General features: G+C 56.4%; 35 protein-coding genes and 1 pseudogene across 47 annotated transcripts; 15 read left to right on the top strand and 21 right to left on the bottom strand.

The window, feature by feature from the left end:
* Positions 1-17,807: 17,807 nt before the first annotated feature.
* On the bottom strand, positions 17,808-18,891 carry LOC117647147. Its single transcript, XM_034388714.1, has 4 exons — positions 18,768-18,891; positions 18,311-18,487; positions 18,053-18,217; positions 17,808-17,983 (listed from the first exon to the last, which is right to left on the bottom strand). Exons 1-4 carry the CDS (start codon positions 18,849-18,851, stop codon positions 17,819-17,821), a joined length of 591 nt encoding a protein of 196 aa, XP_034244605.1. The 5' UTR covers positions 18,852-18,891; the 3' UTR covers positions 17,808-17,818.
* A 52,628-nt stretch (positions 18,892-71,519) lies between these two features.
* LOC117647635 (protein disulfide-isomerase A3) lies at positions 71,520-74,517 on the top strand. The gene is made up of 9 exons (XM_034389501.1): positions 71,520-71,870; positions 72,005-72,213; positions 72,294-72,522; positions 72,609-72,728; positions 72,829-72,929; positions 73,013-73,208; positions 73,297-73,528; positions 73,633-73,767; positions 73,853-74,517. The coding sequence occupies exons 1-9, from the start codon at positions 71,728-71,730 to the stop codon at positions 73,955-73,957; spliced, it is 1,470 nt and encodes a 489-aa protein (XP_034245392.1). The 5' UTR covers positions 71,520-71,727; the 3' UTR covers positions 73,958-74,517.
* Positions 74,518-74,794: 277 nt separating this feature from the next.
* LOC117647630 (protein mini spindles) lies at positions 74,795-84,381 on the bottom strand. The gene is given in 29 exon segments (XM_034389494.1): positions 74,795-75,396; positions 75,505-75,927; positions 76,008-76,136; positions 76,213-76,386; positions 76,455-76,623; positions 76,700-77,967; positions 78,044-78,247; positions 78,355-78,507; positions 78,604-78,720; positions 78,804-79,007; positions 79,099-79,262; positions 79,347-79,509; positions 79,596-79,832; positions 79,911-80,105; positions 80,181-80,364; positions 80,440-80,661; positions 80,762-80,913; positions 81,003-81,064; positions 81,067-81,159; positions 81,257-81,476; positions 81,567-81,679; positions 81,752-81,932; positions 82,005-82,199; positions 82,284-82,634; positions 82,720-82,891; positions 82,981-83,187; positions 83,260-83,453; positions 83,525-83,588; positions 84,204-84,381. Coding segments are annotated over 28 exon segments (6,090 nt in total). The 5' UTR covers positions 83,582-83,588; positions 84,204-84,381; the 3' UTR covers positions 74,795-75,309.
* A 146-nt stretch (positions 84,382-84,527) lies between these two features.
* On the top strand, positions 84,528-85,109 carry LOC117647640. Its single transcript, XM_034389508.1, has 2 exons — positions 84,528-84,641; positions 84,805-85,109. The coding sequence occupies exons 1-2, from the start codon at positions 84,543-84,545 to the stop codon at positions 85,096-85,098; spliced, it is 393 nt and encodes a 130-aa protein (XP_034245399.1). The 5' UTR covers positions 84,528-84,542; the 3' UTR covers positions 85,099-85,109.
* LOC117647638 lies at positions 84,863-88,479 on the top strand. Its single transcript, XM_034389506.1, has 8 exons — positions 84,863-85,232; positions 85,536-85,706; positions 85,788-85,899; positions 86,109-86,289; positions 86,384-86,615; positions 86,701-86,851; positions 86,942-87,084; positions 87,171-88,479. Exons 1-8 carry the CDS (start codon positions 85,113-85,115, stop codon positions 87,282-87,284), a joined length of 1,224 nt encoding a protein of 407 aa, XP_034245397.1. The 5' UTR covers positions 84,863-85,112; the 3' UTR covers positions 87,285-88,479.
* A 360-nt stretch (positions 88,480-88,839) lies between these two features.
* Positions 88,840-105,529, top strand: LOC117647631 (la-related protein 1B). The gene is made up of 17 exons (XM_034389495.1): positions 88,840-90,309; positions 97,612-97,685; positions 98,303-98,359; positions 98,535-98,724; positions 98,801-99,105; positions 99,179-99,306; positions 99,383-99,572; positions 99,653-100,061; positions 100,151-100,284; positions 100,360-100,544; positions 100,628-100,973; positions 101,058-101,290; positions 101,387-101,547; positions 101,631-101,775; positions 101,862-101,971; positions 102,051-102,184; positions 102,267-105,529. The coding sequence occupies exons 1-17, from the start codon at positions 89,514-89,516 to the stop codon at positions 102,705-102,707; spliced, it is 4,038 nt and encodes a 1,345-aa protein (XP_034245386.1). The 5' UTR covers positions 88,840-89,513; the 3' UTR covers positions 102,708-105,529.
* A 402-nt stretch (positions 105,530-105,931) lies between these two features.
* LOC117647637 (armadillo repeat-containing protein 6 homolog) lies at positions 105,932-109,085 on the bottom strand. Of its 2 annotated transcripts, none has more exons than XM_034389505.1 (10): positions 108,794-109,085; positions 108,485-108,710; positions 108,028-108,203; positions 107,821-107,936; positions 107,565-107,701; positions 107,277-107,478; positions 107,031-107,176; positions 106,800-106,919; positions 106,569-106,718; positions 105,932-106,484 (listed from the first exon to the last, which is right to left on the bottom strand). In XM_034389505.1, the coding sequence occupies exons 2-10, from the start codon at positions 108,599-108,601 to the stop codon at positions 106,272-106,274; spliced, it is 1,377 nt and encodes a 458-aa protein (XP_034245396.1). In that variant the 5' UTR covers positions 108,602-108,710; positions 108,794-109,085; the 3' UTR covers positions 105,932-106,271. The 2 variants fall into 2 exon arrangements, with proteins under 2 accessions (XP_034245396.1, XP_034245394.1); XM_034389503.1 differs by having other exon boundaries at positions 108,485-108,664; positions 108,794-109,084.
* A 193-nt stretch (positions 109,086-109,278) lies between these two features.
* LOC117647641 (40S ribosomal protein S27) lies at positions 109,279-110,705 on the top strand. 2 transcript variants are annotated; one of them, XM_034389510.1, is made up of 4 exons: positions 109,279-109,407; positions 110,273-110,381; positions 110,459-110,569; positions 110,648-110,705. In XM_034389510.1, the coding sequence occupies exons 1-4, from the start codon at positions 109,402-109,404 to the stop codon at positions 110,674-110,676; spliced, it is 255 nt and encodes an 84-aa protein (XP_034245401.1). In that variant the 5' UTR covers positions 109,279-109,401; the 3' UTR covers positions 110,677-110,705. The 2 variants fall into 2 exon arrangements, with proteins under 2 accessions (XP_034245401.1, XP_034245400.1); XM_034389509.1 differs by lacking the exon at positions 109,279-109,407 and adding an exon at positions 109,553-109,588.
* Positions 110,703-112,542, bottom strand: LOC117647636 (serine beta-lactamase-like protein LACTB, mitochondrial). Its single transcript, XM_034389502.1, has 5 exons — positions 112,150-112,542; positions 111,869-112,059; positions 111,609-111,789; positions 111,371-111,536; positions 110,703-111,295 (listed from the first exon to the last, which is right to left on the bottom strand). The coding sequence occupies exons 1-5, from the start codon at positions 112,511-112,513 to the stop codon at positions 110,797-110,799; spliced, it is 1,401 nt and encodes a 466-aa protein (XP_034245393.1). The 5' UTR covers positions 112,514-112,542; the 3' UTR covers positions 110,703-110,796.
* On the top strand, positions 112,514-120,248 carry LOC117647632 (poly [ADP-ribose] polymerase tankyrase). 2 transcript variants are annotated; one of them, XM_034389498.1, is made up of 18 exons: positions 112,514-112,650; positions 113,588-113,812; positions 113,888-114,191; positions 114,275-114,528; positions 114,609-114,730; positions 114,815-115,016; positions 115,089-115,241; positions 115,326-115,458; positions 115,544-115,642; positions 115,736-115,901; positions 116,002-116,221; positions 116,752-116,984; positions 117,079-117,536; positions 117,619-117,779; positions 117,867-118,030; positions 118,120-118,303; positions 118,386-118,651; positions 118,746-118,885. In XM_034389498.1, exons 1-18 carry the CDS (start codon positions 112,608-112,610, stop codon positions 118,818-118,820), a joined length of 3,462 nt encoding a protein of 1,153 aa, XP_034245389.1. In that variant the 5' UTR covers positions 112,514-112,607; the 3' UTR covers positions 118,821-118,885. The 2 variants fall into 2 exon arrangements, with proteins under 2 accessions (XP_034245389.1, XP_034245388.1); XM_034389497.1 differs by lacking the exon at positions 112,514-112,650 and adding an exon at positions 112,679-113,076 and having other exon boundaries at positions 118,746-120,248.
* LOC117647639 (protein preli-like) lies at positions 120,247-122,554 on the bottom strand. Its single transcript, XM_034389507.1, has 3 exons — positions 122,309-122,554; positions 121,891-122,104; positions 120,247-121,798 (listed from the first exon to the last, which is right to left on the bottom strand). Exons 1-3 carry the CDS (start codon positions 122,398-122,400, stop codon positions 121,460-121,462), a joined length of 645 nt encoding a protein of 214 aa, XP_034245398.1. The 5' UTR covers positions 122,401-122,554; the 3' UTR covers positions 120,247-121,459.
* Positions 122,555-123,111: 557 nt separating this feature from the next.
* Positions 123,112-127,100, top strand: LOC117647634 (apoptosis-inducing factor 1, mitochondrial). Its single transcript, XM_034389500.1, has 14 exons — positions 123,112-123,342; positions 123,766-123,898; positions 123,995-124,190; positions 124,291-124,351; positions 124,428-124,561; positions 124,671-124,801; positions 124,906-125,081; positions 125,166-125,351; positions 125,436-125,638; positions 125,737-125,877; positions 125,958-126,069; positions 126,160-126,344; positions 126,428-126,604; positions 126,710-127,100. The coding sequence occupies exons 1-14, from the start codon at positions 123,258-123,260 to the stop codon at positions 126,779-126,781; spliced, it is 1,992 nt and encodes a 663-aa protein (XP_034245391.1). The 5' UTR covers positions 123,112-123,257; the 3' UTR covers positions 126,782-127,100.
* A 79-nt stretch (positions 127,101-127,179) lies between these two features.
* LOC117647633 (protein broad-minded-like) lies at positions 127,180-131,555 on the bottom strand. Its single transcript, XM_034389499.1, has 10 exons — positions 129,602-131,555; positions 129,197-129,522; positions 128,891-129,117; positions 128,653-128,805; positions 128,377-128,580; positions 128,155-128,300; positions 127,914-128,084; positions 127,688-127,844; positions 127,404-127,616; positions 127,180-127,319 (listed from the first exon to the last, which is right to left on the bottom strand). Exons 1-10 carry the CDS (start codon positions 131,452-131,454, stop codon positions 127,206-127,208), a joined length of 3,564 nt encoding a protein of 1,187 aa, XP_034245390.1. The 5' UTR covers positions 131,455-131,555; the 3' UTR covers positions 127,180-127,205.
* A 2,955-nt stretch (positions 131,556-134,510) lies between these two features.
* On the top strand, positions 134,511-216,961 carry LOC117647003. 3 transcript variants are annotated; one of them, XM_034388478.1, is made up of 11 exons: positions 134,511-134,901; positions 155,629-155,800; positions 195,744-195,836; positions 207,877-208,011; positions 208,106-208,270; positions 209,548-209,676; positions 209,769-210,533; positions 210,608-210,840; positions 211,153-211,597; positions 211,677-211,995; positions 212,090-216,961. In XM_034388478.1, the coding sequence occupies exons 2-11, from the start codon at positions 155,705-155,707 to the stop codon at positions 216,217-216,219; spliced, it is 6,510 nt and encodes a 2,169-aa protein (XP_034244369.1). In that variant the 5' UTR covers positions 134,511-134,901; positions 155,629-155,704; the 3' UTR covers positions 216,220-216,961. The 3 variants fall into 3 exon arrangements, with proteins under 3 accessions (XP_034244369.1, XP_034244370.1, XP_034244368.1); XM_034388479.1 differs by lacking the exons at positions 134,511-134,901; positions 155,629-155,800 and adding an exon at positions 187,292-187,503 and having other exon boundaries at positions 212,090-215,149; positions 215,198-216,961; XM_034388477.1 differs by lacking the exons at positions 134,511-134,901; positions 155,629-155,800 and adding an exon at positions 187,292-187,503.
* On the bottom strand, positions 216,951-218,839 carry LOC117647004 (BLOC-1-related complex subunit 6). 2 transcript variants are annotated; one of them, XM_034388480.1, is made up of 6 exons: positions 218,649-218,839; positions 218,199-218,442; positions 217,928-218,109; positions 217,747-217,830; positions 217,582-217,658; positions 216,951-217,491 (listed from the first exon to the last, which is right to left on the bottom strand). In XM_034388480.1, exons 1-6 carry the CDS (start codon positions 218,754-218,756, stop codon positions 217,440-217,442), a joined length of 747 nt encoding a protein of 248 aa, XP_034244371.1. In that variant the 5' UTR covers positions 218,757-218,839; the 3' UTR covers positions 216,951-217,439. The 2 variants fall into 2 exon arrangements, with proteins under 2 accessions (XP_034244371.1, XP_034244372.1); XM_034388481.1 differs by having other exon boundaries at positions 217,928-218,106.
* Positions 218,840-219,713: 874 nt separating this feature from the next.
* Positions 219,714-227,979, top strand: LOC117647451 (soluble guanylate cyclase 88E). Its single transcript, XM_034389195.1, has 15 exons — positions 219,714-219,803; positions 223,307-223,479; positions 223,572-223,853; positions 223,950-224,155; positions 224,483-224,606; positions 224,681-224,825; positions 225,015-225,141; positions 225,292-225,496; positions 225,592-225,738; positions 226,096-226,228; positions 226,392-226,619; positions 226,745-226,963; positions 227,132-227,185; positions 227,400-227,457; positions 227,943-227,979. The coding sequence occupies exons 2-15, from the start codon at positions 223,312-223,314 to the stop codon at positions 227,977-227,979; spliced, it is 2,133 nt and encodes a 710-aa protein (XP_034245086.1). The 5' UTR covers positions 219,714-219,803; positions 223,307-223,311.
* A 2,235-nt stretch (positions 227,980-230,214) lies between these two features.
* LOC117647113 (U3 small nucleolar ribonucleoprotein protein MPP10) lies at positions 230,215-235,310 on the top strand. Its single transcript, XM_034388638.1, has 10 exons — positions 230,215-230,355; positions 232,353-232,503; positions 232,593-233,049; positions 233,149-233,372; positions 233,479-233,591; positions 233,686-233,945; positions 234,024-234,355; positions 234,446-234,554; positions 234,641-234,861; positions 234,944-235,310. Exons 1-10 carry the CDS (start codon positions 230,255-230,257, stop codon positions 235,097-235,099), a joined length of 2,124 nt encoding a protein of 707 aa, XP_034244529.1. The 5' UTR covers positions 230,215-230,254; the 3' UTR covers positions 235,100-235,310.
* A 1,442-nt stretch (positions 235,311-236,752) lies between these two features.
* Positions 236,753-238,021, top strand: LOC117647450 (annotated as a pseudogene).
* A 29-nt stretch (positions 238,022-238,050) lies between these two features.
* On the bottom strand, positions 238,051-238,961 carry LOC117647148. Its single transcript, XM_034388715.1, has 3 exons — positions 238,850-238,961; positions 238,376-238,524; positions 238,051-238,279 (listed from the first exon to the last, which is right to left on the bottom strand). The coding sequence occupies exons 1-3, from the start codon at positions 238,911-238,913 to the stop codon at positions 238,079-238,081; spliced, it is 414 nt and encodes a 137-aa protein (XP_034244606.1). The 5' UTR covers positions 238,914-238,961; the 3' UTR covers positions 238,051-238,078.
* A 483-nt stretch (positions 238,962-239,444) lies between these two features.
* LOC117646941 (mannosyl-oligosaccharide 1,2-alpha-mannosidase IA) lies at positions 239,445-253,565 on the bottom strand. The gene is made up of 11 exons (XM_034388327.1): positions 253,417-253,565; positions 251,439-253,080; positions 250,317-250,571; positions 244,828-245,046; positions 244,358-244,537; positions 244,050-244,263; positions 243,743-243,967; positions 243,375-243,658; positions 243,175-243,291; positions 242,909-243,067; positions 239,445-242,825 (listed from the first exon to the last, which is right to left on the bottom strand). The coding sequence occupies exons 2-10, from the start codon at positions 251,856-251,858 to the stop codon at positions 242,936-242,938; spliced, it is 2,046 nt and encodes a 681-aa protein (XP_034244218.1). The 5' UTR covers positions 251,859-253,080; positions 253,417-253,565; the 3' UTR covers positions 239,445-242,825; positions 242,909-242,935.
* Positions 253,566-254,256: 691 nt separating this feature from the next.
* On the bottom strand, positions 254,257-262,897 carry LOC117646985 (putative U5 small nuclear ribonucleoprotein 200 kDa helicase). Of its 2 annotated transcripts, XM_034388429.1 has the most exons (18): positions 262,636-262,897; positions 262,032-262,195; positions 261,774-261,945; positions 261,468-261,660; positions 261,226-261,380; positions 259,090-261,140; positions 258,742-259,005; positions 257,444-258,665; positions 257,041-257,355; positions 256,726-256,962; positions 256,449-256,643; positions 256,204-256,362; positions 255,897-256,121; positions 255,730-255,817; positions 255,348-255,628; positions 255,088-255,264; positions 254,639-255,005; positions 254,335-254,555 (listed from the first exon to the last, which is right to left on the bottom strand). In XM_034388429.1, the coding sequence occupies exons 1-18, from the start codon at positions 262,678-262,680 to the stop codon at positions 254,437-254,439; spliced, it is 6,429 nt and encodes a 2,142-aa protein (XP_034244320.1). In that variant the 5' UTR covers positions 262,681-262,897; the 3' UTR covers positions 254,335-254,436. The 2 variants fall into 2 exon arrangements, with proteins under 2 accessions (XP_034244319.1, XP_034244320.1); XM_034388428.1 differs by having other exon boundaries at positions 254,257-254,555; positions 261,226-261,660.
* A 612-nt stretch (positions 262,898-263,509) lies between these two features.
* On the top strand, positions 263,510-264,734 carry LOC117647476. 2 transcript variants are annotated; one of them, XM_034389230.1, is made up of 3 exons: positions 263,510-263,540; positions 263,657-263,920; positions 264,369-264,734. In XM_034389230.1, the coding sequence occupies exons 1-3, from the start codon at positions 263,528-263,530 to the stop codon at positions 264,596-264,598; spliced, it is 507 nt and encodes a 168-aa protein (XP_034245121.1). In that variant the 5' UTR covers positions 263,510-263,527; the 3' UTR covers positions 264,599-264,734. The 2 variants fall into 2 exon arrangements, with proteins under 2 accessions (XP_034245121.1, XP_034245122.1); XM_034389231.1 differs by lacking the exon at positions 263,510-263,540 and adding an exon at positions 263,548-263,567.
* A 115-nt stretch (positions 264,735-264,849) lies between these two features.
* LOC117647449 (MAGE-like protein 2) lies at positions 264,850-275,954 on the bottom strand. The gene is made up of 3 exons (XM_034389194.1): positions 275,836-275,954; positions 268,006-268,369; positions 264,850-267,348 (listed from the first exon to the last, which is right to left on the bottom strand). The coding sequence occupies exons 1-3, from the start codon at positions 275,875-275,877 to the stop codon at positions 267,107-267,109; spliced, it is 648 nt and encodes a 215-aa protein (XP_034245085.1). The 5' UTR covers positions 275,878-275,954; the 3' UTR covers positions 264,850-267,106.
* A 5,037-nt stretch (positions 275,955-280,991) lies between these two features.
* LOC117647448 lies at positions 280,992-287,138 on the top strand. The gene is made up of 15 exons (XM_034389193.1): positions 280,992-281,216; positions 281,354-281,531; positions 281,865-282,017; positions 282,257-282,310; positions 282,388-282,528; positions 282,601-282,747; positions 283,092-283,220; positions 283,352-283,533; positions 283,860-284,006; positions 284,102-284,345; positions 284,472-284,692; positions 284,780-285,004; positions 285,215-285,354; positions 286,571-286,676; positions 286,880-287,138. Exons 1-15 carry the CDS (start codon positions 280,992-280,994, stop codon positions 287,027-287,029), a joined length of 2,442 nt encoding a protein of 813 aa, XP_034245084.1. The 3' UTR covers positions 287,030-287,138.
* LOC117647483 lies at positions 287,043-287,554 on the bottom strand. Its single transcript, XM_034389238.1, has 2 exons — positions 287,434-287,554; positions 287,043-287,361 (listed from the first exon to the last, which is right to left on the bottom strand). Exons 1-2 carry the CDS (start codon positions 287,523-287,525, stop codon positions 287,043-287,045), a joined length of 411 nt encoding a protein of 136 aa, XP_034245129.1. The 5' UTR covers positions 287,526-287,554.
* Positions 287,555-287,615: 61 nt separating this feature from the next.
* Positions 287,616-289,992, bottom strand: LOC117647447 (protein OSCP1; the record flags this gene model as incomplete). Its single annotated transcript, XM_034389192.1, has 5 exons — positions 289,812-289,992; positions 288,653-288,966; positions 288,165-288,324; positions 287,818-287,885; positions 287,616-287,741 (listed from the first exon to the last, which is right to left on the bottom strand). Coding segments are annotated over exons 1-5 (783 nt in total), but the record flags the coding sequence as incomplete, so codon positions are not given.
* Positions 289,993-290,860: 868 nt separating this feature from the next.
* Positions 290,861-296,069, bottom strand: LOC117646885 (regulator of telomere elongation helicase 1 homolog). The gene is made up of 17 exons (XM_034388189.1): positions 295,876-296,069; positions 295,515-295,660; positions 295,239-295,440; positions 294,986-295,158; positions 294,656-294,910; positions 294,458-294,571; positions 293,694-294,374; positions 293,555-293,619; positions 293,305-293,467; positions 293,082-293,201; positions 292,851-292,979; positions 292,535-292,771; positions 292,163-292,450; positions 291,908-292,078; positions 291,719-291,808; positions 291,486-291,627; positions 290,861-291,383 (listed from the first exon to the last, which is right to left on the bottom strand). The coding sequence occupies exons 2-17, from the start codon at positions 295,614-295,616 to the stop codon at positions 291,301-291,303; spliced, it is 3,015 nt and encodes a 1,004-aa protein (XP_034244080.1). The 5' UTR covers positions 295,617-295,660; positions 295,876-296,069; the 3' UTR covers positions 290,861-291,300.
* A 152-nt stretch (positions 296,070-296,221) lies between these two features.
* Positions 296,222-297,620, bottom strand: LOC117646887 (esterase OVCA2). The gene is made up of 5 exons (XM_034388191.1): positions 297,425-297,620; positions 297,116-297,269; positions 296,837-297,037; positions 296,612-296,752; positions 296,222-296,501 (listed from the first exon to the last, which is right to left on the bottom strand). The coding sequence occupies exons 1-5, from the start codon at positions 297,521-297,523 to the stop codon at positions 296,347-296,349; spliced, it is 750 nt and encodes a 249-aa protein (XP_034244082.1). The 5' UTR covers positions 297,524-297,620; the 3' UTR covers positions 296,222-296,346.
* Positions 297,621-297,979: 359 nt separating this feature from the next.
* LOC117646886 (prolactin regulatory element-binding protein) lies at positions 297,980-302,701 on the top strand. The gene is made up of 8 exons (XM_034388190.1): positions 297,980-298,185; positions 298,626-298,848; positions 298,939-299,092; positions 299,178-299,355; positions 299,440-299,558; positions 299,648-299,891; positions 299,993-300,152; positions 300,239-302,701. Exons 1-8 carry the CDS (start codon positions 298,045-298,047, stop codon positions 300,322-300,324), a joined length of 1,305 nt encoding a protein of 434 aa, XP_034244081.1. The 5' UTR covers positions 297,980-298,044; the 3' UTR covers positions 300,325-302,701.
* A 679-nt stretch (positions 302,702-303,380) lies between these two features.
* On the top strand, positions 303,381-319,229 carry LOC117647234 (heparan-alpha-glucosaminide N-acetyltransferase). Its single transcript, XM_034388884.1, has 10 exons — positions 303,381-303,722; positions 314,827-314,995; positions 315,190-315,320; positions 315,543-315,658; positions 315,926-316,253; positions 316,477-316,681; positions 316,829-317,306; positions 317,738-317,912; positions 318,228-318,340; positions 318,426-319,229. Exons 2-10 carry the CDS (start codon positions 314,834-314,836, stop codon positions 318,605-318,607), a joined length of 1,890 nt encoding a protein of 629 aa, XP_034244775.1. The 5' UTR covers positions 303,381-303,722; positions 314,827-314,833; the 3' UTR covers positions 318,608-319,229.
* Positions 319,230-322,405: 3,176 nt separating this feature from the next.
* Positions 322,406-391,654, bottom strand: LOC117647446 (paired box protein Pax-2-A). Its single transcript, XM_034389190.1, is given in 14 exon segments — positions 322,406-322,671; positions 322,850-322,963; positions 323,458-323,691; positions 324,005-324,112; positions 324,468-324,672; positions 324,800-324,885; positions 327,327-327,483; positions 327,569-327,630; positions 327,633-327,706; positions 339,579-339,776; positions 343,936-344,101; positions 378,837-378,860; positions 380,893-381,105; positions 391,472-391,654. Coding segments are annotated over 13 exon segments (1,809 nt in total). The 5' UTR covers positions 381,008-381,105; positions 391,472-391,654.
* Positions 391,655-417,510: 25,856 nt separating this feature from the next.
* Positions 417,511-424,730, bottom strand: LOC117647086 (maternal embryonic leucine zipper kinase-like). Of its 4 annotated transcripts, none has more exons than XM_034388597.1 (14): positions 424,575-424,730; positions 423,962-424,123; positions 423,717-423,867; positions 423,529-423,638; positions 423,294-423,447; positions 423,104-423,210; positions 422,861-423,028; positions 422,565-422,771; positions 422,398-422,491; positions 422,051-422,290; positions 420,933-421,026; positions 418,970-419,129; positions 418,600-418,703; positions 417,511-418,513 (listed from the first exon to the last, which is right to left on the bottom strand). In XM_034388597.1, the coding sequence occupies exons 1-14, from the start codon at positions 424,647-424,649 to the stop codon at positions 418,306-418,308; spliced, it is 2,034 nt and encodes a 677-aa protein (XP_034244488.1). In that variant the 5' UTR covers positions 424,650-424,730; the 3' UTR covers positions 417,511-418,305. The 4 variants fall into 4 exon arrangements, with proteins under 4 accessions (XP_034244488.1, XP_034244489.1, XP_034244490.1 ...); XM_034388598.1 differs by having other exon boundaries at positions 424,580-424,716; XM_034388599.1 differs by lacking the exon at positions 424,575-424,730 and adding an exon at positions 424,436-424,570.
* Positions 424,731-424,982: 252 nt separating this feature from the next.
* On the bottom strand, positions 424,983-431,431 carry LOC117647445. The gene is made up of 4 exons (XM_034389189.1): positions 431,391-431,431; positions 431,154-431,294; positions 429,487-429,643; positions 424,983-428,367 (listed from the first exon to the last, which is right to left on the bottom strand). Exons 1-4 carry the CDS (start codon positions 431,429-431,431, stop codon positions 427,015-427,017), a joined length of 1,692 nt encoding a protein of 563 aa, XP_034245080.1. The 3' UTR covers positions 424,983-427,014.
* LOC117646712 lies at positions 430,365-518,974 on the bottom strand. 2 transcript variants are annotated; one of them, XM_034387843.1, is made up of 8 exons: positions 518,376-518,974; positions 501,486-501,759; positions 475,269-475,328; positions 474,547-474,576; positions 453,234-453,330; positions 441,271-441,390; positions 435,388-435,634; positions 430,365-432,068 (listed from the first exon to the last, which is right to left on the bottom strand). In XM_034387843.1, exons 2-8 carry the CDS (start codon positions 501,562-501,564, stop codon positions 431,904-431,906), a joined length of 798 nt encoding a protein of 265 aa, XP_034243734.1. In that variant the 5' UTR covers positions 501,565-501,759; positions 518,376-518,974; the 3' UTR covers positions 430,365-431,903. The 2 variants fall into 2 exon arrangements, with proteins under 2 accessions (XP_034243734.1, XP_034243733.1); XM_034387842.1 differs by lacking the exons at positions 501,486-501,759; positions 518,376-518,974 and adding exons at positions 490,775-491,176; positions 494,622-494,817.
* Positions 518,975-519,711: 737 nt separating this feature from the next.
* Positions 519,712-531,525, bottom strand: LOC117647347 (carboxypeptidase B-like). The gene is made up of 6 exons (XM_034389067.1): positions 531,406-531,525; positions 523,347-523,449; positions 523,063-523,275; positions 522,595-522,989; positions 522,268-522,451; positions 519,712-520,724 (listed from the first exon to the last, which is right to left on the bottom strand). The coding sequence occupies exons 1-6, from the start codon at positions 531,487-531,489 to the stop codon at positions 520,546-520,548; spliced, it is 1,158 nt and encodes a 385-aa protein (XP_034244958.1). The 5' UTR covers positions 531,490-531,525; the 3' UTR covers positions 519,712-520,545.
* Positions 531,526-534,788: 3,263 nt separating this feature from the next.
* Positions 534,789-537,936, bottom strand: LOC117647348 (trypsin-3-like). The gene is made up of 6 exons (XM_034389068.1): positions 537,873-537,936; positions 537,671-537,768; positions 536,906-536,994; positions 536,484-536,739; positions 535,840-535,989; positions 534,789-534,996 (listed from the first exon to the last, which is right to left on the bottom strand). The coding sequence occupies exons 1-6, from the start codon at positions 537,913-537,915 to the stop codon at positions 534,838-534,840; spliced, it is 795 nt and encodes a 264-aa protein (XP_034244959.1). The 5' UTR covers positions 537,916-537,936; the 3' UTR covers positions 534,789-534,837.
* Between the last annotated feature and the right edge of the window lie 451 nt (positions 537,937-538,387).

The raw sequence follows: 538,387 nt of genomic DNA, 5'->3' as shown, positions 1-538,387 counted from the left end.
ACGAGTTTACGGAAACCTCGGTGCAGTGGCAGTGCAAGTCCAAGTGTAACAAAAAAACGTGATCCGTTTGTGTTAAAAAAAGCTTTTTCTAAAAAGAGAACATTTTAAAAAATTTAGAATTGATACACAATATTTTTGTGTGAACGTGGATTGTGGACGAGGAGAAGTGGACTGGGTCATGAGTGGGGGTACTGCAAATGGAGAAAGTCCAGTAAGTGCACGTCGGCCTGGCGGGGTCTGCAGACCGATTCCGAGAGTCGTTTTCGTCGCGCTGTCTATCTCGCACCCACACAGACGACCCACGAGTGCGAGAGAGGACAGACAGCGCGACGAAAACGACTCTCGGAATCCGTCTGCTGGTGAGGCCTGGTCAGCTGCGCCGCTAAGTGCGTGAGAACCTCTCTGCTGACCCACTAGCAACCCCACGAGGGGCTGCCAGGCAGGGGCGCCCACCCGCCTCGCCGCCTCGCCGGACGCCCGTTGCGTCTCCCTCGCACGCACGCCGCGGTCCGCATACATCCACGGCCAGACCATTCGCGCCGGAACAGGCCGTAGCGATGGTGAAGTCGGCGGCCCCGGAGGGCAGGAGGGGGAAGGGAGGGGGGAGGGAGGGGGAAGGGAGGGGGAAGGGAGGAGGGAGGGAGGGGGAGGGGGCACTTGGCCACGACGTACGGTCCGACGGCTTGATTGCATACAAACGGCTTGATTTCCTCTACGCGCTGCCCCTCCTAACCTTCCCCCTCCCCCTCCCCCTCCCCCTCCCCTCCCCTCCCCTCCTCCCGCTCTCGTCGATCGCCGGCAGCGTGGCAGCCACCCCTTCCTTGGTCCAGCGGCACAGCTGCCGCCCCGCCGCGCCGTGCCGTGCCGTGCCGTGCCGTGCCACACACTGCATCACGTGTGTGGACGGACACTGCCACGAACGGACGACGGGGTGCAAAGTTTACAGTGCGATGCCAAGTCTGTTTCTGTTTTAACGAGGTGCTCTATGTGGAGAGGGTGGAGCTGGGGATCACTTAACTTACGGCAAAAGCGGCACATAAAGACAGTGGCGGATCCAGAGAGTGGGGGGGGGTGTCCTTCTGCCCACCCCTTTGAGGATGATCGTTAGCTTTCGTGTGTTTAAATGGACACGTTGTGAAGGGTAGTCAGCCTGTAGGAGTTGTATGCCGGACAAGCGCTTCCGCCACTGTGTTTTTTTTTCTCGGGCCTTCACCAGCCGGGTGCGAGAGAGACGGAGCGACGCGTGAGCACGCTGTTTGGGATCAGGAAGCAGCGTGCGCGGGGTTCGCGAAGGCAGTAAGGAAATATGGCGCCGCCAAAATTGAATCCAAATGCCTGGCGGCATGCAAACCGCAGGAAGGAAGGAGGTCGCTTTATCGTAGAAGGCTGGGAGAGGGAGAGAGAGAGAGAGAAATTTGAAATTTGAAATTTTGAAATTGTTTTTATTGAGGGTTCATGTAAAAGGACTAAATAGTCCCACTGTAACATAAACCCGCTCTCATTACAGTAGTTTTAATTTTGAGCAGCAGGTGACTAGAAAAATAATAATAATAATAATACTTATAATAATACTTATAATCACAAAAGAATGTATTGTAGTACAATCACGACATTAGGATGTTAAAAACTGTATTCTTTACAGTCTTGTATGTTCGATGTAACAAGTTATAGAGTTTGAATTGATTCCACAGCATTATTGATTGAATGTGAAAAGAGTTGTTGTACTTAGTTAATCTATGGTTGGGAACAAGGAACATTTGCTTACTTGATCTGGTAGATCTATGGTTTGAGATGGATGTAGAAATATAATTCTCATCTAAGTATGATGGTTGATGAGTTTTAACAATTTTCCACACTAATGTTGAGACAGCTAATTTACGCCTTTCCACAATTTTGAGAATTTTTAGATCCTTATAATCTTGTGAAATATGCTCATACTTTTTAGTTCCAGTTATAAATCGAATACAAGCATTCTGGAGCCTCTGTAATTTAATATTATTTATAACAGTCATATCAGTAAATACTACTGATGCATAGTCTAAATGAGGAAAAGCTAGTGAGGTAATAAGCATTTTTCTCACTCTTTGTGGAATGAACGTAAAGTTGCGCCTCAACTGGGCAAGAATGCCTAGTATCTTTTGAGCTGTTGAAATGCAGTGGTCATTCCAAGAGAGGGAGAGAGAGAGAGAGAGAGGCCCGCCACACGCAGCCACGGCCGTCATCGAAAAACACGCACTCCAGTGGGGCACCACCGTCGCCGCCATCCCCAATCTCGGAAAGAGCGTGGAGCCAAGGAGTCGGGCAGGAAAGTGACCAGACTGGGTCCATTTACCAGAGTAAATTCAATCGATTAAGTGAGCCGTGTGTGTGTGTGGTCGATGCCATTGCATTCACAGACCAGAGCTCAAGAGCTGGCGATCGTAATAACATGACGTCATTGCCGAAAGGTCCCCGGCCGTTCTTGGCCGACCCGACCCGACCCGATCCGACCCGATCCGACCCCGAACCCTGGCGATGCCACGCGGTCGGCGAGCACGGCGAGCACGGCACACGGCGCGCAACCTCGCCCTCGCCTCATCCATGACATCCAATTGCTGCCTCGCTGGGGCTGGGGCCGCCTAGGGCCGCCGAGCCCCATTCCGAACACGTCTCTCTCTCTCTCTCTCTCTCTCTCTCTCTCTCTCTCTCTCTCTCTCTCTCTCTCTCTCAGACGGTCCATGCGCGAGAGAGACTGGGGGGTGAAAAGCCGGGGCCGTGCGGCCTGCAGCCCAGCCGGGCGCAACAACGAGGCCCGGTTTAGCCCGGAATGGAGGCTGGGCCGCTGGGCCGTTGGCGGTAATCAAGACCCCGGCCGTCCCCACGCCGCTATCTCCGCGCGCCGAGGCCCCGGCGACGGCGAGGCCGACCCGGAGGCCGTCGTCGTCGCGATTCGGAAGGGGCGTCGCATTCTGGAGGCGCGGTCCGCAAGATGCTATCAGCCGCACGGCCTGGCGGAAGTGTGGACGCCGTCAGACGCCGTCGGAGGCGAGGCCGCCGTCGACGGGGGAGGCTTCCGCCAACAGGGCACGCCGCCGCCAACAGGGCACGCCGCCGCCGACAGGGCACGCCGCCGAGGGGGACGGCGCGGAGGTGCCCGCCGGGGGGCAGGGCGAGCAGGGGGAGGCGGCGGCGCGTGAAATGCACGGCTTTGGCGCGAGCAGCGTCGGGGTCTCGAGGGCCTCGAGGGGAACGAGGGCGGCGGCAAGCAGCTGAGTTTAAAGTGGCGCTACACCGTGTTCCAATGGTTCCTTTGGCGCCCGGCGAGCGTGCTGCCGTCTGCAGCAAGACCCTGCAGAAATAGCAGCATCAAGGGGCGCCACTGGAAACTCGCTGGACAACGTGCCGCCCCCGCACGGACGAAGACGCCACGAAGGGACAGCCTTAGACCGCGAGGCAACACCCCGCGCCTTAATCAACGCCGAGCTAAGAGCACGGGGTATCGCCGCATTAAGTCCGCTCTATTTCGCCCTCAGAGCCTCAGACAACAGACAGCGGAGACGGCGGCGGCGCGCTGGAGCCAGGCTGGAGCCGCAGCGCCAAGCAGCGCCACACGATAGCTGCTTCCAGGCTTCCAGCTCGCCGCCTGTCTGGCCGCGATAAACCAAGGAGGGGGAGTGGGGGGCGCCCCCCCCCCCTTTTCCTCCGAGGTGGCGACGTCCCCGTATCAATCCGGAACGCAATATATATCCTGTTAGAGTCCCTCTTTATGAGAGCCGCCCCGCCCCGCCCGCCCCACCCCGCCCCGCCCCGCCCCACCCCGCCCCACCCCACCCGCCCCGCCCCACCCCGCCATTTTGTTGTGAGTTAATTCGAACGCGGCGGGGCCTCGATGCATGATGATGCTCGCACAGTGGTGATTAATTTCCATCCCGCGTTCCATCCCGTTCGCTGCCGGCTGCAGGCGGCCAAATAATAAAACTCTGGAATCAATCTGCTGGTGCAGTGCATCGCGCAGTCCGCGCGCAAGCGCCGTGCCCGCTACACTGCCGAGGACAGTGTGGTGGACTCTGGCCGGGAAGACACAGTCCACGAAGAATCACTCGAAAAAACAAAAAAAACAACAATGTTAATCCGAATTATTATAATTTTTTTCTGCCTCTCTTGCGATTTTCTTGATTTACAGCACCGTTTCTTTACTCAAAAAGTTCTTGTCCTTTTTTTTAAGACTCGGAGCGGAGAGTTAATTGAATATTTCCCAGCAGTGTGCGGGACGCTTTGGCGTGCCAAGTCGCCCAGGGGGACTCGAAAGGCGAGGCTTAGAGGTGTCGATACAGTAATTCGACGGTCGTTATCGACGCCTCTTTGGCCGCAAGATTGCCGCGTGGAATTAAATCGCTAATGTGGAGAGAGAGAGAGGGAGGGAGAGAGAGAGAGAGAGAGAGAGAGAGAGAGAGAGAGAGAGAGAGAGGAGAGAGGGAGAGGGAGAGAGAGAGAGAGAGGGGGGGGGAGAGAAAGAGGGATAGAGGAGGGGAGATGATTAAAGGAATCGTGGCACCACCGCGGGGCTGCTAAACTGCCTGTGGGTGAATTAAAAGAGGGGAAAAATGCCGAGACACAGAAACGAAAATGATTCACGCGTTTCCCTCCACCGCGATCGCTCAGCGCCAGCGCCCCCTTTGCTGATCCGCAAACAGCAGAATCCCCCCATTGCCTCCTTGCCCCTCCCTAGACTCAGCCCGGAGTAAACGCCCTCCACCACCGCCGAGCCCCTACTCAAACAATCCCCTAACGTGCTGGGGTAGCGGCGGTACCCAATTTCCATGGGGGCTGCCGGCAGCGAGGCCGCGGCACTGCCAGGCACGGCCCGGCGCAGCAACCCGACGCTGATGAACACCCCAGGGAGGGGTAACGCCCCGAGAGAGCGCCACGGCGGGGCCACGGCCGCGGGCTGGACGGGTACGTGCAGAGAGGAAGCACCTAGGGAAGCACCCAGAATGTAGGCAAATTTCTAAAAATAGAGTTTTGGGGCGTTCTCTGCACACAAAAACCTTGTGGACATTTCAGATGCATAATTTCCACCCGCACAGATGCGTGCGTAAGCTCTGTTCAATATTACGCATCATTGTGTATATATTTTATGCGTGTTTGTGCATCATTTGCATTCATGCAATGACGCATAACTATGCATGAAAAAGTCCACAATTGCGTCCAATTCAAACGAATGTTGCCACTCGTGTTCTCCACGGCCGTGAGCGTGCGAGGTTTGATCTCAAGACCTCCCTCTGGCAATCCCTTCCTCGGTTACGTGATTGGCAACAAAGCTCCTTTAAAAATGTTTTTACAAACCAGAAATTTTTGGGAGTGGCTGCTTCAGTTGGTCGATGTCTCACGACAATACGTCCAGAGTACTGCACGTTTTTCCTGATTATTTTCTTCTGTTTCGTGTCCACAATTTTTGTGGCTACGGCCCCATGTGGCCGGTCGGGCTGCAATACCCCGCGCCCTTCGAAAAACAGCGAGCTGGCACCGCGATCGACGCACGCAAGTTTTCGTGCCGCGTGACAGCGTGACCGCGTGACGAGTTGCCGATGCGCCCGTCGCCGTGACAGTTTGCAGTTGGTTTTCGCCCCCGGCGCTCGTCAACAGCGTCACCACCACCACCACCACACACCACCACCACCACCACCATCATCATCAGCAGCAACAACAACAACAACAACAACAACAACAGCAACAACAACAACAATGGCAACCACGAGTTGGAAGCGACCGGCTGACTGCTGGGCGACAACAGGCAGCCCAGCAGGCCGTATGACCGGGTGCTTCACCACAATGTACTCGCTCGGTCCAGCCCGACTCTGCAGCGCACACACACACACACACACACACGCGCGCACACGCACACACACACACACACACACACACACACACACACACACAGGCACGCGCGCCACTGGTTACACATCAGGACTGTCACAATGGCCATACACCATCACCGCTTGGCCGCGCTACAGCCCAGCACACACACTGCACTCTACCCAACTCGAAAAAAAGAGATAATTTTTCTCCGTGGCTCTTGACGATAATGAAAATCACGGGCCCACAATATGACCGCAGAAACGAATGCTGTCACGCATTATAGCGACCGATGCGCCTCGATCAGATTCGTGTTCGTTTTGGTGAAAACGCGTTGAGGAAATTTAGGTTGGTTTGGCTCGCAAGCCCGCCCAGGAGAGCAGCGCCGCGCCTCGGATGGAAAACCTGACGAGGTTAGACGCCACCCCACCTGGCCGTCTCTCTCGCACTCACGGGACCACGCGGCTGGCGTGTGCGAGAGAGACGCAACACGCCTGGAGCGGCCTGGAGCGGCCTGGAGCTTGGCTGGCAAGCTCGGCACAAAAGCGGCGCGGAGCGGAGGCAGCCCCAAAGTCACACACGCGGCGGCGCGGCGGCCAGACATGTGTGAGGCTTTTGTCTCTGGAGAGAGAGAGGGTGGAAAAAAGAAAAGGCCAGCGACGGCGGCGGCGGGGGGGGGGCAGACACGCCGCCCGCGTCTGTTTGCCCCCGGCATCAGGGCGGCCAGGGCTGCCGCGGGGCCGCGCACGGCGAGCCTCGAGGCACCCTCTCAGAGGATTGCAGGCACCATACTCGGAGACACCAGAAAAATAGGGGGATCAGAAGGGGCGGGAGGGAAAGGGGGGGGGGGGCAAACACACGGACTAGCTGAGGAGAGGGGGCCTCCATCTTCTCTCCACTCTCGGTCGCTTTCCATCTACATCTGTCCGCTCGCCTCCACCCCACTTTAAAGATGTCTGCTGAGGCGGCGCGCGCGTGTGTGTGTGTGTGTACTCGTGCGAGTTTGTCGTCAGATTGCCTCGTCTCCTTTGACGGCGGAACCTCCGCCCGTGAACAAAGAGTGGCGTCTTGCAAGACGTTACGCGATAAAGCGAGGATATTCGCACGCACACACACACACACACACACACACACACACACACACGCACACAGACAGACACACACAGGGGGTGACCGTGATAGAAGCAAAGAACATCGCACACATGTACAAACGACTGAGAAAGGTTTTTAACGAGATATAAATTAGTCCTGGTGCGCCGCGAACGAACGCGTCGCTACACTGGAGAGGAGGGGAAGAGGAGGGGCTTGTCGAGGACCGCGATGATGGGAAGCGAGAAGAGTGGGGCTGAGCCAACAGCGCCTTGCCCGGCGTGGCCCCGGCCTTGCCCTTACCGCCCCAACCTCCAATCACGACCCATATCGCCCTCACGTCCTCATCAGACGCCTGGCCGGGCCGTGCTGCAAACTGATTCCGAGAGTCGTCGCTCTGTCTCTCTCGCACTGATGCGGCGTCCCGTAAGGGTGCGAGAGAGACAGAGCGACGACTCTCGGAAGCAGTCTGCCGGGCCGAGCGGGGGTTGCACCCCCTACCCTCTTCGACGGGTCCACTCCGCCCGCGCCCCGCCGTGCGCCAAGGCGCCGGTCTCGTGCTCCTCCAGGGTGTGCCTGCCTGCCTGACTGGCTGCCTGGCTGGCTGGACCGAAGCGCCGGAGGGAGCGTGGCTTCCGGGGATCAGTTTTCGGACCGTCGACGCATCGTGCCGCGGGCATTGACGCGGGGAAGGCGGACGTGCTGCGTAGCCGGCAGGCAGGCAGGCAGGCAGGCAGGCAGGCAGGCAGGCAGGCAGGCAGGCAGGCAGGCAGGCAGGCAGGCAGGCAGGCAGGCAGGCAGGCAGGCAGGCAGGCAGGCAGGCAGGCAGGCAGGCAGCAGGCAGGCAGGCAGGCAGGCAGGCAGGCAGGCAGGCAGGCAGGCAGGCAGGCAGGCAGGCAGGCAGGCAGGCAGGCAGGCAGGCAGCAGGCAGGCAGGCAGGCAGGCAGGCAGGCAGGCAGGCAGGCAGGCAGGCAGGCAGGCAGGCAGCAGGCAGGCAGGCAGGCAGGCAGGCAGGCAGGCAGGCAGGCAGGCAGGCAGGCAGGCAGGCAGCAGGCAGGCAGGCAGGCAGGCAGGCAGGCAGGCAGAGCAGGCAGGCAGGCAGGCAGCCCGGCAGGCAGCCAGGCAGGCAGGCAGGCAGGCAGGCAGGCAGGCAGGCAGGCAGACAGGCAGGCAGAGGCAGGCAGGCAGGCAGGCAGGCAGGCAGGCAGCAGGCAGGCAGGCAGGCAGGCAGGCAGGCAGGCAGGCAGGCAGGCAGCCCGGCTGGCAGGCAGGCAGGCAGCCAGGCAGGCAGGCAGGCAGGCAGGCAGCCGGCAGGCAGGCAGGCAGGCAGGCAGGCAGGCAGGCAGGCAGGCAGGCAGGCAGGCAGGCAGGCAGGCAGGCGGCCAGGCAGCAGGCAGGCAGGGCCAGGGCCCCGGCGCGCGCCCGCCTCCGCAATAAAGGACGGACCCCCGCCCCCTCCGTGCCGTCAACCCCGAGCCCGGAGTCCAGCCGAAGTGAAAATAACTTGTCCGCCACATCGTGGCCGTCGTCGTGCCCGCCGTGCCCCCGCCCCCTCCACTTCCATCACGCCAGACGCCCGGCCGGGTAACCGACCGGCACGCAAAAAACGACAAAAAAGCTTAACTGAGAAAAAAGAATGGGAAATTGTAACGAAAATAGGTGCAGGGCGACACGGTCCAAGCGGCCTGTGCAAATGTTGGGTCGGGATAATGGAAGGGGCTGTCCGGCACCGCACACACAATCACTGGCTAAGCCCCCCGGAAAACAGCGGAAACAAAAAGGGCGCCGCTGGTATTTGAACCACTGACCGACCTCGGGCCGGAAATCCCGCAATCACACCTTCGCATAGCGCGGCCCAGCACACCAAACAAAATAAAAACACAGTGAAAAAAACAAACTGAGGAAAAAAACTATATAAAACTGGTGGTATTTGAATCTCAGGCCTCTCTCTCTCAGCGGCCGGCGAGCACGCAATCACAAATCCGCATTCCAGGGCGCCAACCACGCAGACGACGAAGGGGAAGAACGCAGGTGCAGATCCCGTCGTGGGGGCAGAGGGACAATCCCCCCCTCACAACCTTGCCCCCTGGATGGGCACCTGACAGGTCGCGTTCAAACGAAAGGGACATCATCTGGACTTCGGCCGTATCACGTTCAAACAAACGTCACATCGAATTCAAACGAACGTGACAAACCTTCACATTCCAACGAAAGAGACATGCCATTCGTCGAACCGTAGCGAGGAAGGCGACGTACCTCTGGGCAGGAAGCCGGCCTGGATGAGGCGGGCCTCCATGCAGAGGCGCGGCAGCAGCAGCAGCAGGGCGGCCACGACGTGCAGGAAGGGCGAGGTGGGCCCGCCGTGCAGCCACAGGACGCGCAGCGGGTGCGGCGCGTGGCAGTGCGACGCCGCCACCAGCGCCACCGGCTCGCCCGAGCACGTCGCCAGCTCCTGGCCCAGCTTGACGCCGTCGTTGGCCAGGTTGCCGACGCGCAGCAGCGAGGACGCCAGGAAGAAGGGCAGCACGCCGGCCGCCGCCACCGTCAGCGCGCCCACCAGGTGCACCTCGGCGCGCGGCGGCGGCGACGCCACCGACCACGGCAGCGACACGAAGCCTGCGGGACAGACGACAAGCAATGTCAGAAAAAAGGGGGAAGTAATGCAATGGAATATAAATGTGTGTGTGGGTGTGAGAAGGTGTGAGTGTAGTGTGCGTGTGTGTGTGTGAGTGAGAGAGAGAGAGAGAGAGAGAGAGAGAGAGAGAGAGAGAGAGAGAGAGAGTGGCGTGCGTGCGATGTGTCGTGTGCCCATCAATCAAGACGGTCGCGTGACCAACGCCCTTTCCGGCCGCGCCCCGGTCAAGCAGTGTGTTACGTAACGATAAAAAGGGCAGCAATTCGTTCCCTTCCACAGGTTGTCCTTGTCCCCTCCTCTTCCGCTCTTTATTGTTTCAGTGTCGTGTTAGCGGCCGAGCCGTCAGGGGGGTCAGGGCCGTCAGGGCCGTCGGGGCAGGGAGGGCGCCTGGCGACCAGGCAGCACGGGCGCACGGACGCAGGAGGGTTGCCTACCCGCCGTTACCATTACCATTACGGGCTAGACCACATATGATAACGCTCGCCTCTGCTGGCTCGAGCCCGCAGGAGGACCTGTAGACCGCTTCGGAGTCGTTGCTTTGTCTCTCTGTCCTGTCTTTGATTCCGAGAGGCATTTTGCCAATATCTTCCTTTTGCACTCATGGCGCGTCCCGTGTAGGTGCGAGAGAGACAGAGCCACGAAAAGGACTCTTGGGAATAGTCTTAAAGGGGAGAATATGGAATCGACAGCCTGTCTCCCACTCATTGGGCATTTCTGTCTGCCTTGTCCGTGTGTCTGTCTGTCTGCCTGTCTGTCTGCCTGTCTGTCCGACTGTCGGCGAACGGTTCCAACTTTTAATTCCTAATCCATGGCGCTGGCTCCTTCGCCTCAAGAAGTGAGCGTGGATTACGACGGGGACGGTGACAGCGGACTCATTCCGAGAGTCGCTCTGTCTCTCTCGCACCCACAAGGCGCGCCCCGCGAGTGCGAGAGAGACAGAGCGATTCTAGGGATGAGTCGACAGCAGGGAGGCAGGAAGGAGGACCGAATTGGAAGGGAGGGAGAGGCGCCTAGGCGAGGCGTCAACGACACGGCCAAGAGGTGGCTGCTGGCTGGCTGGCCCGGGCCATTAGGTCCGTCCGATCCCACCGCCCAATGAGTCTCCCTCACACACACGCACACACACAGAGCCTCCTTTCAACATATGGAAACATACACTCCACGCGCCGCCGTGACCAAGCGGAAACGTCAAGGGTTGAGCAGCCAAGAGCGCGCGCTTGAGTGAGGGTGAGTGCGTCTCTGTGTGAGAGAGAGTGAGGGAGCGAGAGGGAGAAAGAGAGAGAGGAATAGTGAGAAACGGGGGAGGGAAGAATTCGAGGACGCAGAAAGCATCGCCACACTGGCTTCGAAGTCTTAGTTACCTACGCCGGGCGCGCCAGCCCTTCTGCTCTCTCTCTGTCTCTCTCTCTCCCTCTCTCTGTCTCTCTCTCTCCTCTCTCTCCTCTCTCTCTCTCTCTCTGCTCTCTCTCTGTCTCTCTCTGTCTCTCTCTCTCTCTCTCTCTCTCTTCTCTCTCACACACACAGTGTGCAGTGCAAGGCCCCATTTTCAGCCGCACCCTTCTAAACGGGGCTCCCCGCAAGACAACGGCAACGACCGAAAGGGGGATGGCGAGGGAGTTTGAAGCTGGAGGAGGAAGAGGAGGAGGAGGAGGAGGAGGAGGGCCAATTCATTTGGGATGAAAACGGCTGGTGCTCTTGGTTGGGACGGCGCCACGGCCGGGCACTGGCTTGGCTTGGGCAGTGCACTGCCGGCGCTGCCTCACTGCACCGCCTTCCTTGTTGCACCGAGACACTCCGCAGGTCCGAGGGGGAGGGGGAGGCGAATCCTCTCTCCGCAACACATGGGAAGAAAGTGGCGGGACGCCATTCCGACACGCACCAGGAAGAAACATCATTCAAATCGCGCAGCTCGAAAGGCTGCCCAAAAGTTTGCTAATAACGGAACAAAACTTTCAGACACATTGCGTGTCAATTTGTTGCCCTTCGGATTCTGCTCGCTCAGATCTCTTTTGATTAGATTTTAATAGGACCCATAACACAGACCAGCACACGCAATCATTCATTACGCCACTTCGCGGGTGTGAAAAGCCCTCTCGATACCCCTACAGCGCGCGCGCACACACACACACACACACACACACACACACACACACACACACACACACACACACAGAGCATCCTCCCGGCTCGCGTGTCCGCCTGGTCGAAGAGCACGCCACTCAAATTAGGCAGCCGTTTCCGCTGGCGGCATTCGCAGCCCAGCAGACTGATATTCCGCGTGTCGTTTTCGCCGCTCTGTCGCCCTCGCACTCATGGAGCGTCCTCTGTGGGTGCGAGGGAGACAGAGCGACGAAAACGACTCTCGGAGTCAGGCTGCTGCCGCCCAGCCGGCACAACAATGGCATAACAGGGACCTTTATTTCACGCCGGCCGGGATCGGCGTTTCCGGCATTCACTAGGCCGTATGCTTTTCAGGTCGGAATCCGAAAGAGCCGCCATTTGGGTGAGAGCGTGGACGTATTTATGTATGTGCGTGTGTGCGTGTGTGTATGTGTGTATGAGCGCACGCTTGTGCGCGTGTGTGTGGCGGTGGAGCAGAGTGGTGGTGGCGGCGCTGGCGTCGCGTGTGGACAAAAGATAACAACGGAACAACAGTGCGTCTGCAGCGACCGAGTTGGGTGCAGAGATGCACCAGTTTAATGAATCTGTCTGTCTGTCTGCCCGTCTGTCACGACCCTATCGCGGGTGCACTGCACTGCACGCGGTGCGCGAACACGACCGCACCGATGTTGTTTTGGCGGGAGCGGGACAGTGATGGAACCGGCAGACGGACCCTAGCGTTCTCTTAATTACCAATTCGCATAGCAAGCGCAGTAATGCATGCGACGCCGCTCATTTTAAAACGCCTGCGAGTTCGGCGGCGACCGTCATAGAAACACAATTGTGGGGGTTAACGCACAAGGTAGGAGAATTTCAACTCTGGTTTTGTTGACTAGGTTTACGTACATGTTCTTATGGAAATGAGGTTGCTCAGGTTTAGCCTGCCTACCAGGTAATATCTCTGAGCTTGGCTATCGAAGTCGTCTTGCAGCCACAAGGCAGTAACTGTGCCAGATATTCCCAGAAACACCCTGCTGGAAAGCACCTTTGTCTTTGCTGGGGGCTACTGGGGAAAACCAGGAACCGTTTCCACCCTGCCCGCCGAGGTTAGCTACTCTTTCGGCACTGATGCGAGGTGGAAAATTCTCCCTCCTTTCGGTGCGGCACAGCACTGACTGAATTTACGCAGACACAGTAGTTCGTCGAACTTACCGAGGAAGCGCCGGGCGGCCTGGACGGCGATGTAGGCCTGCAGGGCGGTGGCGATGATGCCGTACCACACGGACCACAGGCTGTTGACGTGGGTCTTCCAGCAGCGCCGCACCCGCGCCTTGGTGTCGGTGCCCCCACCGAGGCCCCCACCGAGGCCACCACCGCCTGCGCCGCTCGCCGCGGCCGGCATGGTGGTCGCAGCGCCTGTAACCAAACGCAATTCAATTTACGGTTTCCGCCAACACAGTCTGCTGCCGCACACTGCGAGAAGAAAAGTCGACAGGAGAGCGAAACAGGAAAAGCGGGTGAAACCGCTGGTGCACACTGTGATAAATCTTGAGAGAATTTCACACGGCATTGCCACAACCCTTTGTGTGCTTGTGTGTTTGAAAGAAGTTAAAAGCTTAACATGTAGTTTTCTAGCGGTAGCAAGTAAAAATGAACTACTTCAACACCAGTTTAAGTGTTTACTTTACAGGCTCCGGGCGAGGCCGAGGGCGACTCCGAAACAGTGACAGGGCCAAACAAATGCGTTCGCCTCGGACTGTTTGCATTCTTGTCCACAAGACTCCAGCGAGCGCGTTGTCCAGCAGAGGTCCATTTATCCAGCTCATGTACTTGACTCTGTTTTCCTTTTCCTCTCTTTTTTTCTGCCCCTTTCTCCTCGCTGTCCTTTCTGCTCTCGGATGGATCCTCCTTTTCAAGGAGCTCAGCCCCTCTTTGCACGATAAAAAGGTACAGTCACTTTATGTGTGTTCTTTTTTCCTTTCAGCGCCGCAGCAGATCCGGTCCACCTGGCCAACGTCCGTCTAAATCACCCACCGCTTGCTTTTTCTCGCCGGGCGGGGCGGGGTGCGGGCCAGACTGGAGTGCTCGCCTTAATCTAGTGCTTTACATTCTTTGCAGGACACTCCCATCCCCAGACAGCGCCTCGCTTTAGTCGGGCAGATACAAAGTCAGCGCACCCCCTACCTGCCCTGCAGTGGCATGGCAAAGACAAAGGACCACGTCACCATATCGTGGACCATCTACTTCAAAATAAAGGAATAAAGCTTCTCTTCCAACCTTCTCTTCTGGACTCCACATGAATTTGGTCTGAAACAAAAGGAATAGTCCGCCACGAATTCTTTTGAAAGCCCTTACTTTTCTGGTGGAATTTGTTCGGGAATCGGGTGGGAATACGTAATCATGTTTACGCCAAAATAAGGCGTGGGTAACCCGTTAGCCGATTCCGCCTGCCCACGACAACATGGATAATTCAATGGGCAGGCTCTCCCCCACCGCAAGCTGGCTCGAAGTACGCTTTCCTGCCCACTTAACCCTCCCTAACTCTCGTCGGACTTTAGTCGCCACCGCAAGGTACCCAAAAGGCCGCCATCACACTGCTAAGCTCGCCAAGTCACTGGAGTGGCCCTTAACTATTAACCGGCAGAGTCAACTTTTGACAACAACTTCTCCCCGCCGAGCTGAGCCCTCTGGTCTACTTTCCGTCCTTCCGTGTTCTTCCGTGATCCGTGAGATCCATCTCGAAGGCCGTCAAAGAGCCGCCGGTGTAGTCAGACCCACTTATTAAGGTGCCCTGCTTTTGTTTTCGACTCTGTTCCTTTCCCTTTCACCCGTCAAAGAGACACTCGACTCCGTTTTGGCGGCTCTGCCGCTGTTGAAAAGGCCGCTTGGTCGGGGCGCCAAATGATTATAAAAACAAAACTTGGCGTGAGGCAAAACGGCAGTGTTCAGGTTTCCCGTGAATGTGTGTGTGTGCGTGAGCGCGGAATTACGCAGAACCTTATTCCCATGGCGACACACACACACACACAAACACACTCTGCCTCGGGGTGTGCCGCTGGGAAAGTAATCTTCTGGATGTCCACTTCCAGCACACACACACACACACACACACACACACACACACGCAGAGCTGACTGCTAATCTGGCTATATGCGCGGCACGCAGTGTTAGTTAATCGGCTCATCCACCAGGCTGCATGTGTCTGGGCCTCAGCGTGGGTCTCTTCTACGCCTCCTACAGGCCGGGGCGTGGCGGGGCGTGGCGGGGCTGGGCCCCTCGCAGCGACAGATGGGATCGTGTAATCGTGTTTCGGCAGGAACGGACACACGCATCGGCGGGGCGGAGCAGGCAAGCAAGCAGTTCGGTGCGAGATGACAATAACAGAGAAAGGCGGGAAGACAGAAATAGCTTTGTGTTTGAATTTGCGCCGGGGAAGAACGGTACACACACAGTCGGGGTAGCGAAAGACCGAGAGGAGGAGCAGCCTGGTGGAAACGGAGTGCCAAACGGTGAAACTGCAGAGAAGCAAGAGGGAAAAATAAAAAGGTGCCATGTTGTTGCGTGGGGGAGGGGGTAGCAGATTACGTCGTCTGCCATAACGCCGCGACTGCACGCCATTTGCACATCTACGCGTCGTCTGCTCCGCTCCGCAACCGCCTTTTTATTTCATTTTCGGCTGAGAATCGCGGCAGAAGAAGAGGCGGGTAATTTACTTATCGCGGCACGTGAGTGGAGCGATGCGCCGCATAAGCAGCGCGACAAAGAGATTATTGGCTGCAGTGCGCACATTTTCACATTGATCGTGATATGGCCGGGCGGCGGGACGCGGCGGGACGGCACGCGTGCTGGCATATAAACAGTGGCTTGACTCCAAACGTTTCAAACGTAAAACTAAAAAAAATCGAAAAATAATTTTAAAAATCGGCGCCCCTTGTTTCCAGGACACATTGTTTTGTTTTTGCCGGTGTGCTACCTGCGGTTTACCTTTCACCCCGCTCCCCAGCCCCACCCTGCGAGCCTCCCCCGCTATCTGGCCATCTTGACGCTCGCCGCGGGACGCGCAGCGCCACTGCAATATCGATAACCGTAAATTTTTAAGCCGCGCACACACAACACGCCGCAGTGGCTGCAGCGGCGGCGGGCCCGCGGGCCGAGGGCCGTGAGGTGAGTCTGCTGAGAGGAGGGGGAGAAAAACCGTGCCGTCACACGGCTTGTTTTGCGTCACCGTTTCCGACATTTCGCGGTCGAGGGCTTCGCGCTTCGCACGGGCCTCCACTCCGCACTCCGCGCTCGTGCCGACAAGGGTGGCGCCGTATGGCTCCATTCTACGAGGAGCAGCGCCCCTGTCGGTAGGTCGGGAGTCAATTCAGGCTGCCTTAATTTCGACGTGGTTCGTGACACACTCTCTCTCTCTCCTCTCTCTCTCTCTCTCTCTCTCTCTCTCCTCTCTCTCACACACACACACACACACACACACTCGTGAGCGTGAAAACCGCAACACGTCGTAAACGTCTCCGGGGGCACACCTGTGCGGGTCCCATTTTGATTGAGCGACAAAGTTGCTAAACACAGTCCCTCACACTCACACGCACATGGAGAGTCACTCAAGCGTGTTTGTGTGTTAGCGTGAGTAACTGTGAGTGTGTGTGCCACGAGAGGCGACTGCTCCGCAGTTTGCCCACCGCGCCTGGGATCCGAAAAAAAGGAACAAGCTTGCTCGATCGACAAAAGAAACCGTCGCTCGCAATGTATGACAAACCGAGGGCAATTTGGATCGAGCAGCGACCCCTAGTGACACTTTGGAAACTGGCTGCCTGGGGGTAAGTTGGGTGTGAAAAGTACAGGGTACGTAAAGTAGCCCCTCATGGAGCTGATGATCTTGACTTTGAACGATCCCTCGACCAGTTTATCTCCCCAGTCGAATGGATGTCGAGATGTCGGCACCGCAGTTGGCCACGGGAGAGTGCCCTTTCTCTGGCCCTGCACTTCTCTTGCCCAACTTACCCCTTGCTCAAGGCCTGCTTTGTCCTCTCCGCGGGCAAACCAACACGCGCAGCCACTCGGCAGCCTCAGTGCCGCAAGGTGGGCTGCATGAAAGCAAGGCCAAGCACGGCCAAGGGGATGTTATGGCGCCATTACCGGCTGAACAAGTGTCGCCGGGTGGCGGGCCTCGGCGGGCCTGAGGGTGCTTTGATGTGCCTGCTAGGGGCCCAGCGCCCACGGCTAGCCCTCGGCGCTCTCGGCGCCCTCGGCCCGGCGGGCTGGCTGCCGGCTGGCTTGCTGGCTGGGGCGAGCCAGCCGGCCCTGTAATTATTGCCGAGGGAAGGCCGCATGAAATGACGCGGCAAAGTTGCGTTGTGCATCCGCTGCCTTGCTGCCGCCGCTTTGATGCGGTGTCCGACAACAACACCAGCGCCAAACAGCGGCGCCGCGCACCTCGACACGGACTCGTTGTGATTGCGGCTGCTTGTTCCGCACCGCCGTCCCCGGGGGCCGCCGTCGACGCCGCCGAGAGGGCCGTCGAGAGGGCCGCCGCCACGCCCACCCGGATTTAGCCATTACGCCACTTGTTTCTGGGCGAGTTAGATTGCAATTAAGATGCAGCCCAACGAAATAAGCCGCTTAGAAGAAGGAGGCGCCCAGCAGCGCCGCCGGCAGATCAGCTTCCGGCTGCTGGACGACGACGCGTCGCAAGGCGAGGCCGAGGCGGAGCCCGACGTGAAGGCGCTCCGGTCACTCACCCCTTTGCAGCCGCATATTTTACTGCGAGATGCAGCGAGAACACTCTTGTATTAGTGGTGGCAGATAACACGATTTATTTGCGGTTTCTATTTCAGGCGTGGTGGTGGTGGTGGTGGGGGGGAATGTGGACCCCCACTCCACTCCCATCCCCTCCACCAGTCTGGCTGCAGCGCCGCACCGTATGCGGTCCCCCCACCACCACCACAGTGTGTTTGTGGCCTCCACATGGTTTGTCATGTACCTACCATCCTGACACGCGTTTCCCAAGGTACCCCACACAAAAACAAGCACAACACGGTGGACGAAACTTTATGATGTCTGCAGCTGGTGAAAGGACGGTGTGGTGAATCCGAGCGGCTCATGGCTTGATAACGCACAAAAGGCAATTTCTTTTTTCGTCCCAATTGTTTAATTTTTTTACACTCTTACTTTAATAAAGGTCAGCTCGAAGTAATGACAGCTGATCATCGGCATCTTGTCCACGTCCATTGTGACGCTCACCTTCCAGTACCCCTTGTCGGGAAACTTAATCATTTGCAGCTTTTCTATGTCTACCGTCACATTTTCCATTTGGTACGCCCCCTAAAAAAAGAAGAAACTTAAGAAAATGGGAATAGAAAGGAGATTGGCATCAGCGGGACTCAAACCCACCACCACGAACGGACACGAGAGGCTCGGCTGGGCGCGGAATAAGGGGGTCCAGATGGCGTTCTTGGCGAGCAGCAGCGAACACGATTCTTCGCCGAAACGCCAGTTTTGGTACAGCTCGCAGTTCGGGTCGTTGCGATCGGCACATTTCTGAATTCGTGCGACCACCTTCGAGAAGGAAAGCGTTTCAAGAAACGGTATAACCATGAGACACGAACCGCAAAACACTTCGACGAGGAAAATTTCATTTGGATGGTTTACCTTGGTTAATTTTTTGTAAGGATAGTCGATGAGGAAGGTCCCTCTGCCGACGTACGTCCGTCCGTAAGGCACCACTTCAGAGAAGTTGAACCGGGCCCGCGCGTCCGGCGCGTCCGGGCAGTTGCCGTAGCGCTCCATGCGGATCACGGTTTTGTAGTTGACCGCGGTCACACTTCGCTAAGCACACACAAGGGGAAACAACTCTGAAAAATTTGCGCTTCCAAATTAATGGACAATCTCGAATTTTAGTCACATTTCTTCGTGAAATTTGGTCAAAGATTATTAGGCATTTTTCAAAATTTAGTGAAGTTAGCTCAGCAATAATTCAAGAAAATTTGGTTGCAAAAAATTCGTCCCAAATTTAAGAAGGACTCAAAAATAAAAATTAGTACATGTAGAAATTCAAATTAGTTTCCTGAGGACACCTCCTCTGGACGGGAAAGGTGCGAAGGCTTACGTGCTGCACGAAGACGCCGACGGCCAGCAGGGCGAGGAGGTGGAAAGAAGAGGGGAGTCGAACCCCGGACCGCGGCCCCAGCATGGCGCTAGCTCAAGCACTGCCCGCACCGCGCCAGCATCGCGCTCCGAATGGCTCCGGGCTCCTCGGCCGGAAGGCGGGAGGTCGGCGAGGCGATTTGCATGTGACGGCCCGTGACTGGCAGGTGCCAGAGATTGGCTATCCTGACGCCATCCGCGGCATGACGGCGTGCGTCGGGACGGTCTGGACCGCGTGAGCCCGCCGCACTCGCCTGCTGCACTTGCCTAACCAGCACCTCCAGCAACCGACGTCAGCGCGCGGTGACGCAGCTGACGGACGAAAGAGAAAAGTACTTTCAACTGTAAAACAAATTACCGGATGTATCGACAGAATGTCCGGTTTTCTTTTCAACGCGGGCAAAAACATTGCGAAGTCAAAAAACCCTTTTTTTTAAATCTAAACGTAATTTGATTTTTTTTTAGAAATTGTTGGGACTGAGTTTCAAAATGATGCCATCTGCGACCCAAAAAAAAAATTGGGACTTGCAACTACTGTTTCTCCATTTCCTCGCGGGAGCGCGCGGTCGCGGCGTGGCGGGGCGGGGCTATCAGATTGAGGGGCTGCAGTGCAGTGTAGCGCCCTCCAGCACAGAGGTGAGCCCCCTGCCCTCACCCTGAAATATTAGCTTCGCCTTCCGTTTTTGCTGCCGGCATGTTGCTGGGCCCGAAGGCCCGGCGCTCGAGCTGGCTGGGGTCACTGCGGCCAGCCAGCCAGCCAGCCAGGCTAAAGGGTTACCACTCACTTGGAGCACGCACACGCCGCCGATCCGCAGATACGAGCCCCTTTTCGGAATGTTTCCCCGGCACGGCGCGCAGCGCGCTGTGGCCGGCATGCCTTCGCATCCCAGGCGCGCAAACAACTCCGGATGCAAACAACAACAAAAATGTAAAAAAAGCCAAAACAACAAAAACAAAAGGCGCTTCATTTGGGCGCGATGAGATTCCCGCGGGATTCCCCATTCCGTTCCCCGGCGCCTCAAAGGTGCGCAAAATTAAAACCGCGGCCGAACTTTCTCGCGCAAACGAAAGGCCATCCATCACGGCGAAGACCGGCCAGACCCGCGGGAAGACCGCCTCGGGAGCGAGAAGGAGGGCAAAAAGGCCCGCGGGGCCTTCGGGCCGTGCCCGGCGCACGCGCCGAGCGCGAAAGAAAAACAATCACTAACGGAACTTGATAATTATTTGCACGGCAAGCGGAACAAGTTGGGATAAGTGTTTTACTAATATGCATTTTTTAGCGCACGATCTTTTAACGTACAATATTTTTTTTTCGGAACCGTACGCAATTTCCGGCGCGTGACTTTACGAGCAAAATAGTGCTGAAATTCACATGCTCAAAATTGTGTGAGGCCACAAACACATGACTTTGCAGTTTGTGCTCACGGCGGTAGCAGAACCTGGGATTCCCAGGCACACCCAGGAAAAAGAGATCCCAGCAGACGCCAGAAATCCCAGGTGCCGCTTTCCACGTGCTTGCTCAGAGAATGAGAACAAACACTTTTAGAAATGACTCACTATTTTACGTTTCGTTCTTTAACAATAAAGTGTTTTGGACACTTTCTTTTGGTCGCTTCCTCTTTGTTCTAGTGTGCCCCCTGTCCCCGCCGCCACCTCTCGACGGAAATGATGGGATGGGCCGCGGGCGGGGCGGGACGGGGGGAGCTTCTGGAGGACCGCGCCGACGGGGACGACGAGGGCGACGGGGACGAGGAGGACCTGCGCGGGCCCCGCGGCCCCGCGGCACGCTGCAGCAGCACCGCCACGGCGCGGAATAAAACCAAACCGCAGGGGAAACAAAAGGGCAGAATGGGAGGGGGGGAGGGGGAGGGGCGGTAGAGGGGAGGGGGCAGGAAGCGGCGCGCCCCTGCACCGTAGGCCGCCCACGTGCACCCTGCACGCCCCACCTCGCGCGCGGGCAGCCGGCAGGCACGGCAAGTAGGTGGATTCCGAGTTGTGGGAGGCCTCTCTCCGTCTCTCTCGCACTCGCGGAGCGCGCCGTAAGGGTGCGAGAGAGACGGAAGGGACGAGGCACCCCGCTCGGAACGGTCCCGGCCCCGGCAGTGGACCGGCTGGGTGCGGCTGGGGAGGGTGGATCCCTTGTTGGGGGAGCGCCGCGTTGCGCCGCGTTCGCTGCAGGCCCGCCGCGCACGTGCAAAAGGGACCGGGAAGGGGGAAGGGGGAGGGGGGGTAATGGTAGGAAGAGGAAATGGACGAGAAAAAGAAAGGGGAGGTCTGCGGGGTGAGGGGGCGGGGGAGTGAAAGGGGAAGCCGAAAGCGAAAGTGACAAGGGAGGGCCAAGAAGCTGCGCGCGAACGGTGCGCTCCGCCTTCCAACTCTTCACACGCGAAGAACAACTCCAACTAGCGGCAAGCAAACTACATGCCCGCCGCGCCGCGCGTCCGGAGAGCGCCGTGCCGGGTAGGCAGCGCGCTCCACTCACGCGCTCGCCGGGCGTGCCCAGCCGGCACGGCGGCTGTCGCGCAGCGCGCAGCGGGGCAGGCCGCTTGCTGGCTTGGCTCCGACGGAGCTCCCGAGAGCCCTCGCACCCTTCCGTCCTACGGGACGCCCCACGAGTGCGAGAGAGACAGAAACGAATAGGCGAATACACCAACGAAAACACTCATATTTCGACACTTCTTCGACGTCCTCAGACGTGAGAAATACTGAGAAATACCCACCCACGTCAGCTTTCATTGAATTAATTTGCCTCCCCCGCGGCCTCGGCCACACGCAGGCAAGGACGGACGAGGCCAGCACACTGATTCCGAGAGTAGTTTTCATCGCTCTGCCTCCCTCGCACTCCTGAGGGACGCCCTGTGAGAGCGAGAGAGACTCTAGGAATCAGGCGCAGGGGGAGGTGGGGGCGCAAAGCGGATCCGGCAATTATGAAGTGGCACGGATTCCATTCTCTTTCTCTCTCTTTTCGACCCCACTGCCGCGCGGCGCGTAAACAAACTCGCCGAGCTTTGCCGCTACAAACAATGCGCCCACGTCTCTCTCTCTCTCTCTCTCTCTCTCTCTCTCTCTCTCTCTCTCTCTCTCTCTCTCTCTCTCTCTCTCTCTCGTGGGGCAGCCCGGCAGGGTGCGAGAAGGACAGGGCGTCGCTGGGTGGCGGACTGAATTCGAGAGTCGTTTTCATCGTTCTGTCTCTCTCGCCCTCGTGCGACGTGCCCTACAGGTTCGAGAGAAACAGAGCGACGAAAACGACTCTCGGAATCAGCCTGCCGCTGCGGTCGGCCAACGCAGGGCCTCGCGGACCCCAGTTGCAGTGGACGCGGCGCGGCGACCGCGGCCACCGCGGCGGCCACCACGGCGGCGTCGCGCACGTGGCCGTCGACTTGGGGCGTACCCTGCGGTGGCCGCGGTTGCACCGGTGGCTGCGGTCGGCGAGGGGCACACTGCCAAATGACACGGCGGCACAACCCAGGGCCAAGGGCGGCGAGGGCGGCGAGGGTGGAGGTGGCGCTGGTGGCGGCGGCGTGTCTCTTCCCTCTCACTTGGTGCCTTACTTGGGCAGGGCCAAACTTAGCGCGCTTTGTGGGGCCCTCCCGAGAGGCCCCGGGGCGTGCGAGGCGAGGCGAGGCACGGCGCGGCGTGGCGCGGCGCCGAGCGCGAGGCGTACGCCGCTCTTCGCACGGAGTTTAGGCGGAACCGACCCCGCCGCCGGCAGGGCCAGGCGGAGTCGGCACCCTCTGAGGTGTGTCGCTGAATTCGGTTAATTTTGTGAGCCGCGACATGCCGGCAGCAGCCTTGCGTCTCCCCCCCCCCCCTCTCTTTCTCTCTCACTCTCACACACGCACTCTCCCGCACGCACGGAGCAGTTCCTCACTGCGACAACAATTGAGAGCATCCAGTACTACATTTCCGAGCACGGCGTCGTCGCGTCACCCCGCCACACCGCGCCACACCCCGCCACACCCCGCCACACCCCGCCACACCCCGCCACACCCCGCCACACCGCGACGCGGCGACGTCACGCCAATGCGGCATCGCGGCAGAGGCAGCCGGCCCATTCCAAGTCGCTCTGTCTCTCTCGCACTCGCGGGGAGCCCCGCGGGGGTGCGAGAGAGCGCGCCCGAACGGTGAGTAATTGTCGGGGCGGGCCGCCGAATAAAGGGCACAAATGAGGGCGATGAAGTTTGGCGGCGAATGGGTGGCGCGGCCGGCCCTTCAGCCCGTCGGCCTGGCAGTGGCGGGGCGGGGCGGGGCACGCTGGGAAAGGAAAGGGCCACGGGCTGGCACCCCGACGTCGCCACCCACTTCGACACGACAACGCCACCTCAGGCAAATCAGCCCTCCTGGTAGTAGTGCGGTGCCCCCCCGCCCCGCCCCACCCCGCCCCGCCCGCGCCCCGCCCCGCCCCGCCCCGCCCCGCCCCGCCGAGGTGCTGCCTGCAGCCGTCGCGGCCTCGCGGCTGGCTGTTGCTGCTGTTGCGCGGCGGCAAGCCGTTTGCCCGAAAGTGGTCTAAGTAGATTAAGGCCCACACTAAAGCCTCCCTCCCGCTGCTGGTGGAGGAGGGCGGAACGACGGGGGCGGAGCAGGGGCGGGGGCACCCCCCCGAAGGCACACACATCACAAACATTTTCCCTGCAGGCCGCGCCGCCGTGCCGCCTCGCACTCTAGACTTCAAACCGTTGCCTCGGCAGCCTTTTCCCACCCTTCTTAAAAATTGGCCCAGCCCTGGGCCTCCCTTTTTCCCACCAGCACGAGGGCGACGGCGACGACGGCGACGGACGGGGGTGGGCACCCTCGAGGGCAACACCGCAACATTTCCCTGCAGCCGGCGCCCCCCGGGCCTCCACTCTGACTTCAAACCCGAGCTTTCTCCGCCTTTCAATCCCACCCCTTTCTCCAGCCCGGGCGTCCCCCGGGCATTCTCCACCGAGCCTCAGCCGGGGCATTTCTCCAGACCGGGACGCATTTCTCGCAGCCCGGGAGCATTCCCGCCCGGGCATTTCTCCAGCCCGGGAGCATTTCTCCAGCCCGGGAGCATTTCTCCAGCCCGAGAGCATTTCTCCAGCCCGGGAGCATTTCGCCCGCCCGGGAGCATTTCTCCAGCCCGAGAGCATTTCTCCAGGCCAAGAGAATTTCTCCAGCCCCAGAGCACTTCTCTAGGCCAAGAGAATTTCTTCAGGCCAAAAGCAATTCTCCAGGCTGAGAGCATTTCCCTAACCCAAGAACAGCTCTCCAGCCAAAAAGCATGCCCCCTGCCCAAAAGCCGATGTTCCTGTTGTCCACCGACGCCGGGTTGCAATTTAGCAGTGGCTGCCCCAACTTGTCACGCACATCCAGCGCCAAAGCAAAACTCCAAACAGAAAACACAACTGCCGTCCGTGTGCGTGTCACTGTGTGCGTGTCGCTGTGTGCGTGGGCGAGGGCGACAGTGACAGTTTTCCGTTGTGCTCGTCGATGAGCCATTCGTCGGCGCGACACGCTCGACGCACCCTCCCGTCCGGCACACTGATTCCGAGAGTCGTTTTCGTCGCTCTGTCTCGCTCGCACTCATGGGGCGGCCCGTATGAGTGCTAGAGAGACAGGGCGGCGAAAACGACTCTCGGAATCTGTCTTTTCTCCCCCCCCCCCCTCCTCCCGCACCTTTCCAGGCGGCCTTCCGGTCCGTCCCTGGAGCCTGATGATGTGGCGCCGCGCCCATTTGTCACTCCATCTTACTGCGATGGCCGTCCGCCCCCAATCCGCCCCAACCCCCCGTGCCGTGCCGTGCCGTGCCGTGCCGTGCCGTGCCGGCCCCCGGTCGGCTGCCCTGGCGCCCTGGGCCGGTGTGAGAAATTCGTCAGCAGACTGATTCCGAGAGTCGTTTACGTCGCTCCGTCCCTCTCGCACTCATAGGCCGTCCCGTCTAGGTGCGAGAGAGACAGAGCGATGAAAACGGACTCTCGGAATGAGTCTGCTGTAAAGGCCGGCTTGGCGCGCTATCCTGCAGTGGGTGACGCAGGACGAGGCCCAGCTGCGGCACGGCGCGGCGCGGCGCGGCACGGCGAGGCACGGCGAGGCACGTGGGTCGCGTTAATATTCATACTGCAGAGGAGAGCAGGCCGAAACTGCGACGCTTTCCGCTTTGCTCCCGGAGGACGCGGCGCAGCGGCTCATTTTTCGCGCCAAAACGCGCCGCACTTGCACGGGACGGGGAGAAATAGGCGCGCCGTGCGGCGCGGTGCGGCGCAACGTCGCCATCTCCTGTCTCTCTCGCACTCATGGGGCGTCCCGCAAAGGAGCGAGAGGGACAGGGCGACGAAAGCGACTCCCGGAATCAGTGTGCAGCTGCGGCAACAGTGGGTGTCCATGGCGCCGTTCGAACGCTTGAACCCCAGCGCCACTCCCGTACTACCCCCTCCTGTCGTTTTTATAGTCAAACTTCCGGGCTGTCTGATGCAGTGCAAGCGCGGCGCGGGCGAGGCGCGGCGACGCCAACGAGCCCACGACGAAAACGAAGGCGCCAAAAAGTAAAAAGTTAGCGCGTTGTATCGCCGGGGCTCTAAGTCCGCGTCTTATCGTCACGTCCTGGAGGAGGAGGAGGACGAGGACGAGGAGGAGGAGGAGGAGGAGGGGGGAGCAGAGGAGGAGGACGAGGAGAGGAGGGGAGGAGGAGGAGGAGGAGAGAGGAGGAGGAGAGACGAAGGCGGACGAGGACGAGGACGAGGACGAGGACGTAGCGACGTGACGGGACGAGGAGGTAGGAGGAGGCAGGAGGAGAGCGGAGGAGGAGGAGGAGGAGGAGGAGAGAGGAGGAGGAGGGGGGAGGAGGAGAGCGGCAGCAGGAGGAGGAGAAGGAGGTGGAGGCCGAGGAGGCCGAGGAGCAGGCCGAGTGAAGCCGTTAACGCCGGTCCCATTCTTCGCCAAGGCCCCGTGGAAATCGTCTGGGCCGCGCCTAGGCCCCCCTCTCCCCGCTCCCCCTCTCAACGTGAGGACGGGACGTGACGACGGCGTCATACGGCGTCACGGAGTCTGCGTCGTCGTCACGATGTCGTCACGCCGGTGACGCACCACCCTGCAGACTGATTCCGAGAGTCGTTTTCGGCGCTCTGTCTCTCTCGCACCTATACGGGACACCCCATGAGTGCGAGAAAAAGCAGAGCGACGAAAATGACTCTCGGAATCAGGCTGAAAACTTGCACTGCCGGCGCCGCCGCAGCGCCAATCATCAATTTGCAACTTCTAAACTGGGTGGGGTGCCATAGACCTCTTGATCATGAGTATCGACACTTTGCAGGTGAAAGCAGGCAATTCTTATGGATTATGGATACTTATGGATACTGGGTTTTATTTTTTTTTTTTTAAAGATGAGTTTCGTTAAAAATTAATTCCTATAGTATTTTTTTACATTTTTGTAGGAGATTTAAAATCGTATTCCATGCTTTTTTTCAGTGCAGTTTTTCCCTTCCGCACCAAAACACACTGGAGAAGAGGAGAGGAGAACAGCGCGCTGCATGGCAAGCCTTGCCGCGTTACACTGTAGTACACACAACATGACGCCGCGACCGGCTGCAGTGTGTGTGTGTGTGTCTGTGTGTTCGTGTTTTCGAGTGTGCATGTGAGTGCGTGTGAGTGTGTGTTTCCAGGCGCAGCGGGGGCGGGATGGAATCTGTCAAATTAATTCCGATCTGGCGAGCAGGTTCATCCACACCCTGGCGGACGGACGGTGTGACAGGGTGAGCAGCCGCGGAGGGGAGGGGGTGCGGGAGGGGAGGGGAGGGGAGGGGAGGGGCGTAGCACAGAGGCCGCGCGCCCCGCAGCGTCCGAACCGCGGCCGAAAGAGAGCAACCACGACACGGCAGTGGCGTGGGCCGTCGTTCGTTCGCATGCGGAGCGCTCCCAAACTGTCACCAAACTAAGGCCCACTTAGGCGAATGGAGGGTGCCGACCCGTCCCGCTGCACCCCACGTTTGAGCGTGAGCGTTAGGGTGGAGCATGAGCGTGGGCGTGAGCCAGAGCGTGCGCGTTCACGGTCAAGCCCCGGCGAGCAGGTGCCGCGTGCTAGTCACGTTGGCGGCGGTTGGCGGCCAGCCAGAGAGAGAGAGAGAGAGAGAGAGAGAGAGAGAGAGAGAGAGAGAGAGAGAGAGAGGGGGAGGGAGAGACGCTGTTCGGAGGAGGGATGAGTAATAGAGTTAGGCCCTCTGCCGGCCGGCTCACGGAGAAAGTATGTACGTACACTGAAAGGAAGGGGTAGGTCGTTCAACTCGTTTGGCGGCAGAATTATTACCAGTGCTGTGTACAGCAGCAGCAGCACGCCCGCCCAGCACGGCCAGCACAGCCACGAGGACGGCACGATTCGTTTCAATTGCGCGAGGGCCTGTTAACTTTGTTTTGCTACACGGGAGGAAGCATTGGGAGGGAACCGATTTTGAAAACGCGGAGCAAATCTAGTGTGCAAAGAAAAATACTCACAGCAGAAGTAAATGTGCATAGGTCTTGTTTGCGGGATTGCCGTTTTAAGTCTAATCTAATTACTATTCTCACTAACAATGTTTTTTCTTCGTTACCATTTCGACCAACTTTGCTGCAGTACCGCTCCCAAACTAAGGTGGCTAATCGCACTCCGTAACAAAGGTGTTGTAAAGGAAGGCCCAAAGAGTACCCACCCGTTGAGGGAGAACGATTAGCCGCCTTAGATTAGACGCAGTGGCTGCCTAAAGTCAGCCCAAACGACGATTTCTACACATTTGTTACCGTTTTGACAAACTTTGCTGCAATACCGCTCCCAAACTAAGACGGCTAATCGCACTCCGTAACAAAGGTGTTGTAAAGGAAGGCCCAAAGAGTACCCACCCATTGAGGGAGAACGATTAGCCGCCTTAGATTAGACGCAGTGGCTGCCTAAAGTCAGCCCAAACGACGATTTCTACACATTTGTTACCGTTTTGACAAACTTTGCTGCAATACCGCTCCCAAACTAAGACGGCTAATCGCACTCCGTAACAAAGGTGTTGTAAAGGAAGGCCCAAAGAGTACCCACCCATTGAGGGAGAACGATTAGCCGCCTTAGATTAGACGCAGTGGCTGTCTAAAGTCAGCCCAAACGACGATTTCTACACATTTGTTACCGTTTTGACAAACTTTGCTGCAATACCGCTCCCAAACTAAGACGGCTAATCGCACTCCGTAACAAAGGTGTTGTAAAGGAAGGCCCAAAGAGTACCCACCCGTTGAGGGAGAACGATTAGCCGCCTTAGATTAGACGCAGTGGCTGCCTAAAGTCAGCCCAAACGACGATTTCTACACATTTGTTACCGTTTTGACAAACTTTGCTGCAATACCGCTCCCAAACTAAGACGGCTAATCGCACTCCGTAACAAAGGTGTTCTAAAGGAAGGCCCAAAGAGTACCCACCCGTCGAGGTGGTCGCACGACTCGTTCCGGAAGGGCAAAAGAGGGGAAAAGACTGCGCTGGGGGTTCGGCCCGTTTGGCCGTCCGTCGGGGCGCAGGGGCCCGTCAGGGCTCGTCAGGGGCGGTCCAGAGCCGCAGGGCAGGGGGGCCACGGAGTCCCGCGGGGCGTGCGGCGACGCCACGGTCTTTTTAGCCTCCGGGATCATTGACCCAGCCGCCGACAGGCAAGCAGACTAACAGACAGGCAGACAGGCAGACAGCGCGAAAAGGGAGGATAACACTCGCGCATTATCGAGCATTAAGCGGCGGCTTGAAGGATTACAGGCAGTGCGAGGGATCAACGCAGAATCCACTCCGCTCCCCCATACATAACGCACACGCGCGCACTCACGCACGCACGCACACACACACGCACACACGTGAGATAAAACCATCGCCAAGATTCTGAATTAGCGTGGCCCGTTCGGGCGAGCGAGAGCGAAAGACTGGGAGAGTGGATCCCCGACAATGGGAACGGTTTCGGACCTCCCTCAACCCCATTCCGTCTGTGTTCGGCCGGCCTGGTTCAACTCTCCCCCGACCCCTTCTCCCCCCAGTGACCCGATTGCCCCGATCTGTTCGTTGCGCGTTTTGCGTCGTAAACACTTGTCCCGCGCGATAACAAACGGCCGTGCGAACAGGAAATGGAATCCGTTTCGGATCCCCCCGATGACAACAATAGACAATTCGCTTCAAAACAAACGTTTTCCGTGTTCTGTGTATTTCTTTTTTTTTCCAGTGCCGCAGAAGCGGACGACAAACCTCATCATCCCCTGCAGTCTCGCCTGCAGCAGCACGGCTAGCCGGCCCCGCCAACCCTTTCAGCTTCTTGACGTCATTACCGCACAAACTTTATTATTATTTCGAACATTTTTCCACAGAGCCGTTTTTTTTTTCGCCGGTGGATTTTCTTATCAAGCTAAAGGTAGTAGCAGTCACAAGAATAAGTTAAATTATATCTTGGCCGAGCGGCCAGGGCTCCGCAGGGCTCGGCGGGGCGGGCAGAGGGCGGTGGAAAGCCCACTGCCGCTCCAAAGGGCGCTCCAAAGGGCCACGAGGAAGGGAGCGACGCCGTCGAACACAGCCCTTCAGCTGGCCTCAGCCCTCAGCCCTTGAGCCATAAGTCATGTGGCGAAAAGATAAAACCGAACATACGGCCCGGCGCAGCGCGCGGCCAAAGAGAGAGAGGGAAAGAGGGAGAGAGAGAGGAGAGAGAGAGAGAGAGAGAGAGAGAGAGAGAGGAGAGAGAGAGAGAGAGAGAGAGAGAGAGAGAGAGAGAGAGAGAGAGAGAGAGGAAACTAGATTCGGCCCCGCGCGCACGGCACGCCAGCAGGGGACTGCGGGGCTGCGGGGGCGCAGGCACCGCCGCGGCAGGACAAAGACAGAGACAGAGATACCGCGTGGCGCGGAATTTATTTACCCTCGCGGGACCCTCAAGGAAGAAGGGGTGGTGGCCAGCTCGGCCAGCCTCGACCACCTCAGACAGCTCTCTCTCTCTCTCTCTCCCTCCCCACACAGTGTACACACATTAACATGTGGATGACTTATGGCCGGCCGGCGGTCGGACCTCGATATTTACCCCTCGATGCCGCCACCGACCACTCATACGACTCTCAGGTCCGCGTCTTCATACACTCCGTCATTTCTCCATCCCGCCGTCGACAGCAGCAGTCCCTCTCTCTCTCGCACTCGTGGGGCGTCGTCCCTCGTTGGGAGAGAGACAGAGAGAGAGAGAGAGAGAGAGAGAGAGAGAGAGAGAGAGAGAGAGAGAGAGAGAGAGAGAGAGAGAGAGAGAGAGTCAACTGCTGGCTGATAGCGAAAACGATAGAAGCCCTCCGAGTGCAGGGTTCCCTCATCGTGGAGGGGCAGGCCGCCAGGCCAGGGCGAGGTGCTCTGCTTGTCACGCTGTCATACTGTACACTGTGCACGCTCTCAATAGGCCCCTCCCTCCCCCTCCCTTTCCTTCCAAACCAAATTACGCCGGGATTATAGGAAGGCGCGTGGGGCACTTAATTAATGACCTGCTCATTGCACGGCGTGTGTGTGTGTGTGTGTCGCGAGCGCGAGGGGCGAAATCCGGTGCCCCTGTCCCCCGAGCCCCATCGTAGGCAGTGCACAGCTGTCCCCTCACGGCCTCGTGGCCTCTACGGTCCCGCACAATGGACCAATGGCGTGTCGCCGAGCCGCAAGGCACTGCACTGTGATTGGCTGCCGCGGGTCGCGGGTCCTTAGGTCTGGAGCAGGGCAACAGTCTCAATGGTCCCCGCGCAGGGCATAGTGTCTATGTATGCAAAGACTTTTTCCAATTTTTATATTATTTTTTAATTCCTGTTTTTGAAAATCTCTTCGTCGTCACGTGGTTTCCCCGAGACGCGAACGGAGTGGTGCGGCCTGCAGCTCCGGCTGCGATTCATGGCGGCAGACCGATTCCGAGAGTCGAGAGACCCTCTGACGCTCCTGTCGGGACGTCCCGTGAGTGCGAGAGGGACAGAGCGACGAAAACGACTCTCGGAATGTCAGTGTGCTGGCGCGGCTGGAGCGAATGGGACAGGTGTCGCAGACGAGGCGTTGGCGGTGGGTAGCGAGTGGGGTAGGGGTAGCGGGGTGGGGTGGGGGTGGGGCGCCAGGCAGGCTGCAGCGCAGGTGTGCCCCCCTCCTCTCTCTCTCTCTCTCTCTCTCTCTCTCTCTCTCTCTCTCTCTCTCTCTCTCTCTCCTTCTCCCTCACTCTTCCTCTCCGCCCCACGGCCACGGCACGCTGGCGCGCGTGTCGCCAGAGTTTGTCACAACACTTGATAAGTAGTATTACGTTCTTGTCACTGCCAAAAGAGAGGGGGCCCCCTGCGTGGCGGCAGGGCAGATGTGGGGGAGAATGCGAAGAAAAAAACACACACACACGCGCGCACCTACACCCACCCCCACACCTACACACAGAAGCAGAGTGGAAGGGGGAGAATTTATGGAGATTCTGAATGAATTATTCTTCCGCCAAAAGTGTTCCGCGAGGCGCTATGCTCGCCCGCGCACGCCTGCTGGAAAAGTCGCGCAACCCGCATTACGCCGGTATTGTCCCCACTCGCGTGACTGTACGGATTCGAACAAGAGGGGAAATTGTGAAAATTATAAGAAAGCTCTTAATTTTCGGTCATTTTTTTTGCTCGAATTTTTGTCTGGTATTTGTTGTTGTTGTTCGATTTTATGTGAGTCTGTTGCTGTTTTTTCTTTAAAATATTAAGGTCCGTAAAATTTAAAAATTTAAAATTTAAAATTTAAAAAAATTTAAAAAAGTTAAAATAAATATTGCCTCCTCGCCAGACGCTGCACTGCTAGACGCCCAGCGAGCGAGAGACGCAGGGCGATCGGAATCAGTCTGCGGGCGAGTTCCACGGACCTGTCGATAGGCCCCACGAAAGTGCAGACGTCCCCCGTCGCCAAATTGCCGACCGTTCCACAAACACGCTTCCTCTTTGACGGCGACGCGGGGCTGCTTGACGTGTATTGGGGCGACCGGGGCGACAAGGGTGGCGAGGACCGCGCCCCGTCATAAAAAAAAATGTAGTAAAAAAAAAGTTGGAAAAAAAATATATGGAAGGCGTAATCCGTCACCCTATTGCTACGTTTGATGGATTACCGTATCGGCCGAGAGGCGCGGGTGGCGGCGGCACACACAATCCATCCGCAACGCGGCGCCACGCCCGTCGCTCTGTCTCTCTCGCACCTTCGAGGGACGCCCCACGAGTGCGAGAGAGACAGAGCGAGGAAGACGACTCTCGGAATCTGTCTGCTGACACGCGCACAGTGGGCCAGAAGCCGGCGGAGGCGGCCAAAACTCTAGACACGTTTTGAGCTCCAGAGTCGCTAAATGGGACTCGAACAGAACGTGTGACCCCACCAATGGATTGCTCTCCGAACGAGGAATCCATTGGTGGGGTCACACGTTCGGTTCGAGTCCCATTTAGCGACTCTGGAGCTCAAAACGCGTCTAGAGTTTTGGCCGCCTCCAGCGTCTTCCGGCCCACTGTGACGCGGCTGCGCCGCACCCCGCGAGCAGCTTCCGAAGAGACACGAAGGAGACAGGGGGCAATTTTCAATTCCGATATTGCGGTGGTCTTGTACTTGTAAAACCCCAGCCCTGTCGAAGCCATAGGGGTCTGCCACTGACTGAAATTGTGTGCAGTTGAAAGTGAGTGTAGAGTTCCCCTGTGAATTCAGAGCCATAATGCTATCCCAGGCGTTCGGAGTGCGTGTGAAAATAATGAAGGCTCGGCGCGTACTCTCGGAATCAGTCTGCAGACTCTGCAAATTGTACGAATTTTGGCGAGAGATAAATTTATCGTTTTCTGGTAAGAATCAAAATTTCCACTCGATTGTTCTACAAACATGTAGCGCGGGTAAACATTGTGGCCACCTGGTGGCGATAATTCCTGTTCACTGCGACAGGGGGTGAGAATTTTGATTCGCGACGTACAGAGGTGAACCTTTTTTATCAGGCCCTCAGGGATGCCTTGTTTCTCACCCTTGAGTTTTCAGTGCAAGGTGGTACCTGCGTGCCCCCGCTCGCGACGCGCGTCCCCGGGGTGCTGGAGAAGCACGCTCTGGAGGACGCGACGCGACGCGACGCGACGCCGCAGTGGCCCGACACGTTCCATCTCTGTCAGTGGGGACAGCCCGTCTCGCCTGCCCACTGCCTGCCTGCCTGCAGAAAACACCCGCATTTGCATCCGTGGCGTGTGCCACTCCGTCTGTTTTTCCGCGTCTGTCTGTCTGTCTGTCTGTCTGTCTGTCTGTCTGTCTGTCTCTCTGTCTGTCTGTCTCTCTCTGTCTGTCTGTCTGTCTGTCTGTCTGTCTGTCTGTCTGTCTGTCTGTCTGTCTCTCTGTCTGTCTGTCTGTCTGTCTGTCTGTCTGTCCGTCCGTCCGTCCGTCGGTGTGCCCCGGAACGACGACCCCGGCGCGCAGTGACGGGGAAAAAGCACCGCCGCCCAATTAGCATAAAAGGAGGTGGGGAAAAAAATCAAAACGGCTACACCATTAATTGGCGCGTTTAGCTAAAGCCAGCCGAGCAGGGGGTGGTTTGGGAAGGCCGGCGTCGGTGAGCGGCCTCAGCCCCGTGCCGCCACACAGTGGGCCAGAAGACCGGTGGGGGCGGTCAAAACTCTCGACTCGTTTTGAGCTCCAGAGTCGCTGAAAAGGACTCGAACCGAACGTGTGACCCCACCAATGGACCTCTCGATCGGAGAGCAATCCATTGGTGGGGTCACACGTTCGGTTCGAGTCCCATTTAGCGACTCTGGAGCTCCACGACGCGTGTTTGGCCGCCAGCGCCGGCCTTCTGGCCCACTGTGCGCCACGGCCGGGCCACGGTGCCGCACGCCGTCATCCAACACCTCATCCACTCAAGCCGTCCGGCCGGCACGCCAAGCGGCGCCCATTACGGCCCCAAAACGGCAGCGCGACCGCCGGGCTGGGGTTCGACTCCCCTCCGGGCCCATTTCAAAATTTTAGTACCGAAATGATCGCGGGCGGGGGGTGGGGGAGGGGTCCCGCCCGCGCGCACTTTAATGTATTCGACATGATGTACGGACGTCGCTTTGCGAAGCTTTGCGGAGCTTTTGCGAAGCGCGCGGGCCGCCATGGAACTGGCCGGTCGCTCCGTCTCTCTCGCGCTCGTGGGGCGTCCCGCAGCGTCCCGCGGCCCCCGCGGGGGTGCGACGGAGACGGAGCTGAGACAATTGACGAGGGGCTGGCCGCGCCGAGCCGCGCTCATTACGAGGCAAGGCGGGCCTCGGTATTAAAACATCTGCTGGGGCACTAAACATGGCGGGGCCGGCCGAGGGCGCGGCGGCGTGGCGGCGACACATATTTACAATTAAAATGCCTGAGGGCGCTCGGGCTGCCCTGCCCGGCCTGCAGACTGATTCCGAGAGTCGTTTCCGTCGCCCTGTCTCTCCCTCGCTGCCACGGCGTTCCCTGCGGGTGCGAGGGAGACAGAGCGACGACTCTCGGCATCCTGCCTGGTTTGCGCACCGCGGTGCGGCCGCCCACCCGGCGCTGCCTCGCCGGGCCTCGGTTTTAAAACATCTGCGGGGAAACAAAACTGGGGGGGCCGGGGCCTGGGGGCCCGACACATATTTACATTAAAATCCCAGGGCCTGGGCGGGCCCTGGCCGGGCCAGCCTGCCAGGCGCCGTGCACGCCCCCAGGCCCCGGGGGTGCGCGGGAGCAAGCGCTTCTCTCGGCATCCTCCTGGTTTGCACCGCCCCGCCCCGCCCGGCGCGCCTCGCCTGCCACGCCCCCGCGCCGTCGGTCTAGCCTCGGCCACCGGGGGCCTCGGCCGGCACCGCGGCGGCCACCCCCCTTAGCCGCTGCGGGGTTTGCAACCCTTCGGCTCCCCCTCCCCCGCCCCGCCCCGCCCCGCCCCGCCCCGCCCGCCACGCCCCGCCCGCCCACCCCCGCCGGGGCTACTGCGGTTGCGCGGGCCACAAGGCACGCAAGGCAAGGCTTTGGCTGCTGGGCCCCGGCCCAGGCAGGGCTTGGCCGGCAAGGCGGCAAGGCAGGGCTGGCATGCAGGCGGCGAGGCAGGGCTGGCAGGCAGGCGTCGCGACGCCGCAGCGCGCGGCCCCGGGGGAGCAGCGTGGCGCCGCTTGCAGCACGGCGCGAATCTAGTTTGTTGAAAAGTCGAGGGGGAGCCTAGAGGGCCTAGTGCTGCCGACGGCGAGCACGCCTCACGTAGTGTAGGCGCACCTGGCGCGGATAAATGGCGTCGCCTCGCGTCGCCTGCAGCGCTAGGCCCGCCAGACACGTGTCGCGGCGACTTTTCATTAAGGCTGTCCGGGCGATAGGCGGGCCGGGGCGGGGCGGGCCGGGGCGGGCCCCACGAGGGGGCAGGGTGTTCCGGCAGGCGGCAGTGGCGTGCGAAAGGACTCGTCCCGCGCCCGGCCTCGGCTGGAGCGAGCTACTTGCTCCAGAAATTCGTTTCACGGTGGAGTTCGCCCGCCCCCCGCGGTCGGCCCGCTGCCCGGTCTCTCAGTCCAACTCGACTGTCGACTCCGGGCACCCCCGCCCCGCCACCCGGAGCGCGGCCCGAGCCTCCCGGGGCGCGTCGGAGTCAGCTTGCGGCAAAGTGCCCTCACAATCAAGCCCCCGGTCGGAGGCAAGGCCAGAGGTCTGTTGTTTCACTTCCCTGGCTCCAAACGGGCCTTTCTTTCTTTGGGCCGCGACACCGCGTGACGCGGACCCCGAGCATGACCCCAAGTTTGGAGTCTGAATAACCATTTTCTCGTTGCTGGCAGAGGGCAAGTTTGATTCCGAGCCAGTCCCACTCGTTGCAGGGAAGTCTTTGGGGGCGCTCGCTCGCCGAGAAACTCGCGCCAATTAAACCGAACTTGTAGTACACACACTCGCAGGCGCCTACACTGACACCAAGCACCCTAACCCCCCCCCCCCTCCTCCCCCCGTTTTACACACTCACTCACACACACACACACTCGAGCCACTAGAAAAAAATTACGAGGCACACGGCAGCGTGCGGGGAACACCCTTTAGCCACGACAATAAAAGCGAAACGACGCGTCCTTTTTCTCTTTGACGCAAAATCCCCGCGAAGCAGGCACGGCAGCCCCGGCGGCCCTTTGGCCCCGCCACAGTGTGAAAATTGGGTCCTCATGCAATGGTAAATTTCGAGGCTAATTTTCTCTACAACAAATCGCCAACAAAGGAAGCAACAGCAAATCTTTCAGTGGATGATTTTTGCTACGACTTGAAAAGTGCCTGTTCCTCAAAACTTGTTGATGACATTTCTGTCACCTCCACGCAAATAAGTAAAGTAGCTTTGACACAGCTAATGTGTTATGAAAATGTCATCGTCGTGAGTGCGAGAGGGAATTACTGGTGTGGGCGGCACCTCGGCACGTCCTCGACGGAAGCACAGTGCAGTGGAGTGGAGGGGAAGGGTGACACCAGCATTACGGACCCTCGAGGCAACCAGCCCCTCCAAAACAAGCCGGTTCAAGTTTAAAAAAAAACAACAACAAGGGGAAATTTTAAAAAAAGAGAGAAAAAGAGAGAAACGAGGTGGCGACGGTTTAATGCTGCCTTGGCGGGGTATGGCGGTAGCTCGCCTAGGAAACCGCGGCTGACTTCGATTTTACAGCGAGGGGAGAGAGAGAGAGAGAGAGAGAGAGAGAGAGAGAGAGAGAGAGAGAGAGAGAGAGAGAGAGAGAGAGAGAGAGAGAGAGAGAGAGAGAGAGAGAGAGAGAGAGAGAGAGAGAGAGAGAGAAAGAACGGCCGCCCTGCCGTTTTATGGCTCATGTTCATAAAAGTTCCACGGCCGTTTTGCCCCCTTTATTTTTAATTCGGCCGTTGGCCCCCACCTTGCAGTGCACCTCGCAGTGCACCTCGCAGGCCGTTGCCGTTGGACATCTCGAGGGGGCCGGCCGGCCGGCGGGACGACCAGAAACAATCGCGCCAAAAAAAGGTGTGAGGGTTTCTTTAGAGTGTGATTAAAAACCGCGGCGAGCGTCTTTGGCACGGCGGGGAGGCCTAGTGGGAGGCCCTTCGACCTGCGCCCGCGGCGCTTTGGCGGTCGCTGAGGCGTCGCACGGACGTCGCACGGACCCCGCGCCGCGGTCGGCGGGGCAGAGGGCCGAAGAGGGCCGAGGAAGGGCTCGGCCTTGGCGGCCTCCCTCGCAGTGCAGGCCTTGCAGGGCATTAAAAGTTAACCGGGAGACGGCGCGGCCGAGGCCACGTCCCCGCCGGCCGGGCCCCGCCACCACACGCACACTCACACACACACACATGAATAATGCACGGCGACCTAAGGGCCGGGTAAAAGACGCGGCGGGATTCAGCCAAGAAGTAGCAGGCAGATTAGGGGAAAGTGCCCCCCCTCACTCTCTCGCTCGCATGTCACTTCTTTCGGCGAACACTCTCTCTCTCTCACACACTCGCGCACACAAGCACGCGGCATGCTCAAGTGCTCGCACACACACGCACACACACACACACACACACACATCACTGGTTTGTTGCTTCCGCCCTGGCGCCAGGCGCGCACACACACACACACACTTTCGCACAAGTGATGCGAGACTTGTTGGACGCTGCGACTACTCTACCCTAACACCCCCGTACAGTAGGCCGTTGGACCCCTGCCCGCACGCTGCGCTGCGCTGCGCTGGGCTGAGTGAGTAGCGAGTGTCGTGCGGTGGAGTACGGGGTCAGGGTGAGCAACCCGGCGCGCGCGACATTTTTTTTTGCCAGCGAGTCATGCGGCCTTTACATTGCCGGCGGGGCTCTCCGTTTTGGCGATCCGCGCTTCGCCTGCCGGTCCCCTCTTCCCAGTGTCCCTCCGGCTTGTTTTGGGCGCCGATGTGCAGAGCCTCGCGGCGCAAACACACACACACACACACACACACACACACACACACGAACACGAGGTGCACGCCGGAAGTGCCCCATGCCCCTTCCACTGCCCCCTATTTCTGGGGCCTCGGCACACCCCACCCCGCCCCGCCCCGCCCCGCCCCGTCGGCGTGCAGCTCGCCGCTCCCCCGAGACGCGGCGCCGCCACCGCCAGCAGGCCTTTGATCGCGACCAGAAGGAGCGCCCCTGCGTCCGGCCGCCAGACTGTCTCCGAGAGTCGTCGCTCCGTCTCTCTCGCGCCTGCACGGGACGCCCCGCGGGTGCGAGAGAGACAGAGCGACTCTCGGAATGGGTCTGCTGCAGGACGGCAACACGACGACACAACGCAGAGTGTGTCCACATCAAGCAGAGCAGGACCAAAACATAATTAAGAGAAACAAAAAGAAATAAACACCCTAAAAAAAAACGTGGTTCCTTTTCTACAAGAAGATTATTTTTCAATAAGCGTGTCTGTCATTCCAAGGCCCAGTTTTGTGAAAGGGGTCCATTTTCCAAGCCGTTCCTTTTTGGGGGGAAAAATTTTGGCCTGGAAATTCGGGTGTGAGACAAACCTTTTGAAAAAGGCCACTTCAAAAAATTCCTATTTTGGGGATGAAAGGGGTTAAAACCCCGGGGAGGGGGCCGTGTAAGGGGCCCCCTTAAACCCCCGGGAATGCTTCGGGGGAAAGGGATGGCCCCGAGTCATAGAGTTACGGGCCCTTGCGCCTTTCCGCCGCGGACCGACACACTTTCTCATTTAAGTACAAATTTAAAGCGCGGAGGGGCCGTGTGCGGCGGCAAGGTTGTGCGCCCGGTAAAAAGGGGGAGGGGGGAGGGGCGCTAGGCAGACGGCAGGCAGGGGCGGGCAGGGGCGCGCCGGGCGAGGGGGCGTGTCGCGGTTCGAGGCTTATTTTCGTCACACGGTGCAGCAGAGACTGCGCCGCGGTGCAACGCCAGCGAGCCAAGGCGGAGCTGTCGCTCTCTCTCTCTTCTCTCTCTCTCTCTCTCTCTCTCTCTCTCTCTCTCTCTCTCTCTCCCCCCCCCTCTCTCTCTCTCTCTCTCTCTCTCCCTCTCTCTCTCTCTCTCTCTCTCTCTCTCTCAGGGGTGCGACAGAGACAGAGCGACTGAGGCTATTTCCGATTGCCTTGGCGATTGTTGTTGCAGCTACACTGGCTACGCCATAGGCTACGCCGTGCTACGCCGCCACACTGCGAGGGACGGGGCGACGAGGGACGCGCCAAGACCGGCCGGCCCGCTAGGCCGCTGGCCCGGGTTCAACTCCCGCGCTGGCGCCTCCAAAGATTGGCAGCCCCTCTCATTCACGAGAAAAGAGCGCGTACTCGACATGAGTCAACGTCGGTCGACATTCGCACGGGGCGAGTCACTCCACCGCATGTCCTCGTGTGTCCCGGGGATGAGCAACACGATCAAAATCTAATCTAGGCCGAATAAGGCACGCAACGCACACACACGCACGCACACACACGCACACACACACACAAACACACAGCGGTGCGACTCGCAGCGTGTATGGCTTAACTGGATCTCCTCCCCGAATTTGCCGCCCTACCGCAATTATTTGCCGAGGGCACACCCCCAGCTCGTTGACTATCTCCCTCCTCTCTCTCTCTCTCTCTCTCTCTCTCTCTCTCTCTCTCTCTCTCTGGACTTGCCACGGAATAGCCTGATGTGGACACACTGTCGGACTTGTCGGACGGGGCGGCGGCGTCTCTCTGCCTTTTTCGTGTATCAAGGTGGACCGCGGCCCAGCCTCAATCTCATCCCCGCGCCCCCAGCCCACTGCCAAAATAACATGTAACAGGACACGGAAAATTTAATACAGTGTCAAGAAAAGCGGAAATTTTTTTAAAAAAATTCCCTAAATGAAGGCTCTCCAAAAAATCTCTTTCAAACATAAGTTTGTTTGTCTTTTCGACAGAAAAAAATTATATCCCCTACTGCGTGGCACACGCAAAATTTCTTACAGTGAAACTGGCAGTAGTGTACGAAGAAATTTGAGCAATTACGGACTAAATTTGTTTATAATACGATTTTTGTTTTGCTTTTCTTTGCCTTTGCCAGAAGTGCAATGAAAAAGCTCACGAAGGAAAACTGACTCCGTACTGTATGTGCACAAAATTCTTTCCCTTCGTAAGACGTAGAACGCATTTTGCATGCTTTCAGGATGCGTTTTGAAATGAAGAGACGGACTGCGCAGTCTGCACACAGTGCAGTGACGCGACGCCCCACGGGGTGTTGGCGGGGGACACGCCCCCGCGGCTAAACCAATCCAATTTTCTATCGGGAAACCACGAGCGACGTCGCGGCCTCGCCTTCGCCTCCCCGCCGACGTCGGCCCGGCACCATTGTGTTCCAAGCGACACGGCAAGGCGGCGCGACGTGGGAAATTTGACTATTTTTAACCTCCTCTTTTTCCCGCTTCCTCTCCTTCTTCTTCTTCTCCTGCCGGGAGGGAAAGAATCCATTCCCTGACCTGCCCGCACCGCGCTCGGGCGTCCCTGCACCGAGGCGCCAGCGGCGAGGCGAGGCGAGGCGGCGGCAGTAGAGCGCTGGTGCCTCGGGGACGAGCTCGGGGATCAGCAGAGATATATGGAGCGGCAGGACGGCCCGCGGAGACCACACCAAGGCACGCACACACACACGCACGCACACACACACGCACCACACGCGCCCACACAAACAGCTCCTCGCACGCAAGATCCGCATTTTCCATCAAATGTGTTGTCAAAACAGATCGTCTACGCCATCAGGCCCGCCATGAGGGAAAAAAATGGACTACTCTCTCCCTGGCGTGCCGTGCCATTCGTACAGCTCCAAAGCCCTGCCGAGACACCGTGCCATTCTTCTTATCATCCCTCTACGTTTTTTTGTTGTTTTTTTTTTTCGATAAAAGTAATAAAAACTTTGCAGAGCGGCTCTACGGTGTTGGCTAATGTCGCCAATCCAGCAGGAAATCCATTTTCTAAAAGCTGTCTAAAAACTTAACTCTAAATGACTATGTAAGTGTTTTACACGAAATTGAAGAGCACATGTTTAGAAATGCTCAAATTTAAGCGAAGCCTTTTATGCAGCATCTTGTGCGTCGTTGTGCACGAATTCTTGTACAACTCGCGTACGCTCAAATTCATACTAAGCTATGCACGAAAATACTGCGAATTGATTGAGTGTGTAAGTGTGTTTGTGTGTATTTTCTTTCCTTTTTTCAAGTGTATGGCGTACGTGCGATGCTACAGGTGCCTCCTGCTTTTGCCGCAGCCTGCAATCTCCGCGTTGCTGTGAGCTGCAGGCACAGCCCTTCACGCCACACCTGGACTGCGCATTGCACGGCCTCGGCACGGCTCGGCATGGCTCGGCACGGCTCGGCACGGCTCGGCACGGCCACACCCGTCGCAGAGACCCGTTTAAAAATTAATTCGTACTTACCGCTCAGCGCGCTCAGTGGGGGCTTGGGTGCAGCGGGGCCAGCGGCGACATCACTCCTGCAACAAGACAAGCACACCGTCACACAGTGTGTCTCACAGCGGGCCAGAGTACCGGCGGACGCGGCCAAAATTCTACATGCGTTTTGAGCTCCAGAGTCGCTGAATTGGAACGTGTGACCCCACTAATGGTTGCTCTCCCAACGAAGAATCCATTGGTGGGGTCACACATTCGGTTCGAGTCCTGTTTAGCGACTCTGGTGCTCGAAAGGCGTCTAGAGCGCCTTTGGAGTTTTGTCCATCATCATCGTCTCCATCAACCTCCCCGCGTTCCTGCCCCCGCACACTGATTCCGAGAGTCGTCGCTCTGTCTCTCTCGCACTCATGCGGCATCCCCTACAGGTGCGAGAGAGACAGAGCGACGGAAACGACTCTCGGAATCAGTCTGCCGGAAACGGTGCGCTCTTTGGCGAGCTCTTTGGTCACTTGATCGGAGCGGAACGGGATCACGCGCGAAAGCGGCGAAAGCGCTCAAAGCCGAAAGAGAGGCCGCGCCTCAATTTTCTTTTCCTGTGTCAATCAGTCGGAAAGGGGAGCACCAGCCGAGCCGCCTGTCTCTCTCGCACCCGTATACGGGACGCCCCGTGAGTGCGACAGAGACAGAGCGACGAAAACGACTCCCCTGAACCGCCAGGCAGCGCGGCACGCCGGCGATCCACCTGGCTGATGCGCGCCGCGCCGTGCCGCGCCGCGCCGCCTGTCTCTCTCAGCTCGCGATCAGAGGGGACTGCCAAAAACGGACTGAGAATGGCGCGCTGGGAAAAAAAGGAAAAAATCGCGCACAGAAAATGAGGACTGCGAAAAACGCATTGCTTAATAAAAACGGCCTGCCAATAAGATTGTAAAAACAAAACAAAAAAAAAACAGAAAAGATTTTGTCCCGTTTTTTTTTAAATTGATGGGCTATTTTTTGTCCTTCTCTCATTGTTTTCAAAAACAGTGTCTTTCTGTCTACCTTCTCTTGCAACAACGAAAAGAACAGGAACAACAACAAACGGGTCAACCCGACCCCATCCACCGCGTGAGTTCCTCCCAGAAACTGTCGTCTGACTTCCGGTTTGGTACATCTTAGTCCAGCCCAGATCACCTTCGGAGCGCCCTACAGTATTGCCGATGGCGCGTCGGAACCACCACACTCGCACCGTCCGCCGAGGGGGAACTGGCAGACTTACACCGGCCGGCGAGGGGGATGGCGAATCAGCGTCGCATCGGCATTCGCTACGCGTCGCTACGCATCGCCGTGTCCGATCAAAGTGAGCGTAGCCTGCTTATCGCCGGACCGGCTGCAGCATTTATTTATTTATTTATTTATTTATTTATTTATTTATTTATTTATTGACGGATGGGGGACTGATGCGGCGCGCCGTCTCTCTCGCACCAATGCGCTCGGCTGCGCGACACTCCGTGGGTGCGAGCGAGACGGAGCGACGGAAACAAACCGACGTCCTGCAGGAAGGACGCGCCCTTGCGGCCCCAGCGAGTCACGGAGGGGAGGCTCTGGAGGGCGGAGGGCCGGCCGGTGGACTTGTCCCTCCGTCTCTCTCTCTCTCTCTCTCTCTCTCTCTCTCTCTCTCTCTCTCTCTCCCCCACCCCGGCCGGACATTCCCGCAAAACCGCAGCATCGCAGATAGATGGCGAGCGACCGCGGCGCGGCGGGGCCTACAGCACGGACTCCGTCTCTCTCTCTCTCTCTCTCTCTCTCTCTCTCTCTCTCTCTCCTAGTCAGGGAGCGGCCCCGGCGGCCCGCAGAGGTGCGAGAGAGACAGAGAGACGCACCAAACTCGGCCGTGTGACGTCCGGCGTGGAGTCCGGGCAAGTCATGGAGCCGCCGCCGGGCGCCGCGCCCCCAGCGAGTCACACTCCAGCCGCTCCAGCGGCCCGACCGCAGCGCCGCGGCCATACGGCCTGGAGCGCCTGGAGCGCCTGGACTCGATTCCGGAGTATCGCGGTTTCGTGATAGAGTGGCCAGGCAAACCGGCGAACCGCGAGCGGTAAAACCGTGAAACAACGCGCTGGCAGTCGAGCGGTCTGTCTCTGTTTTGGGCTGACTTTAGGCAGCCACTGCGTCTGATCCGAGGCGGTATTTCGTCCTCCCTCAACGGGCAATTGGTCTTTGGACCTTTCTTTAGCATGCCTTTGTTACGGAGTGCGATTATCTTCCTTAGTTTGGGAGCAGTATTGCCGCAAAGTTGATCAAAACGGTCACAAATGTCCTTAAAAAATCGTGTTTTGGGCCGACTTTAAGCAGCCACTGCGTTTGATCCGAAGCGGGTTTTCGTCCTCCCTCAACGGGCAATTGGTCTTTGGACCTTCCTTTAGCATGCCTTTGTTACGGAGTGCGATTATCTGCCTTAGTTTGGGAGCAGTATTGCCGCAAAGTTGATCAAAACGGTCACAAATGTCCTTAAAAAATCGTGTTTTGGGCCGACTTTAAGCAGCCACTGCGTTTGATCCGAAGCGGGTTTTCGTCCTCCCTCAACGGGCAATTGGTCTTTGGACCTTCCTTTAGCATGCCTTTGTTACGGAGCCCGATTATCTGACTTAGTTTGGGAGCAGTATTGCCGCAAAGTTGATCAAAACGGTCACAAATGTCTGAAAAATCGTGTATTGACCAACTTTGCAGCAATACTGCTCCCAAACTAAGTCAGATAATCGCACTCCGTAACAAAGGCATGCTAAAAGAAGGTTCAAAGACTAATTGCCCGTTGAAGGTGGATGAAATACCGCCTCGGATCAGACGCAGTGGCTGCTTAAAGTCGGCCCAAAACGCGATTTTTCAATGACATTTCTGACCGTTTATCTGCCTTAGTTTGGGGGCAGTATTGACGCGAAGTTGCTCCCGCCTGACTCTAACCGTTAGAGTCCCATTTAGCGACTCTGGAGCTCAAAACGCGTCCGGGGTTTTGACCGCCTCCACCGGCCTTCTGGCCCACTGTGCGCTGCTTCCCACGGGTGGCGCTGGGCAGGGCAGGGCAGGGCGGCACTCGCGCGCCTACACCGCCACCACGCCGTGATCACGGAGCACAACCCCCGCGCCGCGCCGCGCCGCGCGTAAGCCGAGGACGCCGCCGACGGGCACGTCTTGCGCCGCGCCGCCGAACCCTGCCGGCCAACGCCAGCACACTCATTCCGCCCTGTCTCCCTCGCACGTCCACGCGGCGCCCCGCGAGTGCGAGAGGGACGGAGCGACGAAGACGACCCTCGGAATGAGTGTGCAGGCCACCGCCCCCAACCAGTGGCGTGCCCGATGGCGCGAGATAGGGCCGGGCCAGTGCAGGTCCTCTCGTCAGAGAGTTTCCCACGTCTCTCTCTCTCTCTCTCTCTCTCTCTCTCTCTCTCTCTCTCTCTCTCTCTCTCTCTCTCTCTCTCTCTCTCTCTCTCTCTCTCTCTCAGTACGGGAGCGAGAGAGACAGACTGCCTGCAGTCTGAGGCGTGCCGGTGCACAGGACGGCGCCATTTCATCCATTGTCCCAACCACTTCCAGACTCCACCGCACCCTACCCACTGTTAAAAATAACCCTCGACACGTCAAGTCAAACAAGGGCCGTCCTTTGCAAGAGAGTGCAGCCGGACTCCTCCGCCCGTTCGGCCTTCGGGCGGCCCCTCCGGAAAAGCCGCGCCAACAATTGCTGTTCCGTTTAATTGCGACCAACTCCACGATGACGACGACGATGACGATGATGATGATGATGATGGCGGAGTGCAGCGGCGCCACTACTGCCGAGCGAGCGGGCCGGGCGGGACGTGCGGAGCGTGCAGGGCGCGGTGCAGCAGGGGAGCACCAATCATAACGCGTTTTTCGCAGTAATCATCGGGCCATTCCATGGCGAGAAAGCGCCAACGCACACGCACTAACACACTCACACACACACACACACACACACACGTGTCCCCGCAGGGAAGCGGCGTGTCCGCGTGCAGAACGGTGGCAGTGATTGCAGCGTCCTCGATGAAGGGTGGGGAGTGGGGGAAGGGGGAAGGAGTGGGGGTAGCTCCCGTGGCGTCAACGCCCCCCAATCAACCCCCTGGCGGTTGTCCCCCCCCCCTTCCCCCTCCCTCTCCACGCTCCACCACCGGTAGTGGGTGCCAGAGCACTCTCACGCGCGTGCCGGCGTGGCGAGGAGCACACAGAGGAGTGGGCGCATTTAAAACGCGAATCGGAACGTAACGAGCGAGCTTCGTGAATGAGGGGCGAGGCTGGGCTGTCTGTCTCAAGGCGGCCACTGCGTCAAACGTAGGCTGGGAAATCGTTCTCCCCCAAAGGGGTAGCCTTCGTTGATGCTTCCATAAGCAAACCCCTTGCTACGGACGGAGTGCATTTTCTCGCGCGCGCCTCATGCCTTAATGTGAGAGAGCGCGCGTGTGCGTGTGTTTTTGCGGTGCAGACAATGTTGCTTTTTTACTGCACTGTAAAGTCCTAGACTCATCGCGGACGAGGCTTCTGTTACGGCCCGGAACGAAGGCCAGAGGGGCCTAACGGGCAACCAGACCCCGGGGGGACGGGGGGGCCCCCCGGGCCCCGGCCAGCCCGGGGAGAAAAGGGGAAAGGGGTCGTTCTCAGCAGAATTAAAGTCCTGAACCGCCTCGCTTGGCACTTGTCCCGACACTACGCCCCCCCCCCCCCCCCAGACAAAACAGCAAGTCCGACTCCCTCCGGCGCGCTCCAGCGGCGTCCCCATGCTTCGCCATTGTGTCACAGTGTCCACCGGGGGGCGGCGGGCAGCGGACTGAGAGTCGTCGCTCTGTCTCTCTCGCACCTGTAAGGGGCGCCCCCGGTCGAGAGAGACAGGGCGGCGAAAGCGACCCTCGGAATCAGTCACTCCGAACAGTAGTGGTTTCCTAGCCTTATCGCGCTCTGTCCCACCCGCAGGGATACGCCGCCCTGGAGTGCGAGAGAGACAGAGCGACGCTGCTTCGGAGGGAGGCCCGCAGGGTGGCCTATTCACGTGGATGGAGGCCGGGCCGGGCGGCGCCAAGGCTGCGCCGGACGGGCGGCGATCGACAAACTCCGGCATCACACTCCATTACAACTCGGAGGGAAGGCCAACCACCTCGGGGCTGCTCGGGGCGCCGCCGCCACACTGCCAGCCGTCTCATACACTGTCATTCGACGCATGTGACGTCATATTCGATATACAACGATGGAAATTTTGTCACGTTCGTTGATTGAATATGACAGTGGGCCAGAGGACCGGTAAGAGGCGGCCAAAAGTGCAGTCGCTAAAAAGGACTCGAAACGAGCGTGTGACCCCACCAATGGGTTCCTCGTTCGGAGAGCAATCCATTGGGGGGGTCACACGTTCGGTTCGAGTCCATTTTAGCGACTCTGGAGCTCAAAGCGCGTCTCGACTTTTGGCCGCCTCCGCCGGTCTTCTGGCCCACTGTGCGCCAGCCCACCGGAGTGCACCGCGGACCGCAGCGGGCTGGCCGGCCGGCCGAGCGCCGTGGCGGCAGGCCCGCCCGGCAGACAGTGGAGCGCCGCGGGCGGGCATCCAGCACACTGCAGGCGCGCAGCGCGCAGCAGCGCAGCCACGCCTGGGGGGCTCCGGCTTCGGCCCCGTCAGAACAAAACTTTCATCTTCTTCGGCGCTCCCCGGGGGTGCCCCACTTGGGGCAAGTTTTTGCCCCCCAGGCCACACCCTCGGCCGAACCTCTCGCGGCACACTGTGGGGCCAGCGGGGCTCGACTCAATCAAGCCAGGCGAAGCCAGGTGGGCGGGCTGGTTATTGTTCCGCGTTTAGACCCCTAATCACCCACAGCCATCGATCAAAACGGGCGCCCCGCCAGGCCCCGCCAGGCCCCGCCAGCCGCCAGGCCCCGCCAGGCCCCGCCAGGCCCCGCCAGGCCCCGCCAGGCCCCGCCAGGCCCCGCCAGGCCCCGCCAGGCCCCGCCAGGCCCCGCCAGGCCCCGCCAGGCCCCGCCAGGCCCCGCAGGGGGCCCGCCAGGCCCCGCCAGGCCCCGCCAGGCCCCGCCAGCCCCGCCAGGCCCCGCCAGGCCCCCCAGGCCCCGCCAGGCCCCGCCAGGCCGCCAGCCTGCAGCCAGGCCCGGGCGGGGCGCTGCCAGGCCGCGGGGCCCCGCCTGCCAACGGCTGCCCGCCTCGGCGACCGGCAATCGATATTTGAGCGCTGCAACGGCAACCCCGGCGCGGCTGAGGTTGCATCCAGCGCACCGTTTACCAAAAAAAAAACGTACAATTAAAAAGAAAAATCATAAAACAAACTACAATTTTTTTAACACCAGCACCCTTAGCTTTGTCTTGTCTACCCGATTCTAAAAATACCCATATAAGCCCTTGTACCTGCACCCCTTGCAGGAATCCTCCACACCGCGTAGACCACCACACCTACTTCTGACAGTGCCGGTCGGCGGTTTACTGACTTCCGACTTTCCAGCTAGCCGCTCTCGTTCTCCGTATCGCGCATTCCGACCGCGAGGCCTGCCGCCTCGAAAGCACGCCTCGAAAGCATGCCTTAAGAGCATGCCTCGAAAAGCACACCTCAGACGCAAACCTCGTCTGTGCCTTCGCGACGAGCACAGCGAGTTGGAGGCGGTGGCATGACAGATTCAGTATTTTACCCCCTCCCTGCGAAAACGCGACGCGGAAGGGGAAGGGGGGGAGGGGGGCACTCCGCGAGGCACCGAGTCGGCAAACGTCTCGAGTGTCTCTCTGCAGCACCGCCACTGCACTGGCGCCACTGGCGCCACTCCGCCTCGCGATATTGGACTGTACTTTCGGAATAATCCCTTCTGGGGAAAAGTAGAAACCCACTCGCCACTCGGTCCAAGTGCCCCGCACTGTCCAAAGGATGCACACTTTTTTTTAAAAAAAATCACCTGCAGTCACTGACAACTTTCGTTTTTCATGGTGGGTGATTGATCATTTTGGATCGTGCGTTTTGAGGACTACCACTCCCCTTCCCTCTCCGTTGCGTGCTTCAGTGACAGGCAGCGGAGAAAGGTGGTAAAATAAAAAAAAATTATCGCGCCAGTGGCCGAATTTGTGATGACGTAATATGTGGACGTGTTGTGGGGAGTGCAGGCCAATGGGAATGAATGATCGTTCGGCCGTCGTTCGTTCGGCCGTTCAGGGGACCTGTCAGCGAGGGGACAACCGCGTCAGCGTGCCGACACACACACACACACACACACACACACACATACACACATACACACACACACACACACACACACACTTGCCAGCAACCACAACTCACTCCGTACAGTCCGAACGGCCGCACCGCACAACCACCAGTGCAACTCCACGTGCTTTTAGCAGTGCCGAGGAGAGCAGACAAGTTTCCCGCGTAACAGTCTTTCTCTCTCTCCCTCCTCTCACTGAGTAAGGCAACCACTTTTCCGCCTGCTTCACCGCGCGGCCGATACAACTGGTGCACTGAGTGCATCATGGGAACGGGGTCACACTCGCGGTGTGTGTGTGGGGTCCACAGACACGCGGCCTATATGATCGCGCCCAGGCCGCACGCTGCAGCAGCCAGCCACATTCCGATCCGACATCTCCTGCGAAAAAAAAAATACTGCTCGCAAAAAAAAATTAACTTTAAAATATGAAATGGCGCTTTATTTCCTTCCTCCCTGGCCGGCCTGGCCCCTCCAAGGAAGGAATATGAATGGTAAGCAATGAGGGCGGCGGCCCGGCGGCCCGGCGGCGCGCAGGGGGCACGGCGAGGCATGCCGCGGGGGCGCGGGCGCTACGCTGGGGCCGCGGGGGCTCCACAGGCGCGAATGAGGTGCGGTCGAGGCCCGGGCCCACTCCGCCCGCTCCGCCCGCTTCACAAACAGCGGAAAAAGAAGACAGCCTCCTGAAAGGCATGCAAATGAGTGGTTGCGAGAGAGATGCCGCCAGACGGACCGACGGACAGGACGGGACGGGGGGGGGGGGGGGGGGGGGGGGGGGCGCTTGGTCTCTACTCCGTGTTTTTGGCTGCCGCGGTGCCTTTAGGCTCGGGCCGCGCTGCCGCGCTCCTAGCTGCAGGCCTCCAGACTGAGAGTCCTTTTCACCGCTCTTTCTCTCTCGCACTCAAGGGGCGGACGGACTACGTGTGAGAGAGACAGAGCGACGAAAACGACTCTCGGAATGAGGCGGCTGGGCTGAGCGCCGGCCCGCCGCGTGGACTCGCACCCCACGCCGCTCCTCGCCCAGGAACTCAGGCGAAAGGAAAGCACCAGTCCTCCTCTCCAGCGGCCTGTGCGATCCCCATCCATCCTACCCCTACCCTACCCCCCTCTCTTCTCTCTCTTGATGCCATACTCGAATGATACAGACGCTGCCACTCTTATTAGAAGGGGAGAGTGCTCCTTACCTGGCTGACAAGCCGAGCGCCTCTCTGTCTCTCTCTCTCTCGCACCTCAACGGAACGTCATCCCGCGAGTGCGAGAGAGACAGAGCGACGACGGCACTGTTCGGAATCGGCCTGCACTGCAAGCCTCTGCGGGGTGTGCTGACAATACGGAACGGGACGTCGTGCACACACACACACTCACCTACGCACACAGACACAACGCTTCTACCTCAAGCCACAACCTTATTAAGATCGCCAATTACCTCCGGAATCCGGAATGTACTGTGCAAACACGCTCACACACACACAGCCCCAGTCCGCTGGAGGGCATTGCGTTATTGGCGGATGAGTCGGGTTTACAACAGCAAGGGGCGGCGGGGGCGGCGGTCCGCTGCGGCGGCGGCAGCGAGGCAGCCCCGCCCCCGGTTAGCGAAAGGTGCAAATCCACGCCTCGGTGGCGGCGGGGCGGCGGCGCGGCAGAGCTTGGGAGCAGACTGATTCCGAGAGTCGTTTTCGTCGCTCTCTCTCTCTCTCCTCTCTCTCTCTCCTCTCTCTCTCTCTCTCCTCTCTCTCTCTCTCTCTCTCTCTCTCTCTCTCTCTCTCTCGCACCCATGAGGAAAGTCAATGAGAGTGAGAGAGACAGAGCGACGAAAACGACTCTCGGAATCAGTCTGCAGGGGCGGACGTAAAGACCGTCAGCAGTGAGTAAAGGAACTGGGGAATCAGCCGCCGCAGCAGCGGCCAGGTGAAAGCAGCGGGGCTCTAAACCCGCACGGTGGGGTGCAGTTGCTTTTCTTATGTTTACGTTTTCCGGAGGGTGGTGTTTCATGTCCCCGCCGCGCGCTCTTCGCCTACTTACGCGGTTTTGCGTGAGGGGATTCGGCACTCTTTGCCGCCGCGGCCGTGGGAGTGAACGTGTCAAGTCTCCTTTATTTTTTCCGGTGTGTTGGCGCAGCAGGGCAGGTGGCTTGCGGTGCCGGAGCGCCGCTGAATGCCGTGCCCGAGATTGGAGGCCGGAAGCCCCGGAAGGCCCGGAGGCCCCGGAAGGGACGGCAGATACAGTGTGGGGGAATTCCCTGGCACCGCCGCCGGGAACCTGGCCGTCGTGAACACCCCGCCGCCGTGAACACCCCGCCGCCGTGAACACCCCGCCGTCGTGAACACCCCGCCGTCGTGAACACCCCGCCGTCGTGAACACCCCGCCGTCGTGAACACCCCGCCGTCGTGAAACACCGCCCGTCGTGAACACCCCGCCGCGTGACACCCCGCCGTCGTGAAACACCCCGCCGTCGTGAACACCCCGCCGTCGTGAACACCCCGCCGCCGTGAACACCCCGCCGCCGTGAACACCCCGCCGTCGTGAACACCCCGCCGTCGTGAACACCCCGCCGTCGTGAACACCCCGCCGCCGTGAACACCCCGCCGTCGTGAACACCCCGCCGTCGTGAACACCCCGCCGCCGTGAACACCCCGCCGCCAACACCCCGCCGTCGTGAACGGCCCGCCGAGCACGCCCTCATGCAGGTGCACACAGGTGCAGCACGCTGCATGGAGGTGCAGCCGTGTGACGCAATGACACCGCGGCGCCTCTCGTTTCACACCAGCTAATTGACAATTACGCGGCTCGGCTCGGCTCGGCCCCGGCTCGGCTCGGCTCGGCTCGGCCCGCCCGGCGGCGACGACGTCCTACACAATATCCATCTTCGTTGGCGCCGCCACCCGGCCACCGCGTTGGTGCAGCCCGGTGTAATTTAAAGATAGTGACGGTCTTTTCGGGGACCGGTGCTGTGACTTTGCCACTGCCATTATTTCGAGGCCGCTCCTTTGTGGAGAGCGAGAATGAGAACTGGGGCAGTGAAAGAAGAGAGTGATGTCGCTCCGTGCACTACTTGTTGTCCGACAGGCACGCCGCAATATTCTCCATCCGACCCCTTTCTGCCCTGAGGGCCGAGATGCGGGGCGGGGGGGGCGGGGCGGGGGGGGGGGGGGGGGCGGGGCGGGGCGGGGCGGGGCGGGGTGGGGGGGGGGGGGTGGGGCGGGGCGGACTGATTTGCATTCGAGGCGCCCTTAGGCCTCATGAAGACCCCGCACACGGTCGCGGACGCGCAATATTTCCTCACTTTGCCCGAGGCCTCCGCCCCGCGGCCGCGGGGCGCCCGGGGGGGGGGGGGGGGGGGGGGGGGGGGGGGGGGGGGAGGAGAGGAGAGGGAGAGGGGGGAGAAGGGGGAGAGAGAGGAGGGGAAGGGGGGGGAGAGAGAGAGCGTGGAGTCAGCCCGCCCTGGGAGACAACGGGGAGCTTGGCCGGCCGGCCGGGGCGGGGATCCGAAAAAGGGGTTGCTTCCCAAACTCATCAGCCAAAGCCGTCGCCCGGCCCGACGGCCGGCCTCCCCCTGCGGCCTGCGGGTCCGAGTCCGGCCCCTCCGGCCGGGCCCCTCCGAGGCCCCTCGCAAAGCGTCCCCGGTCTGACCCAATAATAATAGGCCAGCAAAACATGATCCCGCACATCATTTCACTCGGGCCTCCTCGTCCCCTCCGCGACGGCCAAAGCGACGGCCACCAGTGCAGGGCCCGCTTGCCCGCTTGCTGCCGACTGACTCCAAGAGTCGTTTCGTCGCTGTTTCTCGCTCGCACCGACGACAGCGAGAGAGACAGAGCGACGAAGACGACTCAGTCTGCTGGCTCGCTGGCCTCCCGCGCACGCACAGCATTCTTCCATAATAATTCTCCGGCTGCGCTTTGAAAGGGGTGTTTTATCCTCTATACACGGCCTTACAATCAGGGAGCCGAATCCAAGCCCCCCCTACCCCCCCCCTCCCTTCCCGGCGCCACCCTCGCCCCCTCCCTCGGCCCTATGATGTATTACTTGTCCCACCACATTCCATTAGAGGCGCTGCTATGCTCGGACCAGAGCGAGCTTTATGAAAGATGTACCAAAAAGGGGGAAAGAAACACGAAAATAATGACATAGACAGGGGCGACCCCCGAAAAAGGAGAACAACGGCCAAGGGCCGGGAGGGAGGGGAGGGGAGGGTCCGTCCGTGATAATATTTCCGTAACCTGGGATAAATCCAGGCGAGCCTACCGTCCCGCTCCACCCCCCGCGGTGGCCCGCAAAGTCTCGCCCCTCTCACCCCCCCCCCTTTCCCCCCCACCATCCGCGCCGCTTGACGTGCGATACGATAACCACCGAACAGCAATCCCGACGGGGGCCATCAAAAAGTAGGCCCGCCCTGATTGTATCCGCTCGTTTGTAAATTTCCATTTTTCTTCATCTTTTTTTTATCGTCATGCTTGTTATTATAACGCGGCTGAAGCGGCCGAACGTGATGCGGATGCGCGGTCGGCCGATGCCGAAGCGATGCCCGCCCATTGGGCGCCCAATCTCCACCCACTTCCCACTTGGCGGCATCAATGCGACCGCCTGCTGTCATGAAATTGAATGGAAAAGCGGGGCAAAAAAAAAAAACGAGCAATTTTTTTTTATTGTTTTATTTTTTTTTTTTTTTTTTTTTGCAGAAGTAGGCTGATGTTATTCTGTTTGCCTTGCCTCTTGAGGGCTCCTCGACGTGTCGTGGTTCCGCCCCGATTTACTGCTGCAGCGTTGATTACATATCATTTTTCATTTTATTTTTTTTTCCGCATTTCTATATTTTTGAAAATGGATTTTGGCTTTGACCGCAACGATTTTGCGACCAAGTTGGTCAAAAAGTGGTCGAATCTCGGAAATTTGATGATTTTGCTGACTTTGGGTGGCCACTGTGTCCAATCTAGTCGCCGTGAAAGGCCTCCCTCGACGTTCTAGTATTCTTAAGACCCCACTCTTTCATGCCCTGTATCGGGAAGACGTTGACCACAACGATTTTGGCTTTGACCGCAACGATTTTTTAGACCCAAATTGGTCAAAAAGTGGTCGAATCTGGGAAATTTGATGATTTTGCTGACTTTGGGTGGCCACTGTGTCCAATCTAGTCGCCGTAAAAGGCCTCCCTCAACGTCCTAGTATTCTGAAGACCCCACTCTTTCATGCCCTGTATCGGGAAGACGTTGACCACAACGATTTTGGCTTTGACCGCAACGATTTTCAGACCAAGTTGGTCAAAAAGTGGTCGAATCTCGGAAATTTGCTGATTTTGCTGACTTTGGGTGGCCACTGTGTCCAATCTAGTCGCCGTAAAAGGCCTCCCTCGACGTTCTGGTATTCTTAAGACCCCATTTTTCATGCCCTGTATCGGGAAGACGTTGACCACAACGATTTTGGCTTTGACCGCAACGTTTTTGCGACCAAGTTGGTCAAAAAGTGGTCGAATCTCGGAAATTTGATGATTTTGCTGATTTGGGTGGCCACTGTGTCCAATCTAGTCGCCGTAAAAGGCCTCCCCGACGTTCTAGTATTCTTAAGCCCACTCTTTCATGCCCTGTATCGGGAAGACGTTGACCACAACGATTTTGGCTTTGACCGCAACGTTTTTCCCGACCAAGTTGGTCAAAAAGTTCGAATCTCGGAAATTTGTGATTTTGCTGACTTTGGGGCCACTGTGTCCAATCTAGTCGCCGTAAAAGGCCTCCCTCGACGTTCTAGTATTCTTAAGACCCACCTTTCATGCCCTGTATCGGGAAGACTTTTGACCACAACGATTTTGGCTTTGACCGCAACGATTTTCAGACCAAGTTGGTCAAAAAGTATCTGAATCTCGGAAATTTGCTGATTTTGCTGACTTTGGGCGGCCACTGTGTCCAATCTAGTCGCCGTAAAAGGCTTCCCTCGACGCCCTAGTATTCTTAAGACCCTACTCTTTCATGCCCTGTATCGGGAAGGCTATTGACCGCAGGCTATTGACAACAGGACTCGCTGGCCATTCCTCCATCACTAGTGCCCCGACCGCCACGCGATGACGACGGCGTGGGGCAGTGCCGGGCAGTGGCGGGCAGTGCGGCGGCCCGCCGCGTTTCCCTTCCCGTTTTTAAAAAAGTCATGGTTGGCGTCAAGTGCTGTAGGCATGATTACGTCCCTGGCCAATAATTAATGGTGGGGATGTGGTGGCCGACTGTGATTTACCGTTGGCCCGACACCCCGGCAGGGCTCGGCAGGGGCGAGGGGGTGGGCCCCAAGGGGCGGGAGAGGGGGGAGGGGTCTCTCTCTCCCTCTCTCCCTCTCTCTCCCTCTCTCTCTCCCTCTCCTCTCTCTCTCTCCCTCTCTCTCTCTCAGCCAAGACGCGCACCTGCAGCAGGGCGCGGACTGATTCCGAACAGTGCTTTCGTCGCTCTGTCTCTGTCGCACCCGCGGGGCCGTCCGTCGTGGAGCCGCGCAGTGGAGCGCGAGGGACACAGCGTGTCACCCTGGGTGGAGGCACACTGTTCGGAACCGGAAGGGCCACCATTTAATGACGTCATGTTCCGCAGAGGAGTGCTGCGGCGCACAGTGGGCCAGAAGACCGGTGGAGGCGTTCAAATTCCCGGACGCGTTTTCAGCCGGTTTACGTAAACTGGGTCACTCTGAAACAATTTTCGACAGTTTACGTATCCCTATGTGTCACTCGGAAGAACGTTCCAAACGGGAACAAAACAAAAATCAAAATTCGCAACAAATTTTTTTTTCCAGAGCTCATCTTTAGGGGCGGCGTGGCAAGGCGAAGCAACCCCGACCCCTGCCGCCCTCGCTCCCCCCCCCCCACGCCACCGCGAAATCTCTCCGCCGACCCCCCTCCCCCCCGCGCCGCCCCCGCGCCGCCCCCGCACTGCCTATCCGGCCGAGTGGCCTGCCGGCCTGCAGTGCAGGTGCGACAGAGACGGCGACATATTCGGTGCCTGATTAGGATTAATGACTGTTTCCATGATGGAGGCCTCTGGGCAGGGCGCAGGGCCAAGGGGGTGGGGGTGGGGCGAGGGGTGTGCTCCAGTCCTTCCAGCCCTTCCAGGCCCTGCAGGCAGGATGTCGCGCCCTCCACGGGGCTATATTTAGCCGGTTGCCTACTTGGAGGGGAGCAGGGCGGGCAGGGCGAACGCGCCGGGCTCCAGGACGACCCTCTCGTGCCTAATCCAGCGCGAGTTCGGGAGCGCAGCGACCGGACACCTCGCACTTCCACCACGGTTGGCACACACGAGAGAGAGAGAGAGAGAGAGAGAGAGAGAGAGAGAGAGAGAGAGAGAGAGAGAGAGAGAGAGAGAGAGAGAAAGAGAGAGAGAGGCGCGGTTCGATTTCCACCTGAGTGCGAGGGCAAACACGCTGGCAGGGCGAGGCCGGCGAGGCCCATCACGCACGAACACGTGCGACACGCGCCGCCGGTCCCGGGTTCGAGTCCCGGTAAGTCCGCGCGCCCCGTTCCGCTTTTTTTGCCGGTGCGCGTTACTTTGCCACCTCCGGGGCGTGGGGGAATGCCTCTGAGAGGCGACACACCGCCCCGCGGTCCCCCGCGACCGGTTTTTGCGTCGGCAGCGGATTTGAACCCCTGACCGTGGGGCGGCGGGCCGGAGGGCAGATTCGGACGGGCTTGGGGCCGTGCCCGTGCCGTGGCTGTGCCGTGGTGGCCACGGCGGCCGCGGCTAGCCTGCTAGGCTCCATCCCCCAATTACGTTAATTGCTCAAGGAAGGTCGAGAGTCCAGTCCGGCCCGGCCGGGGACAGCGCCCCGCCCCGCCCTCCCCCGCCCCCGCCCCGCCCCGCCCCCCGCCCCGCCGCGATACGCCGCTGCGCCCTCCCCGTCCATCCCCTCCAGCGGACTGATTCCGAGTCGTCTCTATCGCACCTATGCGGGACGCCCCACGAGTGCGAGAGAGACGGAGCGGCGAAAACGACTCTCGGAATCAGTCCGCGGGTCGAAGGCCGTCGAGGGTGCACCGCTGAAGCGGCGCCGACATCAAACAGTGATAAACAGCTCACTGTAAAACAAAACTTTTTTTTTTTGCAAAATTTTAATATTATTCCCTTGGTCGATTTTTCAGTACACCCTAAAACAAGCGCGGAGCAGCGAGACATGGAGGCTGGGCTGCCGGTCTCTGTGCGAAGCAACGGTCCGGTCGGCTCGGCCTGCAGACTCGTTCCGAGAGTCGTCGCTCTGTCTCCCTCGCACCTATGCGGGAAACCCCATGAGAGCGAGAGAGACAGAGCGACGAAAACGACTCCCGGAATCGGCCTGCTGGCCTGCAGCCTGTGGCAGACACTGTCTGAGGGGGAATTAAACTTGCGCGCGGATAAAGGGAGGGTGGGGGTGGATTTGACCCTTGCCTTGTATGCGGTTGACTTCTCGCCAGTGGTGGCAACGCGGGCTGGGCCGGGCTGGGCCGGGGTGCGGGTGGGGGGCCCATTTTAGCAGTGGCATGTCCGAGCCCCCGCGCACCCAGTGTGTGCGCCGCGTACTTTACAGGCGTAGGCCCACTCACAGCGATCCACCGCGTACGCTCAGATTCCCTACACGTTTATTTATTTATTCCATTTTTCACTGTGGCTTCTCTTCATTATGGAAATTGTTGTGAACAATCAAAGTTCATAAACAATCACAATCGTGTGTTCACGGGAGGCACATTTCCCCTGCCAACTCTAAATAAAATAACCCGTTTTTATCATAGCGTCTGAGTGTTTTGTTGTTTTTTTTTTCTTTGCAGTGGCCTTTCCCAGCGCGGTCCTCTGACAGTGCCGGAGACTCCCAGGGCCGAATCAATCGGAGACGCGCCTCCTTTCTCCTCCAACAACTGCAGCGGGAAAGTTTGGAGGCCGTGCCGGGGCGTGCGACACCCGGCCAGCCTGTTGTATCCGCAGCATCCAACTCCCCCCCCCCCCACACACACACACAGCCCTACGCCATATTCATCAAACTTGAGGGGGGATGGGGGCGGCCGACCACCCTTGCCCAAACGGAATCAACTTCCCCCCCCCCCCCCACTTTCTTATTTCTTTCTGGCAATCTTTGAGGGGTCGCATCTGGCGCGTGTCTAGTCATCCATTATGACTTCCCCTACAGCGGTTCGCGCCGTGTCCCGCGTAAGGGGAATTTCCACGCGAGAATCCACACCAGCAGCAACACCAGCACCAGACTGATTTCGTGCGTCGTTTTCGTCGCTCTGTCCCTCTCGCACTCATCGGTCGTCCCATGTGTGTGAGATCAAGGAGAAATAACTCCAGTCTTATTTAAGGTACACCAAAATTCCAAAAAAAAAAAATTAAAATTCACTGAAATCTATTAAAATTTATCTGAAATTTATTTGATTGGGATACTCCGATATTGACAGTCATTTCTGCATGAGAGCAACAGAGCGACGAAAACGACTCTCAGAATCAGTCTGTAGACCGCCAAGACGGTGACCAAATGTCAGAAAAACGTCATATTGTCGGACACTTTCGGCGGCCATTGCGTCTAGTTCCGCCTTTTGCATGTCTGCAATTTTCATTTTTCAACTAGCATTCCGTTTTTTAGCAGTGTCGCGTCATCGGCAGCCCCAACAGCTTCCGCCGAGTCCGTCGTCCGTGCCGTCAGAGCCACCACACCGCGTCTGCGGCACTGCGGTCCTTTTTCCCGGAAAAAATACGATCTCACCCCCCCCCCTCCCCCGCCTGCTGCCAATAAGCCCCGCAAAGGAGGGGCTTTTCTGCTGCGTTCAATTTGGAGTCCGGCTGTCGATCGGCAGCGACAGTGTGGCGTTGACGGTAGCAAAGGCCCAGAGAGAGAGAGAGAGAGAGAGAGAGAGAGAGAGAGAGAGAGAGAGAGAGAGAGAGAGAGAGAGAGAGAGAGAAGGGGGGAGAGAAAGAGGGCAGGGGGTGACAGAACCCTCCGAACGCCAAACAGAGCAGTAAGCATACTCGGCTCCCATTCAGCTAGCGAGGCCTGGCCTGGGGGGCGATTTGCAAACCGACCGGTTCGGACCGCGGGCAGGGGAAGGGGGCAAGGTGCAATGCTACACGCTAAGTCGCGGGGATTCACTAACAACAACAACAACGAGGTTCGATGGAGGGACACTGTAGGGACAGCTGCAGGCTGAGAGTCGTTTTCGTCGCTCTCCCTCGCAGTGACGGGCGCCCTGCAAAGTTGCGAGAGAGACGGAGAAACGACTCTGGAATGCTGCAGGACAGTGGCGTGGCCGTGGAGTGCGCGGCGGGCGTGGCGGCGTGGCGTCGAAGGCTGCCAGTGATGATGATGGACGAACAATGCAGAAGCCCTTCCCGCCACCCTCCGCTCCACTCCATGCAAATAACGGGTAGAATAACCCTTTCCCCCTTCGGCCAGCTGCTCGCAACAGCCGGACGCTCCGCGATCGATTATCAAACTCCGCGACGCGCCGCGGCGGATTTCGGAGAACAAGCACCCAATCAGCTTCATTTCGTTTTTAACACGATTGTTTCTGATTATTATTCGCATCGACGTTGCATGGAACACAACACGCCGCCGGATACTGACCTCACATAGTAGCGTAGCTCACTCTGTAGCTGTGCACACACAAAAAAAGGTTTCTTAATTTTTAATTTTCTTGGTATGAAACAAAAGGTTTTGACACCAAAAAATTTATTTGGATAAAGGAGTTTTTTTTTGTGAAAAACAAACCTCTGACAAAACTAGGATTCGTATTGTGAAGTGCTTTGTCGCAGAATTTACTGAACATTCAAACGCTCAACTTTTCATTGAAAGACATTTAGCGGGTTAACAAAATAAAAAGATATTAAAATTTTAGGAACAAAACTTGATAGCGATAATAAAACAGCACGCCTTCCGGGCGGCTCGCTCCGTTCCGTTCAACGCATGCAGCGCGAGGGAGTGGCGGCGGATGTTGACGGAGCGCTCCAGCACACTGCGAGTCGTTTTCGTCGCTCTGTCTCTCTCGCACTCCTGGGGCGTCCCCTGTGGGTGCGACAGAGACAGAGCGAGGGAAACGACTGCGCAGAGGCAACGCGAGCAATGCTAGCAAGCGGCCGGCCGGGCTGCGAGCACCGAGCGGAAACGCTGCCGAAATCCAACAGTCTGATTAAGTCGTCACTTTATTAGCTATACTGGGCCCGACTGCGGGCCTTATACGCCAACCCCTCGCGTCAGAGAGAGAGAGAGAAACACAAAGGCCCGGGAAAACGATAAGGGAAAACACACGCGCGCACACACACACGCATGGCCCCCTTGAAACCCACCCAGATTGAGAAGCGGCAACCCTTTTCCTTCACCCTCCCCCCCCCCTTCCCCTCTCTCTCTCCCACACATAACGACCGGCAATCAAAACCAGGCGACCGGAAAATCCCAAACAAAAGGCCCATTGCCGTGGCGTGACGCGACGCCCCCGCGACGCCCCGCCCCGCCCCGCCCCGCCCCGCCTCGCCCCGCCCCGCCGTTCTGATGCGACCGCATCACTCGTGCGGGATGAGATTCGAGGGGCCGAACGCTGTGTGTGTGTGTGTGTGTGTGTGTGTGTGTGTGTGTGTGTGTGTGTGTGTGTCGTGGTGTGTCTTTTCGGGTGTCGTCGCGGCGCCACGCCAACAGTGTCCAGGCGGCCGTGAAGGCCGTGAAGGCCGTGAAGCGCTCCAGCGACACACTGCTCCACTTCTCCGGCAGCCGGCCGGCCGGCGAGTCAGAGCCCTTCGCTCTGTCTCTCTCGCACCCCCACGGCACGCGCCATGAGTGCGAGAGAGACAGCACGAGAAGGGCATAACAGAACCGCTCCACGGGACGGCAGTCCGGAGGGCGAACTGTGCACCATAAAAACGAAAGATAGAACGAAATAAAAATTTGGCAGCCCCTATCGGGTACGTATAGTACAGAGTACTAACCCAGTCTTTCCTTTTACTGTGGACTTCCGCGGACGACAAGAGAAAGAAGAGAAATGAAAATAAAAAAAATAGCGAAACATACAGGAAAGAAGCTAGAGAGCGCACGACCTCCCATAATATCGTCGTATGTTCTCGATAAATCTAACCCGACACGCCGTGTGTGTGTGTGTGTGTGCGTGTGTGTGTTGGCGTAGTAGTAACCATCTTTTAAACATGCCGATCGAAAGGAGCCCAGCACAGGTGCGCCCCGTCGTGTGTGTGTGTGTGTGTGTGTGTGAGTGTGTGTGTGCGCGCGCGTTCTGGGGGCCGGAATCGTGGCTGCTCTGCCGAACGAGGGTCGAAGTAGAGGGAAGCTGTGCCTCCGCCGCGTACCAATAAACTCTTTAAAATATCGCCACATTGTGCCGATAGCAGAGACCGAGCGGAGGCGGCGGTGGGGCCGCGTGGGGCCGCCGCACGACGCTCTGGGGAGGACTCCTCCACGCCGGCCCGCGAGGTGCCAAGGCCCCGCGAGATTAGGCCGCCACACCGCCAAAACGGCCGACACAGCGGGAAAAAAAATTAAAAACAATAATTAAATTGTTTTTTTTTTTTTGCAGAGTACCCAAAAGCGGGTGCGGCGGCTGCTTGAAATCGAACAAATTGGAACACCTAGTCCCCCCCTGTTACGAGCGTGTGATTGTCCCCGCTCTTAAATTTGCATTACAGACACAGAGAGAGAAAGGGAGGGGGAGGGGCACGGCGGCGCGAAGAGAGGAGGCCGGATTTCGGCGGCCGGAAGCGCGTGCTCTCGTTTCGGATGGGAAAAGGGGGAGGGGAGGGGGGGGCGGGGTGTGATCAGATGAGGCAATCTGCAAAGGCAAAGCCCTATAACCACGAGAGCGGCGCGAAGGCCGAGATGAAGCGTCTGCGCCACGCCCTGCCACGCCCTGCCACGCCCCGCTAGGCCACCACGCCCCGCCGCGCCCCGCCACGCCCGGCGTAAAAAATGAAAGAGGCCGCGGTCGGCGCCGCGCTGGCTGCCGCAGAGACCGCCACTCCAGCCGACACCCTCTAGGCCGCGCGGCTGGAGGCTGCCTGGCTGGCTGCCTGGCTTGCTGCCTGGTGGCGCGGTGTCGCGAGCGGGGCGCACAGCCCGCACGCAAAATATGAAAAATAGTGTCTTGTTCCTCGCAGGCAGCAGGCGGCAGGCTGTATAAATCCCGGGCGAGTGGACGTGGAGGAATGGGCCGGGCGATTGCCGCGTCGAGAGACTGTCAGGCCGGGGCGCGCGCGGCCGCGGCCGGAGGCTTGCTTGATGAAAGGCAAATTTGTCTTGGTTTGAACGGAGCGTCGGGGCGAACCGGCGAAGCCAACCCCGAGTGGAGTGGTGGTCTTATTAAGGCTCGTTACATAATGATGCAGCCGGCAATGGCCAGTCCGAAACGCCAAAGACGTTTCCGGTACTAAGCTCGCATCCCCCAAGACAAATAAAATGTTCCAAACAAGTTCAAGCAAAATTTGAAATCCGTTTTTTGTTTGTTTTTTTTTTACATATTGTTTTGTGTACTCGTTTCAAAGTAATGAATTAAACACGCTCACACTGGCGGTTGCTGGTTCCGCGGGGCCAAAGGCCAAGCCTGCACCTTACCCTCCTCCTCACAGTGTCTAGCCAAGCCAACAGGGTAACAGGCCTCGCCTCGCGCTTCGCGAGTCACTTCATCGGGGGATTTCGGAGAGCCGACTCCCATCACGGCTCGGCTAGGCTCCACCACCTTCCTGCCTGATGGATCGGACAGCCCCCCCCCCCCCCCTTGCAGTGTGATCCCCGCGGAGGCACCGTGATCCCTCGGGATGAGATTCCGGGCGCGCGAGCGTCAGTTTGGCCAGCATAGCCCGACTCCGAGGGTCATTTTCGTCGCCCTGTCTCTCTCGCACCCGTGGGGGTGAGTGAGGGAGATGAAAAGTAAATTTTCATCATGGCGGTCTGAATACTCGGAGTGAAAATTGCAATCTGAAAAGTCCAGACTTTGGAGATCCGAATAATTTTGCTTCTTCAAGTCTGAAGATAATAAATTTTGGCAGTGTGAATATAGCGTCACCTCGCAAGTGGTGAAAGGCACCCACACTGTACAGCCACACTGCCGGGCGGCTAGACCTGACTTACGACCCAGGTTGACCCCGGAAGCCCTTTATGCCCTTCATGGACGGGCCCTGGACCCGCAGCAGCAAGCAACCCCTCGAAGGGACTGCCAGGGACTCCCAGGACTCCCCCACCCCCAGGACCCCCAGGCCAACGCCCTTTGCATTAATTGTCCCGGCACTGGAAAACTATCCGTAAAACACAAAACGGGTCTCTCTCTCTCTCTCTCTCTCTCTCTCTCTCTCTCTCTCTCTCTCTCTCTCTCTCTCTCTCTCTCTCTCTCTCTCTCTCCTCTCTAGGCCCTCCGTGCTGCTACTGCTCGCTATTAGCGTCCATAAAATTTTAACGTCCGTCAGCATTTTCTTTAGTGGGTCGCGCTGCATCTAAACGCAGTGGACGACGTGACCACTATAACCATAACAACACCAGCGACCGGACAAGGGGAGGGGTGGGGCTGGTGGGGTGGAGTAGGCTGGTCCATAGTTGCACCCACCCCGCGCTACACACACACACACACACACACACACACACATACACACAGTGGTGGACCACGCTGTGCGCATTCTCTCAAGACGCCGATAAAAGCTCGCGTCTATATTTCGTATTGATTGCAGCCCCTCGGCCTATAACATAAAACACATCCTTGAATAATGCATTTAAAAAAACGTAATACGAAAAACGGGGGAAAAAACCGGGCGGTTATTCATCAGGAAGTGATTGCGCATAATATTCGTTCGGCGTTCATCCAGAAAAAAATGGTTTCCTAATTTTTGATTTTCTTGGTTTTTGTTAGAAAAAAAATTTTGACACATGAAAAAAATTTTCATTAAAAAAAACAAAAGTAGATTAAGAAAAATTTCCTTGCAAAAGCCAAGAAAATTTAAATTTTTCTTGATCTATAAGAAAACATTTTTTTTTGGGGGGGGACGGACGCCGCCGGGCCGAAGGAAAATCACAACGTGCCTTCGGCCGCCTTTGGCCTCGGCAAAAAAATTAGAGAAACATAATTAGATTGTACTGCATCGTTGTCCTAAACTTTTGCGCTGGGCTGCCGCGCCGACGTTGGAGCGAGACAGTGAGACAGCACGCTGGTGCGGTGAAGTGTGCGTGCGCAAAGGGCAGGTGAGCGGCGAGGGCCTCGATAAAAACGACAAAAAAGAGAGAGAAAGAAAGAGAGGAGGGGGGAAGACAGGTTTTGGAACAGGCCGTACGAAGGTTCGGAACACCTGCCACGCGCGCCTGGCCCAGTGTCGAGGAGAGGGGGGGGGAGCTTTGACGTCCTCAGCTGAGCAAACTGGAACAAGCGCGCAAAGAAGCGCGGAGAATTTACGTGAAACTGCGCCGATTTGTGGCAGTGTGGTCGAGGCGTGAACTCGCATTATGACGTGGTGCATGTACCGCCGCGTGCAGCGTGGACGGCCCACACAGGGCGAGGGAGGACGGCCGTACACTGCAGGGGCTTCAAGCTAAATTAAGTGCGTACTTTCGTGAGGGCGTAACAAAAATCGAAACAAAACTTGAGGTCACGACACCACAGCGCCATCCAATACATTATTTTCGGGCCATGCCTTGCCATGCCTAAGTTCGTATCTCTCGCAGGGCATCTCCGCCACTAAGCCAATTTCGGTTATCGGCCCTGTCAAGTCCGCGGAGACGCCGCGCCACGTGCCCCTGCATAAGGAACAGAGCTCCGTGCTCCGTGGCTCTCTCCCTCTCTCTCTCCCTCTCTCTCTCTCTCTCTCTCTCTCTCTCTCTCTCTCTCTCTCTCTCCCAAATTGGTGCTGATTCCGAGAGTAGTTTCCTTCGCTCTGCCTCTTTTGCACCCATAGGGCGCACAGTGGGCCAGAAGACCCGGCACAGGCGGCCAAAACCGTCGACGCGTTTTAAGCTCCAGAGTCGCTAAATGGGACTCGAACCGAACGTGTGACCCCACCAATGGATTGCTCTCCGAACGAGGAATCCATTGGTGGGGTCACACGTTCGGTTCGGCTATGTGGTGCGTCCCGAATGGGTGCGAGAGAGACAGAGCGACGAAAAGGACTCTCGGAACGAGTCCGCGCCCGGCGGCAGGTGGTGGGCCGGCCGCCGGATTGTTTTGTGGGTGTTGCGAATCTGTTTGCCGGCCTCGTCCGGGCCGTCCCGTCGGTCCGGCGGGCGGCAGGCCGTTCGATCCGGGTACGGCGGCTCGGCGGAACAGGCACGGCCCGAGCTTGCCTTACCTTTCGTCCACCTGCCTCACGCCGGGCTACGCCCGTCTCCGTCACTCCCTGCGCCCCCTCCCGGTGGCCTGGCGGTGCCTGGCGGTCAGAGCGAGATGGCGAGATGGAACACGGAGACGCCGGCTGCACCTGCCGCTCCGCAGAGAGGGCCGCGAGGACCCGCCGCCTGCCGGACGAGCTGGACGAGCTGGAGGCGCTGGACCGCCCTGGACCCGGAGCCTGCCGCCTGCCAGCACACTCATTCCGAGAGTCCTTTTCGTCGCCCTGTCCCTCTCGCACTGATGGGCGCCCCGTACAGGTCTCTCTCGCACTCACTGGGCGTCCCGTATGGGAGCGAGAGAGACGAAAGCAGAGCTCGGAATCGGCCTGCACACTGCAATGCCCGCCGAAGCCCTGGACGCCCCGGACCGTGACAGCGAGGCACTCTCGACGCATCGAACCCGCCCGTCGGAGAGAGAGAGAGAGAGAGAGAGAGAGAGAGAGAGAGAGAGAGAGAGAGAGAGAGAGAGAGAGAGAGAGAGAGAGAGAGACGCAGTGTTTCAGTGCGGTGGCGGATGGCCTCGCGGTTCTGTGATCACAGCACCACAGCGCCCGAAAGCCAGGACCTCCACCAACAGGGGCTTCCCGACGGCCTCACGCTGGGACGCACTCGCTCTGTCTCTCTCGCACTCACGGGGTGGCCCAGATAGAGCGACCAAGCACTGTACTGTCCATGCCCCTGGCCATCATTATAGTTCACGATGACAATACTGGACGAGCCGCAGGGGCACAGCGCCAACACGGCAAGCCAGCACGCCTCGTGTGTGTGTGTGTGTGTGTGTGTGTGTGTGTGTGTGTGTGTGTGTGTGTGTGTGTGTGTGTGTGTGCAAAAGAGAGAGAGAGTGTGTGAGCGCGCGAGTACCCTGCTGTGCAGAGCCACGGCAGTGGCTACTTTGTTACGGACACGATGTTGGCACGCTGTCGTCGGGGAAGGAACACGAAATTAATTGAATCGACAAACTGGAAGGTAAGTGCCTCGCCTTCGCCTCGGCGGCGCGATCGCGTTGCATCCGGGGAATAATTTAGCATGAAAATGCCGACGATAACGCAATAATAATAACAACATCAATAACAAAGGAGGGGAACGGGTTCCATCCAAGTTTTCGTTCGGCGCGCCGTTTACAAATCGCTCGCTCGGCCACACCGGACGGATTTCTCGCGTGTTGCAAGTAATACAGTAAGGCCGTGCCTTTTGGCGGTGGACGAAACGCCCGACAAAGAAGACTCTAGCGGCAGAAGTGATCGACAGACAGACAGACAGACAGACAGACAGACAGACAGACAGACAGACAGACAGACAGACAGACAGACAGACAGACAGACAGACAGACAGACAGACAGACAGACAGACAGACAGACAGACAGACAGACAGACAGACAGACAGACAGACAGACCGGTGGTGATGGAAACGGGCGTGCGCCTCAATCAACCCCCACAGCGTGTACGTATTTTCGTTTAGGATCTCGCCCAAATTATTCTCTTCCATTTTGGCGGGCGGGGCGCGGGGCGCAGCAGTCGACGCGGGGCAGCGCGGCCGAGGCTGAGGCTCCGCCATGATAATTCTCATGAATTAAAGAGCGACTTGCAAATACAGCCGGACAGCACGCCGCCCTGGCCGCCCTGGCCGCCGCCACCCTCCCCGTCGTCTTGCCGCGGCTGCTGCGCGCGACCCCCAGTCAAAATACACTTGACTCCGCGGCCCTCACCTCATGGACGCCGTGGACGTCGTCGCGAACCTCGCGCGGCCGATCCGTCGCCACAGCCAGCGCAATCCCCCCGCGGACAAACTTCCGCCCGCCCAAGTTTTGACAGAGGGAAATGACTCCACTGTTAAATGAATAATCCGTTTCTAAAAAGGATATTTTATTTCCACCGCCGAGAGCGCCAAGACCGTCGAGACCACCATGACCGCCAAGACCGCCAAGACCGCGCTCAGGACCGCCAAGATCGTCAAGACGGTCTACACTGCCGGGATCGCCGAGGCCGCCTAGGCCGCCGAGACCCTCGCCGCCGACCACACGCTTCCCCTCATGCGTCCGGCCGTCAGGGTTCGTTAAAATAGATTGGCACGGAAACGGGCATCGGCACGCCGGGGACGTCGTGTTGGGGTAGCTCCAGCAGCCTCCCTCCGCCGCCGCCCCGGGCCGCCCCGGGCCGCCCCCAGGCCGAGGCTGGGGGAAGTCCCGATGACTCACTCCTTCAACAGGGTGCATCGATTGCACGGGTACAGAGTGGCACACATGGGGACGGAGGGGAGGGGAGGGGAGGGGAGGGGAGGGAGCCCTCGGAGTCCCGGGCGCCGCCGTCTCGGCCGTCTTGGCGGAGACAGATGACCGCCCCCGGCAAGGCCCTGGCGCTCGCCCTGGCGCCAGCCTAGCCCCTCCCCGTCGACGCCGGGTCGCTGCTGGAGCTGGTGGCTGTGGCCCTGCTCGCGGTGGGTGAGTCACTAGACAGACAGACAGACGGACGCCCTAGCCTAGCTAGGGGTGCTGGCTGCACCGGTCCCCAAGAATGAGGATGACGCACGGCAGACTCGCCCCTGAAGCGAGAGAGAGAGAGAGAGAGAGAGAGAGAGAGAGAGAGAGAGAGAGAGAGAGAGAGAGAGAGAGAGAGAGAGTGCAGGGAGGGGTGAGGCCTGGCGAGGGCGCAGCCCCATGCCCGCCTGCCTGCTCTGTTTGCCAGATAGAATCGAATCGCCCAAATCGAAACGCGCGGCATGGCGGAAAAGAAAAAGGCACGCCGAAATGTCGCGCGCATCACCAAAACAGCACTGTTAAAAACAGTGCGTGAAAATCCAACCCCTTCCGCCCCGTTCCCCCCAAAAATTCTGGCAGTGGCGGAGCAAACCAATTGATTACCTCTCGGAAGTGGTGGCGGCGTGGTTCGAGAAAACCGCGAACCCCAATCAGAGGGGGCCTGTTTTGCGATCCTACAAGAAGCCGCAAACTTGGTGCCTGTGTGTGTGCGTGTGTAACACCTACATAATTAAGTCGGATCCACCTCCGCGATCGGCTCGCTTTGCATTAGTAATTAGTAGTGCGGCTGATTTGGCCCCCCGAAGCGGCCCGGTGCGGTCCGCGGGGCTGACTCGTGCCTGGTCTCGTGATATGCCAGTGACACGACGCGCGTCGGTTTGGTTTAGGGACGCGTCAGTGACCAGCAAACGTTCGCGTACAGCGCACACTCCATTATTCCTTTGGACAATTTTTGCACGCGGGTTCTGCGTACAGATTAGTACGAAAAAGGTCAAATATTGTAAACTGAGTGACACCACGTGCAAAATTGTACAAATACAGTGAGTGAGTGTGTGTGCGTGATTTGGTGCATTCGTATGACAGAACACATTCCACTTTCAATTCTTATTTATCTTTTGAGTTGATTATTTTCACAGTGTGGGCATGCGGCGTGAGAGTGCGTGCTAGGCGCGTCGCGTGTGCCTCGCATGCGGGATGCGGCGGAAGGACGCGTGCCGGACACGCGTCGACAAGACGCCAAGACGGACGGGGCGCTAATCGCCGCCTTGTCAACAATAATACCAATTACAATAACGCCTCAACAACAACAAGTTTCTGCCCTCCTCGCTGTCAGCCGCGTTACCCAAGTCGTTACCCCTCGACTGACTGCGCTGCACTCCGCCGCTGCATCCCCGACTTCGGGGTAATTCCCTCTCCCCGCCAACGAGCCGCGCAATGGGTCGCCGCCCAATTGCCAAAGTTTGCAGTGCACTATACGTACCCCCTTCTTCCCAACTTTTGCTAACCACTGCCGTCGCCGACCGGAAATCGGGGGCCGCAAACGCCATCCCTCCAGCCGCCTCCTTGAGAGTTCGCCTGCAGACCGCTTCCGAGAGTCGTCGCTCTGTCTCTCTCGCACTCGTGGGGCGTCCCGTACAGGTGCGAGAGAGAGAGAGAAGACCACGCGGAATGGGCCCGCCGCTGCTTGAGGCGCAGGGCACGCAGGCCACGCGGCCGGGATCAGCCCTAAACTCGAGCCGGGGCCGTCTGGGGCCGTCCGGGGCCGTCCGGGGCCGTCCGGGGCCGTCCGGGGCCGTCCGGGGCCGTCACGGTGAGGCAAAGCCAGCAAAGCCCCCGACGCATTGAAATGCTGAGGTGGGCCGAACCCTCCCCCCTCCCCCTTTCCACCTGACCCAGCGCTGATTGGAGATAAGTCCTTAAGGACGTGTGTCCGTCCCGCGCACGCACCGTTCAGCAAAGGAGGGAAAGGAAAGGACCTGCAGGTTGATTTCGAGCGGCGAAAAGGGCTCGGAGTCCGTCTGCAGGCGCGAGTTCCGGCCGGTTCGGGGCGACGACGCCCCCTTCATCTGCGCAGTCGATTCCCCGATGCCACCATGGTGCCACCACGCCCCCATGGCGCGCTCCGTTCCCACTCGCCGGGCACGCCGGGGCACGCCGGGGATGATTTGGGGAAAATTGGGCCGCTTCATTGCACTTTCCGGGCAAGAAAAGCGTCAGGAAAAGGGGGCGGGGGCACAGGGGAGGGAGGGATGGCCCCCGCCCGGATGGGGAGCAGAGCGGCAGACTGACTCCGAGAGTCCTTTTCGTCGCTCTGTCTCTCTCGCTCCTACATGGGACGTCCCATGAGTGCGAGGGAGACGGAACGACGAAAACGCCTCTCGCGGGTTCAGTCCGCAGGGACTGGCGGCGTCCTGGCGGCGTCCGCGCATAAGCGGATGGCTGTGAGCGCGCCAGAGATGAGCCACAAGTTTAAGAGGACCCTTCTAGTAGATCCACCCCCCACCCCCAACCACCACCACCACCACACACTCACACACACACACACACACACATTCTCAAGATGACGACAACGGCTCTATCTCACATTGATTGCCGCAGCCCCGCTCCCTAAAACCGAATTACGCAGCCCGAGACACTGTAGGGCTTCGCGAGGCATGTCGCCGTTACTGTTTGCACAAGCAGCCGGCCGTTCTCGTTGTCGCGCAAGAGGGGGAGAGAGACGCAGCCATCAGGCCCGGCGGGGGGCGGCGGCGAAATGGAGAGGGCGGGCCAGCGCAGCCCAGCGCGGGCACTAGCGGTGTAGGCCCTTCGGCCGAAAGTCCCGCGTCCGCGCGCATCTCGGCCGTTTCTTCGGTCCGAAAAGTGCTTCCCGGGCCGAGGGCGCCGAGGGTCCCTCCTCCCCGCTGCGAGTCGAGTCGCCGCCCCGGGAAAATCATGACAAAAACGGCAGAATTACGGTGGCTCCCCTTGAACCGCCACGCTGCGCCACGAGGCTGTTGATAGTGTGGTGGTCCAGAACAAGCGGCCCCCGCCCCCCGCGCGCCCTGCAGACTCCTTGCGAGAGTCGCTTCCGTCGCTCTGTCTCTCTCGCACTCGCGGGGCGTCCGCTGAAGGTGCGAGAGAGACAGAGCGACGAAACCGACTCTCGGAATCAGTCTGCTGGAGGTTATTTACACGGCCAAGCAACGAGCAAGGGGCGGTTTCTTACTACGTCTCGTTTTTGCCCCGCGATGAAGCCATCCGCCGGCGCGGTCCGGACTTCCCCGTGGAGCGTGCAGTGCACTGCGTGCACTCACCAAGGCTGGCAGCGGTGCGGTCCGGCGTCGACACGGCAAGACGTCCAGGGGCGGGGTATCCAAAAGTCACAGGTTCCGAACGAGCACTCGCTCCACAGGGGCTGTGCACTCGCGGTGACACCGCCACGGATCACGCGAGACGCACTGAGTCGACGGCAACGAGCGGCACGGAACACCACGCGATCTTTCCCTCGTAAAGCGAACCGAACGCCGGCTGGGCGGAGCGGGGCGAACGCGGCGCGACGACCGGTCCTTGCGCGAGCACGGCCTAACTCCGTCTGCTGCGGTGTCGTGGTCCTCGCACGCCTTCCTCCTTCCGCGCAGCGCAGCCAGTCCGCCCCGCCGGTCCGCCTCCACCGCAGCAGCAGCAACAGGACAACAACCCGCCGCCGCCGCCGCCGCCGCCACCCTTCCCGCCCCCACGGCCGCCACTCCACTGTCATCCCCCACCGCCGCCTTTCGCCTTTCCGCCGCCCCTCCCGAAGCGCCGCGCCGCGCACCCGAGCTGCGTACGGAAACAGACGAAGGCATCGACCCCCACCCGGTGCCGTGCCTCTAGCACGCCGTGTCGGGACAGGGGCGGACCCGGACTGGGGCCGCTAGGGCCCGCCACTGGGGCCTAACTACTGACCAAATTTCACACTCGTGTCCGTACACACTTGTGACGTGGAGTTGCATAAATTGTGACCGAGAATGTTGTCATTCCATTCTTCTGCCGCCTGAAGGGAAGGAAAAGGTAAACAAACAAACGGAACCAGCAGAGGAGCGCCTGCCGCTTAGGCCACCCAACGCACGCGGCTGCACGAAGACGTATGTCGCTACCCCACGCGCTGCGGCGCAGCGCGACGCGGAGTATCTCCGACTTCATTCATGTGAGATCAAACTTTTTCCAATCGGTCAAGTTAACCCGAGAGACAGCTGCATTGATTTTGAGATAGAGCACAACATTATATGCCACGGTGATGAAGGAGTGAACAAATATTCAAAGAAGCAGCCGACTTGTCAATAATGATGTAATTGTATCGACGGAATGTATTGACTATCTGATTTCTTTGCTGTGTCGTGGAATTTTTACACGAAATTTAAAAAAAATTACAGGGGGACTGAAGGTAAAAACTAAACAGAATTTTGAATCTTCCCGCTCTTTGCGACCCAATCAGGCCAACGGTGGCGACGAAGCAAAACAGACAAAGATAGAACAGCGAGTCTTTTCGACTGAGATACAAACTGAGGCTCTACCCCTGGCGAGCATTTTCTAGTCTTGACGTCTGAACAGTACCCTGAGCGCCAGTGCAGGCGTCCGAGTGCGTTGCTTTGCGTGCTGCTGGATTGCCGGGCCACGGAGCCACACTGCATTCCGGCCGTCTTTTGTTTCCTCTCCAGCGCTGACCAATGGGAGAGCGACACACGCCCGATGACGGCACCTTTCGCTTGAAAGGCGATCTGTCGTAGTGTAGTTCGTCGTCTTCAAGTGCAGGTTGCCGGCCGGAGCGGATCTGGTCCCCGAGAGTCCGAGTCAGCGGTAGCGGTGTCAAGTCGTTGGTGCGTTGGCACTGATCACTTGTCCGAACACTGTTAGGCGACGGGGACGTGCGACGTTCCCCTGCACAACGAGAACCAGAAAGTGTTGACCATGGCTGTGTGGAGGATCGCCGCGGTGCTGGCCGCTCTGGCGGTCGTCGCATCCGCAGACTCCGTCCTGGATTGGGGAGACGATGACTTCGCCTCGGGTGTCGCTGGCCAGGAGACCGCCCTGGTCATGTTCTACGCGCCCTGGTGAGTCCGAGTGCGAGTCCAAATGCTCGGCGGCGCTGCCGGTCGGCGTCGAGGCTCCGGCCGGCAGCCGGCACTGCCTCCCCTGGGGCAATGACACCAAGTGACATTTCCATCCTCTCTGTTTTGCTTAACAGGTGCGGCCACTGCAAGAGACTGAAGCCCGAGTACGAAAAGGCTGCCCAGCTGCTCGTCGGCAACGATCCCCCAATCGCCCTGGTCAAGGTGGACTGCACTGAGGCAGGCAAGGACACTTGCGGCAAGTTCGGTGTGACTGGCTACCCCACACTCAAGATCTTCCGCAATGGGGAAGTGTCTCAGGATTACAACGGACCTCGTGAAGCCAGTAAGCCTCCTCTATTTCTTTCACTTCGTGGTTCGTCTTCCCAGTTTGTAAGACTAACTCATCTGTTTTGTCAAATGTAGATGGCATTGTCAAGTACATGAGGGCTCAGGTCGGACCCAGCGCTGTGGAGCTCACCTCCGTTAAGGCATTCACCGATTTTATTTCCAAGTCTGATGTTGGCCTAGTTGGTTTCTTTGATTCCGACTCCAGTCTGAAGTCAATTTACCTGAAGCTTGCTGATAAATTACGTGAAAAGGTCCGCTTTGCCCACACTTCCTCTAAAGAAATCTTTGACAAGCAGTCGGCCAAGTAAGCTTTTTTTTTCATGTTTTAGACATATTCTTATTCCAAGGCGCATTTTTCATCTCAGTATACTAACTGCTTTGCCTTTTCAGGTCCGACACTGTTGTTCTCTTCCGCCCACCTCAGATGCAGAGCAAATTTGAGCCTAACTTCATCACCTATGAAGGAGATGCTAATGTGGACAGTTTTGAAAAGTTCATTCATAAGAATTTGTAAGTTGTTTCAAGCTGCCATTTAAAAAAAATAATTGTTTCTTATGTTTTTAATACTTTGGAACCTTTGAAATTCATATCAAATTCTTCCTAATTGCAGCCATGGTCTTGTTGGACACCGCCAGAGGGACTCAATCAATGACTTCAAAAGCCCTGCAGTTTTTGCTTACTACAATGTTGACTATGTCAAGAATGTTAAAGGTGACTGCACATCCTTATTATCTTGCTCCTCAAGCAAAGAAGTATCAATGTATCTTACTTTTTTTCTTTCTCAACCCTGTCAGGCACCAACTATTGGAGAAACAGGATTTTGAAGGTTGCCCAGAACTATGCTGACAGCTTCACATTCGCCATTTGCTCCAAGGATGACTTCCAACATGAACTCAATGAGTTCGGGATTGATTACGTTCCTGGTGACAAGCCTAAGATTGCTGCCCGCAATGCCAAGGACCAGAAGTTCATCATGAAGGATGAATTCTCGTAAGTCTTCTATGCATAACTCTTTGACGTCATGAAATTTTATTGTGTACTTAATTGAATGGTTTAATTTATCTTATCTCCTTTGCAGCTTGGAATCATTTGAGCAGTTCCTCAAGGACCTTCAGGCTGGTTCTCTTGAGCCTTTCCTCAAGTCTGAACCTATCCCTGATGACAACAGCGGCCCAGTCAAGGTGGCTGTTGCTAAGAACTTTGATGAAATTGTCACCAACAATGACAAGGACATCCTGATTGAGTTCTATGCCCCCTGGTGCGGACATTGCAAGAAACTTGCGCCCGTGTGGGATGAGGTTGGAGAAAAGGTAAGAATTATTTCTTGTGTGCAAGATGGTGTGAGATTGAATGTTTTCTGTGCAATGATTTGGAGCTAAATGTGGAACTGACGCTCATTTTTTTATGCTCACAGTTGAAGGATGAAGATGTTGAAATTGTGAAGATGGATGCTTCCAACAATGATGTGCCCAGTCCATTTGAAGTGCGAGGGTTCCCCACACTTTACTGGGTTCCCAAAAATAGCAAGTCCAAGCCAGTCAAATATGAGGTACTGATGTTTTGTGTTTCCTCTAATTACAGTTGACTTGCTATTTGTATCACAGTTTACCAATACAATTTTTGTTCTCTCTTAGGGTGGCCGCGAGGTGGATGACTTTGTTTCTTACGTCGCCAAGCACGCTACTGATGAACTGAAGAGCTTTGACAGGAAGGGAAAACCAAAGAAGGAAGAGTTGTAAAAATGTGTCCAGGAAGATTTTGAACAAAAGTAAAAAAACAAAACAAAAGAGTTTGTCAAAACATTTGAAATTGATTGTAAAATTTTAGTATTCTGTGAGCGAGTTTTACATCTTTTATGCCACAATGTTAATTATGATCTGATCTTGTATAGTGCTGGCATTGCAATGTATTGATATGTTGTATTTTCCATCTTAAAACCTGATGGATCGCAGTTTCCTGCAAGTGATATTTCTTTTAGTGGATACTTTTTAATAATTTCTGCCCCTTCTTTTTTATGAAGATGAATGTTTCCAGCTAATGTTGACTGATAGAATTATAATTTTTTAAAAAATGAGAACCCTTATGTTAATATTTTAAGTTACATCCCTGTTCCTTATTTATAGAACTAGTTTCTTTAATATGTTCCCAGGATGTGTCTGGGTTTCATCATAGAAGCATACGATCATTAGCTTCAATATTCCATTTTAACTTTCCAATGAAATTCATCTAAACTTTGTACCTGTGGTGCTATGTATTATTAAATCATGTTACTGCCTGAGGGCTCAGAACATCAACTTAATATTGGGTTCCATCATTTGAAGTTGAACCCTTCCTTTTGTCAATTGTGGGCCCCTTATCTGAGGATAAGACCTCCACTTGTGCTAAAATAATTTTTTATTGAAATATGGAGTGCCAACTGATATGAATAGAGTATTGTGGGTTTCAAACCAAGCAAACCTCTCAATTGTAAAATGTCCAGCAAATAAGTAGCAGGTTGTAAGAGATCAACTTTTGTCTGTTTCTGGCAATTAACTTATGATGGTTACAACATGTGTGGATGGAATTAAACAAAGAGATAAATGTTAAAACTGCTTTATTCTGTTTAATTCTATTAAGGCTTCATAGTAGTTAATCATAGGACATTAAGTTGCAGCACTTAAAAAGCCACTAGAGGGCCAAGGTTCAACAGGTTAAAATGTTAACATGTAGCACACATCCTCCCTTTCCAGTAACAATTGATACCTTTCACAACATCTTTATCACAGCACATCAATTGAAAAGAATTTCACAAAAACCTGTATTATAAAGTAAAATAATGAGGGAGGCACTTACTGATGCATGGTTACAATTCCATTATAAACATACCACTGAACAAACTTCAGACCACAAATTGAGAACACACCTCCTGAGATCAAGGCTCTGTTCATCTAATTTTACAGGGCAGACAAAATAAGTCTAAAACAAAGATCTAAGTAGATTAGTTTAAGATTTCTGCGGTACAGATTTATGTACCACTACATTAAGGAGTAAAATGTTGATTAAAAATAAATAGGGAAAAAGAAACCGGGAGCAATGGAGGGACCACTTGTCCTCATCTTGCGGAACTTTTCACTTCTTCAAGTCTCCTGCGCAGTGCTTCACAACTTGAAAAATCATTGCGACGTGATGGAGTGCTTATCTACAAAAGGGGGAAAAAATAATTAAACAACAGTTTACTAAATCCTTAACCTTTCACAATAATTTAAAAAATAATAAAATACAGTATGATTAGAATAATTAAACTAACCTCATTTGCATTTTCTCGTGGAGAATTAAAATTCAGATTCTGGTCAAAGCCTAGCTGCGCCTCCAGATCCAGAGTCTGTTCTTTTTTTGTGGGAGCTGAAACAGCATTGGAGACTTCAAAGCCAGCACATTGCTGCAGGGCACGCAATCTCTGAGCATAGTACTGTGGGTCTGGATGATCATCAGAACTGCCATCACCAATGCTGCATGCATTGTCTAAAAGCACTGGGGCTTTGTTTGAGACACTGGTTGTGGTGGGCCTCAATACTGATGCAGGACTTGCTGCCTGTCGCCGACGATCTAGTTCAATAGTTGCAAGACCTCTCTGAATATAATCTCTGAAGAATTGTGTTGACTTCCTGAGGAATGGTTCAATGCTAGCATCTGTATGCTGCTCCTTAAATTCATACAACAACCGTAAACCCTGCAAAGACAGAGTTGTACAATTAACTGTTCAAAAACAGTATGCATAAGACATTATAAAAGGCACAATTACAAATGTACCTCCTGAGTGTGATCTTTGGATCCAATTTTCTTGAAGATTCCAGCTAACTCTTCATGTGTGTCTTTTGAGAGGCGTTGTTGGGGAGATGATTTATCTTCTTTTGCCTTCTGATCATCTTGTTTAACAGTCTGAAACATCGACAACAAATAATGAAGGCACAGTGGAAGCACAGTGAGAAAAATGGCAACAGATAAAAAGAGTCACCTTAATAAATTTATTCACATAGATAGCCAATTCTGACTCTGCAGGTTCATTGATGCAGTTCATGTACATGAGCACCTTGGTGCCCCTTTGCTTCACCATGGCATGCAGCAGAGTCTTGACAGTTCTCAATGGGACATCTGACTGAGCCTGTTTCCACATTCGGGTTGGGAAGGACTGTAAAAAAGGCAATTTTTGTTAGTTTCACAATGACTGAAAAAAAGTAAAAAAATAGGGCTACTGACCTTTAGGAAACTGTGAATGTCACAAATAATAGGTTCATAGTCAATGTCGGGCTCCCAAGACGGGAACGAGCGGACAACTTTCCAGATGCACTTCATAATCAACTCTTGCATTTTAGCAGGCCACTGTTCACCTCTCTCAACAGATTCATGAAGAAGTTTCAGCAGAGCACTGCGGCGAAAAAAAAGAAAAAAATTGTTGGAAACGTTTTTATAAATGAAGAATTATACAAATGAATGATACTCACCAAGTTACCCTAGTGTGGTCAGCTTTGTCAATAATAACCATGACAAGCATATTTACAAGTTGAACAAAATTATCCGAATCAGACAGACCATCCAAACGCTTTTCAGCCAACATTCTCACCATGACGACAATAGACTCCCTGATATCTGCCATGGACACTTGTTTAGACAGAATTGGCTGGCTATAAAAAGAATGGAGTGCTGCGAACAGTGCCCGAAGGACAAATATTTGCTCTTCCTTTGAATACACAGTGTTGCATAAACCAATAGTGCGCATTTGAGCAATGCAACAAGACATCAGTTGATCAACTCTTGGCACGAGCACATGCACCTTGTCTGATCTCATCACATAATCGACCTGCACCAGTGTTTCCTTGCATTTGTCCATATCCGATCCAGCAATCAAACTTAGGGATCGGTCCAGCAAATCTTCAACAGGATCTCTCGGCTGCTGTGGCTTCTGCAGCCTAGATAAGTTCAAATCCTTCAGTACATCAGACAAGGGACTTGTTTTGGGAGAGTTGTGAATATTCAAGGCATTTAATACTCTGCCATGAGTTTCCCTTTTTAAGTTGTTAGACTTTGCGTTGTCAGATCCATCATAGAGTCCTGACAAGTCAACCTTGAGCAGGCTTGTTTTATGGTCTGTTGGTTTTCCAGTTTCTATTTTCTCAATGAAGTCCATATCTAACCCAAATGGACCAGACACTGGCGGAGGCTTCTGCTCGATCACTGGCTGATGATTTTCAATTGGTTCCTCCTCTTCTTCCTCTGGTTCTTGATCTTCTTGAACATCTTGAGGAGGAGAGGGCTGAGCAGGTTGTTGAGAAAGGGGAGCAAGTGATGGTCTAACAGGATTTAATGGGGCTCGAGTAGCGGGCCTGTTCTTGCCTGCTCGCTTTATACGTTCCTCTAGTAGAGACATATCTTTGTCTGATATATTGCCAACCATTTTGTACACCTTTTCACCTTCCAAGAAGAAAGCTTGGACAACACAGTTCAACGCTGCATTGCGCACAGCATTGTCCCTGTCAGAAATTTGCTTGGCAACTTCCTTTAAAGCCACAGCAGCAGATGGTGTACATACAGTGATCCCATAATTTTCTATCAAAGACCCTAACTCCTCTAAACATTCTGTTCGCTGCCTGGCATTCTTCGACTTCAATCCGTCAAGGATGTGTGAAAACAGACGGCTAACAGAGTACACTTGGCCAATTTGCTTAAATAGGGCTCTGACACTATGCCTTACAGCATCTTTGGGATCACCAACCTAAATGAAGCAGGGACATTAAATTAAAAGGTAAACTGATTTAACTAACATAAAATGAGCAGCAAAATATTTTTACCTTCAGAATAAGATAAGGTATAAATGAAGCTGCTTCAGTTTCCAACATACTGTAATTTTCATCAATTAACATGTTGAACACTGTCTGCAGGTATTCTAATCCTTTCAGAAGCACTGATGGATTAGTATCAAAGAACCGTAAAGTCATCCACTTGAGAATCAAATCCAAATTGCATGTCAAAGCTTTGCCATTGTCTGGGAGATCCTATAAACAACATAACATTCAAACAAAAGGCCGAAAGTAGTGCATCCTGATGCTCCTTCCAAATTATCAACATAAGAGGCAAAAGCCAAGCAAAAATGAAGACCAACCTCAATAAGCATATCAATTGCCTTCAGGTGGAATTTGAAATCCGAGTGGAACATATTTGTGGTAAGATTTCGGTTAAAGCAAGCTGTATTCATCTGATCCCGGAGTTGTTCCACAAACTCGTCTCGAGGAGTATTGAAATTCCACTTAAGAACCTGGAATGTGTAACAAATCACCACCACACAGATTAATTTTCAGGCAAACTTCAATAACATGTATTAGAGAACAGTCACTTTCACTCTGAATCTCACCTTCAATTTCTGCTCATCAATAGCTCTCTGATTTTTCAAAATGTTCACCTGAAGAAGTGGAGATGTGTCCACATCTTCATCCTTCTTTCGGGCTACTGGTTTGACTGCAGATCCCGACTGAAAAGTAAAAATAACAGTCATTTGTTGGGCTCAAAGAGAATTGTCAAGCATGCAGCATGCAGCTTACAGAGAATTCTTACCTTTGACTTTGTGATGGTTTTAGTTCCACTGCTGATTACTGTTTTGGAATTAGGAGACTTAATTGTCTTTGCACCTGCCTTGTTTGCAATTTGGTCATCACTTTGTGATGAAGGAATTGCACGACTTTTAGCTGGTGCTGGCTTGGCAGGTAGATTAGCCCGTACTTTATCCAGGTGCGTCACAACAACATTACGAGAACCAGGCTGAAATCAAGGAGGAGAAGAGAGGGTAAAGGGAATGTCCAGCTTGCCTCAGATAGAGAAAAAAGTGGGTGAGCCCAAAGTTTCAATAAACCTTCAAAGATGATGTTGCCTTGAGCATTCCTTCATATCCAACATGAATCATTACACCTAAAGTTGCTTCCTGAGCATTCTTGCGAACATCGGCATTGCGGTCTTCCAAGTTACAGTACAAATAAGGAAGACATGCGATGAGTTCATCCTTGGGAACAGCTTTCACTGGAGGAGCCACAAAATAAAATTAGACAATGACCCAAAACCACTAAAGTATCAGTTTAAGAGTCATAAAAAAGAAACACTAACTCAATGGTAGACGCTCAGAAAGCCAATTCCACAACTCCACACGAAGAGCTGGTGATCCAGTTTTCAAACCATCAGCAATCACTTCCCCCTCGAAGAACTCTTTGAAACCTCCCTGCTCTCCAAACGTGTTGACACATGCAACAGCAGTGGCCCTGATACGAGGCTGCAACATTTTCGATTAAACGTGGCTTAGTCAAGTTACTAATAAGGCCACAGAATAGGGCAATGTCCACTTTCATTTCCATTTACCTTGCTGTCACCCATGCACTGCAGCAAACCAGGGAAAAAAGTTCGAGTATGTTGCCGACAAGCCGGCCCCATAGCAGTTGCAAGGTTTTGGCAGATACTCATTGCAGCTGCAGCAATATTGGCATTTGAATCCACCAACCGTTGCGCAAGTACAGGAGGTAGTTCCCCCAAGCTTCCCGTGATGAAACGAGCTTCAGATAGAATATTAGTAACTTTCTGCAAAGCTTCATTTCTCACCTAAGACAAAGAAAACAAACATGACATTTCACACGTACAGAGTCAGTTTCAAAGAGAAGTAGCAGCAGCTTGTAATACCTTCCAGTTTTTATCAGACAACTCATTGATGATAGCAGAGGTGAGTTGTGGCCCTATGTCAACTCGAGGAAGGAGGTCCTGTACATTGATTGCTTCCTGGGGCGCATCAGCATCACCATCATCAGATGGGTCACAGTCTGTTGAGTCTGATTTTGAAAGACCCCTTATCGGAGCAGGTGGCTTCTCACCAGCACGCTGAATGAAAAAAATTGAGGTCAAATAGAGCACTTTTGTTTCAGATGAATACATCGCAAAAAATTTTAGCCATACCTTTTCAAACTCAGCATTGATTTGCTGAACTAAAGCTGGTTTCTCATTCTCAAAAAACAAACTCAACTGCTGTCCCATAAACAAATACAAAGTACCCAAAAGCTGGATTGCTGATGTTCGAACAGCAGGATTGTTAGATGCAAGAGCTTTTTTCACATTGTCTATTAGAGCTTTTGGTTGCACACTGTTGAAAACAGAGAAAAAGAATGATTAGTGTGACATCATGAACACATCCTCACTGGATATCCCAGATACTTGCACAAATCCAAACTCCAGAAGGGCTTGAGAAAGCCAATTCAATGCTTCTTGCTGAACCTTTGGACTCTTCTGTTTGTTGAAGGCATATTCTATTACTTCAGAGGCAACATGATCAAGCTTTGTGGCCTCTGCTAATGCAGTCAGAACTTCAGCTGATATGGCACCATTTTTGGCATCTCCCAATTTCTCAGCAATGTCATTCAAAATGTAATTTGTTGTAGTCCTGAAAGGTCATTGAAAATAAAATACGAGATACAATTAAAGCAATTGCAACAGGCCTGTGTCCGTTCATTAACCAATTTCAAAGACTAAAGACAACATACACTGTAATGATGAAATTTTCAGCTATGTATTTAACTGCTTCTAGTTTAGCTTTAAGAACTTGGAAATTGGTGTCCTTCAAACCAGGTTTCTTGTGTAGAGTTCGAACAAGTACTTGAGTTTGGGCATCCTCTTTCTCCATTACTTTCACAGCCTGAAAATCGAAATTGTCATTCTTAAAGTGAAAAAAAGACCATAAATATTTGAAATTGACAGACTTTATGGAGAAAACTTGTACATTACCCGATCAAATTCTTCAACAGCTGCAAGGCGATTTTTCCAAACACCATCGGCCAATCCACTAGAATTTCAGCTGAGAGCAGTTCAGCAGCTTTCTCATCAACTTCCTCCTGACTGAGATCCTTCTCCTGAGCAAGCTTCGACTCTTTACCAGCCTTGGCTGCAATACCAATTATTGTTAAGTTAAATTTAGAAAATTAATTGGTTGCTAACAAGAGGAGGTTAATCAAAGAATCAATTGTACAAACAAAACTTACGTGCAGTTTTTTTACCAGCAGCAGAAGCTGCAGCAGCTGGTTTTCGGGCTGGCCCAGCACTGGTCGCAGGCCTCTTCACAGGTTTCGGTGCAGAACTCCCAGCTTGAGGCTTAGCAGCTGAAGGAGCAGCACTCTTTGCAGGAGCAGTGCTTGGTCTCTCTGGTGGAGCAGCCTTTGCAGGTTTCGCTACAATAACAGCTTTTTCACAACACTCTCGAATCTAACCAGGAAATAGAAATAAACAGTAAGAAAATTATGACAAGACCTAGGGCATTGATAATAGACAGCAAAAACTTAACAGTAAACCTACCTTTGCCATCTTCAAGTTATCCACATCACTGACAAAAGGCATCAAGGCTTTCTCTCCAACCACCTTTAATGCTGTGCCCAAAGCTTCCGCAGCATTGTCTCTGACAGAAGGATCTAAAACAGGAGTACAAAATAGTAAAACGAAGAAAAACTTTAGGACTTTTGAATGCCTCAAGAAAAACTTACCAGGTTCATTTAAAGCCTTTATCAGAGCGGCAGAATAACTTTTGAGTAACTTCTTATTCAGCATGACAGCAGTGCACTTGGTAAAACAGCGAGCCAAAAATGCTGCAGTTTCTGATTTTACAGAAGGGTTCTTATTTTCCAGAGCGGCCAAGACATCCTCTAGAATGTTCTCGATATTCGTCTACAATGCAAATTGAAATATTAATGATACATCGGAAAACATAGGATTTCAAGAATAAAATAAAATACTTACACTAAGGAACACAGCATCAATGGCTTCTCGGATTGCAGCCACAACAGTTGCTTTTTTCTCCCTGAATTTTTCCAGCAGTGCTGGTATGCAAGCCGAAGCGTACGGAGAAAACCGCTTTTTCAAACCATTGGCCAAGCCCGCAAGACATTTCCCAGCAACAGTAACAACAACGACATTCGAGTCTTTGGAAATGATCTATGGAGGCACAGATAAGTCATCCATGAAATAAAATAAGGTAAGGCACTAACAACATTAAAAGGAGAAGACCCATGTCCATACCTTCTTCAGTGCTCGCACTAAATCACCATAGTCTCCACTTTCTAGTTTGGGGGACTTCTGGAGAAGTGTTTCAAGCTCGTCAACAGCTTCTTTCCTCTCTTGCCACTTCTTGGCTTCCACCTTTTCATAAAAGCCAGAGGGCAACTTCGACAAAATATCTACCGCTGACATCAGCTCGTAGGGATCTATTTCCACCGCAGCATCATTGTCCGCCTCATCCTCCCCGTCTTCACCAGCCTCTGCAGCCTCGGCAGCAGCTTTTGCTTGTTTTGCTTGCTGAGAGCGCAAATAGCGAGTGGGCAAAACCTTTTCGTTTTTGGCTTTCTCAAATTCTGTTTCAAGTTCAGTAACCTGTTATCAAACAGAAAAGAAAATACATTAGACAGCTTGTTGATCAAAGGGACAAAGGAAGACATAAAGTAGGGAAGTAACTTGCCTGAAGTGGCTTCAATGATGATAACTGCGGTTTCAGAGCAGGTCCAATCCATCTATGCATTTCAACAACCATTGCTTTTCCGTTTTCTCTCACAGTTTTATCTCTGTCTTCAAGAAGTGAGGGCATTTTCTTGACAAGTGGTTTAATAGTGATGACTTTAGGACCGAACTCCCTGTTAAAAGCACAATGGGACACCATTCAAATGAAGAGCAAAAGCCAAAAAAAAAAAGATAACAGAATGGAATAAAAAGCCCTATATACCTTAAAGCTTGAGTGACTGCTGACACACATTCAGATACAATCTTTGGATTTTTATGATCCATACCCTTGATAAGCTCTTCTTGCACAGCTTCCTGCTTCTCAATCTCGACATACATCAAGATTATCTGGAGGGACAACTCTCGGGTCTTTGTTTTGGGAGCAGCAATACTTTTGGCAACAATACTGGCAACCACATCACTGGCAGTTCTGAAAAACAAATATGAGCAAGTCATGGACTGATTGAACTCGACCAACAATAAAAATGGCAAACCCACTTACTTGCCAGCAGAACCACAATTCTCAACAAAAGCCAAAGTGGCTTCCAGACCTCTTTCCTGAGCAACAGCATTGCTGTCAGTAACAAACTTCTTAACTAATCCCAAAAATTTGTTCCATTCTGGCGACTTTTCATCGTCAATTTTGTTAAATAACTTCGCTGCCTCTTCGTATCCATTCAACCGTGCCTTCCACAACTGTAATCAAATTCACTCAAGTGAGACATAATTTCATTGAAAATGTGATCATTAATAACAAAGAATGTTACCTTGTGTACACATCGATCTTCTATGGGCAACTTCAAATACTCTGTGTCTTCTTCCATGATTCAACTGGAAAATAAGAGAAATAACAATGAAACAAATGAAGCGATTGATACCTGACAATGACATCATTACATAGGTCCCTAACAAAAAAGTAATTTAGAAGCCGTACAGATTGACATAGAAGTCACAATACTTCCACAAACTCAAAGAAAAGTTTGTTTTGGTTGAGTTTTCCCTGAGCCAATAGGCATGAACAAGTCATGAATCAACCTTCATGGTGGGTTGATGGCGGCAGTCGGACGACGAAACGCATCGCCCTCTCAATATTTAACAGCGCAGGCTGCTGCCGAATGAACAAATACCGTCTTTATGCCGATCCCAACGACAAAAACGTCAAAAGAAAAACCATGAGGTTCCAGTTCCCGCGTCAAACGGGTCTCCTGTGTACGGACGACCGTTTGGCAAAGACAATGCAGACGGCAGCGGCAAGCATTTGCATAACTTGGTCGACGATTGCTATTAACGGCAACTCGTAACTGATAAATAAAACGGTGCCCGGTTCTAGAGAAAAGACTCATTCAATCGATAAAGGACGAGAGGGACACCAACTTTCCTTCGTTCAGTCCCAATTCGATTGAGAGAGGCGCCTTGGACAGCATAACTAACAGAGACAACACTTACTTGATTTTGAAAAGGATGCAAAAATCGGCTCACTCTGTTTCACACTGGTGGCACCAAGACACCGAATTTCGATGCAAATTGCGGGCGATCTGGAAGGACTGACGGTCACGACGGTTACGGTTTTCTCAGTTATGTCAATGAACGAACACTGAACAGCGAAGAAGACAAGAATGTGGGTTTGGACAAGAGTTGACGATCGGAAAACCGCCCTTCCAAAACCTGCAACGTAAAGAATTGTCTGGAAGATAAAAACTTCAAAATTTTGGAAAGTCTGGTTCTTTTAGTCACCTGAACGCAAATTTCATTTTCATTTTGAAATGTCCTTGTCATATTACGCTGATGAAGGATGCTTTCAACTTACAATCTTCACTATCAACTGGCTGTAATGAGTTGGTACGAGTGAGGCGCGTGTTTTTAGAATTTTCAGTTTCATTCACGGTTTGTTATTAAACACGCATTTTCTAAATGTGACCAGTGAAATGACCTAATGAATGACTTTTCCATTCATTTGAAGTCCTTGTACACAACGACTTTGCGAGCCTGCCGTTCAATGGACGGCCGACGACCGACAGCGACATCTGCAATGAGCCTTTATTTACAGTCCTCTCCGCTCTGCAAATACGGCAGCTGCAGGTGCACGGTGTTGCCGTCTACCATCAGCTGTTCGTCCGAGGTTTTTCTTCTAAACACAACACCAACTAATGCCTCAACGTTAGAGAAACAAACCTTTGAGCGCCAGCAAAGGCTTTTCGTGTCAGGCCTTCCACGATACCTTTATTTAGGCAGCCTGTGCAATTTATTAGTTGACCAGTTAATGTTCCACGAGCGCTGCGCTCTTATATTCTCCCTGCACCACACGAAGGCTTTGTGTCGCTGGCTGAATCGGACTTGGTGAAACACTCGACGGAAATGTTTTGCTGCAAATGTTTAAATATTACCATCAAAGCAAAGACAGCCGACCTGCCCAAAGTGGATGTTTTGAGTCTGTCTGCTCCTGTGCTTGACAGCAGTGATCCTTTTTTCAAGGAGGTAATATGTGGTAAAAGGCTAACCTGTCAGCATGGCCATAGCTTGCTTCTCCTGCGTTGCTTTTGTCCATATAGAATTTGTTTACAAATGAAAATTTTTTTGTCAGTGTTTGGATTTTACTTCTCCGTTTTGATCTTCTGTGACTGAAGTATTCTATTTTCAAGAAGTATTAAATTGTAGTATACCTTGCAGTTCAGCGTTCCTATTGTTTATAATTGATTGTCTTTTCCTTTGTGAAACATATCATTCCTCTGCTTTTCAAGTCACTATGCCCTTGTACTTCTTTTGATCATTTCATTGCAGGATGTTGTTGAAGCAGAAATTCTAAGCATTGCCAAAGAGCAGCCATGTCTTGTCCATGTTCGAAATGTGGCGTGTTGGATAATACACAGGTGTATTAACTGTAGCATTGACACTCATGCTCTTCACCGTGAGCGGGGGGCAGCCTCTGTTCTGATCAACTGTAACACTTTGGTGAGCAATTTGGGAAAATGAAACGTGGTATTTGAGCAGGTATGTGGCAGCAACATTATATGTTTGACTTTTCTGTTGCAGAGTGATAAAACAGTGATTGCTGCTCTTAAGTCGTCTTCTTCTTATTCCCCGGTGTTCCGTCTTGTCGTCACTAGCAATATTGATACTGATGCTTTTGAGGAAAACATTTCAGGTAATGTTCAGAAGGTGATCAGTACAGTTGAACCGCCATATGATTTCCTCTCTTACGGGGATGAGACCCTTTCCCCTAGATTTAGTCTGTTCACTAAATCAAAGTTTTGATAAAACTTAGATTTTTAGTGGTTTCGACTTAAATGCTTTGACCATGGCTGGACAGTTTCGAGTGAGAATTATGACATTGTCTTATTATCATTTGTACAGACTTTCATGCCACAGGAGGAATGCAGACCACACTGGCTGCTCTCCATCAGCAGCTCACTGAGGCCTTACAGAGAGAGGCACAATCAGTTGAAGAGAAGGTTCGTCAATACTCGGAAAAGCAGTATGCTGAACTGGAGGAGTTCAGAGGCAAAGCCCACGAAGACCATAGGGCATTGGCAAGGTAAAACTATTTTTATTATTATATTATTATTATTATTAGCAATGCAATAAAAATTGAGGGCAAATAAATGTATGACCAAATTTACTTATTCTAGGCTGTTGATGGAAAGTGAAAGCGGGAAAGCACCATCTTCACAGACCAGTGTTGAATCCCATGTTTTCCCATCAAGGAGTAATAAATTTATCTCATTACCACCACCACCTCAAAAACTGCAGCTAGATGGGGATGAAATCCGTCACCCCATGGCTCCGCTAAACCAAAATACATCAAGATCCAGAGATTCGACCAATCGGCGGTTTTCGAACCCAAAAGTGAATTCTTCTCCTGTAAGATGTTTCACCAATTTAATCCTCACTGCTCTCATCATCTTAGCTTCACAAATATTTTACTATGTTTTTTTGATGATTGCAGGTTAAAACCGAGCCAAGACCTGTGCCATCAGTCAAAACCCCAAATGAAGTTGCTTTTGACGCAGCAGACAGTGAAGGACTTTTTGAGCTAGATGGTATGGATGAAAATCCTCCTAACACTTTCCACTCTGAAGATGAAACAGATACTGAAGGTACACTTTGATTTAGGTGTTTTGACCATTATTTATCTATTTATTATTGTATCAGTTGCCCTTTAAATATTATTTTCTGTTGCTGTTCAGCTGATAATGAAAGCCATGAGGGGGGAATGAACATCTCAAGGACACAGTCCAATGTGTCAATTCTTGCCAAATCCTTGCCTGTTTCCGTCCCTGTTTTTCCTGGTGCACGCAATCATGGAAATGATTTTGAGGAGGAAGAAGACGTAAGCCAAGAAATTTTCTTGCTGTTTCTGCTTCATTTAGAGTTTTTAACACAATCTTCTTATTGGTTTATTTTCTGTCAATACAGTTGCCTCAAGATCCCATGGATATTGCTGCCAGCATCAAAGCGCTTGCTCGGAGCGTCCACGGTGATACTGTTTTTGGAGATCTTCCCAGACCAAGATTCAGTTCTCAAATTTGATTTGTTTTTCATTTACTTCTTCAATATTTTACTTATTTTAACAAATGTGATTTTGTATGAATTAATTTTTGTGCCAAGCTTCATTACTGTGAAACCAAAACTGACTGCAAACAGTACCACTTTTTGACCAGGACCAAAGCACAAGAGGACCTGTCATTCGAGATTGAATTATATTTCTGAATACTTTGTATATGGGAACCAGATCAGAACAGTCTGACATTTATTCCATAGCACTCCTCTGTGCACACAAGACATGCAAATCTGTTCCTCATGTACCAACTGTATAAGATTTTTCTGGAATTCCCCTCTTGGAAAAATTTAGTTCTTCTGAAAATGCTTTTTCTTTATATTTCACACTTTATTAGGCTTTTCAACAGTCTTTTTGTATTAATGCGTCACAAGACAGATCTCTACTTTTTAAAAATATTGTGGCTTTGCATTTTTACTCAATGATTTTTTTTTTTTTTAATGAGTAAATAGACTTTGAAAGGTAAGACATATTGCTTCACTTGCTCATATTCCAGAATTATGAGCATGTATGACTAGGATCTCAAAAAGGTCATTTTCAATTAAATATTGAAGAATCATCAAATTGGTGCTCAAGCAAACTGTTAGATTTGAGTCGAATTTTTGAAACAAAGTTTATTAGGGATAGATAATGAGTTTTGAATCTGAGTGTTCTCAGTGAGAATGTCAATGTATCTCGAGGTATCAATTTATTTGGTGGCATAAAAATAAAGGAACAATACTCTGGTGTTGTAAAGGTGATATTTTGTCTGTTTGTTGTTGATTTTTTTTAATTCATCATGCTTTCTGACTTTAAGCTAGTTTTGTAATGTCAAGGTTTATAATGTTCATTGCTCAAAATATTTGCAAAGCAAAGGCCTTGGAGAGGTGCTACATGAGCTGCAAAGTAACAGTAGCCTGGGGAATTAAAAAGATATTTTCTGTGCATGGTTTCTTAGTACCTACATCATTGCTCATTGCCACGCTTGAGAACACTGGCTTTTCGTACTTCTGTGCATGTCAACTTAAAAGTTAGAGCAAAAAAAACATTATGCAAGTCATTAAGTGGATTGAACTTGCAGGGTTTCATCTCTTGCTTCTTCACAATTATCTTTGTTGAATCCTGTATATTTGTGTTGTTTATTCATACAAAAGTTTTTATGAAAATAAATTGGAACATTTACTCGTGCTTCCGGAGATTTTCTTGTATCTGACTCTTAGTCTCAATCATTCATCAAAGACATAAATCATAAATGTGTCGTGTTTTGCGTACTCATTTGAACTTCGCGCCTGGGGAGAGAGTGGAATCGAAGGACCCTTTCGAGAGATCGAGTCCCTTTTTGGTTGTCCCTCTAGGACAAACTTAAAGAGCGGAAGATGACTGAAAAAATGGAATAGAGAACGCTGAAACCATTTACCCTCACAAACACAAACACGGTGCACCTTGAACCCTAGAAAAGCTGAAACGTGTGTCGTAAATTGCAGTCGACCAATCGATCGTTGTCGAGAGTGTTTTGTCACGTTTCCACGTTACTCCGCCCGCAGCGCCATCTGTCTTGTGTTTTTGTGGCAAGCGGAGCGTCGTCGCAGCACATGTGCTCGTGCCCGTCCTCGCGAAAAAGTGAATCCTAAAGTGTCGTGTAAACATAATGAAACGTGTTTTAGGCGCTGCGTGCGTGTTCCCGTGCGCCGGCGGTCCGCAAACTTTGTAGTTGACGACACGACGCGACGACGATCGCGATTTGGCGACGAGGAGGAGACTACTATGTTGACGGCACGATCGCATGCATCGCGAGCAGAGCAAGCATTGCGGAAGTGCGGTGCCGAGGCAGCCGAGGTCCGGGCGTGGAAGTTGAGCGCCGAGTGTTGACGTCGATGTCATGTTTCAGACGGACTGTGATTCGTGTCGTGACGCCGTGACTGGTTAAGACAAGACCGTGACAGTGCCGTGTGTGTCAGTGTGTGTGTGTCGTGTCGAGGGCGCCCCGAACCTCACCGCCGCAGCCTCCCTCACCATGCTGCCTGGTGGCGCTCGCCGTCCCACAGTGTGAACCATATTGTTGGCCAATTTGCACCCCAAGGCTGCGGGCTCGCCCCCGCTCCGTGGCGCCTGGCGTCGCCTGCACTGCACCCGCACCCTCTGCGCTCCTTGTCCCAACGCGGCGTAGGCCCGGCTAGCCGTGCAGAGGTCTAGGTTGGGACCTCCGGCAGAGGCCCTGCAAAATGGCCGCCCCAGCTGCAGCTGCTGCCCCGCAGGCCTCGCCTCAATCCCCGGCCCTCCCGGCCCCGGCCGCCGAAGCGACGTCGTCGTACGCCGGGGCGCTGCTCAACAAGGACCCCGTCCGACGCGACAGTGTGGACAAATCAGACAAAGTGGCCCCCAAGGAGTCGGCCGAGAAGGGCACCGGCCAGACGGCAAAGGCCCCCTCGCAGCAACAGGCAGTTGTGGACCCCCCTGCAGCTACCGCAGCTACCCCCGCAGCTGCCGCTGCATCGACCCCTGCGTCTGCCACTGCAGTCGCCACCCCCACAGCAACCACCACCCCAGCATCTGCCACCCCAGCCACTGCGGCTCCCGCTGCAAATCCTGCAGCCCCTAGCTCTAATGAAGGTAGCTCAGCAGAAAGCCCTGCGGAGGAGAAACAGAAATTTGTCGAAGCTCCGCTGCCTAAAGTGAACCCATGGGTTGTCAACAAGAATGCTGCCTCTGTCATAACGGGGAAGGAAAATACCCCTAGTGCAGCTGCACCAGCCGTAGCGAACAATGCCCCAGTGTCAGTGAAGCCAGCTGTTGCTCCTGCGCCGGTGTCAGCAAAGCCGACTGCTGCGACTCCAGTGGCACCAGTGCCCACCAAGCCAGCTGCTTCAGCGCCGGCAGCACCCAAGCCTGCAGTGCCAGCTGTTGCACCTTCAGTGCCCGCTTCGGTGTCAACACCAGCAGCCCCGTCAAGGACTGAACGGCCAGTGGACGTTAGGGAAGACCCTGTGGCAAAAAGCGCATCTCAGCCTGTCGCTGTTGGTAAGTATGGTTTTCCCTAAATTTATTCAAGCCCTCCTATTAAAACCACCGTAACTTGCTTGGGTTTTTGGAAACTGTCCAAACTTGCCCGGGACTAGAAGACTGTCTTAAGCAGCTATGCTGGGAAATCATTCTAACTCCCACTCAAAACTTAACGAGTTAAGATATTCTCCCAGTGCCCTGGCAAGTTAGGATGGTTTTATTATGAAGGGTCGAACTATTTATTATTAGTATTCCTGTTAGAACCATTGTATTCTAACTACACTTGAGTGTTGATCTGAGCACTAGTTCATTCATCCATATTCCTTGCATGGTCAAATCCCTGTCGTGTTTCCATTCTTCACCTCTCCCTGTGGCAATTAGGTTATTAAAAGATAATTGGGGGGGTGGAAGAAGAAAGCTGGCAAGCAGTCATGCGAATCAATGGCATTAGGTCCAAGCTAAATGAAGTGCACCTGAGGCATGTGCTGCTGCATGCTGCAGTTGGCAGTGGTTGGTGGCTCTGCCCTTACCTACCCCATGCTGGTTCCCCCACCCCCGGCCTGCCCGCCTGCCCTGCCCCAAGTAATGTGGCCGACGGCTGCCGACGGCACAGAGCTTCGCAGCTTCGCTCTTGGAGCCGCTGCAGGCTGCAGGCCAGCTACCCGGGATGGGATGGGACTCTCCATCAGGTACCGGTTGAGCCGGGTCGCGGCGTGCAGCCATGAGCCGGGCCGTGCATGGCCTGGCGTGGCACGGCCTGGCCTGGCATGGCCGCGCACGGCAAGGTCGTCGAGTACCCCTCCCCCTCCCCCGTGTCCATGCCGTCTCGGCGACGGGGGCGGTCTTGGCCTCGGCCCGCTGGCTTTGGTGGCCTGCTTGGCGTGCTCCGGCGTGCCCATCGGGTCGACGTGAACGTCCGGGGCGCTGGACAGCAGACTGATTCCGAGAGTCGTTTTCGTCGCTCTGTCTCTCTCGCACCCATACGGCATGCCCCGTGAGTGCGAGAGAGACAGAGCGATGAAAGTGGCGGCTGGGCGCGTGCCATGGCGGTGCTGACGGCGGCCTGGAGCGGGGTGCTGCGCGGTGCTGCGTCTGCTCGGCGCTGCACGCCACAGCGAATCGCTAGGGTGCGGACCCCCGCCCCGCCCCGCCCCGCCCCGCCCCCGTTGCTTTTTGTCCCCGGTCCTCGCGGGCCACGCCGGGCCGGGCTACTCTGAGGCTACTCGCGGGGACAGTGGCGGCCTGGTGGCGGCGTGGCGGCGAAATGGCCCGTGCTTGTTGTTTTCGCGTGCGTGTCAGACGAGCCGAGGGGAAGGGAGGGTGAAAGGCCTTCGTATCAAGTGCTTTAAAATAGCCGTGGGCGGGGCGCGGCGGCTGTCGCTGTGTTGGTGTGGTCGGGGTGGCGCGCCACGGCGCTAGCGCACTGCTACCGCACTGCCACCGCCCCGCGCCTCGTCGCCCGGCCCTGCGGCTTTGACATCCTGCCGTCTGTTGTCTGTTTTTTTTGCCGAGTGGTTCGCCTGTCGCTGGCAGGGCGCGGAGCGGCGCGGAGGCGCGGACCTCTGCAGTGCACCATTTGCACATTTGCACGGCAGGCCTGTGGCCGCGGCCGCCGCGCGCCGCCGTGCGATGTGTCGGCGGCACGGCGCGGCGGCAGGTGCAAGCGACGTGGATGGCCTCACGCGTCATCGGCCTGCCCGGCCTGCCCTGCAGACTGATTCCGACAGTCGTTTTCGTCGCTCTGTCTCCCTCGCACTCGTGGGGCGGCACTTATCGGCGTGAGAGGGGCACACCGATGGCCCCGCCGCTCTAGACTGATGCAGAGAGTCGTTTTTCGTCGCTCTGTTTCTCTCGCACCCACACGCGACGCTCCGTGAGTGCGAGAGAGACAGAGCGACTCTCGGAAGGAGCCCCAGTCGGGCGTGCGGTCGCGGGGCCGGCGCTGGGCGCACTGGCACACTGGCACATGCTGTAGGCTTGCCGTGGGCTTGGCGGCTTGGAGTGCGATTGCCAATTGCAGGCGCCGGGCGCCACTCTACTCGGTGGGCATCCGGCGATCTGATTGTGGGGTGGGCATCGTCGCTCTGTCTCTGACGCACTCATGGGGCGTCCCGCACAGGCGCGAGAGAGACTCTCGGAATCGGTCTGCTGTCCTCTCGGTGCGCGAGTGCGCGTGTTGCCGATACACTGCCTCTTCGTATCAGCGGCGCGCGCTGAAAGTTTGAAGAAGGAGGGGGGCTCGGTTCAGGCCTTGCTCTTCGCCTCCGTACAGGATGCAATTTGCCTACCTGCCAGGCGGCTGTCAAGTGCCCCGGTGCCCCGGCCGTCAAAGGCGAACGAGTTCACTTCACCTGACTGTCGAGGGGGTTGAAATGAATTAAATTTGGCAGCCTTCAACACCCTTAGGTACCTATCGGCGCTTGCCCCTCCACCAGCACAGCGCCGCACAGCGCCCCCCGGTCGCCACCTTTGTTCCTCCCTCACCCGGACTTCGCAAAGTTGGCCGAGAGGTTTGAAGCGTCGGACCTGAGTCCCGTTTCCTTCTGGGAGCGCGGGTTCAAACCCCATAACTGGCGTTTTTCGTTTTGTATTTTAGGTACTGTTGTACAATGTGAGTGATATTTTTTATGGGAGGGGGGTGTCTTACACCCTGTCACGTCTTGAACGCCTGCTGCTAGGCCATCCGAAACGTATGGTAGACATCTTCTCTCCCCGCCTCCTCAACCTGTGCTGACCCTGCGAATCCGCCGCTGGGCTGGGCAAATTTCAAATTCCCCATTTTATTTTTGGCCTTTTTTTGGTCGTAAAAGCTTGACGCTCGCTCTGCAGTGTGTTGAACGTGACGTGGTGACACGCGCTCGTGGCGAAGCTAGCGAAGCAGCCGACTGATTCCGAGAGTCGTTTTCATCGGCTCGTCTCTCTCGCACTCATGGGACGCCCCGCGTGGATGCGAGTGAGACAGAGCGACGAAAACGACGGTCGGGATGAGTCTGCACCGCAGGCGAGGCGCGAGGCGAGGCACCCCGATCAACAGGTGGTGGTGGGTCTAGATGGCGGCGGAGCGCGGAGCGCGGACACGTGGTAGTGCCTAGGCTGCCGTAGCCTACCGCTGTCGCGCCACGGCCCGCTTGAGCCTAACCGGCAGACTCATTCCGAGAGTCGTTCTCATCGCCCTGTCTCTCTCGCACCTACGCGAGGCTGCGCGGGGCGCCCCGTGAGTGCGAGAGAGACGGGCGGATCGACGAAAATGAGTGTGCTGCCTAGCCTAGCCGCGCTAGCCGCCACCGCCACGCGGTACGTCAGTGATAACGTTCAAGGTCATCACTCTAGCCGCGGCTGGCTGGCTGAAGCGGCGCGGCCATTGCCGTGTTCGCGCTTCGCGGTGCCGCCGCGGTGGGCTAGAGAGGAGTCCCGGCCCGGCCAGGAGTCGCTCTGTCTCTCTCGCACCTCTACGGGGCGCCCTACGGGCCCTGCGAGTGCTACAGGGACAGACGTAATCGGCCCTATCGGCCCTAGCGGGCCCAGGACTTGGTTAGAGACTTGGTCCGGGACGTTCCTCTCGGCGCCTCGCGCGACTAGCCCGGCGCGGCCCGACACTGCCAGTGATACCTGTATCTGTAACTGCACGGCAAAAACGGAACCTGGTTTTCCCAGGAAGCCAATGGTGAAGGTATAGGCGATTTCCAGGGAGTTCCTGGGAAAACCAGGAACCGTTTTAACCGTGTGCAGCGCGCGGCGCCCCGCCGGCCGCGCCCCCTGTCGCGTAGCATCGGGCGTAGCAGTGGCGTGCGCAGAAATTTGCCACGCCTATTGCCTACCCTCCGGCGGTATGAACCGCCTGCACTTTCGGGCGCCCGTCTAGTGTATCGTCAGGGGGGTCATACTACCCTGGCCCACTGGACACCCCTGCCCACGCCACTGCGGTGTAGCCGTGCCTAGCACGCCGCACAGTGGGCCAGAAGACAGGTGCGGAGTTGGTCAAAATCCCGGACGCGTTTTGAGCCCCAGAGTCGCTAAATGGGACTCGAACTGAATGGGTCCCCGTTCCATGTTCAGTTCGAGTCCTGTTCAGTGACTCTGGAGCTCAAAACGCGTCTAGAGTTTTGGCTGCCTGCCCCGGTCTTGCTCCCGGCAACATTGTCGCTATCTGATTGAGCGGCCCGCGAATCTGCGCGAGAAAGAGTGTGCTGCCGACGGGCTGCTGTGGCGGCTGCTATCAGCAGACTGATTCCGAGAGCCGTTTTCGTCACCCTGTGTCTCGCACCTCCACTCCCGGGATGCCCCATGAGTGCGAGAGAGACAGAGCGACGAAAACGGCTCTCGGCATCAGTCTGCTGTTCGCGGTGAAGCAGGAGGCGGCGGTCTAATAGTCTGGTCTGAACGCCCTGCTCGTTAATTTATCTTTGTGTCGTTTGCCCGGTTTTCGAAGGTTTTGTATTTTATTCTTTTTTTGGCCGCGGCGCAACGGCAGCCCGTTCGGCCGTTGGGTCTGGCCGCGTGTCGCCGCGTGTCGCCGCGTCGTGCGTGGGGGACTTTTGCTTTCGTTGGGTCGCGAGCGTCGCGAGCGAGTCCGATCCCTCGCGGCCTCACCGAGGCGCGCGGCGCCTTGCCGCCGGCAGGCCGATGCCGAGAGTCGCTCTCGTCGCTCTGCCTCTCTCGCACCCGCGGCGGACGCCTCACGAGTGCGAGAGAGGCAGAGCGACGAAAGCGACACTCGGAATGGGTCTTTTGGTTGTACGTGGCGGCGATTTGCATCGCCGAAGCTCGAAGCCGAACCGGACAAGCGGAGCCAGCGAACCTGGCGGCCTGGCCCGTTATCGTCGTGGTGCTTTATTTCTCCCTCCCTCCCCTTGGGCCCCTTGCACAGTGGGCCAGAATACCGGTGGAGGCGGCCAAAACTGTAGACGCGTTTTGAGCTCCAGAGTCGCTAAATAGGACTCGAACCGAATGTGTGACCCCGCCGATGGATTGCTCTCCGAACGAGGAATCGATTGGTGGGGTCACACGTTCGGTTCGAGTTCAGTTCAGCGACTCTGGAGTTTTGGCCGCCTCCACCGGTCTTCTGGCCCACTGTGCCTTGCCCGCCTTGCGGCCCTTGCCACGCATCCCCGCCCCGGAGTCCGGCTCCGTTTAAAAACGAAAGGTGGCGGAGGTGGGGGAAGTCCAACGTGTCGCTCAAAGCCGCCAGCCACGGCGTGCTGCCGCCGCTACCGCCCGCCAGCCAAGGTCCTTATTCGTTTTATAGGCTGTCTTGCTCCGCTCTATACCTGGTTGCCGGATCAGGTGTCCGGGGAAGGGGGAAAGAAAGGGGGGCTGTCGGGAACGGGTTTGGGCACCGCGCGCCTCGCGGTGCGCGCCCCGCCCCGCCCCGCCCCGCCCCGCCCCGCCCCGCCCCGCCCCGCCCCGCCACTCATCGGACCGGCAAAACTTATCGCATACCGGGCAGGCCGGCCGCACCGCGCACCGCCACTGCCGCACCGCGGCGGGCGGCAGGGCAGGGCGAGGGCGGGGCAGGGGGGCAGGGCGGGGCGGGGCGGGGCGGGGCGGGGCGGCCCCCCTCGGCGGCGCGCGGTGCCCCGGCGCGGCTCGCGGCTCCCCGTCGCCCCGTTCCGCCACTCCGTTCCGCGACTCCGCCTCGTGTTTGGTGCCGTCGCCGTTGTGCCGCGCCGCGTTGGGTTTTGGTCTCCACGTGTCGCCTCTGCAGCGCCAGCCTGCCGAGCCGGGCGCGCGTCCGTCCGTTTTGGCCGTCAGTTCGACTGGGCGAGTGACTTTCGGTTTCGCCGGCGTCGTCGCTTCGTCGGCCAAGACGCGTCTTGGGGGTGGCCTTCCCTCGCTCCCCGCCCCGCCTCCCCCTGCCAGTGCCGATGCGACATGGTTCTGATGCCGGTGCCGTGCGGGGACTCCCCCAGTGCAGGTACCTGTCAGTGTCAGTGGCACATGTTTGTGTGTGTGTGTGGATCGCTAATGATTAACGTGGGTACCCCGCACGGTGAAAATGGTTCCAGGTTTTCCCAGGAAATCCCAGGAAATCCGCCCATGTCTTTACCATAGGGAAAATGAGGAACCGTTTTTACGGTGCAGCCCCTCGCGATGTGGGTCCGTCGGCCCGCTGTGGCCCTTGCAACTCCGCGGACGCGAAGGATGCGGCCTTCCTCCTCCCCCGTTTGGCGTTACGTAATTAATGAATGGTTCCCAGAGTCCCGAAGGTGATGACGGGGCTCGATGCCCTGCCGTCAGCCGCCGCCTGTCGCGGCCCATGGCGCCCATGGCCGTGCCTTCCGAGACGACGAGTGTTACTTTTTCCGGGTTGGCGTGGCACGGCGAGGCCTTTTGCCTCCCCTTTCTCGTCCTTGGCGGCCACGTCCTGGCCACGTCCTTCGCGAGGCGCGGCGAGGTTCGGCATGGCGGCGTGGTGTTTACCGGCTGCGTGGCTGCCGCGCCGCCGTGCCGCGCCGCCGTGCCGCTCCTGTTGTTGTTGACGGGTCCGCGAGGCTCGCGAGGCGCACGGCGTGGTGCGGTGCGGGGCGACGAGTGCGCGGTGCGGTGCGGCCTGGCCAGGCCTGGCGCGCGCCCAGCCGCTGTGCCTAGGCTGCCTGCCGTCTGATTCCGAGCACTGCTTTCGTCGCTCTGTCTCTCTCGCACTCATGGGGCGGTCCGTAGCGGTGCGAGAGAGACAGAGCGACGAAGCAGTGTTCGGAATCAGACGGCTGGGCTGCTAGGCCCCAGCCGCTGAAATGGTGCGCGCTCTGTCTGGCGGAGTGGCGTCGTCCTTGTCGGACAGCCTAGGCAGCCCGTCGCTCTGTCTCTCTCGCGCCCACACGGGACGCCCCACGAGTGCGAGAGAGACAGAGCGACGCAAACGACTCTCTGAATCAGTCTGCAGGCGGTGGTGTGGGGCGCCGCGGTGGCCGCGCTAGCCGCGCCCATGCCAGCCATGCCGCGGGAGGCCGCTATTTCGGTCGGAAGTGTCGCGCTGCCGCGCGCTGCGCAGATCCTGGCTGGCTGTCCTCGTCTAGGCGGTGGCGTGTCTAGCAGTGTCTAGTCGCGGCGCGCTGACCAGTGTGCTGGTTGTCACGTTGCTCCGGTCCGTGCATCTGGACGCCGACGCTGCACTGCGCTGCGCGCTGTAGGTGTCGTGTGGGACGGATTGGGGGGATTCTCGCTCATGCCACTCGAGGGGGCGTTTCGAAGGGTTGCTTTCCGGGGGAATGACCGCGGCTCTAGGTTTCGTCTTGACGTTTTCATTCGTGTCCATTTGTGGAGGACTTCCCCCAACCGAGGAGAGAGGTGTCATGACTGACGTTTGAATTTCTGTTTCAGAAAACGGAGTCCAAAAGGAAGCCGGTCCAGTTATTATCAGAGCTTCGAAGGATAGGAAGCGATTTAATCAGAAGGTGAGTTGTCGTCACTGCACTTTAATAGCTTGAATTTTGATGCTTATTGATCTTGTTTTTGTGTGGTGCACTTATTCCTTTGTAAGACTGGTGCCTCGTTTCATCTAAACATATACTTCCTGGGAACCACCTGTCCTGTTTTGACTTTTTTTTTCTGTTTGGCAAACTAAAAACAAACAGGCGAATCTCCTGGCACTGTTGTGCTGCACTCGATGTTGCACTTTTGTTTTACTGACTTCTGTGATTTTTCATCACACACGCCAATTCTACTCAGTTAATCAAGAGTCCCTGCCTTTCGGTTTCTCTTCTGCTTGACATTTTCCCATTAAATTTCCCGTGCAAACTCCCAGGAATCTGAAAGACAATCATCCCAATTTTGAAACTCCTCTCAGAGTTGAACTATTTTACTTCTGGGTGTAAGCTAGGTTTCTCTTATCCCACTGCTTCCACATTGGAAATTTAATTATGAGGGTAACATTTTCCACATTAGTTTTTCTGTAAACTTAAATGTAAAGATCTATTCTGGTCGGCTTTTAATAGAATTAGTGGATCTCAGTGAGTGTTGTTGCATGTAACTAAGGCACTGCATGTTCATGTGTGGTAATTGTATATTTCAGGCAAGCAACTTTAATGATATCGAGGACTGGCCCACTCTAGGCACTGTAAATGTTGAGGTTTGTATATTTTTTTTTATACACACAATAATTTGTTAATGCCTGTGCTTGCCCCCTTTCGCTTTATGGCTATTCATGAGGCCCAAATAAGCCTCTGTATTCTACTGTGACATTTTCATGAATTGTCCCTTTCCAAACAAGTGTTTTTCAAGCACATCTTTTCATGGTGTTACAGCCCAAACACATTCCCGTGAGCAATGGTTATGGCAAGGAGAACAAATCGAATTCTCATCCTGGCAAAAAGAATGAGGAAAGTGTTGTGAACAACAAGGCCAAGAGAGAAGTCAAGATTGAGGGGGTGAAGGAGAGCAGCAAAAAGATGGTGTCATCGAAGGATGACAACGCTGCAGAGAAGAAAAAGAAGGGTAAGGGTTTTGTCTTAGTTGCACTCACTTCCGCAGTAATGTCTCAGGAATGATGACCTGTGTCTGTCGCTTGCAGTGCCCAAGCAGAAATGGGTGCCCCTGGAAATCGACATCACCAAGAACCGCGGCAAGCGGGGGGACTGGTACCACGACAAGGGGGATGACAGCGAGTACCTGGAGAACGGCGACGGCTCCAACTGGCGGTCCGAGGGCGACGACAAGGGGCGTCGCGACGGCCACGGTGCACACCGCCCGGGCCCCGGCTCCACCCGCGGGGCCCACGCTCGCTTCGGCGGTCGCGGCGGCAGGGGCGGAGCCAGGGGCGCCGCGCGGGCCGGCCGGGGTGGTGCACTGTCTGGCAGGCCAGACTTCTTCCCCGCGGTCAGCATCAAGATGATTTTTGTTGCTTCTTATTAGACCACGTTGCCTGTTTCTCACTGGTTTGTCTCCGCAGGGCGGCAAGTTCAATGGCCTTGGCGAGATGGCGTTCGGCATGCCGTACATGGGGGCGTTCTATTTCGATGGCACCTCCTATGGCAACATGGATGGCCCTACCTTGCAGGAGCATGTGAAGAAGCAGATGTGAGTTGGCCATTATTTTGACTTTGATCTGACTTACCTGTCTTTGGCACTCTTTTGACGCTTCTTTCTTTTGCAGTGAGTACTATTTCAGCGAAGAAAACCTGATGAAGGATTTCTTCCTGCGGAGGAAAATGGATGCTGAGGGCTACTTGCCCGTGACGCTTATTGCCTCCTTCCACAGACTGCAGGCCCTCACTACAGACCTGGCTATGATTCTGGCTGCAGTGCGCAGCTCTGACAAGTTAGAGCTGTTCAATGGTTTCAAAGTGAGTTGCTGAATCAATCAGATATCATGGTCATTATGCAATACTTCAACATTTCTAACTCACTGTGCTTACCTTTTCAGGTACGGACAAAGGATGATCCCTTAAGGTGGCCCCTGCCTGATGCAGTGGTCGCTAATTCTGTTCCCTTGACTCAAGCAGCTCCAGCCCATCCCTTAGGGCATCATCCAGGACTAACAACTGTGCCGCTTGCTGCCGGTGTGGCCCCAGTCTTACCGCTTCATAACTTGCCTCCTCCTCCGCTGCCTCGCAACTTTCGCCCACTTCCTCCCAACACTGTTCCTCCCCCAGATCTGACCAGGTCAGATGAAGACTTGAACCCTGAGGTGCCAGCCTTTATTCCAAACTCTGTTGAGAAACAAGTTGAGAAACAAGTGAAGGACGAAAATGCCAAGAAAGAGAAAGTCAAGGAACCTGCCCCAGCTAAACCAGCTGAGCGAAAAGATAACAAGAAGCACATAACAAATGAAGGTATGTCTCTTCTTCTTCTGTGTAATTTCTTATTATTATTTGCCGTCGCAATCTCTTTGACGTATCTCATTTATTTTTCTCGGTTTTAGAGCGGGAGTTAATTGAGAAATGCCTTACACCTAATCGAAATGCAATCCCTAAAGTCACTGAAGTCGCTGAGCCTCTTCTTCAACTTTTCCGTAGCACAGCAGCTAAAATAGACAATAATGAGTTGTGGCAGGAGGTAAGTAATTTCTATCCCTTATCTTTTAATTTATTCTTTTGTAGAAAACCACGTTAAGTAACAACTTCTTTTCAGGTAAAACGGAAAGTTAAAGTTGCTTCCAAAAAAGAGGAAGACCTCAAAAACAAGGAGAAGGAGGTGGAATTTAAGAAGGCCAAGGAACCAAGTGCAGATGATCGTGAAGAGCTTGATTTCCAGTTTGATGAAGAGATTGATAATATGTCCTTGGGAACTCATCGTACGAATAAATTTACAGATTTGTAAGCCTTATCTCCTCCTCCTTATTTTAATTCAAATTGTGTAGTGTCATGAAATTTTTATTTGTGTGTATGTGTGTTCACAGGTCAGAGGATGAGGATGACTATGAATTGCCTGATCATGAAATCAATAAGCTACTGATTGTTACCCAAGTATCAGCACATCTTCCCGCCCGTTATTCCAGACACGAAGGCTATGATCGCACTGGAGATTACACATCTCGTGTAAAAATGTCTCAAGATTTAGAACACGCTATTAATGATGGCCTTTCTTACTATGAAGATGAGCTTAACGTACAGGGGTGGATTCCTCAAAGTGGCTCTTACAAAACTGTAAATGTTATCACTCAAGAGACATTTGATAAGATGGCCTCCAAGTCTTCTCAGAAGAGCGCCAATCCTGAAATTCCGCCACCACCTCCATCATCTCTTGTAAGTCTAGTTTTAAGGTGCAGTTCTTATCTATGACTTCAACGGGAGATGTGGTTATCTTTACCTTCCATTCTGTCTTTGTAGGTTGCTTCTAAGCTATCAGCCGATGCTCCTGAATTCCAAATGTCTGGTTCTGGCAATCAGAAAGGTGCTAACAAAAGGCAGCACCAACGGTTCTATGCTGTTGTCAAGGAAGATAACGTACCCAGTAAAGGCAAGAAATACAAAACACGCCACTCAAGTAATCCTCCTGTTGAACACCATGTGGGCTGGATTATGGATGTTAGGGAACACCGACCCCGAACTGCTTCTATGAGGTACGTAGGGAGTGCCTTTAGAACTGTTTCTTGATTCACTTTTTTATGTGCATCACTCAAATTTGTTGCTGAGCAAATTGTTTTTTCTTATTATAGCAGCAGCACTGGTACCAGTCCTAGTGAGGGACATTTGTCAAGTAGCATTGGAAGCATCCCTTCATCATTGCCATCATTCCAACATCCATCACATGCTTTGCTGAAGGAAAACAACTTCACCCAGCAGGCTTATCACAAGTACCACAGCCGCTGCTTGAAAGGTATGTTAAGATCTGTTTGATGTTCAATTTACTTTAGCAAATTAGGAATCAGGATTGTTACTGATCATTTTGCTTTATTTCAGAACGTTCCAAGCTTGGCATTGGGCAGTCTCAGGAGATGAATACACTGTTCCGTTTCTGGTCATTTTTCTTACGGGAAAATTTCAACAGGAAGATGTATGATGAATTCAGGACTATTGCTTTAGAAGATGCGAAGGAAGGATTCAGGTACTGAGTAATGCCTTAGTATGCCTTAGTGTTAAGCCAGTATCCTCTCTTGATGTATTTCCTAACTGTTGCAATTTATTTTGCAGATATGGATTGGAATGCCTCTTCCGCTTCTACAGCTACGGTTTAGAGAAGCGTTTCAAACCCAATCTTTACCAAGACTTCCAAGAGGAAACAATTAGGGACTATGAAAGTGGTAAGATACATATTGTTTGCTAATGCTCAACATTGATCAATTTGAAAAGGGCGGTTCATAAGGAGACTTTTATTTCCAGGCCAATATTATGGACTAGAGAAGTTTTGGGCATTTTTGAAGTACTACAAGCACAGCAAGAAGCTCGCTGTGGACCCCAAGCTGAAAGAATATCTATCTAAATTCAAAACTATTGATGACTTCAGACTGTTGGAGGTATGTGTCATCCTGCAAGGCACCTATGTGGCACTGCCGAGTTGCTTGGCTTTGTCTTTTAACCCATTTGGTTTGATTGCAGCCCCCAGAAGAGAATGAGCGAGTGTTGTCCTTGAAGTACGGGCGTCGCAACCGCAGCGCCTCCGAAAGTTGCAGCTATGACAGCCAGCCTAGCCACAGCGCCAGCCAGCAGGGCCAGCAGGCCCCCAAGCGCGTGCGTCGCCTCTCCGGCAGCCAAGTGCCCTTCAGCAACAACCCGCGGCGTCGCACCAACTCCTTCGGGTCTGGTCGTATCGTGAATCCTGGCGGCCCAACTCGTCGAAGAAGACTGAATTCAGTCGATGACAGTCGCTCAAATGAAACAGATAACAAAACCAATGTGTCGGTGAGCAAAGCAAGAGTGAACTTCAATCTAGGTGATGCTGAATCGAAACCAAAGGCCAGAAGTGCAAGTAAAAGTCCTCTGAGGCCAGCTCTCAAGCCCACAAACAAGGTTACGGCTAACAAGGCTCCCTCAAATTAGTTTCACTGGGCCAGGCCTTTTACTGTGGTTCATGTTGGAGGGCATTCTGTGAGATACCAGGGTCTTACACCAGGAACTGTCAAATGTTTTTTAACTGTTTAGTTGACTCTTAATTTTAGTATGTTACTTCCTGTCTCTGTCTTATCTGTTTTGTTGAACAGCTCAGAATTGACTTGTGTGATAAAGCAATTTGTTTGCTAGCAGGTCTTTGCTTAGACCTTTTCTGGTATGTACTGGTATTTTCTTTTCCTTGTTTGAGTTTGGTTTGCCTTCTATGTGTTTACATACCAGGTGTGGTGTCTTCCAAGTTCCACATTGTGTTTTGACAGTGAACATTTACTTATGAAAGTTATGATGACTATTACTTTATTTTTTATCTGAAAGATTGCATTCTACATTGACTTCAGGTTTTCTGTAAAATGTGATCTTAAAATTGAAATTGTACCCATTTTTGTTTCTAGTTCTTTTTATTTTATTAATATTAACTCAATGTAAGATGGACCTCTGTAAAACAAGATCTGTCTTGCAGCAACTCAGGGACTCAAAGAGTTTGGAGCTCATAAAAGTGCTGTATTATATTTTTGTTTTGGTAGTTTTATCTTTTTGATTACTTTTAAATTTGAAAAACTCTGAAATTTATCAAAAATCTGTGACTTTCAGATTTTGGATTCTTTAATATTTGAGAAACAAAGGCTGTGAAGGTCCATTTGTGCCAAGGGGGGAAAATACAAAAAAAAAAAAAGGAAACTGAGTTCAATAACTAGGGTCAGAATACGATCCCTTTCTGTTTAAAAATGAAAATGGTGTACTCTATTTTATCCTTTTCTAATTGACAGTGAGATTGACTATATATTTTTAGAGGATGTTACTCAGTTGTGCCGGTTGTGTGCAGGGACATGTGAGACAACCGACAGAAAAATGGACACGGGGATAGGGTACAGATGTCTGTTGTCACTGGCTAGCAATGTTGCCTTTCTTTTTTTTTTTTTAACTGGATGACTGAAATGGACTGATACTTTTTGATTTACTTTTGCTGAGCTAAGAAACCCTTTGCTTTTGTTAATACAGCAATTGACTGCCTCTTGGGTGTGTTACATGTCCTTCGTTTTGTGCCAGCTGCTGAATTTATTTTTATGCAAATTATAATGTTACTGTACCATAAACTTCCGACTTTAAGGGAATGATGTAATAATGTTTCAAGTTGTATATTCCTAGTCCAGTGTACATAGACTAACAGTTTCAGACAAGTGTACTTGAATTGGAGGATAAGTGTTGCAATAATTCAATTATTAGTCATGAATTGTTGCACATTTTGACTGTTACAAGGAGTGGTCAGTCAGTAATGTGTACCAAGATGCTGGAAACCTGCATCTGTTAGCCATTATTCATGTCTTTACTCCATGTTGTAGATTGTATTATAAGAGCTGAAAATCAACTTGTTGTGAGTGTCTGCTTTTATCAAGGTTATTCGAATATATACTGACCACATTAAAAGCGGCACATAATTTATTTATTGGTGATCCTGAGTGACCAATAAATCAATGTGCTGATTTTCTATCGCAGACACTGTGTTTGTAATTAATTGATTAATTATTATTATTATTATTGAACTTGTTTTGTTAATATTATGGTAAGAATAATCATGACCATTTTTGAAGAATGTGTGTTGTTTTAAAGGGTTTTCTTTTGCTTTGTTCATGCATTACTTTCATGCTAATGAAAAGTATAGCTGAGTTTAAGTGGACGAAAACGCTTATGCAACTGGAACTAATGCATAGTGTTTTCCCTCTTACTCTTTTTACTTGCTCAGGTTTGATGTTAGCATCAAAATGTTTTGTAATTTGTCAGCTTTATGCCACAGGATAAATGACCTTTCTGGCTCATTTCTCAGCTCAAATGTGTTAAAGTCTGTCTCTGTGGTAGCTATTTGCAGCAAATGTCGTGATGTCTTTACCCATGAATGTGCAAATTATGCAATGTAAAATTGTCCTGCTGGTATCCAGCTTCTGGAGTAAGTTCCAATTCTTGCTGCCCTGTTGCAAAGTGTGCACATTTGTGGTCTTGACCAGTTGATAGCTAAGTAGTTAGGATATGATTAATTTGAAGGAGGTTTGTATATTTGTTAGACTTAAACAAAAAAAAATGTTGCACCCATATTTACTTTTTCCTGAGCTGTACTTAACTTACATCAGCGCAGTGGAAGTAGTACAAGTGTGTTCCACTCCTGTTATCTCAATCAAAACTGCCTTACTGCAGTCAGTCGAATTTCAACTGGAAATTGTTCTTTGGTTGCAAAGACTAGTACAAATTTTTTTTTACTCATACATTTTGCGCCTGTGTCTGTCCACACCAGCCTTTCATAATGGAAAGTGCATTGTGAACTAAAAGAGTTATACTTTGGATACAATGTTCAGTAAGTTTGAAGTAACTTGTACCTCTTTTCTTTTTTTCCTTAGAGTAGACCCATAGCTTTAATCAGTAATGTATTACCTTTATGTTTATTGGTGAATATCTTAAGTTTTGAAGTGATGGGCCATCAACACGCACATGCACCTCACTTTGCAAATACGCTTTGTTTCCTCCTGATTTTGTTATTGTTTTATATGGGAGCAGTAATGGCTTTGTTTTTTTTCCCCTAACAGATTCTGTTGAGTAGTGCAAAATGTTATATTATTTTTTTTGTTAATTTGGCTGTGGATGATTGATAAGCGTAATGTAGGGCACAATTGCCCATCAATGTACAAACTCCATTTTGTTTTTCCTGTATTGCCCATTAAACAATTCGTCTCTCATCAAAGAAGTATGCGGTTGTGACTTGAAAATATTTGCAGTATTGTTCTTTTTTTGTAATAGCTTTTCCATTAAGTAACTGTTATTTCAAACTTGTGGGCTGACCTCTGAGGTCGTTATCTTTTTTTCCTCATAAAAATACACGTTTGGACTTCATCAAACCAAGGGATATGATGCTACTCTTTGAAACTCAGAACTTTCTTTCATTTACTCTACATACTGAATATCGAGTCACACAAGTGTGTATGACCTTGTAAGCATGATATATTTTCTTGACCAATTAGTCACTAGAATCAATTTACATTGGCAGTTTGAATTATTCAAGAGATTTTTCCTAGAACTAATGCCGTTGATGTGCATATTGAAACATAATGGTGTTTGTTCTGAATGTGTACTAATTAGTCATAGTTTAGGAAAGTAGAACTGATAAGATGAACCTATTTCCCCTGCTGTTTTGTCTCCGACACCCATTTTAAAATCTTAATGCTGGGGTGGAATGGGAAGTGTTCATTTTGTCTTTATAAGTGGGGTAAATATTTTACTTGTAAAAAAAAAATATATAAAAAATAAAACCAACAAAAATGCATTCATTGTTAATAAAAGGGAAAACGTTTTGTAAATTAAGTACTATAAAATAAAAAGAAAAAAGTTTTAAAAAAATGAAAAGCAAATTATGGTAGTTTCATCATTGAACCCTTCTCCTCAAACTCAATGCAAATTTTAATGGTTGTTATATGTGATGCCGACACCACTTTCTTCATTTCACATGTGCAATTAATCTCCTTGTGATAATTTGACTCCCTTGCCTTTGAAAGGTTCCTCAAGCTTAACATTACATCCCAAATCTCGCAGTGCTGCTTTAGCCTCATCCCAACATGTAGCTTTGTCAACAGAGTTTAAAAGATCTTCAACACCCAAAGACAGGAAGGTTGCGCAGAGTCCTTTGTTTCTGGAAACCAAGTTACGTATGGCTAAGCAGGCCGCTCTCTGAAAGGAATGACACAACATTAAAATCGGCTCTCGTGTAGACAAGACACTGACTTAGGACATGGTACAACACTCAGCATCTACCTGGACATTGCCATTTTTGCTGTGGATTTTCAAAGCATCAACAAGAGCATCAGCTGCTCCATTGTCAACAAGAACTTGGGCATTGTCAGGAGATCTCAGAGCCAGTGCAGCAATGCAACTGCAGCCAGCAGATGATACAACACTGCTTCCCTAGAGGTTGGAGATGAGAAATAAAGTTAGACAACACCAATACGTAGTTTTTTAAACTGGAAATTAACCAGGATAAATAACCTTGTGACGAGACATAGCTGCCAGCAGTAATGGGGATGCACCACTCTGCATGAGATGCAACTTTACATCATCATTCCCTGCCAAGACTTTGATCATTTTAAGGCACTGCAGATTGACTCTCTGTTCAAAAATGAATGATCAAAACCTTGATTAAAACATGGATAAAGGTAAACAAACCAATTGTTTCATTGAAGCACTAAAAGAATTTTCTGAAATTTTGCTTCTGCAGACCTCAGTATCTGGATGGGCAGCTAATATGTCCAGAATATGAATTATACCACCAGCCTGGTCCACTTTCTCACAAAATTCATTACGAACTACAATAGCTGACAAAGCTGCAAGTATGTGAGGTGCCGTGGCCATGTCATTCCTGTTTTCTGTTGAAGACAAAACAAGTTACTACTGTTTCAGAGATATTAAGCAATGTGTATAATTGATTTAAAGATTCAAACATTGAATTTTTCAAGGAAAGCTTACTCCCAAGCAAATCACACAAAATGCAGAGATTATTGATTGCTATCAAACGGGCATGTTCATGAGCTCTGCTAATTTGCTCACGTATGTCATCATCCAGAGTGAGAAGTTTGATGAGTTCACAAGTCTCAATAAGAATAGCAGAATCATTAGACAGCTCCAACAGGGAAGTAATTAAGGTGTGGATTTCTCTGTTTGCAAATTTCTGTAAACAAAAGGGAGAGCACACTGCAAAATAAGCATAAGAGGAGCACACAAATGACTTGGTGGTTTGATTTTTTTTTTAATCACCTGTCTATTTTTTTCATGCTTGAGGCAGCATGCTTGTGCTACCTTCAAACAGGCAACAACGATCTCAGCTTCTTTTGATGTGGATAATACTGACAATAAGGCATCAGCACCATCATCATCAAACAAATCGGGGTATCCTGGAATAAATTGTGCGTGTAGTTTGGAACTAAAATAGCTTGAAATTTTAAAAAAATAGGAAGTAATAAGGTGAACCAGCACTGCATCATCTTGTCTAGACTCAGGAGCAGGAACTTACCAGTCAAAAGTGATGTGAGAGTCTTGAGAATACTTGTAAGAATTTTTCCCCTGTCTAGAGATTGGCTTAGAACATTTATTAATGCATTGTAAGCTTTAAACTTGCCAGCAAGAATCCTACAAAGAATTTCAAACTAGATTAATTTGCACATTTTAAATTACAAATAATGAAGAGACCATGAGAGTGAACTTCTTTGTTATTACAAACCTGTACTGAATGCCTTTGTCACACCACTTCCTTATGGTCTGTAGGTCTCTATCAAGATCAGAATCATTAGAATCGTTGTATTTGAAACCAGACAAATGAGCGATACAGCTTGATAATTCTGATTCTGACTCTTTTTTCATATTTGGATCCGTGATGATATTTCCAAGATCAACACCCTAGAAAGACACAGGAAATAAAAAATAATCTATGAAGTCAACTATATACAGTAAACCACAATTATATTGATTGGCGAACATTGCAGTAACGTCTTAAGTAAAGAATGGTGAATGAACTTCAGAAAAGACACTAAAACAGCCAGACTGCCAAATTCAAATTTTTTTTTAGATTTTTCTGAGTAAACTGATTAAAAGACATGTGATGAAAAGGGTAAATAAATGAAAATGATTGGTTGTCAAAACCAGGTGTTTGGCCCGCTGTCAGGTTGTTGCCTTCTAACCTGTGCTTTAAACTGTTGTATAGCATCCTCGGCAGCCTCCTCTAAGTCCATGTCCAGATCCTCGACATTTTCGCGAACCACTTGATCGAATGTTTCCTGGGAAACTACAAGAGCCATGGTTGTGTCGCCTCAGCGGTGCCGGTGAATCAAGCCGGTTGCCAAGGGCTGGGCTGGCTGTGACTGTGACAGAGAGACGGTGGAGTTCACTCAACTGCAGCAGATAAACCTACAGCACATGCAATTCACAATTATTTCGACAAAATAGGCGATAGTTCATATCGTCCTTTAATTTGTTTCGTGAAAACCTACTCGTTTTCTTTAACACAGCTTAATGTCACGATTCTGTACGTGCGGGTGTTGCTTCAAGGAGCTTGGAGCTTCTGCTTGTTGTCTGCTTTCTGCTGTCAAGTTCCACCTTCAGTTCGGTTTACTTGATGCTTATTCATAAAGTAAGTGGAAAATTCAAGTTTCAAGTTTCGAATGATTATCCACATTCACAGAGAGATATACCAATTTTGGTTTTTCTTATTAAAGAAAGAGAACGTTTACGATAGCCTGATTAAAAGTTTAAGTTTAAGTTGTACTTTTAAATAAACGCGGTATGGTTTAAAGCACAACCAACCCAACAAAACAACATGTTCCGGAATAAAATCAACGATTGCTCGTTTATTTATTTTGAAACGGTAAACAAAACCAGTCCTGAATTTTAGATAACATATTAATTTTAAATACATGTTGCGTCTAGACTCATTCCGGGAATCTTTTTTCAAAATGTTCGTCATTTGTCTTTTTCACTTTGTAAACGACACCACCCTGACCGGAATCCGCTTGAGAAGAAGAGCAAGGCCTCACATCCGCTTCTTGTGGACCCCTTCTCTGATTATTTTCTTTCCGGCATTGTCGAAGTCCTAAGCACCATGCCTGTGAGTATTGCGGCTTCGTAATTGTGTGATTTCTTCAAGTTAAACGCTGTCTGCGTTTCCACATTCCGGCTCGTAGTGTCCGTCTTTTTCTTGCGCACGTTTACCGACGTCCCGCGACTCTTTGTGAGGTCTTGTTTCACTGATCGTATTGTGGAGATGCATGTCAACATGTTCCACGTTGGTCGGTAACTTCGCCATGTGACCATTTCAAACATCCCTTTATGCACTCGTTTTTGGTACTCGCGCGGTGTCATTTTGCTAGTTTCGAAACTCCCAAATTTTTCGCTCATCCTACGGTATGTAAATGGGTATCCTTCTGCCTATTGCCCTTCCAGCTTTAGGTTGGGTTGCCCTACCGCCCGCGATCGGTTTTGCAGAATTACCTTCATATCCGCGCCATCTTCTCCTGTTTATGTATTTATCCCAAATCTCTGTTTGCTTGATGCAATGTAGCGTCACCTTGGTGTACTTCCGTGCAGTCTTTGACAAGACCAACTGGCGTACCACTGTTATAGGTTATGTCGGCCTTGATCTGACTGTCGCATCGCCAAATAATGTGTGTTTTTTGTATTGAACTGATAGTTATCTGTTAGTTTTGTAATCCTTGAGTTCCCCTTACATACGTTTCGTCCGAACGTATTCCTTAAGTCACGTACATTCCGATTGCGTCCATTGCACCTTGCACAATTGTTGCAATGGTCTCACTGCTTTCTTTGATCTGGACAGACCCCTCCTATGGTTCACTCAGTTGAATTTCATTTTGTTGGGTTATCTTCGTGAACATTGAAATTCTAGATTTACATTTGGCGACTGTCTCCCTCAAAATACTGTTAGTGGTGTTGACATTGTTGAATTTATTTCACAGCTCGCACGCGATCTGCTGCACCCCACTCCAGCTGAGGAGAAGAGGCGCCACAAACTTAAGCGCCTGGTCCAGCACCCCAACTCATACTTTATGGACGTGAAGTGCCCTGGTAAGTTGCACTCCATAATTGTCAACTTGGAGTTATTTTTTTAAACACCATTCATTCATGGCATTTGTGTCTTCCAGGCTGCTACAAAATCACTACAGTGTTCAGCCATGCCCAATCCGTTGTTGTATGTGCCGGTTGCTCCACAATTCTGTGCCAGCCCACTGGAGGACGAGCAAGGCTCACGGAAGGTAACCATATTCCCCTTTTAATTTTTGTAGTATTTATATGCTTGTTTCCAGTTGGCTAATCATCATCTTTCTTTACAGGATGTTCCTTCAGGCGTAAGCAGCACTAAGTAATTAATAAAAAAAAATTGTTTACTTTGTCTTTCTTTAATTTTTTATTGAACCCAATTATTTTACTGATCTATAACAGAATAAGTTATTTAGTCTTATTCAAACCAAATATTAGTATCTCACAGTAGGTGCTGCTTAGAATTTAAAAAACATTTTGAAATTTCTCTAGCCAACCGCGTTAGCCCAACTGACTGCATATTCACAATAATTGCTACAGTAATGCCAGAAGGTGCGATTTGATCATTTGTTGGCTGTGGATCAATGAAGAGGATACTACTAGCGCCAACAGCTCCACCTGTGTGATTGACAGACAATGTTTGTGGCTCTACACCTCCAAAGTGCGTCAGCTCTGGTGTCACAACCCACCCCATTCCATACCCACTGGTGGGTGCCAGACTCTTTGGAGCTTTGATCGTGTGTGGTGTCACAGTCCACAAGGCATCGATAGTGTCTTTCTTGAGATAACCTGAAGGCCCTCCTTGATAGCAGTATAACATCGCATCACCAAACTTGACTAGATCTCCAACGGTCGACTGGAGTCCACCACCTGCCCACTTGCATGAGTTGTCAACACTTGGCGAGTTAATGAGTCTTCCATGCTTGTTTCTAACATAATACCTATTGGCAAATTTGGAATTATTGTCAACAATCGCCATTATTGGGGTGCATTCCTTTGAAGTCAACAAGTCTTACCGTGATCTATTAGGGGTGAGGACATCATTTAAGTCGAGACGAGTATTTCTTAGTCCTAGCTGATTAAATAAGTCCAACATTAAATCACGATATGGCGTTCCAGCAGCCTTCTCCATTACTGCACTGATGAGTGTCCATGCAGGAGATGAGTACAAGTAGGTGGTTCCTGAATGAGAGATGAAGTAGTTTCATTATGTTTATTAGTGAAATTTGTTAGTGCCGACATAGTGAAACAAACCTGGTTTGTGTATAAGATCATCATCTTGAAAAACGCTCAGCGCATCTTCAACAGACTTGAACTTGGTATTCATATAAAATTCCGGCACTACAGAGCTGTCTGGAGGATCTGTTGACTCGCCACCTTTCCAGTGCCTGATTCCGGATAAGTGGCTGACAAGCATTCTTGTGGTGATTTCAACCTGTCAAAATTAGAATAGTTGTTTGAGGGATAACTGAAAGAAAGTTGACTTAGGCTAGTAAAAATCGTCAATCACTTACAGGCTCTCCATCAAATGACTTTTGGGGGAAGTTGGGCACGTAATGTTGGACTGGTTGGTCTAAATCAACTAAGCCTCTTTCCCATAATCTGGCCAACGCTGCCATTGTAATGGATTTGCTAATACTTGCAATTCGCATCACTGTATTTGGAGTACAGGGCACTGCATTCTCCACATCTGCATACCCAAACCCTGCAAGGAAACAAGGAAAGCAACCTGGTTACAGCTCGACTGGACTTCCCTCTAACAAAAAGATGCGAAAAGGGAATCCCAGGGGCTTACCTTCAGTCCACACTGTCTTGCCATTGACATTCACTGCCACACATACACCAGGGATTCCCATCTCTTCTTTGGTCTGTCGAACCAGCTCCCTGCAGGTGCGGACGGCCGCTTCGTAGCGCGAGGCAGAGGGAACCACAGAGGGCGGAACATCCCCTTCCCTGGCACTGGCAGGGGCGGTGGAGGCGGGGGCGCGCGTCTGCGTCCTCAACAGCTGATCCGCGGGGGTTGCTGCTGCAGTAGCAGCTGCAGTGACGGGGACGGGCTTGTCAAAGTGCCGCAGCAGAAAGACGGAGACAGCTGCTCCTGCTGTGAAGCCACCGACCACCCCCGAGACTGTCCGCCAGTGATGCCCGAATCTGGACATGATTTCCTCGGCACACACTAAGTTTCTCGCAGATGGTTGAGGAATTTCGGAAGAAATCCACGAAAACGGTTCCTTCCTTGCGGGCTGTGTTTACATGTACCTTTGTGCGATGCGCTGTTGCCAGATCGACCGAGCTTGTAAGTGTCTCCAAGTGGCTTGTCCACCAAACATAAACACGACTTTTCCTCGACCATGCGTCACTTGGTTGTGTTTGTGTGTTTTAAAATGGAATTGATGAACGCTGCCGAGCTCTTTGTTTCGTTCACTATCACACCGTACGATTTCCGAAACCGAACAACGGTTGTGGAAGAGTCTGTGTGGCCGTGATGAAGATTCATCTGTTCTGTTTCTGTTGTGATGAAAATGGATGAAAATGGCGAGCAAGAGACCTGTTCTCTCGGCTGCTTCTGAATCTTTGCCGTGTTCTTCGGACCCTTTGCGAGAACTTTTCGAAGCTTGTAAAACGGGGGATATTGTGAAAGTGAAAAAGTTGGTGTCTCCGCAAACGGTGAACGCCCGAGACACTGCGGGGCGGAAATCCACCCCACTGCATTTCGCAGCTGGTGGGTATCGTTAGCGTCCATCGTATTTTTGTTGCGTATCGCAAGTTAACGCCTTCCTCCATCAAGATTTCTTAACTTGGCCCATGACTAGACGAATATCTTTAAGCTCTCTCCCCTATGGTTCATTTCTCATTCGTTTAAGGAGTAGTGTAGCTCAGTGAGGTGGGTTCATGTAAGCTTCAGCCAACCCCCTCCTCCCCTCTCCTGCAACCCTATTTCTAATACTCTAATTAGCCCAATTACCCAATTCATTCATTCTGTGAGTAGTTATGTGATCAACTTCCACCTTAGCCCAGCACTTACCTGTAGACCTGGATGCGCCGACAGAAATCTTCTGACATCTCCCTGAAATTAAGGCTGTGTTTTCCTTTGTGCCTGTCTGCGTATGTGATAGACGATGCTAAAATTAATTTACAAAGCCTCTCCTAAAACAAATCGAGAAAAAAAAAATTTTCTCCCATAATAATTATTGTATGGTTTCCCTCTTTTTCACATTTTATTTTTATTACAGGTTATGGTCGAAGAGATGTTGTTGAGCTGTTGCTAGCTTCTGGTGCATCGATTCAAGCTCGAGATGACGGTGGTCTGCACCCACTACACAACGCCTGTTCCTTTGGGCATGCTGATGTCGTCAGATTATTATTAGAAGCAGGAGCCAATCCAAATACTAGAGATAATTGGAATTATACTCCTCTTCACGAAGCAGCTATCAAAGGCAAAGTGGATGTGTGCATTGGTAGGTTCAATAAATTCTTCTTTTCATTCCTTGACTCTCTCAAAGCATGTAATTTATTGACTTATCTTTTGCCAGCTTTACTTCAACATGGAGCAGATGCCAGTATACGAAATACGGAAGGGAAAACCGCCGTGGAGTTGGCAGATGCTGCAACGCGGCCAGTATTGACTGGAGACTACCGCAAGGAAGAGCTGCTAGAAGCTGCTAGATCAGGTGCTGAAGATAGACTGCTTGGTCTTCTAAATCCTCTAAATGTTAACTGTCATGCAAGTGATGGACGAAGATCTACACCACTTCATCTAGCAGCTGGATACAATAGAAGCAGAGTAGTTCAACTTCTCTTACAACGAGGAGCAGATGTCCATGCCAAAGACAAAGGGTAACATCCTGAGGATAATTCATCCCACATGTATTTGGTCACTGCTTTGACCAGTCTAATTGTAGAATTTCCTTTTTCTCTAGTGGTCTGGTGCCTCTTCACAATGCTTGTTCTTATGGGCATTTTGAAGTGACAGAGATGCTGCTGAAGCATGGTGCCTTAGTAAATGCAATGGACTTGTGGCAATTTACTCCTTTGCATGAAGCTGCATCAAAGTCCCGAGCGGAAGTTTGCTCATTGCTGTTAAGCCATGGAGCAGATCCTACTCTTCTAAACTGTCACTCCAAGTCAGCACTTGATGTGGCTCCAACTCGAGAACTACAGGACCGCTTAGCCTGTAAGCTGCTCACGCTCGTTTATTTTTGCTCCTAATTTGTCACAGTTAAAGTTATGGTGCTGAATTTATGTTTGCCTCAGATGAATTCAAAGGACACTGTCTACTGGAAGCTGCAAGGCAAGCCGATCCGGCAAGAGTAAAGAAATATTTGACAGCTGAGCTAGTTAATTTTAAGCACCCATATAATGGGGATACTCCACTTGTAAGCCTCTTAAATATTATTTTGTGTTTTTCTGAATGTTTTTTGCTTGTTTTGTAGTAATTTTTCACACTTGTTTCCTTGTAGCATGTTGTTGTTAGCTCCACGTCCCCAAAGCGTAAGCAAATCATTGATATGCTGGTGCGTAAAGGTGCCCATTTGAACGAGAAGAACAAGAACTTCCTCACACCACTGCATATAGCAGCTGACAATTCTCATTTTGATGTGATGGATGCTCTACTGCGACATGGTGCGAAAGTCAACTCCCTCGATGCTTTAGGACAAACAGGTAAAATCCTAAACTTGAGCTGCATCCTATCTTATTCTTTGAACCATGTTAATTCAACTTTTTGCTCTTCAGCTCTGCACCGTGCTGCCCATGAGGACAATGTCCAGGCTTGTCGTATTTTGCTTTCCTACAATGTTGATCCAGGTATTGTATCTCTCCAAGGTTACACAGCAGCTCAAGTGGCAACTGATAATGTCACAAAAATTCTTCAGACAACAAAGCCAAGTAAGTAGACATGACCTTCTCCTCAAACTTTCATAGTTTTCTTCGTTCATCCATGTTATAATCTCTTGATTATTTCTTTTATAGCGGAACCTGTTGCTAGCTGTGTGGATGTTGAAAGTCAGATGCTAGAGGCCGCCAAGGCAGGAGATTCAGAACAAGTTCAAAGACTCCTTACAGCCTATCCTCAAATTGTTAACTGCCGTGATCTAGATGGACGGTAAGTTTCCTAAAGTCCAAAACTTGATATCCAAGTACAAATTCTCTTCTGTTTCTCATCTCTTATACGATTATTTTGTTTTTAGGCATTCTACCCCTCTTCATTTTGCTGCTGGGTATAACAGAGTCACTGTAGTTGAGTATTTGCTTGCGCAAGGTGCAGATGTACATGCTAAAGACAAAGGGTTGGTATTAAAATTTTCACTAATAAATCAAAGCAAAAAGTTTTATTTCAATGCATAATTTGTGGGCTTTTTCTAATCTTATGCACTTTACAGCGGTCTGGTACCCTTGCACAACGCATGTTCCTATGGACACTATGAAGTGACTGAACTCCTGGTCAAGCATGGTGCAAGTGTTAACGTGGCAGATCTATGGAAATTTACACCGCTTCATGAAGCTGCTGCCAAAGGCAAATATGAAATCGTTCGACTGCTCCTCAAGGTTAGTATACAAGGAATTTGGTCTGTCATGCAAAGCCACTGTGTCACTACAATTTCATTCTTTGCTCGTAAATGTGCTCATCAAGTGCTATTGTTTGCAGCATGGAGCTGATGTGACAAAAAAGAATCGTGATGGAGCGACACCGCTTGATCTTGTGAGGGAAGGCGATCAGGATGTTGCTGACCTCTTGAGAGGCAATGCGGCATTACTGGATGCTGCTAAGAAAGGCAACTTGGCCCGTGTCCAACGTCTTGTCACTGCCGATAATATCAACTGTAGGGATGTTCAGGGTCGTAATTCTACACCTTTACATCTTGCAGGCAAGTGTAAATTTCTTACGCTTAGATAAGTTTTTATTAGTAGAGGAAGTGATGACACACACAGGTATTTTTCTTCAGAAATGTCCAAGGAACATTAAGTGTGTAATTTGGTAATAACAAGGTTTATAGTTAATTTGGTAATAAGGTTGTTAGGTTATTTGGTTATGAGGTTGAAAAGTTCAAATTTTGAAGGTATTAATTATGTAGACGTATTAATTATGTAGACTATTAAAATTGTGTGATTGTGTGAGTAAATGTGAATATTTAAGGGCCCTGACACACTGATGAAAAAGAAGTGCATCTGAGGTGACACACCTATGATTAAAACAAATAGAGGCCCTGGTGTGAATGTGAAAGCGTATGTATGTGTATTTATGTAGGGTAGGTTAGTGTAGGTTTAACTTCTTGTTCCATGGATACATGAAGAGTTAAATGATTTCTGATCCTCATCCATTTAAAACAAAAATTGGTTTTCTTTAAGATTTTAGAAATCAAATGTTAATTGTCTGAATATTTTTTTTCCTTTACAGCGGGCTACAACAATTTAGAAGTGGCAGAGTTTTTGCTGGAGCATGGTGCTGATGTTAATGCACAGGACAAGGGTGGCTTGATCCCCCTGCACAATGCTTCTTCATACGGCCACTTGGACATTGCTGCCCTGCTCATCAAGTATTCGACTGTGGTCAATGCCACTGACAAGTGGGGCTTCACTCCTCTTCATGAAGCCGCCCAGAAAGGGAGGACGCAGCTTTGTGCTCTGCTGGTGAGGTTTTTTTTTTTCGTTAGTTTACCTGTTGTGTTGTCTTCATTTACGTAGGGCTCCTTTTAATCCATGTTTGTCCCGTCTCTACTCCCAGCTCGCTCATGGCGCGGATCCGTTCCTCAAGAACCAGGAGGGGCAGTCGCCGGCAGACCTTGCCACGGCAGAGGACGTCAAGTGCCTGCTGCAGGACGCCATGGCCTCCCAGCAGGGCATCGCCACCTCACCGCCCGGTTCCGGTTCCGGTTCGGGCCGGACGCAGTCGGTGGCGGCGGCCGCCGCGACGCCGGTGCCGACGCCGTCCTCCCCGCCCTCGCCCAACGCCTCTGGCGCCAGCGGCGGCGGCAGCGCGGAGTTGGTGGTGATGCCGTCCGGGACGCCGGTGCCCTTGTCCATCCCCGTGGCCAACGCGCGCACCGGGACCGGGCGCGCCTCCCCCATGCCGGCCCCCCACGGCGACGGCTGCTGCTCGCTGCCGGACTGCCAGAAGGCCGAGGGCAACGCCGTCGAGTCCGCCCCGTCGAACATCACGAGTGTGCCTGGATTCCTTACCAGGTGCGGACGCGCTGCGCCCGTTTGGGACCCGTTTCCCGTCGTGTTGTTTTTCTAGAATTACATGACGTCTCTTTGATTTCAGCCTGGGATTGGAGCATTTACTTGAGTTGTTCGAGAGGGAGCAGATCACACTAGATATTCTTGGAGAGATGGGTCATGAGGATTTGAAGCAAATTGGTATCAGTGCATATGGATACCGACACAAACTCCTTAAGGGTATTGAAAAGTTGTATTCAAGTAATGGTGAGTTCTCAACACTGTCTGAGAAATTGTATGTAATATTTTAAAAGAGCTCGATTGCTTATCAATGCTGCATTGCTCTTTCCCTAGGAAACACAAATCTTGCTCCATTACCTCCTGGTACATTATTAGTTGACTTGCTGAGTGATGATAAAGAATTTATCGCTGTGGATGAGGAAATGCAAAGCACTGTGCGGGAGCATCGAGACAATGGCCATGCTGGTGGAATATTTTCCCGATACAACATTATCAGGGTGAGCTCAGAAAATGTTTCAGCATATGCGTATGTTGAGACTCTTGTAAGTTCCAAATAATAATTTTGAAAACCTTGTCTCACTTTCAGATACAAAAAGTTCAGAATCGCAAACTTTGGGAGCGCTATTCACACAGACGGCAAGAAGTTAGTGAAGAAAATGGCAACCAAGCAAATGAAAGAATGCTCTTTCACGGTTCACCTTTTATGAATGCTATAGTCCAAAAGGGTTTTGATGAACGTCATGCATACATTGGTGGCATGTTTGGTGCCGGTGCGTTTTTATTTTATCATGTTTCCTTTTCAAATGCTTGTTTCTTATCAAATACTTCTAACCTTGTCTTCTTGTTTTTCAGGAATATACTTTGCAGAACACTCCTCAAAGAGTAACCAATATGTTTATGGATTTGGTGGGGGCACAGGTTGTCCTTCCCATAGGGATAGATCTTGCTACATCTGCCACAGGCAGTTGCTCCTTTGCCGTGTCACTTTAGGCAAATCCTTCTTGCAGTTTAGTGCCATGAAAATGGCTCATGCACCTCCAGGTCATCACTCTGTTCTCGGTAGACCTAGTGCAGGTGGTCTCAACTTCCCTGAGTATGTTATTTACCGTGGCGAACAAGTGAGTATATTTCCTAAATAATTTCAAAAACTGTATGTAGTCCCTTTTTAATTGTTTTCACATATTTATTTGCCTTGTTTTATGTTGTTTTTAGGCTTATCCGGAGTACCTCATAACATACCAAATTTTAAAACCAGAGTCTGTTGCTGATGATACAGAGGCCAGATGAAGACTGTTTTCCTTTGCATGCTGTTTGCCTCGGGTCACCAGTAAATAGGGGTTGGAGGATGGCTAAAGTAGCTTTTGTCATGACTATCAATCAATGCTCCTCTTCTGACTTGTTAGGAGGGCAGTTGATGAAATGTTTGGTGCTCATGATTCACATGAATTGTAATCATTTTGCAATATCTGCTTTTAGACAATTTTTGACTGGAATTTCTTTTTCCAAGTGGGTAATTGTAGTAATGCATTATCTATCATATGTTTGAGTAAGCCTGCATAACATCAAGTTATTCTTGGAGCAGTTTTCTCTAATTATGTTGTGAAACAAGAGATGTGCTTCAGCTGAGGTACAAGAATGTTAGTCGTTGGCATAATACAATTAGAAGTGTACATGTAATTTTGTAAAATATGATAATTTATTTTATCGAGTTACCACTGTGGTTGGGCAGGAATGTTGGTTGAATACCTCTTGTAGTGTGGCCACAAATATGCATGTAAATGGATATGATTTTCTTTTATATTTGGTTGTGATATGTATATAACAATTGTCAATATTCAATCAAGTCTATCAACTGAATTCATAAGCTGTAAATGAGACTAAAAGCATTTTTTAACTTTTATTTCTTTCTGTAGCATTTTGTCTTTTAATTTCAGGTAACAAGATATGATGCTTTCTTTTTGTGGTAATTTCAATTAACTGGACATTAACTGTTTGTAGTCTTTCACATAGTATTTTTGGGTCAAGGGGAATTGTGTAGCAACGGTTCAAACTGGAACAAAAAGAGAACCATTTTGTAGCATTTTAATTACTCAAGAATATTTTCCTCCTGTAGTTCTTTTGCATTTTTAGAACTGTGGCAAAGGCATTGGTGCTGCAGACATTTGGTTTTCTTCTTGTTTTTTCCCCCCATTTTTGATGGTATTGAATCATCTGTTTCAGCAGTATGGTGAATTTGTCTCATTTTGTTACTTTTCACCCTGTATATATTGCCTCATGCGTTCTTCACCTTTTATCATAGACTTTTCCTCTCAAAGAAATATAAGGTATTATGTTTTATTTGTGTGATATTTTGTAGCTTTTCAGCTACTCATCATTTTCCTCATACATAGTAATATTCTAATTCAACTTTTGTCTGTGATTTATTGATTCTTGCTAGACGAGTCCTATTTCCTCCATCTCTCTTCTTGTAACATGTTCACCACAATGACGTCACCACACTTGTGGTTACGTTCCCTTCACAATGGATTCATTTTATAGTGAAGGTATTTTTTGCTGATGTGCTTTTGGTAACTGTGTAATTTTACTTGTTTAAAGCTCTCTGACATATTTGTAGAGCTGGGTGTGTATACATTTGGTTTTGAGTCTTTAAAGATAAGACTTTCATCAGAGCCCTGAATGGATTTGTGATCGAAATACAAAAGAGAAACAAAACTTTACTGTAGTCACTATTTATTGTACTCCCTGGTGAATCACATGTCCAGGAATGATTGTCTATGAAATCCATCTACTATTGAATAGTGTACGAATTACATTACATACATACTGACTAAGCCACAATGGTGCACGTCAAAGATCACCCATTTCACCTGACACTTACAATCAAGCTTACAATACATCTTTTACAATACACACATTAGTGGCAGTGTAAAAATACAGCTGCTACTGATTGAAGTGAAAACTTTGTAATAGTAAAAATTCTTCAACAAATTTGAAAGTCTATTGAAAGGGAGATAAAAACATATGAGGCTTGAATCAACAATTACAGGAAGCTTTAGGAAACAAGATAAGAACCACTAAAGGTCTTACCAAATAAAAAAAAGATACGAAAATTTAATGTCTTGTTCTTAGCCTTAACAATCTAGAGCCCAGTGAAAGAAATGAAAGGGTACAACAGTATTTGGGAGGAAACCCATAATACACAAAAATGTATGAAAATAAAGATGTCAAGTGACAAAGACATAAAGAGGTAGTAAAACACCTAAATCTTCAAACTACAATAAGGAATATGTCGAAGAAAAACAAAAGATACAATCAATGCCCCACACAATTTACCGAAACAGTAAAACTCGTCAAATCACCCCATCCAAACACATCAATCATCCCTCCAAAAAGACAAAAAATATGGATGGTAAAGATGATTTAAACTGAACTCAAACCTCAAACTATCAAACCTTCCAAGAAAAGAAAAGAGGAATCACAGATATTAACAAAAACAGAAACAAAGAAATCTTCTTTCAAAGCTTCACCAACTCAAGATTCGCCAAAATACTGACAGTTATTTCAAGGAATATGAGTTACTTGAAGCTGAGAGACAAAATAATGGCAACAATACAAAATTATGGTAACCATTTTTACATTCCACTTTTGAATGAGTGTGGTATAGTACAACCCAGGACAAAAGGCATCTTTTCCTCTCAATTTTATACCCTGTACATGCAATTGTTCTGTTCTCTTTGAAACTGCAGAACCTCTTAGAAACAATTGCGTCAACACAACATTTGTGTTGAATTTTAGATCACATTTTGTAAGACTTGAAGATCAAACGGTATAAAAGGTAAGCTTATGTAAAGAATCACTCTTACATCTGCTTCATAGAAAGGAATCTTAACTTCAAAGTTCAAACCAGATGGAATTCAGCCCGGAATTTAATCTTGACAAGATGCAACCATTACATTTGCCTTTGGCATTACGAGGTCTGAAGCCCTCTTGGCAGCACTTTTTAATTTATCCTTTGCTTCCTGCACGGATGACTTTTCAGAGGAAACATTGGTTTCATGTTGCCCATGTTTTGGGTACAAGTGACTTAGAACATGGTTAAATCCCAGAATCATCTGCTGGCAGTTTTTTCTGAACCTTTCAACACCAAATGCTTGAATAGCATGTTTAAAGCCAAACACTTGGGAGTCAACCCATCCAGAACGTACAGCAATGGTGCAATTAGGATTGTCATCACTCTCTCGGTAAACCACTTTCTCGACAACAGACTGTAAAAGTTGAAAATACATCTTGTTAATGAACAGAAATACCAAGAACTATTCGACTGCTAAGTTCAGAAAAAAATAACCACAGAACTTACCATGACTTTCGTGTAGCCCACATTTCGTGTATAAGTTGTAAGAGTTCTAGTTTTGGGGTCGACCACTGACTCTTCAATAATTCCAACCTTGGGATTGTTGATGAACCGTTCACCCCATTTGGGAACTCGGTTGGTTTTAGTGAGAAGTCTTTTCGTGAAGAGCTTGTTGTCTCTCACTTCTCGGAAGACTGTGTCTTCACTGAGAACATGAGAACTAAAAGCCAGAAACAAAGGTACAGGACAAGATTAAAATGTGACCTTTGATCATTTAATTAGCTTCACAGAAAATTTGGATAAAAGACGGATTCGAAGACACGTAGTTGAAAACAGATGTCCCTTTTTTTCATAATTTCTAACATAGAAGTGTTTCATACAAACTTCGAAATTTGGTACAAAATTGATTTGGACGGAAACTTGCCTGTGGGGGTTAGGGTAACGCTGCCAAAATGCCTGGGCAACTTGATGCCAGTTATACTGGAAAACGGTGCTACTTTCATAGAACTTGACCATGGTTAAACGAGCGGGGTAACTAGGTGGGGCGAGAAGGTAAGTCCGGATGAATTAAACGGAATCAGCCGATAGTTCTAGGCCCAGCCATCTGCCGTCCCGTGTCCCGTCCCGTCTGTACAGCTGCTGCTGCTGCCACTGCTGCGCTGCTGCTGGACACCTGCCTTCCCTAGGAACGTAACGTCACGCGTTCATTAATCACGTAATGATTTCAATGCCACCGTCCCCGATGACAAAAAATTTGATCTTTCTTCCCTCTGAGATGAAATATCTAACTATTTCACTTTTGACAGTCGTCATTTTATTATTTTAGCGTACAGCTGATGTTGTTGTGTTGGTCAGAAGCTAGCAGAAGAGTTTTCTTTGTTTGTTTTGAAACTTTGCGGGAGTGGTTTCTGCTAAACGCGCTTCTGTTTTTCCGCATTTTATCTTTTATGGCTTCTTTTTGGGCTGAAGAACGGGGAAAATGGAATTTTTCGAACAGTGAAGAATTTTGAATGGTTAAAACAAGTATTATTATATTATAAGTGTTATTCATTATTATTCCTTATTTATTCTCATGACTCGTCGTATACCGTGGATATTTTGCCAATCTTTTCAACCAGAACGTGCCGAAACAGATTCCACTTTAGTAATCGAGCTTCATCAACAGAAAAGTACTGGGACGGCTTGGTTCGGATTCAAATGTCGCGCGCCGTTACGTGTCGAGCGCCGACCTAGTTTTTCATACCACAACAAACGAGTGTGTCCGCACATTTCATTCACATTGTTTCTGGAGATCCAAGGAAACCTTAATTTCGGCTTCTAGTAAACAGTGCTATTTTTTTCCAATATTCTCACAGTGAATCGCGAAAACAAGAATGTTGCGTCATAGGAGCATCCTTTCTCTTCTCAATAACTTCCACCGTCAAGCCTGTCATTTAGGTCCACCGTCTCATATTCTAGGTAAGAAGAAATGCTCCTAATAGAATGTAAATCGAAATTAACCTTTGTTTTCATATAGTCACGCTTCTGATTAACCTGTGAACATGATGTCATGACAATTAAGTTTTGTTTCATTACCATTCACTGCAAGTTCCATTCAATTTCGACCTTTAAAGGCTGTCTGCTAGAATCTAACCTCTCAATCAGTAGGTTATGTTTCGGACTGTTTCATCATTATCATCGTCGTCTTGGTTTCTCTTTTGAAATTATTTTCTCAGCAAGGCAGTAGCAATCTTGAAAACGAACTTATTTGTTTTGTTCATTTCCCGTGCCATCTAGTCTCTTGTCTTGTCTTCTGTATTTACTTCATTTTTGTTATTCTACATCATCTAGAAGTTCTGTCTGTACGGTGTCTTCATTTTCTTGTTTGTCTTTTTTGTTTAGTCAGAACAGATTCCCTTTCCAAATTTAGTCGATGCTATGCGAAGAAAACCAAAAATGGAAGTGAGGGTCCAGGGACTCCAACATCGAGAATCACTCCATCAGCTGCCACTTGCAAGCCTCCTGTAGATAACAAGTACGCCATTTAAACTAAATGTTATCCCTTGGCATTTCAAAATTAAATTATTGGCCATGAGGTATCCTTTTTTTCTGTTTTTTTTTTTTTTCGTAGGGGTAGCTGCAACACAACGCCTTACAAAGAGTGCCAGCCACCAAAATTGAAGCCTGAACTTCAGAGCTGCAGCAGACCAAATCCAGTCAGTGAACAACCGAATTGTGCTTATGAAGAGAGTGCTGCAGCTCGCGCCAGAAAGAACAACAAACGTATTCTAGCAGCACTTCTCTTGACAGCTGGCACATTTTATGCAGTAAGCTGATGATCACTAATCACTGACTCATTTGGATTTGGATAGTGTTGCATAAGTTCACCCTTGACACTTTTTTTTTTTTTTTTTTTTTTTTTTTTAGGTTTGGAAGTTACAACCTGAAGAAAAGACAAAGCAAGAAGTCAAAACTTCCAAAAAATCAGGTGAGTCCCAGTTAAGCCCCATATTTTTACTCCATAACTGCAAAGAAACTTTTCAATTACTCTCATGTATTTCCAGCTAAAATAGCTCCAGTGAAAATTCCTGCTACTGCCAGTGAAATACCAAGCAGTGTCCCTTATTTGTTGATTGGTGGAGGTACTGCAAGTTTTTCTGCATTTCGGGCCATCAAGTCCCTTGATGCTAAGGCCAAGGTAACCCAGTGTTGGAGTATTCTCTATTCCTCCTCATAGTAATTATTGTGCATGACCTTGCTGATTTTGTTTGGTCTAAACTCATTGGTTTGGAAATGTTTTCCACCAGGTTCTCATAGTTAGTAATGAAAGCCTACTGCCTTACATGCGTCCACCACTTTCCAAAGAAGTTTGGTTTGTCCCTGATTCAGAGAAGAAAGATCCGCTAACATTCCAGCAATGGAATGGTTCAGAAAAAAGGTAATCCTTGTGTTGTTGATTTCCTCCGTCGATCACTTTTGCCTTAATTTTAGTTTTGATAACCAAAATAATAATAAAATAATTTTGAAATCCTCATGTTTCAGCTTGTTTTATGAACCGGAAGACTTTTACATATCTCCCAAAGCATTAGATGAGAATCCCAATGGAGGAGTTGCTGTTGCTCGAGGCTGGAAGGTAGAGAGGATAGACCCTTACAAAAAAATTGCCTACCTCGAAGGTGGTCATGAAATAAAATATGAAAAGTGTCTACTTGCCACCGGTAATTTTATTTTTAACAATTTAAGCTTAATGGAAATGTAAGTGTTCAACTTTTAATGCATTGAATGCTTTCTTTTCTTAACAGGTGCGAAACCTAAAACATTGGATGTGTTTTCAAAAGCCCCTGCGTCAATTCAAAAGCATGTTTCCACATTCCGAGGAATCCCTGATTATGTTGAGCTGAATGATATCATCAAAGAAACTGAATCTATCGCCATTATTGGTGGAGGATTCCTTGGCAGTGAAATGGCTTGTGCCCTGGCCCGAAGAGGTGAATGAAAAAGCAGAATAATTTGTAAGAATTTATCTTTGGTGCATTTTAAGTTACTTACAAGAGATTTTTTTTTTTTGACAGCTAAAGTAGAGAATGCAAACATAAAAGTTTACCAAATATTTAAGGAGCCAGGAAATATGCACAAAATTCTACCCGAATATTTAAGTCTATGGACCACAGGCAAGGTTGCCAATGAAGGAGTTGAAGTAATATCCAACAGTGAAGTACAGGATGTGAAGTTAGAGGGAAAAGCAGTCAGCTTGATGCTAAGTGATGGAAAACAGGTACATTTTGTTTCCTAACCTTATGTATTTGAAGTTTTTGAAGTATTTGAAATTATTTCCAGAACTAACTGTTATATTATTTTAAAAATAAAAATTAGATATTAGCAAATAAAGTAATTGTTGCTGTTGGAGTGGATCCCAATACGGACTTAGCAGAAAACTCAGGACTAGAAGTGGAACCACATTGTGGAGGATACCTTGTCAATGCTGAGCTTGAAGCTCGCTCAAATCTGTATGCTGTAAGTAGAGAAATTTTATCATGGGATTGAACAATTACTTATTGGAAATCCTTTATCTCGATTTTTCATTGGACTTGCAGGCAGGTGACTGTTCTTGTTTCTATGATGTCAAATTTGGTCGAAGGCGTGTTGAACACCATGATCATGCTGTCATATCCGGAAGACTTGCTGGTGAAAATATGGTTGGAGCAGGTACTAGATCTTTTTTCCCAGTAACATTTAAGTCACCATGTTGTGTAGCATATGTTCTTTAACTTAAACAATTCTAATTTGAATGTCTAGGTAAACCATACTTACACCAATCCATGTTCTGGTCTGATCTGGGACCTGATGTTGGCTTTGAAGCCATTGGAATTGTTGACTCTTCTTTACCTACTGTAGCAGTATTTGCTAAGGGCTCTGATAAGGACAGTCCCAAAGCAGTGGTGGCTGAATCCAATGACAATATTCGATCAAATGTGGAAGCTGTAAGTGTTGTATCTTGGTTAATTTTTTATTTTTCAAAGCTTTTTTTAATATTTTTTCTGGTTTTCTTTTTTGGATGGAACAGAATAGTCAATACAAGCCTAGCAGTGTATCTACTAGTCAAAATCAGCCTGCTGCAAGCAAAGATCAAACATTACCCCCAGATGAATATGGAAAAGGTGTAATTTTCTACTTAAGAGACAATATGGTTGTGGGCATTGTGCTTTGGAATGTGTTCCGTAGAATGACAGTGGCAAGACAGGTAAGGAGATTTGCTTTTTTTCTGCTGAGGTCATTGTCATATTTCCAATATTTTGCGCATGTCCAATCCAAAAAGTGCTTCAATTTTGTTTTCTGTACTTTTCAGGTTCTGAAAGATGATAAAAAATATGACGACTTGAATGAAGTAGCAAAATTATTCCATATTTTTGATGAATAGTGCATAAAAATTGTTTTTTTGTGGAATTGGCTGAACATTGCCTGTTTGTGGCTTTGTTGACTCCTGTATTTACCTGTAAATTTTTTTTAGTTAAGCTCAGATTATTTTTCATGTGATACATTTGAAGCAACTGTCAAATGGGGCATTTACTCAGTTTTATTCCATTCATTACTTTTTTGTTATCATGTGTATGTGTGTGATTCCCAGGTGCATACTTTGTACTCCTTTTTGTCTGAAACTATTGTCAGGCCCGACCCTGGGATGCCATGTTGTTTGTTGTATGTTGTGTATCATTAGAATGAAGTTTACAGTAACTGTTCATGGATACTTTTATCTTTTTCCTCCAGAATCAGGCAGTTTCATAACCTCAGATTTCTAAAAAAAACTTTTTAATTAGTACTTCTTTTCTAGGGCTAAAGAACATTCATATTGTTGCTGTTGCGATGCGATCTCTCACAAGGTATGGGCGGTTCAATTTTGCTAATTTATCCATAAATGGTATATAATCCCCCAGGTAAAAGTTGTCCAGCTTCAGATCCTAGATAACAGCAAAAAGAAGTTTTGCTCACTGGCCTAGGCATGCGTGCCACTTGGAATTTGCTTCATCTATGGACATTCTTACCATAAGGAGTGACGGAATTGATTTTGGTGGTGATATTTCCAAAACAGCTGGCTGTATGTGTGCCAGAATGGCTGCCTGCATGTACAAGTTATACTCCCAAGAGTGTAATGCTGTTATTGCCAGCATGTGCGGCAGTTGCGCTAGAGGAATAGATGGCATGAAAGCTTGCTGAGTGAGCCTCTCTGCAACAAGCCACCATGGGATGCCTGCTCCCTGAAACCATTTTGAGGACAGTTACTTTTGATAATGATGGGAGTCAAAGGGTGAATATGTTTTTGAACTACCTGCAGGGCATGGTAAGCTTTAGGCAAAAATTCTGCTAGAAGCCCTTGTAAATGTTGGTTGATGGATGCTGCCAGTTGTGTGGTGTTCTGTGATAACATGGGCCAGATGAATGATCCATTTGGTAGCATGGCCACTCTCTGCAGAACACTTCTGCTTCTGAAAAAGGAGAGAAAGGAATGCTTCGTATCAAGCATATATCAAATTTTGAAATCATCTACGACTTACCTGTCGACATTGCCAGCACACATGAGGAACACGGATGCCGCAAACCAATCAAAATTGCTGTCAGTTTTTTGTCGAGACAAAAATATTTCAGTTTGATGGAGGAGCAGAGCTAGCTGTTCGGCATGTGTGTTCATCATGTTGGCATTGAGGGATTTAATCTGACAACCAAATCTGAAATCCAAAACCTCCATGTTATTCAATTGTATATGTACAAGTAATTTAGCTCAAGCAGAGCGTCCACCTGATGACGGTGTCAATGGCTTGCAAATGCTGCTCAGAATGGGAAGGGTATGCGTTCCTTGTTGGCCATTTGAGAGCTGTATCGGTGGTTGATAGAGCTGGATGAGTTTGTAGCACTTGGTCTAATAAATCCATTAACACAGGCACCTAAATAAAAAGTTTTCCCAAGTGTTAGGTGTAGACAAGGCTTAACTTACAGCAGTTCAGAGAAAGCTCAGCAAACCTTGAGGTCACTCCGACAAGATGCCCGGTAGGCTCTTCGAGCATGGGATATCCACATATTGTCATGTAGACCATGTCGTGTGTCTTGCAAGAATCTCTGCAAGTCTGTTTGAATTCGAGCCCTGCTAGTATAAGCAGTTCGAGGACTTCTTGGCCCTCCACAGTTGAACCATGTGGAAAGGTTGCAAGGAGATGGATCTCTGAGCTGTGGAAATTTTGAAATAGAGGCTGAGCATGTCATACATGGAAATATCTTTTGCTAAAATTGCTACTTTACCTGATGAATGATGGTCAGAATGTGGCTGCAAGTACGTGCATCTTCATCTATGATATTTGTGTTTGATTTATCCCTGCGAGGTGATGGTTGAACAGTAAGCTCATTGCACGATTCTTTTACCATAGCATCATTCAGTACTCTTTGAAGACAGTCCTTAGAGATTCACAAATGGTTAACTGGTTTATGGGTGAACAAAAATATAATTAAAGGATATTTTACACCATTTTTGCATTCTTACTGAGAGGTTGAGATTTTCTTGTAATTGCAAAGCAAGGTCAATATTGTGTGACAGCAAATGTAATACTTTGAAAAATATTTCTTGTATTTGACCTGAGCTAGTGTCACACATTGACTGCAGACCACTCAAAAAGAATTCTCTGAAGGATAATGGCTGAATTTCTTCAACTAGGGTGCTTTCACTAGAATCATCGCCAGGGTCTGATTGTGCAAGCATATCTGCAACAGCTACAAAATTCGCCTGATTTATGAAAGAACAAGTTAAAACACCTATTTAGGTAGCATTTTTACCTAACAGCATAGTTACCCGAGGGAGTAGAACACACAGCTAGAACAATGGACGTAAAGCGATTTTTTGCTTCTTCCCAGTCCCATCCAGACACAGACTCCTGTGCTGCCCACAGCTCTAGCAATGCATGTTTCATCAGATTTTTCCTATGGACTTGCAGCTTCAAGTTTGGCTCTGATGTTAGGAGTTGAAATAGATGCAAAAATATTGGCTCATTATATCTGTTTGTCAAGGGACTTTCTAAATAACAGGCAACTAGACAATTTAAAAGGTTTTCCACACTAGAAACTGCTAAGAACCCCATGGGTGTTAGTGTCATGCCAAGTAAGAATGATTCAAGACTTCTGAAATAAAAGAAGAAACATGGTAATTAGTCTAGATTACTATAAATTAGAAGGAAACAATATATTAGTGATGACTCACTGTTGCATGGATAGCAATCCTAGGTCAGAATTGTACATCATATTTCTAATGTGCATCAAAAGATGGCCAGCCAATGGTATAAGTTGGCTCTCACAGGATTCCAAAAGAAGATATCCTTCAGGAGTGCTGAAAAGCCTCTCACTGAGAGAGAGAAGCATGGATGCTGGAGAGGTAGACTCCGAAGTAAACCGGTTTCTATCTCTCACTGCTACTGTGGTTGCTTTGGCAATTTTCCTGGCCACACATGCAGTACGGTTTGTGAGGACACTCTCCCTCCCAGAGCTACTTGCTGAGGACAGCGATACTCTAAGATCAGAGAAAGCACGTGAGAGTCCATCACGTGTTCTCCTGGCAGGTCGTCCTAACATCCACCTTATAGCTATTGGTGACTCTGAAATCTTGTACAAAATGTTGACATTGTGCGTATGAAGGCTAAAATGATCTGTTCTATTTTGTACTTCCATGAGTTGGTGAATCAACTCTAAACTACTCCCATGCAATATTCTAGTTCCTCGACTAAGTATTAAAGTGGCGCAAACATTCTCCAACATTTTCTGAATCCTTTCACTGTGATGCATATTGGGTTCACTGGCAACCCTGTTGAGAAATTCTAAAATTTTTAGTAGTAAGCTATAAATTGATACTGCCTCCTCCTGAATGCTTGTCAGAACAGGGAACAGCAAATGGCCTCGCTCACAATTCACAAACATTTTAAGCAATGAGACACAATGAACAAAAACAGACAAATTTATCATATTTCCATTTATATTTCCATTAGTGCCACATTCATGAACAAGAGTTACGCCTTCTGAAAGTTTCATTTGACATTTCAACCATATAATCACTTCTTCCACGATGAATCTTATGAGGCTTGATGACTTCATTACGCACTTCATGAGAATGGTTCTTCCAAACGCTGCATGCATGATGCCCTCACACCACTTTGCCTCTGGGTCCAAAATGGAAAACATGTGGAAGGGATAAAGTATGTCCTTGCTATGATCCACTGTCAGAGTTCTGTGGTGATGGGTGTGCATGGAAAGCAGGTCAACAAAATTGTCAACAATTTCTTGAGTGCGCTTCTCTCCGTAACGAATCCACTTTCCGGGAATAACATTCAAAATTTGTAAGAGACATTGTGACGTTAAAACAATCCTTCTATGCACTGGGTTTTTAAGTTGGACTCCATGGAGGGTCGATGGCAGTTGTTGGTGTAGATTTCTTGTCAAGTAGTACAACGTCAGCCCCTCTAGTACACTGAGAAACCCTTCTCTGACAGGGCTAAACAAAGAAGATGATGAAAGCCTTGTGAGGACTCTCAGAACTTGCATAAAAACGCTCCAATTTTCATCACAAAGGCTCTCGCACAACTCTTGTTGAAGGTGAGGCCAATTTGCAGAGCCTACAATGTCACTGATTGGTACCTTGAGCAACAATTCTAAAGCTTGCATGCGTTGGTTGGTGCTACGTTGAGAGGAAGTCCTAGCACGCCTCTCTGATATAGTGAAGCCATCATCTCCTGTCTCTTTTCGTGGGGTGACATTGGTGCTGGAGCATCCACTGAGGGCTACAGTGTCATTCAAACTGCCGTCATAGGCAGCATTGTCCTCTCCATCCAGGCTCAATACATCACAGTCCTGATGAAGGATATTGTTTCTAAATTCTGACATTTCTTGAGAACGACAAACAACATGCACAAGCTCATCACCAAGAGAGTCCAATGTTTTTGAATCCAAGTTTTGAATGGCTAGTATTTTTTCTTCGACAAAAGAACCTAGTCGCTGTTCGAGAGCATGTTGAAGCCAATCGTCGAATTGATTCATCTTGTTCAACCCTTTTGAAAGACAAGACATGCAAGCCTTTTGGGGGTGGCATCAGCTGTCACTGGCACACTGTGTACCCACCCCGTCCCGTCCCGTGTACCCACGTTTGACAGGTGTTTGTTGTTGGTGACCTCAGCCGCTGGTTGCTAGGCAACCTTGAGGGGGGGAAGGGGGGGGGGCAAAGTCGATATTGGCGGGAAATTCAAATATCTACCACCACCATCCCCCGCAGGTGTACATACATATGAATGGCCAATGTGTAAGATAATTTTAATAAAAATACCAAAAACATTGTGCAAATTAAAACGATGCCTTTATTTCTAGCACCCCCGCCTTCCATTCAAACAAAGATAAACATCAGAGCTACCTTCACGACTCGAGAATATAAATGCAGACGGATGACAGACACCGGCATGACGCCACCACCGGCTCGGCTCAGCATGCTGCAGCACTGCAAAACATAGCGAACTGGCTAAACGCGGCGTAGCGGACTCATTCCGAACAGTGGTCGCTCTGTCCCTCTCGCAACCACGGAGCGTTCCCCAGCGGTGCGAGAGAGACAGAGACGAGGTACTCGTTCGGAATCAGTCTGCAGTCCGCAAAGAATGAATGAGTCGGTAAATGAATGGACTGCCGAAGGCCGCGCCGCCGACAGAGAGACGAACGTCCTCCTCGCCCCGCTCCAGCCAGCTCCAGCAGCCGGTCCACGCCGCTGGAGCGAGAGAGACAGAGAGGCCGGCAGAGGAGTCGAGGACGACGGCGTTCACGTAAGAGGCGGCCTGGCGGCCAGGCGTTAGCGTTACGCACCGAGTAAGTGCAGGCAGACGCCTCGCCGCCAAGACCACCACACTGCGCGGTGCGCGAAGCACGGCGAAGCAGGCGAAGCACCCGGAGACCTCCATCTCCATCAGGCTCCGGCAAACGGGCTGCAGCGCGCCACGTGCCTGTCCGGCCTGTCCGAGTAGCCGAGGACAAGCCTGTTTGCAAATCACGCCACTTGGCTGGGGGAGGGAATGCCACCGCGTACCCCATTCAAACGGACCGCGGAAAATGCATCTTACTCGTTAGATCTCGACGATACATTATTTCATGAACGCCCCGCCCGCATGCGAAGGGGGAAGTCCCTCATTCGACTTTTAGTCGAAAATCGACTTTAGTCGAAAATCGACTTTTAGTCGAAAGTCGACTTTTAGTCGAAAGTCGACTTTTAGTCGAAAGTCGACTTTTAGTCGAAAGTCGACTTTTAGTCGAAAGTCGACTTTTAGTCGAAAGTCGACTTTTAGTCGAAAAAGTCGAAAGTCGACTTTTAGTCGAAAAAGTCGAAAGTCGACTTTTAGTCGAAAAAGTCGAAAGTCGACTTTTAGTCGAAAAAGTCGAAAGTCGACTTTTAGTCGAAAAAGTCGAAAGTCGACTTTTAGTAGAAAAAGTCGAAAGTCGGTAGTCAACTTTTCGTTGAGAAAGCGGCGGTTCAAGGCGACCAACCTGGCAGAATTTAGTGAAACTTAAGTTAACGCAATTGCGTTTTCTGAAATGGCTGCATCCCGCACGCGCACAAAGGGCCAGGGGCGCCAGGCTTTGACGCCGGGGCCGGGGGTCGCTCGGTCGTACCCTTGAGCTCCGCGACAGCCTGGGCGTACCTAGGCGCCGCCACTCCCTCGCCATGGCTCTAACTCTAGCCAAGGCATCCCAGATCTCATCACCAACAAGAATGCGACCTTGCAGGCCGAGCCAGGCCGAGCCAAGCCCGCGTCCTGGCCAAGCCCAGGGGCCTCGGCGGCACACTGTAGGCAGCGCACTGCATGCAGGCGCACGGCGTCCCCCACCTGGAGATGCTGCTGCAGATGCACCTGCAGCTGCCAACCATCCATCCATTCATCCGTCCGCCCGCGGGGCTTGCGGCCAGCCGACGGCCAGCACAGCCGGCAATACTTATGTTGTTATCCTGGCGGCCTGGCGGAAGTCCTGATGAGACTCGCTGGCATTCATCGACGCAGAGGGAAGCCCCAAAGGGCCTTTGGCGCAGCGCGGCGCAGCGCCGCGAGGGAAACAAACCGAGATTGCAATTCACACTTGTCGCGTCGTTTGCGGCGCAGCTTCGCACTCCCCGGGGCCTCCTAGCGTCGGCTTCCCGTTTGTTCCGGGAGGCGACCCCGAGGCGCCCCGAGGCGACCCTTCCGCAGAAGCGGCTCTAATGGCAGGGTACCTCAGCAAGGCGGTGGGGGAATTCCGGTCGGGTTGCCTACGCACACTACGTACAAGGGGAATGAGAGGTTGCCAACACTCCAAATTTAACTCCTAAAACTGCGCGCCCCTGTCGCCGTCAATGTCTTCCAGTTTCTGGGCACTGGGCACCTTTGTCACCTAGTCTCAGGGTCCACAATTCATCACGCTACTCTACTCGTTTGCCCAGGACTGCGAAGACGACCCTGCCGGCGTCAGGCGTGGATCCAGAAACGGGCTAAGGGGCTGGGGTGTCGGAACAGTTGCCTACCTACAGGGGCAATGTGCTACTTTTTCCTTACCTTTCGGGGAGAGGGGGATGCCCCCGTCGCCGCCCTCCATGCATCCGGGCCTGGCCGGCGTTTAAGAAGCTGCAGAAAAGGAGGTTTTCGTCCTCCAGTGAGGAGCCTCGACCAATCTGGGACGTTACACTACACACACCTCCCATACTGGTGGCTCGAAATACCCCTTCGCTCATGTTTGGAATCAGGGTTTAGAGGTTCGCGGCTTCACGACTTCACGGCTTGTCCCCGCAGCCCGGGGGGGGGGGAGGGGGGGGGGAGCGCGCTGGAAGTCCCTCCTTGTCCAGCGGGGGGTCATCGGGGAGCCAAGACGCCGCGCGGACGGCCGTGCAGCGACGGGGCACGCGTGCTGTGCTGCGCTCTGGCGGCAGACTCTGGAAGCTGCGCGCGCCCCGCCGTGCCCCGGCTCCCCCGCCGCGCCGTGCCCCACCGCGCGCTCCCTACCCTCCCCCTTCCCCTCCCGCTCACCCGCCCGACCGGTTGGGAGTCGGAGGCGCGGAGGGCAGGGAAGGGGCCGGGACGGGAGCAGGGAGCGGCAGGGAGCGGAGGCGAGGGGCAGGCAAGCAAGGCAGCGAGCCCGAGCCGGCTTTTCTACTGTTTGTGCCCGTGGTCGGCGTGGAGTGGATGTGCGTCGGTCTGCTCCGCGTCCCTTTGCCCAATTTGACTCGAAATCGCTGGTTTCTCGCGCTGGCTTCCCACCGCGCGTGTGCTTGAGTGGAGTGTGTGTGTGTGTGTGTGCGTGTCGTGTTGCCGCGGTGTGATCCTTCCTCCAGCGCCGCAGTGAGCGCTCCAGAGTCGCTTCGGCAAAGTGACAGGTGATCTCCCAGTGCCGTGCCCGTGTGTTACTTTCCCCCCGTGTCATGCGTAATCAGTGTCGAAGTGCGCGTGTGTGAGTGACGTGCCAACCATGGGGGCTCATTTGGATTACCCTTCCGTGCATCGTCCTGCCCTGGATGTAAGTCCTTTTCCGAGTTTTTCGAATACTTGGACGCGCTTTGCGGCCGGTCAATAAATATATCCTGCTTGATTTTGCCACTGTCTGCTTTTGACGTCCCTGGCTTACTAGCTCGTCTAGTGTTTGGTTGCCTGCTGGTGCGTGTGGTTGTCCACGGCCTTAATGGCCACGCTTATCATCCCGTGCTTTTGTTGCTGTGCCTTTCGCAACAGCGGTGCATTATTCCAGCTTGCCGAAGACTTTCCGCCGGAGTGGGTAGGCAGCCAAGCAGCCAGCTGCAGGCCTGCAGGCCTCACACTCACGCCCTGTCCTTGTTTGCCGACTGACCTTGCACCTTCCTTGCATGCGTACGTTTGTGTGCGTCTGTGTGTGTGTGGTGTGTGTGTGTGTGTGTGTGTGTGTGTGTGTGTGGCGTGTGTGTGCGTGCGCGCGCCTGAGAGGGCCCATTTGACTGGCGCTGCGCCCAAAGCTGCTCCCGCCCCGCCCCACGGAGTATCGACACCTGTCGGGACGCGGTGGAGCCGTGGTGGAGAGCCGCCACCCCTCTGCAGGCCGAGTCGGAAGCGTCGTCTCGGCGCTCTGTCGCACTCACGGCGCCCCCGGCTGGGTGCGAGAGAGACAGGCGAGGCGCTCCTTCGGGGGTCGCTTGGCCGTCCGTCCGTCCGTCCGTCCGTCCACCCACACGTGCGCACACGTGGACACGACTGCACCTGCTTCGCCCACAAGGAGCGCGTCTTGCTTGCCTTGCTGTTGGCACCCCCCCGAACCCTTTCGCGGCAGGAGTCGGCACCTTCGGACACCTTCGGTCGTGCTTTTCCACCACGAACAGGCCTCTGAGAAGGGAATTAGCAACACCTTCAAAACTGTCAGCCTCGTGCCTCGCCGGTTGGCTGGCGCCGTCCGAAAGCAACTCGTCAACACGTTGACATGTTTTTGCGTACGCGTTGGCGGTTCGACTTGGCACGCCCTGCGCTGTGGGACCACAACTACACCGTGTCGGCCTGTCGCCTGCAGTCTGCCTCCGGGAGTCGTTTTCGTCGCTCTGTCTCTCTCGCACTCAAGGGGCGTTCTCATGGGTGCGAGAGAGACAGAGCGACGACAACGACTCCCGGAATGAGTGTGCTGGCACCGCGTAGCACCGCGTCGTCCGTGTGGGGAATGGTGCATCGCCGAACTTTCTCGGAACACCGCACTGTACGTCCACGCCATGGCGAGGCGCGGGGTGGGGCCGTGGGGGCCGCGGGGCGATGGCGGGGCGATGGCGGGGCCCCCAATATTGAACTCGGACAGGTACGAGACGTGCTCGCCCTCGGCCCTGTGGGCTCATTCCGAACCTGCCGTCGCTCCGTCTCTCTCGCACGCGCGCGCCGCGCCGTGGCGGCCGTGGCACCGCGCGCACACCGTGGGGGCGCGAGAGAGACGGAGCGTGTTGTAAAACACGGGGCGTGCCGGCGTGCCGCGGCCGTCGAATCACGCATTATCCAGGCGGAGACGCGGCCGGCACGTCGCCACGCTGTAGGGGCGGTGCTGCGCGGTGCACTGGTGGAGGGACCCCGACAACCTGCAGTGCACCGCCCTCTTGCACCGACACGGGACGCCCCGCGAGTGCGAGAGAGACAGAGCGACGCAGCGCCCTGTAATAGTCTCTTTTGGTTCGGGGCACGGACACGCTCGTCGCCACGCCACCGCAGCCGATGGCTGTCTTCACAGTGGGGTGCTGCTTTTTCGATGTTTTCCCGCGGGAAGGGGAAATGGCGGGAAAACAGAAGGGGCGCAGGGGCGGTCGGCTGCAGCTTGGGGTCGGCGGTGGCACTGTAGCGGGGCGGTTCCAAGGAATCTTTCTCTGTCGCACCACTGCGGGACGCCCCGTGAGTGCGAGAGAGACAGCGACCAGCCAGCTTGCAGGAAGCGCGTGGTGTTGCGTGCGGCCGTGCGGCGCTTGCGGTACACTGGTTATTGAACGGCGGCGCTCGCTTCCGCGCCACTGCGAGTCGCTTTCGTCGCTCTGTCTCTCTCGCACCCACACGGGACGCCCCGTGAGTGCGAGCGAGACAGAGCGACGACTCTCGGAATGAGTCTGCCGCCTTGCCTGCCGCCATCGCCCTTGATCTTTGCGCTGTCACTGCACGGAGTGAGCGGACACGGAGTCGCTGCGGCGGACTCGTTCCGAGAGTCGTCGCGCTGTCTCTCTCGCACTCACGGGGCGTTGCGTGTGGGTGCGAGAGAGACAGCGACGGCCCTCGGACGCAGCCTGGTGGGCGACGTCTCGCAAAGGGGGCACTTCGCCGCCCTCTCGCTGTCTCTCTCGCCCTCCACCCCTTCCTCGTTGACATTCGACCCCCGAGGGCCGAGCCGAGCCGCCCAGCGACGGCGAGGGCTGCGCGGTGCCGTCCCGCGGTGTCACCGCGGAGGAGGGGGGGGGGGGGGGTCGCTGCCACCGCCCGCGCGCACCGCTCCGGTGGCGGTCAAAACCCCGGACGCGTTTTGAGCTCCCGAGTCGCTAAACGCGACTCGAACCGAACAAGTGACCCCACCAATGGATTGCTCTCCGAACGAGGAATCCATGGGTGGGGTCACACGTTCGGTTGGGGACTCCAGAGCTCAAAAACGCGTTTAGAGTTTTGGCCGCCTCCACCGGTCTTCACCGGCCCACTGTGCGTTCGGGGAAATGCAACCGAGATCAGCAATTGAGCCGCGAGTACGCTGCTAAGGAGCGGCAGAATTACTTCAACAACATCAAGAACAACAGCAAGCAGAAAGAAGAACTGCGCGGACAAAAACAAGTGGACCAAGTGGTTCTGCCGACAGCGCTGCTGACGAGTCGGCAGTATATCATCCGTTACGGGGAAAGGAAAGGTGGGGACAAAAGGGGTGCCCCGTACTGCTTACCTGCAGGCTGTCTCCGAAAGCGCAGTGGCGTTGTCTCGCTGTCTCCCTCGCACTCGCGGGGCGTCCCGTAGGAGCGAGAGAGACAGAGCGACGACGGCGTGCGCCCCGAACAAAGGGCCGTTCTGTCGTAATTTCACGTCCTCGAGTGGGGCTGGTCTGGCTGCTGGGGTATAATACCCGATAGACTTAGACGGGGGATTATTATGAATGCATTGTGTGTGGAGGAGGGGCCGGGGCGGGGCGGACGAGCGCAGCGCGCCTGCTGCCGCGAATTTCACGGTGTGCAGACCTGCAGACCCGTCGGTCAAATGTCAAATGCGTTCCGCTGGCGCCTCGTTCGTCGAACGACCGCACCGGCTGTACATACTGCCGCTCTGTCTCTCTCGCACTCACATGGGGCGTCAAAAATGCCTTTGAAAAATCGCGTTTTGGGCCGACTTTAAGCAGCCACTGCGTCCGATCCGAGGCGGGCCTTCGTACTTTCTCAACGGGCATTTGGTCTTTGGGCCTTCCTTTAGCATGCCTTTGTTACGGAGTGCGATTATCCACCTTAGTTCGGGTGCAGTATTGTCTCGAAGTTGATCAAAACCGACTTTTTAAGGCATTTTTGACCGTTTTGATCAACTTTGCGGCAATACTGCTCCCAAACTAAGGCGGATAATTGCACTCCGTAACAAAGGCATGCTAAAGGAAGGTCCAAAGACCAATTGCCCGCTGAGGGAGGACGAAATACCGCCTCGGATCAGACGCAGTGGCTGCTTAAAGTCGGCCCAAAACACGATTTTTCAAAGGCATTTTTGACCGTTTTGATCAACTTTGAGCTAATACTGCTCCCAAAACAAGGCTATTTGGCTACAAATTTGGGGTCGCGAGCCGAAGAAGGTTGAGAACCGCTGCGCTAGGACGCGCGGGGTCAGTGCTGTTTCCACTAAAACACTGTCGAGCTGCTCACACACACACACACACACACGTGGTTTCGCCGCCGTTGCTGATTTACCGTCGTCCAAAGCGGGTGTCGTCACGGACGGAGCCAGCCGTCTCTCTGTCTCTCTCGCACCCCTGCGCGGCTGCGCGGCGCCCCATGCGTGCGACAGAGACGGAGCGACGAGACGATCCTTCGGAGTCACTGGCGGCAGGCAGGGCCCCGCTTGGGGTCATCCGCAGAGCCCGTCCGCGGCGGGGGAGGGGGGGGGGCTTCCAGAAAGGTCAAAATTAATGTGGATAGTCCCTACACGGCTGGGGCGGCCTCCGAAAAATGAGAGGCGCACTGCGCGTTTTGCCTCGTCTCGGACGCCGCCTTACGTGTTGCACAGGCACTGCCGGCACACTGCCTGGCAGGGGAGGTTTTAATCGGAATGACTGTCCAAAGCCGGTATATGGCGGGGCAATGCGGGGCAACGCGGGGCATAGGCCCAGTCATTCTGACCCATCGTCAGCGGACAATAGCTGTGTGTGTGTGTGTGTGTGTGTGTGGCATGCGCGTGTGTGCGAGAGAGGGAGAGAAAGAGAGAGGGGGGCTAGATGAGTCTTATAGACGGGGAATAAGGACGAGTTAGACTGACAGATCGACAGTAGATAGACAGATACTAGACGGACAGGCGGGCCGCATTGACTCCGAGGACAGACAGGACAAGGTTGCCAGGGCCGACCAGGGCCGACCAGGGCGTGGCGTTCTGGCAGTGTCCTGGAGGCTGGGGCCTGGAGGTGTCCCGGACGTGTCCTGGAGGGGGTCATCATCCTCGTGTTTGTCAAATAACATCATTTCGCGACGACGTCGTCCTCTCCTCCTCTCGAGTCCTTTTAAAAATGGTGAATAGCAGAATGCGGACCGGTGTCACCGGCCGTGTCACCTGAGCGCGACAAAGACAGGCAGCCGAGAGAGAGAGAGAGAGAGAGAGAGGGAGGGAGGGGAGGGAGGGAGGGAGGGAGGAGAGGGAGGAGAGGACGAGAGTCCGCTAGAACCGTGCGCGCGGCGCCACCCGCCCATGGGATGGAAACAGGATAGGAATGGTATAGAGACATAGATTGGATTCGAGGCTTATGGTCGGCTGTGTTTTCCGTGGCGTGCCAGCCGAGCCATTCCGAGGAACCACGTCGTCGCTCGCCCCGTGAGTGCGACGGAGACAGAAACGACTCTTTGGAATCGTGGCTCGCTGCCGGTCGCATTGTCTCGGTCGGTCTAGGCGCCGCGACTCGCGACCTCCAGCCGGGCTGCGAGGGCGGGGCGGGGGGGGGCGGGGCGGGGCGGGGCGGGGCACGGCGGTAGTACAGTGTACCAGGGCGGGGCGCCGCGGGGGCGGGGCGCGCCAGGCCACGCGACCCGTAGCGTTTTGAACTTCTGTATGATTGTCTTGCTCCCCCCCCCCTTCCGTCTTCCCGTTTCTCCAGCGCACTTGGGCGCAAGTCGTACGCCGAGGTGCGCTCGCTCTCCTTCTACCTCGTGTGTGCGAGAGAGAGGCAGCCTGAGGCTCACGTGCGAGCGAGAGAGGGAGAGAGAGAGAGGAGAGTGGGTCCGGAGTCCCGTTAGCATATGTGCTGACCCGATCGGGCAGGCCGGCAGGCCCGAGCCAGGGGCCCAGGGGCGCGGCAGTGGCAGCGGGGAAGGGGAGGGGGGAGGGGGAGGGGGTCCTGGTGGAACTCTCACTTCCAGCCGCGCTGCTGGAGGTAGGGCTCCGCAGCCGGCACACTCCGCGAGGGACGGCGACGGTTTGGGCGCGGGGCTCAAATTTGTTTATGGAGACAGTCGGAAATTGCGCGTGGCTATGCGGAGAATGGAGAAGGGGGGGGGTGCGGAGGCTGGAAAGAATACACACTGCGTCTCGCGTCTCTGGGAGTGATCTGTGGTGTTTGGGAATGGGTTGCTTCCTGTTGCCTCGGCGATGCCCGGCTGCAGTGAGGCCCGCGGGGGAAGCATGCGTGCCGAAGCTTTTAGTTTTGACCCGCTGGGGCTGGGCAGATTGGCGGACTCGAGTGGATTGGCAGTTGCAGTTGCGGCGAGGGCGCCGCGCTTGTGCAGCGTGCAGCAGCAGAGCCTTGCATTGCCCGCGGCGGCGGGGCGGGGCGTTTGGGGTCAGGGGGACAGCGCCGTGCGGCACGGGGCCGCCGCGGAGCCCCCATGCCCCACGCCGTCGCCCAGGCCCGGCCAGGGGCCCGGCCAAACCGCATGTCCGCGAACGGGTCCGAAGGAACGCGAACGCGCGAGGGAAACCCGTCTAACTCGACGCATTTGCATCGCAGTTGCGGTCTTGACGGCGTCCTGGCCGCGCCGGCCCGGGCCCCGGGCCCCGCGGTGCAGCAGGGCGGCAAGGCGGCAAGGCGGCAAGGCGCAGGACCTCCGCCAGACTGATTCCGAGAGTCGTTCTCGTCGCTCCGTCTCTCTTGCGCCGACACGGGACGCCCCATGAGTGCGAGAGAGACGGAGCGACGAAAACGACTCGGAATCCGTCTGCGCGAACGCCAAGGACCAGCCGTGCTAGCTAGGCCTAGTCGTTGAGTCCCCTGGCGGCGTGTCGTGCATATTTATTAAGTGCCGCGGAGAAGGAGAAAAATATTGGAGATGAATAAAATTTTTGGTGCGCGGTTTGACCGCGTGCTCGGGAGCAATGATTGGTAAGCCCCTAAAGCGGTTTGGCGTGAGGCCGACCCGCGCGGCACTGCATACTGCAGCTATCCGGAATTCGCTTGGGAATTTAGAACTCCGCGCCACGCCGCTCCTGCTCGGCATGTAGATGTGTAGCGGGCGGTAGCGGGGCGGGGGAGGGGTGTTGATGTTGATGGCGGCCCGCGCTACCGCGCTCATTTTTATTTGGCTGCAGACCGATTCGCTCTGTCTCTCTCGCACCTACACGGAGAGCCCCACGAGTGCGAGAGAGACGGAGCGACGAAAAAGGGCTCTCGGAATCGGTCTGCTGGTGCACGACGACGCGCGCGTCGGGCTCGTCGCTTCCCATTTTCATTTCTTATTGTCGTTAATAAAAAGGCCGTGTATAAGCTGGTGCTCTACAAGCACGCCACGGTGCACGCCACGGTCGCGCGGCGCGGCGGGCATTCTGTCTCTCTCGCGCCCCTGCGGGACGCCCCGGGACACCCCGCGACGCCCCGCGAGAGCGAGAGAGACAGAGCGAGACTGCTCCGAATCGGGCCGGCACATTGGAGGCGCTCGTACTCGTAAAAACAAGGCATTAGAGCGAAGCGTGCCGCTGAAAAAAGGCAAGGCGGGGGCAGGCTGCCGTCGGCCTGCCGTCGTGTACCGGGGCTCAGCCCGGCGGGGCGGGGCGGGGCGGGGCGGGGCGGGGCGGGGCGGGGCTGTGATGTCCGGCTCAGCCCGCCTGCCTGTACTGCCTCTGGAGATCGGCCGATCAAATGGACGACATAAGCATGCTTTTTGTGAGGCTGGACTCGCAAAGCGGGCTGGCCGCGCGCCTGGAGGGTAGGCCGCGCGGCGGGCACGACGGCGTCCTCGGCCTCCTCGTCCTCCTCGGCGCGCGTGCGCGCAATCCCCCTCGACGCGGTCCAGCAGACAGAGTCGTTTTCGTCGCTCTGTCTCTCTCGCGCCGATACGGGACGGCCCGTGAGTGCGAGGGAGACGGAGCGACGAAAACGACTCTGCTGGTCCACGACGTCTACGACGGAGCGGGCGGGCATCTCCGCGGTGGCGTCGTTTGTCATCGTCGCGTCCCGCGGCGGACTGGCCGACCGGCCGGGAGAAGAAAATGGGTGGCGTCCTCCCGGCCGGTCCTCCCGCGCCGTCCAAAGCCGCTGGAGCCGGCGCACAGTGGGCCAGAAGGCCGGCGCCGTCGGCCGAAACTCTAGACGCTTGTTGAGCTCTAGAGTCGCTAAACAGGACTCGAACCAAACGTGTGACCCCATCAATGGATTCCTCGTGCGGAGAGCAATCCATTAGTGGGGTCACGCGCTCGTTTCGAGTCCCATTCAGCGACTCTGGAGCTCAAAACGCGTCCGGGATTTTGACCGCCTCCACCGGTCTTCTGGCCCACTGTGCGGCGGGCTGCTGCCGAACAGCGCGCCGTCTCTCTCGCGCGCCAGCGGTACGGCCCACGAGTGCGAGAGAGACGGCGCCTTGAAGCAGCCCGCCGGCTGCCGGACACGCCGCGACCCGTGGGGCGTGTGGCTGGACAATTAGATTTGGTGCTCCGGGCCCCGAGGCCCCCGTCGCGGGGCTTGCACCGCGTGCGCCGCGTGCACCGCGTCCACGGCGTGTACACCGTGGCCATCTCGACGAGGAATGCGAGGCGAGCCAAAGCGGGATTACTCATGCAGCGTGTCATTTGTCTGGCCTGGGCTGCTGCCTGGGCTGGGCTGCCTGGGCTCGGGGCCGCGCCTGACAGCCGGGGCTCAGGGCTGTGTTTCGTAGGGCTGTGCTCAGGGCTGTGCTCAGGTTTGTGTGCAGGGCTGGGGCTGTTTGCAGGGCTTGTTATGTTCAGGGCTGGGTGCAGGGCTGTGTCTAGCATTTGTTCAGCCCGAGAGCATTTCTTCTGCCCCAGCTTGGCTACACGGTTTTGAATGTTTCCCTTCACCGCGCTCTTCCGCCTCCATCAGTTCGTTTTTTTCCCGCCCAGCGCGTGTCCACTGGCGCTAGCCGTCGATTCGGGACGAGTGTGGGCTGCACTGTAGTATTTCTGCCGACGCTTTCTCGCGAGATGTGTTTTGTTTTTGTTGTTGCATTTTTTTTCGGTGTGGAGATGCACTGTAGCGGGGGGTGGTGGTGGTTGGTGGTTGTGCTTGGGCCCCTCTGCGTGCCTGGCCGACTGGCCGCTCGGCCGCGCGTTGCTAGCGGCTGCGTTGCTTGTTAGTATCGCAGCGAGGGGGCCCTTTGGCCGCGACTGGCCCGTCGCTCCGTCTCTCTCGCACCCCTACGGGGCGCCCCGTGAGTGCGAGAGAGACGGAGCGGAGCCCGCCTCCATGTCCGCGGGGCCGCGCGAGGCGCTCGCTGGGCTCCTCGCAGGGAAAATAGATTCTTGTCCAGTGACTGAAACATTTCGTTTGGCCGGACCGTGCGCCGTGCGGTGCCTTGGGTAAAGGGGGAGGGGGCGTTGTCAGTTAAAAGGAACACACACACACATACACACACACACACACACACACACACACACACACGAGACACATGCAGTACCTTCATTGGCTAGCGTCGTGATGCATGCGTTCGTTCGTACTTGTATATAAGCGCTGCGTCGCTGTTTGGAAATATGCCGTCACATACGGGGCCCCGTGCAGGACGAAGTCTCTCTCCGCGCGCTCGCGGGGCCTTTCTCCAACGTGTGTATACATACCGCACCGGTACGTAGTTTTATAATTGACAAAAACAACAACAACTAAAAGCGAGCCATTACTGCGCCTTTCGGTTTACGGTTAATTGTTGTTGTTGTTGTTTGGCCGGGCGTCGATACTAAATAATCCTTTGCCGCGTTGCCTGCTCGCTCGTTGTCGTTCCGCGAGCGCAAGTCGGAAGGCCCCCCTACACCCCGACAAGTCGTAAACTGGGCGATTTCTTTGTGTCCGTGTGTCGCGCTGTGTGTGTGTGTGTGTGTGTCCGTGCTAATGCCGACACGCGAAGACACGGGCGTGTTTGTACGGACACACTGTCGCGGGGCCGCGGCGGGCCGCACCTCGCCGCCCTCCGCCCGCACGGCCGGCCCGACAGTCGTCGCTCTGTCTCTCTCGCACCCATAAGAACGCCCCACGAGTGCGAGAGAGACGGAGCGACGACGCTCGGGATGAGTCTGCGTGTCGCCGTGCCGTCCGGCCCTCGCGACCTTTCGAAACAAAACACGATCCACGATAAAATGACGTGAAACACCACCTCTCTGTCATCTCGCTCGCTGCGTGGATGAGTTGCGGTGTGCGGGCGCGGAACGATGAGTCTCTGTCGGCGGAGGGAGATAAAACGTGTGTGTGTGTGTGTGCGTGCCCTTGCGGCCCTTCGGACCGGTTCCGAAAAAAAAATCCAGTAAATCTGGGGGTGCCCACCTCCGTCATTCGCTCCGCCAGGAGCCCTTCCGTTGAGGACCGGAACGATGAGTCTCTGGGCCGTGGGAGCCTCGCGCAGGGCCCGTGCGGTATGTGGCCCCTTGAGAACGCCCGAGGACGGGGCCCCCTGGCAGCAAAAATTGGGAAATTTTCTGGACCAAATCGGCGGTAGCGCGCGGCTTCTAGCGCGGCCCCCGGGGGCCATTGGCCGGCCAGGCACCCCCCTTCCTCGGGGACCTTGGCCCTGGGGCAGCCCTGGGGCCCTGGGCTGAGCCCCGCCCCAGACGCCCGCCTGGGGAAATGTGGCCTCGCATCAACGGCTGGATGGGGATGGCTTCCCGGCGGGAAAAAGGGGTTGTTGTGGTGATCTGGAACCCAAACGCTCTGGTTCCCCCTGCGGGCTTCTGCGCGGCCCCATGGCGGCCCCACTGCGGCCCGGCGGCCCACTTCCCGATGGCTGGCCCGCGGCCCATGGCTCCCCATTGCTGGCCAGGGCGGCTGCAGGCGGTCTCATGGGGGCCTTCGGCCCCGGCGCCGGATGGCCCGCGCCCAGGCGGCCCACTGCGGCCAGGTGGCCCACGCTCCCATGGCTGGCCATTGCTGGCCCTCGTTGGTGCCATGGTTGGGGTTTGGCCCATGGCTGGCCCATCGTTTGGCCCCCTGCGGCCGCTCCCTGGCCCATGGCTGGCCCACTGCTGGCCCACGGCTGGCCCATGGCTCTCGCTCCCCCAGGGACTTGGCGCCTGCCGTGCGTGCAAGTCTCCAGAGTCACCACAGGGCGGCCTGGGGCCTAGGGGTGCCACTCGCCTGCCTCCTCCCTGCAGCTGCAGCCGCCGGCCGACACACTGTGAGACTGTGGCGTGCGTCGAGCTGCGTCGAGCTGTCACTGCTGCCCGCCGCTCGGCGTGTTGGCTGAGGTGATAATTGGACCTGCTAGGCTCACGCTCATCTTCGCTGCTTGCGGATTCCGCGAGTCCCCCCTCCCCCCTTTCCCCCTCCCCTTCCCCGTCCCCTTGCCGGTGGCGCACCGCAGGAATGCGTATCGCGTTATCGCGGCACGCGCTGTGCGGCCGCGGGGCGGGGCGGGCCGGGGCGGGCGGGGTGAGGTGAGGTGATACTGTCACTCACGTCTCGTTGGCCCACCTTGCTGTGCGGTGGGCCCCAGTGGGCCCGGCGTGGCCGGGTGGGGCCCTGGCTGCCTGCCTGCGGTGGGCTTGGTGGGCTGGCTGCCCCCGCCCCCTGCCCCTCGGCGGGGACCCTTGCAGGGACCCTTGCAGGGACCCTTGCAGGGACCCCCTTGGGTGCCTTGGCTGCCTCTAAGCTCGCTAAGCCAGACTTTGCGGCGGGGCGGGGCGGGGCGGGGCGGGGCGGGGCGCGGGGTTCGTTATTTCAGCTCGGGGGGATTTGGCAGACCTTCGCGGTTGTGGCGGCGCAGCCTCGGCAAGGACTAGAACTACTCGCAAAAAAGAACACGCAAAAAACACCAGAACAAGAAGTTGCGAGAAATGGAGTAAATGAAAATAAGCGTGGAGGCAAAACCACGGCGCGGCAGTTGGACTTGATTCCGAGAGTCTCGCTCTGTCTCTCTCGCACCTCTACGGGACGCCCCGCGAGTGCGAGAGAGACAGAGAGTCCGCCGTCCGCGGGGATTCAGAAAGAAGAGGCGGCCGATTAACGGCGGCCATTTGCATTTTAATTGGAGCGGCACACGTCGCGTCGCGCTCCCAGCAGTAAAGCCGCTTCCGTTTTTGTCTCTGCTTCGTCTCTCTCGCTCCTTCACGGCACGCATCGTGAGTGCGAGAGAGACAGAGCGTTGTCCCGGACCGTCCCGGCCCGTCGAAGCAATGTCCTGCCAATACCCCTTTCGCGTGGGGAGGGTTGATTCGGCCCGCAACAGATTAGCATGCCGAGTCTCTCAGAGTACAGCGACATGGCTCAGTCTTGATTGTCTTGTTTTTATTTTTGTTTTTGTTTCCTTTTTTTTTGCTGCGGTCATGCAGAAAAAAGCCCTGGTTACTTTTTCTCGTTGCACGGCGGAATTGCAGTGCCTTTCCACAGGCACGGCATGCGAGGCGGTGGTCACTCGCCCCGGGGGCTGGCGCGGGCGGGCGGGCGGGGCGTGGCGAGGCGGGGCGGGCCGCAGGAGCGCGCCAGAGATATGGCTGTGACGGCGTGCTCGAGGATGCAGCCTAGGCAGGGCGGGCAGGGCGAGGCAGGGCCTACACTGCAGGGCGTACTCCAGGGCGTAGCGTGGCGATGAAGATTCCGCGGCAAATCGACCGGATCGGTGGTGGCGGGGTGGGGCGGGGCGGGGCGGGTCCGTGACCTCGCCCGCTGTGTCAGAGGTGGCATACCGGGGCGTTGTATGTACAGTAGAGTACCGTGTCTTTCGTCTTCGAAAAAAAAGGAACAACAAACGTGAAATGATAAGTGGTTTGTTGGCAATGTGGGCAAGGGGTCAAAAATAAAAATGGTCAAAATTACCGTCACGCATCAAGGAACCTAAAATCTGAAAAAGAGCTTTTTATTTTTTGAAAAATCCATTATGCGACCTCATGCTTTTGCATGCAGTGTCGCCGGTCGAGACGAGATGCAGATGCTTAGGAACGCGGTGCCGCGCCATGCGGCTTTGCGGCGTGCGATACCACTGAGAGAGCGAGGGAGAGAGAGGGAGAGGTGCCGCCAATTAGGATGCCGGGTGTAGCTCGTCTTGTCACTTGCAATTGCCACAGGGCTGTCTCTGCCTGCCGCGCGAGGCGAATCCCAATCGCAACGCGAATGTGTGACTGCGCGTTCCGTGCCAAGGGACGACGCTATGTGGCGCGCAACGTGCTGTTGCCCACTCTAAAAAAAAAATTCAAGTTTTTTAGTGGTTTTTTTTTAATGAAAAAGAGAATATGACTTGTTTGGTCCTTTACCTGGCTGGCGTTGGCACGGTGGCTTATCGGCCTCTAAAAGCGGAATATTTTCCCGAAGCACTCTGATTGGTTTTAAGGAGGGTTTTAAAACGAAAACCGAGCGAGCAGCGTGAGGCCGGCGGGGGCACAGGGCGGGGGCCCCCGCCACGACCCCGCCCCCCTCGCTCTACTCGTGAGGCGACGAACAAAGTGGTCGGAGCGTGAGCGTGGCGCGGCGTAACGAGGCCCGCCATAACAACAACAACAACAAGACGAAAAGAAAAACAAGGACGGGGCAGCACGACGATGCGCGGGGCCCAGGCCGGCCCAGGTGGGAAGGCAGGGCCGGACAGGGGCCCTGGGAGAAGGGGGAGGGGGGGGGAGTCGTGGGTGCTTGGATGGGTGCTACCGGCAGGCCAGGCCGGCCAGGCCGAACCGGCGCTTGTTAGCCTTGGGAAGCGGAGGACGAGGTGCTCCAGGAGGTGCTCCAGGAGGTGCTCCAGGAGGTGCTCCAGGAGGTGCTCCAGGAGGTGCTCCAGGAGGTGCTCCAGGAGGTGCTCCGGGAGGTGCTTCAGGAGGTGCTCCAGGAGGTGCTCCAGGAGGTGCTCCAGGAGGTGCTCCAGGAGGTGCTCCAGGAGGTGCTCCAGGAGGTGCTCCAGGAGGTGCTCCGGGAGGTGCTCCAGGAGGTGCTGCGAGCACAGGGTCTACAGTGCAGTGCGACTGCAGCTACGTACCATAGGCGCGAAACGTCTCCCCCGCCCCCAACAGCACGCAGCGCCACGCAGCTCCCCACAAGGCCTGGCCGGCCCGAAATGGTCAGAGGCGATTACGACCGTGTCCCTGCCGTCCCTGCAGTGTGATTGGGCCTATCGGCCTATCGCACCCCGTCATCTGATGGACAGCTTAATCCGGAGGGGCTTTAGTATGCAGCCCGTACGCACGGCCTGTACGTACTGTGCTGGGAGTGCGGGGGAGGGGTTCTTTGTTTTAGTCTGACACGTCGGATTACCCTTCCCCGGCGTCTGGCGCTCGGCCCATAAGACACAAGCAGACTGAGACTCGCTTTCGTCGCTCTGTCTCTCTCGCTCTCATGGGGTGTCCCGTCGAGGTGCGGAATCAGTCTATAGGCACACACACACACGCCCCTCCCTCTCTTCTCCCCGCTCAGGACGAGTCCAGAATTTGTTTTCGAATTTTTGCCGTGTGGTGTCGCCTAGGTGCCCCCGGCTGCGGCGCGGCGAGTCTAAGGTGACCCTCCGGCGCAAACGCGCAACTCAATTATAAACTCGGCGTGCGGGAGGCGTGGCGGGGCGTGGCGGGGCGTGGCGGGGCGGGGGCGGACGTCTCACTTTTCCTGGCCGACCTCTCGCGGGCCCTCGGCGTCGCTCGGCGTCCTGGGGGTCATGACGGCGGCTGGGAGGGAGGCACGCCGAGGCACGCCGACGACGCGGTGCTCGCTGCAGGCCGTGTCCGAGAGCCGTTCTCGTCGCTCTGTCTCTCTCGCACCTGTGCGGGACTCTCCGCGAGTGCGAGAGAGACAGAGCGACGCAAACGCCTCTCGGAATCGGTGTGCAGCACGCGCGCGGTGTTCGGCTGGACGTCGTGGACGCTGGACGCGGGGCGGCCGGGACGGGCCGAGACCACGACGAAAGGCGCGCGCGGAAAGAAACCAAAGACCGAAAACGTGACAAACAAAAACGGTTCCGTGCCAGTTGTTGTTGTTGTTGTTGTTGTGAGTCAGTGTTCGGGACCATGTGTGAGAGTACGTCGAGGTACCTCGGCGAGTATTGATGGTGGGGCGGAGCGCGGCGTGGCCAGTGGCGTGGCCCGGCATGGCCGGCTGTCAGTCAAACGGCCGCGGTCACTCACTGCGAGCGTGTGTGAGTGTGTGCGTGTGTGAGAGTGTAAAAGAAAGAGTATTAGTTTGGGGAAAAGGGGGGGGGGCGCTGCGTTGCCCCCTTCCCCGTAGTACTCGTCCTGTTCTGATTACGGTTATTCTACGACGCGCGTAGCTGGGCTGTAAGTTTGTCCGGAATGCTGATGGTCCATCACCCCTCTTCCCCTCCTCCACTTCTTCACCCCACCCTTCCCCACCCCACCCTTTCCCCTGCTGCACGCGTACCGCCTCCACCACCACCACCACACCGTGCCCCTGGCGACCAGGCCACCCGAGCGTCGTAATAATGCAGCGTGATATTTAATTAGGCCAGGACGTGATTCCATTGGTAACCAGCCTTGTGGTAATAAGACTCGGGGTGGCCGTGGCCGACGTGGAGGACGCTCTAGTTTCTCTTGACTCCGGGCGGGCGCGGGTGCCGTCTGATTCCGAGAGTCGTTTTCGTCGCCCTGTCTCTCTCGAATTCACAGGGCGACTCCCTTTAGTTGCGAGAAAGACAGAGCGACGAGAACGACTCTCAGTGTGCTGGCTCGGCTCCCGAAGTGGTCCCGCCGATAGCGCGTCGCGTTTTACGACACGGAGGCTTAGCGCGTCCGGGGTTATCTCGACACGACGACGACGGCGTCCTGGGCGTGCTGCGCGCTGCCCGCCCTGCCGAGAGTGCCCGCCGTGCCCGGAGACGTACGGCACGACGGCGGCGTCTTGGCGCCCCACGCGGCCGTGGTGGTGGCCGTGGTGGCGGTGGTTCTCGTGGCGGTGGTGGCCCCCCAGGGGGGCGACGGCGGCCGGCCGGCCAATCACCGCGAACCACTCTGGTTTTATGGACTGCTTCGGCTCGGTAATTATCCCCGTGGATGTATGGCGGCCTCCGTCTGGACGGCCCGGACGGCCCGGACGGCATGCATTAGGCCGTTTTGACCCCGTCGTGCGGGTTTTCGGCTCCGTGCTTTTCGTGCAGGCCCCGATTTTCGGCCGTGCCGGGTGAATTCGGACGACCATTGAGACGCGGCGGGGCGGGCGGGGAGTTCCCAGTAGACCGATTTCGACATTCGTTTTAGTAGCTCTGTCTCTCTCGCACTGATGGGGCGCCCAGTAAAGGTGCGAGAGAGAGACAGCGACGAAAACGACTCTCGGAATCATCTGCAGGGACAGCGGGGCGACGGAATGAATATCGAGGGAAGGCCTTGTGTCTACCGAGTGACCTCAGAGGAGCGGAGGGCCTTCTGCAGGGCCTTCGGTGGTCAGCAAGGCAACCCGTTCGTCCGGCCCGCGGGCTGGCTCCAAACATCGCTGTCTCTCTCGCGCCCCTACGCGGCGCCGCGCGAGTGCGACAGAGACAGACGAAATGACCGGCTCGAGCGCGGGCAGCGCGGCGCCGCTTTGTAAAAGTGTCGTGGAATGGGCCGCGGGCTGCAGGCTGCATAGGCAGGCTGCAGGCAGCGGCTCGCGAGGCTTCGGCTGCAGGCGGTTGTTGGAATGGCCGCGGGACAAGGGACGCGGGGCCGCGCCGCCCGGCGGGCAGGCACGCTGGCAGCCAGCTCTAGTCCTCTAGTGTGGCTGGCTAGCCGATGGCAGCCGATGGCAGCTAGTGGTGCTAGTGGGACCGGATTCCTCTCGATTCCTTTTGGCTCGCTCGGCCCATTTCCTTACGCAAGCCGCGCTGCCGACCTGCAGACCTGCACACTGAGAGTCGTTTCGGTCGCTCCGTCTCGCTCGCGCCCAGGGCGCTGCCCCTATCGGCGCGCGAGAGAGGCAGTGTGGTGTCTGGGCGGCTCGCCGCGGCCCGCGGTGGCTGGCTTGTCCAGCTAGCGCTGCTAGCGCTTGATGGCCTCATCGAGCGGTCAAGTGGCCCGCGGGGTGCCAAGCCGCGCCGAGCAGCGAGCCTGCACACTGATTCCGAGAGTCGTTTGCGTCGCTCTGTCTCTCTCGCGCTCACGGGGCGTCCCGTACGGGTGCGAGATAGACAGCGACGAGAACGACTCTCGGGATCAGTGTGCTGGTCATCCAGCCGTCTTGCAATCGGCCCGGCCAACACCTGTGGAACGCGACGCACTCGCACCGACACTCACACACGCGCACTCGCGCACAGAGTAAGATACACCGACGTAGACACGCGCCACACACACACACACACACACGGACAGTAATCCCGTCGTTTCGTTTTTCTGGGCGGGGTGCGCGCTTCTTGATAACCGCGCGTCTTCTTTTAGAAGTAGTTTCCAGGTTTCCCCCGCAGCATCAGTTCTTATCTGGCCGCGCCCCGGCCGTGTGAGCCTCCCCTTTCTCTGTCGTCTCTCTAAGGCGTCGCGTCGCCGAGGTGACCCCTCCCGGGGCCCGGGGCCCGGAACGGGGCGTCGTCGTTTGATAGCGAGTGTTTGACAAGCCGTCCGCGCCTGCCTCCGCCGCACAGACAGCACCTGGCCTTGTTATCATTCATGGCACAAGGGACTCACGCGCGCGCTTTTGAGGCACCGGGGTAGCGACTCTCTCTCTCTTTCTTTCTTTCTCTCTCTCTCCCTCTTCCCCCCCCCCCTCTCTCTCTCTCTCTCACACACACATACACACACTCAGCGTACAGGTTGCCACACGCTATGGCCAACAACAGGGCGTGGAGTATCTGACGTACCTGGAAGTGACAACGGCGTCGTTGCATTGCTTCGTGTGTGTGTGTGTGTGCATGTGTGAGTGAGAGTGTGCGTTGCGCCTGGGCTGCATTATCTGTGTGCATGGTTTGCCTCTCGGCGCGCAGCAGCCTTATATTTTCGTGCCGTTTCGCGTCGAGAGGTCGAGAGGGAAAATTGGAACTGGCCGTGCCGCGCGCTGCGCAATGTGTTTCTTTTGCTCTCTCGCGCGCGCTGCACCACTACACCACACTGGACGCTTGGGAACGATTTGAAAGTATGCCTACGGCCGCTCGAAAAGCCGTAAGGAAAAAAGGGAAGGAGCAGAAGAACGAAGGAAAACGGCGCAAATGCGAAGGTCTCTCCTCATTTTGACGCGCGCGGATGCTCTCTACACACTCCCCTTTTTATTTTTCTTCGCACCTCTCTCCGTCTCCTTTCGCTGTTTTTTTTCTTCTTGTGCTTTTTCTTCGCAGCGTCAGTCGTCTTCTAGTTTCGCCGAAGAAGAATACGCCGGGGCTCTCATTACAGTGCCATTGCGTTCGGTTTCGTTTCCCCGCGGAGTTCTAATCACGGTGGCGGGCTTTACGAACGTGCCACGGAGTGCACCGAGTTGCGGGGGGCTGCTGCTTAAATACCCGCCCGGGGGGGGGGGGGCACGGAGGGGTATGGAGGGGCATTTTACGAGCTGCCGTGTGGCACCTTTCGCAGGCGTGCGTGCATGTCCACGCAAAAGTGCGGACTGACGGACAGACAGACAGGCAGATAGACATACATAGAGACAGACACAGACAGACATACAGACAGGCAAACAGACAGCGACAGACAGAAAGGCTGGCAGAAAGACAGACAGACAAGGTGGACAGACGGACGGATGGACAGACAGACGGACAGATTAAAAAGAGAGACGCCGGCCATAACTTAGAAGAAACACTCAGTCAGAGCGAAGAAGAGTCATCGCAGAGGGCCGCGGTGGCGTCGCGGCGTCGCGTCGCGGCGGTCACACTGGTCCTGGAAGTGCTGGAACACGCCCCCCCCCCCGCGACCCGAAGCAGCTTCACGTGTGATAATCCTCGGCTCCGAAACTTGCCGCACCGCCACCACATGGCGAATGGAAGTTTCTCTATTTTTCAAGAGTTTAGAAAACGTAGAGGTTGAATGGTGAAACCTGTACTACAAATTCTGAAAAAATAGTGAAACCTGTAATCTAAATTCTAAAAAAGGGCGGTTAAAGCTCTATTCTAAACTCTGAAAAAATTAGAGAAGCCTCTATTCTTCATGGCGCGTCTCCAAGCACTGGGACCGACCGCATCGACCGACTCCCCCACTCCCTCCGCCACTTTTGTCTTCGTCTGCGCCAAAGGGAAGGGAAGGGAAGGGACGCGGCGTGTTCGTCCAAATCCAAACCGAGAGGGGCCGAAACAATAAAAATGACGTGTCTGCGGCAGCGACGCGGCGACATTCTGACGCTGCCTTTTCACTCCAGACAGCGCGCTGGAGCCTGGAGAGCCTGGAGCCTGCAGGCCGATGTGCCCTCGTCGCTCTGTCTCTCTCTGGCCGCCGTGCGGGATGGCCCGCGAGGCTAGTGAGTGCGAGAGAGATGGCCAGAGTCTGGAATGAGCCCGCTCCGCTGCTGCCGCGGCCGGGGCCAAATAAATGGCGGCGTGTGCGACGCAGTGCGGCGCGCTGGTTTGACTGGCTCCGGCAGAAGCGGTCTCTCTCTCTCTCTCTCTCTCTCTCTCTCTCTCTCTCTCTCTCTCTCTCTCTCTCTCTCCTCCTCCTTCGGCTCCCTCCCCGCCGGAAAGGATACCCCGGTCCAACCTCGCCAAGTCACTTTACAGTGGTATATGCAGCGAAGCGATCAACGAGTTTGAACAGAGTTGCCCACCTTTCTTCCCAGGGCGTTCATGTTCTGAAGGCAAGCCTCTCGAGCTCAAGTTCAATGTCCCTGGAGGCAGGCTGCCGGGGCGCCCGGAGGGTAGGCCACCCTTCCGGTGCACCGGAAATCTCCCGGAGGCGTCAACAACAACAACAACAACGACGACGACGCTTTTTGTCCGGTTCGCCGTGTTCGCCGTGTCAGATGCCAGGAAGGCGATCTAGCACGCGCCGCGCCGCGCGCTTTCGCCGCTCTGTCTCTCTCGCACCTTGACGGGACGCCCCGTGAGTGCGAGAGAGACAGAGCGACGAGAGCGACTCTCGGAAAGAGTGTGCTGCCCTACTGATGTCATCACCGGTCTTGCTGCGCGACGCTGCGCGACTCGGCGGACTAGGCCCTTTGTGTGTCGGGCTGTCGGCAGGAAGTGTGTCGCGGATATCGCCGCGAGGTGGTGCCATTGAGCCATTCATCGGGAGGAAGAGAGGAGAGGGACTTGGCGGCCTCAAACCGATGAATGGCTGCATGCCTGCCGGGGCTTCCGGCACACTGGTTCCGAGAGTCGTTCTCGTCGCTCTGTCTCTCGCACTCCTATGGGGCGCGCCGCGAGTGCGAGAGAGACAGAGTAGCGACGAGAACGACTCTCGGAATCGGTCGACGGCTATGTCCGGTGCCGCTGTGCGACGCCTTGCGATGGCACGAGCTGCTGCGTGCCGTCTCTCTCGCACTGTGAGAGTGAAGAGAGAGAGAGAGAGAGAGAGAGAGAGAGAGAGAGAGAGAGAGAGAGAGAGAGAGAGAGAGAGAGCGGGGGCGTGTGGCGGCCCGGCCCCCAGAGGGCCCCGGGGGAGGCGGGCGTCGCGTCGCGGTGCCGAGGGGGGCGACTTTCGCGGCCGGGGTTCCAAAACACACAGGCATTTTCCTAAGGAAAACGATTTTCGAAGGCTTTAGAAAAAGAGAATCAGAAAAGAAGTTACGAATCCTCCCGAAGATATCCTATGTCGGTCGGTCGGGTAGGAAACCCATGGAGGCAAAAAATAAATGAAACTACAAACGACGTAAACGCGGCGCGGTCGGCGCGGACTTGGAATCGGAGCGGCGCGCCGCGGCGTGCGGTTTTGGGTTGGGTTTGGTTTGGGCGTTTCGTCGGGTCGCGTTACAGTGGTGCAGCGGCATGCCGTGCACTGCGGCACTGCGGTCGTCGGGGCGGCCGAGGCACGCGTGCACCGTCTCTGTCTGCGGCACGGCCGGCACGCGGCAGGTGACGTCACTCCGCCCCAGCCCGCGGCCTCGCACCCGCGCGGGGAGCCCCGCGAGTGCGACGGAGACAGAGTGATGAAACGATCCTTCTGAATGGCTACGCAGTCATGCAGTGTTTTCATTGATTTAATTCGGAGAGAGAGAGAGACGAGTGTCACATTCCCGGGTCTGGCGGTCTGGTTTCCCTCAGCCTTAGCTGAGGACGCCGACCCAAGCGGCGGTGCACTGGTTGGCGACCAACGCGTTGCCGGCGTACTCGTGTCTGCGACTGTACTGTATGCCCCCCTTGTTGGCGTGTTGCAGGCGCCGGGCGACCTAGCGGCCAGCATGGCGATGATGGCGATGGTGGCGGGCCCGCAGTAGGCTCGAGGCCGCCGCCATGCCGCCCTCCAGGGACTCGGTGGCCATCACGTCCACCAAGGGCCTGCTCAACGGGCCCGGCCAGAACAACTGCTTCCTGAACAGCGCCGTCCAGGTGAGTGTCGAACATGTACATAGCGAGGGAGACAGGGCGACGACCCGATCGCGGCAGGACCCGGTCCGCCCGGAGGAGCGTCCGTCCGGGCGCCGCGGCCGCCGGTTGGGTTGCCTACCCGCCCGGCGCTCGGCCTCCGGTGTGGTTGGCACCTCTAGCGGCGCGAGCCCGGGCCAGCGCCGCGTGGTGACTCACGGCCTGTAAGTGCGTTTCGGCTGTTTCGGCACGGCCCGCTGCCCGTCCGACGCAGTCCGACGCCTCATTACAAGCCCCTCCAGGTCCGTGCGTCCGCTGTCCCTCCTCCCGGGCGACGTGGACGACGTGGACGACGCACTCCTCGGGGCTGTGCTGTGTCAACCAACGCGACGCGGTGCCGGAAGCGTCGTGTCCGTTTCCAGTTTACAAGGCGGTGCCGTGCCGCCTCTGGCCCAGCGCGTTGCCCCCCCCCCCCACTGCTCATCATGCAGTCGGACTTTGGCGAGCCGCTTTTGGCTGGGAGTGTCCTTGGGGCCTTCCGCCGTGCTTGGGCTGGCCGGGCGCTACTACACCTACACCGTCTGGGGCGTTGATTCCGGCTGCCCTTATACCGCTTCGCCTCGTCCTCCCAGTCCTCTCGGCTCTTTCGGTAATTAGCCCTTTCCGTTTCATTATTTCTCATCCTCTCCGTTGCTCTTGCTCTCCGCCCGCGCCGCCCGCGCAGCGCCTGTCTCTCTCTCTCTCCCTCTAATGCAGCCGAGGGACCCCCTCGCTTTGCCTGTCGCGGCCGACGGCGGAGTTCGCGGCCTGTCGCAGCCTTGACTCTTGACTGCTGCTGCTGGCGCTGGAGGCCGACTCCGTGTGGAAGGCCTCTTTCTCTCTCGCACTCGTGGGGCGTCCCTGGGGGTGCGAGAGAGACCGACCGACGGCCTGCCGGGCTGTGCAGCCTGCCTGCCCCCGACGACTGAATGTCACCACCGCCGCGCGTTCAACAGCAACGGGTACTGCTTGGCCGGGAAGGCAGAGGCCGGAATCGGGACCCGTTGGCGAACCCCTGTAGCTCGCCTCCGCCGCAGCGACACTGTGCGAGAGAGAGGTCCGAGAAAGCCGAACGGCGGATACCGATGCTCCGAAGGTTACCGAGTGAGCCGAACGCGTCCGATCGCCAACGGGCCCCGTTGGCCAGATCAGCCAGAGGCACGGCAGACAGACGGACGCCGGCTGGCGAGCCGTGCGTCGCCGGCGCCGAGTCAAGCCAACAGCAAGCAGCCACTGAGTGCGTCCGAAGGAGTCGCCCGAACAGAGAGGTCCGACACACCCGCTGCTGTGCGACAGAGACACCTTGTCGCTTGGAACGCAAGCCAGGCACAGCCGGCCAGCCGCCTCGGTGCTGGGAAGCGGCCGCCGCCGGCCGCCGCCGGCCGTCGGTGGCTCGGCCTAGCCAAAATCCGTCACCCCTTCACCCCCTCACCTCCAGCGGCCAACGAGCCCCGTTGACATGCACGAGTCTCGTCGGGCGGGGACGGGTATGGCCAAGCTAGCTCGGGCGAGCCGAACCGAAGTTCGCCCGCCCCGCCGAGCGGGGCAGGCGCAGCGGCCAACGAGACCCGATTCCGGCCTCTGCGGGAAGGCGTGGCGGCGCACAGTGGGCCAGAAGACCGGCGGAGGCGGCCAAAACTCTAGACGCGTTTTGAGCTCCAGAGTCGCTCTACAGGACTCGAATTGAACGTGTGACCCCACCAATGGATTCCTCGTTCGGAGAGCAATCCATTGGTGGGGTCACACGTTCGATTCGAGACCCATTTAGCGACTCTGGAGCCCAAAACGCGTCTAGAGTTTTGGCCGCCTCCGCCGGTCTTCTGGCCCACTGTGCGGCGGCCGCGGCGGTCGGTCGGCTTGCTGCGCGGGGCTGCGCGGCCCGAGGGGCGTGGCCCGGCGTGGCAGTCAGTAGAAAAATGTCGCGTGCACGACGACGCCGGCCGCCAGCTCCGCCTTGAGTTAGTTGCACGCCGCGAGACGCCGCGCTGTCCGGCCGGAGTCCGTTAGAATGGCAGTCCGTCAGTCCGGCCGGCTGTCTCCTGCCGAACACAATGGCGGTAATACACTGGGATACTGCCTGCCTGCGTTTATGCTGCGCTTTTTTATGTCCTTGTGTTTCTGCTGTACGAAAGCACGCAGGCGTTTAGAAAAAAAATTTCGGTGAAAAATGCTGTGATTTTCCGGTTGAAAAAATTAGATTTTTTTTTCCCGGTTGGAAAAATAACATTCCATTTTCGCTATGTGTTGCGAAAACGAAGCGAGAAAGGAACAGACGTTCCAATAATTCGCAAGCACACACTCGCACCGCACCGAGGTCTTGTCCGTGGAGGACTCTTCGGCGGCGGACAGAAACGCCCTGTGTGCTCCACTGTAGGGTACTCGCTGGGCGGCGGCCGGGGGACGGCGACCACACGAACGGTACGTGCTCGCGATGATGGGGGTGGGGGCCCCGCCGGCCCCACTGGGCCCCACCGGGGGCACTCAATGTCCGCCATTCCCTTTCTAGTGACGGCCGGGGCGGGCCGGGGCGGGGCGGGGCGCGCTCTGCACAGCTCTGCACGGCTCTGCATAAGGCTTTTCAATCTTCATTACGACCGAACGCTGCAAGGCGCTGCAAGGCGCTGCAAGGGAAGGGAAAGGGGAGCTCGCCTCGCGCGCGGGGTATAGCCGCGGCGGCGTAAGCTGCTCCCGCGGCCAGCAGCCGCGGCGTAGGCGGCCAAAACTCTAGACGCGTTTCGAGCTCCAGAGTCGCTAAGCAGGACTCGAACCGAACGTGTGACCCCACCAATGGATTCCTCGTTCGGAGAGCGATCCATTGGTGGGGTCACACGTTCGGTTCGAGTCCCATTCAGCGACTCTGGAGCTCAAAACGCGTCCGGGATTTCGACCGCCTCCACCGGTCTTCTGGCCCACTGTGCAACAGGCCGCGCAGCCCTGGCCGGCATCACGGCGCGTCAGTGTGAGAACACTTTCCATCGGCGGGCTCTGCCACACTGTGCCGCAGTGCTGTGCCAGCTTCCAGTGCGGGGCGCCGGCCGGTGCTGACCCGGCCTGGGAGCAGCGCGTAGCGGCGCGGGGCAGAGCGCAAGACGCGGTAGGCTGCAGGAAAAATTATTAAAATTGTGCGCGTCCCGTGGCCAATTGTTTGGAAGGCGAAAGCCGGGCGAGGCGGCGGGAAAAGAATTGAGGCGGCGCTACACCGCGAGACACTCGGTGCGCAGCACACTGATGCACACTATGAGTGCAAAAGAGACTGAGGGACGAGGACAGCTGTCTGGGGCGGGGAAGCACCTCGTCTTGGGGATGTCGACGCGGGCGGCGCTGAATGCTGAAATCTGGGCTCAAACTTGAAACGAGGTCCCCGACTCCCACTGCGACGTGGCCGATGTGGCGCCGCGGCGCTGGGCCCTGACCCCCTTCTTCCCTGCAGTGCACTGCAGTGCAGGCGCGCTGTCTCTCTCGCACTCCAAGGGCGGCCCACAGTGTGCGAGAGGGACGGAGCGACGAAGGCAGTACCACCGCGGCGGTCCTTGGCGCCCAGCTCCCGCGCAGCAGACAGTCTGTTTCTCTCGCACTCATGGGGCGTCCCGTGTAGGTGCGAGAGAGACAGAGCGACGAAAGCGACTCTCGGAATCGGCCTGCGGGACACGAGCTTCGGGGCCTCGACGGCGTCCCTGCCGCCCACGCGGCGGCGCGGCCGGCGAGGCGGAGGAAGGCGCGAGCGAGGTGGGCCAACCAGTGTGGCGGCATCCTGATGAAGGAGGTGTGGAAGGGCCCATCCGAGAAGGCGTCCGATCACACCATCGGCCGGGCCTCATTCCGAGAGTCGTCGCTCTGTCTCTCTCGCACTCACGGGGCGTCCCGTGTGGGTGCGAGAGAGACAGAGCGGTCAAAGCGACTCTCGGAATGAGTCTGCTGGGCTTGGCGGCGTGGGCGTCCCCAGGGCAGCCGATCGTGGAGCCCTCGCCGCCGTGCCCTTCTCATCAACCTCGTTGCCGTTGATTATGCAAACGGGGTGTCAAAATGGGGGATAAAAACTGGACCGCGGCTCCCGAGACGCCCAAAACACGGCCCAGTGATTGTCCTCCGCGCCGGTCGTGGGTTCGAATACCGCCGGCGGCGGCTCGTGCGCGCGCTTTTGTGTTTTGCTTCCTCCTCGGTGCAGCCTGCGGGCCCGGGGGCCGCGCCCACGTCGTCGCCGGCCAGCTCCCTTGCCGCCCACCGCGTCGCCCACCGCCCTCCGCGGCGCCCGCCTGCTGCAGACCCGATTCCGAGAGTCGCTTTCGTCGCTCGGTCTCTCTCGCTCTCACGGGGCGCCCAATGGGTGCGAGGGAGACAGAGCGACGAAAACGACTCTCGGAATCCGTCCTGCCCAGGACCAGAACCAGGGTTGCAGCTTGTACCTCTGGCGAACCGAACCGAGCAGTACTCGTCGGGGTCGCGGTCTTGCCCCGCCCCGCCCCACCCCGCCTCGCCCCGCCCCGCCCCGCAAGATCTTGCCGCGAGTACCTTGCCGAACCAGTCAGTGGGCCAAGCGGGCCGCACGGGCGGGTATAGGTATCGATATGTGGCACACGGGCTCGATGAGGAGGAGGAGGAGGAGGAGGAGGAGGAGGAGAAAAAACGGGAAATAATGTGTCGCTGATTGTTATTCCAGACCGGTCCGTTTAATGATATCACTGGAAATTTGGAGCACGCTTTTTTTTCTGCCCGGCCGGCGATTCGGTGATTCGGCGCTGATGCGGCGCGCGCGACACCGATTTGGGGCCCGATTTACCCATCGCCATGATGGCCACCATGATGGCCAGCGAGCCGTGCAAATGGGCCGAATCGAGGCGATCATGTGCCTCGCGACGGCCACGGCGGCCGCGTCCCGGATGCCCTCGGCGCGCGTCGGCTCGGCGCCGCACAGTGGAGGCGGCCAAAACCCCGCACGCGTTTCGAGCTCTCGAGTCGCTAAATGGGACTCGAACCGAACGTGTGACCCCACCAATGGACTGCTCTCCGAACGAGGAATCCATTGGTGGGGTCACACGCTCGGTTCGAGTCCTGTTTGACGACTCTCCAGCTCAAATCGCGTTTCGAGTTTCTGCCGCCTGCGCCGGTCTTCTGGCCCACTGTGCGGCGCGTTCACGTCGAAAAAGGGTTGCCTACCTCCGCCTGGGTGTCTCAGGGACTTGTCCGAGGAGGAGGTGGCGATGACGGCACTGAATGCACTCCGTGTTCTCTTCGGACGCCGGGGCGGGGCGGGGCGGGGGCGTCGGCCCGTAAAAAATAACGATTCTCAGCGTACAGTGTACCGGTGCGCAGTGGAGTGGCACAGTGCTGATGCGTGAAACGAGGAACCCTTGTGAGGGTGATCCCTCCGGCCGGACCGGCCGGGCCCAGGCTCCCACAGGTGCGCTTCTATCACCCCCCCTCCCCCCTCCCCACTCCACCCCTCTTTAGCCCGCAGCACCACGGACGATGATCTTCAGATAGAAAAGTGAACCATTTGCATTTTATTCCAATTACTTTATTCTTTGTCGGGCCTCGCTATTTCTTTTTCTTGCCTTTTACCTCAGTTTTTGCACTGGTTTTAAAATGGCGCTCTAAGCTTACCGTGCACACACACACACACACAGTGTTTACGTGAAGTGAATTCTTGGAAAGTTCATCTTTTTTTAAACGCTTTAATGAAAAGCGTGTTAATTATTGTAAACGCACGGTGCCGCAGCAGTTGTTGTTGTTGTTGTTTCCCCGCAGTTTACTCGCGCCATTTCCTTTTCCATACGCACTGCGCACACTCTATACTTGTTCCCGGTGCACTGCAAGTACTAGTGTGGGGGCGGTCTTGCGGTGCGACCATTGCGACGCGCACCCCGACAGGTTTGGCCCGGCGACCCGAACGCACCGAACCGCCCGCCGGTGACTCATACCCACGCACTCAGTACTACAATGAGCAATCAGTACAGCGTGAGTGAGTGTGTGTGCGAGAGAGAGAGAGAAAAGCGGGGTCTTTCAAATCGTAAGGAGTGAAGCCCGCGCGTCGCTGTGGAAGGAAGGGGAAATTTTCGAAATCAGGGGACCCGAGAGGACCGGCGGCCCAGAGACGTGCGTATCGGAAGCGTCGGTATGTAATGCATGGCCTTCCAAAGCGCGTGCGGTATGGCTCACACACACGCACACACACAGACATACATCTAGTTACACGCGGACCGTGATGAATCGACAGCCCGGGCAGCACCTTCCATCACACGCAGACATTGCTCCATACGGTCACGCGCGTGTGTGTGGAGAAATGAGAGAGAGAGAGAGAGAGGGGGGGAGTTTTTAAAAAAGCCACGGAGTGGCCCGTCGAAGCGAAGTCGAGGAAGAAAGAGAAATATGAAATAGAAATGAAGAAAAAAACTTTTGTCGACCAAATTCCAATGAGTAATGCATGCCGGAGCAAAAAAACTCTTGTGATACGTATGTGATTGATTCTGCTATGCTCTACATCTAGAATTTTATAGACCATTCTGCGTTCGTCTTGGTAGTTGAGAACACAACTCGATGGAAACGTCCCGGAGAGTGTCTAGTCAGAAAGAAAGTTTTAAGTTTATAGTGTCTGACACGACAGTTTGAGGTCGTTTCTCGGCGACCTGTCGAAGTGGCGACGGAGACATCATCATCGTCGTGGTCGTCCTCCTCGTCGTGAGGCTGGTGTCCGGAAACACCGCTTTCCATCCACTTAGAATGGCCGATCCCTGCTTAATTGGAGCTCGCCGGGCACTGCCCAGTGTAGGGCACGGGGAAGTACCGCGAAGCACTGCGAAGCCCGCGGCACCGCTTCCCCGAACAAAGTCACCGCCGAGCTCCGTTTCCATTCATAATACATATATAGCGGTGGAGTGACATCGGCAGGGCCACGCCGGCCGATGCGATGACGGGCCGAGCGAGCGTGTCATGATGCCGCTGTGCGCCGCTCTCGTCGTGTTACAGTGCAATGGAGAGCAGGGCTCATTAAACCGCTTGTTGGCCCTCCGGTCCCCTCCCCCTCCCCCTCCCCCCTCTCCCGGAGCACTCGGCCAGGCACGGCACGGCACGGCACGCCCTCGCAGTGGAGTGGCGATTCCATTTCCTCGGAATCGTAATGACACAATTTGGACTGTGTTTGCCCGTTTGGGCGCGACAGAGTGGCCCGTCGCGGTCTGCTGCCCGGTCGCGGCGTGGCGTGGCGTGGCGTGGCGTGGCGCGGCGTGGCGCGGCGTGGCGTGGCGTGGCGCGGCAGAAAGACAAGGAAGGACGGAGCCGCGCCAGGTTTGTGCTCAGAGATGCACGGTTGGTTTTATCCGCGTTGCGACGTCGAAGTCGTCGGCGTCTTTGGCGTCGTCGTCGGCGTCGCTTCGAGAAACCTGCACGAACCTGCTGCCATGGGTCGAAATCTCAGACCACTAGACCACAGAAGAGCGCGTTTTTATCGTCACTAGAAATTATTTATTCATTCATTTATTTCTAAAGCAGGCGCCTCTGTTTTTATGCTTGTTTTTTTTTAAGCCCTTTTGTTTTAACTGAGGGTTGCAGGCAGAACGCGTAGGCTTCTCACCGGCCGGTCCCGTCCGGCCGTCCACGCGCTTATAGCCGCTTATAGCCAGGCCGTCCATCCGCGGGCTGTCCACGCTCGTCCGCCCCCTCCCCTCCCCCTCCCCCTCCCCCTGACGGGCCTGGCGGGCCGATTTGAAGACGGCCGGTGCGAGTCGTTGTGAGGCAACAACAGGTGGGTGCTACGCGCTGCTACCGGTCTTGGCCTCCGGGAGCCTCTTCCCCTCACGGCCCTCACGGTGTAGAGGCAGCGCCAGCAGACCGCGACCAGATAGAGTGCAGAGAGAGAGAGAGAGAGAGAGAGAGAGAGAGAGAGAGAGAGAGAGAGCGCTGCATGTGAACCTCTGGGCGATGAGCCACGGCGAGGGCGGCGAGGGGCGCTTCGCCGTCTGCCTCGCCGGGTCTGTCCAGTGTGCCGCCCGAGGCCGTGAAGAAGAACATGTTTACGAGTGACGGCCGCCACGCAACTTTTCTGCTCGCCTCAAATAATGATAATAAAGACTCAAGGCTCCGTTTCGGTATATATACGTATTTTCTCCTGCGCTGGCTAGTCAGGGAAATTCAGCGGAATTCAGGCAGCGGCACAGGGGGGGGGGGGGGGGCAGGGGATTTGTGCCCCCTCACGCAGAGCTTTGTTTTATGTGTCCCTGCGGGGACCTTCGATTTGTGTCCCAGAGTCGTTTCCGTCGCTCTGTCTCTCTCGCACCTCTAGGGGACGCCCCACGATTGCGACAGAGACAGCTTGAGCGACGGAAACTACTCTCGCGGAATCAGTCTGCAGTCGTCGGCCTTTGATCCGTTCCGAACAGTGTGCTTTCCGTTGTGGGACGCCATGAGGGGAGCCATGAGGGGAGCCATGAGGGATCAACGCGGCTGGTCCGGCGCGAATCATGCACATGGCGGCATGGCTGCGGCACTTCGCCCACTTGCAGTGCAGGCCCTCGCAGGAGGCCGGGCCGTGCCACGACGGGCCTGGTGCGGCGCTCGTAAAAGCCCTAATGAACAGCGCACAGCTCCGTCTCTCTCGCACCTCGACGTGGCGCCCCACGAGTGCGAGAGAGAGACGTCGACTGCGGCGTGTGTCTGCAGACGTCTGGAGGCTCCAGTTGCAGTCGCCGCTCGGCCGCCGCTCGGCGCACGCGCGGTCAGGGACCTCTCACTCCCCTTCCCCCTTCTCCTCTCTCTCTGGCGGCTTGCTGTCAAAGAAGTTCGGCCAAGTCTGGCCGGCCGAGCTGGTGAAGCTGGCGTGTCAATAAGGGGCCGTAGTGCTTGCAGGGCTGCCGGAGTAAGTGTGCTTTTCGCGATATTGGCAGATATTTCCACTTCTTCTGCCAATATCGCAAGAAGAAGAAGAATGATGGTAGTGATGAAAATATCTGCCAGTACATGACGCAAAAAGAAGCAGAAGATATAAAAAAAATCTGCCAAGGACCCCAAAAAGAAAGATGATCTGAAAAAATCTGCAAAAATATATTTTAAAAAACTAATCCGACAAAAAAACTTCCAATGCACTCTGCTGAAAAGAAAGAATAAATAAAACTGGCCCATAACGCGAGCAAAACGAATTCTGCCAATAACGCTTGCCAAAAAAAGCAAAAAAAAAAATAATGCAAAATAATGACGTCTTGTTGGCTGCCAAAGTGCAGTGAGATACTCGGCGCGTCGGCGAGGTGTCGCGGAGGCGTGTCGGGGGGCCCACTGGAAAAGGGGGGGGGCTGCGGGGGCCCCCGCCGGAAGAGCGGCTCGGATAGCGGGCGGCGCGTGGGACTCCGAACCGAACCGTAACAATTAATTCACTGCAAACAAACACCTGTCTTGTCCGTCCGCGGCGCCGGGGCTTAGCCTCCCCCCCCCTCTCTCTCTTTCGGGTTTTTGGGAAGAAGAAAAAGATGGCGGCGGTGGGGGCGCCTCCACGCAGCAAGCAAGCAAGCGACTCGTCTGGTCTGCATGCCCGCCCGCAGGAGGGAGAGAGAGGACCTTCTTCTTGTTGTTACGACGATCGCGGTGACTTTGGGAGGAGAACCGTGGCGGTGTAAAATTAGAGAGGCGTGTGTGTTAGTGTGTGTGTGTGTGTGTGTGTGTGTGCGACGTCGTACCGTAGTGAGAGGGGCGCGGGGGCCCACGTTTTACGAGCCCCAGGCCCCGCGGGGCCCCGCGCGCGAGTATTCATCTTGGAGAGCACTTGTGTGAAAGGTGCCCTGCGAGAGGCTAGGAGGTGCCGAACCGAACGGAGACCCGAAGCCGAAGGCAAGCCGAAGGCCCCGACTCGGCCCGAAGCCAAAGCCGAAGGTGCCATATGAATTTCAATTATTCTGATCATGCAACTAAAGTCACTAAGTCACTCATATTGCTTGGGGAAAAGAAGAAAGGATGGCCACAAACTCAAAACTAATTTTGGAAAAATATTTTAAAAATATACGATGGGGAAAAATTGCCATAAGTCAACAAAAATGGTGACATTTACTGGCCTAATATTTCTTTTTTTGTTCCAAAATGTGAACAAGTGCATCATTTTCGCTTCTCAATTCTGTTGACAACTATCTAAGAAACTTCGGAAGAAAAAGAGAGATAAATTATCAGGCCGAAGACTAGACCTGACCATAACTGTTGCGCGGAATCTCTTAAACTAATCGATGAGAGATTACGACAACTGGAAGCTTACAACTTTCTTTAAATTTTGTTTGTGCATGTTAGATGTTCTACAATACATTAGTCATATTCGCAACTTCTTTAGTACAGGATTCAATGGACAACTAATACGAATTGTTTTTATTTTGTGTTAATAGCTGTTTTTCTCCCACACCTCACCTTGAGCTATCATTCCATTTTAGCGTTAAGCTAAAATGTCTCTTGTGACTGACTTTTTGACCTCAAGGTCTGGTCCGAAGAATTTTAAGTCTCTGCGTCTCTGCAAACTTTCGGCACTTGCATTGACGGAGTCTTGTTTTAGCAAGTTTGAGAAAAAAATTGGTTCGACTAATTTAAAAAAGCTAAACAAAAATATTCTGTTCTATCTTTTAATTTTTATCCAAATATTTAAAAAGGTTTGGAAAATAAGTTGAGTAATACAGTTCACATAATTCACTTGATGCAAGAGTTGTTTGTTGTTTTCTTTTTCCAACATATTGTCAAATTGTTAAAAAAAAATGCCCATGGTAACATTGTTTTTACCTCTAGAGTTAAAGAAATACATAAAATGAGCAAACACCACGACTTCGGGTTCGGTCAGTCGTTTCGGCCAGTTCGGGTCCTCCCGCGCTCGCTCGGGTTACGCTCGGGTCCCGAACCATCTAGCCTCGCGCAGTGCCTTTCACACAAGTGCTCTCCAAGATAAATACTCGCGCCCCGCGCGAGCCAAGCGAGACATGATTAGCAGTAAAATGAGCCCACGGTGTGCGTCTGGCCGGGCGAGGGGGGAGGGGTGGGGGAAACTCGATCGAATTTCGCGACACACGCGCTACGCTCGCCTTGCGGGGGGAAGCGCGGTGTCGTCCGTCGTCCGTCCCGTGCGGGTGTGCGTCTGTTTTGGTACCGCGCAAAAAAAAAAAATGAAGCAGAGAATAAGGAAAAAAGTGCCGGATAAAAAAATAATTATAATAATAGTGGGTGTGATCGGTGTGGAAGAAATTGGCCCACAATAGACACCTGCGATGGAGTCATCTTCCTTCTGTGCAGCCTCCGGCAGCCTCCCTGTTGTCGGGATGGGTCTCTCCGACCTCCAGGACCAGACCGAGACCACCCTCCCTGCTGCTGCTGCCTGCCTGCCCTCCTGCCCTTGGCCCCGACAAGTTGCACGCCCTTTAGAATTGTGGGCGCGATTTGCCTCACACACACACACACACACACACACACACACCACACACACACACACACACACACACACACACACACACGTGTGCAGACGAGCAGAGCATGCACACGCACACCTGTGCACTTGGCGGCCCGGGCCCGCCCGATGCAAGGAGTCCGTCGAGTTCCGGTACCTAATAAAGGTTTCCGGTGCGTCTCCCCCTTCTCCCCCAACCTCTCTCTCTCTCTCTCTCTCTCTCTCTCTCTCTCTCTCTCTCTCTCTCTCTCTCTCTCTCTCTCTCTCTCTCTCTCTCTCTCTCTCTCTCTCTCTCTCTCTCTCTCCCTTCCCCCCGATGCACCTGTGGCGTGTCTTCTTCAGACACGCGTGGCTAGGTTTTTCGCGTGTGAAGCTGTTCCCCCTGCACTACAAGGAGTGGGCCCGGCTCGCTCGCCGCCGCAAGGTGTCCGTCCACGCGGTCATCGCTGCGCTGCCGCGGACCGAGAGTCGTCGCTCTGTCTCTCTCGCACCTCCACGGGACGACCCATGAGTGCGAGAGAGACGGAGCGACGAAAACGACCCTCGGAATCAGTCTGAGCAGCTTTTTTCGCGTCGACCGCGCCACCGCGATTACCTCGTCATAATAACATGCCTGCCGTTCAACAACGCCAAGCGCTTTTGCGCGTCGAACCGTGCGGATGGTGGTAATTCTTTGTTTGTTCGCCGATATTCGTGTCCCACACTCTTTTTTCTTCGACTTTGAAATTTTTTTTTCCGCGCGTAATTCTTAGAAATTTGGCTGAAATTCGTCGAAATTCGACTAGAATTCTTGAAAATTTGACTGAAATTCATGGAAATTGGACTGAAATTCATCTAAATTTGACTGAAATTCATTGGATTTGTACGCAGAAATCCACAGTGATTTCCCCTTGCACGCGGGAAGTACGCTTTTGACGAAATCTTTCCCGACGTCGATGATAATAAATCGGTCGCGAGGCGTGCATTTAGGTCCCCCGCGGCATCGCCATGGCATCGCCGGCCCGGCTGGCATTGTCGCCCCGAAGGCACACTGGAAGGGTCGACCATCCATCATCCGATTCGATTGATCGATTCGGCTTATTACAGGCAGAGAGTAGGATCAGCATTGTGTCCGGACGTAAGGTGTCACCTGCGTCCAAAAATAAAATATTAATTTTTTTTTTGAAAGTTTTTTTTTTTTTGCGGTGCCAGTTTGTTATGCGCAATTGGAATATGAAAAATGAAACGGTGCCGTGGCGACGACGGTAGTATTCGAACCCGAGACCGGCGCGGCCGCGGGCGAATGTCACCGCCGTCGCGGCGTGCAGCGGGAGGTGAACGACCTGCTGCAAGCACACTGCAAGCGCTGCAAGCACACTGCAAGCACGAACGCACTCGCGCGGGTCCAGCGGACCGACTCCGAGAGTCGTCGCTCTGTCTCTCTCGCACCCACACAGGACGCTCCATGAGTGCGAGAGAGACAGAGCGGAGCTCGGCGCGGCCCTGTTGGTGGACGGCCCGACGGACGGTTTCGCGCCAAACGCGTCGTGTGCGACTTATCGGTGGGACCGGCGTCCGTCTCCGTCACGCCACCGCGAAAAAGGGAACGGCGCGGGCGGGAGGCGAACCCCGGCCCCGTCCATTGTCCGTCAGCAGCGGACTGATTCCGAGAGTGGTTTTCGTCGCTCTGTCTCTCTCGCACCCGTACGGGCCGTCCCGTGAGTGCGAGAGAGACAGTGCAGGGCCCTCTGGCGGCCCTAGCGGCCCTTCACGAGGTTGAAAGGAGGCGGAAGGGAAGGGCTGGCAGGGCGAAGGGACAGACAAAGGGCCAGGCGTAACAGTGGGCCTGCGGCGAGCCCGCGCACTCATTCCGAGAGTCGTTTTCGTCGCTGTCTCTCTCGCTAGCGCGGAGCCTGCCGTAAGGGTGCGAGAGAGACAGAGCGGCGAAAACGACTCTCGGGATGGCGTTCGGCCTGGAAATCCACGGCGCCCGGATTCGGATGGCGTCTCATTTGCGTCTGGGCTCCGCGGACTCCAGGACTCCAGCTAGACTCCAGGGACTGGGACCGGGTGAACGAACCGCCCACGGATTCCCTCCGAAGCTTCAAAGCCGCGCGCGATTCCGCGATGATGGCTATCTGCTGGGAACCTTACCGACCGGCCGCCCGACCACTGCAGTGTATACGTACAGCAGTTTCGAATCCTACTCGCTTGGTGACTCGCTGGGCCCGGCTGCGGACTCATTCCGAGAGTCGTTTTCGTCGCTCTGTCCCTCTCGCAGTCATGGGTGATCATGGGTGCGAGGGAGACAGAGCGACGAAACCGACTCTCGGAATCAGTCGGCTGCTGGCTATGGGGCTACTTGCGGTTGTGAGGCCGCAAGTGACATGCAGGCGGGGGTCATCCCGGTTGTGGTCCTGGTCCGTGCCTTGTCTCCACTCTGTGTGTGTGTGTGCTGCGTGTGTGTGTGAGTGCGCGCGCCCGCAGACTCACTTTCCCAGTGTATTTTTATTAACGAGGGTCATTCTAATGAGCCCTGCTCCCTGTTTTATAGTTGGACGTGCCCCGGCTGCTGAAATTAGCGCGCGAAAAATTAAATCTGATAAGAGTTACGAGCGGGGCAGCAGGGGGGAGGGCCGCGCAGAGGTTGGCGGGGGCGCGCACACACACACACGGTTTGAAAAGGAGATTTGTTTTATTCGCGATGCAGCACCAGTCGCTTGGGCTGGCTGCCTGCCTGGCTGGATGCAGTTTATGCCCGTTGCCATGGCGACGAGACGCGCGCTGGCCTGACCTTTGCCTTGACAACGCTCGGCAAAAGGTTTGCAGTGCGCGCTGCGCTGCGCTGCGAATGCTTGCCGTACTGGTCGCTCGGTGCCGCTCGCGGGTCGTTTCCGAAGACGGTACCGCCACCAACCACCACGACGACGACGAGTTGTTTTCGTACTCGTCGTTTTTGGCGTCCTTATCCAGCCCCGAGCTACTCGATGTTGTTGTTGTTGTTTGGCTGCAGGGGGCTGCGCGGGCCCCAGGTGTCACTGTGTGTGTGTGAGAGAGAGAGAGAGAGAGAGAGAGAGAGAGAGAGAGAGAGAGAGGAGAGGGGGGGGGGGGGTAGGGGAGAGAGAGAGGGGAGGGATAAAGAGAGAGGACTGAGAGGAGTAGAGAGGTGGAGCCGGAGGACGCGCGGCCGGCTACCGAAAGACGAAGAAGTGGAGAGCAAAACATAAAGGAGAAGATAAGAGCCGTGCCAAAGCAAAGAGACGACACCAAGCTCGGCAGCACGCACGGCCGTGCACGAAGGGCAGAAGGAGAGAGAGAGGAAGGACCGAGGATGGCGTCGGACGGAGAGAGAGGGAGTGCACTCACTGCACGACGAGCGCCGTCACGAACTGTCCCTGAACTCCCCCCCCCCCCGTCCCTTCCCTTACTACTAATACTACTACAGCGCCCCCCTCCCCCTCAGCTCTTCCCGCGCACAGGGACCCCCACCCCCTTTTATTTCGTTTTGGATGGACTGTGGCTTTTTATCTTTTATTTTCACCTGAGACGGCCGTCGTGGCGTGGGGGGAGGGGGGAGGGGTGTGGGCCGGGTGTATAGGCAGGTCAGGAACGGGCCGGCGCGGTACACTCCACCTGGAAGCTGTTCCAAACACCCGTGTGTTGTCCTGGAGATTCTGCAGCCGACTGCCAGGGAAATAGGTTTTTATGATGGAATTCACTATGCTCAAGATCATTGTCAAGTCCACTTCAACTTCGAAAGCACACTCCATGACCGGGGCACACTGCTGGCCAGCTAAACTAATACTCAGATCAAAGATTGCACATGTCCTCGACCTGTTTCGATTCTCTTAATAGGTAAAACTAAACGGCGTGCCGTTTTTGGAGCTGCGAGACCCGCGGATGAAAAAAAAAAAATTGGATCAACCTGGAACTATTAAGAAAAATCTTTATCGGAAAGGTGAAAGCAAACATGCAACAGCCGAGTCTCTAATGGTCCCTAAGTTTCCTTAATTCGATTGAGGCAGCAAATTTGTATTCTCCACCAGCAACAGCAGCAGCAGCCCGGAGAGCGGTAGTAGCAGCAGGCCCCCAACCATCATCATTTCGGCTGGACCTATCTATCCCCTAGATTAATCGGAGCAGGCCCCGGGCCAGTTTGGTATCGACAGCCCAGGGGCGGGGCACGGCCGATGCTTTGATGGCTGCTCTATTTTCACGTTATTGGCGGCCGGGCTGGTTGTTGCGGCGCATTATAGCAGGCAGAAGCAGCAGCATCCATGCGGCCGTGCGGCCATTCGGACGTTTGGAGAGGACTGCTGCTCGATTTGGTGCGGTTAGAAATCCGAGTTGAGTCGTTGGGCCCTCGGAATGCATCACTTTGCCGCGCATGGACGGACAGGGAAACTGATACACTGCATTCCTGGATCGAGGGAGAAGAGCAAGGAGGAGGAGAAGGGCCTCCCTGCAAATGCACTGCAACGCCCTGCTGGACACTGGGCTGCTCTAGGCGGAGAAGTGAAGTGTTGAGGGGGTTGCGTGCGGGCCGCGGCGTCGTCGTGCACGGAGAGCGGAGCGAAAGAAGGGGAAAAAGAAGAGAGGAAAAACAAGAAGATTGTTCTTAACTACTAACTAGGGAGGAAAGGTCTCCTCGAAATGTACACCAAAGGTCTTTTTCTAAGAAATCAGATGAAATTTTATCAAATTCCTACTTTTCAGGATTGAGCATTTTGGTTCCCCCCTTAACATTTTGTTAACGCGTATCTAGTTTATATCTGTTGGTTTTAGATCATCAACAGCGAACCTTGTTTTTACTTATGAAAACGGGAACAAAAGAAAATGACGTGAGTGAAATTTTGATTATTCCGAGAGACTCCCGGGCCGGCTCCGCCCGAAATTATGACAGGTCATCGGAGCGCGTTTGTTTCTGGAAGAGGGGGCAGAGAAGATGGTCCCCCCGGAGTTCTCTTTTTTTGAGAAAGGCGGTGGGGGTAATGGTGGCACGATATATACCTGACGTCTGCTAACCTAAACATGTGACCCAAACAGACTGATGATCCTGTTGCGAAGAAGGTGGAGACAAGGTGGTTGCCAGCATTGTCTGGCCGACCCGAAAGTGGCACAGCAAATATATGGTTACATGGCGTGGCTATAGCCTCTGCAGCCTCCCTGCCCGCCGAGAAAAGTTTCGAGTTTCGGAACTGCTGCGTGCGTAGTCGATCAGGTGTTCTGCGAAAAGTGGCCCAGCCAGCAAGTGAAGCGAGGGAATAGGCCCATTCTGTGTGCTTTCGGGTCCTGGGCCTACCAAGGAGTTTGCTTGCCCACTCAACATTGTGACTCACACTGCTCCGTTTGTTTTGCAGCGTGGTCAGCGAGTCTGTCCGTCTGTCTGTCTAACTGTCTGCATACTGCCCACGACATGTACTTCCCGTGTACTAACCTAGGTGGTCTAAGGCCGTCGACTTTGAGCTGAAGGGTACACAGCCATGTATACAATGTTGCCGTCCAACGACCACCTTGCCACAACCGCGGCGCCCGGTAGGGAAGGAGTATATTCAGCAACAAAAAGAAACCGAAATATAAAAGCTTTTGAACTGAAATTTTAATTGATTTCGGCGTACGCGCGTGCCGAACGCGATAATTCCTCGGGTGATGAATAATGTATCCTTTTTAAAATATCGACGGAAACGGCGTGTATCTGACGGCCTGTCCTTTCCTTTGTTTCAGGTGAGTCTCGTGCTGGTGGCCGTGAGGTGGGGTCCTTGGCACTGGCCCTCGGGGCGCTTCTTGCCGCGCTTTGCGTGTGAGTGTGCTCGCTACCGGTGGCAGCAACAACAACAACAACAAACCCTGTTACGGCAGCCATCACGATGAATTATTTTTTGCACACAAGCCCGACAGTTCCCGTGATTTATTGTAGAATTTTTTGACGGTCAGTATGGAAATTGATTTGGAGACCGTACTGTAACCGGCGGCGCTCTGCCAAAAGCTTTTGCAACACGACGGCGGCGGTGTGCTCTGGTTGTGTCGGATAAAGCGCTGTGCTTGTTCCTGGCCAGCACGGCCAGCACGGCCAGCACGACTAGCACCACGCTAGCACGGCCCAGCGGAGCGTTGACCGCCGCCACGCAACTGACCCTTGCCGGCGACCCAGCCTAACCACCTATCGGTGCCCTTCCCGCCGGAGCCCTTCACACACACCGCGGACGGACAGACGGACGGACCGAAAGAGAATTAGGGGGAAAGGAAGGCGCAGGCTAACGGTGATTGCTGAAGAAAGTCCAGTCATACAATTCACACATCGCAAACCGCGAAGCGTCCATAGAGAAAGTACCAGCGCCTTATTTACCTGCCTCTTGTCGACCAATAGGAAATCGCCCTCTATTTGCGCTGCCGCTAATTTATCAATTTCTTATGAAATCATTTATTAAAGTGTCCGATCGTGGCGGCCGTGCCCCATACATCAATGGCTTTGGCGTCCAGCGGTGCTGTTTCAAGGTTGCCGGACGAACGCGTGCATCAACGAGACCGTCACGGGCGTGGCGTGGCGTGGCGTGGCGTGGCGGGGCGTGGCGGGGCGTGGCGGGGCGCCGCGACAGCCAAGGCCTCGCCGCCGCGGCCTGTGCCCCCTGGCCGGGCCGGGCCGGGTCCCTGGCCGGTCCCATGCGTGGGAGGCGCCTCCACTAATTAGGCGAAGGGGCCCTGCTGCCTGACGCCGCGAGTCGCGTTGTCGTCGCTCTGTCTCTCTCGCACTCCAGGGGGCGTCCCGTAGAGGTGCGAGGGAGACACACTCTCAGTGCGCGTTGCCCGCGGCGGCGGTGGCCCTCCTCGCGCGTGTCGCTGTTCGCTTCTCAGTTCCGGCTTCCTGTCTTTGGCGGCGCAGGCAGCGCTAACGAGCAGGACGCCCTCCTGGACACCTCGTCGTCGCGGAGGTCCTCGCCGTGGAACTCACCGTAGACCGCGTCACGGCGCCGCCGGCCCTGCGACGGGGCAGGGGCAGTGCAAAGGCAGTCTTCGACGCGCCGTGCGTGTGTGTGCGTGCGTGCGCGTGCAGCCCTATAAAACTGGCGTAACGCGTCCGCGGCTGCGCCCGGCTGTGCGGTGTCGTGGTGATGACCACTCCGCCTTTGGAGACGCGGTCGGCGCTGTTTGACGTCCCGGTTTGACATTTGCGCGGCCGGCGGCTGCGGGCTGAGCCGGGCTTTAGCTTAGGGTGCGTTCGAAGCACCGCTGGCCGTGTGAGAGCGACAGAGAGCACCAGAAGGCGCCCGCGGCGTTCGAACGCGCACCCTTGGAAGCGAGGTGTTGATTCCCCTTGACGAACGAGGCTGGCGGCGGATTTCGAAACGCCGCTTGTTAGTGTCTGCAGCGCGCTCAGTTTTACTGCATCTGCTTTGGCGGGCGTCTTGTTGAAGGTTTTTTTTTTTTTCGTGGAGAGGTGTGTTCGAAATAATGTACTGCCGCAAGAAACGGTAGGGTGCGAATGATGTGGCCGTCGCCGCGGCGTGGACGCGAGCGGGGCGAGCGGCTAGAGAGAGAGAGAGAGCAACGGCGGCGGGCATAAACCCCTTGCTTGTTACGCACGCCGCGCTGCGTATGGGCATTCCCTGGACGCGACGCAACGCGTGACGTATGTCCGCGCCGGACTTTTCTTGTGTCGTCGACACGCAGCGCACGGATTCCGAGGGTCCTTTTCGTCGCTCTGTCTCTCTCGCACCTATACGGGACGCCCCATGAGTGCGAGGGAGACAGAGCGACGGAAGCGACTCCCGGAACCAGCCCGCTGCGTGTCGACGCGGGCATGCCGCGCCGATGACGACCTGGCCGCCTCGGTGCAGGGCGTCGTGTCGGTGGACGGGGCGCGCCGCCCTGCCCCGATATGGACCGCCGCCGTCGTCGTGGTCGACGTGGTCCGCGGGGTGCTGCTCTCCGGCGTCCTCGCGGAAGGCAGGAATCCGGCAGCGCGCCGTTCTCCGCGTCGTTAAACGCTCGCCGCGCCGATGCAGGCCGTTTTGTTTTACAGTCGATGATCGCTCTCCGCGAGTCCTTGCGTCGGGGCAAAAACGCGGCGCAAGGTCCGCGGCAACAACCACACTGAAAAAGTGAAAAATGTGGCGAAGAGAACGGCGTATGCGCACTGGCACTTTCGGCGCTGTAGCCCAGTGTACCCGCGGTAATTGTTGCGTGGTGTCCGTTCCCATGCTGCACCGCGCGGGCTGCAGCAGCTGCAGTGGCCGCCTGCGCGGTTTCCGGCAGCTGCTGCAGCGGCGGCTGCGGGGCCACTGTGTGGAGCCTCCAATGGAGCCCCGAGGGGCGTCGCTCTGTCTCTCTCGCACCCACACGGGGCGCCCCACGAGCGCGAGAGAGAGAGCGACGAGAACGACTCTCAGGCTGCTGCCGGACCGCGCCGCCGCAGCGCATGACTTCTAGTGGCGCGGCTGGAGTGGCTGCCCCCGGACGCAGCGTGCCATTATTCCATTCCCAGATTATGTGAATTCGGTGAGGTAAGCCCGGCGGGCGGGGCGCCGTGCCCCCAGTGTGCCCCCCGCGGTGCCCTCGCTGCCCCGCCGGCGCGCATCCTCACACGGTGCCGGCGATACCCCACGCCCGGTTCACACTCTGAACGACGAGCGCGGGGTAGCGACGAGGCTGCGACATCCTGCCCGAAAACAACCTTTTCCCAAATCCTTGGCAGACCTGTCCCAGATCGCTAATTCGGCGGTGACTAACATGCGCCCGTAACTAAACGAGGTCCATTTGTTGCGAAATTGCCCCGCGGGCCTATGGCGGCCTGCCTGCAGCGCTCCAGCAGACTGACTCCGCGAGTCGTCGCTCTGTCTCTCTCGCACCTGCACGGGACGCCCCATGAGTGCGAGAGAGACAGAGCGACGACGGCGCCACCGCCGCCATTACGTCGCCGTCGTCTAAATGCCACGCCGCGCCGCGGGGATGCGCGATGCGATGCGCCGCCGAGGCGATGCACTGCAAGATGCACTAGCCTCTCTCTTTCGGCCTTTCTGCACACGCAACCTTGCTGCCGCCAGTCGCTCTCTGCGTCTCTCTCTCTCTCTCTCTCTCTCTCTCTCTCTCTCTCTCTCTCTCTCTCTCTCTCTCTCTCTCTCTCTCTCTCTCTCCCTGAGAACATCTCGATCGCCGCTGTTTGGCGCCCCGACGCTAATGAAATGAAATGAAGGGAATCGAAGCGCGATAGTCCACTGGAAAAAAAAAGAGGACGGTCCGAAAAGAAAAGCGCAGCGACGCGCGAATTAGAGTGGAGGCAAAATGGAGATGATGGGTGTGTACGCTGTGAATAGTAAAAAGCGGGTGCGTGGGAAGATGGGCGATATGTTTCGAGTGGCGCGGGCGGCGCGCCGGCGCCAGGGGAACGGGAAAAAGCGGGGTGCCACACGGTATTCGAACCCGGGACCGCACACCGCGCCCTGCTGCTGGGGCTGGGGCGAGGTTGCGCCGCTGGAAACACACAGTCTGTCGTCAAACGTGTCTCGCCGCTGCCTGGACGAGTAATTAATAGTTGTGAAAGTAATTGCAGAGCGTTTCGTCGGTTTCCGGCACATTTTTTCCTCCTTGCCTTCTCGCTCCTCGCGGGGTTTCTTGTGTCTAGCCCGGCGGCCCGCTTTGGCGCTCATGGCTATGTCGGCAGCTCTTAGCTTTTGCTCGCCGTGAACAGTTATTTGAGAGCGAAGCTACTGGGTGGCGCACGCACACGTCAATAGCCATGTCTACACGTACGGAAAACAGGGGCTTACAACTTTGCAAAAATTTATCCGCGACTGTCTGACCCAAAAAATTTGAGACCACGGTCTGAAGTCCCAGTTCAAAACAGAAAGTCTGAAAAAATTATCTGAATTATTTTTCTTACCGTGACATTTACTTTAAACCTGATTCAATTCTACGAATTTTTTGGACGGAGAACGTTACGTACTCGGGGCTTTGCATAATTTGGCTGCGGATCGTGGTTTTCCCTCATTTCGCCCGACTCTGAACCGAACGACGCCACCTGAGGTCCCTGAGGTTGAGCCACCAACCCCTTGGCCCTTGGCGCGGCTCGGTGTGGCTTGGCGACCGAAAACGACTCGAGTCCGTGCTCTGCGGTCGCCCGGTCGCCGTGGCCGTCGCCATGTTGGGGCCGCTGCGCGCACTGCAGCGCCATTGTTTTAAGGCGAGACACTTTTGCCCAATGCTGTGGTCAGTCGTGCGTTTTGTATTCTCACGCTTGGCTCGGGCCGTCCGGGCCGGGGTCACGCCGGCGACGTCAGGACGCCAGCAGCAGGAGCGTCGCCGGAAGGCGAGATTTTGTATTTTTTCTCCTCTCCATCTTCCTCTCTTTCCCGCTGCTCCTGTCTGCCCGCTGTCGCGTTTGAGGCGCGGAGAGCAGCCCGTCGTGCTCGATAATTTTCGTCATTTGCCGCCAGCAGACTGAGAGTCGTCACTCTGTCTCTCTCGCACTCGTGGGGCGTCCCGTGTGGGTGCGAGAGAGACAGAGCGACGAAGAGGCGAAATCAACAGGGAGCGGCACCGGCTTGCTCCTCCGAATCGCGGTGCGTTTTTTCCAGCGCGGTATTTTGAACGTTCAAAACGCTGCCGCCACTCCTCCCTGACCTGTGACTTCGGAAACGGCGCTCCCATTGGGTCCTAATGACAGACGGACGGACAGACGGACGCCTGATTGCGTGCGACTGATTGGAGGTGACCCCCCGACTCATACGCGGCTGAGTGTTTTCCCTCATTGTCACTCCCGTTGGTGGCTGGAGTCCAAGCCCAGCCGCCGGACGGAGTGGGAGCGAGAGAGAGGTCAGGCAGGGAGTGATGAGCTTCCATTTCACTCAAACGCACGTTAATAACCCTACCGCGGCCACCACGTACGGGGAGCCATCTGGTTCCCACGGGGACTCCACGTGTGAAAGGGACACACAGCGGACCGTCACTGGTTTGACCGCACGAGTATGTCACCTCTGTGTGTGTGCACGCAGTGTGTGTACAGTGCCCGTGTCGTCATGCAGTTCGGGTCACAACACTACAGGACTCTTAACAGACACTTCCTTGCCCGAACCTCTGGACGAAAAATAGTAGGAGATGAAGACACTCGGGTCTTCAAGCTTCACACGGACCGTCTAACAAGAACCAGAGAGTCTACCCTAAAGCACGCGTTGCCTCGCAAGTTGCCTCTCAACACATTTGCCTCGCTAAGTTGCCGAAAAGCCCGACAAAGTCTAATGAACTTGGATTCGGGCCGCGCTATCGAATGTCGCGTCGTGAAACTTGAGTTGCATGTGCTGGTCCAGGTCCTGGTCCAGCGCATCCTCCCAAATTGACTTTCCCGCGAGGATCGCGGCATGGCGGCCAACCATCCGTGATGCGCGCTGCGACGGCCCGGACGTCGCACCAGTCGGGACGCCCCGCACTCGCCTGCCCTGCAGGACAAGGCGCCAAAGACCTTCGCGTCAAAATCAGAACACGAAAAAAGCAACTTGATAATTGGTGGAATTTTGTTGACTGACGCGGCGCGTTGCTCGGCACGACGGAGAGCAAGAAGATCTCATGTTTTTCCTTTTTATCGGTTGCATGCATGATGCCCTTTGTGTTGCTGCCCAGATGAGGGGGTACGGCCGGGCAAAAACAAAGCGTTCCGCGCGTGCCGAGGTGGACGAAAGTGGCCGTGCAACTCGCGTAGTGCTTGGCCTGCCTTGCCTTCGCCTGGCCCCGTTTTGCAGTGGCGGCGTCCGACACTCCGACGGGGGCGCCAACACTTGGCCGTCTTCCATCCAGAGGGCTCCACTTGTGATTTCACTATGGCTGCTGCGAAAAGGCCAGGCCAGGCCTGGAACCGGGGCGATGTTGCGAATGCCAGGGCATGGTTGGAATTCGCCGATCCGACCCAAATGCCTCAGATCGAGGGGAAGAGGAGTCTCCGGTTTGCGTTGATGGCTTCGTCGTATGTTGAGGCGGGAGTGGTACTTACGAGGATGATCGCAGGGACTTTGGATGTTCGCAGAGACTTGCTTGATTACCCTATCAATTAAAGAGTAATTCATGTACTTGTTGGGAAGTGTTAGGATGTTGAAATTGGCGAGTGTTGATGGTTCCAGCGACTAAACCACACCTTTCGCTACCTTATCGCGTCCTTGTGAAACCCCATTCGTGGGCAGTCGGTTTGCACTTTCAACAACACCCCATCTCGAACGCGGAAGGGGGAAAAAATGAGAAACGTTAACAAGGAGGGAGACAGAAAAGAAAGAACGAACAAGACTGAGAAAATGACGATGATTATAACAATGTTGCGGTCGGGCCTAACCCGCATGGGCTCCGGCGCCGGCGGTGCACACGCTGCTTCCGGAAATGTAAGCTCGCGTGTCTCTCGCTCTTTCAAAGAGAGAGAGAGAGAACGTGTTGTAAAAGCGTACAAGGACTCGCCCCATGCGGCCTGCGGGTCCCTGCGGCCCTGCCCCGGTCGAACCGAACGCACACACCGCAGCGTGCCATTGTAGCATTGTGTTCTGCTCTGGCGCGCCGTGGTGGTGGTGGCGCCGAGACGCGCCAAGGTGTTGGCACGTAGAGGATCTGCAAAGCACTGCGAAGCCGGCGCCGCCAAGCCTGCCCGCGGTATTACCAACCTCAACACAGTGAGTGACAATTCTTACCCCCGAAATGAACTTGTTTGGAGTTCCCTGCTCTTTGCAATGCCCGTCAGTCTAATCTCATCTAACCCGAATAGGATTGGTGAATTGGCGCAAAGCCCGCCTGTGTTACTTACCAACCTCAACACAGTGAAGTGACAATTTTTATCCTGGAAATGAACTTTTGGACTTGCTTTTGCAGTGTCTTGACTGGAATGGGATTGGTGAATTGGCGCCTTGGTCCTCCTTTCCGGGGCCAAAGGAGGGCGAAAGGTCGGGTCCGTGAGCGAAGGAGGCTGGGGACGCGCCTTGCGACTGGCTGCCGACTTAAATGGGGCATTTGTCGTCTTTTGCGCCACTCTTGCTCTCCAAACGTCTTCTAATGAAATTTGAGCTGTTACAGTAGATCGTGCCCAAGCTCTAGCATAATACGGAGCACTTATTCGCAAGATATTCAGTGTGGCTGATGAACATAAGCGAACATAGCCAAAGCTGCAGCAACAGGAGAGAGGTCTTACGTGCGTGTGATTCTGTTGAGACGACGTCCATAGAACTACTAAAGGTCTGCAGAGGCGTAGCAGCGATTGAGATGATGATAGGGCCTAAAGCGGTCGTCTGGCCAAGAAACTGGCAAAGGAGAAGTAGAGCACGCGGTGCGGGGACCACCGCGAGGTGCTTACGGAGGGCCCCCGCCGTGCTGGCACAGTGTTTTGGTCTCCTCTCGGGGATGCTGGCCGATCGAAATGTCAGACAAGTTCGTGATCTGGAGGGAGATGTGCTCCGCTGCATCTGGAGAGGGATGCGGCGGGACCTCGCGAGGGCGGCCGCCTGAGTCATCATCCTTCCTTTCGGCGGTCGAGTGCTGCAGCGCTGCAACCGGTGGCGGGATATCATCGCGGATATCGGCAAGGGCGTCGAGAAGAGCTTTTGCTGAGAGTGTGAGTCACGCGTAGGAAGTCTTCGAGCCGAGCAAATTTTGCCCAGGAAGGAGGAGGAGGGGAGGCCTTGCTGCGGTATGGCTTGCATACACACCTAGCGTGTCTCTGCAGCCGCAGGAATGAACCTCAGAGGTGCGCCGCACTTGGTTGGTCCGACACGCCCTTGGGGCCCTCGAGGCTGGCTGCCTGGCTGGCCGGCTGGCTGCCTGGCTGACTGGCTGCCTGGCTCGAGACGGGAAACTACTTCGGTAATCCGGCTGACAGTAATTTGATAATGCGTAGTCCATATGATCGGAAATTTCGAGGTGGTATCTGTGAAAATTTCAAAGTCATCCGGGGTTATCCAGCGTAACCTAAGGGTAATCCTGAAGATTTTTTAATGTAATCCGGAGGTAACTCGCGGGTAATCCGGAAAATCCGCACTCCAGGTGACACAAGATTTACCATTCGTCCCCCTAGCGCTGGCTGCCTTGCTGATTGGCTGGCTAGCTGGCCGGCCGGCCGTCCGAAACCGCAGGACGCGTGTCTAGATGCATGCTGCGTGCGTCCCACAGTCGTTCGACAGTCGTTCGACGAGCGGCTTGCCGGAGCACACCGACCTTGCCGAGGTCCTCTTCTTGTTGGTGTCGCGTGCCGCCGACCGCCACCTGCCGTCCGTCACATCTGCCAGCCTGGCCCTGGCCTGGCCAGCCTCCAACACATGAGCCCTTGACGAGCTTCACTGCGGAGCGCGGCGCGCGGCGGAGCGGAGCATCATTCCGGGAGTCGCTTTCGTCGCTCTGTCTCTTTCGCGCTCGCGGGGCGTCCCTTATGAGTGCGAGCGAGACGGAGCGACGACTCTCAGCCTGCAGAGGCTGCTGCCTCCCTCCGGGTCCCCCGGCCAAGGCCCCGCCATTCTGCACCTGTGCCCACCTGCCACCCCCAATCAGCCACAGGGGCGCAAGTAAGCCCTTTTCCACGCGCGTCCCGGAGGCGTATCGCTTCGTTTTGTTGGAGTCCGTTCCATTTCCAACTCCAACGCCTGCGGCTGCCCGGCCTGCCCGGCCTGCCCGGCCTGCGCGGTCAATCTGGATCGAGGCTTGCGTCACCGAAACGCCGCCGCGCTCACTAGAAGAATTGCATGCCGCCGAGTAAATACGGGCGGAAAGTCGTACACTCTCCAAAACCTGACTGACTGATTTCGGCCTCTGGCGCAAGAAACTGCTTCGAGCAGACCGAAGCTTACGAAGAGATTACTTCCACGACCGATTTCTTCTTGCTCTCTCAGACTCGCTATTGATTTCTACATAGTACTTATTGACAAGACACATTTCCTAACCAATTTTATGCAGTAAATTGTAAAGAAGAAATTACTAGACATAATTGTTGCAGGCTATAGTACCTGGTTGCTGACGATGAAGTCAGTAAGAGACTGAGAGTGCATATCAAACCACTGAGTTCGTACGTGCTCGAAATACGTGGTACCGTAGCGTTTAGAAAGGGCAAAGGGAAACCCGGAAAAAATAGTAATAATAATAATAAGAGAAGCAAGAAATGAAATGAAACTAAGAGCGCGTGGGGGACGCGGCGGAAATGCGTGATGAATCGAAGCAGGGGCAGCTGAGAGTGAGGCGCGGCACGGCGTGGCACGGCGCGGCACATCAGACGCGCTGGACAAACGCCACCACGCTCGGCCGGTATTCCAGTAGTGCTCCAGGAGTTGTCCAGCAGCTGCCTCGCTCGCACACCTGCCGCGGTGTCCCGCCGCCACCGCGACACGCCGGGCACGGCACGCGCGCACCGCACCTGCAGCAGCGCGGTCTGATTAAGAGTGTGGTGGTGTGCGCCTCGAGTGGGCAGAGCAGAGGCAGAGCCTGGCAGAGCAACTGCAGTGGAGTGGACGGACGGGCCTGGACGGGCCGACGTCCTGCAGGGGCGGTGTTGGATCACACAGAGGCGTCACACACACACACACACACACACACACACACACACACACACCGAGGCTCACAATGCCACCTGCTGGGCACGCGGCCACGCGCGCTGTGATTGGCCGGAAGATTCAATTAAATCCAAAACGATGCGAAAAAGAAAAGAAGAGTGAGTCCGATCCTTTGATTCCGTTTTCGCGTCTCTCTCTCTCCCTCCGACCGGATGCGGCAGCGAAACGAAATTTATAATGGCGGGTTCCGTATCAGCGCTGATACTGTTGTTGCCGTGCGTCGAGAGGACCGAGACGGCGCCCCGCCGCGCGTGGGTGCGCCGTGCGGCCATCCAGTGCAGCAGACCTCGTCGCTCTGTCTCTCTCACACCCACACGGGACGCCCCATGGGTGCGGGAGAGACAGAGCGACGGAAACGACTCTCGGAATCTGTCTCCAGGGCCATCTAGTGTGGGCACCCACGGCTGCACCCTGGCGGCCACCGTTTTGGCGGCGCAGTGTGTCCTGGCAGTGTCCTGGCAGTGTCCTGCCGACGGGCTGGCGCCGCGTCCACGTCCACAAGCAAATTTCGATTGCAGTTATCAAAGTTACCGCTCAACAAAGAGTTTTTATTTTTTTGCGTGCGGATAGCCACCCCTCCCTCAGGCCCTGCACCTGCGAGGCATCGTAACCTGCCCAGCAATTACTATTCCGCGTTTTGGCGTTGTGACTCATCCAGCAGGGTCCCCGTCCGCGGGACTGGCGGGACCGGGACGCGCTGCGCTCCCTTGTCTTCCCGACACTGTAAATCAGGCGCCCCTTTGTTCCCGGGGTTCAAGACCAAGGAGCGCCAAAACGAAAAGCGTGTTTTGGTCCGTGCGAACGGGATTACCGGACTGATCGGGACTCGGACAAAGAGGCAGAGTCATTTCCAATGCGGCCGCTGATTTGGCCGAGCCAGTGACGTGCGGGTCATGAAAGTGTCACGCCCGTGGGAACCGCACTGTGGAACCACTGGGAACAGCGCCTCGCTCCGTCTCTCTCGCACCCGTGCGGCCGTCCCGGGACGCGCCGTGAGTGCGAGAGAGACGGAGGGAGCCCGTCGTCGTAAAGCCGTAAGGTGTGACGAACCCCTCTGGCCACCAAGTGCCACGCGGGGCCCCGCCCCACAGTGGGCCAGGAGTCCGGTGGAGGCGGCCTAAACTCTGGACGTGTTTTGAGCTCCAGAATCGCTAAATGGGCTCGAACCGAACGTGTGGCCCCACCAATGGATTGCTCTCCGAACGAGGAATCCATAGGTGGGGTCACACGCTCGGTTCGAGTCCTGTTCAGCGACTCTGGAGCTCAAAACGCGCCTGGAGTTTTGGCCGCCTCCACCGGTCTTGTGGCCCACTGTGCGCCTGGGGTAGGGCCCTGCACTGCCCTGCACTGCCCTGCACGGGGTGGTGGGAACACACTGGAACAGCGAGCGACTCTGCAGTCAAAGAAGGTCGGCCCACCTGCCCTGCCTGCCCTCCGCGCGCCGTGCTTTCATTGCATTGTGCTGCCGCAGAGCGATTCCGAGAGTCGTTTTCGTCGCTCTGTCTCCCTCCCACTCCATGGGTCTGCCCCGTGCAGGTGCGAGAGAGGCAGAGCGACGAAAGCGACCCCCGAAATCAGCCTGTGGCTGGCTGCGCAGGGACGGCAGGGACTTTGGACTCGCAGTGTAGGGCGTGGGGGTGGTTTATGATCCGGGCGCGTTTCCCACGATTTGCCGCGAGCTGCGTGTGCTTTGTCGTGCCTCGATCCCTTTTTTTTTTTTTTTTTTTTTTTTTTGGATGGGATTGAATGGCGGGCCGTGTGTGTCGTCACCGCGAAAGTGATGACTCGGTGCGGTACACCGTGAAACGCCCACGTATTTTCAAATTCAATCATTTTATTATGTATTTTGAAACTCATTTTTTTTTAAAGTATTTTTTTTACATATTTGGTATCGACGAGGAACCACATGCAGGACACAGCAGTGGCTACAACAACCAAACACATATATTGCACTGGCTCCTCTCTTACACGTGTCCCGAACGGGAGATTACCATTTTACAGCCTGAACTCGTCCTTGATGGTCGGCAGGCCCTATCTGCCACTGCACTATACACTATCTCGAAGCTCTTTACCCCTTTTCTCCAGTTTCGCACCCCAACGTGAAGTGAGTTTCGGAACCCCGGGGGTTGGCGCCGGAACCCGTCTTCCTGTGGCGCCACGGCCCTTTTTACAGTGGCATGTCGTCCGGGTCGACGGGCACGTCGAGGACGCCGTCGTAGGGTGCGGCCGGCACCCGCGGTTGCGGACTCATTCCGAGACTCGTTGCTCTGTCTCTCTCGCACCCATGAGGGACGCCCCGCGAGGGCGAGAGGGACAGAGCGACGACTCTCGGAGTGAGTCTGCTGGCGCCACGGCACTGCCACGGCCTCTACTCCTCGGCGCCGAGCCTCTATGGGGCACGCGCGGCGGCCCCCCGTGCAGGCCACCGAAATCGTCAGCCCTGCCACGCCATAGGACGCCCGCAGTGCGCAGCGCCACGGCACTGTAAGCGTCCACGGCACGCCAGGCCTCAAGCGAAGGGCAGGTCCCCCGCCGGAGGCACAGTAAACATGTCAGCCCGGCCAGTCAGTCACGGCGTCCGCAGTGCGTCAGCGCCACGGCACTGTAAGCGTCACGGCACGGCCAGGTAAAAAGCGAAGGGACAGGTCCCCCGCCGGAGAGAGATAGGAGCGCAGCCAGCACCGCACCACACAGGTAGAAGGGCGAGAGTCGCTTTCGTCGCTCTGTCTCTCTCGCACCCGCATACGGGACGAGTGGGACGGAGACGGGGCGACGAGAGCGACTCTCGGAATCGGTGAGTGCGCTGTGGGCACACTGTGGGCCCGGTGCACGCGCTTTGTTTTGTATGCGAGTCGTCCGAGCGTCCTGCGAGCGTCCTCAGGTGCACCACCGGGGGCCTGGCGGGCCCGGTGCTGCGCGCAGGGGACGCGGAGTCGCTCTGTCTCGCTCGCACTCCCGGGGCCGTCTCGTTTCGCTGCGGGCGTGCGAGAGAGACAGAGAGCCGCGCTGTTCGGAACCGGCCTGGTGCACGGCCAGCATGGGCTTGGCGAGGAGGCCCTAGCGGCCAGTGCTAGCCAGTGCGCATGCTGATTGTGTGCGTGTGTGTGTGTGTGTGTGTGTGTGGTGCACTGCGGTGTGTGTGTGTGTGTGTGTGCGCGTTGAGCTGCACTGCGGTGTGGGTGGAAACGGAGACTCGCTGTCCGTCCATGCGTGTGCCACAGTGTGGCGGACTGCACTGCACTCGGCGCTGCATTGTGGTGGTGCGGCTTAGGCTGATGGCAGCTTTTTCGCGGAAAGTGCGCGACGACTGCGTCCACCGCGCGTCCACTGTACGTCTTCGGACGGACGACGCGAGCGACGCCCCCTTTCCGGTGTGCGTGGCAACGCGAGGCTGTAAGCAGCAGAGTCGTTCTCGTCGCTCTGTCTCTCTCGCACCCACAGGGGGCGCCGAACGAGTGCGAGGGAGACAGGAGACGGCGCGGGCCGCTGACCGCGGCGCGACGTGATGGAGGATGGGATCGCTCATCGGATTGGATTGGAGGCCCGTCCGCCCGGCCAATCAGCGCAGCCTGCGCCAGCCTGCACTAGATTGGATGAGATGCAGTGGGCCAGCCTAGAGCCCTACAGTGGCCCAGCCGGCCCAGCCTAGCCGCCTAGCTGCTGACCGGCCGGACGTGGACTGACCGACATATGTCGTACACGACCGTGGCGGGGCGGCGCGGGGCGGGGCGGGGCGGGGCGGGGCAAAGCGGAAATGAAGACCGGAGAAGGGAAGAAAGTTGCCCCTCTTTAGACACGGCATTGATTCGGTTCGATCGCCTGGCTCTTCCATATGGACTTTGACGAGCGAACGTGGAGTGGACGCTCACTTGCTTTCATCTTAACGTTTTTAACAGTGTGCTGTTTGTTTGCAGAGTCTTTGTTGTAAATTTCATTTTTTATTTTTTTTTAATAAATGAAAAGAAGATGAGGTGAGGAAAAAATTACAGGGTATAAAATTTGTGTACCCGTGTTTTTGGCGAACGAACGAGTGGGCTGTTTTTAATTCAAATGGAGGCTGCTGCATCATTTTTCTCTGGAGTCGGGCCGGCCGGCCAGGTGGGGCTGCAGGGCTGCACGGTGCAGTGTAGCTGCGCTGGGCTGGCCTGAGGTTGGCCGGTCCGATGCAGCCTCCTCGCTGCGGAGTGCATCTCCCATCCAGCTACGATTGATGTTCTCCCCCCCCCCCTTCCCCTTCCCCCCGCGGCCCCTCGCCTTGTAGGAGGTTGTAGGGGGCGGGGGGAGGGAGCGTCTACCTGTAGCTCAGGTGTGTTGTGGGGGCGGGGGGCGAGGGGGCAGCGTACGGCCCTCGCTGCAGCAGCGTCGCGCCGGAGCCGAGCGGAGCCGAGCGGAGCCGAGCGGAGCGGCGAGCCAGCCGAACGGGGCGTTCGGGTCCGTTCGGGTCCGTTCGGGTCCGCTCGGGTCGTTGCCACCTCCCCCCTCCCCCGCGCAGCCGGTCCCGCTCGGAGCTTCGAACCGCCGCGCCGCCGCGGCCGCGGCGTCAGTTCGTCAGTTCACCTGTGCGTACCGTCGGGGCAGGACCCTGTGTCGCCCGCCATGCCGTGTCGCCGTGACAACCTGTGACGGGAGTGCTGTGTGTGTGTGACAAGATGTCGGTCAAAAGTGCGGGCAGTGTGACGAGCGCGACGAGTGTGGCGAGTGACGGCAGCGTGACGAGCAGCGGCCACCCCAAGAAGTACCGCAAGCGCGCCCTGTTCCAGATCACCAAGGTAAGAGCGCGCGCCCCGCCTGCTGCTGCTGCTTCGGCGTGACGAGGTCGTCACGAAGCCCGGAACGTGACCAGTGCATCGTGCCAGTGAAGTGCAGTGCGTGTGACAGAGTGTGTGACAGTGCGACGCGCTTGGATTTACCACTACGTTTACTACGACGCTGCCCGCCGGGTTGCCTACGCTGCGCCCGAGGACGCCCTACCTGTGCCGCCAGGCCCCCCCTCCCCAGGCCTGCAGGGCCTCCAGGCGGCACGCCCGAGCCGCCAGCCAGCCCGCTCTACCTGGTCGAGACGCCTTCCAAGATGGCGGCCGGGCAGGCAGGGTGCAGGCTACGGGCCCCACCTGCCCTCCCTGCCCTCCTCCTCCGTGCCCCCATGGGGCCCACCTCCGCGCCCCTCGCCCGGGCGAAGCGAGCGAAGCCCAGCGCTGGCTTGGCCTGCAGTGACCTAAACGCGGCGCGAGTCCTGAGCTCCGACGCCCCGGCGTGGCCCGCACGGCCTGCACGCGCCCTACCCAGCAGGCCGATTTCCAGAGTCCTTCTCTGTCCCTCTCGCGCATTCGCGGGACGCCCCTTGGGTGCGAGAGAGACAGAGCGACGAAGACGACTCTCCGGATCGGTCTGCTGGCGGCGTGGCCCCGGCCAGAGAATGGAGACCACGGCGGAAAACCCCGAATGCGTGAATGCATGCACAGTGTGCACACCTGCACTAAGCCTGCACCACCTGCATCCAAATCCGACGGGCTTTCCCGCCGGGTCGCGTCTCAATAGCAGAATGATTGCCTGTAAATATTTATGTAATGCGCTGTACAATGGCTCGCTCTCAATTTTGTAAAGAAAGTGATCTTGGCTGCTGTTGATGATGCGACTGCACGGGGCCCATGTAAAGATGCAATCGAGTACACTGGTAAAACTTATCAGAAAGCGCATCGAGTCAGCCTAGCAGGGCGGCCGGCCCGCCACACTGCCGTGCAGCGGCGCTGCCTACCCGCCAGGCGCTCGAAGGGACGCGGGTCGCTCTGTCTCTCTCGCACTCATGGAGCGTCCCGTCTAGGTGCGAGAGAGACAGAGCGACGCAAACGACTCTCGGAATCAGTCTGCAGGGCTGAGGGGTCCGCGGGGATGACGCTGGGTTTGCGTTTCCGAGAGGCCGGGGCGGCAAACTGGACTAGCGGTGTAGTAGCGGGCCGCACCTGCAGCTGCTTTGCAGTGCCGTGCCAGGCGGTGCCTGCAAAGTGGCCGTCAAACCGCAGGACGCCGAATCGCGGCCGGCCGGCACACTGATTCCGAGCGTCGTCGCTCTGTCTCTCTCGCACCCATACGGGACGCCCCGTGAGTGCGAGAGAGACGGAGCGACGCCTGCTGGATTACGGCGGCTGGAGGCTCGCGCTGGAGTAGAGTGGAGTGGACTGGAATGGGATTAGCCGCTCGGGTTTCCGCGTTCATCCACCCATCCATCTATCCATCCATCGTCGGCCGCTCCACTGTAAAGTCGTCACCTGCCGCGCCATGCTGTGGCGCTGTCGCTGTCTGACGCGCGGACCGTCATGCTTGGCCGCCCCTGTGTGTTTGATTGGCCGCGGGCGGGGTGTGCGTGCGCGCCAGCCCTGCAGACTGATTCCGAGAGTCGCTTTCGTCGCTCTGTCTCTCTCGCACTCGTGAGGCGTCCCGCTTCTCTGCGAGAAGGACGGAGCGACGAGAACGACTCTCGGAATCAGTCTTCTGGCGCTGGCGGCGGGTCGCTTCCGAGGGCTGCAGCGGAGGTGGCCGTCGTGGGTCTGTCTGTCTCTCTCGCACCCACACGGGGCGCGCAGTGGGAGTGAGAGAGAGGGAGAGGGCTGGGTCGGCAGCCCTGCCACCCCTCCGTGCCGCCCCTGCCGCCCTCCGGCACCTGGCGCAGTCCTGGCGCCCCGACCCTCCCAGTGGGCCTCGCGCCTTGGGCCTGGGCCTGGGCCTTGTCAGGTGGCAGGGGAGCGCCGGGCGGGGCGGGGCGGGGCGGGGCGGGGCGGGGCGGGGCGGGGAGACGAGCAGGCGATGGCTCGTTTCATTCCTGACGCCTTCCCGCCCCAAAACGGGAGCGGGAGGGCGCCTTGCTCGCACTGCACGCCTAACTGAAGCAACTCGAGCGAGAAGCATTTTTCGCTGCCTTGCAACTTGCAAAGCGACTGGACGGATTACCGAGCGTTGCGTGAAGAGAATAAGGGAAGCGAAGGGTCATTTGATTTTGAAATTCTACTCCTCAATTTTACTGCCTCATGTTTTTTTTTCCGAGGCCCGCCTGCCGCCTGGGTTTGAAATTGAGGGAAAACGGGGCGCCTTGCTGGAAGTTCTGGACGTGCGGCCTCGCCGGAGTCCAGCGGCAGACTGATTCCGAGAGTCGTTTTCGTCGCTCTGTCTCTCTCGCACCTACACGGGACGCCCCGCGAGTGCGACAGAGACAGAGCGACGAAAACGACTCTCAGTGTGCTGCAGTCCGTCCGGTCCGGTCCGCTTTGAATGGACGCTCATTGATACGTTGCATAACGGCAGGAAGCTTGGACGAGCCGGCCGCGCTGGAGCGCTGGACAAGGCGTCGCTAGCCGCGCTAGCAGTGTGGCAGTCGCGGCCGCGGCCCGCGGCCTCGCTAGGCCTCGCGCACCAACTAGGTACCCGGCGATACCTCGCTCCGAACCTTCGATACCTCGATCATTACTGGGTCGTTACGTCGGCTGCCTTGGCTTCGCGATGACGGACTGCGAACGGTTAATATTATACCCGCATCGTCTGCATAGGCCTCTGCGTGTGCGTTTGTGTGAGTGTGTGAGTGAATGAGTGTGTGTGTGTGCGTCAAGGCCCACCTCGCGGTCGGGCTCGTATCTCTTGGATGCGATCCTATGTACTTCGATGCATGCCCGCTCAAAAGATTACGCAGTCCGCACCTCCGTCGCTGTGTGTCCTGGGCGGGGCGGGGCGGGGATGGTGATGAGTCGACGGCGACGGGTCGCCGAGATGAGCATCTCCAGGACGACGACGAGGACGACGATGATGAAGCTCATCCTCCTCGATCGGAATCGTCATTGGGAGGATCGAATCCTTTCTCTCTGTGTCCCCCCCTCCCCTCTCCTCCTCCTCCTCCTCTCGTTGTGACCCGGACCCCGACCCGGAGCCAAAGGGGGTTGCCAATGGGATCCTGTCCGTTCCCAACCTGGCCTGCTTGTGTTGTTGTTGTTGTTGTTGTTGGGGCGGAGGGAGGAGGAGGATACGGTACGGTTTATAATCGGCCCCCGTCGAGCAATTAAAAATCGCGACTGTTTTATTCGGGCGTTTAAAACGCGCGGGGCGAAGAAGGACTGCGCTTGAGGCGGGCGCATGTCGGGCAGTCTTGTTGTTGTTGTTGTTGTTGTTGTTGTCGTTTTCTGCGAATGCACGCGTTACTCGCGTTGCGTGATGGAGCGTGGCAGGTGGCGGCCCAAAGAGGGAGCGAGTAGGGCGCTGCACAGCTCCGTCTCTCTCGCGCCCTCCACGGCCATCGCCCCGCGAGTGCGAGAGAGACAGAGCGCGCGGCTTCGGAACCAGCCCACTGCACCCCGCAGCCAAACACCTGCCGCGTCCTGCCGCCGCGCGCGGCGCGTGTCTCGTGTCGTCATCATCGCCCAGTGTCCCATCGGCCACGCACGCTCGCCGTGCTCGCCGTGCACACGGTGTGCACACAGTGGCACACCGGCCGGGATGACGTCACTTCCTGCAGGGTACGAAAAGCTCTTCAATTTGAGCACGGACACACACACACACACACACACGCACGAAATGATTGCACCGCTGCCATGCATTGATGAATGGATGCATTGTGGACGCGTAGCCGGTACTGTACAACGCGTTTTGTGTGTGTCCTTATCGGTACGGGTATTGTTTGCTGTGTGTGTAGTGCCTTATCAGTGGAGCGTGCGTGCGTGTGTTTGTGTGCGTGTACGTGTGGTGGTAGTGGACTGGACTGGGACACCGAAAGGTGAGCGAGAGGCTACTCGGGCACACCTAGCCTGGGTAACCTCTGGCGCTGGACTGGGACTACTTAGCCGCTTGGCTTTTTCACACACACACACACACTGGACTTGTCATCGCCTCGCGCGATATGGATATGTGACCTTTCCAGGCGCGGCACTCCGCGGCCGCAGGGCTGTTGAGACTCCATCCAGCCGGTCGAGCGAGCGACCCCGGCGCCTGGACGCCTGGAGTCGTACGCTGGAAAAAAAGGAATACAGAGTTCTCGAAAAAAACAATGCCAGAGTCGGGTGTTCGAACCCGGGCCAGTATAGTGGTGGCCGCTTGGAAGTGGCGCGGCCGATCTATATGCATCCCAATGGGTGTACTGTTACTGCGGCCACGCGGCGGCGTGAGCGCGGCGCGGCGTGAGTGTGGGATTCCCTCGGCGGGGCTGTTGGTGGGAGTCAGTCCGACGGACCGGCCGCGGGCCGCGGGCTTGCCTGGCTGGGCCGAGAAGAGCTGCTCGCTGGAGTGGCTGGAGTGCAGCAAAGCCGTCTGGAGAAGTAAAACCAGTCGCGCCGGCAAGCAGACTGAATCCGAGGGTCGTTGTCGTCGCTCCGTCTCTCTCGCGCCCCAGCGGGACGCCCCGTGAGTGCGAGAGAGACAGAGTGAGTCTGCTGGGCCTGGAGCCTGCAGCCTGCAGGCACTCCGCGCCTAAAGTGCCGCACGCCGAGCTGTGCGATATGTAGTTGTTGTTGGCGACGAACAGGTTGTTGTTGTTGTTGTTCTGCCATCGCAGCAAAAAGGGCTAACGCGCAGCGGGGATAAGATTGTTGTTGCAAATTTAATAATGGTTTTGCGGTGCCGCGGTGCGTGCCAGGAAACTCGCCTTTTGGTCCTGGCGCGCGCGGCGGCTGAGCTGGAAGCGAGCTAGAAGCGAGCTGGAAGGCTATTCTATCGAAGGCTGGAGAACGCAGCAGCGACTGCCGAGAATGCTGAGCCAAGGGTCCGGCAGTCCGCTGTGCAGCTCCGCTGCCCCGGAGCAGACTAGTGCCTCAAGAGCAACCCCGTTTAGTCCGCGCTGAGTCCGCACCCGTGTGCATTCTGCGTGCATTCTGCATGCACGCGCCTCACGCGCTCGATGTGCAGCGCCGCGTCGCGCTCGCCTTACTTACCCGTCTTGTTTTTGTTGTTTTCTCGAACGTTGGCGGTTCGCGCTGCCGTCGGTCAGCAGACTCATTTCGAAGAGTCGTCGCTCTGTCTCTCTCGCACTCGTGCGGCGGCCCGTCTGGGTGCGAGAGAGACAGCGCTCTGAGTCTGCAGCGCGCGCGGTGCCGCGGTCGGCGGCTTATAGCGGCGTTGCGCCGCGGTGCGCCCCGCCCCCGCTTCGAGGCCAGTGGCGCGCTGACGCGGCGTGGCGGCCGCCGTGCACGCCTAGCCTCGCGAAGGGGGATTAGCGGCTAGCCTCGCGCAGGGCTTTATTGGCGGCGTGGAGTGGCCGCCGCCGTCGCCGTCCTCCCCCAAGCGGGCCGTCGTCGGCGTGCTCGCGGCGCGTTGTCCGGGACTCTGTCGCCGCGTTCCCGTTAGCTTTGGCGCCGTTCGCCGAAGGTCGCTAGAGCTGCAGTGTCGCTGCCGCCGTCGCCGCCACGCCCTCCCGGCGCCAGGGCCCGCGTCTAGCATTACCGCCGCTACTACACTGTCACAAACGGCCGGCCGCGGGCGAGCAGACAGACAGACAGACGGACGGACGGACCGCGGTGTCCGGCACGGCGTTATGCCGCGAGATGTCTATCATCGGCATCAGGCTCTTCTTATCGCGGGCACGGCTCAGTGGCTCGGCTGCTGGACGACGGGGAAAAAGAAAAAAGAACCGCGTCGCCGTCGCGGACGTGTTTCCAGAAACGCTGCCCTTTTGGCGCGCACTTTTAAATTTGTTTTCATTTCATTTTTTTTCGCGCCAAAACGACTGGCGCCAAATCCGAGACACGGCTGCGCTGTCGGTGAAGTTTTTTTTTTCGCCACTGTAGCCGCAGTTTACGAGCCGCGGTGCTGCTGCCGAGTGCGGAGCGTATAGCGCCAGGAGACTGACGTCTGTCTCTCTCGCACCGGTGCAGAGTGCCCCGTGAGTGCGAGCGAGAGGCCGGCCGCTCGTGGCAGTGTACCGAGCTGTCCGGGAGAGAGACGACCCAGAAGCGCCTTGCCGCGCCGAGTCCATGGAGCGTGGTGTGCTGGAGTCGGGCTGGAGTGGCCGGGGCCCCGGGCAGCCCAGGGCCGGCCTGCAGGGCACCGTGCCCCGTGGGAAATGCAAAGAGCCTACACCAGCAGAGGGTCTCCCTGCTGGGAAACTGTAGCGTCGCCCCGGGGCCCCGGGCGAGCTGGGCCTGGGCCCTGGGCCTGGGCGGCCCCATGGGCGGCGCGGCCCCTGGATGGGGCTCTTGATGGGGCCCGGACAGTGGGCGGAGGCGGCCAAAACTCAGGACGCGTTTTGAGCTCCAGAGTCGCTAAATGGGACTCGAACCATACGTGTGACCCCACCAATGGATTCCTCGTTCGGAGAGCAATCCATTGGTGGGGTCACACGTTCGGTTCGAGTGTCATTTAGCGACTCTGCAGCTCAAAATGCGTCCAGAGTTTTGGCCGCCTCCACTGGTCTTCTGGCCCACTGTGCGGGCGACGTCTCCTCGCCGCAGTGGCGGATCCAGGGCCGGCGTGAGGGGGCGAAGTAGCCCTTCTTGCCTGCTTGCAGGGGGCAGAGCTTTGCCTACCTTCCAGGCGGCTGTGGGTGGAGACAAGGGAGGTCGCTTGCCCCGTCGCCCCCTGTCTCTCTCGCTCCGCTGCGGAGCGCCCCGCGAGTGCGAGAGAGACAGCGCGACCCCGTGCGCAATCTGGGCGCCGCTTTGTCGCGCCGTTGTTGGGGATATTAATTGCTCAGATTAGATATGCCGCGCGATTGCCAATTGTGATTGCAATCAGGATGACGTCGTGTCCGCCGTCCGCGCGTCCGTCTGTGGGCGGACAGCCAGGCGGGCGGACAGACAGACAGACAGGCGGACAGACAGGCAAGAGGGCGGCCGGACAGTCGAGGCTGGCAGACAGCGGCCGGCGTCAGGGGTTTTGTCGCTGCGTCCGATCGCCGCGGTGTCGGCTGCCCGTCGCGTGGGCGGCGTGGCAGGGCGCTGCGCTGCCCGGACTGTCGGCCAGCGGCTTACGTCGGGGACGCCGACGACGAACGACCCCAACGCGAGCGCGGCAGCGCGGCCGCCACTAAATTCGGCTCTTTTTCACACGCGGAAATGGATTTGAATGTTGCCGCCATTGTTCGCGGGTTCGTTTCGTTCGGTTCGACTGGAGCCGGATCGATGGGCAAGGCGGGGCTTTTTCCTCCTCGTCGCTCTGTCTCTCTCGCACCTGTACGGGGCGCTCCTTGAGTGCGAGAGAGACAGCGACGAAAACGAATGAAGCCGCAGCCCGTTGCGTCCGTCGCGGTGCCCACTGGCCGCCACTGGCCGGCAGGAGCACGGCCGGCTTGGCCGCGGCCAGCGCGCTGCGGCGTGGGGCGCCAGGCTGCTCCAGGCTGGCCGCCAGCCCGGCCGGGCGGTTCGGACACGCTCAGATGGGAGCTGTGGGAACGGCGGGGCAGCCGGGGCTGGCAGGGCTGGCAGCCACGCCGCATGCGTGGGAGCGACGACCCGGGAAAGATTCAACAGGGACACGCTTCCACGACACGCCGCATTTATATCGGGCCGCGATGCGTTTTGAAATCCGCGCCGTTGCCACATGGGCGCCACCGCCACCCACGCCGCCCAACCCCTTCGCCTCGGTGCAATCGGGGAAGGTGCACCGTAAACGTCTGGGTCGCCATGGCGACGGGCGTCGCGGCGCCTCCGCCCTGCTCCGCCCCGCCGCGTCGATAACAACGAGAGTAATGAACGCACACTGGAAAAAAAGTGAAGAATGTAAAGTAAATGCGCACAAGGCGCACACACACGTGCGAGGGACGCACCTGCGCAGTCAGCAACCTCGCGCTGCTCTAATTGCGGCTAAAAGGCTCCATTTATCAAAACGTCGTTTGTTTTGGCCGGTTGCGTAAGGAGTTATAATTTGTGTGTGGTTGCGTGTGACAGACAGACAGACAGCAGACGGACAGACCGATGACAGGGTTGTGATGAATGGTTTGCCCGGACGAAGCCATTCCGGACGCCGGCTGGGGGGGGACAGCGGACATAATGAAATGAAATCCACCCGCTCCAATTAACGCATATTTTTGCCCCCTTTTTTGCAGGTCCTTTGGCACTTGGACATTTTCCGACGAAGCTTCCGAGAACTCAGCGGCCATGCCTGTATGCAAGAATCGTGTATCTTCTGCGCGCTCAAGGTAAGAGCAGCCTGGGTGTTTGAAGTTTGAAGGGCGAGTGGGCAGAGCCTGGTGGATATGGCCCCGGGGCCGGCGGGGCTATCTGGTCCAGGCATTTCCGGAACCCGGGCCGGAGTCTGCCTGGCACTGCAGACTGATTCCGAACTGCCTGGAACCCGGAGCCCTTGGACCGTCCGGCCGGAGAGGTCCCACGACCACCGCAGCGCGGGGAGGGGAGCCATTTTGTAAAACCGTAATGTGTGGTCCAGGTCCAGGGGTCGGACGGGCGCGCCACGGCGGCGGTCCGTCGGACGCACGACGGCGACCGCGCCGCTGCTCCGATTGGCCGGAATCGTGACCCGCGTTCGCGTTCGCGTCCCGGGTCGCGGGTTCGAACCCCCTCCCCCGGCGACCTTTTTGCGCAGCGTGCCGTGGCGAACGTGGCCAAGGCGCCAAGGGTGGGGGCGTGCACCATAAAGTGGCGGTGCGTATGGCGTCCGCGCCCAGAGAGAGAGAGAGAGAGAGAGAGAGAGAGGTGGGTTGCCTACCCGCCGGTCGTGCGGGACGGGCTCCGTCGGCGCCGTGCTGCTCTAGATGCTCTAGATGCTGGCCGTTTAGCGCGACAAACGCCCCCTTTTAACAGCAGCCGCGGCTTTCAAGCGTGGTTGGCTCTCCTTCCAGACTCCTTCCAGGCAGACAAAGCGCCTCCTGGAGTGACTGCGGCACTGCTGGAGTGAGGCTCGGACGCCGTCCTGCCCTGCCCTGCCGGGCGTCCTTCGACCTGGGCTCCTTGACGTGCGCGCCGTGACGGGCCCGTCAGTGCGTCGTGCCCTGCCCCCCCCCCTCTCTCTCTCTCTGCCGCAACGCAAGGGCGTAACTCACCGCGCGCCAAAACGGGCGGCCCGCCGTCTCCTCAGATTATACTTCCCTGCGTCTCGTTCGGCTGGCTGGCTGGCTGGCTGGCTGGCCGGCCGGATGGCTACTTTGGGCCCCGCGTCGCTGCTTGGCGTCGCGGCTCCGCGGCCCGCGTGGGGTTTTACATTTTATTGGCGACCCCGGTTTGGCGCGCAGAGTGCCTCCACTGCGCGATGCGGGCCGGCCGGTCCGGTCGCGCAGTCTTTCTCTCTCGCACCCCTGCGGGACGGCCCACGGTGCGAGAGAGACGGGGCGCCGCTGTTGGGATGGGCCTGGGCCGGTCTCTGCGGTCGCGGAGATCGGCCTGCCCGGCCTGCCTTTATAGGACCAGTGGCGGAGTTCGCCAAGGTCCGTAGTGCGTGCCGCGCATGGCCAAGTGGGCCGAGAGAGTGTACCACAGTGGAGTGGCGATACTACCGCTGCCAAGTTCGCGCGTAAACCCGCCCGGGGTCAGCGCGCCGCGGCCGTAGTCCACCTAGACGTGGACCCGGCGCCGTGGTGTCGCAACGCCGCCTGGCCCCGCCCCACTCCCTGCAGTCCGTCACGACGCTGTCCCCATCCATTACTCGCCGCGACCCCAGAACTCCAGCCTACTCCAGCCGGGCGGTTCCGAAAGGGCCGTGTTCGTCCGTCGCTCTGTCCCTCTCGCACCCGCACGGAACGCCCCGTGAGTGCGAGAGAGACGGGACGCCGACGCGGCCCTTTGGGAACCAGTCTGCGGGACTCTGGTTGCAGCAGGGCCGCGGCGAGGTTTCCCCACTCTTTTTCCGGAGGGTAGGCCTAGCTCCCCTAAGCCCTCGGCCTGGCTGGCGCTGTCCAGGAAATCACCCTCCTCGGCCTCTTCCGTCCGTCCCCCGTCCATGCCGTGGCCGTCGTCATTCGTCATCCCGGTCGCCTCGTCGCCTCTTCATCTGTCTCTCTGTCTGCGCGATGGGTTGTCGCCTGGATGCATAGCGACACGGGTGGCACTGTGGTGGCACTGTGGTGGCACTGTGGTGGCACGCCGCAGGGCCGCAGCCTGCGCTGTCTCTCTCGCACTCACGGGGCGTCCCGTAGGGCCGTAGGGGTGCGAGAGAGACAGCGCGCCAAGCGAGGTTCGGCCCGCAGGACGACGGCGGCGTGCCCGTGCGTGCGTCTGCAGGTTTCCTTCGCGCCGTTTCCCTTCCTCGCGGAATACGATCGTCCGCCGCGCGAAAGTCGCCGCGTCTCTGTCGCGCCCTCACGGGGCGCCGCGAGAGTGCGAGAGAGACAGAGCGACGGGCAGCGGCGTCAGCAACACCCGCGTGCCTACATGATCCTCCTCGCGGCGCGGGAAGCGTCGCCATTGGCCGAGGTCGCCGTCTCTCTCGCACTCACGGGGCGCCCCGGCAGGGAGCGAGAGAGAGACGACGCCAAGGGCTCTCCTCCACTGCCCCGCTCGCGGATTGGCCGCCAGGCCGGTTCCTGGAAAGAGACTTTGAAATCGACGACGCTGTCAGGCTGCTGCTGCTGCCCCCTGGAAAGGGATTGGATTTGGAACGGGGCTTAATGTATGCGTGGGAATGACAAACGACCCATTTTATTACGATTATTATTTATTTTTCCGGAATAAAAAGGCATGTGTCTCACGGTGCGAGAGAGAGAGAGAGAGAGAGAGAGAGCATCGATGAGTGGACCGCGCGGTTATTGTTTTCCAGAGCGATCCCCGAGAGCAGCCCCTCCCAAATTGCACAGCGCGGCGCCGCGGCGATTCCCGCCTTTTTCCTGCAGACTCATTCCGAGAGTCGTCGCTCCGTCTCTCTCGCACTCACGGGGCGTCCCGTGTGGGTGCGAGGGAGACAGAGCGATGAAGACGACTCTCGGAGTCAGTCTGCTGGAGGGCAGGGCAGGGCACTGCCGTCGGAGAGCGTCTCGGCGACGACGACGCGGAATTCAAAACGCCACCACAGCGTCACCGCGCCTCCTTCTTCTTCTTCTTCTCCGCCTTCTCCGCCCCCTTCCTGACTTTCTCCTCCTCTCCAGCCAGTGTGTGGCTCTTGAGGCGGTGATGACGGGCTGCCGTGTCACGGCACTGTCACGGCTCCGTGTGGCTACAGCGTTTTCGTATTAGTGTAAGTTACTATACGCACCCTGCGCGGATACGACGTGCAGTGCACTGTCGAAAACGAGTGGCGGTCTCTAGCGCGGACCTCTAAAGCGAGACGGCCTGCGGAGATAGGGCGACGGGCAGTGAAAAATGGTGGCGGTGCCGCCCTAGCCCGGCCCGGGCTGGCCTAGGTGTCCCCGTAGGGGCCTAGCCCGGCCTGGCCTTCCCCGTGGGGCCCCACAGTGCCTTACCGCGCAGTGGCGCGGCGGCGTGGCGGCGGCCACCCAGACGTTTCGGCGGGCCTCTGACGCCGAGCGCGCGGTCCCCCTCGCACTCGTGGGTGTGGGTGCGGAGAGGGACAGAGCACTTCGGGCTTCGACTCATAACTCAGTGCCGCCGATCGCTATCGGCCAACACGCCCTGCCTGGCCCTGCCTGGCCCTGCCTACAAACGCAGTCCCGCCACTCTGCGCCGCGATGCCCCGCGACGCCTTGTTGCGCCACCACACCGCGAGTCGTCGCTCTGTCTCTCTCGCACCTGCACGGGGCGCCGCATGCGCTGCGGGAGTGCGAGAGAGACAGAGCGACCGCTGCCGCCACACTGCAAGGCACTGCGAGGCTGGAAGCGTGCGCCAAGGCTTACTGGTTCTCTGCCGTCCATCAGACGAGCGGCGCGGCGGCGCCCTGATTGGCTGCGCGGCCAGCGCTCATTCAATAACGCTCTGGATGGAATTTCGGTCGTGTTTTGCAAATCAATGACTTAATCTCGTTAATCTCGGTCAACTATGCAGTGTGTGCGTAAGAGAGAGGGGGGAGAGGCATTTCCAGATTGTCGGCGAGGACGACGACGACGCCGTTGTCCCCCAGGTGGCACGCGGCGCCAGGATGACGCGCCTGACGGACAGGAGGAGGCCGTCGAGGCCGTCACGGCGAGGCCCTACAAGACCCTCGAGTCCGCACTCGGTCCCTACAGTGCGGCCGTCGGTGTGTCCCTCTCGCACCGGTACGGCGCGCCTTGCGAGTGCGAGGGAGAGAGAACTTTCCACTCGGATCAGTCTGCAGTAATGAGTCGCGCACTTTGTTCGCACCTGGCGGCGTGGCGGATCGACTCGGATGGACCGCTGTCCGCTCACCCAGTGCACCTTCCTCCCCGGTGCGGCCCTTGGGTGCCCTTCTCTCTGCGGGGCCCTTGCCAGCCCTTGCGGCTTTTGGCTTTTTGTCTTCGGCCCGCAGAGCACCATATGGCGCCCTCGCTAAGCGGAGGGCGCTCTGCCCGGCCAGGCCAGCCCAGCCCAGCGACGAGGATCAGGGATAGGGCTTCTTCGGAGCAACAAGGGCAGCACCTGGCGCACACACACACACGGAGACGGACTCATGCACACGGGCATCGCGTCACCTGCGCAGCGCAGAGAGAGAGAGAGAGGCTCAAGTGGTTCGGACGGACGGTCTGCGGCAAAAATAAACTCGACAAGTGGGTTTGGTGACTCGGTGCGTGCGCCACGACGGCACGCGCCGAGTGTATGCTCTGTGTGTGTGTGTGTGTGGGGGGGGGGGGGGGGGTGAGTGACGGGCACTGTAAGTGCTGTTCGCGGTTTTCGTCGCGTTTCGCGTCCGAGAGTGAAGGTGGATAGAGGGCGGTGGGCGCGTGGCGGTCCCTATCTTCTTTCTCCTTTTTTCTTCTGCTTGCTGCGGGGAAAGTCGGCGACATCTCTCTCTCTCTTCCCTCGCGTGGCGGGCGGGGCGGACGGACGCGAATGGTGCCTATCCGCCTTTTTGCCGCACTCTCTTTCTCCTTATCATCCGCATCCCTCTTTTTTGTATCGTCTTTGCAACTCTCCGCGTTCGGACTCGACTTTTTTCCCCCTACTACTCCTTTTCTTTTTCCTACTATTTCGATAGTTATCCCGGCCAAAAAGTGCCCCGTAGATCGTCCGCGGTGATTTATTTTGGCCGGGCCTAGGTCGTGAGCCCCCCTCCTCCCCTCTCTGCTGCAGGCACTCCTTGACCCCCCCCCCCCTTGTCCCGCCCCTGGCTCAGGACGAGGAAGGCCCCGTCTCGATCACAACTCAAGGTCCTGCCAGGCCAGGCTGCGCGGCCATGGCCAGGCCCCGCCCGTTCCGATCCGCCAGGTATTAATAAGTATTCCTGCAAACCATTTGTTCCACCGAGTTTTTCCCCGCCCCCTCCCCTGGCCCCCTCCTCTCTCATCCTCACCAACCTTTTACAGGCTGCTATGCTTTTCGGCGGCGTTGTTGTTGTTGTTTTTGTTTTCCCAAATCGCTATAGGTTTCCATTCCACTCTGTTGGCGGCGTGTTTTGGCCGTCAGGTCCCCGTATATTAGTAACCAGCGGGGGACTGACACACACACACACACACACACTGCCGCTCTCTGACAGTCCCCGCCTCCCGCGTCAAAGTCCCCTCACCTCTCGCTACCGCTACTATACCTCGCGGCTGGACAAAAGTGGAGGGGAGGGGGAGGATGACACAATACCTATAACCCTTTTACCGTATATCGACTTTACAGCGTGTGTGTGAGTGTGTGTGTGTGAGTGTTTTCCTGGGGGGAGGTTTATAACCCCTTTTTATACTGTAGTGCCCTGCTTCAGGTGATGCGTCCGTCCGTCCGCGCTACGGCTCTCTGACTCACACACTGACTGCTCTAGCTGTATAAACGTCCCCCCCCCTTTTTACCTGCCCCCTCCCCCTCCCGCCCCCGCGCGCGCACCCTCAGCCTCGCTCACCTGTGACGACGGGATGCGGGGTCGGGCCGCCGGGAGACTGATTCCGCGCGCGGCGTCGCCCCGTCTCTCTCGCACCGGCTCGGCGTGCCCCGCGAGTGCGAGAGAGACGGGGCGACGGAGGACCGGGCCGCGTCCACGCTTTGGGGACGGTGCGTGGCCGCGGCCGCGGCCGGTAGGCAGTGCGCGGCGCCGCGGAGCGTGAAGTCGGACAAAAGCCACGGGAAAAGCAAAAGCGGCGATGAAAATGACCGACCTGTCCATCCGCGGCGCGCGGTCCTGGGCGGTCCCGGACGGTCCTGGACGGTCCGCGCGGTTCGAGCCTCGCAGCGTTGCGCAGCGTCTTCGGGTGCCCGGCCGTGCCGTGTCTGGCGGGCCTGCACTGTCTGCCGCAGACAGGCAACTCCTGCTACGTACATATGCGTTCCGTGCAAGTTTTGAACTATGCCTCGGCGTTTCTATTGTAGTTGTTCGGGCGAGGTGGACTTTGGTTGGTTCTTCCCCTGGCCGGGGTCGTCGGCCCCGCCTCCCGGCCGCTCCTCCACCCGAAAAACGTGTGGCGTCTGCAGGCCGTATCACGGCAGGGCAGGGCAGGGCAGGGGGCCGGGCCGGTGCTACCATTATGATTATTATAGGACGTGAGGGCTGCACGGCCTGGACGGCCTCGACGGCCCTTGAAGGGCAGGGTGACGGCGCTGCCGGGCAGACGAGTCTGGCAGGCCAGGGAGGGGCCGGGCAGGCAGGGCTGGCAGCCAGAGGGGGGGGGGCAGGAAGCGGGCAGGTCCCTGTCGTTCCGCCTGCCCTGCGTCCCCCTGCGTCGCCCTGCCTACCTGCGCGTCGCCGTCGCCCTCGTCCCCCCCCCTCCCCTTCCCCCTCACGCCCCCGCCCCGGCCTCGTCCTTTCAGTTCGGGGGCAGAGTGTCACCAAGCCGGCCTGCTTTGAGGCAGGCAGGCCAGCGCTTGGTGGCGTGGCGGCGGCGGCGCTCGGGTGGCGTCCCCGCGTTGAAATCTCCCGCCGAAACGGGGGCCCGGATTCAGGGATTTGGAGCGGCGCGCTGCCGCTCGCTGTCCAGAGGGATCGGTTTGGTGGGTTCGGTCGTTTGGTGTCCGGCCCGCCGGCTCCCCGTGTTCGATCCGGCCTATCCGGCCCCGCCCCGCGTCCCCGCCCCGCGTCCCCGCCGGCTACCGTGTCCAGCCTCGTCCAGCGCAGAGAGGCCGGACTGCTGGGCTCCGGGACTCGAGCGCGGCGCCGCGGCGGCGAGCTTTGATGCCTGCCTGGCATCGCCTGGCGTGACGGCCGATGTCCAGCCCGAGCGACTAATAACGCCGTCGGAGAGAGAGAGAGAGAGAGAGAGAGAGAGAGAGAGAGAGAGAGAGAGAGAGAGAGAGAGAGGCGCCTCGCGTGTCGCCCGATCAAGGTGGACATTTGGGGCGAATTAGTGGCGCGACTCCACTTTTAATCTGCCGGACACTGCACTGGAAACGGGGCGCGATTCCCACGCCACTGAGCGTGGAGCGAGGAGCACCCCCCGGAGAAGGAGAAGGAGGAGAAGCAGGCCGCCGTGCTGGAAGGCTGGAGGCGTTACGTCGCAGGGAAGGCCGAAGACCTTGAGTCTGCAGCCGTGCTGCAGGCGTTGCAGCGCGCCAAGCCAGGGCCAAGCCCCCGTGCCGGCCTGACGGCCTGCCGGCCCCGGGCCCCGGCCGTGCGTGCGGCCCTCCTCTGGCCGCGCCCTGCCGCCAGCCTCGTCCGACCCGCCCGACGACAAGCCCTACGCCGCGGCGGCGCTGGCTGCCAGCCCCGGCTGCCCGGCCGTACGGGTACCTTGTACTCCGGTTGTAGTCGTGGCCGGGCCGTGGCGAGCCGCGCCGGCACATACGCCCCGAGGAGGTGGCGGCCCCTGTCCCCCCCCCCTCTCCCCTCCGACCCGCTGCAGCCGTGCACGCTGCATCTCCGACGCCAAGATGGACTCCGGCATCGACTCCAGCACTCGGAGCGGACTGCAGGAGGAGCGACTAAAAAATAAAAAAAACACAGCCTTTGGAGAAAAGCGCGCGCAGTCATTGGCGAATCGCGCAACGTTTTTCTCGCTTCCCTGTGCGGTGCACACACTGTACACACACCGTGCGCTGTGCAGTGTGCTCCCACGTATCAGAAAGGGTGTTGGCAATGTTGCGGCGAGCGCGCAAATTTGCTTTAGTTATTTTATTTTCTCTCGGGATGCAAGTCCAGGCGCCCTTCTGGTGTGGCGACCAAAGGGCACTGGCGGTGCAGGTCTCTCCCCCCCCTCCCAGTGCCATAATGCTATCTGAATAGGTTGGCGACTGATATTCCCAAGAGTCGTTTCTGTCTCTGTCGCACTCATGGGGCGCGCCGTAGGGGTGCGAGAGAGACAGAGCGACGAGGCTGCTCTTCGGAGTGGCTCGGCCGGCCGCTGGGCTATCAAGCTGCCCCCCGAGGGGCCCCAGCGGCCCCCGGGGCCCTCGAAGGGCAGAGCGTCGCGCCTTCTCGCCGAGCGAGCCTCAAGCCGGTTCGACCCCACGTGACCCGCGGCCCGTAGGCCGTGCCGTAGGCCGTGCCGTAGGCCGTAGGTAGCGGGGGGCTGGCAGCCTCCAGCGGGCTGCAGCAGCGCTCTCCAGCCTCTCCCTCTAGTGCCTCTCCGTCGCTCTCGGCCGGCCGGGCCGCGCCGAGAGCGAGAGAGAGGGGCATGAAGAGACGCGGCAGAAACCTTTTGCCCCTCGTGAAATGCTGAGCGAAGCGCAGCGAGCGGTGCACGCGGGGCCGCGGACGACGACGGGGAGGACGACCCACCTGTGCGACACACTGTGCGACGGCCGCGCCGCCGTGCCGCGGAAACACAGTGCAACAACGCGGATGGCATTCGACGCGCCCCGCCCCCTTCATCCCCCACTTCACGGTGCTTTGCCGCCATTACCTCCGCTTCCTGGGGCTGGCTGCCTTGGCTGGCCTGGGGGGTCTAGAGGGCCACGTCCGGGCCGGTCGGCGTGTGGGTGTCCCGGACGGCATCTCCCTCAAAAGGCGGTGCCGCCAATATTTTGATTCGCTTTTTGCGATTTTCGGCAAGTCACGGATGTGCCTACACTGGCCTGGTCCGCCTTTTCTTTCCGGCTCGGTTCGGCTCGCCTTCGGGACGCTGCACTGTAGTACTGGCCTGGACGTTCCTGGCTCTGTGATTGGTGGGAACCGATCTACGGTGACGGCGGCTCGCCGCGTCCGTGTGGTATCGATTTTTTTTCCTCCCCCGGTCTGCGATGTGGTTCTAAATTTTCTGTGGCCATATCGGGCCGGCTTGCCGCGGCTTGCCCCGAGGCCCCCCTGGCCTCCGCTGACTCCAGCCAGCCTCTCCAGCCAGCCTCTCCAGCCGCGCGGAGTTGTTCTCCAGGCGATACGAACGGCTACCCGAACGATTTGGAACACACTATCCAGGCAGCAAGCCGAGCCGAGCGGGTTGGGCCGGGCCGTGGCGAGCCGCGCTGTGCCTCGCCGCGCGCTCAGGGCTCCAGGCGCTGCTCGGCTCTCCAGCTCCAGAGACTGCAGGGCCGGCCGCGGTCCCAGGGCGGCAGCACCGTCGCCGGGTACGGGTGCCTTGCGCCTTGCGCCTGCAGTGAAGGGAGAGAAAGGCCCCCCTCCCCCTCCCCCTTCGGGACTCTTGCCACCCGACCGGCTCTCCTCACCTCACTGGGCCCCCTGGGCCCCCTGGGCCCCATACCCGCCCCGCCGTGCCCCGGCGTACCCTGCAGGGCCCCAAGACCTCCTTCTGGGCCGCGGAGCGGAGTGGCCTCCTGTCGCAATGCGCCTCCAGCCAGCACCGCTGCAGCGTGCAAGCACGCCCTAAGCCCCTATTGGCGCGTGGCGCTGCTACACTGCACGACACTCCGCGCGCTCTGATTTGTCAGGGGAAGTCCCCTGGCGCGCGGGGTAGCGTCACGGGTCACTGTTGTCGTGACGGCTAGCTCGGCCCGCCAGCCCCGCGGGTCGTCGCTCGGCCCGTAAACAAACAAGCCCGTTAGTATTGCCGATTTCTGGCCAGTCATCTCCGCGGCCCCTCTGGGCCCCTCCGGCCGAGGCTGGCCGACACGGTCTGGCCGGCCTGGCCTGCGGACAGCGCCGTCTCTCTCACACCCACAAGGCGCCCCGTGTGGGTGCGAGAGAGACGGAGCGACGAACACGACTCTCGGAATCAGTGTGCCGGCCGACGTTGTCCCGCCGCGGGCGCGAGGCGCGAGGCGCGAGGCGTCCGTGTTTTCTGGTGTGCCGCCTCCAGCCTCCCAGCGCTTCCAGCCATGGCACGGCCATAGCGACAAGGTCCAGCCGGCCGGCCCGAAGACCGCCGTGTCTGCCGAACGGACAAACTCCCTCCTCGATTCCGAACCGAACTGAGCTTAGTCGGCGAGGGTCAGCTCGTGGACCGCGCTGCAGTGGTCCAACTTCTTGGCCAGCTTCTTGGCCGGGGCGGTGAGGTCGTCCGTCTGTCTCGCGCAGCCGGCGCGAGGCTACGCGAAGCTACGCGAAGCGACCGTTGCGGGTCTTTGGGCCGCTCCGCGCTCCGCGCCCCGCCTCGCGCCCCGCGGCCAACGCGGACGAGTTTGGATGAGCCGAATTCGGACAGCCGTGATGGCGCGCACGGTGTGCGGCACACCGCCCCGGGCACTCGCTCCACCTCGCTCGGGCCCGGCCGGCTCTACCTACAGTGTCGGCGTGCCGGCCGGGAAAAGAGAAATTGAGCTGACCGGGGCGTGGCGCTGCGCTGCGGCCCGGGCCGCCCTGCCGCCGCCGCCGCAGTGCCGCGGGGCGCGGTGTGGCGCGGTGGGTATCGAGGACCGTCCTGCTCCTGCGGCCGGCCGCCGGCCCGATGGTGGCCGCACATCTCCTAATCCACCCAGGGAAAGTGTGTCGTCGTCGCGCACCCGACGCACAGTGGGCCAGAAGACCGGCGGCGGCGGCCAAAACTCTGGACGCGTTTTGAGCTCCAGAGTCGCTGAATGGGACTTGAACCGCACGTGTGACCCCACCAATGGATTCCTCTCCGGACGAGGAATCCATTGGTGGGGTCACACGTGCGGTTCGAGTCCCTTTAGCGACTTTGGACCTCAAGAAGCGTCCGGGATTTTGGGCGCCTACACCGGTCTTCTGGCACACTCTGCGACGGTGCCCGAAGGGGGTAACGCAGTAACACGCGCGCGATGACGGCGCGACGAAACGGATGGACGATTGGATGGACTTCCCTGCGGGCGGCCCGGCTGCGCCTTGGCTGCGCCTTGAGCCCGGCCCGGCGCGAGCCTCAAGATTTCATGGGGTTTGATGTGTCGTGTCTCGCGGGCCACCGCGGGCCCCACGCACGTCGAGCAGGCCCCCATGCAGCCGGCCCACGGGTGGTCCAGCTCCCGGCCGCCGCCCCCCCCGCCCCGCCCCGCCCCGCCCCGCCCCGCCTCGCACCTTCGGCGGCGCGACCCCCGTGCCGGCCATGCTGGCGTGGGCAGGGCGCGGCGGGGTGCGCGGGGCCCACGTACTCGTGGACGTGAGCGTGTCCAGTGCGGGGCCTCGCCCGGCCGTGCCTTGCCGTCCGGCGTGTGGCCCGGCCGGCTACCGTCCTGCGGCCTGCGGGCTTACGGTGTGCTGGCTGTGTTTGGCGGCGTGCAGCTGTGTGTGCGGAGCGGTGTGGGGCGAGCCCCTTAGGCCCTGGCCCGGCCCGGCCCGTGCACACAACGCACGACGGACATGCGAACGCACAGTGCAAACACACTCACACACTCGCTGACAACGGTCGGCCCGGCGGCGCGGAGGGCTGGCGGTCCGCCTGCGGTGTAGGCCCGCCCGCCGGGCCTCCGCGTCGAAAGGGTTGCCTACCCGGACGGCGCTCGGCCGCCGCGCTGCCGCGCTTCGGGGAACGGAACGCGTGTCGAAAGCGAGGCGAAGCGAGGGAGAAAGGGAAGGCAACGAGTGTGTTAGCGCCCTGTGCGTCACCGCGCCGTCACCGCGCCGTCACCGCGTCACCCGGCTGCAGCGCCGCGTCACCTGCGTCTGGCCGCGTTCGCTCGCCGCGTGAGCCAACCAGGCCGTGGAAGTGAAGTGGCGGCCGAGTGGCGGTCACGAGTCACGACACTGTCACGACGCCGGCATCCGGAATCCGTCTTCTTCGCCGGCTTTCCCCGCGTCGCCGTCGCCCCATCCTGCAGACTGTCTCCCTCGCACCTACACGGGGCGCCCCATGAGTGCGAGAGAGCCAGAGCGACGAAAACGACTTTCGGAATCAGCCTACTTGTCTACTGTCCCCTATGACAGCCGAGTTCCTAACCGGTACGCCCTCCTTGACGTGTTCCAGGAGCTGTTCGCGCAGCTGCAGTTCTCCCAGGAGGCCGCCCTGCCGCCCGACGCGCTGCGCCGCGCCCTGGCGGAGTCCTTCTTCGACCAGCAGCGGTTCCAGCTCGGCTTCATGGACGATGCCGCCGAGTGTTTTGTAAGTACCAACCGCAGGAAAAAGAGAGTTCCTCCCAAAAAAAAATAAAAAGTTTGTGTAAGGAAACTGACTGGATCGTTGTGAACCCTTCCAGGAGAACATCCTGCTGCGCATTCACTTCCACATCGCGTCCGCCGAGGCGGAGGACATGTGCTCGGCGCGGCACTGCATCCCGCACCAGAAGTTCGCCATGACCCTCGTGGAGCAGAGCGTCTGCGGCGCGTGCGGCGCCACCAGCGAGCCCCTGCCCTTCACGCAGGTACGCAAGGTCCCGGGTTCGAACACCAGCTTTTCTTTTCAGTTTGCGTGTTATTTTTAAGGTTTATTACGACGAATTATGTCCTGGAGGTGCTGAGAAATTCCTAGTAACACAGCAATGACGATAATAATGAGGAGGAAGGAAGGGAGTTTTGTGTATGTGTGTGAGAGAGAGGGGGGAGAGGGGAGGGGGCTCTAATTATGAAAGTGAGCTACGCCCGGGGGTCGTCAGCTCCTCACGCAGGGGTGACCTCCGAGAAATGTCTTATTAATTGCGGTAGGGGCCCCGAAATCTCGGCCAGGCCACTTAGGGACGCCCCCGAGGCCGAAAGGGACGGGTAGGTCGGGGAGGGCGCGGCGCAGCGCTGTGAACGGAACAAAACGCGACCCGACAGGGCCGACAGCGAAGAATGGCATTTCCCCTTCTCCTCTCGCGCCTCTAGACGTGATGTGATTTACTCGGTCTGTGTGTGTGAGTGTGTGTGTGTGCGTGATGTCGTGGGAGGCCCGCGGCCTGGGTCATTCATGTCCAAGGAAAACACAGGGGGGAAATGGGACTAGACGTCTGTGCCCCCGTTGTCATGGTGACGAGGAATGCGTGTGTACAGGTAGACGGGGGTGGGTGAGAGAGAGAGAGAGAGAAGAGAGAGAGAGAGAGAGAGAGAGGGGGGGGGGCACCGGATTATCGAATTGAATGCCTCCATTCAAGGGCCGCCCCGCTGCCTTCATTACCACCCCTTTTGACGCTCAGCCCTTCCGGGCGCAGGGTGAGCAGGGATGGGGATCAGGCCAGAATAAACAGGGCGGAAAAATAAGCATCAGCCGAGTCCGCGGGACGTCCCTTTCCGTATGTATGGAAGCTGTCCATCCCTCACGAGAGTCGTCATCGGGAAGGGAATGCGGCCGCGGGACGTCCCGGCAGGAATGCGCTGCGCTGCGGCAATGACAACCACAATGCCTGCCTAGATGGCTCTTCGGTGTACCGCGTGCGTTCGTGCGTGCGGCCGTGTGTGTGTGTGTGTGTGTGTGTGTGTGTGTGTGTGTGTGTGTGCGTGCGTGTGTGTGTGTGTCGCCGATGTCGTTCTCCCTATCGTTATGAAATAGTGAGTCACGACCACGACGGCACGACGCCAGCCCTCTGTGTCCGTGCGCTTGTGTGTGTGTTTGTGCGCGCACGGTGTAGTTGTAGGCAACCCGTCGAGGCGAGGCCCCGGAGTCCCGGACGGTCCCGGACGCGAGTGGACGGCGCGCTGACCGGTGCGCTGCTCTGTGTTGCAGATGGTGCACTACGTGTCTGCCTCGGCGCTGACGGCGCAGGCGCGCCAGAGCGCCGCGCCCAGCCACCCGGACCTCTTCGGCCAGCTGCTCAACAAGGCCGGAGGCATGGGGGACATCCGCGACTGCCCGGTGAGTCCAGTGTGCCGTGAGGACGCGTGTCCTGGCGGTTGGGTTTTTTTACATTTTTCGCGTGCTGACCGTTTGATTTCTCATCCCCGCAGTCGGCTTGCGGCGCCAAGATCCAAATCTGCCGCACGCTGATGAACCGGCCCGAGATCGTGTCGGTGGGCGTGGTCTGGGACTCGGAGCGGCCCACCCTGGACCACATCATGTCCGTGTTCGCGACGGTGGGCACGACGCTGCGCCTCGCCGACGTGTTCCACAGTGTGGTGGACGCGCGCTGGGCCTCGGCCACCACGCACAACCTCGTCGGCGTGGTCACGTACTACGGCAAGCACTACTCGACCTTCTTCTTCCACACCAAGCTGCGCGTCTGGATCTACTTCGACGACGCGACGGTGCGCGAGGTCGGCCCCCGCTGGGACCAGGTGGTGGACAAGTGCCGGCGCGGCCGGTACCAGCCGCTGCTGCTGCTGTACGCCGCGCCCAACGGCAGCCCCGTGAGCGCCGAGGGCGCCCCCAAGACCATCACCCCCGTGCCCCTGGGCGTGCACGTGGGGCCCAGCTCCAACGGGCCGCCGCCCACCTGGAACCTGTCGCTGCCGGGCTCGCGAGAGAAGACGGCCGCGCAGATGTTCCGCCGGTCCGTGACGCCCAACCCGGACAAGGGGCTGCACCTCAACGGCCTGCCCAACGGGCTGCCCAACGGACTGCCCAACGGACTGCCCAACGGACATCAAAACGGACTTCCCAACGGACTTCCCAACGGCCTCCGCCGCGCCGTCACTCCCAACGGGCAGCCCAACGAGTACCAGAACCTGAGCGACATGCAGGCCATCATCTTCGGTCAGAAGCAGCAGCAGAACGTAAGTGCGCTCTCCTCACAGTGCGGGTGCCCGGTCCCGGACGCAGTGTGCTGACGATGCTTTCCCTTTTGCAGCAATCGGTGGACTGCGTGGACGGCACGGAGCCCGGCTACATCAGCCGCAAGGCGGTGGAGAGCGTGCTGAGCTACCAGCAGCAGCAGCCGTGCGGCAACTCGGCCATGGAGCAGCTCGCCGCCATGCAGGAGCAGGCGCTGGGCATGCGCTCCATGGGCTCCATGGGCTCCATGGGCTCCATGGGCTACAACTCGCTGACCCGCGCGTCGCCCACCACCGGACTCAGCCGCAGGTAAGTCGCGGGAAATGTGCTGTGGCGGATCCACATTCGGCGTCGCGGTGGGTGGGTGGCAATGTAGCACCTATTGCCTACTTACAGGGGCAAAGTAGCTCCTTTTGCCTACTTACAGGGGCAAAGTAGCTCCTTTTGCCTACTTACAGGGGCAAAGTAGCTCCTTTTGCCTACTTACAGGGGCAAAGTAGCTCCTTTTGCCTACTGACGGAGGCAAAGTGGCCACTATTGGCTGGATAGGCGGCGGTGACTTGATTTTTCATGAACTCTGAGAAGGGTGTGTCCTAACCCGAGCCCTTTGGACTTGCGTAGAGAGTCCGTCCCGGACATGGTGACCCTGAAGCGCCACGACTCGACTAGCAGCTCCGGCGGCGTGGACCGCGACGGGCGCGACGGCGTGCCCATGCGGCCCGGCATGAACCAGGACATGAACGTCCCGGACCACCTCAACATCCCGCGGCGCAGGGACTCGGGCAACTGGAGCGGCGACCGCAACAGCGCGTCGTCGTCGTCGTCCACGTCCATGGAGAACCCCTACCTGTACCTGGTGGGCAAGATGCGGCAGGGCGGCCAGGGCGGCCAGGGCGCGCACCCGAACGGCGTGCCGCGCAGCCCCACCAGCATCAAGCCCGGCGAGCTGAGCAGCTCCAGCAGCGGCTGCGGCAGCGGCGGGCCCTGCGACCCCGGCTACGACAGCTACTCGCTGTCCTCCACCGACAGCCTGCCCCTCCAGCTCGGGCTCCGGCACAACCTCCAGGTAAGGCGCGCGAAGCGACAGGTCCAAACTTCCGCAAGTTTGGGGCGTCCGGGCGAAAACTAACGAACTCTCGTTCCAGCTGGCCCAGATCCCGGAGGGGCACTCGCCGTCGCCGGGCCAGGGCCTCGGACAGGGCCAGGCGCTCAGCGGCGACGACTGCGAGAAGCTGTGCCGCGAGGCGGACCAGCTCCTGGAGAAGTCGCGTGCCACCGAGGAGGCCCACGACCTGACGACGGCCCTGGTGCTGTGCCAGGCCGCCGTGGGCAAGGCGCGCCAGGCCATGGACGCGCCCTACCACTCGCCGCATACGCTCAGCGCGGCCAGGATCAAGCACAACACGTGCGTGATGCGCGTCCGCAGCCTGCACCGCCGCATCGCGCAGGAGACGCAGCAGCTCGGTGAGTACACCCTTCGAGTGGCGGAGGCGGAGGGAAGTCCTTACAGTGTGGCGTTCGCAGCGTGCTGACGGCGGTCGTTGTGTTGTTGCAGAAGGCGTCGCTCCCCGCGGCAACCACTCGCGGCAGAACAGCCGCGACAAGACGCAGAACAGCCACTCGCGGCAGGGCAGCAAGGACGGCTCGTACAGCCACAGCCGGCAGGGCAGCCGGGAGCTGCTGGTGGCGCCGCAGCAGCCGCAGCCGCAGCAGGGCGACAAGCCGGCCAGCAAGACCATCCAGCTGTACGGCACACTGCCCAAGAGCAAGGGCGGCTCGGCTGCGGGCCGCGCGGCCGCCGCGGTGTCCAGCCCCTCGCCCAAGACCAAGCAGCAGCAGCCGCAGCGCGTGTTCGAGGACGAGGAGTACCTCTACGACCGGCCGGGGCGGTCGCCGCGCTCCGCCGTGCAGGGGGGCCGGCAGCGCGACGCCAAGGAGAAGCGCGCGCGCAGCGAGGAGCGCTCCAAGCACACCGCCTCGCTGCTCAGCCCCAAGGAGGTGAAGGAGGCCAAGAAGGAGGAGAAGAAGGACGACAAGAAGGACAAGGAGGACAAGAAGAAGCAGCACAAGATCAGGCGCAAGCTGCTGATGGGCGGGCTGATCCGGCGCAAGAACAGGAGCATGCCGGACCTGCGCGACGGCGAGGACGAGGTGCCGGTCCAGACGCCCAGCAAGCCGGCCAAGCCCGCCAAGCGCAGCCTGGACGAGTCGGCCATCGCCGCGCTCGCCGCCAGCGCCGCGGGCTCCGGGTACCTGTCCGAGGGCCACCTGGAGTTCAGCGGCAGCGCCCCGAACAGCAGCAACCCCAACCTGGAGCGCAGCCGGCTCATGAGAAAGAGCTTCCACGGCAGCGCGGCCGGCGGCCCCGGCAAGGCCCTGACGGCCGCCAAGGTGCCGCCGCCGCCGCCGCTGCGCACCACGTCCCAGCTGACGGGCAACGGCGCAGGCCGGCCGCCCGCACCGCTGCCCCAGGACGCCGCGGGCCCCACGCCCTTCCACCCGGCCTTCAGGCCCTCCGCCAGCACCATGGGCTACGAGCCCGCGCAGTACGCCAACGGCGGCTTCCTGCTGGACGCGGAGCGCGACCGCGAGCGCGACATGGCGCAGAGCCCCGACCAGGGCCGCACCATGCTGGTGACGTGCGCGCAGGTGCACCAGGAGCCCTCCTTCTTCAAGTTCCCCCCGGACGCGCGGCAGGACGCGGCGCCGTGCTCGCCGCAGCCGCCGCCAGAGCCCGCCGCGGACCCCCCGCACGCCCCGCACGCCCCGCAGCCCGAGCAAGAGCTGGCCGACCTGCCGCCCTACCCCAGCCACAGCCCCATGGGCTCCGTGTGCCACTCCAGGCAGCCCAGCGAGGAGTTCCCGCCGCCGCCGTCGCTGCTCGACCTCTCCCAGCTGCAGCAGGACCTGGAGGCCGCCAAGGACGCCAACAAGGACGCCGTGCCCGGCGGCCTGCTCGCCCAGCTGCAGCAGAAGCGGCAGGAGATGATGTCCGAGGCCCGCAGCTCGGCGGAGGTGGAGGCCGAGCGCGCCGCCACCAGGACGGGCAGCTGCGGCAGCGGCGACACGTGGCTCCGGGAGCTGCAGGCCACACTCAAGCTCAAGCGGACGCAGGCCTCGCCCAGCCCCGTCACCACCAGCGCCACCACCACCGCCACCAGGCCCAGGGTCAACTCGACGTCCTCGCTGTCCGGCCTCGACGACATCGTGCCGGACAAGAGCAAGGCCTCCGTGCGCGACCTGGCCTCGCAGTTCGAGCAGATCCGCGTGCAGCCCGCGTCGCCGTCGCCGCAGCTAGCGCAGCCGCAGTCGCCCAGCCCCGCCTCGCAGCAGCAGACGACGCAGCAGGCAGTGCAGCAGACGATGCAGCAGGCAGTGCAGCAGACGATGCAGCAATCCATGCAACAGACGATGCACCAATCCATGCAACAGACGATGCACCAATCCATGCAACAGACAATGCAGCAATCCATGCAACAAACGATGCAGCAGACGATGCAGCAGACGATGCAGCAGCAACCCATGCAACAATCAATACAGCAGTCCATGCAGCAGAAGGAGCAGACGCACGACGCGGACGTGCCTCCCACGACGGAGACGTACACGGGCTACAGCCTGAGGGAGAACCCGGAACGGGACCTGCTCTACGACACGGGGGTCGTGTCCGTGAAGCCGAGGCGAGACACGGACAGGGACGACATCGGCGACACCCCGAGCATCCTGACCAAGTCGCGGTCCAGCACCAGCCTGGCGGACGGCAAGAGGAAGAAGAAGAACGTGACCTTCTGCGACCAGGTGGTGCTGGTGGCGACGGCCGACGACGACGAGACGGACGGCTACATCCCCAACCCCATCCTGGAGCGCGTGCTGCGCTCCGCCTTCAAGCGCGACAAGGACAAGGACTCCGCCTGCTCTGCCCCGCCGCAGAGGGAGATCAGGAGTCTGAAGGACGAGGCCCCCATCGCGGACTCGGTGCAGACCAAGCAGGACATCGAGCGCGCAGAGCAGCTGGAACTCCAGCGCCTGCAGCAGCAGCACCAGCAGATGATGCAGCAGAGACAGCAGCAGCTCCAAAGGCAGCAGGCGGCCGCGCAGCCGCAGCCCAGCCCTTCGCCCTTGCCGCCGAGTGCAAGCCAGTCGCAAGGGAGCCAGCAGACGCCTGCAGCCAGCCAGCAGGGCGCTCCCCCGGGCGCCCCGCACCAGACGCCGTCGCCCAGTGCCCAAGGCCCTCAAGGCCCGCAAGGCTACCAGCAAGCCCAGCCCGGGTTCCCGAGGCCGGGGCCGACCGGGGTGTACCAGCAGCCGCCGTACCATGCGGCCCACGCCGTGCAGCTGGGGCAGAAGATGTACGCCACGCAGCCCAACCCCGCCGGCAGGCCGACCTCACTGCAAGCCGGCCCTGCCCAGCAGTACACCACCCAGAGTCCTACCGGCCCTCAGCCCAGCGGGCCCTTCCACCACGGCCCACCCGGCGGACAGCCCAACGGGCAGCCAAAGGGACATCCCAGCGGCCTGCCCAACGGCCTGCCTAACGGTCACCCCAACGGTCTGCCTAGTGGTCACCCCAACGGCCTACCTAATGGTCACCACAACGGACACCCGAACGGTCCATCCAATGGTCACCCGAACGGACACCCGAATGGACACCCGAACGGTCTACCCAATGGTCACCCGAACGGGCACCCGAATGGTCTACCCAACGGTCACCCGAACGTCCACCCGAACGGTCAGCCCAAGATGAACGCCCCCGCCTACCAGCACCAGCCGCGGCCTGGCCCCTCCCCGGGACCGACGTCCGCCCCCACCGCCAAGCCCGGCCCACCCTACCAAGGGTCGCCGGCCTACCAGCCACCCCCGCAGTACCAGCCGCCGCCGCAGCAACCCCAACAGCAGCAGCAGTACCACAACGGCAGCGCTCCGTACCAACAGAGTCCGTACCAGGCCGTGCCGCAGAGCCCCTACCAGCCTGTGCCCCAGAGCCCCTACCAGCCGGTGCCGCAGAGCCCCTACCAGCCCCTGCCGCAGCAGCAACAGCAGCCAGCGCCCGGACCCTACCAGCACGTCCCACAGGGGCCGTACCAGCCCGTCCCTCAGAGCCAGGGGAACCAGGGGCAGAACCAGGGCGCGTACAATCACCCCCCTGCGCACGCCACCAACTACCAGCCCGTGCCGCAGCAGCAGGGCCCCCAGTCCGGTCCCTACCCACCGCAAGGGTACACCCCCCAGGGGTACGCTCCTCAGGGCCCCCCGCAGGGCTACGGCCCTCCGCAGGGCGGCGCGCCGCAGGGCCAGCAGGGCCCGCAGGGCTACGCCAAGGGCAACAACTACTACCACCCGAGGCCCAGCCCCGGGGACGGCCCTGAGCAGCACCCCGTGTACAACTACCCGCCTGGCCCCAACGGCCCCAATGGGCCCAACGGGCCTGGAGGCCCCAGCGGCCCCAACGGCCCCAGCCAGCCCCAGGCCGGCGTGTACCAACGGGCACCGAACTCCTTCCCCCAGCGGCCCAACGGCGCCGTCCCCAACGGCCACCCGGTCGCGCCGCCCAGTGGACACCCTAGCGGACCAAGCAACGGCCATAGTAATGCTTCTCCGTGCCATCTGTGTAGAAAAAAGGTGGTCGCCCCGCCAGCCATCTACTGCCCCGACTGTGATTTTTACATGTCCCGATTCAAGCCCAAGGACTAGGGAGAGCGGGAAAGTATTGTACTGTATGTAGAAAGTAAGCAGCAGGGACTTCAACTCGAAGCAGCATGTCTTGCCGTACACAATATGGGGGCATGTGGAGAGCTTTGAGTTGGAGTCTCTGCTCGAAAAAATTTATTGGATTACATTCCGTCCTGTTAAGACTCAATGTGATCAAAGTATAAAGTACAAGTTAAAATTAAGTTGCCTTCAACGAGATTATATACTCATGTACTTTTTGAGAGAGTACTTAGATATTTAATAACAAATGAACTTATTGTGATGTCAGAAATTATGTTTTTTAAATGGATGATGATTATTGATGTGTAACTCAAACATGCCAGTATTTATTTTGTTATGTTGACAAATTTTTATATTATACCTATAGTGCTTTGTACGTACTGTATTCTTACTGTAATGTTAAAAAGAATCATGAATTCCTTGAGAGAAGTGTTGTACTCCTGGGATCTGTTCCTGACAGCTGACATCTTATGTATTTTATTTAAATTGTGTAAAAATATTCTGTAAAAATTGTATGTTTTTAAGACAGTTCTTTTTATACATTTTGATCTTTAACATTGATCTCAAGACATCTGGCCAGTAAGTTTTATTATGTGTTTGTATGATTCTTCACAAACTGTTAATATTAGTAATAAGTATTTTTCATGGTTGTGAAAATAAGCTGTGCTTCGTTTTAGAAGTGCTTATAGGACAAGCAAAAGAAATACATTCTATTTAAAATTAATACAAGCCTCTTTTATTTCATCATCAACCACGATTGAACTCTCCTGGTGTGAAATACTTCATTATTCATCAAGATACCAGTTGAACAGTGGATAAAATTTCTATTAAAACAAAGTGCAACAAATTGGTGCTTCGCATCAGCTGAACATAGTCTTCACTCAAAAAAAAGAGTTGCACTTGACAGAGCAAAACTCATCATCAGTGAGACCTTGGAGAATAGTATTCACCATCATGAGACACATGGATGAGTTAAAGGCCTTTTTCTGTGTGAGATACTTTGCTGCAACTGACACAATACACTACAAATTTCAAAGCGTCTAAATACGCAAAAAAATGTAAATTTCAAATTGAAAGAAAGTGAAAAACAGTTTGAACATATTAAGTGGCTGCAATGGTAGAAAGGAAATTTCAAATTTTCAAATCTCCTAAAGACCTGCCAACCTATTTCATTTGATACCATCAGCCACCTTTCTTGGGCGTCAGCTGCTTGATGCACTCTCAAGTGTGTCAAGAAGACGTTTCACCTCCTTTCTGATAAATTTGTTAAGGGACAAATCACAGAACAAAAACTTGGATCACAATGACAAATACCTGAGTGTAGCCAGAACTTTGAAAGGATACATGTCATCAGCAAGCTTGTAGATGGGCTTCATTGTCTTGCTGAGCTCTTCACACTTTGCCATAAGCTGGTACATAGCCTGTAAAAATAACGTAAAAAAAAAATTAAATGAACAGCCTGCTTTATTTACATACACACATGGGAGATTACTACATAATGGCACTTGCCTTAATATTGGAATCAACCGCATCACAAGTTTTACACACTGCGTCTCGGTATATTTCCACGCAGTCAACAGTGAGGGCTGATATCTATAAAATATGTAAGAGGAAAAGTCAAATCAATTTTAATTCAACTAAAAGACTTAGTAGAATGTTTTGAAGCGAAAAACAAAAACAAAAAACTGACACTTCTTAAAATTCCAGCAAGACTTTCAGTTAATGTGTCAACTGATGATGCTATTCTTCTGGCTTCGGTTTCTAAATCATTTAAAATATGAGGATCTATTGGTGACAGTTGTGGTGCTGTCAAAGCTTGACGGTATAAGCAAGGGGTGTCACTTCTCGATGCAGAGAATGGAGGTCCTTCTGCTGTACAAAAAAAAAAGAAAAACGCAAAGCAAACAATTGAATTCAACTCAAGAATAGATAATTATAAAACCAGTAAATCTACAACTTACCAACTTTAGGGCTAGATAATTTAATTTTTGTTTCTAAGTCTTCTGCCACAAAAAGTACCATGTTTCCTTCCCGGGTGATCGTTCCTTCTAAATCTTCGAGGTAGTCTGGTTCCATTCCCCGTAACTCTAAGTGGTCTGGTCTTCTTAAACCATCCTCAATATCAGGGGGAAGCCAATCTATAGAAGGGCTTTGTAGGGAGTCCATAGAAATCTCTGAATAAGACGCAGTCATTTCGTCGTGCTTCTGCAAAATTCATAGGACATATTAGAACTGACAACATTGAAGCTATGGTCGATACAATTTAAAGAACGATAAAAATTATCTTAAACACGTTTTTTTTTAAACACACAGACTAAAGAAACAGGTTTTAGTTAGAAGTGAGCTTAAAAATGCAAAAATATGTGACAGACAGTTGGTTATGAGCCAAACTGTACAGGTTATGTACTCACTTGATCCTCATCTTTATCTTCCTCTTGAAGATTTATATTTCTCGGAGGTACCTCAGACGTTCTATTACTGGTAGGATCACAGAAACTCCCTCCTTGCTCCGTCGACATTGCCTGATTCGGTTATCTGTCAGCTTGTCAAACGGCTTTCTGCTTTGTTTCTGCTTTGCACCATCGGCCACCAGGGAGGAAGCACGGGGGGGGGGGGGGGGAGGCTAGGGAAGGCCAGTTGGAGAGGGCGGAGTCTGTAGACCAATTCCGAGAGTAGTTTTGGTCGCTCTGTCTCTCTCGCACTCATGGGGCGCCCTTATGGGTGCGAGGGAGACAAAACGACGAAGACGACTCTCGAGTTCGCGGCGGGACGATCACACGGGAGACTCCGGGACGATGCGCTAGTTAGGCAAGGGGTGGCTTTCCGTTCCGTTTCCGCCAACTAGTGTAAAGACAACACATACGGATGCGGGGGCGGAAAGTGGAAGGGGGAGGGGAGAGGGAGGGGCGTAAAGCGATACAGCTCGCTAGCTTTAATGGCACTCCGACCCAATATTGTTCCAGCTTCCAATAACTGTGTGGGCTGGTTCAAGGCCGACACAACACAGCGCCGATTACGAACGCGGCCCGGTCCCCTGCTCGCCAGCCGCACTGATTTTCGCTTTCGCTCCCCGCAGCCCCGACACTGTAGTGGAGGGAAGTCCAGCCTGATATTAGCTGGGCTGGGGGATCAGATACCAAACGGCGTCCCACGAAGGAGGAAGGGAGAGAGAGAGAGAGAGAGAGAGAAAGAAAGAGAGGGTAATCGAACGACAAGTAGACCAGATGACTTCCCCGCGTGGCCGCCCCACCCCCTCCCTTCCCCGGATCGCCACCCTATAGCTCCCCCGCCAGCCGCGCCTCCACTGTTCGAACGCGGACCGGCGGCCGGGCCTTTCGTACGGTGGCGCGGCGTGGCGTGGTGCGGCGTGGCTTCAGTTCAGTTGCTCTGCACAGCTGGTCGCGCGCGGGGGTTGGGCCTGCGCTGCCTGTACCGCCTGCGCTGACTTGCCGCTGTGCTGCCGCCTCGCCGTGCACGCCGTGGAGAGCGTCGCCAGGTCGGCGCGGCGTCTCGCGCCTGTTGAACCCAGCCTCCTCCGTGGTGCCCGCGGCCGCGGCCAGCCCTCGGTGAGCACAACACGCACTGCGGCGCCACGCAGCGCGCCGAGGCCGCCATCTGCAGGACGCTGAGGGTCGTTTTCGTCGCTCTGCCTCTCTCGCACCTGTACGGGACGCCTCGTGGGTGCGAGAGAGACAGAGCGACGAAAACGACTCTCGGAATCTTGGAGGCGGCTCATCCGAACGAGTGCCAGTCCCTGGGCGCCTCGCCGCGGCCGGGCGCCCTGGGCTAGGCGTTCACTCAGCTTATCTTGGATTGCCGTTGTATTTGCAGAGTACTGTAGGGCCCTAGGGCGGTGCCGGCAAGCCCTGCCCGGGGCCACGCTGCACGCCGCCACGCTGCGCCGCCGCGACCCCTTCGCGCCTTTTCGGGTCTGGGCCTTATCTAAGGACCCGTGCGGGCGGGACAGTCGGGTTCAATTTTACGACCGCTAAAGTCCACCGCGCTACCGCGCTGCCACACCCTCATTTGGAAAGTAAAAACAAAGTTGATTTTGCGGCTCTCTAGTGCGTTCGCCCCTCTGTGGGTCGCTTCCCTCTCCGGCGGTACGGCACTGTGGGTACACTGGAGGCGCGCCCCGCTAGCCTCGCTCGGACTTCCCCGCGTCTTTACCGGCACGCGAGCAGTGCCGAGCACGCGGCCATGCCATCGATGTTCTAGGAAGGGAACGGGTGATGTGATGACATGGCGTGTGCGGGGCGTGCGTCGTGGTCCCACTCTCTCCTTCGTCGTCTGCCTCGCCAGGCTGCGCCGCGCCGCGCCGCCACACTCGTTGCTCTTGGGCCAACCCCCCACGCCCCGGGCGCCGCTGCCTCTTTATTTCATTTCAACATTTTCTAATTTCAATTTTATCCCCCGCGAGGTCGGCCGCGGCACTTTCTGCGCCAGCAGCAGCAGCCTGGTTCCGAGAGTCGTTCTCGTCGCTCTGTCTCTGTCGCACTCACGGGGCGCCCCGTGTGGGTGCGAGAGAGACAGAGCGACGAAAGCGACTCTCGGAATGAGGCTGCAGGCGGCGGGCCCAAGGCGCCAAGGCGGGCCGACGCGGTGACTTCTGGCGCGGCTCCGCGGCTCTCAGCCTTTCCCTTCACGTGACCCCCGCCTTCCGGACCACTCCACTCCACCCCATCAATATCCGGCCGAGTTTTCTCCCCCCCCCTCCCCCTTTCACTTCCCCTTCCCCCTCCACCTGTTACTCCAAGACGGCCAACACCTTGCCCTGGTTTTTTTTTTTCAACCACGGAGACAAGTGCCCATTAAGTGTCGCTGTCCCGGAACGGGGTGCCCGCCGCATAGCAATGGGGCTCCGCGACCGCGGCCACCCCGCCCCGCCCCGCCCCGCCCCGCCCCGCCCCGCCCCGCCCCGCCCCGCCCCGGCGCGCGGCCACTCGGCTGCAACAGGCACCCAAGGTCGCGCCGCCACCCCTTCTTCTCGTCGTCCGTGCCGCTGTAACACTGTAACACTATCGCGGCACCGCGGCCAGCACGCCGAGAAGGCCGAGAAGGCCGCCTTCCTGGCCGGGCCTCTGTCGCAAAGTTCATGGCAGGCACCGCGGTCCGGTGGACGTGGCCGTGGCCCCTTCCACCCCCTCTGACGTCCACCCCGGTCTAGTGTAATGCGGACTGCAGGCTGATGCCGAGGGCCGCTTTCGTCGCTCCGTCTCTCTCGCGCCCGTTAGGGACGCCGTATTGGTGCGAGAGAGACGGAGCGACGAAAGCGACTCCCGGAGTCGGTCTGCTGGTCATCGGATAGCGCTGGCGCGTCCCCCCTGAGGGCTGCCCGTCGCCCCGTCGCCGCGTCGCCGCGTCCGCCGGGTGTGCATGATCATGGCGCCAGCAGACTGATTCCGAACAGTCGCTCCGTCGCTCCGTCTCTCTCGCACTCGCGGGGCGTCCCGTGGAAGTGCGAGTGAGACAGAGCGAGTGACCGTTCGGAATGCCCAGCCTGCCGGTCGGCGGGACACGGGCGGGACGCCACGGCGGCGGGCTGCAGGAGGGAGGCAGAGCAGGCAGAGCCGCCCATTCGACCCGGACGGGCGGACTGTCGAGCCGACTCTGATTTTGCGTTTGTCACTGTCTTTGCATCGCGCTTCGAACTGTCGCCCGTCCAGCTGTCCTTCCGCCCGTCCGCCCGTCTGCAGACTGATTCCGACAGTCGCCGCGCTGTCTCTCTCGCACTCATGGGGCGTCCCGTTCGGGTGCGAGAGAGACAGAGCGACGAGCCTGTCCGCCTGTCCTTCACGGCCGCGTCGTCGTTAACCCGCCCTTCACACTCCCCCCCCCTCCCTGTCCCGCGGCCCGTACACATGTCACGGGATCTAGTGTGTGCCGAAGGCCGAAGGGAGCAGCAGGGGAGGGCCCACAGTGTGCCCACGGGGCCGCGGCCGCCCCGCCCCGCCCCGCCCGGGCCTCCCCAGCCACCGCGCGTGGAGCCAACAGATATTTGATTTGGGGGCATTGCTGGCAAGCGAGATTAAAGGGTTGAGCGCGCAGCGGGAGGAATGATATGGGTCTGGCAAAGGCGGCAAAGGGGCGGCGGAGGGGGAGGGGAGGGGGAGGGGGAGGGGGAGGCCTTGTCGTCGTCGCCGTGGTGTTGGCGGCCGGGGCGCGCGTCCGGTGCGGCCAGGACGCCGCTGTTGTCTGAATACACACGGCGGCGGGCCGGCCGAGAGTCAATGGCACAGTGTCTGACGGCGACGGCGGAGGCGGCAAGAGGGCGCGCCACTTTTTCGGAGAGAGAGAGAGAGGGGGGGGGATGAAACTCCTTCGTTCACTAAAACGAGGCATTTCCCTCTCCCCGATCCCACCACGCACGGAGGCGCGGGGGCGAGGGGGTTGGGCCGGGGGATGCATGTTGAAAATGCGCTCGGAGTGGATGAAGCTCCGCGAGTCCGCGAGGCTCACAGTGGCCTTCCAGGGGCGGGGCGGGGGCGGGGGAGGGGCGGACAAGGTTTCCACATTTGCACGACTTTCACGCCACGGCTGGTGCCCCGAATTAGCTCGGCTCATTGGAATACTTTCGATGCCTCGCCCGCGGCAAAAGTTTTAAACAATTTAACAGTTTTCGTTTGATGTTTTTTTTTTTTTTTTTCTTTTTTTTCTGTGTCCCGCTGTGTAGACTGCGCGCGCTCGCTGGAAAATCCGATATTTTCCCTCCATCTCTCCGGCCAGGAGGCAGGCATGCCGGGCCAGGGCTGGTCGCCCCGCCCCGCCCCGCCGATCAGATGGTACAAAGGGCAAAAGGCTCCCCTGCCAGCCAAGCCAAGTCACTGTCGACGCCGCCAAACCCGACCAACCCCTCGCCTCCTTGCCCTTGTTTTACTGCGCTTTAGTTTTGAGCCGTATTTTTTTTCCCGCGCCACTGTCACGATCAATATCAACTTAGAGGAGTCAGTCGGCCCCTTCGGCGGACCAGCGGGCAGCGCGCCGCGAGGCGATACGCGCCGCCAAATGGAGTGTGCACCGTCAGCCCCTCTCCACTGTAAGTAACCCTTTCCTCCCCGCGCCATCGCAGCCACCATGTACGGGCTGCTCCTGGAGAACATGTCGGACTACATCATCACCAAGTACGGCGCCGAGCGCTGGGAGGAGATCCGGCGTCTGGCGTGCGTGGAGCAGCCCTCCTTCTCGGTGCACCAGGTCTACCCGGAGAACCTCATCCCCAGGCTGTCCAACCGAGCCATCGAGGTCGGTCACCGCATCCTAAGTCTTTTGTAAAAAGTAGCAAAATCTGGAGAGAAAAAAAAAGACCACTCATGGGGATTTGAACCCGCGTCCAGGTCCTGGGCGTGACGGAGCGGGAGTTCTTCGAGGGCATGGGCGTGCACTTCGTGGGCTTCGTCAGCCAGTACGGCTACGACCGCGTGCTGTCCGTGCTGGGCCGCCACATGCGCGACTTCCTCAACGGCCTGGACAACCTCCACGAGTACCTCAAGTTCTCGTACCCGCGCATGCGCGCGCCCAGCTTCATTTGCGAGAATGAGACGCGGCAGGGCCTCACGCTGCACTACCGCTCCAAGCGGCGCGGCTTCGTGTACTACACCATGGGCCAGATCAAGGAGGTACCGATACCTTGTTTCAGCCTTGACATGAAAACGAGAGCCTGACCTTGACCCAGTTCCCCGCGACCTTGACGTGACCTTGAGGTGGCCTTGCAGGTGGCGCGGCACTTCTACCGCAAGGAGATGGGCATCGAGGTGGTGCGCGAGGAGCTGCTGGTGGACACGGTGCACGTCACGTTCCAGCTCACGTTCGACAACCGCGCCTTCGGCCTCGCCTCGCTCACCATGACGCGCGAGGAGAAGCACCTGCCCGTCAGCGCCTCCGTGCTCTTCGAGATCTTCCCGTTCTGCATCGTCTTCAGGCAAGGGAGGGAGGCAGGGAGGGAGGGAGAGCACTTTTTTGCCTCTGTGAATAGGCAAAAGGCGCTTTGCTTTACCCCCTTCCTCAGGGAAATCCTGGATCCGTACCTGAAGTTGACAAGCCTACCGCCTGCGAGCCGGCGGCTAGGCTGCACGCTCCGCACGCGCGCGTTACGGGCCGGCCGGGTCGCCGGGGGCCCGGCTGGAGCGGCTCAGCAGCCTGAGAGTCGTTTCCGTCGCTCTGTCTCTCTCGCAGCCGGGCCCATAGCGGACACCCCATAAGTGCGAGAGAGACAGAGCGACTGACCCCGAAGTCCTTCCTCCCGCAGCTCCGACATGGTGGTGCGCAGCATCGGCAACTCCCTGATGGTGATCCTGCCCGACCTGGTGGGCAACAAGATCACCAATTGGTTCGACCTGGTGCGGCCGCTCGTGGCCTTCCAGTTCCAGAAGGTTTGAGAATATGCGGTGCTTTTCGTTGTCCAATGTTGGGGAGACTGTGCGACTGACGGGCGGTGTCGGTGCAGATCCTCAACAGGACCAACAACATCTTCGAGCTGGTGACGGTGGAGCCGGTGATGACGGGCAGGCCCTTCGACCGGAAGCGCTCCGTGCTGCTCAGCGACGAGTCGTCCATGGACGGCTCCGAGGAGAAGAACCTGCGCCTAAAGGGTGAGTACAGTCGCACAAGTCTCGAACCGAATGTCAAAAAGAAAATTCGAATGGATTATAACTCATTTTTGGTTTGGTTGATGGATCGATTTATGGATTGATTGGATTCGATTCGGTTTCGCACGATTCGCACACCTCTCACGCGTGGCGGCACTGGGGTTGCTCTGACCTAGCCGTGTCTGATTGCAGGCCAGATGATCTACATGGACGACTGGAGGATGATGATGTACTTGGGCACGCCCGTGATGCCGGACCTCAGTTCGCTCGTCAGCACCGGGCTCTACATCAACGACCTGCCGATGCATGACTTCAGCCGGTCAGTTCCCCTCTCGCTTCCACGAAGCTCTCGATTTCTCTAGTTTTCGATGCCTCGTCGATATCTCTGGTTTTTTTTTAAATATATCTCTGTTTTCTCTTCTTTCGATATCTCGCCCCCCACATTCTGACGCCTCCACTCTCCGCGCAGGGACCTGATGCTGGCGGGCACCCAGCAGTCCGTGGAGCTGAAGCTGGCCCTGGACCAGGAGCAGCACAAGAGCAAGAAGCTGGAGGAGTCGATGCGGCGCCTCGACATGGAGATGCGTCGCACGGACGAGCTGCTCTACCAGATGATCCCCAAGGCCGTGGCCGACCGGCTGCGGAACGGCGAGAACCCCATCGACACGTGCCAGGTCTGGGTTCAAATCCCGCGCCCCTTCCAGTTTCCGTGATCGTGTCCCTCTGCGTGTGCTACTGGCGCTTTTCTATGTCCAGTGTGGTCCCGCAGATGTTCAACAGCGTGTCCATCCTGTTCGCGGACGTGGTCACCTTCACCGAGATCTGCTCGCGGCTCAGCCCCATGGAGGTGGTCTCCATGCTCAACGGCATGTACTCCATCTTCGACAACCTGACGGAGCGTAACAAGGTCTACAAGGTGCTGAAACCCGCCGCCATGGCGCGCCAGGGGGCTAGCTGGGCGCGGCTAGGCCACCGGCCTAACCGTACCTGCGCCTCGTGGTTGTATTCGACCCACCCGCCGGCGCACAGTGGGCCGAAAGACCGGCGCCGGCGGTCAAAAGACGCGTTTTGAGCTCCAGAGTCGCCAAACAGGAGTCAAACCGAGCGTGTGACCTCACCAATTGATTCTTCGTTCGGAGAGAAACCCATTGGTGGGGTCACACGTTCGGTTGGAGTCCCATTCAGCGACTCTAGAGCCCAAAACGCGCGCGGCATTTTGACCGCCGCCCACTGTGCGACGGCGAGGGGCTGGACTGACACTGTGCTGCCGCAGGTGGAGACGATCGGCGACGCGTACATGGTGGTGTCCGGGGCGCCGGAGCGCGAGGACAACCACGCCGAGAAGGTGTGCGACATGGCGCTCGACATGCTGGACGCCATCAAGGGGCTCAAGGACCCTTCCACCGGTCAGCGAACGCCAGCCTGTCACTGGAGACTCATTCCGCGAGCCGGGTCCGCCGCCCTGTCTCCCTCGCACTCACGCAGCGTCGCCTCCGGGCCCTGCGGGTGCGAGAGAGACAGGGCGACGGCTCGCGACGGGGAGACTGACGGCGTCCTTGGTGTCGGCAGGGTCGCACCTGTGCATCCGCGTGGGGGTGCACTCGGGCGCCGTCGTGGCGGGCATCGTGGGGCTCAAGATGCCGCGCTACTGCCTGTTCGGCGACTCGGTCAACACGGCCTCGCGCATGGAGTCCACCAGCGAGGCCATGCGCGTGCACGTGTCGCAGCCCACCCGCGACCTGCTGCCGGCGTGCTACCAGCTGGTGGAGCGCGGCGAGGTGCAGGTCAAGGGCAAAGGTGCGTTGCTCTGTCGCTCTCGCACTTCACCCGGGCCAGAGCCGCTTTGGAATACAGTGCCCCGTTGTTGTCGTGCCGCTTCTCGAGAGCGAATACCTTACCGCGCGCGCCAACCCAACCCGCAGGCTCCATGAAGACGTACTGGTTGGAGGGGCGCGAGCACGACGCGCGCGCCGTGCAGGAGCCGCACACGGACGAGGAGGAGGACGTGCGCGAGGAGCCGCCGCAGCCCGAGGACGCCGTCAAGGAGGCCGAGATGGAGGACGACCGCAGCGTCTACAGCCCTGTCACCTTCCAGGAGATCGCCAAGCGGTCGCTGGCCTCCTCGCCCAAGCGGGCTGCAGGCGAGTGTGTGTGTGCGTGTGTATGCCGCCTTGAAGCGCTACACAAACTCCCTCCTTGAAAAAATGCTGGATCCACTCCTGCGAGTGTAGTGCCGAGTGCCCCGCACAAAGGGCGCGTCCAGTCGGGACAAAGGCACCTTAGGCGTAATCCGTCATTTATTCTTCCAGCCGGCCGCTCCAACTCCACCGGCTCGGTCCAGCAGCTGCCGTCCAGCCCCGCAGGTTAGATAGAGAGAGCCAGCAGACTGACTGCGAGTGTCGTTTTCGCCGCTCTGTCTCTCTCGCCTTCGCGGGGCGTCCTGTGTGGGTGCGAGAGAGACAGAGCGACGAAAATGACTTTCGGAATAAGTCTACAGGCGCCGCGCGGGCTAACGTGCTAAAGCCCACCCCCTGCTCCCTGGCCCTTAGGGCGCTGAATTGATGGCACCGGTTGCAGAGTTCGTCTCGGCGCGCGTGCTGGACCCCCAGAGCCTGGACTTCGGGCCGCCGCTGCCGCCGCTGCTGCCGTGCTCGCCGAGCGGCCGCCTGGTGGGCGTGGCCGTGGGGTCCTCGTCGCAGTGCGGGCTGCTGGCGGCGGCCTCGGCCAGGGCGTCGTCCGCGGGGCCGGGCCTGGAGGGGCAGCCAGCGCAGCGGCGGCCGTCCTGGAACCCGCCGCTGCAGGTGACGTCGCCGCCGACGACGCCGTCCTCCAAGGGGTCGCCGTCGCAGCAGTCCCGGGGCTCGCTCGGCAACCTGGGCAGCCTGGGCAGCATGGGCAACATGGGCGCCATCGGGGTGCTGATGGGCGGTGCGCTGGGGGCCACCGCCGTGCCGTCCCGCACCCACGGCGTCAACCGCAAGGGCTCCCTCAGCGTGCACTACTCGCCGCACCCGGTGGACGACGAGGGCTCCACGTTCGAGGCAGGTGTCGCCATCGGGGTTCAAGGCTCAAACACCCGCAGTTTCCCTTTTAATCACGATTTTTTGGCGCTCTTTTTAGTGGGGGCATCCGGCGGAGGGCGACCCTTACGGCATGAAAGTGCGGCCGGGCAGTCGGCGCGCGTCCATCGCCTCCACCGCGCCGCCCCGCCCCGCCTCGCCGTGGCCCGCCACGCCCTGCCCCGCCCCGACCGCCCCACCCGCCCCGCCCTCGCCGCCCGCCCCGCCCCCGCGGCCCCTCGAGGTGCGCACCCTGGTCCACTGCGCCACGCAGGCCTCGCCGGACATCGCCTGTCACTCCACGTCGCCGATCCTCGCTGCGAGGGCGGTGAGCGCAGCGGAGCGGCGCCAGGGTTTCCAATCCACCCCACAATCAAAATATTTTTATTACTCTACGGTGTTGTTTTGATTGCGATTTGTTTGTTGCCAGCAGGAGGTGCTGGCGGTCCAGACGACGCAGCCCCACTGGTTCTGCCTGCAGATGGCCATGGCCGAGTCCTCCGAGGCGGGCTCGGGCCTCTCCGTCGTGCTGCCGCCCGGCTCCGAATCCCTGTCCGCCCTGTCCCCGGGCCTGTCCCCGGGCCCCACCAGCCCGCTGCGCACCATCAGGTACCGTGGCCCAAATCAATCTCCGCGAATTTAGCAGTTTAAACCGATGGCCCCGGGGGTGCCGTTTCCCATGAGGAGTTTAAGAGACCCGACCCGACCCGACTCGACCCGACCCTCTCGGAGGGGGCAGTCTCTGGGAGGCCGGAACCGGGATTGGGGGATTGGGGTGGCCAGGTTCGAGCCAGCCTGGCGCTACACTGTTGCAGCGGTCTAAATTAATTAATTAGCGGGGGCGGCTGTATCACCTTTGCGAGTGCGAGAGAGAGGCACTGTTTACGGCCCCCGGCGGCCCTTAAGTGACCCGCGTCACCTGCGTGCTGCTGCGTGCGCCTTCTCGACCCTCTCACTCTGTCTCTCTCGCACTCATGGGGTGTTCCGTAAAGGTGCGAGAGAGACAGAGCAACGAAAGCGACTTTTGGATTCGTGGCCCTTCCCATCGGGCTGGTCAAAGGCCCTGGCGGCAGACGTCAGCCTGCGTCAGCCTCACCGCGCCGTCTTCCTGTCCGCAGCCCCTGCCCGTCGACGGCTTCCTCCGACGCGGGCGACGCCCCCGAGGCCCCCGGTCGGCGCGCCGCGTCCTCGCCGCCGGCTGCGTCGGCGCCCCGCGCAGGGGTGGGGGGCGCGGCGTCGTCGTCGGGCACCGCGGCCGACTCGCGCCACGGCGCCCTGACGGCGGTGGCCTCGCGCGGCCAGGCCGCGGCCACGGGGACCTCGAGGGAGGCGGTGGTGCAGGCCTCCGTGAGGACCTCCATGAGGGCCTCCATGAGGACCTCCGCGTCCGAGGGCAGCCTGCTCAGCTCGCCCGGCCGCCGACCTCACGCCCACCACGGCCACGCCCCCCACGGCGCGCACGGCGTGCACGGCCACCACCAGCGCTCGGCGCGGCAGGCGCGCCAGTCCAGACAGCGCCTGCCGCGCAGCCACTCGCACCACCAGCACTTCCACCATCACCACCACCATCACCACGCGTGCTGCGGGCCGCCGGGGTCGGCGCAGAGCGCGCAGAGCGCGCAGGGCGCCCAGAGCAGCCTGGGGACGGCCAACAACAACAACCTCCCCAACGCCGCGCCGCCCCGCTCCCCCATCAGGCACGCGGGGCCGCGGCGGTCCAAGAGCACCGGCTGCGCCGTCACCTAGGCCGTCACCTAGGCCGTCACCTAGGCCCTCATCCAGGCCAAGTCGCGAACCAGTGGAAGTCGACGTCGACGCTTGTTTTTCCTGTGTACTTTATTGTTGTTGTTGTGTTGTTGAGCGATTATTTTGTTTAGGGACGTGTAGGTGTAATTTATACAGACTCCAAAAACTCCCTCATTATTCAATTATGTCTCGTAACTTGTAAGATTTTTGTAAATTGTTGTGTGTGTTCCGTCGACCACCTTGATCCATGTGTTTTGTGTTTCCAGCAATACACCATGTGATGGGCAAGCCGAGCCCTGTACGCGTACAAATCATGAACTTAAGTTTGCACGCTTCGACTTTAGAGGAGTCGCGCTAGCAATAGAAATTTAGTGACAACACTTGATGCATCGTTGTACAGTGGTCCATCAAACATGCTTTATAGGCAAACGCAAATCACACCTTAAGACAGCATCTCAGAAATATAGAATTAGAACTTCGCAAGTGACACACTTTATTTCTTCCCTGTTCCTAAACCCGAAACGCGTGAGATTTGAAAAGCGCGGCAGGCAGCGCGCTTACGTCAAGTATGAAAAATTCATCACGGTCCAGTGCGCATGCGCAACTCATGCGGACACTCAAAACAACATGGCGGCTACCATGGCGACGACGAGCGCACGCGATTCTGCAAAAGCAAAACCCGCCTTGAACTACGACAGCTTCACCAAGAAATGCGAAACCTACGTGAGGTAAGTCCGGCCCTCCCCGCTGTCGCCGTGTCCGCAGCAGGGGCCCCGTGTCTCGCGCGCCAACGCCCCCGAAGGCCTTGTTTACCCACCGAGGCAGACGCGGACATAACCCCTCGCCCCAAAACATCACATTTAACCTGCACCCGCAGGTGGCCCAGGTGGCCCTCGCCGTGCTGCGCGGCTGTCGCGGCGTGCACAGCGGACGGCCTGGTGCCGCGGACCGGCAGCACCTCGTGCAGGCCGTGCCCGTGGCTCGCTGCGGCGCCCCCGCGCTCCGAGGAGGCCAAGAAGGCCCCAAAGCTCCGCAAGCCCAGCCCCACATTGTGGTGGTGGGGGCAGGGATGGCCGGCCTGGCCGCAGCCTCCAGGCTTTGCTCTGCTGGGCTGAGGAATGTGACGGTCGTGGAGGCCAGGCCTCGCCTTGGGGGGCGCATCTTCTCCGTACCCATGGGTACTGCAGGGGCCCCCAGGGTCGACATCGCAGACCTCGGAGCAAAGTGGATACTCGGTGAAGGCTTGACAAACCCTGTGCACCGCTTGCTGAAGGACAAGCCGGATGTGATTTTTGAATCGATGGGTTTGGTGTACTCTGAAGACGGCAGGGTGATGGACAGAGACTTAGTCAGATTGGTCTGTGGAGTTGCGCAAGAAATGATGTATGAGGTGGACAAGCTGGTTAAAGGGAACCTGTTGAGTGACCTCAAGAGCTTTGTTAACGTACGCATAAAGGAAGACTTGAAAATGTTTCCTGAAGAGAGCCAACATGATGCAGAGCTAATATATTGCACCTTTGTTGAGTTGCTCACATCAGAAACTGGCTTGGACTGGAGTAAAATGGATGGCAATTCATTCTGTCAGTATAGTCACTGGCGGAGTGACCGCACCTCTGTGTCAACAGGCTTTTGTTCTGTTTTACTGCCCCTCATAGACAGTATTCCTAAGGAAAAAATTCTACTTTCCAAACAAGTGACCAAAATTCACATCCCAAATGAAAGTAAGAAAGGGAGTCGAGTCAAGCTTGAATTTTGTGATGGTGATGAACTGCATTCAGATTTTGTTGTTTCAACATTGCCTATTGCTGTGCTAAAACAAGAAGGAGCAAGCATTTTTAATGGTCATCTTTCTGAGCACAAGTTAAATGCTTTGGGGAAGGTCCAGGTTGGGCTTGTTAACAAAATATATCTTCAATATGACGAACCATGGTGGAATTATAGAAGAGGGGATTTAACTGTTGCAAGATCTCCCCGTTCTCTTGTACATAGAGATGACTGGAGCAACGGTATTTTCTGCTTCAACACGGACATTTGCAGCCAGACATTGATGTCCTGCCAAGTTGGAAGCCGAGAAGCTTTTCTCATGGAGCAATGCTCAATAAGTGAAGTGATTGAGAGTGTTACCAACAATATTCGTGCCTGTCTGGGGGATGTCTCTGTTCCATATCCCAACAATATTCTCATATCTAAATGGGGAGCTGACAAGTTCAGTTTGGGGTCACATGTGCATTTGCCAAACCACGAGGGCCAGGAAGTAGTTACTGCCTTATCAGAACCCATTGATGGGCCAGATAACATGCCAGCCATTTTGTTTGCTGGAGATGGCATGTGTGCAAGACATTTTGGGACTGTCCAAGCAGCCTATGTCAGTGGTATGGTTGAAGCTGAACGTATAATTGATGTGATTAGGGAATCTGCTGTTTTGAAGGTTCAAGCTAAATGACCCTTAGTTGTGTTTCCATTCTCAAACCAATTATTATTATCATAGCAATTTAAGTTTTAGTAATTGTTTTTCTGCTACAATGTATTAATATCAGCAATATTAAAGCTATCCATCTATAAATTACTTTTAATTCAAGTAAGCTTTGAGACAGGCAGTCTTGCCTGCTGGTGGTGTGTGAAATTCCAGGTACCTGAATTGGGTGTTAGTCTTTGGTGAAGACTAATAAAGAAACATATTGAAGTCAAGTCGCTGATTGATTTGTTTCTTTGCCATATGTTTCAGTGCCAATGAGAAGACAGCAAGAGATATCAAATGTTTCCTGAAGGCTCTCTATGGTTCAGTCAAGGAAGCAGAAACAGCTGATGGACTTTCAAGTGGAGAGACACTTCCTGAGCTGATTATAGACAATTTTGATGAGGAACAAATTTGGCAGGTAATATTTAAAGTGCCTTCAGATAGACAAAATTATACATATTGTACATGTATTTTCATTTTCTAATCTATTTTATTTCTTTGTTACAGGAATTAGAGCTTCAAAATGAAGCTCGAGTGGATTTATTTGTTGGAAGTGTGGCCAGACTAGTTGCCCAGAAAGATAGATTTTCTATTGATACTGGCCCTGCTGAGAAAAAGTTGCAGAATGGTGACACCCTTTCTGAAGGCGAGGAAGAAGGAAGCAATGAGGATGATAATGAGGCGGAAGAAGATGAAGACGATATTGAGCTTGATGATGACGAAGATTTGAGGAAGCTAAATAATATTGACTTGAATTTTGACGATGATAGTGACTTTTCAATGCCAGATGGTGGTGAAGATGATGGTGAAGATGATGACCAATTTGCAGAGGAGGATGGTGAAAGTGAAGATTATGATTTAAAGCCCAAGAAAAAGTCAAGTAAAATTCCAGAGGAGGATGAGGAAAGTGAGATCAATGAAAGTGAAGATGATGAAGAACCCAAGAAAAAGTCTAAGTCCAAATGTAAGTGTGTGTGTGTGCGTTTTTTTTTTTTTAATGCCTATTATGAAAGTAAAGACTTAACTATTGTATGTAATTCTAACTTCTTCACTTCTTTGTTAGCGGCTCCTGAAAAGAAAAAACCTGTCACGCCTTCTATTGTTGACGATAAATTTTTCAAGCTATCAGAAATGGAAGCATTTCTTGAAAAAGAGGAAGCAGAAGATGACGGCCATTCAGATGGAGATTCGTCTGAGGAATCTGTTGATCTGTTTGAAGATTATCCATCTGATGAAGATGATGACAGTGATGAAAATGAGGAGGGGGACGATGTTGATGGAGAATCTGTAAGCTAAACTTATGGTTTTATTTGTGTTTCTTTCCTTTTGTTTTTTAATTTTGTTTTTCTTTGTTTATAAAAACCCTGATCTATTCTCATTAAATGTTGTTTAGGGCAAAAGACGGATGCACTACTCAGATTTCTTTGATGCTCCCGAGGGAGAAACACCACAAGAAGGTAGCAAACCAAAGACTAAGGACGCAAAAGCCGGAAAAGAGAAAAAAGTGTATGTCAGATGCTTTTGACCAGTTGGATTCTTTGGAAAACGATGCCTCTGACTACTTAACTATATTAATCCTTCATTAATAATGTATTTACAGGAAATTTAGCTTTGGAAGTGATGATGAAGGAAGTGACAGTGATGCTTCAGAAACTTCTGACTTAAATGTGCCAAGCAAAAATGAAGTTAAATCTTCCTATGAAATAAGACAAGAAAAACTCCAAGCAAAAATTAAGGCATTGGAAGATGAAGCAGTTTCAGCCAAACCGTGGCAACATAAGGGAGAAATCTCTGGTGCAATGCGTCCAGAAAATGCCTTGCTTGAGGAGGCTTTAGAATTTGACCTTACTCACCGGCCAGGTATGAACACAATGTTTTAAAGTTATTGTTTGTCTGTATTTTTGATGTTAAAGCATGTCCTTTTCTTTTAATTTGTAGCCCCTGTGGTGACTGAAGAAACTACACAAAGACTAGAGGATATTATTAAACAGAGGATCAAAGATAAGGCATGGGATGATGTTGAGAGGAAACAAAAACCTGTGGAAGCTCCCTCTGAGTTTAAAAAGAAATTAGTATTAGATCAAGAGAAGAGCAAACTCAGTCTTGCTCAAGTTTATGAGCAAGAATATTTAAAGAAAGTTGCTGCGACTGAACCAGAGAGTGACAAACCTGATGAAATTCCCAAGGAGCATGTGGAGATCACAACATTAGTTAATTCTCTCTTCCGAAAGCTGGATGCTTTATCAAATTTCCATTACACTCCAAAACAGGTTTGTAAAATTAAGAATTAGTATAGAATTTTAGAGTTGATTTCATGTAAGTGTAAAAGTGTTGGTTCTAAACAACTTCTTATTTTCTAGATCGCACCCGAGGTTAAAATAGTCACCAACATTCCAGCCATCAACATGGAAGAAGTTGCACCAGTGGCAACTAGTGATGCCACTTTGTTGGCACCTGAAGAAGTTAAAGGTGCAGTACAGTTTGTTTCACCTTGTTTCAACTATCAGAGAAATTTCTAGTATTATTAACTTTTATTCGTGATTCTCTACTTTTAGCCAAGCCGAAGGGAGATGTCAAGAGTCAAGAAGAAAAAACTGATACAGACAGGAAACGAGAGAGGAGACAAAAGAAAAAGCACCAGAAACTCAAATCGAGAGACCGTGAGAAGCGGGAGGCTGCTGTGGCTAAATTAAAGCCTGGTCTAGGAAATAAATATAGCAAAGAAAAGGCTGTTAAATTATTAGAGAAAGTTTCTAAAGATAGTAATGTTAGCTTGGTAAGTCTCCCTACTAGTATGGTATTGTTTGTTGTCTTGTAAATGTTGTAAAATAATTAATCAATTTCTACCTTATTCACAGATTGACAGCCGTGCTGGCGCGGCGTCCCTGAAGTCATCGTCAGCTTTCTTCAACCAGCTTCAAGATGAAGTCACTTCACAAATTAAGGGAAAGTCGGATTCGAAAAAGCGCAAAAATACTGCCAATACTATGTCAGCCAAGCGGGTAAAACTGTAAATTATAATTGTTATTGTTATTTAGATTAATTTATATTTTTAACGAATACAAGAGTAGACTGTTTTTCAAACGTCCATCCCTGACTGGCCACTAAACCGAGAAAGCATTGTTTATGTTTTTTACTTCTGCAAACCTGAGGGAGAGAATACATGGAAATTGTAAAAAGTTAATCTTTTTGAGAAAGCAATAAAAGAAGGAGAGAAAAATTGAATCGCTGTTTGGAATTTCGATTTACCCCTCCTTATATCACAACGTCCAACACATTTAGTCAAGAGCTCCCTAGAGTCCGACCGCGTCGCGTCGCGTTCCCGATCCGAAACTTGGAGCGGGAAACGACTCGGCCGCCAACTTTGAGAATGCGAGAGTCGTGTATTAGTGAGTGAGCGAGGTGGCCTCGCGACCCCAACCATCAAGGGGGCGTGTCGCGCCTGCAGACTGATTCGGAGAGTCGTCGTCGCTCTGTCTCTCTCGCACTCACGGAGTGTCTCAGGGGTGCGCCCGGCCGGCCGGCCTCGGCGTGCACAATGCATGCGGAACGCCGAGTTTGGTTCTCATCGACACGACACGCCCCCACACCCGCAATCAGTGGAGCGTCGATGAGCTGAAGGGAAGGCCAGCGAAGGGGTTGGCGTGCCGGTGGGGCCGTGGCAGGAGAAACAGGTCTGGCCCGCAAGAGAAAACTGGACTAGAGAAGCCAGGGCCGGTTTTTACCGTGTAGGGGAGGAAATGACGGTGACATTGGTAACCTCAATCCGTCTAGGGCAATTTGCCGACTTCTGACTTTCCGGCCCGAACTTTTGCGGCCACGATGCATGCGGTGCATGAGTCATGAGCGATGCGATAGAGCGAGTGATCCTTCGACCTTCTCCGTCCCGACAGTTGACGCCAACCAGCGCGCCAACAGCAACAACCCGGCCGAGGTATGCTGCTAACGATTATGACGTCACATTCGCTGGATAGCCGTGTACAAACACTGGAATTTCAGTTCGCCTGCGACCCCGACACAGCAGCGCGCGGTGCGGTATTCGAACCTGGGGCCAGGCCAGGGCTCCGCGATGGTGTCGCTGACGGACGTGGTGGGCGGCAGTCGGGGCGGCGACACCCCGGCCGCGCAGCTCGGCATGTGGGAGGATATCGTCGGCGGCCAGGGCAGCCTCAAGCACTTCCTGCTGGTCGTCATGTATTCCAACGTCAGTCTGCTTTGCCGGCTTTGCCTCGCCCGCCGCCAGGGGCGGATCCAGGAAGGAATGGGGGTGGTTACCTCCTCTTTGGGCACTCGGTAGGCCGCCTGGAAGGTAGGCGAACAACACTGCAAGTCGCGGCAACAAGCACTTCATTAACCCTCCCTCCACAAATCCTGGATCCGCGCCTGTCCGCGTGCGTTCATTACTCCCGAGGTGCCACTGTAAAGTGTCTCCGCCGCGCCGTCATGGCGTCACTGCCGTCCAGGTGTACTGGGCATTCCCGCCGCTGTTCGCGTGCACGGCCGTGCGCACCGCCGTGTCCCCCGACGTGCCCAGCATCCTGAAGGGCGTGTGCGGCCTGTTCATCATGTACTCCTCGGGGTCCACGGCCTTCCTGCTCGGGACGCGCCGCCTGCGCGTCCTCGCCCTGTTCGCCGAGGCGCGCCGCCTCTGCCGCTCCGTCGAGATGTTCTCCAGCACCGAGGTGCGCTGGTGGCACCCTGGTGGGCCAGAAGACCGGTGGAGGCGGTCGAAACCCCGGACGCGTCTCGAGCTCCAGAGTCGCTACATGGGACTCGAACAGGACGTGTGACCCTACCAATGGACTGCTCTCCGAGCGAGGAATCCATTGGTGGGGTCACACGCTCAGTTGGAGTCCTGTTCAGCGACTCTGGAGCTCAAAACGCGTCTGGAGTCTGGCCGCTTGCTCCGACACTGTGCAGCGCGAGGTGCCTTGCAGTGCATGCGTGTGCCGCTCTCGCAGGCCCTGGAGGCCGTGGCCGCCGCCATCCGGCGCGTGCGCATCCTCGGCTTCATCTACATCAAGTGCGGCTGCTTCATGGCCACCGTGGAGCAGTTCGCCGACTCGCCCGCCGTGCCGCGCTGCATCGAGCCCGACCAGAGATGGGCCAGGTCAGGCCGCCGGTGTCTCCAGCCAAAAGGCCCGCGCCTTTTTCGGGAAAAAATGCAAGTTTGCCCGTTGCCAGGCTGACCATCGCGTTCCTGGAGTCCGCCAAGTGGACCTACTTGGCGACCTGCTTCTTCTCCTTCTGGCTCATGGTGCTGACGCTGCTGCTGGCCGTCGAGGGCCAGTACGCCCTGCTCTGCGAGCGGCTGAAGAGCGCGCGCGGCCACAGGGACCTGGCGTCCTGCGCGAGGCACTTCAGCCGAATCCTGGTCCTGGAGAACGCCATGAGGGCCTTTTACTTCGACGTGAGTACGCACACCAACAGCGCACACCAAAGGGAGCTCTGGGGAAAGATCCGCTGTCCAAGTGCAGGCCCTGCTTCACGTGCTGGCGGGAGCGCTGCTCGTGCCGCTCGTCAACACCTACGAGTTCTTGTCCACCAAGACGCTGGCCGCCTTCACCATGCTCACCATGTCCACCCTGCCGCTCGTTTACGGCACATGTCGCTGCTGGGGGACCGCCTGGTAGAGGGGGCGGGCGAGGTGAGTCCTTGTCTGTCTGAAAGGTGCCTCCAGAGGGCTGGTCCCTCCAGTGCGGTGGGTTGTTCCTGTGCCTGGCGGCCGTGTGCAGGTGGGGCTGTCGGCGTACTCGGGGGACTGGTTGTCGGAGGCGCCCCGCACCCGGACCCTCCGCCTCATGTTCATGCAGACCACGATGCGCGCCGCCCCGTTCGCCATGAGCGGCCTGGGCGAGTTCCGGCGCTCCTCGGCGTACCGTGTGCTCAAGACCTGGTACCAGTACCTCAACCTCCTCATCGGCTGCATGTCGTAGCGGGGCGTATGAAATAAACGATCGAGCAATACAAAAACGCGAGCGTCTTTACTGCCTTTAAGGATGCTCGGTGGTGGTGGCGTCCATGTTGAGCAGGATGCCCATGGTGTTCTTGGCGAAGTCGGCGGACAAGAACATCCTGCTCTTGGCGAGGAGGCTCAGCTTGCAGCGCGGCGTCGTCCTCATCACCAGGTTGTACAGCGAGACGATGGGCTTGGCCACCGGGACGGTCGAGTCGGTGCGCAGCGCGCGGCCTGCCTGCCGAGTCAACGTTGCCGTTGAAGGCAGGGGCGTGACTTAAGTCGCACAATCAGTCAAACGAATGGCATTGCACGGCATTGCACGGCAGCGCACCTCGAGCAAGCACTTGATGTCGTCGTCGCTGACCATCATGTTGATGCCCTGCTTGGTGACGTAGCTCCTCACGTAGGTGGCGAGCCTCGAGAAGCGGTTGGCCTCGGCGGGGTCGTCCTCCGCCGCCAGCACCGCGGCCGCCGCCACGCCTGCGCCACACGCCAGTGCGCCAACATGACTAGGTCCGCGACGTGCAGGAGCTGGCGCTGGGCGTCGCACAGTGGGCCGGAAGACCGGTGGAGGCAGTCCAAATCCAAATTCCGGGCGCTTTTTGAGCTTCAAAGTCCCTAAATGGGACTCGAACCGAACGTGTGACCCCCACCAATGGATTGCTCTCCGGACGAGGAATCCATTGGTGGGGTCACACGTTTGGTTCGAGTCCTGTTTAGCGACTCTGGAGCCCAAAACGCGTCTCGAGTTTTGGCCGCCGGCACCGGTCTTCTGGCCCACTGTGCGTCGGTGGTCGGGACAGACCCAAGAGCAGCAGCAGCACGCGCGGCGTGGAGCACGGCGTCGAGCACCGCACCCGGGAAGCCATGGCCGACGTCGGACGACGGGGACGGGGCCCTCGACCGGGCCGCGGACTTGACGCCGGGGCACTGCCGGCCACGCTCTTATCGACGTACTCTGTCGGCAACGTCCGCGTCGACGGTCCACCGGGACACCGGGAGGGGAGGGCGGGAAAGGGAAGTGAGTGTCTTTGACTTTCGGGAAGATCGGCCGCAGGTCAGGTGCGGCTTGGATGGTTGAAAAGTGTGCCTCCCCGACGAGTCGCTGACTTCGATGAGGGGAACTCTCTTGCCTCCTCGCAGGGAAAAAATCGCGAGTTTACTTTTCTTATAGCCAGGATGTTTCTAACTTCCGATCACCGGACGGTTGACCTGTCGAATGGGTGGCCATGAGATTAGGGGGGTGGCCTTACGTGTCGGACAGGTTTGCGTTCCGGTTTGATCCTTGGGCTCGACCCAACCACCCACACCTTGACGGTAAGCAGGGTGCTGATATGCAAGGGAAGAGGGAGTGATGTGAGGTTTACACAAAATTGTATGAAAATAAAAAAATCTGCGCGTCATGGTCATAGTTTTTTATATTTTATCTTGGACAGACGGATTGAAAATACAGAGGCTAGAGCGTTAAACTATCAATGTTTCTCACTAGCATTAAATAAAATTACAGAGCTCAAAACATTGGATCATGTAAACCGTATTTCCAGAGCCCTTTACTGTAAGTGAACAGCTGTGAAATAGAAGTTTTGTTTTCTATGCTAAGCCTTGGAAAAGACAGAATCCAAGGAGAGGAAGAAATCAGGAAATAATAAACAAGCTGCAAGGAGCTGCGATTGGACAAAACTTTAGATACTAACAAATCCTTATTTAAGAGTGAAAATATTCACAGCTAGGTAAAAATAATGTTAAGGCTAGAAAAGAAGAAAATTTACAAATACATGACTTAGCTAAGTTCCTAGCAATCTTCATGGTTGTGAAATTTCTAAGTTTCCAAATATATTAAATGAGTGCTAGTGTGCTCCGTATTCATCCATATTAACAAAAGTTCCTTTTTTTTAAATGCAACAGACAGATTAAGAAAATTTTCTAAAACCAAATGAAGGGCATTCTTAAATGGTTGTGTTGACTTTATCACAATTTAAACTTCATAAACAATCAAACAAATCAGTCTATACAAATTATACAGAATATCATGTGAGCCAGCAAATGAAGTTTTCTAAAAGTACAAATCAATAATAATAAAACGACTTTATTTCACACAACTTCAAACAATGCGACATATCTAGCCCCTGTCAAAGCTGTATGAAAGATCCATGGGCAAATGTGCTGAAACAATACACATTCACACTCAACTCCACAAAGATACTTCCCAATTCAACTCTGGTCCCAAGACTCACCTCACCAACAGAGATTGATCAATGCTCACAAATAAATGAATGCGTAAGCAAGCCATAGACTGTACCTACACTGAACAACTTCCAAGGGCTGAAATAAATGACAGTGAGAGAAGGTGTAATATGAATGACAATGTTGGCATTACGTACAAAGAGAGACAAAACACATTACCAAAAATTAAGTTAAAAAAATAGGAAGTGAACACGAGTATGTTTCTTACCGAATACTCTTGGTTCAATATGTTAAAAGGGCTCTGTGCTCTGAGCTAATTTATAAAAACTTAGCAGAAAATCATATCATATCACTGAATCAAAACTCCATCAGAGAATGTAATGTTGGGAGGAAGTCATAAGATATTACAACAAAAGTGACAACTTGGAACAAATAACAAAAGTGAGTACAACGAAATGATTTTCCTAATTTGCTCAACAGTTTGATCCTAACATAACTATTATCACTGTTACTACCTGAGAACTCCCTTCAGCTAGTCATTAGGTCAGCAAAATATCAAATTTAGTGTTAGCATAGATGCAGAAACAAAATGGTCAGGAATATTTTACAACATAATATTTTGTTTTTAAGGGCTACTAACATGTAAGTTACACATTACAAAATATGAGAAATTACTTTCAATAGTGCCATACAACAAAACTGAGGGCAACAGCTGACAGGCTTGAAAGAGAGGCATAGATCACTTGTTTGAAAATTTGGCACCTAAGAAAGGAGTCAGATTTTGATACACATTAAAGTCACAAGTTTCACAGAAATTCATTCACAAGGCTATATATAAAAAAAAGAACAATCAACAGTACATACAAGCAATATTTAAGTTCATCAGTACTCTTAAACTCAAATAAATAATACACTTAATAACACCTACACTTCATGCATCCACCAAAATGCATAACATAAAAATAAAATGCAAAGTAGTACTCAACAAATATTAAAACTTAAAATATTGCAAACATGTTTTCATTGCAAAAGGCATTAACAAAATTGAACAAAAACTTTAAGCAGACACAGGTGTTAAATAAATATGTGCAAAAATTATGTACCATTAATTAAGTAAGAGACTTCAAAATGCTTTTCACCATGAAAAAAGGTGGGGGGTGGAAAACAGTAAACAAGACAAAGATACAGCAAGACAAGAAACTGAGCAAAAGATTGTCAAAATTACTAACAAGTGAAAGGTATGTGACAGATGTATAGAACGTCAATGGAATGTAAACTTACAGGAATTGTGAAAATGAAGGACTAATACTAACTGAATGTGGCAAAAGGAGGAAACCAAACAGAAACCAAACATGAAAGCCTCCACCAACTTACAATGAGATAAGATAAAATAAACCTCATTCCATTTCACTCCAACACACTATCATAAATACACATTTAGAAATAACAAATAACTAAATTGCCTATGTCCATGCTTCATAATCTGTCGTACATACTTGAGGATATCTGACAACCTCTAAAAATCTACACAACAGCTCAAAATCTTATTGCCACATAAGGTGAGCTGAGTGGGGAGCATGAAGATACTTAATTATAATTTCATTTTAGCAATTCAAATAAAGAAATGATCAACAGGAAGCTTCTTATAGTTAGACACAGTCACATAAGAGAAGGGCACCCATCTCTTGAGACATGATTAAAATTTTGAGCTGTGATGTAAATGTAACTCACAAACAAGCCCCAGTGCAGACATCTTAACACTCACGCACACACTCACACAAGCAAAGAAACCACTGACATTAATCTCGACTGCTCACAACTGTCACACAAATAAAACAGAATTATCACAATGTCTGTATATACAAGAGAATTGATTCCTAATGTTATCAACATATTAAAATTAATATTCTTCAAGAGTAAGATATACATATATACACACACACACTTGTACATAAAAACTTAAGCAGAAATTCAAAGCATGAACATGGCAGAAGGTGACTGAGGAACCAAGGAACATCACCAAAATACTATGGTAACCACATTGGCTATACATACCTTTCTATTTGTTTTAAATATCACAATTGACTCTCTCTCTCTCTCTCCCTCTCTCAATATCAACTAACTTGACAATCATAATTTCTTCATAACCTCAACAGCTCTAGTGGGCAATAGGTTACTCCATTCCAATTGACCCACAAAATAATTTATGATACAATAATGATGCAAATGCACATTCACATAAATAGTCCTTAAACATAAAATTTGATATTCTTGACATAAACTTATATACAGAGATTCCACTAAATGAAGTACACAGTACCCTTGGCAGTAACTACTTGCATGGCAGGAGCAGAAGAGATAATCAAAAGTAATTTTAAACAGAAAAAATTATTAACACTTGAAATCTTTTCTGCCAATGACAACACGTTAAAATTGTCAGTCCCCATTCCTGTCATGCGATTATTAGGGTTAGTTACTTTAAAGATGATTCAAGAATATTTGCACATCTTAATTGGAAGAAATTGGGTGCCCTACAAGAGCAAGGCACCGTCAGTCTGTAGAGTGACCAAATAGCAGAAGAGACACAGCCAACAAATCTGGAGCAGAAAAAAAACAAGGAGCTATTAAAAATGAATGAAGGTTACAAGTACCTAGGCTCTATAAAATAAACCAGACTTACTAAATTGCCATCCTAGAAACATCATTTTTAATTTTCTGTCCGCACCTCCACTCCTCTGTAATAGGGGTTTCCCTTGATAGGCAATGGATGGGCTTCTGTATTCAGAACCCAATCGTCCAGTGAAAAGAATGACTCATCACTGAACAAAAGGTACAAGTACTGAAAAAAAAAAAAAGGACAAACGTTAACCAGATCATAGGTATTTCTTATCAGTTATAAGGCAAATTACTAGAAAATTTCAAAAAAGGTTTGTTGGCAGTTCTTACCTTTAATGTCTCAGCAAGGAAAAAGCTCTGCTGCACATCGTCTTTCACTGGTTGATCTATATAAACATTCTTGAGACCAGTGTAGCCCCCAGGCACTCGGCAGTGCTTTTCAAGTGCCTGGAAGAAAACATGTGTGTTAGTTTCTTGGAAACTCATCTCAAACAGCAGGTAAGATCATCTTAATCAACTTGAATGCTCACCATGACAGCTTCCCATCCCCAATCTCGATATTTCGGGTCTTTTGTTACCCTCCAAAGCACAAAGTAGGATTCAATAACCTCTGGCCGGAGGATGTAGTACTTTTCTGAGACACGCAGTGCCTTGGCTTCCATTGATTCAGTAAATCGAAAGACTTCGGGGCCAAGTTTTACAGCACTGCGGTCATAGGATTCATGACAAGTGTGTGTAATGGCAGCAGCTGCATTGCGATACTGATCTGTCATTTCATTTTGAAGAGTTTTAGCACCAAGAGCAAGAAGACCACCTAAAAATGAAAATATAACGTTAATGGACCAGATAATTTGTTGAAAATTCATTACATTCTGTTTATTGATTGTGTGTGCCTCACCTGAAAAGCATGCCAAGTGGTCCATTTTGTGGTCAACAGACTCAAACTTCAAGTCAGCAAAGTATGTTAAACCTCCAGGTGATACTTTCAGCATGTGAATAAACATGTTGTTCATGGCTTCATCATACATTTCACGAGCTTCTTGGTCTTCTTGGTTTGACTGAATCCAGGCCTTAAGAAGGTATTCATAGAAACTATCACCTAAGGCACCCATAGATATGTGTTCTGAAAAAGAGAAAAAAATTTAGCATATAAGGTGATAAAATTCATAATGCATGGTAATGAAATTCAGATAAGAAATACTTACGCTGTCCCCATTTCCCAGTTTTAGGGTTCAGATAATTGGGGTAGAGGCCACGTGGCTTTGCTGTAGATCGAAGCACTCTTCTAATTTCATCTATCTTATCTCTATATATGCGGTTTCCGGTCACATCAGATAAATAGCTGAACTCCAAATGCAGGGTTCCAAACTCAGAGAGAATACTCGAACCACCACTTGCCCAGGCATAGTTTTTGCTGAACTGCAATCAGAATCCCAAAAATTCAAGTCAGTTGTAAACTCACTAGTTACCAACAAAAAAATATATATATATATATGACGGATAAAATACTTACACCTGTCTTGAGGTTGATCAGAGCATTGGGAATTCCCGTAGGAGTTTGGAAAGCGGGCAAAAGTTTCTCCGCAATGTGCTCAGCCTTGTCTCTGAACATGACGTCTCCAGTGAGCGAAAAAGCAGTCAACAGGCCTCCAACAAACCGTATGTTGGTTTCAAACACAGAAACATCGAGACTCTGCAAGAAAGTTAAAATAAAAATTAAGTCATAAGCCAGTAGAAGTGAGACTTTCAGGGTTCCCACAAATTTCTATCACATATTTTCCTCAACCTTTCCATGACTTTCAAGATCAAAGTTACAAAACTTCCACGACCACTTCCGCAAAAGAAAACTTGAGAATGTTATTTCAATTTCTAAAAGCTATCGACATGCCATTTTTTTTCTTCATTTTCTCACGACTTTCATGACCAAGATTTTCTTCCGAGACTTTCGAGATTTTCCCGACTTGCGGAAACAATCAGGCTCACCGTGTTGCTCATGTCCAGGTGGTCGGCGATCCAGTTCCTGCCCTGGGTGAACTCGTCCATGAGGCCCATGATGAAGAGCGTGTCCAGGCCGTCCACGATGGTGGCGCCCAGGGCCGCGTTGCCGAAGATGCTGCCCGAGTGCGCGCGCCGCGACACCGGCCGCAGTTCGTTGCGCCCCCACGCGTAGCGCACGTAGTTGTCCCACGCGTGCCGCATCATCTGGAACAAGCAGTGTCACGCCGCCATCAGCACTCCCATTCATCGTTCGCACAAACTGCTCGGGTACTTCCCACGACTTTCAAGACTAAGTAGACTCGACGATTTTGGGGTAGTGGACACACACACGTCCACATAGATAGAGAACTCCAGTTCTCTCTTTCGTCATCTCGTGCGCCTGACGTTCCTCTGGGCGCGCGCTCTCTCTCTCTGAAGTCGCCCTGGCCGTCAGACAGTGTCTCGATGACTGTACAGAGCAAATGCACTCAGCGCGATCATTAGCGCAACTGCTCAAGTGCGAGGCACCCAGACACCCACACGACAGCTCCAGCTTCATTTTCGCCTATTTAGACGGGCGCCCGAGGCAGCGGGAGAGGAGCAGCCGAGCCGGAACTGTACATTCGCCGGGCGGTAGTGCAACTAACTCCATTGCACTTGCTATTTTTTTTAATTAATTTTTTTTAAATTGTGTTAGAGGGATTATTTTGAACTTGAGACGTCGGCCTTGAGCCGATTTCCCTCCAGGAGATCGCCCAGTGGAGTAGGCCGACGCACAGCGAGCAGAGCGCGGCGCGCAGCAGCGACACGACTCGAGCGATAACCCTGACCTCGGCCACACGCAGATACAAAACCGAGACAGAAACAGACCCAAAAAGTCTCGACCGCAGCCAAGCCGTGATGCAAGCCGAGCTAGCCAGCGTCGTATCGTCCGTCATCTCGTTACAGCCCACTTCCCCAAACAAGGCAGGGCTCGAGGGGTGACCCACTGTAAAATTTTGTGTACAATGATTGTGTGAATGTGCAAGAATGTGCAAGATTTCTGGCGGTTTTGCCACACATGTTGCCTACTTACAGGCGTTTTTGCCACCTGAATGTGGAATGTGGTGAAATTTTGTACAATGAATGTGGAAAGCTGTTCCCCCCTCGGCAGGGCTGCACGAGCGACTGCCACGTGTGGTCCAGTCTCAAGTTCAAAGGGCCCCTTACGACGGCAGGGCAGGCAGTCCCGCCAGACACGGCTGCGTCCGGGACTGCCTGCCCGCCAGGCGGCGGGGCCCCTTACGAGGACTGGGTGGGCCAGCCCGCAATGCAGCCCTGCGCCACGGGACGCCATACCTCGCAGGGGCCCTGCGGCCCACAGCGGTGCAGTTTAACCTTTCTTCTTTATTTTTTGACGTGGGCGGCGAACCGCGGCGCAGCCGGCACATCCGTTCGGGCGAGGCAGAGACAGCGAGACGTGGAGGCACCCGCGCGCGGTCGCTCCTAACGGGGTGGGGCGCAGCCCGCGCGGCGTGGCCGAGCTTTCACACGAGTGTGAACAAACAGACCCCCCCCCCCCTCCCACCTTGGCGGGCAAACGGCGGGGTCGCCTTTCCGCGCGGCCGCCGCCGGTTCCAGCCAGCCAGCTTGTGGCCGGCCGGCCCGGCCGCCCCGCCGTCAGGTCCTAACAGACCAGACCACCATTAGTGGTTTGGTCACCGTCGCCGTCCTCGGCGTCCTCGCCGTCCGCCCGGGCCGGTTTAGCCTAGTGTAGTGGGACGCGTTTCCGAAAAGCACCGAGCCAAAGCGCAGCCAAGCGGCCGAGCCACGACCCAGCGACCGCAGACACCGGCGGACACGCACGGCGGCAGGGACTTCCCTCGGCCGGGCGGGGTGTGGAGGGGCGGAATAATGGACTCGCTTCGAGCATCTACAAACCCCGCAGCCAGGCAGCCAGCCGAGCAGCCAGCCAGGCCCAAGGCCGGCCCGCCACACACTCTCGGCCTAGATGGCGGCTCGCCAATTAGTAGTAGGCTCCCCTTCGGCGGGGACTTGAACAACATGGAAACACATGCTCTGCCGCTCCGCCGCTCCGCCCCGCCCGGCTCAGCCACGCGCCCCACGCCGCCGGCAGGCTGGACTTCCCCCGCGGGGACCGTCTGTCCCCAGCACGCGGTGGCACTGCAGTGTGCCACGCCACTCACAGTGCACTAGAGGCACAGAACGGTTCTGGGCGTCGACACGTCGTCACGAGCCGCGGCACCAAGGCATCGCACGCGACCTGCACCGCGGCGGTTCCTCCCACACTGTTCCGTTTCTCTCGCACCCCCACGGCGCGACGCACGAGTGCGAGAGAGACAGACAGACCGTTCGGAGTCAGCCGCGGCGTCGGCAGATAAAGCGGCCGGCCCGGCCCGTGTCAATGTAAAGAAGGAATTAGAGTCTCGCAGCAGGGCAGGGCGGCAGACTGATACCGAGAGTCGATTTCGCCGCTGTCGCTCTCGCACCAATGGGGGACGCTCCGTGGGTGCGAGAGAGACAGAGCGACGAAAACGACTCTCGGAATCAGTCTGCAGGGGGCACCACACAGCTGGGCGGCGAGGCACGGCGAGGCCAGGTCCGTTATCCGCCGCCTGCACGTCCGCGGATTCGGATTCGACGCCACGCCACGCCACGCCAGGGCCAACGCCGCCGCGGTCGGCCGCGCGGCGCCGAATCGTGACACAGCATCTGATCGACGCCGCGAGGGCACGGCGCACAGTGGGCCAGAAGACCGGCGGAGGCGGCCGAAAACTCTAGACGCGTTTTCAGCTCCAGAGTCGCTAAATGGGACTCGAACCGAGCGTGTGACCTAACCAATCGATTCCTCGTTCGGAGAGCAATCCATTGGTGGGGTCACGTGCTCGGTTCGAGTCCTTTTGAGCGACTCTGGAGCTCGAAACGCGTCCAGGATTTTGGCCGCCTCCACCGGCCTTCTGGCCCACTGTGCGCCGCGGCGCGGCACGGCACGGCGGACTTCAAAAGGGTCGGCGACGTGCCTTTCCTGCCGCGGGTCATCGCCGAGCCGGCGGAGCGGGAGCCGCGGCGCTGCCCCAATTTCCGGACGCCCCCCAGCAGCGCCGCGATCGGACGCTTCGGACGCGGCGAGGGCTGCGGGCTGAATCCGCGAAATGAGGTATCGCTCCGTCTCTCTCGCACCGCCACGGAACGTCCCTCGAGTGCGAGAGAGACAGACAGTGCGGAATCAGCCTGCTGCAGAGAGTGGTGTTCGTCGCCGCGTCTCCCTCGCACTCCATGGAGCGCCCCGTGTAGGTGCGAGGGAGACAGCGAGCAAAGGGCTCTCGGAACCGGCCTGCCGGGGCGCCACGCTACGCGCTACGCGGAGCGCGGCACGGGGCTGCTGCCAGCCTGCCAGTGGCGCGGCGCGGCGCTAAAGGTGGGGGCGGGGGCGGCCCGGCCGTGCAGCCAATTTACAACTTCAAACAACGATCTTTATGCGTTGCCTTCGGGCCTAGGGGCGCCCAGCTCGCCAAGCTGCGCCAGCAGGCTCATTCCGAGGGCTCTGTCTCCGTCGCACTCGCGGGGCCAGGCGTCGGACTGCAGGCAAACCCTGGGCAAACCAGGCCATGCCGCCACGTGGCCGCGGCCTGCCGGCCCACTGTGGGGCCCACTGCAGCTTGCAGTGCACCGCCACCGCCGTGCACACGCACGCCCATGCGCGGCGCCGCGACGCCCCGCCCGGCCGGCGACGCCCTGCGCGGGAATCCGCCTAGGAGAGGCGAGGCGGCTTCTAGGCGCCAATTGGTACACGCCTCACTCAGTCCGTCGGGCGTCCCGCGGCGGGGCGAGAGAGACAGAGCGACGAAAACGGCTCTTCGGCGTGGCGGGCGCCGCCGATGCCTCCCGCCCACGCGGCGACTGCTGTCGCCGGCGCGAAAAAAAACCGCTTCCGGTCGGGCGCGAACACACACGACACAGAGTCGGTCACGACGGCCACGACGATATCGCCGACACGGCGGCCTTGGCGAGCACGACGCGGTGCCAATCAGAGCCTTTCCGTCGCGCTGTCTCTCTCGCACCTGCACGGCACGCCCCACGAGTGCGAGAGACAGAACGACGAATCAGTCTTCAGTCTGAATCACGGCGACGCCGAAACGGCCAAAGCTCGACGGGGAAGTCCCAGTCCCGGTGATCATCGCGCCTCGCCCGCTCGCGGCGAACAGTCATTACGCCGCTCCGTCTCCGTCCCCCTCACGGCTCTGTCCACATGAGTGCGAGAGAGACAGAGTGACGCAACGACTCATCTGTTCGGAATCAGGCCGCTGGTCGACAGGGGGCTGTCCGTCCGTCAGCGAGCCGCCACCGTGCCACCGGCCTCCTGGGGGAGCTCAAGGCCCCCCTGCACGGCCTGCCCGGCCCCGCCCGGCCCCGCCTTCCGGGCTGCAACAGCCTCAGCCTCATAGCCCTGCCGGCCCTGCCCCGTCCAACACGCGCCATGCACTGGCACAGTATAAACAGACCCCGCGTGTCATAACGAGCAGGGTCAGAGAAAAAATAGACATCCGGCGGTGGGGTTCGAACCCAGGGACCCAGGGGCGTCGCGCGTGCGGCGCGGCGCGGCGGAGGGCAGGGAAAAAAGTGGAGTAACAGCTAGCGAATGGGCCACCGCCACACGGACAAAGCCGGTGGGTGGACCGGCGCACGCGATGCCAAAATGACAGGCGCGGAGAGGAAGCGCGTGCCGTGCCGGAGGATCGCCTCGTCGCTCTGTCTCTGTCGCACTCGCGGGGCGTCGCGTGCAGTCGCGTGCGCGTGCGAGAGAGACAGAGCCATGTTCGGCTGGCGTGCGTCATGGGTGCCGTGTCGTGCCCTGGGAACGGGCACGAGCTTCAGGCACAATCCAGTGGGGCAAAAGGACAATCGACACCCCGTGGCCCGAGCCGTGGCCCGTAGGTAGCCGCTTGAAAGGTGGGCAGAAAGCCAGACCCTAGGAGTGGGCAACATGTTCTATTGCGGACTCTGGATCCGCCCCTGACGGGCTTGGGGCGAAATTCGAGAGCCAGGCGCCTTCGTCGAGTCCGTGATCCTGTCGACCCTCTAATCTATCACCTGACGACGAAGAATAGAGGCCATTGCGGCATCGTGACCACCGATAGATAAGCGCTAAAGTGCCGCACGTTCGAGTGCTCACGCGTCAACACCAATTCCCGGAAAGGCAATTCCATTCCCCGGTACAGTGGGCCAGAAGACCGGCGCAGGCGGCCAAAACTCTGGGCGCGTTTTGAGCTCCAAGCAACTATAGCTGAACAAACTCGAACCGAACGCGTGACCCCCACCGGTGAATTCCTCGTTCGGAGAGCAATCTATTGGTGGGGTCACACGTTCGGTTCGAGTCCCGTTCAGCGACGCTGGAGCTCAAAACGCGTCCGGGATTTCGGCCGCCTCCGCCGGTCTTCTGGCCCACTGTGCGGTAGATTCGGGCAGGACACGTGTGTCGAGCACCTGGCACTCACCTCCTTAACCTTATCTCGCTTCTGGCGGATAAGCGGGTCGGGGTCCTCCCCTCCCTTGATGAGGGGGCAGAAGCCGCCGCACTCCCCGGGGGGCACCGTCACGATCTTGCGCGGCGCGCTGGCGGGGCCCTGGCCGTTGGGCCCCTGGCCCTGCCCGTGCGCCCCCAGCGCGGCGGGGGCGGGGCCCTGGCCCGGCACGGCCGCGGGCATGGCGCTGCTGGCGCGGGGCGCCGCCACCTCGGGCCGCTCCAACACCTGGAAGACAGACAGGGATCAGCAGGGGGCTCGGGCTCAGAAAAACCCATTCCGAGAGTCGTTTTCGTCGCCCTGTCGCTCTCGCACTCAAGGGCGTCCCGCCAGGGCGGCGGAAACGACTCTCGGAATCAGTCTGCAGGGGCTGACTGAGTGTCGGAAGGATTTACTACAGTCACGTTTAGACAGGGCATCTCATGGGCATTATTAACACCCCATAAAAATAAAAAATAGGTGAAACTCCCAACAAAATTTGACAACCGTAAACACAACAGGGGGTCATGAGGAGCCTCAATTAAATTCAAGAGAGAGACGATGGTCTCTCAGAATGACAATACCAATTACGCAACAGTGAAGTACAACTTTACAATAAAGCAAATAAATTCAAAATTGAAAAAAATAAAACAACAGAAAAACAACTGAGTAGAAAAGATTAATAGCTCTTTGATCTGAAGCTCTGCCTTCAAAGTCTATACCGCTTTGATTAAGTAAACAAACTCAGATAACCAATATTTACATTTCAACTGAAAGGTAAGATATACATCAAGGAAGATAAGTTCCTTAACTAAGATAAAACCTGGCCTTAATTTAGAAATGACAATCTATTATGCGCATAAAACTTGATAAAAATATTAACGGCTGCACATAGCCGAACATCAAAAACAAACTTCACGGTCCCACCTAAAATCACTGGTGTCTCCGATTCACACAAGTGACTCACTGGCCTTGGATCGGCCCTGCCTACCGCCATGCTGGAGCGGCTGGACAATCTTCCAGGCATTGTCCAGGCTCCCTGACTCCAGCTGGACCAGTGGCTGACCCCTTACATAACCTCAACGCGCGCACTGTTTTGATTCCCCGGTGGTGTACCTTGGGGTTCTTGAGCTTGTCCAGCTCGGCGTCCTCCTTCATCTTGGCCTGCAGCTTGGCCCTGTCGCCAGCCGAGTGCGGGTCCTGGTGCATCAGCCCGTGCCCCACATCCAGATCGTGGCGGACGACTCCGGAGTGCGAGCCCGCGGCGGCTGGCATCAGCAGGTCGGGCCCTGCCTTCTGCACGCTCTCCAGCACCTTGCCGTAGACGCGGTGCGCCGGGCCCGCGCCCGAGTACTCGGGCAGGTAGAAGAAGGCCCCGAAGCAGACCAGGACGAAGGTGCCGAACACCAGGGCGATGAGGAAGCGCTCCCTGGGCCGGAACGAGCGCCGAGCCACGGACCCGAGGGGGTTGCCATTGCTGTGCGAGAATCGCTGGTGAAATGTCGGCAGGATTTGCGGTGCTGCCGCGGCGGCCATGGCGAATGCGAAGGCAGCGAATGCGGGCCGAGCCTCGGCGGGCTGGGCGACGTCGTCAACAAGCTGGTTTCGCGGACACGGGGGTGCGGATGGACCTCTTGACAGAGCACGGGCTGGGCCCCTCCGTCCTCCTCGCCATCACCAAGACACTGCACTGACGAGTCGAGCCGAGCCGAGCCGAGAACTGCCAGGCAGGCCAGGGCACTACCGTCCCGTTGCCCGCACTCCCTTCACGTTCACGGACCGCCGTCCCCTTTCGCCTCGTCTTCGTCTCCGTCGCTCCACTCCTTTCTACCTTACGCCCTATCTGCTCTCACCGCCATTCTCCGTTCCCTTCCCTTTTTACGTCCTCCGCCTCTCTCTTTTTCGTCGCTTCTTCTCCTCTTCTTCTTCTTCTTCTGTCTAACGGCTGCCGAAAAAAAAAATCCCTCGGTTTCATTGCATTTTTCGGTGGCACGTGTCGAACCGCAGTTTGCGGTAGGTACATTTCCATTGATTTTGAGTTCAAACGCGCTAGAGTTGGCTTCTTTTTTTGACTTTCTGTGATGAATACGCAGAACGCCCACGTCGCTTTGGATGGAAGGGAAAAACTGTGGGAAGGTTGGCAATGGTACCAGCTGAGCTACAGGACTGCCAACACTACCACACTAAAGCAACATACACGCGAAACTTACTGTCCGCCTAATCCCTAGAAACGCCCACGAACGTTTTCAAGGAAACACATGTGTCTCAATGAATTTCATAAGAATCAACTCAAAGCCTTTGTTGCCAGGGCATTCACAGTTTTCATCCACAGAGGTGTCCCACTCCGGCGGGCAGACGAACCCCGTTTGGCGCCAAAATCTGAAACTCGACCCGTTTCGTCTCGCGCACGCTGTCGTCCACGTCCAAGCTCATTAGAATGTTATCGTCCGCCCCACTGTGCGATGTGAACCATCAGATAACGCTCACGTTGCGCAAGATGCGGTCGCGCTCCAAGCAAGACAACACAAATAGAAAGAACAGGGGGAGGGGGATTATCTAAACGGCTTCCTGTGATGTGTGTCCACATGGGGCGATGTTCCCCAGTGAATGCGTGAATCGTGGTAACTAACTCCTCACCTGTCCACCGGGCGGCGGCGTTGGGCGCCGTTCTATCGTGCAGCCCGAGACTGCGCCAAGCAGGAGACACAACGTGCACAGCGTGACCAGGGACATGCTTATCCCGGAAGGGTTGAGGACGCTGCGAAAATCCCACAAAATCCACTTAATTTCTCAAGCAAAATAGCAAATCAAGTTCCGCCTCAGAGCACAATCCTGTCATCAATCGCATATCGAAGCAGGATTATCGCCATCTTTCATTTCAACCCGACCCAAAAATGAAACAGGGCACGGCGAGAAAAAGACAGTGGCGGATCCAGAGCCGGCCTGACGGGAGGCAAAGTAGCACTTTTCACCCACTTACAGTGCAGGGGGGTAAAGTGTGGCTTTTTGCCTGCCTTTCAGGCGGCTATCTAGCGCTTCGGCCCCCTACTGGATCCGCGCTTGGGCAAGAGAGCAGCCTTGTTGTGGTACGGACCTGGGCTGCACGTGCATGGCGCTTGCGCTCCTTGGCTGCGGCGTGGTGGCTTCGGCTGGGAGAGAGAGAGAGACGGCAAGTCGGCGCGTTCGCGGCGCGTGGCGACGGGGACTTCCCGCCGACGACTGGCCCGTGCTGGCGGTGCTGGCGCTGCGCGGCTCTGGCGGCCTCCTCGCGGAAATGGACCCAAATCGGCGCGACCGAAGACGAAGACCAAGACCGACCGGCCGAACGAATGCTGCTATGCAACGTCGTCAAAGACGACGCCGATGACGGGATGCGATGGGATGGGACGGGACGAGGGGAAAGTGCCGTGCCGTCGAGGAGGAGGGGACCGGAAACACCTCGACGGCACCGATGCGATACGGATGGTCGATGTGATGGCCGGGCCAAATCGGCGTTCCAAAATCGAGGTACTTCCCTCGTCAGGTGTGATTCGGGTTCACAAATGTTGCTGCCAAATCCACCTCCCCAACTTAAAAAAAGAAAAAAAATTGGGTGACTTGACAATTGCTGACAATGCACACATGCTGCTTGTACAGTACACAGACCATATTCATACAGATTGAACAACAATGATGGGGCACGAATTGGCAAAACAGTCAACACAAGTGGTCTGAAGCTACAGGTTTCTCAGAAAGGCATGTGTTTGCTTTACAATCGAAACTGATGAGTTGTGTGGAATGAGCGGCCAGCTGCTGCTGTTGTGGTCGGGGTTTCGTTGACTCAACATTATTTGGTATCAGAACTGACCTGGCAGATTTGAATTGCAAATATTGAAAACGAATGTGGTGGTGATAACAACCTCCACTGCGTAGAGAATAATTGAAAACGAAGATATGTAAAAGTCAACTTTACTATCAAAATATACATCAGGTTGCATCAATATGACGTGCCATCAAGCAATGAATTAAGACATACAGTTAATTATTATAATTTCATGTTGAATTGAAGGTGATTTTACAGTCAAAGATAAATGTACAGATTACTTCACTATGATACATTAAAAAAAAAACACATTTACTCGCTATCACTTCCACTGTCACTTTCATAATCCCCAACATCAATGGAGAACTTGTACTCTTGATCACAGCCAAGGTAAGCATCACTCATGAAGTACAATGTGTAGGAATGATGGCCTGTAAAATAAAATCAAGTTGATATTTTTTTTTAAAAGGAGAAGGGGAGAGGTAAAAACAGGGTGAATAAGAAGTGTACATACCAGGTGAAGGAGCAACAAAGTCCAACTTGACATTGGCTCTTTGTTGGAGAGTCAACCTCTTGATAGAAAGCAGGGAGTTTGTCTTTGGGTCTCCAATAACAACCCACCAGCCCTCTTCTCTCTTCTGAGGGAAGAATGGGGCAATGACAGGCCCAGTGACATCGTCTTCACGTTCAAGGCTAACATTGACATTGACTGGAGAGCCTGATTGCAATTGATCTTTATCAACGACTTCATAGCTCAGTTCAATGTTGGGGTAACGGTTGCAGAACCGTGCAACATCAGCCATCTCAGTATCACTTAGCTGAAGAAGCTTGGAACGGTCATCATCCTCAAGTTCCATGATGTCAAACACGGTCTCCACATTCTACAGCAAAAAAATAAACACAAATTAATATTTGCACAAGGAATAACCACGTGCTACACAACAAAACTAATTTGGAAAGTACCTTTTCGGAACAGCGCTTGATCATGTCAGTGGTAAAGTGAGGCAGTTGCTTCAGGTAAGAGTCCTTACTCCACATGGCCTGGGTGGCCATCTGCGCCAGCTCCATGGCAGCCACGGCCGGTGCCAGCCACCCGTTAGAACTGAGTACGTCCACACAGGCTTGGATCAGACGAATAGCCTGGAAACAAAACAGAAAACACTAATCAGATCCGAACGCTTACCAACAGAGCAACAGTCCAGCAAATTCACGAGGAAAGTTACCCTGGAAAGGATGAGTTCTGTGTCACCCTGCAACTCAGCACTGAGTTGTATTCTGCTCAGGTGAGCTTGGATCAGTAAGTTGGTCTTGACATGTGGGTCATTGTAGCGGACTGGAGCTCCACCAGATCCAGAGGGCTTGTTAGGCAACTTGCTTGCCAACTGACGAAGAACAGCATCTTCATGATGTCTCACAGGAACATCCTCGTACTCAGCAGCAGAGGAGATAATTTCTAGGAGACCTCGGATTTTGGTCTTGCTGTTCAGTGAAAGACTGAATAATTCTGAAAGATGATGATTAAAATGAGTAAGGATAGCAAAATTTGCTGAAACACAGCTGAGTGAACATTTTAAAATGAACGACTGATTGATTCTTGTTGCTCACCTATAGTTGTGTAGTTGATATAATAGTAAGCTGCAATCATTCCCAAGTTGAGTGGCAGACAATCCATTTCATCCTCAACACTAATACACTGTAACAGAAGAAGGTAACAATTCAGACGAACAATTCACGTAAACAACTGACACATTTCATATCTGTTCACAACTTACCTTAGATTGCTCCAATTCTTTGAGCGTGTTCTCTACTAGTTCTGAAAGATGATCTGACAAGTGCCTGTGAGACACTCCTTGCAGATTATAGTAGTTAGGGTTCTGTGTAAGGCGCCTATAGATAAACGTCCATGTAAGATAGTCCACAGCATCCTGCTTATTTTCAATTGTTTTTGTTACAATTTCTGCATTGAAATGATCATGCAATCTGTGGTCCAGATGGCTCTGAAAAATAAAAATAAATATTCATGAGCCAAAGTTCAATCATAGGCTAATAACACATCACACAAATAACAGATATTATTACCTCAACAGGGAGGGGCTCATTCAGGAATTTCTTGAAGAAGTCTTTCTTTGAGGTCTGGCACATAAGGACGCATTTTGCATCATCATCCTCAAGAGGTCTGTTGGCAAAGCCAATCATCTGAAGTACATCAGTAACTGGGTAGTCTTCATAGGCGTGGATCTAGAAAAATAAAACCGACAATATAGCAAACAAAAGCAGCAAATCACAAAGTCAAAGAGTCCATTTGAAAACTGAAGTCAACTTACCTTGCCATTGTACAGCTGTGTATCCATGATGACAACAAGATGTGCTGCCATGCTCACACCCCAGCATAAGTTGCGAGTCACAACAGCAACCTGGATAGCCCCAGACTCAAACAGCTGTTCAACCAGCCGATGGTCACTAGGGGAAAGTCCTTCATGGACATATGCAACACCTTGTCCCAGTGTTTCCTTCAGGGTCTAAAAGAAGACAAGATGAGATGAATTAAAATTAAACACAAACTAATCATACAACACTGAAATTAAAAAATGGTATGCAAACCTTATCTTGCATGCGTTCCAGGAAAGGCTGAATGTCATCCTGTTCGGCATGGAAGAATCTGTCCGGTGTGCCCTCCGACACTGCATATGTGAGAATGTCTATGGCTGTGAGGCGGGCTTGCTTTCTGCTTGGTACGAAGACCACAACTGGTTTGTTGGGGCTGTGCCTCATGATGGCATTGTAGACTGGCTTGCCCATGGCCACAATACGGGAAGCATTGTGAGTCATGTTGAAACCCTGTGAATACAAAATAAATAAGGTAAATACAAATTTTTAAGATTACTTTGAGATGTACTTTTTAATAGGTATATTTACCTGAATGTGCAACTCCAAGGGCAGTGGTCTGACACTAGGGTGGAAGTTAAAAGTGCAGTTTGAATTACAGCCCAGCCACTGTGCAACATCCCTAGCGTCTGCCAGTGATGCAGACAACGCCACAATTCGAATTTGTCGCTCTATTTGGGAAGAGATGTACCGCATTCGTGAGCAGACCACTTCCAGTACAGGGCCATCCTCACCGCCAATCAGCTGCAGCTCGTCAACAACAAACAGGTGAACGTTCTGAACGTTTTTGCGCTGCTTCCAACGACGAGAAAGAACGTCCCACTTCTCTGCTGTGGCCACAATCACCTGGAAAACAGGAAGCAGGGCACATGTAGTATGACTAGCAGCATAGGCATCCCGAACTCTCACCACTCACTAAGAACCAAACTCTTACCTGACCCTTGGCGAGAAGTTTCAGGTCTGTGCCTGTTTCACCAGTCAACATAACCACTTTCTTTCCTAAAGTCAGTCCAAACTTGTTGTGCCAGTCAGCAAAGACTATTTCAGCCAAGGATTCCTTCGCAACAACATACACACACCGACCCTCAGGGTGGTGTTGGAACATCCTCAACACAGCAAACTCGGCAATTGTTGTCTTTCCTGAACCAGTTGGTGCTCCAATGAAGATGTTTTCATCACTGTTGTACACAGCATTGAAAACCTGGGTTTGGATGGGATTGAATTGCTTGAACTTTTCCTGGTAAACTTCTTCTAAGTCTGGGGTACGCAGAGCAGAGACTGGCAGCGGTTGCAAATCTAGCAATTCGGTAGGAGGCACATTCTTCTCAGGGAGAATCAAATGGCGGAAAGAGACAGGAAGTTGAGTCTCTGCACCAATCCAGCGGTCAGAAACAATTCGCAAGAAATACTGAGGAGGCAGTGGCTCAAACACAGGGACAAAGAACTTCACTAAATGTTCATCAGCGGCATACTTGGATTTCAACAAGAAGTATTCATGGTGAAGAACAACTTCAGAATCAACATCCTCAACAAGGATCCAGAAAGCTTCAGATGCGCCATGCAGTTTCTCATCCCACTGGAAATCAGGAGTGATTGTCAACTCAACCCTCAAAGTGGACCTGGTGATAGGCTGAATGTGGGTTGAAAGTTCCAGCTTGGGGAATTGATGAATGTATTTGTGGATTGTTTTGCCCAATCGGGGAACCCTGATCAGTTCACCAATTTCATTTGGTCCCAAGTCATAGAGCCTTTCCCATGGGAAATTTTTCTTCTCAATCTTTTTTACTATTTCTTCTGGCATCTTCCTGAACTGTCGGAGAGGAGACATAGACTGCCACATTCGCCGATCCACCATTTTGCATAGAGAAAGAGTTTTGTCAGCAAGTTGAGCCCATCCTCTATGCAACACAATTTCAAATATGGCTCTCAAAAGTCTTCCAGCAGACTGAGTTACATACACCATGTCTGACATCAAAGCAAAACCCTCAAGTTTCAATTGAGAGATGTAGGCTTGAAGTAAAACGTTTATCTTTGCACTGGGCTCCTCCATACTTTCCTTGATAGGAATAGGAACCCTTTCCATCAGCTTTTGAAGTTCAAGTTTCTCCTCTTCACGGACATTGATGTTGCGGAACTCTCCAGATAGCGAGAAGACTCTGCAAGAAATACAGCAAAATTAACAAAGGAAGACATGACACAGGCAAATTCAGATTATCTGATCAGAAGACCTACCGGAAAAGTTCAATTTCGCTGAGAGTGGGCTTCAACAGTTGGTTGTAAGTTGACATAGTCTGGTGGGTACAGTAATAGTGACTGGCAATCCGACCCAGCTCCGTGACCTGGAAGGCTCCCGATTTCCGATCGTACTTCTGGAGGCCCGATCTTTCCAGGAGCTGTGCTGCAGTGTGGATCAAGTCAGCCCGATGGCGCTCCAGACCTGGATCTTCTTGAAGTTGTTCCGGTGCTATGCCATACAAAGATGGAGACCGAAGCATTCTATCAACAAGAGAAAATTAATTAGTTATCAACATAATAAGCAGGATTTAAAGTAATACGGGAGAAGAGGCATTGAAAACCCACCTAATATAGAGATATGTGAAGCCCAACCAGTTCACAGCATCCCTCATATTTTGAATTGTGCCCAATACTATTTCAGCATTAAGCATGTCTGGAAGTTTGCTGACCATCTGAGACTCTATAGGGAGCTGTTGGTTCAACAGTGACAGGTAGTACTGCAATTCACTGTGATTGGTGATCAAAATACCTTCACCCTTAGTATCATACTGAGGACGACCAGCACGACCCAACATTTGCAACACATCTAAAGCACCTAATTCCACCCATCGACCCTTCTCAGGGTTGTAAACTTGGGTACCCTTGATGATGACAGTGTGTGCGGGCAAGTTGACACCCCAGGCCAGAGTGGCGGTCGAAATGAGAACTTGGATGTGGCGATCAGCAAACAAGTCTTCAACCAAGGTACGGTCAACTCTTGACATACCGGCATGATGGATAGCAAATCCATAGGGCAACAAGTCTCTGAGCTCACTATTTTTCACTTGTTCAGCTTCTGTTCTGAGAACTTCCATAGATGCTGATCCCTCCTTCAAAAACTGTCCAAGAGAATCTTTTTCCAGGCACATATCTCTTATGGCACGAGCTGTTTTACCAGTTTCCTTACGAGAGTGCACAAACACAAGCACTTGATTGCGTCCAGCATGTTCCATAACTTTTTCGTAGACAATTTCATTCATGACCTGAAAACGTTTAAGAGCTTTCTTTTCAGTAACACCAATGTACTGCTGTTCTAGGGAAACAGGACGGAAGCTGTTGTCAAAGTAAAAGAGTCCAGTTTCAGGCTTCACACGAAGGAACGTTGCAACATCTTGGTAATTGGGCAATGTTGCAGATAAACCAACAAGACGGACATCTTCTTGTGTCGTATCAATATTTCTGATGGTTCTGGCAACAAGTGATTCAAGGACAGGTCCTCGTTCATCATGCAGCAAGTGGATTTCATCAATGATAATCAGGCGAACCAGTTGAGTGAATGTCTTTTCACCTCCTTTACGAGTAATGATATCCCACTTCTCAGGTGTACAAACGATGACTTGAGTAGCTTGAATTTGCTCTCGGGTCAGCTGATGATCACCAGTTAATTCTGATACAGTGAGATTGTACGGTTCTAAACGCTTGCCAAAACTTCCCACCATTTCTTGTACCAGAGATCGCATCGGAGCAACATAAATTATTTTGAACTTATCAGAATTGATAGTTCCATCAGGGTTAATATGTTTTCCTATTTCTCTCATCATGGTCAGAAGAGCTACATTTGTTTTACCAGCACCAGTTGGGGCACAAAGCAACAAGTTTTCATCTGAGCCAAGGGCTGCTGCATGTAGACGGCTCTGAATTCGATTCAGTGTTTTGAAATCCTTGAAAGCAGCTTGAGCATATCTGGGTAAATTTGAAATGGGGACAAGTACTTCATCTGCAGCAAAGGGTTTGGGCTTCAGTGCAGGAACATGAACTTCTTCATATCCTTTGCGTTGCTTTCGGAATGACCCATCAGGAAGCTGACACCGTTTGCTTGACATAAAATGAGAGCCTGCAGCAAATGCAAGATCTTCTAGGTCCAACATGACACGAGAGCCAATAACTTGGCCACCTTTTCCTTCGGTGCCTTCACTGGCTTCAGAACCTCGCTTGTGAGCAGCCCTGGCAGCCTGGCTTTCATCCCCATTCAATCTATCGTCATCGCCTTTGCCTGTGTCAAGCTGGCGCAATATTTTTGACAGATTTGGATCTTCATTCATAGTATCCCGGATCTTTTTCCTTTCAGCTTCACTTTGTGAGGAAGCAAGCTCTGTGCAGTATAAAATCATCTGACGATACTTTTTAAGCAGCTTAATAAAATCAAAGCAGTCATAACCCAGTAACAGCACCAATAAATTTTCACACTCTCTGTCATCACCAGCTTCTTTCAAAACTTTTAAGACTTCAGCAGCTTTGGACTGAGAAACAATAGCATCGTCATAGTACTTAGAAAGACGCCTCTGGAGCCAGTAAGCATCGATGTCCAACGGATGCAAAGCTTTCTCTTGTTTTCTTTGTTCTTCAAGTGCAGCAAGCTGAAAAGAAATAGATAAACATAAAGTAAAAAATACAAAACAAGCCAAGTGACAACTCAGATAATTGACAGAGGCAGAAACTTACATTTTCTGATCTGATGGCAGAATCATCTTTAGCTTCTTCACCCTCTTCCTGATCATCATCCTCTGAAATTTCACCATAAGTGTTTTCATTGTCCTCTTCATCGTCAGACTCACCAAATTGTACATTGATACCATATGCTTCATCAATATTTTCTTCTGCAAAGAGAGAACAAGAAATATGAGAATAAGGTTCAAAAACTGAATTATGGGGATAAGCAATCAAAATATTGAAGAGATGCTTACCAGCAATGTGAATTTCCTCTTTGGCACCAAAGTCAGTAATTTTCTTTCCTAAGTTGACTAGCAGAGCAAATCGCTCCTCAGCAAGACCACCAAGAAGAGACTCAGTTTCTTTTTTCTTTTCCTTTTCTTTGAGTTTGTCATTCTTCAGAACAGTCAGAACTTCATCAGCAGCTCCACAGAGAATATCTCGAGGCTAATGGAAAAATGGTTCAATAATTAAGGTGAAAGTAACAAAATAATTTGAGAAAAAGTTCAATGATAAACTTCAAGAGTGTTGAAGTTAATGAATCAATAGAAAAAAATTACCTGGTCTCCTAAGGCCTCCTGAATAAAGCTGAGGAGAACCTCGTATGTTTGGCGTGTTTCCTGTGTTTTGGGGCGGTAGATAATGCCAACCATTTCGTCAACACCTTCTGACAGAAGAGTAGCGCCCTTCATGCGAGCAAAGTCATACTGAGCTTCATCTCGCTTCTGTCGCCTGGAGGAATAAGAATAACACATTTCAGATCAGAAATATGGCAACAAAACTGCACAAAGCTGAAATGAACTTGTTAATAAACATACTTGGCTTTTCGTTCCTCAGCTTTGTCTGGGCGTGAACGCATGAATCGGTCTCCCATTTTGGTTCCGTCCAGCTTGCCCACAAGGGACATGACCTCACCGGTGGCTTCATCTCGACTTCTTCTCTCAATGAGACGTACATCAGCTTGAAGGACAAGGTTGGAGTTCTGTAAAGCAAAATTAGAAAGAAATATTAAAATAGGCAATTTTAATGGCTTAAAGAGACGCTCTATCAACAAAATAAATGCTGTGAGCAAGTGTTCCTTTAAATTACGAAAAATGACGCTAGAGTGTGAGGTTATGGTGTACAGTGGATAAATAAATATGACCGTGTAGACAATCTTGAATGAAAGCAACACAAGCATTAAATGAAAGAAAAATAAATTCGAGTTGAGGGCACTAGTTTTTCGTTCCTGACTAGATTATCTCCAGGAAATAAAACAACGAAATAAAATAACAATACCGCCGGCCGTGGAAGGGTCCGCACAACACGATGCGTCCAAGGCCGTCAAAATGGTTGTCCTCTTGACGGATGTGTTGGAAATTAAAATGTACGACGGGCAAAACACGGTTCGAAGTACGGGAAATGATTTAAAAGACAACTTACCGCTTTGTACTCGTACTGGAGTTGTCGCGCCGCCGCGTCCGCCATGGTGCCGACTCAAAACAAATCTCACTTTTCGGGACGAATATCACTGCATTCCCTCGATTCTTGAAGGAAGAGCGCCGGGAGAGCGCTTTGGACTTCCCCAACACAATCAGGCACCCACTCCTTGCTGTTGTTCCACTGAAAAAATCCAAATTTCACAGCACCACGAAACGAACGATCTCTGAACGAACGCCGTGGGTCTGTGGTGTGTTTACTCGCGCGCACGCTATCCGCAGTCGTGGTTCTGATCCTGCGAATACACAGCGCTATCCGCACGTCGCGTTCCCTCGCCGTTTGTCATTTCTTCGCTTCCGTCTTCCCGAAGTGTTTCCCGCGCTTCTCCGGGACGTTTGAAAGCGGACGGAGAAGTTGTCTCGCCGCTCGTCAACTTGTGAGACTCCTCCAGGTAACAAAGTGTTCGCGAGCACTTCCGCGACAAAATGTTGAGGTGCTTTCGGCAGTCGTGGGTGGCACGACACTGCGAACTGAATTTTGGGCTGGCCGAGTGGGTCGTAATATGGCGAGCCTGTTCGGCGGGCCCAGCCCGACCCGGTGGGTGTCGGTGGGTGTCGGTGGACAGTTTGGCGCGGTGGTGGGTTGTGGACTGATTCCGAGACTCGTTTTCGTCGCTCTGTCTCTCTCGCACCTATACGGGACGCCCCCAGAGTGCGAGAGAGACAGAGCGACGAAAACGGCTCTCGGAATGAGTCAGCTGTTGGGCTGTTGGGCGGCCCCGCGCGATAGGACGCATTGTGCCGGTGCTGCAGACCGGTAGACCGGCGCGGCGCCCCAGGAGCTCGCCGCGGTCGCCGCGCCAGCAGCCCTGCACCAGGCCGCCGAGGCCGTCACCATGCTCAGACGAGGTAAAGCCTCCACCGGTCACACGTTCGGTTCGACTCTGGAGCTCAGATTTTGACACCGCTGCCGGTGTTCTGGCGCACTGTGCGTCGGCTGGATGGTGACGAGGTTGGCGTTGCAGGTGCGGCGTTGATGGTGGGCGTGCTGGTGTTGACGGTGGAGGCTTCGAGCGCCGCCAGCACCGGCCGCGCGGCTGGCTTGGGCATCGGGCTGCCCTTCACCCTGCCCACCTGGCCGCCGTTACCCTTCCCGCACTTGGCGCCCTCGCCGGCCAACCCCGGCCAGCAGGGCCAGCAGGGCCAGCAGCAGCAGGGCCAGCAGCAGCAGGGCCACGTCGTGCCCGGCAACTTCACCGAGGAGGAGCTCGTCGACTCCAAGAAGACCGGTGAGTCCACGCACAGTGGGCCAGAAGACCGGTGGAGGCGGCCAAAACTCGAAACGCGTTTTGAGCTCCAGAGTCGGTGAACAGGGCTCGAACCGAACGACGTGTGACCCCACCAATGGATTGCTCGTTCGGCGGGGCCGCCTGGTCTAGCCCGTAATGGTAATGGCAATGGGAGGTAGGCCAGCCGGCAGCGGCGCGGACGCGCGTGCGTGGCGGGGAAGCCTACCCTGAGATCCGCGGGCGCTCCGCTCCTCTGACGGCGCAGCGCTTCGCAGTTTCAAAACTCGTTTCATAGTGGAGCCGTGGGTTCGAATACCACCCACTCCTTTCGCAACTAAGTTCAATTCATCCCCCCACAATTGTTTTCAAAGTTTTTATTTATTTATTTTTTAAAAGTTTTTTAACCTTTTTATATTTTTAAATTTTTTTAATTTTTTTAAATTTTTAGCTCGGTTGGAGGGCGGGACGTGCCAGACGGAGCAGTGCCAGAGCCACTGCAGGCAGAGGCTGCACGCCTCGGGGCGCTGCGACCAGGACCTGTGCGTGTGCAGGGACCTGAAGGCGCGGGGCCGGTGCCAGCAGTACGGCTACGGCTGCGGCAGCGACGCCGAGGAGGGCGGCGCCGGCCGCAACATCGTCAACAACAATAACAACAACAACGTGCTCGTCATCCACTAGCCGCACACTGGTTCAGAAAACTGTTTCGGCTACTCCACCTGAGTCCGGGCGGGTCAAATTCGCATCACTGTTTGGAAATTTTTGAACTTTAATTCCGTAAGCGGTTGGAGATTAAAAAGGAAGTTATACAAGATAACCGCAAATCAGATTTCAATTTTAAACTGATCCCGTGTATAAGTTTAGCGCACCCTGCACGTGATGTTTCGTGTGACGCTTGTTGTGGTGGGGAAGGTTGGGGAAAGTGATAAAAGTTTGCAGTAGAAAAAATTGCTAGTTTATTTCCCTGGTTTGGGGTGAACACGAACAAACACAAGACACGATTGAGCAAGATAATCACTGGGAGTATATACACAGTCGCTTTCGTACCAAATTAGCGCAGGGCTGTCATATTCTGTTAGCACTTCTGCCAACCAAGGCACGCGGTATTCAATTAAGGCACAAATATTTCAATTAATTATATTAAAAAAATCGAAGCGTTGAGGACTAGACCCTCACGTTAAAATAAATAAGACTAATGGCCTTATGCTCACACTTACAGCTTATTATGTCACTGATTTTCATTCACAGCCTAGTAAGAATAAAAGTCACAGCAAAAATTCTTAAGTAGTAAAATAATAATAACATAGCAGTACAGACGGACCTCGAGACGCGGGTCCCATTTTACACTAACAACCAATTTCTGAGGCAAACGGAACAAGAGTGTGGAAAATTTTGATTTCCTAGAGGTTCTGATCTGGGGCAACAAAAAAAGGCAAAGAAAATGTGAAAGACTTCAGATTGAGACGAGTGAAACAGTGTGAGAACACGCGAAAACAGTGACCGCGGGTTGGGGCCCTAAAAAACCAATCATGCTGGGTCAATCGAGAAGCAGTCGCGTCGCTATCATCGACGAAGGCTTCGAACAGCCGGGCGAAATCGCACGGCTGCCTCCAGAAACAATACTTGCAGTGCACGTGCACGCGCGTGACCTCGACGATCAGCTGTTCGGCCGGTATCCGTGCGTGCTCCCTCGCGTCTTTAACAGGATTTAAAAAAACAAAAGATTTTTTTGGTGTATTTTTTTGAGTAGGCGCGAGGCAGCCTGCTGCAAGTCCCAGCGACGTCAACAAGGCAGCCGCTGCAAGTGCACTAATAAATTAGAAATGAGTCTTGGAGCGCCTGTCGAGCGAAGAGGGGGGGAGAAAGACCGGGAGGGAGCGAGCGAGAAAGACGAGGAGAGAGAAAAAGAGAGAGCGAGAGAGGAAGCCCTCCTGACACCTGACGGTCAGGGTCGCGCGGCGCGGTGCAGGCTGTCTGCTGATCAAGGCAGTCGATATTTGATTCGATACAGTCGATACGTTGATTCAGTTCAATTCAAGCCGAGCCTTGCAAGTACACACATACACACACACACACACACACACACGTCACATTACGCGCGGTCCGACCATGGCTACATAAGTGCGGCCTCCAGAACAGAACCCTGAAAAATTTCGAAAGTGATTGCTAACGAGTGCGCTGCCGTTCTGCGGTCGGCCGGTCGGCGGCGCGAGCTCCTCCACACCGCGCGCGCCGTGCGTCCGGGAAATGCCTCTTCTCGGCCTCCCGCAGAGGCCTGCAGTGGCATAGGGAGGCGGCCCACACGCGCGCCGCGGGGGCGCTTCGAACTTGGAACCGTTTTCGAGGCAGACGGTCGACTCGCGCGGGAAAAGGCCGGCCCGTCTCTACTCCGCGCGCGAGAGACTATGCCGCGCACGTGGGGTATTGACAGGGTCGTTAATTTTTCCACCGATATTGCGTCCGCGCGCTTCGCCTCGCGCTTCGCCTGTTTACTGCCAGCCGGCCAGCCTCCGCGGCGGCCTTGCCGGGACGCCTGGACGCCGCCAGGACGTCGACGGCGAGCTCTCCGACTCCGCGAGAGCCTAGAGCGCCTTGCGGCCGCTCGCGGCGCCTCGGTTCGGGACTCGGCCAAATAGACGAGTGCGAGGCGAGCAACACAATTGGTCGTTACAATTAGAAAAATGAAATGGCAGCGTCAACCCGGCCGCGCTCGACGACCACAAACAACAACAACAACAATAATTACTCCGTGCATTTATTCTGCAGCGGAGTGGCACGGAGCCCCTGGACAAGTGAGGTCCGCTCCAGGAAACGACGTGAGAGGTGAGGCGAGGCGAGCTCCTGGAATGTGCCCCGTCTGTGTGCACAACACAACGCTAGGCTGCGCTAGGCTGCGCTAGGCTACGCGGGCGGTTTCGAGATATCGAGTTCCTTTATGGGCACGTTCCAGGAGCCGGCCATGCGCCAGGCGGCCTCAGTTATCACGGGGGCGGTGCGTTGCCTCCAAGGCGGTGCCTGAGACGGCGCCTTGGGCGCGTTCAACGCGTTCAACGCGGACTAAACGGCTCTATCACGCGCCGCGGATGCAGTGACCGAGCTGTGACCGCGGGTAAAAATTGTCTGGTGGTCACACTGGTCCAACCGGGCTGGAAACTTGTCACACAGTGCTGAGCACGCCGAGCGCGGCGCCTACAGGGACAGGAACTTGACCAGGGCGTCGTAGATGAGCCGGGGGTTGATGGTGGAGTCGGCGGTGTAGCGCACGCCCCGCAGCGAGCCGTCCTGGTGCGACACCACGCCGTACTCGCCGACGATGAAGCCGTCGGGGGTCTTCTCCTCGACGCGGTACTTGCGGTAGTTGCGGCCCTCCACGACGTACCCGGACGGCGACGGCTTGGCGGCGCCGCCGTCCTGGTGGCCGTCCTGGTGGCCGTCCTGGTGCCCTTCTTGGCGGCCCTCCGGCCGCGCCTCGCTGCCCGCGGCCGGCGGCGGAGGGTTGCTGGGACTCTGCGCGGGTGGCGGGGCCGCCGTCGACGGCGCGCTGCTCAGCTGCTGCGGCGGCTCGCTGACGCTCTCGGCCGCCGGCAGGGTGCCCGTCGGCTCCGGCGGCGGCGTCGACGGCGTGGTACCGGGCTGCCTGCCGTGCGCCCTGCCGTTGGTGAGCACGCTCAGGGCCTCGTCCACCTCGTAGTTCTCCTCCGGCATGCCGTACACGTGCGGCAGCAGCGCCTGCGGCGTCGTGGCCGTCGTGGCCGTCGGCGCCTCCCACTCCGGCCGGAAGCGCACCGGGCCGCTGGACGGCGGCACCAGGACGGGTCGGATGACGGACGCCGAGCCGGGGGAGTCGACGCCGTCCGCCGGGGCCTCGTCGTCGCCGCCCTTCTTGACGGACGTAGACACGCTCATGGCCACCACGTGCACGTCGGGCCGTGGCGTCGTGGTGGTCGTGGAGGCCGTGAAGGCGGCGGCGGCCGGCGGGTAGAAGGACTTGAAGAACGCGTGCCGCGGCCCGCCCTGCTGCAGCTGCGGGGGCTGCGGGGGCTCCGGGGCGCCGCCCTGTCGGAGCTGCCGTGGCCTGGTCGACGTGCGGAGGAACCCCGGCAGGCTGGGCACCGTGCGCCGGTACATCGGCCTGCGCGTTGGCTGCGGTGATGGTGTCTCCGGAGGGTGAGCGTACTGGGGCTGCGACTCCGGGGGGTGAGCGTACTGGGGCTGCGACTCCGGGGGGTGAGCATACTGGGGCTGCGACTCCGGAGGGTGAGCGTACTGCGGCTGCAACTCCGGAGGGTGAGCGTACTGAGGTGGCGACTCCGGAGGGTGAGCGTACTGGGGCTGCGACTCTGGGGGGTGAGCGTACTGGGACCGGGAGTCCGGAGGGTGAGCGTACTGGGGTTGCCAAGGCGCGGCCGCCGCCCCGTCCAGCGCGTGAAGGGCGTGTAGCGCCACGAACATCTGCAACAATGAGAAGGACGACATGAACATCGCGAGCATCGAGTCTTGGCAGCGGCGGCCGAGGCGGTGGCGCGAGTGCTGCGATGCTGCGTCCGGCGGGGCTGGCGGGGCTGGCACTGGAGCGGCGCGCGTGCGTCAGACGCTTCCTGAGCAGGTCCAGAGCACGCCGGGCACGGGCAGCGACCGGTGGAGTCCGGTGGAGCCCCAGCCCTGCCAAAGCCCTGGCCAGCCATGGGGTGGGGTCAGCCGCAGTGCTGGCACGCCATGGCAGGCTCGTCGCGCACCTTGTGGCACGCCAAGCCGCCAAGCCGCGCCAGCGCACGGTTCAATACCCCCAGCCCGGCCGGCCTGCAGCCCGACACCGCCACGGCACGCCACGGCACGCCAGGGCACGCCAGGGCGCCCCGCCCCGCCCTTCCTAAAACGCCCCTCTCCTGGCCTGGCCGCCCGATCTGGATTGCTAAATATAGCAGGCTGGCCTGGCACACGCTTTGATTGTCTGGTACAGGTACTGCAGGCGCGCAGTGCTCCCGACCTAGGACGCCGACCGGGCGGCCTTGGTGCGCCCCGCCCCGCCCCGCCCCGCGCGGATCGGCGCGCCTGGTCCACGCCGACCACGCCCTGGCGGCGAGGCGAGGCGCGGCGAAGCGCGGCGACGCGCTCCAGGGCGGAGCAGGGAGCAGCCGCGAATCCCAGCGTGCCTCGCCTCGCCTCCTCCACTCGCAAATCCAGGCGCCGAGCCGAAACGCAACGCGAGCGGCGCGACGCCGGCGCGGCATGTCCAGGCGCGAGCGATCCTGATTGCAGGGCGTGGCGGGGCGTGGTGGGGCGTGGTGGGGCGGGGCGGGTGCCACCGTGCATTCCGCAAGCGGCTGCTGTGTGTGTTCCTGTGCGCCGTAAAGGTGAAGGTCGGACCCACTCCCTCATCGTCCTGCCCGGCGGGGCGGGGCGGGGCGGGGCGGGGGCAACATCCCTGCGGCGCCACCTGCCGAGCCGACGCAAGACGCAATGCCCCGGCCAGGCTCCGTCAGCTCGCCGCCGGGCTGCGGGCTGCAAAGGACACGGACCGACACGGACTCGAGGGGCATCGCGTCCTCCAGGCTCGGCCCCGCCGGGCACCGCCATGGCCCCGCCCGAAGCCGGGCAGCAGCGCAAAGCAGGGCGTGGCCGGCGTGGCATCCCCGGGACTCTCCGTGAGCTCTTTTCTTTCTCAATTCTTATTCCCTCTCTTTTTGTTGTTCCGGTTTGATAGCGCAGCTGCTGCTTGGGCGCGGAGCCGTGGCTGCAGACTGATCCCGAGATTGTCGCTCTGTCTCTCTCGCACTCATGGGGCGTGTCGTATGGGTGCGAGTGAGACAGAGCGACGAGAACGACTTTGGGAATCGGTCCACTGTCTGTAGCGCGGCCACGGAAACTTGCTTACGCACTCCGCCGTCCGGGCGGTCCGGGCACAGGCGCCGTCCAGGTCAAGAGCACCGGACCAATCAGGACCCTCGGCCGGCGCCGCGGCCGGCGCCGCGGCCGGCCAATCGCAGCGCGAGACACATCACTCACGGCGCCACCGGGACGACCGGGACGACGCCGAGGTGGTGGGCGGCGACCATCGTCTATCCGCGCGCCGTTCAGACGACCGGTTCCTAGAAGCCCGTCGGCATGCCCTTAGTTCGCCCTCGCGTCCCGCGTTGCGCGCGTTGCGTCGCCGTGGAATACCCCGCCCGGGGCGCGGCCCGCCACGCCGCCACGCCGCCAACGCCACTACACCGTCATTACAACGATGCGGCCGGAGATAAGAACTCGTCCGCATGCAGCGCTTGCAGTGGCGCGGCGATTCTGCAGGGCGATGCCGGTCGCTCCGTCTCTCTCGCACCCCCGCCGCGCCTAGCCGCGCCCCGAGGGATGCGCAGGGGTGCGAGAGAGACGGATCGGCAGCGCCCTCTGGCGACGGACGTAAACCGCATAGCAAATCGGAAAGACCATTCCGGGCGCAAAACTTGCGCAGCCGCTGCACACACACAGACACACACACACACACACACACACACACACACACACACACACGCACACGCATGCGTTCATGCATTGTCAGCTTGGAGTGCACTAAACCTCTTATTTCACCTGCTTTTATCCAGGATAATCGCGGCCGACCACGACGGGCGAATGCCGGCGCCAAGAAGGTGCCTCAATAAATTTAGCTATCACACACACACACACACACACACACACACACACACACACACACACGACGTGCCCGCGAAATGTGTGCGTTGTATCGCATCGTGCGCGGTCCCTGTGTGTGTGTGTGTGTGTGCGTGGGGGTCACTGTCACTGGCACTCTTTGTGGTCTTTCGGAGGGAAACGGAGGGATAAAAGCAGACAAATGAGAGAGAAAAAATAAAAATAAGACGCGGTTTATCTGCTTGCCTCTTTTTCTCTCCAGGCCACTTGAAGTGGCACTTGAATTCAACATGACGGATTCGGCGATGTTGGTCGGCTACGGGATGATGTGGGTGTCTCTCTCTCTCTCTCTCTCTCTCCGTCTCCCAGGCTCTCAGTCCCGGCAAATTTTGTGCCTCGCGGTTCCCACGCGGAGACGGGAGTCCTGCTGGGCGGGCCGCGGTGGCCGGACCCGAGTCCCCGTCGTGACGGACGTCATCCTGGAGGACTCTAAAAGCGGAGACGGCGGAGTCTCGGGACGCTGGGCGCTTGGCGGGGCGAGCGGGGTGCGGTCCAGGCGGACCTCTCTCATCCGAATTCTGTGCAAATTTGAAGCGTTTTTCATGACGAAAGAAGTGGCGTAGGTTGCCTACTTGGCAGCCCGCACTGCTGCGGGACGAGCCAGGAACAACCAGGAACGTCCAGGAACAACCAGGAACGACCAGGAACGCTCAGGAACGACCAGGAGCCAGAAGGCGAAACACGGCGCGGCCGTCGGTCTATCTCTGTCGCACCTGCACGGGACGCTGTGTGCGTGGGAGGGAGAGGGAAGGACTTCCTCCTCGTGAATGGACCACGGCGGGCGGCGCGGGGCGGCGCGGGGCTGCGGGTCCAGCGGCAAGGGCAGGGAGAGACTCCCGGTGAGGGGCAGGGCCGGCAGGGCCGGCAGGGCCAGCACTGCGGTCGGCACTGTACACTCATGCCGGACGCAGCGCCGTCTCCCTCGCACCCCTACGGGACGCCCCGCGAGTGCGAGAGGGACGGAGCGCCCCGGCGGGTCACGTTGGCTTCTGCGGTCGGACGGTCGGATTAGGAGGCGCGGCGGGCCAGCGCGGCTTTCTTCCGGGACCACTGGCAAACAATGATGTCCGGGGGCGTACGTCGTGGCACGTGTGTGCGTGTGTGTGTGTGCGAGCGGTGTCACCCACCGAGGCACGCGCTTTGCGCTAGAGCAGTGGCTATCCGCCCGGGCCACCTAAAAATAGGCGGAACCACTTTTGTTGGTCCGACACCAGACATCTCGTGATCACGCGCGTGCTGCATGTACCCCCCCCCCCCCACACACACACACGAGTCGATCATCTGGAGCGGCAGGGCGGGGGCCATAATTGCAGGTGTCTGGACTTCGGGACCAATTTGGGCTGGACACGCGCGCGTCCAGGATGTCCAGGACCTGCGTCGCACGGCGGCGCCAGCGACGCCAAACGCCGAAAACGACGCCGCCCCGCCCCGCCCCACCCCGCCCCCCCCGCCCCGCCCCGCCCCACCCCGCCCCGCCAGTGCGGCTCTACATTCCACGGACATTCCAGAGGCGCCGCGGCGCCGTCGGACGGCTGGGCCCCGCGATGGCCCCGCCCCGCCCCGCCCCCGCCCCGCCCCGCCCTGCGAATAGCGTCCAGACGGGCGTGGAAATAGCCGCCCGGACGCCGCCGGGCGACGAATTGGACGAATTGGACCGGCCGCCACTAAAGCGTGTGATGTGCGAGCTCGCCGAATATAGGAAGCCGATTCAGTTTCGGTATCGGACCGGCCATCGCCGTCGCACGAGCGTGCACGCTGCCTGGCTCGCCTGGCTCGCCTGACACGCCGGGCTTCGGGAGTCGCCCTCCATGTTGTATGATCCGCGTCAACTAGCACGACAAGAGTCAAAAAGCAAAAGTGTCGCGAATTTTATTTTCTTCATGCGGTATATCGTTTTGGGATTTCTTTTAAAATGGTCATCTCGTCGCCCGAGGCCGTATCACCGCTGCGGCCACCCCGCCCCGCCCCCCCACCCCCCCACCCCCCCCGCCCCGCCCCACCTCGCTGCGACAGACGGATCCCCGCGATAGTCCGCGCACCCTGTTCCTGATTTAGCCGCCACTGCGACACCCTCGTCGGCCTGGTCGGCCTGGTCGGCCTGGGCGGCCACACCGCAAATGACTGCGCCTTGTCGGGCCCGTCCTCCGCGACGCTCCAGCAGGGCTTCGTTTTAGGGGGCAGGGCGGCCGACCCGGGCCCACGGCCGCTGCTGCATCCTGCTCCCCCCCCTCTTTTTGCGCGGCGAGTGCAGTTGCTTGTCGCGCCGAGATGTGCCGCGCAGATTAGATCGGACGCAATACTAATGGCTTTATATTTTTACGCGACCGATCCGCATTGTTGCGGCTCGGTTAGTCTCGGCTCGGGGAAACCGCCGCCGCCGCCGCCACACTGCACTGGACTGCACTGGTCTGAGAGAGAGGGAAGACCAGTTTGGCCCGGCACGGCATACCTCTCGTTCGGGACAGCACCGTCTTTAAATAGGATGCCTATTGGTGTTATTTCCCAGGGGTTTGAGTGAATTTTCAAAGCTGTCCAAATCGGACATTGGCTCCCGTTGCGTTGTCTCTGTCGCACCCCCTGCCGCACCCCCTCGATGAGTGCGAGAGGGACAGGGCGACGAAACCACGGTTCGGCATCATCGGACTGCATCGCAGGGCGGCGCAGAGCGGCGCGGCCGAGGTCGCCCGGCTCCAAAATAACGCTATACGCGCCGCGGGAGGGGCCGCGCGCCCCGCGCCGGCCGCGCCGTTGCAATGGCTCTCAGTAACAAACATGTATGCCAATCCACAATCCCGGCCGGCCCGGCGGCACGCCCGCCCCGCCGTGGCCGAGGTGGAGGTGGCCGAGGTGGAGGTGGCCGAGGTGGAGGTGGCCGAGGTGGAGGTGGCCGAGGCGGAGGTGGCCGAGGTGGAGGTGGCCGAGGTGGAGGTGGCCGAGGTGGAGGTGGCGAGTGGGTGGCCGAGGTGGAGGTGGCCGAGGTGGAGGTGGCCGAGGTGGTGGTGGCCGAGGTGGAGGTGGCCGAGGTGGAGGTGGCCGAGGCGGCGGTGGCCGAGGCGAGGGGTATAATGGGGTTTCGCATTCCAGCCGGGATTAAAAACAAACCGACGACGGCCGGCCGGACGACGGGCACGGGCAAGCCCTGCAGCAGCGGCAGCAGCGGCAGTGCAGCGCGCGCGACGCTCGACCAATTTACTACAAAGGCCGTGTGCGCTCGCGTTCCTTAAGTCCTGACAATAAGCCTATCGCATTATTTTACATTACGTCCTCGTGCGAGTGTGAGTGCGCGTGCATGCGTGCGCGCGCGCGCGCGTGTGTGTGTATGAGCGTGCGCGGTGGTCGGTGTGAGTGTGTGAGATAGTAATTTTTATTTTTTTCTACCCATCCGCTTTTGCGTTATTGGCGTTAAGCGTTTTCCGCACTCAGCTGTAGCAACGTCGCTCTCTACCTCACTCTGTCTCTCTCTCTCCCTCTCTCACTCACACACACTCCCGCACACTCACACACACACAGCCAAGACAAAAAGCCGACCCGACCAGCATGCAAGCCAGAGGAAACGCCTTCGATCTTTCCCTCACAAACGCTCATCTCATTGATGGATAGCGGAAACTGTTGGGGGCTCCATTGTTGTACTACATCCTTTTTTCCCCCTCCTCCTTAATTAATTTACCGCAATTTTCTATTTTTTTCCATCCCTCTCCATTTTTTTTAGCCCCGCGTTGCCCGCGGCGGCGGCGGCGCGGTCTTTGCTGGCTCGGTGACACGTGCCGCGTGGCTCTCACAGTGGCCGTGCCAATGCCTGTCGGCTCGCGACACCGCCACACTGCCACACCGCCACACCGCGACACCTGTCCTCCCTCCTCCAGGCCGTCCAGCAGACTTCTGTCTCTCTCGCACTCACGGGGCGTCCCTTGCGGGTGCGAGAGAGACAGAGCGACGAAAACGACTCGCGGAATCATGTCTGCAGGCCGACACGCTGGAGGCCGAGGCCGAGCATGGCTTTGAGCTTCGTGCCGGGTTAGCCTAGTCGGCAAGCGTAGTTTAGCCTTTGCACCCGGGTGCGTGGCCCGCAGCCTCTCGCCTGCGTCACCTTGCTGCACGCTGACGGACAGACGGACAGACGGGTGGACAGGCAGACGGACAGGCGGGCAGGGGCACGGACATGCAGAAAGACACGCAAACACTGCGTCGATAAAGGCACTGAATAAATGAATGTGGCGCCTGTCCCGTTCATTCGACGCGCGAGAAGTATCGAGCGACCGCATCGCTCTGTCTCTCTCGCACTCGCGGGGCGGCCCGTGGGGCTGCGGGGGTGCGACAGAGACAGCGCGGCGTCCCCGCGGCCCGCGGACGGGCACGGATGACCCGGTTCAACAAACGGTATCGCCCGGAAAAGCGGTGTTCGCGGGTCCCTGTCGGTCCTGGGGCTTTGGGCCGGCGTGGGCCGGGTCAGTGACTGGCCGGCCAAAGCCCAAAACGGCCACGCCTAAAACTATTAAACAGCAGAGCCGCTCCGGTGACAGCCGCATGGTCGGGCCTGCGTCAACGCTTGGTCAACGCCGCCATCCGTCCGACAGGGACCGCAGTCGTCTTCGTCGCTCTGTCTCTCTCGCACTCGTGGGGCGTCCCGTGCAGGTGCGAGGGAGACAGAGCGACGACTCTCGGAATGAGTCTGCAGGAGCAGCGCGCCAGAGAGGAGCGCGCCAAGAGCCGCGAGGTCCGCGAGGTTGACGTCTCGTCTCGTCGACTCGGACTCATCGGCATCGGCATCCGGTGGCGAGGCGTGGCACGGCACGGCACGGCACGGCACCACGGCGAGGGCACCGGCACCGCGCCGCGCGTCACACTATCACAGCGCGGAACTTCCGCGAGGCAAACGGCCAGCACACTGATTCCCTCTGCCTCTCTGTCTCTCTCGCACTCGTGGTGGGACGTCGCGTGTGGGTGCGAGAGAGACGCACCGGCAACAGCCGCACTACTATGAATGGAAGTGCAACAGACTGCATAGTTCTTCATAATATTGTAGTGTGCCTGCAAGCAAACTACGTACGTTTTGTGATGTATACCTGCAAGTACACAATGATCCATAGTGCGCCTGCAAGTACACCTGCAGTGTGCCTCCAAGTACAGTCCAATACGAGTGCACCCTGCAGCCTGTCGCGTTCCCAGTGCACCTGTCTGTCCCTTGAACTTGAACTACCGCGGCGCGGCACACTGCACGACACTGCACTCACCAGGACGAGGAGGCGGATGCGGCCGTGGGCCGTCGGCTTCATGGCTCGGCGCCCTGGGGACCCTGGGCGTCGTCCTGGGCTTGGGCCGCTGGGGCCGCTAGGGCTCGGGCGTGCCTGGGGGCCGCGACGGCGCGCGGCGTCCCCACTGCACTGGCCGCTCTGGCCGCTGTGGCCGCCGCCCTCGGCTCGGGGCTGCCGGGGCTGCCAGGGCTGCCGCTGGGACCGCTAAGGGCTGCAACTGCAAGGGCCGACACACTGGTCTCAGCCTCTCGCGCGCCGCCGCTGCCGCTACGCCGCTTCGCCGCTACCACAACCCGACCCGCCTTCCACGCATGCTCGGCACCGACTGGACGAGACCGCTGGACCATCCGCGGAGCACCGCCGAGCACCGCGGGGCCGAGCCGCTCCAGCAACGCTCCAGTCGACCCCCTCCCCCCGCCCCCCGCCCCGCCCCGCCCCGCCCCGGGCTTGCGCGCAAAATTAAGAAAGGCACTTTCGTCTTGAGAATAAAAGAGCAAACTTTTTCTTCATTTCGAAATCAAAGGTCCCCGCTTTCATTCATCCAACTAAATAAACCACGTTCATTCTAGATTCTTTGGTAACTTCGCCAATCGATAAAATCACACGTAACTAACTGCATCACCGGCCGCTAAGACGAATCTTCGCCCATTACGCCGCGTTTCCCCGAATGTCCTGACAGAGATACACAAGTCTATCCGTGTCTAGCATCGATTCTACACCCGTGGTCATCAATAGGAAAGATTTTGTGGGATTTTTTTTATTAAGGCTAAAACAGATGATGGGATGTCTGGGCGCGCTGCCAAACAACCCCCTCCCCTCCCCCACAGTGGAGCGGCGGCTTCTGCTGTTCGCTGGAACGCTAATCGTTATACTTCGCATTCACGCCCTCGGTTTGGTGTGTCACCTCACACCTCTGACTCTGTGTGTGTGTGTGATTCAATCGCGATCATTTCTGGAATGACACGAGCCCTGCGGCGCCAGGCTGGCTGCATCGCCCTCCGCTGCCATCCGCGTGTTCGTTCGGTGCAGTTGGATGTCGCTGCTTCGCTGCTTGGCGCTTCTATTTCGTTCGGTCCGCATTAAAAGCCGCTTAAGCTCTGCCACTTCGGGCTCGGCAGCGCGGCGCTGCTGGAAAAGGCTTTGGCACGCCACTGTCGGACGGACGGACGGACCGGCGGGGAAGTACCTGCCGCCGCTGCAGCTCTCTTATCACGCTGCCTCCCTCGTCAGCCCCGGGCGGCGGACCGCTGCCTCCGAGCGGTGCGCCGCGCTGTCTCTCTCGCACTCACGGCGCCCCGCAGGGCCGCAGGGGTGCGAGAGAGACAGCGCTGTTTGGAGGCAGCTCGCTGGTACGCCCGAGTCGCGCTTCGAGTGTCCCGGGGGCACTGGCCGTCATCTTTCCGCATTCTGATATATGCGGCTCCAAAAGAAATAAGCCGTAAAATCACAAATGCCAATGTTCCCATTGTACACTGATAAAACATTTACACAATTCAAATCTGTCATTAAAAACTTCACAGCAGAAAAGACAGAATAAATAGATTTCCGCAGTTGGCAACAATTTTCTCGGCGTCTGCGCCTTTCGAAAATCGCGAGCTGAAAAAGAGTAGTCGCGCATTGAAACTGCCTCCATTGTTGCTGAGGTTGGATGCTTGGCTTGCTTTTAAAGGCTGCGGTTCTCGTCTCATGTTTTCCTCAATTCTATCCAGCACGACGGTTGGTTTGACAAACTTTAACTGGGGGGGTGCTTTCGGAACGCGGATGACTTTCGGTTGACGAATGAGCGAGCACTGTAAATCGCGAGATCGCGAGATGGACTAGATGGTCATTGTGTTAACTGAATCACTTTTGAAATGTAAAATATCGGTAGGATTCAAAGTTACTAAAAACGGTAAAATTAACGTAATTAACGTTTAAATGACAGATTTCAAATGTTTCACAACCGACCGTGCAATGCGTAAGCATTGGAATTTTTTTTATTAAGGCTAAAACAGATGATGGGATGTCTGGGCGCTGCCAACCCCCTCCCCCCCCCACAGTGGAGCGGCGGCTTCTGCTGTTCGCTGGAACGCTAATCGTTATACTTCGCATTCACGCCCTCGGTTTGGTGTGTCACCTCACACCTCTGACTCTGTGTGTGTGTGTGATTGAATCGCGATCATTTCTGGAATGACACGAGCCCTGCGGCGCCAGGCTGGCTGCCTGGCTGGCTGCCTGGCTGCATCGCCCTCCGCGGCCATCCGCGTGTTCGTTCGGTGCAGTTGGATGTCGCTGCTTGGCGCTTCTATTTCGTTCGGTCCGCATTAAAAGCCGCTTAAGCTCTGCCACTTCGGGCTCGGCAGCGCGGCGCTGCTGGAAAAGGCTTTGGCACGCCACTGTCGGACGGACGGACGGACCGGCGGGGAAGTACCTGCCGCCGCTGCAGCTCTCTTATCACGCTGCCTCCCTCGTCAGCCCCGGGCGGCGGACCGCTGCCTCCGAGCGGTGCGCCGCGCTGTCTCTCTCGCACTCACGGGGCGCCCCGCAGGGCCGCAGGGGTGCGAGAGAGACAGCGCTGTTTGGAGGCAGCTCGCTGGCTTACCCGGCCGCGAGTCGCGCTTCGAGTGTCGCCGGGGGCACTGGCCGTCATCTTTCCGCATTCTGATATATGCGGCAACCGTCCCGCCTCTCTCTCTCTCTCTCTCTCTCTCTCTCTCTCTCTCTCTCTCTCTCTCTCTCTCTCCTCTCTCTCTCTCTCTCTCTCTCGCTCTCTCCCCCTCGCTCTCGCTCCCTCGCTCCTCGGGCGCCATGGCCGAGAGGCGGAATGGTGTGTATTTCGGTGGCCCCTGGTCGAGGGCCCCTGGCTATCGAAGGGGTAGTTCCACTTGTCACCTTGCAGATCGAGAGATCGAAGGCTACCTGCGTCAGGCCGCCGGGTCGTGGGCGATGTCCCGAGCCGGCAAGGGGCTCCGCGAAGCGCTCGCGTATCCGGGAACTAGAACCCACTCGAGGACTGCACTCTATACGTGTCTCACAATGTGAAAAATTTGACTTGTTATACCGTACTTTGCCCCATCGGCTAAAAGTTCGATTTATGTCGTACTAATTACGTAGGTCTCATTTTTGTAGACGGTTAAGGGGATTTCTGAGTCGGTATCGCCTTCGCCGCACGCCCCCCCCCCCCCCACACACACACACACACCGCTCACGTGCGCCGTCCCGGATCCGGGGAAGCACCCCGGCTGCAGCTGCCCGCCGGCACTCGTTCCGTTTTTCCCCGCCTTCTTCTCTTCTTTTTCCGTCATTTTGGGCCGTTTTCGGACGCGATCGCCGGAGCCACCGATCCGCGGCGTGTCCGCGGCCCGCAGCCTTCATTCCGAGAGTCGTTTTCGTCGCTCCGTCTCTCTCGCACTCCTGCGGCGTCCCGTGTGGGTGCGAGGGAGACAGAGCGAGACCCTCGGCATCAGTCTGCTGGCCGTCGGGCCGTCGGCGACGTGAGGTGTGCCAGTGTGTCGCCGAGACCGAGACGATGTACATGACGCAAACGGCAGCGGTAATGACAGCCGCCCATCCGGCCGGCGACAAAAAAAATGGGAAAAATGAACAAATACGCTCTTTGCGCTGCGGAATGGGACCCCAGGCGGTGAGTAGCGGTGAGTCCGCCGTCGGAAAATTGTGACAAGACAAAACACGTGTCTGTTGTTCGGTACAGTCACGCGACAGACAAGAAGCTGGCCGCCCTGACCCAAATACCGTCAAATGGGGTGACTTCGGCACTGTTGCCGAAGTCGCCCCATTTGACGGCGGTACTCAAGTACGCAGTGTGGTGGCTGTCGTGACCCAAACACCGTCAAATGGGGTGACTTCGGCACTGTTGCCGAAGTCGCCCCATTTGACGGCGGTACTCAAGTACGCAGTGTGGTGGCTGTCGTGACCCAAACACCGTCAAATGGGGTGACTTCGACACTGTTGCCGAAGTCGCCCCATTTGACGGCGGTACTCAAGTCCGCAGTGTGGTGGCTGTCCCGGAAAAAGACGCCCGAGTTTCTATCGGCCGCTCTATCCTCGTAATAAGACCCCCCATGACGGGCCGGGCCGCCACTCTGCCGCGCGGTTCACAAGATCGGTTTGTCGCTCCGTCTCTCTCGCGGCCTTACGGAGCGCCCCGTGAGTGCGACAGGGACAGGGCGACGAGTCGCTCGGGCGGCGCGGTGGGTGGGGGAGAGAGAGGGTCCTTCATTGAGGCGGCGCGGCCCGCCGAGTGGCCGGCGTGCTGCGATGCTGCGACCACATCGGCCAGCAGGGCCGCCAGGCCAGGCCGAAGGCCCGGGGCCCCGCGGCCACAGCGTCGCAGCGTCGCAGCGGCCAGTCCTGTGCGTTTGGCCCTCAAAGCGAGTCCAGTGCCTGCCAGTGCCTCCCAGTGCCCCGCTGCTCTATTCCCGTCCAGTGGCTGGTCGACAAGCAAGTCGAGTCGACGACCACGGCGAGGCCGGCCGGCCGACGCACCAGCTCACTCCACGCCGAGGACTAAAACGTTGTGGAGGAACAAAAATTTTCATCTGCCGCTGCCGCCGGTAGTCGAACCGCGGCCGGTGAGGTGGACTAGAGTGGACTGGAGATGAAGCAGTACGTGACAAAGGTCGCCGCCCCCGGCGAGGCGCGCGACGGCCAGGAGCACGGCCAGGACGCCCCGGCGCGCGACGCCGTGCTGCGGTGGGGGCTCGGGGGGCTGTTCGTCCTGCAGGTGAGCTAGAATGTGTGTTGTTGTTTTTGTTGTTGAGAGGGAGAGAGAGGGGGGGTGTGAGTGTGAGACACACGGAGTGACTCACTGATAGCGCCACTGCCAGGGGGCAGATGCCGATCTGGCGAGACACCGGGGGATACGGTGGCCAGTCGGCATAGGCTCTGGAGCTCAAAACACGTGCGGGATTTTGACCACCTCCACCGGTCTTCTGGCCCACTGTTCGAGGGAGGTAGTTTACTGTTGTCGCGGTGTGCTCCCCGAGGTGGCGCTGTCGCTGTCGCTGTACTCGTGCATCCGCACGCTGCAGCTGGAGGTGCGTGAGGCCACGCTGATCGAGCTGCGCGCCCGCCCCCCGCTGGAGCGCTGGCGCCGGCCGGCCTACGACGCCGACCTGGACCTGTGGGGGGCGCCCATGCCGCCGGCGCGCACCTTCGCCGAGGCGCCGCCCTTCCCGCCGACGGGCTCGGCGCCGAGGTCCTCGAGGTCCAAGCGGCGCACGGAGGCCGCGCCGCCCTACAAGCCCACCCACGAGCTGATGGAGGACAACGCGCTGCCCTCCAGCTTCGGCACCACCATCACCCCGAACGGCGCCACCACGGACAAGGGCTCCTGGATCGTGTCCATGTCCAAGATCCCGGTGAGCGACCCGGCCGGCCGTCGGGGACGTGCAGTGTGGCGGCAACGCCCCTCGTAGCCCAGTGTCATCCGAGAGTCGTTTTGTCTCTCTCGCACTCATGGAGCGCTCCGCTGCGCGCGCTGCGCGGCTGCCCACAGGTGGACACGGTGCAGTCCTTCTGCCGCCAGCACTGCCTGCCCGGCTCCAAGGGCGAGGCCGGCGCCATGGGCCCCCCCGGGGTGCGGGGCGTGGAGGGCCCGCGCGGCGAGCGGGGCGACCGCGGCTACCCCGGGGAGCAGGGTCCCAAGGGACCCAAGGGGGACCTGGGCCGCGAAGGTAAGCCGCACGCCACCACACTCATTCCGAGAGTCGTCGCTCTGTCTCTCTCGCACTCATGGGGCGTCCCGTGTCGCTGCGAGAGAGACAGAGCGACGACTCTCGGAACCAGCCGTGGCGCTACTGCCGCGTGTCACGCCACTGTACTGCCGGCCACCGCTTCAGAGATGAGAAAAGTGACCCGCCCCCGACTCGCCGTAAGGCCGTAACCCACCACGCAGTGCAGGTGTCCGTTCCTCGTAAACGGTGGCCACTGAGTGCCGTATGCACTAGGTAGCTCATTTTGAAAATTTCATTTCCTTTCCATGCCGTCGTGCTCTGTGTGGCCCGCAGGCCGCGCGGGGCTGGACGGCAACGACGGCGTCCCCGGGGAGCCCGGCCTGGACGGCGTGCCCGGCAGGAACGGCAACGACGGCTCGCCCGGCACGGACGGCAAGCCCGGCACGGACGGCATCCCCGGCAAGCCCGGCGTCGACGGCAAGGACGGTGCGTCCCAGTTGGCCTCCACCGCACAGTGGCCCGGAAGACCGGTGGAGGCGGTCAAAACCCCGGACGCGTTTTGAGCTCCAGAGTCGCTAAATGAGACTCGAACTGAACGTGTGACCCCACTGCTGGATTGCTCTCCGAACGAGGAATCCATTGATGGGGATACACGCTCGGTTCGAGTCCAAGTGACTGTTTTCCTCTGTGTTCCACAATAAACGCGTGTGTTGATTGGTCCGCAGGTCGGCCCGGCCTGGGAGGCCCTCCGGGGGCGTCGGGGCCGCCCGGGGTGCGAGGTGAGTCCACTCCACTCTCCACGCAAGGACACTGTTAATGCCGTTGCATTAACGCGGTGTGGCGGTCTGGTCCGCAGGGCTGCCCGGGCCGCGAGGGAAGGCGGGCACCAACGGCACCCCGGGGCACCCCGGCACGCCGGGCATCTGCGTGTACCGGTACAAAGTGAACGGCCAGTACGCCAACGCCAGCGAGTTCCTCATCCCGCCCTCCATACCCGGTAACGACGTGCACTGGTAAAACCAAAGCGCAGTCGCTGTCAGGCCTAAACAGTGTGCCCGATGTGCTGCAGGCTCCGGGCTGCTGGCCCCGCAGAGGCCCATCATCGTGGAGGAGGGCAAGAACGTGCGTCTGCGGTGCGCGGCCACGGGGCACCCCATCCCCACCGTGGTCTGGAGCAAGGTGCCCGGCGGCGTCATCCCGCTGGGCTCCTGGCAGGGTGAGGACCAGCACACTCATAGTCGCACAGTGGGCCAGAAGACCAGCGCGGCCGGCCAGAACTCCAGACGCGTTTTGAGCTCCAGAGTCCCATTTAGCGACTCTGGCGCTTGAAGCGCGTCCGGGATTTTGACCACCTCCACCGGTCTTCTGGCCCACGACTCTCGGAATCAGTCACTCTGCGTCGTCCCGGAGCGGACGAGCGGATCCTGCACTGCAGAAGGCTTCAGGAAGAAACGCGCGCAGGATAGAGCACAGCGCAAGCGGATCGCCAAGCCGTTCGCCGCAAGGCGCACTCTAACGGGCATTTCTATTTCTGTCCGTCGCTGCGCCGCGCCGCCGCAGTCAACTACGTCACCAGCCACACACTCAACATCACCAGGATAACGCGCGAGCACATGGGCGAGTACATGTGCATCGCCAGCAACGGCGTCCCGCCCGCCGCCAACCAGACCTTCAGGCTGGAGGTGCACTGTGAGTCCGACCGAAAAGATGAAATGGAGTCGATTTTAGAAATTGTAATAATGTGTCAGTGCGAGGCGCGCTTTGGAAAATGTAAAGTGGTGTCTCTGACGCTGTCTCCTTGTCGCGCGCGTCGCGGGCAGTCTCGCCGTTCATCCACATCCACCAGCAGGTGCTCGGCGTCATCCTGGGCTCCACGGCGCGCCTCGAGTGCGAGGTGGAGGCCTTCCCGGAGCCCGTGCTGTACTGGGAGGGCCCCGGCGGCAGGGCCATCGAGGCCGGCGACAAGTACCGCGTGGACAGCACCGACCCCGACGGCTACAAGGTACTCGCGGTGTACCAGACGCCGCACAGTGGACCTGCCAGAAGACCGGCGGAGGCGGCCAAAACTCTAGACGCGTTTCGAGCTTCAGAGTCGCTAAACAGGACTTGAACCAAACTTGTGACCCCACCAATGGATTCCTCGTTCGGAGAGCAATCCATTGGTGGGGTCACACGTTCGGTTCGAGTCCTATTTATAGTGACTCTGGAGCACGAAACGCGTCTAGAGTTTTGGCCGCCTCCTCCGGTCTTCTGGCCCACTGTGCACTGCCGTCTGGAGACACCAAAACTGCCGAATGTTGCCTGGCCAACACGTGGCGGATGTCCCAGATCACGATGCGGCTCAACGTGACGCGCATGGGTAGCGCGGACTTCGGCCAGTACAAGTGCTACGCCAAGAACAGCATGGGGCTGGTCATCGGCGACTTCCACGTGCACGAGAGGGACCCGCGCCTGGCCACGCCGCCGCCCCTGCAGGTGACGGGAGGGCTGAGGCACTGTGAAATTGGTGAAATGAAAGAGAAAATCGCAGTCGGTTCGAACCGTTTATTTGCTTCGTTCGTTGTGGGCAGGGAGGCCGCGGCGCCGGGGTGTCCTTCGGCAACCAGTCCCCCAAGCTGCAGTCCGAGGAGGACCTGTGCCCGCCGCAGCCCCAGTGCCCCACGTGCCCCGCCAACGGCACGGCGCACGGCGGCCACGTGACCGAGATGCGCTGCAGCAGCGCGGCGCACGACTGGAGCAGGAACCTGCACTCGGACGGCCTGGAGCTGCCCAACGGCACCAAGTGGCTGGGCTACCCCAGCAACAGGACGCTCAGTGAGTACGCGCAGCACTGCACGCAGGACGCAGCAGTGTACCCAGCACTGCACGCAGCACGCCTCCTGCAGCAGAGAAACAGAGGCGAGGGGCGACCCACTGTAAAATTGTGGGTGTCGGTTGCAGACTGCAAGCTGTACGTGGTGGGCAAGGCCGTGTACTTGGTGTACACCAACGAGGCGCTGGGCGCGTGGATGCGCGACCCGATGCCCGTGACGGAGGCGGCCGGCGAGCAGTTCTGGGTGACCAGCCAGCACAACACCCAGGTCCTGTACGAGTACGCCAACAAGACGGCCTTCAGGGAGAGGTCGGGCGCCAAGGAGATCCGGCTGCCACAGCCCTTCGTGGTGAGTGAGCCCCGCCGGGAAGTCGTCGCCAAGGGGTAAACCGTTTTCGAAAATTTTGAACGCCGTTACTTCAAATTTGGTCCGCAGGGCAACTCCCACGTGGTGTACAACGGCAAGTTCTTCTACGCGTCCACCAGCGGCAAGCTGGTGCGGCTGGACCTGCAGAAGGGCGACTGGAAGGAGATGCAGGTGCCGTCGCTGGGCGAGAAGCTGTACAAGGGCAAGTACAACTCGATGGACCTCAACGTGGACGACAACGGCCTGTGGGTCATCTACAGCCTCAAGGACTCCAACAACACCGTCGTCATGAAGGTAGCCTCCGTCGCCGCGCCCGCCCTCACTGTTGTTCCACCAAGTGACGTCATATCCGTCAGAATGTGAATTCGTTTTGAATACGACGCCACATTCACATTCAAAGTCAAACAAACGTGACAAAATTCACGAATATGACGTCATATCGGCTGAATAACAACAACAAAACAACAGTGCGGTCGCTGCAAGTGCATTGTTTGTTGAGTACAGATGGACGCGTTCAGCCCGGACCTGAACGCGCAGTACGCCTGGAACATCAGCATCAACAACCACCTCGTGGGCGAGATGTTCATCGTCTGCGGGGTGCTGTACGTGGTGGACAGCGCCGAGGACAACAACTCCAACATCAGGTGGGTGCCCGTGGGTGCACGCCGCCAGTGGGGTGGTGGGTGGAGGCAAGGCTTGAGGGGAGCAGGCTCGGACTGGCTCCCAAGAGGCCCCAGCGGATAAGACCGCAAAAGGCCCCCGATCATCATTATGTTTTTACCCTTCATGACCAACTTTGTGAGGCTACCGCTCCCAAACTATTTGCGGTCAATATCCCTCCCGATACAGGGCATGAAAGAGTAGAGTCTTAAGAATACTAGGGCGTCGAGGGAAGCCTTTTACGGCAACTAGATTGGACACAGTGGCCGCCCAAAGTCAGCAAAATCAGCAAATTTCAGAGATTCGACCACTTTTTGACCAACTTGGTCGGAAAATCGTTGCGGTCAAAGCCAAAATCGTTGTGGTCAACGTCTTCCCGATACAGGGCATGAAAGAGTAGGGTCTTAAGAATACTAGGACGTTGAGGGAGGCCTTTTACGGCGACTAGATTGGACACAGTGGCCACCCAAAGTCAGCAAAATCAGCAAATTTCCGAGATTCGACCACTTTTTGACCAACTTGGTCGGAAAATCGTTGCGGTCAAAGCCAAAATCGTTGTGGTCAACGTCTTCCCGATACAGGGCATGAAAGAGTAGGGTCTTAAGAATACTAGGACGTTGAGGGAGGCCTTTTACGGCGACTAGATTGGACACAGTGGCCACCCAAAGTCAGCAAAATCAGCAAATTTCCGAGATTCGACCACTTTTTGACCAACTTGGTCGGAAAATCGTTGCGGTCAAAGCCAAAATCGTTGTGGTCAACGTCTTCCCGATACAGGGCATGAAAGAGTAGGGTCTTAAGAATACTAGGACGTTGAGGGAGGCCTTTTACGGCGACTAGATTGGACACAGTGGCCACCCAAAGTCAGCAAAATCAGCAAATTTCCGAGATTCGACCACTTTTTGACCAACTTGGTCGGAAAATCGTTGCGGTCAAAGCCTAAATCGTTGTGGTCAACGTCTTCTCGATACAGGGCATGAAACAGTAGGGTCTTAAGAATACTATGGCGTCGAGGGACGCTGTTGGCCGCTCTAGATCGGACGCATTGGCTGCCCAAATTCAGCAAAAACGTGTACTTTCGGAGATTCGATCGCTTTTTGACCTACTTTGTGGCGTTACTGGCCCTGGATTCCGGAGTCTGGATCCACCCTCACTGCTCGCTGCCCGGCTGCGCTTCACCGGCCTGCTTCCCGGTTCCAGGTTCGCCCTCGACCTGTACCGCAACATGGTCCTCAAGGACGTGGAGCTGTCCTTCACCAACCCCTTCGGCAACACCACCATGCTGGGCTACAACCACCGCCACAAGGCAAGTAGCAGAGCGTGCCGCGTCCCCGGCCGCAGGAACCTCCCTATGCTCCTCTCTCTCGCACTCTTAGGGCGCTCCGTAGGCGTGCGAGAGAGAGGAGCGACTGCCGGATGGGCTGGATCGATGCGCTAACGACGTGCAGGGGATCGGAAAGGCCGGAGAACACAAACTAATCTCGGCGTGGCCGTGCAATGCGTCCGCAGGAGCTGTTCTCGTGGGACAAGGGCAACCAGCTCACCTACCCCGTGCGCTACCACGAGATCGACGACGACAAGGCCGGCAAGGAGGACAAGGGCGAGCCGGAGGCCAGCGCGCGCGTCGAGACGGGGGTGGACGTCCTGGACTCCAACTAGCGCACGCACCTCGTCACAGCAGCGCCGTGTTCTCGGCCTCGTCGTCGTCGTCCAGGTCGTCGTCGTCCAGGTCGTCCCACAGGTCCATGAGCGTGCTGGCGGCGCGGCCGTCGGCGCCCCGCGCGTCCGCCACGGCGGCGTCCTCGACGTCCTCGGCGTGCAGGTCGCTCATCACCTGCTGCAGCGACGCGGACCGACTGCCGGCGGAACCGGACGCGTCGATGTTGAGCAGACTGGCGGACGGGGTTGCCGCCGTCGAGGTGGACGCCCTCGGCGACGAGCAGGGCGCCGACGCGCCGGAAGGGCCCGCCACCGCCAGCTGCTCCGCGTCACTGGAAAAGGCGAGGACGCCGTCGATCAAACATCCACTGCGCACGTCGAACCGCAAGGCGACGACCGCCTACCCGTCATCGTCCTTGAAGAGCGACACGCAGATGAGGCGGGAGGGCACGTCCCGCGGCGACGGCCGGTTCCCCAACAACTGCGCCATCAGCATGTTGAGCTCCTCGCGGCCCACGTACAGCGGCCGGCCCGCCGCGTCCTGCTGCAGCACCGACGACCGGCGCCGCCTGCGCGCCGCGGCCGCGGCCGTGGCCACGCCGCCGGGGTCCTCGAACTCGGAGTACAGGTTGCAGCCCAGCTCCGTGTTGCCGCCGGGCCCCGCGTCCCTGGCCGGACTCGTGAACTGCCCCCCGGCGGGGAAGTGCAGCACCTGCAACAGTGGAGTGGTTCCGGTGACTGCCGCCAGAGCGCGCCGCCGGCCGGCCGACCGCCGACGCCGCCCTCACCTGCACCACGGTGTCCACCTCCCTGCCGCCGCCGTCCATGATCCGCATCGTCCCCGGCGGCTCGCACCCTGCGCACACCAACAAGGTCACGGCCACGTCTCGGGGTACTAGCTTCGCACAGTGGGCCAGAAGACCGGTGCAGGCGGCCAAATCTCTAGACGCGTTTTGAGCTCCAGAGTCACTCGGACCGAACGTGACACCCACCAATGGATAGCTCTCCCAATGAGGGTGGGTGTCACATGTTCGGTCTGAGTCCCATTCAGTGACTCTGGAGCTCAGAACGCGTCCGAGGATTAAACCGCCGCCACTGGTCTTCTGGCCCACTGTGCCTCGGCAACCCTACCGACCTGGCGGCACGGGGCCGTCCTTGGGCACCAGGAGGCGGCCGTGCATGTCCTGCAGGCCGTGCTTGAGGTACAGCGACACCCTCACGGCCAGGCCCTGCAGGTAGTTGAGCACGCCGTAGCGCACGGCCTGCAGCTCCCCGGACGGCATGCGCGAGTAGAACTGTGGAGGGAGCGAAGCGGAGGTTGAGCGGGTTGCCTACCTCGGACTCCTCGGGCGCCCGAAGCGCCTGCGAACCTCAGATAGGCAGCCCGTGGCACAGCGAGCCGAAGCGGGTTGCCTACCTCGGACTCGTCGGGCGCCCGAAGCGCCTGCGAACCTCGGATAGGCAACCCGCCGGCACTGCTGTTCGACGGGCCGGCCTACTGACTCACGTCAGGCGCTAAAAAGAACTTCAACTCTTTGATGATGACTACTTTCCCCCAGCCGTGTATGTACTTTGTATTTTTCTAAATAAAAACATGGAAACGGACGCCGACTGTGTACTGACCGCCAGCAGCCCTTGCCGCGCCTGCTCCGCCTCGGCCGCCACGCCCGGCACGTGCTCGCCCATGTACTCGATGTGGTTGAGCGTGGCCTGCAGCAGCTCGCCGGGCGAGTCGGCGCGCAGGGCCTGCTGCTTCACCGCCATGGTCATGAGGTCCCACATCTTGGACATGGAGTCGTCGTCCAGGCGCATGATGGAGGCGTGCGCCAGGTCGCGGAAGAAGGTGCGCAGCGCCGCCACGTGGCCGAGGGGCTGCGGCACGAGGAGCTCCACCATGAAGCGGTCGTGCAGCAGCAGCCGGCAGATGTCCAGCAGCACTGCGGCAGCAGCAGAGAAGAGTAAGACGTCGGCCACCACCATCAAGGGCCCCATCCTCTCCAGCAGACGCGGATCTAGTTCTAGGTCTAGTTCCGGGGGCAGCAGGTCTAGTATCTGGGTTACTGGGCCTAGTTCCTGGGGTGCTAGGTGCAGTACCTGGGGTACTCGATGGGCCGCCTGGAAGGTAGGCAAAAAGCACTGCTGTGCCACTGTAAGTTGACCGCGGTTCACCCGCTTGCTGCTTCCCCTCACATCAGGGCGCGCGATCCGGAAAGGCCACAGAAAATGCGTGAGTGCGAGAGAAAGGGGCGGGGGTGGGTAGGTCGGCGTATTGATTGTCAATCCAGCCCGATGCTGACACACTGTTCTCTGACACGGCAGTGCCATGGCAGTGCAGTGCACGCGTGCTGGCACTGACAAATGACAATGCAATCGTGTTTTTTTTTTGTATTTTCTACCGAAACCTCTGCGTGGATCGATGAGGCCAAAGGAACCTCAGTGTGGGTACCACCGCGGGGAAAGCCTGGCTTCTTTCACACCTTGATGCATGCAAGGCAGTTTGAATGTAATTTTGGCGCCACGTATCAAGATCGCGTTTTTATGTCGGGGGTGTAAAGCAGCGGCACAAACGCGTCCACATTCCACACCCCGCCGGTTCTCGACTGTTTCGTGTGCTTTGGGATGCGTTTCCGAGCGTGGGATCTCGCCGCCGGGCGTCTTCGTCCAGTCTTCCTCCGCACACTGATTCCGAGAGTCGTCTTCGTCGCTCTGTCTCTCTCGCACTCGTGGGGTGTCCCGTTTCGGTGCGAGAGAGACAGAGACAGCCTGCCGCTCCGCTCCTCACCCTTGTCCGCCTTCTCCTGCGGCACGCGCTGGGCCTGCAGCCGCTGCTCCAGGATGTACACCATCTCGCCGCCCAGGTTGAGCAGGAGCATGGGCAGGGTGCGTTCGTTCGCCATGCCATGTCCGCTCGGCGTCCAGCGCCGCGTCTTCGTCGTGGAGCCCGCGCTGTGCGTCGTCAGCGCGGCGAGGTGGACGCGGTGCGGCGGTGCGCGGCAGCCCCCACGACGCCGACGTGCCTCATGGCCGCGCCGCGGCCGCACTCACACTGACGGCGTCCTCGGCCCTGCCTCGGCCTCGCACTTGTCCGGCCCGTGGCGCCGTGGCGCCGCGGCGGAAGCACCCTTCTGGTGGCGGCCTGTCCGGGCCTGTCCCACCCCCACCCCTTCCACGCCCGCCTGGCCCTGCCCCTCACCGGCGTGCGCCAGCCCCGCCGCACTGGCCAACAAGCATTGGGGCTGCCTTCCCTCTCTCTCTCCCTCCCACGCTCGCGCACCGGCACTGTGTGAAGGACAAGGATGGCGAGAGGCGAGGCCGGCGAGGCCTCCCCCACGCAGGGGCCGTTTGTTTGGTCCCCGTCGCCATGGAGACGGCCCGTTGCTGCCCGTTGCCGAGACCGGAGCGGTTCGGTTCGACGGTCTAGAGGTGCCCTGCCCAGGTAGCGGAGCTCCAAAGGGATGAGTTTTCCTTGCGGTCACTCTACGCCGAGCTTTCGACGGAACCAGGTCGGTTGGGCGAGGCTAGGCGAGACAGCCGACTGAGAGTGGTTTCTCGCTGTCTCCCTTATGGAGAGCCCCATGAGTGCGACACAGAGCGACGAAACGACTTTGCTAAACCACTAGGTTCTCTCGCTGGGGTGCCACTGTGGGGCCAAGCGGCCCAGTACCAGCAGCTTGGTACTTCTGGCTTTGGGATTGTATGGTTGACCATGCATCAAATGCTCAACATATCACACCACTCCTCCATCCTCACCCATGACTAAGAAAAGCAGTGTAGGGCTTGTCAGTCTGTGTGTTTGTGTAAGAGAGGGAGGGGAAAAGCGATAAATACAGCTTCTTTTCTCTCACTTTATTGAAATTTTGTTTCAAAATAACATTTTCCCACTTGCACTTGGTTGATCCCATTACATTGCAAATCAAAAACTTTTTCAATTTTTGAAATTTTCCCTGAATACATTATTATAGAGCAGTTCCAGACTACATCATGCACTGGAGCACCCTGTTCCATCTAACTTAAAAAATACAAGATGAAAACAAACATAAAACAAACCCGGCAGTTTTAAATTCAAACTACACAATTCATCATGCACTGTAGGAAGAAAAGAATCTAAAAAAGTTGACAAAACAAGTTTTAAACAAAATGCCATCTTAAGAGGGAAAGCTAAGCTGAAATTAACAAATTATTATGCTCTTTTGTACTCTAGTTAACAGTCGTATAAAGCCCAGTACAGGCAGTTGAAATCTTTATCATGGAAGCATTATTATCACTATACATCACAGACGAGTATTATTGAGTTTTTCTCTACAGAATGAAGCAAATTGTTCTTTATGAGAGTCCTTGATGAATGTAACAAATCCTGCAGGGACAAAAAAGGAGAAAAAAAAACAAACACAAAACATGAACACTTATTTTAAATTAAAAATAAAACAAGAGGTAAAATAATTAAGACGTTACCGACCTTTTAAACATGTGTGAAGACTGGGATGACTGAATACGCTGCTCAAAGTGGCAATGAGCTGAGGATAATTTGAATGCCTAGAGTACTCCTTGACAGCAGCGTTGAATATTTGCAACTGATCATGTGTCAGACTTCTCTTCACCTGAAGAATACAGTAGTCAACAAATTAGGGTACTCTGAACGTTTTCTTTGAATTGTTGGAGTTATTTCACACTGACAACAATACAACTCACCATTTTTAGGTATTCAAGCATGCGCTCTTTTCTGGACAGCACAGGTGGTGCAGAGGCCAAACTAGATGTGGATGAATAGCCGCTGTCATTCTTTCAATTGAGGAAAGTAAAAATTTCAAAAAAGAGAAATCGATAGATGAAAAAGTTCAGAAACAAAGCAAATATGATATTTTGTGCACTAATGTTTACCTGCTCATAATCTAACTTGACACCCATGACTTTTAACTTCCTACGCTTGGAATCTGGAGGACGTTCCTCATTCTCCGCGCGTACGGGAGTATCAGCCTGGTTGGTGCAATCTTTCAATGTGACAGCAGGACTGTCTTCGGTGGTCAGAGCCACAGAATTAAAATCAATCACCTGCAACATTTACAAGACATTAAGAACAAACGAATAAGCTGAGCAGCACTTCAATACAAATGAAGTCCTCTTTGCTGCAATCACCTGCACAGTCTCCTCCAAGGCTCCAAACATACTCTTGGAACCATTATTTTTCTTCTGTGTTGAGCTGCAACCTTGCTGGGAGTACGAAGACATTGAACTGGAGGGAGTGCTAAGACTCTGGCTCCAATTGAAATTCCCATGCCTTTGAGGTTCAGAGGGTGCCTTGCTGTTGCTGAACCACTTGGAGGTGGAGTCAAAGCTGGCAGGGACCGCCCTGCTTGGTCCAGCAGGCTCAGAGGACGCCTCTCCCCAAGCCACAGACATGTCCTTCTTTGAAGGTTGCGGAAGCTGTGTACATTGCAGAAAGATATAAAATTAAAGAATAATTTGTTTTTTAACCTGTTGATACAGAAAAATTTTGATATTACATACCTGTTGTTTGGCATTCTTGAAGAATTGACAAAGACCTCGAGTAACAGCTCCAAACTGATTTGGAGTCTCTATGTATGGTCGCAACCAGGCAGACATTTGCTGTTTAATTGATGGACCAGCAAATCGATTATCACAAAATAAGACAGCTCCATAATCATGCCGATGGCGAATAACTCTACCAATAGCCTGGTTAACAGCTCGTGTTGCTTCAAGCTGGTACCAACTTTGACCAGTCACCTAGAAAAACAAGGTTATCGTTATGAGAAAAAGTCAGAACAGCCAGTTTAGGCTGCTTCTAGAAGCTGATCTCACGCACCTTTTTCTTATTCCTGTCCAGGTAATCTTTTTTCATAATAACACGTGGATCAAAAGCTGGAGGGTAGGGTAAGCCTGTAAGTATCACAGCCCTTCCGTTTTGATCAGCAAAATCTAGACCCTCAGAAACCTAAACAATGTACCAAATAAGACAATAGAATAAACTTTCGAATGCAGTGCACATTTAAAGAGGACCGGTAACAGATGTGCATAGAGTATAAATAATTGTTACCTTTCCACGGCAGACTGCCAAGAAACAGGCTCCCTTGGATCCTGGCTGAGCAATTCGTGAGTAGTAGGCATTCATAACATCCTTTAGATCCCTTTTGCCTTGTGGTTCTACAAAGATTTCCTGTTAAATAGGAAATAGAACAAATCAGTCAAACTTTTGCACCCTGGAAGAGCTGGGGCCTACTTCAATGTAAAGTCATTAGTTTTTTTTCTTATGAGGGTACCTTTGCTGCAAATATTTGATTCCAGATGCCAGTAATTTCCCAAGACTCTTTACATTGATTCAACACACTGTATGAAGGGAAGAATACCAGCAAACCTTCAGGTATAATTCGTGCAAAATTGACAATTGTCCTTCCCAGCGAACTTAAGTAAGAACTATTGGATCTATGAACAGAATTTATGATACCATCTCAAATTAAATCATAATCAGACCAAGCAATATCTGAACATGAAAGCCATTAACTTAGTTACCGATTTTGAAAGGACGAATTCAGTGGTTCATTGTCCGGACCACAGCTTACTACACTGACAAATACCTAAAAAAGGAAAAATTGGAACATACATATCTACCGATTAAAAGTCAACATTTACAAAACAATATATCTCTCACCTGATCTCTGGTGATGACATGCTTATTTTCCAGAGTTATATTAATTGGGATACCCAATTCAGAAATCAGTGGAGGCAGAGGAGACAAAGTACCACTTGTCACAATTATAGAGTGAACTCCCAAATTCAATAGGCCTTTCATACCATATCCAGGATTGAAGCACCAGAAATTAACAACTTTCCCACCTGGTTTAGTGTCGTCTTTAGTAGTATTCCAGGAATTTTTCTTGTAGGTGGGCTTTGGTTTCTCAAGAGCAACAAACACTTTATAACATTCTTTCACAGAATTTATATGGTCTTGACAGGTCTTCTTTTCAAAATGATAAACTGTTTTGAAGAAATTAGCAAGTTTTTCTAAGTTTCCACCAGTTTTCTGAAAGGGACCAGCACCTTGACTGCTTTTCAAGGCATTCAGATACTGAACAATTAGCTCCACAAGTGTTGCATAAAGATTGTATGTATCAAATGATACATTAGCTTTGTTGAGTAACTCAAAAATATACTCTCCAGGAAATGAAGATTCTGTATTTGTTTTTTGAGTCAGTGGAATTTCATCAATCGCTTTCTCCAATTTTAACAGCATTTCCTTAAGCATCATCAAATCATGTTCACTGAAGTCTCTCTTTTTCTCAGAATCGTCATTAAAGTCCATAATGGGATTTTCAGAAACAATCTTCATTACCTGAAAAATGTAAAACCATTTTTGAGACTGCGCCAACTGTAAAAGTAAAAGTGTAAAATATTCTTAGAAGCTGAAGCACTTACTTCCGTCACTTCCCCAATACATAAGGCAACATCTGTGTTACAGAGACTGAAAGATGCAGAATCTTCACAAATTTTCTCCACATTGTGACCTTCATCTAAAATTACAATGCTATTCTGTAAAGGAAAACAACAAGCAGTGTTTTAAAATTTTAAAAGTGCATATTATTTTAAAACACTTCACAGGGACTGAGTACACACATTCATATCCACATCTTGCTGTCTGCGAGTGCGAGGGTCCAACAAATAGTTGTAGGGCATGAAGACAATATCAGCAGCCTGCTTAAGTTCTCGAGACATATAGTATGGACAAACCCTGGTTGCAGCGCTAACTTTGATCAAATCTTCAATATCCATTACACCTGCTTCAGTGAAGGCAGGATCATCTCTCCTTCTTTCAACATTTCTGTGCAAGTAGCATGCACGGTTAGCCAGTAGAGTTTGACACATTGCTGTCTGAAAAGCAGAAATGGACATTTTAGTCATTGAATTAAGCCCGAAATGTAACAGAGCCACCCCATTTAGTTTTACCTTTATAGCAGTATTTTCTTCTTTTGATACGTCAGGGTGAGTGCATAACTGATCCCTTGAGCCAATAACTGCCATTCGCATGTGAGCGTAACTGGTGCGCTTCATTTCAGATATAGCTTGAGTGAGTTGTGAATGGGTACGAGATGAATAAATTATTTTAGGACTAAATCTTCCTGAAATTTACAATAAGAGATGAATTAGAAAGAAAAATATTACTGAAGCTAAAGCCATGTTCAGATGTAAAACAACCAACCCCATGACATGGGTTGATTTCCTTCTGCGCCAGCAACACTGTTCAGACTGTCTTTTAATTCATCTAAGAAAGGATTGTCTTCCATTGTCATGCGCATGGCTTGATTTTGGGCCTTCTTCACATTTAACCATGCTAGCGATGCACACAATAAGCTCAAAGTTTTACCAGTCCCAGTAGGAGATTCCAACATGCCATGGGCTCCCTGATGAAAAAGATTCAGTCAGACAAAAGGTGAAAACAAACTGGTTTTTGAACTTTGGGAAAGAAAAGGCTTACCGATTGAAGACAATCTATTACTTTTTCCATGTAAGCGCGCTGAACGTCGTAAGGCTCAAATGGAAATTGCACAGGGATGTTCCTTATCATTACCTCAGGCATCTTGGAAGTGAGATGTTATTATGTTTGACAGAGGAATAAGAAACCTAGATCAACAAATCAAGTCAACGGTTTAAGCATAAATGGGTCAATCGTTTCATGGCTCAAAATTTGGTTAAAAAAAGAGAATGGCTAAAAGTGGTGTGAAAACGACATGAGGTTTATTCAGACTCAAACAGTACCAAGTGAAATAACAACATAGCACAAAGACGTGTGAAACGAGTAAGGTTAGAACCCCTCTCACACGTAAGGCTTAACTTACCAAAATTGGCACAGTTCGACAACAACTTTCAGAGGGAACAAAATCACTGTAAGCCAAGGTCAATGAAATCGAAGCCAGATCGACGAGACAAGAACAAATAGAGCATTTACGAATGAAAACATTGTCTGCCTTCCTGACGTTTTCACCTTTTCCCATCCATCCCTTCCCCGCTTCTCTTTTCCCGCTCTCAAGAACGATGCTCATTTATTGGCAAACTTGTCAACGAAGGCGCGAAAATTCAATTGCAAGTGGGAACTGTGCTCATGGGAAAGGACTTTGGCCGTCTTGTCTAGCCACATTTCCATTATTCCCTGACATAAGGTAAGGTAGAAGAAAATAACCCAAGTGCTTTCTTTCTTTTTTACTAGGTTTATAGGACAGTCGAGAGATGGAATTGCCATCTTCAAAATATCATCAAATACAAAATTGCAAGAGGTAAGTTAAAAAAAAGAAGGAAACACTTTAACTACATTAGCGTTCTGGGCTGTCCATCTTCTCAGCCAATCGAGCTTGTAAAAATTTCAAATAAGGGTCCTTGAAGTGGGCATTTGATGGTATATAATGGCCTCCAGGATGTCGTATAATCTGCTTTTCTTCACAAAATTCTGCAAGAGTTTTGCTCATGTCTGTAAACAGAGCAAAATCACACATAAATGTATCAACTCATAAAGTGCGAGCAATTTTTATTTCTCTCGACAGCTCATCAATCAACTGATATCAACTGAATAATGCTTACCTTCAGGTATCACAGTGTCAGTCTCCCCAAATATATGCAATGTTGGAAGGCCAAGCTTGTCAGTGTACAGATTTTGATGAGCAACACAGCGTGATAAGTAGCCGGAAGAAAAAATTGCAAATTTAAAACTGCCTTGAAGTCCTAAGTAACAAATGTTTAGAGTAAAAAATTAAGCGGTGTCCTACAGGCAAAACAAGGGCCCTCAATGCTGAAATTTTATCTTACGTCCTTGTTGCTGTAAACAGCATAGCAGACTCAAGAAACAGGCTCCTTGTGAAAATCCTAATATACCATCAAATGGTCCTTTTTCTCGGATAACACTTTCTACAAATTTGACACTTTCCTCAAAGCCAAAGCACTTTGATTCAAATTCCTTGGAATCATAGGTGTTCGTCTCTTCGTTTGTGAACCACCATGCGTGAGGATCTGTAATATTAACAATTATAAATCATGCTTGCTTAGTGTTCCCAAAGTACCGAACATGTCGAAAGGCTATTAGCAAACCTCCATCGGCTGGCTCATTGTCTTCATCTGAGTTTATTATGTGAGGGGAGCTGATATATTCAAAATCTGCAGCACTTTTCATAAGTTTCCGGACTCCACCCATTTTTTTTCGGAAATGTTCTCCACTCTGCCTGTATCCATGTAAGCACAGAATCTGTTGAGGAATAAAACCAGGTCAGCTTTATGTATCAAACTGGAGTAATGTCAAGACAGATTTTCAGTGACTAAAACTAACTGCAACAGGTAACCGAACCAAAAAGCTGAAGAGGACCACTGTCTACTCTGACATTTAAGAACTATGGTAATTACTTTTAACTTAGAGGTATCCATTGTTGCTTTAATAGAAAAGAGTAAGGTAGACAATCGTTTCAAGCATATCTTGTGAAGGCTCCTTGTGAACACTGGCATTCACTCTCCAAATTGAAATGATCAGCTTTTCTGCTGTTGGCTTCTGCTAATCGCCCCGCTTGCCAGGGGTGGAGGTGGAGTGGGGGCCGGGGGGAGGCTCATGAACTCATGAATCAAGCGTCAAGCGCATGCAAAATTTCAGAGATGGACCGGAAAAAGAGACAAGAAAACTTTGCGGGATTTTTTGAAAGTCGTTTCATTTCCGGTCAATCTTTCCGAAGCGGGAGATTCCGACGTGGAGGATGACATTCCTCAGGCTGGGCAACCGCTTCTAGAATCGTCTGCTTCGAACTCGTCCTTAAAAATTCTCTGGCACCTTTCCCAAAGCCTTTTCAAAACAAATTTTTCCTCGGAAGCTATCAATAATTACATTTCCCATCGTTTCATTGCCTCTCCCCGTTTAATAGAGCGTCAGTAACCTAATCATATCGCTAAAATATTTCTGTCAATACCCAGGGTGGCCACCAGACGTTGCTGGTGCAGCTGGTAACGAAGTAAACAGTCAGTTTAGTTCAAGAAAAATGGCTCCAACAAGAAGAAACAACGATGGGCTTTTGGCAAGGGTCAATTTTCCTTTGTACACGCTGCAAATGGTCACAAGTAGACACATTTTGGTTGGCGGGGGAGGCGGATCTTCAAAAACTGGCGTAGCCAATGGTTTCGTAAGTAAATTGTCAACATATTTTTCGCTCATTTTTAGGCAAATTTAGTCGTTTATATTCTTTTAAATGACGAGATCACACTCAAATTAATATGTCAATGTTTCTAGATGACCACTAAATCTTTCGTTTGGCTGGGAACGAAGTCATCTAACCTAGTTCCACTTCACATTCTTTTCTGATTGTCATGCCACTTGTCAGCCTTGGCAGTTTTCTCCTCTCAATTAAAGGTCTAGCTGAGTTCTCATGGTGTCAAAACTTACTGATTTTTCACAAAGCGTCGTTTGCAAAGTGGCATTAGATGTGATGTCAGATTCTGTAATTATTTCATTAAGTGTGACATTTGTCCTTGGTTTCATTGTTGTATCATTTTTACTCATGTCTTTTTTATGCATATCCCTTTCTTTGGTCTGAATTTAATTAATTGCCTTTTATGGTTGCAGGAAATTTTTGAGATATCTCACAACGGTGAAACATTTGTTGCCGAAGAAGTCGTTCGCCATGAAACAGGACCCACAGTTGTCATGAACTCAGCTACTCATAACAATGGCAAACACACTTACCTGGTTGCGGGTCAGGAGAGTCACTGTCAGCTATATAATGTTAAGATGTCTGTGGGGACGGAAAAGCGGGGCAGTGTTTCTAACACTGACATTACTAATGAAGGTAACCCAATAATAAACAGTCTTCATACCTTATAAATCATTATTTATGAGATAGTTTCTCACATCATTTTCATTTTGTTAAATCCTCTAGGGAGTGGAGCTCGTCAGCGCAAAAAGAGAAACTCTACGAGTGATGCCAGCAAAAATTCCTCTGAACAAAAGACTCAATCAAATGGCACCATCAAAACACAAAAGCGGTTAAATTTTGAAATAAAACCATCAGACAGTATTCAAACAGACTTTAGGTATGTCCTACTCAAATTGTTGTTAACTGTTCTTGCCCTGCTTCTCAAATGTAATGTTTTTTTTATTTTTTTATCTACTTTACAGTGCAGAGGAACCTCTTCAAAGAGTTGTTCGGATCAGTCGAAATGGTCAAATTATGGTTACTGGTGGAACTGATGGGTTCATTAGAGTGTGGCAGTTTCCATCAATGAATAAAATCCTTAATATTAAAGCCCACTCAAAAGAAATTGATGATCTTGATATTTGTCCTGACAGTGCCTCAGTAAGTCTTTCATACTAGTGACTTATCTGCCATTTGTAGTATTTTGATTTGTGCTATCTTAACTCTTTCCTGTATTCATTTTAGATAGCGAGCATTTCTAAAGATGGCACCTGCTGTTTATGGAATGCTCAGAATGGGAAGAAGACTTCAACTCTAACATGGGAAATCCCTGCTAATTCAAAGTACCTGTATAAGCGCTGCCGGTATGTGATGCTTAGTGCAAGCGTAGTTACTTGCTCTCTCATTAAAGTTGGTGAAATCTCTGATTAATTTTTAAAATTTCTGCTCATAGGTATGGAATAAGAGGAAACGGAACCGATATAGATTCTTTATTCACTCTGGCCAACCCTGTGGGACAAGCTGGAAGTCTAAAATCATATCTTCAGTTATGGGAGCCAGCTAGTGGGAAACTTCGTAAATCCTACCCCTTTGATGAAAGTCTCGCTGCCTTGGCTGTGCGTGACGATGGAATGTTTGTTGCTGTTGGCACTATGTTCAGTGGTAGTGTATCTATTCATGTGGCTTTCAGTCTCCAGGTATGTTAAATTTTCGTTGTTTCTCTTGTTTTTGGTCCCTCAATACAATAATAACTGTCCTCTCACCCTCCTTATTTCAAATGTCTGATTTCTTTTTCTAGAGGATTATGTCCGTTCGCAATGCACATGGTATGTTTGTGACGGGTCTTGAATTCCTGCCAACATCCCTTGATGGTCCAGCTGTCACTTGCCCTTATGAAGCAGCTGTCGTTAGCATTTCTGTTGACAATCGTGTGTGCATTCATCAAGTCCCCTTCAGACGTAAGTACAGCTATTGCAATACAAAATGTGACGTTCCAAGCTTTGTTTGGTCTTACTCTGACCTTTCTTGTTCATTGTTGTTACAGATTCAATGCCTGTGTGGCTGGTTCTAGTTCTGATGGTACTTTTACTGTGCGCATCATTTACTGTGTGTAGTTACGTGGGTTTATAAACTTAAATTATTTACTTACACTATCAGAAAGTCAATGTCGCAAAATTACTGTTTAATGCAGTTTTATGTTATGAGGACAGGTCATGTCATGTGAATTCTGGAACAGGGAATGTTATGCATTAGCTTTGACTGATAAAATTTGATAACTACTGGTGGCGTGTTTTAATGTTGATAAATATAATAAATTTCTACATCTTTTACTTCTAGTTTCTGTCGAGCCTGAGGGTTTCCTTTCTTTTGCTATACCTTTGTAAGAAATTTTAGTTCTAGACCTTCATGAATAATCATGTGTTTTCTATGTTCTGTGCTGCTTTCACTGCATTTACTTCAAGCTTTGAAAATGTGTTTTTATGATCATATCATAAAACTCTGTTTGTAATCTGCGTGTTAGTCAAAAAGAGTCACCTAGTGCAGAGGCATTCATTTTCAAGGCTGAGGGTCAAGTTTTGTGTATCAAGTTTTCAAATGCATTTTCTGTAACTCATCCAACACTTATGAATGTTTACTTGTAAACACAATGCAACACTAGTCACTCCTATCTGGATTGTTTTGTTGCCATTTTTGAAAGTTAGTGAACTGGAGTGTTGACATGTTTTTTGTTAAAGTGACAGTTAAATTCTGTCTTTTGTTGTTTAGCTTCTTATCAGCTTGCTAAAATCAATTTGGTTCTATGATTTGCAAGATTCCTGCTGTTGGACTTGAGTTTATGAATAGATGAACTCAATTAAGTAGTTATATTCTAGAAAGTACTTTTAATTTTATCATCACTGTCTTTGCTCCTACACTTTCATCACTATTACCTCTTAATGTAACTACACTCATTCCTAATAATTTGCTCAATAGGGTGCATTGATTGTGCCTTATTTGTATTGATCATAAAAATGTGTTTCAATGCTTAATTCTGTATATCAGGGCTGAGCATGTGACAAGAGTTTGTTTTAATTATAATTAAGTTTACATGATGAGTGTCCAATTTTAGTGTTTCATAGTATGAAATTGTCTAGACTTTTTTTTGTGAAGTAATAGAAAGAGATTGGCTGAGTTTGGCTGGCCCAGACTGAAACTCGTACAAGCAGGGTTACCTGTCGGGGTTATTCGTTGGTAGTGTTTCTTCTCTCTCTTTTTAATAACCAGAGATAACTTATTACTGAGCTATCTTTGGTTTTCATCTTTGACTTGGGTTTTATGTTCTGCTTCACCATTCTCACCCTTTATGTTTCTACCACATGTTTAGCTTAGGGTAGAAATGGTGTGCATGGAAGTGGGTACCTTATTTAAAAAGAATATATGAAATGGTGTCAGGTGTATGTTAGGCATTGAAGCTGAAGTTCTATGGACTGTTTTATCATGTCTCAATTTTATACTTGTACAACGTGCTAAATTTTAAATTAGTATTTGTAGAATTTTCTCGGGAGGAAATGTCTTTGATTGTCTTTCATGTTTATTTATTGTTGTTTTTTTTCTGTATAGGTCTATTGTGAAAATTAGAATTAGATTTTATTCCAATGTTAAAAGCTTCACTGCAAGTAAACCCCTCACCCATTCGCATTGTACCTCTTGGTTCGGTACTCTTTGTTTCTGTTACTGGATCTTGTTTTACAGAGACTGGTTCAGTTGGGAACTTACAGAATTCCTGGGTCAACTGTTCAGTTTGTTTTATCTCTGTGATAAGTTGTCGGTACGTTTTTGTTGTGTCGTTTGCTGGCATGGAGGCATTGAAGCATAGTGGAGTTCTCGTAAAAGTCACCTCATTTAGTTATATTGTTCATATATTGTGGCTGATAAACAGGGTTTGGTTTGGCAAACAGTTGCTGCTGAACCCTACTACCTCATGACAGGGTTTGCTCTTTACTGTTCAAAAATCTGTATACAAGAGCCTTTTTATACTTAAAAAAAAATACCTACAGAAATTTTGTATCAATGTATCCTAATCTTTGAGGCTGAAGTGAGGCACTGCGTGAGTTGCCGAGTCACACCAACAGCGACTTAATTTTCCTCTTGCCATGCTCTTGTGTTGTAAGCTGTTGGTTTTTCAGCCTCTATCACTAGTGGGTGATTATTTGCTTATTTTTATTTTCAATTACGAGCATTTTTGTTGTTTTTGTTGTAGTTTGCAAATTTTCAAAAATATGTGATTGGCTGTATTGTGTATTTTCTTCACTATCCCTTGACAAACTCAGGAGTAAGTGTCAATGTTTCAATGTAAATATTGATTAATTTTATTTTTCATCAACGAATATTTAAGAATTGTTGGGGCATTCTGCTCATGTTATGGCTTTTGGATGAAGGATTGTCAAAATGTGGAAGGACAAAAGTTACTCAAAACATTGCGGGTCTCTGCCAATAAACGCTGAAGAAGAAAAAACTATATTCAAAATTTGGTTATGTTATGCTTTCTTTTCCCCAACTTTCTATGCACCAGAAAAAGGACAAATTTTACACAAAATCTGATTCCTTTTGCCGTACACTGTCATGAGTGTTGTGGCTTTGTTGAAGCACCTCTGTCTCTGTGGTGAGCATTGTTGAGGAACCAGTCTCTCCTGGCGTCGCTCGCAGCCGCTCGATGTCTCAGTCTGCCGCAAGGTAAGACACTACTTCTTGCGGTGAAAGCTTTTAAAACCCGTCGCTGATTTTTTTTTTCGTTACCCGGCGCTGCATGTCTCGAGTGATCCGGGTCTTCCCCTAGCCGCACGCACACCTCTTGCAGTCACGGGGTATCGCCGGGCGGTCGGCCCTTGCGCTGCCCCGCTCGTTCGGCGCTACCCCACGACTCTCCGGGCCGCTCGGGCCGGCCGGGACAGAGTCCATGTCCGCGCGATCACAACACGAGCCGGCCGCATTGGGTTTCCCGCAGCGCTGCAAGGGCGTGTACCTCGTCGAACGGACGCACTCGAGTTAATAAAAAAGGAGCGAGTATTTGGAAGGGAGAGGGGGAGGGCGCAGGACGGACAGGTATGTTTGGTCTGGCAGGGCAGCAGGCCGAACAGGTAGACCCCCTCCATGTCGGAGAGGAGGGGGCCGCCGCTGGGCCGTCGCTACTCCACTCCACCTCCCTGCCGATGGTCCCGTCGTCCCGTCCCGCTACTGCCTGCCTCTGCCCTCTGCCTCTGCCTCGGCCGCGCCTCCCCCAGTCTCAGTGTGTCAGTGTGTGCGGCCGCGTGGTGTGCTGTAGCTGTCGGGTTCAGTCGAGCGTCGAACCGGTACGCCGCCGCGTCGCCGCGCGTGGAGTGTGCAGCTCTGCCCATCTGCTGGACGCTGCAGAGAACCGTGTGAGTGTGTGTGTCCGGCGATCTGCCGAGGAGGTACCCGGTACCAGTCGGGTACCGGTGGCGTCGGGTAGCGGGCAGCAGCCGCTGCAGCAGGATTCCTCGAACCCCGGAGCAGCGCTTCGAACGCGGGTGAGTGACTGTGTCTTTTGTGCACTTCCGTAGGACTTCCGTCATTCGAGCTCTGGTGCAGTGTTTTTCCGGTGGCGCATTGTCCGTCCGCCTGTCTGTGTGTCCGTGTCGATGTCGGCCTGTCTGCCTGTCCGTCTGCCTGTCACGTACGCTGGGCCTCGTGACCACACCGGGGAAACTGTCTCATTAATGGCGCACGGCGCGCCCTGCTGCCCTTGTCCGTGCCCAGCCATGCCGTCGACAATTGTCATAGAGCTCTGCCTGCTCTGGCGTGCGCGCACATCACGTGTGTGGCGCCAGCCGGCGGCCCACCGACGGGCAGCCAGCTGCAGACTCATTCCGCTCTGTCTCTCTCGCACCTGCAGGGAACGCCTCGCCAGTGCGAGAGAGACAGGGCGACTGCAGCCGTGCCGCCCACCAGGAAGGCGCTCTGCATGCCCTGCTGCAGGGCTGGTCAATGAGCGCCAGTGGCGTGGCTAGAACTGTTCGAAGGAGGGCGTCAGCCAGGCGTTGTGCCGACATTGACGCGGAGTGTGCTGCACTTTGCCTCCCTCGCAGGCGGCTGCATCTACTGGTACAAAAAGGGGGGAGGGTCACGTCCTCCCTGACGTCCCCCCTGGCCGGACGACACCGATGAATTGGCCGCCAACCCTGGCTCGAAAGACCGGTGGGGGCGGCCAAAACTCTAGACGCGTTTTGAGCCCCAGAGTCGCTAATCAGGACTCGAACCGAACGTGTGACCCCACCAATGGATTCCTCGTTTGGAGAGCAATCCATTGGTGGGGTCACACGTTCGGTTCGAGTCCCTTAAGCGACTCTGGAGCTCAACGCGTCCGGGATTTTGACCGCCTCCACCGGTCTTCTGGCCCACTGTGCGGAGGACACTGCGACGTCTCCAGGCCGAAACAACGGCGTCTAGATCGTTTAAAGGGACGCGCGCGGCGTCGCCGTTTTGCAACAACACCGCAGTGGCGGCGACGCGATGCCGCCGAACGCGGTGCTCCGTCTCTCTCGCACCCCTGCGGCCGTGCGGGGCGCCCCGTGAGTGCGAGAGAGACAGAGCGACGCGCTGTTCGGCCTGCCGGCGCTTCTTGCGTGCGCGTCGAGATTGCCTCGCGGTGTTTATGTTGATTATTACTATTATAATGATAATGATGACGCTGCGGTGCGCGAGGTGCGCCCACGCCGCGTCGCGACGCCGCCACGGCGGGTACCTCGGCGGGTACCTCGGCGGAGGAGGATCGCTCCGTCTCTCTCGCACTCGCGGGCCGCCGCGTGGGGGTGCGAGAGAGACGAGAAGATCTCGGCGGGGCAGAGGATCGGCGCGAAGGTTGCTCGGCACTCGTCGAAAAACAGGACGGCGACGCGACGCGGTAAAGCCCCAGAACCGCAATGCACTTGTGGCACAGTGACCTGACGCGTCGCCGTCGTCCTGGAGAGAGGCGAGCTCCTCGCGGACGCGGGGCGCGAAGCAAGCTCTGCAGAGTGACCTATGGACGGTAAAATTAGCAGTGGGCGCTCAAGTCCTTGTATGGCTTCTTAGTAACGAGCCGAGGGAAAAAGACAACTATTGGCAACCTTCCCTGCTGTCGAAGTAACTTTTTTACACTCTGGAAATGTTTTTGTTCGTTTTGTAAGCGAGCGCCCTCTGGTGTGGGCTGACCGTTTTGCAAAGGCCGCGGTTGGCGTGCGGGGGTCCTGCAGAGACTGATTCCGAGAGTCGTTTTCGTCGCTCTGTCTCGCGGGGCGTCCCGTGTGGGTGGGAGGGAGACAGAGCGACGAAAACGACTCGGAATCGGTCTGCTGGTGCACCTTGCGCGACGAGTCCGAGGCGAGGCAGGCTGGTGCCTGACCGTGACCACCACTGACCAAGTGTCTGGCGGCGGGGCGTATACGAGGAGCCTGCGGCGGGCAGGCTGGCTGGTCTTCGGGACGCCTGGCGCGCGGCCGATGCTGTCCCGTCGAGCACGCGTGTGAGGCGGGGCAGTCCAGGCGCTCCGGCCGGGCGGGCCGGCCACTCTGTCTCTCTCGCACTTACACAGGACGCCTCCTGAGTGCGAGAGAGACAGACACACAGTCTCACTCACATCTATACAGGACGCCCTATGAGTGCGAGAGAGACGAAAACGACTCTGGGTTTGCAGTGGCGTAGCGGAGGGGCGAGAGTCCCCCAGAGGACGGCCGCGGTCCCCGCAACGCCAGCGTGGCCGCCAACACAAGTCGTCACGCGAGGCGCGCGGTGCACTGGCAGACCAAACATCCCCCGATTGGATTACTGTCGGCAAGTTGGTGCCACTTGCTCCCTCTTGCGGGTGGCCCGCGCTGCACCCGCGCTGCAGAGCGAGGTGGTTGCGTTCGCCGTGGTGCTGTGCTGGCGGCCTGGCGGGGCGGCAGACTGACTCCGAGAGTCGTCGCTCTGTCTCGCTCCCGCTCATGAGGCGTGCCGTGCAGGTGCGAGAGAGACAGGGGCCGAATCGCTGGCGGCACGAAGCGTCGTCCTGCGCGCCGTACTGCCGCACGCTTTGCCGGTATGTTGGCAACACCACTAACTACTCCGCGATGGGGCTCAAGCCCGGCGCAAGCCGCAATGGGCCGGTCGCTCTGTCTCTCTCGCACCCCTACGGGACCTACGGGAAGGCCCGCGAGTGCGAGAGAGACGGAGAGACTGAGCCTGCGGAAGGCATCGGGGGGAAAGCGCGCCAAAGCGCGGGGCTGATTCCTCTCCGTCTCTCTCGCGCCTAGGCGGAACGCGCCGCGTGTGCGAGAGAGACGGAGCGTTTGGAATGATCGCTCTGCCGCTAGAGATCGCCCGGAGCGGCCAGGCTCGGGCCAAGCTCGGCAAGCCCGAGATCCTCGCCATACCGCACACGAACGCACGCGGACGCGCTCGCACGTACAGTGCCTCTACAGTCGCAGCCCGCCAGCCTGCAGACACGTACTGGTGTCAGTTGGAAACAGGACTGGGCATCCCCGCCGACCGGGCTGTTAAAGCCTGGGGCCCGCCGGCACTCTTGGTACACTCTTTGGACCATTATTGGCGGCGGAGGGGGCAGTTCTTTTAGCTCGGCGGATTCGTAAAACGCGTAATGCACAACGCAAGTTCACCACGCACACAGGTACATGTCTGTGTCTCACACACACACACACACACACACTCTTGATTGTCGTGCGGACACGCTCTGGACGCGCCTTCGCTCCGCCCGCGGGCCCCTTCGGCTCTTGCGTCGCTTGTTGTTGTTGTGAGGTACACTAGTACACGCTGGCTTTGCGCTGCTTTACGCTACGCTGTGGCGGAGCGGAGCGCACGCTGATTGTACTCACGTTATTATTGCGCATCGTTTTGCCTGAAGTGCGCATGTGTGTGTAAGTGTGTGTGCCCGTGCGGCCCCCAGAGACCTTTTGTGAGTCGTTGGGGCATAATCCCGATGACCCAGTTGGAGGAGGTGAAAGGTTGGCGTTTTCGTCGTTGTTTGGTTCCTCCAAGGGCGCCCTGCTGGTGCCCTGCCGCCCTGCACGCTCATTTCGAGAGTCGTTTATTCTTCGCTCTGTCTCTCTCGCACTCCTAGGGCCCCAACGTTGCCTACCAAGTACGACTTGTTGCCTTTCGTTCGGCCGGCCTCGTCGTCTTCGACGCACCCTGCCCCCCTCCTGGATCCGACCTGGCCGAAAGTGGATTGTGTCGCGCGGGGTGAGGCTTCCGCCCCCAGCGCAAGCCCAGCACACTGAGAGTCGTTTTCGCCGCTCCGTCTCTCTCGCACTCTTGGGGCGTCCCGTGTAGGTGCGAGGGGGACAGAGCGACGACTCTCGGAATCAGTGTGCGCAGGCAAGGCAGGCAGGCAGGCCGGCCGCGCTCCACTGCCGCCAACTGTTGAAAGCCTGGAAGCTGGCGGAGCCGGCGCCCTGGCGGTATGGTGATGAAGTGGGTGATGAAGTAGGCTAGGCCGCCGCGGCACGCGCCGCCCCGGCTGTCTCGCCTTCTTGACGCTCGCGCGGTCGGCGTGCCTCTCGGCGTGCCCTGGTCCTGGTCTTTTCCTCGCTGCACGCGATTTTGCAAGGCGAGCTTGCCTCCTCGGCGTGGAGGTGTGTCCGTGCGCCTGCACGGCCTGCACTTGCATGAAGCGGCCCGAAGCTCTACAGCTGCCACGGGGCGGCCGGGCCAGGCCTGGCTCGCTGAGGGCTGCCCTGCTGGCTGGCTCGCAGAGTCGATTTCGTCGCTCTGTCTCCCTCTCACCCGTACGGGACGCCCCGTGAGTGCGAGGGTGACGGAGCGACGAAATCGACTCTCGGAATGTCAGTGTGCTGGCCATGCCCCAGTGCAAGCCGGGGCCGTGGCTTGACCTGCCCCACGGCCGCGGAGGCGGCGGATAGCAGCGGCCAAAAGTGGCACTGCTTTTTGACAAGGGCGAAAGCTGGCGCGGGGAGGGGGAGGGGGCATGGGGTAAAAAACAGCGCTCGAGCTCGCGGTCTAATTAAAACGTCGGCCACGTATGGCTCTGCGGCTGGCCGCGGCGGGCCGCGTCTTGATGGCCCCACGGGCCATTTCGCGCTGGAGCCTCCAGCCGGAGGGTCCCGGACCGTCCTGGGCCGTCCTGGGCCGTCCTGGGCACTCCGGGCAATATCACTTTCCGTCCGTCCGTCTCTGTCAGTCCGTCCGCTTATCTCTCTTCTTTCTCTTCCGCTTCACCCCATTTTTGCTGCAACGCCTCGTCCTCCGATTGCGCGGCATGGAGCGATAAGGATCAACCGTCTGCTTGGCCCGGCGCCGCTGCGGCTGCCTCTGCCTTTTGGTGCGCCCTGCCTTTGCCTTCCTCGTTGTCGCTGCATTCCGTATTGCATCGCGTTGCCGCAGCCGAGTTGTTGAAGTTTCGTTGCACTTGCCACCACGTTGAATTTTTTGTTTTTCGAAATTTTCGCATTGAGCTTATTTTTGAATTATTTTACATCATGAATTCTTTTGCATTTACATAACCTTGTTGAATTTTGATGAATTTTCGCCCTTGACTTTGTCACTGTTGACAGGCTTTGGCTCTCAACTTATTGAATTTTAATGAATTTTTGCACTTGACTTGAATTTTATTATGGACCGTGTTGAATTTTGATGAATTGTTATACCTAGCTCGTTGACTTTTTGAACAAGCTTGTTGAATTAATGAAGAAATTTTTGCTGTTTTATCGTTGAATTATTACCGGCCTTCCCCGCTGCCGTCCGTCGCATTTCTGCTTCGGCTTTTCGGTGCATCCGTGTTGCAGCTCTTCGTTTTCACTCTCCGATAAACTTGTCTCCCCTCCTCGCCGGCCGCCTCTTAGTTTCTGAGAAGGAGCAGGACGAAAAAAAAAAAACAGCCGGGGAAAGGAAAAGAGGTCGTCTCGTCACCTGTAAAGTATTTCGCCGCGTCGGTGCGGTGGGCGGCTAGCAGCTAGGCCGGTGCTCTCTTGCCCTGAGAAACGCCAGCGATCTCGGTAAAAATGGAAGAAATGGATGAAAATCAATACAAGGCTCTTGCGTAAAGTCAGTAAAAATGTTTAAATTTGCTTGGATCTGTCTGAAAGTGTCAGCGACTCGATCGGGAAGTGCGCGAACTGGGTCGATATACTCTAATTTTACGGCCGCGGCTGGAGCAGGTGGAGCACGCTGAGGCGCTCCAGTATAAAGTCCCGGCCAGTGGCGTGGTGTGGCGTCGGTCCCACTTCCTGCCTGTATCTGGCGCCATTTCCCCGCCCAGTTTTGCCTCGGCCGCCTCTTTACGCACGCTCCCTTGGAAATAAGATCAATTAGACGAGTTTTACGTGCAGCGGGCAGGGCATGGCAGGGCATGGCAGGGCCGGGCAGAGCGGACCAGTCCAAGGTTTGAATACGAGAGGGGTTCAGCCCGGCTCAGCCCGAAGCCGGCCGGTGTATGCCGGCGCACAGGTTCACCTTGGGATCGGGAAGAAAGGGGTCTACATCGCCTCCGCTGGCTGCCAGCTCGGGCTGCCGGCGGGGCTGCCGGCTCGCTTGCCGGCTCGCTTGCCGGCTTGGCTGCCAGCTTGGCTGCCGGCTCCGCGACAGGTGAAACTACTTACTATATAGCATGGCGGCGGGAGGCTGCGCCGAAAGCGACGCGTAGCTGCACTGCAGACTGATTCGGACCGAGAGTCGTCGCTCTGTCTCTCTCGCACCTGTGCGGCACGCTCCACGAGCGCGAGAGAGACAGAGCGACGAAAACGACGACTCAGAATCAGTCTGCCGTAGCTGCACATCGCATTGCATCGCGTCGTCGTGTCGTCTGCTGCGTGGATGGCGTACTAAAGGTTGACTCATTTTCACTCTGGAGGACGAGGGGAAAAGTTTTTAGAGGCTGGGATGGAGTGGCCTCGCGGCTTTGTCGCAAAAAAAAACCTGAAATTAGTGAACAAAAAAGAAAAAAAACAAACGAAATCCTGTAGTTTTATTTACATTTCAAAAGCCTCATGGTGAAGATTCTCTTCATTGTGGTGAAATTTGTCCTTATTGGTACAGGTGACTTTGCATACCATTAAAAACTCATTGCTCCCTCGTAGATATTTTGTTGAAATTCTTTCTTACTGTGTACATAGGCCACGGTGGAAATCTGTATTACCTGTTCAGCAACTTCCGAGATTAAATTTTCCTCTCGATGATCTGCTGGAAAAGCCAAGAGGTGCGAACGCACTGCGGTCAAAGTTGCAAGTAACGCGAGGCGTGGACAATGGGTATCAGGACGCCACTCGATGGAATCAATTATCGTGACTGATAGAGTGCGCCACACGCTGTGGCGGGAGGGAGAGAGGGAGTACACAGGAGAAAGTGAGTGGATAATCGTTGGGAAGGACGCCGACTTGTGACTTGAGGGGGCGGGCGGGGGCTCGCTCAAGTTAGATCATTTATGGCTTGTTTTGGGATGGAAGCGTTTCGGATGGCCTTTCCCCCACTGGTGCGGTCATCTAGGTTACGAGCGACACACCCAGAAAATCGTTTCATTCATTCAACAAAGTTTGGATGACACCCCTACCTAAGCCTGTAAAAAGATAAATTTTATAAAAAAATTAAAATAACCGCACCACGCTACACTGAAAATCCAAGAGTGTACTCAGTTCACACCTGCGTGCTCTACGTATGTACTCAGAACACATCCAAGTGCTCGGTACACTCTTAATTTTCAGTGTGCTTACGGACGCCCCCGGAGAGTGGACGCGCCTCGCCGCGAGTCTCCTCGCGCTCTTAAGGTGAAACAATGATAATAAAAGCCGGCCTCGCGTAGACGGACGGCCAGCGAGACGGGCAGCACACTGCGAGTGCAAGTCGCGGGGTCATCGCTGATTACCCTCTCGTTCAATTTCCTCGTTCTCCCCGTGTGCCTGCACTGTGTGCTCCGGTCCGGCCAGCCGACCGCGACCGCGGCGACTTAGCGGCCGACCGCGCTGCCGGCCGAGCGTGCGGTAGCGTGGCGTAGCAGGCGTACATGCGGCACACTGGGAGTCGTTCTCTGTCTCCCTCGCACTCGTGGGGCGCCCCTCGCAGGTGCGAGAGAGACAGAGCGACCCGCTCGGAATCAATCTGCAGACGAGCTTGTTACGGTGTAGTAGAAGGGTGGTGTGGCCTTTTCGCTGCTGCTCTCATCGCCGGTTGGTGATGTCAGCGCTGCCAATGCGGCGGCAGTTTACCTGTTTTCTTGTTTTGGGGGCCTTTGGGGCCTGTGGGGCCTTTCGGGTGTGCCGGTCAAGGCCGCGTCGTGCTCCGGGGCGGGCCAAGGGGCGGGCGGGCGCGACGTCTTCGGGACGGACGGATGACATTCGACGAGATAAAGAAGGAGATTAGCTCCTTCTCCCTCCGTTCCATTGACAGTGCCGATGGCGGCTATAATGGCCCTGGGGGAGTTGAGGCGCCGCGGGGGAATCTGAGAGAAAAAGGAGGAAAAAAGAAACGGGTAGTTTGTTGGGCCTGCTTTGTGGTTTGCTTCCTGCTGCGCCCCGCCCCGCCCCGCCGCTTCCGCTGCCTGCTTGCTACTTGTTGTGCTCGCGTGCCCCTTAATGTCCTTTCACTTTCCGGAGTACCAATTATTGAATCTAGGCATCCAGGCGGCAAGAATCCGACTCGCGATCCTGAAGGAAAGAAAAACAAAAGCCACCCTCTCAACATTTTTCCCGCCACTGCGTTTCCGATTCCGCAAGCTAGGCGCGTAATTTTTTTTTGTAACTTTTTGTTGAAATTTCGAATCCCAGTGATCTCACAACAAAACGCATAATATTTTAATTTTTTTTAAACTTTCTGTTCAATTTTTTTAGTTCCAATTTTTAGCGCGTAAATTTTAAATTTTTTAAAACTTTTGGTTGATTTTTTAAAGTACCAGAGGTCCCTTAACTAGTCGCGTAAATTATTTTTTTTGTAACTTTTGGTGGAAATTATTTTTGTACGTGTACGGCGCCTACAAGCTGCGGCCCCCTGCCGCCCCCGGCGCTCTTTGGTTACCTGCGCGAGGCGCCGAACGGAACTGGCTCGCCTGCCCGGCTTGCCTCACACTTGGGTAATTTGCCCCCATATTCATAATCGCGCTTGCTGTGCTGCGGGGTGCCGCCCGGCCCCGCCCTCCGGATGGCTCCGCGCCGCACCGTGCAGTGTGTGAAGCTGCAGGTTGATTCCGAGGGTCGTTTCGGTCGCTCCGTCTCTCTCACCCACAGGGCACGTCCCATGAGTGCGAGAGAGACGGGGCGAAGAAAACGGCTCTCAGTCTGCTGGAGAGTGTGGTGGGGGACGATGGTACCGGATAATCCAGTGCGGGTACACGCGGTGTCGCTCGCGGCGGGGCTGGCGGGGCTGGCGGGGCCCCAGAGGTCCGGCCCAGTTGACCTTGCGAGATGGCCCCTGCCCGGCGCGGCCCGGCGCGCTTCGTCTATGGAGCGAACGTGAAAGTGTTATAGGGAAGAAAGCTCATGGGCCGGCGTGGCCCTCCCGGCAAGGCGGCCCGTGGGGGTTATGGTGGTGCGAGCAGTGCAGTGCCGCGGCAGACCGATTCCGAGAGGCGTCGCTCCGTCTCTCTCGCTCCTACGCGGGGCGCCCCATGAGCGCGAGAGAGACAGAGCGACGACTCTCGGAATCGGTGTGCCCCTGCAGTGCCACGGCGTAGGGTCCTAAATAAATTGCGTCGGGGAAAGGGAGGACACGGCGGCCACGAGGAAGACGATGCCGTCGATGTGCGTGCCGGGCGCAGCGCGCAGCAGCCATTGTTTAGAAATGTCGCCGGAAAGAGCACCGGCTGCGTCCAGGCGGTCCAGGCCGTCCAGGCGGTGAATGATGCTTTTAGGCAGCCACCCGGCTGGCTGGTACTGTTGTACAGTGTGCACGCGCAGACGCACCGCGCACTCTCACTCTCCGTCGTTTTGTCGGTGAACCGTTCATTTTTTGGGAACAGTACCCCATTGCTGCACCCGAACCTCGAATTGGCCTGTGTGAATGACGAAATGATCGGTGCGAGTCTGAGAGTGTGGTGGCTGCCTTTTCGAATTTATTATCTGAATCCGAGTGCGGACAGGTTCCGCTGTTGATTTGCATGTAAATTTGTGTTCGCACACCTTGTAAGGTGGCGCAGTAAACGGAGGCTGGATGACGTTTTGCGCGCTTTCGTGAGTCTGACGTCATTTTGTTGAACTCGAGTGATTGGACTCGGACTAACCGAACCTCTGGTTCGAGACCGCCGTGCCCTGACGTGCCGACGGCCAGGTGCTGGTGGTCCATGCCTCCATGCCCCACTCCGCGGTGCACCGAACGAACAGCCAGCCGCCCTGCGGACTGATTCCGAGAGTCGCCCTGTCTCTCTCGCACTCGTGGGGCGTCCCTCACAGGTGCGAGAGGGACAGAGCGACGAAACCGACTCTCGGAATCGGTCTGCCGGCCGCGCTGCGCTGGGCCCCACAATGGGAATTGCCTTTTCATGCTGCGCTATTAAAACGTGTGACACATCCACATACGCACGGCCCATGGCACGGCCCACGGCACGGCCCGCTCGCCGTTAGCTTGGGGGGCTTTCACTGCGGAAACGGACCACTTCCAGACTCAGACTGATTCCGAGATTCGTCGCTCTGTCTCTCTCGCGCTCATTGGGCGCCCCGTGAAGGCGCGAGAGAGACAGAGCGACGAAAGCGACTCGGAATCGGTCTGCAGGCGCTAGCAGTGCTCTGGGCGATGAATATCCCGCGGCCGTGATTGGTTGGCTGGAGCCGCTGGCAGCCGCTGCAGACTGTCTTCGTCGCTCTGTCTCTCTCGCACCCACACGGGACGCGAGTGCGAGAGAGACAGAGCGACGAAAACGACTCTCGGAATCAGTCTGCTGGCGACGCTTGCCGCGCTTGGCCGCGGCGCGCGCGGGGTTTTTGAATTTGGCGGGGTTTCTGTCTGGGTTTGTGTGTCACGGCGATGTGGTGCCGGGTGCCTTCCTCCGGGTTGTTGGCACGCCGGGCACCCGCTAGCCTTGCCGCCTTGGCTTGGCGTGGCGGTCGCACGGCGGCGGGTTATTTTCGCACGCGCTGCCGCCTTTGGCCGTCGCCGTCGCCTTCCTCCAACAAGTCCAGCAAATCAGCAAACCGGACGGCGCGGGGCGGCAAGGCGACAAGGCCACGCCGAATATAATCGAATGAGAGGAGTGTTTCGTAACTTTTGGCAGAACCGTCGGCTAAGCCATGCCCTCGGCCACGCCGCCATGGGCTATAGACTGATTCCGAGAGTCATGTTCGTCGCTCTGTCCCGCTCGCACTCGTGGGGCGTCCCGTGGAGGTGCGAGGGAGACAGCGCGACGAAAACGACTCTCAGTGTGCCGGCTCGTCGCAATCGAAGTGGCTGCGCTGAGCGCGTTGCCGTGGCGTTGCCGTGGCGGCGCCGGCCGTGCGGGCGTTCATGTCGGATGCAATCTATGGAAATGGAGAGCGGCGGTAGTGTTCTCATGTCTATAGGGATTTTCGCAGCTTTCTCCTCTTGTAAAAATCATGGCTATGGCGGCGCGAGGCGCGACGGGTTGTTGGCACGTGGGGTCCACGAACACACTAGGTGCAAAATGACGAAGGAAAAACAACAACATAAACTAAAGTAACGTTTGTTGTTTTTGTTGTGTTGCAGGTCGAGGATGCTGCCGGCGTCCTTGTGGTGGCTGGAGGAGTCCGGCCTGGCGCACTGGGGCGGCCTGGACATGACCGCCCTGCGCATGGACCAGGCCTACGTGCGCGTGCACAACGTGGAGGAGGAGGACCCCCTGTGGCTCTACTCGCTGTCCGAGGACTGCCACGAGGTAGGTGGGGGCTGATGTGGGAGGTGATGTGGGAGGTGATGTGGGAGGTGACGTGGGCACCCGCCTTTGGTAATGAGCACACCGATTTCAATGAATTGATGTAATCGATTTAATTAATAAACCCAAAATGTTGAAAGTCTTTTTTTTTTTCATTTTTTTTGGAACTAATCGTCTTGTATGTACTTTGTTGGCAGTGCCCTTACCGACGCACGGCTGACGTTTCCGGTGAGGGCCCCCACATCCTGAAGGTGAACACTGCCAGGGGCGCTACCTGGAGGTTGTACACGAACGGCGAGAATGACACGGTGGCGCGGGAGGACACCAGGTAAACAAGCACGTAGCCCTGCCTAGCGTAGCCTGGCGTAGCACAGCGTAGCCCACGGCGGAGTACAGTCCGTAATTCAGTACAGTCACCTCAATGACTGCAGCCACTCACTCGGCTTGGATCACCGGGCCGTAGCAAAAAGACAGGCTGCTCGGGAAAGCGGGGCGCGTTTTTTGTTGTTGTTGTTGGGACGTGCTGAATGCCCTGCACGTGCTGCTGCAGGTGGGCGTCCTGCGAGGTGCCGGCCCGCCTGGGCGAGTTCGGCGTCTACGACCTGCACGTCAACGGCACCGACTGCATGCTGCACACGGACAGGGAGCCCGCCAACGTGCTGTTCCGTGAGTATGCGTCTCTCTCGCTCCCCTGCGCAGTGGGCCAGAAGACCGGTGGAGGCGGCCAAGAATTCAAGACGTGATTTGAGCCCCAGAGTCGCCAAATGAGACCCGAACCGAACGTGTGACCCCACCAATGGATTGCTCTTCGAACGAGGAATCCATTGGTGGGGTCACACGATCGGATCGAGTTCTGCTCAGCGACTCTGGAGCTCAAGCCGCCTCCACCGGTCTTCCGGCCCAGCGTGCGCGCCTGACCGTGGTCCTCCGCAGCCCTGGCCGGCGTGGCGGTGGTGCTGCTGGCGCTGGCGGTGCTCCACGGCGCCGTGTCCCTGGTGGCGTCGTGCTTCGGCCGCCGCCAGCGTCGCCGCCGCGAGGCCAAGAGGACGGCGTCGTCCGGCGTGGCGGCGGGCGCGCGCGCCGAGGACGACCGCCGCCTGCAGCACGACGGCTACAAGGTGCACCTGAACGGCAACGGGCGCAAGCTGCTGGACGCGGACACGCCGTCCGCGTCGCCGTCGCCGTCCTCCTCCATCGCGACGACGCCCGCCGTGCCCACGCCCGCCCGCAGGAGGGTGCGCTCCGTGGACGTCGTCAGAGGGTGAGGAGCCAATTGGTTTAAATTGGATAAGAAAAGTAGCCTCGAGTGTGATTTTATGATGGGCCGGTCAATAGCGTTTCGTGTAGGCGCTGTGGAGCGTCCTGTTGACTGTGCACCACTTACCATGTGCCTCCACTGGCTAGAGAAGCCTCTCCGCGTGTGGCTGTTCTTGCCGCTAAAGCGTGCTCGCCACACCACTGTAATGGTGCCCCTTGCCCCGCAGCATCAGCATCGTGCTCATGATGTTCGTGAACCACGGCGCCGGCGGCTACTGGTTCCTGAGCCACGCCACCTGGGACGGCCTCTACGTCGGCGACCTCGTGTTCCCCTGGTTCCTCTGGATCATGGGCGTGTGCATCCCCCTGTCCATCCGCCCCCAGCTCGCCAAGGGCGCCAGCCGGTGCCGCCTGCTGCTCTCCGTCCTCAGGGTGAGTAGCCTGCACCGGCCTTCTGGCCCACAATGCAATGCCAATTTAGAGTTTTCTCGGCGTAAATTCAAATGCTCCACCGAGTGTCGATTTGCTTGCCTTCCTCCTTGACCCGCGTGGCCTTGACCGCTTCCTTCCGCGTTGCAGCGCTCCGTGGTGCTGTTCGCGCTGGGCGTGGCGGTGACGTCGCTGTCGGGCTCCAGGGTGGAGGCGCTGCGCGTCATGGGCGTGCTGCAGCGCCTGGGCGTCTCGTACTTGGTGGCGGCGTCGCTGGCCGTGCTCATGACCCCCCGCCGCTGGGGCGCCGCGGCCGTGGACATGGACAAGGCGCGCGGCCGGTCGCCCGGCGTGTTCGCCGACGTCCTGGTGCTGCTGCCGCAGTGGGTCGTGGTGCTGGCGCTCGCCGCCGCCCACGTGGTGGCCTTCTTCCTGCTGGACGTGCCCGACTGCCCGCGCGGCTACATGGGCCCCGGCGGCGTGCACATGGACGGCGCCTTCGCCAACTGCACGGGCGGCGCCGCCGGCTACGTGGACAAGCTGGTCCTGGGCCAGGAGCACCTGTACCCCACGCCCGGCTCGCACGCCGTCTACGGGTCCGGCCCCTTCGACCCCGAGGGACTGCTCGGTGAGTCCTGGCGGACGAGACGACGTTCTGGAGCCGCGCTGCAGACTCATTCCGACTGTCTCTCTCGCACCCACAAGGAACCCTCCGTGAGTGTGAGAGAGACAGAGCGACTTAAACCAAAAAAGACTCTGGGAATCCGCCCCCTGGCGATACTCCGCGCGCACGGATACCTCATGCCGCGTCGGTGGCGATACCCCGCGCGCGCACGGAGTAGCGCCCATTCCGTGCCTCTGGGCAGTGTGGTGGGAGGCACGTCTCAATTCGCTCTTCGAAGCGGATTCAATGATTTCAGATGCATGTTACTCTTAGGAAACTAAAACTTAACTGAATGCTTCAGCTAGGCGTGAGCGGATTACGTTTGAAAGGGGTGATATTATGCTTTAGTTTTAGCAGTGCACCGCCACGTTTGCGTGACTCGCGTCTGCTTCCAGGCTGCCTGACCAGCGTCCTGCAGGTGTTCCTCGGCGTGCAGGCCGGCAGCGCCCTCGTCACCTTCCCGTCGTGGAGGTCCAGGGTGGTGCGCTGGTTCGCCTGGGCCGTGGTGCTGGCCGTGGCGGGCATCTGTGGCTGGTACTTCGGCGGCATCCCCATCAACAAGAGCCTCTGGTGAGTAACACTTTCGCGGGCTCAGCCACTACCCTCTAAGCTTGAAATGGACACTTTCACCTGAGCGCCGAGGGAAGAAGATTCAAAAACCCGGAAACAGTTCCTAGAAGTCGCAAATTTTGTAAATAGAATGTGTTTATTTGGGTTCTAAAAATCTAATAACTAAACAAGACGTTTTAAACCCGTCAGAAACTCTATGGGATGAATTTAAGAACTGGTTCCGGTGATTCTTATTCCTCTTCTTGTGTGCTAGGTGTTAACATGTCTCATTTCATGGTCGAATTTTGACACGTTTGGATATTGACTGTGCTGCAGGACTGTCCCCTTCGTGCTGCTGACGTCGAGCCTGGCCCTCATCCTGCTGTGCGTGTGCTACCTGCTGGTGGACGTCTGGCGGTGCTGGACCGGGTCCCCGTTCCTCTACCCTGGTGAGTGCCAACTCGTTTTTATGTCGAGTTTTACCGTCGCGAGGGAATTGGTTTGGTGACGTGATGCTGTTGTTTCTGTCGCCAGGCATGAACGCGCTCGTTATGTACATCGGCCACCAGCTCTGCTACCAGCTGTTCCCCTTCCACTGGCAGCTCGGCCCCATGAACACGCACCTCATGGTGCTGCTGGAGAACGTGTGGGGCGTGCTGCTGTGGATCCTCGTGGCCGTCTTGATGTACCGGCGCAAGGTGTTTGTGTCCGTGTGAAATACCATTTGACTTTGTTAGTGTGCGTGTGTGCGTTTGACTGCGTGTGCGAATGAGAATCAAGGCGGTTTGAGCGAGTGGGAGTGTGAATGTACGTGGTGTACTGGTGATCCTTTTTTTGCTCATTGTTCTAAAAAAGAAAGTAGCAACTTGTGGTGTTATGTTTTTCGTGTCATTTTTGTCGCCGTTAGATCATTATTACATGTACGAATTATTTTGCTCAGGAGCAAGTTTATGTTAATTTTTATCTTGCCGTGCTTTGTATGTTGGCAACAGCGGCGGTGGAATATAGATTTTTTTTTGTCGTTTTTGTGGGGCGTCTTAAGGTGCTAAGCATCCTGTAACAGTAGTACCTACTATTATAGTTTGCAAATGTATGATATTGTCTAGTATTAAGGGTTCCTTGGCATGTATGACGTGTGTAGGAATTTGTAGCATGTTGTTTTTTTCGGCTCAGTGGAGTCGTCGAGCCTGCGGAGGCAGTTTTTACATCCCCCTGACTGAGTTTGATAAGATGTTAGTAATAATTATGTTCTTAGTGCCATGACATCCTTTGAGAATTTGATGCCGTGAGTAGCATTAACTTTATTTGTTGTTGAATAAAAAGTAGTTCTAATGGAAATGCATTTTCTTTCTTCTCATCCTGGTGATGGAGTGCGTGAATGAATATCACCACTCGCTCGAAATCCCCCGTACTACCTGGCAAAATTAACATTTCCTCGGGAAGCACACATTAATAACATTTTCTTCAAAATTGGGCGTTGCTCCCCACCCGAAGTGAAGGAAATAGGCCGTTCAAAGGTAGCCAAGTTGTTAGAAGCCGCCCACGAGCGGCTCAGTAGTGGAGCACAATCCACCTTGTTTAACGGGAGGGGCCTGCATGTCGCTCTAGAGTATGGGGGGGGGGGGGTAACAGTGCTCCCACGAGCATCGCCTCGCTACGTCACGGCCAAGTTTGGAGCGGACTGGTTTCATGGTTCGCCTGACTTGGTTGTCCCTCCGGGTCCTCTGGGACGGCCCTGCCCTGCCGCAGCCCTGCCGCGGCCCCACCACCCCGCTGCCAAGTCCTGCAGGACGTACGACGCAAGTCTGGCAAGTCCGACTTACGACTACGACTATTCGCGGCACAAGCTCCGATTCGGTGGCGGGGCCCCTGTGAGGGCGAGGGAGGGGGAGGGGGGACTTTGCCAACTCTGCGTTTTCTTGCAGGGCTCGTTCAATTCAAGCTCTCGGAAGTGCCATGTGCCCGGCTGGCTGTCCGTGGCCGCCTGTGCTGGCGGGCCTGGTCTGCCTGTGCCCTGGACATGGAGCCTCGCGACTCTCCCCGGGCCGCCTGAAGGGTAGGCTCCGGACGCAGTGCTGCCCGATGGGCTGCCTAGCTCCGGGCGCTCGCTCGCGCGCGGGCTGCCTACCCTCGAGGCGTTTGCGGCCGTGTGGGCTGCCTACCCTCCGGGCGCTTGCCGCCAGGTCCCATTTGACCCACCTCCGCCTTGTCTGTGTTCTTGCCGCGTTGACGCCTTCGTGGGCGTGTTCTTTGCGGTACATTTGACGGCCTGGTGCCGCAAGGTTTGAGCCCTGTGAGGAGACGCGTTAATTTCGCCGTTCTGGAATGTGTATTGATGGTTTTGGGCTCTGCCCCATTCGACGAACTGATCAAGGAAACTCGTCTGAACATAGAAGACATTTATTTTTTCTTCAATCTCTTTAGATGATAATAAATACAAAATAATAATAATAATAATAATAATAATAATAATAATAATAATAATAATAATAATAATAATAATAATAATAATATACGAAGTCGATTGCTACATGGTGAATGCTGAGAAGAGGAGCGGATCTGCCCTCCTAGAAACATTTACAATAGTCGCAGTGGAAACCCAACTTCGGAGCAGCGCGTCATCTTTGACGTAGAGTAAAAAGGGGCAGTTGTGATAGAAGCAGTTTAAGTACAAATAGCCTCGTCTAAACCAATCGAATCACCGATATAAATAAGGAAATTACTAATAACGTTGTCCTGCCTCCACACTTTGGGTTTCCATAGAGACTGAAAAGGCCTTGTATACAGTGGTCATCACTCGGTGTCACATTACTGGTTTTAACTGTAGATGGATGTCAATTCACTAATGATGCACCTGAGTAGCAAAGGTACGATCTTAAGGTTTCGTTTCGCAGCTCAGTTCGCGTTGATACGTGCGTGTGCTACTGAGATGCTCACGATCAGTTAGTATTTTAATTCGTTGGAGTTTTTGTCTTTGTTGTATTTCCGTCTGTATGGTACCGGCCTGACTAGGGTGGAGAGCTCTTGCTCGCCATTGGACGAAAAAGTAACATTGCACTCTGGTAGGTTTGGGGGCAAAACAAATTCGACTGTTGACGTAGACAGTAACTGTCAAATTTCACCGAAATTTATTTTGAAGCCGTGTAAGATACCGTAATTAAGAAAATTTATGTTGAATAGTTTATAAGAATTCATGTTGAACTTTTACGTCACTTTATACTGCAAAGTGAAATTGTTTTGCCCTCACGGTTAGGTCCCAGCCGGAAATGCCCGAACGGTAAAACGGACTAAGCTTTGTAGCGCAATTTGACTGCATACGGTCTCGGTGCTCATGTTCCGGCTGGGACAAAGTTAGAATCGTCTGACTTGAGCCGCTGCGTCTCGTCGTTGTGACGAGAGGATTTTGTGGCAGTAGGGTTAAAGCACAAAACATAAAAATAAATTAGAATTTTATAAAAAAACGTAAAAAAAGCACAAAAGCATTATTTGAGCGTTATGTACTACGAGAGGAAATATGTCACGCGTTGGCCAACTTCCAAATTCGGTTCAACTGAATGGAGCTGGTTATTTTTTAAAACCTAATACATCAACAAATGTTTCACTTCACACTGTTGAAAAAAATTATTGCAATCCTTAACATGAAAAAACATAATCTAGAGAAAGCTTGTTCGGTGCGTAGCTGTAGAACCGCAGGCGTGCGAGGGACTGTACAAGTGCGTAGTGCACAAGTTTAGACGGAGTAAAAGAAAATCTTTGGTTCTTCTATTAAGAAACAATCCTACAATAACAATAAACCTTACACCTACTGAGATAATGTCTAAAATGAAGAGGAGCAGGCTCTGCGCTGCACAGCAAGTTAAAAATAAATGCTGCACCAAAGCCAGCACTCCTTCATGTCAAAGCTCGCCGCAGACAAACTCTTTTAAACAAATAGACACACTTTAAAAATTTACAATATCATCTCGATTCTCGTTTGTACAGATGACGAAATAGTAGCCATATTTATAGTAATAATATAATATCATTAATAACCATTAAAATTATAAAGATAATATCCTATACACGTTGTTCCACTGTAGTCACGGGGATAAACATTCTCTTTTTTTCACTTTATACAAAACAGTCTTTAATTTTAAACAGCGGCAGGGGAACGTTTGAGTGTTCCGTTTTTTGGTGTGGAGCGCTCGGGTTTCTATATCACAAGGCGAGCGCGGAGTCCTTGCCGCCTCTTGCTTTGCACTTTCTTTGGTTTCGTAGCGCAGCGTCGCGCGTCACGTCAGGCGCACGCCAAGCGCGCGCGCACGCTCCTCGCAACGATGAGATCTTTGGCCGTCTTGGCGTGGAGCAGGCCGCCGGACCGCCGGGAGCCCCGCCCGGCCCGCGCGGGAGGACGTCCAGGACCCCTCCAGGACCTTCCAGGACCTTCCAGGATCGCGAGGACGCTGTCCCACGCAGGCCGCGCGTCGTCGTCGCCGTCCCCGGGACTTGGCCGTCGACCCTCGTTGTTGATATGTCTAGAGCATCAGGCCGCTGGTGGCCTGGCCCATGGTGGCCTGGCCCAGGGTGGCGTCGGCGGGCGTCGCCGTCGGCGTGGTGTGGAGCAGCGTGGGCTCCTGCTTCAAGCACGCCGACCCGGTGGGCGAGGCCGCCGACGCGCCCGAGTTGGCCCTGGTGGCCGCGAGCGGGGACTTGACCTCCAGCTCGCCGCCCAGCTCGACGCGGCCCCCGGCGGCGCCCTGGGCTTGCTGCACGCCCTGGTTGTTGTAGTAGAACGGCGCACCTGGGGGCAGAGACGCAACGGGTTGAAGCACGCCGTCGCGACTCGCGTAACTGTCACCGCGTTGACCGCAGCGGACTTGAGGGCGTCGCGGCAGACCGACAGTCTCTGTCATTTATTTGGTGTGCCGCCCTGCGAGCGCTTGCCAGTGTGTCAAAGGTTAATACTCACGCCTACTTACTGAGGAGCGAGCCCCCGGCGCCGTACGAGTAGCCGCCGTAGCTGGACGTGTACTGCGAGTAGGGCGACGTGTAGGCGTACTCCCCTCCGACCACCCCGGTCACGCCGCCGCCGCCTGCAAAAAACGAAAACAAAATTATTTTCCGCGCTCGCCGGCTCTTCCGTTTGAGTCTCCGCCATGTTTTTAGCAGATGATAACTGTTCTTTAAAATATACATGGATTGTATAATTGTTATTAAATTTTTTCGTCGGGAACTAAGAAAGTATCATCTGCTTTCATTGACGTTCTTTGAAAGATAAAAAAAATTTCGGGTCTCTCGTTTTTGACACATTTTTCATTTCTTCTTTGTGACATGTGCTTTGTTACCGAAATCAGCAGCGTCCACGGACTAATGTTTACTTTTTCGCTGAATGATTTTACCTGCGTTTCAAAAGAAAATCTAAACTCTGCCTAAACTAATCGATACACAGCCACTAAATCGACTAGGATAAAATAAAAAGGCCAAACAACAACAACTGCGCTCATCAATGGTTAATGCTACAGTTACTTCCTCCTCATGCTCTAGACAGCAAGCAGCAACGAGCCATGCCACTTACCGGCGTACTTACCCGCCGCCACGTAGTGCGTGAAGCTGGGGAGCATGGTGGGGTACAGCGCCGTGGCGGCCGTGGGGGTGCCGGGGGGTGGCGACCCGGGCGCGGGCTGCAGCACGGTGAGCGCGGGGTCCCCGGGCGACAAGGGTGGTGGGGGTTGCTCCTCGGGCACACTGCCGGAAGGCACTCCGGACACGCCCACTCCGTTCACCCCGGACACGGCCCCGGACACGGCGTAGTGGCTGCCTTCTGCGCGCCAACAAACACAAAGCTCGAATCTACATATGGCTGGGCGGCGCGGCGCGGCACGGCGTCGCGTTGAGACTCATGCTGTAATGTGTGGAGTCGGGGCCGCACAGTGGGCCAGAAGACGGCCGAAATTCTAGACGCGTTTTGAGCTATCGATAAATGGGACTCGAACCGAACGTGTGACCCCACCAATGGATTGCTCTCCGAACGAGGAATCCATTGGTGGGGTCACACGTTCGGTTCGAGTCCCATTCAGCGACTCTGGAGCTCTGCACGCGTCTAGGGTTTTGGGCGCCTCCGCCGCGGGACGTACCTGTGTGGTAGGGCGACAGGCCGGGCGCCTCGAGGACTAGGCCGAGGCCGCCAAGCTTCATCTCCTGCATGCTGATGGGCGCCAAGGGCGTGAGCGAACCGCTGGTGGCTACAACAGCATGCACTACACGGTTACCAACAAGCACAGCAAGCCGTTTTCTGTTTCAAAAAACGGGGTTACACTTTCTACACGTTAGATCAGCATTAACAGTCATCCTGTACTTCCATGCATCGCAAGCAATATCGCAGTAAAACAAGGCAACAGGCCGCACTGGTTAAAACGGTACTCATTCTTTTTATATATACAGCGGCGACTAAAGCGAAGACCGCATACAGCACAAATAAATGTAGTAACAAAAATTAAAAACAAATGTTTACGCGAATACTTCGCATGGCAAGCACTAAGTACGAAAGTCCAGGGCTGTCCGTTACGCCGCGCGGCAGTCGGGCCAGGCGAGCCTTACCGAGTGAGGTGGTGGTGTAGGGTGACTGTTGCTGCAGTCCGGGTTGGAGGGAGTCGTAGATGTCCGTGGTCGGCGCCCCGGTGCTGAAGGTGTGCGGGTCGTAGTACGGCGAGCCGCCGTTGGTGGCGCCACCGCCGCCGCCTGCGCCCCCCAACTCCGACAGCAGCTTGTGCTCGTCCTTGAGACTCCACTTGCCCGTCCAAAGCTGCAATGCAAGCCGGACACGCGTTAGAGTGAGCCACAGGTTTCCGAAGCGATAATCATTCGGGCGAGTCGCTTTGAGATAGACGCTGTTTCCCCCAAAACGAAATCATTTCCGCGACTGTACTCACATTTGAATAGAGCGGGTCGCCGTTGTACTGCGTTCTTTGCCGCTTGATGTCGTCCTCGGGGTGGGCGTGGATGTCTCTGTTCTCGTCTGCAACACAGGAGGCACACGTTAAAGGGTTTGGCTGGATCCATTAGGGCCGCCGGACGGGGCCAGGGGCAGGGCTTTAAGGGCTGCAGGGCCGCCAGGGCTGCCGCCCGTTGTCACCCCCGTGTACCGAAAACACACCGGATCGTATGCTTCTGTCGCGGAGGGAAGGGGGACCCTATTGTATTGTCCCCGACTGCAAAATTCTGATTAGATTGTTGAGAATGGGATGGGTGGTCTCTAGGGAGTGTGAGGAAGAGGGGGGACGAGAGAGAGAGGAGAGAGAGAGAGAGAGAGAGAGAGAGAGAGAAGAGAGAGAGGAGCTGAATCGGCATTCGACCCGACCCGTCCAGTGTGCCTTCGGGGTGGGGAGGGGGTGCTGTACGAAATGCAATCGCCGTCCTCGGAGTATTATGTTGATTGTACAACAACAACTACACTAAGTACGGTGCGGATAGAATTAAGGAAAGGGCGCGTACAGTAGCAGCCCGACTGAACGGACGATGACTGCTCTGTCGTCCGTGGCCGTGCGGTTAAAGGCGGCTGCTTCCGAGTTCGCGGGTTCTAAGTTCAAATCCTCTTTTAAGACTATCTTTTCGTTGGCTCGCTTTTAAAGTCCCTTGACTGCTACGTTACAGTTATGTGGGTACGTGTATTTCAACGTTCATTTACGGTACCTGCCATCTTTTTTTTTAATGGTCACAATCTGTGGGCAGATTTTCAAACGCCAAGGGTGGCTCAAATGGTTCTCGGGGGAAACGCTCCGCGAGTGGGACAGGAGGACATCCGCTACCGTCTGCTTTCCCATGGTGTGAAGGCGTGGGTATGGTAGCGCCGAGCGAAGGGCCTAAAACGCAGCGTCACCCGAGCGGGTCACCCTAGAGAGAGAGAGAGAGAGAGAGAGAGAGAGAGAGAGAGCAGACAGAGAGAGACAGACAGACAGACAGACAGACAGACAGACAGAGACAGACACCGAGACGGGAGGTATAGTCGGCCACCGAGAGGCAAGTTACGATGGGGACAATGATGGGGAAAATATGGCCCCCGACTACAATGCAAGAGATCGCTTGTTCCCGTCCCAGCTTGGAGAGGGGTTGACGGTGGCTTTATAGGTGTGAGGGGAGTGTATGTATACACACACACACACTCAGACTCACACACGCACACACACTCGCTGGCATCATGATTCCTGCCTCGCGAGTCGGAAAAACGCTCTCGAATCGAGTGGCTGGCTGGGAGTGGGGGGACGGGCCCGGACGGGGACGCCGCTTCGCCGCTCACTGCTGGCAGCACACCCCTCCGAGCCGGCCGCGCGGTCCAACCCCTGCATGCCGAAACAGCTCCAAGATGGCCTCGGCCGGCATGGATTGGAGAGGCGACGCCGAGAGGCCGAAACAGAGGGAAAATGACTTTTGGCCGGGGTTGGTGACCGTGCCGTGGTGGACCGTGCCAAGCTGACGCGGTCCGACCGAACGCTCTCGAAAGCGACTAATCGAGACTTAGCCGGCCTTCAGTGGGGCTTTACGCAAAGCCCGGCGACAAGGACGAAAAGTCCAAGCAACCCCAGTGCCGCCGGCCGGGCAGGCTGGGGGATCGCAGCCATCCCACAGCGGGCTGGGTCCGCACGGCGCTCTCTCTGTCTCTCTCGCACTCGTGGGGCGCTGCCGGCGTAGCATGGCGGTGCGAGTGAGACGGAGCGACGGCCGGCATCGGGCTGCCGGGCACACTGCCGGGCCGGCGCGCGTCGTCGAGAGCAGACGACGTCGGCGCAGTTTCGTTCCGCAGCCTGACTTGGCAGAATGAGCACCACCCTCTCTCCCTCCCCCTCCCTCCCCTCGGTGCCCCTCCGTCTCTGTCCGGATTGAAGGGAGAGGGAGAAAGTCGGAGCACAACAAGTCACCGCGCAGCCGCGCAGCCACCGCGTCGCGGAAAAGGCGCCAATGAATCGGAGACTTTGGCCCAACCCCACTGCCCCCCCCCCCAAAAAAAAAAGGTGGATGAACCTGGCGGCCTTGGAGCAAAATGCGTCGGAAAGCCGGAAAATGCGGTTGCCCAGGCGAGCGCCCGGCAGGTAGGCAGTGGCTCGGCCGGAACACACCGCAGCATGGCAGGCTTGCGGGCGAGCAGAGCACAGGCGCTGGCCTCACATGGGCCAGAAGACCAGTGGAGGCGGCCAAAACTCTAGACGCGTTTTGAGCTGCAGAGTCGCTAAATGGGACTCGAACCGAACGTGTGACCCCACCAATGGATTCCTCGTGCGGAGAGCAATCCATTTGGTGGGGTCACATGTTCGATTCGAGTCCCATTTAGCGACTCTGCAGCCGAAAACGCGTCTAGAGTTTTGGCCGCCTCCACCGGTCTTCTGGCCCACTGTACGTGGCGCGCGACTCTGCTGAAAATAAATTGCAGTTTTGCGGGGTTTCGAACCCGGGCCGTGGACTCACCGTGGTCGTCGTGGCGTCGCCGCTTGATGCTGTTGCCGTTGGGGTCGGCGTGCGGCGAGGCGTGCGGCGAGGCGTGGGGGATGCCCAGGATGCCGTTGATGGAGTAGGTCGTGGTGCGCTGGTGGTCCGGCAGCGCGGGCAGCGCGGGGTGCGCCGTGTGGCCCAGGGCCGGCGGCGTGTGCGTGATGACGGACACGCTGACGGGCGTGCTGCCCGCCGGCGTGCTGCCCGGGTTGCTGCTCGGGCTGCTGCTGCTGTTGGTGTTGCTGCTGTTGTTGTTGTTGGCGGTGGTGGTGTTGTTGTTGTTGGCCTGCTGCTGCGCGGCCTGCTGCTGGTTGTGGACGTGCTTGGCCTTCTCGGCCGCCTTGTTCCGCACGATCCTGCGAACACGGAGAGACACGGAGACTTAGACGCCGGGCAGAGCGAGGCAGCGCGACGCGGCACGGGACGGGGGAATCGGTTTCCCAGTGGCGGATCCAGACCTTGCCTCAGGTTGTGCCTTTTGCCTGCCTGCAGGAGCAAAGTGCGGCTGCCTTCCAGGCGACTGACTGGGGGGCGACAGACCTTTCACCCCCTCCCCTCCCCCTCCCCTGCCATCTTCTCGCCGACCCACCACGCAACTAGGCGCGGATCCAGATACTGAGGAACGGGCAATGCAACGCTCTTGGCTACTTGCATCGGAGGCAAAGCGGTGCTGTTTGCCTACCTACCAGGCGGCCTACCCAGTTACGCTATGAACGTATTTATTTCGGAACAGACCCGCCATAGACCAAGAAGGTGGTAATGACCCCCTCCCCTCTTCGTACGGGAACAACAGGAAAAGGTGAGGCTGCGCGGAGTGAGGTTATCTGCGCCCTTTGGAAGCAACAGGCCCGATACCTGCACGACGGCGATGCTCTCTGGAGTGTGAAGAATGGCGTGTGCGAGTGAGAGAGAGAGAGAGAGAGAGAGAGAGAGAGAGAGAGAGAGAGAGAGAGAGAGAGAGAGAGCGACTAAGTGGATTCGGCGGGAATGAAGAGGGTGACGTGCCGGCCTGACCACAGGGGCGTTCTCACACCCCGAGGCCGCGTCGCACCGCGTAGCGTGCCGCGTGCGCCCGCTATGACGTCCTGGTGATGAATTGATAACTCGTGCCTCCCCCCTCCCCCCTCCCCCTCCCACGCCCCCGCGCGCACGCGTAGGCCGAATCTGATTTTCATGACGAATTGGGGCGAGTGGCGCTCTGTGGCGCTCTGTGGCGGGGCGGGGCGGGCGGGGCGAGGCGGGGCGGGGAGGAAGCTATATTCTGCTTTAGGGCCTCCGTCCGGTCGGGAAAGGGGAGCGCGCGCCACCACTGTATTCTGCGGTTTACTTGCTTATAGAAAAAAAATTGTCGTTGTGTTGTACAGTACGCGGTGTAGCGAGCGACGACCAATCCCACCCTTGATTGGCGATCCACACACTCGGGCTTCCAGTGGACGGACGGACGGACGGACAAGTCCGATATAATTTCCGTGTCCGGCTAGAGCGGTCGGCACCCTTTCTCCTTCATCCACCCTTCCGACAAGACTCCCACCGAAATCCCGCGCGCGAACGCTACCCTCTTTCTTGTCTCACTCTCCCACCCTTCCTTCGGCCGCGGAGCGCGCTCCAAATCCCGGACCGCGTTTCGGATTGTCGACTTGTACCTGATTGGACACGCTGCGGCGAGGGCCACACACACACGCACGCAAACACACACACACACACACCGCACATTAGTCACTGCCCCCGCGGCGCCCCACGGCCCCGTATTGGCGCGCCGAAAACAATTGCCGCGAAAATAGAAAAACACGTCGCCCACTTATAGTACCGGGATTGCCAATCAGGTGGCATCTCTCCGTCCGGTCCAGCCAGTCACCGTTCGCCTAGCTCGTTACTCGGCCCCCTCGGCCGGCGTTTTGACAGTCAGCGCCGAGAATTGGCCTCGCCCCGCCGGGGCATCGGACCGCCGCGCACTTCAAAATTTCTCGCGGTCAATTTGGCCAGTGCAGTAAACGAAGAAATTTTTGCCAAACATAAAATGAACTAGGTTTGTAAATGTTACGGGCATTCTTGTGGCTTTTTTTTCTAAGGTAAGGTACGAAGAAAAAACCTCTAAATACTCGAAGAAAATCTAAAAAGGTGCCGCCACGACCTGTGACGGGTTTCTTTCCCGCGCGCTCCAGATAATTTTTAACTGTGCCTTTCGAATAATTTTTTTTTTTGGGAAGGGTGTGATGATGAGGAACAAAAAGTTATTCCGTGACCCACATTAGTGCACATTATTCAGACGTCGCGACGTGGCGCGTGCGAGGCTGAGGAGCGATTCGGCGCGCCCTTCACGTTGTTGTTGTTGTTGTTGTTGTTGGTGCGGTGTGGGAGTGAGCCCAGCATCCCCACGATATCAGTGCCGCCCTCCCCCTCCCTCGGGGGCGTAAATGCCACAACAAGCTCTCCATCCCCCTCCCCCTCCCAGTTTACGGCACTCCCAGGACCTTTTTATTTCAACTGCGATCATCCCTTACACCACCTTTTACTAGCCAGAAGCCAGCTCACGCCTATCTATTTTGCCGTTTTTTCCCCTCGTTTCTCTATGCACAAATTGTTTTTTTGTTGTTGTTGCCCGTTTTAGGCACTAGGTAGATAGCCGCCTGGACGGTAGCGGCACATTGCCACTGTAAGTAGGCAAAAATCATGGCCTGGCCCTCTTTCTAAATTTTTGAGCACTCCACGCTGGTTGTTGTTGTTATTATTATTGATGCAAAAAAACACCCCATCTTTGTTTTCATTTTCCGCAACGCACTTTACGCAATGACGCGTCTCCAGTTTCCCTGGTGTGTGTGTGTGTGTGTGTGTGTGTCCGTGTGCGCGCGCGTACCTACCGAAGGGGTAAACAACAATACATCATAAGTGTCGTTTGTTTATGCTGCCCCGCCCCGGCGATCACCAGCGCCATCTACCGGCCGAGGAGACTCCCAATCACGGGGTCATAAATTTGGCCGCGCCAAGCCATCCGCGCGCATAGAGCGCCTAAAATAGTATGACTGCGTGATAGATGCAAAAAGGAGAGGGGGGGGGAGGGGACGAACATGTCTGTCGCCCCACAGCGACACCCTCAGCCAGGCCGCACCCCGGTAGATGCGTTCAAGGGGTGAAAAAGTTGATGTGTGTGTGTGAGGATGCACAGAAGGTGTCGTTTGATTTATGTGTCACTTGGTCCTGATGGTGTCTGCAGCGAGCAGACGCGCTGATGACCATTCGGATCACCGGTCATGATCATCGCATGCATAATCATCATCATCATGATGCATGTTTCTGCTTCGATCATTTTTCTGCCATCATGACTGTGTCATTACCTTGAAAAACATAAGCAAAATAACCAAGTGGCGGGGGAAAAGGGGGGGGGGCGGTCACTGGGTCAAGATGACCCCAATGAAGCGAGCGCGCGAACCCTCCAGCTGGTACTCGATGCAGTCAATGAAGGACCACACACTGGGACCCCCGGGCCGCGTCCGCCGGCACCAGACTGAGAGTCGTTTTCGTCGCTCTGTCTCTCTCGCACTCGTGGGGTGTTCCGTGCGAGTGCGAGAGAGACGGAGCGCCTATCAGTGTGCAGGTAAGAGTGGCTGGCAACACAGTTCGGATGAGAGTCGAATAGCGAGATGGTCCCGACGCACCGCGCACGAGCTGCAGTCTATTCCCCAGTCTATTATATCGGGCTCAGCAGCTGTAGTCGGCCGCGCCGACCGGCCGATTCCGCACGTCTGTCTCTCTCGCACTCGCGGGGCGCGCCGCCACCCCGTCCGCCGTCCCCGGCTTGGCACGACAAAGCTCACCCGGCGACACCCTCCCCTCGCAAAGGTGTGTGTGTCGTTGTTGTCTGGAGCCGTTTTTCTTGAAAAGTCGAGAAGTCAACTCGAGGACTGTGTCACCTGGTGTCCTTCGCCTCCTTCGCCCCGAAGGACGAGGCGACCCGCGAAGTATTCTCTCTCGCTTCCTCCGTTTGCGGAAAATCATTTCCTTCGCGTCGTCGTTTTCTACGGGTGGTTGGGTGCGTAATGAAATCAACCCGGTGTGCCTGAGATAAATTAAGTCGGTGGACCACGGTGTCACGGGAGGAGTCTTAGCTCGCGACAAGGTCAAGCACCAAGAACATTGTCCGCTGGAGCCCAAAATCACGGCCAAGGACACCCTTTCAGTGGACCAGGCACGAACTCAGAAGGGGATGTAGAGGGAGAAACGAGTCCCGAGGCTGGAGTCCCTAGAAGGCAGGCAAACGACACTAGTTTGCCCCTCCAGGTAGCCAAAAAGAAATCCTCTATCCGCGCGCCTGCAGTGGAGTGGACACCCGGACGCCCCCACTGTGAGTGGCACGCGCCGCCGGGACTCCTTCCAGGAAGCGCGTGTCGTCCTTTTGACCGTCCAGGTGTGTGTGTGTGTGTCACAGTGTGCTTGCGCAGTCGCCCCGAAAATCCTCGCGCCGCGTCGCCCTGCATCGCCTTCTGCACAACAAAGCCCCGCTGCACCATCGGACGGCTCGGACCGCAGGGCAGCACCCACCACACAAAAGCATGGGGGCGTCGGGGGGAGGAAATTTCACGAAAAGACTGAGCAGCGAGCGAACTGAGTACCTTCCCGCCAAAAAGAGATTTTAAGTAATGATAAATCGAGTGCTTGATTCGGAGGGCGTGATTTGCCTCCGTGATGAACGACAGGGCCGTGACAGTGAGCACACATCGGCCTTGTTGACACGGCGCAGTGATTGTCCTAACGACGCAGTGGTGGTGGTGGAGCGCGGGAAGAACCGAATCGGGCACTTTTACGCCCTTTTCAGAGTGTAGTGCTCCTGGAGGGACTTCCTGGAAATCGACTCGGGAAAACCAGGCACCGCTTTTTTTTTACCGAATGGTTGGTACACGCTTGGTTTCAAGTGAAGTTGTCCTCCGTCCTGCTCCTCTATGCCCCCAATCGAAACGCATGAAAGTATTTCCTCCCAACGCTAGACGTCGAAGGGTGAAGACGTTTCCTCACCCGAATCGTTGTCCCGTGCTGGAGTGAAGCGTGCAAACGACGCCTCAATTCCACCAGTGTGGTGCCAATGGTCATGATTTTCATTACGGGATGATAACGATCGCAAGCAGTAGCGGCGAGTTAGCCACGCCCAGCCAATCCTCATCAACATCCCCCCCCACTCTCTCTCTCTCTCTCTCTCTCTCTCTCTCTCTCTCTCTCTCTCTCTCTCCGCGCAGACGACCTTTTCTCTAGCACTTCTTTGTTTTTGTCTGCTGCGGAATAGATTACAACCTCGCTGGCGCCGCACGCGGTGCGCTGCTGCCGCTGGATTACAATAATTGTCGTTATGAAATTTGGCGGAACCCTTTTCCCGCGCATGGAGAGAGGGGCGTTAACGCTCTCTCTCTCTCTCTCTCTCTCTCTCTCTCTCTCTCTCTCTCTCTCTCTCTCTCTCCCTCTCTCTCTCTCATACGCCCATGCGACGCATGAAAAATTCAGCCGGCAGGGTGGAGCGTGTTGGCGCCCCCACCACACATACATCCCGCACCGCCCGCACCGCACGCCCCAATATGACCGCAGAGTGGTGGCCACAAATCCAGTAGGCCCCGCAAACGCACCGGTCCGGCTCGGCTCGGCTCGGCCGGCTCGGCTCGGCTCGGCTCGGCTCGTGCGAAGGCCCCCCTGAGTGGTCTGCCGCGGCGGTTATAATTCGCTGTTAATGGGCGTGGCTAGCAAAGTGGCGCCTGGGGGTGCGGCGGACAGACGGACAGACGCACAGTGGGCCAGAAGACCGTTGCAGGCGGTTTAAGTCCCGGACGCATTTCGAGCTCCAGAGTCGCTAAATGGGACTCGAACCGAACGTGTGACCCCACCAATGGATTGCTCTCCGAACGAGGACTCCATTGGTGGGGTCACACGTTTGATTCGAGGCCTGTTTAGCGACTCTGGACCTCAAAACGCGTCTAGAGTTTTTGGCCGCCGGCAAGGACTTTTCGTATTCCTAGGGTTATCAGCAGAGCGCCCTGACAGGGAGACATAGACGCAGGGGTATCTCGAATTTTGAATTTGGTATAGAACTATATACGGACTACCGTAAAAATTAAAATTATGTACTGAAAACACATTATCTTCACCATTATTTTGTTTTGTTTCTGTGTACGTGTAATGTACACCATCTGCTAAAAAAATAAATAATTGCTGTCTTGCGAGTGGCTCTGAAACTTGTTCGACACTCTTTTTTTCTGGTGGGGGAAGAGGAAGGGACAAAAGCCGAACGAGTTCGCGAGGCAAACGGCTCGGCCAATTCATTCGGGCCGAGTCGATTTTTCTTCCGTCCTCCTGTCTCTGTCCGAGGAAGTGACAATCGAAAGCAAACATAAAACAAACGAAGGGTTTGTCGGGCCCGCACCACCCCGCATGTAACAGAGTCGTCACTCTGCGTTCCGAGCCCGGTCGCTCTGTCTCTCTCGCACCCTTACGGTGCGCCCCGCGAGTGCGAGAGAGACGGGGCGACGAAAGCGCGCGCCGTTTCGGGACCGCGGCCCGGCGGCGGCGGCGGCGCCCCCACCCCGTGGCATTTGAAAAGGTTAAATCACGCGGAATGAAGCCCGGCTGCTACCACTGTCGGCCCCCGCAACACACACACACACACACACACACACACACACACACACACACACACACACACACACACACACGAGAGAGAGAGAGAGGAGAAGAAATCAGATGGAAGCGTTATTATATGAAGTCGTTGTAGCCGGTTCGTCCTTATTATAATCTGAGTGTTGGTTCCGAGCGCGCGTGCCGCTTTGAGCCAACACGGCGCACAGTGGGCTAGACGACCGGCATCGGCGGCAAAAACTCTAGACGCGTTTTGAGCTCCAGAGTCGCTGAATGGCACTCGAACCGGACGTGTGACCCCACCAATGGTTTGCTATCCGAATGAGGACTCCATTGGTGGGGTCACACGTTCGGTTCGAGTGCCATTCAGTGACTCTGGAGCTCAAAACGCGTCAGGGACTTTGAACCGCCCCTCTTTTGAAAAATAAATTAAGAAGAAAAGAATCATCCCTACTGCTCAAAGTTTTTCAAAATGAGAGTCTTGCGCGAAAACGTGTGACGAATGGTGAAAAAGTATACAACGTGGCGGCCGCCGGGCATTTTAAGGGCGGGGCGGGGCGGGGCGGGGCGCGGCATGGCCAGCGTCGGCCTCCGGGCAGTTCCGGTTGGCCCGGGAGTTTGGCCCGAGTCTGTTGGCCGGAGGAGAAACGTCCGACCCCTCCACTCAACACTCTCTCGGCGGGGAAGAATTAACACCCCCGCACTGGCCCGCACTGCAAGGGCGCTAATGTGTGCCACAGAGTTGGTGTGTGCGAGAGAGAGAGAGAGAGAGAGAGAGAGAGAGAGAGAGAGAGAGAGAGAGAGAGAGAGAGAGAGAGAGAGGGAGGTACGCGCGCGCGGCATGTGTGTGTTAGTGCAGGGGGACGCCAAGGCGACAGTAGGGTCTTTACACCGACTGAGCAATAACACACATACCGTGCCATATGCACGGGGTCGCTGCCCCCGCTGTCGTCTCCCTCGGAGATGCACTAATCATTACAAGCCAACTCCCCGATGTTCACTTGTTCGCCGGTCCCCGAGGGCCTCGCCTGGCCTCGCCGTCAGCCTGACGGGGAGGGGGAGGCGCGGCCTCGCCTCTCCACTCTCTCTCTCTCGAGAGCACTTCATCATCGCGATTAAAGGGTCATCAGGACGCTCGATTAGGGCGGATTAGATTAGAGAGGACTGGAGAGGTCGCCGAGGCGCTGGCGTGCCCAGGGCAAACTGATTCCGAGAGCCGTTTTCGTCGCTCCGTCTCTCTCGCAAGGCGGTCCAGGTAGGTGCGAGAGAGACAGAGCGACGCCCAGACGACCGGTGGAGCCGGCCGAAACTCTAGACGCGTTTTGAGCTCCAGAGTCACTAAACAGGACTCGAACGGAACGTGTGACCCCACCAATGGATTCCTCGTTCGGAGAGCAGGGTCACACGTTCGGTTCTAGTCCCATTCAGCGACTCTGGAGCTGCAAGGGTCTAGACCAGCGGTTCTCAACCTTTCTCGGCTCGCGACCCCAAATTTGAAGCCAAAAATTTCCGCGACCCCCAGGAAAAATTTCGCGACCCCACGGGACCCCTCCTTTAACATGCCACGGTGTCTGATCCGAGGCGGGCATTTTGCTCCCTCAACGGGCAACTGGTCTTTGGACCTTCCTTTAGCATGCCTTTGTTACGGAGTGCAATTATCAGTCTTAGTTTGGGAGCAGTATTGTCTCAAAGTTGGCCAAAACGCTCAGAAATGTCTATGAAAAATCGTGTTTTGGGCTGATTTTAAGCAGCCACAGCGTCTGATCCGAGGCGGGCATTTTGCTCCCTCAACGGGCAGTTGGTCTTTGGACCTTCCTTTAGCATGCCTCTGTTACGGAGTGCGATTATCAGTCTTAGTTTGGGAGCAGTATTGTCTCAAAGTCGATCAAAACGGTCAGCAGTGTCTTTGAAAAATCGTGTTTTGGGCCGATTTTAAGCGGCCACTGCGTCTGATCCGAGGCGGGCATTTTGCTCCCTCAACGGGCAGTTGGTCTTTGGACCTTCCTTTAGCATGCCTTTGTTACGGAGTGCAATTATCAGTCTTAGTTTGGGAGCAGTATTGTCTCAAAGTTGGCCGAAACGCTCAGAAATGTCTATGAAAAATCGTGTTTTGGGCCGATTTTAAGCAGCCACTGCGTCTGATCCGAGGCGGGCATTTTGCTCCCTCAACGGGCAATTGGTCTTTGGACCTTCCTTTAGCATGCCTTTGTTACGGAGTGCGATTATCAGTCTTAGTTTGGGAGCAGTATGGTCTCAAAGTTGACCAAAATAGTCACAACGATTTTTCAAAGACACTTGCGACCGTTTTGATCGACTTTGAGACAATACTGCTCCCAAACTAAGACTGACAATCGCACTCCGTAACAAAGGCATGCTAAAGGAAGGTCCAAAGACCAATTGCCCGTTAAGGGAGCAAAATGCCCGCCTCGGATCAGACGCAGTGGCTGCTTAAAATCGGCCCAAAACACGATTTTTCATAGACATTTCTGAGCGTTTCGGCCAACTTTGAGACAATACTGCTCCCAAACTAAGACTGATAATTGCACTCCGTAACAAAGGCATGCTAAAGGAAGGTCCAAAGACCAATTGCCCGTTGAGGGAGCAAAATGCCCGCCTCGGATCAGACGCAGTGGCTGCTTAAAATCGGCCTAAAACACGACCCCAGCATCGCCGCGACCCCTTAAAAAAATTTCGCGACCCCGCTTGGGGTCGCGACCCTAAGGTTGAGAACCACTGGTCTAGACTTTGGGCCGCCTGCACCGGTCTTCTGGCCCACTGTGCCTCGGCCGCCGGAAAATGGAGTCCCTCTGGCGGCACCGCCTCGCCCCATGCCGCCCCTTGCAGTGCACCATCTCGGCGTATGACCGTCGGGGCCCCAAATTGCGGCGGGGAGCGCCAATTTTTCAGCCACGACGGCGGTGCTGCGCTGCTGGGGGAGGCAGGGCGGCGCGGCCGAGGCGCGGCGGTGCCGAAGGAGGGCGTAAAGATGGAGGAAGGGAAAGGCAATGTTTTGGGAGCCCGCACTCATCGTCTCCAGGGAGGGGGAGGGAGAGAGAGGGAGGAGGTGAGCCGCACAAGAAAAGCCAAGAAGATCAATAAGACGAACCGCCCAGCCCTCTCTCCTCTCGCTCTCTCTGCTCTATCTCTCTCTCTCTTTCTCTCTCTCTCTCTCTCTCTCTCTCTCTCTCTCTCTCTCTCTCTCTCTCCTCTCTCTCTCTCTCCCCTTTCGTCCGCCCTCCTTCCGCTACTACCGTGCAAGGTTTCCGCAGAGTATAGTAGTTGTAGCCGCCCCCGCCGCCCCCGCCGCCCCCGCGCCGCCACGGGCCGCCGCGCGCCGCCACGCCCGCCCTGCCACGCGGGCAGATCGACCGTATCTGAAACATGGCCGCAGAATCTTGCCGCCCCCACCACGACAAAGCAGGGCGGGGCGGGGCGGGGCGGGCGCCCCCACACCCCCGCGCGTGGAGCTTCCACCCCCGAGGGGCCCCTGCCGCCCCCACGCCCCCGCGACTGGAGAGGACCATGCACAAGTTTGTCCACCAGCTGCCTCGGCCTTTCCAGTGGCTGCCGTCTCCAGTGGTGCCGAGCTGGATCCGGGGGCGACGGGGCGGGGACGGGGGCGCGGCGGGGCGGGGCGGGGCGGGCGGGCGGGGCGAGTCACCGCGGCTGGACCACGACGACGACGGCGAGCACGGCGAACCCCCTCGCCGCCATCCCGCAAAGCCAATTCTTTTCACCTCAGCCAAAATCTTTTCTCCGTCTGCGCCTCCGCGCCGCGCCGGCGTCCCTTTCCCTCGTATTCATGCATTCTCTTTGAGCCGAACGCTCCAATCCACCACCCCCCGCGCGGACCCGCCCCGCCCCGCCCGCCCCGCCCCGCCCCGCCCCGCCACGGCCCCTCGCCTCATTCGCGATTCCCTCAAACTCAAAACTCCCCGACCGGGCTGGCTGCCGGCTGATTTAGCTAGCCCCCGGAAAAACAAGGGAAAACGCACACAGAACGCAGAATTGCGTTTCCACCGCGCCGCTTTTGAAAACCGACGGCGGCGCCGTCACCCCGGAGTCCGCGACGCCGGTCGACGGCCACCTCCACTGCCACGGCGTCTGTCTGTCTGTCTGTCTGTCTGTCTGTCTGTCTGTCTGTCTGTCTGTCTGTCTGTCTGTCTGTCTGTCTGTCTGTGCGCCCATTCACCCGACCGTCCGCCCGTCCGCCCGACCGGCGCGACGAAAAAAGCGAATAAAATAAAGAGGTTATTATTTTGTAAATCGAGCGCGTGAACACACCCCTCAAGTAGCGAGCGCTGCTCCCCAAACGGCAGTTTGATGCGAGTGGAGGGGAGCAGGGCAATCTGGGGCGAGGCCGGCGAGCCGAGGGACGTCCCGCCGCCGATGTCGTCGTCCGGGCGGGGCGGGGGTGTGTCCGCCAACCTAGCCCGGTCCGGCACACTGACTCCGAGAGTCGTTTTCGTCGCTCTGTCTCTCTCGCACTCACGGGGCGTCCCGTGTAGGTGCGAGAGAGACAGAGCGACGAAAACGACCCTCTGAATCAGTCCACTGCGGACACGGACACCGGGCAACGAGCGTTCGGAAACAGATTTGAACCGCTGCAGCAGCAGGTTGTTGTTGTTGTTTGCGGGGAAAAGAGCAGTGCACCCTCCGCGGCGTGAAAAGAGATCGCCAACAACAACAACAACCTGAATGGCGCGCGAAACTCACACCGCGATCATGAGCTGGAGAAACAATCGGTCCAGATGTGAGGCGACGCGGTGGCTGCGCACACTGCAAGGCAATGCACTGCGAGGCACTGCACCCATTCCGGGTAATATCGCAATCTGTATCCGGCAAGGGAAAGGCCATTTCGCGACTTGAATTCGGTCTGCCCACCCAGATGTCGAGCGACACGAAGGGTTGCTGCACTTGGAGGTCTGCGTCCAGTTTCGGAACGGACATCAGGGTAAGGACAACGCGGGACACGTTGGAGCCTCGAAATAGGGCGGGTACCAATAAAGGGTCGCAACAATGGATCACCTACACCACTGTCTTTTCGAACAAACGGGATACCACTGTCGTTCAAAGAGCAGCAGCACTCCGTTTGGACCATCATGAACATGACTTGTCGGTCCTCTGGCCCACAGCGTCGCACCGGCGAACTTGGCGGCTTGGCTTTTGGCCGCCGGAACAACCCTACACTCCGCGGAGGCCATGAAGCGCCCCTTCCACGACCAACCCCGACACGGCCAGTGCCTCTCACTCCGTGGTGCAAGGTGGTGGTGGTGATTTCCAGTCCACTGTCAGAACCTGTCTGTCTGTCTGTCTGTCTGTCTGTCGTCTGTCTGTCTGTCCGTCTGTCTGTCTGCCTGTCTGTCCGTCTGAAGGCTACTCGCGCCGTGTCCGGCCGTGGCGCTGCGCCCAGCCACCCCCGTGCAGGGCTGCGCTGTGCTGCGCTGGGCGTGACCGTGGGGGTGGGGGTTGGCCGACCAATCCGCAGTGGGCCGTGGCGGCGTCGCGCCCACCCGGCCCCGCCCCGCCGCCCCGCCCCGCCCCGCCCCGCCCCGCCCCGCCCCGCCCCGCCCCGCCCACAAAGCTCGTCGCGGGTACGAAGCGCTGTCACTCACTCACCTGTTGATGGAGGACACGGAGGGGACGTTGTCTTGCGAGCAGATGCCCTCGGCCAGCAGCCGGTCCCGGATCTCCCACGCGAACATGGTCGGGTTCTCCCGCTTGTAGTTGGCGATGGAGTCCACGACGGGCGCCGTGGCCACCTTGGGCTTGGAGCCGCCTATCACGCCCGCCTTGAAGCTGCCCGTTTCGTAGTACCTGCAACACAACGGGGACAGTCAGTGGACGGGAGAGAGAGAGAGAGAGAGAGAGAGAGAGAGAGAGAGAGAGAGAGAGAGAGAGAGAGAGAGAGAGAGACGGGCGGCTTCACACCTGATTTTGTGTGTCGGCGAGACCGGGGGTAAAGAGCAGACTAGTGGCTGGGCTGGCTGGGTGGCGAGCCGACTCAGCGCGTCATTAGGGCTAATTATGTCAGAGGGGCATATCGCACCACTTCCCCTTCACACACACACACACAGATTTGAGCGGCACGAGTCGCACAGTCCCCGCTTTGTCTAAACGACCCATCGCCGCGGTCCCCATTGGTGCCCATGCCGCCCCCCTTCGCCGCCTCCGCTTTAGAAGTGCCGACTGAACGCGCGCGACACTGACGCGTCTTCGTCGACGCGGCGCAATAAAAAAAAACAGTCAGTAAATCAGCGACTTAGTAGCAAGACGTGTCCTTTCATTTTTCGCACAAGCACTTTGGAGGAACTGTTGCAGCGACTTTGGAGCTTGGTGACTTTCGAACTTCAAGTGTCTTTCACCTGAAATGCACATTGGAGCGACTTCGGGAAATTCCTCAAATTTCTTTCACCTTAAATGACCTTTCGAGCGAGACTAGGTGCTTCCTTAATTTTCCATCACCTTACAATGTCGAATAATACCAATTTCACCACACTACAGTCAACGCGTCGGTGCGACTATTTGCATGGCGCAGTTAGCCACGTAGCATCTAATTGTCGCGTTTGCCCCGCTTGGCATTTGAATGAGATGGTTACCCGCACAATATAATACAGTGGCGTTGGTGCCCCTGGCGGAGCTGGCGGCGCTGCCAACCTGCCGGCCTGACTGCCGCGACGCCGCGACCGCATTGCAGACATTTTTGATCGCCGTTCCGGTGGCTGACAATTAGAACGGCCCCACTGTGTCTGTTGGTTCAATTCGTTCTGTTGGTTGGCCGCCCTGCTCCGCACCGCTCGAGCTCGCCACTGCTCGGCCGAGACACACATCCGCCCCTAACGAGTGCCCGGGTCACTCGGGCCTGGCGACACGAGCCGTTGCCCGATTCCGAGAGACGACGCTTTCCGTCGCTCCGTCTCTCTCGCACTCGAGGGGCGTCCCGTGTAGGCGCGAGAGAGGCAGAGCGACGAAGACGACTCTCGGAATCTAGTCTGCTGGCGACAAGAGCTGGGGAAACAACGACCGGGAACGAAGCGCTGCAAACGACGGCGCTGCCAACACCCGACAAAAAAAAAAAAAAAAATGACGTTTTAAAATAGAAACGGAATTTTCCTGTCGCCAATCTCTAAGAGAAAATTGGATGAAGAGCACCAACCCTAACCTAACCTTACCCATTGTTTCGATCAGTAAACCGCATTCTGATTCCGAATTTCCACAAACGTCTATCCGACCTTCCCGCCTATACAACTTACTCATGTAGAAATTCATTTCCCTTGCCAATTTTTTTGTTTTTGTTTCGGGTGCAGATGGACATACATCATGTCCTACATGAGCAGGGCCATGCGTCTTGGCCGCGTCTCAGTAGGTGGCCGTCCGACCGCGGCCAACGCAGAGGGCCCAGGGGGACCCAAGGCGATGCGGATTTAGGATCTGGCCGGGGGGGGGGGCTTATTCGTCGCCATATAACTCCACAGGTCATTTCGTACGTAATTTTCCCCCAAGCACGTGGCTCCTCCTCGCATTAATAAGTCTGTCCGTCGCGTACGGCGGCATTTTGCCTTTAGCACCTGTCTAATCCTAATCTCACTACATGACCACAACCACGTGTTCACACACACACACATAGACACACACACACACGTGCCAGGGCCAAATGGGCACGTGCAGCGGAGGGCGGCGGACGTGGTGCAAATTCACTTGCCCAACAACACCAGTGGCCACTCATCTCACTAATCCTCCGACCACTGTACCAACACTCACACACGCACACAGTAGGCAGAGGCGCTGATGGGGTGCGAAGAGACCGATACGATCGCCGTGTGTGCGCTCGGCGATGGGCCGTGGACGCCGCCCCATCTGATAAGGCACCCCGTCAGCCAGCCCAGGCAAAGCCAGCCGAGGCGCCGTGCCGCCAGCGCCAGCTGCCGGTGTCGCCTTTGTAAAAGTGCCGCCCTGGTGTCCCCGGGGTGTCCCCCCAGTCCCAGCGGGGGTGGCCTGGTGCGCGGCGCGGTGTCCGGGGCCCTCGTGGTCTCGGCCCTGGTGCCCGCCCATGGTGGCCCTGGTGGCCTCGGCCAGTACCCCTCCCCCTCCCCCCTCCGGGTGGGGCCACGGCGGGAAGCTTTTGCTGTATATTTCAGGACGGCCCTGTCTCATGCACCCGACCAATACGGCACTCGAAAAATGGAAACGGCGGCGCGGCGGGCGGGTGTTTGAACCCGGGCCCCGCGGCGGGCGCGCGGCGTCGAGGCGGGTGGCGCGAGGCCCCCCGGCGCCCCCCTAGCGCACACATGGGCGCTATGGCCCGTGACGGCGTGGTGTCACGGTGCGTGCGGCCGGCCTGCGCCTCCGTCCGCCCGTCCGTCCGCCTGTGACAAAATCTACGGCATGCGCGCAACATATCTTCACATCAAGATGAATGGGCCGAGCGGCGTGCAGGTCGCTGTGCATCTCGGAGTGTTTACACCGTCGCGGTCTGCGGTTCGAATCCCGCCGCCGCCGCCGGCAGTCTCTCTGTCAGTCTCTTTTTCTAGACGGGGCAACACTCCGCGCGGACGGACAAAATGCAGTGTGACTCGTAAAAGCGAGACGAATCGGCGAAGACTCGCCGCCCGTCGTTACGCGTTCGACAGGGCCGCGGCGGCACGCAGACAGACAGACGGACGGACGGACGGACAGACAGACAGACAGACAGACAGACAGACAGGGAGTGGAGCGCCGCAAACTGGACACAAAGTACACGCGTGCGTATTTATGCGTGGTGAACCTCTGCTACACAACGGACCGCCACTTCCGTACCCTCGCTGCAACCCTTGCTGCCTGGCTGCCTGCCTGGCTGCCTGCCTGGCTGTCCCGCCCGGCTTGGCCACCCCCGGAGCTTCCACCGCCGAAGCCCCATTCAAAAAACAATAAGTGGCCGAGCGGCCGCCACACCCATAAACATGATAAGTTTATTATTTCCCTCTCTCTCCCTCTCACAGGGGCGCCCAGATTCAGGCACATTCGCCCTCCTTCTCTGTCACAGAAGGCCCCGAGACCGCCGGCCAACGAGAGAGAGAGAGAGAGAGGAGTAATTCCATTTTTGCAAAGAAATCTGCAAAATATGCAGGGTGCATAAATCACACCCCTTCTCTCTCTCTCTCTCTCTCTCTCTCTCTCTCTCTCTCTCTCTCTCTCTCTCTCTCTCTCTCTCTCTTGGGAGGCTTGACCAGGGTGACCGGGGTCCTGCGAGGAGTCCCTATGTGCGTGGGCAAGTACAGTACCGACCGCATTACAATGAAACACCCATATTTCAGCCCGCAACGCCCAGCGGGGCCCGCCGCAAGGCCCACACACACACATCCTTTTGTTTCCGCGAATTTTCTTTTTCGCCTTTTGCAATTCATATTGCGATTCAGGCGCGCGGATGTAGCAGGCAGCAGGTCCGGCCGCATTCTCTGGTGTAGTGTCCGCGCGTTTTGACCCTTTCTCAGCGTTGTACTTTGCTTGGGCCGCGGCGTGCGGTCGTTTTCGCGACCGCGGCCGCCCCGCCCCGCCCCGCCCCGCCCCGCCCCGCCCCGCCCCGCCCCGCCACCCGCCCCGCCCCGCCGCTCCCTCCGCGAGCGACGCTCGGTAAATGGGTTTATCTCGTCGCCGGCCTGTGATCTGTCACTGGCCGCGTGCGCGAGCCGAGTAGTCGCTCACAGAAACATCGCTGCAAAATATTATTATCATCATATCGACGGGTTGTCCCTTTTTATTTTTTTCCCCCTCGCCCATTGAGACTTTTGCTACTTTCCTGCGACCGGAAGTCCATCAAACGATGCCCGGCTTGACCGGAAACGCGGAGAAGAGTCCGCGGTTACGACCAGGGGCATTCATATGCGACGACCTGGCATGTGTTCAGCCAAAGAGGCTCAAAAAGGAAAGAAAAAAAATCGAGAGTGGGATTTGAACCCGGGCCTTTACAAAGTAAAAACAAAAAGTGTGTTGGACTCACCTAGATAGTATCTTGGAGACACAGCCGTGAGACACCCTGAGTTGTCTCGAGATGTCGCAGGGCCGCACCCCGTTGTGGGCGAGCTCCACTATCCTCTGCCGGACCACGTCGGGGAGCGGCCGCCCGTTGACGAACACGCCGCCCAGCTGGTTGACGCCCCCGTGACCTGCGGGCAACAACAACAATGACAACGTGCTGGTTGACGCGCATGTGACCTGCTGGTTGACGCCATGCGATGAAAAACAACAACATTGACGACTAATGCCCCAGGCAACATGCTGCTGGTTGACGCTCCGGAGCCAAAGATCAACAACAGCAACGACAAGTAGCCAAGGCTGCTGGTTGACACCCCTGTGCGTGATCTAATGCGATCAAAAACAACAACAATGACACCAAGTTCCCCAGGTAGCACGCTGCTGATCCAGACAATCGAGGTGGGATTCAGCGAAGGATCTGGAGGGGATTTCGAAGCGGATGTTCCCCGCTGCCCGGCCAGAAAGTGGGGTAGCGAGCGAGAGGGGAGGCACTGCGCCAAGAAGGAGCGGGGGAGCGCAGGAGAAAAAAAATTGCGTAAGCACATCAGTGCGCATTGACTTGGGTCCAGGAAGAAAAAAAAATGATAATAAAAATATTAGGGCCCTCTGGTGCGGTGCTGGTCGTCTCCAACAAGTGGGACTCGCGCTTGGTTCCACCCCAGTGCACCAGAGTGCGCTACAGTGCGCTACAGTGCGCTCCGCGGCACAGCCACGCCAATCACAGGCCGCATTACCATAATACGCACGCCATGCGGTGCCATGCGGCGTCATGGGGCCGCACCGACGAGCTTCACACTCCAACACCCTGCCCTCGGATTCAGGACATTCAGCAGGAATGTGCACCAATTTTAAGAAAAGCCACACTCTAAAAGTACGTAATGCAAAAAGCACGTAGGCGCAAAATTGAGTAGACCTTGCATGGGAAAATACGTCACAGAACAAGGTATCTTGTTTTCAGCGAGCACGGTTCAAACTCAGAAAAACAAAAAAAGTCCGCTTCAGGAAATTGGCCAGTGGGTGGTATCGAACCCGAGACAATTAGCTCTCGCTGATGGTTCTCGGGAGAGCCTCGCAGCAGAGCGGGGCTTCCCTCCCTTCGGCGCCCTCGCGGCGTGCCAGTGGCGTGCCTAATGCACGACCGGGCATAACGCCATATAAAAAGACGCGCGGCGCAGCAATGTGGCCCTGCTTGCTCTGCTGGTGTGGGAGCTGCGGTGGCTGCAGCACGATAAATGACACAAAAAGTAATAACAAAAACAACAACAACAGAGCTGCCGGCTGGTGCCGCCCCTGTAGTGCCCGGACTTCCTGCACGCGTCCTCCGCCGCCGCGCGCCGAGAGCGGCCGAGAGACCGCGGGCCGCCGTGGTGGCCTTGTTCGCGAGCAGCAGGGAGGCACACCGCGAAAAAACGAGCCCGTCGCTCTGTCTCACTCGCGGGGCGTGCCGCGGGTCCGCAGGGGTGCGAGGGGGACGACGGTACCGTTCGGGCCGCCGCTGGACTGGAGGCACAGGAGCTGCTTCTAGGAGAAGGCGGTGCGCCCCAGCTTTCCCGCCACACTGGAAGCGTTTCGAACGGCGGTCTTGTTCGGGGCGTAGAGCTCCGCAGTGTTGCCGGTCATCGCTCCGTCTCTGTCGCGCCCCTCCGGCGCGGCCCGCGAGTGCGAGAGAGACAGAGAGACCGCCGTTTGGACGCTGGCCACTAATGCCGCGCTCCTTGTTGATATCGCTTCGAATAAGTCACTTCATTTTTTCCCCCGACGCTCCCCAAGTGCCGTCGCCGAGCCCGCCATGGCCCGCCATGCTCTGGCCTGGCCTGGGTGGCGGCGACGGCGGCGAGGCGCGTGGCGTCCTGGGGCAGTAATGGATTTGTCGGGGCGAACCCTCCCCCTCCCCCCCCCCGCCCGGGCAAAGGTCATCGGATGACGTACGATGTTTCGCAGACAACTACCCCCGCACGCTAGCACACTATGAGGCGATGAGAAAATGATGATGATGGCGGCGAGGTTGTGATTGGGGTGACTGTGGCACAATAATAATAATATCTGCGAAACAACCGAGAGCAGACCGACTGCCTTCTGGGGCGCTAGCAGGGCCTGGTTCGCACTCATTCACTCCTCTGAAAGACACTTTGACTCACATGGGGACGCCGCCAAAAACGTTTCGTGACAGTGGGGTACCCATACTACTCGCCGTCCGAAGGACAGCCCTTAGAGTCAGTCGGGCTCAAGGGCCTCGAACCTTTTGCATGGCTTCTCCTGGGGGACCATCGACCAGGAAACAATCGGCCCTACATTGGAAGGCACCCCACGGCACGTCGTGATCTCTCTTTCGGCAGTCGAGGACGATCTTTGCACGTACGTACTCGATCCTATCTCGCCGGCCCACTCGGTCTGCGAGCCCGGCAGACTGGGAGTCGTTCTCGTCGCTCTGTCTCGCTCGCACACACGGGGCGTCCCGCATGGGAGCGAGAGAGACAGGGCGACGAGGACGACTTTCGGTCCGCAGGCAGGCAGGCGGGCAGGCAGGAGGCAGGGGGCTCCCCTGGGAGCGGCCGGGGTCGCTTGCCGGGCAAACCGGCCTTGGGGATCCGACCCTCATCCCTCGGGATCCTCCCCGCCCATCCATCTCAAAGGGTAGTGGGGTCGCCGGACGACGCGGCCGGCGCGCTCGGATTGTTTTTCTTGGGCGTTAACGTGTTGTAATCCACCCGGCAGCACATGTGGTCATTTGGCTCATTTGCATCGATAGAGGAAATTCCGCGTAAAAAACGGGGAGGATTATCTTTAAGTTGGCCTTAAAGCACTGCCACTCGCACTATTCGAAAATTTGCTGCAACCTTTTGACAGAATTGTTGACATGTCGATAACATTTTCATCAAAGCTCAGATGCTTATTGCATTGCATGGGCGTGACAACAATGTCATGGTGTGATGACTTTCTTGTAGAGGGAAAATTAGCCTTGACATAGTCATCAAGTGAGAGCCAAAATTTTCACAGTGCACTCGGCGGTGTTTCAACGGCAAACCGCCAAACAACAACTTTCCTTTTGTCACTGGTTCTTTTCTCCAGGACGCTCCCCGGCCACGGCCAAGGGCACGGGCATCCATCGTCTGCTTTTCCGCGTTCCTGGGCCGCGCCGCCCCCAGGACGCTGCCAGGCCCTTCCCCGCCCCCGCGCCGCCCCCACGCCGCCCCCGCCACTGCAGCAAGGGAGGCTCGGCACTCCGCCACACAGTCATGGCAAATTATGGGAGTTGTGGCAGAACATGACAAGTAGCAGACTCGCTAACACACTCTCGCGAGGACCGGGTAGGGCGGCGGGCCGGCGGCCCCAGGCGGCCCCTCGCGCGCCTCCCCCTACAGCGCCGCCACCGCCCTGCGATCACTTCGCCATCTACTTTCGGAAAATAAAAACGCACGAAAAATTCACGTCGGCTGGCTCGCTATTGAATCGTGGCCGTCAAAGAACTTGGCGATACAAACGTGTCTACTTTCAACAGTTTGCAACTTGAACATGCCTCTTTTCGGTTAAAAATTGTTTTCTATGAAGTTTTGTTTGCATACCACGGTACGCACTTTTCAAAACGTACCTGGTCTGCAAATTGCCATTGAATTTCGGAAGGCCTATTCGCTTGTTCAGGAGAGCAAAGGCGACAAAGTCGGTCAAATTTCTGGCGCTGTCGTCCGCCCGTTTTCATCATATTAGGGGGTGGCGCTGACTGACCTACCCTAGACGGCCGCCAGACGCCACATATGTTGCGATCCAGACCTCTAATCCGATTACGACACCAGAGTGGCTGTAGAGTGGTTGGATTTGTCCCCCATCGCCAGCAGCCCGGCGAGCCAGGCCCTGCCAAGCCCAGCCAGGCCCCGGGCGACGATGATGCTCATTGGCCCGTCATCGCATCGGCATGAAATGCGCGTCCAAATTCGTGTCGAATTCGTGAAAACGTTCGCGTCAACATTCGCGAATGCGTGCGTAGAAGCGGCTGTACAATAACAAAAACCCACTTTTTCCAGAGAAGAAATTATTTTTTTACGCGGTTGTTTGTTTAAAAATTTTGCCGGCGGGGAGTGGTGCGGTGCGCGTCGTAATCCTTTTACCGGCAAGTGCCTGCACTGTATGGGCTGCCAGTGGAGCAACAGAGAGGGGGACGCACGCTGCGCCGCCAGTCGCGGCGAATCATCGTCATTACAATCACCGCCGGCATCTTCAACCCCGTCTCCTGCACCGTTATCTCGGCCAATCTGCCACAGGCAGCAACAACAACAATAACAACAACAAGGGGTGCGCGAGTGGCTGAGTGAAACGGAGGAGCGGAGCGGCAAAGTGAATTTGTTGGCCGATAAGGTCGCCGAATTTCCGCGTGTTGCGCTAATAATGCCTTGTGACAAACAATGCACCGGCGTCCGAAATTCGTCGAATTTTCGCGTCAATCAAGGAAAGAGTGGTTGCGGCCGCAACGAGTATCGCCGTCGGAGGCGACCGGGATTTACAACGGCACAGCAACTAAGAATGATTCGAAAGTGGAACATGATCGACAGCGATCACACTAAATTCCTCTGAGTACAATTTTTGTAAGTGGTCCTGCACGATCTAGCGCATACGTGCTTTTCGTTTAAATTGTCCGCGATTTCGCATGATCTTGTGCGAATCCGCTTATAAATTTGTGCGAAAAAGTTCGCAGCTTTAAAATTGCGAACGAGAGCAATTAAAAAATTGCACAAATACATAGAGTGGTCCTTTTAACATCGAAATTTTGTGGCGAAATCGTTCTGTAACTTATTCGACAGGACCGGAGGGAGATCGCAATAAGATCTCCGCTTCTCGCGAGTTGAAGCGGTAGAAGTACATTTCTGCACATTTTTTATCGGCTGTGCTGCAGTGGTGAAGCTTGCTTAGTTCTTTACATTCATGGACAGCGATTCATCTAAATTATTTTTATTCGTGTAAACTTTTTGTTAAATAGAAATGCTTTCTGTATCAGTTTCTGTTTAATTTAGGAATTTGTACTCGGGTTTAAGAGCGGTTCCGCGGCGACCTCTCACGTTAGTCCTTTTACTACACTATAGCTTGGATTTAATGAAACACAATTTTCGAAATTTTGACGTCAAATCGATTGTAGATTTGTGGGTCCGCGGATCATCCAGCACCCAGCCCTTCGCAAATCACAAACGCACGAGGCGACAACCTTCAAAACACTTTTCTGGGAGAACCAAACGCAGGGCGTGGCCCCAGCAGAACACGACGCTTCAAATCACACGCACACACAAGCACTACACACAAACACAGAGGCTGGTTAATCCACGGGTATCTTGCGTCACACTGGCACTCACAGGTGTAGTACTCCATCATGTTCTGGTTGTACCGGTACGCCGTGGACAGGTCCATGGCGGGCGGCCGGAAGGAGAAGAGGCTGAGGTTGGGCGGGTCTAGGATGGAGGGGTCCTGGGGCGAGTCCGGCGAGTCGCAGGAGCCCGCCGAGCCTGCGGACGCCCTGGAGGCCGGCGACCCGGCCGGCGGGGGCCTCGTGGACGCCGAGGGCAGGCCGCTGTCCCGGCACGCCGCCGCTGCGGCCGCGGCCACCGCCGCCGCCGCGCCGCCGGCGTTCACACACCCGGAGGCCGCCGACGACGCCGGCGGGGCGATCCGGGCGAGGAGCTCCTCGATGCGAGAGGTGGACGACGGCGGGGCGTCATACTGGCGGCCCCAGCCGGCGGCGCATGTCGGTCCCTGAGCCACCGCCACGGCGGACACGGGGGCCGCGACGTCGCCCGGGACGCCCCCGACGGCCGCCGCGGAGAAACCACCAGGTCCGACGGGGACCTGCAGGGCGCACGACGGCGCCAGCAGAGCAGCACCACCACGACCAGCTTCACGAGCACCAGGACCGCGACGGCCACGCACACACACACACACACACACGCGTTGACGCACGCACGACGCACGGCGACGGCCTGCCTCTGGCGGGGTCTCGCGTTTGACTGGGCGGGGTAAGGCGGCAGCAGCCCGCTGGGGTGCGCCGGGGGGCGGAGCCTAGCGCGACGGGGGAGGGGGTGGCCCGGCGGAGGAGCGGGGCGGGGCGGGGCGGGTCGCCATCGCCACCGTGTCGGATCAGGACGCAGTCAGGACGCAGTCATCTCACGGAGTTTTAATTCGCCCTGTTACGTGGATTGTGAACGACAGCCGGGGACGTGTGTACGGCTTTGTTCGGCTTTGTTCATTGAAGTCGTTCAATTTTTCACAAATGTACACTTCAGCCGTACATTTGTTCCTCATCCTCATTCATTCTTTATTCATTTTCCCGCTCCTCTTAGGACTTCACCACCATGTAGCGTCCGCAACTCCTGATGTAGTAAACGTCGCAAAGTCAGCAAACAACTCTTTTCCCCCTTTTTTCCCTCGCTTCGCCGCGAGGCGACAGACCAGATAAATCACGTTCGTTTTGGCAACGGACGCGAGGCGGCAATTATTCTCACTATTACTGTGCTTCGCTAGCTTCGCGGCCCGATCGGCCAGCAGACCGATTCCGAGAGTGGTCGCTCCGTCTCTCTCGCACTCACGGGGCGTCCCGTTCGGGTGCGAGAGAGACAGAGCGACGAAAACGACTCTCGCGGCGTCGGTCCGCGGAGCGCGAAGGGGCGCGGGGGAAAGGTCGGGGCGACGCGGGGCGACGCGCGCGGGTCGCGAAAAAGGCGCGGCGAACCCCGAACAGCGCGTCGGGGGCAACCGAGGGAGGCGGAGTGGAAACGGCAACAGAGTCACGTGGCACCATCATGGCTGACGTCTCTTTAATAAGTGTGTGTGTGTGACTGAGCGACTGCATGATTGTGTGAGTGTGTGTGTGTGTGCGCGCGAGCGCGGTAATGTGATAGGTGTGGCGCGACCCCCACCATACTGTGCACCTCTCTCTATACTACCCTCGACTGCGCATTGTTGCACATACGCTTGCGCGCTCTCTCTCCCTCACACACACAAACACACACGAGTTCAGTGAAACCGAACGGTTTGAGCAGTAAATTACATGCAGAGTTAGACACAATGCAGACGACTCGGGATTATTTCAGCGCCGTTCGCGGAGAGTGTGGGGTATGTTGGGCAGAGATCATCTCAGGGGGTCCTTTGAATTGGGACAAGCGCCACACTTGTGTGCAGGTATGTTTGAGTCAGTGAAGATGGCGACATGTTAAAAAGGGGGTTCCTTACTACTCGAGACGCGAATCTTGGACCGTCCTATGGGCGACATACGCAGCATGCAGAGACACCTGTTTGTGAATCTCAGGTTCGCATCTCGCTCCACGAACAGGCAAGGCCCGCTTCTCCATGGAGACAGGCAGGCAGACGTAATAGTTGGCATGATATGCCACCGCTGCAGCGGCGGACCGCTCGCCTTGGTTCCGGAGTGTGTTCCGATTGAACACGCCCCGCTGCTTGCTTGCAGCCCGCTCGCAACCCTGCTTGCTCGTGGTTGCTTGCGCCCCGCTTGCAATCCTGGTTGCGCCCCGCGAGCCCCGTGGCGTGCCCCCACCCCTGGCTGCGCATGCCCGGTGGGGTGGTGGGCGCGCGGGCCGGCCGTGGCGTGCTGGGGCGGCAGGGCGGAGGGGAGGCTGCCCGTGGCGTGGCGTGCCGTGCTGGCTGGCGTTGCGGCTTTTCCCATTGGTTCCCGCTCGGTTAAAGATCGCGGGGGCGACGCGCCAGACACGCTCCGCCACGCCATGACGTGATTCCGTGCCGCCGTGACGACCCTCTCGCTCGCACCCGCACCAAGACGCGGGCCACGGCCACCCTCTCGCTCGCACTCGCACCAAGACGCGGCGGCGGGGAACGTCCAAACCACGGGCAGACAGACGGACGAGAAGAGAGCCCCACAACAACCTGCTTCCGAGGACGTGCAGATTTCTGCCAGAATCCCCCCGCCCCCTTTTCTTCAACCCCTTCTCACCCTTACGGTACGCAATTTGAGTGTCCTGGACTACTTCCATTGTTACTGTGTCCTTTCCTACTGGGATAGCTGCAACCTAATGGACATACACACCTGAATGATTATCGACCCACATAATGATTCCAAAGGGTTTCATCCTTGGTTGAGAATCACACAAGCGCGCTTCATGGGTTTTGAAGCGTGCCTTCGGCCGGCAAGTCGAGCCTCGGCGAAGAAGGACTCGAGAAGGACCACGCGGCCAGCGCGCCGCCCGGGCTGCCGGCCGTGGACTCGCCGAGGCCGCGCTGCCGCGCAGATCGGGCCGCTCTCACGGGCAGCGCTGCGCTGCGCAGCGCTCGGTGTCGAGTGTTGCCGACCGGACGCTCTGCGGTGACGGTGCCTCAAAGAGGTGTCGGGGAAGAAGAAGACGACGAGATAGAGCGCGCTGTCATTCATTCGCTCACTCTTCCTCGCTTCTGGATCAGAGTTTGCCGCGTCGATTCCATTTATATCGACACGACTCACGAATAGAGGCTAAAATCGATGTCCTTTGAGTCGCTCGAACATAGACCAATCTCCTTTGGGTCGCACGAACAAACGTCAGATCGACAAAGATCGAAAGAAAATCGATATCAATTTTTTTCAAATCGGCATACTGATTCGGCACCCATTTCGAGAGCGGAGAGCCCCATTGCGAGAGTCGTTTTCGTCCCTCCGTCTCTCTCGCACTCACAGGGCGTGCCGTGTAGGAGCGAGAGAGACAGAGCGACGAAAACGACTTTTGGAATGAGTCTGCCAGACGAAGCAAGCGACGTCCCGGAGACACCACACCACTCAGCGACGCACTGCGTGCGGAACTCTCGCGGAACTTTAGCGACACCGAGCCAGCTGATGATTGGGGAGGTCCTCTCTGTCTGCCGGGGCGATGGAGGGGGGGGGGGACACCGTGAAAAGGGTGTCGAGCAGGACGCTTTGCTTGACCATCGGTCAGGAGGGCGAGGGGAGCGGAGCACGGCGGATGGGGCTGTGCGCTTTGTCGAAGCCAACAATTCACCCACTGTTTCTATTCACTGTTCATTGACTCGCTGTGTGTGTGTGTGTGTGTGTGTGTGTGTGTGTGTGTGAGAGACAGAGAGAGTCCGAGCACGCGGATGGACCCGGCAGTCGGACCACAAAAAGAAGTCGCAGCTGCTGCGGCGGAGAGGGAGTCTGGGAGTCCCGCTCAGTCCCTGCTGTCACACGCGTATGAGATTTTTCGAGACGGTTGGCGTGCGCCTTTCGATGTTAACGGAAAAAACAATAAATTATTATTATTTCGTCTACTTTTTCGGCAATCCATTCGAATGCATTGGTGATTGGTTCGGTTCGAGTCCCATTTTAGCGACTCTGGAGGTCAAAAAGCGTCCGGGACTTTGACCGCCGCCACCGGTCTTGACCCACTGCGCGGCGCAGAAGACGCGACAAGACGTGTGTCATCCTCCCTTGCTCGCTGGCTGCTCCCCGAGGGAGAGAGAGAGGGAAGGTCCTGCATAATGCCCACTGATAACTCTATTACTGGGCTGAGTGTTATGTAATGGGGCTGGCAGGGGAGTGGCCCTACGCTGTATCGATTGCCCACCGAGATATAATATACAATGCTCTCCCCCAGCCGCCCCGCCCCCGCGCGACCCGGCTCCGGATTAGCAGCAGAAAGGCGACAATAAGGAGTGCAGGACCCTGGGCAGCCCTTTCCTTTTTGGACACGACATATGGCACATTTCCACAGAATAACCCTAAAAAGGGGCCGCGGAAAAAAGGCACTGGCATGTGGCCACGCGCGTCATCGCGAAAAAGGGAGGAATATTTTTGTTTCGCCACCGAAACCCCTTTGGCAGGGCCATTTGTTTACGGCGTGTAATTTCCGTCATTACTTCCCGAATGACCCTCGGGTTTCTTCGGAAGCCGAAGCCGCGTAGCCGAGGCCGCCGAGGCAGTGTGACCCGCCTGTCACGATGACCTGGCCGAAACGCGCAGCGCCAGCACGACGGCCCGATCCGTTAGTTGTTAATTCTTTACACATTTTTTTGTCGGTTTCTGTCTAGCGCCGGAGGCGTGCGGTACCTTCCCCTCCACCCCACCACCGTTTTCGGTAGAAAATAAAATAATCTGAACAGAAACGTTTCTAAAAATGAGCCCGACGAAAATGTAGAAAGAGATTTTCCTTCTATAGGTCGTTGTTGTCCCGTTGATTAATTCGAGTGCGTCCTGCCGGACGCGTGGCGGCGCGTGGCGGCGCGTGGCGGCCCACGGCGGTCGCTCACGCTGGCTCACGCTTGGCTTGCGTCGCGGCGTCGGCCCAGTTTTCCTCCTGAAGAGGAGAGAGGGCGGCTTGTTTACCGCGGAAAGGCGAATAATACGAAAGAGTGCAGCGGCGGGCGGGCTGTGACCGACGCACGAGGGAAATCCATCTGCCGCTTATTTTGCGGAACATTCCGCCACGTCGGTGTGTGTGCGCGTGTGTGTGAGTGTGTGTGCGTGCGCGTTGTGTGGGTGTGTGCATAATGATAGCACGTCATCACACTGTCCCTTATGTTTGCGCGGCCCGCGAGTGACAAATGACAATCGGACGATGACGACTCGTGTCCCCTTCCCCCACGACGGTCCCCAAGGTACGAAAACAACAACCTCATCAACAACAAGAGGCGGGCAAACAGTGAAGAGGAACAACACATTATCAAGGTCGCCCCGAAAGGAGGCAAATATCACTCAGTGAGTGTTGTGTTGTTGTCTTTGTCGTTCGGGCAATCGGTGGGAGCAGTAAGGCCCCCCTGTGAGGTGATCGCGGACCAAGGTGTCACTTGATCCTTCGCAGGGAGTGGCGGGGCGGGGCGCTGCAGGTGACCACTTCCGTCAGAACCGAAGTCCCCCGTCCGATCCCAGAGACGTGGTGCCTGGGAACGCACGGCGATCGAGTACCCAACGCCCTCGAACGCGGCGCACGAGTTCGAGGTATCGAAAGACACGCAAGTCGAAACCGATTGCGGCACCGATCCGACTAATGTTCGATGACAGCGGTCCCTTCCTGGCAATTTCAGATTTAAACCGGGAAATTACGTTTACTTGAATTTCGGAGACCGCGTCTTGTAGCCGGTCCCGTAACTTTGACAAATTTCAAATTTTTATACCAAACATTTTGACAAACCTGTGTTGATATTGAACTTGAAACTAGACAAATTTCAGAACGAAAATTGTTGGTTTTGGATCACACGTTGAAGTTTTCCCCCGAGTAGCAGCTGTTGCCGCGGGTTCAATCGGGGTTAGACTTTCGCTGTGTGCGGTGTGCAGGTTGCCTTTTACAGACGCCTACACGATTAGCCGCGACCGCTCGACGGGGTCGTGACCCCGAGCCGAGCCGATCCGAGCCGAGCGCCGGCCCGAGTCCAGCCGAGCCAGGCCAGCGGAGCCGAGCCGGGGCCCGAGGAAAAAGAAGAGGGAGGAGCCCGAACTGGGACGCCGAGAGACAATGTCCCCATTCGTAGGTTTATGGTAGCGCTCGGGTATTCGGACCGTCGTCAGTATTCGCGGCACTCCTTCTCCCCGGCCTCCTTCACCTCCTCGGGGAGCGCGGCCGGCAGCAGCGCAGTGAGAGCTGATTGGGTCTGCGCGGTTCACTGAGCGCCGCCGGGCGACCGCCGCGGTGTATGCGGAAGTGGACAAGGAGAAGGAGGAGAAGGAGAAGAACAGGAGGACGAAGAAGATTTTCTTGGAATTTCCTTCCGCCGTGTCCTGTCGTCAATACGCAACGACTCGCCATTGTCACTGTTTGCCCGGGTTACGACCAGCAGGGTTACGACGCGCGGCACGCAGCGCCCTCTACACGGCTGTAATTGAAACCCAGTTGCGAGGCCTGACGCACGTCCGTATGCTAGTGTGGCTGCGGTTCAAAATCACCCTCTACACGGCTGAGATTGAAACCCAGTTGCGAGGCCTGACGCACGTCCGTATGCTAGTGTGGCTGCGGTTCAAAATCACCCTCTACACGGCTGAGATTGAAACCCAGTTGCGAGGCCTGACGCACGTCCGTATGCTAGTGTGGCTGCGGTTCAAAATCACCCTCTACACGGCTGAGATTGAAACCCAGTTGCGAGGCCTGACGCACGTCCGTATGCTAGTGTGGCTGCGGTTCAAAATCGCCCTCTATACGGCTGAGATTGAAACCCAGTTGCGAGGTCTGACGCACGTCCGTATGCTGGTGTTTCTGCGGTTCAAAATCGGCTTTGCAATTATTAGGCCCAATCTGGGTGGAGCCCACAGGCCTAGAGGGAGAAGCTCTAGTGGGACGGCAACAACAGCCAGGCCTGCCAACGGTGATTTATGACCGAGGGACGCCAGATAACTTATTGCCAACTTTTCGGCGCGAAAAATCTGCATATATATCGTGGTGGCAAGACGCAGCGGCGGGCGTCGCACCGTGGCGAGGCGGGCAGGCCGGGGGTGTTGTGCAAAGAACGGGAAAACAAGGTTCGAATCGCAGCCAAGGACGAGCGACGTCGTCGGGGACGCCGACGTATGACCGACGGTGGCCATCAGGACGCGTGAAAAGAAGAAGAAGACGAAGGAGAGGAAGAAGAAGTCCAACGAAAACAAGAAGGCCGCGAAGGGCGTAGAGGGAAGGACTGATGAGGGTGGCAAACATGATTTCACAGTCGCTGACTCCATTTTAATAAAGTACAGTCGGGATCAATCCAACGGCACGAACCTCCCACTACCACCACCACCACCACCACTACCACCACTACCACCACCGCCCCTCAACGGAATGACATCATAAGTCCCACGGTCAGGCAGTACACTGCCATAGCCGCCCCCTCGTTACTCGTTTACAACAACGGCCGCGTGTAGGAGAGGTGAAAATAACTCGTGGCGAGTACAGTCGGGGCCAAAAGCGGCGCCTCGACCACCCACACGGCGTCCCATCCCCTATTGGCTGCCGCGCGTAAATCACAAGCGTTAGCGAGCGTGACAGCCGCGTGGCAGTGCCGTGGCACCCCGCCGTGCATATCGCACGGGGCACGCGTGGCGCACGCGGTCGCACTAATCGTGTGATTACGGGCCCCACAGGCCGCCTCTCTCGCGGTGGCGGTCCGCAAGGGTGCGAGAAAGACAGAGCGTCCGTCCGCAGGGCCGAGGTGGAGCCGTGGAGGCGTTGCCGTGGAGCCAGCCAACATAAGGGCCGCGCTCGCCCTCTCGCCGCAGACCAAAATCCATTTTAAATCCTCTCCGGCTTGGGTTCGCCATTAGCTGCTTTCGCCACATCCCTCGCAGAGCCGCACCAGGCCGCTGGGCCTCGGGCCGGGCCCAACCACCACGCCGGCCGCCCCGGCCGCCCGCTTCCCCTTAACCCTCGTCAGCACCCCCGTGGGCCGAGCGGGGCCGCGCTGGGGCCACAAAGTGGCTCTGCAAGGCCTTGGCCGGGAGCGCGGGCGCGGCTGCTGGCAACGAAATCTGACACGGTGAGCCCACGGGAGAGGCGGCGCCGCGGCGCGCCCACCTTGCCGGTGTCACCGCCACGCAAGGGCGGGGCGGGGCGGGCGTGACCTGCGGGTGCGGCTCACTTTTTGACGCGGTCTGTTCTCTTTTTTGGCGCCAAATTCGAACAACAGCGGACAGCGCGCTGCTACAACAGCAGCAACCCCGCGCGTGTTTCAGCCGCCGGGTGTGACCCTCGCTAGGCCGGCCTCGAACGGGCCTCGGACGGGCCCCGTCAAAGCGACGCGAGAAAGCCCGTCCGAAAGGGGGAGGGGTGGCCAATCACAGCGTCGGCCCGAGCCAGCACAGCATCCCCAGTCCCACCGGAGATGAGTTATGCCAATTTTGACATAATGCCTCCACAGAGCAGAGCGGCCACATCCCTAACTTGCCGCTCCCCGCGCCGCCCCCGCCCCTCCCGCCCCGCCGCCACAGAGCCACTCTCAGCAGCTTCCCTTGATCTGTGGAGTGTGACGCCACAAGAACCGCCGCCGCCACCGCCACGCCACCGCCGGGCCCGTGACGCCCCCCCTCCCCCTCCGCACCTTTGAAAGCGGCGCCGCGAGGACCGCCGTATCTCCGCTCGGTTCGGCCGGCAGTTACGCCGTTCTGTCCGTCCGGCGCGCCGCCGCAGCGCCACCAAGTTAGTCCCGCGTTGGTCGTATTAGCATGCACACCGCCGCAACCTGGCGCACCGCGGTGTGGCGGTGCGCCTCGCGGGATGACGCGGGCAGCGCCGCCTGGTGGCGGCCGGCCGCAGCGTGGCACAGTGTGGCGGCGTGCCCCCTGCAGCCCTGCGGTCCCCTGCGTGCGTGCGCGTAGGCAAGGCGGCGGGCACGGCTGCCGCACGGTTGCCTACCCGCCGGGCGTTCGCCGCCTCCGGGCCGCGCGCCGCTGCTGCCCGCTTGCCTGCTGGACGTCGGGGCGGGGGACGCACCGCCGCACCGCGGGGGGCAGGGGCGGGAAGGAGGGGGAAGCCCACGCAGGAAAGGACAACCGCCACTGGAGCAGACAGCGGGCGAAATTCGCTAGTTTCGGCGGCCTGCTTGCTTGGCCTGAGAGTCGTTTTCGACGCTCTGCCTCACTCGCACCTACAGGGGCCGCTCCATGAGTGCGAGAGAGACAGAGCGACGAGAACGACTCTCGGGATCGGTCTGCTTGGCCTGCTCCACCGCGACGACGGCGCTGCCTCCTCTCCTCTGCTCGGCCGCCCACTCCCACCGCCGCGGCGCTACGGACCCTCTCTGCCCCCACCCACGCCCGGCCAGCCCGTCCGGCGCGGCGGGGCGAGGTTCGCGGCGCCGCCGCTAGGTGGCAGCACCTCCTGCCTCGAGCCACTCGAACCGGCGGCGCGGCGGGCGCACAGTGGGCCAGAAGACCGGAGGGGGCGGTCAAAATCCCGGACGCGTTTTGAGCTCCAGAGTCGCTGGGACTCGAACCACACGTGCGACCCCACCATGGTTCGAAAAGCAATCCTTCGGTGGGATCCCACGTTCGGTTCGAGTCCTATTTAGCGACTCTGAGGCTCAAAACGCGTTTGGAGTTTTGGCCGCCTCCACCAGCCTTCTGGCCCACTGTGCGGCGGTACTTGCGATAAAGACGCCGAAGGTTAGAGGACCGGCACCGCATGCAAATCGTGACGTCACGCGTTCACACGGTGCGCGAACAGCGTTCCGTCGCTGTCTCCCTCGCACCCGCGCGGGCCGACGGAACGCGGCGTGAGTGCGAGAGAGACGGCGCGACGCGCAGACAGCCGTTCGGACTCAGCCTTGCAGCGCTTTGTCCGCGCCTGCCCGTTCCCCGCGGTGGTCTCGGAGCTGCAGTGCAGCGCCGAACTCGACGTCGGACGCGGAGGGCGTGGAGCAGGCCGAGCAGGCCGAGCACACGCACTCGACAAAAAAATATCTGATTTCTGGCGAGCTCAAATCGCGCTCCGCGCGGCGGCGGCGACGCGGCGGCGGACGCCTTTTAGTTATTGTTGTTGGCCAGTGCGTCGCCGCGTCCCTGCTTTTGTTTTTGTTGGAGGTGTCTGCCGGCCGAGGTTCACACGGGCCCTTGGGCACACTGCGCGTGATTACTGCAGAGGCCTGCAATCAAACGGCAGTCACATCAAGGCGCCCCTCTCACCTCTCTCTCTCTCTCTCTCTCTCTCTCTCTCTCTCTCTCTCTCTCTCTCTCTCTCTCTCTCTCTCTCCCTCTCGAAATGACCCCTGACACTTCCGGCGGCGGAGCAGTGTGTGAGCGGCCGTATTAACAACCGAAACTAGGTAGCTTCGTTAGGTTGTTAGCTTCGGGCTCGCGCGCCGCGGGTTCGACTCCCGCCACCGCGGCCGCTTTTCGAATCCGTATTTTGCCCCGGTTTCCCTGGTCGCGGCACTGTCCAGGTATGTCGCGGGGAGTTGTCGCGCGGCTCGCAGTGCTGCCAACTTGATACGATCGGCGTGTCGCCGCCCACCCCGACCATGCCGACAAGTTGGTGTACACGAGGCGGAGCGACACTCCACTCGCCGAAAAAAAAAAGACGCCTTGCTGCTGCATGTCGCTCCGGCCGCGCCATGTCCTTCCCTCAACGTAAAGTGGGTCGAAATCGAAAACGATGTCGGCCAGTCGATTATTTAACGCGGTGCTGGTGGCGGGGCTGGTGGGCGCGTGCGGCCGGGCCGGGCCGGCACACCGAGAGTCGCTTTCGTCGCTCTGTCTCTCTCGCACCTGCATGCGACGACCATCAGTGCGGCAGAGACAGAGCGACGGAAACGACTCTCAGGCTGCTGGCCTCGGGGCGAGTTATTCGTCTGGTAGTTGGTACCAATGGACGGCCCGATGGATGGAGACCTCCACGGCGCTCTGTTGGCGCGAGGAGCGGCGGTCGCTGGTGCCCCCGGGGTGGGACCCGCGAGTACGCCGAAAGAAAAATAAACAAAATGAATCGATACATTCAATCCGAATGTTTGCCTTTTTGGTGGCAGTGGGCTAGGCCGAGAGCGCGCTGGATCGTATAGCTGAAGTAGTACTACGTGGTAGTAGTTGTTGTGGGAGCGGGACTAGCCGTCGGCACGGCCCGCGAGCTCTAATTTATACCCGGTATGCCACCGGTACCTCGCGAGCTGTTCGTGTGTGTGTGTGTGTGTGTGTGTGTGTGACACAAAAGGAAGCCCCGCCCAGGCAGTAATGGAGCAATTCCTGCCTCCTGTCCAGGCGCCTGTGTGTGTGTGTGTGTGTGTCGCGATGGCGCGTCGCGGCACAGTCCCAAGTCTCGCGGCGTCGGTCCCCGCTGCTCCCGGTGAAGGCCCTCCTCGATGACGGGGGGGACTTGGGCGATGACGACGCGTCCAGGTCGCTTCGGCCCTTTGTGTTTGGGGATACCGATTTCGCCGACTGGCGGCGTGCACCAAGCCGCGCACCACGACAAAGCATCCGAGCAGCGAGCAGGCCGTGGCGTGCCGTGCCGTGCCGTGCCACAGTCCCCTTCCGGTGGCGGTCCGGCCCGGGCCGTCGACCCGTCCCAATCCGAACATGACCGCGAACCGGGCAGCCACGGCCAGCCACGGCCAGCCACGGCGTCAATGAGTCACTACTCACTGGCAGACCCGCGCCACCGCCGCCGACGGTGGCCGCGCTGCGTGGTGTAGTGGCGCTGGTTTCCAGCCCGCGTTCCCTGTGAATACCACGCGCTTTTTCACGGCCAGTCGTTCCTGACGCTCCCGCTCCCCCTCATGACCATCACGATGCAGCAGGGCGGCAGGGAGGCGGGGCCGGCGGCGGGGCCGACGGCGGCGGGGGTCCGCGCCGGCGGGTACCCTGTTGCGTTCTCACACCGACATCACAAACACATCCGCCGCGACCCCCTCCCCCCCTCCCCTCCCCTCCGCGGGGATGCGCGCGGCCGTCTGACATGGGACGAGAGCGAGAGTGATTTCGTTCCAGTGGCGTCCGGGTATTCCCTGCGCTGCAAAGGCAGGCGGGGCGTGGCGGGGCGGGGACGCCACCGGAAACGACGCCGTCCCCCTCCACACCGCCGACGCCGCCCCCCTCCCCCCTTTGAACCCCCTGGTCCCCCCTGCAGCAGCGACGCCGCGCGTCCTGAGCGCACATTGTTATGCACGCAGTACACACGCACACACACACACACGCACACACACACACACAGTGTGCTCCAGATGGCCGCCGCGACGCCGCTCGCCGTCCATCTACCTGTAGCACGTACTAGTAGTAGCGCAGTCCGACCGGCCGCGTTTTGCTCGCGTCCCTGTGTCCGCCAGCGCGTTTGCCATTAGTACGACTCTCATGAAAAACAAAAAAGAAGAAGACTCGAAAAAAAAGGCTCGTCGATCACTCGCCGGTACTCGAACCCACGACAGCGGAGGGCGGACCCGGTCCTCTAAACACCGCCGTGTGCGCGCGCCAACAACAGCGACAGCGGCGTGATTTACGTTGTTGTTGCCGCTCTTGTTGTTGCTTTTATTATTATTACGTCCCTCTCCCGCGGGATCGCCCGCTTCCGGTCACTTCCGGTCTGTCTGGCTCAGCCAGTTTAATGCACCATTGTTTAATACACGGTCCCCTGTCACTGCCAGCGGCAGCCCGGGCGGCAGCCAGCCAAAGTACCGTCGACATGCCCCTGTTTGCTACCTTGGGCCAACATACCCCTTGGGAGTCCTTTGGTCGGACCTTTGGCTGCCTTTAGTCGGACCTATGGCTGCCTTTGGTCGGACCTGAGACCGTGCCACTGGCCGAACTTTCCTTCGTCCACCCTTTGGTGGCCGCTTGTTGGTTTTCCCCTGGGTGCGCGGACGCCGCGGCCGCCCCTGCCGGCCTGGCGACTGGCGAGGCCTGGTCACTGACTTGCTGGGCGGCGAGTGCGTGGAGCCCCACCGGCGTCCCCCTGGCGGGGCGGCGACGCGACGTGTCCGGCGTGGACGCCACGGCGCGCCAGGACGGCGGGGTGCTGGGGCTCCTCGTCGGCCATGCCCAGGCCATCCAAAGCCCCGGTGGTTCCCATGAATTGAGCGGGTACAAGCCGCGCCGCGCCGGCCGGTGGCAGCTCAGCAGACTGATTCCGAGAGTCGTCTTCGTCGCTCTGTCTCCCTCGCACCTGTACGGGACGCCCGATGAGTGCGAGGGAGACAGAGCGACGAAAACGACTCTCGGAATCAGTGTACTGGCCGCGGCACCCGTGGGAGCCGCCGGGGCGTGGCGGGGCGTGGTGGGGCGCGTTGGGGTGGGGTGGGGCGGGGCGGGGCCGCAATTAAAAGCAAAGCGTTGTAATAGGGCAAGGTCCTTCCCAGGACGCGCTGTCCTTGGCAGTAGGACGAGGGCCGAACTTGTGTCCGCGACGTCCGCGACCACGGCGTCGTCGTCACGCCACCGCGGCGAGGCCGAGCGAAGCCCTAACAAGGGTCCGTCCAAGCTGTCGAGGCACTCGAGCACCGCGCGGAAGGTGTGCCGTGACGCGGGGAAGGCGTCGGCAAGGCGTCGGGCAGCGCGAGAAGGGGCATTAAGCGTCGTCAACCGTGTACGAAGCGGCTTCATAAAGATAGCGCGTGTTCGGCGCCCCAGGGGCTTGGACACGGACGGACATCGGGAACTCGTCGGGCACGCAACCCTCGCCGAGGACGAAGCTTGCCTCCAGAGTGCCAAGCACCACCAGGACGACGTCGAGCTCGGCCGTCAAGCACCACCAGGACGACGTCGAGCTCAGCCGTCAAGCACCACCAGGATGACGTCGAGCTCGGCCATCAAGCACCACCAGGACGACGTCGAGCTCGGCCATCAAGCTTAACGTTTCGCCAAAGCGTGCGCGCCATCACGCGTTAATCACCTGCTGCATATTTACGCGGCCTCGTTTAGCACGAAGAAGACGGCGACCCTGGTCGCGAGCGCGGTGCTAAGTGATAAGCACCTCGCCGACGACGCGGCGCCCGGCGAGGACGACGAGACGTGACGGCACGGGCCGGCAGGCCTGACCCCAGCACAATCACAACACTTGCTGGGTGGCTGCACGGGTTCTGCTCTAGTGCCGCCGGGCTGCGCCGGCCAGGCCCGCCGCCGTGCCGCTTCGCGCGCACACTCGCTGAAACAGCGTCATCAGAGCATCACGACGTCGGCGGCCGCGGCGGCGGCGACTCCGCGGCGCCAACAAGAGGGGCGTCCCCGCCACCGCACGCGCACGCCTCGATTCGGCCGCCATGTTTCACGCCGCGATACGCGGTGGTGATGATGGTGCGCGATGACGGGGTTCACGACCTCCCCGTCGAGGCGGCGCGGCGGCGCGGCCGGGCCGTGGCGAGCAGGTCTCATGGCAGTGGCGCGGCGGCGGCGTCGCGACGCCCAGAGGGGCCGGGCCGGGCAGCACCAGGAGGCCGATGCCGAGTCTTTTCCATCGCGCTGTCTCTCTCGCGCCCGAACGGGACGCCGCAGGAGTGCGAGAGAGACAGAGCGACGAAAACGACTCTCGGAATGAGGCTGCCGGCAGCACCGGGCAGGCCTGAGGCAGCCAGGCCCAGAGGTATCAGCGTCGGAAGGCGTCGGCAACAATGGCCGTCCCCAAGGACACTCCCACAGGAACATTATTTAGGAGGGGGGCGGCAAGGAAGGCGAGGAGAGGAGGGCTCCCCGGCATGGATATGCAAACGCGCCCAGGAAAACACGGCGGCGATTTCGAGAGCGGCTCCTCGATGTATCGAACTCACTCGCACATTCGCACCCTCGCACCACCCCGTCTCTCTCTCTCCTTGTCCAATCTTACTGCCCCTCCGCCCAGGTAATAACTCCGCCCTTCTGCCACAGCAAAACAAAATTTCGAGAAGTAAAACATTGGACGTACTCAGACTTGTATCGATCGCGTAGGCTGCGGCACAAACTCATCTGCACCCATCAGAGACACGACAAACCGTCTTTCTCATCAGACTAACGATGCTGTGACTACAAAATCAGGGGACTGGCGGTACTCCGGGACAGCCGGTCGGATGCTGCCCTGCTGTGGCATCTCTCCCCATCCTCTCTCATTGGACTCCATTGGACCCATCTGGACCCATTGGACCTAACAATTTTACCCAATTGGACGTACCAACTTGGAGCCCATTGGACCGGCGTGCGACCCTGGACCTGCATTGGACGCAGTTGGACCATTGGACCCATTGGACCCATTGGACCCATTGGACCCATTGGACCCATTGGACCCATTGGACCCATTGGACCCATTGGACCCATTGGACCCATTGGACCCATTGGACCCATTGGACCCATTGGACCCATTGGACCCATTGGACCCATTGGACCCATTGGACCCATTGGACCCATTGGACCCATTGGACCCATTGGACCCATTGGACCCATTGGACCCATTGGACCCACGCAGTCCGGCAGCCACCGGCGGCGAGGGCGAAATTGCCACCGCTGCTTCAGCTTGCTTTAGCTTGCTTCAGCTGCGATCGGGCCGACGTCGCCGAGGTTCGTCCGCTCGCTCGTTCGGCCGAAGATTCGGCACGCCGGCAACGACGCCGACGCCAGGGACGCCGCGCGGCAGACTGGTTCCGAACAGCACTCGCCCCGTCTCTCTCGGACTCATGGGCCACAGTGGGTGCGAGAGAGACAGAGCGCCGAAAGCCCTGGGGGGTAGGCAGCCCGCGGCACACGCATGACCGAAGGGCTGCAGCGCGCCCGGCCGCAGGCTGTGGCCGTGTGTGCGTGAGGAAAAAGGGGGGGGGGCTGGAAGGGGACACGGGACACCATCAGCCTACGGCACAACAAGAAAGAACTCGGCTACAACTCGTTGTTACAGTGTGCGGACCCGCTTGCCGCCTGCAGACTCCGAGGGTAGGCAGTCCCGTCGAACACGGCTGCGGCCGGGAGTGCCTACCCGCCAGGCGCCCCATTACCATTACCACTAAGGGCTTGGCCGCCCCGCCCAGCGCGCTGGCAGTGTCATTGCACAACATGATAGGCTGGACCAAGAGTGATACTCTGCCAAATTCAGGCCCGTCACTGAAGCGGTGAAGCTCCACCGGTCTTCCGGCCCACCGCGCCCCGGGGCCGCGTCCGCGCCGCAGTGCCCCCGAGTGCAGCGGCGCGTCATGGCGCTGGTGTTGAACTTGACCGTCGCGGGGCTCGCCCAGGCTCGGCCAGGCTCGGCGTGCGTGACGCGTTCTATTGACTCGCCAGAGGTGCTTGTTGTTGTTGGCGATGCGAAATGCAGACCTGCCACGCCATCCATGACGGCACGGTGCCGGCGGCCGGGGCGCCGCGGCGGTACCCGGCGGCGCGATGGTCCGCGACAGCCCCGCGCGCACCGCGCACCGCGCGGACGGCGCTCTTCGCCAGCCGGGGGAACTTCCTGGCCCCGCCCCGCCCCGCCCCGCCCCGCCCCGCCCCGCCACGCCAGGCCACGACTACCTGGCCGGGGCGCGGTGGACCCCATCGACTCCAAGACCCTCCTGACCCAGTGGCTCGGCGGCGCGGCGGCGGCACGGCTACGCACCCACACACACAGCGCTTACTCTAGCGTGGCGCGGGTTGCGCCATCGTGTCAAAAACACTCTCGTTGCTCCCCGGTGCGTCACCCGACGCCGCAACAATTTTTCATACTGGTGCCGCGTGTTTCGTGTACAACAGCCCTCACCTTAAGTGTAGGAAACAACAAAAACCGGCAAGGAAAAGCAAGCACCCTCGGTGCAGCCGACGACGTCGAAAATGGAGCCGATGCGACGAGATTTCGTCACCGGCCGCCAATCGCTTCCCCGCGCCGTAAAGTCTCGGCGACACAAAGCTCAGCGCGGCGCGCACTATTTCCAGGAACCCGTTCCAATCGACGGCAATCATCCGCCGAACGGAGGCAGTCTCGACGCGGCGCCCCGGACCACAGGAAAGAGAGAGACAGAAAAAAAGGAGGGAAATGGGTTCAAAACTTTCGGGCAAGTTTTGACCACTGCGGACATGGCGGAAAGGCGATCAAAGTTAAAAACACCGACACAAAATGACCAGCAGAGCTGACTTGATAAAAAAGAGAAAATTGTGCCGGTGAACAAATCGATAAGTAACAACAACCTCTTCCTAAAACAGTTGTTCACTCGCGATATGCAACTTGGATCTTTTCCCATCAAATAATGCTCACGCCGGTCACTGCAATTCTTTCTCGTACACCTTTTTTTGCCGAGTGGCTGGCAGTGACAATGGCAATCACTATATCACTGCGTGGCTGCGTCGGTGGCGGTGTGGTGGCGGCAAGGGCCGGGTCGCCCTGTCGTCTGCTCGTAACTGCGTCCACGCCACTGTAAAGGGGCGCATCTCGCAGGCACTCCGCGGCACGGCCACCGAGATACCGCTCTCCCTCGCCGGCACACTCATTCCGAGAGTCGTTTTCGTCGCTCCGTCCCTCTCGCACCAGTAAGAACGCCCCGCGAGTGCGAGAGAGGCAGAGCGACGACTCTCGGAATCAGTCTGCGGCCAGAGGCACACAATGCCGGCCCATCGCGCCGCTCAATGCGAGCACGGCGCACACAGCACAGGCAAATGGCGAAATGCCGGGCAATGACGACAACCCCGGCCGCCGCCGGGAAAAAGATTTGAAATCCGACTTCTTGTTGCGATTATGCTGGAAACCAGCACGACTGCGAGTAGGGGCATGCGAATGCTTTCAAACTCTGAATCGAATCCATGGCAGATTTGATTTAAAAAACACGAAATAAAAGTGCAAAATTTCTGAATCAAATTACGATTTTGGATCAAAACAGTCTTCTTACCTACCCAAGACATAGATACACCAAATTTGATCCGAATCGATGGGAATGTGTCCTCATTCGAGATTCGATCGGGAGAAATTTTGCAGCATTCAAATCGATTTGAGTTTGATTTCCGTGTTCCGAAGCCCTTGCCGCGACGCCCCTCCCCCCCCGCTTCGCCCTGCGCCTCGTAAAGTGGCGCGAACATCCTCCGCCTTGCACTTCTTGACTGGCCGCCACAAGGTGCCGGCCAACACCGCAAGGCCTTGCTCTTGCCCTCTCTTTTTACTCTTGTTTTTTTTTTCCTTTCTATATTTTGTGCGCGTCTTCTTTCGAATGCCGTTCTGTCCGGCACTAAAACTGACTGCAAAGGCGCCATGTGGCAGAGGCAGCGGACGAGCGGACGGACAGACAGACAGACGGACGGACGGACGGACCGGTAACGGGGTGGATAGGTTCATCTCTCGCACGTGCCTAACTGCGCAGCTGCCGGCACCTGCAGGTGTCCAAACAACAATGGGCCTAGACGTCCCAGAGGGCCTGGATGGCTCCGAGGTGGCGCGGCAGACATTCTCGACAACGTCATGATCAAGGCGGTGGACCAGACGGCTCGACTCAAACGCTTCGACACGACGTCTTGGACCACAAACAATCCTCTGCCTGGCAACAGTAAATAAAAAAAAAAAAAACCGATGTCGATTTTTCTTCAAGAATAAGGAAGGTCACTCATTCATTCACACGGTCCGTACGTAATTGTTGTTTTACTCAAGAGTGTCTTTTTCATTTCGATTTTTTTAAACACTTTGCATTATTTTAATTTTGTTTTGTTAGCTGATGTCTTTTTTGATGGCCTTCGTTCACGTCAGCGAAAAATCCAGGGCATAGACAACTTGAGTGACGGGCTCTGCCCGGCCGGTGAGTCACTTTTAGTGCTGCCCACCGCCCCGCAGCTTCCTAGGTACGCATGATCGTCTCCGGGTCCGAATTCCTGCAGCATCCGGAGGCCACTTCCCCGTTCGGCCCGTTCGGGGTGTTCCTAATGCATTCAGCACGGCGCCACCAAGTAGGGATGACTCACCGGGCAAAAACTGGCGCCAAACTGTTCCTGCTGCCCGCAGTAGTTCAAACTGCAGTGGCTCGCCAGCAGTTTACAATCCTTTTCCGTAGTTCTTTCCTTCACCTACATTTTATCTAAAGTGTCGCCAATTTTGCATCGTTCACTACAGTCACGTTATGTTTATCAGTCCCCTGCCAGTTATTGTTGTCGTTTCCAGGGGATTCCCTGAACAGCGGATACCGCGCGTTGTGCGAGGCGAGGAAAAAACATAACTTTGGCGGTGAAATAACTTTTCTCTATAAAAAACAGAGGTGCAAAATAAAAGGCACAGCCGTCGACGCCGCGCGTTTTGGGCGCATCCTAGCCGCACAGCCACGCGAAAGGGTGTAAACTCGAACGCACTCGTTCACGTCGCCATTACACTGCAAGTGTTGCGCGACTTTACTGCTTCGCCAAATCGATATCTCGACTGCTGCTGCTGCTGCTCCACCGCAAGGCCCTGGTTGACGGCCACCGATGTGTCAACACGCCGAGAGGCGTATTAGCGCGACGGTTAACGGTGCAGCGGCGGCGTCTGCCGGCGTCGTCTGCTACTTTTGATCGGCGTCAAATGGGGCGAACGGTACCGGGCGACATGTTGTTGTATTACTGCGTTTTCACAGACAGAGCGCCACTTTGGCTGCTAGAGGCGCCATCCAGGCATAACGCCGCAAACGGCCATCACCATCATGCAGATCGTCCACGAGATCGTCGTCGAGGAGACCAGGGTCGCCATCACCCGCGCGCCGCTCAGACGACAAGGCAGAAGTCAAGTCGGAAGGTGTGATGATGAATGCGGGCGGACGTCTTTCGCGATTGATATGTCTCGAACAACTGGTTCAAGAAGAAGAAGAAGAAGAAGAAGAAGAAGAAGAAGAAGAAGAAGAAGAAGAAGAAGAAGAAGGGCAGGACGACGAAAGGGCAGTACAGTTCCGTGCTCCATTTTGCGCGCGGCGCGTCAAAGAGGCTGTTGTTGTTATTGGCTTCGTCTTATTCTCTGCAACTCGATGTGCCTGTTTAGTTGTTGTTGCTTTTATTTTCCTCGCAAAAACTTTTCGTTTTCCTTTTCCCACCACGCGGCCCGCTGTTCGGCAAAGCCTCGGCCGTGGTGGTGGCGGTGGTGGAGGCCAGGCCACTTCCCGTTCCCCGGAACGCAGCCACTTTGCTAGTTTAGAGGCGAACCTAGAGTTACGTTCAAAAAGCCCGACGCCGTGCCTCTCCCACCTGATTACCGCCGGGATGTGTTCGGCCGGAGAGAGAGAAAAAAAAGGACAAAAAACAACAACAACAAGAAAACGACAGGCCGGCGCGTCACTCGCCGAGGAGGGACACGGCACGCAGCAAAAGCGGCGGGACCTTTTTTTTGTTTTTGTTATTTAAAAGTAAAGCGCGCGGGAAATTGCGGAGCCAAAACAACGGGATGAAAAATTCAGCGTGTGTGCGGCATGGCGCCGCGGCTGGGGGTCGCAGAGCGGAGGGGGAGTGAGCCATTTGTTTTGCAGGCGGTCCTGGCCGTCTCGATGAAGGAATCAATTTGGCACGGGCCGCCCCGCCACGGCCCTGCCAGTGGCCCTACCCGCCCCCATTCACAATGAACCCATCATTTGGGGGCCGACCGCCCCGGCCGCGCGTGTGTTGCTGCCGGGTCCGTCTCGAGGGGGGGGGGGGGGGCGCGCACCGCAAGCCACCTGGGCACGCACCCCGACCCGGGCCACCTGGGAACTAGGTTGGCTCACCCTTCGTATGTTCCTCCCTTTTTTACACGCAGGGGGGTATAACACTTTTCCCTTTCTTTCCTTCCTGAATCGTCATCACCGCCATGAAAGGCAAACACTTTCGGTTTCGCCGGCAAAGGTCTGCCGTTGACACCACCGGCAGGAAGACCCGTTGAAAAAAATCGTGCAAACGGTAAAAAGTAAGGTTAGACTGATATGTAATGCAATTTTCATTTATATGGAAAAATAACAAGGTTGAAAAAGTTGAGTCGAAACGATGAAAACTGATAGTTCTGACGGTTCTGGTTCTGATAGTGTTGACTGTGGTACTTTCCCGGATCGGTATTCCTCGAAATTTCAATCGATTCGGTCCAACTTTTCTGACAGGGTACGATCACATTGAACGTTCGCCTGGTTTCTGTTTTTCACTCCTTTTTCCAGCCGCGCTGTCCTTGTAACACATAGCGCCACCTAGCGGCAGGAAGCGGAACGAAAAGAGGGTGGCCGTGGGGCCCATTCTGTTCGCGTCGCGACGCCTCGGGCCCCTCCAGACTGAGAGTCGTTTTCGTCGCTCTGTCTCTCTCGCACTCACGGGGCCCTGCGCAAGGGTGCGAGGGAGACGGAGCGACTCGGCAGGCCGCGCCATTCGCCACGCGGGGCGCCGCCTCCGCCGCGTTGTCGCCGCGCCTCGGACTACCGCCTGATCCTGGAGGATCGTTTCTTCGCTCTGTCTCCCTCGCACTCCGACGGGACGCCCCGTGAGTGCGAGAGAGACACAGCGACGAAGAAGCGAACCTTCGCCGGAATGGCTGGGCCGCATAGACCCTGGCGGCGAAAGGACAGCAGCGGCTCGCGGTGCGACGGAGGACCGGTGCAAGCGGCCGAAACTCTCGACGCGTTTTGAGCTCCAGAGTCGCTAGATGGGACTGGAACCGAACGTGCGACCCCGCCAACGGATTGCTCTCCGAACGAGGAACCCATTGGTGGGGTCACACGTTCGGTTCGAGTCCCATTTAGCGACTCTGGAGCTCAAAACGCGGCGAGAGTTTTGGCCGCGTCCTTCGCTGAACCCTTGCCCTCGTCGCGGCTGTCCGGCGGCCAGACCGAGCAGGCAGGCAGGCCAGGCGGGGCAGGCAGGGCTGGCAGCCCCGGGGCACGAGCCCGGAAGGTGGAGGCGGCGTGTTTCCCAGAAACTGTTCCAATGAGAGGCCCGATGAGACGCACCGGCACACAGCGTTGCGCAAGGCCGACGCATTGCTCCAAATCACTTTCGTTGTGTTGGCGAGCCTGTCGACGATAGCGCCGAGATTTAGCTCCGCGAGGTTGCCACCCCAGCGCTCCGTCTCTCTCGCACTGCAGGGCTGCCAACGCTTGCAACACATAATTCGAAGCGGGGACACAGCTTTGCACTCTCCACGAGACAATCTCTTTCTCTCTAGCGATTGAGAGAGTGAGAGAGGGAGAGAGAGAGAGACCCCAATCTAGGAGCGCCGTCTGGAGACACCTCCCTGCCTCTTCTAGCGGCCGGCCCGGCCCGGCCCGCCCAGGGGGCTCGGCGACCGGCAATTATAGCCGGCAGAAAACAAGAAAGGACACCGACCGCACAAAAGGGACGGATCAGTGCCCAGCGGCCCAGCCAGGCCAAGCAGACAGGGATGGGGGGCGTCTGGCAACGAGCAGCCAATTAAAACGACGTGCCTCGGGGACGGCCCCCGATCCACAGTGGGCGGTCAAAATTCTAGACGTTTTTTGAGCTCCAGAGTCGCTGAATGGAACCGATCGTGTGACCCCACCAATGGATTGCTCTCCGAACGAGGAATCCGTTGGTGGGGTCACACGTCCGGTTCGAGTCCTGCTTAGCGACTCTGGAGCTCGAAACGCGTCTAGAGTTTTGGCCGCCTGCACTGAGAGTTAGCGCGGCGCACGGCGACCGACAAAGTCGATAGAGATGTAGAAAATGAGGCAACACGGGCGGTGCGGGGGCGTGGCCCTTGGCGTGGCGGCGGGTCGGCCGGCCGGAGCTGTCTGCAACGAGGCCCCCAGGCCACGCCGAGGCCATGCCGGACCCTCGGCCGGCCCTCGGCCGCGCGCTGTGCCTGCTGCGCTTGCTCTACACCTTACCCAGTTCTTTGCACTGCCTCGCGGTACTCGCACTCGGACTGTCTGTCTGTCTGTCTGTCTGTCTGTCTGTCTGTCTGTCTGTCTGTCTGTCTGTCCGCCTGTCCGGCGGACCCCGAGCAGCCGAAGCTCAATGAGTGGGTCCACGCTGAAACCACAGACTGGCTGCCGTCGCCGCCGAGGTCCCCGGCGAGGTCCCCGCCGTCCTCGGCGCCCGCCCCCTTGCCCGCCCCTTGCCCGCCCCACCCCGGGCCGCGTCCGAGACTCTGCCCGAGAGCACGGCGCCGCCACTTCGGAGCCACTTCGGCCCTTCGGCTCGCCTTCGGCCCCTCGGACGCCGCCTCGGCCTTCAATTGTTCGGCCACCGCAGGAGAAATCGCGCCAGTCGCCTCCCTTCGAGTCCCCCACTTCGTAGACAGGCGACGATTTCCCGACACGGTCACTTCAAAGTTTCCTTTCCACCTTTTTGCCCCTCCCCTCTTGTTTCCTTTATTTTATTTTTCCCTCCTCCGGCGCCTCCGCCAGCGTCTGTCTATCTCGCAAAGGGAGAGGCAGAGAGAGAGAGAGAGAGAGAGAGAGAGAGAGAGAGAGAGAGAGAGAGAGAGAGAGAGAGAGAGAGAGAGAGAGAGAGAGAGAGAGAGAGGCTCCGCCAAATGAATGGCACCATGCCGGCCATGCACTGGGAGGCGCCAGACCGCATCGCTGTGCGACGAACACTGAATCACGACCCCGTCATGCCACTAACGGAATTTCGCCCTCACTGTAATGACTGCGGTGAGCGCCTGTTCGGATTTCGCAGAGACACTCACACACTCATACACTGCGAAAGAAGTTGGAGGCAGATCGACTGAAATGCGGTTGATTCTCTCGGGAGCATCGTTTAAGCTTTAAGGGAGTACCCTTGGGTGACTTCTAGTCAGAGAGTACCTAAGGTGACTTCTTCGTACGAGAGTACCTAAAGTGTCTCCTTAGCCCAAACGACAAAGACAAGTGCTTTTGCGTAGTCCTTGTCTCAACGTTTTTTGTTACCGAGTTCTCTCACACTCACTCACGCACACTCTCCATGTTTCCCTTCGGATCGCACATTTATTTTCCATACTACAGACTTGCAATTGGAAACGCGCGCGGGGAAACAAAACGCGTGGTGCGCTGCCGTGTCAACAGTTTTCCCCACTCAATGCGCGAAAAAAAGAACGAAAGAGAAACAAAAAGATTGCGTGATGTTGGCACGACTGCGTCGACTTCGTCACAATTAAAACGTGCACGTCAAGGTGGCTGCACTGTCGGCAAACGAGGCGCCGGGCGGCATGACGCCTCGCGCGTGCCAACAACAACAACAAGATGAGCCACGTTGTTATTATTAACACCTACAGTTCGTGGTTTGCTGGAAGCGCGAGCGCCGCGCGTGGTATGATGGGGGAAGGCTTAAGTAGGAGAGAGAGGGGGGGGATGCAAGCGAGCATCACTACTCAAAACTACCACGACTTTCTCCACAGTCCGGAAAAGAAGCAATTATTAACCTGGGGCTGTGTTAAATTCGAAAAGGTGGCAGTTCTGTTTTTGTTGTTGTTGTTGTTGTTGTTGTTGTTGTTGTTGTTGTCGTCGCCGCCGATCCAATCAGGTCTCACGAACGTGCCGGTCACACAGTCAATCTGCGGGGCGCTGCGCGAACGAGCGCCACAACCAATAATTGAGACATCACCAAAGCAAAAATGATGTGCTCTAGGGAAAGACGTTAAAAGCAACGGACAGCGGACGGCCGCGCGAGCACCGCCAGTGTCTCACGGTCACAAATCGGTGAAAAAAAGGAGGAGAAAAAATACGGGCGAACGCGGTGACGGCGAGCTTAGCGACGCGGCGGTTCAGAGAAAACTATATACTTGCTTTTCTTGTTTTATTAGTTTGCCCCCATTTTCGCGGACAGGGCAAGAACGGAGTGACTTGGAGACTTGAACGCCAGGGACAACACGGGCATCTCACAGCAGTGAGTGAACGGGAGAATGAGTGACTGAACGATTGACAATGATGAATGAATGAATGAATGATTAGCAAATGAATGATGACTGAATGATTAACAAAATGAATGACGAATGAAAAGATGAATGCAACATTGAATGAATGAAATCCGAATGAATGTACGAATGAATGAATGCTCGCGGTGATCGGGTTGAATGAATGGGAAGCTTGGCCACTGAATGGGTCGGGACTCGGGTTCGGAGAACACCGAACGGAACGAAACACACATAAAAGGTATCAGTCGCCCCTCCTTTCCCCTTCCAGCCTTTCTCCCCTTCTCTTCTCCTCTCCCCCTTCCTCCATCTCTTCTTCTCTTTCTCGCACTTCCCTTTCACGCCTCTGCGATTATCGGCACCTCCGAAAAGGTGTGTTGGTATATCGACTCGCCGCAGTGGTATCGTTGCCCTGTCTCACTCACGGGGCCAAGGGAGCGAGAGAGACAGAGCGCTCTCCTGAATCGCTCGGCAGGGGGCCTGGCTTGGGGCCCGGGTGGGAAAGGGAGGCGACATGGAATGCAGTGCACAAGGCGGTCGCGGACAGAGAGACGAAATCCCCCCGTGAAAAAGTGAGCCCCCGGCGTAGGCCCCTGGGGCGGTAGACAAATTCCCTATTAATTTAAACCAATTTATTCCGGAGACCATCGCGTACTCCACAGGGCCTGCCAGGGCCTCCAGCGCGTGCGTCGGAGACTGTCGGAGACTGCCGGAGACGTACGCACAATCATTTCGACCAATTAAAAGCGGAGATGAAGACGCGATAGCGAGCCGGCGACGCGACAACCGAGTTGCCCCGCTTTAAAAGCCACCACACTACAAGGCGATGCTTCTTTTTTGTTATTAATAACACGGGGAGAAGGGGGCGGCCGGGAGGAAGCGGCGGGCGAGCGAGAGGGGAGGGGGGGGGGAGGGGGGGGACGTCTCACGGCGGGGGAGGCCGGCAAGGCATATAATAAGGAGCCCGCCAAGACAACATACGGGAAAACGGTTAGAATTCGTTACGTCGCCCAAAGTGACACAAACTGTCGTCTCATCGAACAGACGGCAAATTTGTCATCCCCTCTCTTTCTCTCCAGCCGGGCCAACCTAACCTCAACTTTTCTTCGTCTTATCCCTGCAGCGGGGGCACAACGCAACGACCCAAGTTTTTGCGCTCGGCCTTCTGCAGGCCTTCAACAAGAGCGAGCCGCGACTCGGTGACTGAGTAGGGAGGCTAATGAAGACACCGCGCGGGGACCGACTGACTCCCACGTCTCTCCACTTCGATTGGCAGATCCATGTCGTTAGTGGATTCCGTCCCGCTGCCCCTCCTCCTCCCACTCCTGCTCCTGCTCCTCCTGCTCCTCCTCCATCTTCTTCACCCTCTTCATCATCTTCAGCTTCATCTTAACCATCTTCCTCACCGCCATCATCATCATCATCACCATCTTCTTCTTTAACTCCTTTCTTCTGTCATCGGAATGCCCGCCAATACCACTAATCACGCATGCATTGTTACACCAGCCGCCGTGGTCTGCATTATTTCCATCATCGCTCCTTTTTTTATACAACGCTTCCGTTAACCAAGACACAGGACAGTGCAGAGAGAGGGGAAAGGGGGGGGGGGAGGTCGCCTCGCGGGGGAGGAAGAGTGTACGTCAAAAGGGAGATAGAGTCTAGCACCCCTTCCCCCACCCCTCCCCTCCGAGGCGCGCGCGTGCGACGGGGAGGTCTTTTACCTCCGCGCGCGGGGGATACATGCAGCAGGTGCCGCGACGCGCTGTGTGTGTGTGTGTGAGTGCGCGCGCGTGCGAGAGTGAGAGAGTGTGCGTGTAATGAGCGAGGGGGAGGTGGGGCAGCCCCACGGGCAGCCCCGTGAGGGTGGACGTCCGCGTCCTTCACCGTAAAAAAGCGATACCCAAGGCACGGACGGAGTTCAGCGCCCCCGGAGAACAGCTGTTCGAGCACAACGAACACGACGCAACGTCTCGGCAGGGGAGGCAGGCCGCGCCGCGCAAAGGAACTGACGTTTCGGACGATGCGTCGTCTTCCGTCGGCTGTCGCCGGGTCAGCGAGTAAAAGTAGTAAACAGTTCGGCATGTGGACTAATGTTTCGCGGCGAGTCCTGTTTGCGGGCTCCAGCGCGCACAGCCGCCCGGCTTGCTCGGCGGCGTCCGGCTCGCGGGCCGTAGTGCCGTGGGGCCGAAGCTTACTCATGGCACTGACTGGCACCGCTTTGCTCTTTCTTTGTGCTCCACAATGCTTCTCGCCGAGGGTGTTTTCCATGCTGTCCAGCCGGCCGGCCGGCGACCACCACACGGCCGGCTTGTCGCGAGGCATTGAATGGCGCTGGGGTCTTGGCCGGCCCGCGCCACCGCATCGCCACTGCCCAGCAGACTTCGCTTGAGTCCCTCTCGCACTCACGGGGCTTCCCCCCGGAGAGACAGAGCGACGAGAGCGACTCTCGGAAGCAAGGCGCAGGCGCTGCAGGGCGGCCCGGGGGCTCCCAGAGACGCTTCCCTATTGTTTCTCGCCACATTCCCCGTGTCTGCCCGGAATATCTCCTGCCGCTCGTTTTGTTCCCCCGTGTGCAAATGTGGGCTAGGCGCTGGCCGCGCTGGCTCCGAGGGGCTCGTTCGCGAAACCGGCGCCGCTTTTAGGCTGCTTTATTGACCGCTGTGACCACCCGGGCGGCGACCACACCACGACCACACCTCGCCCATAACCTATGGGGCCATTCAAGGCTCCGCGAGGAGACGAACTATTTCTTCGCACAACAAAGTGGATTAGTTCGTACCATGTATGCTCAAAATACTTCGCAAGGTTTTAAGCGTGCAGGACGTAGCTGACGAGCTGGCGAACCGTTGGGATTCGGAGTGAGGCCCGCGATGACCGCTACGCTGATACCGGTGCAGAAATAAGAGTCTCGGGGGCGGAGAGGATATCGCCTTCATTACAATAACACTGCTGCATTTCTCATACCGCGTTTCTCATATCGGCCTGCACTGCAAGTATGCAGCAGCTATGCAGCAGCACGGCCATTATCCATGCTAATCGGCCCGCAAAATATTCCATAACTGGGGCAGTTTTGCAGACCGTCACAACTTTGGCCTATCCCCCCCTCCCCCCCTCCCCCCGCGGACCGCCCGCCCGCCTCCGGCCGGCAGGGCCCTCCGCGGCGCAGAGTCCTTCCGTCGCTCCGTCTCCGTCGCACTCACGGGGCTCTCCGTGAGGGTGCGCCGCCAGCCGTGTTCCGAAGCGTCTCCGGCGCTGCCCGCCGTGCCGAACAGCACGCCCGAGGCACGCCCGAGGCACGCCCGGGGATATGGAATTCAAATCCGACTGGGACTTACTTGTGTTGGGGTGCTCATTCGCATGCGGGTATGTGCAACATGATCAACATCGCCGGCTCGCGACCCGGCCCGGCCCGGCTCGGCTCGGCTCGGCTCGGCACGGCTCGGCTCGGCACGGCTCGGCTCGGTTCGGCTCACGCGCGGTTCGGCAGCACAGGGCCACGATAGCTCAGCCAGGCTAACTGTTGTCACCTAAACAGCTGGATAAACAAACAGCCGGGAGTCCGCGAACAACCGTAATCAGTACAGTCGCGGAAAAGCCTCGCCGCGCGTTCGCCAAAACCCGTTCCGTTCGATATCTCGAGATCCCTTTTCTCCACGATATCCCCCTGCGTTGCTATTTTATTTTTCTAGAGTACCCGCACGAGGCGACAACGCCGAGGGATCACAACGCCGTCCCTTCCTTCCCCCTCCCTCGCCCTGCAGTGCCCTGCAGTACGCTCCTCAAACTCAAATACATTGCGCCTCTTGTAGAGTCGCCATGTCGGGCACACCGCGCTGCGTGTTGGGACCGTGGTTTGCCGCGTGTTTCGAGTGTGTGTGTGTGTGTGTGTGTGTGTGTGTGTGTCGGGGCAGCGCGGGTGGAAAGGTGTATGTTGTATAGACAGACACGCCAATACATTCATATCAGAAATCGAGACGCACTTAATAATAATAATAATAATAATAATAATAATAATAATAATAATAATAATAATAATAATAATAATGTTGCTTATAATGGTGAGGAAGAAAAATAAAGCACGTCGGCCAAGGCAAAGCGAAAAGGGGGTGACAAAAAAGCGGCCGCTCGCTTTCGCAATAAGATTTTTTTTTGTCGCTCCTTCAAAGTTGGACGCGAACCTCTAACCTGGCGGGCCGGGCGGCGCCGAGGGCGCCAACAGAGCCATTACAAGGAGCGCAGCTAATGACTTTATTACCTGCGGACGTGTGGGGGAGAGTATGAGAGACGCAGCGGCAGACGGATTCCGAGAGTCGTGTCGCGTCGCTCTGTCTCTCCGCTCGCCCTCATTGGGCGTCCCCGTGCAGGTTGGCGAGAGAGACAGAGCGACGAAAGCGACTCACGGAATCAGTCTGCTGCTGATGAAGTCATTTGAGTCGAGCCGCGTGTCGCCGTGCCGGCCCGCGACGGCGCGCGCGTGGCACGCGGCGGCCGAGGTTAGCTAACCGAACCTAACCTCACTTTTGCCGCCGAGGCGTGACAGGTATACTGCGGCGCGGCGGCCGTTTCGCGCGTGTCTCGGACAAATACAAAGGCGGATTCCGAGAGGCGATTTTCGTCGCTGTGCCTCTCTCGCACGCATACGGGACGATCCACGAGTGCGAGGGAGACGGAGAGCGACGAAAACCGACTCGCGGAACGGCAGAGTTGCTTTACGCGCTACGCTCGACAAGGAACGCCACACCACCGTCACACGCCCGGCCGCGGCCCAACACAGTGTACTCACCGTCCTGACTCATTCCGTGGTCATCTGCAACAAACAAGCACACCAAATGGTTAGTTGATTTTGTTTCAGATTGAAACTCTGGTTTTCACAGCAAAACTAGAGGTCTTTTCTTCCCACAATAAATCAATAATAATAAAAGTGACTGAAATAAAGACATCTCCAGCGGAATAAATCAAGTCCGGAAATCACTCGCCGCCTCGCGTTTCCGCCGAAAGGGTCGTGCGCGGTATTGCTCGAAGAAAGTGTTTCGAGCGATCGATACCGGCAAGCTGCTCGATTTATAGGTGTATGCACAGGAGAGACTTCTTTACGAGACGATTAAGAGATACCAGGTGAGGCGCTTACCTCGACGGCACAGTCAAGACAGAGAAACCAGTGGTGGGGGATACGGGGAGGGGGCAATCCGAGTGGCTGGCTGGAGCGGGGGGGGGGATGCTGTGTGTACTCCTGGACTGATTCTCTAGCAACGTTCTATACGAAACGACTTGGGATTTATCTCGACAATTAATGTCACTTTGAAAAACGAAGTTCAAAAATTATGCCAGCTTCACGTGAAGCTTTCCTAACGCACTTATCAAAAATTTACGCCCCCTTTTCGCAAAAAAAAAAAAATCTTAGTGTTTGCAGTGACGTGGGTACTCGATGATTCAGAAGCTGGCAAACACCGTTCCGCACGGGTCCACACACGCACACACACACACACAAAGAGGCGCCCAATTTGACCGCTGGCCGCTCCAAGCGCAGCCCCGTCGAACTGGGAGGCCTAAATGGTGGGTGGTATTCCCGCAACAGTCGGTCGGCGACTAAGTCCGCCACTAAGTCTCCGACGCCACCGCGCCACTATAAGAGCCACGCAGCCTGTAACGAGGAGCCAATACCTACCGCGAGGCAATACCCGCTTTTCCATCCGCAGCCCTGGCGGCCCATTAGGGCGTTTTTACAGCCAGTAATTTGGTCCGAGTCGCGGAGACACACTAAAGATGTGTTATTACGGCCGGGGCTGCCGTGGTGGCCAATATTGCACTCGCTCACACTCGCCGACCTTTGTTGCATAGGGATTGTTCATTGTGAGGCAGCAGCCCCCCACGTGGAAGGTCGGACCTAACCTAACTGCGGTACAGTCAAACTCAAAACACCTCCAGCAGTACGCTTGCTTGAGCTGGATAACCTTAACTTGCCACCACATTGAAAACTTAAGGGCGCACCGAACGGAAAGCGACAGAGAGGATAAAGAGGATAAACTTACTATAATGTTAAAATTCAAAAGTTAAAGTTAAGTTAGGTTAGGCTGTTAGATGATCATCCTCAGATCATTATCATCGCTCTGACTTCTGAGTAAACTCGTTCCCCGAGTCGGGATTACAATGACAAGGACGAGGATGCTTGCAAGCAAAACGGTCGCCACCGCCGAGACTCGAACCCCCGACCTCGTCACACGCGCATTGCACGGAAGGCTGCGCGCGAGAGGGAGTGGCGCGGCCAACAAGCCTGACACAGTTCCAGCCAAGCTCCGCCGGCCGGCCAGCAGTCTGTCTCTCTCGCACTCGTGGGGCGTTCCGTGCAGGTGCGAGAGAGACAGAGCTCTGCCGGACGACGCAACAACGACCGCGGCACCCGAATTACGAGTGAAACGTCAAAAAGCAAAGTAAGTGTCGATCGGCCGGGACGGCGACGACGACGCGCGGGTTAAAAGCGTCGGCGCCAGCGAGGGGGAGGGGTGGGGGAGGGGTGGGGGCGGTACGGAAACTCGTGGAGCACGACCGGCGGCGCTTAAAAGCCCAGGCCGGCCGGAGCGCGGAGCCGCGCCGTGGGCTGCCCGTGGGCCCCGCGGCGGTGTGAGGGTGGCGGGGTCCGCGGGGTCCGCCGGGCCGCAGTGCGCCCTGGGCAGTCGGGTCGGCCGGCCAGGCCAGCCCACTGCCAGCCGGGCGGTCGCGGCGAAACAAACTCTTTATCGACGCCGAGCTCGCGGCGGCGGTGGCGCAACCCGACACACGGCCACGTGGACTGGCACTACGAAATTCTCATCCGGCATCTCCGCACAGTACGAGCTACCAACCTGTCTGGTGGTGTTGTTGGTGGTGCTGCAGGTGCTGTTGGTGCAGCGAGTCCACGAGCTGCGGGCCCATGCCGTGGTGCAGCTGGTGGCCCGGGGGCAACTCCATGCTAATCATATCCTTGCCGTCGCCCAGCGGGTCGGGGTGGTCGGGGGAGGCGCCGCGGGGCGGCCGGGGGTCAGGAAGCCATGTCCAGGTCGCGCCGACCACGGGCCCTGCAACAACAACAACAACAACAAGGTTAGCGCAAGTCATAGTGCCGGGTTTAATCAGCAAAAACAAAACTAACAACAGCAAAGTAACGACAAGTCACAGCACCAGGTTTAGTAACAGAGTCCGGACTAGTGAAAAAGGCGGGGCTAAATCAGCAACAACAGCAGAGTCCGGACTAGTCAAAAGGGCCAAGTTAAATCAGCAACAACAACAGAGTCGGGACTAGTCAAAAGGGCCAAGTTAAATCAGCAACAGAGTCCGGACTAGTCAAAAGGGCCGGGTGCAATCGGAAGAAGGGGCAGCAAAAGGCCCTTGCAACAACAACAACAAAGTCAGGACAATTCCGCAATGCACGGAATGGCCTACACGACACGGCGCCGAATAGCCACCACTGCCCCCCCCCTTTCGCCGCTTTGCCGCGTTTGACCGCCGCCAGGGCCTCGGCCAGGGCCGTGTCCGCGTGTCCGGTCCCGCCGGGGCGGCGAGGCGCGGCGAGGCACAGCCAGGCGCCGGATTCCTCGGCCAGCGAGTTTTACGATACAGAAACGCACAAGTAGCTCGACTATTGCCGCAGCTCGCCGGAGAAGAGGAGGCGGCTCTGCTCCCCGGAGCGTCAGCAGACTCCATACGGGGCGCCCCGCGAGTGCGAGAGAGACGGAGCGACGAAAACGGCTCTCGGAGTCAGTCCACAGTAGCGTCAGTCGGGTCGCGGGGAGGGAGACTCGAAACGCGCCACGGGGGGGGGGGGGGGGGGGGGTCTGGAGAGGGGCGGACCCGGAGTGGGGGCGGGGGAACGACCAGAGGCATGTCCCATATTGCACGCGTTGCGATAGTCTTTGTCTGCAGCGGTGCGTTGATCGCACAGCCATGGGGGGCGACGACTTTTTAGTGTGGTTGCCTTGAATCTCAATGCGCAGTGAAAGCCTGCGCTCGCTGCGGTCCTGAGTACGTTGTTTCATTTTCTCAAGTGGTGTGGATTGTGATCCGCAGGCTCCTGTAGTATGAAAGTCTCTGTTGTGCCGAGACTGAGCGCCCACGTCACACGCGCCTGCACTTTCAGACTGTCCAAAATGGTCCAACACACTCCCAAAACGCCGTGAGACGAGGGAGGGGCGGTCCCTTTTGCAAATTAAGAAATATCGTGCTACTTATTCGCACCCGGAGACCCAGAAAGATTACCCCTGCAGGCTTAGTCCTCCTGCACCAGACTGACGCTGCAACCTCGCCCCATCTCGCTCCCTCCTTGGCGGCTATTACGGACCAGCATTAGCTCCTGTGTGCGGCCCTGGCTCTCGACAGAAAAATAAAACGACGGCCGAGACAACTCCTCGGGAGGCTGCGGAGGGAGAGAGAGAGAAGGGCAATGAGATGGTTTAGGAGATAGATGAGGTGGGGTCTGCGTGTTTACACGGCTTGCGATCCTGGTTATCGCTGACGAATGCTGGGAATGTCTAATGGCTGCAAAAGGGAGATGAGTCCTCGCCAAAAGGTAAATGTGTGTGTGTGTGTGTGTGCGCGCGCTGTGTGTGACAGTGAGAGTGCCAGGTTCCGTTCAAAGGAAAGGCCCTTACCACACCACCCGCTTCATCTTAAAAAATAGTAATAATTCCCACATGAAAAAAATCTGAAAAAAAACTACTTTTACTTTAAATAAAATGCGATTAAATTTTTCAAAAATCTTGCGTGAACATTAAAGTGTATGAACGCCTCGTTAACCGTTCCTTAACTCACTGAAACCAACCATAACCTTACACACTACTAAAATATACGGCTTCAGGAATTTCGCCAAGCGTTATGCAAAGTTTGCACTATGAATAAATAGGCAGGCAGCTCCGGCACGACAGCAGCCCCGCGCATCATCTCTCCCGTGACGTCACCTTGCCACGGTGTGACGCCTCTCTCTCTCTCTCTCTCTCTCTCTCTCTCTCTCTCTCTCTCTCTCTCTCTCTCTCACGATGACCGGTGAACGGTGTCAAGGCGCGCGCGGGGGGCTCGCGTATTGTTGTTGAAGAAAGGAGAAAAACGCATATAGAGCCGCATATCGCACCCCGTGTTCGCACGTGCCAGCCACCGCCTTTGTCGGCGCGCGTCCTTGGCGCCGGGGGTTACCTAATTGCAGCCAACAATGCTGGGAACGGAGCGCCACACGCCTCTCTCTCTCTCTCTCTCTCTCTCTCTTTCTCTCACACTTGTGGGCCGCCCAGGGGGTGCGAGAGAGGCAGAGCGACGATTCGGCATCGGCCACGCCGCGCACAACTGCGGTGCTTTTTCCGCAGAGTTACCCGATTTTGCACGCGGACACGCGCGGCGTGGCGCGCGCACACACACACAGTGGTGTGTCTCACCGATAACCAGTGATAAGGGTCTTCATCGCCGTGTTGCTGGCAGTGTAAATCCACCGGCGGCGCCCTCCCCGTAAAAGGCTTCAACGAATCAAGCCGCAAGTAGCCGCGCGAGCCGAGAGAGAGAGAAGGGGGGGGGGGGACGCGTGCGAAGGCGCCGAGCCGTTTTGGTAAAAGTGACCGCCTGGCCTGGCCAACAACAAGAACAACGAGAAGGGTACTGCACCGCCACGTCTGTCTTTTTCGGAAGCAGCTCCAGGCCAGCGGGATCTGGATGAGCTAGAAAGCGGCCCGCACCATGTGGCCACACAGTTTGACCAGTGACACACACACACACACACACACACACACACACACACACACACACACACACACGGCAAAATTAGATGTCTGCGGCTTACGTCTGGTACTCTACCAACTCGGTCGGTCTGAAACACCTGACGAGGTCTCCTCTTCACTTTCCACGCAGGACACACTACTGTCTGCCCTGCCAAGGACTTTCGCGCGTGGACTTTTTTTTTTTAGTAAACGAGAAGTGCCCTCATGGAACAAAAACAACAGTCTTCGAAACGATTTTCATAATAATACAACGACCAGTTCACAAAACCAGTAACGTTGAAGAAAACCCCATTGAAACAAAGTGTGCACATCCCGAGGGTCCGTGTTGGATGATTCTGCACGGTGTGTGTGTGTGTGTGTGCTATGCAGCCTCACCGGGGCACGCCAAGAAGACCGGTAGCTCGATACCTGAGAATCGGCTACCGTCGACCGCAAGGCATCTATCATTATTTGTCCCACCCACTCTTCCGTCCCTCTGCACCGTGTTGCCCTCTCTCTCTCTCTCTCTCTCTCTCTCTCTCTCTCTCTCTCTCTCTCTCCGCTCTTTTCCGATCGCAGATAGCTTCGAGACCATCTCCCCTCTTCCCAACGACTCAATAACGCCGCGCAAAGCCACGTGGAGCCGATCTAAACAACGAAATAAATTGAACGATCGCTTTGCAATCGCTATTTCGCGGTGCAGTCAACATTTTTTTTGGGCCGGTACGGTGGACGTGGTTATGGTACCGTACACAAACTAACACAGCCACCCCACCACAATCACACAGCGTGCGGTTCTGGGCGACGAGTCAAACGAGGAACTCAGGGAGTCAACTCTCTCTGTCTACCGCCCGTCTGTCTGTCTGTCTGTCTGTTTGTCCGTCCGAGGGCCGCATGCCGTGTGGTCGGATTTGTATTCTCGACAATCAGGAGGCGCGCAGCTCCACAAACCGACCGCCTGGTCCACGGCGAGCGGGCCCACGGTGTGCCAGATGGAAAGGCACACTGCCCGAATGGCTAAGCCGGACCGCCCCGTGCATCCCAGAGTGCCGCCACGCGGTGGTCAGCGCGTGCTTCATATCCCAGCCGTTTGGAACGGAGCTCGACTCCGAGTCGGGGACGGATAGGCCCGAAAGTGCGGCTTCTTTGCCTGGAGACTTGAACTAGAGGGCAAGACGAAACACATCTGCACATGCTCGTGGACTTTTGTACATAAGTAATGCCGTAATGCACACATGAGTGTGAACATACACTGCGCATGTCAGCCCGACATGACGTTTTCGTCCGACCTAACCTCACCTCACAGTTTTCTTTTCTGTGGAACCGCAGCGAGTAGACTTCCCACCTTGTTGTTGGATTCATGAGCCTCCATGAACCGCTCTGACGCCCCGGGCCTCCTCCTCCAGTCCGTCAATGAGGGACAAAATGAACCGTGGAGAGCTACTGATCGGAAGGTGAGAAAAGAACGGGGCGGCGCAGGGGCGGACATTCTACGTCCGTTTCACTGCCACACTCTCAAAAAAGGCGAGAGACTGAAAGGAATCCACTCTGGAAACTGAAAAAGTGTACATGGTTGACTCTTACGAGAGTCAACCTAAATTTTAGCGCTTTTTGTAATCTGCGGCATGCTTTGAAAAAAAGTGTAAAGACACACTCTAATTTGCGGCCAGACGCATCAGAGTATACATTCTATGTACAAAGTGTACATTCCACGTACACTATTTTTTCACAGAATGCCCTTGTTGAGAGGACGAACAGCGTCAACCGTTGACTCCTTTTGAGAGCCAACCGTGTACGTACACTCTTCATTTTCCAGTGCGGGAAAATGGCCGACGCATCGCACAGCAAGGTGACGATCGCAGTCGATGAGCTTCAGGAAAAAATAAAGCGAATCGAGGCGGAAGTTATCGCCAAGTTGTGCGTCCACGCGATCTGTCGTGTCCGACCGTCCGCCTGTCTGTCTGTCTGTCTGTCTATCCGCCTGTCTGTCTGTCTGCCTGTCCGTCCGCCCGCCCGTCCTCGGCCGCACTCCCGCGCAGTCTACCGCCTTCGATTTGTTCTGGCTGGGCTGTCGATACGGCCGCTGTGGGAACGCGGGTACCTCTCCTCCCCCTCCTCGCCCCGCTGAAGGGCCGGGCCCAGCCCGGGGGAGAGTCGCCGTCCAAAAAACGCCGCGAGTTGCAACGGGGGCTATACACTGTACGCCTAGAACGGCCCGGCCGAGGCCCAGCCCGGACAGTCGGCCCCGAAAAATAGGGAACGGGCGCGAGGTGCGTTGGCCCAGCGGAGGCAGAGCGACGACTCTCGGAATCCGGCCGACGGCGCGAGGGCCTGTACCTGTCAAGCAGTGCAGGCCCGTCAAAGCGCAGTGTCTCGGTGCGAAAATACCAGAGAGCGGCGACGTTTTTCCCGCTTGCCACGTATGCTAAACGGGAGGCGAGTCTGGGGCGTCCCAGCAGCAGCCTATAAGTTGGCTAACAATGGCTGTCCTTGAATGAGCCTGGCCGATAGAGTGAAGTAGCAGGCGGGCGGGCGGGCGGACAGGCAGACGGACACACTCTTTGCCCCCCACCGAGGCCCCACCGGGGCCCCACCGGCCTCATCCTCGGTGACCGGAAGTGACCTGGGTGCGTTGATAGGTGGCAGGCCGGGCCGCGGGCCGCGGCGGGCCGGGCCTCGCTCGCCGGGACTCGGTAGCGTAGCGCGCCTGCCAGAGATTCGTTTTCGCCGCTCTGTCTCTCTCGCACCCATGGGGCGTTCCGTGCAGGTGCGAGCGGAGGGCCGAAGCGATGAAAACGACTCTCGGAATCAGTCTGCAGTCCGGTGGAAATGCCTCGACACTGCTGGCGCACTGCTAGCACTGCTGCCGGGTGCTTGTCCTCTGCGGCGATAACGCTGCGCGTGGTCGCCCCCCCCCTCCCCCTCCCACCCCTTTCGACTCCCGAAGACAGTACTCCGGCCGCGAGGCACGGCGGCAAGGCGCCGGCAACCTTGGCAGCTTCCTGCCGCCCAGTCCAAGATTCTGGATTTTTGCGTCGGTGACGTAGGAATCACCGACGGACGTTTTCAGTATGCAGCAGAAGGCTTGGGTGTTCAATTATCGAAGTATGCAGTATAAATCGAAAATCGCACGCACTCCAATTGGAGGGTTATTTAAGTTCAGCGCGAACAGCTGTGCTCGAACGGCGCGCGGTTCGAAAAGTGGAGAGAGAGAGAGAGAGAGAGAGAGAGAGAGAGAGAGAGAGAGAGAGAGAGAGAGAGAGAGAGAGAGAGAGAGAGAGAGAGAGAGAGAGAGAGAGTCGTTAGAGTTTCACGGCGCCGTCCCCTTTCCCTAAAATGACCACCGCTCTATTCGACTTGGGGCAAACGTTCGGTCGGTTCGGAGAGAAAACAGTCGAACCGGCGGCGGCCCGAGAGTTGCGAAATACCCGCCCCCTTCCCTTAAAAGGCGAGACAGTTTGCTCTCGTGTATCAAAATGTCCAAAAACACTGCCGTCCAAGACACGGCTCTACATTTCGAACGCGACGTGCGGGTCTGAAAGTCGATTTCCGATACGGAAACAGAAAGAGTGTGCACGCGGCAAAAATGGTCCCTGGAATTCCCAGGTAGCCTAGAGTAAAGACACAGGCGATTTCCAGGGAATTCCTGTGAAACCCAGAAACCGTTTTGTTGCAGCGCGTGTGCCAGAGTGAGAGCCGTCCTCACTACCAAGCCTCCAGCAGCGCGCCACACTTGCAACGGCGGCGCCGTTTGGTCAAAAGCTCCTCCGGTCGCCCGGGCGGAGCAGAATGGAGTCCAGGATTGAGCCGGTGGGAAAGTTCGGCGACGACAAAGTACAGCCGGCCAACAGAAATCTGGCGTCGGCGGCCACGGCGGCCGCGGCAAGGCGACAGGACCGCCGGCGCGTCGGCCGGGCAGCCAGGCCCAGCCAGGCCGGCCACAATCACTGCCGCCACCACACCGCCGCTACAGTTTGGCTCTAATTTGTCCGTGTAGCCGCCGCCGTGTTTTTGTTGTCGCGTTGGCAGCCCTGCAGGCCGCGCCGGCAAGGCCAGGCCTGGGCCAGGCCGCCAGGCGGGCCGCCGCGCCGCAGGCACGGCCAGCAGGGCTGCCACCCACGTTACGGCAGAGGATGCAGAAAACGCGGCTCGTTGAAATGAAATTATTCACGTCTGTCGGGTTGGCAGCCCGTCGTCGAGGCGCTGCCGCCGCTTCATTCGTCGGTGACAAAAACATAAGCAATCGCACCGAAAACAGCGGGGAAAAAAGGAAACAGGAAAAAAGGCTGCCGCTCTGGTTAGAAAGTCGCTCGGGAACGCAGCCTGCGGGGCGGGCCGGCCCGCCGCGCTCGCGTGTCCGGGGTGGTGGCCTACCCCGGCTGCTGCAGGCGCTCGCCTCCGGCCGCACCGGGCCGTTTTTAAAAAGCCGTGCCTTAATTACGAGCAAAATAGCAAATTTAAAAAAAAAAAAAAAAAAAACGGAACGTTTCAGAGGTAGTAAAGCCATCCACGGTAGAGCGAAATTGAAAAGCACCCGCCCACCCGCACCCGAAGTGACGCTTGTTGCAAAAATGTCTTTCCACTTTCAACCTTTCTTTGATAACTTAGGTAAGTTTTTAACAACTAAGATTTTTAACTCCTCCCCGTGCATTTGGCGCATTTGGCAGACCGCAATTCGCTCGCAGCACTTCTGGCGCAGCAGACGACGCTCGCCTCGTATCGCCGCATACTGCCGCTATCTAGAGAAGCAGCGCGGAGCAACGCGGGGCACTGTGAAGCCTGCGCGTGTAGCGGAGAGCCCGCCAGAAATCCTCGGCACGCGTGCCGCCACGCTAATTGACGTGCTGTTATTAATTCGGTGTTATCTCGGAGCTGTGCAGACTGACTCCGAGAGTCGTGTTTTCGTCGCTGTGTCTCTGTCACACCTTCGCGAGTGCGAGAGAGACAGAGCGACGAAAACGACTCCCGGGATCAGTCTGCAGGTCGTCGAGTGCCAGCAGAAGCCCAGGGATTGGTGAAAAAAAAGGGCGGCTGGATTTATTTTTCGGTACTTGAGCAGCAGTTTTTAGGCGCGTTGGCGCGGGATTATGGGTTTCTGGCGAGTGGCGCTTTGCAAACACAGCGAGGCAGCGATGCTCCGAGGAGGGGTTCAATTAGGATAGCGTGTGGAGGAGCAGGCGCACGGTTTTGGCATTTAGCCTTTCTCCAGTCAAAGATAAATCCACCGACCAGAAATACGTTCCGCTCGCCCATTTTAAACTTGTCGTGTCGTCAACTTTGAATCCGCTGCTACGCATACTCCCGCGCGGTTGAAACGCACAAGGCAATAGAAAAAAAAACTCGATCGAAAAAGTTGAGGTAGCCTATATTGTTGATGAGTTCGATAACAAACAAATCCTATTTTCGACGACAGGGAATAAAAAAAACAGAGGTTCCGATGAAAGGGCCGGGCCGGCCGGCACGTGTCGGGATGAGTGTTCCTCGAACAACGGAACGCGGTTATGAACCAACAGGTGGCGCACGGCCAGTCTCCCGCCAGTGCAGACACCGCCAAAAGCCACCGCCTTGCAGCCAGCGCTTTTCGCCTTGGAAAAATTGTGCCGTCGCGTACAGTCGCGCGCGTGAGAGAGAAAGAGGGTTTTCACAGCCTTGCCATCACTCACACCTCTCCACACACAAACACACACACACAGACGCAGGCGCGGGCACAAGCGCATCGCGTGGGGAGACAGGGTGAGCCTTGTTCACGCGATGCAACAAGCAATCCTGCAAAACAACCCCGGCCGACCTAACCTCACCAGCGCGCATGCAAACGGCGCGGCGTGCGCGCTGTGGGGAGGGGGATCTCGTGTGATCCGCGCGAGCTTGTATTTGAATCGCGAGCCATTAGGACTGGGATAGCGGCGGGCAGGCGGGGCAATCGGTCGCTCCAAAGGCCTGGCCAGCACGAGTGGAAACGAGTGGCGGAGTGTCGCACTGACCGCGCGGCAGTGTCCCAGTCACGGACTCTCACTCTTTGCCGCTGGCTCGCCCCGCGTGTGAACTAGACTCGTCTCCCGCGCTTCGGCGCCGCACGCACACCACGCAACCATTTGCTGGGCGCAACAAGTCGTCCGAAAAAAATGGACGTTTGACCCGGAAATAAAAGTACACAGCTAAAAAAATATCTTCGATGGGTTATTTGTCAAAGTGTTCGACCCCGTCATACCACGCAGAGTGATACATCACAGAGCACTCAGCGCGCAATCAGGAAGGCGTTGCATATTGCTCCCCGACCAAACAACGGCGCCTCGGTCAACAGCAATCCGAATCTAGTCCATCGATCGGCGCGAAAAGCAATGTGTGAAAGTGGGAGAGCGCGGCGCGCGGTCCATCAGGGAGGTGGGAATATAAAATCATGATTAAAGGGCTGTGCGAGTCCGGCGGCCCGCTTCGTGTTGACTGTATCTCCCGCCGACAGGGTCGGGCCGGCGGGGCCAGGGCGGCCGGCCGACACAGGGCCGTATCTCGGCGCGGGAAAGGCGCGCGGTACGGGGTTTCGAACCCGCGACCGCGCCGCCCGCGCCGCCCGCGCCACAGATCAGGGCGATGCCATCGGCGGCGTGTGGGCCGGGGGCAGAACTGTACCGCACACTCCGAGGAGGCCGAGCCTCATGCACAAGAAGAGCGTCAGGGCGATCAAAGCGCGGCACGAAATGAACGAGTTAGTTCCCGGGGAAAAAGGAACGAGGGGTCAAACTGCACTTGGCCGGCTTGGCGCACGCGCGGTACGTCGTCAAATTTGCATCGCGGACTATCAGACGAATCTCGACACCTGTCCAGGAATTTGAGAGTAACACGAATACAAACTAGACTCGACTCTACTTTCAGCCTCCAGGCGAAAAAAAAAATTGTTTTGTTCCCAATTATTTAAATTTGGCGATCCCACGTTTATCTACGACATCGGTTAAATCTACGTACTACGTATGCCTCGAATTATAAAACGGAAAGTTTGTCCAGACTTGCGTCAAAGTCCGACGCCACGGTGGATTTTTTTTTTCGCGATGGACAGGAGAGGAATGCACGGCGTGGAATGTGCACCTATTGCCCTAGAAAAGCGAATTCCGCGCGAAGCGTATTTCAGATCCCAAACAGATTGAACATCCGGAAAGTGAAAATTTGCGGCAAGCGCAGAAACCGACAGGATCAAAATCGGCACCGAAAGTACGGAAGTGTGCTAATACCTGCGTCAGGTTTCTATCAATTTCAGTTCAAACGTGATCAACCCAGGGAGTTTTCTTTGTTCGCAAACTGCGACGACCACTTTGAGCCGAACAGCGCTCGGGGACTTGTATCACAAATGTTTCACAAACGTTTTCAATATTTTACGGAGCCATGTCGCGTAAAAACTGATAGACCAACAGGTACAGTAGTGTGTATGGGGTGACAAAACGAGTTGAATCCATAGATTCTAAAGATAAGAGCACCGCTGACGAGGGGTACCTCACTTCGAAACTAGGTGTGCGCTGACTGACGACAAGACTGAATTTCCACTTTGATCACAATGAAATCGTCATGTTAACTGTGACGAAAAAGCTGCAGTGTTACTGCCGGCTTTGTCAGAGGCGGGCCTGGGCAGAGACTGGAGCCCGATTGGATGAAGTGAGGTGCCCCTCAACCGGTGACGCATCGTGGAGTCGGTGTGGCGGACTCGTCCAGGTCTCCTCACCTGACGAGGGGTGGGTGATGACGTCCTCCAGGTCACGGCAGACCGTCGCCTCGGCGGACGACGAAGCGATCCAAAACGAGCAACACTTTGACACAACACTGCACTTTGCACTAGACACTGCACTTCACACACACACAGCACTGCACATCCACAATGGAGACTTGCACGCGGGGCCGTCGGGGAGCGCCGCCGCCAGGACGACGCCGTCGGGGCCGTCGACGGGGCCCTCGAGGAGGCGGAGGACGCGGTCGCGGCGGTGGCGGTCGCCGCCGGCTGCAGGTCCGCGACGACGGGGGTGCCTCGCGGTGCGGGTCGCGCGAGATCGAACTAGTTCCGGACGGTGGGCAGGGCGGGGCGGGGGCGGGGCGGGGCGTTCCCGCTTGGTCGGGCGTGGTGGCCGAGCTGCTGCGATGGAGCGGGACGTACTCCAGGGCCTACGTGCGACGCCCTGCTCTACTCCTGCCTTGTGGACTGTGCACGGCAGAATGACGCCGACCGGAGCGGCGAGGCGCGGCGAGGCGCGGCGCGACGCCACACGCCCCCCACTCCTGCCCCCCGCCGCGCCGGCCAGGCAGAGGCAGGCAAGGCAGGCCGCCGACGGAGCGCCGTCCAGGGCGGCCAGGCCGCCGCCGCGCTCGTCCAGTTTTCAGGTTAGAGTGGAGCGAATCCGCGGCGCGCGGAGGGGAGGGGGGGCGGCACCTGTTCAAGAGCACGGGGTGCAGGACCTCCGGCGCGCATTTCGTACGCTTTCGACGGCCGCCCTGGCCTTGCGCGTCTAGGGCGACCCCGTCCAGGGCCCTCGTCGCCGAGCTGGGCCGGGGCCGTCCGGAGTCCGGACACCAGTGCGGCGCACAGTGGGCCAGAAGACCGGCGCCGGCGGCCCAAACTCTGGACGCGTTTGGTGCCCCAGAGACGCTAACCAGGTCCCGAACCGAAAGTGTGACCCCACCAATGGATTCCTCGTTCGGAGAGCGATCCATTGGTGGGGTCACACGTTCGGTTGAGTCCCATTTAGCAACCCGTCCGGGCTTTTTACCGCCTTACCGGTCTTCTGACCCACTGTGTGACGGGAAACCGCACCGAAAAAAAATCGACACTCGAGAGGATTTGAACCCGAGCCTCCCGCCATCGGTCTGCCATTGAGGCGCGACACTCTTGACCACGCGGCCACCGGGCGTCCGCGGCCACAGTGTCGCTCCACAGCGCGGGTTTCAGTGTCCTGCTGTCCGCGATCGGCTGTGACTGGATGCCGCGCAACCCGACAAGCTTGGCTGGGGCGCTGCAGCGTGCGCCGGTCAGCTGAGATACATCGGAAGTATCGCTCCCCCCTCCCCTTTCCCCGCGGCTCCAGTGGCTGTCATGGTGCTGAGAATACACGGTTCGGTACCCTCCGGTTCGGTTCTGTTTGTCGGGCAGTCGGCGCTGGTCGCGGCGCATCGCACGGCTGCGCCTTGACGCGCCTTGGTGCGCCTGCCGAGCGGTCTGTCTCTCTCGCACCCTCACGGACAGCCCCGTGAGTGCGAGAGAGGAAGAGAGAGACTGTTCGCTCGGCTGGCAACAGGTCGTGTCGAGTGTCCCAGTGCGGAGCGTGCGAAGCCAAGCCGCAGCGCCGAAGCGGCGGTCAAGCCCGCCCGAGCCGAAGCAGCCGAAGCCCCATAGGGGCGTCCCCGCCACGCGTGGCGGAGCGGCAGACCGATACCGAGAGTCGTTTTCGTCGCTCTGTCCCTCCGGCGCCTAGAAAGGGATCGCCCTCTGAGCGCGAGAGGGATAGCGCGACGAAAACGACTCTTGGAATCAGTCTGCAGGGCGCCCGGTCGAGAGGCAAATTCTGCATCCGCGCCTCACAGCCACGGCGGAAATGGTTTCTGGTTTTCCCCGGTAGCCTGTGGAAAAGACATGGGCGATTCCCAGGGGGGTTACCGAGTAAACCAGGACAACCAGCGTGAGTAATCAGAAAAGAGTTGTTTATGTTTCGGAGGGCTCGCCCGCCTGGTTCCATCGGCGGCCCTGACGGCCAAAAGACGGTGGCGTCGTCTGCTACAGTGGGAGTGGCGAGCGAGGCCCCTCCCCCCTCCCCCTGGGGGGGGCAGCGCGGTGCCACGCCGCGGCACTCCGTGGCCGCAGCCAGTGCCGTGGGCCCAAGTCGCGCCGCGGCGTGCCTCGGCCTGCCCCGGCCCCCACTCCCAGTGCAGGCCCTGCTCGGCCCGCGCCGCGGCCACGCCGGGGCACCGCCAGGGCAGTCCAACCCGACGCGGCGAGGCGGGGCGGCCCGCGCCACCGTTCCTGCCGGCCGCCGGCCAGCCAAGCCAAAGCTCTAGCAGTCGCCGCGCGGACGCGGACCAGCGAGCACGCCGTGCCCGCGACCGCGGCGTCGCCGTCGGACGGACGTCCCCGACGTACCGCTGAGGAGGCTCACGACGGCTCGCACTAGATGACCGCCACGACGGCGAATGATGGACAAGACCCTGACACGGAACTATAGGCAGATGAGAGAATAAATGAATGAATGAATGAATGAATGAATGAATGAATGAATGAATGAATGAATGAATGAATGAATGAATGAATGACAAAAATTGGGAATAAATTACCTGGTCATGGGAAGAACCCAATGAGTTTTGGGGGGAAATTAGCCACTTATTTTGACAATGAATGAATGAATGAATGAATGAATGAATGAATGAATGAATGAATGAATGAATGAATGAATGAATGAATGGATGAATGAATGAATGAATCTCCCACGGCCCCAACACCCTTTCGTCCTGCAAGTCTAAACGCCCCAGGTAGTCACCCGATACGCTAATGGGTGACAAGCTGCCTCGCCTCTGCGGTGGTCGTCTCACGTCACCGGGGCGGCTTCCCGCGCAGACAGACAGACAGGCAGACGGACAGACAGACAGGCAGACAGGCAGACAGACAGACGGACAGACAGACAGACAGACAGACAGACAGACAGACAGACGACGTGCAGACTGACGGCGAACCGCCTGACCCGCGCAAAACACCGCATCGTTTATGACCTAATCCTTTCTCCCTCTTGGGACGGCCTTGACACTGAGAGGAGACCGGCCGGGGCCTAACCACACAAAGGCAGGCCGAGCATGCGAAGCAAGGTGCTCGGACCAATGTATTCCACGGCCCCGCGCGTCGCCCCGAGCCTCGCCCCGAGCCTCGCCCCGAGCGTCGCCCGCCTCACACCCATTCATCGATTCTTCGATTCATCGATGTTTGTTTCATTCATAATCTCGGGCCGAATCGAACGTGTTCCTCGCAGTCGCCAAGCCCGGCAACAATGCAAACAACAACATTTCGCTCTCATTGAAACGCAGTGAGCGGCGGACGGAAAAAAAAGGAGGATCTCGCCCCTCGATATTTACAAAAAAAAGGGTAGTTGCTGTTCTGCTTGAGAAACGTTTCATCGAGTGAACAAGATCGTCCTCACTCACTTGGCTGCCAAATTGCAGTGTTTGATTGTTTATTTTAATTAATTCCAAGACGCCCAATAACGCACTGGTGGCACTAAGCTACCATTATTTGTTAAAATTTTGGCGTCATTGTTCCCTAACTCGAACTTGATACGATTCACATCCTATGACGTCACATTGCCTGAACAACAGTGTATGAGCGTTTTCGCGGCCAGGGTGGCACCGGAGTCCTGCCCGCTGTGCGGCCACCGCGCTGTGGGAACTGGCCAGCAGAGGGCGCTGCGCGCGCTGGCGTCCCTGGCGACGCCACGGCCTGCGGGGACTCCTCGTCGCTCTGTCTCTCTCGCACTCACGGGGCGTCACGTACAGGTGCGAGGGAGACAGAGCGAGACTCTCGGTGTGCTGCAGGGCGACGCGGTTGGCGCTTCGCTCTGCCTCGCCTTTGCCCGATGATATATTCACCATTGACCACACCAGAGGCTGCCAGAGGCTGCCAGCCGCGCCGGGCCGGCCGGACAGACCCGCGGCCCGCCGGTTCCCCTTACCGGCGCCGCCTTCACGGAACGAGCTTCCGTTAACAAAGAATTAAGCAATGCACGACGGAAAAGTGTGACGCGTTTTGGCAGGACTCGGCAGGACTCCTCCGCGCGGACGCAAGTCACGCCCAGTCACCCGCAAAAAAGAGGCGCGGGGCGGGGTGGCGTTGAACCCGGGCCACCCGCGCCTCCGGGGCCTCCGGGGCCACCGGGGCCCGCTAGAGAGGTCGTCGTCAAGAAGCTGCAGCGTCACAGGCGGGGGCCGTTTGACGACAGTCGCTATGAAAAATTAAGCGGCCGCCTTCTTGGAAGAGAAGGCGAGGTCCGCTTGCAACCCTCCGCCGCTCCGCCGCTCCGGACACGAGGAAGCTTCGTTAGCGTCTGGGTCAAATCGAATCACTGTTTGGTTATTTGATTATGTTTGAAAACTAATCAAGCATGACTCATGCACAACTTGTAAAATTTGTCTTGTTTCACCCCCAAAATCCAACCAGTTCGTTTCACTTGAGGTTCATTTTTTAATCGGCTTCCAACGATTCGCAGACATCTTTTCGCCAGCAGAATGCCAACCTAACCCAACTTTGCATTCATACTCCGTGAACGGCTGGTCTTCGATTAATCGACGTCGCTGCGACCGCGGCAGACGGGAAAGAGAAAGGGACGGGCTGGGCGGATGGAGCTGCATAGCGCTGCAGCAGACGACGACGGCGCTTTTGCGGTCAGGACGCGAGCCACTTGGCGCGTGCCTCGTTTGGAACGTACCCAGTTGGCCGTCTTTTTGGCGCGAAAACAACGGGCCCACAACGCCTCCCGCCACCTGATTGGCTGCCGGAGTACGCGTGGTAGGGGCGCTAATTAAAAAGCCGCGACGTACGGTTGGCAGCGTCGGCAGCGCTCCCGCCAGAGCCGCCAGAGCGCAGCACCGCGAACATGGCGCCTCCGACCGCATAGTTACGCCCCAGCCATCTGGGGACACCCATCACGCTTAATATAAAAGCCGAGAATGAGCCTCATGCACGCCCCAAGTAGGCCAATTGGATTGTTGTGCAACGGCCGTCATACGAGGGGGCTTTGACATTTGTGCAACCTTCGGCATGCGCCGTCGCGGCAGAGGGGCCGATCTTAAACCATCTGGCGGGTGACCTGATCTGACCTTGTGCCTCGTAACGTCTCGTGACGTGAATTTCAGAGAAGGCTGCTACTGGCAGAGGTTGTCAGGAGGACTATTTCAGAAAAGGCTGCTCCTAGCAGGTTGTCAAGAAGACTAGAAGGTCGTCTAACCTACCCAAGGTGTTAACCCTGGACTCGAACATCACCTGGTGTAAAATGTCTTTGTCTTCTTCGCGCAGCCTGCTTTGTGGTCATCGGAGAGTAAATACCGTACATGACACTGACGTGAACACGGCGGCCCTGAAGAAAGAAGACATTACACACGCTAGTGCACCACGTGACCGCAACTGCAGTGCCCTGTCCCGTGACGTCACCAAGCGTCAGCGAGCCCCCTGATGACTCCATCTCACGGTCATATCAATACTGCGGTCGACAGATTACGCCTAGCCTTGATTTGGTTGTTGACACGGCGTCAGTGTTGTTGCTGCTGTTGTTGGATTAGCACCGCTTCAGACGAAGCCAGGCGAAGCACGCCAAGCATGACGGCAGGGGTGCTTTCCTTTCTCGTCTTCCAGGCACCCGACCTCCAATCAAATATGACCTTATCCGACCTGCCTGAACGCTATGGCACTCTAATCAAGGCAATGAAAATTTTGCCGTTGGCCTACTATTATTATTTTTTGAAGTCATGATATGAAGCCAGTTAAGTAACTGTAAGAGACAAACGGACTTACAAACACCAGGTTCAGTCGAACAGAAAATTATTGTTTTTCTCCATAGAAGAGCCTAAGTAGGTGATCGTTAGTGAGATTCTCAACTCATTTCTTCACATTTTAAAGTACAAAATTATTAGTCCTTTCTCAATATCAGTAGTGGTTAATCCCGCACTTGCCGATGTAGTTTCCCCCCCAAGGATCGCCCTGAGAGGAATGCCAGTCGGTGACAGTAACAAGGCGAGCCAGTCACGAGTCGCGGTTTCAGAGCGTGCCTTCCACGATCATTACCACTTTCCTAACCGCCGACACCCACCCACCTTTCTCTCCCCGCGAGGACCCAAACAAGAAAGAAAAAGAAACGGCACGTCACTCGAAGCGGCTCGTTATCGGGATGACGTCTTCGAGTGTCAGGACGTCATTGTAACACTGCCTCGGCAGCATTGATACGCAGCTAAACTTTTCCCCGAGCCTAGCGTGCGTGCTTTTCTAGGTTATGGTTTATCACATTCATAAAGTCCGCGTTTTTAGTTTCCTCATTGGCAGCGTTTCCGCCCACGCGGCGCGCGCAGTCGAATGTGACTCATCCTCCTGGATATGCAGCAGACTTGGCCTGCCTGCTCTTTGCGAGAGTAATGGCCGATGGCCGAGTGCTGTTCGTCGGGAGCGAGGGGGTAACCACTCGCGTAATACCCTGTACACGACAACTGTGTATTAATGCGTAATACACGTGATCGTAATACCATTTGTGGGTCACATGTGTCAAATTTTGGCATTTTAAGGTCGTAATACATGTGTAATACACCCGTAATACAGCGTAATACCGAGTAGTCTGTACACGATTTCTTGAAGTGTTTACCCCCTCGGTCGGGAGCGTAGCACGTCCCGCAAAGCACTGCGGAGCACTGCGAGGTGGGTAACGACTCGGAACCAGCGCTCTGCAACCTCGTATCACACAACGGGAAAAGTGCAGCGCGGGTGAAAATGTGCATAGGGAGCCGGCGCAGCGCTGCAAGGGGCACGCCCCGTGGGGCACGCGTAGGCAACCAGCCCCCACCAGCGCGTCACGGGCCGGCCTACCTTCCAGGCGTCCAGGAAGGTTCGCTAACTCGAGCGCAAACGAATAAAACCGACAAGGGTAAAAGATACAAAGCACTTACCAAGGTAAAATCATAACATAATTTAAAACTTCGATTTTCTTGTAAATTTAAAAATTTGATGTCAGGAAGGTCGAAACGGCTGCCTTTTCCGAACGATGAAAATAATGAAATGAGTGTGAAAAAGTAGGGCTTGCCAACGTATCGCCTGTTTCATTTCGTCCTTATCGACGTCGGAAACGCCCATGAATAATGCAAACGTTTCACCAACTGGTGGTGGCGGTGGTATGGATAGGGCAGCGCCGCGCGCGTTCGGGAGCGAGTGGACTGTCTTTCTGGTCACGCTCACTGGACGCGCCAAAGAGATGGCAACGGTGCGCCCACACTATACACCCATTTGGGGAGTACAGCATCAGCACGTAGGCCTCACAAACAAGAGTTGCATCTTTTTGATATTTTTTCTTGTTTGAAAAAAAAAAAATATTGAAGCAGTGTTGTGTGTGGAAAAAATTAAGACCACACATTCGGTGGTGCTGGAGAATGTCCAGAAGTGTGCACGGAGCGACTCAGGGCCACCCCCCTTTCGCTTTACACTGTAGAGGCCGGACCTTCCCTTCCGACGCTTCCCGCCAGTAGCAGCACAGAATCACTTCCGGTGCGCGCTGCTGCCCCGGCTGACCCGCCCAGCTCTCGGTACATTTACATCTTTTTCTATTCACTCCGACAACAATAACAACAACAAGAATAACAAATTATGCCCCGGCGAGAACACGAAATCGAACCTCTCCCCTCCCATTTGTGCCCCTCGGCATGGCTAGAGTACGGACACACACACACGCACACACACACACACACACAAACACTAACTCTCACAAACACTAACTCACACTCGCACACACACACACACACACACACACAGACACTCACTCACATGCACCTGCTGACCACGCCTTGACCCCTGCCCTGCCGCCTGATGCGGGTAACACGGGGTAACACGGGGGTAACGCGAGGTGACGCGAGGTAACAAGGGGTAACGGGGCCGCGTCGAGCGCGGGCAATAACGCTCTTCTTCTTTTCGGCGTCTAAGTAAAACAGCGCCGACGAATAAACGTGACGAATTACACGGCGCGCCAAGGAACGGCGGAGAATAAGGAGTGGAATTCTACGGAGTTGTGGTTGAGGGGGGGGGGGGGGGAGCGGGGAGCGAGCACCGTAGAGAGGCGGAGGGAGGGCGAGGGGAAGGAGGGAGGGGGTGTCAGAACGGCGCTTCAGACCACCTACAAACAAAAGGAGAGGTGAGCTGCTGTGCAAGTAGAATGAACACGGTGAGCGCGCGAAGAAGGACCGAGTGAGTCTTGCACGGAAGTTGAACCGAGAACAGGGTGAAGCAGAATGCAAGGGGATTGTCCAAACAAACAGTGTTACTGAAGGAGACGAACAGGCAACAGGTGAATGCAGGTGAATGTTGCAAAACTGAATAAAGGAGAATGCGCAAGAATGGTTTTAAAAAAAGGATTTAAGAAGAAGAAGAAGAAGAAGAAGAAGAAGAAGAAGAAGAAGAAGAAGAAGAAGAAGAAGAAGAAGAAGAAGAAGAAGAAGAAGAAGAAGAAGAAGAAGAGGCAGCTGGTGGCCCTGCGATGACAAGGCGGATCGAATCTCCACTTGGCTGAGGCAACCTGGGGGATCCCGATTCCCGCTCGCGAGGTCAAATCAGTCCTCCTAGACTCACAGAAGCTCTGCCTTTCTTCTGAGGCAATTCGAGGGCAAATAAAGCCACCTGGCAGAAGAAAAGGAAGGAGTCAGAAACTGCTACAACGCAAAATAAGTGCGGATTTGGACGTCTTTTTCACGTCAAATTGCGGATGGGATTCGATAGAATGAACAGCAAATTTCATTTAAAACTCACCTGCGTCCGATAAAAATATTTCAGCCTCGATTCTGTTAATTTGGAACTCTGACGTCTCTCTCTCTCTCTCCAACCAGCGCACAGCGCCCTGCGTCGGAAACGGGTTGCGTGCGCGTCCGTGGGTGGCCGACCCTCTTTGCGAACTCCGTGCATCCTGTTATTTACTCATCGAACCCTTCCGATGAAGAGGTCCACCGATGTGCCCGTCCGTAAAAAAAAATCAACAACATCATCAGAAACCAACAACATCATCGCTACTTCCGATCCATAATTGAAAGCCGCACGTGGCGGGGGGGCGCAAAGAGTGAGTCGCAAGTTGCTTTTTCTTGGTTGCTTTCCCGTTTGTTTTCTTATTGCCTCGCCGCACCGCGGCAAAGAATTCAAGGCTCCAGTTTAAAGTCTGCCAGACTGCACGCTGAAAATCCTTGTGTACTCAGTGCACACTCAACTGCTTACGTGTGTACTCAAGGCGCAGTTCCGTGCTGTGCGTGTCCTCAGTCCACAGTTCAGTGCTCTGTGAGTGTCCTCAGTCAAGTTTCCAGTGGGGAGTTCCGAATCGGTGCGAGGGAAACAACAGACGATAGACGAAAAATGATCTTGGAATCGCATAGTCTGCTGCCGGTTTCTACCACTGGAGTGCACTTTCACGCGGGCAGCCGACATCTCTTGGCTGTGGCGCATTTGACACGCTCTGGCGAAGCAGGAGGTGGTGGGCATCTTGTAGAGCTCCGAGTCATATAAGCCCCCCTGTCTTACCCCTTTCCATCTGTGTGTGTGTGAGCGCGCGCGTGGTGCCAAGTCAGACGTCACCAGACACCAAGCCTTTGTTCCATTGTAAGAACAGCCTCACCTGAAGGCCAGACTCGCCAACGGAAGCCACAGCCACCGGGCGGCCATTTGGCAGTGTGGCAGACCCTCGGCAGGCAACACTGAAATGGAACCCCTCGTCCTTGGACTCGCGTGTCCTCGGCGATGCCGTGTCAAGGCGACAAATTTGACGCATTGAAATCATCGAGTTACCCGGTTGGACACTACTCTGCGAACTCTTTTCACAAGAGGACGTCCTTTCAAAAGAACGCTCATTTCAGCCTAACCTAACCTAACTCAGTACACTGTTGAGTTTGAAGAGAGGGGCGGCTTCGGTTCAAGGTTAAACAACGACTGTCAGGCATGGGCCTCTCACTGTACTGTTAGTGCGGTTGGGGGCCTCTTACTACTGGCACCGCTGACTCGACTCCTCCGGGCGAGTGCGCGCCCGCCCCCATGCCCGGAGCCGGCGGGGCTGTTGTCGGCTGTTGTGGTATTAGCCCGGAGATGATGTTCTACATGTCAGTCACCCTCAAGGCGGCCCCGGGGCGGCGCGGCGGCGGCTTCCGGATGTAGGCGGTCGGTAGGAAGCAGGTCCCTCCGGCCACCGCCGCCACCTCCGGGCACCCGGAGCGGCAGGTGCACGCGGCCAGTACTCTACAACGGATTGGGTCCGGCGGTCCGGCAGTGTCACTGGCCTCCGGGCCCTCCGGAACCTCCGGGCGACTCAAGGAGTGTGAAGACAGGGAGATGATCGCCGGAGGGGAAAAGGCGAGAACAGGGCAGGTGCCATGAGGGGCTCGTCGAGATTTGAACGCCCTGATTTCACGATCCGTCGAGAGTGATTTTCCAGAGCCCCTCCCCGGGTTGCGCGCAAAGACGTGAAAATTAATTTGTGGTGCTGCCAAACTGGAGCAGAAAGTCGGACGTTTTCGACGCCCTTTCCTCTTTCCTCGCCCGACAATTATCTTTGAATATGGATCTTGGTCCTTCCTTCCGTCCATGACTCACAGAGACGGAAGCAGTCAGCAAATCACGGCCCTTTAATCTCCGCCCGATCGGCCACATCCGACAGTCCAGCCCAGCCAGGCAGGGCCAGGCAGGGCCGGGCAGGGTGCCGCGCGGCACTGTCTGGCTAATTGCTGCCCTTTAATTCTGTTTGTCTAGAAACTGGTTTCCTTTTTTTTCTGAAGCAAAAGTACTCTATTCAGTTGCAGCGGCGTCCAGCAACGACGCGCGATGTCATTAAAATGCCCTCTTAAAGTCTTTTACTGAAGATAAGCCATATTGTGGTGAAAATTCTCCGTACTGTGGTGAAAATTCTCCATATGTATATACTGTGATGAAAATTATCCATTTTGTGGTAAAAATTCAACATAGGCCTAATGGAGCGAAAATTCAACAGTAACGCAGTGAAAATTCTCAATACAATGATGAAAATGAAAATGAAGGGGTTGGGCCGTCGCGTGAGTGCGAGAGAGACAGAGCCACGGAGACGACTCTCTGTGCTGCGCGTCGCAATGCGAGTGTCGTTGCCCTTCTAATGGCTATTGTTGCAGAGTAATAGTCCCCGCGCGTGCCGCGGCGTGCGCGTGCCGAGCACGCGGCCCGCCGAGAAGTGTCCATCAAAACCATACTCCCGCCAGCGGCCTAGCTCCGTCTCTCTCGCACCTGTACGGGGAGCCCCGTGAGTGCGAGAGAGACAGACTGTCAGTCCGCAGGCGCGCTGTGATTGGTCGAGGCGTCCGTCCGTCCGCTGGCTTCCGGCCAAGGCTCCGCTCGCATCCGGTGGCCGTCCTGGCCGGGCCCGGCTGGGCTTGGGCTGCCTTGGGGCCGTCGTGGCGCCCCTCCCCCTCCAGGGCCCCACGAGGCCCCGCCTCGGCCGCCTTCCAGGCTCCGCCCCGCGCCGCCCCGCCTCGCGGGGGGCAGCGGGGGCCTCGGCGGGGCTGCACGCGACGTGGAGACACGCGACCAGCGGCCCAGTTCCGAACAGTCTCTCTCGCGCTCGCGGCGCGGCTCGGACGGGTGCGAGAGAGCCAGAAGACGAAACCGACTCTTCGCAGACGGTGGCGGGCGCCCCGCGGGGGGCACGCGTCGTCGTCAACACAGCGTGTGGCTACACTGTAAACTTAAGGGAACGCAGAGCACTTAAGTGCGCACTCTTAGTTTTTCAGTATGGACAAGAAGCGAGTCTTGAGGGTTTCCTGGAACCTGGAACGGACTGTTCGGAAGAGTAGAGAGTTCAAGTAGGTTGTCACTAGGAGAGTTACTGTTGATTGTAGTGTTGTTGATGTTGGCAAGGGTGTTGATAATGATGATGACATTGGGTGGTTTTTGCTGTCGGTTTCCTTGTTTTTGTGAGTCTCACAGGGTTTCAAAAGGGGTTGCAAACCATGGAGGTGAGCGGGACTCACCGACGCCAACACCTGCGTCATGCATCTCATATCGAGTACCCCCACCACCGCAAGATACCATCAATGCTGCCAACACACTCAACCCGCAAACAGGTTAGGCAACCCGCGAAACAAGCGGGGAGTGTATAGCGGACGGCACAAAAAGCGTGCACGGCTAGAACCTGCCAGCCCAGAACAGCGGCATTAACATTGGACTTCTGGATGAAATCACGCTGGACGAGCACGAGAGAGAGAGAGAGAGAGAGAGAGAGAGAGAGAGAGAAGGGGCACGCGCGGGGCACGTGCGCGGCCCCCGTACGCCGTCAAGTGGATCGCTGTGCCTGGCTCGGCCTGGGCTGTGCCGTGGCTGTGCCCTGCAAGGCTGGTTCCAAACCGCTGCCCCTGCTCCTTCCCTCTCGCGGAGTCACGTGGGTGTACGAGAGAGACAGAGCGACTGAAGCAGCACGTCCAGTTTCTGCCTAGGACGACGCCCTTTCCCCTGCCGGATGTGCCCCCCCCCCTCCCCCTTTCGCCAAACCTGTCCCCCGGCACGCGCCGCACTCGCCATAAACTTCTCCAGAGATTTGATTCGGACCGCCAATTAGCTGCAGACCGAGAGTCGTTTTCGTCGCTCTCGCACCCATACGAGTGCCCCCCATGGGTGCGAGAGGGACAGAACGACTCTCGGAAGTTTGAGGAGGCGAGTGTGAAGGGAAGGGCCACCTTCCTTCCTTAACGATGGCGGTTCTGGTTTCGGAGGAAGAACGCGGTTTGAGTCTGCCGCGAGCAGCCAGAGTTGTAATTTCGGGTGCTTTGCCGAAATATAACGCGCCCCCTTAATCACCTGGCTGCGACGCATTACACTCTCATGAGTGCAGCCACTTCTTGCAGTCCGCTCGAAGCTTAAACTCACATTCACGGAGTTTTTAGAACGAGCGAAACCTCCGTAAGCAAGCAATTTAAGGTGCAAACGCCTAACTCAAACGAATCATGAAAAACAGCAGATTGCTTTTGTACACCTATCCAAGGCCATGAAACAGGTTAGCACTGAAAACCTAAGTGTGTACCCAGTACACACTACCGTGCTGTAGCGTGTATACTCAGTATGGACTCGGCACACAATTAGTTGATCTATTTAGGACACACTTAAGTTTTTCAGTGTGTGTGTGTCAGTTTTGGCAAGGAATTTTTTTATTATTTTTTTTTGAAAATGTTGTTGTGTTTGGGCGCGGCGTCCGTCTGCCACTCAATTTCTGACAGTGCCCCGCGGACCCGGCCGACTCGGCGTGTGGCCGTTTCTCGCTTTTGCCACGCCGCGGCCCGGCCGGCCTGGCCTGCTCCTTGGCGCGATAGTGGGAGGGGGTATTTAAACATGGCTGCCGCTCCGCTGGGGGCCTGTGGGGCCAGTGGGGCCTCTGGAGGCCCCTAGAGGGGGCGCCGTCGTCGGCCATCACGGACATTCACCTGTCAGTATTCGCTTTGGTAAAAATCGGCCAGTTGAACGTTGTGTCACAAAAGTAGCAACTCCACTTTTTTCTTTTTTTTTTCTGGAAGGATTCTAATCACTGTAATTTTGGGCCCTCCGAAAAATGGGACGGCCGCGGTACACTATGAAAACGTAGTCTATGGTCCACTCGCAACGGAAAGTAATGATGGGGCGTGCCTGCCTTTTGAGTGTATCAATCTAAAAAGACCTCGCTGCGCCAGTTCGCGGTATCAGAAAATGCAGACTACCACATTCCAATCCACTTTTAATTAAAACGGAATAAAAATTTTAAAGCGCCGCCTGAAATTAAAAAATTGACCGGTTTTCCGGGCTGGAGGTTCATTCACCCTCGTACGGTATGGCTGCGGCACGGCAAAAAGCAGCCCGGCCGGCCGGACCGCCTCGCCGCCGACGCGGCCGCGTCTCGTCGCGGTCGAGTGATAAGAAAAGGGGCATAAAACAGTTACTTCTAAGGGAGGGGCGCGATGTTGTCGGATAAGGCCGAAAACACGCCAGCCTAGAGGTTTTAGAAGCTTGCGCATAAACAGTTCCAGGGGGATATAAACGCGTTGGACCCTGCACGGAATCGCAACGGGCCGCAATGATAGTTTCAGACCTCGTTAAATGAGATTTTAGGCCCTTCAAATATTCAAACCACCACTGGTGGACCAGGTTCAGAAAGACCTTAAGGTAAGAGAGGGATCTAAGGTAAGGGAGGGATCTTAAAGTAAGGTTAGGCTCTAAAGTAAGGTTAGGATCCCTTACAATTAGGAGCCAAGATGGCTGATCATTACGGCGGCGGTTCTTTACTCCTCCAAGTTCATAAAATGCACCTTCAGAGATTGCGTTTTAATGCGCTATCTTCCAACGGTATTCCCCGACAATGGCGCTAAAAAAAGGCATTATCATCCTGGGATGTGGCGAGGGCAAGGCCCTGTGTGACAATGTGAGGCTATACTTCTTGTCGTCCTCCCTGCAGTGCGGACGCAGCGTGCGGAACACGGCGACCGCCATCACGGCACAGCAAAGCACGAGACGAGGCGAGGGCCAACAAAAGTCATCTCCAGAAAATGTGCTTGAAATTGGTGTGGCAAACGAGTCACCTTCAGCCGCAGGGGCCTTGGCGTGTTGCTCGCTGCGTCGTCCGCGAAAAGATGATGCTCCTAGAGACCTAGGCCCGGAAGGCCACGTAGTCTGGGGATCAGGATAAACCCACACTTGCACAAACACGTCCCAACTCTCGTCCAAAAGTTCCACGGGCTTTTAGTGCGCAGTGCAGCGGATGGGCAGTGACCGACCCGAAGGTGGTCATCAAGGCGTGCGAGTACTGTACGCGCAGAGTGCGTCGACCCCGCCCCTCTCCCCATGAGATCCCCCCCGATCGGTGGCGTCCGATGTCGCCGAATGCGTGCATCGTCGTTTCGACATCGTGTGCAATCTTCGGGCGGATGCACCGCAAGGCCTGCATCGCCTGCACCGTTGCGTCAACACAGAACGGGTGCCACGCGGGGGGGACTCACGAGTGCAGTGTAAAGCTTGTGCTAACACTTGTCAAATCAGCCAAAACTTGTGGGGTGTACAGACTGCACAGCAAATTCTATAGTCAAATTAGCCAAACTAGGAGAAAATCGGCAGCACGCTGCGTGATTTCTCATAGCCCCGCGTTCCCCGGAGCCAGCGCGCGAGAGAGGTTTCAAACTCCTCCTTCCGGTTCCTGCCAGTTCCTGCCGGCACAGAGGGCGGTGGCAAGGCAGTGGCGGGCAGGGGCGACCGGAGCACGCAACCAGGAATAACTGTCGGTCAATGAGGAATCTTTTCCTGCCCGAACCTGGTCGCTATTGCCGCGCGGTCCGCGCGGAGACAAGTGTGATGGGGGGCCGGGGGGAGGGGGAGGGGGAGGGGGTGGGGTGGATCGTCATGCTCCTTGCCCCCAGCCCCCCTGGAAGCATTGGTCCGTGGTTCCCCCAGCCGAGACATTATGTGCAACCGGTTGGCCGGGGGGACAACCTCATGTCTGCTTTTCTCGGAGATACAAATGATGACTATAGAAAACTCAACGCGGCCGCGCCGGATTTCACCCCCCCCCCTCCCCTCTCTCCTGCCGGTACAAATACAGTGACGGGGTGGAAGTAGGAGGGCAGCCAGTACCTGTTTGTTGTTGGTAGTGAGAGTTCGTACAAACGTAAAAGTATGCTAAAAGTAATAAAATGTACCTCCGTGTCCAGAAATAAAACAAAATGGCGCGTGGGGTGCGATCGAGACTGGGGAGGCCGGCCTGGGCGTGGAGCTCACTGCTGGGCGTGGCCACGAAGGGCCCTACCTCGCCCAGCAGTCTGGTTCCGAGCACGCCTCAGTCCCCGTCGCACTCACGGGGCGTCCCTCTAGGGCGTGAGAGAGACAGCGAATCAGTGCGCAGCCCCGCCCGGTTCAGGGGGGACACTGCACAGGAAAGGGCTCGCGTGGCACGAGCCAGGGCCTGGCCCTTCATCAAGGGCGCCCGCCGTCCACTCTGTATAGCACCGAGCGGCGGCAGCGGCGCTTCCGGTCGCGTCGTCATGTTGGCGGAACTAAGATTTGTGCTTCCGGTGGCCTGGGCTGGCCTGGGGCTGGCCTGGGGCTGGCTGGCCGAGGCCTGCCGGGGTGAATGGAGGACGGGGCAGCCCACACCTCAATGGGGGCGGCGGACCAGACGACCATTCACGCTTCTGTTTCGCAGTGTGTTGGCCTGTCGGCAGCAAGCGGCCGAGAGTCGAGTCGGTTTGCACCTGCACCCAGAAAAATGACTTCTTGGATCCGGAAAAAAAAACTTTACGTACTTTGCTTCACAGTAATTTATAAGAGCAATAATTTTGATTCTCCTTTTTCTTGTTTGAGGAATAAATTGCTTGGATCAAGATTGATTTAAACTTGAAAAATAAAACAGAGTAAATGAAGAATGAAAAAATCTTTTCTTTTCACGAGGCGCCGTTTTGCGACCAGCCTAACCTAACCTCACTGTTCTGTTCGGTTTTCCGAAGAGCTGTTCTGGAAAAATAGTTAGTGAAACAACGAGAGACCAGCTCGCCGCTGCGCGGCCGCCCCCGCAGCGTTGGCGCCGCAGTGCTTGTCAACTCCTAGTTGGCTTTCTCCCGGGGAAAAGCTGGGTCGCGGCGGAGGGGAGGGGGTGAGAGCTACGCCCCTGACAGGGTATGGATGTTTCTCGAGGGAAAGGCGGGCCGAGGCGGCCAGCAACAAAAACGGATCGAGGAAGGGAAGGGGGTAGACGCAGACGGATTCCGGGAGTCCGTTTTCGTCGCTCTGTCTCTCTCGCACTCACGGGACGTGCCGTGTGGGTGCGAGAGAGACGGAGCGACGAAAACGGAACGGGAACCCGATTTGCATTATTGGCCGTAATTACGCCTAATTCGAAAGCAACGCCTTATGCGCGGAGCGTTTACCTTCAGAGCCGTTGGAAATCCTGCCTCTTTGCAGTGTAGTTCTAATTGCAGCGCGTAAGGGTTGGGAAGGGCGGACTTTCCACCTTATTGCGGGCTTATGATGATGTACCTGCCGTGCCGTGCCGCGCCGTGCCGCGCCGTGCCACGCCCAGACTTGTTGCTTAGCAAGGGAGCCCTCCTATCCTGTGCCATTAGCACACGCACCAGACCAGGCGAGTGCGGCAGTCGGCACGCGACACACACACGCGCGCGCGCACACACACACACACACACAAACGCGCGCGCGCGCGCGCGCGCGCACACAAACGTACAGCGGAGGCACTCCAGTCATAAAGGCCCCCCCTCTGGTTGCAGCAACAGGTAAGTGAAGGTGGGCGCGCACAGACGTTGCTTCTTCATCTTCTTTCTTTCTCTTCTTCTTGTTCTTCTTCTTCCACTTCTTTTTCTGGCACACTACACGTTGGACTACTTCTCGTGATTTTCAGTTCAGTGACACAAGGATGTTAAAATTCATGTGCGGAAAGTCCTTTTTTTTTCTGAGTGAATTTCCACCGGACGCTTACCTATCTCGCTGAGTCGTCTTCAAAATAAACAATTTTCCTTAAAACATTTCCGTGTTTTCGTCCTGAAAATGCCCTCCGAGGTGGGCGTACGGTTCCGAGACAACACACCCCCCCCCTCTCCGCTCGTGTCGCGTGCTGCCCTGAATGGAGCCTCCTGGAAGGCCTGGACGGCCTGGAAGGCCTCCTGGACGGACGGCCTGGAAGAAGAACAAGCCAGGAAATAATGAACTTTTCGCGCTCTGACAGTCACTTGTTTCTGCCGACACGCGCCACGGCCGCCGCAGCCCCCCCCCCCCTTTTCCTCCGCCCCCTCCCCTGGAGATCCTGGCAGAGATAGCGGCCGGCACGAGCCGTCCTTCTTCGCCCTCCTCCTCCTCCATCTTCTTCACCATCTTCTTCTTTTTCATCGTCATCATCATCAACGACACAATCCACTGTTCACGATACGTGCAGTATTCGCTGGAAAAGGACTGTTTTTGCTCAGACTAGAAAATAAAAATTTGCGCAGGTAAGGGGAAGAGATAGCACTATTTTCCGCCCAAGTCAGTGAAAATTCCACCGAACCGTCACTTCGCAATGCGAAGGAAATGAAGGCAGCAAAATCTGCATGCATAGAAATGCTTTGCATGGCGGAGAAAATTCTTTTATTAATATTCGTTTTGTCTCGTTGGTCGTCGATTGTCTTCGTTAGTCTTCCTTTGTCGTCGTTTTCGTCGTCCTCCAACTGTCGCTAAGCTGTCTATTATCGCTCCCCTCGCCATCGCCACCCACACCTCTCATCGATATTATTATTTCCTCATCAGCAGTACCTCGCCTTATCAGCTCACTCCATCGGATCGTCGACAGTGGTGGTGCAGCTCCCAAACCATTTTTTCATCATTCTGAAGACAGCATTAGCTGCCGCTGGGGCGGCTTTGCCCTGGAAATGTTGGAAAGTCGCAGTAGCCAACATCGGGGCGATCTCCCCCTCCTCCTCCTGGAGGAGCGCCGGCCAGGGGGTGGGGGTGATTCGGTCCGGGTTACTCGCTCTGATAACCAGCGCGCGGTCCGGGACGGCGCGGCCTGCGCGGCCCTCGGCCTGGACGGCCAGGTCGCTGAATCAGGTGAACGAACCCGAGAGCACGTACGGGGCACGGAGTACGAAGGGGGAGGGGGGCAGCGCGTCAATGCCAATGCCGCACGGCCGTGCGAGAGTTACGCCCTGCACACGACCAGCACACGACGGCCCGGGTTCGACTCCCAGCAGCAGCGCGATGGAAAATCGATTCAGTATCGTGAATGCACGCGACTTGTCCTCCTCTTTTCTTTTCACAGAGTATAAACGCTAATTTCCAGGCTTGGAGATGGGCCGTTTCTTGCAGGCGGGGGGCCGGGAGGAAGAGGGGGCTCCCGGAGCGTGCGGGGCGCGTGCGACGCCCCCCCCCCTCCCCGCGAAGGAGGGGGGCCCTGCTGCTACTCCGCCAAGCGCGTCGGTCGCGGGCAGCGCCCCTGACGGCCAAACTGGCAAATTACAGCCAAGGTTAATTACTTATTAGGGTACGGCACAATAGAGAAAAGAAATGGGGAGCCGCGGTAGAGCCGGTGGTAGCCCCAGGCGGCCCGGGCGCGCGCGCGTCCCGGCTCCTTGGGGCTCTTGTGGAAGGCGGCGGGGCGGGGCGGGGGGGGGGGGGGAACGCCCTGTCGGCGGAACGGCTTTTAATTGGCCGATGCATTACCGAGCCTCCCTGGAACAGAGTAGCAGTGGCCAGGGCATACCGGGAAGGCCGGCCTCGGAGGCGGCGGCCGCGGTGGCCGCGGGGGTAGACCACGCCGACGAGGACGCTGACGGGGACGCCGACGGCCAAAGGACGAGGGGGTCATAGACACCTCACAGTGGGCCAAAAGACCGGTAGAGGCGGCCAAGATTCTACACGCGTTTTGAGCTCCAGAGTCGCTGAACAGGACTCGAACCGAACGTGTGACCCCATCAATAGATTGCTCTCGGAACGTGGAATCCGTTGGGGTCACACGTTCGGTTCGAGTCCTATTCAGCTACCTGGACCTCAAAACGCGTCGAGAGTTTTGGCCGCCTCCTCCGGTCTTCTGGCCCACCACCTGTATTTCTTTTTTTTTTTCAGTGTAAATCTCCGGCGCCGCCTCGCGGTGTCAAGGCTCTCTCCAGACGGTACCGTCAGGCGCCATTTTGGAGTGCAAAAATAATTATAAGCAGCATAAAGAGAAAGAGGGGGGGGATGGGGGCGCAATTAACAGGCGGCCGTATGCGGATGGCTTTCTGCTCTGAATCCTGATCAGCGCCCCCCCCCTCCTTCGCCTCGCCGTCGTGTGCCGTACGCGCCCGCTGCTTATCTCTACGAAAGGTGTGCCTGTCCGCAACCGCTGCTTCCGTTCCGCGGAGTTGCGGCCATGTTGCCTTGATGATGGTGATGATGGTGGTGATGATGATGATGATGATGATGATGATGATGATGAGACGCGACCGCCACCGAAAATCTTCTGCTTGGACTCCCTGGTCCATTTTCCCCAGTTTTCCGCCACAACTTGGCCCGTCCCGTCGTTCCATCTCGCAACACTGTTCCGCGGAAATAGTGATGAACGCGCTTCCGACTTCCGTCCGATTCCACTGACAATTAGCAATGAGCCCGGCGGCCGGTACGCCGTAAAGCCATTACCTGCCGAGCTTCGAGCCACTCGCTCCGTCTCCCTCGCACCCCGACGGCGCGCCCCGCGAGCGAGACAGAGCGACGTTGTTTAGGAATGGGCGCGCTGCTGGGTGGAGCGCGGGGCACCGCCGCTCTGTCTTTAGCGAACTGGGGGGCCTTTAGGGGCTCCGCACAGCAGACCGATTCCGAGAGTCGTTTTCGTCGCTCTGTCTCTCTCGCACTCCCGGTCTAGTACACTGCAGCACGGGGGCTGCCACAGCCCGGCGGTGAAGGCAGCTTCTGGAGCGGCGCGTGGAGCTGCCCAAATCACGCATGCAAACCGAAACCGGCACTTAAGAGGCTCGGGTAGGCCACCAGCCGCCACCCGTGTGTCACGGGCCGGCCTACCCTCCAGGCGCTTCGTCGCCCGGCGTGCATCTGTCCGTCTCCCTCGCACTCACGGGGCGTGCCGCAGGCGTGCCTAGGCGCGTGGGGGTGCGAGAGAGACGGAGCGCCGAGGCAGTGCCGAAGCAGTGCCTGGGCAGCCAGCGTGACAGCGACGGTAGCGCACGAGGCACGCCGACGTGGCCGCCTAACTTTGCCCGGCCGGCGCCGCAGTTACCGGGCTTCGGACTATGGCAGTCCAGGCAGTCCGTGCTGATGCTGCGTGGGGTGCCCCTTTCCCATGACGCGCACGCCCTGCACGTCAGCCCGGCCCTCCGTCCGCTCGTCTGTCTGCCTGCCTGTCTGTCCGTCCGTCTGTCTGTCTGTGAATGTGGAATGTGGTCAAATTTTGTACATTGAATGTGGGAAGCTGTCCCCCCTCGAACCAACACAACACATCCCTCTGCACTGACACTCGGCACTTTTACTTGACTTTTACCCAACCAAACTTGGGCGATGTCGAGGTCCATCCCGCCGTTTGGGCGTTTGGCGCGGAGGTGCGTCGTGCCATATTTCCAGGCGAGAGGGTTGTTCGGCTGTTCCGCGCCGGCGAGCCCGAGGCGAGGCCCGCAACCTGTCGGCTTGGGCGTGGGAGCCGTCGAGGGTGGCGGGCAGCGAGCAAGGGGTGGGAGGGTGCCAGCACGGTGCCACCAGTTACACCCCCGTGGTCACGGCTATTTCACGCTCCGCCATCAGATTGCTCGCTGTGATCGTGGGGGCCGGCGCTCTGTCTCTCTCGCACCCACACGGGACGCCCCATGAGCGCGAGAGAGACAGAGCGACAACTCTCGGAGTCAGTCCGCCGGGGCTGGCCGGACGGAGTGTCCACTTTATTTCACTCTCATTAGACAAAAGTTTAAGGATACGGCCGCCACAGACACACGCACTGCTATACGTATCCTGCGCATATCTTCGCAACTTAATCTTGCTACAATTTTTTAATTTTTTGCATCAAACATTCATACTTTTTGCAGAATCTGTTTACGGTTTCTTTTATTTCTTCGTTAAAATATTTCCAGCATCAGCCCACACCCACCCCCAAATGGGTGCCATTGGCGACGTTTGTCACCCGTTTCCAGGACGGTTCGGAATGTTTGGGGCTGTCGGTCCTGGAAACGAGTTTCGGCGGGCCCAAGACGCCGAAGTAAGACCAGTTCGCACCTGGTAGCTTGCACACTGAACACGTACCGCTGGGCAATGATGCACCATTCCCGCAGTGCGTTTCATGAAAAAAATCCCGCCGCTCACTTAGCACCGAACTTATAATTTGTCCAGCATCAAGCAAGAAGGGTGGCTATTCAGCTTTGGTGCTAGGTACGTGGCGGGCATGGCAACCTGGTAGCACAGTGGTTAGAGTGCTGCGTTTCTGACTGGCAGGTCTCGGGTTCGAGACCCATAGTACCACGAACAAATTTTTCGCCAACGGCAACCGACTTCTTGAGGAGGTCTATCCGGAGAGGATTGAGTACCAGCGCTGGCAGTGCAAACAGCATGGTTCTTCGGTAGCTCAGTGGTTAAGAGCATGTTGCGGGAAGCGGCAGGTCCCGGGTTCGGGACCGGTACTATGTACAATTTTTTCGGCAACCAATTGCTTTGCGAGGTATATCCAGAGAAGATTGAGTACCAGCGCAGGCAAGCCGGGTGCCATGGCGTCCCGGTGGCTCAGTGGTTAAGAGCATGAAGTGGGAAGCGGCAGGTCCCGGGTTCGAGACCGCTCAAGGTACAATTTTTTCGGGACCAGATTTCTCGAACGGCAGCTCAAGAGGAGTTGCGACATCGCCGCCGACAAGCTGGTTCGGTGGCTGAGCGGTCAGGGTAGAGGAGTTGACTAGACTCGGCACTCGGGGTCGCGGGTTCAAATACCCAATGTGACCCCTCTGAGGTAAGGCCTCTGAATCTGGACTCTCACTGTACCACAGAAACCGCGCGCACTTCGGGTGGGCCAGCCCAATACGAACCCACTAATCTGTCGAATTGCGCGGCAGGGAGCGTCGGATGAAGGCCCGGTTCCCATAAGAACACCGAAGCTGATCGGCGGGTCTCCTAGAGACTTTCGTATTGCCACTTTTTGCCGCAGATTTTTTCCATGAAATGGAGCATTATTGCCCAGCGGTACTAGTTCAGTGTGCGGGACAGAAACACCCCTGTGGAAACCGGCAGCCCTGGCGGCAGCCACGGGGAGTCGAACCCTCGCCCCGCCAAATACCTGTCCACCCGCGCAGCCGGGCCGGCCGGGCCGCGGGCTACCAGTGCCGCGGGCGGGTCCGGGCGGCGAGTCACATGGCGGAATAAATTTCTCCCGCCAATGCACACGGCATAGCAATGAGTCCGGCCAGCAAACTCATTCCGAGAGTCCTTTTCGTCGCTCTGTCTCTCTCGCCCCCTACGGGACGCCGCATGAGTGCGAGAGAGACACAGCGACGAAAACGACTCTCGGAACGAGTCCGCAGTCCAGGCAGTCCGGGCAGTCCAGCCTCCACCGCGGCACCGCGCGGCACCGGCACGGCAGGGCATGGCGGACGCCAGCGGGTCAGCCAACAGGTGTTTAATGGCCTCTTTCCCTTCTCCTGGCCGCCCCGTCGCCGCCCCGTCGCCCGTCTCTGTCGCACCTGCAACGGAAGTGCGAGCATGCAGGGCGGCGTCGCCCTCGGTGAGGGAGGCGCGGGCACGGCGTCGTCGTGTAGCCCTCGGTGGGGGCGGCGCGGGCACGGCGTCGTCGTGTAGCCCTCGGTGGGGGCGGAGCGGGGGGCCGGACGGGTCGTCGTGTAGCCCTCGGTGGGGGCGGCGCGGGCACGGCGTCGTCGCGCCGCCGCCGCCGGCGTCGTTAGAGGACCAAGTGGAGGACAACGATAAGCCCGACGCTATTCATCGCCACCATCGCGGCCCAGCCATGCATGTCAACGACCACGGCGGGGCCGCCGGGAAGCGCGTCCACCGCTGTCTCTCTCGCCCTCGCGGGGCGCCCCGTAAGAGCGAGGGAGACAGCGCGAGCCTGGCGGCGGTTAGGCGGTCGGCCGGGGCGCCGCGCGCGGGGCAGGGAGCAGGGATCGCCGGAACAGGAGTGAACAGGAGCGACACCACCCCGCCGAACAGCCGCCAAACCGGCGTCTCTATTCAGCGAGCCAGACGGCGTAATCGAAGGCCGGCAGACAGCGCGCTGCCGCGCCGACCTGACCTCCAGGCCTCAAAGGGAGCGCGGCGAGACGCCAGCCTTGGAGGCGGCAGCGTCGTGCTGGGCGCGCAGCCACACTCGAAAAAGGGAGGATGCGCGGCGAGCGGCTTCACAAGTCAAGTGTTTGCGACTAGCTGGGCTGGGCGAGGAGCGCGGCGAGGCGAAAGGGCGGCGGCGCGGGTAGCAACCAAGGGTCGCGCGGGTGGCCGCGGCGGCGAGTCTTGACCGCGCAGCGCGCACCCGCGCACCTGCCCGCTGTCCACCTGTTAGCTCTCCGCGGCGGCCGGCACGCCGTCTTGGCTTCGCCGCTTCGCCACTCCGCGGCGTCCCCCCCCCCTCCCCCGCCCCGCGTGCAACGTGCAGCCCTTCTCGCGGCGGTGACCGTTGGAACGTAACGAGCGGAGCAAGGCGAAGCAAGGAAGCGCGGGGGCGGAGGAAGGGGCGGGGGCACCTTCCCCTCCTCGGACGTCCGAGAGGACCCTTCGCGACCACGGCGGGGCGAGCGCGGCAGCCTGCCGGGCCTGGTGGCCGCGAAGCCGCGGAGGCAGAGGACCCGCCGTCCGCCGACTGCTTCCGTGAGGTGTCTTCGTCTGTTCTTCGACGCTGTGTCTCACTCGGGGGCGTGCCCAGGCGTGCCCCATGGGCGGGAAAGAGACAGGGCGGCGACAACGACTCGGAATCCGTCTGCTTTGAGGCAGTGGGCTGCACGGCGATTTTGTCATGCTGTGTCCTAGTAGTGAAGCAGTACAGACGCTCGCGCCAAAAGTTTTGGCAGTTTCACGAACTGTCACTGCGGCAGTGCAAACCGACAGTGTATCACGACGACGGTGGCGCTCCCTGTCGGCAATGTCAACCTGAAGTGTCCTCCGCTTCGGCAAACCCACCACCGCATCTTTGCGCTGGAAACTTTCGGGATCCCGGTCCGCTGGCTTTTTCACAGTGTATCGCGAGGACGCGTGCTCGCGTTCCTGCCACCCCGGCTCGGCTCGGCTCGGCTCGGCCCGAACGTGTGCTCGGCTCGGCTCGGGCTAAAGGCGGGGGCGGCGAACTGTGACAGGTGAGGGAGTCTCGAAGACGCTCCGCGCCGCTCTCTCTCTCTCTCCCCCACCCCTCCGCCCCCGCGCACTGACAGGACCGTCGGGCCCGCGCCGTCAGGTGGCTCGTTAAAGGGAAAGACCGTTAAAGAAAAGGCGGGAAGGCGAGCTTGCGCGGGTACCAGCGTAAGGCCGCCCCCGAGGCCGCCCCGCCCCGCCCCGCCCGCGCTCAGCTGCTCCGCGCGCCGCCACCCCCAGCGGTGCGTCTCTTTAAACCACCGGCACGACGGGCCATCTCCAAAAGTCGAGTCAAAATGGCACTCGAGTCGAGCAGGTCAAATTACAGGAGCATTGGAATCTCAATAGTACGGTAGCGCAGTGGTGTCCGTGCTTGGAGGCTGGATAAGTAGGCGGGTTCGCGGGTTCAACTCCCCGTAGCGTAAACAGTATTTCCTGGTGTAGTGTCTTTTGATACTATTATGCTGCCAGGAGATGGACTGTGGGACACTTGGGACCCCAGGAAAGGGAGCGAGCAATCATTTTCTCTGCGCGTCCGCACTCATTCATCAGTCCAAGATGCCCATCAATGTCCGCCGCCTTCAGAGAACCGGGTGGTCGAAGTAGTCGAGCGTCGGGCTCACAACTCTACGGTCTGCGGTTCGAATACTCATTTTGGAGTTGCTTTTTTACTGTTTTACGTTTACCTGTCAGGCCTAAACAGCCAATTCCCAGGACTGATTGCATTCAGTCGTGAAAAACACTTGTGTTTTCATGTCAGATTTTTCTGAACATGCAGCTATGAGAACCGAAACCAATTTTATCTTGGGATAAACCGGCTTTTGCCGAGAGCCCGCGAGTGTGTAGTTGCCCACCCCGGCCGACTCCCCCTCCCCCTACTCGTCCACCGGATCTGCCCGCGCCCCCACGACGCCATGCCGGCCTTGCCATCGCGCCTTTGCCTTTGCCGCACTTCAATACCTCCACCTCCTCCGCGCTGCCCGGCGCTGTCCCGCGCGCACTCGGCCGTTAACGAATTTCGTCTGTCGGGGGACTTTTAAACGACATCCGCGTCGGGGAGGGGGTGGTCGGGGGCGGCGAGGTGAGAGGGCGGGCAGAGCGGCCAAGAAGCGCGCGCATTTAATGATTTTAATTGCAGAAAAAAAAATGAATGAACCTGACTTTGCAGTTGGTGGAATTCGCGTTTTTGCAGCATGCACTGTGAACGTTAGTGTTTGGTATGTGATAGGATAGGGATGCAGTAAACAGGCGACATGTAAGGCAGTGCTTATACCTTTATTTCATTACATAAAAGAACAATCGACACATAATATCAAAGTTTAAAAGGCACATTTTTGATCACAGCTTTTAGAGACCAACTCATTTGCGTATCTACACAAATGGGCTGACCAACAGTCCAAGATTGACTACAAAAGTCAACTGGCTGCAGATGCCTTTTAGAACGCAAGAAAATAGGGTTACAATATCAAATTTTCATTGGGTTAGTAGTATATACTATACATTTAATGGCTTATAAATATAAAAGAAGATAGGTAAGAGTTCAAACTATATTTTTTCACAAGTCATAGACAGCATATTCAAAAGAAAATATGATGACAGACTTGCACACTATACGTTATAAAAATAAAAATATTTTGGTTTCAACTTGAGTTTCTTATTTTGGGCATAGGGGCACCTTGATTATTTCTTTAACCAGCAAAAATAGATGCTCTGAGGTAAGATTGAGACATTAAATCATCTCAATCACTGGATCATTTTTCTTGCAAATAAGGTTGCTCATCTTTTCGAAGACTTAAGGTACATAAATGATCTAAGTTAAACCATCTTTGTGAGGGCACAAGGCATAAGGCGCTATTGGAGGCAAATCAGACTTCAATGAGGACGGAAGAGAAAAATGAACACACTTCAAACTCGACAAGCAGCAACGGTGGCCCACTTCCAAATAAACCATTGAGGTACATTCAGCTTGGACGCAGTTGAAAGTGCGTTCAATTGCCCACTGATGGATTCATGCTTTGATTAAGAGGTCAAGAGGTCGCACCAAAACTACTTCAGCCGCTTTGCTGCGCGAGTGCGAGGACCTCCTCGCAGACGCGCTTGTAGCACCAGGCGTCCCCCTTGAGTCGCTTGCGGCGGATGCCCACCAGCGGGGCGGGTGGGTTTCGGATGTTGGGCGCGCAGGTCTGGATCAGGCACACCTCCAGCTCGAAGGACATCTGGTGGCCCTTCTCCGCGTCCACCCTCCCGCGCAGGGTGAATCTAGAACAACAAAGAGAGCGGCGCGTCAGCAGGCTGTCTACGGGACGCCCCATGAGTGCGAGAGAGACAGCGCTACGGAGACTCACCCCTTCTGCTTGCAGGTGATGCCCTTGCTGGAGAGCGCCCTCCGAAGCTCTTGGAGCACTTCGTCGGGGTCGCTGCGGCTCGCCGTCGACACGTTGCACAGGCCCTGCGACAGACAAGGACGGGTGAGGCTTCGGACCGAGAGCGAGGGAGACAGAGAGAGAGAGAGCGACTGCGGGCATGTGTCGGGCCCGAAATGGCGTACGATCAGTTGTGGTCTAGCCCGTAATGGTAATGGCAAGGCTGGCTGGCCGCCCAAGCGACGGGGCCGCCCGATGGGTTGCCTACCGCCGCGGCGCTCAGCCGCACGCAGCCGACACGATTTCCTCTACATCCTTGGCTCTATGCTCTACGGTACTCTACGGCACCCACCTTGGCGGAGAGGACGGCGGGGGTGGCGGGGCGCTGCAGCGGGCTGGCTCCTTCCTCCTGCATGGCGTCCATCTTGCGCCGCGGGGTCAGGATGTGCCTGACGCGGTGCAGCGAGCGCTCGATGGAGCCCAGCAAACCCCTGGCGGCGGTGGGCTCGCTCCTGCAACAGACGACACCGAGGATGAGCGGGCACAGCACGTCGGCAGACACGCGCTCGCGAGAAACCAAAGAGATAAAATTAACAGAATTCAGAAAACAAAAACCCCAGGGCGGTGGCAGCGGCGAGTTGCTGGCCTGCAGACTGATTCCTACAGTCGTTTTCGTCGCTCTGTCTCTCTCGCACTCCTGGAGCGTCCCGTGAAGGTGCGAGAGAGACAGAGCGACGAAGAGGACTCTCGGAATCGGTCTGCTGGCGGTCCTCGATGGCGCAGTTACTCCATTTGCATGCAGCTTCCGCTGGGCCGCCACCGCGGGGCCGCGTCCGAACGGCCGCCGGGACCACCGCCACGCGACCAAGAAGACACAGTGCAGCGGCACGGCCAGTGTGGGGCCCTGGGGCCGCCGCTTCGAACGCGGCCGCGGACCGCTGCGCTGCCGGACCAGCAGACCGATTCCGAGGGTCGTCGCTCCGTCTCTCTCGCACTCATGGGCGCCCCGTGAGGGTGCGAGAGAGACAGAGCGGCGCCCCTCGGAGTCAGTCCGCGGACCGGGCGACCCTTCGCTTCGCGCTCCGCTCGCCCCCCTTCCGGCTGCCAATACAGTGCCGGGACACTGCCGCACTCATACATCAGTTGGCGAACAATCGAACGCGAGGCACCGCGAGGCAACGCGAGGCAACGCCAAGCTCGAAGCGCGCCGGTGGCGGAGCGGAGCGCGGAGCAGCGCCACTACACTACATAACGCCGCGGCCACCACCAAGCCATGGCCTAGACCGCGCGGCCCGGACGCTGTGGACAGTGTGGACGCGGCAGGAGAATGGCCGGCATTATAAAACCGAGGAGGAGAGGAACCGATCCGACAATAAACTGCGTGGCGGTCTTGTTGTGGACGGCGCCGCCGGGGGCCGCGGCCGCGCCTTTTCTTTTTTTTGCGCCCAAGCCGAAGGGGGAGGTTTCCAAGGAATTTGGCCGTGAGCAAGCAGGGCAAGCAGGCCAAGCAGGGAGGACGCTGCCGAGGGAGCGCCATGGCACGCCGTCGCTGTGAGAACAGACGACGCCATCTCGCGGAGGGGAAGGGCGGGGCGGGGCGGGCTGGGGCAGGGTGGCTTGTTTTAATCTGCGTGGCCACGCGGCGTGAAATATAGTGCCCGATGGATGGGCCAGCTCGGCCGGAGTGACACCCCGCGCCCCGCCGCCCCGCCCCGCCTCGCCCTCCCTCCCCCATCGCCATCATCATCTTTTCTCACTCCCCTTCTACTTTTCTCCTCATTTTAGAACACTTTTTAGCGCCCCCGCGTCCCTGGCGCTGGGCCGCGGTCCTCCACGACTTTCTTTCACCGGTCACTCTATGCGGGCGGAGGAAGCGCCACGTGGTTACTTCATGATAAAAAAAAAGAAACTCTCTGATTGCAAAGCTTACAAACCAAAGAACAAAAAAAAAATGCAATTTTATGCGCATGCGCAAATTTTTAACAAATTTTTAAAAATTGAATGGCCCGAAACAAGCCAAACAGAGTATTAAAAAAATAAATAAATGAAAGACTACCTTTTTTTTTTTTTTTGAAGAAGTGATGACCTGCATTTTTAAGTCATGCTAGTGATACTTTTTTACGGAAATGACAAGGCTAGCAGTACTAACAGCGCAAAAAGAAACGAGCCCGTCTATACCCCCCGGCCGCGGAGGCGGTCGAGTCTCTCGCGCGGGGAGTAGCGACAGCGACGCCCCTATAGCACGTATTCTTTTGCCGCACCGACACCGACTTGCCGTACTGGCTTGCTGCCTGCAGGTGTTTGGCGGCCCTTACCTGTCGGGGGTGGCGGGCGTCGGGGTGCAGGCGGCCGGCGTCCCTTGCTGCGTCGCCTTGCCGCTCTGCTGCTGCTGCTCCCTCCTGGTGCGGCCTGCGACGCAATCAAAACACGGACCATTACAATAAAACAGTCACACGAGGTAACCAGCGGCAACTAGCCGCCGGGGTCCTGCCGCATTGCGCCGAGAGCCGTCTCCGTCGCTCTGTCTCTCTCGCACCTGCACGGCACGCCCCGTGAGAGCGAGAGAGACAGAGCGACTCTCAGTCTGCACTGCAGGCAGGCGCTGCGGCCCGAGCTAGTTCACGATCTTATTTCGCCTCCTCCAGGAGTTGCCAGAGTTTCCTCCGCGACAGCGCCGTCCTTCACCGCCACGACGAGAACAAGGCCCTCTGGCTGTCCGGAGCCGTCCGGGACCACGGGGAGGGGAGGGGAGGGGAGGGGGCGGGAAGGACCAAGGCCGGACGGACAGTCAACCCCTCGGCAACCCCAATGCACCCAATCGGCGGGCTGATTCCGAGTGTGTTATCGTCGCTCTGTCTCTCTCGCACCTGTACGCAACCACCAGTGAGTGCGAGAGAGACAGGGCGACGAACGCCGGGCCGGGCCGCTGCAGGCAAGGCGGCTGCAAAGCTGCATGCAAGCTCCAAGGTGAAGGTTCCCGAAGGTGCGCGCCTCGCCACAGCCGGGCCCACAGGCTGACGGCGACGGCGAAGGATGGCACAAGAAAGAAGGGAAGGGGCCATCCCAGAGACACATCGTCCCCGCGGGGCCGATAAAGGGACAGGGGCGGGACCAGGGGGAGGGGAAGGGGGCAGCAGCGGGCGAGACAAAACTTATGGCGACAAAGTCGCGCTTGCTGCTGGCAGGCGGAACGGCAGGGGCTTTCCAAAAGGCGGAAGAAAAAAAAGGGGGAAACAAAAAGTGGGTGATTAAGTTTAAGGGGGAGGGCTGAACTTTTGACCGCTCTCTTCTACTCTTGAGCGCAAGCGCAAGCGAGAGAGAAAACTGATAGGGTTTCGATTGGCAATTTCAAAGCGGTTTCCGTTAATTCTACAGAAAAATTGTTGTAAAATGCCTTAAGAGGAGAAGAGACGCGAGACTTGATGCCACTTACGAGGAGACAGTGGCGATTCGTCTGGCCCAGGACTGTGTAGTCGCTTGTTGAGTTTCCGTTTCCCGTTTGAAGTAGCACTTGGTAGCTCAGGTGGTTTGGCTGGGGTTTTGCACACTTGGTTGATTTGTTTCTGGTGCCTTGTGATGGGAGCATTAGTGTAGTTTGAGTGGCTGTGTGCTTCTTCATTGACTGGAGTCAAGGCTGATCTTTCTCTCTTGTCTGGGACAACTGGTGTTGAATCTGAAATTCAAATGTTAATAGATTATAGTATTTAACAGACTGATAATAAAATTATCACAGCAAAATTATAGTAGTCCCAAATCTTTTTGTGCTTCATTTGAACTGACCATCTGCTATAGGCCTCTTAATAGGAGTCGTCAATGTCCTTCCACTGATTGAATCCTGCTGGGTTCTTTGCATGTCAAAAGCACTTGCCACAGGCTGTTTAACAAAATCATAGTCAGAACATGAATGTAACAAAAAATACAAACACACAGGGTAAAAGAATTCTCACTGTATTGTTTCGGTAATTTCTGAATGGTGTTGCTCCAGGGCCAAACAATCGCACAGGAAGGCCTCGTCTTTTTCGATTCAGCATTAGAAAATAAGTAGCAGTATTGTAGTCATACTTCCATTTGCTCAAAAGTTCCCACATATCCTCTGGGCTGACATTTCTCTGCCTTGCCAATAAACCAACACACTGAATGTCATACTCCTTCATCTAAAAAGAAATAACAGGAAAACACGGATAAAAATACTGTAAACATAAATATGTTAACCTAGGGAACATTGACTAAAAAAAATGCTCACATTGCTTGAATTGTTGACACAGACAGGTTCACGGAAACCTCGCATCACCCATGGGTGGTTGAGAAGCTCATCAACTCTGATTCTTTTTTTGGGATCGATCTGCAGCATTGATCTAATCAGTCTCCTACTTTCCATTGTTAACCAGGATGGTTCTTCATACTTGCCATCCTGTAAAAGAGATAAATGTTACATTTATTGGCACATTTAAAATCTCTTGAATCTAAATAAAAATCCGTTTCTTACAAGAATCTTTTTGTATAGAGTATCAATTTTATCATCATCAAATGGAAGAAAGCCACACAACAGGGCGTAAAGAAGAACTCCCATACTCCATACATCAACTTCATGACCTACAAAAAATATTGAAAAATAAAAATACAGCAAAAATATTGCAGATGTATCATTAAGATGTACATGCTATTTTATTTCGTACCAAGATACTTTTTTCCAAGCACAAGCTCTGGAGCAGCATATGTTGGAGAGCCACAGGACGTGTACAAAAATCCTTTCAATCCACCATTTGGTTTGGCACACAGGCCAAAGTCAATTAATTTCATATTTAAATCCTTATCCAGTAATACATTTTCCTAGAGAAACAAAAGAAATAAATTCCGATAACGGCAATGGAATTAACAAATGGAGTCCTCATCACCCGAAAACAAACTCACCGGCTTTAGATCTCTATGAACAAAACCTAAGCTGTGCAGGTACGCGACTGCAGATACAATTTGACGGAAGGCAGCTCTTGCTTCTTTTTCACTCAGACGATTCTTTTCAACTGTAAATCAGAATGAGAATGTAATCAGCAGGCATGAATTCAACATAATGTAAAATACAATGTAAATAAAATACAAACCAATGTGATCAAATAATTCCCCTCCTGAACAGTACTCTACTACAAGAAAAAAATGGGACTCAGTTTCAAGAACTTGATACAGCTGGCTTATATGATGATGTGACAAAGTCTGTAGGGCATCTAGTTCAACTCGTACCCTGTGTAGATTTTCCTAGTAAAAAAAGAAAGAAGCAGTTAATGTGACGGTGTAAAAAGTAACACCAAAAGAGACAAAAAAATTTCAATGCGACATTGAAAATACAGACCCCTAAACTGCGCTTGTCCATAATCTTGATGGCAACTTTTTCTCCTGTCAGAATGTGTGTGGCAAGCTTCACTTTCGCGAATCCTCCACAACCGATAGTCTTGTCCAGCTCGTACAGACCACGCAGCACGGGGTAGCGAGCCATCTTCTCGGCTTCAAAGTCCTGACAACAACAAACATGAATCTGTGAGAGAAGACACTAACCTAAACACCGTCAGAAAACAACGTCTCAGCAGGGCGGAATGAATGGGACCTGACATATGGCTGCATGATTCTGAAAAATCAAGTTTTAATTTATATTTCGAAAGAGAAGCCAATAAGCGGGAAGGTTTAATTAAAGAGATCTCGGTTAAAATTAATCCAACGCGCCAGCAACAGCGACTCTGGTCTCGTCGATTTCATCGACATCCAGCCACCATCACACCAAGAGTAATTGCAAACTGCTTCTTCAAGCAAGCCAAGTGTCGATACGTACAGTAGGTTAAAAGTCAAAGCACGGATTTGCCATTAACATCAAAATAATGTTGTTGAGATTTCTGCTGATTTTCAAATTTGAATGGCCGACAGACGTTTAAAAGCAAAACAAAAACACACGGCTTTTCAAAACCACCAACCTCACCGCCATGAGAAACGTGACCTATTCTTTCCAACAGGTAGACCGTAGCACGTATCAAGTTGGCACATTTCATACTCTTATGCTTCAAAAGTTTGAAATAACTGCTGGAGCACGAGTAACGAAGGAGACTGTGGCTTTGGTGTCTTTCGTTTTTTGGAATGTTGCCAGCAGTTTCTCGTCCTGGCCCCACCTAGTGCTGGCGAAGTCCGAGAGAGGGCGCCAGTGGGCGGGCGCACAGTACGCATCCCAACGCGCACCACTGTCTGATGGGTGGCCTATCACCCAGGCTGTCCTCGCCTTGACATGACTGGAAAGGCTTAGACCACGCCGTCCGTACAAAGAGCACCGCTCTCCTTAAGTTACGGTGTGTTGGTTGTGAATGACACATGGTAATAATTGCAACTCGTTTTATAAAAAAGAAAACACGTTTATTTTATTTTTTCGCGCATTTTTTTTCGGTTGCGTCTATATTGCATGAGCATTTGAGTCGATCACACAAAGAAATGCAAGTATGAGAGTAAATTAAGACACAAATAGATTATGAATTATGATTTTTTTTTACAGTACAAGGTCTGTTAATTATTGAACGAAAGCAAACATCACAGAAGAGGAAAGGGAGTTTTCGTCACTTGAGTATTCGCAGTATGTATGTGTTTAGCTACAATTTACAACATTTTAAGGTTCGTATACGTTCCGTTTAAACCACCCATGTCTAAACAGGTCAAATGCTAAAATATGTATTTGAACAATTGTCCACAACCAATGTGCACAAAAGGGCCTTATGGGTCCAAGTCACGAGTCATAACTGAACTATATCTTTGATACTATCACTTTTCACTTAAGTCTTTATTAAAAGTTGAGACAGCCAACATCACTTTGGCCTGCGAGGAGCTTAACTACGCTCAAGACCGTCGTGCATTCCTTTACAGACTTACAACTATTTATTCATGTATTTACAATATTTTGTTCACTCGCGCGAGGCCATTCATTCCTCCCTGAACAAATTACAATAATGTCACCCACTGCTTCTGTCGGTGCTTGGAGAACAAAAGTAGTCAGACTATTCTAAACATTTTGGAAACTTTGTAGCCAACCAGCTGTACCGAGTGTTAGGCTTCACACACGTCCGCGATGGGTTGCCTACCCCACCGTGGTAGACCAACCGTAGGCAACCCTCCCGTCCTGTTGTTAGCCCAACGCCCGGAACAATTAATCTACGTGGTTCCCGCGTGACCCGCCTAGCCTCAGGCGAGGCCTCAGGCGAGGCCTCAGGCCACCCGGAACAAGCGGTTACCTGGGGGTCCCTTCGGCGCCAAGAGTTCGAATGAATCGAAAATGAATCGAAAATAAACCAAACAGGACTCACTAAACAATACTAGACTAGTTTACTTACTCATTGGGCTGCAAACCACACTGCAAAGCAGCCGCGGGTAGCGCCGCTACATGAGACAAACCTAATTTCCTTGTAAACCACGATGACATAGGAACATAGTTCCAATTTACACACTATTTTCTAGTTAAAACTACTATGCTTAACCACACTGCAGAGCAGTAGTGGCGGACAGCGTCTACCTTTTTGTGGAGTCAGTGGACCTGGTTTCCTTGAAGGAAACTGTGTTTATTTACACTTTGTACAAAAGAAGGTAGGAGTAACATCTCCTTCCAGGAACTTACAAATGCTATTAAAGAATGCAGTTGTTTCTTTAAGTATTAAACAGATGAAAGGGAAGGCTAAATATTTACAGAAAAATCGAGTATAACAAGAAATAACTTTATACCAGTCAATAGAACTTTCATTTAAATGTACCACCAAATATTTCCATTTCTGACACCATTTAGAAGATCAACCTCTAAGTAGAAAGTGATTCACATCAGAGGCAGAAGGTTTGGAAGGAGCCATCTGCCCCTGATGTAAATTTAATTCACAACCAACTGTGACTTGAGGCCAAGGCAAGAGCTTGGATCCCTCTTGTAATAAACACAAGAATAAACACGCATCGAACAAAAATTTGAAAACAAAAACAAGTATTAAATCACTCCCCCAGCTCCAAACCCTTAACGTACGTATTTTTTTTCTTCCAAGAACATTTTTAGCTAGCAATCAATGGATTCACCGCCGACCATATTTTTCCCTTTCGGGACAAAACGATAAAACAAGAAAGACTTCTGCTAAAGTTAATCAGATGAAGACTTCCAATATATATATATGTACTTACACGCTACGTTTTCAACCATATGGCGCCCCCCGTCGACATTTTGAGTGGATGACACTCCATGCCGAAAACGAAGAAATAAAAATGCAGTCGATTGCATGGCCTCGCTTCCAACGCCTGGGTTCGAGGCCTCTACATGCAAAAGTGACGAATAAGAAAACAAAACAAGGCCGTGGCCTTTGGCCGTGGCCTTGACTTCCATGCGGGCCGCGGCGCTTCGCGGCCCTACGGCTCCCAGAAGGCCGGCATGACGCCGTCGTTGTAGTTGGCGGCCATGTGGGCGTAGAAGCGCGCGCAGCGGCCGCACGAGCAGGCCAGGCGGTGCTCGATGCTGGACTTGCGGTGCCAGCACTCCGGGAAGTCGTGGAACACGAACGTGAGGTTCTGGCGGTGGTGCGACAGCCGGTCGAAGTGGTGGTCGTAGCACGGGTTGGTGGGGCAGCGCGCGGGGCTGGCGTGGGGCACGCCGATCAGGACGTCGCGCAGCGTGAGGCGGCGCAGCAGCGGCAGCGCGCCCATGGCCAGCTCGTCCACGAACTGCACGTCCATGGGGTAGAACTTGTCGAGCTGCAGCTCCTGGATCTGGCTGAACTCCATGACGGTCTCGATGAGGCCGGGCGCCTTGTCGTCGCACATGTTGTGCAGGCGCAGCACGCGCAGCTCGGGGCACAGCGCGGCCAGGCTGGACAGGACGGGGTCGCGCAGGTCGCCGTCGCTCCACGACAGGCAGAGCTCCTCCACGCCGCCCAGCGCCGTGCACTCGGACGCGTTCTCCAGGAAGCGGCTGGAGCAGGACTCGTCCTTGTGGCGCAGCGTGAGCCGCTTGAGCGGCAGCCCGTTGAGGTGCGCGATGTGGCCGCCGATGGGCATGTCGATGTCCTCCGCCACGCGCAGCATGTCCAGCGCGCGCCGCGACTCGTCCTCGCTCAGCGAGTCGGGCAGCGTGAGCCTCGCGATGGTGGTGTTGTGCGCCGCGATGAGCGACAGCATGGTGACGGCGTGGTCCGCCTCGAAGTCGTGCAGGTCCAGCGCCACCAGGGTCTGGTCCGGCAGCAGCCGCGTGGGGAAGCTGTAGGTGAGGCGGCACGGCAGGTAGCCCGCCAGCCGCAGCGACCGAAGCTGCTTCATCTGGTTCACGCTCTCCCACAGCTCCAGCACGCGCTGCTCCGACATGTCCGTCATCTTGAGCTTGAGGTCGAGGTGCTGCAGCGTGGCGCCGAAGCGACGCAGCACGCGCGCGATGTTGCACGTGCACACCTCCTGGTCGGACACCTTGAGGGAGCGCACGGCGCGCAGCCGGCCCTGCAGCAGCGTGCGGCCCAGCGACAGCGGCACGTGGCGCAGGTTCACCGTGTCCAGGCACGGCGCCAGCCGCAGGATGTTGATGACGGTCTTGACGGTCTGCGAGGCCTGGCGGTCGTCGCCGCTCCAGGACAGCGTGCGGCCCCGCCACACGCACCCCGTCAGCACGGCGTCGCGGAAGCGGTGGCACACCTGGCTGGCCGCCACCAGGGACTTCATGTCCAGGTGCCGGAACACCTGCATCAGCAGCTCGTTGGGCAGCACATCCACGGGGCTCTGCAACAACCACACCGTCAGTACCATTGGCGTCCTCGGCCCCGAACAGTGGGCCGCCTCCACCGGTATTCCGGCCCGCGCGCCTGGCGGCACGGAGGGCGGGCGACCCGTAACGCCAACGCGTCTGACGGGACGGCCTACCCTCAGATTCGCAGGCGCTTCGGAGCGCGATAAAGTTGAGTCTGTCTAGTTCCAGGTTCCAGGTCAGCCCACCGCAGTGACAATCCCGATTTCGGTGCAAGCTCTCTTTCAATCTAATCAGCAAAACGACTTCATCGAGCCTTTTGTCTGCGAAGCCCACAGACGGTGACGTCTTGAGAACGCCAGCGCGCGCCAGCGTCCCTTCGCTCTCATGGGGCATCTGATAGAGAACCCATTGATTGCATTTTTTTCTCTGTCTCATTTTGTTCGCGGAAAAGGATGCGACCGCACTGCATGAGTACAAGGCGTGCCAAATGCGACTGGGCTGTGAGCTCATGCAGGGGTGCAATCAGGCGCAAGCAGATGCAACAAGGGTGCATCCAGGTTGGAACTAGACGCAAGTCGACCCCAATCGCAAGCGCCGTGACAGAATGGTACCGCGGTCAGGGCGGGGTGGTCAGGGTGGGGTGGCCGGGTCGAGGCGGGGCGGGGTGGGGCTGCTAGGGCGGGGCGGCCAGGGCGGCGTGACTCGCCTAGTCATAAATCAAACCAGGCCGGTCCTCCTGTTGCTTCCCTTCCCCGCTTCCGCCGGCACTTGGACACGTCCAAAGCTCCTAGCGTCGCCACGGCGACCCTGGCGGCCGCGCCAGCCAGCCCCGCGGCCGTGCCGTCGCCGAGGTGCAAAGTACGGCGGGCTGGTGATGGGTGCCAGCAGTCCACTGCAGGGCAGCGCGGCAGGGCTGTACTACACTGTAGCGAGGTAGTGAGCACCGAGCCGCGCCCCCGCCCTATGGGCAGCGCGGCTCTCGTCTGCCCAGATTGTCCCGTCGCTGTCACTGTCACGTTGCTGACCCAGAACCCAGACCAGTGGAAATCAGCGCGCGCCTGGCGGCCCGGGCCGCGAGCACGCCGTCGTGCGCGCGGCAACGCGGACAAGTCCCCCGGCCCGGACGGCAGACACGCTGCAAGCAGGCTAACCTCGGTGCTGTTGGTGCGTCTCCGGGGCTTCCTGGCGGGCTCCAGGGCCTGGAAGCTGGGCGGCATGTTGCGGATGCGGCGGCTGCGTCGAATGCAGCGCTCCAGCTCCAGCTGCGTGCCGGCCTTGCCGAGGGCCTTGCCGAGGGCCTTGCCCGCCCTGCCCGCCCGTCCCTCCGCCGAGGCCAAGGCGGCCGAGGGCTTGGACAGGCGGGAAGGCATCGCGTCGAGGCCCGCGGACCGCGCCGAGAGCGCCGCCAGCCGCGAGGCGCCGTCAGGTGAGGCCCCGTTCACAATGGCGGCCTCGATGGCGGGGCGGCCGCCACCAGCCTCGCTCCGAACGGCGCGCCGTCGCGCCGTCTCTCTCGCACCGCTGCGGGGCGCCACGTGAGTGCGAGAGAGACAGAGCGACGGAAGCGCCGTTCGGAGTCGCCCTGTGGCGGCCTGGTCGATACGCCCGTCCAGCGCCTTGTGTCAAACTGGAGCCTGCCGCCCCTGGCCGCCCCCAATCCCCGCCCCCGCGCCGCCCGCGCGCCACCCCCGGGGAGCTTGGGCCCGGCGCCGGCAGGGGGCGTGGGGGCGGCAGGGGCAGGGGGTGGGGCACCACGAGGCCAGCAAGTGGCGCGGAAGTGTCCGAAGCCCACGAATCGCTGCGGCAGGGAGAAGATTTCCGTCGTCCTCAAAGATTCCACGCGGAGCGTGTGGAAAAATGGTGAAGACCCACTCGGCACCGAGGCGAGGGCTGACAACCCCGCAGGCGTTCGGCGGAAGCTCTCGAGCAGAGGCCACGATCGTTGGACTACATCGACATTCAATGATTGATGTCGTGGTGGATTTTGATGTTGAAAAATGGGGTGGACATTAACGAGAAAACTCACAAAAATTCTTTTGCCACTTTATTTATTTCTCATCTTCACATTGTTGTACAATGACAGAAATAAGAAAAATGATAACATTCCTGCTCGTCTATTTTTTTTAAAAACAGCAAACACTTCAGATTTAAAAAAAAAGCTTTTCACAGAGGAACTCAAAAGGTACAATTTGAATTTTCTAAGTAGCCAGAAAAGGATTCAAAGTGTAGGTGCACCTCACCTTATAAACGTAAGTCTTGACTAGTTTAAGCCACGTTGTCACATAAGGTCTCTAAAACCCAAATGAAAACCATTTTAACATTTTGGAACAAGTCACAAACATAAGTATCTTGTAGACACAAGATATCTTCACACCTGACATTATTCAAGTCAACTGAACATTTGTGGCATTAACTGCAGTACGTTTCGTCATGTTACCAAAAAAAAGCTATCACATACATTGTGAGTACCAAATTTGAGTATTGTTCAACTGAGCAATAGTATCAAGGAATAAGTACCTATCAGCACATCAACCAGCACTGCGTTGAAATCTTCTTGTAATACTACCGACAAATTAATACAAATAAAAATACTGATATTGACAGATTGACTTCAAACTTAAATATGGAAATAATTTACTGTCACAAACTATTCATTCAATACTACAGTTATTATAAATCAGGTATATGTTGAAACTTAAGATCACCAGCAACGACCAACAGAAGACTATCTTAGCAGGTAGCAATCAGTTTACAGCGGTCATATGCTAAATTTGAATGCAGCAAAAACAAAATTACATTCCAGATTTGCGAATTTTACTTTGATTGGGGAAAGAAACCTATTATGGCCACAATTGTCTTTACAGGGAATGCCACATTTAAATAACTGAACTTTTCTTTCTCAATAAAGAAAAGAAAACCAAACTTTGAAAGCCTTGTTTCAAACACGACAACTTTAAACCTAATTACACAATCAGCTCAATATGAGCCACACAAATTATCAGTAACAGTTTGCACAAGCCCTCTTGCCAACCAGATTCAGCAGCACAATCTGTACCTTTCGGCACAAATTGACGCTATCCGAGTCTTGATAGACATGTCAGCATTTGATGCCGACAGCTATGGCAGCTCAAGGGCGTGGTGCTGTGCCCCCACTCAATTGGGCCCCTACGTACAATCGTCAAGCAAGATCACAGAAAGCGATTTCATGTACGTCCACGTCACCTTGTCATCAGGTCCTTGCTGTCATAACTTGACTTCTCTTCAGTCTCAATAACAAAATTGCTGGAGGGGTTGGTTCGATTTTTCATCAGTCTGTCTCTGCAACGACACTCCTTGCCTATGGCCCCGTCTCTCTTGTACTTCCCCTTTTGCCTCCTTATTCACAGAGCACAGCAACAGCAGCAAAGCACACCTTCCAGAGAGGAGCGAAGCACTTCCCTCCTTCACGTCTTACAGTTTAAATTAAATAGGTAACACCGATATGGCTACAGTCATTGAGTAATATGGAATGTGAGGCTTTACACCCTGTTCTAAGGTACTCTAGGGGGTACGCTGCGCTGGGCTGGGCTCAATAGACGTAGATCTGCTTCAGCTGGTCCCGCAGCTCAGGAGGAATGCTGCACGTGTCCTCAGGCTTCTTCTTCACCAGTCGCTTCCACTTGCCACGCAAGTTTTTGCGCAGCCCCTTGCTGTCCTGGGGCACCTCACATGGGATTTCTCGTACCAGCGCGTCCTGCAGACACACAAAAGAGAAACAGACGGTCAGTTAACTGTACGCAAACAAAAATTAGTTGCACCATGATGCAACTTGATTGAACCACCCAACACCATCTTGGTGCAGTACACCGAGGGGGCCTCCCTTCCCTTCCCAGTTGGTTCGAATCACGCCCCTTCCCCTTCCCCGCCCCATCCCGCAAGCCACGGCCGGCGGGCCTCGTGTGTGTCTGTGTGTGTCGGCCACGTCGGGACGAGGCGAGGCGAGGCAAGGCGGTCTGGATGCTGCCAAAGCAGTCGGCTTAACTGCAGCACCACGTGCTCTAAATATAGTGCCGGGGGTGTGGCGCCTACACTGCGCCAGAGCCAGCAGCAGCCCAGGCCGATTCCGAGAGTCGTTTTCGACGCTCTGCCTCTCTCGCACCTGCACGGGACGCCCCATGAGTGCGAGAAGGACAGAGCGACTCTCGGCTGCTGGCCGGCGGGGGCCAAACGTACACACGCGGCGGAAGGAACAAGGAAGGGCGCGGGGGCTCCAACGTGACGTAGCGTGACGTGCCGTGACGCCCGCGCCAGCCCAGCGTCACACCTGGTCACGCGCGCCAAAAAAAATCAAGCCTCGCGAGCGGACCGGAAACAGGGCCCGTTTCCGGGCAAGTCTATGGCGCCGGAAACGGTCGCGGCCCGGCGGCCCGGCCCTGCGCGCGTCTTCGCTCCACGCCCGGAAACGGAAACGCAACGCGTGGCCCAGGAAGCGCAGGAGTCAACGGCTGCGCCGCGCGTGGCCGGACCAGCCGACGCCGCTCGGCAACGCACGGTGACGGCCAAAACTCTGGACGCGTTTTGAGCTCCAGAGTCGGTCTGGCTCCGGGGAGGGCCTTCCCTACGCCGGGCTCCGGGCGCGGAGTATCGCCGCCTATACCCACGGCGGCGGCGACTGCGCGGGGTAGCGCCATCCCGCCCGGACAGACAACCAGCAAGCAGCGGCAGCGCCGGCGAAAAGAACGGCAAAACCAATTTCGAAAGAAAGTAAAAAAGCCGCCGACGCGAGCGAGATTCGCCGTCAAAAAAAGAAGCGCCACGTCGGCTAAATTCAACACCCGGCAGCTCGCCCGCGCCCCTTCTCGAGTTGCAGAGACGAGCAACGCGCAGAGAAAGAACCAGCAAAAAAGCAACACAGAGCCGCAGCTCGGTGTAAGCGACCACGGGTTGCTAAAATCTAAATGGAGCTCGCTCAACGGCACGATTCAGTCGGTGGGGCCCGTCGGGCCTGCCTGTCGCTAGGGCCGCCGCCTTCCCCCCTCCCCCTCCCCCGCCACGCCCCGCGTTGCGACACGCGGCCGCCGCCACCGCCGTCACCACCGTTGTCGTGTCACCGCGCGCTGCTCCCATTTTTCTGCGCACGCACCTCCAAACACTCGCACTACAAGACCTCAAAGCGGTTCGGCTCCAACGGGACCCTGGCCGGCAGCGCGGCGGCAGCCCCGAGTCCGGTCCGGGCCGAGGGGGGACGGCGGCGTGCACATTGCCCATCCCGCTACGGCCCTGCAGACTCACTCCGAGAGTCGTTTTCGTCGCTCTGTCTCTCTCGCACCTGTACGGCACGCCCCACGAGTGCGACAGAGACAGCGACGAAAACGACTCTCGGAATGAGCCGACCGAGCCTCCCAGGGGGCAAGAGTGAGAGCGCAGCGTGAGAGTGAGAGAGTGAGACGAGTCCCGTGCGCTTCGAGTTCCACAGTTCCACGGCGGCGGGCGGTGGCGGTGGCGCTAGCCGACCAAGAAAGGAGTCTGTCTCTCTCGCACTTGGGCGGGACGCCCCATGAGAGCGAGAGAGCGAGGCGGCCCACAAGGCAGGCGAAACGTGCTGGAGGCGCCAAAAACGAGGAAGCACCGCGGCGCCGCGGCCGAGGGAGAAACCGGGAGAGGCGTCCGTCCGGGATCGCGGCGACGGCCTGACGGCCACGTCCGCGCCGCGCGAAAACCGCTCCCCCTCCGCCAACAGCAGCCAGACCCGCAGGGCGCGCAGCCCGCAGGCAGCAGCCGAGCGCTGTCTCTCTCGCACCCTAGCGGAGGGCCCGTGAGTGCGACAGAGACGGAGCGAGTCGCTTCGAGCCGCTCGGCAAGGCAGCGCCGTTTCCCGTGCAGATACGTCTGGTCTGCCCCCCGCCGCGGTTTTCAATGCCGACACGACCGTTGGCGGTCCGCGCTAGTACGCCGCCACAGCCACGTTTTCCCTCCAGGAAAACCCGAAAAAACGGATGACGTCACCCCTTGGGAAAACGGCGAAGGGGGCTCAAGCACCGCCAGCCTGACGGAGGCGCGGGAACGCTGCTGAAAACCCAGCAGACGGGTGACGTCACATCCTGCGAAACGGACAGGCAGACAGACGGACAGGCAGAGGCAGACAGACAGGCGGACAACGCACCATGACAATGAGAGGCTAGGTATCGACGCCGCGACGCTCCCGATATCGGAGCCGGGGGGGGGGGGGGGGGGGGAGGCGTCGATCCGATCCGATCCTTTGGCGGCCGAGCCAGGTCCGCCAGGCCGAGCGCTAGCGCTGTGCCGCGCAAGCCGTCCGTCGATCGCCGTTGAAAAAGAACCAAAATGGGTTTCAGAGCGGATACGCCACGCCGCGCCCCGCCGCCGCCAAGGTGACGGGAAGGTGGGGACAGGACGGCGGCACGGCGGCGGGGGAAATGACCACGGCGACGGCCTGCCTACATAACCTTGCCGCTCCGCGGGCACCGCCACCGCCGGCACCGCCGAAGGGCACGGCCGGGGCACGGCCAGGGCACGGCCAGGGCGAGGCGACGACGACGCAACGACCCCAACGGCGCTATCCACCTTTTTTTTAGCCCCAAAGGATTGGCGCCAAGGCGGCAGGCGGCACCGGCTGGCCGGCGCCCCGAACCCGAAACGCCACCAGTGTGCCGCCGTGCCGCCACCGCCCCACGCATCCGATGGGCAGCCCGCCACCACACACAATGAGGGCCGCTGCGCGATGCGCGATGCGCGCTGCGCGCTTGGCACACCCCCCGCGGCCAAAACGGCGCGCGCCTCTCTCTCGCACTCGCGGACCGCCCCGCGGGGCTGCGAGAGAGACAGAGTGCCGTTGGAAAGCAGCCTGCGGTAGACGGGAGACCGCGACCCCCCGGGCTGTAACGTCGGTAACGATGCCCTCTGCGCGTGGCGCTCGTAAAACGACCGCAGTTACCCTTGCGTCCCGCGGACAGTCACGCACTGCTCTATTTCGAAACGGCGTCGTTCCCCCGCGCCGGCCGACGGCGACCCTCCAGGCGTTCCGCTCGTTCCGGGCCTCCAGCTCCACTTACTTTGGTTCCGCTGAACGGCGACAGCTGGTTGGGGTACGACCACAGGAACAGCTCCAGGGGGGCCACCTTGCCGTCGTCCTCGTCCTCGCCGTCCGCACTGTCCAGGCCGCTGCTCGCGCTGTCGGCGCTGTCCGGGCAGACGGGCGCCACGGGGGCGGCGACGGGCACGGAGGCGGCGACGGCAGTGGTGGTGATGGCGGTCGTCACCACGGTGGGGACCTCCACGGCGACGCCGTTGACGGCTTGGCTGCAGAGCAAGGAGAACGAGCACGTTAGTCACCTGGCGCGGAGAAACAGGGGGCGGGGCGACTTGAACGCACGCGCGCCGAGGCGGGGGAGCTATCACAATCGAAAGTCGCTTCGATATTTACACCGTCGGGACCATCACGACCCGGGCGGTGAGGGCGGCGGCGACCGTGAGCAAGGTCTCACGACTCCGCGGCCCCGGCTCGGCTCGGCCGCCACTCACTGCAGAGCACGCCGACGACGCCGGGGTGACGTCGGCGTCGTCCGCACCTGTGGCAAGTGCAGCCCGGTGACGCGGGTCTCGGCGGGGCAGCCCGGGGCCACCGGGACGTCCCACAGCCCACAGGTGGCGGCCGGCGCCCAGACCCGCTCCCGCGAGGCGCCCCACGCTGGCGCCGCCCGCCGACGTCGCGGCCGCGGTGGAGCCAGCGCCGTCGTGGTCGCTCTGTCCCCCTCGCACTCACGGGGCGCCCCGTGTGGGTGGGAGCGAGACAGCGCGACGCTCGGCGCCAGGTGGCCAGGCGCCGAGGCGCGGGCGCGCCAAAGAGGATGGGACTTTCGGGAAACCGGGGCCAAACCCGCCGTGCTGGGCTGGCCGGGCCGGCCACACACGTAACCCGCCTCCCAGCACGCCATTCAAACAGGCGGCCTGGCGCAGCCTGGCGGGGAATCCAAAGGCGCCGCGCCGCGCCGCCGCCACGCCGGCCGGCCGAGCAGAGCTTCGTCGCTCCGTCTCTCTCGCACCCCCATGGCACTCCGAGGAGTGCGACAGAGACAACGACGAAAGCACTGATCGGAATCGGCATGCTGCATGTTGCCGCCACGTCCGGCACGCCGGACCCCCTCCTTTTCATTTCGTGACGTTTTGGCACACTTCCGGGTCCGCCAATCGGCTCGGCGTTGTTCGCGAAACGCCCCCCCCCCCTCCACCTCCCCGCGGAACAGGCAGGCCGGGAACTTGATGCGTCGTCCCGCCGCGCCGTGCCGCCCACGCCGCGCCGCGGGGAGTCGAGGAAGGCCGCTGCACAAAGCGGCCCAAACTACCGGACCGGCCAGGCCAAGAGGGCCGGCCGACGGACACATCACCGTCAGGGCGGCGGGGCGGCTGCGACGGCCGTGTCGCAATTTGGCGTGTCTAGGGGCCGCGGGGGTGGAGGGGCGCCGTGACGACGACGTTCAAGGAGGTGGCGGAGGAGGGGAGGCTTGCGAAAAGTAAAATACAGCGCGGCGGCCAGTCTGTTACGACCTTGCAAGCGACTCTGTCTCTGTCCCTCTCGCTCGCCGCTCGCGTCTAGAGCGTCGCGTTGCGATTCGCGAGGCGCCCGTTGCGAATAGGCAGGGCCGGCCAGCAGGCTGTTGCCGAGGGTCGGTTTCGTCGCTGTCTCTCTCGCACTCCTGGGGCGAGACACAGCGACGACGACGACTCTCGGAATCAGGCTGCAGCACGGCCGCCCGCGGCGGCGCTCCCAGCGCACCGCCACCCCCGCCAACCTCGCCGCGCTTTTCTAAGGCGCCGCCGCGCCGTCTGACCTCCCGGACGGCGGCGTGGCGCGGCGTGGCGTGGCGGCGGGCGCGCGAATTTCATGCATCGCAGCGTTACGTCGACCGAGTACTTTCGCCCCACCACCGCCAACCTACTTCATGCACCCCGTCCCCGCCCCCCCCGCGCCCCCCGCGGCGCTCCGGAGAAAAGCCAGCCGGCGGGAAGGCTGAGCAGGAAGGCCAGGCGTGCGGGAAAGGGGGCGCCGTGCCGCCGAGGACTTTCTCTAGCGCCGTGACTCGCTTTGGGCAACCGCGGCCCGGGGCCGACGCCGAGGTCTCGTGTCCGCGTCCGCCGCCGCCACCGTCGACGGCCAGCTCGACCGTCGGACTCTGACGCCGGCCCGCCTGGCCGCCGAGAGGCGGGGCAGGCGGGGCAGCCAGGCGGGCGAGACACCTTCGGACCTTGCGCCACGGCGAGGCCGGTAGCCGTCGTCACTTCCACAAGGGTACAGCCTCTTTCAAAAACTCTCGGTCCAGACTCGACTCTGAAAATTTAGCCACGCCCCCGGGGCGCGCCCTGCGAGGGCGCGGTCAGCACATGCCGCGCTCCCAGCACCGCGGGAGTGATAAGCGCTTCCTGGCTGTATCTGGGGAACCTCACCATGATAATGGCGATAGCGCCGCGATAGCTCTGTGGCCCCACACGTGGCCGCGAGGACCCCGCCGGCCCTGCCCCCCACGTGGAGGTCGCACCCGCCCCGCCCGTTGCCATGGCGGGGCAGTCGGCGCCAGGCGAGGCCGGCGAGGCCACGCCAAGCTCGAAGGGCAGGCAGCAAGAGACGACAAGCTTGGCCTGCTTCGCCTTGACCGCGAGGGCGGCCGGGGCGCGTGCGGTGTGTGGGCTATCTCTGTCGGGGCCGGCGGGGCAGCGGGCCGCCAAACACACCAAAGGTGCCAAGCGCTCCAAGCGCGCCGCCACCACCACCCCGCCTACACCAACAAAGCCGTGGCCGTCCTCGAGTGAGCGATACACAGGGAAGCCCCACAGCGCCACACGCCGCGGCCAGGCGGTGGCGGCGGTGGCCCACTGACCCAGCCCAGCGCGCATCTGTCAAGCAAGGCGAGGCGCGAAGCAGCGCGGAGCAAGGCGTCTGCAGTTACCAAGCAGGACACACGCGCACACAGACGCACCACCACACCAGCGGCGCGAAAGTCAGACGCCTTCGCGTTGGCCAACGTCCGAAAAAAGACGAGGCAACCCGTTCCGCAATCTGCATGCAAGACGCGGGACGGGGAGGGGGAGGGGGCGCAACCAGGTCCCTTCATTGACCGGGGGGGGGGGGGATTCAAAAGGCGGTCGCTCGGATATTTGGGGTCAGCGAATGTCGGCCAAATAAACGACGGGGCCGAAACACGCCGAGTCGGGGAGAGAAGGGAAACGGGGCAGAGCGAAAACGCCAAAGGCGGCGGGACGCGAACCGGGAACCCGGCCGGCGGGGCCGCGCGCCGCGCCTCACTATCACGAGGAAAGGGAAACCACGCCATCGTGCAGACGGAGAGACTGATTCCGCGCAGCGCTTCGTCGCTGTGTCTCTCTCGCACCTTCACGTGCAAGAGAGAGAGCGATCCGCCTGCCGCTCGCAAAAATGAAAATGCAGAGGCCGAAGTTCGACGGCCACGTCCTCCACCTCGCGGCCCTGCGGCTCCGACGGCAACGCCGCGCGGCTAGAGTGCGACTTCGACCCGCCGCGCACCGCCAGGCCGAGGGTGCCGCCAGAGGGTGGCCGTCGGCGACGCGGCAACCCCCCGAGGGTCGCTGTGGGGGCGCCGCGCCGCGCCCCACCCCGCCACGCCACCCTGGAGGGCCTCCGCCAGGCCGACGGGACGACGGCCGCGCCGCGCACCGTGTCCAGGACGACCAGGGTCATCGCCCTCGCCAGCGAGCGCGCCTGTCAGCTTGTCGCGCGGAGTAGCGGAGCGCGCGGAGCGGAGCAGCGGGTACTCACTGACCCAAGACAACCCGATACCCGTTCCGACTTTTGAGTCGCGGGGCTGCAGACACTTCCCACGACGTTCTGTCTGGCCGTCCGCCTGCACGCGCGCCACGCCGCACACGCGTGCGTGACTGCGTGCGTGCGGCGCGGTCAACACCCCAACGCTATGCCGAACAGACTTTGCTCCTCACGCACCGCACCGCCGTTCCCCGTGCCGCCCGTACCGCCGTGCCGGGCAGGGGCACGGCCAGCACGACCACGGCGGGGAGGGTGTAACGCGTCGGCGGCGCCAGGCTCAAGGGTGCTTGGCGCATGTCGTCCTCTCCGCCTTGACCTAAGCGCCCCCCCCCTCTTTCCCCTCGCCCGTTCCATACATCCTCCGGTCTAGCCTCCCCCCTCCCCCCTCAACGGGCACGCCTAGCCTCGTCCCAGCCTCCGCTCTTCCCGCTACAACGCCGTCCCGCCATCCCCGCGAGCGTCTGTACGGTGTAGGCGCGAGGTCCCGCTAAGCCCTTGGCGTCGCGCGGCCGCCTGTCTCTCCTCCGCAATGCCACGATTTACAACTTTTGCAGCCGGACCAACGGCCAGCACACTGGTTCCGAGAGTCGCTTTCGTCGCTCCGTCTCTCTCGCACCTGTACGGGACGCCCCATGAGTGCGAGAGAGACGGAGCGACTCTCGAAATCAGTCTGCAGGAATGAAACCAAACGACACGACACGGCAACATGTCTGGGGGGTGGGGCGGCGGCGAGACTTTGAGGGGGCAGAGGACGGCGCGGGGGCGGCGGGGGGAGGGGGAGGCGTCCTGGGGGAGAGCAGGACAACGCGGGGGAGGGAGGGGAGGGGAGGGGAGTCCCTTCTCGCCCCAAGGCTCAGAGCCGCACAGGCAGGCCGCCGGCACACCGTCCGAACAGAGCTCTCCCTCTCTCTCGCACTCATGAGGCGTGCCGTGGGGGTGCGAGAGAGACGGAGCACTGTTCGGACACACTCTCTGGTGGGTGGGCAGGCAGGGCAGGCAGCCTCTGGCTGTGCCTCAGGCGGCGCAGTGTTAGCGCAGCACGGCCCAGCCTCCTGCTTCATCAGTGTACCATTCCATCGGCAAAGAAAATTATTCTTCGGTTCGCGGGAACGCCGGGGCGGTGGCGTCCCAGAAGGACCCGGCCGGCCGCATTCTGGGCCAGCACGGCCAGACTCATTCCGAGAGCCGTTGTCGTCGCCACGTCTCTCTCGCGCCGGCACGGGACGCCCCATGAGTGCGAGAGAGACAGAGCGGCACGGCCAGCATGGGCAGCCACAGCGTCCGCCTGGCCTGGCTGGGCATGGCCGTTCCGCGAGCGCCTCGCCGACGGACTATCAGTGGAGTGGCGGCCAGATAGGGGGGCGGCGAATTAGCATGGCACCTGGCCGTCGACACCACGCCGACGACACCGCGGTGGCACTGCCCTGCCCTGCCTCGCTCTGCCTGCCCCGAGGCCAACGCCTGCCCTATCACCGCCTTGGCCTGCCTGCGCCTGCGGACTCACTCCGAGAGTCGTTTTCGTCGCTCTGTCTCTCTCGCACCCACACGGGACGCCCCGTGAGTGCGAGAGAGACAGAGCGACGAAAACGACGTTCGGAATCACTCTGCTGCCTGGCGAAGCAGCGAAGCTTGCGCCGACCGATGCACCGCGACAGCGAAACAACGGAACAAGGAGTGATTCTTTCGCACAGAGCGACACCGAGAAGTAGACTGCGGGCCGCGAGGGGGGAGGGGGGCGACAATAGTGCTGCACAACGACTGCAGCCTGGGGACGCACTGGGACGCGGATTCGGCTCCCAAAATCCAGAGCCAGCAAACCGATTCCGAGAGTCTCCCTCTGTCTCTCTCGCACTCAAGGGGCGGAGCGTGGGGGTGCGAGTGAGACAGAGCGACTCTCGGAATCGGTGTGCAGCAGCCAGCGGGCCCGGCTCAGCTGTCAACGGGTTGCTCGTCGCCGGGCTGCGCTGGGCGGGGTAAAGGCTGCCGACGAGCGGCGAGGCAGCTCCGGGCTAGCCCGCTAGCGCTGTCGAGCCGTCAAAGGGGGCGGACAGTATCTCTCCCACCAACACGGGGCGCCCCGTGAGTGCGAGGGAGAGAGACAGGACTTATCCGACTTAGACTAGGCAGTGCAGGCGGGACTCACCTCTGGGCGAAGGGCGCCTTGGCTCCATCGTGCTGCAAGGGCTGCAGCTGGTGGGTGCGCGTGGGCGCGTGGCCGGGGGCCAGGCTGTTGTTGTTGGTCTCCTCGCGTTTACGAAGTTTGCTGCGAACCACACGAAGTGCGATTAGGGTCTGGCTGCTGCCCACCATCTTGTTCACCAGCACCTTCAGCTTCTTGGCCCACATGCCCTGCTTGCTGCTCTTCTTCTCCTTCTTCTTCTCGTCCGCAGCCGGGGGGGCCACAGGGGGGCTTGGGGGCGCCAGCTTGCCGGCGGGGGAGGTCGTCGGGGGTTGTTGTTGTTTTTCGGGGAGAGTCTTTTGGCGCTCCAGCTCGCTCAAAGGGTCTCTCGGATCACAGATACGCTTCGAGGTATTCACAGAATGGTTTTGGTAATTCAAACTAGCACTCGAATAGTTACACACTCACACACACACTCTGTCGTTTAGAAACTAGATTTTTTTCCTTAATTACTTTAGCTTGAGATTCGAGAGCAGTGGTGCACACAAAGTCAAAGTGGGAAAGCCAAGTTCCACTTTTTGATCACGGGTTTGCACAGCCGGGTGGGGACGGGGGTGGCGAGTTGGTTGTTGTTGTTGTTGACACTGGTGGGTCGGTAAGGCGAAACTCTACCGACTCAACGCACACCGACAGACGCCGGTCGACCTCTTTAGGCCACCCACCGCACACTAGAGTTCACAGTATGTATTCATACAGTTGTAAAAGATTGAGCTCATCTCAATGCCTTCAGGTTGGGTCCTGAACGTCCTCAAGTTATACACATGTGAAGGCAAGACGGGGCTCGCAGTCGGCGCACACTGACACATATGATTATCTTGAAGGAGACACACTTATGCAGGAGCGGATCGGAACGTCCGCTCTCCCGGAGAAAAGGGAAAGAACACACGCGTCGACGGAGCAGCACTGGGGAGGAGGTCCACTAGTGCAGGCCGGCGATGCGATGCGGCGAGTAAATCCAAGGAAGAAGACCACCAGCAAGGAAGACTCCCTCACTGTGAGAACACGGCAACCAGACCAGCGCTAGGGCGGCGTCTGGCTGACCGGGAGTCCGGGGACGAACTGCCGTGCCGAGCCGAACCGACTCGACTGCGGGTCTGCCGGCCGAGCCGAAGCCGAAGCCGAGCGAGAGAGGGAGCGAGCGAGAGAGAGAGCGAACAAAAAGCCGCCGGTGCCAGCGGCGCGCGGCTGCCAGCTGTGCCTGGGCGGCGCTCTGGGCGGCGCGAGGCGGGATGGCCGGCTAGCTGGCAGACAGCTCGCCTCTTTCCAACGGCCGGGCTGCGGGTAGCTGCAGCTTCGAGCAGACGCCGCGAGTGGCGCTGGCGAAGCGGCCGAAGCTGGCGGCGCTGGCGGTATAGTCGTCTTCGACTAGCGTCGGCACGCGTCCACCCGACTAAAGTCACGGCGTCCAAACTTTGGCGCGACGCGTCTCGAATGGCACGACTAGGCGCAACAGTGTGGCGCACTGGCCGGGCCTCTGGCTTGCCTCTGGCTCTGCCGGGCTCGATCGGACTTGAACGCGAAGCGCGAAGCGACTGGGTCGCGCGGTGCACTGCGATTGGCCTGCCTCCGCGGGCCGCGGGCTTATTTAAAAGCGCGGCTGTGACGTGGGCCTCTCGCCCCACCAGCGCCCCACCCCCGGCCGCGGAGGCGGGAGGGGAGGGGGGCGTTATCGGCCCGATGAGATGCATTGGCCGATCGGGGCGCCGCGTGGCCTGCCCTGCCCGTCCTGACGGCCTGCTCGGCCTGCACGGTGTGGGACTTCCCCGGCCGCGCAGCCACACTGGCACACCTGCAGGGGCGCATTCAAGTCTCTGGAGCAAAGGGCGACAAGGGGGTGTTCCAGGAGGGTGTGTTCTGGGAGGGCGTTCTGCACGGCTGTTCCAGGAGGGTGTGTTCCAGGAAGGGGTTCCAGAAGTGCCTTCCAGGAGGGCGTATTCCAGACGGCACTTTGCACTTGTAAATAGACCCAAAGTGCTATTCGCCCCTCCCTCTGGCCGTTCTGGATCCGCCCTGGCGGTGGCGTCTGGGGCGTCGTCCACGCGTCCACCCCCGCGCCCTGACCCCAATGAGCTGGTGCAACCGAGAGACGCACAGCTGCGCGGCGCGAGGACCTGCGCTGCGCATACGTGACCGCGCGCAGGTGTGTTTGTGTGTGTGTCCCGGCCGGTTTCCACGACGCACTATTTTGCTGCCTTCAGGACGTTTTTCGGCGCGTTCAGAGTGGAGTGGCGACGCCGAGGCGACGCGTGCCGAGGTGCAGGCGCACTTGCCGCGAGTGTGGTGGAGCCTCTCGAGCCGCGTCATGCCGTGCAGGGCGTCGCGGCCGAGGGGCTGCCGACTCACGGCCGGTCCCAGCACCCCTTCCGGACAGGGGTTCGAATCCTCGTTGGTGTATTTTTATTTTTCCCGACGGCGGCGCCCCCTGGAGTGACTCCCGGTGACCTATATTTCTATTCTCGCGGCGCCTCTCGCCGCCCCGCCCCGCCCCGCCCCGCCCATGGCTATTCTCGGCCCGCGTCGCATGCACCGTCACAGAGATTCCCGGCACCGTCACGAGCCTCATTGTCATTCGCGAAGTGAGTCAAATATCGTTACGTCGGAGTGACGTCTCCCACATCATTCATAATTCCTCTTTCCTTTTCCGTCACCGGCGCGTCGTCCGAAGGTTCCGACAGCGGCGGTCCTGACGATACCAGGCGGGCAGCCCCCCCTGAAGGATCGGTTTCGTCGCTCTGTCTCTCTCGCACTCAAGGGGCGTCCCGTAGGGCCCGCAGGAGTGCGAGAGAGACAGAGCGACGAATCGAACCTGGGACAGTTATCAGTGAGCGTCACGGCAAGGGCATTACAGAGATAGCGGACTCAAACATTATTATTAGAGTTCCCAGTTTTGTTGTCCGTTGTCGCCCAGTTCGTGTCACTGTAAGGCCACGCCCACGCGCATCCGCCAGCCCGTGCGTCCGCGGCAAAATTTGCCACGTTTGCCCCACGTTTGTGTAAGGATAACCTAACCTTTGACATCCCATAACCTTACTTTACATCCCGTAACGTTACCCAACCTTACCGAAACTAACCTAAGCTTCCAAACCCCAAACATGCGGCACCGGAAACCAGACAGGAAGAGGCCTAGGCCGTGTCGCGGTACTCTCGGAACAGCCGCGCAACCGCCGCCGCGCATGACCCGCAAAGCAGAGCGAACCCGTGCCAAACGGCCAAAACGAAAACAAACAAAATCGTCTCGGGCGGTCGTGCGATGCGGTGTGGCGGTGCGGCGCGGTGCGGCGCGGTGCGACCGGGGTTTCTTTCTGTTGACACGCCCCGCGCGACGTCAACAGCGTCAACACGCCGCTGCGCTTTCCTAGATTGTGGAAGGGCGGCGTGTGTGTGTGTGTGTTTACACGTCGCTTCGCGGCGGCCGTCAGCGACGCGGCGGCGGGCGCGGGGAATTAATTTTGAAAAACGACTTGCGCCTTTAGTGCGGTCAGTTCTAGGTAAATCTAGCCTCGCAGTGCGCGAAGTGCATGTGAGCGCGAGAACATGCAGACGTTCTCGTGTGTGTGTGTGTGTGTGTGTGTGTGCGTGCGTCTGTGTCTGTCTGTGTGTCTGTCTGCGTGTGCGCGCGGCGTGGCGTATGTAGGGTGAGGTCACAGACTGCCCCGCCCAGCCAGGGAGTCCTGCCATGAAGCTCCACCAAAACATAAACAACCGCATCCACCAACCACGCGCGACAGAGAACCAGCGTCGCAAGCCCTAGTGCGCCAATTACTAAGGGGAAAGGGGGTGCGGAGTGTGGGGAAGAGGGGGAGGGGGAGTTCTGCGAAAACACCGAAAAAGACGCCCACTGCATGATGCAGGGGGTGGTGGCCTGATGCCGCGACGCATCACACGATTGCAAAAAAAAAAAACGGCATCATCATCAACAACAACAAAACAATCAGATGAGGCGATTTTGTTTTCCTCCCGCACAGAAGACAGTGGCGGAGCGTGTGACCCGAGACTGCCCTGGCCAATCAGCGACCACACCGTCAATAGCTAGCACACTGTCGTCGACATGGTTCGGACAACGTCATCGTGCGTATACGTCGTCGCATGGTGAGCGGGATGGGGCAACACCACCGTCACAGCGTGTATGCTGTGCGCGAGAGAGAAAGAGTGCGACCGTTGAGTGCGTCTGTTCATGTGCGTACGTAGTATGTCGCGTATGTGCGACGGAGCCGCTCCTGCAGTTAGCTCTGTCTCTCTCGCACATGTACGGGATGCACCATGAGTGCAAGAGAGAGAGAGGAGAGAGAGAGAGAGAGAGAGAGAGAGAGAGAGAGAGAGAGAGAGAGAGCGACGACTTCGGGAATCAGTCTATGCCGGTGCGGTGGAACGATCCCTTGATGTAAACAAATGGATTCGGGCGGAACATCTAGAGGCTCTAGAGCCATCCGGGCTGTACGGCTGTACAGTGTGGGCGCAGGCAGGGCCAGGGCCTTGGCCTGGCGTGGCCCGCCTTGGCCATAGGGCAGGGCCAGGGCCGCGAGGCGAACCACGGGGCCACCCACAGCCCGCTTTAGTTAACCTAATGAAGCGAACCTTCCAGCAGGAGGATCTAGCTCTAGCCGGCTGCAGGTGGTTATGGCGTTCGCAGTGTGCGAGCGAACCGGATGAGCAGACTTTTTACCAGTGGCGTGCTCGGAAACCTTGAAAGGAGGGGTCAAGAAAAGGGTCAAGGCACGTCTTTTGCCTCCGGTTGCCTTTTGGGTGATTCCCTCTTACGTGTCGCGCAGCCTGGATGCGACCTCCGAACGGCAACGGCACGCATAACGCGAAGCCGAGGAGAGCAACGGTGCAGATGTGCGCGACAGGAACTCCGTCAGCATATAGTTCAAGGGAGCTGAAGCCCCTCGCCTTCCCAGTTAATTTGTTTAGGGCAGCGGTTGCGCAACGCCACCGTAAGGGCGCGGGGCGGCCCACTGTGCGGCAGAGCGTGGCGGGACTGAAGGGAGGTCGCCGTCGTGGGCTGCACGTCGCCGTCGACACGCCCGTGTCGCACCTTCACACCGCCGTGACTCATCGACACGCCGCTCGGCCCAACGTCCGCCACCACGCTGCCGCTCTAGTTGATCTCCGCCCCGCCACGCCCCGCCACGCCCCGCCACGCCCCGCCACGCCCCTCGCCTCGACGCCGCTAACTGCCCACAATACGATTCACGTGACGACTGTTATGGTGCGGCTCAAGGGAAGCCCTGAATCACCTCTCTCTCTCTCTCTCTGATCCATTGGGGGGGGGGGGAATTCTTAAGACCCCACTCTTTCATGCCCTGTGTCGGGAAGACGTTGACCACAACGATTTTGGCTTTGACCGCAACGATTTTCCGACCAAGTTGGTCAAAAAGTGGTCGAATCTCGTAAATTTGCTGATTTTGCTGACTTTGCGTGGCCACTGTGTCCAATCTAGTCGCCGTAAAAGGCCTCCCTCGACGTCCTAGTATTCTTAAGACCCTACTCTTTCATGCCCTGTGTCGGGAAGACGTTGACCACAACGATTTTGGCTTTGACCGCAACGGTTTTCCGACCAAGTTGGTCAAAAAGTGGTCGAATCTCGTAAATTTGCTGATTTTGCTGACTTTGCGTGGCCACTGTGTCCAATCTAGTCGCCGTAAAAGGCCTCCCTCGACGTCCTAGTATTCTTAAGACCCTACTCTTTCATGCCCTGTGTCGGGAAGACGTTGACCACAACGATTTTGGCTTTGACCGCAACGGTTTTCCGACCAAGTTGGTCAAAAAGTAGTCGAATCTCGTAATTTTGCTGACTTTGGGCGGTCACTGTGTCCAATCTAGCTGCCGTTAAAGGCTTCCCTCCACGCCCTAGTATTCTTAAGACCCTACTCTTTCATGCCCTGTATCGGGAAGGTTATTGACCGCAAATAGTTTGGGAGCGGTAGCCTCACAAAGTTGGTCTTTTGGGGGCCAGTCCGAGCCTGCAACAACAACAACAACTTGGAGACACCGCGCTGCTGGCGGCACGCTTCGTCACAAACGCTTTTAGTCACGACGCGTCACGCGGGCGTCGTCACAGCGAAACAGTGACTGACACGGGCTCGCCGGGAGTCGATAGGGCACGGCAGCCATTTTACCAAGAAGGGCGTCGTCAGCAGACTCCTGTGACTCCGTTTCAAGTTTCGCGCCAAAATACCCCAAACAAATTTTCCTAACAACAACCTAAGGTTTCCTTGGACATGGGCACGAATGAATAGAGATTGTCGCGTCAGGCTGTCAATACGCATAAGCCTCCAAAACAGGTAGTAAACACGAGAGACATGCCAGTCACACTAGTTTTGGCGCCAAAATGGGCCAACCTAACCTAACATTTACCTCTCGGGTTCGATGAAGCGCACCTTGAGTGCGGGCTTGGGCGTGCGCCGGACGTCCTGCAGGGCCTGCACCATGGTGGTGGCCACACTGTAATCCAAGTCAGGTCGCGGGTCGCGGGAAGGCACGCCGGGAGGCTCGCGGGTCGGAGGCGGTCGCGTTTCCCGCCGATTCGGACGACAACGCGCGCGAACTTTGAACCGTTGGCGGGGCGGTCGGGTCCCTCAGGTCGGCGCGGCCAGCGAGCTGTACGCTTTGCGGTCCGTGTGGCAGAGGTCGCGGCACCTGGGATCCATGGGCCATGGACCGTGCGCCATGAGTCTGCCCCGCGAGTTATCAATGGACCGGCGCCGCGGCCACGGGGTCCCTTATATAGCCGCGGGACTTAGACTCCCCCCGCCAGGGCCCCAGGGCCGCCAGCCCCGCCAGCCCCGCCAGCCCCGCCATATTGTCATATGACATGGACGCCGACGACGGCGTCGGCGACGCTCGGCGGCCCGTCGGTCGTGGCGTCGCGTGGCGGAGGGAGTCCCGCGCGCCGCCAGGGCTGCCCGTCGGCGGCCCGTCGCCGGCCCGTGACCCCTGCCTGGCCAAGGTCGCCGAGGGGGCAGTAACTGTGGCGGGGGTCATGTGCAGATACGGCGCTCTGGAGCAGCGCGGCGGGGCGACGTCGACGTCACGGCCACGCGGTGCAGGCCAAGCAGGCCGGCAGGGCCGAGGGCAGGGCGGCCAGCGAAACGCGTCCGTCCGCCACTTGGCCGGCGGGCCCTTCGCGCCCCGCGACGCCCCGCGACGCCCCGCGACGGCCGTCTCATGACCGACAGCAGACTGATTCCGAGAGCCGTCGCTCTGTCTCTCTCGCACTCATGGGGCGTCCCCTCGAGCGACGAAAACGACTCAGGCTGCTGGCGGAAGCGGACAACCGGCAAAACAAGCAACAAAGCCTCATTGGCGCGCCAAATTTCGGAATAATAAAACTTGTTGTTGGCCGCCGCGCCGCCGCCGCCTTGGCGCAGGAAGTGAGGCTCTGTGACGGGGCGGCTCGGGCCGGCCCAATGGGGCGGACGCGCCGCGTTAGTCGCGTTATGCTAGTCTCGTTTCCATTCCCATTCTCGTTTCGCGTTTCGCCCATTTCCTTCAACTGTCTGGGGCTTTATGCAGACAGACTGCCCGCACGGCGTTTTCGGGCGCGGAATTTCAAACAGCCGAATTTGACCTCCTCGCCGTCCTCTGGGAGAGCGGGCGGCTCCCGCGACGCCACCCGCATGCGACGACGGCGTCCTGGACTGCCAAACGCGTCTAGAGTTTTGACCGCCTCCGCCGGCCTTCCGGCCCACTGCACGCGCGTCGCCGCCCTGCAGGCGGAGCACGCCGTCGGCCACGCGGGCGGCGCGTGCCTCCCGGTGACGCCGCCGACCGCCGACCACGCCGACGACGACGCGCGCCTCCCCGCCCCGCCGCGACGACGTGGCCGCAAAAATGCCGCTCGCGGCAGACTGAGTCCGTGAGTCGCCCCGTCTCTCTCGCACTCGTGGGGCGTATCCCAAGGGCGCGAGAGAGACAGAGCGGCGAAAGCGACTCTCGGAATCAGTCTGCTGATAGCGAGCGCACGCAATTGGGGGCTCTGCTGTGTTCCTCATCCACGTTGGCGCCTCATGCGAGAGAGAGAGAGAGAGATTATTTATTTACCGCATGGTGGCGCTTTGCACGTCTGCCGTATCACGATGAGCAGCTCTCTGCTGGATTTGCTCTGTACTCCCCACTCCTCTGTGCCATGCGACAGAAGCACCACAACGACAGCATGACCCAAGACGCGAAAATGAAAGTCGGGCGCCCCGCGGGCCCGGGTTCGAGTACCACCGCCACCAAAAGGGTGCCAATGCCGTTTTCCCTCCAGTGGTGTCGCCGGCCCGTCGGCCGACTGGACAACGGCGTCGTTCGTGACGCTCCAAGTGATGGAACGGCCCTCATCAAGGCTCTCACACTGGAAGGGAAAAAAGGAGGAGCGCGCTGCCCGACCGGCTGAGGCACTGTGGCACTACTCCACGCCTGATTGGCGCCAATTGGCAACGCTACAGTGCCGTGGTACCACGTGGTACCAAGGCGACGGTGGCGCCCTCCCCCTGGCCGCGGAGGACGAGGGGGGAGGACGACCTCGACGTGAACGATTTTCGTCAAAATTTGGCCCATTTCGGTCTCAAGATGACATTATGTCGACACCTGTTGTCCTTGGAGCCAGGCGAACGACACCACGACGGCCTCTCTTTTACCAACATTTTGCAATGTGTGCGGTGGTGCTACTGGTTATTATCAGCCCCTGCTCCCCAGAGTACAGAGTAACCCCCTTTGAGTCCCGCTTTCCTCGACATTCGCGTGTCACTCTCTCTCTCTCTCTCTCTCTCTCTCTCTCTCTCTCTCTCTCTCTCTCTCTCTCTCTCTCGTGTGTGTGTGTGTGTGTGTGTGTGTGCATTTTCTTGTGGCGTGCGATTTCCTTATCTGACGCGCGAGCAGACGGGGCCACTGCTGCAAACACCGGCAATAAAAAACTAAGCGCATCACTCCCCGCGCGTATGGCACACTGTATGGCACAGTCAGCGCGTGTAACGGGCACGCACCAAACAGTGCCTCTCTCTCTCTCTCTCTCTCTCTCTCTCTCTCTCTCTCTCTCTCTCTCTCTCTCTCTCTCTCTCTCTCTCTCTCTCTCTCTGGTCCATGGGGCGTGAGGGTGCGAGAGAGACAGCGCGCAGTCACCCTGCAGTAATGCCTCACGTGTCCGTTGCTCCGCGAGGTGGCCGTCGACGCGGTGGTCGCGGTGGACGCGGTCCAGAGTCAACCCCTACAGTGGATCGGCCGGCTCGGCGCTCGGCGGCGCGCGGAGCTGGCGGACTTTGGACCGGCGGCACTGCACCTGCAGACTCGTTCTCTGTCTCTGTCGCACTCACGGGCCGTTGCGAAGGGGTGCGAGAGAGACGGGCAATCTTTTTCGGATCGGCTCGGCTCGCGGCGACATTCCCGACGCGGGTGAAGCACGGCAGCGTTCTGAGCGAGTCATGCGATGCGAAGCGAGCGAAGGGACGAATCCAACGTTTGAAGCGACTCTCTGAGGCGCCTGGCGGGGCAGTGTGCGCCTTTTCCTCCTTGGCGCCGGAACTGCCGTGGTTGCGTTTGGATCAAAACAAAGCGGCGCCGAAACGACAAACCCGAAAACAACTCAGCCTCCTCCTAGAACCAAACCCCGCGCGCGCGTGCGCCGCGAATCTTTTTTTTACGGCCCGTCTTTACGATGGAGAGTCCGACCCGTGTCCGGTCTAGGCCGCCCAGGCCGCCCAGGCCGCGCCACGCTAAGACGCAGCGACTTTCCACAAAAGCGCGCCAAACAAACACTACGCCGGCCATAACTTTGGATTTCCCGCCTGTTTTTCGGCGAAGCCCGACGCCATTCTGCAGAGCGCACCTCGCGCCTCCCCAGGGCGCCACCCGATACACACTTCATGGCTTCGGCGAGTGCCAAACGGGCGCCCAATAATATTTACCAGTGGCGTCGGCGGAAAGGGGGAAATGAGTCATACTCGAACAACAACAACAACAGCCGACGACTTCATTTTAAATGGAATTCGCCGATTAATGGCTATCATCGGAGTACTTAATGCGCAGATAGCGGCGGCACAGTGGCACACCTGCAACGCTTCCGTCGTCTGGCGGCCATTTCCTGTCATTAAATGAAACTCACTCACTCACGCACTCACTCATTCACTGTGCAATGAGAGTCATGCGAATTTCTCATACAGCCCCCTCTAATCGCGACACACACGAGGTGACAGCGGTCAAATTGAGGTTAACTGGCGGTCAGAAATGTGACTGGTGTTTGCGCGACGGCGCGATGGTGCACGCGGTCGCCACGTGAGCGCGCCCTAGCCGAGCGCCTTTTGCGCCATCCGGAGCGTGTCTCGAACTAAATGAAGCACGACGTGGCGGACCGGACCACGTGACTTGCGCACTCGCTCACTCACTCACTAGTCGCTAATGGGCACCAAACATGCCGTCCCATGGGTCAGAGCAAAGCGTGCCCTAGGCACCACAACATATTTGTTTTCGATTTGAATGAACGACCAAAACATTTAATTAGAAAGTGTACGACCAGAAAAAATGCAAAAGAACAAGAACAAAGTAAAAGAAGAGAAGGTGGGCTTTGTCAGCGTGCCCTTGGCACAACAGAATTTTCGTTTCCAATTGAAGGAGCAACAACGAAAAACAAAACAAAATAGAAAATAAACGATGAAAGAGCGAAAGAGAGAAGGTTTGACTTCGCTCTCCTCCAGGCGCCGAACGTCACCGCCTTATGCAACGCAGCGGTAATTGCACACTGGTAAAGCGATTCGCCACACAGATACCAACAGACAAGTCAGTCTTGGACGTCCGACGAAACGGATTCGGATGGACTGCGATTTGGACGTGTACTAATTGAGGCCAGTTCGAGCAACCTGGGATCCCAGTGCTCACCAGGAAGCAGGAAAACGGGTACGCATTTTGATGAGTATGGGTCCGTCGCGGGTGTGGGCTGTGCGTGTGTGTCTGTGTGTGTGTGGTATCTGTGTGCGTGCGCTAGATCGTGTGCCAAAGCTCTTGGGGGGTCTAGACATAGTACAGCTGGCACGGATATGGACTTTAGAGCTGCGTCTGGTGTAATATCAAGAGTTGGTCCGTCAAAATCTGGCGGATTTTTTTTTTTTTAAGGCCGGTGGAGTCTGATGCACCGCTAAGGTCGCTTCGAAGAGCTCGTGACTGGAAAAACTCCGTCATGTGGCTTTACAGCGCGGTATGGCCTGTGTCTCCGTCTCTCTCGCTCGCACGGGGCATCAGGGCGCGAGAGAGACGGAGCGACGAATGGTGCTGGCAATCTATTGCTCGGTGAGTTACTGCGGCATTTAACGTCGGTGAACGCGAACAATGCATGGCGAAGCGAAGCAGCGAAGCCTGGCGCGAGACAGCGTCACCTAACCTGTAAATCGCACGCCGCCGGCACGCCGTCATCGAATCTGTCCTTGTCCCTCCTTTTTTAACGGCCATATTGTTTTTGTTATGCAGCGAGGAACAATAATTTTCCACAGAAAAGCCAACGCCTTCGCACGAAGGTTGAACCTCTTGGAACCACACGTGCGAAAAATATTGGAATGTTTACTCCTGGAAAGTGAGGCTGTGAAAAACAATGGAGGACGAATCAACGACCTGCAGGAACCTGGTTCGAACACACGTGGGCTTCGTAAACACGGTCTCGAGGCCGCGCCACTGGACATTCTTGTTGTTGATGATGTTGTTTCGGAGGAGACCACGAATCTGCTAAGATAACACCAGCCGAACAGCCTACTCGGAACGCTAGCTGCAATTTAGATTAAATTACCTTCGTGTCGCGTACGACGGAAAGTTTGGCTGGCCGTACTTTGACTTTGTGCACCACACTGCTCTCTCACGACCATAAATACCACAGAGATACCCTTTCTTCGCTATCAGGGCAGCTGTTACACCATAGAAAAACAACCGAGTTTTTGAAAAATGGTAAAAATGGTAATAAATACCTTATAGTAACTGCGAGCAACACGATGATGAGGCCCACCAGGACCATGGCAATCAGGACCCCACATACTATGTACACGCTGTCGCTGATCGGCGCATCTGAAAAAACAAAAAACAAAAACAATTAAAATTCAACCTTTTTTTTAAATCGACACTTAGTATAGAGTAGTGCGTGCCGAACTGCAATGTGCTGCCGAACGGCGGCGCGTGCGCGGCGCGAATACGAATCCGAATACGTCCGCATGCCTTTCCGGGTTCACGTTCGAGCCGCGGCTTGGAGGCGCTTGGAGGCCACAGACACTTCGCAGTGTCATGTCATGCCGCCGCGGCGCATCGCCTCGTCTCGCCTCGCCTCGCCCCGCATCGCGCGGTCGCCAATCGCTCAGCCATCCTCACGCCGATATGCGCGCGCACACACACACACACACACACACAGCGAAATGGTGCTGCCAAGCACCTTGTGACCCTTGACTCGCAGCTGTGTGTGTGTGTGAGTTGGCCCACCTGCTTTTGGCAGCCGGGCGAGCGACCGGGCCAGGCCGCGGTGTGTGCGGGGACCGTGAACGGACCCTGAAACGGCCATTCAAACATAGTCCTGCCCCCCCCCCCCCCCCCAAACGGCAGCCCAAGCCAACGGGCGGTCGAGGGTCAGTCACCTATCGGCTTTCAGCACTGGTAGGGGCACTCTACGTACGAGTTTCCATGCCGAGCCGCGCCACGCGAGTGTCCCTGACATGCACCATCGGCGAGACGGGGCGCCCGGGGTGCCGACACGCCGCGAAATTCAGTCTCCAAACATGACTCGGCTAGAGAGGAGAGATTAGGAGGCGGCAAAGTACAGGGCAAACAACGCGACGGGAGGTGGTGTGTGTGTGTGTGTGCTTTTGCAAAAGTTAATTTTAGGCACGGGCGCGCTTACGTAACACTTTTGTTTTTTTGCCCTACGCGGCGGAGAGAGAGAGAGAGAGAGAGAGAGAGAGAGAGAGAGAGAGAGAGAGAGAGAGAGAGAGAGAGAGAGAGAACACCCTGTCCTGGATCCGCGCCTGACGCGGGCACGCGCACAGACGCGGGCCAGAGCACCGTACCTGCAGTTGACCACGTGGCGGCGGCGTGCTCGGACCAGCCTAGCCAGGGTCCTACCCACGCGCAGCCCCAGTCGGGTCCAGAAGCTGTTGTTGTTGTCGTTGAGGTGGGCCGACGTGCCCCACGACGCGCCGCACAGGCGGCACGGGCAGCACGCCTTGCACATGGTCGTGCTCGTGGTCGGCGTCGTGCCGCCAGCACGTGGCCGTCGAACCGGGCCTCCTGCCCGGCGCAAAAATGACGCGGACCTCGGCGACGCGGCCGGGGTGATGCCGCAGCACGTGGCCGTCGGACGGGGCCTTCCGGGAACTGCCACTGGCGCGCGGCGACGCGTTCGACGCGGACCTCGACGACGCGGGCCTCGGGGGTGACTTTGGCGGTGGTGTGGTGCGCGTCCCTCGGCGCCGACGCAACGCTACGCAACGCCGGCCCCGGACAGCGCGGCCCGGCCGACGGCCAGCACAGCGCGTCGTCGCTCTGTCTCTCTCGCACCCGCGCGGGGCGCCCCATGAGTGCGAGAGAGACGCCTCTCGGAATGGAGGCCGCGGCCGAAACGAGTCGACTTCTCGCTCGCACTCCTCGACCGCCGCGGCGGAGCGACAGAGGCGGCACGTCGCCGCCGGTGCAGTTTCCGGACGCGGTGGCGCGATATTTGAATAAGTCGGCACTTTCGGAGGCTGGCCGCGGCTAGCCGGGCCTGCGCTGCCGTTTTGCACCGCTTCGCAACGCTTTGCTGGTGGCGTGGTGCGTGCTGGTGTTGCCACGGTGGCGGCGGTGGCCGCGAAGGCGGGCGCCACCAGGGCCAGCAGTCTGTCTCTCTCGCACCCATGGGGCCCTGCATATCGGTGCGAGAGAGACAGACGGACGGTCGTGCTGTCCAGCGGCCAGCCGGCAGCCCGCAGCCTCAGCAGGTTCGTCCCTCCGCGACGACGAGCGTCCGAACGCCCGAACTCCGAACGGACTAGCCTGGCCAGGACGAGCCGGCCCCAACCCGAGCCGGCTCGCCGCGCAACCCGACCCCCGTGCGAAGTGCGAGCGCCCGTCCGGCAGGGCGCCACCTTTCTTCTGCAGCGCTGCTTTCACGGAGCATCGCTCCCATTCATATCGCCGCGTTTCAAAAAATCGGAGCGCGCAGTGACGCAGTCGCCGGTTCGACGAATTTGACGGTGTGCCGCTGCCGCCCGTCCAGGGGCGGATCAAGGGACGGATTCAGGGGGGGGGGCATGTCGCGAAAGTTACCTTACCTACCTACCGAGGTAAAGTGCCCCCCCCCCCCCCCCCACCGGGCAAGTCGCCGCCAGGAGAGGGCGCCACCGAACAACCGACCAGAGCGACAATAGAGGGAGAGAGAGAGAGAGAGAGAGAGAGAGAGAGAGAGAGAGAGAGAGAGAGAGAGAGAGAGAGGCGGGCCCTGGCCTACATCCGCGGCCAATAAGTCACGGCACACGTGGAAGGGGTGCAGGCCGTGCAGGCGTCGCCGTGCAGCGGCAGCAACGCCCAGCCATCCCGCCTTCCTGCAGCCCGTTGGGCCCTCCCCGTCTGCGAGCCGTCTTCGTCGCTCCGTCTCTCTCGCACTCGAGGGGCGTCCCGTGTGGGTGCGAGAGAGACAGAGCGACGACTCGGCATGAGCCTGCAGGCCGAGCCAGGCCAGGAGCGAGCCTGGCGGCAATGCCTGGCGGCAATGCCTGGCGCGTGCAGAGGTCACGCGACACCAGCGCCCCCTGTTTTCCAGTGGCGGCCGTCGGCGGAACCAACCGGCGTGTGAGTCATGGTGTGCAGTGTAGCGGCTCGCGCGAAGCGACGGTTGCGCGCTCGCTGCAATCTGCTGTCGTTGTCGCTCTGTCTCTCTCGCACCCCTGTACGGCGCGCGGCACGGGTGCGAGAGAGAGCGGGCAGTGTTTGGAACCGCTTGCACTGCGAAGCCCGCGCCAATTTCGCGAGTTCGGAGGAAGTGGAATCGACGCTATTGCGCAAGCCTAATTGTTTTCCTCCGAAAAACAGCGAGAGCTCTTTCTCATTTCTCAATCGAGCAGCGAGCATCGAAGCCTCCCGGATCGCTTGGGCAAGCCCCCGGCGAGCCCCCGCACCGCGCGACCCCTCGGCGGCCGAACATTGTTTGCCGTTCTTATAAATAGACTGCATATTATTCCGATGGCGCTGGTCGCCGACCGGTAAGGCTCCTTATCGTCCCCGAGGGTGACCTGCCGACTGACTCCGAGAGTCGTGCTCGTCGCTCTGTCTCCCTCGCACCCACACGGGACGCCCCATGAGTGCGAGAGAGACAGAGCGACCAGGGCGACTCTCAGCTTCTTGGCTTGGTTGTCCCTGTTTTTTTCAGCAGACCGGTCGCGCATAGAAACAGCCTGCCGCCCACAACCCACAATCGCAACGGGGTGAAAAGAACGGCAATCATTGAAAAACGAAAACAAATGAAAAACTTTCGGGGCGAGTTCGGCCGGCCGCGTGGGTGACCTGCACTGTAACACGGTTGGCGGGTCGTGCGGATTGCGACAAGCACCCTCGGCGCTCTTGTGCATTTGCCTGGGACTCCTGGTGGCGGAGACAAGGATTTCCTTTTGAGGCTTTGCCTGACGATTACAGGACGCACGCTCCTCTCCTAGTCTTGCCACGACCATTTACTCGATGACAGACTTCCCGCCGCAGAGGTGACCCGCGTGGTAATCGCGAAGACGGCGAAGACGATGCCAGGAAAGCAGGAAAGTTTGGGCAATAAAATGATAAAATGCGCCCGCCTTCTTGATCGACAGCCCTGCAAGTCATACCAGTGTAGGGTCCTCGCGTCGCCCCACTGTGGGGCTCGCTGGGGCGGCGCGGGCGGCGAGGCACGAGCCACGAGCCGCACCGCTATCAGGCGGCCGTAATTTTTACAACACAAGTAATTGGCGTGGCTGGGGACTTTCCTCCTGATGCCCTAGAGATAAAAGCCGGCGTCGGAGTATACGTTGCACTTTTGCAGCCCGAGTGGCATTGTCGAATAAAATACGCTTGAAAATCGCATTTGAAAACTGCAAAGAAAAGTCTAGGATTGAGATTCAAACAAAATTGATACCAGATAAATTGGTGTCGTTTCGAAACTATTGCCGATCCGAAATATTATAAAAACCGTGTTTTTTTGGAGGAGGGGGTGTTTGTATTATCCATTGAAAGTGTATTACTAACTCGACAAAAAACGAAAATCTCGGCGAAAACTCGCCACTTTGTTAGTAGAGGTCGCGACTTTCCCGGGCTTTCCAGCCGGCGCGGCGTGCAGGTCAGTGTGACGTACACTGCAAGCGCTGCAAGCAGGGCCCCGTGACGTCATCGCGTCACCCGCTTTCTGGAGAGCCTCACTGCGCGCGCAAATGGACCGACTTCGCAGCCAACATGACCAGCAAGCAGACCGATTCCGAGAGTCGTCGCTCTGTCTCTCTCGCACTCACGGGGCTTCCCCCACGGGCGCGAGAGAGACGGAATCGGTCCGCAAGTAGTGCCCACGGCGCCAGTGACGTCACTGCCCTCCGATAAGATAAGCGATTCGACCGTTGGCGTCGCCTTGACAACCAATCAGGGGCCCGGCCTGCCCGGCTGGCCCGACCGGCCACGGGAAAGAGACCGGCCCGGCCCTGACCTATCATAACCTCAAAACGGCGGCAAAACCCGCGCGGCGGCAGCGCGGCAGGCCAAAGCCAGGCCGCGCCAGGCCCCCCGCAGGGCAGGCAACCTTTGGGCAACCTCGCCGCAAATAATTTGCAAGTCTCAGCGGCGTCGTGGAGGTTGGCGGCCCTGCACCGCGCGCGCGAAATGCGTTGCCACTTTTCGCACATAGGCATTGACGTATTTGAGCTGCTGTAAGTTATGTGCAAATTTCTACATAAATTGGGTACAATTTTAGGAGAACTAGACGTCCATAGCGAGGCGTTTGCCAAGGCCACACTTGAGCGCTGAGCTGCCCCCGTGGGTGCGAGAGAGACAGAGCGACGAAAGGCTCTCGGATTGAGCCCGCTGGCCGACGGCGGCCGAGCGCCGTGCCGTTAGGCAACCACGACGCACGCCTGCGCAGCGCCGCTTGGGTTGCCTACCTGCCGGGCGCTCGACCTGAGCGTCGGCTGGCCGTGCGCCGCGCCGCCTGCCCTCCCAAGCCTCAAGTGCCGAGAACTCGAAGGCTCGAGGAGAAGGAGGAGGAGTCCTAGTCGGTGACTGACCGCCGCGCCGGTCTCTGGCCCCGGCCGCGCAGCCCTCCTCCGCCGGCCCCTCCGCGGGATGGAGAAGCACCTAACCTGGCCGCCGCCATGCGCCTCCTCCGGCTGCCCAGCGTCGACCCCGAGCGGTCGACCCGCGCAGACCGATTCGTCGCCCTGTCTCTCTCGCACTCGTGGCGCGCAGGCTCGGACTGGCCCCCAAAAGGCCCCGGCGGATAAGACCGCAAAAGGCCCCCGATCATGGTTTCCCTTCATGACCAACTTTTTAAATGCCTTTTAATGCAACTAGATTGGACACAGTGGCCGCCCAAAATCAGCAATTTTCCGAGATTCGACCAATTTTTGACCAACTTTGGTCCCAAAATCGTTGCGGTCAAAGGCAAAATCGTTGTGGTCAACGTCTTCCCGATACAGGGCATGAAAGAGTAGGGTCTTAAGAATACTAGGACGTCGAGGGTGGCCTTTTACGGCAACTAGATTGGACACAGTGGCCACCCAAAGTCAGGAAAATCAGCAAATTTCCGAGATTCGACCACTTTTTGACCAACTTTGGTCCCAAAATCGTTGCGGTCAAAGGCAAAATCGTTGTGGTCAACGTCTTCCCGATACAGGGCATGAAAGAGTAGGGTCTTAAGAATACTAGGGCGTCGAGGGAGGCCGTTGACCGCAACTAGATCGGACGCAGTGGCCGCTCAAATTCAGCGAAAACGGCTACTTTCGGAGATTCAATCACTTTTGACCAACTTTGTGACGTTACTGGTCCCAAACCCGAAGGCCCCGGCAGATTTTTCTGCCTGTATGCCCTGGCCAGTCCGAGCCTGGTGGCGCGCCGCCTGGCGGTGCGAGAGAGACAGGGCGACTCTCGGGTCTGCCTGCCGGCTGCGCCTGATCGTAGCGGGTGCCGGCAGGGTCACTGGCAAAGCGTCACGTGACCACGTCTCGTGTCACGGGCGTCACTTTGCAAGTCACGTGCAGTCACGGTCGGGGCTGATTTTGAAGCGTGGCACTACACTGTAGTGTTACCAGTGCACCTGTCCGATTGGGCCGGGGCGGCGGGGGCGTGGGTGCCTCCTCCAAGGGCGGGGCGAGGCTGGCCTTGGGACATTACTGGAGGCGTTGCGATGCGAGTCAACCGGAGTCAACGCACCCTTCCCTGCGCGCCGGTCCGTCCCCACTCCTTGTTCTCCTCGCTCTTGTTCCCGAAGCCCACGCCGCAGTGCCGCCGACCGCACAACCGCCGCTCTTCGCTCCCAAAATACACGCCTCGCCCTTTCGCCATTTTAGTTTCCATTTTGTTTTATTCCGCCTCTGACAAAGAGGAAGAAGAAGCCCCTCGCGTGTGCGCTCCAACGCGGAGGTCAACGCGCCGCCGCGCCCGCCAGGTGCCGCAGCGCAGAGCTTCCCGGGTTCGATCCCCGGCGGCGGCGCGCGCCTTTTTCTCACAGTGCGTGCCGCAGACTCACTCGCTCCGTCTCTCTCGCACCCACGCGGGACGCCCCGCGAGTGCGAGAGAGACGGAGCGACGGAAACGACGCTCCAGTGTGTCTGCAGCGCGTTTGCGGCCGGCCCCTCCGCTCCGAGAGCAAGGCGCACTTGTTGTGCTCCTTTGTGCTGCGATTAATTATAAACACGTTACGGTCCCGGCGGCGTCCTGACCACGCACGCCACTGGAAGTTGTCGGGCACAATGGGGCCCTCGATGGGGCGGGGCGACACAGACTTGGGCGACTCTGCGTTTGACGCCGTCTACTTACTTAACTTGCGCGCTTCGAGCAAAGGCCAGTGGCAGCGGAGAAGGGGCCCCGAAGGGGTAACCCCTTCAACTCGGAGAAAGGTCCTCGTACTCACTCAGCCCCCCCCCCCCGACTAGTCTCTCCTTTATCGTATTTATACCCTCCTCGCGGTTTCCGGCCTAACATTACACTGGTGAGGGGTCATTCATCGGCGCCGCCACGTGTTTTAATCCTCACCAATAGGGATGGGCACTTAATGCAAATAAAAACACCTGATTATGCGGTAAAATTTTGTGGTATTATGCGGGACTTATGCGACTAAAATGGCCCAAAAATGCGCTTTTTATGCGCAAAAAAACCTTCTTTTCTGCAAAAAATGCAAAAAGGGGCAAAAATTGAAACAGAGGGCAAAATGCATCAAAAGGGTTAATTTTTAAACAAACCAAAATGGTCACAGTTTAAATTTTATTCTGAATATATTAAAAACTTCGATCAGTGGGAACGCAACCAGCCAACCCTCCTCCACTGACAACCTGTACCACGCGAAAAATTCAAATTTTAACTTGTGTTTCTGCTTTAAAACTTCTAAAAACACGATAACCGACCAAAAGAAATAATCTCAAGAATCAATTATAACAGCAAAATGCGCTTTTTGGGTTCAAAATGTGAATTATGCGAGAAAAATGCGTGAATTATGCGCATTATGCGTAAATGGCCAATTATGCGACCATTATGCGATTTATAAATGTGTCAGGCAATGCACCCGGACTCCAAACATATCAAAATTTTTCCATTTGAAATAAGTTTAGAAATTATGCAAAATATGCGCTTGCATATAGTGCCCATCCCTACTCACCAATAACCATAACCGGTTCTCCCGCGCGCGAGGAAAATAAAAATAAATATGAAAGATTTCAAACGCAATGGAGCATTTGGAAGGACAACAATGAAATCGCGAGCGAATTGCGAGTGGTGACTGGCGATGCCGGAAGCGGGCCGGCCGGCCTGGCCACTGTGAAACGCGTTCGGCGACAACGCGACGGACCGCCAAGCGACGTCGCCACCGAGATCGGCCACCTCAAGGCCGCGCTCGCGCTCGCCGGGCCGAGAGAAGTCTCACCCGACGATGAACCGGTAAATTAATTAACCATTCCGAAAGATTACTATAGCAACAAATGTAAAAGGGGAGGATAATTTATTAATTTATTCTGGTGGTCGGCGTGGTCTAGACGCGAAGCGAGACCAATGTCGAGCTTCCGGTGCGGCGGTACTTTTCGCAACCCTTCGCTTCCACCTGCCCCGCCATAAACTCGAGCTCCTCAGGTGAACGAACCCACGCCGGGCCGGGCCGAGCCGAGCCGAGCCGAGCCGAGCCGAACCGAACCCGAAGTCCAGTGGACTGATTCCGAGAGCCGATTTCGTCGAGCTGTCTCTCTCGCGCCTACACGGGACGCCCCATGAGTGCGAGAGAGACAGAGCGACGAGCACGACGGCCGCGGGGTTCGTCTCGAGCCGAGCCAGGTGCGGATAGACAAAGGGGTGGCGGAATTAATTTGTCAATAGCAGCCCGAGCGGCATCGGCTGGCGTGTGCCTTGTCGCCCCGCCGAACGCCAATCGGGCCAGGGCGTGCTTTGTCGCGGGCAGCGAGGCATTTATTGGAAGGCGACGGACAGACGGACACACACAGACACACAGGCACACACAGACAGTTACATCCATTATAACTGGATATAGCTTCAGGTGGTCGGGTTGGGGTATCGACGTACGCGCTGAAACAGCAAGAGGCACACTGTCTTCGCAGACGCACACACACACACACACACACACACACACACACACACACACACACACGTGCAGGCGCACGCACGGCCAAGAGTACAAGTGCGATGTTGCGGGCACCCGTATCAACGCCCTCATGGTATGTGCAACACTGGTGCATAAATGTGTGTGCGTGCGTGAGAGAGAACGAGAATGTGTCTGTGTGCGTGTGTGCATGCCACTTAGCGTAACTGGAGTCGTATGATAATTCAAGTCAGCAGCTGGGACAGTCAACCAGCAGAGAGAGACAGAGCGACGAAAAAGGCCCCTCGGAATCGGTCCGGAGCGGCACCGGGTCCGCTAGAAACCACGCTAGAACCACGGTTATGCAAGGGAAAATGATACAGCGGAAGAACGACCACACGCCGCTATCCACGACCTCTTCGTCGCACTAGTGGCGTGCGACCGCCAGGGTGCGAGAGAGACGGAGCGACCTGCTTTCGGCGATGCTTTTTGTATGAACCGCCAACATTTGATCGGATATGTCACCCTTCGAATTTCAGTGAAGCATAGGAGAGAGACGTTGATAGCATGACCCGTACCCCCTGGTCTCTGGTGCCTTCCCTGGCTGCACAGGCCTCCTGCCTCAGACCTGCCTTTCTCCTGTCCTACTCCCAGCTCCCAGTGGTCAGTCCGTCCGCCGATCACGAGTGATCCAAGTGATAGTAGTTCACGCCTCTGCGCCGCTGGCAAAGTGTGACAGTGACACACCTGGCTGACGTCAAGCTCGCGTCAAGCTCGCGTCAAGCAGCGCAAAGTGGCCTTTTCCTGATACAGGTGGGCTGCCGGCACCCTACTAGTGCAGACTCATGCCGAGAGTCGTTTACGTCGCTCCGTCGCTGTCGCACTCACGGCACCCGTCTGGGTGCGAGAGCGACAGGGCTAAGCCGCGGCAATAGACTAGAAGGCAGAGTCCGCCTCCGCGATGGCCGTACCGTCATGAGATGTCTCTGCACTCGACCGCAAGGGCGGCTGACTTTGGACGACCACTGCGGAGTGTCAAGACTCTTGTACCTATCCAAACCGCATGCAGTTCGTAACTTAACTTTCGACCAAATTTATAATTTTTTTCACCAGAAGCTGTTGCTTTTCTGTGGACGCTGGCACGACGCCAGAGCATTCGTCAAATCAGCTCGTCGGCATGACAACCGCGAAACGAGAACGCCCTTAAAATGACGAGCGAAAAAGCCCGCGAAAACGGCACACCCGCGAAAAAGAGCTAGCCCGTCGTCTCGCTCCTTTCTCTCTCCTCTCTCTCTTTCTCTCTCTCTCTCTCTCTCTCTCTCTCTCTCTCTCTCTCTCTCTCTCTCTCTCTCTCTCTCTCTCTCTCTCTCTCCCCCTCTCGCACTTCCTGTTTCTTCTTCGGCGACGCGGCCACAAGGAAACGCATGCACAAGGCTGCGCCGGCCGCGCGTGGACGACCACGTGACAGTCCCAAAACAGCACTCCAACTGCGTGCTGCCGCATGCAGCATGCAGGCTGCATGCAATGCACCCCGCCAAGAAGCTCTCTCTCGCACCCCTTCCGCGCCACCGCTCTCTCTCTCTGTCGCTCTCCCTGTCACTCCCTCGCGCTTCCCGACAGCCCTGCCGGCAGCGGTTCCTCTTTGCGCTAGCGGACTGACTCCGAGAGCCGCTTTCGTCGCTCTGTCTCGCTCGCACCCACACGGGACGAGTGCGAGAGAGGCAGAGCGACGAAAGCGACTCTCGGAGTCAGCCTGCAGACGCTCACTTTGTGATAAATATATGCCCGTATACTTCTCCGACTCCGACGCACTCACGTGTGTTTGGATTTCGCAGTGAACGTGCGTGTGTGTTTATGCAGTGGTCATCCGACGCTGGACGGCCGCCAGTGGCAGACGAAAAGGCCCGTTTTCTGCGCAGCAAGTTCCATTCGACGCCCAGCTGATGGCGGTGAACGGGTCCGCTACACTGGGTGCGATTATTTTCTCGTCCGTTCATCTGCGGATCTTCCTTCCCTGCACACTGAGTACACACACAAGTTTGCAGTGGCGTCCAGCTGTGGCCCCCTTCTCCCCATCTTTTTTTCACACCCCCACTCTCTCCCTCTCTCTCTTTCTCGCACGGACACGCGAAGAAAGCCTGCTTCTCGACGGGATAGGCAGACGGTCGGGCGGCCGCGCCACCGCAGCGCGACCCCCAGTCCCTAAATTTGAAGCCTCGCGCCACCGAGACAAAACACGAGGACGACTATGACGTCAGGCGACGTCACGGGCGCCATCTTGACGCAGGGGTTGGCCGCTGTGTTTTTCCACCGAGTTTGTGGGGGGCTGTGGGGGCGAGTTGGCCGATTCGAACACACATTTCATCCGAGGCGTACATCACATGGTGTCGGGGAAGCCCAGGACTCGCCGGGCCATGGCACCATGCTGTCTGCGCAGAGTTTGCCGCAAAGCCAGCCCAATTTCCCCAGCCGTCATGCATTTATATATCTCACTCGCACACACCACTCAGACGGAGCGGGAAAAAAAAGTGACGAGGACCGTCTAAATCTGAGGGCCCCGTTCGTTGCCAGCGGAGTTTCCCGTGGACAGTCGTCGTCCTCAAGCCTGTACGTCGTCTCGACGGAAAGGAGGGTGGGGTGGCCTCGCTCGACACCGTCGCGACGCGTCAGCTCCCCCAACGCAGGTGTTAAAATTCTGCCTAGCGTCGCCACCTTTCCAACGAGAAACTCAAAACCTGCCGACTCTCACTTCCACGAAAAGTCGAGAGAAAACAGAAAACAACTATCGTTGTTTTTCGAGCCTCTCCACGTGTCGAGGCGACGAAGTGTGCAGCTCTGTCATTTTCCCAGTCGGAGTAATTTTGACACCGCGTAGTAGTCACCGTGCCCAATCATGTGTCGTGCACTTTTGAGGTTATGTAAGGTTGAGTAAGGTTATGTAAGGTTTGTTTAAGGTTATGTTTATGATTTGAGGTTAGTTTATAGGTTTTGTCTGCGCCTTGTTGTGGCGTCAGGTTGTGTTAGCTAGTTTTAGGTTTTACCATCTCAAGTTAGCTTTTAGATAATGTAAGGTTATTTCGGCTACTGGTGGGTTAGGATAAATAATATTTGGTTATGTTAGGTAAAGTGAGGTTATGTTATACTTTCGGTCTTTAGCCACGTCGATTGGCAGGCAGAGTTGGGTAGAGAGGACGTTGGAAGGACGTCGGAAGGACTTGGTCACGACGACGTCGCTTCCAACGCCGCCGTCCGGACGTCGTGCGAGACAAAAGATCGGGAGCAAAGTGCGCTGGGTTTAAAAATACCCCGAGACGCAGTGCGACGCAGTGCGACGCACAAGCCGCAAGCCTCGCACGTACATAATGCTAATCCGCGGCCCCGTTTCCAAGCCTCGATAATTCCCCTTTGCCGAAGGCAGCTCACTTTTCCGACGCCGTTCCCGCCGTTCCCGCGCCCCGACCAGTTCCCGGACGCCCCGATTTGTCACCGTCAGTCTGTCCGTCCGTCCGTCCGTCCGTCTGTCTGTCTGTCTGTCTGTCTGTCTGTCTGTCTGTCTGTCTGTGACTTTCTTGAGCATGTGTGTGAAGCAGGGGCTGCCTGAGTGTGTGAGTGTCCGCTGCCTGTCGTTCAGTCTGACTGTCTGTCGCTGAGATGCCGGCCTGTCTACATGGCTGTCCGTGTCTCTCTATGTCTATCCACGCGTGGTCTCTATATGAGTGTGTCCGCACGCTCACTTCCCACTGTCTGTCTGTCTGTCTGTCTGTCTGTCTGTCTGTCTGTCTGCCTGTTTGCCCGCCTGTCTGTCTTGGGCCATTCCACGCCAAACCACCGAACCCCTAAAATGACCTATCTCAGATTTAAGTTATTTTTGGTTGACTTGTAGGGACCAACCCCCTGAACTCCCAAACCAAAGGATTTTGAAAAATATCAAAGGGTTTAGGAATAGGAGCACTCTGAATATTGAACTTTTTACTTAAGTATTATTTTACATTTTTCATGAAAAATTATTTTTTGAACGCCAGTGAGGGTTTTGGTTTATGATTTCCTTTCTGATAAGTCCGAAGAAAGGTTGAAGTGGGTTAAGCACTCTGGTGCTTCCAATTAGGGTATTTTTACTTAGTGAAATTAGTCAAAATTACTAAAAATTTGCTCTACTGAAAATACGTTGTCATGGATTTGGCTCATTTTTTGGTCAAATGAAGGTAGTTATTGGTCGAACAAATCCCTGAAATAAAACCTTTGACTTGGGCACATCTTCAACTTAACGGGAAGAAAAGTTGAAATTTCACTGGTAACGGTTTCGTTAAAATGGCCTGAGCACCAACAGTTTCTTCTCGCATGAAGTTCTAGGACTCAAAATGAGATGAATATGAATAAAAATCAATTCAATAAGAAGTATGGAGTCATGTATCTATTTTTGAATGCATTGCGCATTGCAGTATAGGAAGCCAAGTTTGGAGATAACGACTAAAATTTCGACGTAACTCACTGGTAGTATCAAACTCCAATTCATGCTATAAAACCTTCATAAACAGTTACACATGATTCCCTTCTTCTTATTGCATTGATTTATATTCATATTCATATCATTTTGAGTCCTAGAACTTGATACGAGAAGAAACTGTTGGTGCTCAGGCCATTTTAACGAAACCGTTACCAGTGAAATTTCAACTTTTCTTCCCGTTAAGTTGAAGATGTGCCCAAGTCAAAGGTTTTATTTCAGGGATTTGTTCGACCAATAACTACCTTCATTTGACCAAAAAATGAGCCAAATCCATGACAACGTATTTTCAGTAGAGCAAATTTTTAGTAATTTTGACTAATTTCACTAAGTAAAAATACCCTAATTGGAAGCACCAGAGTGCTTAACCCACTTCAACCTTTCTTCGGACTTATCAGAAAGGAAATCATAAACCAAAACCCTCACTGGCGTTCAAAAAAAAATTTTTCATGAAAAATGTAAAATAATACTTAAGTAAAAAGTTCAATATTCAGAGTGCTCCTATTCCTAAACCCTTTGATATTTTTCAAAATCCTTTGGTTTGGGAGTTCAGGGGGTTGGTCCCTACAAGTCAACCAAAAATAACTTAAATCTGAGATAGGTCATTTTAGGGGTTCGGTGGTTTGGCGTGGAATGGCCCTCTTGCCGATCGCTGTTGCTACGACACCCCCGCGGCGGTCCGCCTCGTTTTCCCGGCAAAGCACACCTATTCGGCCGCCGAGTCGCCACGTGGCGAGCGAAGTGGCGCGGCGTGGCGGGGCGTGGCGCGGCGACGGAGAGAGATTACGTTACCATGCGCCTCTCCTACGGCTTCCGCTGCCACACCAGACAGACAGGCAGGCAGACAGGCAGACAGACAGACAGACAGACAGACGCAAAGGACGGCAGTTGCAAGTTCAACATCAGGTGAGGTGTTTTGAATCGTCGATCCAGAAACACGATCATGCCTACTTTTCCGGAGGAAGAAGGAAGAGGGTGTGAGATGCAGTGCCCCCCTCCCCCTGGATCCGCACCTGGACGCGACGCCCGGATTGCGAGGGAAGACCACGCGGAAGCGCCGCGTTATCTTCGACTCTTCGCTCCATCCACGGCCCGCCCAGCCAGCCCAGCCCGTCCGAAGGCCGAGCGGCACCGAGCGGCACACCGACCCACGCCGCGAGGCAACACGTCCACCAACCAAAAGCAATTCGCGTCCCAACATCTTGGAGTAGAGACGCCGCCGAATTTCCCCGGCGCGCCTCACGAGTGTGTGCCTAGTGTGTGAGCGGAGACTAGCGCGCTCCCGCGGTCGGCATCCGCGCTCCGCCGCCGTCGTCGTGGCGGAGAGAGGTGGCGGGGACGCAGGGCGGTGAGCCCCCGGCCGGGATGGGCACTGCCCTGGCTGTGGCGTGGCTGGCCTGCAGGTAGTCGGCCTCCGGTGCGAGTTCTTGACCCCAGGGAAGGGTCCTCTGTCGGGGCGCTGCTTCTTCTTCATGGCCTGGGGCGCCTGTCCGCGACACACACACACACACACACACACACAGTCTGAGTCAGCAGCAACAAGAAAAGGGGAACATTAAAAAAAAATGGTGGCCGGGTTTTGAACCCGCAACCGCTTTGAATAACGAACAAGCGGGGCATCACTAACCCTTTTCCCCCGACGTGGGCTGTCTGGAGTCCGAGGCGGGCGTTCCGACCTCCGGTTGTCCGAGGCACGCCGTCGGGACTCCAGACGCCGCTCCTTCCCACGCGGACGTGGATGCTCAGACACAAAAAGGCGCTTCTTGGCGTGCAAGCCGCTACACACACTCGGAAAATAGTTCTGTTGGGCAGGTGCCATTTTGTCCCGCCCCCGATGCAATGCACAGCTTCTTTTATTCGTTTGTTCATCCATTCATCCAATCATTCATTCAGAGAAGGTTGATTTTTAAAATGCAACTGAGGGTTTCATTTGAAAATATGAAGTAGAGAATGTGAAAATCATTCAAGTGCAGACATATGCAGACATTGCGTACTCCGCTATACGCACGTCGTCTGCGTTTGCGCACGTTGGCACACACACCCACTTACATAGGCACACTCTCCGAACACGTGTCTCGGCTCACACCACGCGTACGACACACACACACACACACACACACACACACACACACACACTCACACACACACACACACACGCGCTTGCACCCCGTTGACACAGTATCGGCGTGACCTTGGCGACAGCAATGCGAGCATAAAAGAATAAACCGTCCAGACACATGACCGCCTGCAGCCTCCGTCAGACGACTGTCGTGTCATCGCCGGCCGATGCACCGCCCGGCCAGACGATTGAGGGCCTCTCGTCGGATATTGCACAGCGGACACGGGGCACTCGACCGCGCTCTGACTTTGACCAACAAATGAACCTTTCGAGACAAACAGCGTAACGATGCTCAATTTCGGCCGGGGACATGTGTCGCGATCGCAACCAGCGGCCGCCATGTTTGATTTTTTTTCGCGCCGACAGAGGTCTCTCTCGCGACCTCCGTTGTTGTCTCGTTGAAAGAAAGTGTAACGTCCGGGTGCGCTTTCTTTTTTGCAAATTGCGACATCCTCGAGACGGCCTTTGCTGATAACTTGCATGTCGGACGCGTCGAAGGACGACCGCTCGTCAAATTGGGTAACGAAAACAAAGCAAACCCATCGCCCAGAATTTTGCACAGATAAGTAGCGCATTGCTGGGAATACCACTGGAGAAAATGGAATGTTTTGCTTGAAACGCGCGATGGCGATCCAGCAGGTAACCCACCATGACCGTTGCATCAACGCCATTTTGTCTCCATCTCGAAATTCCCCGCGTGCACTGACGTCAACCCGTCCGAGTACAGTCGCACGCATCTGACCAGCATCGACCTTCGATATATCTCTCTCTTTCTTTATCACGGAGAGTGTCGCCCAAAATAAACACTCTACACATCACTCTTCATGAGCAGTGTCGGGTACCAGACCAATTGGTCCATATGAGACTGACGCACTGCGACAGTACTATGGCGCCGACGAACTATAGTATTTTGGCGGGTCAACTGCGGCGTCTTTTTCTCGCCTTTTGAAAGTGAGATAGACTATCAATGCGGTGATCTTAGAGTTAAAACGGCTTCGCTCGAGTGTCAGATTTGCGGGGCAATTTCAATACGCTCAAGTTTGGCCCAGAAGATTCTGGGCCATTAGAGTTAATTTTTCCCCGATCCGGTTTACCTGGCCTGCTGATTTCAAAAACCTGCCAAAACGAACCAAACTCGGGAAGTTTTGTTAGAGTGAGAAGGACGGGGTCATCGGCCGGACTTTCTTCTGGGGCCTTTTAATCGCGATCCCCGGGTAAAATTGCCCGTTTCCCAGGACAGAGGGGAAAGTTCCCCGGACTCGATTTTAAAAGCCTAGGAGCCTTCCGGCATTCGCCAAGGGCTGTTCTTATCCGACGATGAAGGGTCGAACTTTATCTCACCCTACAACGCGACCTGGATTACTCTGACATCAGAAACTCTGGATAACACTCTGACTCTGAACTCTAGATTACACTCTGGCCTTTTAACTCTGGGGTGCGCGAATTTCGTGAGTCTCTGGTTCAGAGTCTCTTGTAACTCTGGAATAAGTCAGAGTCTCAGAAACTCTGAAAATTTCAGAGTGGATTTACCCTAGTGATTTTGGCGGGTCAACTGGCGGCGTCTTTTTCTCGCCTTTTAAAAGTGAGATAGACTATCATGCGGTGATCTAGGTTAAAACGGCTCTGCCTGTGTCCATCGCGGTGCAATGCATGCGGTCAGTTTGCCCAGAAGACCTGCTCCCGGCCACACGACCGTCTATCTCCCGAACCCGTCACCCTGCTGCTGAATAAAAAAACCGCGCCAAAACAACAACAACAAAGACGGGCAGTGGCGTAGGCGGAAGGACGTGTTATCGGCCGCGGCTTTCTCTGACCTCTACATCGCGATACCGCGATACAGAAAGCACCGTGCCCAGCCGCGAGGGGAAAGTTCTGGAAAGATTAAAAAGAAAAGCCTTTCGGCTTTCGCGGGCAAGGGGGTTCTTATCCGACGGGATGAAGGGGTCGAACTGTCTCAGCGCCCACACGGCGACCTGGTGTACCAGTGGCGTAGCAAGTCAGGGAGTTCATTGCAGGAGGTGGCATGGGTTGCCTGCACACCTGCCCATGGGAAGTCGTGGCCTCCGGCTCCGCCACTGCAAACTCCTTTTTGTTCCGAAGGCTTGCAATGAATCGTCCAAACGGCAGTTGCTCGCTGGTTAGCCATTGGGCGACTTTCGCCTGCCCGGCGGGTCAGGAGCTCCGAGACAATCGCAGTCCAAAAATAACCCCGACGCCGCACGGCGCGCACGGCGCGTTGCTCGCCTTGAGTGTTTCCTCCTTTGCATGTCCACCTGGGGCTTTGGCTTGGGCTTTGGCTTGGGGCCCGTCCCGCAGCCTCGAGCCTTTTTGCAGGCTTTGCAGCGGCCGCAGGTCGCAGTCCCGAAACAATGCATGGCCAAGCAGGACTCCACTCCACGTGTGACCCCACCGATGGATTGCTCTTCGAACGAGGAATCCATTGGTGGGGTCACAAGTGCGGTTCGAGCCCTGTTAAGCGACTCTGGAGCTCAAAACGCGTCTAGGCTTTTGGCCGCCTCCGTCACGATGCCGTTGGCAGCAGAGGCCCTTGCGGTCGCGCGTAGTGTCAAAGACAGTGGCGTTTGGGCGGTCAGGAAAAGGCAGGGCAAGGCGGTGCAAGGCAGGGAGCGGCGACCTGCACTGATAAAGCATGTCCCCGTGTCCTCACGATAGCGCCTATCGCATCGGCCGGAATACGCTCTGCCGCGCCCCATGGCGCCAGCAAGTAGCGTGGGAGGAACGACTTGCATCAGACGACTAGAAGCAGCGCCCCACCGACAGAGATTCGCCACCCCTAGCCAACCACCCGTCACCGTCAGTGCGTATACTTTAAGCCCTCACGTGCAGACGGACGTCAAAATACTTCCAACTTGTAGGTCAAACACGACCGAACAGGGGGAAAAAAAATTTCCTTCGCCGCAGATTGACGCGTTTGCGCGAAGACAAAAAGAAAACCGCCACAAGGACAAGAAGTGCGTGTCGGTGAGATTACCAAGCGGCCGACGCCCCGAAATGCGATACGGCAGGTTCACGGGAAAACGGTCAGGGCGGAGCGGGCGAGCGCCACGGTGACACACGAACACACACACACACACACCAACACACACACACACACACACACACACACACAAGAATGGAGTCGAGTCTAAAGGCTCGCCAAGTGAAAATTTGGCCGATCTCCCATCTCTTATCACTTGGCCATTTCAACAGAACAAGTTTTTTTTTCCAGCGCTTTCCAACCAGGATCTGGGCTATGCGGCATCGCCTAGCGGATTGGAAACCAAGGCTGAAGCAGTTCTCGAATCGCCAAGGCCGCTCCGTCCGATTGCCATTCAGTGCCACTGGCGAATTCAAAAGATTTCCTCGGCCCGCACGCGGTGGCGGCAGGCACTCACCCGCAAATGCGGCACACGTCAATGGAGACACGATCGCAAAACATTGATGCTTCAAACCCAACATTATCCCCAATTTATATTTTTGTTGACATAAATTAATTCGTGTTTTCTGCAAGACCGGGCGGCGGGAGGGAAAGAGAGTGGGGAAGAGGTTCGCGCGTGGCAACCACAGCCCCCACACTTGAGAAAACCCGTCATCGGCCACAGTCCTCACGCAAAACTCATACAGTCCATCAACCGCTTTGGCGCCCCCCCCCCCCACACACACACACATCGGTTCTCCTTGACGATCCTTGGTCCAGGAGCCCCCAGATTCCCCGAAGCCCCCCGGACATGCCTCCGGGCAGAGCGGCGGGGCTGCTGGGGCTGCAAAAGCAGTTCCCGCCAGTTAGCTGGCTCGGCGGGCTCCACGCCAGCGCCAAGGTGCCCCGGCAGGTAATGCACGCCACACTCCGCGCCTGCCTCTTGATACAACAGTCGGCAGTTTATGGCACCGCGAGACAACTTGCAAGCTCAGCCTCGTTGCATAAAAATGCCGCATTAAAAACCCCCGTTCAAGGAAAGGTTAATGGAAGCAGATGACACATTTATTTAATTTTCCGCTAGGTGGTAGTCGCTTATTTCAGTGAGTTAAAATCGTTCATAAAAATTGTCTTTACAAAGGAACACACTTATTTTAAAATTAAAAGTCTGAAATATGACGGAGTGTGGACGTGCCTGCGACGCGCCGGTCGTCGAGTGTCGTGACACGACAGATGCACTTCGTCATGTACACTGTAAAAAATTCCGTACTTTTGTACGGAAATGGTACAGAAAAATATAGTACGGAGGTACGGAGAAAAGTACGGAACGTTCCGTTTTTGCTCCATATGAACCCATGTAAATGGGTACGGAAAAAAGGTACGGAACGTTCCGTAGTTGGCAAGTACGGACGGTCCAGGCAAATTATTGACCAGACATGTTCCGTACTTTTTCCGTACTTTTTTCTCACAGTGTACTGCGCGAGGCACAGCGAGGCACTGCGAGGCGCTGGTTGCTCTGTCTCGGTCGCTCCTAGAGGACGCCCCGTGAGTGCGACAGAGGCAGCGCGACGACTCTCGGTACAGTGGCGACAAGGCCGCCGCCGTGACGGTGCACGCGCCCGGCCAGCGCGGCCTGCATAGGCGGCCCGTGCCAAAACGATCGCTTGGCACCACACGGGTTACACAAACCACCACAAAACGGCCTCAAAGTGACACAAGTGCCAAAGAGTCAAATTTGAAACGCCTTCCTTTTTTCTTTGGACGGCCCCCTGCTCCTGACCTGGCTGCCGATAAGCGACGGTCTCTCGATATGGTTCCGATGCCCCTGCTAGGGTTTGCACACGGTCCGCATCAAATAAAATGAAAGCACATCCGGGTCGCGAACTTGCGATCCCTTGGCCTTTCAGTGCCGGTCGGGGTGACGAGGCGCATCGGCCGTTGCCAAGGGCCAATGGGCTTCGACCTGAACCAGCAGTGCGGCCTATCGACAGCTGTCAAAGCAGCAAGCTTTGCCAAAACGGCTCATTTTTTCTGGCAGCTTCTTTCCTTTTTCCTCGCGAACTTACTAGCTTTTCAAAATTTCCCTCTCTGGTCGTGAGAGGGTGTCGCAACCACAAAGGGTTGCGGAGGTTATGCTAGGTTAGATAGGAGACGGACGGTCCGCGTAGCTTGTGACGGCCTTTCCTTCATACAAGAAAAAAGGTTTGGATTAGAAAAAATTTCCTCATACAAAATAGTTTAGACCAAAATTTTTTTCTAAAAAAAAAAAAAAAAAAAAAAAAAAAACATGATTTTTTTTTTGATCTAAGAAGACATTTTTTGGGGGTGCACGGATCCCGCCCGCGAGCTAAAGACTAGCGGTCCGCAGTGGAGTTCTTTCTGCTTGCCGACAGACCTTAGAAAAAATGGCGGACCGTGCAGAGACAAAGTAAGTGACGGGCAGGTGATAAAGTCAGCAGATGGGTGCGACAATTATCGGAACAACTTATCACGATGGCACTGAGGTATAATGATCTCTCTAATCTTGGCGACGTCCCATGCTGTAGAAATAGGCTGGCAACGAGCCCCATTCGAAAAAAGGGGAAGGGGGTCTCAAGGGAGGACACCGTACAGTGCTTTTCGCGGTGTGGGGGTGTGGACGCGGTGTGGACAGAGGCATCACGCTGGTGAAAACCAGCGCGGTGCGTCCCCTCGGTGTAGCCTAGTACAGTTCATCCGACTATTTCGAGGTCCCTGGTTCTCGAACGAACCGCGAAAAAAAGAATGCCCAGGCCGTAAATACAGAGACAGCCCGGCCACGCTCGAGCCACATTTCACTTTGAAACAGTTCGTTTTCAAACAGAACCACAAAAACGCAGCGCCCAGACACTGTGCGGGTCGCCATTTTGTTCCCGAAATACGGGAGCTGCGTACCGTGCAACACGATAGAGCTCAAGTTTCAAACCTGATCACCCGACGCTGACTTCAAATTGCACACTTACCGAGATGCGACAACCCCGACAGCTCCCCGTCTGGAACACAAGACACTCGGTTTAGAACTCAAACGGCCTTAAGTAGGGTGATGGTTGGCGACGATGACCGCTCTGGACAAACAGCCGACTGTGCCATTTTTATTTCAATCACCAGCAGCAGCGCGACTCATGAGCGAGTCCCGACGACGCCAGTTGAAGGTCCCGGAACGACACTTCATATTCTGCTCGAGGAAGCAGCACAATGAAGGTTGCAGCCTATGGTGAAGTATTCTGAGTAACTGCTGACCCCTTTCTTCATATTACGAACGATTTTCTCAGTATTCTGATGGATTTGTATCGTTTAGTCCTGAGAATCAGCCAGTGTTATGACTGCACGGCATTTCCCGGAAAATGGCAGTGTGAGCTTTCTTTGTGAGCAGCCTCTTCGAATTCTCTGCTGAAGCAGAAGAACCACCCCGAGGTAAACAAAGGTGGTGAACGCGCCGGTGTGAGGCGCCGCGTCAACATGTTGACCTCGGCGCGGAGCCGCGGCCTCCACCTTCCACGTGGACGCAGTCCCTCCCCTCCCACTGCTTGGCGTCCAGCGGCACCTCGTCTAAGGTCCACAGTGCGCCAGAAGACCGGTGGAGGCGGCCAAAGCCCCGGACGGGTTTTGAGCTCCAGAGTCACTAAAGGCACTCGAACCGAACATGTGACCCCACCAATGGATTGCTTTCCGGTCTCGGACTTACCCGTCGAATTAAGAAGGTGGAGCACATCGTCGCTCTCGCTAGCTGGGTCGGCCACAGCGGCTGCAACAGGCAGAGGAGTTCCGCGTTAGCACCGCACAGCACAACAAGAACAGGGCCAGGTTGGCCGGCTAGGAGGCGCCAGCGCGCCAACCCGCGGAGGCGGCGAACATCCCACACGACGTGCAGAGCACCCTCTATGTAGGCCGCCCAACGGGCACGCACGGGGCTGGGGACGCCGGGCGGGTGGGCAGCCCACCGCACAGGCCGCCGCCTGGTGGGTAGGCCACCCAACGGGCGGGCAGAAGCCGGCAGCCCGGCGAGAAGACAACTCGTCGTGAACAGTTCTGACGCCGTGGTGGGTAGGCCACCCAGCGTACCAGCACGCCGCCGTGGTGGGCAGGCCACCCATCCGCCTCGCCCGGTGCGCCTGGTGGGAAGGCACCCCAACGCACACAGCGACAGGTGCAGTCGGGACAGGTGCCGCTGAACAACACTGAGGCCGAGAGAGACAGCGAGGGACACAGCGGAATAGGCCTGCCGTTGTAGAAAGGATTCCGAGAGACCTCTTCGTCGCTCTGCGTCTCTTTTACGGGACGTCTGCCGAGTGAGAGAAGGACAGAGCGATCAAAAGGAATCTCGGAATCAGTCTACAGGTGGACAAGACCACGGCACAGCCGGGAGGCATGGGTGAGCAATAGAGAGTGGCGCCTGGTGACTCAGGCTGCTATTCCTGATTCCCATGGCATTGTGTCCGCGTCGCGTATGCCATGGTGTATTTGGGCCCGGTCCGTGCCGATCATACTAATCACTATTGTGGAAAAACAAGCTGAAATTCACTTTCGAAGCAACGCCGTGTTCAAATCGAGGGTCGGTGCTGGCTAGTGCGCCTGAAGCACAAGACAATACGACGCAAAAACACGCTCCAGCACACTTGAAGAAAACTCCGAAGGAACGGGAAAACCATTCCATGCATTCTCGTCGGCAGTAGTGTTGGCCAATCCGGCACACTGAGAGTCGTTCTCGTCGCTCTGTCTCTCTCGCGTCCACACGGGACAACGCACGAGTGCGAGAGAGCCAGAGTGATCGGTCTGCCGGCGCACGTGCGAGCCAGTGCGCCCGGCTTTCTGGAAAGGGCCGACGGAGGCGGGCGAGACGGAGTCGCGATAAAGGCGGAGACAAAGGGGATTGGATGATTCGTGTCATGCCTTGCGCGCCGTGCGCCTGGCCGCGTGCCGCGGTGCCGTGCCGCGGTGCCGTGCCGGTGCGTCGAAAAATCATGTGATCGCACCGGCCGTGAAGGTCAGGGCGACACGCGCGACGCGCCGCGGCGACGTGGGGAACTACAAGGCGGTGCGCCACGGAAACGCTGCCGGTGGTGGCGGCAGTGATGATGGTGGTGGTGGTGGTGGTGGTAGGGGTGGTAGAAACTTGGCGGCTGAGCACGGGACATGAGCGGACGACGCAGGGATCAATACTGGAAGCAGGGTTTCGTGTTTGAACACGACATGTTTGACCGACCGACTGGCGTCAAATCCTTGGTTCGACAGGCGTTTGGGCCCCGCCGACGTCAGCAGCCACGCCGCCACACTGTACACGCAGGCCGTCGGCGGGCCGTGCGCTTCCGGACAAAACACCACGAAGGCCGCCACTGCAGCGGGCTCGTCATTCCGAACTTTCGTCGCTCTGTTCCCCTCGCACAGTGGGCCAGAAGACCGGTGGAGGCGGCCAAAACTCTAGACGCGTTTTGAGCTCCAGACTCTGCAGCTCAACACGCGTCTCCACCTGTCCTCTGGCCCACTGTGCACCGGACAAACACCACCGCTGTTCGGAGTCAGGCGCCGCCGCCGGCCGGCGGGATTCAGACACACGAACAAACATCCGAATTATATCACAGTGCAGCACACGCGCCGCGACTCCGACCAGGGAGATGATGCACGGTGTGGCACCATTGTTCCTCCTCCGTTGATTACACGTCTGTCGGTGACAGATCGGCAGGCGGGGGCCTACAGGCCGCCATACGCTGCCACAGGCCTGGCTCGCGGCCAGAAGAAACGCCGGGCGCAAACGGCGAGCCAATAACTCCAGAGATGGATTATTTAAATCGGCAAGTGAACCCGTATTTTGATGGGCGTTTATTGCACCCTGCTATCCGAAATAATTGAAAATTTGCTAAAAATTTGCTAAAAATAGAATTTAAAAAACTTGCGAAATTTTGCAATAAAATAACTGCAATTTTGAAATAAAGTAAGAAAAAAAGCTCTTTTGCAAACATAAAGAGGTTGTTAAAGCAAAATATTGTAATGACGAAATTATTACACTCAAGGGTACAATTAACCGGAAAAATCGCAAAGTCGACTTTAAAAAAAAATCGTCAAAAATTGTGGTAACAGTATTACAAAAAGGAATGTTATGCCAGACACTTGCCTGTTGTTCAGATTGAGCTATGTCGAATAGGCGCAGGCGAAATTTGCAATACAACGACTGGGCGGCGGTGTGGCAGGGATTTCAAAACTGGCGCCAATTTCCCAACCGATTGGAAAAGTGCAACAGCCAACCAGATGGCGCTGCAGGGAGCGCGTTTCGGAATGCATGCCGGCGCATATATTTTTCGGTGCGCGGTGCGCGTTCGAGATTTGAATAACAATTACTCGGCGGGACGTGTCGTGCTGCGTTCCCGCCATTAGCGGGGCACCCGTGCGAAGGCGGCGTTTGACGTGACCTTAGAGTGTCATCTGGAGCCGGGCGGGCAGCCGGACGGGCGCCGCCACACTGCCGCCCCGCGCACGCGCATGGAAATGGTTTTGATGCCTCGCTAATCCAGCGCAGAGGTTATCCGTATCGGTGCCATGGGCAAGGCGAGCCTCGGGCAAGCCGCGGGGGAAGCGCGCTTCGTTCTAATGGCCGCCCAGGGAAACTTAGACGCCGGCGTTCCCAGGGAGGCGCCGCCGACACACGCGAAAAATAAATTATATTTTCAATTACGCATTCTAGCAGATGATACCTTTACCCACTTTGAAACACACCGAGAGCGATACAAGAAACTTGAAGGTGTCAGCAAGCTTTCATTAAAATAGGATCTCTGCACTACCAATTTCCTCTGAGAAAAGCTGCTCTCTCACAATCTTCTGCTCTTTCTCAGTAAGCCAAATTACTCATTAAAATATCGATGACTTTTTCCTTTTTTTGGTGAAGCCCAATGTACAGCACCCACATTTTGCCCCAAAAAGAAATCGACAGTGTAGGCGCTTGGCGTCACTTCGATGCACACAGCCAGGATGACGCGCGACAAGAGTGGCTGCTCTTCGGGCGCGTGAGGACAGAGTGCGAAACGAAGGTGCAAAACGGCTCCCCTTTTGATCTTCCCAACCATTAATTTCACGCGGGAACATTTTATTTTTTCGGGACGCATCGGTACAGTCTGTTGCACCAGGAAGCCTTCAGGGGGATAAATATCGACGTCACGCTACTGTAATGTATTTACCCAGCGTATCAGTCGGCACCCACGGCCTGCTTTACATGCCCCGTCCAATAAAATGATGGAGGATGGGACACAAAGCCCGGCGGCGCAGAGTGCAGCGCAATGAATGAATGAATGCATGAAAGATTCGGAAGAAGGAGAAATAATGAATAGGAATGATCGATGCGGAAGGCGGGCGCATGTCCCCTTCTCTTAGCGAGACGCAGTGAACTGGTACAGTACGACGAGCGCTATATATGTGCAAGTGGAACAAGTAGCACAGCGACGGGCGCTGCTTAGTGTGTGTGTGTGTGTGTGTGTGTGTGTGTGTGTGTGTGAGGGAGAGAGAGAGAGAGAGAGAGAGAGAGAGAGAGAGAGAGAGAGAGAGAGAGAGAGGGAGAGAGAAAAAGAGAGAGAGAGAGACGAGCTGCGAACAATGCTGAGGGCGCCTGCGAACCCCGGGGTAGGCAACCCCAACGCACGGCCGGACGCGGGGTGGCCCACCCTGGGCTCGTCAGGCGCCCCGCGTCTTGACTCGACCTCAGCAAGGACCGCACAGTGGGCCGCCGGTCTTCTGGCCCACTGTGGGCCGACACCTACACGGCGCGGGGCCCGACAGACGTTTAGCACGGCCGGAAGGGAGGGGGAGAAAATAAAAATAACAAGGGTAACGTGGCGAATTGACGCGAGAATTAGCTCTCGTCACGGGGTCACCCTGCATGAATGTGTTTCGTTAGCGCCACGGCGTGGAGGCCGCAAGGCCGCGTGGCGTCGCGTCGCGTCGTCGGGGCGGTGAACCACATGACGCGGGAACAAAAGCCGCTGGCTGCAGAGGCCTTCTTCGTCGCTGCGTCTCTCTCGCACTCGCGAGGCGCGCCGTGCAGGCGCGAGAGAGACGCAGCGACGAATTCGGAGTCAGTCTCCTGGACGCGGTGCCTGGCTGGCGTCGACCGGCCGCACTTAGCAAGCCATTGTCATCCGGCCAAAAACAATGCCGTGTGCCAACCTGCCGACCTGCCGGCATAAGGCGAGATGGCGAGGCGTGGCGGCGGATCTCGTCACAAAACCAACAACTCACAATGACGACGACCTGAGAGCATCAAAGAGGAGGTGTGTGCGGCAGACTCGTCCCGAGAGTCGTTTTCGTCGCTCTGTCTCACTCGCACTCGTTGGGCCTCCCCCGCAGGTGCGAGGGAGACAGAGCGACGAAGCCGACTCTCGGAATGAGTCCGCAGGCGCCTGGAGACTACCTCCTGGCTGTGGGTCGACACGACGTCCGCGGTGTTGAGGAGAGCCCTCTCGTACGGGAAGCAGAGGGATTTACACATGGATTCGACAACGAAATTCTTAACGAGTGTTTCTGGGCGATGTTTCTACAGTGGTGTCGGCAGCGGTGGTGGTGAGAGACGCAGCGAATTCTGGTGGAATCGTGGAAAACGACGGAGAGCTAATCTTTCCCCGCTCGCACCGCGCGGCGTGGCGAGGCGAGGCGTGGCGTGGCTCGCGGTAATAGGCGTGGCGTGTATCGCAGCACAGCCTGTGTCATCACCAGCCAATTATTAACCTGGCCACGATCCTTACGCTCCAAACGAAGACGAGCCACTCAGATAACAGGAACGGTGCGCGCCGCGCATGTAGCTATTACTTCACAGGACATTTATAAAACAAACACTCTTCCTTTTTTTTCTTCACACCCACCGCCACCGTCCATCAACTCTTCGCACAAACGGTCTCCAGTAGTCGCCAGCGACTGAGAGTCGTTTTCGTCGCTCTGCCTCTCTCGCACTCATGGGGCGTCGCAGGTGCGAGAGAGACAGAGCGACGAAAACGACTCTCGGAATGAGTCCACTGCTACTTTACTGGTAAAAATAGCCTCGCGCAATGGGGCACACGGGTGAGCTACATCAGGCCCGAACGGCGGGGCACAATCAAGAGCCCTCGGGGGCCACCCAGCGCCACACAGCGAGACAGTGTCGAAATCGCTTTGTCTCCGAGCGGCGTGTGTGCGTGGGTGAGTGGGTGTGTCTAGTTTGCGAGCCTTTTAACGAGCCGCAGAGCTCGGGGTTAACGCAAGTCCATCTCGTTTGGGGCCTCCTCCTATTTGGCAGCGTGCAGCACCTGGTCGGCGGCACTCCGCGTGAGTGGCGCCCTCACAGGCAGCCACTCAAGTAGTAAGAAGTACCCCTAGTTCGCCACCGCCATCTTAAACTCTTAAAAATCTTGGCCGAATACAAAACCCAACCCATCACCAAACCCAAAAGGCTACTGCGGCAGCTTTCCAAAACCTTGAAAGGTTTTCGTGCGCTACCATCGGCTCAACTTAAGTGGGCCTGGGGCGTCCAAGATGGCGGCGGGTGACCTGGGGTGCTGCATACTACTGATTCACACAGCACAGACCAGCAGCCTGGCGGACAGAAAAACAGACTGCCGCGCTCGCACGCACTCTGGTGAACACGGCGAAGGGACGCTCCTTCCGTGGCGTGCTGCCGCGTGCTGCCGCGTGCCGCCGTGAGCAGCGTGATCAACGACAGAAGATGCGCATCGCTTCCCTGTTGTTTCTGTTTCACCGCCTTGTCCGCGCCGGGCCGCCCGCCCCGCCCCGCCCCACTCCACCGAGCTCGCAGAAAATGATCATCATGACGACGACGAGGAAAGGACTCCGGTGCTCCAGAAGCGGCGGCCTTGCTGCAGGACGGCAAGCGAGGCGGCAAGCAGTGCAGGAAGGTCGCCAAGTCTGGCCGAGTCTGTTCGGCAGTAAAGCCGCCGTCCGAAAGCAAGCAAGGGCGGCGGGGACGGCGGAGACACCGACGGGCCCCAGCAAAGACGCGCAATGCTGGCCCGGAAAAAAGTGGTTAACCTGATGGGCCGAAACCATGGCGACGGAGGGTGACGCAAGACGAAAGCCACCTTTTGGGAGCTCTTTGCTTCTTTGCGACCCAATCAGAGATGCAGTGAGGCGTCTCTAGGCGGCGGGGAGCGTAACGACCCGACGGCCATAACCTCACTTTACGATCGTGACGCGACCGCCGTTATCTCTGTCGCGGATCTAGCGTAGAGAAAATTCCGCGAATTTCTAACTTTCATCATCATTGCTCACACACTGGGCGACACGTGTGAGATAACAAACGCGGCGTCGGCGACGCGAATAGGTTCGATAGCTCGTTCGATAGGGTCGAACCGGAAAGCGGATCGGCAACAGCGCGGAGCGAGCGGAGCCATCCCGGCGCGTCCTTCCGCCAGCGCCGCCTTTTTAGCCGGGTTCGTTTTATTTGTTTCTCGGGAACGTACCCGACTGACCCGGTCCAGCGACCGATGCCGGGCTGGCCGGGCTGCTCACCCGGTCGGCCGTGGCGCGGCGGCAGTGGCGGCAGTGGCGGCAGTGCCCCGCTGCAGCCCGGCCGGCCGCGCGGCCTTGGCACTCCGAACCGCCAATATCGCCTCTATTCCGATGCTGTCGTCCGCCGGACCGCTCCAGCAGTGTGGGCGTCAGCCTTCGCCCCTGTTAATCAGCACGATGCTCAGACCATTGGAGTTTTGAATTAATGCGATTGTTGTTTCTTTTCTCTCTTTTTGGCCACTCTGGAAACCCAACGGGGTACATGTGGACTTGAATGACAGTGGTGCAGCCATGCAACATCGGCCTCAAACAGTGCGGCCCGGCTGCCCTGAGAGCAACAGAAACCGGAGGAACTTTCCACGGATGCGCGCACCACCAAACGCACTCAATCCGAGAGCGATGACGAATTCGAAGAAAAGTTTCCTTCCCGCCAAAAGAAAGAGAAAAGTGGCGCTGCTAATTGAGGCTGACGGCGCACTAATGCACGGAGTCTGTCCTTCTCGCACTCATGGCGCGTCCCGTGTGGGTGCGAGAGAGACAGACCGATGACGCGCTCGCGGTGGGTCGTGTGCCGAACATAGCATCATGCGGTCGCCTGCCCTGCCCTGCCCCTGACCACTGGAGCGAGGAGACCTTCACCCCCCCCCCCCTTTCCCCTGGATCCGCACTGGTTTGCCGGCCGGCGTCGCCACAGCGTGACGGACCCGGCAGTAGCGGCGCCCTGCTGGACCTGCAATGGGATGCTGCCTGGCCTGCCTAGCCTGCCACCGTCACACAAGCCGCTGGAGAATGGCGCCTTTAAGCTCCAGCAGCGACGGGGATGCTGCGGGTGTGGTGTGTGTGTGTGAGAGAGAGAGAGAGAGAGAGAGAGAGAGAGACCACGTCGTTGAGGTGTGCGTTCTGCGGGGTGCTTCGACCGGTGCTCCAGGTGCGAGCAGCGTTTAAAAGAAAAGTTTCCCCCGCTTGGAAGACGGCCGCTTAGCAACTCTCCCACAGACGATCACGGCTAGTTCGGGCAATTTTCAAAAGCAGCTGCACGCTTGCGCCGCTCAAGGGTTTTCCTGCAGTGCCGCGGCGAGCAGCGACGCGCTGCCAGTTTTTCCGGTGGAGGCGTTGGAGCGCATAAGTCGCCTGTTAACCCCTGACCCACCCTAAACAGCCTGCTGGTTTATGGCCGCCCCCTAAGTGGCCTGTCATTGGCCAGTGCGGCGCCTCCGCCGCGCGGGTAGCGGGTTCGACTCCCGCCGGCGGCGTCAAACATTTTTCCTCGCTCGTGGGAAAACTAATGTCTTCGCGGTAGGAGTAGGAGGAGGAGGAGGAGGCATAGGAAGCCTCGCATCTCGTTGGCGGGGAACAACGTCCAATCGCGCGGACCGTTACGGTCGTTACGGCGATGTTGGAAATGTCGCAAGCCGCGGCGGAGGCACGCCAACAAGGGGCACGCCAAGGGGCACGCCGAGTGGCACGCTGAAGCGCCTTGCAGCGTAGGCAACGCACCGCACGCGACGCACGCGCGCACCGCGGGACTGCCTACCCTGAACTTCGCAGGCGCCAAGGCCCGGCGGCGAGGAAAGGGCTTTGCCGTTCCACTGCAACTGCAGACTGATTCAAAGAGCCCTTTTCGTCGCTCTCGCACTCGTGGGCAGCCTGTACAGGTGCGAGAGAGACAGAGCGACGACTCGCGGCATCAGTCCACTGCGGCAACCCGGGCCGTGGGGTGCGCCGGCGGGGCTCTCGATGACCATCACACATGACGCCGCCGTTGTTGTTGTTGTTCTGTACGCCGTTCTTTTGTTGTTCTTGCTGTCTCGATGGCCAGCGACGCAATCGGGCCGGCTCGCTGTTCAATGAACCATATCTCGTCGCCGTGTACCCGTTTTGGTTACTCCATCATTATTATATGAGCCGCACTAGGCCAGTCGCGCGACACACACACACATACGGACGAAAGGGGCCGCCGAGGAAACACATAATCGTTTTATTTTAGTATCCTTTCGGAATCGTAATGATAATGAGGGTCCTACGGGCCATGGGCCAAGTAGTACCCTGTCGATCGAGGATGTATCAACGGGACAATGTGCGCCTGCAGCAACGCCGGGGAAATTATCTAGGCTGGCATCACACATCGTAATAGCGATTACGAATATAACGCCGTGTGTGTGTTAGAGAGAGAGGGGGGGGGACTCGGTTACTCACGTAACTTTCCGCAATATGTGTGGATGGAGAGTGTGTGGAGGCGTCAAAGCAGAGGGACTCGGGTCGGGTCAGACAGTCAGCTGAGCAGACAACCACGCCCCTTACACACACACACACAGTGCGCACGCACACACACACAGGTGCAGCGGCGTTTTGCGATTCCGTACTTGTTTAATTATTGACCTGACCGTCACGAGACACCTTCTCCTCCGATCGGCCGCGTCGAAAGAGAGAGAGAAAGAGAGGAGAGGAGAGAGAGAGGGGGGGGGGGTCCTTGAAGCAGCCCAGAGTGCCTTTTTCCTAATTACAGGTAGACGTCATGACGCAATGCCGATGGCCCGCTTTGAATTTCTAGCTGCAGCGGTCGGAAACTCCGAGAAGAAGAAGAGAAGAAGAATAAGAAGAAGAAGAAGAAGAAGAAGAAGAAGAAGAAGAAGAAGAAGAAGAAGAAGAAGAAGAAGAAGAAGAAGAAGAAGAAGAAGAAGAAGAAGAAGACAAGAAGGCCGTCTCATTGTCGCCCGGCCCTCGGGCGATGTGCGGGACAGGCTCTCGTCTCTCGAGCGACGGATGAAAAGAGAAGGGCTTTCGAACGCAGCCTCTTGCAAGCCCCGTCTGCCCCCAAGCCGGAGGCAAGCCGGAGGCCATGCCGACAAAAGTGGAAACAAATACACACAAGCATGTCGAGTCGATGCATCTCGTGTGTGTGTGTGTGTATGTGTGTGTATGTACGGTGCATGCTGCTGCATACGTATTACCCGCAGGCCTGCCGGTGTGCGTGCGGGAGTCCTGAACGTTTTGCCGCCGAGCGCAGATAGACGTGTGCCCTGTCGCATTCGTGAGCCCCGAAGCCCTCCTCCTCGGGGCCTTGACGCTTGTTAATTCGGGAAAATAAACGTTTAATTTCTGCCGCCTCCGCAAAAAGTGGACCAGGCCACACAGCCTCGCTGCCAATCCGCTGTGCGGCTTTTGTAGGCCAGGGCTTGAACAGCCTTGGAGCCTCCCAGCGGCGAAGTTTCCTGGTTTCGAGCCGTGTAACTACGGAGGTTTTTCGCCGGGTTTCGTGAGTGCGGCTTGCCGTTTATTTATTTTTTTCGCAGTGTGCGTAATTACCCAGAGAGCGCAGCTACCGCGTAGAAGGCGGCGCGCGTGGTGCGGCGCGGCCGCGGCGATTTTCACGGTCGGAAAAACGTGCCGCGCTGCACACAAAGTCCCCGGTTATTGTGAAAGCGGCGAGTGACGTCACATATTATGGAAAACCTGCGCGACGCGCGCGAGGGCCACCAGCAGTCCGCTCCAGGGTCAAAGACACGCGGGCCGCGCCAGCCGCGCCAGCAGACGACAAAAGCCACTTCTGCCGCGGCGACGCGGCGACGCAGTTGGCAGTAACACACACTCCTTCCAATCAGGCTGGCCAGCGGAAAGTTCGGCATCCATTCACTCACGGCAGGGCGCGACGCGACGGCCCAGCTGTCAACGCCCTGCCGCGTGCGAGCTGCTGGGCCGCGCCGTGCCGTGCCGAGCCGGGCCGGGCCGTGCCGTGCCGGGCCGAGCCGAGCCGGGCCGCGCCGTGCCGTGCCGAGCCGAGCCGGGCCGCGCCGTGCCGTGCCGAGCCGAGCCGGGCCGAGCCGGGCCGAGCCGGGCCGGACCGGGCGCCCTTGAACTAGTCGTTCCAGCGGGCCGCGAGGTGATAATCTATCTGCACAATGGCTGGACACGCGTTAATGGGCCATCTATACTCGGCCTGACCCGATCGCCCCAGTGGCTTCGCCGTTTCGCGAAAGTAAAGTTCAAGCCGGTTTTAATATTGTAGTTTGTTTCGGCCCAACCAACACAACGCAAAAAGAAAAGTCAATATAAAGTCCAGGCAAGTGTATAACCTCGGAAATTACTCATGAACTCTGCCAGAAAATATTCATTGGTTCTGTACTTTAAGTTTGAGCCTGAGTCTGGTATTATGTTAAGTACCAATGATAATTTCGCTACAGTTTTTGGTTTGTGCTTCTCGATGCCTCACTTCTTCGTACAATTTAGTTCAGTTTAGTCTTTGTTGGGCTGCGAAAGCCAACCACAGGTCGTCCACACCGTTCCCACAACACGATGGCACACGCCGGCCGACGGGGTGGCCAACAACTGCACCTTTCAGTGTTACGGAAGACGGTTCGGCGCGTGGATCCATTTGAGGTTAGCCCGCCACACCCGCAGATGGCACGTGCTGGTGGACTACCAAAGGGCGACTCGATTTTGTGGTTGTGGGAACCTCTAGCCAGAATAGAGTGCGACACAATTCATGCATAATGCAGTGGTGACATTTTCTACTTGGCCGGGTCTCGAGGTGGGCCTCTATTCGTCTTGTGGGCTCCACTATCACTCATCCAACTACACGAAAACAGAAAAAAAGTCTTCTTGAAGGAGCAGAATAACTCGGTGAGAAGAACGCCTCGCTAGCATTCCAACACTTTTTTCTTTCTCTGGGTGTGGTATGTTCTCCGTGTTCCTCTTCCAGTGCCACCTGAGCATGTGTGCGTGTACGTGTCGTGCCAAAAATACAAAGGCTTGAATCAATCTACTAGCGGCGGGGCAAGTACCAATCGCGCCTCGACTCCCATCAGAGGCAAAGTCACGTGACAACATGATAGATGCTTGATTGAATATTCGTCGGCTATACGGACCCCTTCCCCGCCGCGTACTCCCTCGCATACTCAACTCGTTACAAGGACAATACACGACCGTACTCGCTAAAAACAGGATGACTTTATAAATCGAAAACGGACGTATCGTTCGGGCCGTGTGGTTTACTGGGCCCGCCGCGACGTGTAATCGTCCGTGATTTGGATCGACTTGAAATTGGCGTCACGGTCTGCGTCGCTGTTCTACCGCTTCAGCAGAGCTGTTTTTATCACGTGATACCCGAAGTGTACACTTGGGGTAGCATTTGTTCTTCTTGATTCCCAGCCCTTCTCTAAGGTATCCTAGGCTCATTTAAGGATCTGCAGGATAGAATGTTCATTTCCAATTTTTCACTTTCTGCGTGGCGTTCCCATGCGTGTTTGTTTATGCTTCAAAGAAATGAGGCGGCCTCGCGAAGAATGCGCGGAACGCGAAAACGAACCCGTTACTCCGAGGAAACTACTCGCGACTTCGGCGTGTTGGCGTCGGCGGAGGGCGGAGGGGAAACACACATCAAAGACGATTAGACGATCCGCGCGTTCACGCGAGCAGCCAGCAAGCAGCAAGCAGCCCGTTACATGCAAGAAAAGCCTATTTCTTCCAGCAGGAAGCAGCCAGAGGCGTAGCAGCAGCGCCACTGCCGGCCAAGCCGTGCAAAAACGACGCCCAGCTGACAAGACGATACTTGTTTAAAATATCGCCATTTAAATTTTCTCGTTCATCTCTGATTTATGGCGGGCTCTTCACTGTGTTCTTTTTTTTTTGACCGGCCGGACCGAAGAGGCTCAGGAGGGAACCTGTTTGGCGGTTTGAAATGCGTGAGAACCAAGAAGCAAGGTGGTGGCCATTTCCAAAGGTTCGTCTCGGCACCGTCCTTTTTTTCTTTCATTGGAGCGATTTTTAAAAGCGCGGCGACACTTTTGCCGCGCGGAAGGTGCGCGTCGGAAAACATGTTGTGGTTGGCGAGACTGCGAGTCTGCGAGACGACGCTAGGGCGCTGCCGAGTAGTTATTTGGCCTCGTCATTTCCAACGCACGACGGGCATGACTGTGACAAAGACGGGCTGGCGAGCCGAGGCTTCGAGGCTCATGGAGAATGAGTCAACTCGGCAAGGTAAACACAATTGGACGTTATTTTCTTACGTCGCAAAGAGCTTCCCCTGATTTTCTTTTGTCCCATTTCGAGACGTCCTACTCTGTCAAACACTTGTTTTATTTAAGAAATTGAAAGAGGTAGCTATCACACGTGATTTCACCTGTAGAACGTTTGAGGCGAGACGAAAAATGTACACGTGGGGAGTTCCTTACTACTGACAAGGGGGTTCCTTACTACTGACGAGGAGGGTTTCCTTACTGATGTGGGGAGTTTTATACTACTGACGAGGGGGGTTCCTTACTACTGACGAGACCAAAGTTTCAACACACGCGTCAGAGAAGGAAGGAAACTGTTCGCAGTGATTAGAAAGAGCGCGATGAACTTACATTCAATTACTTTCCATGCAAATCTGGTCAAATTGGGCCGGCGAGTTTATCCTCCTTGCGCGCCAGCCAGCCGGTTGGATAACGCCAGACGGGCTGTCGCCGAAGACGGCTTCGGAACAGGCCGAGCAGCCCCAGCCAAAGCCTCACCAGCTGTCATTTTCTTTTTGCCGAACAAAATGACCCAGTGGGAACCCTAAGCGGCCCAAACGCCGAGCCTCTGGAGTCGGTGACGTCAAATCGCTGCAGACTTGACCGTTGATTCGGTCCGTTTGACAACGCGGCCCGGTTCCGAACGCACGTCCGCCATGGGCAGGAGAAGCCCGCTCCCACAATTTCATTGAATCGCCTGCCGCTCGGCTGGGCTCGGTTCGACTCGCGCGAGCGTCGTGCGGGACGGCCGCTCGTCCGTGTGACCTTGGCAGTGAGCGTCCATCAAAGCACGTAACACGTGCCCATCGCGAGCCCTGCAGTCGGGCCTAGCGTGCTCCGCGGCGGTTACACGCGCTGTGACGGCGCGAGGAGAGCGGCAAAGCCGGCACAGCGGCCCGGTGATGCAGACCTCGTGACAGAAGGTAAACAGTGCTGGAATTTACCGGCAAAAAATTTGAATTTGGCATAATGGGCGCACCATTTTAGTGAAGACGTTTCAGATCGCAGTGGTCCTTCCGGCTCTGGCTATTCGTGTACACCACCACCCCGCCCCGCCCCGCCGGCCGCAGACCGCAATCGAGCTGGAGAAGGAGGCGCGGAGGAAGGAGCGAGTAATTTCGTGACTCAGTACGCGCTAGACTTCGGACCGTCCCTTGCTGCCGGCGTCGTTGCCATGGGAACCGCGACGCCGTGACGTCACTGCCAAAATGTCCAAAGTGCTTTGCTTTCACACGGGCCTGGACCAAAGCATGCATCTCCAGTACCCAGTGCCTTTCCAGATAGCGATTCTTCCTCGTAGGCAACAGAAAAATTCACAGCGACGTGAATCCTTGGTGCTATCTAATCGTCTCCGGTTTCAAGGGAATATTTTCAACAGAGGACACACGAATTTTGAGCGGCAATCGCCGCCTCGTGACGAAACCTTTCACCTTTGAAACGGGGCATCTGCCCGTGGATCGCTCGGCGGATGCGAGGGTGTTCGGGGCACCGACGCACGTGGCGGCGGGTCAAGTATCGGGTCAATAATCCGGAGCAACGGCACTGGAGTGGGTGGAATGCGGGGCCGGTGACCTGGGCCCTGGGCCTGGAAGCGGAGGGGCCTAAGTACGCAGCCCGGCGGACCAAGAGGCAACTTGAACGCGCGAGGCGGCCTTCCCTGGGAGCAGGGGAGAGACAATAGACCAGCTCCTTCACCCGCTCCGAAATACAGGTGCCTGTGTCCCGTAAACAGTGACCGACACTTGCCTGTAACTGCAGAAGCCGACTTGAGCGGCTTCAGCCCGGAGCACTGGGTCGGGCCAACTACAACGCAACTAGCGGCGTCGTGCGTGGGTGTCGACGGAGAGGCTCGCCGTTCCTCGCAGAGTTCCCTCTGAGCTTATATTCCGGTCAAGGTGGGGACGCACAAGATGTACTCAATTCACACACACACGCACGCACGCTTGCACACCTACACACAGTCGCAGAAGCGCACACCCACTGATAGGCCGTATCGAGTCCTCCACGTTGGCGGTTCTGTTACTGCACCGAGATAAAAGCGAGTCGGGGCCGATGAAAGGCCGGGTTAGACCGTTTCAAATTTTCCGGTGGCGACACCACCACCGGTCCGGGTTAGGTTAGGCTGGCCTTCTGCGGCACGCACTGCGCCCGAGGCCATATCGCCGCTGACGTGGGGTGACTTGCCGTTCGCGCCACATCCACAACAACAACATCGCCATCCTGGCGTGACCGCGTGGCGCCGCGTGGCCGTCGGGGAGCCGCTCGCAACAAAACACTGCCGGATTCTAGCGATCCGTATCTACAGAACGGTGAAAGTGCAACAGCCGTGCACCAACTTCCAAGTTTTCGTTTCAGTTTCTGGCGACCCTGATGAAGGTGCACAGTGGGCGGGGGCGATCAACATCCCGGACGCGTGTTGAGCTCCAGAGTCGCTAAACGGGGCTCAAACCGTACGTGTGACCCCATCAATGCATTGCTCTCCGAACGAGGAATCCATTGGTGGGGCCACACGTTCAGTTCCAGTACCATTTAGCGACTCTGGAGCTGAAAGCGCGTCTCGAGCTCTGGCCGCCGGCGCCGGTCTTCTGGCCCACTGTGCGACGGAGACGCCGACGGGATCGGCGCCGGGTCGTCGCCTTGACGGCGACACAAAAGGCTTAAACCGCTCCGCCGCGGTACCGCGATCCCTGCCGCTGATTTGAATCTGCCGGCGACTCACCGTTCTCGGCGCCCTGCAGCCGGAAGTGGACCTCGAGGCCCTGCTGCGCGTCGGCGTGGACGTCGGCGTGCACGTCGGCGTGGTACTCGTGGTACTCGTCGGTGCGGTACGGCGCGTCCGTGGCGGCGACGCCCTGGCCGCGTCGCGCGGGGCTGGCGGTGGTCATGGTGGGGTCGTCAGCTCGCCGGGTCAGCTCGCCCGGTCAGTTCAGCCGGTCAGCTCGTCAGCACGCCGGCGGGGGCGTGGCGGTGACGCCGTCCAGCGTCCTTTTCCGCCTCATCCTCTCACCTGTGCGCGTCCACGCGGTGCTTGAACGACGGCGCGAGCGCGGGCATCGTCAGGCCGAGGGGCGCAGGTTCGAGACCCGCCGCCGCCGGTCGCACAGGGATGACATTCTGTTGGCTGCAAGGGTCGTTTTGTAAGCCGCGCGTCGTGACCGCTCGGGGGCGCTGCGGGGAATGAACGGCTGCAGCACGCGTCGGCTGAGCTCCAAGCACCCGCTGGAGGCTACCGGTTCAAATCCCACCCAACTCCTTTTCCCCACGCTTTTTTTTTTCTTACAGGGGTGGTTAGAAACAACGGGCAAAGTGGAGCACTGGATCACGAGGCCTCCGCGCGGGCCGCCCGTGCTAACCGACCCACTGCCGCGGCGGCACCTTCGACCAAAAACAAGACTTTGAATAACAAGAGCTGGTCCCGCTAATTAACGACTGTCGTTAAGACGCGCTTCGCTGCGCTACGCATATGGCACTACTTGAGCCCCTTAAGGCGGTCTAATCATCTCATGGACACGTGGACGCCGTGGTCGCAGAGAGGCTTCTCTCTGTCTCTCTCGCGCGCACGGGGCGTGCCTTGTGGGAGCGAGAGAGACAGAGCGACAGGGACGGCACGGTAACGGCCCTGACCTCGGCAAGACGGTGGCCCGGCACTGCCGCACTGAACATGGCTCGCTCCGTCTCTGTCGCACCCTTCCTTGCGCCCCGCGAGTGCGACAGAGACAAGCACTTGTTCGGGATGGCCTGGCCGCCCGGCGCCCCTGCGGACATTAGAGCTCGTTCCGCAGTGATTCAGAACGACGCCGATTGGCCAGAGCGACGCGACTAAAAAAAGAAGTTCATGAGGATCAGTCACTCAACCGGTGGCGGCGTCGCGCGCCCAAAAGAAGCGCCCCTTGCAGTGTGACCAGCTGCGACCACGTGGTGTGCCGACTAGACGTGACGCGCCCTGACCACGTGGTGTGCCTCGAGTGGAGGTGTGAGCAGCATCTGTGACCACGTGAGGTGTGACCCGTTTCTGTAACCAGCGCGGAAGGTGGCCACCGATTGGCTGCCGATTGCCGCGTCGTTTACGACGCTCTAAAAGTGCCGCAAGTTGTAATGTCGGCGTGCGGTGCAATGCGGTGCGCACGCGCGTGCAAGGTCGGACGCAGTGGACGCACGGAATACCTTTCAATTTGGTGCACCAGTTGCAATTACCCCCGCCTGCTGCCTTGACAACAAAAAAACCCACGCAAGTGCCACTTAATTTCGAGTTTTTCGAAGCTCCCGCCATTAAAAAAACGCACAAACAACGTCAGACTTCACATCTTCTCTCTCACGAGTGCAAGTATAGATTTTGATTCGGTCGAGAATATCGTGTGCCTATTGTGGGACATGAGAGCCGGTCTTTGGGTCATGATGGAAATTGACCTTGAACGTACATACTGGCCCGACTTATTCAATGAACAGAGCCCGATCTAAAAAAGGAACACGACTGAGCTACAAACAAAAGGTGGCACGGTTTTTAATGAGGTTTAAATCAATACGACATGGGAAAAAATAGGATTCCAAAAAGAGAATTCAAAAAAAAATGAGGCAAAACTCTAATTCCTTGTAGGTAAAACAACGCACTTATTTCTTTTTTTTGTGGCGGATTTTTTCCTTGTTTTGATCGTTTGTGGTTTTTTTTGGCATACGGCGGGATGACTGTACCGCGAGAATGGAATCAATTTCATATCGTGTCAATTGCTTGCACGCCACTTTACAGCGTCGCGACATCTTTCGGCCGTCGTCACCGCCGCCGGTCCTAAACAACCCGCCGCTCCTCACACCTCAGCGGCGGGAGCCTCGTCTCGCGACTCCTGAAGCGGCGGCCGTGTCGCGGAAGACACACACACACAGAGTGCGGAGCGCGACTTTTCGGCGACTCTTTTCCGTCGCCATAAAATATGATTTGGCGGCGGCAAGGACGACACACTGCGACACGGCCGGCCCGGTGTGGTGACCCTAGCCGGCAGCAGTGGACCGGAAACGGGTCGGCCGGCCGAGGACGGGGTGGCGCGGCACGGCACGGCGTCCACGTTCCCTGTAACGACCTGCACCATCAGGTCAATGAATGCACCGGGGCTGTCAGCACCGCATCTCCAGCGCGGCCGACGCCTATGGCCGACTATGGGCGACTACGGCCACCTATGGCAGGCGCTCGGGCCATTCTGGACCAACGTGACCGCAGCCAACGTTACACTATCGGGAGCTTCGAAAACTAAATTTTCCGCGCTGGAAACTTTACGAAGTATTTTGAGTACATTGTACGGTGTTTATGTAGTTTGGCAAGCGAAGAATTGGGCATGTAGCGTGCACACTCTGGCGCTCGGCGCGGTTCGACGCTGCTACGCCCCGGTCTGCTACACTGACGGCTTCCCCGCGGCCCGCCGTGCCACCGTGAGGGCCGGAGAGGTAATAATCTACCTAAGGACGCCTCGACCCGAGGCTCGGCCGACGTGCGAACAGTGCGGACATGCAAAGATGGCCGTGGCTGGCGGTATTCGCACTCGCCCGCCAAGTTCACCGTCGCTATTAGCACGACTCGCCAGACTCGGAGCAGCGCGGCGCGGCGCAGCGCGGCCGCAGAGATTGCTATCCAAACAGCACTCCAGGCAGCCACATCAAATTAGACTTAGGACCGACATCGGCGCAGCGCTGCCTAGCACAGCGCCCGGAGGTAGACATAGACATTGTCGACGCTAGCGCGCTCCGATCCAGTCGCTCCTCTGTCTGTCTGTCTGTCTGTCTGTCTGTCTGTCTGTCTGTCTGTCTGTCTCGTGAGGTGAGGTGCGAGAGAGACGAAGCGTGCAAGCGCGGATTCGGAAAGCGGCTGGGCAAGACGGCCATTGCCTCCCCCTTGCCCCCTAGGTAGCCGCCAGAAAAGTAGGCGGAAAGCCACTGTAAGTTGGCAAAGGGCAGCTCCCCCCCCCTTTTTAGGGCCGGCTCTGGATCCGCCACTGCAGGAACTTCGAGTGGCGTGGATGGCAACAAAAGCCAGCGATAAGGGTGTCGGAATCAGAGCAGCAGGCTGCCCGAGAGTCGTCGGTCTGTCTCTCTCGCACCATTACGGAACGCCGGTCGAGTGCGAGGGAGAAGGAGCGACGAAAAGGACTCTCGGAATCAGTCTGCCTGCAGGCCTCTCTAGCCTTAATCGCCGATAAAAGGATGTCGGTCGCCGAAGAGGACAGTCATCGAAGAGTGTTCGATTAGGGGCTGCATGAACAAAAAAAAATGACTTTGTTGTGGTAATTGATAACTAAGCTGGGGCGGTCGTCGTACAAAAGCCCGGTCTTAGCAACCAGCTTTTGGTAGAAGCCACCGGATTTTCGATAGCAGCCTTTCGAACAGACTTCCTGCGGGGTCTAGGCTGAGGTCGAAGCACTTCACTAAAATAAACACTTTTTCACAGGGGAACTGTTATCTCAAGAATTTTTGGCCGAAGGTGCCGTGGCGACGCAGCGGTCACGACGCGAAGCATTCTTTACTGGGTTGTTTGTCAGCAGCACACGGCCATCACACACACTGTAAACGGGTGCAACACCTACACTATTCCAAAAGAATCGAAAAGTCAGTCAGTCCCGCGTGTATATAATGTTGACACACACGACACTTCACTGTTTCACTTCACTGACACACACTTCAAGATTCACAGTGCACACGCAGCAACGATTTTTCGATGTTTTCGTTCGAAGGTGGCGGCAACCCTCGGGGGTGGCCTTCCGAACGCCTTCCCGAGCGGCGGCCGAAAGCGCGGTCCGGTTCGGGGCGGCGGCGACGAGCGCGGAGTCGCGCCGCGCGGTTCGAGTCGCTTCGCTTCGGTTCGGTCCGCGGAGAGGCGCGACCGGCGCGTTGGCGATCCTGGCGGAAGCTCGCTCCGACTAGCGAAGCAGGCGAAGCGGGCGAGGCGGCGTGCGGCACATCGGCCACCGCCGCGCTGCGGAACGCTGCGGAACGCCGCGCGGCCACGCCGTCAAGAGAGGATCCCACAGAGCAGCTGTCCGCGCGGGACGGACGGGCCGGCCGGGCCGCGGTGGGGGGATGGCATAGGACCACGAGGGCCGCGACCACCGCGTGCTCCGACCGCCACACCGTGTCACACCGCGCGTGTCCGTGCGCCGACACACACACGCACACACACACACACACACACACACACAAACACACACACGCGCACGCGCGCTGCTAAGGTCTTCCAAGACGGGCAAAATTGCCCTTCAAACATTCAATATTATTTCTTCACGAGAGTATAAAGTCGCCACCTCTAGTATCTTGCCGCTTTCAGCATGTTGCTGTAGTGAGTTGTTGTTTTCATTTTGTCACCATTTTGCATGATTATTTTTGTTGCATTTGATCGATGTGAGTACTTTGTTGTGTCGTCCCCAACAACAGTCAAATGGCGCGCCCAGCCATGATCCGTGGAGGTGGTTTCCCCCTCGGGTTAAGTGTGGGAAACTAAAACAAAAACCGCCTCCGTCGAGAACAACTTTATTTTTGATGGCAAGAAAAAAGTTTCTGGCTGTTGGCTGATTCGTCGGATTTCCTCATGTTGTCGTCCTGGTCACACACCCCATCATTGTGTCACCAGGACGTCGTCGTCGTCGACACGACCGCCGCTTTATTGTCATCTTCATCATGTCAGCCGCGTAAAAAGAAGAGAGGACAACAACCACGATCGGTATAAGCTCAGCGAGTGCGACAAAGTCACGCAATTAAATGGAGAACAAACATGCGAGTGATTATTGTGTCGTGGCGCGTTTCGTGCTGCAGTTCGCTCTCGTTTCCCTCGCTCTTTTACCATGGAGAAAACTATGCAACCTGACGTAACTAGCAACCTAGCCCTACCAGCAACCTAACCTAACCAGCAACCTAGCCCTACCAGCAACCTAACCTAACCAGCAACCTAACTTAACTTGCTCAGTGCTTTTCCTATCACCTACTACCGTCACCCACACGTCTCGAAAAAAATTCCGCGAAACGGCTTCCTCGCCTGACGTTGCCACACACAGAAAATGAGTGGAGATAAAAGAGAGACACAGATAGCAACTCGCGACTGCAATATCATCGCTAAGCTTGACGGGACTTGCTACAGTGCTTAATTCCTATACCGTACTAGGTCATTCACAGCGTTGCGAAACTAATTCACGCGAAACGGCTTCCGTCGCCTGACGTGCCAACAAGAAAATGAGTGGAGATGAAAAAGAAGAGAACAGGATAGCAACTGCGACTGAAAGTAACGATCGCAGTAAAGCGGACGGGCAGGGACGCCGCTGACATGCTCAGCGACCAAGGTGCAATACGGGGAGGAATTGTCTGTCGAGGCGGCGCCTTAAGTCCGCACCAGGCGCCATAGCGGGAACGAGAGGGCGACCTGAGAACGCAAGAGCGCTCATGGAACGAGAGAGAGAGAGAGAGAGAGAGAGAGAGAGAGAGAGAGAGAGAGAGAGAGAGAGAGAGAGAGAGAGAGAGAGAGAGAGAGAGAGAGGGCTGCTCCTGGACCTGCTCAAGCGCGGCTAGAGTGTGTTCGGCGGCCTCTGGGCCCGTCGGCCCGCCGGCCCGGCCAATGTCAATGTCCTGTTGCCCTGTGCCCAAATACGGACGGACGGACGGGCGGACCGCACGCACACGCGGAACGGCCATACTTCTTTGTCACGCGGACGCGCGCTAGGCGGACGGACACACAGACAGACGGACGGACGGACAGACAGACAGTACCCGAACCGAGAGATCACGGCCCAGGAACAATCAGTCATCCACTTGTCGGCCGCTCGTTGTGCGGAGAAGGCTCTCGTGTTGTTGTTCTAGTTGTCGGTGCGCAGTGCGGCGGCGTAGCGGCGCAGCGGTCCAGGGAGGCCTTCGCAGGGGCGGAGCCAGAGACCAGGGGGTTGTCTCCATTCAGGGGGAAGGTGTGATCATCCCTATGATTGTCAATTCAAATCCCCCCAATAAAGCATTTCATAAACTAAAAAAAAAACTCTCTCTCTCACACACACACACCTCATGCGGTACGCCCCTAGCCCGACAACAATACTTCCTCCAAATAACCAGCTCATTTTTTTCCAGTGTGGGACGAGTTGGACTGGCGGCGCGGCCGATCTTCGTGTCGTGTTCCTGGCCAGCAGGTGGCGCTGCTTCGGCTGCTTCGGCGCTGCCACGCTACCAGTGGCGCGGCCGCGGGGAAAACCCACCCACTCCGACGCGCGTGGAATTGCTGAGAATTCCCTATACATGTAAAAAGGCGAGCGACCAAACTACTAATCAGAGTCTCGCACTCTCTAAGGCTGATACAAAACCCCTGCAAACCAACGAGTAGGCAACCCGCCAAGCGGAGCTGTCCTCCACTGCAGCATTGCCTACCCACCATTACCATTACCATTAAGGGCTAAGTGGGCGCTGGCGGCGTTCGAAGCGGCGCCAAGCACTTGGCCTAGGCCAGCGGGACGCCCAGCCCAGCCTAGCGCACGCGGACGTCGCTGCCGTGGGAAAATGCAAAGACGACGTGAGAAGAAATTCCTCCGGCAGACTGATTCCGGGAGTCGTCTTCGTCGCTCTGTCTCTCTCGCACTCCCGAGAACGCCCCGCGAGTGCGAGAGAGACAGAGAGCGATTCTCGGAATGAGTCTGTGACTGGAAAACGGCGTCAACTGGTGCGCGGAAAGGTGCCGCGTGGAAACGGCCACCTCCACGGCGAAAAAAACAAAAACAAAAATAAAAACAAAGGAGAGAATAATAGACCAGGTGCTTTTCCGTCCGCTGAATAAGCGACGCCCACTTAATCGCGGTGCTATGCAAGAGGTGCATGCGGAACCCGCCGATTTCTATCGGGGCGGTCCCATAAACCAAGGGGGGGGGGCACCAATGGATGCTCTCCGAACGAGGAATCCATTCGTGGGGTAACGCGCTCGCTTCGAGTCCCATTTAGCGACTCTGGAGCTCGAAACGCGTCTAGAGTTTTGTCCGCCTCCACCGGTGTTCTGGCCCACTGTGCGGCCCTGCTTTGAGGAGGCCCCCTCCCCGCCCCAGCGACGCCCGGCCAGCACAGCCAGCACGACGCGGTGTGGTGGCCGTGGCGGCTTGACGCGTGTGGCGGTCGGCTCGTCGCCGCGGGCAGCACTCCGCCGGCGTAACGCCCGCCCGGCGGGTAGGCCGGCGGCGGCAGAGGCGCGCGGGGCCGCCGCGTAGGCTGCCTACCCGCCGGGCGGAGCTGCCGGCACGGCCAAGGCGAAGCCCACCCGGCAGGAGGGGGCCCCTACCTATGCCTGCCTGTCTGTCTGTCTCGGTGCCTCGCACATCTGCCGGGGTGTCACCCTCTTGACGCAAGGAGCTGCCAATAAACACTTGAGCACCGGAAGACGAGTGGAAAACGTAACCTGTCGCAGACGAGCGAAACGTCACAACACAGCTGACGAAGGTGATAACTTATTCGATAGTGTCTCTATTTGTTCTGCTTTCTAAGGGTTTTTTTTTCTTTTCGCTGCCACAGAAGTGTAGCCATTGGCCTTATATACTTTCCTTTACAGGCCAGGTGACAGGGAAGAGAGGCCTGCCCGCCTTCTTGACTTACAAGCTCGCCCGCGACAAGTTAGCCAGCCAGCCCGTCGGGGCTGGCGGGGCTGGCGGGGCTGGCGGGGCTGGCGGGGCTGGCAGCAGCCCGAGGCAGGCAGCCAGCCCGGCAGCCAGGCGTTCTTCCTTTTCCCCAATGCATCCGAAGCAAAGACAAGAGCCGTACAAGGCAGCCATCATCGCTTCGACTTTCTCCCTCAGGAAGCAACAATGTGTCTATGTCACAAAGGAGTCATCCGTGCCGCGCGTGCCGCCACGGCCACCAACGGGGAGAGCAGGGAGAGCGTACGCATGTCGGTGCGAGTCCCATCGGAAGCAGTGACAACAACAACAATTAACGATTATGAAAATCCGATGCGTCTTCGGAGGTCAAGTGGTCACGCGCGAGGTCACAGTGCAGTGTCACGAACGTGACGAACGCGACGCGCGCGCGCGTGACGCAGACGAGAAGAAGCAGAGGCAGCTCCGTTCAAAAAAACGGACGGTACTTTTACAGCATTCTCCTCTTTGTTGGACTGGTTTGGAGAGGAGAGGCCGCCCGCGGCCCGCTCACACGTAAAGCTGCCGAAAGGGAGAGAGACAGAGAGAGAGAGAGGCACGCCACTTTCGATTTCGATTCGCATTGTTCCGCTGCACACGGCCGGACGCACCTGCACACGGCGAAATCTTGAGCCAGTCTCTGCGCTTCGAAAAACCGCCGGCAGTTTACATCACAGCACAATCAGGATTTGTTGAGAGTCCCTTATTATTGACCGTTAGTTTTTATGTCAATGGGCATCCGCCTACTATGTAAAAATTAATAAGGTTAACCAGTTGAAAAATTATATTGGCTCACCTAATTTTTTTTCTGCATGATACAGGCTTTAAAAAAACTTAAACTACCCACTGGTATTTCTTTATAAACCAAATGAGGCAAACTCCGTTCATTTTAAAATTCATTTCGTCAGAAAATGAAAAAAAAACAATCGACAGCTCGGGTTGTAAGGTGTGCTGGGTTTGCGGCTGCAATCTGCAACATCTCCGACAAGGGCAATCATTTCCGCAAATTTACCCGCGCGTGTTCGCTTAGAAAGCTCCAGCACCTCTCTGTGTGCGCGTATTAGAACGTGCACCGACATAGGTTTGCACTCGCGGGCAGGGAGGCATGCAAGTGGGAGTGCAAATGCACCCGCCGACATGCGCGCCCATCTGGGCCTTTAATTCACAGCGAGTTATACACAGTCGGGAGCACTGCGACACGCCTTATTTGGCCGTGAACGCAAGGCAACGATCAAATTACACCTAGAAAAAATGCAGTTTCTAGAACTAAAAAATGTTTTCAAAATTATAAGAAGTCAGTGTCGTGCGTCGCTAGTAGTCGCACGAGGTGACGCGGGCGGCATCCAAAAAAAGACAGAACGACCGAGCGATTCAAATATTACGTAACGATTGGCGCGTTATCAGTGTGGACGGCAGGTGGACGTGACGGCTGCATAGCGCAGCGGCGCGGCGTGGAAGTCAAGTGGATTTCCTTTGGGGACGCCGCGCGGCCAGGCCATGCTGGCAGCCAGGCCGTCGTGCCGCCGGCCGCCGCGCCGCCAGACCGAGCTGGCAGCCAACCGGCTCGGCAGTAAAGCCAAAGGTCGACGAGGTCGGGGCAGCACAGCATTGCATGCTTTGTCGCGAGACGAGTGGATTGAAATGACCAAAAAGGAATAAGCAGTATCAAACAAGTCGGTCCGGACTGCACTGCCAACAAATTACCCAGAGTCGAATCGACGGAAAGGACGTTTGCTTACTTTTGTTGCATCGATCGTCAAGTACGCGCGCAACGAGCGGAGTATCTTCGGGCAGCGCAGCGGGCCAATGACGACAAGTTACGATTTTGTTTCTAGTGGTAGGTTAATTTCCCGGCGTTTCCGGCAAAGCGTTGCCCAACTCGGAGCCGTCACTGCCGTCAGCCGGCCAGTGATGGAAGAGTCACTAATCCCGCCGAAAGTGTGTTATCTGTGACAGTGGAGGTGAACACGTGCAACGCCTGTCTGGCGCCTTGACAGACAAAGCCAGCACACTCCACCAAAAAAAAATAGGAAGGAAAAAAGTTTTTCCGTGCTGCAAATTCGACTAGTGTCCGACGACTGCGCCGCGATAGCCAAGTTCGTGCCGCGCAGTGGGCGAGGCAGCGTGAAAGAACACGGTTGCCAATAAACAAAAACAAGAAACGACCTCAGCGACGACAATAAACTAAGGCGTTGTTTATGTTGTTTGCTGAATCCTTGGCCTGCCCTTATCCAGATTCGGCAGTCCGGAAGCCGAGCAGCTTCGCGCCACGGCAGCGAACAACAACAACAACCAAAGCAGCAGCAAAAACAAGGGGCAGGAAATTGGCGAGTAGTGCGTGCGTCTTTCGTTCACGCATGTTGGAAAACGAAAAGGGACGACGGCAAACGTATGGCGGACACGACTGGCCCATGGACTTTACGCGCTTTGTTGCTCGCAAGCGCCTCGAGCTAGCAGTGGGGCATTACACACACGCACACACACTGACGCGTGCCTCCGGGGGGCAAGTTTTGCGTGGGGCTTAGGATCGCGCCGAGCAACAACTGGTTCGCTGCCTAAAAGGGTCCCGGCCGCCCTGCTGTCGAAACGGCCAGACGCTGTCGGGCCCAGCGGACTGATGTGCCGTGTCTCCCTCGCACTCGAGGGGCGTCCCGTGTTGGTGCGAGAGAGGCAGGGCGACGTGAAAGACTCTGCGGGCCAGCGACCGGCTTGACGTGCCCGACGTGCTGGTCGTGCGGGGCTTGGTTTCCACGGGGGCACACCAGGGCACGCCCCGCGGCGCGCTTCTAGAAGGTGACTGTTGGTACTCACCATGGTGCTGCAGCTGGTGCAGGTGGTGGTAGTAGTGGTGGTGGTGGAGGATGCACTCCAAGTCGGTGCAGTTCAACATGGCAGGGTGGCAACACTGCCGTCCAGTGCCGCCCGCGCCTCATCCGAGTCGGTTGGCAGCACTGACAGGGCGACACCTGCGATTTCAACGGCCGCCCAGCTCCTTCATGTTGACGACGACGGACTCCGTGGACATGGCGGCCGCGAGCACCCCGTCGCCGCCCCCGCCTCCCCCGGCCTGCGCGCGGGCAGCGTCCTGCAACAGAGGAAGAAAACAGGTGAGCCACTGATACGGAAGAGTCTCGGACATGGTTCACAGTTTTCCCCATCCAGAACACTTACACTAGCATAACCTAAAGTAAGGTAGCCGAAGCTTGTACTTCCAAACCTAACCAATCCTACATGCTTAAAATTTTCAGAAACTCGCTTCAACGCCGAAAACACCTAAATTGCCACTTTACTGTGCTTGTCGCTTCCAAGTTTGATGTACTCTATCTCACGGAGGCGAGTCGTTCAAGCGTCGGCCGCCCAAGGACTGGTCAAGGACCACCCCGCCGCTCCGGCGAGCCGTTTGGCAGCGTTTGAGTTGGCTGCCTGACGGCCGGCCTGTGTGGGCCTCGGCCTCATGGGGCCGTCCCGAAATCACCAAAACACACTGAAACCATTTATTCGCGCGGCTGAGCCAGCATTACCTAGAACTAAGCTAGCCTGGCCTACGTTCAAAGGAACCTTGCATGGACTTAATGTAACCCAACCCCACCTAACCTCTCCGTTAGCTCGTGTTTGCCTCTGGTGGCCCTTCGCTCTGCCGGCTCTGCCTCCGCCGCGGCGCCACGCCACTGGAATCCCAGAACCGCGACTCGCCAATGAAAGTGTGTCGCAAAAGAGTTTCGTCCTTGTCTCCCCTCCGCCTAGTCTGCCGACCGGCATGCCGCGCTCCTCTCCGCGAATCTGCACTGTAATGAGCTCCCCGTCAACACACACACTGTGAAAACACTGTCGAACGCTCCAGAAAAGGGCAAGCTGACACCTCAGAAGTGTCTTGTACTATGACTACGGGTATGTTTTTTTAAGGTATCATCTGCTAAAAAAAATCGTACTTTTCCGTTTTTTGTTGTAGTGAAGGCATCACCTCACTCAGGGGTCGGAAACGGCCTAGGGAGCGCGTGAGCCCGTGCGCCCCACCGCTGCCGACGCGCCGCGCGCGGCGGACCGCTCTGCACGGCGGTACTAAAATCGACAGAACTTTGTCAAAACTTCATCAAATCGATCAAACGAGGTCATTTTTGGATTCTACACAAAATTTCCTATCGATTACAAACAATGGTTTAGCGTTTCAAGTGTTTAAAACACGTTATTTTTCAATTATAAGTCAATTTTACCGGCAACCGACAGCCGACTTGATATTTCTCATTCGCTTAAAAAGTGATTTCTGTTTGTTTTAGGTCCATACATGCAGCGAGCCGATTGTTGGCCATAGTTTACTCTGTGGCGTGGTGTGTTTGGAATGTTGATACGACCTCTGGGGCGACCACAGTGATCCAAAACGTAACTTGGACATTTGGTACAAAATTGGTTTTTGCAACTTTGGAGGTTAAAAGCACAGCTTGTAAAATCACGTTTGTCATGTTCTATACGCCTAAGCCACCCAGAATTTTATTCTCTATCGCCCTGTGGTAAGCGTTTTGCGAAAGGAGATCAAACTTCAGATATCTCGCAAAAGTTCCGAAACACTACGAAAACGCCGTAACAGTACAAGCAAACGGGGGAGCTTAATGTAAACAAACTATAGCTCGGATTGAAAATCTGACACCACCACGTTGTAGCGCGGACAATTTTACAAGCCATAGTCTAAGCTCATCGCAATCGGACCATCGGTTCGAAAACAGCAGTATATATTCTAAAAGACAGATTTAACGTCGGGTTTGGTCAGGCGGCGGCAGTATGAGAAATTACTGTGGCGGCGCACTGAACAGGGGTTAAGAGATTTGCTCGCTACGTTCAAACCGATGGTCTGATTGCGATGAGCTTAGACTATGGCTTGTAAAATTGTCCGCGCTACAACGTGGTGGTGTCAGATTTTCAATCCGAGCTATAGTTTGTTTACATTAAGCTCCCCCGTTTGCTTGTACTGTTACGGCGTTTTCGTAGTGTTTCGGAACTTTTGCGAGATATCTGAAGTTTGATCTCCTTTCGCAAAACGCTTACCACAGGGCGATAGAGAATAAAATTCTGGGTGGCTTAGGCGTATAGAACATGACAAACGTGATTTTACAAGCTGTGCTTTTAACCTCCAAAGTTGCAAAAACCAATTTTGTACCAAATGTCCAAGTTACGTTTTGGATCACTGTGGTCGCCCCAGAGGTCGTATCAACATTCCAAACACACCACGCCACAGAGTAAACTATGGCCAACAATCGGCTCGCTGCATGTATGGACCTAAAACAAACAGAAATCACTTTTTAAGCGAATGAGAAATATCAAGTCGGCTGTCGGTTGCCGGTAAAATTGACTTATAATTGAAAAATAACGTGTTTTAAACACTTGAAACGCTAAACCATTGTTTGTAATCGATAGGAAATTTTGTGTAGAATCCAAAAATGACCTCGTTTGATCGATTTGATGAAGTTTTGACAAAGTTCTGTCGATTTTAGTACCGCCATGCAGGGCGGTCCGCCGCGCGCGGCGCGTCGGCAGCGGTGGGGCGCACGGGCTCACGCGCTCCCTAGGCCGTTTCCGACCCCTGCCTCACTCGAGACCATCTGCAGTAGGCTACTTGTAAGGAACTTACAGCACTACCCACACACTCCACACCTTTTATGATCCAAGTACCCATGTTTTTTTTTGTTTTTTTTTTTCGGAGTGACTCCTCGGGGCTCCGACCAGTGTTGAGTAACGACAGCGTGAGCTTCTGCTGAACGCTGTAACATTGAGCGCTCGCACTTGTGCCCTGTGATCACTATGCCGCCGTGCCGCCTGTCTGCGGCTGCGTACATCTTTCTCTAGCAGACAGACAGACAGACAGGAAAACAGACGGAAAGACAGACGACCGTCGGTTCTGTCATAAACGGGGAAAGACGCGCGTTAGTATGATCTTGACTCGCTGCACCGCCGCTTCCCGCTCCCCTCCAGTGCGGACACCACCACAACAACACCAACACACTGTACGGGGCTTTTCTCCATGGCATGTCTTTGATCTCCAGGGCAGTCCGGCCGGTCGCTCTATCCCCCAATAAGGCGTTGTGGGAACATTTGAGGGCCACTAAGGCTTCGCGTGTATGTACCGGTGTGTGTGTGTGAGAGAGAGAGGAGGGGGGGAGGGGGGAAGAACATCAGCGAAAATAGAGAACGAAGCAGACTGACAAACGGAGAGCGGATATGGAGTCCATCTCCGAAATCCTGCTGATGGGTCCGCCATTAGCGCGTCCCGGACCCAGAGCCACTCTGCGGGTATCGACTGCGCGCTCCGTAGTGTAGCGCCCAAGGCAGACCCGTTCCACCTAATGGCTTCGCCGAAATCAGGAAATCCACCAATCGGTCAATGTCACCCGTCTGTTCCAGCACCAATACACCACAAAAAAAAAATTGTAGAAAAAAGACCAAGTGTTTCTGAAAAAAAAATGAAAGGAAGCTGAGTTCCAAAAATATAACTATTTCACTAAATATAACGTTTGCGCGCGCCTTTCTCGACGGCCTATGTCTCGCCGAAATAATTAGTCCACCTCGCCAGCCAATCCTGCACGGCACGGCACTATCGTTCCGGCCTTCACTCGCTTTGTTTCCGGAGGCTCCTTTCACTCTCCACTGCCTTGGTGTGTGTGCGTGCGCGCGCGCGCGCTTGTGTGTGTGTGTGTGTGTGTGTGTGTGTGTCCGCACTCAATTGGCGCCTTAATGTGACACGTCATTGAGACACGGACCCTGCCATCAAACTGTGGTGGCAACACAATGTCCCCCGCGAGCTACGAACGGCTTCAGACAAGCATCACAACAAGGAACTGAAATAAAAATTATTTTGTGAAAATTGATTCATAATATTTTGCCTTTCAGCGAACATTTCATGCGCCCAAAACGAGGAAAGAAACACTTTTTTTTTCAGTGCGCCTGCGGTGTGAATAAAGCACCAGCGCTATGCTTCCTGTTGCGGATTTAACTGCACTTTACTGAAAAATAACGCCTCTGACTTTGTTATTGTTACGAGGCGCGTCTGAGGCCGAGGCAGGCCAAGGGCAGCCAAGGGCTCGGCCGAGGACGCGTGCAATAATTACGTACTGGACGCACAAATGGCCGGAATGAATGGCAGTGCAGTTGCAGCGTTGCAGTGCGTTGCAGTGCGGCCCACAATGGCTGGCAAAATACAACACACTGTTAACAAAAAACAACTAGCTTAGAAATTTCCAAAACAACTCATTGGGGAAAATGGTTTTGGTCTACGTAAAATTTCAAAACCTTCAATGTTTCCAATTTCTTATACAGCACCAAAAAAATATATTAAAAAAAGAAGTCCCCGGGATTTTCGCCTATTTATTTCTAACAGTGTAGTGATGTGTGTGTGGCAGGGGCGTAACCGCCGTGTCATCTCCATCGTCGCACTCAGGAAAGGTTTGAAACTTTGAGCAAATTTGCCGAGCGATTGCGCCAATCCTTATCGACTTGATAAAGAAAATAAAAAAAAAAAGTTTCCCGAGTGTGCACATTGGCGAGGCGCGAGCGCATACCACAGATCCTTCCTGTGCCTTCCGGTCGCGCCTTCATGACCCTGCACTGTGAAAACAGGCAGCCCGAAACGGCAAAGCGCGGCAAAAGCGCCACACGCATGCAAAAGAGTGCGCGCGGCTCGCGGGGAGGACAATAAACCGTTGAGTTATTATTGACTCAGGTGACAGGCGTCACCACGCGGTCTCGAAAATAGAACACACACGCACGCGCGCGCGCGCGCACACACACACACACACACACACACACACACACACACACACACACACACACACACACACACACACACACACACACACACACTTGCAGCGGACTGACGCACGCTCTGACGCCGGATAACCTAACCTTGATGGGACACCGCCTACGGCGCCTACGGCGAATCTGGACCGTCGCTGGCATTACTGCGTGAGCGCGATAAGTTGGATGTCAACTCCCTCGGAACATTTTCCATTCATTTTATTTTTTTTTTATAAGAAACTGGACGTTAATCTGCTTAAAACATGTTCTTTTATTTTCATTTTTTTTTTAAATTTGACCAACCTTTTTTTTTTTTTTTTGTAACACGACATTACGTTTTGTACGTGCATCTGCAAACGCGATTTTGCTCTCCTTGTCGCATGGTCGCACTCTGTCCCGTGACCTGTTACACTGTGCAGGGGCGACACACACACACACAAGCATAATGAGCCACTACTACCTCACCCAACAGGTTCTGTGTCGGAGTGTGCGTGTGCAGTGTGTGTGTGTGTGTGTGTGTGTGCTGAAAGCGCACGCCGCAACTGTCCAGGCCGCCCTTGCCACTTGGTCGGTTCTTCCCCTCTCTCTCCCACACACCACCGACGGCGCACACATCTGACGCGGGAATTTCTTCGAGTTAGGGTCCTCCAGGTCCTGGACTGCACGACTCCAGGACGGCGGCTGGCCGGACCTTGAAAACCGCAGGCATGACCTCTGCACCGCGACAGCATGCAGCGGCAGGCGGGCTGCTCGGCCTGCACGCCTGGAGGTTATTATTCCAGTTCAGTGGTGCAATATCCTGACTGCTTTCGTCGCTCTGTCTCTCTCGCACCCACACGGGCCGCTCCCTGAGTGCGAGAGAGAGAGACTTCTCACTCGGAATCAGTCAGCAGGGGAAACGGTTTTTCAGATGTTTTTATGGGGAAGGTGTCAGCGGAAACGACAAAAAAGAAAGACACGCACGTAGACACTGCTGTCCTTGCGGAGCTCAACCAGAGCTCGTGGTCGTCAAATCAATATGGACGATCCAATGGTCTTCAGTCCACCCGACTGACTTGCAGAAAATAAATCCGTCCGATTTTCCCCATACATTAAGCTTAGATAATTGGTGTTAAAATGGAGTCGAACAGTCCTAAAATTTAACGGAGCACAAGTCGACAATGATGTTCATCCCTGTTTTTTTTTACGACCTCGTTCCGCGCTTGCCAACGATGACACACACACACACGCGAGCGCGTCAACGCTCACACACAGACAGGCGACACGGCGCCCACACTGGTTATGAAGAATCGATCCTCAATTCGCATAACGCTCTGAGGGCGTTCAATGGACCCAGCAGCCAGACTATGCGGCCTCTCCGACGTCACTCTGTCTCTGTCGCACTCATGGGGCTCTCCAAGGGGGTGCGAGAGAGACAGAGCGATCTTCCGAATGGCTTGGCTGTAGGCCGTGCTGTAGGCCGTGCTGTAGGCCGCGAGCAGCAAGGACGACAGGCAGCGCAGTGCACGCCATTTCGAATAGGAATTAGATTTTCGTCGTCGTCCGGTGGATGGGGCGAGAGAGAGACACACTGAGGCAGGCAGACAGACAGACAGACAGACAGACAGACAGACAGACTGATAGACTGACAGACAGGCATATGACGCTTATAGCGCCGGCGCCGCGTGTTCAAACACAGACATCGATATTTTCGGTCACCACAATCACACTACTAGCACCCCCCTCTCTCCCCCTCTCCTAGACGCCCGGGGCCCGCGCACCAAAATACGATATAGCGGACCGGCTGGTCAGTGCAGTAGTGGCAAACGCTATCAGGATCGAATATTATTTTGGACGCTGACGAGACCGGACCGAAAATACGCACAGACGCTGGGAGAAATAAGTTTTTTTGTCGTTTGTTTATTTGTGGTGTTTCCGCGCTGAGAAGAGGCGAAGACTTAGCGGGGAGTGAATGTCACTGTGGTGCGCCATGGTGATGTTGTTGTTGTCGATGAAGGGAAGTGGTCTTGGCGCGGCGCGCGGGGGCCCCGCGGCGGCAGCGCGGAAGTGTGCTGCTTCCGAGTGAGCCCGCCGGCTGCCACGCCCCCCCGCCCCGCCCCGCCCCGCCCGCACGCCGCCCGCCCCGCCGCCCGCCCCGCCCCGCCCCGCCGCCCGCCCCCCGCCCCGCCCCGCCCCGCCCCGCCTCGGCACCCTGGCCGGGCGCCCCGCCACCGGCCGCGGCTCCGCGGCGGACACGACCTGCACTTGGTCCCCTATGATGCGCCGTGGCGCTTATGTATTCCGCTGGCAGGGCCGGGAAGAGAAAGGAAATGTTACGCGAGGGGGAGGGGGGGGGGGTGGGGGAAGGATCACATCGGACGCGGGTGCTAACTGGCCCAGCCTGCCGCGCCGGCCGCGCACCCTCGTGGAGGTGGCCGACGACCACTGTCTGCAGGCTGATTTCCGAACGGTCTGTCTCTCTCGCACCCATACGGAAAGCCTCGTGAGTGCAGAGAGAGAGAGAGATAGATGCCCCTCACTTGCAACGAGCTTGCTGGTGGATGACAAGCAGACGCCGTGGTCGTAAAATGGTCCGCTACACTGTGCACTGCACTGCCGGCACGCGTCACTGCACTGTGAGGCGCGCTTTTCCGACGACCTTTCTCTACAGTGGTGACCCAGCCGCAGTAAAAAGTGAACGGAGGGGAAATGAAGCGAGTTGTAATCGGCGGCTTCCTTACTGCTTCATGTCACAGGACGGGCGCGATGGAAAAACGCACGCTGGTTGAAAGTCGGCAAAAAAAAAAAATAGACCGGCCAAATGATAATTGGCGGCCAGTGAAAATGTAGTGAACGCGTCCAGGGGACGACGGCCTCGCTCCCTAGCTCCCAGCTCTCTCGGTTTTTCGTCCCCGCGCTTAAGGGGAGCCGAGCGCCCGGGAGGTAGACACCCCCGTCGGGGAGGCGCGTCGCGGGGTGGCCTACCCGCCGCTTGACAGGCGCCATGACGTGCGCGCTCCAGAGAGGCAGGCTGGCCGATACATTTTCTTTTCGCGTACCCGTTTGGCCTGATTTGGCGAGAATGTGGGCGTTGTCCGCGAGCAGCGCGAGCACGGCGGCCAGGCCTGAATGGGGGAAGGCAGGTGCCCGCCGCGTGGAGCCGCCGAAAAACAACAACAAAGTGGCGTTGTTTTGCACCCCGCCCAGGAAAGGACGCTGGGATACACCAGAATACACCTACCGCTACCGATCGGCGGGGGCAAAAAAGAAATTCCGCTTGGAACACGAAATAAAAGGAAATGCTGTTGACATCTTCGTGTGTCGTAACTTTCTCTGTGAGGCGGTTTGCCCGTCCGTCCCGCCAAAGTCGGCCCAGGATCGATTCTGTCTCTCTCGCACCCGTGCGGAACGCCTCACGAGCGCGAGAGAGACAGAGCGACGAGGCGATGCTCCGGAATGCGGCGGCAGGACTTCCAGGACCTCGGAAACGGCCTCCACCAGTGTGCTGGCCGCGCCATTGCCGGAGTGTTGCACCCAGTGTCACGTGGGCCGTCCACACTCTCCCTCAGCTACGGGAACCACAAACCTTCAGGTTAGTCCAAACCCAACCTCCGGGTTTCCGTGGAGTTCGAACCAGAGCCAAGGTCGGCCGCCCCGAGACGGCAAAGGACAGACTGTTGACTCTCGGCCGAGCGAAGAGAATCGACGAAGGCGACATTTTTGCGGCGGGCCGCGGGGCGTATTCAGTGAAAGTGTAAGACCCGCACGCTGCTGTGTGTGTGGTGAAGGGTGGCAGACGTGCCGCGGGTACACCGCAAAACCGAAAACTAACTCGCAGCGCCGAGATTCGAACCCACGATCAGTGGCGCGGTTCCACCCCGTGGATGGAGCCGATTACTCGAACAACGGGGCGGGGCGGGGCGGGGCGGGGCGGGGCGGGGCGGGGAGACCGCAGACTCGACACTGTCATCTCGCGACAGCCGATAAATTGCGTGGGTTGCGGTCGCACGGGGCGCTCCATATTTTTCAAACTCGTTTATTCATGTTCTCTTTTTTCGGATAGTCAATCGCATTGTGTGGAGCGTGGATTGAGAAACAGTTCACATGGCGGCAACTACTTCGTTTTTGTAGACACGACACTGATCCAACTTTGGCACGGTCGGAAAGGTTCACGCGAGTAGACCACCGGGTTTATGTCGTTTGACCCCCCCCCCCACACACACACACACACATACACACGGCACAGACGCGCGCGCACGTTTTATACAGGTGACCTATCGTTCAAACAGCGCGGGGCAATATCCCGATTTACGCAACTGAAAACATGTATAGCAGCACAGGACAACGCCGTGACAGACAAACAGACAGACAGACAGACAGACAGACGGTTGTTTTACACGGCACTGTAACAGCACAACATTTCGGTAATGGTGCGCCGGTAGCGCGGCTCGGTTGATAAGATAGGGCCAAGATAGCGCTCAGCAGACCGATTCCGAGAGTCATTTTCGTCGCTCTGCCTCTCTCGCACTCGCGGGGCGCCCCGTGCAGGTGCGAGAGAGGCAGAGCGACGAGAACGACTCTCAGTGTGCAGGTCTAGCGAAGCAGCGAAGCCCAAAGGCGAAGCGCGGCCGAGCGCGCACGCGGCAAGGCGCGCTCTGAGATTCCCGCCTGTTGCTTGGCGGGGCTGGCGGGGCTGGCGGGCCACGGCGGGCGGAGCGGAGCGCGCGCGAAGGCTGGCGGGGGGGCCCGAGTTCAAACACCGGCCGTGCAGGAATTTTTTCTCTCCTTCCAAGGTCTACTGCGACGCCAAATCGCGTAGCTGCACTATACACTGACTGGCTGGTCAGCAAAAAACAATCGGGATCTCCGACCGGCGGCATGAGCGCAGCAAGTTTGGAGACTCCACGCGTCGCGCGGCGTGGGCCTGAGGCACAGTGGGCCAGAAGACCGGTGGAGGCGAGAGGCGAGCTCAGAGTCGCTAAATGAGACTCGAACCCAGCGTGTGACCCCATCAATGGATTCCTCGTTCGGAGAGCAATCCATTGGTGGGGTCACACGTTCGGTTCGAGTCCCATTTAGCGACTCTTGAGCTCAAAACGCGTCCGGGATTTTCGACCACGTCCACCGGTCTCCTGGCCCACTGTGGGCCTGCACTGCGTTACATGTGCGCTGCGCCGTGTCCCAACCCGCATTAAGCAAAGCAGCACCTTTTCGTTAACGGCCGCCCTATAATCACCTCTATTTCCTGAACTCTAGTTACGTCGTTGTGGGGGCCGGGCCTCGGGCCGAGCCGCCCTAGCGAGCCGCATGGCCGTGGTCCCGGCGGTCCGCGCCGCGGTGACGCTGTGGGCTGCGGTCAAGCGCCACGCCAGCCAGCCAGCCAGCCAGCCCAAGTCACTCATTGTGTGCGCGCACCTCAAGGACAGCGCGCCAAAAATCAAATCAATCAAGTGTGATCTTTTTAATCAGGTCACGTACACCGGCGCGCGCGCACACACACACACAGCGGTCAGACGGGACAATTCACACACACACACGCGCGCGCGCGCACGATGCAAATGCAGACGAATCGTCATACATGCAAACATTCGAACAAAGATACACTCGTTCACATTCACGCATATACACACACACACGTGATGAGTAACGACCTCGTGCAGTGCAGTACCTTCTAGTAGGTAAGAGTATTTTTTTTTTCGCACCGGACAAGAGGCCAGGCCTCTGAGGAGGTGTACTTCCCCCTGCAAGGCTGCGAAGCGGCACCTGCAGACTGATTCCGAGAGTCGTTTTCCGTCGCTCTGTCTCTCTCGCACTCATGGGGCGTCCCTTATGGGTACGACAGAGAGAGAGAGCGACGAAAAACGACTCTCAGTCTGCCAGTCTCGTCATCGTCGTCCCGGCAGGCAGAGCATAGAGAAATCAAACTAGCAGTGTGAACAACTTGCGTAGCTTTCCCCCTCCGCGCGTCAATGCCAAATTGACCCAGATATTCATGAATTTAATAAAGATTGGCTGTAAATCACGCCGCCTGACAGTCGTCTCTCTGGAAGGCCTTCCAGTGGCGGAGAGAGAGAGAGAGAGAGAGAGAGAGAGAGAGAGAGAGAGAGAGAGAGAGAGAGAGAGAGAGAGAGAGAGAGAGAGAGAGAGAGAAGGCACAATGCGTCCCGGAACACGGTGCGCGAAGCACGGCACACTTATCTCCGTTTTGGCGAGCCGGCAGGTAGATAACGCTTCGCGGCTCCCTTCAGGCCTTTCATGCCGCTCGTCTGCGTTTGAACAGCGCGTGTAGTGAGCCCACTGGGATAGCCCCCCATTATTTGTTTTCGTTTATTTTTTTCGGTCTAGCGTGCGCGAGAAACTTTGTGCCAAAAAAAATTTGACGCCGTTTCTTTGCTAACAACACGGCCATGCTACACTATAAGGTTTGCGTTTTTCTTTGATTGATGTTCGTGAAGGTCTCGTTTTCTCACGGCTGTCTTTCTAGAACGGCGAGCGACGCGCCAGCCTCAAGTCGCCGAACGACACTGGCCGTTTTGACTTCGGTTTGTGGCAGATCTGTCAAAATTTGTCGTCACTTCCCGACAGGAGTTGAAAAATTAGATTCTCCTCACTTAACAATTATAACAATTTTATGATAAATAAATGACATTTATTCATCAAAGCTTCTCAGTTTTGAATGGATGTGACTACAGTGTCATGTTAACTATCAACGTTAGTAAGGAAAATGAGCCTTGAAATTGTGGCAACAGAATTTTTCAAGAAAACCACCAGAATTGTACTCATTGCGAAATTCCGAGACATTGTTGTCTTTCCTCGTTTTGAGGCGAGCCTGAGTGTAAATGATGCAGGCACGATATTGGCCGCCCCGTTTCGCAATCCGACGGCGGTTGTCATGGCAACGGAGGCAGCGGCACGACAGTGGTAGCGCCTCGGAGAAAACGTGAGGCGGATCAAACAAGAGACAAGCAAAGAAAGATGAAACGGATCACTCGACAGTCTCAGCCTCGCGGGCCGTGCCGTGCCGTGCCGTGCCGTGCCGTGCCGTGCCGTGCGAGCCACTGCGGAAGTGTAGCGGGACGAGGTGGCGGCCGGGCGAAAGTTGGGGCGCATTGATTAGGCAGATTTAATTTCGGCAACGTTTATAGTCCAACGGACGGCGGGCGGGATGGCCGGAGGGGTGTTTGCGACGATGACGATGCGGCGGCACACTCTCAGCAAAGTTGAAGTCAGCCTACTTCCACCAGAACAAAGTGACGTTTCTTCAGACGGTCGGTGTCAGTCCCTTAGGACGCTGCCTACTGCACCGAGACTTCTGGAGACTTCTTTTCACAGGGTGTATTTCAGGGTGCCAGTGATACAAGCCTCCGCGCAGTAACTAAACGTTATTCCAGTGGCCTTCAATCTTTACGCTCCTGGACTCCTATTCGCAGCTCGTTTTGATGGTGCCTCAGTCAAGGAAGCGTCGTTTACGATCGAGCGTGTCGCCAGTCGCCCATTCGTCATCTCGAGCGGTGCCGAGTGCGTCGGGGTGCACTGGGTCTGGCCGCGATCTCCCTCCCGCCTCGTTGCAAACGACGCACCGAACAAAACGATTAATGCAAAACAGCCTTCTCGCCTTCCGCACTGGCTGCCATTTCTCCACGCCGCCAGTCCGTCAGATCGTAGAGACGCTCCACGGCCGGCCGGCCGGGCGGACGGGCGGACAGGCAGACAGACAGGCACGGCCGGCGAGCAGACAGAAAGTGTTGTGGAGAGTGCGCTGTGGGTGCGGCCCCCGGCCCGCGGCCCGCGCCACCAGCCGCGCAAGTCTACTCGCCGAGGATGAGAAATTCAGCGGCCCTCTTCGGCAGGTCGTCGTCCTCGATCGTCTGTCTCTCTCGCACCTACACGGGGCGCCCTGGGAGTGCGAGGGAGACAGAGCGAGGCAGTGTGGGGGATGAAGCGCTCATTGTCGGCAGGGCGCTGCCGCTGCTTTGAATCGGCGGCCTTGACCCAGTCCGCGTGCCCCGCCGCGCCCCGCCGCCCCGCCGCCCCGCCAGCGCGCGTGTGTGAGTGAGGCCTCTGTCAGGCCTCCTGGGCGAGGCGACGCCGGCCGCCGTGCCCGCCTGACGGCTGCCTGACCTACATGTGCCTCGCCGTGCCGCGCCGCGCCGTGTCTCGCTCCATTCCGATGGGGACTTTTAGTAACGCCGCGTGCGGAGGGAAGGGGGGCTCCCGGAGACGGAAGCGGGGCTCATTAGCGCCAGCCAATCACAGCGAAGCGACGGCGGCGCGCCAACCGTCCAAACGCCCTAAACCCCTTCAGTCCTCAATCACTTGTTTACTTTTCGCTGACTTGTTTCTCCGTCTCACTCGATTCATTTCTGATACTTGCTCGGCCGCTCCTCCGTGTTCGGCGGTTTTCCCACCACTTCGTTTTTACTCTTCATCCTGACAGCGGCGCGTGGGTGGGTTTGGCGCGCGGGCGTGCGGGGAATCTCAAGCAGATCACGTCAGGGTTTTGCAGGCTGCAGGGCGCAGCACCGGGCGCAGCACCGGCAGCACAATGGAAGTGGCTGCGCTTTGGCGCGCGCCGGGCATGCAAAACGCAAACACACACTTGCCGGCCCCGCTTGGCCCCGTCCAGGCGCGGATCCAGTGGGGACGGCGGGGACGGCGGAGACGGCGGAGATGGCCGCGGTGGCGGTCCGAGGGCGCGCCGTCTCGCCGGGCACCGCGATCACCATTCCGCCTCGGGCTGCCCCTGGGGCACCCTTGGACGCCCCGTCGTGCCGGGCCGGGCCGCGCCGCGCCGCCGCGGACGGCGATCTCCGACTCGTGTTATCTCGCGAACGGCGAGGTTTACACGCGTCACTCCCCGGGGGACCCGAGGGGCCCGAGGGGACGGCAAGCAGAAATCGAATTTCGGAAGCAAGTCACCTTGGGTGCGATGCGTGTCACTGGCACCGAGATGACGTCACGACGAGAGAGTCATTTCTGTCTCTCTCGCACCCACACGGCACGCCCCACGAGTGCGAGAGAGCGCTGCAGGGCCTCACTGCCTGCCTGCAGGGCGACAAGAAGCGCCGGCTGATAATGAACCAGCGGCGCGTGATGGTGGCCACCGGGACCACCTCGTCGCCCTGTCTCTCTCGCACTGCCTGGGCGCCCCTTGAGTGCGAGAGAGACAGGGCGAAGTGTGCGGCATCAGCGGGCCGCCGGTGACAGTGTAATAACACAGTCGACACGATCCTCGGCGTCGAGCAGCGGGGAGCACCTCGCCGCCGCAGACGGATTCCGAGAGTCCTCTTCGTCGCCCCGTCTCCCTCGCACTCGCGGGGCGTCCCGTGTGGGTGCGAGAGAGACGGGGCGACTGATCGGCCTGCCGGTGTGGCGGCACACTTTCGCGACCACCGCGACGGTGACAACGACACAACGACGCAGGGTGACTCCCGGCGACGGAGTCCGAGACGGAGTCCATGCCACTGGCACGGCGCCACCGCCCGCCACGGACCCGTTATCGGGTACCTATTAAACGTAAACCGAAAGCAAGGGGGTGTGGTGGGGCGAGGCGGGGCGGGGTGAGGGGAGGCACGGCGGGGTGGGGCGGCGGCTCTGCAACTTGCTACACCTCCCCAAACGCCGCCACGACTTTACTCTGTGCCCGACGCAATGTCGTCACCGCATCTGGTTCACTTCGTAATTGGCGAGCATGCCACTGTTTGCGTGTGTTGGTGCGTGTGTGTGTGTGAGAGAGCGCGTGCGGGCACGTGCAAAAAGTGCCCCCTGTCCACGTGCGCGTCGAGCGCGGCGTTCGACCCCGCGCCACTGGACAGACGCACAAACCCGACCCGTCATGCGGCGGCACCTAGCCCCCGCCCCGCCGCCACGGCGGCACCTAGCCCCCGCCCCGCCGCCACGGGGCGAAAAAAGAAAACAAAACAAAAACACCCGTACAGACACCACCATCCATCAACAATAATTTCACAACAATGGTTGCATAGGGCGATAAAGAAAGGAGTCGCACATTTTCGAAACACACACGGACGTCAGAGCGAGGCCCGTCCTTCCGGCCCGCCGGAAAGGTATGCTAAACATTCTGGATCCGCCCTGCGCTTGCCCTCGCAGAGCCGGGCAGAGCCTGGCTGGCAGAGCCCGGCAGAGACTCGGCCGGGAAGTCATTGCGCCACCGCCTAGCGCCGATGCAGGCGCCCGCCGACCGTCTCTCTCGCACCGCCCGCCCCGCCCGGCCCGCCGGGGTGCGCGAGGGAGCCAGCGCGACGACGGGGAGCACACTGTCCGGCCTGCTGCTGGTAAGTACTACTGCGACCCCGCCCGCGGCGGCACGGCCGGGACTTCCAACGAATGCTGAATTTCTCATACCGATGTGACTGCCGCGTGCTCCGCGTGCTGCCGCTGGTTGCTGACGCCGCGGGTGCGCGCAGACGCGACACAAATTTGTGAGGTTAGGTCGTCGCGGCGGCCGCGAGTCGCGCTGCCGAAGGCTTTGCCGCTGGCACTGGCCGCGCGTCGGAATCGCGTATTGACGTCGCGCGCTTGTGATTTGGCTTGGCGCGGACAGGCCACTCCAAATGGCTTCACTTCGCCACTTCGCACTCGAGGAGAGAGATAGCACGGCGACAGTGATCCATCCGCCTGCCGCCGGCGCTCCCCCGCGACCCGCGCGCGCGTGTGGGTGTGTTGGTGGGCAGTGTATGTATGTGTTTTTGTTACTGTGTTTGTTGGAGGAGAGAGAGAGAGAGAGAGAGAGAGAGAGAGAGAGAGAGAGAGAGAACCTGTCTCGCTCGAACCGGGACCATGGCACGGCAGGGCACGGCGGGGAAATCCCACACCCCGCGAGGCATTGGCGCGCGGGCCGAGGGTTTGGTTGGACGTTTCGCAGGCCTCGCAGGTCGCCGAAAAGGCGAGTGGATTCTCGCACCAGCGGGATCTTCTCCCCGTATTCCGTATCAGCGGCAGCAGCGGCAGACGGGCGGTCGCACGCACGCGGCTCTGGACGAGGGCTTCCCGGCCGAGTCGTCTCTCTCTCGCACTCGTGGGGCGTGCCGTGCAGGTGCGAGAGAGACAGAGCGACCAAGACGGCGAGCGGTCCATCGTCTGCTCCGAGTCAACATGGGCCGCTCATTTCCCCGAGACAAAGTCTGGCACGCCAGGTGCCCGTCAGAGGTGCCCGTCAGAGGTGCCCGTCGTGGAGCGGTTGGCTGGCGTCGCATCGGCATCCTTGGCCGTGTGGCGGTGCCGCGGTGCTGCGCGAGCGATCAAGGCGTTTTGGCCGGACGGGCGGACGGGCGCGCCGGGCCCCCGCGGCGCCCCGGGGCCAGTGCTGCCGGGGCTGTGCCGGCCAGGCCTTAGGCCAGGCCGGGCTGAGCCGGGCTGGGGTTCTTCCACAAGGCCCCCAAAAAGGCTCACCGAGAACCGAGCGCGCCCCGCCCTCCCCCGTGCAATGAGGCTCGTCGCCGTGCGATGGCAGCCTGTTACCTCACAACATTTGTCGCACGCAGGCCGCGCGGCGAAGGGTTACGCGATTTCTGAACTTGCCCGTCTGGCCGACCGGCGGAGGGGCTGCGGGGCCGGCGGGGCTGGTGGGGGGCTCTCGGCGCCCCCGGCGGGGCCAGCGCGTGTTGGCCGCGGGGCGGGGCGGGGTGGCGGCGGGGCTCACGCGCATTGTTTTGCACAGGTGGACTGGCTGCGCCCTCCACGTCGTTGGATCGGAACGCGACAACAAGACGCCGCCAGGCAGGCCAGGACATTTTGGAGCTGATAAACCCAGACGCGGGCACGCCACGCCACTGCAAGGGCAGGGCACGGCAGGCCAACGGGAAAGTGCCTTCCTGACAAGGGGAACGCGCGAATCGGCAGAGGCCGCCCGGCTGACGTCAGCAGGAGGTAGGCAACCCCGTTCCCAACAACAACCTCAGCAACAACGACAAAACAACAACTTACATTTCACGGGGCGGCCAGTGCAGGCGAGCGGTGTGGCCGGGCAGGTTCCAGAAAGGTAATCCACAAATAAGCGAACGGTGTATGGCCAGCAGGCTGCTGCCGCTGCCGCCGCGGCGGTGGCGGTGGGTGTCGAGGTGTCAAGGTGAGTCTCGCGGGCACAAGGTAAGCGCACGGCGAGCCACCACTACATATACCTCTTCCGGTCGGCACACCAACCGAATCACAAAACGACGCGCGCACAATGACACACACACACACCAACACACACACAAGCACTGGCGGCCGGGCGCTGCAGGGGCGCCGGGCTGGTGGTCACGGCGGGGGTGGACCCTCTTCGCCTTATCCTGGGGGCGGCATGGTGAACAAGTGACAGTTGCACTACGGCCGGCGGCGGCACTGGCGGGGTGGGCCAGCCAGCAAACACGCGCGGGGGTCTGCGGCACAGCACGGCACACAGTGTGCCACACACGCGGATACGCACGGACGCACACACGCACGGCACAACACACGGCGGCAAAGCCTAGACAGGCAGGTGGGAACACCTTGGTACGTTGGTCGTCTGCACCTCACTGGGCCACTCCACTGCACCGCGCCAAGGCCCGGCTCGGCTCGGCTCGGCTCGGCTCGGCTCGCAGTAAGGCCCTTCGCAGCGTGGAGTGGCGCGGCGCGGCAGGCGGCAGAGCTCAGCTCTTAGCGTCTCGGGCCTCGCGAGGCTCGAGCCGGCCGCAGCCGAGCGCAGCGCCCGCGCGCGCGAGCCCAGCCGGACCCCGCGCCCAGAGCCGAGCCGGGGCCGCGGCCGCGAGTGGGGAGGCCTCACCCCGCCCCACCACCGGTGGGCCCCACCCCGCCCCGCCCCGCCCCACCCCGCCCCGCCCCATCCACTTCCAGGCAGCATCAGCAGAGGAGAAAGGCTGGAAAGTGATCAACAACTAGGGACGGGATGACACGAGTAACGCATGGAAATAGAATAAGGTCAAAGGAGAGAAAAAAATAATTAAAAGTGGAGGAAAGTGGATGCGACACTCGTTGTCGCCGCCTCGCGTGACCGCGCCAATATCGCGTGGAACCACCCCGTTCCAATAATCGAATAATCGCGGTTTAATCCGAGCTGGATCAATCTGGGCCAGAACAATGCCGGCCCTGTCGCGATCGCTGTCCGACGATAGCCAGCGACACGCCAAAGATAAACTGTGGCGGACAAAACAGAACAGGAGTGCGCGCGACGCCAGGGCGCCAGCGCCGCATACAGTGTGCTATCAGTCGGAAAAAGTCACGTGTGTGTGTGTGTGTGTGTGTCGTGGGGGACATGAGAGGGACAAGAACGGCAATGTAAGTGCGCTTAGAAACAGTTTAATGAGAATTAATTAGCAGGGACCTACACTAAAAGCCGACGATATGTGTATTACTAGTGTATATACATCGAGAATGGCACACCAGGAAGAGAGGGGCCCTCCGCACTGCGGTCCGCTTCGGTTTGTACACCAGAAGTCAGAAAAAAGTTTTCACAGAGTGCCAAGACAGAGATAATCATAAGCGATCACCAGTTTTGAAATGCGATGTCCTTAGAAAAGGAATTTACACAAACGTATACGGATAACTAGGTCGAACATGTTACATTCCGCATTTTATTTACACCACTAAGACTTAAAATATCGTGTAAAAATAGAATTCGAAAATACGCACAAATCCACTTTTGTATAAAATAGGCCTTATGAACTTACTTGACAAAGAACAGAGACAACTTCAAGAAAGTGACATCCACAACTCGAAATCCATGGACAAAATAAATTACTCACACCTAATCCCCTGATCACTGGACGCCCCGCGCCGCGTCGAAGTCCCACTTCAAACAATTACTTACGATGCGAGAACGGCCTTAAAACTCCACATTTTTCCTCAAAATGTACACATGCACACACCTGCTGTAGAAAAACCAACGGTCCATTTCCGTTCACACACAACGGCTGACGGCCACATGGGAGGGGGAGCGGGAGGGTAGCCTCCTTGAAGGTGGTGAAGACGCCGCTTGGAAGGTAGGCAGAGTCGCACTTCACCCCTGTAAGCAGGCGACTTTTGCGACGTACGCCGTCCTGGACACACCCCTAGCCGCGTCCACTTGGTTGGCGCTGCAGTGGAGCTCTGGTAGGGCCCAGAAGGGCTCCAGTTGGGCCTAGTAGGGCCTGCAGACGATGGCCTGCACCAGCTCCTTGACGCCAATGAACGTCTCCTTGGCGGTGGGCTTGATGAGGGAGGCCGGCAGCAGGAAGCCGTAGCGGCCGCGGTCCGGCAGCTCCATGGTGTACGAGTACTTGATGCCCGCCACCGACTTGGCCCAGCTGTCCGAGCTCCCTGCCAACAGAACGGAACAGTCAGTCGCGAAGTTTCGAAAATCAGAAGCGGGAGTCCCGGCCGCGCCGCTTCCCTAGGCTGTTTTGACCACCAAAGTAGGGAAATATTACCACGATGCACCAAGGTCCAAAGGGTTGCCACCCCAGCCCACCCACAAGACAACTTCTCGAGAGCAAAGCAAGGGGTACCCAACTCAAGATAATCATTGCACGTCTAGTTGGTAATCAGTGAAATAATCAACATCATCCAATGAAATGACAATCATACTTTCGGGGATTCAATCACTTCTTTTGACCATTTTTGCGAGACCACTGCTCCCAAACTATCAGCGGTCAAAGCTTTCCCGAGGCGGGGCATGAAAGAGTAGTGTCTTCAGAATAGTAAGGCGTCGAGGGAGGCCTTTGACCGCAACTAAATTGGATGCAGTGACCGCTCAAAGTCAGCAAAAACGGTGATTTTCTGAAATTCATTCACTTTTTGACCATTTTTGCGAGACCACTGCTCCCAAACTATCAGCGGTCAAAGCCTTCCCAAGGCGGGGCATGAAAGAGTAGTGTCTTCAGAATAGTAAGGCGTCGAGGGAGGCCTTTGACCGCAACTAAATTGGATGCAGTGACCGCTCAAAGTCAGCAAAAACGGTGATTTTCTGAAATTCATTCACTTTTTGACCATTTTTGCGAGACCACTGCTCCCAAACTATCAGCGGTCAAAGCTTTCCCGAGGCGGGGCATGAAAGAGTAGTGTCTTCAGAATAGTAAGGCGTCGAGGGAGGCCTTTGACCGCAACTAAATTGGATGCAGTGACCGCTCAAAGTCAGCAAAAACGGTGATTTTCTGAAATTCATTCACTTTTTGACCATTTTTGCGAGACCACTGCTCCCAAACTATCAGCGGTCAAAGCTTTCCCGAGGCGGGGCATGAAAGAGTAGTGTCTTCAGAATAGTAAGGCGTCGAGGGAGGCCTTTGACCGCAACTAAATTGGATGCAGTGACCGCTCAAAGTCAGCAAAAACGGTGATTTTCTGAAATTCATTCACTTTTTGACCATTTTTGCGAGACCACTGCTCCCAAACTATCAGCGGTCAAAGCTTTCCCGAGGCGGGGCATGAAAGAGTAGGGTCTTCAGAATAGTAAGGCGTCGAGGGAGGCCTTTGACCGCAACTAAATTTGACGCAGTGGCTGCCCAAAGTTACCAATATTGAATTTCCGACACTTTAACAGCTTTCCGAGGTCGGCGCTCTAATAATCCCCAATATTTCCTTATAATCAACATAATAAACTCCCATAATTAGTGATAAATAATAAAATAATCAAAAGAAATCACATGTAATCATACTCTAAATATAATCAGTGTACATGAAAATCTTGAGTTGGTTACCCCTTGGAGCAAAGCGTAGTGGGCACGCTGAGGTTGGCAACCCTCTCATGGGTGCATCTCCCGGGGGGATTTTCGACTCTTCTTGTGGCTACACTGCGTTGACTTGCACTGCACCTCGCCTCGGTGGCGGTGCGCGATGGGCGGCCTACCCAGCAGGCGTCACTCACCCGAGATGGTGTACAGCAGCTCCGACGCGGTGCCGATCTGGTAGCGCGTGCCGCGGACGCGCCCGATGGCCCTGGCCGCGATCAGGGCCTTGTTGTACAGCTCCTGGTGGTCCGGCAGCCGCCGGAAGGACGCGTCCTCGGGCAGCAGGAACATCTGGGAGTACGAGTGGAAGGTGAGGAACACCTGCCAGCAAAGAAAGGGGTTACGCGATGCATCATTTCCACGATTTTCACACATTTGCTACCGTTTAGACAAACTTTGCTGCAAAACCGCTCCCAAACTAAGGCGGCTAGTCGCACTCCGTAACAAAGGAGGCCCCGCCCTACCTGGATGCGCTCCTTGCGGCCCAGGATGAAGTCGGCGGCCGCCCTGGCCTCGGGCTCCGAGAAGGGCCTGGGCCCGGCGTAGGTCTGCTTGCAGGGGTCGTCGGCGGCACCCTTCCGGTCGCCCCAGTTGAAGTCCCAGTTGCGGTTCAGGTCCACGCCGTCGCAGGGGCTGCGCGGCGAGAAGAGGCGGCCCGTGGCCAGCTCGGGCGTGGAGCGCGTCTTGCGCCACAGCCGGTCCACCGTGTGCGAGTACTCGTAGCCGTCCGGGTTGAGCACGGGCAGGATGTACCAGTCCGCGTCCGTCACCAGGTGCGGGTGGTCCAGGAACCGCTCCACCAGCTGCATGCACAGGTACATCGCCACGGCCGGGCCGATCCACTCGCGCGCGTGCGAGCCTGCAACAGGGAGGACCGCGGTTCGAATACCCGCCAGGGACTCACTTTCAGTTGGAACCAAAGCTCAGTTTACCTGCGTCGACCCAGATGGCCGGCTTGTGGTAGCTGGCGCGCTTGGCCCGCTTGGCGCGCGTCGTCGTCGCGTTCCTGGACCGCGGCTGCAGCTCGTCGTTGGAGAACACCTTGAGCACGAACAGCGGCCGGCCCTCGCTGGTGGAGCCGATGGTGATGACCTGCGCGTTCTGCGGGTACGCCGACGCCAGGTAGAACATGTAGCTCGTCATGTCTGCAACAAAGGCACTCGCCGTTCTCAGGACCGCCAGCGACATCTGGGCCACTGTGAGGCGTGGGGCGTACCTTCGTAGCGGTGGTACCGCTTCCAGGTGTAGGGGTGGCCCTTCCGGCGCACCCTGTTGACGCGCCCCGCCGCCCGGGGAGGGTTCTGGAACGCGATTATTTTCTGGAGGGAACAAAAAAGAAGACGACATTAGTGACGGGGTGAAGGGGTGAATTTAGCGCTCGCGTCGGAGCGCCGTGCGCGTAGGCCGCCGTCGCGCAGCGCTGTGCGTGGCGAGGCCTACCTCCCAGGCGGCAGCGCGCCCCGTCTGGAGCCCCGTCTGGAGCCCCGTCGCGCCGCGCGCCGCGGTTGGCGGGAAACTGGGGGACTGTGCCGTCGTGGCGTGGCGCGGTGCCACAGGTGGCGCTTAACCTTACCCAGCTTGCTCGGCGTGGCCTCGGCCTCGGCCTCGCTCTCGCAGCGACACGCCTCGCGGCCTCGGCCTCGGCGTGCCGCGGGGGCGGACGGGCTTGCCGGTGGGGCGAGGCGGCGGCGCGGGGACGGGGACCACGGCCTCGGTCTCGGGGGTCTTGAACAGGGCCACGGGGCCGTACTCGCGGAGCGCGTAGAGGCACGGCACGACGGCGAGCCCGCAGCCCACCACGGCCACCACCATCATGACGGCCACGTTGCAGCGCGGCGGCAGCACGCGGCACAGCAGCTTGCACGTGAGCACGGCCAGGATGTTGAACAGCACCACGGCGTTGCTGACGGCGTCCAGCGGCCAGGGCGGCAGCGGCAGCACGCCGAAGACGGTCGCGGCCGCGGCCAGCACCAGGAAGGCGGCGACGCGCGACACCTGGCACTCTCGGTGGCGGCCCGCCCGGCGCGCGCGCGTCGCCGTGTGCGCCCACAGCGCCGTCGAGCAGAACAAGTGCGTGGCCGTCATGGGGCTCTGCACGGTCACGGCCAGCCCCATGGTCTGCGAGGAGGCGCGCAGGTACGACCGCAGCTCCAGCAGCGTGGCCAGCGGCACCACGTCGGCCTCCGCGCGTCGGCGGCGTGGTGGCGAGGACGGCGGCGTGGCCGGCTCCACAGGCACCGCGCAGGTCGCCGCGGGGTCACCGTCGACGGGGTCGGCGTCGTGCGGGGGCACCCCGATGTCCGCCGACGGGGGACTCGGCGTCTCGCTCGGCTCCATCCCTCAGCGCGCTGCCCCTAGAGGGGGCATGCCGTCGGGGAGGCGGCAAACTTGCGCGGCGGTCGCGCGGTGCCGACGGGGCGACAAGTGCACGGGGAGGGTCTCCAGAGGGGCGGACCGAGCGCCAACGCAGACAGGTTCAATCTGGCGCTGCGCCCGCGGACCAGGAAGGGGTGAGCACCCCGCCGCACCCCGCCGCACCCCGCCGCACCCCGCCGCACCCCGCCGCACCCCGCCGCACCCCGCCGCACCCCGCCGCACCCCGCCGCACCCCGCCGCACCCCGCCGCACCCCGCCGCACCCCGCCGCACCCCGCCGCACCCCGCCGCACCCCTCCGCGCCACCTCAGCCAAGCCACCGCCACGGAGGTACCCTGCACCCCACCCACCCCTCGTCTGGAGTGGTAGGGATGGGCGTGGGCGAGGAAGCTAATAAAACATCATGTCGTCCACTCGCATCCAGCTCCGCGGTTTACAAAAAATCTCATTCAACGAACGTTAATGAAAGCAGATGATACTCGTTTGGTTTTCTTCTGGGCTCATTAGTATGGGCTCATTCCAAAGATAGTTCTTAAAATCTCATTCAACGAACGAGGCCGAGCTGGCGCCGAAGCCGGCACGAGCTGAGCAGAGCCGAGGTCTGCCCGAGTCACCCACCCTTTGAGACGTCCGCGCAGGCTGCGCCTCACCGCCAGCCAGCCAGCCAGCCAGACACACCAGCCCGCCCCGGCGGCCAGCCCCTATTATATTGTTAGGATACGCGCTTGGTTTCTAGACTCGAGAGTAAAAGCACGCTGACACCTTCATGTGTACAGTATTGTTAAGTATGTTTCAAGTGTGGTGAAGGTATCATCTGCTAAAAACCGTATGCGGCAAATCAAAAACCGTATGAGGCAGACCAAAAGCCGTATACGGCAAACAAAAAACCGTATGCGGCAAATCAAAAACCGTATGAGGCAGACCAAAAGCCGTATACGCAAAAAAAAAACCGTATGCGGCAAATCAAAAACCGTATGAGGCAGACCAAAAGCCGTATACGGCAAACAAAAAACCGTATGCGGCAAATCAAAAACCGTATGAGGCAGACCAAAAGCCGTATACGGAAACAAAAAACCGTATGCGGCAAATCAAAAACCGTATGAGGCAGACCAAAAGCCGTATACGGCAAACAAAAAACCGTATGCGGCAAATCAAAAACCGTATGAGGCAGACCAAAAGCCGTATACGGCAAACAAAAAACCGTATGCGGCAAATCAAAAACCGTATGAGGCAGACCAAAAGCCGCATACGGCAAACAAAAAACCGTATGCGGCAAATCAAAACCCGTATGAGGCAGACCAAAAGCCGTATACGGCAAACAAAAAACCGTATGCGGCAAATCAAAGACCGTATGAGGCAGACCAAAAGCCGTATACGGCAAACAAAAAACCGTATGCGGCAAATCAAAAACCGTATGAGGCAGACCAAAAGCCGTATACGCAAACAAAAAACCGTATGCGGCAAATCAAAAACCGTATGAGGCAGACCAAAAGCCGTATACGCAGACAAAAAACCGTATGCGGCAAATCAAAAACCGTATGAGGCAGACCAAAAGCCGTCTACGCAGACAAAAAACAATATGCGGCAAATCAAAAACCGTATGAGGCAGACCAAAAGCCGTATACGGCAAACAAAAAACCGTATGCGGCAAATCAAAAACCGTATGAGGCAGACCAAAAGCCGTATACGGCAAACAAAAAACCGTATGCGGCAAATCAAAAACCGTATGAGGCAGACCAAAAGCCGTATACGGCAAACAAAAAACCGTATGCGGCAAATCAAAACCGTATGAGGCAGACCAAAAGCCGTATACGCAAACACAAAACCGTATGCGGCAAATCAAGAACCGTATGAGGCAGACCAAAAGCCGTATACGGCAAACAAAAAACCGTATGCGGCAAATCAAAAACCGTATGAGGCAGACCAAAAGCCGTATACGGCAAACAAAAAACCGTATGCGGCAAATCAAAAACCGTATGAGGCAGACCAAAAGCCGTATACGGCAAACAAAAAACCGTATGCGGCAAATCAAAAACCGAATGAGGCAGACCAAAAGCCGTATACGGCAAACAAAAAACCGTATGCGGCAAATCAAAAACCGTATGAGGCAGACCAAAAGCCGTATACGCAAACAAAAAACCGTATGCGGCAAATCAAAAACCGTATGAGGCAGACCAAAAGCCGTATACGGCAAACAAAAAACCGTATGCGGCAAATCAAAAACCGTATGAGGCAGACCAAAAGCCGTATACGGCAAACAAAAAACCGTATGCGGCAAATCAAAAACCGTATGAGGCAGACCAAAAGCCGTATACGGCAAACAAAAAACCGTATGCGGCAAATCAAAAACCGTATGAGGCAGACCAAAAGCCGTATACGCAAACAAAAAACCGTATGCGGCAAATCAAAAACCGTATGAGGCAGACCAAAAGCCGTATACGGCAAACAAAAAACCGTATGCGGCAAATCAAAAACCGTATGAGGCAGACCAAAAGCCGTATACGGCAAACAAAAAACCGTATGCGGCAAATCAAAAACCGTATGAGGCAGACCAAAAGCCGTATACGCAGACAAAAAACCGTATGCGGCAAATCAAAAACCGTATGAGGCAGACCAAAAGCCGTATACGGCAAACAAAAAACCGTATGCGGCAAATCAAAAACCGTATGAGGCAGACCAAAAGCCGTATACGGCAAACAAAAAACCGTATGCGGCAAATCAAAAACCGTATGAGGCAGACCAAAAGCCGTATACGGCAAACAAAAAACCGTATGCGGCAAATCAAAAACCGTATGAGGCAGACCAAAAGCCGTATACGGCAAACAAAAAACCGTATGCGGCAAATCAAAACCCGTATGAGGCAGACCAAAAGCCGTATACGGCAAACAAAAAACCGTATGCGGCAAATCAAAGACCGTATGAGGCAGACCAAAAGCCGTATACGGCAAACAAAAAACCGTATGCGGCAAATCAAAAACCGTATGAGGCAGACCAAAAGCCGTATACGCAGACAAAAAACCGCATGGGGCAAATAAAAAACCGTATGAGGCAGACCAAAAGCCGTATACGGCAAACAAAAAACCGTATGCGGCAAATCAAAAACCGTATGAGGCAGACCAAAAGCCGTATACGGCAAACAAAAAACCGTATGCGGCAAATCAAAAACCGTATGAGGCAGACCAAAAGCCGTATACGGCAAACAAAAAACCGTATGCGGCAAATCAAAAACCGTATGAGGCAGACCAAAAGCCGTATACGCAGACAAAAAACCGTATGCGGCAAATCAAAAACCGTATGAGGCAGACCAAAAGCCGTATACGGCAAACAAAAAACCGTATGCGGCAAATCAAAAACCGTATGAGGCAGACCAAAAGCCGTATACGCCAACAAAAAACCGTATGCGGCAAATCAAAAACCGTATGAGGCAGACCAAAAGCCGTATACGGCAAACAAAAAACCGTATGCGGCAAATCAAAAACCGTATGAGGCAGACCAAAAGCCGTATACGGCAAACAAAAAACCGTATGCGGCAAATCAAAAACCGTATGAGGCAGACCAAAAGCCGTATACGGCAAACAAAAAACCGTATGCGGCAAATTAAAAAACCGTATGAGGCAGACCAAAAGCCGTATATTCATTCAACGAACGTTAATGAAAGCAGATGATACTCGTTTGGTTTTCTTCTGGGCTCATTAGTATGGGCTCATTTCAAAGATAGTTCTTAAAATCTCATTCAACGAACGAGGCCGAGCTGGCGCCGAAGCCGGCACGAGCTGAGCAGAGCCGAGGTCTGCCCGAGTCACCCACCCTTTGAGACGTGGCAGGCGGAGAGGGATTGTCAATGTTGCGCGCGGGCCGTCGCGCGCGAGGAGGGGGTAGGGGGTGCCATTGTCCGCGCAGGCTGCGCCTCACCGCCAGCCAGCCAGCCAGACACACCAGCCCGCCCCGGCGGCCAGCCCCTATTATATTGTTAGGATACGCGCTTGGTTTCTGGACTCGAGAGTAAAAGCACGCTGACACCTTCATGTGTACAGTATTTTTAAGTATGTTTCAAGTGCGGTGAAGGTATCATCTGCTAAAAAAAGACACCCCCAACCCGGCTGTGGTTCAAACCCCGCCGCCGGCGGTAGCATTCCTTTTCTCTTTTTATTTCATTTCTTTTGTGAATAAGGAATAATGAAAGAATGGCCGAATGTGGTTTCTGAAGCTCCGCGAGGATGTGTGTTCGCGGACAATGAACCTCCTCTCCGACCTCCGCGTGAATCGCGTCCAACACGAGACGAGCGCCGCGCCATGTCGCGGACCTGGAAAAGGAGGGGGGGGCATCGACACTGCCTTTCAAACTCGCTTCCAAAGTACAGTACAGTCGCGCACAATCACTCGGCCGGCGCTTTTCTAATCAGATTCCCAATTACACGAGGCGGACGAAAAGAAAAATGCCCGCGACCCGAACGGGGAAACGACGAGACGAAAACGGCGCAAACGCAGGTAATAAGCCGAGAATCCGGCGGGGCGCGCCGCTCCCGATGACATTCTTGCCGAGCGGCGGCAGCGCGGCCGGCGGGGCGACGCCCAATCAAACCCTTTCAGCAGACTGACTCCGAGAGTCGTTTCCGTCGCTCTGTCTCTCTCGCACTGGTGGGACGTTCCGCGCAGGTGCGAGAGAGACAGAGCGACGGAAACGACTCCCGGAATCGGTCCGCAGAATGTTTCAATCCGGGGCCGGGAATCCGGAATGCGTCATTTCACCGCCCCCCTCGACGAGGAAGGGTTGTTGTTTGTTATTGAAACCGGAAGGCAAAGCTGCTCGGCCGGGCGGCAACCGAGGAGGTAAACGACGGCAAATTAACCGGCCGGCCAGGAGAGAGAGAGAGACAGCTAGGAGATGATGCCGCCCGCCTTCGCGGTCGGTTGGGCACCGCCTTAATAGTTTCTTAGTTTCTGCTCCTTAAAGGCGGCCGTCTCTCTCTCTCGCACTCTGTCGTCCTGAAAAGGAGCGAGAGAGAGACAGAAGGGGCAGGCTGGAGTGATACACTTGTCGTTATTATTGGAGTCCCGCTGATGACGAAATATGCTGCGAGTTATTTACTCGGCGAGCTCCACTTTGTTGTGAGGACCGCGAGGCGCGTCCTCCCTTCTCGCTCTGCTCTCCTTCTCTCTCTCTCCCCCTCGCGACTCTGCTCCACCCTTCGCCACCCGCACGCCAGCGCCACGCCCTGCATCGCAACGACGTGAGCAAGAAGGTGTCGACGCGTCGCAGCCTGATGCACATGGTGCACACGCAAATACCGAGGGGGAAGCTCCCGGTAATAGGCCATTACGGCTCACACGCTGGGGATCAACCCCGGCGTGTGTGTGTGCTTGTGTGTGTGTGTGCGCGCGCAACAAGCAAAGACGCCGCGCGTGTGTGTGTACCTTTATGATTTCCTGACAACTAGACACGCTAGTTTGGTGGAATCGACTCCCTCTCTCGGATTGACAAGCGTGCGTGCAATAGAGTGGAGTGGAGGGGTCGCGCCCGGTACACAAAGGGGTGCCAAACCGAATCCGTGCATCCCCCTCACACACACACAGACACACAGACACACCGCGGGGAGCACACGAGAAGACCCTGGATCTGCCACCAACCCCCTGCCGGCGCCCCGCAAGACCGGCGGCAGACGATTCCTTCATCAATGCGTCGTCTGCTTTCCCCCCCCCCTCCCCCCTCCTCCTTGGCGTCCTTTCATCTCCGCGACTCAGGTCGGCCCCGCGAGGGATTACGGCTGCGAATCCACGCCGCAAGATTTACTGCTGTTTTGGATTTATGGCGTGCCGGAATCATAACGCCAACAAGCCAACTTCATTTTCCCCGTTTTTTTTTTTGCCGAATTATAACGATATTTTTTTTGTCTTTGCTGTGCGTGAGCTCACTCTAACCCTGCAACCCAACGCGTCAGCAGCGTCGCGCTACCGACGGTGTGAGCGAGCGAGCCGGTGCCCCTGTCAACGGGCGCGTAGGCAACCCACCGGGCAGCGGGCTGCAGTGTGGCTCCATTACCATTACCACTAAGGGCTAGACCGGGCCCGACACAAGCTCGCCTGCACTGCAAAACGAGAGACGCGGCAGCTCCGCCAAGTCTCGGCCTTTGTGCCCGGGTGCGAGAGAGCCCCCCGAGTGCGAGAGAGCGCGAGGGAAATTAGCGACGCAGATTGGACGGGATTGGTGCGCGGGGCGTCAAAGACCGGCAAAGACCGGCAAAGAGACCGGCGGAGACGGAGCGGCGCCACGCGGGAGGTGGCGCCAACGTCGCCGAGTACGTCGAGCCCGTCGAGTACGTCGAGCTTCTTTGAGAGAACGTGCGTGTGTGTGTGTGTGTGTGTGTGTGTGTGTGTGTGAGTGAGTGTGTGAGTGTCTTTGCCTGTGAGAGTGTGAGAGTCGCCGAGGAAATTGCAATGGAGTCAAAGAAGAGCGAGGAGACATTCCGGAGCGGATTAGGAAGCGCCACGGCCACACACACACACACACACACACACACACACACACACACACACACACACACACACACACACACACACACACACACACACTGAGACATCAAACGCAAGTAGGGGCTGGCCGCGCACCTCACTTTGTTACACTATAATTGGAGGTACACTATATAATCCAAGCTTGACTCCAAGCCGTCTCGGCGAGCAATCCAATGGTGGGGTCACACTCTGGAGCCCCACAACAGTGTCACCTCCAGAGTCGCTAAACGTGACTCGAACCGAGCGTATGACCCCACCAATGGATTGCTCTCCGACCGAGGAATCCATTGGTGGGGTCACACGTTCGGTTCGAGTCCTGTTCAGCGACTATAGAGCTCAAAACGCGTCTAGAGTTTTGGCCGCCTCCGCCACTGCGGGTGGCGCACCCACCTGGACGTCCCTGCTGAGCACGGTGTAGCCCAGACCCATGTCGTCGAGGCTGTCCTTGAGGCCGTCGGCCTGGTCGGGCGGCATGAGGACGTCGGCGGTGCGGTTCCTGCGGGCGTGCTGCCACAGCTGGGCGCCGCGCTGCTGCTCCACGAGCCGCTGCAGCTGCGTCGTCTGCTTCCTGGAGCGCAGCCGCACGCGCACCAGCTGGTAGCCGTGGTAGCGGACGCGCCGGTTGGGGCTGGAGGCGCTTGCCGCCACGGCCACGGCCGGCGCCATGCCCCCGCCGTCGTCGTCCTCGTCGTCGTCCTGGTCGGCGGCGTCGGCGTCCTCGTCGCCGGCGTGCTCCTCGGCCTGGCCGAAGCCCAGCCGCTTGGCCGTGGCGCGCACCATGGCCTGCAGCAGCGACAGCAGCCCGCCGCCCTCCTCGTCGTCCTCGGCCGCGCCGTCCTCTGGGGGCAGAGAGAGGACCGCGTCAGTTACAGCCAATCGAACCTGGGCCGATTCCATTCGAAAACGAACCAAACGTGCGGAATTTGAGAATTGTGTGTTGGTCCCAAAACAACAGAGAGAGAGTGCCAATATCATCCGTTTTGGGCATAACTATGTCATGTTCGGTTACTTTCCTGACCGAATCGAATCAATAGGCGTTTAGTTTGATTTGATTCAAAGAAATTTTCGCCATTCTGTTCAAGATTGGAAAATGCTACTTCACACCACTACAACGATAACGGACCTAAACGTAATGAATTCATTACCACACTTTGACATCACAGTGCGGCGGCCCCCGCCAACAACATAAACTTTCGCGAGTTGATTCTTCGTCCGTCCGGCCAAAACGCGGCACTCGAGGGAGGCGGGCGGGACGGGGCGGCCGTCTCGAGTAAAGCCAGGGATTCCTGTCTGCCGGCAAATTGGCTAACCGGGGAACGAAATGAGATTTTTCAAGTGGCGCCGAAGCGAGCGGGCAAGGGTGGCACCGAATCAACAAGTCAGCCAGCCGAAAGAGTCAAAGAGAGAGAGAGAGGGGGGGGGGTAACATAGAGAGGAGAGAGGGACGCAGAGAGATGCAGGGACCATTGTCTCAAACGCACAAAAGCACCAAAGAAACACCGTTCCCGACATCGGCCTAATGATGGCTGAAACTCGATTTTTGCCCCTTTTCTTTCGCGAGCTTTTTGGCCGAAGCATGTAACGCCACACTGTGATGACGCGCGCGCCTACACTGCTACACTCTGCCGGAGCCGAGGGTGAAAGCCTCGGGCCAGGCTGTCTTCGCCGGCCTTGTTTCCAGCCATTGACCACGGCACCACACGGCACCGCAGCGCGAGCCACGCACGCCAAATTCTCTTTCCTGCTCGACTTCCACGGCGAGACGACCAGCCGGAAGCGGAGGAGCCCCGTGTTGATCAGCCAGTTCCATTTTCGTCGGTCAACCGGTCAGAGGAACGGAATCGAAACGAAAAGTCCGTTTCTCATTCCGAACGCCCTAAAAAAGCCAGTGGGACTTCCCTCTAGTATCGTGAGAAGCGCGCGAAAATTTCGCAATTTCGGATCAAATCGAAATGAATTTAAAAAAAAAAAGATATTGGAACCGAAATGAACTATATTAAGCGAGATTCCATTCGGTATATTCGGCTCGAAAATGAATCAATTATGGCATCGCTATGGCTCAAAACACGTGAAATATTTGCGCTTTTTCTGCCCTTTTTTTTTGCAACACGTTTGTGCTATCATCGAACAATGCGTGTGAGACTGATCCGAATCGAGTTCAACCCTCTTCCATTTCGAGCCAATAATTATCTCTCTGCGCATATGCGGCCCAGGGGCCGTCATGCAGAAACTCTTGGTTTCACTCCCAGGCACCGTGACGCGCGAACCGCGTGCTCCGCTACACTGCTAAAGTGACTGCCCGGACAGGGCTTTAGTTTTCAAAGGGAGTGGTCCCCGGTTTGGATCAGAATGTAACAACTGCCTTGCGACTTCCGCCTCCAAAGAACAAGAAACGCTCGCCGTGCCGTGTCGACATTTGGTGGTCATTATGACCGGTTTGAATCAAAATTTCGTCCTACAAAACGGTATTTTGGCGTCATTTGGACTTTGTTCGACGGCCTGGCCGGTCTTCTGGCGCACTGTGCGACTGCAAGGCTTGGCCGGCCCGCCCCTCTCACCTGCTGCCGCCGAGGCCGGCGTCGTCCTCATGAGGAGCATCGTGGCGGCCAGGAGCAGGAGCGCCACGGCGGAGCGCCGCCGCCGCCTCGCCGACGGCGTCCTGGGCACCGCGGCGCCGCCGAGCCGCCCGCACAGCCTGCAGGACGGCCAGGTCGTCGTCGTCGACATGGCGTGCACACACTCTCCTAGGCACTCGCGGGGCGGAAACGCTAAACCGCCTTGACGGCCATCTCGACGCCCGGCCCGGGAGGGAGTACTCCGCGCGACGGGTCACCGCGTCACCGGTCGCGAGGCGGGGGGTATCGACGACGCTCTGGGTGCGAATCGCGACCTGCTGGCGCTACTCCACGCGTCTGGCGGCGCCGTCTGGCGCGGGAAGTTCGGAGTTCGAATCGGAGGACGCCGTCGGTGACCTGTCCACGCGCCGGGCAGCCAGCAGCGCCAGCACTGACTAGAACCGGAGGAACTGAGGAACTGACCACCGGCACGAGCACGCCTAGCGGCGCTCCGGCGGGGACGTGGCATACACACTCACACACACACGCACGCGCGAGCACGCACTAACACGCACGCGGCGCTACGCTCCGGCTGCCGCCGCCGCCCTACAGTGTGCTACTGCCGCAGCAAACGAAGCACCTGTAAGCAGGACCTACGATACCACGGCATACTCGTCGTCGTCTCCTGGAAGGAACCAGAAATAGAAGCCCCCCCCTCCTCCCTCCGCCACGCTCTCCGGTATGCTCCAGGATAGCCCTGGGAACACGCCTGGTTCTGGACGTCCTGGAGGGGGGGGGAGTTTGGGTTCCTAATGATCAGATCCAGGAGGCTGAGGATCCGACCCGGCCGCCAGAAAGTGCATCGATAATTATTTCTCGGTGCTATCAACTGACCCCCGCCATGCACTGCTACCCGAGGGTCACGTTCGCACCGCTCCACTCCTGTGAATGAACTCTGTTTAAGGACTCCAAAGGACCACAGATGAGCCGTGAAGAAGAAAAAAGACGCCTTGTCCCGTTGACCCATTTCTTGCCTGAGCGCACCTTGAGCACCTATTTATAACCGCTTCCCCCAATCCAAACAAGAGGTTAGGTTTCCATGATGTGTGGACGTGCTCACTGCACTGAGTGGGTGACAACCTTGCGAAATGTGCTAGGGCAATAAACGTAGTAAGATCTTGGAAATAAAAAGTACAAACATTTTTATTAACCATTAACTTGGAATGAATGGAGCGTGTCGAGTGGCGCTTTGGTGCCAGGGAGGGCTCTACGCGACGCCGGAGGTGTCCGTGATCCACTTGCGGTTCTCCTCGTTGGCCAGGTCGGCGTAGATGCCGGGGAAGCCGGGGCTGCCGCAGCCGTGGCCCCACGAGACGACGCCCACCTGGATGCCCAGGTCGTTGACCAGCGGGCCGCCGGAGTCTCCCTGCAGCACCACAAGCAGTGCGTTATCGTCCCGGGACCATCACTTAACTTCATTTAACCCAGCGGTTCTGAACCTTTTTCGGCTCGCGACCCCAAATTTGTAGCCAAATATTTCCGCGACCCACAGGAAAAATTTCGCAACCCTACGGGCTGACTTTAAGCAGCCTCTGCGTCTGATCAGAGGCGGGCCTTCGTACTTTTTCAACGGGCATTTGGTCTTTGGACCTTCCTTTAGCATGCCTTTGTTACGGAGTGCGATTATCGGCCTTAGTTTGGGAGCAGTATTGTCTCAAAGTTGATCAAAAGCGACTTTAAAGGCATTTTTGACTGTTTTGATCAACTTTGAGCCAATACTGCTCCCAAACTAAGACGCATAATCGCACTCCGTAACAAAGGCATGCTAAAGGAAGGTCCAAAGACCAAATGCCCGTCGAGGGAGGACGAAATACCGCCTCGGATCAGACGCAGTGGCTGCTTAAAGTCGGCCCAAAACACGATTTTTTAAGGACATTTGAGACCGTTTTGATCCACTTCTCGTCAATACTGCTCCCAAACTAAGGCAGATAATCGCACTCCGTAACAAAGCCATGCTAAAGGAAGGTCCAAAGACCAAATGCCCGTTGAGGGAGGACGACATACCGCCTCGGATCAGACGCAGTGGCTGCTTAAAGTCGGCCCAAAACACGATTTTTCAAAAGACATTTGTGACTTTTCATTAACTTTGCGTGCTTCCAAACTAAGGCAGATAATCGCACTCCGTAAGAAAGGCATGCTAAAGGATGAACCTAACTGAACCTAACTGAACCTAAGTTAACCCAACTTAACCTAGTCTAACCTCACCCACCTGGCAGGTGTCTTTGCCGGAGACGCCGGCGCAGATCATGGAGTCGTCGACGACCTTGCCAAGCCACCCGTAGGAGACGCGGCAGGTGGCGCGCGGCACGTAGGGGACCAGCACGGCGTACAGCTGCGTGGGGCCCTCCCAGTCGCCGGACTGGAGGAAACAAAATTCGCCAAAATAATCAGTGTCAAGTTTCCATTTTCCCCGCCGATGACGCGTTGCCCTGGAAAGAGTGGAAGAAAGTGGCCGCGAGTCCGTCAAGGGCTTCGCCAGCACCAGCGCACTGAGAGTCGCCTTCGTCGCTCTGTCTCTCTCCCACCCATAGGCACGCCCCGTGAGTGCGAGAGAGACAGAGCGACGGAGGCGACTCCGCAGCGCCCCACGCACGGCGGTAAGTAACCTCTCGGCCACTTACCGAGGCAACGGATCCGTGTAATGCGGGCAATCATTTTGGCCAGGGCGAACTTGAGCGGCGCGGTCGCGGGGCCACTTTGTTCGACTTTGTCGCACTCACGGCCGATTTCACGTTCGCCGGAGCGTGCGAGCGTTCAACGCGGTCCTTCACTTACTAATTCCTCATTTTTGTATTTATTTTTTAAAAATTTTCCTCGACGTTATTGAGAGATTTTGCAGTGTACTCTACTCACGTGCAGGGTACCCCAGCCGGAGGCCATCAGGACGGCGGAGGAGTCGATCTCGGCGTCGACGTCCACCATGGCGATGGGCCGCGCCAGCAGGGAGAAGACGATGTCCTTGTCCACCTGGATGAGGCCCACGTCGTGCTGGTGCAGGTCGTGGACGTACTTGTCGTGGTAGCCGACGAACTTGGCGGCCAGCAGTGTGCCGCCCTGGCCCTGGGTGCTGGTGCCGTACCGCACGCCCACGTCGGTCGCCTTGACGCTGCTGCACTCGCAGGGCGGTGGGTGTGAGTCTCTCTCATTCTCTCTCTCTCTCCCTCTCCCTCTCTCTCTCTCTCTCTCTCTCTCTCTCTCTCTCCCTCTCTCTCTCTCTCTCTCTCTCTCTCTCTCTCTCCTCTCTCTCTCTCTCTCTCTCTCTCTCTCTCTCTCACCTGTAGAGGCAGTGCGCCGCAGTGAGGATCCACTGCTTGTTCAGGATGGATCCACCACAGTCGTGCTCGCCGTACTTCTCCATGGAAACCTGCAGCAAGTAAAGTTTACTATAGTCATCGTCCAGGGTTCACCACAAACTAGCAAACTGTCCACACACTGAGTAGACAGTTCGATTTGCAGTATGCTCTGCTCACAGACAGTTAACTGAAAAATTCAGACAAAATGACGAATATGTATTTAAGTGTTTTATGTAACTTAAGGAAATGAAGTGGCCGGGACCGTTTATCTTGCAATCACGGCTGAGACTTATCTCGGCTCGGCGCCCCCGCCGCGTCCGCACTCATGGAATGGCGCGCCAGTGACACACTGCCTCGACAACCTTCGCCGTGGACGCGGACAGAGAGCAAGGTGGCGAAGCGCGGCCGGGAGTTTGCTCTAGTTAGGGTGGTTGGGTTGATTGGTTTAATTGAAGAGGAGCGGACCGAAAACCCCAACCTTGTCCAGAACAACCTCCCGTTTTAGAATTTGAGAAAGTGCCGCGTCGGCGGCGATCCGCATACGACGCGAACCATAGACCCGTGACGGAAGCGTGGTGGCCTAGACCGTCATCGTCGACCGGCTGCCCGGCTGTCCGTCTGTCTACCTGTCCGCTTGTCTGGCTGTCTGGCTGTCCCGCTGTTCATAGCGGTGCGGTTCAAAGGTACAAGACGGTAACTAACTTCTGCCACTTGACTGCAGTGAATGTCGATAACCCAACAACGCACCTGGTAGGGGAAGTCGGCGATGTCCGCGGTGTCGCCGCCGATGATCTGCAGCCCCACGTCGAGGCCGCGCCTCAGCCTGGCCGGCACCGACAGCGCCCCTGCCAAGAAAACAGCGTACAGTCGCGCGAAACAGGATCAAAATGCGCGGAAACGGAGGAATATTTTCACCACTTTAAATCTCAACTCTCGATCAGTGACTCACCCGCCAGGGCGCACAGCAGGATGACACTCTCGCGCAGCAGCATGGTCGATTGACTCTTGAGGCGCAGTCCTGCCAATTTATAGGCCGAAAACCTCTCGAGGACTTTAATCGCCTCAGCCCAATGCCCGTTGGGTTGCCCACCCTGCAGGCGAGGCCAGAGAAGGACGTCGTGGAGAAAATTCTACAGGCATGATGGTAATAATGTGGAGCTTTGGGCACTCATTTGTTCGAAATCCCAAATTGCGTCAAGCGTCTCCATATTTTTTAGCAAATGATACCTTCACACTTGAAACATACTTAAAACTACTATACACATGAAGGTGTCAGCGCGCTTTTACTCTCGAGTCCAGAAACGAAGCGCGTATCCTAAACAATATAATAAGGACTGGCTGCCGGGGAGGGCTGGTGCGTGTGTCTGGCAATGAGGCGCAGCCTGCGCGGAATTCGACAATCCCTCCTCGGAACAGCGCCAGCGGCACCGGGCGTAAACAATGGAACCCCCTCCTCGCTCGCGA

This window comes from Thrips palmi, unplaced genomic scaffold (genome assembly GCF_012932325.1).
Source record: "Thrips palmi isolate BJ-2018 unplaced genomic scaffold, TpBJ-2018v1 HiC_scaffold_2, whole genome shotgun sequence".
NCBI lineage: Eukaryota > Metazoa > Arthropoda > Insecta > Thysanoptera > Thripidae > Thrips > Thrips palmi.
The sequence above is the reverse complement of the archived record's forward strand: the minus strand, read 5'-3'. Positions and strand labels throughout refer to the sequence as shown.

Excerpts from the sequence above, each read along its gene's own strand:
- LOC117647147 (XM_034388714.1), bottom strand. The coding sequence starts at position 18,851 with ATGCTGGGGCCGCGGTCCGGGGTTCGACTCCCCTCTTCTTTCCACCTC. Across the intron at positions 18,488-18,767 it reads TCGGCGTCTTCGTGCAGCAC|CGAAGTGTGACCGCGGTCAA; the intron begins GTAAGCCTTCGC and ends GTGTGTGCTTAG. Across the intron at positions 18,218-18,310 it reads CTTACAAAAAATTAACCAAG|GTGGTCGCACGAATTCAGAA; the intron begins GTAAACCATCCA and ends TCCTTCTCGAAG.
- LOC117647635 (XM_034389501.1), top strand. The coding sequence starts at position 71,728 with ATGGCTGTGTGGAGGATCGCCGCGGTGCTGGCCGCTCTGGCGGTCGTC. Across the intron at positions 72,729-72,828 it reads AAGTTCATTCATAAGAATTT|CCATGGTCTTGTTGGACACC; the intron begins GTAAGTTGTTTC and ends TCCTAATTGCAG. Across the intron at positions 73,529-73,632 it reads GGGATGAGGTTGGAGAAAAG|TTGAAGGATGAAGATGTTGA; the intron begins GTAAGAATTATT and ends TTATGCTCACAG.
- LOC117647640 (XM_034389508.1), top strand. The coding sequence starts at position 84,543 with ATGAAGGATGCTTTCAACTTACAATCTTCACTATCAACTGGCTGTAAT. Across the intron at positions 84,642-84,804 it reads AATTTTCAGTTTCATTCACG|TCCTCTCCGCTCTGCAAATA; the intron begins GTTTGTTATTAA and ends CTTTATTTACAG.
- LOC117647638 (XM_034389506.1), top strand. The coding sequence starts at position 85,113 with ATGTTTTGCTGCAAATGTTTAAATATTACCATCAAAGCAAAGACAGCC. Across the intron at positions 85,233-85,535 it reads GTGATCCTTTTTTCAAGGAG|GATGTTGTTGAAGCAGAAAT; the intron begins GTAATATGTGGT and ends ATTTCATTGCAG. Across the intron at positions 85,900-86,108 it reads TTTTGAGGAAAACATTTCAG|ACTTTCATGCCACAGGAGGA; the intron begins GTAATGTTCAGA and ends TCATTTGTACAG.
- LOC117647631 (XM_034389495.1), top strand. The coding sequence starts at position 89,514 with ATGGCCGCCCCAGCTGCAGCTGCTGCCCCGCAGGCCTCGCCTCAATCC. Across the intron at positions 100,285-100,359 it reads ATAATGAGTTGTGGCAGGAG|GTAAAACGGAAAGTTAAAGT; the intron begins GTAAGTAATTTC and ends ACTTCTTTTCAG. Across the intron at positions 101,291-101,386 it reads CCCCGAACTGCTTCTATGAG|CAGCAGCACTGGTACCAGTC; the intron begins GTACGTAGGGAG and ends TTCTTATTATAG.
- LOC117647637 (XM_034389505.1), bottom strand. The coding sequence starts at position 108,601 with ATGGCTCTTGTAGTTTCCCAGGAAACATTCGATCAAGTGGTTCGCGAA. Across the intron at positions 108,204-108,484 it reads TACAACAGTTTAAAGCACAG|GGTGTTGATCTTGGAAATAT; the intron begins GTTAGAAGGCAA and ends GTGTCTTTCTAG. Across the intron at positions 106,485-106,568 it reads GCAAAAATGGCAATGTCCAG|AGAGCGGCCTGCTTAGCCAT; the intron begins GTAGATGCTGAG and ends CATTCCTTTCAG.
- LOC117647641 (XM_034389509.1), top strand. The coding sequence starts at position 109,568 with ATGTCAACATGTTCCACGTTG. Across the intron at positions 109,589-110,272 it reads TGTCAACATGTTCCACGTTG|CTCGCACGCGATCTGCTGCA; the intron begins GTCGGTAACTTC and ends TTTATTTCACAG. Across the intron at positions 110,570-110,647 it reads ACGAGCAAGGCTCACGGAAG|GATGTTCCTTCAGGCGTAAG; the intron begins GTAACCATATTC and ends CTTTCTTTACAG.
- LOC117647636 (XM_034389502.1), bottom strand. The coding sequence starts at position 112,513 with ATGTCCAGATTCGGGCATCACTGGCGGACAGTCTCGGGGGTGGTCGGT. Across the intron at positions 111,790-111,868 it reads AGTCATTTGATGGAGAGCCT|GTTGAAATCACCACAAGAAT; the intron begins GTAAGTGATTGA and ends TAATTTTGACAG. Across the intron at positions 111,296-111,370 it reads CTCACCCCTAATAGATCACG|GTATTATGTTAGAAACAAGC; the intron begins GTAAGACTTGTT and ends ATTTGCCAATAG.
- LOC117647632 (XM_034389497.1), top strand. The coding sequence starts at position 112,881 with ATGAAAATGGCGAGCAAGAGACCTGTTCTCTCGGCTGCTTCTGAATCT. Across the intron at positions 113,077-113,587 it reads CCCACTGCATTTCGCAGCTG|GTTATGGTCGAAGAGATGTT; the intron begins GTGGGTATCGTT and ends TTTTTATTACAG. Across the intron at positions 114,731-114,814 it reads ATAATGGGGATACTCCACTT|CATGTTGTTGTTAGCTCCAC; the intron begins GTAAGCCTCTTA and ends GTTTCCTTGTAG.
- LOC117647639 (XM_034389507.1), bottom strand. The coding sequence starts at position 122,400 with ATGGTCAAGTTCTATGAAAGTAGCACCGTTTTCCAGTATAACTGGCAT. Across the intron at positions 122,105-122,308 it reads CGTTACCCTAACCCCCACAG|TTCTCATGTTCTCAGTGAAG; the intron begins GCAAGTTTCCGT and ends TCTGGCTTTTAG. Across the intron at positions 121,799-121,890 it reads TGGGCTACACGAAAGTCATG|TCTGTTGTCGAGAAAGTGGT; the intron begins GTAAGTTCTGTG and ends CAACTTTTACAG.
- LOC117647634 (XM_034389500.1), top strand. The coding sequence starts at position 123,258 with ATGTTGCGTCATAGGAGCATCCTTTCTCTTCTCAATAACTTCCACCGT. Across the intron at positions 124,562-124,670 it reads CCCTTGATGCTAAGGCCAAG|GTTCTCATAGTTAGTAATGA; the intron begins GTAACCCAGTGT and ends GTTTTCCACCAG. Across the intron at positions 125,352-125,435 it reads TTGTGCCCTGGCCCGAAGAG|CTAAAGTAGAGAATGCAAAC; the intron begins GTGAATGAAAAA and ends TTTTTTTGACAG.
- LOC117647633 (XM_034389499.1), bottom strand. The coding sequence starts at position 131,454 with ATGTCTTGTCTTTCAAAAGGGTTGAACAAGATGAATCAATTCGACGAT. Across the intron at positions 128,581-128,652 it reads TTCTGACCATCATTCATCAG|CTCAGAGATCCATCTCCTTG; the intron begins GTAAAGTAGCAA and ends AAATTTCCACAG. Across the intron at positions 127,617-127,687 it reads AAGCTTACCATGCCCTGCAG|GGAGCAGGCATCCCATGGTG; the intron begins GTAGTTCAAAAA and ends AAATGGTTTCAG.
- LOC117647003 (XM_034388477.1), top strand. The coding sequence starts at position 187,384 with ATGTCGGTCAAAAGTGCGGGCAGTGTGACGAGCGCGACGAGTGTGGCG. Across the intron at positions 187,504-195,743 it reads CCCTGTTCCAGATCACCAAG|GTCCTTTGGCACTTGGACAT; the intron begins GTAAGAGCGCGC and ends CCTTTTTTGCAG. Across the intron at positions 210,841-211,152 it reads ACCACCGGACTCAGCCGCAG|AGAGTCCGTCCCGGACATGG; the intron begins GTAAGTCGCGGG and ends GGACTTGCGTAG.
- LOC117647004 (XM_034388480.1), bottom strand. The coding sequence starts at position 218,756 with ATGTCGACGGAGCAAGGAGGGAGTTTCTGTGATCCTACCAGTAATAGA. Across the intron at positions 218,443-218,648 it reads AAGATAAAGATGAGGATCAA|AAGCACGACGAAATGACTGC; the intron begins GTGAGTACATAA and ends TGAATTTTGCAG. Across the intron at positions 217,492-217,581 it reads TACAAGCTTGCTGATGACAT|AAAGGAGGTGAAACGTCTTC; the intron begins GTATCCTTTCAA and ends CAAATTTATCAG.
- LOC117647451 (XM_034389195.1), top strand. The coding sequence starts at position 223,312 with ATGTACGGGCTGCTCCTGGAGAACATGTCGGACTACATCATCACCAAG. Across the intron at positions 223,854-223,949 it reads CCATGGGCCAGATCAAGGAG|GTGGCGCGGCACTTCTACCG; the intron begins GTACCGATACCT and ends GTGGCCTTGCAG. Across the intron at positions 227,458-227,942 it reads GACTTCGGGCCGCCGCTGCC|TGGGGGCATCCGGCGGAGGG; the intron begins GCCGCTGCTGCC and ends CGCTCTTTTTAG.
- LOC117647113 (XM_034388638.1), top strand. The coding sequence starts at position 230,255 with ATGGCGGCTACCATGGCGACGACGAGCGCACGCGATTCTGCAAAAGCA. Across the intron at positions 232,504-232,592 it reads ATGAGGAACAAATTTGGCAG|GAATTAGAGCTTCAAAATGA; the intron begins GTAATATTTAAA and ends TCTTTGTTACAG. Across the intron at positions 234,356-234,445 it reads TCCATTACACTCCAAAACAG|ATCGCACCCGAGGTTAAAAT; the intron begins GTTTGTAAAATT and ends CTTATTTTCTAG.
- LOC117647148 (XM_034388715.1), bottom strand. The coding sequence starts at position 238,913 with ATGGCTTCCCGGGTGCGGTGCTCGACGCCGTGCTCCACGCCGCGCGTG. Across the intron at positions 238,525-238,849 it reads CGTGCTGCTGCTGCTCTTGG|GCGTGGCGGCGGCCGCGGTG; the intron begins GTCTGTCCCGAC and ends CGTGTGGCGCAG. Across the intron at positions 238,280-238,375 it reads ACATCAAGTGCTTGCTCGAG|GCAGGCCGCGCGCTGCGCAC; the intron begins GTGCGCTGCCGT and ends TTGACTCGGCAG.
- LOC117646941 (XM_034388327.1), bottom strand. The coding sequence starts at position 251,858 with ATGGCCGCCGCGGCAGCACCGCAAATCCTGCCGACATTTCACCAGCGA. Across the intron at positions 243,968-244,049 it reads AACTGGGAAATGGGGACAGC|AACACATATCTATGGGTGCC; the intron begins GTAAGTATTTCT and ends TCTCTTTTTCAG. Across the intron at positions 243,659-243,742 it reads CCACTTGGCATGCTTTTCAG|GTGGTCTTCTTGCTCTTGGT; the intron begins GTGAGGCACACA and ends TTTCATTTTTAG.
- LOC117646985 (XM_034388428.1), bottom strand. The coding sequence starts at position 262,680 with ATGGCGGACGCGGCGGCGCGACAACTCCAGTACGAGTACAAAGCG. Across the intron at positions 261,946-262,031 it reads GCTGAGGAACGAAAAGCCAA|GCGACAGAAGCGAGATGAAG; the intron begins GTATGTTTATTA and ends TTATTCCTCCAG. Across the intron at positions 256,122-256,203 it reads ATGAGCCCCTCCCTGTTGAG|AGCCATCTGGACCACAGATT; the intron begins GTAATAATATCT and ends TTTATTTTTCAG.
- LOC117647476 (XM_034389230.1), top strand. Across the intron at positions 263,921-264,368 it reads CGTCGACTCCAAGAAGACCG|CTCGGTTGGAGGGCGGGACG; the intron begins GTGAGTCCACGC and ends TTAAATTTTTAG.
- LOC117647449 (XM_034389194.1), bottom strand. The coding sequence starts at position 275,877 with ATGAAGCCGACGGCCCACGGCCGCATCCGCCTCCTCGTCCTG. Across the intron at positions 268,370-275,835 it reads GCATCCGCCTCCTCGTCCTG|ATGTTCGTGGCGCTACACGC; the intron begins GTGAGTGCAGTG and ends TCATTGTTGCAG. Across the intron at positions 267,349-268,005 it reads CAGCCTGCCGGGGTTCCTCC|GCCACCAGGACGGCCACCAG; the intron begins GCACGTCGACCA and ends GGCACCAGGACG.
- LOC117647448 (XM_034389193.1), top strand. The coding sequence starts at position 280,992 with ATGCCGCCGGCGCGCACCTTCGCCGAGGCGCCGCCCTTCCCGCCGACG. Across the intron at positions 281,532-281,864 it reads GGGGGACCTGGGCCGCGAAG|GCCGCGCGGGGCTGGACGGC; the intron begins GTAAGCCGCACG and ends TGTGGCCCGCAG. Across the intron at positions 284,693-284,779 it reads GGCTGCCACAGCCCTTCGTG|GGCAACTCCCACGTGGTGTA; the intron begins GTGAGTGAGCCC and ends TTTGGTCCGCAG.
- LOC117647483 (XM_034389238.1), bottom strand. The coding sequence starts at position 287,525 with ATGCTGATGGCGCAGTTGTTGGGGAACCGGCCGTCGCCGCGGGACGTG. Across the intron at positions 287,362-287,433 it reads CTCTTCAAGGACGATGACGG|TGACGCGGAGCAGCTGGCGG; the intron begins GTAGGCGGTCGT and ends CGCCTTTTCCAG.
- LOC117646885 (XM_034388189.1), bottom strand. The coding sequence starts at position 295,616 with ATGCCTGAGGTAATGATAAGGAACATCCCTGTGCAATTTCCATTTGAG. Across the intron at positions 294,572-294,655 it reads AGCAAGATGTGGATATGAAT|AATAGCATTGTAATTTTAGA; the intron begins GTGTGTACTCAG and ends TTTCCTTTACAG. Across the intron at positions 292,772-292,850 it reads TGGACAGGAATAAGAAAAAG|GTGACTGGTCAAAGTTGGTA; the intron begins GTGCGTGAGATC and ends TTGTTTTTCTAG.
- LOC117646887 (XM_034388191.1), bottom strand. The coding sequence starts at position 297,523 with ATGCCAGTGTTCACAAGGAGCCTTCACAAGATATGCTTGAAACGATTG. Across the intron at positions 297,270-297,424 it reads TGGATACCTCTAAGTTAAAA|ATTCTGTGCTTACATGGATA; the intron begins GTAATTACCATA and ends ATTCCTCAACAG. Across the intron at positions 296,502-296,611 it reads TGACACTGTGATACCTGAAG|ACATGAGCAAAACTCTTGCA; the intron begins GTAAGCATTATT and ends CTCTGTTTACAG.
- LOC117646886 (XM_034388190.1), top strand. The coding sequence starts at position 298,045 with ATGGCTCCAACAAGAAGAAACAACGATGGGCTTTTGGCAAGGGTCAAT. Across the intron at positions 299,356-299,439 it reads TTTGTCCTGACAGTGCCTCA|ATAGCGAGCATTTCTAAAGA; the intron begins GTAAGTCTTTCA and ends TATTCATTTTAG. Across the intron at positions 299,559-299,647 it reads TACCTGTATAAGCGCTGCCG|GTATGGAATAAGAGGAAACG; the intron begins GTATGTGATGCT and ends TTCTGCTCATAG.
- LOC117647234 (XM_034388884.1), top strand. The coding sequence starts at position 314,834 with ATGCTGCCGGCGTCCTTGTGGTGGCTGGAGGAGTCCGGCCTGGCGCAC. Across the intron at positions 314,996-315,189 it reads TGTCCGAGGACTGCCACGAG|TGCCCTTACCGACGCACGGC; the intron begins GTAGGTGGGGGC and ends CTTTGTTGGCAG. Across the intron at positions 318,341-318,425 it reads GTCCCCGTTCCTCTACCCTG|GCATGAACGCGCTCGTTATG; the intron begins GTGAGTGCCAAC and ends TTCTGTCGCCAG.
- LOC117647086 (XM_034388597.1), bottom strand. The coding sequence starts at position 424,649 with ATGAAATGTGCCAACTTGATACGTGCTACGGTCTACCTGTTGGAAAGA. Across the intron at positions 423,639-423,716 it reads GGAATTATTTGATCACATTG|TTGAAAAGAATCGTCTGAGT; the intron begins GTTTGTATTTTA and ends TCTGATTTACAG. Across the intron at positions 422,291-422,397 it reads TAAGAGGCCTATAGCAGATG|ATTCAACACCAGTTGTCCCA; the intron begins GTCAGTTCAAAT and ends TTTGAATTTCAG.
- LOC117647445 (XM_034389189.1), bottom strand. The coding sequence starts at position 431,431 with ATGTCTATCAAGACTCGGATAGCGTCAATTTGTGCCGAAAG. Across the intron at positions 429,644-431,153 it reads GGTTTCTTTCCCCAATCAAA|GGCGGGCAAGGCCCTCGGCA; the intron begins GTAAAATTCGCA and ends ACGGGCGGGCAG. Across the intron at positions 428,368-429,486 it reads GACGCACCAACAGCACCGAG|AGCCCCGTGGATGTGCTGCC; the intron begins GTTAGCCTGCTT and ends TGGTTGTTGCAG.
- LOC117646712 (XM_034387842.1), bottom strand. The coding sequence starts at position 490,940 with ATGACCACCGCCAGCCCCGCGCGACGCGGCCAGGGCGTCGCCGCCACG. Across the intron at positions 475,329-490,774 it reads GCTGCAGGGCGCCGAGAACG|CCGCTGTGGCCGACCCAGCT; the intron begins GTGAGTCGCCGG and ends TGCCTGTTGCAG. Across the intron at positions 435,635-441,270 it reads AAGGCGCCCTTCGCCCAGAG|CCAAGCCGTCAACGGCGTCG; the intron begins GTGAGTCCCGCC and ends CTTGCTCTGCAG.
- LOC117647347 (XM_034389067.1), bottom strand. The coding sequence starts at position 531,489 with ATGCCGCCCGACCAGGCCGACGGCCTCAAGGACAGCCTCGACGACATG. Across the intron at positions 523,450-531,405 it reads TGCTCAGCAGGGACGTCCAG|AAAATAATCGCGTTCCAGAA; the intron begins GTGGGTGCGCCA and ends TGTTCCCTCCAG. Across the intron at positions 522,990-523,062 it reads GGCCATCTGGGTCGACGCAG|GCTCGCACGCGCGCGAGTGG; the intron begins GTAAACTGAGCT and ends TCCCTGTTGCAG.
- LOC117647348 (XM_034389068.1), bottom strand. The coding sequence starts at position 537,915 with ATGCTGCTGCGCGAGAGTGTCATCCTGCTGTGCGCCCTGGCGG. Across the intron at positions 537,769-537,872 it reads CCTGCTGTGCGCCCTGGCGG|GGGCGCTGTCGGTGCCGGCC; the intron begins GTGAGTCACTGA and ends TTTTCTTGGCAG. Across the intron at positions 535,990-536,483 it reads CCGGCTGGGGTACCCTGCAC|TCCGGCGACTGGGAGGGCCC; the intron begins GTGAGTAGAGTA and ends TGTTTCCTCCAG.